We start from the raw sequence: 576,716 nt of genomic DNA, 5'->3' as shown, positions 1-576,716 counted from the left end.
ACCTCAGGAGATCTGCTCACCTCAGCCTCCCGAAGTGCTGGGATTCTAGGTGTGAGCCACCATGCCTGGCCTCCTATTTCTTTTATAGTAATTCATTTCTTTTTAATCAATATTTATTAAGCATGTATTGTGTTCTCCTTATGCTGGGGACACAGTCATGAACAAAAATCTGGCAAATTCATTTTCTGTTTTAAAGTCATTTGCTAACACTTTTCAAAAAATATCTGTGATCACTGTTAAAGTTGTGTGTCTACACTTTGCAGCTTCAGTGAATATTAATAATTATCATTGAACTCTGGGAAAAATGGGTTCCAGTCACAATACTGCTTGATATTAACGGTGTTCCACGGAGCTGCTGATTATGGACATGTACAGTATGTGACAGCTGCACATATAATGGAATCCAAGTTTTATAGAAACAGTCAGCTTGATTCTGTGAACCTGGAATTAGAAGCCAGACTCCAAATGGCAGAAGGGCACAGTCCCACTGGGGTAGGACATGGGGGGAGTGGAGATTTCTTCTGTTGCTCTGACAGTTGTCTTGCTATGCCTTCCAAAGCCAGCAAAGCAAAGAGTGCTGATTCACAGGATTTTCCCTTTAAAAAGTATAAAACAGGCCGGGCGCAGTGGCTCAAGCCTGTAATCCTAGCACTTTGGGAGGCTGAGGCGGGTGGATCACGAGGTCGAGAGATCGAGACCATCCTGGTCAACATGGTGAAACCCCGTCTCCACTAAAAATAAAAAAAATTAGCTGGGCATGGTGGCACGTGCCAGTAATCCCAGCTACTCAGGAGGCTGAGGCAGGAGAATTGCTTGAACCCAGGAGGCGGAGGTTGCGGTGAGCCGAGATCGCGCCATTGCACTCCAGCCTGGGTAACAAGAGCGAAACTCCGTCTCAAAAAAAAAAAAAAAAGTATAAAACAGAAGTTAGAAAGGAAAAAGAATTAGTGGGGCACTCAATCTGTTTTTAATAACTTTATTGCTCTACTGATTATAAAATAATACATATTCTTCATAGAAAATATGAATAATGCAGAAAATTAAGAATATAAATCTCATCTATAATCCTGCCACACAGAGATAACCACTGTAATTATTAAGGTGAACCTCCAGGCAGTCTTTCTTTTAGAGCAGGGGTTTGCAAACTTTTTCTGTATAGGCCCAGATAGTCAATATTTGAGGCTTTGCAGGTCTCCTCTGTCTCTCTCTCACCATTGCAACTCCTCAACTCTGGCATTGCAGAGTGAGGGCAGCCATAAACAACACGTAAATGAATGAATGTGGCTCTGTTCCAATAAAACTGCATTTACAAAAATAGGCAGATGGCCTGATTTGGCCCCGCTTACAGTTTGCTGACCCCTGTTCTAGAACATTCCATTTGGAGAGAGGCAAGCATGAACTTCCAGATTCATATTGCTCCATCCCCTGGTTATTTCCATTGCCATCATCCTAATTGAAGGATCCCGTTAGTGTCCACTCTGTCCATCGGTCAGTAAGTATTTACTGACAGCCAACTAGTTAGGACCCACAGAGTGGTGTATGCTCTGTGTCTGCCCTCCTAGAGTTATAAGCAATAAGCAAATGATGATAAATATGCAAATAGTGACAAGTGTGCATAGGAGAACCCCAGGACGCCCTGGGAGTGTATAATGGGAAAACCTGACCCAATTAGAGGCTCCAGGAAGGCCTCCCTCAGAGGGCCAGTTCAGCTAACATCTGAATGATGAGTAGGGTTTACCAGGGCCACATGGTAAAAGAACATGCCAGGGAGAGGGAAGAGTAAATATATGGGAGAGTCCCAACAGCCCGAGGGGCTGAAGAGAGGCCTTGTGGCCAGAGCCCAGAGACATCAGGTGGGAGGAGCAGGCGGGAGCCAGAACATGCAGGTCTTTTAGACGAGCTAAAGCACTCTGGACTTGATTCTCTGCGCAGTGGGAAGCCATTGAAAAGTCTTAAACAGGGGAGTAACAAAATCAGCATCATTGCACTAGATCCTGAACTCAGGGTCGTCCTCCCCAAGCCACTAGGAAATCCCTGTCTCATTCCTTTCTGTGCATTGCTGCAGAATACTCCTGCATAGCCTCATGTTTCATGGCTCTGCTAAGATACCTTTCATAGCACCCCCATGGATATGAAATCAAGCCCAGATCCTTAGACCTAGCACTTACAGCCACCTCATCTCCTGGCTCTTTCTCACCTTCAAACAAGGTCGTGTGCTATTCTCTACGTGTATTCCCTATTTTTCTCATCATGGAGAAAGCTGTTTTCTCCGTTTAGAATGTTCTCCGTTCAAGCTGTTTTTGCCCCTTAGAATGTACTTCGTTGTCTCGGTCCATCCACTTGGGCTGCTATAACAAAAACAGCATAGATTGGATGGTTTGTGAACAACAGAAATTTCTCATGGTTCTGAAGGCTGGGAAATCCAAGATCAAGGCACTGTCAGGGTTAGTGTCTGGTCAGGGCCCACTTCCCAGCTCACAGATGGCCATCTTTTCACTGTGACTTCACATGGCAGAAGAGGCATGAGAGTTCTCTGGAGCCTCTTTCATAAAGGCACTAATTCCATTCAAGGGGGCTCTATCCTCAGGACCTCATCCCCTCCCAAAGCCCTCACCTCTAAATTGCATCACCTTTGGGATTTGGTTTCAACATATGAATTCTGGAGGGAAATAAACAGTCTATGGCATTACTCTAAATTCCACATCAAATGTAGCCCATAGTGTACCTTGCACATGGTTCAAGTTCAATTACTGTGTGTTAAGTGAACACCTAATTGCAAGAATCAAAGGGTAGATGACCTCTTCTCTGAAGTTCCATAATAGAACACCTTTCCTATTTCCACCGACATCATTGTATGCCTCATATTAGAGTCATTTGTGCATTTATTTTATGTACTTTCCTTAATGGTATAAAAGAAAGGGACCATGTATGAATACAAACAATAACAAGAACTGCCGTTTGAGCCAGATGTGGTGACTCATACCTGTAATCCCAGAACTTTGAGGACCCAAGGTGGGAGAATGACTTGAGCCCAGGAGTTTGAGACCAGCTTGGGCAACATGGCAAAACCCCATCTCTACAAAAAAATTAGCTGGGCATGGCAGTGCACACCTGTAGTCCTAGCTATTCAGGAGGCTGAGGTGGGAGGATCACCTGAGTCTGGGGAGGTCAAGTCTGCAGTGAGCCGATATTGTGCCACTGCACTCCAGCCTTAGCAACAGAGTGAGACCTTGTCTCAAATAAACAAACAAAAAAGTGAATGCTATTTGTTGACAACTTTAATTTATGGCAGCTGTTGTGCTAAGTGATTACATATATTGTCTTATTTAAGGTTTATGACAATGCGGAAGGCTTCTTACTAGTAGTATTACTGTTTTACAGATGAAGATTGAGTTACTTGCTGAAGGTCACAAAGCTAATAAAAGATGATGCTAGGATTTGAGCTCAGGGGTAACTAACTCTAAACCCCGGGTTATTCTCTATGGAAGTCTCCATCATAGCTTATTACTCACAGTAAGCTATGGTTGTTAAACAGAAGAAGAAAAGGACTCAATAGATACACCTACAGGACAATTTTGTCTAAAGCTGGACCTTCTTCACATTTCTTGCCTACCAATTTTCTACTTAACAGGGGTTAATCAATCTCTTTCTTGTGAAAATGGTGACCCACAGAAAAATGATCCGTTAACATTAAGGTTGCAAAATTTAGCAAGTAAAAATACAAGATGCTTGATTAAACTGAATTTCAGGCCAGGCACAGTGGCTCATGCCCGTAATCCCAGCACTTTGGGAGGTCGAGGAGGGCAGATCATTTAAGGTCAGGAGTTCGAGACCAGCCTGGCCAACATGGTGACGCACCGTTTCTACTAAAAATACAAAAATTAGCCCGGCATGGTGGTGCACACCTGTAATTCCAGCTACTCAGGAGGCTGAGGTAGGAAAATTGCTTGAACATGGGAGGCAAAGTTTGCAGTGAGCCAAGATCACGCCACTGCACTCCAGCCGGGGTAGCAGAGTGAGACTCCATCTCAAAAAAAAAAAAAAGAATTTCAGATAAACAATAAACTTTTTATTGTGTCTCCTAAATTTTTTGTTTATCTAAAGTTTACACTTAACTGGCAACTTTAATCAACAATTGAGGAAAAAGTAAAAAGAACGTTATTATGTTTCATAACGCCAGAAAGGAAAAATAAAACTCATTAAGAATTGTTATTTTTTCTAAAATTTTAATTTTTAAAACCTAAAAAGTTTAAAACCTAAACCAATAAGCTCAGACTGCTTTAACAAAATACCAAGACTTGGTGGCTTAAATACCAAAAATGTATTTCTTACAGTTCTGGAGACAGGAAAGTTCGAGAATAAGGTGTCAGCAGATTCAATGTCTGGTGAGGTCTGTTTCCTGGCTTTAGATGGCTGCCTTCTTACTGTGTCCTCACATAACAGAGAGAGAGAGAGCAGTCTAAGAATTTACCTGTACATTATTTATTTTTTAAATTGTATAGAGATGGGTTCTCACTATTTGCCCAGGATGGTCTTAAACTGCTGGGCTCAAACAGTCCTCCTGCCTCAGCCTCCCAAAGTGTTAGGATTACAGGTGTGAGCCGCTGCAGCCAGCCTATCTGTACATTCTTTCAGATTTTTTAAATGTACAGAATCATTATCTAAAAACAATTTTACCAGAATTTAATTTTTCTTTTCTTTTTTCTTTTTCTTTTCTTTTTTTTTTTTTTGGAGACAGAGTCTCTCCTTATCCACCAGGCTGGACTGCAATAGTGTGACCTCAGCTCACTGCAACCTCTACCTTCCAGGCTCAAGTGATTCTCATGCCTCAGCCTCCAAAGTAGCTGGAATTACAGGTGCCACCACCATGCCTGGCTAACCTTTTGAATTTTTTTGTAAAGGTGGAGTTTCATCATTTTGGCCAGGCTGGTCCCGAACACCTGACCTCAGGTGATCTGCCCACCTCGGCCTCCCATAGTGCTGGAATTACAGGCATGAGCCACCATACCCAGCCTAATTTCTTTCTTTATCTATGACTTTTATTTTTTTTTTCTCTCCTTAGTGCACTGGCCAGAACCTCCCCTTCAATGTTGAAGAGAAGTGATGATGGTGGTCACCCTTGTTTCCCTCCTAATTTCAGGGAGGAGGTGCTCTATATTTCTCCATTGAGTATAGTTTTTGCAAGAGGTTATTTATTGATATCCCTTGTATTAATTTCCTAAGGTTGCTATAACAAATTAGCACAACTTGATGGCTTAAAACAATGAAAATCCATTCTCCCACAGTTCTAGAGGCCGGAAGTCTGAAATCAAACTGTTGCTAGTGTTGGTTCCTTAAACTCTGAGGGATGATCTGTTTCCTGTATTTCTTCTCATTTCTGGTGACCATCAGCAATGCTTGGCATTCCTTGGCTGATGGATACGTCACCCCAAACTCGGTCTCCATCTTCACATGGTCTTTACCCTATGTCTCTGTCTGTGTCTTCTCCACTTCATTAGATTTAGGGTACTCCAGTTTAGGGTACAGTCATGCAATGTGTAAGAATCACATCATGGTAAATGGGGAATCCATCCCTGAAGCATTTATTCTTTGCATGACAAACAATCCAATTACACACTTTTAGTTATTTTTAAATGTATGATTAAATTATTATTGACTACAGTCCTCCTGCTGTGCTATCACATACTAAGTCTGATATGGTTTGTTTATGTCCCAACCAAATCTCATCTTGAATTGTAGCTCCATAATTCCTGTGTATCATGGCAGGTAATTGAATCATAGAGGCGGGTTTTCCCATGCTATTCTCAGGATAGTGACTAAGTCTCACAAGATCTGATGGTTTTATAAAGGGCACATGCTCTCTTGCCTGATGCCATGTAAGACCTGACTTTGCTCCTCCTCCTCCTCCTTCTACCATGACTGTGAGGCCTCCCCAGCCATGTGGAACTTTGAGTCAATTAAATCTCTTTCCTTTATAAAGTATGCAGTCTTAGGTATATCTTTATTAGCAGACTAATACAAGGTCTTATTCATTTTTTCTAACCATATGTACTTTTTATACCCATTAATCATCCCCACTACCCCCAACCCCCACTTCCTCACTACTCTTCCCAGCCTCCAGCAAGCATCCTACTCTCTATCTCCATGAGTTCAATTGTTCTGATTTTTAGTTCCCACATGTAAGTGAGAACATACAAAATTTGTCTTTCCGTGCTTGGCTTATTTCACTTAATATAATGACATCAAGTTTCATCCATGTTGCTGCAAATGATAGGATCTCATTCTTTCTCATGGCTGAATAGTACTTCATGGTATGTATATATATATATACCACATTTTCTTGATCCATTCATCTGTTGATAGACACTTAGATTGGTTCCACATCTTGGCTATTGTGAACAGTGCTGCAATGAACACGGGAGTGCAGATAACACTTCAGCATACTAACTTTCTTTCTTTTGGTTATATAACGAGCAGTAGGAATACTGGATCATATGATAGCTCTATTTTTAGGTTTTTGAGGAACCTCTAAACTATTCTCCATAGTTGTTATAATTTACATTTCCACCAACAGTGAACGAGGGCTCCCTTTTCTCCACATCCTGTCAACATTTGTTATTGCCTGCCTTTTGGATAAAAGCCATTTTAACTGGGATGAGATAATACCTCTTTGTAGTTTTTATTTGCATTTCTCTGGTGATCAGTGACATTGTGCACCTTTTCATGTGCTTGTTTGACATTTGTATGTCATCTTTTGAGAGATATCTACTCAAGTCTTTTGCCCATTTTAAAAATTGGATTATTCAAATATTTCCTATAGTATTGTTTGAGCTCCTTATATATTCTGGTTATTAATCCCTTGTCACAGGGTTAAGTTTGCAAATATTTTCTCCCATTCTGGGGGTTGTCGCTTCACTTTGTGGATGGTTTCCTTTGCTGTCTGAAGCTTTTTAACTTGATGTGATCCCATTTGTACATTTTCGCTTTGCTTGTCTGTGCTTGTGGGGTATTACTCAAGAAATTTTTGCCCAGACCAGTGTCCTGGAGCATTTCCCCAATGTTTTCTTGCAGAAGTTTCATAGTTTGAGGTCTTGGATTTCAGTCTTTAATCTACTTTGATTTTTTTTTTTAATATGGCAAGAGACAGGGGTCTAGTTAAAGTCTTCTGCATATGGTTACACAGTTTTCCCAACACCATTTATTGAAGAGGGTATCTTTTCCCCAGTGTATGTTCTTGGCACCTTTGTCAAAAATGAGTTCACTGTAGGTGTGTGGATTTGTTTCTGGGTTCTCTATTTTGCTCCATTGGTCTCTGTGTCTTCTTTTATGGCAGGAGTACGCTGTTTTGGTTACCATACCTATGTACAATTTGAAGTCAGATAATCGGATGCCTCCAGTTTTGTTCTTTTTTGCTCAAGATAGCTTTGGCTCTTCTGGGTTGTTTGTGTTCCCATATATATTTTATGGAAATTTCATGGATAGTTTATATGTGGTTCCATAAAAATTTTATGGATGGTTTTCTCTGTTTCTGTGAAGAATTTCGTTCGTATTTTAACAGAGATTGCATTGAGTCTGTAGAGTGCTTTGGTTTGTATGAACATTTTAACAATATTGATTATTCCAATCAATAACATGAAATATTTTTGTGTGTCTTCTTCAGTGAAATTTTTGTGTCTTTCCTTTTTTTGTGTCCTCTTCAATTTCTTTAATCAGTGTTTTATAGTTACGATTGTAGGAATCTTTTACTTCTTCGGTTAATTCCTAGGTGTTTACTTTTACGTGGGGCTTTTGTAAATGGGATTGCTTTTTAAATTTCTTTTTCAGATTGTTCACTGTTGGTATATAAAAATGCTACTGACTGGCTGGGTGCAGTAGCTCATGCCTGTAATCCCAGACTTTGGAAGGCTGAGGTGGGCAGATCACCTGAGGTTGGGAGTTCAAGACCAGCCTGACAACATGGAGAAACCCTATCTCTACTAAAAATACAAAATTAGCTGAGCATGGTGGCACATACCTATAATCCCAGCTACTTGGGAGGCTGAGGCAGGAGAATCACTTGAATCTGGGAGGCGGAAGTTGTAGTGAGCCGAGATCGCACCATTGCACTCCAGCCTGAACAAAAAGAGCAAAACTCTATCTCAAAAAATAAAATAAAAAAGTGCTACTGATTTCTTTATGTTGATTTTGTATCCTGCAGTTTTACTGAAAGATACTGAAGTTTCTCAGTTTAGTTTACTGAAGTTTTTTGGTGAAAAACACAACATATAATGGAAACACAACATACGCAAACCTATGGGATATGGCAAAAGCGTACTAAGAGGGAAATTTATAGCCATAAATGCCTACATCAAAATAGAAGAAAAACTTAAACAACCTAATGATGCATCTTAAAGAACTAGAAAAGCAGAAGCAAATAAAGTCCAAAAATCATAGAAGAAAAGAAATGATGAAGATCAGAGCAGAAGTAAATGAAATTGAAATGAAGAAAATGATACAAAAGATAAATGAAATTAAAAGTTATGTTTTTCCAAATATGAGATAATATCATCTGCAAACAAGGATAACTTGACTTATTTCTTTCCAGTTTGGATGCCCCTTATTTCTCTATCTTGGCTGATTGCTCGTTAAGATATTTATTATCAGGTTGAATAACAGTGGTGAAAGTGGGCATCTTTGTTGTGTTCCAGATGTTAGAGGAAAGGCTTTCAGTCTTTTCCCATTCTATATTAGACTAGCAGTGAGTCTGTCATAGATGTTTCTTTTTTTTTAATTATGTTGAGTTGTGTTCCTTTTATACTCAGTTTTTTGAGGGTCTTTTTAACCATGAAATGTTATCAAATGCTTTCTCAGCATCAATTGAAATAATCATATGGTTTTTGTCCTTTATTCTGTTAATATGACATATCACATTGATTGATTTGTATTTGAACCATGCTTGTAATACTGGGATAAATCCCAATTGGTCATATATGAATGATCTTTTTAATGTATTGTTGAATTTAGTTTGTTAGTATTTTGTTGAGAATTTTTACATTAATATTCATCAGAGATATTGTCCTGTAGTTTTCTCTCTTTTTTTTTTTTTGAATGTGTGTTTGTCTGGTTTTGGTATAAGGTTAATACTGGCTTATAGAATGAGTTTGGAAGAATTCCCTCCTTCTATATTTTCTTGGAATGGTTTAAATAGGACTGGTATTTTAAAATATTTTGTAGATTTCAGCAGCAAAGCCACTGGGTCCTGGGGTTTTCTTTACTGGGAGACTTTTTATTACAGCTTCTATCTCATTACTTGTTATTGGTCTGTTCCAGTTTTGGATTTTTTTCTCAGTTCAATCTTGGTAGGTTGCATGTATCTAGAACTTTGTCAATTTCTTCCAGATTTTCCAGTTTATCTAATGATTCTTTGAGTTCCTGCAGTATTGATTGTAATGTGTCCATTTTCATCTCTAGTGTTACTTATTTGGGTCTTCTCTCTTTTTTTCCTAGTCTAGCTAAAGATTTGTCAATATTATTTATCTTTTCAAAAACCCAACTTTTTATTTCATTTGTATTTTGTATGATTTTCTTCATTTTGATTTCATTTATTTCTGTTCTGATCTTTATCAATTCTTTTCTTCTACTAATTTTGGGTTTTATTTGCTTCTGCTTTTCCAGTTCTTTAAGATACATCATTAGGTTATTTAAGTTATTCTTCGATTTTGATATAGGCATTTATGGTTATAAATTTCCCTCTTAGTACTGCTTTTGCCATATCCCATAGGTTTGGGTATGTTGTATTTCCATTACTGTTTGGTCAAGACAGTTTTCAGTTTCCTTCTTAATTTCTTCATTGACCCGCTGGTCATTCAGGAATACAGTGTTTAACTTCCATGTGTTTATGTGGTTTACAAAATGCCTCTTGTTATTGATTTCTAGTTTTATTCCATTGTGGTAAGAGAAGATGACTGATATTTCAGATTTTTTAAAATGTTTTAAGATTTTGTTTGTGACATAACATATGATCTATCCCTAAAAATAATCCATGTGCCAAGGAAAAGAATATGTATTTTGTAGCCATTGAATGAAATGTTTTGTAAATATCTATTAGGTCCATTTGTTCTACAATGCAGATTAAGTCCAATGTTTCTTTGTTGATTTTCTGTCTGGAAGATCTGTCTGGAAGTGGGGTGTTAAAGTCTCCAGCTATTATTGTATGGGGGCTTATCTCTCTTTAGCTTTAATAATATTTACATTACGTATCTGGGTGCTCCAGCATTGGGTGCATATATAGTTACAATTGTTATATCCTCTTGCTAAATTGACCCCTTTATTATTACATAATAACTTTGCCTCTTCTTATAGATTTTGTCTTGAGACCTATTTGGTATGATATAAGTATAGTTACTTCTGCTCTTTTTTGGTTTCTATTTGCGTGGAACATCTTTTTCCATCTTTTATTTTCTATATATTTTTATAGGTGAAGTGTGTTTCCTGTAGGCAACAGATCATTGGGTTTTCTTTTTCAATCCATTCAGCCACTCTATGTCTTTTGACTGAAGAGTTTATTCTGTTTATATTCAGTATATCCTTCACATTTGAAAACCAATTAATACAATTCAGCATATCGACAGAATAAAGAAGAAAAATCATATGCAATAGATCACTGGGTCTTGCTTTTTAATTCATATATATCCTTTATATTTGAAGGATATTTTGGCTGGATATACTATTCTAGAGTAAAAGTTTTTCAGCACTTTAAATATGTCATGCCACTCTCTCCTGGCCTGTAAAGTTTCCACTGAAAAGTCTGGTACTAGATGTATTGAAGCTCCATTGTATGTTGTTTCTTTTCTCCTGGTGCTTTTAGGATTCTTTCTTTATCCTTGACCTTGATTATTAAATTTGATTATTAAATGCCTTAAGGTAGTCATCTTTGGGTTAAATCTCGTTGGTGCTCTATAACCTTCTTGTACTTGAATGTTGATATCTTTCTCTAGTTTTGGGAAGTTCTCTGTTATTATCCCTTTGACTTTTTACCATTATCTTTTTCTCTACCTCCTCTTTAAGTCAAATAATCTTTGATTTTATCTTTTGAAGATATTTTCTAGCTCTTGTAGGCATGTGTCATTCTTTTTTATTCTTTTTTGTTTGTTTGTTTCCTCTGACTGTGTATTTTCAAATAGCCTATCTTCAAGCTCACTAATTATTTCTTCTGCTTGATCAGTTCTGCTATTAAGAGACTCATGCATTCTTCATGGTGTCCATTGCATTTTTCAACTCTGGAATTTCTGCTTGGTTTTTTAAAAATTATTTCAATCTCTTTGTTAAATTTATCTGATAGAATTCTGAATTCCTTCTCTGTGTTATCTTAAATTTCTTTGAGTTTCCTCAAAACAGCTATTTTGAATTTTCTGTCTGAAAGGTCACATAGCTCCATTTCTCCAGGATTGGCTCTTGGTGCCGTGTTTAGTTCATTTGGTAAGGTTATGTTTTTCTCAATGGTCTTGATACTTGTGGCTATTCTTCAGTGTTTAGCTTAGGTGTTTTTTGCAGTCTGGGCTTGTTTGTACCCCTCTTTCTTGGGAAGACTTTCCAGGCATTCAAGGGGACTTGGGCCCCAAGTGCAGTAACTCTGTGATTCTTGCTTACTTGTAGAGGTACCACTTTGGTGTTCTTCGATAAGATCAGGAAAAAAATCTCTGGATGACCAGGCAGAGACACTTGTTCTCTTTCCTTACTTTCTCCCACACAAATGGAGTCTCCTTTTCTCTGTGGTGAGCTGCCTGGAGCTGTGGGTGGGATGATGCAAGCCCTCCTATGGCTACCACCAATAGGACTGTGCTACACTAGACTTGAAGCCAGCACAGCCCTGGGTCTTGCCCAAGGCCCACTGTGACCACTACATGGCTATCATCTATGTTCACTCAAGGCCCTAGGGTTCTGCAATCTGCAGGTGGAGAAGCCAGCCAGGTTTGTGTCCTTCCCTTCAGGACAGTGAGATCCACTAGGTCCTAGGCAGGTTTAAAGATGTATGGGAGCAAGGAATTATAGTCAAAAAATATTAAAAATGTACGTGGTATTCTATTCTACTGCAACTAAGCTGGCCCTCACATCACAAGGCAAAGTCCTTCTGACTCTTCCCTCCCCTTTCCACAGGCAGATGGAGCCTCTCCCAGTGGTCACCACCACCATTATCCCACAGGGAGTTCTGCCAGGCAACCACCGATGTTCACTTAAAGCCCAAGGTCTCTGCAGTCAGCTTGTAGTGAATGCTGCCCAGCCTGAGACTCACCTTTTAGGATAGTGGGCTCCCCTCTGGAGCCCAGGGTAGGTCCCGAAGTGCTGTCCAAGAGCCTATACCTGGATTCAGTAACCCCAAGAGCCCACTTGGTGCTCTACCCCACTATGGCCAAGCTGGTTGGTATCTAGGGTGCAAGACAAAGTCCCCTTTACTTTTCCTTCTACTTTTCTCAAGCAGAAGGAGTCTTTCACCATAGCACCACAGCTTATAATGTGCTGCGTCTCACCTAAAGCCAGCACATCTCAGAGCCCAAGGCCCACAGTATACAACCTGGATATTGCTACTGGTTATTCAGGGCTGAAGGGCTCTTTATCACCAGGTAATCCTGCCATTAGTGGGTTCTTCCCTTCAAGGCAGCTGGTTCCCTCTCTCCCAGGGCGTGTCTAGAAATATCATCTGAGGAGCTGGTTTTTCAAAAATATCAACAAAATAGACCACTAGCCAGATTAATAAAAAAGAAAAGAGAGAATAATCAAATAGATGCAATAAAAAATGATAAAGGGGATATCACCACAGATTCCACAGAAATTCAAACCATAATCAGAGATTATTACAAACAACTCTATGCACATAAACTAGTAAACCTGGAAGAAATGGATAAATTCCTGGACACTTGCAGCCTCCCAAGACTAAACCAGGTAGAAGTCAAAACCCTGAATAGACCAATAACAAGGTCTGAAGTTGAGGCAGCAATTAAGAGCCTACCACCCAAAAAAAGCCCAGGTCCAGATGGGTTCACAGCCAAATTCTACCAGACATACAAAGAGGAGCTGGTACCATTCCTTCTGAAACTATTTCAAACAATCAAAAAAGAGGGAATCCTTCCCAAATCATTTTATGAGACCAACATCATTCTGATACCAAACCCCGGCAGAGACTCAGAAAGAAAAGAAAACTTCAGACCAATATCCATGATGAACATAGATGCAAACATCTTCAATAAAATACTGGCAAACTGATTGCAACAGGACATCAAAAAGCTTATCCACCATGGTCAAATAGGATTCATCCCAGGAATGCAAGCCTGGTTCAACATACACAAGTCTGTAAACATAATTCACCACATAAACAAAACCAAAGACAAAAACCACATGATTATCCCAACTGATGCAGAGAAGGCCTTTGACAAAATTCAACAGCCCTTTATGCTAAAAACCCTCAATAAACTAGGTATTGATGGAAAGTATCTCAAAATAATAAAAGCTATTTACGACAAACCAACAGCCAATATCGTACTGAATGGACAAAAACTGGAAGCAATCCCTTTGAAATCTGGCACCAGACAAGGATGCCCTCTCTCATCACTCCTATCCAGTATAGTACTGGAAGTTCTAGCCAGAGCAATCAGGCAAGAAAAAGAAATAAAGGGTATTCAAATAGGAAAGGAGGAAGTCACATTGTCTCTATTTGCAGATGACATGATTGTATACCTAGAAGACCGCATCATCTCAGCCCCAAATCTCCTGAAACTGATAAGCAACTTCAGCAAAGTCTCAGGATACAAAATCAATGTGCAAAAATCACAAGCATTCCTATACACCAATAACAGACTTAAAGAGAGCCAAATCGAGAATGAACTGCCATTCACAATTGCTACAAAGAGAATAAAATACCTAGGAATACAACTAACAAAGAACGTAAAGGACCTCTTCAAGGAGAACTACAAGCCATTGCTCAACGAAATAAGAGAGGATACAAACAGATGGAGAAACATTCCATGTTCATGGTTAGGAAGAATCAATACCGTGAAAATGGCCATACTGCCCAAAGTAATTTACAGATTCAACGCTATCCCCATCAAGCTACCAATGACCTTCTTCACTGAACTGGAAAAAAAGACCTTAAACTTCATATGGAACCAAAAGAGAGCCCACATAGCCAAGTCAATTCTAAGCAAAAAGAACAAAAAGCAGGAGGCATCACACTACCGGACTTCAAACTATACTACAAGGCTACAGTAATCAAAACAGCATGATACTGGTACCAAAACAGAGATAGAGACCAATGGAACGTGACAGAGGCCTCAGAGGCAACACAACACATCTACAACCATCCAATCTTTGACAAACCTGACAAAAATAAGAAATGGGGAAAGAATTCCCTGTTTAATAAACGGTGTTGGGAAAATTGGCTACCCATGTGCAGAAAGCAGAAACTGGACCCCTTCCTGATACCTTACACTAAAAGTAACTCCGGATGGATTACAGACTTAAACATAAGTCCTAACACCATAAAAACCCTAGAAGAAAATCTAGGCAAAACCATTCAGCACACAGGCGTAGGCAAGGACTTCATGACCAAAACACCAAAAGCATTGGCAACAAAAGCCAAAGTAGACAAATGGGACCTAATCAAACTCTACAGCTTCTGCACAGCAAAAGAAACAGTCATTAGAGTGAATTGGCAACCAACAGAATGGGAAAAAATTTTTGCAGTCTACCCATCTGAGAAAGGGCTGATATCCAGAATCTACAAAGAACTAAAACAGATATACAGGAAAAAAACAAAGAAGCCCATTCAAAAGTGGGCAAAGGATATGAACAGACACTTTGCAAAAGAAGACACATATGAGGCCAACAAACATATGAAAAAATGCTCATCATCACTGGTCATTAGAGAAATGCAAATCAAAACCACATTGAGATACCATCTCACACCAGTTAGAACGGTGACCATTAAAAAATCTGGAAACAACAGATGATGGAGAGGATGTGGAGAAATAGGAACACTTTTACAGTGTTGGTGGGAGTGTAAATTAGTGCAACCATTGTGGAAGACAGTGTGGCGATTCCTCAAGGACCTAGAAATAGAAAATCCATTTGACCTGGCAATCCCATTACTGGGTATATATCCAAAGGATTATAAATCGTTCTACTATAAGGACACATGCACACGAATGTTCATTGCAGCACTGTTTACAATAGCAAAGACCTGGAACCAACCCAAAGGCCTATCAATGATAGACTGGACAGGGAAAATGTGGCACGTATACACCATGGAATATTATGCAGCCATCAAAAATGATGAGTTCATGTCAAAACCCTGCAGAGACTCAGCAAGAAAAGAAAACTTCAGGCCAATATCCATGGAACCTGGAAACCATCATTCTCAGCAAACTGACACAAGAACAGAAAATCAAACACCACATGTTCTCACTCGTAGGCAGGTGTTGAACAGTGAGAACACATAGACACAGGGAGATGAGCATCACACACTGGGGTCTGTCAGGGGGAAAATAGGGGAGGGACAGCATGGGGTGGGGAGTTGGGAAGAGAGAGCATGGGGAGAAATGCCAGATATAGATGATGCGGAAGAAGGCAGCAAATCACGCTGCCATGTATGTACCTGTGCAACAAACTTGCGTATTCTTCACATGTACCCCAAAACCTAAAATGCAGTATAAATAAATAAATAAATAAAAATAAAAAAGAAATATCATCTGAGAGTTAAGTCCTGGAAAGGGGGCTTCACAACTCTGTCCACTGTCCTTTTTTTTTTTTTTTTTTTTTTTTTTTTTTTTTTTTTTTAAGATAGAGTCTTGCTCTGACACCCAGACTGAAGTGCAGTGGCATGATCTTGGCTCACTGCAACCTCTGCCTCCCAGGTTCAAGTGATTCTCCTGCTTCAGTTTCCTAAATAGCTAGGACTACACGCATGAGCCACCATACCTGGCTAATTTTTTGTATTTTTAGTAGAGATGGGGTTTCACCATGTCAGCCAGGCTGGTCTCAAACTCCTGAGCTCAAGCGATTAATCCTCCTTGGCCTCCCAAAGGGCTGGGATTACAAGTGTGAGCCACCATGCCCAGCCCCAGTGCCCTATTCTATTGTGACTGAGCAGGTATCCAAGATGCAAGACAAAGTCCTTTTTACTTTGTTCTCCTCCCCTCAAGCAAAAGGAAGGAGTCACTTTCATTGCTGCAAGCTGTGCTGCCTCAGGTTGCAGAAGGGGTGGCATGAGTACTCCTTTAGCCATTCCAGCTGGTTTCTGACTAGGTCACATGGCAGCCTAGTTCACTGGCTCTAACCCCTACCCAGCACTAGAACTCCCCTAGGAACTGCAGTCTTTGTGTCCTAGACTGCCTTTTAAGTTTACCTCAGAGCACATTAGCCCACAATGGTGAGGCTTGCTGAGAAACTCAAGTTCGAACTGCTGGGATGGGCAATTCCACTCTGGCTAGGGCTGGTGTCAATGCTCTGTCCATTGGTAGGTGCTGGCTGAACCTAGCATGGCTTTGCTGTCTGCTGTGACAGGGAAGCATGTAGTTCAACGCCAAGTCTTGTAGTCACTGTGCTGTCCCTCCCCTAAATGCACAGATTTTCTCTCCAAGCCACATGGTTGATGCTAGGGCAAGAGGGAGGGATGGTGTAGATGATTCAAGACTGTTTATTCTACCGTCTTCAGTTCCTCTTTCAGCAATAAAATGCCAAAGTCAGGTACTGTGATTGCTTCCCTGATTTTTGGTTCTTATGATGGTGCCTGTTTGTGTGTAATTAGTTATTAAAATTTGGTGATCCTGCAAGGGGGATGACAGGTGGAGGCTTCTATTCAGCCATCTTGCTCCATCAACTCTTTTTTTCCAAATGCCATCACATTCACAGTTCCAGGGATTATAATTTGGACATACCCCTTTGGGAGTCACAATTCAACCCACTATATTGTCTTTAAGAAAACTGCCTTCCATTCCTGGTTTGTTAAGAGGTTTTAAATAAATAGGAGCCACATCTTATCAAATTTTTAATCTCCATTTATCAGTCATCCATCATATGATTTTTTTCTTCTTTATTCTGTTGATGTGCCGAATTATATTAATTGGTTTTCAAATGTCAAGCCAATATTGCTTTACTAGAATAAGTCCAACTTGGTTGTGGTGTATTATCCTTTCTATGTGGGATTTAATTCTTTATTTTTAAAAAGATTTTTTTGCTTTTATGTTTTTGAGAAAGATTAATCTGTAATATGCCTCTTTTATTCTGCCTTTGTTAGCTTTTGGCATCAGGATTCTGCTGTCTTCATAAAATAAGACATACGTTGGGAAATACTTCCTCTTTTTTCCATTTTTGGGAATATTGTGTAAGACTGATATTATTTTTTCTTAAATGGAAGACTTCACCAGTAGGGCCATCCCCACTAGGATTTCCAGTAGCAGAATCCTAGAGTTTTCTTTGAATGAAAGTCATAAATTCAGTTTCCTTAATAGATATTCAATTTAGATGAAAATTCATTTCTCACAGTTCTGGAAGCTGGGAAGTCCAAGATCAAGGTGTCAATAGGTTGCATATCTGGTGAGGGCTGCTCTCCACTTCCAAGGTAGTGCCTTGTTTCTGCAGCCTCTGGAGGGGAGGAATGCTGTGTTCTAACATGGCTAAAGAGTATAAGAGAAAGAACCACTCTCTCAAGCCCTTTTATAAGGGTCCTAGTTCATCTTGCCTCAGTTTCATAAGTTATGTTCATGTAGAAATTTGCTCATTTTATCTAAATGTTCAAATGTATTGGTATAGAGGTATTGATGACATCCTTGTTTTTACCTTTTTCAAGTCTTAGATCTTTAGCAATCCCTTTTTTTATTCCCAAAATTAGTAGCTTGTGCCTCTTTTTTTCTTTTTCAGTCTTGCTAAGGATTTATTTTATTATCAGTCTTACCAAAGAACCAACTTTTGGCTTTATTGTCTATTTTACATTTTTGTGCTTTATTAATTAATTCATAAATGATCTTTTATTTTCCCTTCTATCTTAGGATTTAATTTGCTCTTTTTTTGGAACTTCTTAAAACAGTTAGTTAGGTTAGCAAATTTTCATCCTTTCTTGGATGAAATTTTTTGCTAAACACATCTTTAACTACATCTCATAAGTTTTGATTTGCAATATTTTTGTTTTGTTTCTATTCTTTTTTTTTTTCCTTTGCTGTGGTCTGAATTTGTCCCCCAAATTTATATGTGGAAATAATCACCAAAGTGATCGCATTAAGAGGTGAGGCCTTAAAGATGCAATTAAATCATGAGGAAAAGTAATAAGGAATTGAATTAGGACCGTTATAAAAGGGCTTGTGGGTTCATTCCCTTCTACTCTTCAGACATGTGAGGACACAGCATCCCTTCCCACCAGAGTCTGCAGCAACAAGGCACTATCTTGGAAGCAGAGGGCAGCCCTCACCAGACATGCAGCCTATTGACACCTTGATCTTGGACTTCCCAGCCTGTGGGAAATGAATTTCTGTTGTTTATAAATAACCCAATCTATGGTATTTTGTTATAGCAGTATGAACAAACTAAGACATCTTCCATTGAGATTCCTTTTTCCTTCCATAATTCTGAAAAATATTTTCTGTACTGGAGGAGAAATTTCTAGGAATGTAGGTAAAATAGGCTTGATCATAAGTTGGTAATTTTTTACACTGTGATAGTGAGAGTATGTAAATCTGGAGTATACTTATTTCATGGCAAAATGCTCTGTTCTTGTTCTCTATTAAAACACGTTTATCGCCCTGTCTTCCTTTCTCCGCCATTGTGGTGTGCGCTTTACTCCATTTCTTGCCATATCTTCTCACAAGACTTTCAGAATTAAGTGATTCCTGGCCAAGAAACAAGAGCAAAAATCATCCTATTCCCCAGTGGATTTGGATGAAAACTGGTAATAAAATCAGGTACAACTCCAAAAGGGAACATTGGAGAAGAATCACACTGGGTCTCTAAGGAATTACACATGAGACAGCACATGTATTTATGCTGTCTGAAGGTCACAGTCATGTTGCCAAATCAAGCTGAAAATGTCACTGCTTTCTGGATAATTTGAACAGAGTTTCCTCTCTGGATCTGTTATGAATGTGTTGGTTGGCTGGGTTCAGTAATAAATATATGAGACCTTTCATTTCAAAAAGAAAAAAAATTTATGTCTAGTGTTCCATTATTGGAACACTAAGCATGTGGAAGTTATTTGCATCCTTCTGCTCAAAGTTATAACCAAAGTCTCAGCAAGGTCTGGTTGCAAAAATTGCAACCTCAGGCATAAGTGAGTTAACTCTTATAAATGAGTTAACTTTGAAAAAAACTTTCAAAGTAAGTTTTTTTTTCTGCTAAGTAGTCTCTTTGAGGATATTATTAGCTGATTAAACTTATTAGCCTGGCTTATAATTTGTTCTCTATGTAAATTTTAGCTTTGAATTTTTCCTGACTAAAAACAATCAGAATAAACATTTTAGTTAAAATGCATCAAACTGCCGGGCGCGGTGGCTCAAGCTTGTAATCCCAGCACTTTGGGAGGCCGAGGCGGGTGGATCACAAGGTCAAGAGATCGAGACCATCCAGGTCAACATGGTAAAACCCCGTCTCTACTAAAAATACAAAAAATTAGCTGGGCATGGTGGCGCGTGCCTGTAATCCCAGCTACTCGGGAGGCTGAGGCAGGAGAATTGCCTGAACCCAGGAGGCGGATGTTGCGGTGAGCCGAGATCGCGCCATTGCACTCCAGCCTGGGTAACAAGAACGAAACTCCGTCTCAAAAAAAAAAAAAAATGCATCAAACTAAAATTAATTTCTTTGACAATACATTTTGTTTAATCTGAGAAAGCTTCACTTAACAAATAGAAAAAGGATTTTTTTTCTCAGAAACAATACAAAGATAGGAAAGATTGTTTTTGTATCTTAAATCATATTTCTGTATACAAGATGACTATTTTTCAAATGCTAAATAAACAGACAAAAGTAATATAGGTAATTTGGACATACTAAATTCAGCATTTAATTTTAGAAAAAGTTTATTGTTACAGAAAGTTTTTGCTTTTAAAAGTTTTTTAAACTTTTGCTTTTTTGGAATAATTTATTAAGTTTGATGCTTAGTGAAATAGTTTTAGTGCTCAAGTTATTGGAGTTAATCTACATAGCATATCAAGGATTGTAGTTAATATAGCACATCAAGACTAGAAGTTCATCAATATAGTATATTAAAGATCTAGGTGCTATAGAAATAAGTATCTTAGTTATTATTTTTCAAAAGTATTTTTATGGAAAATATCAAACATATTAAACAACAGAAATAATAATATAAAATCCTCTCATGTGCATCACTCAGCTTCAACAATTTTTAGCACATGTCCAGTCTTGTTTTATCTCTACTGTCCCACTGTCTGCAATGGATTATTTGGTATCAAATCCCATATACCATGTTATTTCATTAATAAATACTTTTCTATGTAGCTCTAAAATATAAGAACTTATTTTTAAAAGTTAACCAAAATACCATTATCACAGCTAAAAACTTAAGTTTTTAAGATAGTCAAACATCCAGTCAATGTTAAAATGTCCTCACCTTCCCTGTAATGATTTAAATTGAGATTAAAAACTAAGGTGTATATATTGCATTTGGTTGTTGTATCTCTTAAATCACTTTTAGTCTATAAGTTCCCCCATTTCTTCCCATCCCCAGCCATTTTCCTTTCCTTGCCATTTATTTGCAGGAGGAACTGAGCTGTTTGTTCTGTAGCATTTCTCATACTCTAGAATTTGCTGGTTGCATCCTTGTGGTATCACTTAATATGTTCCTGTGTTCCTTCGTATGATGCACTAGGAAATACACAATGCACAATCCCACTTGTGAAGCATGCTTGTCAAAAATTTAAGTCGAATAGGGGCTTCAATAGATTTGATTTAAATCTTTGATAAGAATGCTTCACAAGTGGGATTGTGCATTGTGTATTTCTTATTGCATCATATGAAGAAGAAAAAGTCTGAGATCTACAAGTCTGTAACCTTTAGTCACCGAGGTTCCTGAGAGGCACACCTAATGAAACTCCAGTCTCAGGTTATAAGTCCCATCTTTATGACACTTCCTTTTGAGCTTCTATGAGCTCCTTGGCCACCCCTGATGCATTCTTACATTCGACACCTTCACCTTGGTGTCTGGCTAGAAATATTGCAAAAGACTTACTACAAAGCTAGATAACACTTTTCATTTCCTCTTTTTAGATTATAAAATATTTCAAATATAAAAGAAAGTATAAGAGAGTGATGTCAGCAAAAATGGCAGAGTAGGGAATTCCAAGGGCCCATCCCTCCACAGAAACATCAAATAAACAAGCAAAAACTGTCACAATCAACTTTGTCAGAAGTCTGTAATATAGTCAACAGCATTAGTCCAAAAACCAAGTGAATGTTAAATCAAGAAAAAGATGACTTAAACATGGTAGAATAGCTTTGTGGTGTTTTAACTCAGCTTTGGCCTACTCCTCTCCCTTTCCTAGCATGGTGGCAGTTTTTAGATGCAACCTGTATTCCTGATGCGGATGCCTAGTTCCAGAGGGAGCAGAGCAGACTTAGTTCCTAAGGAATTGTGTTTGGGCATTCCTTGAAGGACTGACACAGGGTGCTTGCTTTGGTTTTAACTAAATTAGAACTCTTTCAGTACAGAAAAGTTGCTAAGCAGAGGGGTTCCTTGAAAACAGTGCTAGGCAAATAAATGAGCTGCTACTGCCTCAGCCAAAAGATTACAACTGGGTCAACCAATAGACATGCCACAACGTGTGAGAAAAAGCCAGGGAGAGAGTTACTTTGGGAAAGAGGAATTTGATAATCTCCTGCATACAACAGAAAATCTAGGAAGTCATGTGCATGCCCAGGGCAGGATGCATACCCTGAAAAGACCCTTAGCTTTCACTTCTGGCTGACTTTCAGGCTCAGTGTGAGCAGGAAGTGAAGGCTAAGGCAGAGCTGTAAATGGCCGGGCTAAGTGTGGAAGGAGTATCCCCAGCACAGAGCGAAACTGCAAAGACCAGTAGACTATTATTTTTTCTTTTGAGAAAATCTTTTTGAAACCACTAGCTGACCAAAAACTAAAGAAACACAGAATTCAGAGACCATCCACAGCAAACAACAACAAACCTCGAGGAAGGTGAAGAATCTTATATCCAGAGTTACCACATTTAAATATACAACATGCCCAGTTTTTAATGAAACAATTATGTGGCATACAAAGATACAAGAAAGTATGGCCCATTTGCATAAAAAAAGCCAAATGAACAGAAACTATACTTGAGGAAGCACAGACATTGTCTTAGTAGGCAAAGCTTTCAATCAACTGCCTTAAATATGCTCAAATAAATAAAGGCAACCATTGACAAGAATTAAACCAGACAAATAATGCCATAAAAAATATCAATAAAGAAATTTAATTATGTAAAGAAAGCAAATAAGAATTCTGAAGCTGAAAAATGTAACTGAAATAAAAATTTTGCTAGAGCTTCAACAGCAGATTCATGGAGGCAAAAGAATCAGTGAACTTGAAGATGAGCCCATTGTATTTATCCAGTTTGAGGAGCAGAAAGAAAAAAAAATGAAGACATGTGAACAGAGTATAAAGAACTGTGGGATAATTTGAGGTACACAATATATGCATCATGAAAGTCCCAGAGAGAGAAAGGGAGGGAAAAAATATTTGAAGAAAGAATCGCCTCGAACTCCCCAAATTTGATTTTAAAAACATGAATCTACACATTAAAGAATCTCAAAGAACTCCACACACATAATCAAATTGTCAAAAGACAAAGATGAAGAAAATCTTGAAAGCAGGAAGAAAAAAAATCTTAGAAAGAAAGAAGAGAGACAGTCCTAGATAAACAAAAGCTGAGGGAGTTTTCTGCTTACAGACTTCTCCTACAAGAAAACCTTAAGAGAGTCCTTCAAACTATAATGAAAGTCATTTCAGTACCTAGACGGTACCTCAAAGCTATATGAAGAAATAAAGAGCAATAATAATAAAAAGAAAGAACAATGGTAAAGAAAACTATATAGGTATTGTATTAGTATATGACTGTATTTTTGGATTCCTATGCTTCATTATTTTTGTTTAAGGGTAGACACATAGACCAACAAAATAGAAAGAAGAGTACAAACCCATACATCTGTGGTCAATTGATTCTTGACTAGGATAACAAGACTACTCAGTAGGAAAAGAATCATCTTTTCTACAAATGGTACTGGGACAACTGGGTATTCACATGCAAATTAATATTAATAAAATTGGATTCTACCTCACACCATAGACAAAAATTACTTAAAATTGATGAGAAATCTCAATGTAAGAGCTAAAACTATAATACTCTTAGAAGAAAACATAGAGGTAAATCTTTACCATCTCAGATTTGTCCATGAATTCTTAGAAATGACACCAAAGCCGATTTCAGCTGGTCCACCCGAGACCCCTTCAGCACCAGCCCTAGTCCCCCATGCGACCCCTTATCCGCTCCAACAAGATGAAAGAAACAATCATGAACCGGGAAAACTTGCCAAACTGCAGGCACAAGTGCGCATTGGTGGGAAAGGAACTGCTCGCAGAAAGAAGGTGGTTCATAGAACAGCCACAGCAGATGATAAAAATCTTCAGTTCTCCTTAAAGAAGTTAGGGGTAAACAGTATCTCTGGTATTGAAGAGGTGAATATGTTTACAAACCAAGGAACAGTGATCCACTTTAACAACCCTAAAGTGCAGGCATCTCTGGCAGCGAACACTTTCACCATTACAGGTCATGCTGAGACAAAGCAGCTGACAGAAATGCTACCCAGCATCCTAAACCAGCTCGGAGCAGACAGTCTGACTAGTTTAAGAGAGCTAAAGCTCTGCCCAGTCTGTGGATGGAAAAGCTCCACTTGCTACTGGAGAGGAGGAGGATGATGACGTTCCAGATCTTGTGGAGAATTTCGATGAGGCTTCCAAGAATGAGGCAAACTGAATTGAGTCAACTTCTGAAGATAAAACTTGAAGAAGTTACTGGGAGCTGCTATTTTCTATTATGACCGCTTTTTAAGAAATGTTTGTTTATGGATCTGATAAAATCTAGATCTCTAATATTTTTAAGCCCAAGCCCCTTGGACACTGCAGCTCTTCTCAGTTTTTTGCTTATACGCAATTCATTCTTTGCAGCTAATTAAGCCAAAGAAGCCTGGGAATCAAGTTTGAAACCAAGGTTAATAAAGTTCTTTGCCTAGGAAAAAAAAAAGAAAAAGAAATGACACCAAAGCCACAAACAACAATTGGACTTCATTAACATTTAAAGTTTCTGTGCTCTAAGGAATACTATCAAGAAAGTAAAAATACAATCCTTAGAATAAGAGAAAGTATTTGTAAATGATATGTCTGATAAGGGTCTAGCATCCATAATATATAAAGAGTTCTCACAACTTAGCATCTAAAAGACAACTCTATTTAAAAATGGGCAAAAGACTTCAATAGACATTTCTCCAAAGAAAATACACAAATTGCCAACAAGCACATGAAAAGATGCTCAACATCATTAGTCATTATGGAAATGCAAATCAAAACCACAATGAGATAACACTTCATGCCCACTGGAATGGCTATTTTTAAAAATGGAAAATAACAAGTATTGGTGAGAATGTGGGGAAATTGGAACCCTTGTACAATGCTGGTGCAAAAGAACAAAAACTAGTGCAGCCCTGTGCAAAATAGTTTGGTAGTTCCTCAAAAAGAGAATTACCATAGGATCTAGCCAGTTCACTCCTAGGTATATGCACGAAAGAATTGAAAACAGATATTCAAAAAATACTTACACACAAATATTCATTGTAATGCTATTTACAGTAGTTGGAAACATTTGGAGGTTCCTCAAAAGCTAAACATAGAATTACAATCTGACTTCTGGTTAGAGGCTTAAAATAATTGAAAACATGAACTCAAACAGAAATGTGTGTGCCATTGTTCACTGCAGCACTATTCACTACAGCCAAAAGATAGAAACAACCCAAGTGTTCATGAGCAGATGAAACAATAAACAAAATGTGGTATCCATACAATGGAATATTATTCAGCCACTAAAACAGTTCTGGTTGTACAACTCTGTGAATGTATTAGAAACATATGTATACCTAAAAACCTTATACTCAGGACCAAAACTGAAGCTCATTCACTAACCCCTGAATGTCCAGTATACAGCTTACTTTGACTATTATCTCCGAGAAAGTGCTAAAGAAAAAAATGGTAGACTTATAGAATGAAGTTCTGGGTAAATTTCTAGCATCAGCCCATTGATCTGGTGTGAGGTTGGGGTCTCCTGGAATAGCTCTGGCTGCTCCTAAAGGGAAGGTTCATGGGCTTTGCTTAAAGCCGTTCTAATTTGCTTTCAAACCTGTTTGATTTCTGCTAGGAAAGCGTTGCAGTTAACAATCCTGACTGTGACATTTATAAGCCTAAATATAGCATTTACTCTGCTGTAGAGATAGGGTGGTAGTGTTGAGACTAGCTCAGGGCAACACTGTGTCATAAGGATGGTGAGGGATTTAATACCCAGAAGGCTGTTCTCTTCTCACCCTCAACTGTTCCTTCCACATTTTAAAGGAACTATTTCCCCCTTTTCTGGTCTTCCCTTCCTTCCATGCCATAGCTTCTCCCCTTGGTACTGTTTCCCATCCAGCAGCTCGAGATCATTCCAATGTATCTGATGAGATCTCAGACTTTCAGAAAAGCGATTCTTAGAATGCCATCTGGCTAACCATTAGATATGTCCAGACAGACACTTTGCGGATTATCTCCAGGAAGGAAGAAAAATCGAAGGGAGTCTCAGAACTATTTATACAATTATCCTGCAGGCTTTGGCCTGGAAAACAAGAAACTAGGACTTTCAGGTTTTTGATTGCGTTTCTTCTTTCCTGTATTTCATAAAGTTTAAATTATAACCATCTGTTTCAGAAGATGTAAAAATCCTGATTCCGTCTTCTTCCACGTTAACAAAATACTAACCCTGTGGGGAACCTTCTAACAATGGAGGCACTCAATGATGGCTATAGTGAAATCACAGGGGAAAAATAAGCACTGAGCTGCAGCTCATTGCCTGCCCTGCCTGCCTCATTTCCTCCTGCACCTCGTGATGAAAGGAGCCTCTCTCTCTAGAAGGCATCTCGTCAGGTGAATGTTTCACTGGGAAGTTGTATTGACACTGACACTGTTTCCTGCTTATTTGATGATGGTGTTGAGGAGGAAGAGGATGGCAATGATGGCAAACCCTCTTTTTCTTCCAGCTCCCATTAGAGATTATTCTTTTGCTCATCTTTAATTCTCAAAATATCCCCAAATCATTCCTGGTGAATTCATAGGCACTTCACACTTGGTGATTAATTTAATTTGCTTGCAGTCTTACAGCCTATAGGACAGCGTGGGTGTGAAAAACTTCACCATCTGCAGTGAGTCGTACCCTATTCCCCACTCCGTCGCTTCTTCCCTCTCAATTCTGTATGTAATCCTCAGTATCTTTCCAATAAGCTGGAGGCAAGACATCACATAAAATTGCCTTTTCGTATGGTCCAGGGAAGCATTGTGCTGTTTTTGGTTAATGTGTTAGACTCCGATCTTCTTCAGTTTATTTTTCTTTTCTTGCCATTAATAAACCTTTATTGAGCACCGACACAGCAACACAGTTGAGCCCCAAACCAGCAACATGATTTTCAAAGGACCGTGCTGGGTACTGGAGAGATGGAAGTAAACAAAACCTGATTTTTATTCCTCCAGCAACCAAAACCCAGAGAACAAATCATGTAAAGAAATATCTACAATACAGTGAAACGGGAGTTCACAAGTGAAGAATGTGGTGGTGTGGAGAGGAATGATTCACAAACTATCACATCTTTATTTTTTTCTTCTCTCATGTATGACTTTCTAGTATTTGATGGTGAATTTCTTCTTCTTTTACTATTTCATATTCCTTTAAAATCTCTGTGTTTTTAAGGTGTGTGTTTCTCATTTTTTATAACACTCTATCTACATTTGGGGTTCTCACAGATAAATATAGCCTTCATTCTGTCGGCTCGATCTGTGTGGGATATAGAAACCAGGTGGAAAGAAGGATTTGCAGTGAGTAGAAACGTAGCATCTTGCTGGTTTAAAAAGCTTTGCAGGTGCCACCAAGTGCTGCAATAAAATATGCAGTTGAGTCACACACCATGGTCGTGGCAGATGTGCTGCAGGCTCTTAGAAGGAAGAGACAACAAAATGAGTCAGAATGAATGAGAAGGAAGCCTCCCCCTCCAGCCAGAAAGAAAGCTGGGAAGGCTAGACACATTTCATTAACACGTCTTTGAAGAGACTAGTGGAGGCACGCTCTGATGTTACTCGATGTTGGCCTCACTGTTAGGCTGGTCTTAACTAGTTTTTAGTGCGAGCCTGTAGTCTCACCTACTAGGATGGCTGAGGTGGGAGGATCCCTTAAGCCCAGGAGTTTGAGGCTGTAGTGAGCCGTGGTGGCACCACTGCCTTCCAGCCTGGATGACAGCAAAACGCTGTCTTAAAAAACAAGAAAAAGATTATTCTGTATCTCATACTTTTCCTCCCAAAGATATTCTTTTGGATGATATTTGTGGTAAGGGAAAATATTTGTGATGATATTTTCGCTTTTTGTCTTTTATAAATTTATTTATTAATTTTACAAATATTCTCTGTTAGAAACAATTTTAGTTGCAAGGGATATAGCAATGTACTAACCAAAATCATGTCATCATGGAACTTACCATCTAGTGAATGAATTGTGACTTATCAAACTACTTTGGTATAAGATTCAAGGGTGTGTCTTTTATTTCTTGATTATGTGTTCTGAAATTCTCTTCTTGAATCTTTAGCAGTAAGCTTGCTGTTAATTAACAAAGATAACATTTTGGCACTATATTAAGTAGACACCAAGGATTTAACCTTTATGCCCAGCTAATTTTTAAATATGTTTTTTGAAATGGAGTCTTGCTTTTTGCTGCCCAGGCTGAAACGCAGTGGCACCATCATGGCACCCGACCTCTTGAGCTCAAGCAATCTTCCTGCTTCAGCTTCCTGAGTGACTGAGACCACAGGCATATAGCACCACACCTGGCTAATTCTTGTATTTTTTGTAGAGACCAGCTCTCACTACGTTGCCCAGGCTGGTCTCCAACTCCTGGCCTCAAGCGATCCTCCCATCTTGGCCTCCCAAAGTACAGAGATTACAGATATCAGCCACCACAACTGCCTATAATTTTCTTTTAAGAAAGAATAAATCTGAAGTCTTAATGGAAAATGAAATTTTTAATTCTCTTTCAAACTACACACAAGGCAAGTGTAACTGTGGCTTGATATTTGATATATAATTTAGGAGGGGTAATGCATTTTATAATGTGATAATTTTTTAAGTTGTTAGAACAGCATCCAAGCTAATATTACACAGCAAGTTGTGGCTGTGAGCCAGGAGGTCCTGGACACAAAGCCATCAGAGCAGAGGGCACTTTGCCTCAGAGCTGCCGAACACAAGGAATGGATAGATGGCAACCACTATACCGCACACATTTATCCACGCATTCAACATCCACGCGTTTACCCATGCACTGAGACGTATTTTGGGCACTGAGGCCATGAAGAGGCAAATGAATTAGTTTGCAGATTCACAAATCTCACAGCTAGGCGAAGAAGCAGTTTGGCGGGTAGATAAATGCCTCAGCTAGAGCTGTAATTAAAAGGTGGACGGAGGGCAAAATCAGCACCACTGAGGGCTGGCTGGCTCTGTCTGAAGAAGGGTGGGATGCAGGTACACCAGTGTTGGAGCTGATCTGCCAGGCAGAGGAGGGGTCATGGTTTTCAACACAACAGGTGCAGAGGCCATCTGACATGGGGCTAGGCATGAGAAAGACTCTATAGTCATTTACCAGAGGTCCCATTAACAAAATAGCACAGTGTGGCTTAAACAGCATGCTTACTTTCTTACAATTCTGGAGGCTGAAAGTCCACGATCATGATGCTGGCAGGGTGGTTTCCCTTGAAGCCTCTCTCCTTGGCTCCCAGCTGGCCTCCCTCTTGCAGCCTCTGCCCGTGGGCCTTCCTCCAGGCACAGGCATCCCTGATGTCTCTCTTTGTGTCCTAATCTCTTTTCCTTCTAAGGACATCAGTCAGATTGGACTCGTGCCTGCCCTAATGGCCTCATTTTCATTTTAATCAACTCTTTAAAGGCCCCACCTCCAACCACAGTCACATTCTGGATATTAATGAAGGCTAGGGCCTCAAGATATAAATTTAGGGGGAACATAATTCAGCCCCTAATAGATTCTAAAGCAGCAATTCTCAAAGTGTGATGCTGTGGATCCCTGGAGATCTCCAAGACCCTTTCAGAGGATCTGCAAAGTGAAGATTATGATCATGAGATGTTACTTGGCTTTTTCATTGTGTTGCCATTTGCACTGATGTTCCCACAGCAATGGAAACATCAACAACTGCAGACGCCTTAGCATGAATGGGACAGTGGTGTCCAATGGTTACCAGTTACCAAAGAATACCAGCAGTGTCCATGGTAGGATCTCGGCTCACTGTACCTCTGCCTCTGGGGTTCAAGCGATTTTCCTGTCTCAGCCTCCCAAGCACCTAGGATTACAGGCATGCGCCACCACAATTTTTGTGTTTTTAGTAGAGACAGGGGTTTGCCATGTTGGTCAGGCTGGTCTTGAACTCCTGACCTTGGGTGATCTGCCCGCCTCGGCCTCCCAAAGTGCTGGGATTACAGAAATGAGCCACTGCACCCGGCCAAGCTATTAATTTTATTAAGTCTTGACCTTTAAGCACAGGTCCTTGAGTTTTCTGTGTGATTAAACAGAAAAAGCACTTCTGCTGAGTATCCAACTACCATGGGTAATGTCAAAGAAAAGCACTTGGAGTTTGACTTGCAAGGTGAACTAACTGCTTTCTATATGGAACACTCTTTTTACTTGAAAGAATGACTGGCAACCAGAGTTATTGAGACTTGGCTGTTTGGTAGACATTTTCTAGAAAATGAGCCAAGTTAAGTTTGTCACTCTAAGGAAAAACTGATAGGATTTGCTTCTTTTAAGATTTTAAGCAAAAATTAGATTTTTGAAAGTCTTGTATCAGGCATCATGACTTTGACAGCTTCTCAATACTTAGATTGTGCAGATGAGATCAGTGGTGATAGGAATGAATGTGGTTTTGACTTTGCATCATAAAATGGGCCAATATTTAAAAGACCATTACAACTCAGTGAACCGGTGTTTTCCAAACAGTCCATGTATGATGTTATAAAATCATGCATGAACATGAATAAAAGATCCTTTCAAATTGCCAAATACACCAATGGATTAATATAACTAATTGGGGAAATTTCACTCATACAGTTTTAGATTCAACATTGCAACTAAACTTAAGAAACTACTACTGTCTGTGTTCGGTGATGTTTCAAAGAATATCCACAACTGTAAGAAAGGCCATGACTGGTCAATATCAACGTTTTATATATTTTTTAAAATAAAAAAGAAAGGTCATGACAATTCTCCTCTCTTTTCCAAGCCCATATCTGTACAAGGTCAGAGGTTTTTTCATCAATTAAATTAAAACCCAGTTACTCAGGAGGCTGAGGTAGGAGAATTGCTTGAACCTGGAAGGTGGAGGCTGCAGTGAGCTGAGATCATGGTAAACGGATGAAGGCAAATATAGTCGGGAATCACACAAGGTGTTGTAGAAGCAGGTAGTGGTGATGTTTGACAGTGTTTTGTATGGTCTATGCCCAGCTTCCTGTTCTTTTGTGTGAAAACTCAAGCACCATTCATACATGCTTCGTATTGATTGGGCACTTACTTGTGGGTATCATTGTGTTTCCGGTGTCCAGAGCAGGGAGTAGGGCACTGCGAACTCAGGGCATATCCCTGTCACCCAAGGGAGGGCATTGGAGACATTTATTAACTGAAGCGAGAGTGCCAGAGACTCAGAGATCCTGGCCCTTCCAGGAACAGCAGAAGAGCCTCTTTCTACATCAGCCCCCATGGACACCTCCATGCAGCACGCCCTGGGGACAGCCCGTTTGTAGGTGCTCACCCACTGGGTGCACACCTGTGCTGTGTCCCCACCGGCACTGCGAGCTCCTTCTTTGGCCAGCCTGCTGCTCTCGGAAGTGATTTCGGTCTCCTCACCTCTGCCCCATTAGGTTATAATGGTTAATAAGCCTAAAAACAAAAATACATTCATTTTAACTGCATTTCCTTCCATTTTTGCCTTTCTCCTTAATTGCAGTCTGTTCTTTCATCTGCAGCAACATCCAAATCACTACAAATGGCCAGGACAGTTACACAGTAGTCCACATTTATCTGTGGTTTCACTTTCTGAGATTGCCGTTATCCCCAGTCAACCGCAATCTGAAAATGCCACATGGAAGATTCCAGAGACAAACACTACATACGTTTTTAATTGTGCACCATTCTGAGTAGCATGATGAAGTCTCATCCTGCTCCATCCCGCCCAGAATGGGAATCGCCCCTGCCAGTGTGTCTGCACTGTCTTCGCTACCTGCCAGTTAGCTGGCTAGTCAAAAACACCCATCTGCTCCTGCCTGGATGTCATGACTGGACACCATCTATATCGTCATGGCTACATGATCCAGGATCACTCAATGCAGGTGATCCTCCCAAAGTGTCATCAGAAGGTCAGCGGTAGCTTAACCCTAGGTCACAATGCCTGTGCCATTCACCTCAATTCATCTCATCACATAGGGATTTTATTATCTCCCATCATTCCAAGAAGGGTGAGGACCATACAGTAAAATACTTAGAGAGAGAAACCACATTCACGTAACCTTTATTACAGAGCATTGTTATAATTGTTCTATTATGCATTATTGTTAATTTCTTATTGCGCCTAATTTATAAAGTAAACTTTTTTTTTTTTTTTCTTGAGAAGGAGTTTCGCTCTTGTTATCCAGGCTGGAGTGCAATGGCACGATCTTGGCTCACCACAACCTCCGCCTCCTGGGTTCAAGCAATTCTCCTGCCTCAGCCTCCTGAGTAGCTGGGATCACAGGCACACGCCACCATGCCCAGCTAATTTTTAGTATTTTTCGTAGAGACGGGGTTTCACCATGTTGACCAGGATGGTCTCGATCTCTTGACCTCGTGATCCACCCGCCTCGGCCTCCCAAAATGCTGGGATTGCAGGCTTGAGCCACCGCGCCCAGCCTAAAGTAAACTTTTATCATAGGTATGTAGGCATAGGAAAAAGCATAATATATATAGGATTTGATATTAGCTATGATTTCAGGCATCCACTGGGGGTCTTGGAACATATTCCCCAAGGATAAGGAGGGACTACTGTATATCAGTAAGATGAAGAATTAAGATAAATACTCAGTGAATTTCAAGGAGAACACATTACGTGTTTATAAAGGTTATTTAGATTTTGTTTTGTTTATATTTATTTGTTTTTGAGCTGGAGTCTCACTGTGTTGTCCAGGCTGGAGTGCAGTGGCGTGAACCCCAGCTCACTGCAGCACCAACCTTCTGGGTCAAGTGATCTTCCTACCTCAGCCCCCACCACATAGTTGGGATCACAGGTGCGTGCCACCATGCCCAGCTAATTTTTGGAGTTGTTGTAGAGATGGGGTCTCACTTTGTTGCCCACACTGGTCTCAAACTCTTGGGCTCAAGTGATCCTCCTGCCTTGGCCTCCCAAATTGCTAGGATGATAGGCATGAGCCACCATGCCCAGCCTGAACCTTCAAAAAATGAAGGTTTTTAAGGAAGGCAGCAGGGTGGCTCTTCTGAATGGTTGGCTTAATTTTGTGTTCACTTAATTTCTCAAAGCTGTTATCTGATTTAGAGATAACAACATACAGGTGATGTTTCAGCAAAAACAAAAACTTTTATTTATAACTAACATTACAAACACAGTATCGTACAATAGTACATAGCTAATAAAAAGGGCACCCTAGAATAACAATAATACTTTTCATGCAAATTGCACTTTTCATTCTCAGGCTGACAGCATGCGCTCCAGATAATTGCTTTGGATTTGCAACTCTTATAAGCATTATTTTTGGACACAAATAAGTCTGGAATGTCAAGAGTTTAGCAGGACTACTGGAGATTAGAAAGGCTGTGTGGTAAAGAAATAGTTTGCATCTATGAAGTGACTCTGCTACCATGCATATGAAGCATATAAAAACCTTGGACTTATTTCCATCTCTTCCTCTGAGTACAAGATTCAGTCGAGATTGTACCCATGGTTTCACGCTTACATACAGTATCTTGGTAAGCACATGGTATCTACCTTTTCATATAAACTGAGGGAAGATGTTTGATCTGAAACTGCATTGTCTGATACAGTAGCCATTATCCCCGTGTGGCTATTCAAGTTTAAATTTATTTTATTATTATTATTTTTTGAGACAGAGTCTCACTCTGTCGCCCAGGCTGGAGTGCAGTGGCACAGTCTTAGCTCATTGCAACCTTTGCCTCCTGGGTTCAAGTAATTCTCCTGCCTCAGCCTTCTGAGTAGCTGGGACTACAGGCACATGCCACCATGCCTGGCTAATTTTTGTAATTTTAGTAGAGATGGGGTTTCACCGTATTGATCAGGCTGGTCTCGAACTCCTGACTTCAGGTGATCTACCCGCCTCAGCCTCCCAAAGTGCTAGAATTACAGACATGTAATTCCGTGCTTGGCCTCAAGTTTAAATTTAAATTAATTAAAATTAAACCAAATGTAGAAATCAGCTCCTCATTCTCACCAGCCACATTTCAAGTGCTCAATAGCCTCACGTGGCTAGCAGCTACCATCCCAGACAGAGCAGATATAGAACATTCCTACTGTTAGAAAAAGTGCTGTTGACCAGTGCTTATCTAGAATACCATGTGGAGTTCTCATGTTAAAACTGTATGGCCATATACACATCATACTTGATTTTTAAAGAATGTTAATGAAAAATTAATTACATGACAAAATGAGTTTTAATTTTGGAATTCTGTTTCCAAACTCATGTTTTTGAAGTAATTAGCATGAACATAGCGAAAGCGTTTATTTGCATAGCAGCTGTCTTCCAAGTTGCTTATTTTACTCAGCCAACATTAATTTATTCATTCAAAAAATATTTATTGGGTGCCTGCTGTGTGCCAACCACTCTTCTGGGATCTAGGACAAAAGAAGCAAAAATCCCTGGCTGTGGAGGGCTCACATTGTATCCAATGGGTGAAAGGCAAATATTTCAGTTTGTAAGGCCGGGGAACAGCATGAAGCTATTCCAGTTCCTAGGTTATTGCTTACTAAGGCGTCATAGAAAGAGGCCAATATTAAGAACATAATTTCTGATTTTAAAAGACATTCTCAGGTCAGGCACAGTGGCTCACACCTGTAATCCCAGCACTTTGAGAGGTCAAGGTGGGTGGATTGTGTAAGACCAGCAGTTCAAGACCAGCCTGGGCAACATAGCAAGATCCCTATCTCTACAAAAAAAAAAAAATAGCTGGCATGGTGGCAGCGGTAGTCCATCTACTCAGAAGGCTGAGGAGGGAGGGTCACTTGTGCCCACGACAGGGCTCAAGGCTGCAGTGAACTAAGAACATGCCACTGAGCTCCAGCCTGGGATTCAGAGTAAGACCCCGTCTCAAAAAATTAAAATAAAAACATCTTTACCAACAGCAAAAAATGTCCTGCAAATAATTTTAAAGCATTGTTTCTGAAAAACCCTATCTGCCTGACAAACTGTGTGAGGCTCTGCGGCACATTTTCCAATGTCACCTTCTTCTTTCGTGGATCATAGCGTCTACAGTTGGAGGTGGCTCTAAACTCTTCTCTTCCAACTTTCCTCCACAACATCCAACCAAGTAACCATCTGGCCCCTGGCTGAACACTTCAGGTGGGAGAAAGCTCACCACTTGAGTGGGGTACATATTCATCAGTCCTAATTTTTGATGATGATGATGATGATGATGATGACATCATGTACTTATAGTTGAAAATTTAGATATCATGGATAAAAATTGAAAAATGTGAAATCAGTTGTATTCCTAACACCCAGAAAAATAACCACCAATAACACAGTAACATTTTTATATATAAGCTTCAAGACTCTCTTGGCTGCCAAAATCAATGGCTCTTCTTTGCAGAGAGGAACAAGGAGCTCATGGTTTGAAGAGTGAAATAATGAATATCTTGCTTTACTTCAGATTTATACAGTTTAATCTTTGGATTGGCATGTCTCTCTCTCTCTCTCTCTCTCTCTCTCTCTCTCTCTCTCTGTGTGTGTGTTTGTGTGTGTGTGTGTGTGTGCGTATGTGTGTAAAATGGAACCATTTATATCCTACTTGTTTCTATTTCCCCACGGAGTACAAATGTATTTTCATTCAAATAAACATAGCTCCAAATCCCCACTTTAGTAAGTGTATGGTGTTCCATTCGATGAACATGTCATGATTTATTTAAGCCCTTATTGTCAAAAGTTTACATTGCTCTAATTGTTACAGTCATAACCAGTGCTGTGTTGACCATTCTTGTACATATATCTTTGTGCAGCTGATCAAACTTCTGTAACCAAAGTTTAGATGTGGAACTCGTGGGTCAAAATTTCTGCACATATTTAAGGTTTTTTTTTGTACATATTGCCAAATGTGTCAATATACTCCATTTTCGATAATGAGGATGCCCCTTTCCCCAAGCCCTCCCTCACCACCACTGTTCTTGGAAGAACTTTATCTTTATCTCATTGGCTCTTAGCTTGCCCCTGGGGAAAGCTTTCAGGTGTTTAAAAAACTGTCATGCCCCTCCAAAGACTCATCCCTTTTTAGATTAACATACCTCCAATATGGATTAATGAATTATTGTCAACTTGGCACCTGGAGGATCAATAGTTCCGTCCTTGGTCTTTTATTGCTCAACATTCTGACAGATGACTTGGAGGAAGCTATAAAAAGCATGCTTGCAAATTCTGCTCAGCATTTATTCAGCACTTACCAGATGTGGGACCATGAGTTGGTTGAAGGACATAAATACAAATGGGCTGTCTGCCCTACCCTCAAGGAGGTCATGGGAAGGTTCAGAGTGAGAAGTGGAGATGGGGCTGAGCATGGACATGATGATTTCCTACACAGCTTATGCAGCAAAGCAAATGATAACATTTGTCTCAGAAACCAGCACCCTGCCAGAGGACAGCAGCCACTCCTAGCCTGTCCCAGGCCTCAGGCACACTGGTCAGGAGATTCGGCTCTGCTTCTGAAGCACCTCTGTGTGCCAGGCCCTGTTCTCCAGTGTAATCCCTTAGAAATGACTCTTCAAATGTTTTGAAAATTAGCCAGTGTTGCCAGGCACAGTGGCTCACGCCTGTAATCCCAGCACTTTGGGAGGCCAATGCAGGCAGATCACATGAGGTCAGGAGTTCCAGACCCGCCTGACCAACATGGAGAAACCCCATCTCTACTAAAAATACAAAATTAGCCAGGTGTGGTGGTTCATGCCTGTAATCCCAGCTATTCAGGAGGCTGAGGCAGGAGAATTGCTTGAACCTGGGAGGTGGAAGTTGTGGAAAGCCTGGGCAAGACGAGCAAAACCGTCTCAAAAAAAAAAAAAGAAAAAAAAAAAAAAAGAAAGAAAGAAAGAAAGAAAGGAAATTAGTTGGTGTGGTGGTGCATACCTCTTGTAGTCCTAGTTACTTGGGAGGTTGAGGCAAGACTGCTTGAGCCTAGGAGGTCAAGTCTGAAGTGAGCCAAGATCACACCACTGTACTCCAGCCTGGGTGACAGAGTAAGACCCCGTCTCAAATAAAAGAAGAAAAAAAGATGTTAAAAGTGTTTGCCCTTTCCCCCAGCACAGCCACCAGCAGAAATGTTTTCAGGACACACAGACACAAGAACCCTCATGTGGCTATGGCAACTCTCTCCTCAGTTGTTTATTTATCTGACAACTTCCCAAGAGAAATTTTGGCTAACTAATATAAAACCAAATACACTTTGAAAAGTTTTAGGGACCAAACACATTAACCTTAGAGAGAGATAAGCTGCTTCAAATCCTTCTGGGAGCAGAGCTAGGCAGCGCCTAAGATGATAATTCCAAAAGTTTTCTGTGAAATATAAATTAGACTGGAATAGAAAAAGAAATGCTCAGAACTTGAAAATATTCAACACTTGGTGATTGATGAGTGATTCCATTACTAATATTAAACATCCAGAAACATCTTCTAAATGGTACCCTAAGACCAGCTCCTGGCATGTCCTATTTCCTCCTGACCCATAACAGCTCAGGTCTTAGATTTGCTTTATCCTCAGAGAACACAGCTGTTGCTCACACCACAACACCCTCATATGTGACAGCATTTGAAACAAGAAAGAGCTTCTCTCCACTGTGGCCTCCTGGTCAGATGTCCTGTACTTTGAACTGTTAAGTATTGGCTGCCAAAATCAATGGCCCCTCTTTGCAGAGAGGGACAAACAGCTCATGGTTTAAAGAGTGAAATAATGAAGGAAATCTTGCTTTATTTCATATTTAATCAGTTTAATCTTTGGATGGGTATCTGACGTTTGTCTGATGTCACAATTGCATGTGGTTAATTGAAGCAGAGCAGTTGATCTTTGCCTCTCATGTATTTCATGAACCATGAACTATAGTTCACTAGAGTTCAGGGACTATATAGAGGGTGGCTCTGCCTTCCTCTGGCTCTCCTTTTCAGAATCCAAGTCTAAAAGGAAGAGAAGCAGTGTTCCTGCCCTCCCCACTCCCCAACTGGATCACCTCCATGCAGGGTTACCAACGTTCTAGGTCTTCAATTCCCAGGTCAACTTCTGTTCACAATCCTGACAAACAGCTACCTGCTGGCCTTCTAGGGACCAGAGGCGCACACACTGGCCCTGCAGCAAGACCCACTCAGGAGTCAGACACAAGGACAAGGCCCTCGCAGGCCCTAGCAGTGTGGTGGAGGCCATTTCAGCAAGACTGTGGACTGAGTGCTTGGAAAAACCCGCTGGCCCGTGGGCTCCTTGTGCTGTGAGGAGGGGCCCGGCTGAGGTGGACCTGGGCAGGCTCTCAAGGAGTACATCAGGCACAGTCACTTTGGGTTTATAGGTCACACTGCACAGCCCTCTGCCCAACACACATACTCTCTCTCTCTGTCTCTCCACCCCCCCCACCCTCTTTCCCCCTTCTTTCCTCCTCTTTATTGAAACTTGCACTTGCAAGAAATAATATAAAACCCAGCCCTGGTGGCTGGAGGGTCTGCACACAAAGACCCCTCCTGGAGTAAGGCAAGGTGGGGGTAGGGGGGCAGGCTGCAGGTGGGGCAGGGAATTCTCAGTTGGAAACTGCTTTCTGTGTCAGGATAAAGTTGTATTTAGCAAGAAAATGCCATTTAATCATTTGTTAGCTTGATGTATAACTTTTAAATATTTAGACAGATGGTATGTGGGTGTCTCTTGGTACTTTTGCCCCACATCCCTGCAAAGGTTAGGGTAAACCTGGGGCTGGCAGTGCTTGTATTCATCAGTGAATTACAGCTAGAGAAAGTCTGAAGTTTCTGGAACTGAACTACAGTAGCCGGTTAGGTCCCTGCAAAGGTGTTAGCAATCCCTTGGAGAGCCTCCTAAGAGTTGGCAACCAAAGAAAGGAGTGTTCCAGGAGCATTGACAATGGTGTGTGGAAGGCTAGGGCTTAGGGAAAGGTTTCTGTGGTAGCACTGAAATGAGGAACTCTTGGGGTTACAACTTGCGGGGGTTTGTTCTGCAGACTTTGACTTAGTGACAGATGAATAAAGCACACTGACACACAGTTATTATTCTTTGCTAGTTTGGCTGAGGGTTTGTGGCTGCTTACAGACTTTTTGGAGACTGCTGTAAAGAGATAGCAGCTGCCGACTTTTTTTTAGCTAGTGAGACTTGCATTTATTAAATAAAGTTTTATTGACAAAGGCTTGAGTTAACATTACTGGAGATTAATTAAAGCACATGTTTTGATGCTTAAAGCAAACACCATTAGAGGGTAATATTTTTTGTTGACTTTTTCTTGAGAGGACCATCTAGCTTAAAGGTTAGTTTTAAGACTATATGAGTAAACAAGTTAGTTAGGTAAACTTTTTTACATACTTTAGCTATTTGTTTTACTTATTGACTAGATGTAAGGGGGATTTGGGCTGCTTTTACCAGAAACTTTTACTGAAAATACGAAAAACCTTTTAGGCCTTCTAAAAGGGTGTGAGACTATATTCTATAACTTTCTCTAATATTTTTCCCTTAATATTTTTGCCACTACTTTCAGTGAATGGGAACTCTTGTTCTTTTAGGATAAATCACCTGTACTCAGTAAACTTATCTATTTATCTGCTCTGGTGTTTTCTTACTTGTTCAGGTTCTTTTGTGATTTCCCTTAGCATCCTAGTAAAATTTCATATGAAAAGCTCCTATATATCTTGGCTGAACTGGGAGGCTGAGGGGAATGTAGGTTTGTGGGCTTGCCACCTGGGGAATCCAGAGCCCAGGACTAAGGACAGAGCCAGCAGAACTATGGCAGGTGGAGCCACAGGGAGATTTTGTAACCTCTGCTACCTAGCCCTTATACAAGGTCAGTGAATGACCCAGCAGCTTCAGGAAGGGAGAAATTCTATATGTCACCACTCTAGTGCCCAGGACATGTATGTGGCAGATGGAGGGCATGTGTTATAATTACCTAAATAATATATGCATATATAAAAATATAATTGTGGATAACTAAGAATTAATTTAAAATATTACATTATTAAACAATTTTATTGAATTTACTTGCACTAAATTTACTCCACGAAAGTTTGGCCACATTGTCTAAAGAGAGAAATTGTTGGCCAGGTGCAGTCAGTGGCTCATGCCTGTAATCCCAGCACTTTGGGAGGCTGAGGTGGGTGGATCACTTGAGCTCAGGAATTTCAGACCAGCCTGGCCAAGATAACGAAACCACTTCTCTACTAAAAATATAAAAATTAGCCAGGCATGGTGGTGCGCACCTGTAATCCCAGCTACTTGGGAAGCTGAGGCAGGAGAATTGCTTGAACCTGGGAGGTGGAGGTTGCAGTGAGCTGAGATCATGCCACTACACTCCAGCCTGGGTGACAGAGTGAGACTCCATCTCAAAAATAAAAAAGCAAATTGTTATATTGCAAAAACTGAAACTAGGGGATGATTTGACATGGCTTCAAGCAAGTATATTCTAATTTCTTCCTGTTTTTAGCATATGGAGCACAATGTTCTGAACTGTTTACAGTGTACTTGATGGATCTGCCCTTCCTCAAGATGCTTAACTTGTATTTGTAGAAGGAGTCATCCACCAAGACAATAAAAAACCATTTCTTCGAGGACAGGTCTGGCAAGTAAAGTTGCATAATCTCTCTCTCTTTATATAATTATTTTGAGTTCTTGAAAAAGTCTGTAGACTATTGTCTTAGTATATATAATATGTTTGCAGTTTTGTGCTGAATGTTAACAGTCCCACTCTTTTATCAAATTTACCAAACCCTATGTATCTGACCTTTGGCCAGGATGTACTGATATGCTACTTACCATGCCTCTGTGCAAGTCAGACTACAGCCCTTCGTGACACATTCCTGTCCATACTTATAAAAAATGATAAGATATATAGATTAATGGAATAGAATCAAGAGCCCAGAAATAAACCCATATGTCTATGGCTAGTTGACAAGGGTGCCAAGACAATAAAATGGGGGAAAATAGTCTCTCAACAAATTATACTGGGTGACTGGATATTCACATGCAAATGAATGAAGGTGGATACCTGTTTTATAGCTTACACAAAAATTAACTCAGAATGGATCAAAGACCAATATTTAGGACAGGCGTCCCCAAACTTTTTACACGGGGGGCCAATTCACTGTCCCTCAGACCGTTGGAGGGCCACCACATACTGTGCTCCTCTCCCTGACCACCAATGAAAGAGGTGCCCCTTCCTGAAGTGCAGCGGGGGCCGGATAAATGGCCTCAGGGGGCCGCATGTGGCCCGTGGGCCGTAGTTTGGGGACGCCTGATTTAGGAGGCAAAACTGCAAAACTCTTAGAAGAAAACATAAGGATAAATCTTCATGACCTTGGATTTGGCAATGAATTATTAGAAATAACACAAAAGTACAAGTGACAAAAGAAAAAAATTAATTGGACTCATAAAAATTTAAAACTCTGTGTATCAAAGGACATTGTCAAGAAAAGATGACCTAATACAATGGAAGAAAATATTTGCAAATGATATATCTGATAAGGAACTTGTAACTAGAAATCACTTTTTTTTTTTTTTTAAAGACAGAGTATTGCTTTGTTGCCCAGGCTGGAGTACAGTGATGTGATCTCAGCTCACTGCAACCTCTGCCTCCTGGGTCAAGCAATTCTCCTGCCTCAGCCTCCTGAGTAGCTGGGATTACAGTTGTGTGCCACCACATCCAGCTAATTTTTACATTTTTAGTAGAGCCAGGGTTTCACCATGTTGGTCAGGCTGGTCTTGAACTTCTGACCTCGTGATCCACCCACCTCAGCCTCCCAAAGTACTGGGATTACAGGTGTGAGCCACTGCACCCAGCCAATTTCATCATGAGGTTTGGAGGGGACAAATATCCAAACTATATCAACTGTGTTAGAGAAGATTCAGCCCATCTGCAGACTAATGTAAATGTTCTTAGGATGGTTTACGGTAGGCTAGGCTAAGCTCTGATGCTCGGTAGGTTAGGTTTGTTAAATGCATTTTCAACTCATCAAAATCTGAAACTTTTTGAGTGCTGACATGATGCCACAAGCGGAAAATTCCACACAAAAGTACTTAGCACAAACTTTGCTTCATGCACAAAACTATTTAAAATATTGTACAAAACTACCTTCAGAGTGAATTTTACATCAATAAAATAGAACAAAATTTTTTTTTTTTGACATGCAGTTTTGCTTTTGTTGCCCAGGCTGGAGTGCAGAGGTGTGATCTCAGCTCACTGTAACCTCTGCCTCCTGGATTCAAGCAGTTCTCCTACCTCAGCGTCCCAAGTAGCTGGGATAACAGGCGCCCGCCACCACACCTGGCTAATTTTTGTATTTTTAGTAGAGACAGGGTTTTCTCCATGTTGGTCAGGCTGGTCTCAAACTCCTGACCTAAGGTGGTCCTCCTGCATTGGCCTCCCAAAATGCTGGGATTACAGGCATGAGCCACCATGCCCAGCCCCTGTCAAATGTTAAAATGACAACAACAGCCAGACCTTGATCCTCTCCCAGGTACCACGCTTGAGCCCAGGACCTCTGTGAAGCTACCTCTGTGGGAATGAACCACAGTCCCCAAAAATACCCAGGTTAGTCCTTCAGGATTAAGTCAGTCCTGAGGGGCCAGGAAGCAATCTATTCCTATTCTACCATTTACTGAGGCTTGGGAAGTGTCACCCATGCCAGGGCAGTTCCTGATCACCCAGTGTCACAACCCCTCCCATCCCCTTTCTCCAGCCCTCTGTTAGCAGGTCTTGGATGTTGTACCCTGCACTGGCCACATAATTTTCAGAGCCTGGATAAAATGAAATTTTAGGGATCTCTGTTAACAAAATTAAGAATTTCAAGATGAGGCCAGGACAGTGGCTCACCTCTGTAATCCCAGCATATTGGGAGGCTGAGGTGGGAAGTTCACTTGAGCTCAGGAGTTCGAGACCAGCCTGGGCAACACAGTGAGACCCTATCTCTACAAAGAAGAGGAAAAACAACTTAGGCAGGTGTGGTGGCGCACACCTGTGGTCCCAGCTGCTAAGGAAACTGAGGTGGGAGGACTGCTTGGGCTCAAGGTGGCAATGAGCTGTTTGCACCATTGTATTCCAGCACGGGCAACAGAGTGAAACCTTGTCTCAAAAAAAAAAAAAATCAAGAAGTATTTGACAAAACATTTAGGGCCCTTCTGAGCACAGGGTCCTGTCTGCATGGGTCCCCTGCCCTGGTGGTGCCCTGTCCCTGTCTCCTGTTCCTGCTCCCTGCCTGCTTTATCACACTAAGGAGTCCCACCTTAAGGATGACAATTGTTTATACCCTGTCTGAGCTGCCTTGGGCACTTAGCTGTCCTCACAGAGCCTCCTTCTGAAGCCAGATCAGCTGAATGTCCTCCCAGCCTGTCTTGTCTCATGGCCTCTCACACATGACCTGGGACTCAGTTTGCCTGCACCCACAGTGGTCTCTGCAGTGCATCTGGCTGCTGCGAGAGCTCACTTACATCAACAAGGTGAGCATGGTAGCCCCAAGGCCCTGGCCCAGTGGAGGATCCAAGATCTGATGACCTCCAAGACCCCCTCAAGCCCTGAAGTTCTATATTTAATCGAGGCTGACATGTACTGTTAAACCTATTTTCACAAATGAGTAAAGTGAGACTCGGAGAATGTCAGTGGCTGCAGCAAGGTCATGCAGCTCACACTGCTGGTTAGGGGTTTCTTTCAAGTGTAAATGTTAACTTAGGAAAATGTATAACATTTATTAGTTTTACTTTTGATAATATTGAGTCATATATAGTTACCTGCTAGGACTGGATGTTAAGATCAGGACTTTTTTTTTTTTAATAGCTTTGCTGGCTAAGTTTCAGTTTCGTTTCATTTTCCTCCTATCACTTAAGTTTCAGTTCTGTTTCTCAGGATATTCTCTTTCCCTTTTTACTAGTATTATCTGATTCTGTTTGTTAGAATTTTTCCTTGGTGCCCTTTAACCTGATTAAAATAAACAGTTATTCTAAGGCAGATATTCCCAGGCAGGAATTTTAAACAGAGATAAAGCTTAGTACCATGCCAGTTTATTCCAGCAGTGAGCAAAATGTATCTGCTTTAGTAGAGCATAAATTTGCTCAATAGCTGCCTCAGTACCTATGTGTTCATGGCTTGATTTACCTTATCTGAAATTCCTGAATGTTAAAAAGACACCAAGAACCTCTGACACCCTGATTAGCCTACCTTGAAGGACCCAAGCCCAGGATTTCTGCCTCTGCCTGGAAAAACGACTGATTCAGAACTTCCTGAGCTAACTAGCATCCTGGCCATAAAGTGGAGGAAAGGAATCTATAATCCCATTTTCTTTTCTTCATTCATAGCTTCTTCGCAGTTCTGCAGAAATCCAAACTGCCCCAGGGCTCATGGGACAACATAAACTAGAACGTGTGTGGGAAAGATTTAAACTAGCCACCACGTGGTTAGATATTCACCAGACCTGGCAGGACTTGGTGGGGTTGGGGAGCAGGAGACGGGGAAGATTCCACTATTTAGACAATCATACATACTTCAGACATGAAATCACTAAAATGTTTAAACTCTAAAAAATGTCTACTTGAAACTTAAATCCTTGATGCCTCCTCCATATTTGAAATTATATTTTTTTGTTCAGAAATTATGCCCAATTTTGATGATTTGGGAAACAGGAAAAAAGTAGAAATAGAAAAAAATCTAAATGGCAATCTAGTCACTAAAAGATAACTCATCTTGGCTGAGTGCGGTGGTTCACGCTTGTAATCCCAGCACTTTGGGAGGCCAAGATGGGGTGGATCATGAGGTCGGGAGTTTGAGACCAGCCTGGCCAATATGGTAAAACCCGTCTCCAGCAAAAACACAAAAATTAACCGGGCACGGTGCCACGCACCTGTAGTCCCAACTACTGGGGTGAGGGGGCTGAGGCAGAAGAATCGCTTGAACCCAGGAGGCGGAGGTTGTAGTGAGCTGTAGTGGGTGACACAGCGAGACTCCGTCTCAAAAAAATAATAAGATAACTCATCTTTGTATTTTGGTATACTCCCTCACACTTCTTTCTACTCATATTTTTGGGTATCATTTTGACTATCCTTTATATACAATTTTATATGCTGATTGTTTCTACTTATCATATTTCCCTGTATTGGATAAAAATTTTACCAACTACATTTTATTATATAATAAAATATATAATATATATTATATAATTATATATATGAATGAAAGAATATTGTGTGTCTAGTAAAAATGTAGTTGGTAAAATTTGTATCAACACAGGGAAATATAAGTGGAAACAATCAGCAAATAAAATTGTGTGTGTGTGTGTGTGTGTATACAGATATGCATGTGTATATATATAAAGTATATTTGCTCATTCACTTTTTTGAGAACAATATTGCTGATGTCGTATTATAAACATGTTTGCACACAAAGCTTTAAAAAAATTTTGTTCTGCTTTAGGATTGTTTCCTTAAGTTAAACTCCCCAAAATAGGTACACTAAAAGGTAAGAAATGTTTTAAGATTCTTGATACATAGTATCAGATTACTTTAGAAAATAGTTGTAACAATTTACTCTCTAAAGAATGTAAACATTCTTTAGAGAATAGGTTTAATGTAAACATTTCTGGTAAAATCACTACTTAAAGTTGTCTGAAGCCAATACTCTGTTAGAAGCAGCCTGTCACACATCTAATTTGTACCCCCAAAAAAGTTCTTTATTTTACCAATGCCTCTGCAAGGTTATTAGCAGTTCACTAACATGACCACATTTGGGCTTTAAAACTAAGCTTTAATCAATAATTTATTTGACATAGAGGCATACAGAGAAGTATATAATGTGGTCCCTATCCCATAGAGTAGACAAGAATTCCACGTGGAAATAGTTGCTGGGGACATCTGGTTGCTGAACTAGGTGCTAAGTGCTACAATAGCTCAGAGGGAGATGGCACCCGAATGGACTGGAATGGTTGGGGAAGACAGGTTATTGTCTTCTGGAAGTGGTGGAACCTGGCAATGAAGAGGGTCACAGAAGAGCTGAGGAGAGCCTTCTAGACCAGGAGAACAGCATTCACAAGGATGTTTATCATAGCATTGGAAAATGAGGAGACTGGGCTGAAATTTCCAAGTATTATAGACTATATTTGTATGCTAAATTCTGACGTGATGAGCATCACTTGAGGCCAGGAGTTGAGACCAGTCTGGGCAACATAGAGAGACCCCCATGTCTAGAAAATAACAATAAAATAAAATAGATAATAAATTCCAATATGACATTTCCTGATTTGCATTCAAATAAATCAGTCCTAGGCTGGGAGCAATGGCTCATGCCTGTAATCCCAGCACTTTGGGAGGCCAAGGTGGCCAGGAGTTTAAGACCAGCCTGGCCAATATGGTGAAATCCTGTATCTACTAAAAATACAAAAATTAGTTGGGCATGGTGGCACATGCCTGTAATTCCAGCTGCTTGGAAGTCTGGGGCAGGAGAATTGCTTGAACCAGTGAGCCAAGTTCACGCCACTGTACTCCAACCTGGGCAAAAGAGTGAGACACTGTCTCAAAAGAAAAAAGAACTATTTGTGTCTTGCATACCTATATTTAAAGAAAATTTACAAATACAATCATCCTATAAATTCAGTTTTTTCTTGAACCCTTACCACTTAGAAGTCACCCTGCTAAATTTTATAAGGAATACAATAAACAATAAGGAGGAGGATGTACCCTCAAGTCAATCACAATTTAACTGAGGAAATATGATACACTTTTGCATCTCTTCACAATGGGAGTATGTTCTAAGAAATGCATCATTACATGACTTCATTGTTGCGCAAACATCATAGAGGATACTTATACAAACCTAGGTAATATAGCCTGTGCAGTAACAAAACATGTTACTGTACTGAACACTGTAGGCTACTGGAACATAATAGTGTTTGTGTATATAAATATATCTAAACAGAGAAAAAGTATTATAATCTTACGGGACCACCATCACGTATGCAGTCATCATTAACCAAAACGCTATTATACAGTGCATGACTGCATAGAAACACATATCTACAAATGCAAAATTATTTGGCACAACTTTTACATAGCTTCTATTACCTAATTAGTGTCTTACAAAGAGTGGGCCCTCCATATATATTTGCTAAATGAATGAAAGAAGGAGGAAAAGACCATTTCCAGGTGAAAGAGCCAGGAGAGAGTCCCTGAACAAATGGTGATTCAAGCAGGGTTCTCAAGCGTGGTTAAGATTTAGAAGAATGGGGCCGGGCATGGTGGTTCATGTCTGTAATCCCAGCACTTTGGGAGGCCAAGGTGGGTGGCTCACCTGAGGTTGGGAGTTCGAGACCAGCCTGACCAACATGGAGAAACCTCATCTTTACTAAAAATATAAAATTAGCCAAGCGTGATGGTGCATGTCTGTAATCCCAGCTACTTGGGAGGCTGAGGCAGGAGAATCACTTGAACCTGGGAGGCAGAGATTGCAGTGAGCTGAGATCATGCCATTGCACTCCAGCCTGGGCAGCAAGAGTGAAACTCCATCTCAAAAATAAATAAATAAATAAATAAATAAATAAACAAACAAACAAATAAATAAATAAAATTTAAAAAGATTTAGAAGAATTGGGAAGAGATGAGAAACACTGCAGATAAGAAATGCAACCAAAACGTAAAGTATCTATTCTTGGCAAGTGAGATAAACATGTTCTCTGATTGCTAAAAATTAACTTTCCAAAATAGATCAATGTGTTATAACCAGGCACATAGCATAAAATAGCATACACATAGCATAACATGATCCTACACACACACATAGCAAAAACTTAACAGTCCCCTCCACCAAGAGATAGTTTTAGGACAAGAGAAAAAATATATTCTAAAAGATAGCATTGAAAAGTAAATCAATTACCTTCCAAAGAAAAAAATAAACAGAAACAATGATCTAAAAAAAATTCCCCAATCTTAATGCTTTAGACTAGAACAGTAAGGGATGGAAAATATACCATATCCTGAAATTTCTAAGACATATTAGTGATTGGGATCAATAGTAGCAAAACATTGGTGATTGCCAATTCTCTCCTATGCAAAAGCTATGTAAGTTCAGTTCTGTGTGATTGCACAAGGGTGAAGGTACTGCAACCATGCACAGATCACTCACTCTGCACATAATACCTTTGCCCCCATATAGCCCTCTGCACCTTTTATACAGTAGAAGAATTACAGCCATTATTTTAGTAACTAGTACCTAAAACATAAAGGCTTTCTTTCCTCTTTCCAGGATTCTAAACCATGAGACATGTACGATACATGTTGAACACATATAAAGAGATGAGAGCACATGTACAGATGCAGAACACATGTAGAGTTTTTATTATAATTTTTTCTCTCTTAAATGCATTTGTATTTTATGAGTGAAAGAGGGCCCAATCATTACTTAATCCAAGTCCTGAAAGCTGTAGGTAGATATACAATAACTAAGGCATAAAGAATAGGGGATCTATTCACTGATTGGGGGCTGAAAAAAAGAAACAGGAGATAGGGAAAGTGTTTACCATGAGTTGTGGAAAATGAATTGATATATTACAAAGTTTCTACATTTTGCATAAAGTGGAAACAACATTAACTAAAGTGACTGTGAAAAGTTAAGAATGTCTATTGCATCCCTATAGAAATCACTTACAAAAAAATACAGGGGAAGGATGGCCAGAATTGCTGAGGAAGAAGTATGGCAGATCCTTTCCCCAAAAAGCAATGATAAAATTGGACAAAATTATCAAAAACAACCATTTCAGCTGGGCATGGGGACTCACACCTGTAATCCCAGCACTTTGGGAGGCAGAGCCAGGCAGATCAACGAGGTCAGGAGTTCAAGGCCAGCCTGGCCAACATAGTGAAACCCCGTTTCTACTAAAAATACAAAAAATTAGCCAGGCATGGTGGTGTTTGCCTATAATCCCAGCTACTCGGAAGGCTGAGGCAGGAGAATCGCTTGAACCTGGAGGCAGAGGCTGCAGTGAGCCGAGACCGCGCCATTGCACTCCAGCCTGAGCAACAGTGTGAGGCTCTGCCTCATAACAGACAACAAAAAAAATTTTTTTTCAGTATACTGTAAATTGACTAAAGTCATACAATTGGAAAGAAAAATTTTTTTTTAATTACTAAACTTTAGGAAGATCAGTGGAAGTCTTGTGGTGTTTTGGCCTGGGGCTGTTCCTATCCACCCTTTTCCCCTGGCTCCATAATGTGGTAATTCTGCCAGGCAGAGCAGATCACGAGAGACGGCTGACAGAAGGGGCTGAGTTCATTTGGACCAGAGCTTGAAAAAAACCTATGCCCAGGAATATTGTCAAAAACAATAGGGATCTCAGTGGTAAACCATCAGGGAAGTCCAGCATTGCAGCTAGCCTGAGGTTGCCACACATTTGGGGTAAATAACACACCAGCAGACCAACTAGAAGCTTAACAGCGTGTTCTGAGATAGCCACAGCAGGCACTGACAAGTTCTCACATATTCCCGGGGGTCTGGAAGACTGCCTGCATATGCATAATTGTGGATTATGGAGAGGCCAGAGCTGGCTTTAGCTAGCCACGTAGCTGACTGAATACGAGGCTTTGTGACACAGATATTAAAATCAGGGTAGACTCGGCCCAGCATGGTGGTTCATGCCTATAATTCCAGCATTTTGGCAGACCAAAGGTGGGAGGATCGTTTGAGGTCAGGAGTTTGAGACCAGCCTGGCCAACATGGTGACACTGCATTTCTATTAAAAATACACACACACAAATAAAAGCCAGGCGTGGTGGTGTGTGCCTGTAATCCTAGCTACTTGGGAGGCTGAGGCAGGAGGATCACTTAAACCCAGGAGGTAAAGGTTGCAGTGAGCCAAGATCACACCATTGGATTTCAGCCTCAGTGACAGACTCAAAAAAATAATAATAAGATAAAAAATAAAAGCAGGGTAGACTTGTAAACTGCCTGTACACCGTATGTGATCTTCACCTAAACACAAATCTGTCAGTTAAAAAGTAGAAGCTTTATTAGATCAAGGTGAATGTTTAAGCACAACTTCTGACCATTCACTGGCTGACCAGTAACCTATGCTGGCCGAGGAGTCACCACTAGGAAATCAAGCTGAAAGAGATAACAATGATAACAACAACAATAATAATAACTGAGCAGAAACATCAGCTCCTGCTTGTTATGAGGGAGCCAGATGCCAGAGAATTAGTTCATGCAAATCACTAAACAAGCAAAACAGCAATAATGACAACCTGCATTTGAGGGGGACCAGAATTCAAAGACGGTAGAATATATTCTCTAAAATGTTCAGTTTTCAATAACAATTATGAAATGTGCAAAGAAAAAGTAAGTATAACTCATACACAGTGGAAGGGGAGGATGGAAGCAGTCAATGGAGATCAGCCCTGACAGGGGCCAGATGTTGGATTTAGTAAACAAAGACTAAATACATTCAAAGAACTAAAGGAAATAATGTCTAAATAATTAAATGAAAGGATGACAGCAATATTTTATCAAATAGAGAATACTGATGAAAAAAGAGAAATTATTAAAAAGAACCAAATGGAAATTCTGAAGTTGAAAAGTGCAATAATTGAAATGAAAAATTTATATTAGAGGGGTTCAATAGGTTTGAGAAAGCAGAAGAAGAATCTATGAACTTGAAAGTAGATTCAATCTGAAGAACAGAAGAAAAAGAATAACAAAAACTGAACAGAACTTCAGACACTTGAAGGACACCAGGTGTATAATGGGAGTACCAGAATGAGAAATAAGAAAAATGCAGAGAAAATACTTGAAACTTCTCAATTTGATAAAAAAAAACAAATATACACATTCAAGCAGCTCAACTAATTTCAAATAGAATAACCACTGACACATCATGGACACATCATAGTCAAATTGTTGAAAGCCAAAGATCAGGACTGCCTTTGCCATCACTATTTTGAAACTCTTACTTTCTGAACAAGGGACCTCACATTTAGTCTTCACTGGGTTCTGCCAAAGACAAAGAGAAAATCATTAAATTATCAAGACAAAAATAACTAATCATATATAAGGGAACCCACAATTATGTCAACAACTGAATTTTCATCAGAGTGAAGGCCAGAAGACAGTGGGATGACATATTGTAAGATGAAAGGAATAAAGAAAAACCTGTCAACCTTGAATTCTATATTCAGCAAAACTCTTCTTTGGAAATAAAGGCCATATAACGATATTCCTAAAAACTAAAAAAAAAAACAAAAAACAACAACAACAAAAAAAACAAAACTGAGATAATGTGTTCCTAGCTGATTTGCCTTACAAGAAATACTAAAGGAATCCTTAAAAATTAAGGAAAATGACAGCAGATGATAACTAAAGTTCACATAAAGAAACAGGGCAGACTCAAAGGTCGTGTATGTAAGTACTAAATATTTGTAACAGTAAAAGACAGTATAAATACCTTTTTTTCTTTTTTAGTTGCAGATCTTATTCTGTCATCCATGCTGCAGGGAAGTGGTATGATCATAGCTCACTGCATCCTCAAACTCCTGGGCTTGAGCCATCCCCCTACTTCAGTCTCCCAAGTAGCATGCACCACCCCACCCAGATAACTTAAAATACTTTTTGTAGAGACAGTGTCTCATCATGTGGCCCAGGATTGTCCCAAATTCCTGGCCTCAAGTGATCCTCCCCCCTTAAGGGTGTGAGTCATTGTGCCCAGACTGGTTTTTTTCTTAATTGAAAATGCAACTATATGAAATAATTATAAAACTATATTGTTGTGCTTATAAAATATAAAGATGTAATATAGATAACTATAATAACACAAAAAAGGAAGGAGAGAATGAAGCTATAGAACAAGGAACTGTTCCAAACAGTAACTCCAATACACAAGAAGAAATGAAGAGCAACAAAAATGGTAAATAGTTACAGATTTCAATATTTCACACTCAATATTTGATTAAAAACAACTAGACAGAAAAACAGCAGGGATACAGAGGACTAGAGCAACACTAGCAACCAACTTGATCTAACTGATATCTATAGAACACTCCACCCAACAACAGTGGAATTCTTTTTAAGCACATATGGAACATTCTACAGGACAGGCCATATGCTAGGTCATAAAGCAAGTCTGAATGAATTTTTAAAAACAAAGGACTGAAATATCACAAAGTTTACTTTTCTGACCACAACAGAATTAAATGAGAAATCACCAACATAAGAAATTTTAGGAAATTTACAAATATTTAGAAATTAAACAGCACAGTTCTAAATAACCCAAGGAAAAAAGCACAAGGAAAACTGGAAAATATATTTTATGGAACAGAGAAAAAAACTATCAAAATATAGGGGATGTAACCAAAACAGGATATATGGGGAAAATTTACACCTTTAATCATGCCTTCAATAGAAAAGAATAATAATCTCAAATCAAAACCTAAACTTCCACCTTAATAAAATAGAAAAAAATAACCATACCTCAAGCAATCAGAAAGAAGGAAATCATAAAGATCTAAGAGGAAATCAATGAAGCAGGCAACAGAAAAGCAATAAGAAAAATCAATTAAATTAAAAGTGGATTCCTTGAAAAGATAAAAATATTGGCAAAACTTTATATAGATTGATGAAGAAAAAATACTAAGACACAAATTACCAAAAATAATGGAAGAGGAGACACCACTATTGACCTTACAGAAACAAAAAGAGTTGTATGAGAATACTATGAAAAACTTTATGCTAACTCATTAGACAACTTAGATGAAATGGACAAATTCCTAGAAAAATAAAAGTTGTCAATATTGATTCAACAAGAAATATAAATTTTGAATAGATCTATATCAAGCAGTTGAATTTGTAATTTTAAGTCTTCCCACATGAAAAGAATCCCAGGTCCAGTTGTTTTTACTGGAAGATTCTATAAATCATTTCAATAATACATAATATCCTTCATAAACTCATAAAACAGAGATGGAAGGAATATTTCCAAACTCATTCTATGAGACCAGTAATAACCTGATACTAAAACCAAAGACATCAAAAGAAATTGCAGACTCGTGGTCCTCATGAGGTTAAATGCAAAAATTCTCAGCAAAATATTAGCAAATTGAACCTAGCAACATGCAAAAAGAATGCTATATTATTACCATGTAGAACTTATCCCAGGTATGCAAGGTTGGTTTAACATCTGAATTATCAGTTAACATAATACATCACATAATAAAGCACATAGCCAGAAAAAGTATCATCTCAACCTCTCAGTGTTGAGACCCAGAAAAAGCACTGCACAAAATCCAATACCCATTCATGATTTAAAAAAAAAACAAACTCTCAGCAAATGAGGATAGTTTGCTGTTTTAAAACAACAAGATGTGGTTAGGCATGGTGGCTCATACCTGTAATCCCAGCACTTTGGGAGGCCAAGGCAGGTGGATCACCTGAGGTTAGGAGTTTGAGACCAGCCTGACCAACATGATGAAACCCCGCCTTTACTTAATACAAAAATTTAGCTGTGTGTGGTGGTGCATGCCTGTAGTCCCAGCTACTTTGGAGGCTGAGGCAGGAGAATTGCTTGAACTTGGGAGGTGGAGGTTGCAGTGAGCCGAGATTGTACCAGTGCACTCCAGCCTGGGTATCAAGAGCTAAAAAAAAAAAAAAAAAAAAAAAAAAAAAAAAAAAAAAAAAAAAAACAACCAGCAGCAAGATGTTTGAGACTTATGATGAAAATTTTAAAAGTTGTAAATGTTGATGGAACATTTGAAATACAAATATTGCATGCAAGAAAAATAAACTTTGACCTGAGGATTAACAGCAAAATTAATATTTGTGAATATTTCAAGAATAGTCAGATTATAAAAATGTTGTTCTGATGTATGGATAAGCTCTGAGAATAATGTAACAATGTAATTTAATTGAATTTGCTTAGATTGTATCCACATAACTCCATTATAACCAGTTGTAAAAAATACAAATATATTTCTGCATTATAAACAAATGGGTTTTTAGTTGAATAGCTTTGAAATGACCTAAAGAAATTCACCATTTATTTGATCATAATTTAAACATCATTTTTATTTTAAAAGTATGTTTTTAAAAAAGCAATCAGCTATTTATGGGATTTAAGTAAGAGTCTTTAATATGCATTTACTTTTTTACATAAGGTTTGTAGCCAGCCCTCTAAGGTTCATAAGTAATATTTAAAATCATAGAGTCTTGCTTTGGCTGGAGTGCAGTGATGTGATACCAGCTCACTGTAACCTCTGCCTCCCTGGGTTAAATCGATTCTCATGCCTTAGCCTCCCAAGTGTCTAGGACTACAGAAATTTGCCATTACACCTGGCTAATTTTTGTATTTTTAATTGAGATGGGTTTTCAATATGTTGGCCAGGCTGATCTCAAACTTCTGGCCTCAGGCGATCCACTTGCCTCGACCTCCCAAACTGCTGGCATTGTAGGTGTGAGTCACTGCACCCGACCTAAAATTTATTTTCTGTAATTCCTCCAAGCCTTTTTTCTTTTTTTAAAAAATAAGGAAGAACAGTATCCTTGAAATGGTATTGTTTGGGATCTAAGTAGTTACTGAAGTTTAAATAATGTACAAATTAAAATGATGTCAAAATACAGGAACAACAGGCTGTTTAAGTCATCATACATAGGCGATCTTACTTGTTTATTCCAAGTTGATAAAATTCGGATGGGAGAGTGACCACTCTGACTAAATTTGCAAGGAACTGATACACAAGAATGTCAGTGGTTTTATTTACCAAGTGGAACATCTTTTTTCCTGCGAGTGGGTTATATATCTCTATTTCCCTAGAGTATCTTGTTTCCCAGCATGAAGACACTGGGAAAGTGAGTTGCTAATCAAAAGGTTATTTGGCTCTGAATCAGGATCGGAGAAATAAAATTTAGTGATCTCAGAGATTTTTCCTGATGATAAGGGAGAAGGCCAAAGAACTAACTCTTCTCCAGGACAGAGAAGGTCTTTCTGATGATGAAAAGCCACGTCCACCAGCTGTAGTAGCTGTTAACACTGAAAGGTACTGCATCAACCTTAACAAATGTGTACACTGTCAATTTCCCCTACTTTAGATTCCAAGCATTTATTAAATAAGAGAATTCACTTATAAGGAACTCCACTATGAGTTCACGTCATTCAGTTCCAGTGTGATTGCTTTGCAGCCTTTTTTAGGAGCATTTCTGTCTGAGGGTGACCTTGCTTGGACTTGGCTGTCTTAGGTTTCCATCAGAACATACTGTCACACTGACTCTTGGAACACTGTCTGACTCTGCAAGCCATTACAAGTTGATTGTAACCAGCTTCACTCTCTAATTTTTTGAAATATCAATACATGAAGGTAATATATTCAGAAAACCAGTTCTCCATTAAGCTTTTAAGTTCCCTTCATAAATATTATTCTATTTTAGACATAATTCTAAAGGGAGTTTGATTAATGTCTTATCCCATTTACAAAAGCAGTTAAACAACTTTAAATGTGTTCAACACTATTCATGTAATTAATACAGTTTTGTTTTTTTATTCATCCTGTGGATGTTTTTGTGATCATTTTTCTACTGTACTTTACTTCTACTTTACCTTTTCTACTTTTATGAAGAAGAAAATCATACCTACAGAAATATAAAATAGTATGATGTTCACACATATAATCTTCACCTAGATTTGCCCATTATTGTTTTACCACATTCACTTTATTTCTCTGTAACAATTTTTTTCTGAGCCATTTGAAAATAAGATATAGATACCATGACATTTCATCCTTCAGTGTTTCAGCATGTATTTATGGGAAACAAAGACATTTTCCTAGATAACCACAAAGTTATTATCTCATTTGAGAAAGTTAACTTTGATACAATAACAGTGTGTAAAGGCCCATATTAAATTTTACTTAATTTACCTAATTATTCCAAAAATGTCTTTAGAGATTCAAAAAAAAAAAAAAATCTGGGACCTAATCACAGATTTTAAGTTGCATTTGGTAGTCACGTCTGAATAATCAGTCTTCTGCTTGAACTTGCTTTCATGACTTTTTTTTTTTTTTTCAAATGAGACAGGGTCTCCCTCAGTTGCTTAGACTACAGTGAAAGTGGCAACACCCCAGCTGACTGCAGTCTTGACCATAAAGGCTCAAGCAATCATCCCGGCTCAGCCTCCTGAGTAGCTGGGACCACATGCGTGGGCCACCCCACCCAGATAATTATTTTATTTTTTGTAAAGATGGGGTCTTCCTATGCTGCTCAGACTGGTCTCAAACTCCTGGGCTCAAGCCATCCTCCGGCCTTGGCCTCCCAAAGTGCTGGGATTACAGGTGTGAGTCATATGCCTGGCCATGACTTTTTTTTTTTTTTTTTTTTTTTTTGAGATAGAGTTTCACTCGTTACCAAGGCTGGAGTGTAATGGCATGATCTCTGCTCACTGTAACTTCTGCCTCTTGGGTTCAAGTGATTCTCCTGCCTCAGCCTCCTGAGTAGCTGGGGTTACAGGTGCCCACCACCATGCCCGGCTTATTTTTTGTATTTTTAGTAGAGATGGGGTTTCACCATGTTGGCCAGGCTAGGCTCAAACTCCTGACTTCGGCTTCCCAAAGTTCTGGGATTACAAGTGTGAGCCACCACACCTGGCCAACATTGATATTTTTAAAGATTCAGACCAGTTGTCTAATAAAATGTTCCACAGTCCAGATTTGTCTTACCTCCCCATGATTAGATTCAGCATAAACGTTTTGGCAAGAATATTACAAGTAGTGTGCACTTCCAGTGGCATCTAGGGCATGGAGAAAAAAATATTAGATTGTTCCATTATTGCTGACAATAATTGTGACCACATGATTGAGGTGGTATTTATCAGATATATCCCTTTAAAAGTACCTCTTCTAGGCTAGGCGCAGTGGCTCACACCTGTAATCCCAGCAGTTTGGGATGCTGATGTAGGTAGATCACAAGGTCAAGAGATCAAGACCATCCTGGCCAACATGGTGAAACCACATCTCTACTAAAAATACAAAAATCAGCTGGGCGTGGTGTTGTGCACCTGTAGTCCAAGCTACTCAGGAGGCTGAGGCAGGAGAGAACTTGGGAGGCAGAGGTTGCAGTCAGCCGAGATCACACCACTGCACACCAGGCTGGTGACAGAGCAAGATTCCATCTCAAACAAAAACAAAAAAACTTATTCTCTTTTTTAACTGAGGTGGTGCTTTGAGAATATGTGTTTCATTTCTCAACAACTTCCCACTCACTGGTGAAAATGCCTTAATCAATTATTACATTTGGTGATTGCAAAATTATATTTTCCTCATTCTCTCCTACATTTTTTTTTTTTTAGCTGGCATTCTTCTATAAATACATTTTGTTTTGTTTGTTTTCTCTCTGCACTCTCCCCACCTCTTTGAGAATCCCTACGGAGTTGGATTCTCTATTTAATGGTACCATTTTATCTTTTTGATACTCAAATGTAGCCAGATTTGGCCAGTGGGAGCCCCCTCCGAACTAGCTCACTAGCTCGTGCGTCCCTTGTCACATGCAAATCATTCTGAACCAACTGCAAAAGTACAGGATTTCCTAATTGTTTTACTGATAAAGATTTATCCTATCCATGGCTCCAGCAAAGGTGTCCTTTAAGCCACACAGGATCTTTGGGAGAAGCTTACATACTTGAATAAAATCGAGCTTCCTTTAGGAAAGCTAAAGGGTAAGAGCCATTGGATTGAGGCTGGGTTGATAATCAACAGCTCAGCAAACTTGATATGATCATGTATTTTAAGAAACATGAATCAGCAAATTCCAATCAAGAGAACACTGATGGAGCACTGGTTATTTTTCTGTTTAGCAAGCCAATCTTCAAAAACTTCCATCTCTCCAAGGGTCTCTGGAAGTCAGTGTTGTTTTCTGAGGGGGACAACCCTCGCCTTTTTGAACAGTTGAGCAGAAGATCTATTTGCATAGGTCCCACAGAGCCCCAGGGGCTTAGTTAAGGTGGTCTGCCCTGGCAAGTACCCAACATCAATCAGCCAGTTCATTTCTTATTATAAGAGATGAGATTTCATTTTGTTGTCCAGACTAAAGTATGGCGGCCCTCCAAAGGTGCACTCATAGAGCACTGCCGCCTTGAACACCCAGGCTCAAGTGATCCTCCTGCTGCAGCCTCCTGAGTAGCTGGGACTACAGGCACACACCACCATGCCCAGCTAGTTCTTTAATTTTTAACACAAGTACCTAACAATTTTCCAAACCAAACCATTTGAGAATCAAGTTGACTTCCGGACGGTCTCCAAAGATTGGTGGGTTTTATGGTTTTTCCAAAAATTTCAAATGTATGAGCATGAGAACATGACAGCTTGGCCAGTCTAAATCCCTAAGAATCTTTCTGACAAATGGAACCACAACTCCAAGGAGACTGTGAATTCAATCCAAGGCTATTCTTCCAGAAAAGATGTCATATACCACGGTATTGGGCATGGATTCCCAGGTGACCAATGGAAATACTTCTCTCAGTGACACCAGTAATTTCTATCTCAACTCTGTCAGGGAATTATTTTTAAGCCTTATAAAAACTTATATTTTTAATTTTAATATGTAATTATTTTTTTCCTTAAGTTGTATATCAGCAAATAACTTACTGGTGTTTTGCACCAAGATCTTTAGATCAGCTTTGAAAATGTAATATTTAAAGACAGTTTAATATCTAACATCTCTTTTAAAATAAATGCTGTATGTGATATAACTAAACAAAAATTTATTTTTGAGGTACCTTAGACCCATGGCAATTAAAATGATCACAACTACAGATTAAAGTAGAATGTTATCAGACATATGTTGGTGCCTCCCTGCATCCATATTTTTCTTCCCCCTTCCAACAGCCCTGGATTTCCTTGGAAGGGACCCATATGGTTCTGAAGAAGTTGACTCACTGCCCTGGGCCCAGAGACTGATCAAGAACAGACATAGAACCTCAGCCAATTCAGCTGGAGTGAATCTCAGGGCTAGTCTGAAAATGCTGAGACATGTTTTCTTTTTCCCTACTAGGTAGGAACAAGGTTTCATGTGACCCAGGAGCTTCTGGCCTTTACTTTTGGTTCTGAGAGCATTGTTCATTCATTTATTCATTCATTCATTCATTCAACAAACTTGGATGAGCATCTACTGTGTGCCAGATGAGAAAACGTAACATTGAATAAAACATAGTCAGTGACTTTAAGATATTTACATTCTAATGGGGGAAACAGACAGGGAGTCGTAATAGGTGAGGGGTCTGATAGGGAACAAATTCTTGATATGAATCAGACTGTTTCAAGATGTCTGAAGTAGAAGTGGATGCATCTGGGCATCCTTTTTACAATTGATATATTTTAGTATATCAGGCTCCCCTGAACCACCCAATTATCTGTGGTTTTGGTGAAATGTCTTGCAGCAACCCAGCTGCAAAAAGGAGGGTTGCAAAGTCTCCTCCGTCACTTGCGCCTTCATCCAAACCTTCACTTGGAATCAGTTTTCTGGTTACATATAAATATTTGGATAATATATTATCCAACTATATTATGGTATGGCATGGTATATTAATAATACCACCTTTCATTATTAAAGAGGGAAATAAAACAATATATTGAATGTGCATTAAACATCAACTAGGTACATCAGTGTAGTGTGGAAAGTTAAAAATATACATATCATCTAGGGACAAGAGACAACAACACTTTGTGTCCTGAGGACTTTTTAAAAATATGGAATGCTTCACGAATTTGCATGTCATCCTTGCACAGGGGCCATGCTAATCTTCTCTGTATCATTCCAATTTGAGTATATGTGCTACCAAGGAGAGTACCCTGAGGATTTTTTTTTTTACAGGATGTATTTCTTTATAAAAGATTTGGATACAACCACAAACTCACCATTATCACAATATGATCTAGCCCATATGATTTGATTACACAGGGAATATACAAAACAGCAGAGAATCTAGAGCAGGTATTCTCAATAGGTAGGCTGGGTAAGAGGAATCCCTTTCTAGAGAGCCTTATTAGAATCATAAGGGTAGGTTTCCCAATGTAACAACTCACATCTTACACTGGGACTCACATCTTACACTGAGACTTCCATCTGGGCCCCTTTCTCAAAAGCACTAGTGCTTTTTCACTCTTACTGAATGTGTTCTCTCACTATGACAGCATGCAAAAAACCACTAAGGCTTCCTAGTAAGTGTCAGTGTGGAGAGAGGGAGATAAACAACAAATTGTCCAGCTGGTGGATAACCAGAATCATTAAGTCATGGTATATGTCACTTATGTGTACGAGCTTTGATCACTATATTGTTTAATATTGGCCAAAGATAGAAACACAAAAGTAATCATTATTGATTACAAATTTTAATTCTGGTGTAAAATAAATGCATCAAGTATTGTGCAGAGTTCATACCAAATGGTTTCTTGTTGCCAAGGAAAATGACCTTTTGACTGAGTCACATATGAAACTCAATTTGCCAGCCTCGACAACATGGTGAGACTTTGTCTCTACAAAAAAAAAAATTCAAAAAATTAGCCAGGTGTGGTGTCGTGTGCCTGTGGTCCCAGCTACTTGGGATGCTGAGGCAGGAGAATCCACTTAAGCCAGGGAGGCAGAGCTTGCAGTGAGCTGAGATGGTGCCACTGTGCTCCAGCCCGTGCGACAGAGCAAGACTATGTCAATCAATAAGTTAAAACGAGCAAGACTGTGTCAATCAATCAATCAATCACATTAAAAATCAACTCGGAGGCAAAGCATTTATTTGGTCACTAAATATCCAGATCTAGACAGATGGCTCACTATGAACCTGTGAATATCTAGCAAGATTAATATTACTAGTTGCCTAAAGTAATCCAACCTTAGCATAAGAAAAGTGGGAACAGGAGCTGAGACAGGAGTAGACCCCAGGGAAGTTGAGGGTGACAGCAAAAAGAGGCAATGACTGTTAATAAATAAAAATCCTCATAATAAAGTTTTTTTGGTTGTAAATTACATCAAAAGACTGCAAATTACAGGAAAGAATGACTTTAATATATTTTGTCAACCTCAAATGTGTTGCAAACAATAATTCTCCCCGTCTCCTTTTAATCCCTGAAACTGATTCAGGCTTAAATTCACCCTTTTACTGAACTGTGAATGAGCCTATGAGGACATAAACTCGTGAGGTGAAGGGAGTTTTCAGCATATGCTCTTCCAACAGATGTCCCAGCACCAAGGCAGCATTACAGTGCGATTCTTATCTTTCTGCATACTCCTACTACATAGCTGTAGTAGGAATTCTAATTTAAATTAGCAGCCTTAAAGATTTTTTTAAACCCACTTTTTAATTAACCCTCAAAAGATCCATCTGAGTTTTAAAAATCTGGACTACGTTGCTTTAAAAAAAAAAAAGCAACAGTGCGAGGTAGTCATCTTGGAAGCCTCAATGTGAAAAACGTAACAAAACTTTTCTTAAAAAATTTAAAGCCTGTCAAGTTGGTAGCTTATTAAATTCCTCCAGTCACATGAAATTTACTGCAACACAAGGATTCAAAATGGGTTAGACACCGAAATGTCATTTAGCAAATCAATAATTCCCGAAAGATACAGGTTTGGGGGCGGGGAAGGGAGAGCGTTTTAGACCAGACGTCCCCAGCAGCGCTCCCCTCCGCCGGGTGACGGTGCGCACCTCCGGGCCGCGGGTCCCCACCTGCGCACGGTGCCTCCAGCCTGGGTGCGCCGCGGCCCGGGATCGCGGCGCCGGGGCCGCACACCAGCGCCGCCACCCGCGTCCGGACCCAGCCCCCCGTGCGCGACACAGCGCAACCCCGAGGCTCCCGGCAAAGTTTCACGAGGTGGGAGACAGCACCCAGCCGGCCTTCCGGAAGTGCACCGGCCGGTGAGGATTCAAACGAGTTCGTCCCGGGGCCGGCGCGCTCACTTCGGAGAAACACCCGCTCCCGGGAAGCGTTCGCTCCGGCCGCGCAGGCAGCCGGGACACCGCTGGCGGAGGTGGGGCGGCAGCTGGCAAAGCAGAGGAGAGTCAGGAGTCCAGAGCCAGGCCAGGGCCCTCGCGAAAGGTGAGAGCAGCCGCGTCCCTCCGCTCACGTGGGCCTAGCACGCTCCTCGCAGCGCCCGGGCCCCCCTCGCGCCGTCCCACGGCCCCAGCCCGCGTCCTCCCCACCCCACCCGGTTAAAATCAGCTTTTAGGACCACGCGGAAGCCGCCGAGAGGGAGGCGGCCGGCCAGCAGTTGGGCGTGGCTTCCCTGCGAAAGGCCGCCCTAGGGGCGGGGGAGAGCGACGTCACCGTCGGCTCGCGGCGCTGATTGGCGGAGGTGCGGTGCGCGGAGCCCGCAAGCTTCTCCGCCCGGCCCGGCCGCTCCACCTCCTCACCCAGCCGCTCCGTCCTCACCGGCTCGCGAGGGAAGCGCTCAGGGACCGCCGCCCCGGCTCAGCGCGGACGACGGAGAGAGGGAGGCGGAAAGAGGACACCCTCGTTCGCTTGCTCCCACCCGCACCCGAGTTCCCAGAGCCGGCGCGGAGCCCAGGAGGAGGAGCCGCCGCGGGCACGCCCCGCCCCCGGCCCGGGAAGACGACGCCAGCGACCCGGTCGGCCGGCCACCGCCCCCCTCGCCGGCCGAGACCCGCCCCCGGCCCCGGCCCCGGCCCTCCCCCGGTGGCATGGAGGGGCCCCGCTCCTGACGGCCGCGCCGCCGCCTCGGCCCGTGCCCCACCTCGCGGCCCCTCCCGCCCGCCCCCGCTCGCATGTCTGCGCCGCCCTAGCCGAGGATGCTGAGGATGAAGCTGCCGCTGAAGCCGACGCAGCCCGCGGAGCCGCCGCCCGAGGCGGAGGAACCCGAGGCGGACGCGCGGCCGGGCGCGAAGGCGCCTCCGCGCCGCCGCCGCGACTGCCGCCCCCCGCCGCCGCCGCCGCCGCCGCCGCCGCCCGCGGGCCCGCCGCGGGGTCCCCTGCCGCCGCCGCCGCCGCCCCGGGGGCTCGGGCCGCCTGTTGCTGGCGGAGCGGCGGCGGGGGCGGGCATGCCGGGCGGCGGCGGGGGGCCCTCAGCGGCGCTGCGGGAGCAGGAGCGGGTGTACGAGTGGTTCGGGCTGGTGCTGGGCTCGGCGCAGCGCCTGGAGTTCATGTGCGGGCTGCTGGACCTGTGCAACCCGTTGGAGCTGCGCTTCCTCGGCTCGTGCCTGGAGGACCTGGCGCGCAAGGACTACCACTACCTGCGCGACTCGGAGGCCAAGGCCAACGGCCTCTCGGACCCGGGGCCGCTGGCCGACTTCCGAGAGCCCGCGGTGCGCTCGCGCCTCATCGTCTACCTGGCGCTGCTGGGCTCGGAGAACCGGGAGGCCGCTGGCCGCCTGCACCGCCTGCTACCCCAGGTGGACTCGGTGCTCAAAAGCCTGCGCGCCGCCCGGGGCGAGGGCTCGCGGGGCGGCGCGGAGGACGAGCGCGGCGAGGACGGCGACGGCGAGCAGGACGCTGAGAAGGACGGCTCGGGCCCGGAAGGCAGCGGCGCGGAGCCCCGGGCCGGCGGCGGGCTCGGCTCCAGGGCGCAGGAGGAACTGCTGTTGCTCTTCACGATGGCTTCGCTGCACCCGGCTTTCTCCTTCCACCAGAGGGTCACCCTGCGGGAACACCTGGAGAGGCTCCGCGCCGCGCTCCGCGGGGACCCCGAGGACGCGGAGGTGGAGGTGGAGCCGTGCAAGTTTGCCAGCCCCAGGGCCCAGGTAAGGCGCGCGGAGCCTCCCGGGACTCGCGGTGAGGTTGCTGCCCCGGCGGCTTCCCCGGCCTCGCTCTCGGACGCCCCTTGCCCGAGCCTCCAGCCCGGCGCAGGTGGCCCGGAATCCCCACTCCGCGGCTCCCTTCGCCGGAGGGCTCGGCTTCGTCTCGCTGGGCCGTTCCGTTCCACTCCCCCACCCCACCCCGCACCCCGGCACACTCAACCACCCGCCATCACAGAATGCTCTAGAAGTCTCTTTCGTGCCACGGAGTTGCCACGGAAGACGTGGAGCTCCCGGCCCGGGGCCCCTCTCGGAGGAAGAGTGTCGGGACGTTTTTGGCTCTGAGCATCTCAGCGCTGGGTGCGGGAGCTGCGGGGCGCTGAAGGAACCTGTGCGAGAGCCGCAGTGAACCCCAGGCTGCGCCGTCCTTCCTCCCCCGCCTGGCCGGCGCTCCGCCTCCCGTCTCGGGGCTCCGCCGGGCCCTCGGCTGGGTGTCCTGAAGGTACGCTCCGGGCGAGCTGCCCTTGTCTCGGGCACAGAGGGACTTTTTTGCCTGGTGTGTGCCTGAGTTAAAAGGCGTCGTTACGGGTCCTTGTGGCTCCTGCTCTGAGGGCTTGTGTTGCCACCAGACATCTGATGTAGACACCTGCGAAGGGACTGAGATGAGTAGTAACGCACGTTGTCCGAGTAGAGAAACCTCTTAGCGCGGCCTGGGATGCTTTTTCCTTCTGGCATACTCGCTTTCTCCCGGGCTTGATTCCTGCCTACAGATTTGGGTTCCGGGATATTTGCTGGGCGTTTACTATAGGCGTTAATGTTGCCCAAGAGTTAAACACCAAAATGTAGCAGATGGGAATCCAGATGAATTACTTGTCGTGAACAGTAAAGACGAATTTTTATATAGCCATGAAGGCAATTTAATGATAATTAGGACCCAGTGAAGTCTTCGAGGAGGACTTTTTCATGAGAAGGGGAGTAGGAGTAGGTTTCAGTAAGAGTGAGCACTGTGGAATGAGATTATTTTAGGGAGGCCACAGACTTTTTGAAAGGTGTTGATTTGGATGCCATGCTTTTCAGCTTAGGTGATCTCTAGGAGACAGTGGAAAAGGGGATTTTTCCTCCTTGCTTGAAAGGTAATTCAGCACATATATCTGCTGTCATTCAGTACCCCAGAACTAACATTGGGCGTGGTATTTCACTAGTGGCCTTGTGGACTCAGTGCCCATGCAATCAAGGAATTTGGGGCTGGAAGGAATTTAGCTTGAACCCCTCTTTTTTATTTAAAACGAGGCTTTTGTGAGGTAACTAACTCATGTTTTGGGACGTGTTTTATCAAACGCAGATGTAACGCTAATGCCCAGCATTATCTCGGTGAGTTTGAAATTTTGTCACCTTCCAGTGCCTGTTTACTAACTTGCAGTGTGTGTGCTAATGGCAAAAGCCCCTTCCACCCTTCAGCATTCTTGTTAATTTCCCAAAAGTCCTGTATGCCGCAGAGCCATTAAATTTAGAAACAAAAACACAGATTCAGGCACAGTGGTTTAAATATTTTAAATGTTAACTGTAATAACACAGTATAGTAAAGATAGCCTTAAATTTCCGGCCTAAAGAAAATGTCCCCTAGTCGAACATCTTACATCATTCCATTCATATTTTTCCAACAGGGGTACCTGATTTCTGATTTTAACTGCTGGAAGTTTTTTTTTCTTTCTTTAAATTTTGCCTTTAATGGCGCGTGTTGGGGGCAAGTAGAGGAAGGGGAGAGATGCGTGCAGACCAGAGTAATGAGATTTTTATCTTGACTGCAGTGCGTGGCTTTTTCTGCAACCAGTGAGTGCTGGGACTGATGGATAAAGTGAGGTTGGGCATCCTGCCATTAATGTCAGCATATCACTGCTTCTCAGACGTGTCCTATGCTGTGGCCATCAGGTGAAGTGGGGGAATAAATCCTAGGGGGCTGCGTACTGCAGGTGACACTGGGCTATTTCTAGGCGCGTGGTGGGGTGAACTTCTCCAGCAGTTGTTTATGGTTACCGTAACACGCCATTCACTTCTCATTAAGTTGTTACGACCCCGCATTTCCTGCTGCTTAGAGTGGCCTCCGAGTCCCTAGCTGTGGCTTGTTCTGGCCTTGAGGACCTTTTATCTGATGTTGTTGCTCCCAGGCTGTCATTCCAGAGGCTGCTGATGCGGGTGGGCTGAGGTAAGCCCTCATTCGCTGCGGTCCAGCCCAGCCGTGCTCGGCCTTCCGCCGCCGCCGTCCGCAGGGAGGAGCCCGGGCTCTCGCGACCTCAGTGTGGAACCACCGCGGTCCACCCGAGGGGCCTGGAGGTCACGCGCTGACCGGGGCCAGCGCACGGCGATCTGGGGCCAGTCTTGCGGGGCTCCTCCCCTCCCCCGCCCCCCTTCCCGCTCCCGCCCTGCAAGATGGCGGCCTCGCGCGCCGCCCACGTGACCTTCGTGCCGGCCCCGCCCCCGGCACCCTCTCGGCCTCTCCCAGCGGAGGCCAGGCCCTTGGCTAGCGCGGGAGACTAGCCCGACTGGAGAACCACGTGGATGCTGCGCTCCGCGGTGCTTGGCCGTGGCGATAACGCCTGGAAAGGGAAATTCGTGTGGCAGCATTTTTTTTCTTTTTGCCCCGGAAGTAACCTTTTAGACACAAGTATGCAACTTTAATCGAGAGTCATTTTCTCTCTGAACTACCGTCTAACTGAAGCTCTTTGGTGAGCCAGATGACCTATTTTCAGCCTTACTAAATGGTTAACATAAAATTAGTATCCTTGTAATTCTCTTTTCTATTAAAGTAAGAGTATACTGGCCAAGAAGAGTATACCTGGCTCTCACAACACATTTGTATCCAGTACCGAGTCAGCTTGTCTTTTGAAACATTTAAAAACTAATGACTTCTACAGATAGAACATGTCTTTAATGCCGGCTTTATGTCACATGCTTTGAAGCTGACCGGGTCCAGCAACTGTAACTGTTAGTATCATGCCGTGGTTATATTGTTAATAGTTGAGGTAACAACAGGTCCACAGGTTGACAGAATATACTTTTTATGTTACATTGGAAATACAGGGAAAACTTAACAAGGATGTTTTTACTTTTAATAGTAACATTTCCAGAGTTTTTCTATGTTATTTGGATGATTTTATAGTAAATATTGTATTGGATTACAACTTAAATGTCAGCATTCTTTTTAGGAGGATTGTACATAAATCTCACTTTCTTCACACAACTGCAGTGGGTTGCCAGTAACTTGTACAAAATTCAACAAATAGGCCAGGGAGTAGTAGTTAAGGCACTGATTAACAGTGTGCTAGGAACGCTGTGATTGATACAGGCCTGTGTGACGAAGTTACTGACTGCTTGTATAGCATACCTGAAAACGCTTGTTTTTTTTTAATGGGTCTCTTCCGATTATTAGGAAGCCAAACTATAGATTCTGTGTTAGCAACAAAAAAATGCGTACGTATTTTAAAAGGTACTAGTTGTGTTGCTGTTATGTTGAAAAGGCAGGAAGCAAGACAAGCAAGCTTCCAGTTTTGGCAGGCTTAAAGACATTCTTTAACTGTTCGGGGGAAATCGGTATTCTAATTTTGGAGGTTTAATCCCCAACTAGCGACACAAAGGTGTAAGAAGCATTAAAACATGTAGACTATCATAGTAATGGTTAGTGATTAATATGGTATGGCGATTCTCTGGAGATTGTGTCATCAGGATCTTCCAAGCTTAGTTACTTGGCAAATAGTACTCGTGTTTGAATGAAAGATAAAAATATAAACTTTTGATACTAAGGCACAAAATCATCCTGTGTCTTCGTGTTATTTGAACTCACAAAACATATTTGACCTCATCATTTGAACTCACAAAAATCAAGTAGCTGTGGGTCCTTCACATACTAAAATTAGTGAATTTAGTTTTTAAAAAAAACTTGCAAAATTGTTGCTTTTTGATAGCATAGTTTAGTTAACTAAATTGTACTTGATAGACTAAGTACTTTGATTAATTTTGCAATACAGGAAACATTGCAAGAAAACTCTTCAATGAGTTTTAACATAAAGGATGTTGCTTCAAGATAACTTGAATGTGGATGTGGCAGCCAGAATCCTGGTGAGAAAGTAATTGACTTAAAATGAGAGGGAAAAGGTTAATTTTCAGAATTTCAGTTATTGTAGGAACTAAAAAGATGCTTTTTTGGCTGGGCGTGGTGGCTTATGCCTGTAATCCAAGCACTTTGGGAGACCGAGGCAGGTGGATCACCTGAGGTCAGGAGTTCAAGGCCAGCTTGACCAAGGTAAAACCCATTCCTACTAAAAATATAAAAATTAGCCGGGTGTGGTGGCAGGCACCTGTAGTCCCAGCTACTCCAGAGGCTGAGACAGGAAAATAACTTGAACCTCGGAGGCAGAGGTTGCCATGAGCCGAGATCACGCCACTACACTCCAGCCTGGGCAGTGGAGCGAGACTGTGCCTCAAAAAAAAAAAAGATGCTTTTTAAAAATGACCAGTTTTAATGCTCTTTTGTAATAATAAATACCTTTTTTTAACTCACTGGCCCCTGCTGCTGGGTTATTTGATATTTTAAAGTGAATAGTGTTGTTGAGGCAGTGGTGCTGCTACCACTCTGGAAGTGTTAGGATTTAGTGAAGCAGTCCTTAACTTGCAGAATAGTGTCTAGTTGATGGTCTTCAATAAATGTTAGCAGTTGCAGTTGAAAGCTCAGCCTTGTGTGGATGGGTGGTAGAGGAGTGGGCACAGCATCTCCCACACTGAGAGTGAGCCAGAAACAGCTGTATCTTTCCTGGGAAATTTTAGGTTGGTTTGGCTAAAGCAAATAATAAAAACAGTTCAGTTATAAAAGCCATTTAGAAGAGGCTTTTTAGAATATATGAGAGTTAAATAGTGAATATTTTAGCAGGAAATAATTATTAAAATCCCGAGTTTCTTCCTCAGTTACATTTTTTTAATGCAATCATTTTCCAGGTAAAGAGAACTCAGAAAAAGTCTCACGTATACCATGGTGGGAGGCAGGAGGGGGTGCTAGATGTGGAGAGGAAGTACGTTCTTTTCCTCAAGTTGACTAAAATATGTCTGTGTGATTATTTATACACACCCATGGTTTCTGCATCCAGGGATTCAACCAACTGTGGATAAAAACTATCGGGGGTGGGGGGTGTTGCACGTGTACTGAACATGTACGGACTTTTTTCTTGTAATCTGAAACAAAAAAGTATAACTACTATTTACATAGCATTTATGTTGTATTAAGTTTAATAAGTAACATGGAGATATTTAGAGTATACAGTAGGATGTACATAGGTTATACATAAATACGAGGCCATTTTATATCTGGACTGGAACACTCTTAGATTTTGGTATTGGGAGGTTCTGGTACCAATCCCTCATGGATACTGGGGGACAATTGTGTATGTATCTGTGTACCATCCGTGTGTGTGTGTGTGTGTGTGTGTGTGTGTATTGCCTTAACAATTTTTTGTGTGTGGAGAGAGGGTCAGGAAGAGTGTTGTAGAGGCTATCAGAAGACCGTGAAGAATGATAGCCATGTTTAGTGGAGCCCTAGGGTGGAGGCTTAGTTTCATCTCTGCCGCTAGTTCTGTGATAGTTGTCAGCCAGGCCGCTTAAATCCCTAAGTCTTACCTGTAAAATGGGGATAATTTACAGTCTTACCTGTAAAATGGGGATAATTTTTGAGGTTGTGGTGATTGTATTAATAAATTAAGATGCAAAATAATTCACATATTGTCTTGAACATGCATTCTTTTTTGAGATTAGTGCTCAGTGCATTTTTATTTTCCACTAACCCACAACTTCCAAAGTGTTTTCAGGAATTTTTTCTTTTTTTTTTTTTTTGGTGACAGGGTCTCACTAAAAATCCTTACAGTGGAGTATTTTGAGTATCATTCTCTGTTACCATCCCTGTGAATAGATTGATGTTCAGGAAGGACGGGCAATTGAAAAGGTGGTATTCAAGACACATTTATTTGGAGCAGTTACTTTATTTTTGTTAGTACTTACTTGTAAAGATCTAGTGTTCTGCAGATAAACCCAAAGGAAGGAATTCCGTGAGTCATAGAACATTAAAATAGATATATTTTCCTTGTGTTGGATTTGGGAATGGGAATGGAGAAAATGCATATTTTAAATTTATATTATTATTAATTCTCATGCAACTGTAATTGACTTAAAACCTTACCCTGTTTTCACATTTAGCTAGAAAAGTATTCTGTAACTTAAAGCTGTTTTGCAGTTTTAAGTCATGATTCTTTGTTAGTTCAGAGCGCAAACTAGAACCCATGGATAATTAAGGACATTTTTATACCTTTTTTATAAAAGCTGTTAAATTGGCTTTTAGCTTATTTAGTATTTTTCTCTTGAGAAGTGTTAAGCTAACTTTTTTTTTTTTTTTTTTTTTTTTTTTTTTAAAGAGGGAAACAAAAAGGCCTGTACTACTCTGAAGGCAGACTGAACTTTAATCTTACTGACTCTGTTTTTCCTTGTGGATGACTGTGTGTAACAGTACTTCTCTTACTTACAAAGATTTCTTTGTCACAAAATCGTCATTCATCCACTGACATTTTGGGGTTCCTATCTCTGTAAACAGTCAATCTAGAAGGGAAGTGCCTAATCGGGTGTTGATGTTACAAGTGTAGCCTGGCTGGCCTGGAGTAGTTGATTTCCTTCTGTTCTTCCTATGCTCTCGGGAACATTTGACCTTTAGTTCCTTTCTAAATGCCTTAGCTCATTAGAAGTGTTTTGTGCTCATTCAAGAAGTCATTTATTTGAGGTCAGATTTATAGTTTGAAAAGATCATTTTGGCAAGTAATTTAGTCTTCCCAGAGTGTCCAGTATAAAGTAGGGATAGAATTCCTATCTGTTTCATGTAATTGTTGTGAGGATGAATGTGTTAATGTATATGAAAATGCTTGGTAAACAAAAGTGAGATATTTGTATTATTCATAGAGTGATTACCACAATTTGATTGCAGTGGATGAATAGATAGACATTAGGTGAGGCATGGTGGCTCATGCCTGTAATCTTAACTCTTTGGGAGACCGAGGCAGAGGGATTGCTTGAGCCCAGGTGTTTGAAACCAACCCCGACAACTTAATAAGACCCCATCTCTATAAAAAGTATGGAAAAATTGCTGGGTGTGGTGGCAAGTACCTGTAGTCCCAACTACTTAGGAGGCTCCAACTACTGAGGAGGCTGAGGTGGGAGGATCACTTGAGCCTGGAAGGTCAAGGCTGCAGTGAGCTGTGGTGGTGCCACTGCATTCCAGCCTGAGCAGCAGAGTGAGACCCTGTCTTGAAAGAAAAAGAAGGAGAGAAGAAAGAGGAAAGACATTTGAAGACATGATAGGGTTGGGTTATAGAGGGCCATGAGGGCTATGTTGAAAGAATAGGGTGTCGGTAGGTTGCAGTGGGAGCCAGTGAAGGGTGTGTGTGTGTGTGCGTGTGTGTGTGTACGCGCGCGTGTGTATGCACGCATGTGCGCATGCACCCTTATGGTGTGTATCTCATTGAGTGTCACTCTAATGTGAATCTGTATAAAAAGTATGTCAACTGTCACTCTAACATGAATCTATAAAAAGACTACATGATTGATTTTTAAAAAATCTTCCAGACTCAGTTCTCTCAATGGTACTATTATGTTTCTAGTCACTCTAGATTGCTTGATGACCTTGATCATCATCTCCCATCACATCCTGAATGCACACTTTCCTCATCCTTGCCTGACACCATTCTCTTTTGGGACTTTATGCCGAGACTTATAGTAGCCTTCTGATTCCCCTGCTTTTAGCCTTCTCACTCAGATCTTTTGGATACTATTGCCAGATACACGTTTCTAAAGCAACATTTGATTTACTACATTTTCTTTTAGTGACTAATGGACCCTGACCTCTGATAGGTCTTTGGACTCGAAAATCCTCCTCCCGCTCTTTCTTCATATATCCTCCCTTTCATTCCAGGCTGGGCTCATGCCATTGTTCCTTGTATGATGTTTTCTGGAATTGTCCCTATGGAAGTCTTAAAAGATAATTTGCTGCCACAGAATTTTAGATGCACATATATCACTGTAATTTTGGTACTCTACTGTGATTCTTTGTCTTTTTAACATTTAAAATTGACCTCTCAGGCCAGGTGCATTGGCTCATACCTGTAATCACAGCACTGTGGGAAGCCAAGGCAGGTGGATTGCCTGAGCTCAGGAGTTCAAGATCAGCCTGGGCAACATGGCAAAACCATTTTTCTACAGAAAAATGCAAAAATTAACCAGGCATGATGGCGCATGCCTGTAGTCCCAGCTACTCAGGAGGCTGAGGCAGGAAGATCAGTTGAGCCCAGAAAGATCGCTTGAGCCAGCCTGGAGGATCATTTGAGCCTTGGAGGCGGAGGCTGCAGTGAGCTGAGATCACACCATTGCATTCCAGCCTGGATAATAGAGCGAGACCCTCTCTTAAAAATAAGTAAATAAATAAAATGAAATTGACCTTTCTCACGAGATTTAAGTTCCCCAAAGGCTCAGGCATTGTGCCTCTTTTTTTTTGGTTAGCATTGCGTATCTCATAATTGCTCTGTCATAATTTCCTGTGTTTGTACTTGGAAAATATATAGTTTGAAAAATACCAGGCTGGGCATGTGGCTTACGCCTATAATCCCAGAATTTTGGGGAGCCAAGATAGGCAGAGCACTTGAGGTCAGGAGTTCCAGACCAACCTGGCCAACATAGTGAAACCCCGTCTCTACTAAAAATATAAAAATTAGCTGGGTGTGGTGGCGGGTACCTATAGTTCGAACTACTTGAGAGACTGAGACAGAATTGCTTGAACCTGGGAGGTGGAGGTTGCAGTAAGCCGAGATTACACCACTGCACTCCAGCCAGAGTGAGAGCGAGACTTATCTCCAAAAAAAAAAAAAAAAGAAAAATTCCAATATGATATACCGTTTTAAGACTTAAGTATATCGAGGCCAGGTGTGGTGGCTCAAGCCTGTAAACCCAGCACTTTGGGAGGCCAAGGTGGGTAGATCACCTGAGATCAGGAGTTCGAGACCAGCCTGACCAACATGGTAAAACCCCGCCTCTGATTAAAAAAAAAAATTAACCAGACATGGTGGCGCATGCCTGTAATCCCAGTTACTCTGGAGGCTGAGGCAGGAGAATCACTTGAATCTGGGAGGCAGAGGTTACAGTGAGCTGAGATGGTGCCATTGCACTCCAGCTTGGGCACCAAGAGCAAAACTCCGTCTCAAAAAAAAAAAGGCTTAAGTACATCAGGCAGTGATTTTGTCTTATTTTGAATTGTACTTACCAGTATGTACTTCATTAAAAATATTTGCAGTTATATAGGATAGGCACAAATTTTGGAAATAAGAGGAATTCCTTGTTTATATGAAAAGCATGGAACAAGTATAGATTTGAATTGAATTTTCAGTGGGTGGAAGCTGACTGGTTGTGCTTATTAAATATGCCTTCCAAATCAGACCATTTGCAGCCTGGGCAACATACCAGGACCCCATCTCTAAAAAGAATTAGTCTGGCATGGTGATTCGTGCCTATAGTCCCAGCTACTTAAGAAACTGAGATGAGAAGATTGCTTGAGCAGAGAGGTCAAGGCTGAAGTGAGCCATGATTGCGCCACTACACAGTTCAGCCTGGGAGACAGAGTGAGATCCTATCTCAAAAAAAAAAAAAAAAAAAAAAAAAAAAAAAAAAAAAATCAGATCATTTCTACTCCTTGTGTTAATTAAGCTTTTGTATGTGGGGTGCATAAATTGGTACAGACCTAACAGTGACATTTTGATAGGATGTTAAAGTCACGTATTAACCTATTTTCTTACTGCTTGGATTGTTGACGGTAGGTAGCCCACAGTGTTTGGGCTCCAGTTTATCATCTCCTTGAGGAGTGGTGTGAGTCAGATGTAGAATTGGGTTAGTGCCTTATTTGTGATTGGAAAGATAAAAACTAAACTTTGGTCACTGAAGTGAACACGCTGTCATATAAATGTTGGGGAATTTTTATGTTTCTTGTTAGAAATGTCTAAATTGGGATAGTTTCCCATAGTACAATTGATTTTTGTCTTGGGTATCAAATGATTGAAATTCACTAGTGGTCCTAGAAGGGAGGCGGCTTGGTCACATGTGAACCAAATGCTGTAATGTTTGGGAGTACTTGCTTGAGAAAGAGGTCATCACTCACGCTAAGAGGTTGTGGCATTGAGTGTTGAGCAGTTTTATTAGTTTGGGGAAATTGCCCATTCTGTAATAACTAGTGGCATGAAACACAAGTCCTAATGCAGTGTTTGGCAGCACTATAGTAAATCACTTACTGCCATAGATCCTTCTTAGGCTCTGTAAGCTCACATTTCTACAGAGTTCCAAGACTGTTTCTGCACTGTGGGTGAAGCGGTAGCTCTGCTGCAGGTGCTAGAAGGCGTGGCAGTTCCTTCCAGCTTTGGAGCCCAGGCTCACATCCTTCCTGAGGACCTCTTGGCCTCCCTCCCTCATCTCTCCTGGGGCGTGGCTGCGACAGCAAAGACAGTGTCAGATGTGGGCTGGAGAGATGTGTGCCTCTCTAGATTCTTGTGCACTCATGCGTGCATTCTTTTTACCACACCCCGAAACACCCTGGTGTGGGGATTTAAAGATTTGGGGCTGCTGGCCCAAGGATGTAGCAATTTCTGGATTGTCTTCCTAGTTCTAGGGTTAAAAGATGTTTTTCTTCTGTGTAATAAGAGCAGGTTGGCAAAAGAAGCTCAAATGCTGGTGCTAAAGGTGGAGACCCCCAGCGTTGGTGTAGGCTAGGAAGCCACTACCCCTACCTCTGTCAGGATTCCATGCCATTATCATTTTGTGATCCAATACAGAACCTGTATTTTTTTGTAAGTCCACTTTATCAACTAACAGATGGCATTATTTAGGTCCAAATAGTAGAACATAAAGAGTTTTACAAGGAAAACATCAAAGCTGGTTCACAAGTAAAAACCGCTACTCTAATTTCTCTTTCAAAGATTCCACTCCTTCCTCCCCAGTAGACTTCCATATCAGCATTCTTTTCCTAGATCTTCCTTAATGCTGCAGGCTACAGGTTTAATGCTCTGAACATGATAACGACATCAAAAATTTTAATTTTTCAATTTGCAGTAAACATGTAGAGTTCCCAGAAAATCTATAGAGTGTGATAGTGATGATTTTCCCTGCCCCAGCTATTTCCATCCATCTAGTTCCCTTTCACTTGCATAACTGTAATTGTGGCCAGGTCGTATCTGGGGACTGTGATGTCAGCGAATACATGGATTCTGTAAATTGTTTGTCCCCTCCTCCATTCAGTTGGTGGAGTGCATTTGCCCAGGCATTGAGATAGCTAGTTGTGCCACGCTCTTGCTGAATTGCCTTATACTGGTATTGCTAGTTAAACTAAACAAAAGGTTGCATAGGGAGTGAGCCCATGTTCATAGCGGAAGTCCATATTGTGCTGTTTCTGGGCCTTGATTCATTGGTTTCCCTGCTCTGACCTGTGTTCCAGCACGGTTTTAATACATTACCAGCCATGTTTCTTCCTCCCAGAGCTCACCTTTTATCAGAGGCCGTAGGGTGATTTAAGGCACTACTTTGGGTTGAGTTATGCTATTTCACTGAGCAGAAATGAGACCAACCTCTGCCTCTTCTACCACATCTTCTTGTTAAAGAGACAGGCAGTAAGTCATTCTTAAATTCTCCCTAGCTTCTTTCCTCTTAGAAAAATGGATAAAATTTAACATCTAGGTAATGTTTCTAATAATGAATCATCTTCTAACATGCAAAGCAAGACTTCTTGTGAATCTTTCTTAAATAATACTGTATGCTTTAGTTGCAACCCTGGCTATTTAAAGAACAGAATTTAAAACATGTAACTCTATAACAAATTACTCCCAAACTTAGTGACTTTAAAAAGTGACCATTTCATTACCATCTCAAAGTTTTGTGGGTGAGGGATTTAGACAGATAACTATAGTGAAGAGTTTGTTCTGCGGTGTCTGGGACACAGCTGGGACCCAGGTGGCATCTCTAGACCCCTCTCCTCTTTCCGTGTGGTCCATCAAGTGCGACTACCAGGAGAAGTGCATGTCTCATGTGGTGACTCAGGACTCCAAGCCCAAGTGTCCAAGAGGCCCAGGCTGAGGCTTCCCAGGACCTAACCTTAGATGAGTACATTCTGAAGCCGGTCTAGGCCCACTGGGTGGGGGACTCATTCCACTTGGCAGTGGGAGGAGTATAAATAATTTTTAGCTATCATTAATCTACCACAGAAGCTTAATAGAATGCTATTATATACTATTGTTAATTTTCTGAGTCTCATTTGACAAGTGAGAAAACTTCAGAAGAAATTAGTGAATTTGGTTTAAAAAGTTAAAAACTCTTACTGCTTTGTTACTATTGGGAATGTCTTGGATTTTTAAATTCATAGTCTACATCGAGGGACTAGAGGAACCATGTCTACGGTTTGAACTTGGCTAACAACAGCAACAACAAAAAAGCAAATATGACCTTTATTCTAATGATTTGTCTTCAGAGAAGAATTTTTTAGGATGTCCAGCTACTTGGCTGTTTCACAAGGCCCCCACATTTAAGAAATCTTAAGTATGTAATTGTAATGGTTCTACATGTCATCTGTGGCAAAACGATCTAGACCACCTGAATCACATGCCATGTAGGTTTGTGCTAACCAGTAGCCTTTGAGGAGCAAGTGATAGGACAGAAGCAGCTCTGCCTCAGGCAAGTTAAGAAAGGAGAATGCGCTTGTACTAAGGTTCTTTGTATGCTTGTGCATATTTTTGCAGGCTTAGAATCTTTAAACTCTGCTTTCTTGATTCAAACGGAGAAAAAGTCTCCAGTTTTCTCTTGGTCCTGACCCTTCCCTCTAACTAGTCTTTGTAAAATGCTGATTCTGGCATTTCATCTGTGCTACATTTTCATGGGAATCTGAACTTAACAGATAAAGTGGGTGCCATCCTCTTTATATAATTCCATTAAAGCAGGAGTTCTCCGATTTTATGATACCCTTCCCCCTAAGGAAAGTAAAGAGGGAGGGCAAGGCAGACAGCATTGCCGAGCTGCCGCCCACCATTGGGGCTGCCGAACGGCCTAATTCTCATCTCCAGCTCATGCAGCGTCACATGGGTAAGTTTAGTAACAGCTTCTAAACTTAGTCTATATGATTTTATAGCATTGATACATGCTGAGACTTGGAGGGGAATAGAAGCATTTAATTAGTAGATATTTCATGGCTTGATGAACTTAGGACTTTGGATAGAAACTCAAACTTCTTTTCTCTCCCTAGGTTATTAAACAGGAGGCTACCTCTTGGTTGTTAAATTGGGTTCATAAAGTTAACTTCACACTTCAAAAATGTGATTTTGATTATGAAGCAAACTACTCTCATACTATTGCTTCAATTTATTGTTTGTGGAAGCAGTGTGATCATTTCCATTTTTCGTTTTTATTGTGACATAAAATATATAGCATTAAATTGTTATTTTATCTCCTTTTGAGTGTACAGTTCAGTAGCAGTAGTACATTCTCATTGTTGTGAGTCTTCACCACTGTCTCTAGACACTATAATCCCAAACTGAAATTCTCTACCCATTAAAAGAAAACACCCTATTCGCCCCAGTCCCTGGTAACTACTATTCTACTTTGTTTTTTTGTTTGTTTTATAGATAGGGTCTTGCCCTGTTGCCCAGGCTGGAGTGCAGTGGTGTGATCATGGCTCACTGTAGCCTCGAACTCCTGGGCCCAAGCAATCCTCCCATCTCAACCTCCCAAGTAACTAGGACTATAGGTGCATACCACTACTTCTGGCTAATTAAAAATATATATATATTTTGTAGAGATAGGATCTTGTTATGTTGTTTAGTATGGTCATGAACTACTGGCCTTATGTGATCCTCCCACCTTGGCCCCCCAAAGTGCTGGGATTACAGGCGTGAGCTACCACACCTAGTGACTATTCTACTTTCTTTATGAACTTGACTACTGTGCGTATCTCACATGACTGGAAGCATGCTGTATTTGTTCTTTTGTGTCTGGCTTATTTAATCTAGCATACTGTCTTCAGGATTCATCTGAATCATATTATGTATCAGAATTGCTTTCCTTTTTAAGGCTGACTCATGTATAATCATATGTGTACACCATAATTTGCTTATCTGTTCATCTATTAATGGATTTTTATTGTTACCACCTTGTGGTTATTATGAATAACTGCTATGAACATTGGTGTACAGATTATGTTTGCATTTCTTCTGCTTTCAGTTCTTCTGGGTATATCTTAGAAGTGGAATTGCTGGGAGAGAGATCCAAGATGGCTGATCACTAGCAGCTCAGGATTGTAGCTCCCAGTGAAAGAAAGCGCAGAGAATGAGAGGACGCCACACTTTCAGATGAATTCTTGTTGCTCACGCACCAGGAGATTCCCAGCGGAGGAACCCCACGGGTCACCAGTGCAACTCTTGTGGCTGGCGAGGCGGTTTTGCCGGTGCCTCGGAGTGGTGCTTCTTGGTGCAGAGTCAGAAAAGCACCATCAATCTTAACACCACTGTTTTAGCCAGTGCAGTGGATTGCTCAGATTCGGTGCTGTGAATCAATAAGTTGGACGTCCACTCAGAAACCCAATTACAAAGACGTTAATTATAAAGACCACAGATGGATAAATCTATAACAAAGGGAAGAAACCAGCCTAAAAAGGCTGAGAATACCCAAAATCAGAACGCCTCTCCCTCTATAGGGGATCACAGTTCCTCATCAGCAACAGAACAAGGCCTGATGGAGAACGAGTGTGTTCTATTAACAGAAGCAGGCTTTAAAAGGTGGATGATAAGAAACTTCTGTGAGTTAAAAGAACTTGTTCTAACCCGATGCAAAGAAACTAAGAACTTTGAAAAAAGATATGACGAAATGTTAACAAGAATACACAATTTAGAGAGGAATATAAGTGAATTGATGGAGCTGAAAAACACAACATGAGAACTTCGCTAAGTATGTACAAGTTTTAAAAGCCAAATTGATCAAGCAGAAGAAAGGATATCAGAGGTTGAAGACCAACTTAATGAAATAAAATGAGAAGATAAGATTAGAGAAAAAAGGATAAAAAGGAATGAGCAAAGTCTCTAAGAAATATGGGACTATGTGAAAAGACCTAATCTACATTTGATAGGTGCACCTGAATGTGATGAAGAGAATGAATCCAAGCTGGAAAATACACTTGAGGATATTATTCAGGAAAATTTTCCCAACCTAGCAAGGCAGGACAATATTCAACTCCAGGCAATACAGAGAACACCACAAAGATATTCCTCAAGAAGACCAACCTCAAGGCACATAATCGTCAGATTCACCAGGGTTGAAGTGAAGGAGAAAATACTAAGGGCAGCCAGAGAGAAAGGTCAGGTTACCCACAAAGAGAAGCCTGTCAGACTCACAGCAGATCTCTCAGTAGAAACCCTACAAGCCAGAAGAGAGTGGGGACCAATATTCAACATCCTTAAAGAAAAGAACTTTCAACCCAGAATTTTACATCCAGCCAAACTAAGCTTCATAAGCGAAGGAAAAATAAAATCTTTTGTGAACAAGCAAGTACTCAGAGATTTCATCACCACCAGGCCTGCTTTACAAGAGCTTCTGAAAGAAGCACTACACATAGAAAGGAACAACCAGTATCAGCCTTTATAAAAATTACAAAAAGTAAAGAGCATCAACATAATGAAGAAGTTACATCAACTAATGGGCAAAACAGCCAGCTAACATTAAATGGCAGTACTAAACTCACATATATTATTATTAATTCTAAATTTAAATTGACTAAATCCCCCAATCCAAAGACACAGACAGGCAAATTGGATAAAAAGCCAAAACCCATCGGTATACTGCATCCAGACCCATCTCACATGTGAGGATACACAAAGACTCAAAACAAAGGGATGGAGAAAGATCTACCAACCAAATGGAGAGCAAAAATAAATAAATAAACAAAAAGCAGGAATTGCAATTTTTGCCTCTGATAAAATAGTCTTTAAAGCAACAAAGATCAAAAGAAGCGAAGAAGGACGTTATGTAATGATAAAAGGATCAATGCAACAAGAAGAGCTAATGATCCTAAATATATACGCACCCAATACACGAATACCCAGATATATAAGACTTATAAAGAGACTTAGACTCCCACACAATAATAGTGGGAGACTTCAACATTAATATTAGACACATCAGTGAGACAGAAAATTAACGATATCCAGGACTTGAACTCAGATCTGGAACAAGTAAACTTAATTAACATTTATAGAACTCTCCACTTTAAATACACAAAATATACTCTTACCAGTAGCACATCATACCTAATGAAATATTGGTTGGCTGCTTGTTTGTTATTTTCTTCCCTCATTTTTTTCATGTCTCCATTATTAAGCACAATTATAGGCATACCCATTTTTAGACTGCATTCTAGGCCGGGCAATAAAGCAACACCCCCATTCTCTCGCCCTCTTCCTCTGTCTTCCTCTTCTTTATTCTTTTTTTTTATTTTATTCTTTTTTTTCCCTTTCTCTCTTTTTTTTTCTAAATAAAGATAAAAATTTTAAAAAAAGAAGTGGAATTGCTGGATCATAAAATAATTCTGTGTTTAATATTTTGAGGAACTGCCTGACTGTCAACAGTAGCTATACCATTTTAGTTTCTACCATCCATGCATAAGGGTTCCGTCTCTCCACATCCTTCCCAACACTTCCTTTTTGTATGATAGTCATCGTAATGGATATAAAGTGGTATCTTGCTGTGCATCTCACTAATGAAAACATTTTTTGCATATTTTGCATTAATCTATATTTGCTATTATTGTTTTAAATTTGTGAGCTACATATGAACAACGTAGAGAAGTATTTCTCTTTAAGAAATGGTTGACTGGCCAGGTACAATGGCTCACACCTGTAACCCCAGTATTTTGGGAGGACAAGTTGAGAGGATCACTTGAGGCTGGCAATTTGAAGCTGCAGTGAGTTATGGTCATGCCAGTGCACTCCAGCCTGGGCAACAGAGAGAGACCCTGTCTCAAAAAAAAAGAAAGAAATGGATAACCTATTCACCCAAGCTGCTTCCAGTTAACCCAACTATTTGAGAGGATTATATAACATTTTATTTTCTTTGTTTTTTGAAGTGTTTACAGCAATGTTAAAATTTTTGAGAAACAGAATCTCGTAGGTAAATGTGTAGTAAAATATTTGGTCTGGGTTAGGATATGCATGGGTTTGTTATTAAAAGAATTGATACCTGCATTTTTAAAAACCAGTAACATTGAAAATTGGTAAAGGCCATCAGTCAGTCTTTAGTGTTACAGAAGTTGGATGTTCACTTAAGAGGTCCTTACTCTCCTCATTAAATGTTTCTAGGTAGACAGTCTTTGTTTCCTTGCATTTCTAAATAAAGGAAGACAGACTAGAAGGCAGAAGTTTAGGTCTCAGAAGTATATAATGTGCCCTATTCTCATAAATAGAGCATTTCATACTTACTGTCAGGTCAGGGTGTGTGATTAGACAGCAGAACAAAATATTTTTAAATTGAGATTTGTGGGGAGCTTAGGGTCTTCTGTTTGCCTTATTTCTTTACAGAAAAAAATACTAACATATATTTATTACAGATTTGTAAAATTGTAATTGATTCTTAAAACCGAGGTGATTTTGATATGAGTAGTGTTTTGAGAGTCTGAACATAAAGGGAGGGTATAAGGTGCATTTTGTATTAAAAAACTATCAGGCTATTTTGTTTTTTTTACTTAATCAATATGATGTTGTAACAGTTTGTACTGTCTACATGACAGTGCTTGATTTCTGGTGAACTGTGTGTAAGTTTGGCATCCCCTGTATTACTCGAAGCAGCAGATCTAGGAGTCAGAGTTACTCCAGTTCGCTAGTGATGAGCTGAGCAACCTCAGTTAGGTTTAGAGTACCCGGTAGCTGTTACATGACTTAACTTTAATGGTAAACTCCCTGCCTATACATATTCTTGTTTAGAAAGCCTTGGCATGTATTGATGATACCTTTCATAAGATTTTTTTCTACAAAGCATCTGTTTAGAATGTTAATAAAACCAAACAATGAATAAAAATTTGTAGTGATTCTTGTAAAAAGTACACATGCCTTGCCTATGGGGTTTAGTGTAAAGGGCACCATTTGTTATGTGTTCCTTTGATTCTGGTTCAGAATTCACATCATTGACAACTCTGAATAGTATTAAGCAATTTTATGCGTCCTAAGAAAGCTAGGACCGTTGATAATTAATAGAAAGCTAGTCTTCTGCTTTTGGTTCTGACACTGTGCCTTTGTGCCCAAAATGTGCAGTCACCTATTGGATCTCAAATTTGCCACTAAAATGGTTGTTAGTTAAATAGGAAGACCTATATCTGGGATTTATTGCTCTTAGACCATGGTGTAAGTTAACATGTCTCTCTCTTTCTCATCTAGAACAACTCAGCTCATGGTGATTACATGCAGAATAACGAGAGCAGTTTAATAGAGCAAGCCCCAATACCTCAGGATGGACTTACCCTGGCACCTCACAGAGCTCAGCGAGAAGGTAGTATGCTGTATTTTTTGTAAGCATCAGAAGATTACAGGGTATTCTGTACACTAATTAACTGTAAACTTTTTACTCTTTTGGAAGTAGAGAGTCCTACTCATCCTAAGCTTCACTCAAGGGCCAGTCCTCCCAATTCTGCCGTCCTCACTCTGGGTGCCTCTGTACCACAGCCCTGCTTTTCCCAGCATGCACCCACTCATTCTGCTCTGTAGTCCATTGTCTTGACTGGATCTTAAACTTGGTTGCATGCTTCTGAAGGCCAGAGAGCCCCCAGATTATTTAGTATAGTGCTTTATTTCTAGAATTGAGCTCAGTGTCTACTGAAAAAGTAACTTTTTATACAAGTTCTGTGTAAGAGTAAGTTAGTTACTTACAAGTCCATTCTTCCTGCAAGAATGCAGTTTTTAAGAGGGCTGGAATGAGAGGATGGAAGGACATTGCTATCTGAAAAGGAATGAATTCAGGTATTCTTTTCTCTTTGTATTTGGGGAGCCATTAACCTGTGTTGGGAGAGAAACTGAAATGGAAAATGTAGACTGCCGTCTGGGCTTTAAAAGAGCCACGGATATATGATAAGCTTCACACTCAGTTATAACAATTTTGAATTTATGTCACTGTGTCTCCTTTTTTTCCAGTAATAATCCTTTTTCGGTAATACGTTTTTCCTCACAAAGGAAAAATAGGTCTGAATGTTTAGTGTCGAACTTAAGTGTTTATATAATGACCACTTCTGTTCAAGACTATCACAGTACTCCTGTCTTTCCAGCTAAACTACTTTAATCATAGACTGCTTCAGCTAAGCTCATTGAACGTACGATTAACCTAAAGTGGAGTTGGTTTTACAATGAAGGTCCCTTTTTTATAATAAAAATATTTTAGAAGAACATAGTATATCCAAGTGCTAACAGTTGGCTGGGTGCGGTGGCTCACGCCTGTAATCCCAGCACTTTGGGAGGCCGAGGTGGGCAGATCATCTGAGGTCAGGATTTCAAGACCAGCTTGGGCAACATGGTGAAACACATCTCTACTAAAAATACAAAAATCAGCTGAGCGTGGTGGTGGGCACCTGTAATCCCAGCTACTTGAGAGGCTGAGATAGGAGAATCGCTTGAACCCTGGAGGCAGAGGTTGCAGTGAGCCGAGATCATGCCACTGTACTGCAGCTGGGGCAACAAAGAACAAAACTCTATCTCAGAAAAAAAATGCTAACAATTAACTGTAAAGGTAGTACTGTAGATGATTTTTCTTATATTCCTACTTCTTTAAAAGTTTGTGTAATACATGCTTTTTAGTTTAAATTTATGAGGGTTGGGGGCACTTTCATTGTGGCCATTCCTCACCACATAACTTTTGTCTTCTCTTACCGTGATTCCCATAGGTAACACCAGACAAAACTTGAAATCGTCGCCGAAGCTGTGTTCTCATACCCTGTAATGTCATAGTGGCTTTTTCTGCTAAGTGAAACTGGACTCTGACCAAACAAAACCCGAGATCCCCTACCCTTGAGCCCAGTGATTTGCAGAACTACAGCTGCTTTATTTCTGAATATAAGATTAGTTCAGAAGATGTTTATTTAAATAATTTAATCTAACAGCTTTTGGAAACGGCTTACCCTCCCACCCCCACTTTGGCTTTCATACTGTTCCACAGTTCTAAGGAGTTACAGGCTCTTGCCTGGCTTTTTGAGATTCTCCTTTGTTTCCATCCTCAACATTTCTGGTCCACAAAGAGGAAATTGGCTCACAAGCAGGGGACCAAACACTATATATTTGGAAAGTTGATTAAAAAAAATACTGGTAATGTCTTATCCCTTGTTTATTATAAATGTCTCTTCCCCTGTGTATTTCTGTATCTTATGTTTCATGCCTTCTCATTGCTCACCTTCTGTGGTCTTTTAACAGTCTTACTCTTTCTCTATGCTTTTGTATATTCCACTTTGTCTATTTTAACTTCTTCCTCTAAAGCAAAATGAATGAATGCCCCTTTTCTCCTCCATCTCCAGCTCTCCTGAATCCAACAGTGCACCCCCCATTCTGTTGAGTTACTTTTCCTAACCTCTTCCCTGCAACCTTTAGCATAGCCATTATCAGCCTTTGATATCACCTCCCTCATGTCCTGAAAGTACAGTTTCTTCTGTTTATACCCTGAGCAGCAGTCTCTTTAAATCCTTATAGCACACTTAGTAGATTGGCTCTTTTGAAATTGATTTATTTCCTAAGGTGGTACTTTTACTAAAGGGGTTGCAAAATGGATAGTTGGGGAATTTAAACATTTGCTTACTTCATGAATAAACTGTTTATCTAGTTCAATTCAGGGTGTTTTAGAGTTTAATATAATTTATGTTTACTATTTTACCTCTGTAATAAATTGTGAAGAAAAATTCACCACAATGAACCTTTATTATAATGTTCAATTTTTATTGACCATTATATGATATTGAGGATTACATTTGAGAAGAGTAATTTTAAAATTCCCAATTAGAAATTTTTATTGGCTTGGTATATTACTTTTGAGTAGTTTTTTTAAAAATTAAATATAAAACTAGATATTTTCTAGTTTATACCTACTATGTATAAATAATTGAATGAGCCATATTTAGTTGGTCTTAAAATGCCATATTTGTGATAATGTGAATAACCATTTGGAAGATTATCATTTGGAAAAATATCTTAATTGCAGGTACCTTTTATTTTTATCCTTAAAATCTTTGGTGTTAGCAGAGTGTTCGAAATTACTTAAACACTCAGCATGTTATATGGGTATAGAAAAAAAATATTTCATGGGCAGGTGGCACAGTGCTATGCTTCTGGTTTTTAATTTTTTTTTATTTTTTCATTTCATGATTTAAGGCCAGTCAAGCTTAATTGTTAAGCACTTGTCAACTTTTAGGGTTACCTTAGGTAACCGACATGTGTCTGTAGTCCTTGTAGTGCAAGTCAGCATGTGTTTTTTTTCTTTCAGCTGTACACATTGAGAAGATAATGTTGAAAGGAGTCCAGAGAAAAAGAGCTGACAAATACTGGGAGTACACTTTCAAAGTAAGCCATTTTCCCCACAAAAGATACCTCACATGCTATGCTCAATGATCTTTGGAAAAACTTGTGGCAGGTTTGCTAATTTAAGGGGAAAGGCATTTATGTTTGTTTTTAATTAAGAGAATATACTTTTTTTTAAATCACATACTACTGCATGGTTTGCCAAGCTTTTTTGAAGTTGCATCACATTAAAATAACCCTGGCTATTATATTAAAAAGAAATAAGAGCCTTAGATTTAGGGCCACAATTAAGATGAAAGAGATACCTTTAAAAAAATGAAAGTAAGCCTTTCGTGCCATTGTTTTTTAAGTCAAGATCACAGGCATTGTCTTTCTGGCATTGTTTTCCTGGCATTTTCGTCCTCCTCTTCATTCTCTGACATTCTTCTTCCCACTTCTTTGCCCTGTCTTCTTACCCGTGATTGCTTTTGTTGCTGTCCTTCCCACAGCTGGGATTAGCTATAGAGCCCAGCTCTGATTCTGTGCTCCCAGACGAAGTATTTCCATGTCTCCTTTTTGCCTGTCAGCTGTAACGGGGACTCCTTGTCCACATCTTCCTTTCTTCTACCTGCTTGGGCTGCAGCTCTTTCTCCTCAGTTTGGATGGTACACACCCTGATGCCAGGTGGAACCACACCACATTTTTGTGCATCCTCACTCCAGTTCCTCTCCAAAGGCGTTGCTTGCCAAATTTTGGCTGTACCTCTCTTAAGGAGTTATTTCTGACCCTCCACCAGAATGTTTTTTCCTTCATCCATGGTATATACCTTTCACACATCTGTCCAGTAGGTATTCTCATGGAGAGCAGCAATCTTCATCCTCAATCCTCAACCATCCCACCATGTCTGACTTGCTCGTTGAATGAATTCAGAACTCCAGCTTTGCTTTGAGGGAGAAAGATCCTCAGTTTGCAGGATTTCAGCCCTTATCTCCTGGTGTCTTATGGTGGCATGCATCTCACTCTTTGCTGTCCATGCTCGGTCAGGTTGGCCCCTTTTGCTATTAGAGCTCACAGCCTGCCTTCCTGGTGGCTTTACTGTCCTCTCACCTGAAATGCCCTTCCCCTAACCCCCTAGACCGAGAACAGCCACTTTGGCTCTAAAGCTCCCTCCTCAGAGATCCTTCTTGACACCCCAGCTCATGTGCATCTCCCCATTCTTGTACCATGCCCTGTGTGTTTTCTTCAAAGCACTGATCACTGATGGAAATTCTTACATATTCTTTTGCTTTGATCTGTCTCCTGCACTAGCCTGTGAACTCAGTCAGCAGAGACTTAACTGTCTTGTCCATTTCTGCATCTCCTGAAAGAAGAGTCAGAACAGTGCCCTATTCAAGTAGCTGCTCAGCAAACATTTGAATACTTAAAAATCACTTAAGAAATGTGCCAGTTAATAAAGATATTAATTTTAAAGTTGCAGATAAAATGTTATATGTATTTTTAAGTATCTGATTATTTATAAGTTGGTAAGGCCTAGATAGTAGCATAGTGCAAATATTTATTTAGCTCAAATAATTCTAGGGTAGAAATTATTAGGGGGCCACAATTGAGTCCACTGGATAAAAAGCATCGAGGAGGTAGCGGGCGGGTAGCACAATGGATGTCAGTTCTGACTCTTGCCCTTACTTAGGATCACACCTCAGTAACCTAACCTGTTTGAACTTAAGTTTCTCCATCTCCAAATGGAAGTAGTCATAGTGTCTTAATAGAATTTTAAAGATTGAGATAAAGATGAAATCTCTTCATAAATCATGAATTCCATAAAAATACGAAATGGTACTACCAAAGAAGGCAGTAAACTCTAGTTATTTCTCTTAAGGGTGTATATTTAATAAGTTTCAGGACATAGAGTTTTTATCTTTTGAATGGCAAAGATCTGTACTGTCAAAGTGTCATTTTAGAGTTCTTTAAGTTCATAGAAAATAACATATATCCCCTTTCTGAAAAATTACTAAACATAGTCACATTTTCAGATAGCTTTTTAAAAGTGCCATTTTGAAAGAATTATTAGAACTTTTTTGAGTAGCATATGTCAATGCGCAGATAATTTTACTAATTTTGAAATTATGACAATGCCAGATTAACTTTATATTTCTAATTGTTAATCTTAGAAAAATTTAAGTAAGGCCCTTTGTTCTTGCACATGGCTTTTTCTAGCCAGTTCCTGCCTAAGGAATAACCATATAACATGTGTGTTTTTTTTAAATCAGGTAAATTGGTCTGATCTTTCAGTCACAACAGTAACAAAAACCCACCAAGAACTACAAGAATTTCTACTGAAGGTAAAAGTATAGATTTTGTTGTTAAAATGATTTTTATATAATATACAGAATTCAGAAACCTCAACATCAAAAAAACACCAGGAAAATTAAAACATAGAGATAAATGTTGGCTCAGAACTCTAAATGAACATTAACTGTGGAAAATGTCATGTTATTGTAAACATGTTTTCTTACCTGACATTCCAACATAAAGAAATGATGAAGGAATTTCTACATTAAAAAAAAAAAAAAATGGACGCCAGGTGTGGTGGCACGCACCTGTGATCCCAGCACTTTGGGAGACTGAGGAGGGAGGATTGTTTAAGGCCAGGAGTTCAAGACCAGCCTGGACAACATTGTGACACCCTATATCTTTTTGAGAAAAAAGAAAGGAACCCGATTCCTAGTTCACTGCAGAGGTGTGCATCATTGGTGGCTGTTTGCAAAGGGACTTCTTGGTAGAGAATGCGTCTGCCTAACCAGATAAGGCTTGCTTCCGCTTGTTGGGAGTTCTCAGACTTCACAACTGTTCAGCTGTACACTTCCCTGAAATATTTCTCCGTTTCTTCCTTCTTTGAGTTCCAGCTCCTCTCCACCTTATCCCCCATATGATAGAATCTGCAAACTACTGGTAATAAGAAGGTAATAGAAATATCTTGTACAGACCTGCCAGAGGTGAAATGTATCTTAGATCATTTGGTTCAAACCATCACCTGTTTCTTTTATATTAATCTGATTTTATTGAGAAGTGTGAATAGGTAGAAATAAGTATCAAAAAGCGAGAATAGGTATAAATTATTGACAAATTATTCTCAATGAGCAAATGTTTTAAAATTTATTGTTAGTAGAGAGATAAAGTGGAAAGTTTAGAAACAACTCAGTTACTAAGTTTTGGGTGTAAGTATAGTTATTAAACATAAGAAATTTTGAGGCTAGTGCTGGGTTTAGGTTGTCTGCTTGTCACTATAAGTATATTCTTTTCAGATCATTCTTAAACCTATGAGAGACTATTTTATTCATTACCTTGTAGAGCTTTGAACACCACACTAGATGCTGGTTCTTTGAGGAAGACTGTCGAAGAGTTAATTCCACTGGATTTCTTGTTAGTCCCTCTGAATGAAGTAGCACCAGGGATAACTTGAATAGTTCCGTTTTCCTGTGGTTTATTATAAAGTGGGCTCTCTCAGTTAAGGGCTGAGGACTCCTCCCACTCATTAGTGACCTGCCTTTGGTAAAGATGGGGGATGAGTTTTACTCATTTCCAGATGTCAGAGACCACTGCCTGCGACATGTCAGCTCTGGACATCTTGGTGAGGGAGATGACATGGGTCTGTGAGCTTCCGTCTGCTGGGCTCAGTCACAGTAACAGTCATGAGGGTGCCAGGGAACAGTGGCTCAGGTCCGGGCAGGCTCCATCTGCCAGGCAGTGCACCCCATTGGAGAAAATGAGTGCCTGGATGGCGTTCTAGGTACAGAGGAGGCTAAGCAGGGCTGCCCTATGCCACCTCCACACACTTTTACAGTCTCTAATAAATTCTAACTTTCAGTAGAATAAGTTATCAAAATTTAGACAGGTGACCACAAACAGGCTTCATTTGGGTTAAGGAGCAGCCTGTTTTCATTTCCCTTCTTTATTCTGCTGTCCTTCCTGCAACAGAATTGTGGAGGAGTTGCAGGAGTACAGAGCTGAAGGCAAAAAGCCTTGAAATGGGGTTTCCAGACTGAATGACTTGGTGCCAGTGTGCATGTGGGGTCCTGCTTCCCTGTCCCTCGTGCTGAGAGAGCACGAAGCTGACCCCCAACTGGGGCGTAGTGTGTGGAGTCTGCCTTTTCTACTGGCTTGCCCTCCAGAATCTTCAACTGTTTGTGCCTTGACAGATTTCATTTCTTCAGTCACCCATTTTTTTCTAAAAGCTTAGGTGCTTTAAAATAAATACAACTCCAAATAAGTAATTCGCTCTTCAGAATCATAGCAATTAATGAATCCCCTGCTTAGCCAGTATTTGAATATAATGTTTTTCTCAAGTCGTATAAATGCCTCTCAATGACATAAAGTAATCTACAATGTTGTGTACTTCTGGAAACCTACTGCATATTGTGTGATACCCTTCCAAGTTTACCATATCCTTTTTTCCTTTTACTTTACTTTTAACATCTACAAAAGTTCAGGAGCAGCCAGGCACAGGGGCTCACGCCTGTAATCCCAGCACTCTGGGAGGCTGAGGCCGGTGGATCACCTGAGGACAAGAGTTCAAGACCAGCCTGACCAACATGGGGAACCCCTGTTTCTACTAAAAATTAGCCGGGTATGGTGGCAAGCGCCTGTGATCCCAGCTACTCAGGAGGCTGAGGCAGGAGAATCACCTGAACTGAGATCGTGCCATTGCACTCCAGCCTGGGTGACAAGAGCAAGACTCAGTCAAAAAAAAAAAGTTCAGGAGCAAAATGTGTCCTTTTGACAATGTGTACATATGAACACCCTTTTCTCTCTGTAGACTCTATTGGCCTGTACTTCTAGCTTGCTGTAGTGTGGAAATGTGAGTTGGAGGTCAGTATTTCAAGTCCTTTTTTCCCATACAAATAGCAGCCTCCGTCCTCTACATTCTGGCCCTCTTTGGCTGTATTTATGGGGTTTGTCTTTTCTTTTGAGACAGAGTCTTTCTCTGTCGCCCAGACTGGAGTGTAGTGACTCGCTGCTTCAAGTTGTTTTCATGTCTTAGCCTCCCAGGTAGCTGGGATTACAGGCATGTACCACCATACCCAGCTAATTTTTGTATTTTTAGTAGAGACAGAGTTTTGCCTAGGCTGGTCTTGAACTCCTGAGCTCAATCAATCCACCCACCTTGGCGCCTCCCAATGTGCTGGGATTGTAGGCATGAGCCATCATGCCTGGCTCCCTGTTTTGTTTTTCTTCTTAGCAATTACAGATGGCATTTCTTATGATCAGAATGTCTGTTCTCTGCTGCCAGGGTTTTTTTCTTCCTTCACTGCAGTATTGAGGGTTCCTGAAACAGTGCCTGGGGCACAGTAGGAAATTAAAAGCTTGCTGAATGAATGAATGAATGAGGTTTGCCACAAACATTATATTCTCAGTTGGTCTCAGCATATTTAGAGAGCAACTTTTGTAATAGCTCGATACAAAAATCTTTCATTCCCCTGAGCTTGTTCTGAAACTGAGCTGGAGCTCTGGAGGTAGGAGGCTGGGAGTGCTAGAACTAGGATTGAAAGGTGAGAAAATTTGAAACATGTGACTAGAATATAAAAGACATGATTTAAAGCTCTGTGTGTGTGTGTGTGTGTGTGTGTGTGTGTGTGTGTGTGTGTATATGATTTTTTTTTTTAGCAAATGAGCCTTTCTTTAGGACTGCAAATAGGCGGCTCTGGAAATTGAAGATAAAAACCACTTGAAAATAAATCAGTTTGCACATACTGATGACTATATACCTGCAGTCTGCCCAGGAACGTGAACAATGTCAGTGAATTGCGAATATTTATATACTGTTGCCTTCTGTATTAAGTAGAACCATCAGGGATTTGGTGGTTGAAATAGAGTTCTTCACTGACACAGGTTTTCTTTGGCTGCGTACAGATATTCAGTATAAATTGTGTTTAAAATGGGTAGTATGATATATGTGTGGTGTTGTAAGTCTATTAAAATGCTAATATCAAAATATAAATATTGAAATGAGTAATTTCTTTGGAAAATAGAGCTGGGTGTAGTGGCTCACGCTTGTAATCCCAGCATTTTGGGAGGCCAAGGCTGGCGGATCACCTGAGGTCAGGAGTTCAAGATCAGCCTAACCAACATGGTGAAACCCTGTTCTCTACTAAAAATACAAAAATATTAGCCAGGCATGGTGGCACGCCCCTCCCAGCTACTCTGGAGGCTGAGGCAGAATCACACGAACCCAGGAGGCAGAGGTTGCATTGAGCTGAGACCACACCACTGCACTCCACCCTGAGTGACAGAGCAAAACTCTTAACTATTCAAAAAAAAGAAAAGGAAAGAAAATGGGTAGATTCAGACCTTGTTTCTCCCATTACTGGTCAGAGGGCATGATTTCCACAGTGAATGTGTAGAATGGTGACAGAGCCTTTCATCTGACCAGAAGGGACTTCATTCTGACAGAGCATCTTGATCCTGCCATCTACTGTAGTGAGGAGTGCTATATGCTGCCTTTGCTAAATTGCTCATTTCTGAATTGACTGAAAAGACTCACTTTTCTTTTTTCTCTCTCTCTTTTTTTTTTTTTTTTTTTTTGTGTGTGTGTGTGTGTGTAGTCTCGCTCTGTCACCAAGGCTGGAGTGCAGTGGCACAATCACAGCTCATTGCAGCCTCTGACTCCCGGGATCAAGCCATTTTTCTGCCTCAGCCTCCTGAGTAGCTAGGATTATAGGTGCACACCACCACACCCGGCTTACTTTTATATTTGTAGTAGAGTCGGGGTTTTGCTGTGTTGGTCAGGCTGGTCTCACACTCCTGACCTCATGATCCACCCGCCTCAGCCTCCCAAAGTGCTGGGATTACAGGTGTGAGCCACCATGCCCACCTTGAAAATACTTACTTTTCAAAAGAAAATTTGCTTTGGTCTTCTCAAAGATTAATATGTAAATCAACCATTTGTATGGATTTTTTATTTCTGTGGCTTCTCAGATACTGTTAATGGTTCTACTCTGAATTTTAGTGAAAGTGCCAGTAACAGCACAGATTAGTTAAAACTGAATTCTTCAAAGACTTGGAAAGTTGGTTTATGAATAATCAGTTTAGGAATTTTTTAAAGTAAACTGGTTAAATTTTGTTTTAAATTTAAAACTTTTCTTGGCCAAGTGTTGGTTTTTGTTTTTGTTTTTTTTTTTTTTTTAATGGTTTCTAGCACATTGCTCTGAGGGCACCTCAATCACTTGAGGCACTTCCAGTATGTGCTTTTTATATAAATGAATAATATTGAGGGTTCTCACCTGTCTCTCGTATTTTGTTCTTTATTTGCTGCCTAGCATTGCTGGTCTGACATTGCCTGAAAGTAAAATGTAAAACAGGCTCAAAAGTGATAAATACAAAGGCAGAGATAACACTCCTTGGAATACTATTCCGGGGTAGAAATAGGACTAGCTATGCAGAACAGCATCTTCAGCTTAACTCAAGAACCTTAGTATGGGCATCATTGTGGCGTGTGGAGCCAGAGTGTGAGGTCCATGCAGGCGTCCTCGTGCTGCGGGAACGTGTTGAATGCTGTGGGTTGCTCTGCACCTTGGGGAGCCCATGATGAGAAGATGGTGCATTTCCTAGTAGGCAAGGTCTGTGCTGCTTCAGTATGGGGTCAGGTGTTGTGAAGATTTGGAAAACTAACTACTTTTGGGAAAATAATAAGCAGGAGGCATTAATCTTCATTTTATGCATCTGACTTGTAACATATTTACCAGTAAGTGAGAAACTTAACATTGGATATTGTGGTTTTTCTTTTCTAGCTTCCAAAGGAACTGTCTTCAGAGACTTTTGACAAGACCATCTTAAGAGCCCTGAATCAGGGTTCCTTGAAAAGGGAAGAACGGCGACATCCTGACCTGGAGCCCATCCTAAGGTAATGATTTACCCGACACCTATCACAGCAGTGTACAGACAGGATAAAGGGCTGCTCCAAATGGGGTCTTCAGGTGGAGGATCATAGAGATTCTTTTCTCTGGCGTACTTTATAAAATGGACATGTTATCCTTGTGCTGTTTTGGTCTAGGCTGATAGTAAAAGATAACGAACTAGTTTCATCATTGTACTCTTCAGTTCTCTGCTATCATAAAATTTAGTTATTGCTGAAATATGCAGACATTGAATAAAGCCTCTTGTATTTTTCATAAAATACTTAATGAAAGAGGCCTGTGTCCAAGAGCTCCACTTTGGAGAGATGTTTTGTTTAAAGTTGTCAAGTGCCTGGGCTGGTGGGTGGAGGAGTGAAGGGCAGCCCTGCTTCCCAGTACCTGCTCTTCACGGCCATTGCTCTCTTGGAGCCATGGTCCTGCCAGAGGCCAAGGTTTTGCCTTCATGAGGTTGATGGGCTGTTGGAAAAGACTGGTGTAGGTGAGATGATCTTAGATTAATTCTTGGAGACTCCCATGTGCTAATAGAGGAAGAAATTGAAGATGCAGGCAAGGCATGTCACTCGTGGCACAAGGGCCCTGTGGAAGCGGGATGGGTGTGGATGTAGGGAAATGTATTTATTTCGTGATGGGAAGTTGAGGCGTCTTTTGCCCAATTAATGGCTTATATTTTCTCTTATAAGGTTTGCTTAAGAATGAGTAGATTAAGGGTGTGAGATCACATGCTTGAGAGTAGAGGGGATGTAAAATGGTTGTGTGGAGATCTGGAGAACAACTTGATGAAGGAAAGTGAGCTGGGCAAGGTGTGGAGTCCATTTGAGATTAAAGATCAATAAATTATTGTGGTATTGGTCTGTCGTGTTGTGTGAATTATTTTTTAACTCTTTCCTGGCAGCTCAGGTCCAAGTGTCAGGAAAGCAAGTGGTTGTGTTTGTCCTGGATGGGGCTTTCTTGGATGTGACAAGAAGACAATGAAACAAGGGAATTTGGGGGAAAATGTTCCGTTTTTAACAAATGATGGACAGTTACTAGATCTAAGCTGGACTAGGAAGTGAAAATAGGTGAGTCTGATAGAGGGGAATGAACTGTGCTTGGAAAACAGGCGCCATGGGAGTAATCGGGTAATTAAGCAGCCAGACTCTCATTGGGATGGGAGCGGAGGCATCTGGGTGAATGGATCTGGAGGTGACAGTGGAGGTCAGCATCTGGTTTTGGCAGTTGTGGCACTCATCTCTCTGAGGGCTTCCCTGTAGAAGGGAGATAAATTCAGGAATAATGGCCAAGGAAATATGCTGTTTTACTGGAAACTTGCAGTTATTAATAAGTACATTATATAAAAGCAGTGCTGGAGCCTATAGTACTTGGGGTCAGGGCTTAAGTAAGACAGCCTGTCATCTGCCTTCTAAACCTGGGGTGGCCCAGTTTGGGAAGCCGATTTCCTGAGGGAGAGCAGAGGTGTGTGTCATTGACTGCTACAGCCCCCATCCTGAGTAGAGAATTGGGACCAGTGAGTATTCTCGGGATGGGCAGGGCTGAAAAGAAGGGGATGAGTGTTTGCTCCCCAGCAGAGACAAGCAGAAATCTGGGAGGGGGAGAGGGGGAGTATTTTCATTGTACGACAAGATCCAGGGTGTGACTGGAAGTAAAATGCAAGACAGGAATTGGAGGAAGTCACTGGGGAAAAGGCAGCCAAAGAGCCTAGTGTCAGTTGGGGCACCCCTGCAGACACCCAGTGGTCATGTGCCAGTTGGGGCACCCCTGCAGACACCCATGTGGCCATGTGTCAGGTGGGGCACCCCTGCAGACACCCGTGTGGCCGTGTAGGCCCCCAGCATGACAGAAGATTTGGAGTGGAAGAGACAGTGAGGCCAGGACCAAAACTGAATTTAAGCATGGAAGAGTGACCTAAGGTTGGTGGGTGACAAAGACCAGGTCCAGTTGACTCAGACCAGATGAGTGGCAGGTTCAAGGGAGTGCAGGTGCATATATGCCAGGAGGCTGAGGGGAGAGGAGCACCTTCCACCTGAGTGGCGGTGAGCACAGCTGGAGCCCAGGGGCTGGCCAGATTGTGTTAGAAATAAGGAGATACAGGCTGCATGCACAGAGTCTGGCATATTTACAGAATCTCAGAAGGAACAGGGGAAAGGTTTAGAGAAAGGGAGAGGGCCGGCCACGGTAGCTCATGCCCATAATCCCAGCACTTTGGGAGACTGAGGCTGGAAGATCATTTGAGGCTAGAAGTTTAGACCAGCCTGGGCATCATAATGAGACTCCGTCTCTACAAAAAAATCTTAAAAATTAGCCAGATGTGTGGCACCTGTAGGTCCAGCTACTCAGGAGGCTGACACCAGAGGATCACTTGAGCCCAGGAGTTTGAGGCTGCAGAGAACTATGATAGTGACACTGCCCTCCATAATGGATGACAGAGCCAGACCCTGTCTTAAAAAAAACCTTGATGCCTGTGTATTCTAGGAGATACACTGAACTATGTGGTTCAAGGCTTAGTAATACCATTGACTGCATTCTTTGTATGACTGTCATGTTTCAAAAGTCATTGCTGGCTCCTGTTTTTTCCCCTGTCCCTTCTGACCAGTTATGTTCTAAAGCCAGTCAGTGAGGCAAAGCAAGGTAGACATCAGCATCAGGATGGGAGGATGTACCCTGATGGACTGGAGAAGGGAACCTGTATGGGGTGAGGAGGCTATTTCCTCTTGGGCGATGGTGGTGGGAGGCCTGGCCCGTGTCACAGAGCTGGAGAAGCCAGATGTGTGGAGTGATGGCCCAACTGGCCATTGAAGCCTAGGTGGGCACCTGTCAAGGGTTTGAAAGGGAGTAGCAGCCACAGAGGGGAGAGCTTGCTACAGGGGATTGGAACAGCTATGTAAATATATTCAGGACAGTGAGAAACAGGTTTCTTTCTTTTGGAAAAGGGCGTTATCCTATGAAAAACAACAAAACCAGATTGAACCCTAATCCTTAGAGTGTCTGATTGGAATTGAAGCCATTGGTGTGAGTTCATGATATCCAGTATATGCAGATATAGAAATGGATATGGGTGCATATGTGTAATACATGTTTCCTAGCTCTGTTCATTGAAAGGGTCTGGAAGTAGCAGGGGCATACCTGTGCCCAGATCCTCACTTCTGTATGTGATTCTCCACTAAAAGGAACTAGAGCTTTTTGAAGTTTTGAAAAGCTGATTTCAGGGCTGGGGCAGGAAAAGTACAAGATGAGCCTGTGTGCCAGAAAACCTGGTGTCCTCAAAGAATGATGCACTTTTGTCAGAAGGACACAGCCAGCTTGACGGGGCTTCAGCGGTCAAATCTGGGGTAAATAAAACATCAGGACAAATAACAGTACATTGCACAAAACAGGAAACTGTCAGTCCATGTTGAAATAAATTAAGTGAATACATTGAATGTTTGAGGAATAGGATATTTACCATTAGCTTCAAAGTCCTTTACCAGAATAATGCTTGTTAATCATAAAAGGAGAAAGTAACTTTAGAGTGGAGAAGCCTTGAGATGCGCCATTGTAATCAGCTGAAGTGAATGTATCTGTGGTGGGCAGTCAGCATCTCCATCTCCTCCAGGAGAGACAGGCTACAGCAGAAGCACACAGCCCCACTCCTTTGTTCTTGCCAGGAATCTAATTGCAGGGAAGCCCCAGACAAACATCTGTGGAAAGCATTCCACAGTATACCTGGCCTGTCCTCTTAGGTGTGACAGCTGAGTGTGGCGCTGGATGCTGAACTGGAGCTTTGATATGAAAAAGACATTTTGGGGTCAATTGGCAAAACTTAGAGGGGATCTGAGGAATAGAAGATAAAAATTGGTTAGTGTTAATCTGATACTGATGGTAGGAGATTGTAGGAAATACTGATACCTTCCCAGGAGTTGGCCATTACCTCAGGTATTTATGTTTTAGGAAAAAATTCTTTGTACTGTATTTATAAGTTTGAGATTTTCAGAAGGAAAAGATTAACTATTTCCGGAAGGAGCCATTTTCAAAAAATAGCTCTCAGCTAAGATCCCAATTAAAAAGTAAGTGGCTGGGCACAGTGGTTCATGCCTGTAGTCACAGCACTTTGGGAAGCCAAGACAGGATTGCTTAAGGCCAGCAGCCTGGGCAATGTGAAACCCCATCTCCACAACAAAAATTTTAAAAATTAGCCAGATGTAGTGGTGTATACCTGTAGGCCCAGCTACTTCAGAGGCTGCAGTGGGAGGATCACTTGAGCCCAGAGTGAGCTGTGATTGCACTACTGAACTCCAGCCTGGGCAACAGAGTATCTCTCTCTAAAAAAAAAAAAAAAAAAAAAAAAAGAGGCCGGTTCAGTGTCTCACACCTGTAATCCCAGCACCTTGTGAGGCCAACAGGGTCGAATCACCTGAGGTCAGGAGTTCAAGACCAGCCTAGCCAACATGGGGAAACCCTGACTCTACTAAAAATGCAAAAATTAGACAGGTGTTGGTGGCAGGCGCCTGTAATCCCAGCTACTTGGGAGGCTAAGGCAGGAGAATCGCTTGAGCCCGGGAGGCGGAGGTGGCAGTGAGCTGAGATCGTGCCATTGCACTCCAGCCTGGGTGACAAGAGCAAGACTTCATCTCAAAAGAAAAAAAAAAGTGTATGGGTGACTGCTTGTTAAGTCTTTTAGGATTCTCTTCAGCAGTGATCATTCTTGGCCTCTTGTGCCTGTCTGTATCTGTGTGATTTCTAAACGTTTTTACTGTAAAGATGTTATTAAAGCCAATTGTGAAGAATGCAGAGGTGTGTACTGTGAAAATTTCCCAATTTCCCATTCTCCAAATTTAGCAGCTAAAGTAGCCTAACTTTCCCAAAATTTTCTGTGCATGTACATGCCCTTAGATTTATATATATATATATATTTCCTTTACTGTCCAAATGGAAGTATTTTATATGTATTAATACTTTCCTGCCACTTACTTCTTTAAATGTATTGGGATGTGATAACACATCTTATATGTAAAAAGATGGCTGCTTTGATTCCTTTTTAGCTGAACCATAATTAAATTAATCAACATGTTTTATGTCCATTTTAGTTGTTTCTAAATATTTTTAAACTACAATGTCCAGGTATATGATTATTTAATTTTTTACTTTTTATTTTTATTAATTTTTTTTTTTTTTTGAGACAGGACCTTGCTCTGTTGTCCAAGCTTATCTCAAACTCCTAGGCTCAAGCAATTGTCTCCAGGAGGTATATATTCTTAACACATATGGGTACATATTTAAATGTAAGATGAATTTATAGAAATATTGTAAGGCCGGGCGCGGTGGCTCAAGCCTGTAATCCCAGCACTTTGGGAGGCCGAGGCGGGTGGATCACAAGGTCGAGAGATTGAGACCAACCTGGTCAACATGGTGAAACCCCGTCTCTACTAAAATATAAAAAATTAGCTGGGCATGGTGGTGCGTGCCTATAATCCCAGCTACTCAGGAGGCTGAGGCAGGAGAATTGCCTGAACCCAGGAGGCGGAGGTTGCGGTGAGCCGAGATCGTGCCATTGCACTCCAGCCTGGGTAACAAGAGCGAAACTCCATCTCAAAAAAAAATATATATATATATATATATATTGTAATTGGGCAAGTTACATGTATTTTTAATATGTAATATTTTAAAATTATTTCTAAAAAGGTGGCAGCACTTTATATCCTCTGATGCCTCGTACTTGTATGTCCCACCTAAGCAGACACAAAACATTAACAATTGCTCTTCTTTGCTTATCTCAGAAAGAAAGACAGTCTGATTTCAGTTTGTGTTTGAGTGACTTTAACTGCCTCCCTGTGAATGGCCTTTTCAGTCCTTTCTACACATTATTGGTGTCACTGGTTAGAAGAGTTAGTTGTTAAATAAAGGAAAGATCCCTGCTTGCGATTACTTCTTGACCATACGGGTGTTTTAAATTTTTATGTAGTCAAATTTATTGATCTTTTTTCTTGTGGTTTCAGGGTTTTGTGTCAGGCCTAGAAAGACCTTTTCAAAGATATGTTTGAAAACATACTTGAAATATGTTTCAAAAAATATTTTTTTAAATATGTTTTCTTCTAATACTTCCATTAAGAAAAAATCTTGGATTCATTTGTAATTGATTTTGATGTAAGGAGTATGGTAGGGATTCGTATCTTTTCCCAAATGGCTAGCCTGTGGCCCCAACACCATGTCAGGACTCTTCCTTCTCAATTTGTGGATTTTAAATTAGTAGGTCATTATTTGTGTCTCAGAAGTGTAGCAGTTTTAAAAGAGGGAAGAAAGGAAACAGAAATAGGAAATAAGTTTATAAGTTATAACAGATTGGTTGGTACAGGACATACTACATTTATTCTCAAATATGCTGTAGGTTAGGAAAATGAAAATATGGCATGAATGGCATTTGTGGTTGGAAGATTTCTATCATGTCAAAATGTATTCTTGTTTTTCTTATTTATCAAGTAGTTTGTGGCCACTTTGAGTTTTTAATGTCGGTATAATTGCCATTTTGTACTTATTCATTAATCAGCCTTGACTTTAGTTTATATACTGATTTAGTTCCCCTGCCTTTATCTTATTTGTGCTTTAAATGTAATACTCATTGTTCCTGTAGTGGATGTCTGTATAGTATTTGGAGTTATATCTGGGCTGTCCATTGGGACTCAGGCCTTGAGTTGAGGGTGTGCCTGTGCTTTTGACCAGTTGGTTTCTAACGTGACTGAGTGTGGGTTCCACCACTGCCTTTGGATTTTAGTGTCAGCGTTATGTAATATGTTCAGACCTGGAAATCCAGATTTGCTTCTGAATTCAGATCTCAGTTCTTTCCACTCTTCATTTCACCCATGTCTTCTTTTGATTGTTTACTTCCACACTGGAATACCACGAAGCAATTTTGCATAATATACAAGGCAACTTTGGCCCATAAGAATCATCTGTTGGTATGTTAATGATTCTACAGTTAATCTGAACGATAGATCAAAAACCTTTGGCGGGAAAATTAAGAATTAAAATTTAAAATGAACATCAAAAGTGTTCAAAATAATTTGTGTGTTGAGGGCCTAAGTAATGGGTAGGGTGACAGTTTATCTGTGTGCACTATTTGACTCTTGTAACCTTGAGAAACTGGAAGGTGAAAGGCTAACTAGCTTGTTTAGGGTGCGTTAGCTTATAAGTGGTTGAACTGATATTCAAATCCAAAGTAAACTTCCTGGTAGATTCTGCTCTAATTGTATGCCCAAGACCCCTTTTACAGGTACCACTGTAAGACAGACCTCCAGCTGGAGTCTTTTAATTACATTAATAAAATATGGGGAAAGCTGGGTTTCAGAGATAACTTGGACTCATGGCATGGTACACATTCAACATGAATCATTAGTCAGCGGTGCCTTAGGTTGTAGTAATACATGTATGATATACGATAACTACATAATTGACTGTTCCATATTTTCCAAGGCTCTTAGCATCCCAGAATTTCCAACCTCCCACTTTGATAGTGTGGAAAGGTCCTTTAATAGTACAGCCGAAGGCTGGGTGGTGTGGCTTTTGCCTGTAATCCCAGCACTTTGGGAGGCCGAGGTGGGCGGCTCACCTGAGGTCAGGAGACACTAGCCTGACCAACATGGTGAAACCCCGCCTCTACTAAAAAATATAAAATTAGCTGGGTGTGGTGGCACATGCCTGTAATCCCAGCTACTCAAGAGGCTGAGACAGGAGAAATCGCTTGAACCCAGGGAGGCGGAGGTTGCAGTGAACTGAGATCGAGCCATAACACTGTAGCCTGGGCAATAGGAGCAAAACTCGTATCTCAAAAAAATAGAAAATAAATTAAAAAAAAAAGTACAGCCAAATAAGGAGAAGAACACCTGTAAAGAAGAGTAAAGAAATTGCAGTTGTTTGTTTTTTTTAACAGAAGGGTGGCTGTTGGACCACTTGGACAGAGGCTGAAATAATACATTTTTGGGACAGAATTGAAACCTTACCATAAGATTATACAAAATTAAAAGTGGATCTATGTAGTTGCTTCTGCCAAATGAGTTTTTTTTTTTTTTTTTTTTTGAGACGGAGTTTCGCCCTTGTTACCCAGGCTGGAGTGCAATGGCACGATCTCGGCTCACCGCAACCTCCGCCTCCTGGGTTCAGGCAATTCTCCTGCCTCAGCCTCCTGAGTAGCTGGGATTACACGCACGTGCCACCATGCCCAGCTAATTTTTTGTATCTTTAGTAGAGACGGGGTTTCACTATGTTGACCAGGATGGTCTCGATCTCTCGACCTTGTGATCCACCCGCCTCGGCCTCCCAAAGTGCTGGGATTACAGGCTTGAGCCACCGCGCCCGGCCTAAGCCAAATGAGTTTTATTAAGTTTTACTGACTTCTTCCTATAGGAAATACGTTAGAAAATAATATTCTTTTCTATAGGAAGAATATTTTCCCGTATCTGAATTAAATTGCCACTTAAGTCTGTCTTGTAATTGAAACTGAGCTTCTTGTGGATTTATATTATCTGAAATTAACAAATCTCTTTTCTTTTTATATACAGGCAGCTATTTTCAAGTTCATCACAAGCTTTTCTACAGAGTCAGAAAGTACACAGCTTCTTTCAGTCCATATCGGCAGACTCCCTACACAGTCTCAGTAAGCATCCTCTGTCCTTCTGCGGAAATATTTTTTCTTTGTTGGATTTTGTTGCTTTACCATGTCATTTTGTGTAGGTTTGTCACTTTAGTTAAGATTAAAGAATAGTGACATACAATTATTTGTCATTTTTAATGAATTTTACATGGCAGTTGTAAACAAAGTCATGTATAAAAGCTAATAGAGCAGACTGATTCCAAGGTAAGGTCTGAGTCTCTCTAGAGTTTGGAGTGTGGCCAGTCCTTCATTTCTTTGGCAGAACTGTTCCCTCACCGGCTGGAGACCTTACAGCACCACACGCTGGGGTATGATCTTGTCTGCCTTCCTCCTCTCACCTGTTCCCAATTGACCTTTCCAGCCAGCTGATCAGGCAGAAAATATTAGCCTTATTCTTCTCACTCTACCTCTCCGTTTTCAGTCACAGAAAGGACAACCCATGCTAGACAAATAATGTCTTCCTTTATGTCCCTTCCTTACCATCCCCTCGTTTACAGTTAGGCCTTTCTTTCTTGCAGGGACTATCAAAGGAAACTCTCACTCTTTTCTCTGATTCTAGTTTCCTACTCTGGATTATCACAAGGATAAGTGTGTTAAATTCCTGCTTGGTCTGAAATTCAGGCCCCACTGTGACCTCCCGGGAGCTTCCTTCTGCTCTCTGTTCTCTGTCTCCCAGCACACCCAGCCGTTGCCTGCCTGGTGTCTTTTCGAGTTTGTACCCTTACTTAAACACCCATCCGTTTGTCATAGCCCATTAAAATCACACCTGTTTTAAGGCCCAGCTGAAACCTCACCTCTTCCATGAAGCTTTGCGAGTTTTTGTTATGTTCTGTATGTTGAATTTTGTCCTTGTGCTTCAGCTTTCACCACTGTCTGTCTTTTAATTTTGTACATATCTCCCTCAGCCTGCCTTTTGCAAATATTTTGTCAGGAACATTGGTGTGTCCTTTAGCAGAATTTGTGCTAAACTCCAGGCATACCTACTATGGCAAGGAACATTTTTCTTCTTTAAAACTGTCCCTCTGCTTTCAGCAGTCATGTTTTCTTGTATTTAAAGGGGAAAGAAAAACACGTATTTTCTCAATTTGAGGTGGGAGAAAGAGGTAAAAGAACAGTATGATTGCCTGTTACACAGGCTAACCTTGAAAGTTTCTCTAATTGTGTTACATGCTAACGTAATTATCAGTCAGAATTAAAAATGTGACTCTTTATGACTAGTTGACCAAGACAAGATGCACAACTTCATGGTTAAATTTATGTCTGAATGGTAGCAAAGAGCATTTATTAAAGAGAATCATGATCATTCTGGAGCTACGTAGATTTAACCATCGGTGATTTTCTCTCTGAGCCAAATGTAGGTGCCTTTTATTGAACATGTATCAGTAGCATCTGTTTCATTTCAAAAAGGCATCAAATTGAAGCACAAAGTTAAACTTTTAGTTTAGATGAACAGGCTGCTCAGGAAAACTCACCCAACTGAGGAGTACATATATAAATAATAAACTCATCTTGAGGGCGTGGCAGCATTTAAATTACACGAGCAGTGCTAAAGAGGTTGGTAGATTTTGTTGTAAAATCTACCAGATTGTAAAATCAAAACACTGAATGAAAGTACAGCACTTGAGATTGTGGGAAATCTCGTCAGCCTAATGTTCATGCATATCTGAGTTGTTTCACCAGTGAATATACTGTTGTAAAGGTTTATTTGCATACACTGTTGGGTTTTGCTTTGTTTTTATTTTATTTTCTGAAAATTTGGTAGCTTTACCTTTGTATTTCCTGGGACAGAGAGCATCACTTCATATCCTGACAACTGGCACTGAAAAAAAGCAATGCTAAAGTCCTGAATGAGTTAAGATGTTGAACTCTGGAGTCCTGGCCTGTATTTTATGGAGAAGTAGTCCAAAATGTGTTGCATGGGCCAGCGCTGGTCCATAAATTGCTTCTTACTGGCCTGTAAAAGGAGAACAGAAATTGAGAGCAGGCACTGAGAGATTAGCAATTTGACATTGCCACAACATTATTTTATTGTGTTTTACAAAAGTAACGATTCACAACAAACTAAAGATTAAAAAAATAAAAAATCTTTACCACACCACAGATGTTTGAGAAGCATCTTTCCACCTTACTTCCTCACTTTGCACAGGAACACACTGAGGCTGACAGATATGAAATGACTTGCCTAGGTCGTTCGCTCTTCAGGGTATAGCTGGCTCCTTGATGAGGTTTCCTACTCACACAGTCCAGTGCTTTGGGCTGTGTCTTTTTGCCTTCTCCTTAGTAGCCATATTTTCTTTACCATTTACCCTCCATTCGTTTTCCTTGGGTTAAAAAAAAACGATAATTATATTTGTTTTCTTTATTTTAGTTTTTCTGAAACATTAATAGTATTGAATACTTCCTGCAGATACCTTACAATCCTCTCTGAAGACTTCTAAGATATTAGAACACTTAAAAGAAGACAGCTCTGAAGCTTCAAGTCAAGAAGAAGGTAAATGTAGACTCACTAGCGTAAATCATTCTGCCTGCTGATAGCTCATGGATAGAACAGATTAAGGAGTGGAGAAACTGACATATAAGAATTGGAATGTGACAGAGGTTGCATTACAAATAAGTGGAGAAAGGATAGACTTTGGTAAATGCTGTTAGGCAATTGACTTTCCATATGAAAAATTACGTAGAATTAGAGTCCTAATTACATCATGCAGAAGACAGTCAAGTGAGTAACAACTTATATGTAAAATGTAAAATTTAAACTTTTAAATGTTAATTTGGGAGGAGAATCCTTTTTTGAACAAAGTAGATCATGACCACAGTAGAGATCTTACTAATCTAAATTAGAGCTTCCATATGACAAAAGGAACCATACACCTGGGAGGTGGTGATTGCAGGATATTTATAGGTAAGACTATCTCCAGACTATGGGAGGATCTTCGTGAAAAGTCAGTGAGACAATCAGCCCAACAGAAATATAGGTGAAAGACATAAATAAGTGATTCTTACATGAGGAAACGTGAACAGATGTTACACAGTGTGCAGCCTCACTGGTAGTCAGGAAAATGCAAATGGAAACAGGTGTCATCTCACGCTCAGCAGATTGACAAAACGTTTTGAAGTCTGACATCAAGGATATGAAGCAGTGGGAACTCTCAGGCACTGCTGATGGGGACATAAATTGACACAACTATTTTGGGCAGAAATTTGACATAGACTATGAAATGAAGTTGGAGATAATTATATGCTGCTGTTTGGCAATTCTGCATCTATGAAAATTGTTACACATGTGCAAAAGAGGACATGGGCACAGATCCTTGAGGCAGCATTGTTTGCAAGGGCAAATACCAGGAAATTGCCTGAACATTTCAAATGTTAGTAAAGTTTAAATAAATTACGTCTTTGTGCTAGGTAGTAACTAAAATAAAGGATATTTATAGTACAGTTGGGTCTCCATCTCTGCATTGTTGGGTTTAACCAACTGTGGGCTGAAAGTATTTGGGGGAAAAATTGCATCTGTACATGTATAGACTGTTTTTCTTGTTGTTTTTCCCTTAAACAATACAGCATAACAACTATTTACATAGCATCTACATTGTATTAGGTATTATTAGTAATATAGAGATGATTTGAAGTATATAGGAGGTGTGTGTGCATAAATTATATGCAAATACTGAAGGACAGTTGTATATTGAAGCCTGTAACACCTATATGTGTTTATTAGCACACGTGTATGGATAGTTAAAGTAAATACTTGTACTAGAATGTTTGAACAAGTAAGGCACTAGTTAGCCTCTGTGGAGGGATGAAGGGGAATGGAATGGAGGTAGACCTTCATTCATACCTGTGTGATATTTTTCCTTAGAGGGAAATGCAGAGAAGTCTAGAAGGTGGTATACATGGGTGTTTGTTATAGTAATAGATACGTGTTTGACTGTTTGAAACTCTTCATTTTTTAATAGTTAAAAAAGAGTTCTATCTGAAATTGGATGTTTTTATTTTGTAGGGACATACTCATATTAGACTTTCCTAGTTTTGAACAAGATTGATTTGCTTTTAGGTGGAAAACACTTGAGAGGATATAAAAGGTAATTCAGAGTATACTGTGTTTTTGAAAAGACTTCAAGATAACTTCTACATTGAGAAATGCTCAGAAGTGCTTCATACAGCTGTCACCAGTGGTTATGATCATGCAAACTTACAGCATCCTTCTGTTGGTTTTTGCTGCAGCATTTTTAAGTTACTTTTTCCTCTCTCCTAGATGTATTGCAGCATGCCATAATCCATAAGAAGCATACTGGGAAAAGTCCCATTGTGAAGTAGGTGTCCTGTTTCAAAAACAAAAAGTGCCTTGGTACATTTTTAAATTGTTGTAACATTTAATTAAACTCCTGATGTATTTGGCTATAAATCTGTCATTTTGCTGTTCATTTCTCTGTTCTATCTGTTTCCTTTTCTCATGTTTTTTGCCTCCTTTTATTCTGTTTTTTTTTGTTTTGTTTTTTCTACTAGCCTTGATAGTTTTACAATGTTTTTAAATTCTTCTAGTGGTTACCCTAGAGAGTATATAATATATCTTTGACTCATTAAAGTTGGATATTAATTTGTGCTTATATTGTTCCCAAACAATTTGAAGACCTTAGATTACTGTAACTTCATTTATTTCCCCCTAACTTGTAAGCCATGGCTGTCATGCATTTTAATTCACTGTTACAGTTTTAAGCCCCATGAAACGTTTTCACAGTGTTGGTGTAGATACTGATTGCTTCCTGTGTCTCTGAGCATCCACCTATGATTATTTTCCTTTCAATTGAAGAACGCTTGCATATTTCCTATACTCAAATCTGCCAGTGATGAATGCCCTTAATTTTTATTTGGAAAAAAATGTTTATTTTGCCTTCATTTTTAAAAGATACTTTTGTCACATGTGGGATTCTAATTGGGCAGTTATTTTCTGTGAGCTTTTTGAAAGTATAGCTTCCCCATCTTCTAGTTTCTCCCTTTATTTCCTTGCATCTTACTCTCTCTGCTCAACTCCAGTTTCTCCTGCAGATGACATAAAATCATCTGTGTGATTTCTGACTCATACTACATTAGTGCTCTGCTCCTCGAGTATGCACTGTGAGACTTTCCACTTCCTGCCTCAGGACCTTTGCTGCATCCACAGGAAGCTGCCTCCATCCTTTGGGTCTGTTGTTCTGGGAGGGCCCAGAGGCTTGGGTCCCCTGTTGCTTCCAGCCTCCACTGTGGCCTCTCCATTGCAGTCCTTTGCCATTTTATTCTCTCCACTCCCTTACTCCTGCTTTCTAGGATCACTTCCTAAATAAACGCTGTTACTCTGGATTCTGCGTTTGAGAGGAACTCACACTTAAGTCATTTGGCATCCAGAGTTTCAGTCAGTCTTACCACTGCTCTTTTGAAGATAACGTGCATTTCTCTCTCGATTGCTTTCAAGGTTTTGTCGTTGTCTGGTTTTCAGTGGTTTTCCTAGCTTCCTTTGCATGAATTCTCCTTGAATCTGTAGCTTGATGTGTTTTGATTTTAGAAAACTCCTAGCTCTTACCTCTTCAACTATTTCTTCTGCGCTTTTCTCTTGCTCCTTCTTCCAAAACTCCAAATCCTTTGTATGTTAGGTTTTTCATCATGTCCCATGTCTTTTAAGCCTTTTTTGTTTTTCGTATTTTTTTCACTGTCAGTGCTTTAATCTGTTTTCTTCTGACCAAATTTCTTCTTCTTTTTCTTCATCTGTTTCCCCTTCACTATTTTTTCCATCTATTTCCCATTTGTTGAGTTTGTAATGTTAGTTTATTTTACAGTTCTTGAATTTAAATTTTTTGTGTTTTCCAAATTTCTCTTCCAAAATCCTTAATCTGTTAAGCACTGTTACCTGAAAGTCTGTGTCCAATAAGTTTAGAATCTGGATTCTGTTTGGGCCTGTTTCTCTTGTCTGTTTCTTTTGGTTTTTGTTCTCATTATCTCTCCCTTCATGTGCCCAGTTACTTAAGTACTCAGGACAGCAGTGCTCTCAAGATGTAGGTTTGTGTAAGCCTCTCTTACCGACTGTCAGCAGTGTATAATGATCACCATCACATAGCATCTAAAAAAGTGTGCAGCTGTTACTATTTTTAGAGACAGGTATTAATGATAAACAGATGTGTAGTGGTTTATTTCTCATAATATACTTGTTTTTTCTTAGACCTATCACTAGGCATTCCATTAAGAAACTAATACGCTGAAGAAAGGCTTACTGTAACTTCTTTATTGACATGAAATAGCAGTTTATTATTGAGGACAGATTTTTCACACTTTCATAACCTTTTCTTTGGCAGCACGATTGGTACGAGTTGTTCTCCTTTGGATGGGCTTACCATGCAATATTCTGAACAGAATGGGATTGTGGATTGGAGGAAGCAAAGCTGTACCGCCATTCAGCACCCAGAGCACTGTGTGACCTCAGCTGACCAGGTGTGTGGGGAGTTTGTTTTGTAGCTATGTAGTTAAAGCATTGCTACTCTATAAGAAAAAAATTAAGTTCTCTGAGCTTTCAGTCAGACGGTATATCTGGTAAGAAGAAATACAGGAATGTTTAAGTATTAGACTTTATATTTAGATATGAGCTAAGCTCTTTTGAGACCTGAAAGTATATTTAGATTACTTTTATTGCTTGTGTAAAATTAGTACACTTTAATATGACACCTCACCAGGCGCCATGGGTCACTTCTAATCCCAGCACTTTAGAAGACCAAGATAGGAGGATTGCTTGAGGCCACACATTTGACCACCATGGGCAACATAGTGAGACCCTGTCTCTCTAAAAAATTTAAGAATTTTTTAGTATGTGGTGGTGCACACCTGTATTCTCAGCTACTTGGGAGGCTGAGGCAGAAGGATCACTTGAGCCCAGGAGTTCAAGGCTACTGTGAGCCATGATTATACCACTTGACTTCTGCCTGCACAACAGAGTGAGACCCTGTTTAAAAAATAAAATAAGGGTCGGGCACAGTGGCTCAAGCCTGTAATCCCAGCACTTCGGGAGGCCGAGGCGGGTGGATCACGAGGTCATGAGATCAAGACCATCCTGGTCAACATGGTGAAACCCTGTCTCTACTAAAAATACAAAAAATTAGCTGGGCATGGTGGTGTGTGCCTGTAATCCCAGCTACTCAGGAGGCTGAGACAGGAGAATTGCCTGAACCCAGGAGGCGGAGGTTGCGGTGAGCCAAGATTGCGCCATTGCACTCCAGCCTGGGTAACAAGAGCGAAACTCCATCTCAAAAAAATAAAAAAATAAAAAATAAAATAAATTTAAAACAATAAAAATTAAAAAAATAATACCTTCACTGTTTATTCTAAGAAGACGTACGTTGGATTGTTACGCCAAAATTTTTTGCTCTTGAAAGAATTGAAAGAAGGATTCACATTTCAGTCACTCTCTTGCTATTTGTGATGTAAATTTTCCAACTGACCTTTCTTCATGAATAGTTGAATCAGTTTACTGACACTTGAGAATGCATTAGGGGATGTTTGCTTTCTTAAGATTTAAGTGTGATCAGAGAGCAGAATGCTCTTAAGTGTATGTTTAGTGTCGTATGGGCTCACAGATACGGGGGGAGGTCCCTATGTATATGTTACAAGTATGGAATGAAACTTCTCTCTAGAAAATAGCTTCGTTAACCCGATGTTGTCTCTGGCCAACACTCAGATCCAAATGTTAACTCTCTGAGAATGTGTTTTTATGCATTAAAGCATATTCTGAGAAACCATAAATAGTTTCAGTAATAATTAATACCCTATTTTCAAAGCCTATCTGAGTTTACTTTCCCTACTTCAGTGCCTGCACCCTCTTTTCTTAGAGTTGACATAATTATGTGCTGACAGTTTTATCAGATTGTGTTTTAAGAGAGTAAACCTACAGTAAGTACCAGTCACTTGATTGTGTTTCATTTTATAGTCAAACAGAATGTACGTTCGTTTTAAAGGAAAAGTAGAAAATAATACTGTATGAATCATGAGGAAAATATGCATGTATTTGTCACAGAATACGTAAATTTTTTTAGTGGTTCAAGTTGGAAACTTCAAAAATAGATTGGAAATCAACACTTGTTAGAATATGCAACTGGGAATATATCATGTTAATGTTTACTGTCAGAGTAAAAACATCAGTATGGTTTAGCTTTTTTCTGATTTGTCTTTTTATTCTTTCTACTAGCATTCTGCTGAAAAACGGGGTTTATCTTCAATAAATAAGAAGAAAGGAAAGCCACAAACAGAAAAGTAGGTTCAATGTAATGTTGCCAGTAGTAGAGATTGGTAGGGAAAGAGAGCACATAGCCTTTGATAATCGGCATGTTTAGTTTATAATAGTATACAGCGTGTTTTTTTAGTTAGTTTTCTTTATATTTTTAATTCTGGGTTTAACTCTTTTGGTTCAAAATACTAATAAATGCAGATGATAAAAATAAAGCTACTGTCAAATACTGCATTCAGTTTGGAGGGGTAAAATTCTTACAGCTTTACACTGAAGGGTGACTCTTAATTGTATTTAGATTATTCCTTAAAAATTTTAAAAAGTTTTGAAGGGAATTTTATCAGTACTGTACTGAATGTGTTTGGTAGATAACCTTATAAAAATGTTGGCAATATGTTCATTTGGTTTAGGGAGAAAATTAAGAAAACTGACAACAGATTGAATAGTAGAATAAATGGTATTAGACTCTCCACTCCTCAGCATGCCCATGGTGGTACTGTGAAAGGTAAGAAAGTTGTTTTTCTTTCAAATACCCCTCACCTAAATATACTCAGCATGATACTTATTGTACTGATAGGTATTGAGCTGTCGTGTCAAATCCTGATACTATAATTGTACCTTGCGTTGATATATATAGCTATTTCCAAATTAAACAGTTCCGAAATCCACAGAGTTAATTTAGGGAAGACGCCCAGCCATGGGGTGGAACATTGCCTTTTCCTCAGTTATTTCACGGCCCCCCCTTCTGGCAGCAGCAGTCCCCCAGGTTGTCCTTCTCCAGCCAGTCTCGACTCAGGAGGCAGGTCCCAAGGCCATTTGGGAGCTCTCCTTTGGCTTTGCCAGCCACTTACGAGAGTGTTTCTGTGTAAAGTCATTTTTTAGAATACTGTTGACTTTATAATTTAATAACCATCCTTTATGAAGTTTTATGAGGCTTTAGGGGAATGTCAGCCCTCAAATTTTTGTTATACTATATTTATATGGCTTACATTTACCCACCATTATTTTAAGGTCCCTTTATTTTTAGGTTCAAGGTTCATTTGGTTTGAGAAATGCCCTTCTGCTGCTTCATTGATTGCTTTTCATATTTTGTTTAACTTTACTATTAATTTTAACTATTAAAAAGGAATAAGGGCACACAGACCTCTAGGAGAACATTTTATCCCTGGATGCCCTGACACATTTATTTGATGATCCCACAAATGTGATATTTTAATTTAAATGTTATTCTAATGTTAGTACATTCTGTTGTGATGTAATATGAATAACCAGAATATATTTCTTAAAAGTTTCAGTATATTTTTAAACTATGTATTTTTATAGAAAGGCTGAAGAGTGATAAAAGAAAAATGGTTACCTTTTGAATCTAAAATCATCTGGGCCAGATGCAGTGGCTCATGTCTGTAATCCCAGCACTTTGGGAGACCAAGGCAGGTGGATCACCTGAGATTGGGAGCTTGAGACTAGCCTGACCAACATGATGAAAATCTCATCTCTACTAAAAATACAAAAATTAGCTAGAAGTGGTGGCAGCCACCTGTAATCCCAGCTACCCGGGAGGCTGAGGTGGGAGAATTGCTTGAAAACCCGGGAGGCGGAGGTTGCAGTGAGACGACATGATGCCATTACACTCCAGCCTGGGAAACGAGAAAAACTCTGTCTCAAATAAATAAAATAAAAACACCTGGCCAACTCATTGAATCATTGGAACTATGGGGGAAATGACATGGATAAAACCCATCTTGTCTATAGAAGGGTCTTGCTACACTTTACTCTCTGAAGTTCCCCCTGATGGTGATGGCAGCTTAACAGAGGAGGAGGAAAAGGCCAAATAAGGAAGGCAGAAGTCTGCAGGTGGACATTTGGAGATTGACTCTGCCAGGCCTCCCTGTCTCTGTTCTTTCTCTTTCTAGTTCATTTTCCATGCTGCTGCCATATTTGTTTCCTAAAGTACCATTTTCAGAATGAAATTCCTGCCCTCCCCAAAATCTCTCTGTCTCTTATCTCACAGGGTTTGGGAACTACTGCTCACTAAAGAAGTTTGCAACTGTTCTTTTCATGTTAGCCTATTTCCAGAGGAGAAGCACATGGACTTTGGTCAGAGACAGCTGTGGGTTTGAGTGTTGTGCTCCACCAGTTTCTTAGGCATGTGACCTCACTGAAGCCTTTGTTTGCTCATTTGTAAAACAGGAGTAATACCTGTCTCAGCAGATTGTAAGAATTACATGTAAAAACATATGAAGAGCATTTTCCTAGTACCAAGTGCCTAGGTGTTCAGTGCAGCAATTTTGTTCCTTTTCCCTGTTCTAATAAATTAGAGGGAAACATACATTGTATAGATTATTAAGAACTTTGTATGCTGGGTGTGGTGGCACCTGCCTGTAGTCCCAGCTACTCAGAAGGCTGAGGTGGGAGGATCGCTTGAGCCCAGGAGTTCTGGGCTGTAGTGCGTTATGCCAATCGGGTGTCCGCACGAAGTTTGGCATCAATACGGTGACCTCCCGGAAGTGGGGGACCACCAGGTTGCTTAAGGAGGAGGGGTGAACCGGCCCAGGTCGGAGATGGAGCAGGTCAAAACTCCTGCGCTGATCAGTAGTGGGATCGCGCCTGTGAGTAGCCACTGCATTCCAGCCTGAGCAACACAGCGAGTCCACGTCTCTTAAAAAAAATAAAAATTAAATTAAAAAAAAACTCCTAACAGCATCACAAACTCATTCATTTTTTTTCCTTAAATTTCAAGTATTATGAAAATAGCAACCTCAACATATTTAAGTTCATCTATTTTCTCCTCTACATATGTCACCAATTTGTAACATTCTTTGTACAGCTTGTCTCATTGATGTCAAATTCACTGCTGTTGTATGTCAGTTCCAAGTTAAAAAAAAAAAAAAAACCCGTCTGTGTGTTAATTTCCCTTTGAAATATTAAGGCACCAAGGAATCATTGCCTTTAAGCATTCAGTAACTCAGTACATGCCTAAGGGTTTTTTGTACGGAGCAACAGCTCATATCATAAATTGGAGACACTGTCTTGAAGTTGAAAATACTGAGTCTTTCTGATTAGCAGTTTGTTTGGATCTTTAAATAATAAGTTTAGCCTAAGATTTGCATTGTTTTACTTTTTAAAAATTTATTATTAAACCTAAATTTTAACTTCTGTTTTGAGTAATAATAGATTTATATAACTCAGGATTTCAAAAGGAAAAGAAATCGCACCCAGCCCTCCGTGCTGGCTCCTGTCAGGAAGTCAGTGCCATCGGTTGTCTTGTGTTCTTGGAGTGTCTTTTCTTTTAAAACCGAAGCTTTCTGTCTCTCTTCTGAAGAGGTGCATATTAGCTCGTAATTAAGAATGCTCACCATGGCCGGGTACAGTGGCTCACGCCTGTAATCCCAGCACTTTGAGAGGTCAGGGCTGGTGGATAACTTGAGGTCAGGAGTTTGAGACCAGCCTGGCACCATGGTGAAACCCTGTCTACTAAAAATAAAAATTAGCTGGGTGTGGTGGCACCCACCTGTAGTCCCAGCTACTGGGAAGACTGAGGCAGGAGAATCACTTGAACCCAGGAGGTGAAGGTTGCAGTGAGCTGAGACTGAGCCACTGCACTCCAGCTGGGGTGACAGACACAGAATGACACTCCATCTCAAAAAAAAAAAAAGAATGTTCATCATTTTAATTTATTGCCCAGTGTTTCTTCCACCCCATTTCTTCTGTTGCCAATTGTGGCACCAGAAAGTTTAGGGGGAAATGATGAGATGGTTGATCTCTCAGCTTCTTGTAAAAGATTTAGAATAATCTAAAGGTCTTCAGTTTCCTTTAATATCCCATGTGAAATACATGGTTCTATCACCTGATTTATCTAAATGGTTCCTAACTCTGTAACAGACTGTAGTTTATAGTTACCAATAACCAGTATTTTTAGTGTTAGAATAGTAGCTTATGTTTTAAATTTTGTTTTTGTCATCTTTGTTATGTGCAAGACCCTTTATCATTTGAGACATGACAAAAAAAAATTTAAGTTTGTGTTTCTTTTTAAAAGGCCTATTTGTGGAGTATCCTTTGGCATACTTGGTTTATCTTCTCTTTCCACACCCCCTGAATCTCTAGAGCAGGCGTCCCCAAACTTTTTACACAGGGGGCCAGTTCACTGTCCCTCAGACTGTTGGAGGGCCGCCACATACTCTCCTCCTCTCACTGACCACCAATGAAAGAGGTGCCCCTTCCTGAAGTGCGGCAGGGGACTGATAAATGGCCTCAGGGGGCCACAGTTTGGGGACGCCTGCTCTAGAGGATCACATAACTTGTGATTATAAACGTTCTTAAGTTACCACACAATTCTGAAGCACCTTCTGAATCATCAAAAGATTATGTTTAGTATAGATTTAGATTTATGTATTCAGTTCTTTGGAGCTGCAGTTTAGTTTATGGCAATTGGCGATTAGACTATTCACCAGCTTTTACAGTGTAAAGAAAATAGTTTTGCAAATTATGCCATTTGGAGAGATAGCTGCTTTTTAAAAAGCATATTCTAAAATTTGCTCTTTGAAGTTTGAAAATGCCTACTATAGTTTCACTGTCTTGAGTTTTGGTAGGCACTGCTGGGGAGGTTCCTTTTCAGTTCATTTCTAGTTTGAGAATATCCTGTTAAATTTTTGATTCTCTTGATTCTTGGATTGTTCATTTTGTTATATGCTGATTGAAATATTTATATGCAAGACTTCCATGCAAGATCTATAGGTTTCATCATTAGTCCAATATAATGACAACTTGTTTGACCACCGTGGCCCATTAGATTGTCTTCAAGCAGCCATTGGTGTTGATTCACATCCCTTTAGTCACCTTATGACTTGTATTCAGGGCCTAGTACTGAGTAAGTATCCTCCAGGTTACTTTTCTGTAAAAATATTACCTGCCCGTGGAACTCCTCTGCCACTTCCCTTGTAGACTCATAAGATGTGCAGTTTTCCCTTGGCAGTTTGACATTTATTACTCGGAATTCAGCAGCATCAACATTCCTAATGACTTTATTTTTCTTCAATATTCATCCAGCCGTTGAGTGGCTGGACTAATCTAGGTCATGGTTAACAGTCTTGACACTGTTGTAAGTTTATCCCAGCCAAAAGCCACAAGTTAGTCACCTGAATTGCTCATTATACAAATTGTGTCTTTTTTCTGACATGTATATTGCCCAGGCAATTAATACCCGTTATCTTTTACTGGTTCTGCCAGTTGCCATAGAAATGATTCACTAATCTGGAGTACTTAAGAACCCTCTGGAATCCCTTATTTGGGGATTTATACACCAAACATATATTGAATGCTTGCTGTAAGGCAGAAGTGTGCTAACTACTGGGTTTACAGAGATAACAGAATATTTTCCTAAGTCAGGGCCACATAGGAAAAAATCCAAAGTTTCTATCTCTTGTCCAATACTAGATATACCTATAGTCCCTCCTTATGTGTTCAAAACAGATACGGCTAGTTGGTCATGGCAGGTCCTGTGCACCACCTCTCACTACCTCAGTATAGGCTTCCTCTTGGGGCAGAACTCATGGGGCTACTCCATGTACTAGATGGGAAGCGTTTTATTCTCTCAAATACTTGAACCAAGTAATTTTAATTGAATAGGCATTTGAGTTCTTTTAAAAAATGAATTTTTCAACAAGCTCTGAGAAGTTAAAATATCTAGATTTAGAAGGTAGCTCAAAGTGATACTATTGGACAGACCTTACAAAGAACCTTAACTCTTTTTTTCTTTGAAGTCGGTAAGATTGACTCACTCTGTCCATTGTTTTAAGAACATATGAAATATTTTCCATTAAAATTGTAATTTAGTAATCATTTTTCATCTAGATCAAGGACAAGATTTTTTACATGGTTGTAGGGAAACAGAAGAAAATTATTTGTAGCTAAAATTAATTTCTAATGGTTCAACTTAAAATTTATTTAAAATGACTTAGCATGATTTTTTAAAATAGTATTTTTATTTTTAGATGTGAATTTGGACATTGGCTCTGGCCATGACACATGTGGAGAAACATCTTCAGAGAGTTACAGTTCTCCATCTAGTCCACGACATGATGGAAGAGAAAGTTTTGAAAGTGAAGAAGAAAAAGACAGAGGTTTGTTCTTTGAAGTGGGGGTATTGTTGGCATGGCAGGGGCAGGGGAGTGGAGGGAAAAGTATGTTGTCTCTTCGTGTCAAAGACAAACAAGGAATTTTATGATCCTATAAATTCCACTAACTGATTTTAAACATAAAGTTGATACAAAGGGTATATGTAAATGATATAAATGATACAGATAATTACCTTAGAAATTCTAGCAGTGTTGATTTGATAAACATATTTCATTGCATTTGAAGTTAAATAGGATGAAGACAGGATCATAATGAAGTAGAGTTAGTGTAGAAAGAAGGAAAATGTGTGTGTTGTTAGATGCATATACATTTATACTCTTTATGTCCTCTTGATTGACCCTTTTATCATTATAAGATACTTTTCCTTGTCTCTAATGACAATTTTTGTCTTAAAGTCTATTTTGTCTGATAGTAATATAGCCAATTCAGCATTCTTGTAGATAACTGCTTGCACAGTACTTTGATTTCTATCCTTTTATTTTAAACCTATTTGTATCTTTAAATATAAGGTTTGTCTCTGGCAGACAACCTGCAGTTAGATTATGGTTTGGTTTGGTTTGGTTTGGTTTGGTTTGGTTTGGTTTGGTTCGGTTTGTGTTGTGTTGTGTTGTGTTTTGTATGGAATCTGGCTCTGTCGCCCAGGCTAGAGTGTGGTGGCACAATCTCGCTGACTGCAACGTCCACCTCCCAGGTTCAAGTGATTCTCCTGCCTCAGCCCTCCAAGTAGCTGGGATTACAAGTGCCTTTCACCACGCCCAGCTAGTTTTTGTATTTTTAGTAGAGACAGGATTTTACTGTGTTGGCCAGGCTGGTCTTGAACTCCTGACCTCATGATCCACCCACCTCGGGCCTCCAAAGTGCTGGGATTATAAGCGTGAGCCACCACGCCTGGCCAGATTATGTTTTTTTATTCATTCTGCTGATCTCTGCTGTTTGTCCATTTAGATTTAATGTAATAAGGCAGGTTTTAGGTCTGCCATTTTGTTGTTTTCTATGTGCATTATGTCTTCAGTTCCTCCTTGCACAGAGGCTTAAAATCAGCCAGCAGTGAGAGCTTAGGGTCTTCTCAGGTCTGCCTTGGAAAGGCATACAGCTATAGGCATGAGCAAAACCTTTTAGGTTCCCAGGAATATATTAAAGCTTTCTAAAGATTCCTGTGGCCATCTCATTCCCCATTTTTTAATTTTAAGTTTTCTGGTCAGCCTCTTGTCAGCCCCAACTAGTAATGCTGCTTCAGGCAGCAACCTTGCTAAACAGTTGCTTCTGACTAATCATGACAAATGTCCTGCGGGTAAGAGGCTATAGCACAGAGTGAGCACTAGCTGCCAGACAGTAAAATGGTGACAGTTTGGTGATGGGGCTTTTGGGGAACTCCAAACCCATACTCCTAATGGCTGCTGGGTTTTATGGCTAGTACTACAAGAGAGAGTTTTTGCACTGATTTTGGAAATTGAGGGACAAGTCATTTACAGAGCTATTTTAGAGCTGGAGAAAGGGGGAGTGGAAGTAGGAAAGGGGAAAACGCCTTGAGGTTTTCTATTCTTACAGATTGAGCTGGGTTTTTTTGAATAAACACTCCTCAGAGTGCTGTAAGCCTTTAGTTAATTACCAGAATTTTGAAAAAGTTGGTTATTTGACAGTTTTTGCTAGGGTTTTCACTGCTTTTATGAAACAGTGGATTGTTAGAGGTCTTACTCCACCATTCTAGTCTGGAGGTGAGATCTCCTTCAAAATGTGTATGTTGAATGAGAATGTTGTTCTTTACACGTGATGATGACATCTGATTGGTGACACCGTGGTTATGAGGCGTACCCATGCTGGTGGGCAGTATCAAGTTACTTCTCGTGGTCCACCTGCAGATCAAGATCCTTAGCACATATTGTTTCAGCCAAGTATGGTTTCTTCCTGGGCAGTCTGCAGCTCTCTGGGACCTTAGCTTTCTGAATTATGGTATCAGGCTATGTCTCAGGGTGCTATGCAATAGTGTTGCTACATCACATGCAGTTAAAGCCAGTGTTTACTTTGCAGTTATTTTGTGGTCATTCCAAATGTAGCATAGTTACTCTAATACCAATTCTTCTAATCTGAGGCAGCACCATACTTCTGATCTGCAGTTTCCTTGTGAAAGAAAAAATGAAAATCTCTCACCATGCTATTATGAAGCTTAAATGAGAGGATTTTTCTTCTTTTTTTTTTTTTTTTTCTTTCCCCAATTTATGAGACAAGGTCTCACTGTGTTACCCAGGCTGGTCTTGAACTCCTGGGTTCAGGTGATCCTCCCGTCTTAGCCTCCCAGTGTTGAGATTACAAGCAGGAGCCTCTGCACCTGCATTAAATGAGAGAATGTTTATTCCTTACCCAGAATAGACAAACTTTCAGTATGTTTCATTTTACGTTTATGCTTGATTCTCTAGGATGTGAAGGTGACTCTGTGGCTCACACTGCAGATGTGGCCTTGTCAGAAGTGTTGGTGTACATCTGTACACTTGGGTAATGACAGCATCCCTCTCCTGCCATCAGACAGCATAAGTTGGTGGCCTGTGTGGAGGAACATGGCTTTTTTCAAATAGGCTGTTATTAAATATGAAAGAATGACTTAGGGCTCTCTTCACCCAAGGAAAATATCCATTATGGTAGAGAGCTTTGATCATTTTTAGAATTCTGAGTGGATGAAAAGGCTGCTTTGAAAAGTGCGTGGGTGGCTTTGCTGTTGCCCTCCTGAGTAGTGATGGTATTCTGTTTGAGGCTTTACACTTACTGAAATCAGTGCACAAAAGGGTGAGACGTGTCTCGACGTGTCTAGAGGAGTCTCATGAGGCTTCAAAAAACCATTTGGGAGCATTAAAAATCATGAAGCCATTTGCTATGACTTAAGATTAAAACACATAGAAATTTAACTGACTTCTTAAAAAATATTTCTGCTTCTTTTAGACTTTACATTCTTAGTTTTAACTCTGCAGTGGTGTGATGATACAGATAAAATGCCTTAAATAAGGTAGGATTTTTGAATAGTTTTTATTTTGTAAAATTTAGCAAGAAATACCCCAGTTATTAATCTATTAGGGGAAGTTTATGCTAAAACCATTTACTCTTTGAATCTCTTCGGATATAAACTAAAATCATTGAATTAGTAATACAGTTGATGTTCTGTGTTAGTAAGTAGTTTTCATGTCATCTTTCTTCAGGAAGACTCTTTGGTTTTGAGGGGGAGTTTCTTTTGACTAATTTGTTTTTAGTTTTCTGTTTCAAAAATTTTTAACATCTTAAGCTGAATATTACCAGTTTGTACCTTAATGAATACAGATATTTTAAGTACCTAGTGCAATTCAGCTTATCCTTATGAGCAGAAAGATTTTTAAATAGGCACTACGTTTAATGGAATGGTCTGTATATACATCAACACAGCATCTGTGTGTATGATGCGTAAACATTGTGAATCAGATTTTATCCTCTCCCATCTATACCAAAAGTCAGGACATCCCCCGAAGGCTAGGTGGACACTATTTCTGTAACAAGTATAAGATAATGCAGGAGTAACAACCGATGCAGTGTTGTTTATATCTGCCGTTTTTCTGTTTTGATTTTGGAGAAATTGCTGTACTCTCCTATTCCTCTGTTTTTTTTTGTTTTATGATTAATAATAGCTTTAAATTTTCGTGTGTGTGTGTGTGTGTTTGTGTGTGTGCGCGCGCGCGCATGCTTAATAATGGAGACAGGAAGAAATGACGGAAGAAAAAAGCAAGCTGCCAACCTTTATTTCATTTAAACCTGTGAAATGCTATGCAATTACTGAGAAATGATTAACTTAGTCACTTTTAGAGTAGGTGTGATGTGGTACTGATAAGAGTGTATATTTCGTGTATTTAAAGTGGAGAGTTCTATAAATGTTTATTAAGTTTATTTGTTCCGGATCTAAGTTCAAGTCCTGGATATCCTTGTTAATTTTCTGTCTCGTTGATCTGTCTAATACTGATGTTAAACTCTCCCACTGTTATTTTGTGGGAGTCTAAGTCTCTTTGTAAGTCTTATGTCTCTGGGTGCTCCTGTATTGGGTTCGTATATATTTAGGATCATTAGCTCTTCTTGTTGCATTGATCCTTTTACCATTATGTAAAATGGTAAAATCCTTCTTCGCCTCTTTTAATCTTTGTTGCTTTAAAGTCCTAATTTTATCAGAGGCGAGAATTGCAACTCCTGCTTTTTATTTATTTATTTCTGCTCTCCATTTGGTTGGTAAATTTTTCTCCATCCCTTTGTTTTGAGTCTGTGTGTATCTTTGCATGTGAAATGAGTCTGGTTGCAGCATACCGATGGGTTTTGGCTGTGTCTTTTGATTGCGAGATTTAGTCGATTTAAATTTAGGATTAATAATAATATATGTGAGTTTATACTGCCATTTGATGCTAGCTGGCTGTTTTGCCCATTAGTTGATGTAAAATTCTTCATTATGTTGATACTCTTTACTTTTTGGTATATTTTTGGAACGACTGATACTGGTTGTTCCTTTCTATGTGTAGTGCTTCTTTCAGAAGCTGTTGTAAAGCAGGCCTGGTGGTGATGAAATCTCTGAGTACTTGCTTGTTCACAAAAGATTTTATTTTTCCTTTGCTTGTGAAGCTTATTTTGGCTGGATATGAAATTCTGGGTTGAAAATTCTTTTCTTTAAGGATGTTGAATATTGGCCCCCAGTCTCTTCTGGCTTGTAGGGTTAGGGTTTCTGCTGAGAGATCTGCTGAGTCTGATAGGCTTCCCTTTGTGGGTAACCTGACCTTTCTCTCTGGCTGCCCTTAGTATTTCTCCTTCATTTCAACCCTGGTGATCTGACGATTATGTGCCTTGGGGTTGGTCTTCTTGAGGAATATCTTTGTGGTGGTCTCTGTATTGCCTGGAATTGAATATTGTCCTGCCTTGGTAGGTTGGGGAAGTTTTCCTGAATAATATCCTGAAGCGTATTTTCCAGCTTGGATTCATTCTCTTCATCACATTCAGGTATACCTAATAAACCAAGTGGATTGCCTGAAGTTTATTAAGGTTAAAAGTGTCTGGTGCTTTTCTCAGTACAACAATGGTGTTACATAAATCTCTGTTTTATACTGTGTTTCATTCAGTCTCCAGCCTTTTATGTTTTGGTTTTTTGTTTATATCCTTGCATTTTAAAAATAAAGCATTAATCTAATGATGGCCCATCAAAAGCCAAAAGTTAAGGGAGTCAGCCTGGACAGTCAGGAAACATCATGGAGGAGGGACACTTTCCAAACTTGAGTTACTTTGAGATATACTTAATGTTTATTTCTAACAAGAAAGATGGGATTTATGCTTGTGCTAATATCTCTTTATATTTGTTTTCTTTAGACACAGACAGCAATTCTGAGGATTCCGGGAATCCATCAACAACTAGGTTTACAGGTTATGGTTCTGTCAACCAGACTGTCACTGTCAAGCCACCTGTTCAAATTGCTTCACTAGGAAATGAGAATGGAAACCTTTTAGAAGATCCCTTAAACTCACCCAAGTATCAGCATATTTCCTTTATGCCAACTTTACACTGTGTCATGCACAATGGTGCCCAGAAGCCTGAAGTCGTCATTCCTGCACCCAAATCCGCTGATGGCAAAACCATAGGGATGCTTGTTCCTACTCCTGTTGCTATTTCTGCAATAAGGGAGTCTGCAAATTCAACCCCCGTTGGAATACTAGGGCCAACAGCTTCCACTGGAGAATCGGAAAAGCACCTTGAGTTACTGGCTTCCCCTTTACCTATTCCATCAACCTTCCTTCCACATAGTAGCACTCCCGCTTTGCATCTAACAGTTCAGAGGCTAAAGTTGCCACCACCACAGGGATCTTCTGAGAGCTGCACAGTTAACATCCCGCAACAACCACCCGGAAGTCTGAGCATCGGATCACCAAACACTGCCTTTATTCCTATCCATAACCCAGGTAGTTTCCCAGGCTCTCCTGTTGCTACCACGGACCCCATCACAAAATCCGCATCCCAAGTGGTAGGACTCAATCAAATGGTGCCTCAAATTGAGGGAAACACAGGGACAGTCCCTCAGCCTACCAATGTGAAGGTAGTTCTTCCAGCACCTGGCCTTTCAGCTGCTCAGCCACCAGCTTCCTACCCCTTACCAGGCTCTCCCCTTGCTGCCGGCGTGTTACCCAGCCAGAACTCCGGTGTACTCAGCACAGCAGCAACTTCTCCCCAGCCAGCGAGCGCAGGCATCAGCCAGGCCCAGGCCACTGTTCCTCCCGCAGTTCCTACCCACACCCCAGGCCCTGCCCCGAGTCCGAGCCCTGCTTTGACACACAGTACCGCGCAGAGTGACAGCACCTCTTACATCAGTGCTGTGGGGAACACGAACGCTAATGGGACAGTAGTGCCACCGCAGCAGATGGGCTCGGGTCCTTGTGGTTCTTGTGGGCGAAGGTGCAGCTGTGGGACCAATGGAAACCTTCAGCTAAATAGTTACTATTATCCTAATCCAATGCCTGGACCAATGTACCGAGTCCCTTCATTCTTTACTCTGCCATCCATTTGCAATGGCAGCTACCTCAACCAAGCACATCAGAGCAATGGAAACCAACTTCCTTTTTTTCTGCCTCAGACTCCGTATGCAAATGGACTGGTACATGACCCAGTCATGGGGAGCCAAGCCAACTATGGCATGCAGCAGATGGCAGGATTTGGGAGATTCTATCCTGTATATCCAGCACCTAATGTAGTTGCCAACACCAGTGGTTCGGGGCCCAAGAAGAATGGGAATGTCTCATGTTACAATTGTGGTGTAAGCGGACACTATGCACAGGACTGTAAGCAGTCGTCCATGGAGGCCAATCAACAAGGTAATCACAATAACTCCCAGAGGACTTGTTTTTGAGTTCACTCATTTCTTCCTTTCCTTACTGATCATGGGATTCTGTCGTAGCAGAAAGATCTGTTTGTGTTTTCGTTTACGGATGTTGTGTTTTCAGTGACAGATCATAAAATGCAACTGGAAAAACCTAGTGTAGACCCAGGTCACACAGCACAAGGAAGTTCAGAGGATTTCAGTTTCCAATTAAGGAGTAACTCTAAAGGCCCTTTTGAAGGAGTGTGATGGGAATTCTGTAATGTTAAATCTCTTGCTTGCAGCAGTTTTTTTTTAAGTCACAATCCTGTCATAGAGTAAGCAAAATTTTTATATATTGAAAACCTAGGAAGTAATTAGTTGTCTGACATTAGGTTCTGAGTAACTATTTAGTATATCTGCATAACCAGCTGGCCTTGTGCCTATTTCCCCATGCTGCCCTTTTCCTTCCCAGCAAATGCTTTAAAAAAAAAAAATTAAAAAAAAAAAACCCCAAGATTCTATTGCATTTTACAGGAACAAAATAGTTCAGCACTGATTTGAGAGTAAAGGAATTTGAACAAAGTTTAATACTACTACCACCAGAAGGAAGAAAATGCTCTTGAATATGTTTGAGTAAGATACCAAATTTTGTCAACTTCAAACTATTGCTTTCACTTGAATTTGGCCGTTGTCATTTTGCCATCTCTTACCCAGAAACAAAAAAGTCTTAAATCGGGAATATATTTCCTTGGCATTCTTAAAGGAAGATCAAGTTTGATAGCCTTTAGATTGAATTCAAAGCACAAACTTTACCTTGCTTTTTTAAGTGAGTGGATTGGCCATTTGGAGTAGCACTAGAGCTGACGAAGGTGCCTTTTGGAGAGCATGCCCGTGTGATAGCTTGTACGTAGTGGTTTGTGATGACATTTCCTTGTAAGCGGTGACTTAGTTCTGTCTTTCCCATTTTAGGCACTTACAGACTGAGATACGCACCTCCCCTCCCCCCTTCTAATGATACGTTGGATTCTGCAGACTGAAACGAGTAAAGCTTGCCTACTTAATACACTCAAGTGTGGGGAGTTCATGGGGTGTGGAGGGGAGGAAAGGAAAGGTATTTTGTTTCTTTGTCTATACATTTCCTAGATTTCTATGCAGTTGGGATTTTTCATTTCTCTTGTACCAATGTCCAAAACAAGAAAGAATGCAATGCTTTTGAGCCTCTGGTCTCCTGGTTCAACAACAGGCTTATATGTATGATACATGTAATTTAAACTTTCAGACAAACTATCAAAAGGAAAATGTTGGTGCGTGCTTTTTTTTTTTTTTTTTTTTTTACACTGAATACTTGCTGTGTGCAATGTTTACTGAATCTTTAAAACTGTGTATTTGACCTTTTTTTACAACACTGGTGACAGTCATATGGTTTTGGAAAAAAAAAAAAAATTTGCTTCTTCTCCAGCTTTTCTCACTTTGACCGTAAACGACACTTTCCTCCCCAGCCAGCCTCACTCTGTCCCCGGCCGGCAGCAGGAGCGGCCAGCAGTGCATTCACCCACTTTCGTAAACTGCTCTGCGTATAAACCAAGGGCAGAATGTTTCACCCTGATCTTGCAGGAGGAATCCAACTCCCGAAATAGTATGTATATATGTAATAAACAGCGTCACGTAAATACATATATGCAGTGCTTGTTGTCCAAATAAAAATGAAAATAAGTGGAAGAGAGAGGAAGAAGTCAAACCATATGAAACTGAAAAAATATGACGTACGAAATGGACAAAAAGCTTTTTCTGAAACCAACTTTTTACTTCCATCATACTTTTTTAGCCTGTTGCTTCAGAGAGACACAAAGTGAACACACTGGTGTGAATGTCGTTCTCCGTGTGCTTGTGTTTGTCATGAAAGTCTCCAGCCAGTGTCACTTGTCCACCACCGTGTTGTGCTCACAGAGACACTACTTAAGATTTCTCCTTTCCCTATACCAACTGTTACAGTGTTACATTGTGTTTGCAATGTGTATGGTTTATTGCAGTCTGAACAGAGCTATGGGTTTCTACCGTAAGTCAGGTTATTTGTTTCCTAACCTGTCTCTCGTAGCAAAGTCACTTTTATAACAGTTTACCACTATGTTTGATTATAATGTGAAAGACTAAATTCTGAGTGTGTTAGATGGTATTAATCATGTCGGTGTCATGTCACTAAGTTTAATGCTGCTGTTTTTAAAAACAAGTTTTTTTAAAAAGCCAATCTATGTACTAAATTGCTTCCAGGTAATTTTTGATTTCCTAAAGTGCACTGAGGTTATCTGGAAGATTGGGTGTATTTTTTAGTGACTGCTGCATTCATCAGCAATGAACAGCTTCCACTGTATAGTGCTAGGGTTAAGGGGTTGGGGGTTTTCATTTTTCCATTCCTCAGCACAGAGCAGAAATGATAGATTTTTGTTGTGTGGAGTAATGTTGGTATGCAGCAGAGGAACGTAAACATTTGGTCTTGTTTCAGAAGCCTAACAGATTGCTAGACAAGAGAAAAAACTTGAAGAAAAAAGAAGCTTAATTTCATGCTTCATAAGTAGCATTTATATTTATAGCACCAATGTACATTTTGAAACTTTCTTTCAGGGGCGGGAGTTACGGGGAAGGGGTGGGTGTGAAGGGGTAGATGAAAGCTTTAATTTAGAAAGAAAGTTCAAGTAAAGGAAATTATTTTGATTAAATATATTTTATTTGATCTGGGTATTTTTGGACCACATTATTAAATTAATTGTTAAGCTGCAGTTGAGTTGTTCAAGTGAGAGTTTTGATAAGCCACGTATGGGCCGCATTGTGAATCACTTGCCAGTTGTACTTTATGGAGCTTATTTTATGATTTAAAATACTGTACTGTACATAGGAGGTATGTTACCTTCTCCTTATTTGTATGTTTACCATATACTTTGATATTTGAAATGTTATGTACTGGAAAGGCCACTTATATTTCTAGAACAGATTGGATTTTATGCAACCTTTTTTCCTTGAATTAACAGCAATAAAAAAAACGAAAAACAGCTTAAGAATTGTGCCTTATTGCAGATTTTGTGAGAGTGGAGCTAGGACATCATACATGGTGATTTTTTTTTTAAGTTTTATTTGTGTATGTAATTATTTTGGGGGGTAAGGATCAACCCATTTCCCTGCAGTGAATCCCAAAGTTATTTACCATCTGGATGTTCCTCAGTTCTTCCCCCAAATAACTTTTTTTTCTTTTGAGACAGGATCTTGCTCTGTTGCCCAGGCTGGAGTGCAATAGCGCAATCTCAACTCACCGCAACCTCTGCCTCTTGGGTTCAGGCGATTGTCCTGCCTCAGCCTCCTGAGTAGCTGGGATTACAGGTGTACACCACTATGCCCAGCTAATTTTTGTATTTTTAGTAGAAACGGGGTTTCCCATGTTGTCCAGGCTGTCTCGAACTCCTGACCTCAAGTGCTCTGTCTGCCTTGGCTTCCCAAAGTGCTGGGGTTACAGGTGTGAGCCACCGTGCCTGGCCTCCCAAATGACTTTATATAGAGGTCTTCTGTGTGACTGCTAGAGAAAGGGGGACTGTGCTCCATGAATGTTGGATGCCCACCATGTACCAAAGGCTGTGGTAGCAACGAGGCAGAGTCCTTGTTAACCTTGAGCTCATGTTTCCAGTTTAGGTCTTTACCCATCAAAAGTGTAAAGGACTCGTTACTTTATCAACTTTGTTAGTGTGATTTTATTAGCCAGGCCCCTCTCTCACTACAATATGTACTATTTTTTATTTCATTGTTTAATCTTGTCTATAATCCAGGCTCAAAGTTTTTAAGTGGTCGGTAATTTCTAAGATGGTTGGGGGCCTGTGTTGTTGCTCCGCACTGCCCTTGCAGGAGTCCTGGTGGCCAGCACCTTCCTGGGCCCGGGCTCTTTGACAGGAGCCTTCTAATGACTGGATCTGGTTGGGTGGGCAGTGAGTTTGAAATTATTATAGATTCCCTGATTGCTTACAGGGCACCAGCTTTCCTTTTCAGCCAACAAATAATGCACCTATAGGTAACATGAGTAAATCATGAACCCAAATTCACATTAACTAACAGTCCCCATATCCTTACCTATCCCTTTTCTCTTTCCCCCACTACACTGAGATAACCACTACTCTAGATGGTATTAGTCTTTTTTTTCTTTTGTTTGAGATGGAGTTTTACTCTTATTGCCCAGGTTGGAGTGCAGTGGTGTGATACTGGCTCACTGCAACCTTCGCCTCCCAGGTTCAAGTGGTTCTCCTGCCTCAGCCTCCCAAGTAGCTGGGATTACAGGCATCCACCACCACGCCTGGCTAATTGTTTTTGTATTTTTAGTAGAGATGGGGTTTCACCATGGTGGCCAGGGTGGTCTCGAACTCCTGACCCTGTCAGGTGATCTGCCCGCCTCGGCCTCCTGAAGTGCTGGGACTACAGTCGTGAGCCACCATGCCCGGCCTTGTGCTAGTCTTTTGCTTTTTTGTTTTCCCACACACTGCTCCTAAATATACAAACTCTTTATGCTTTTTTTTGAGCTTTGTAAAAAGGTATCTTTTTGTGCCTAGCTTTTTGTGACTGGCTCTGTTCATCTGACTTCATGGTTCTTATATTTATGTTCTTATATTTATTCATTTTCACTACCTTCTAATAATCTCATTGGGAAGAATATAGATAATTTCTCCATTCTGTCGATGGACATTGGGTGGTTTTTATTTTTTTTTTTCTGTAACAAACAAGGCTGCTGTCCCCGGTTCATGTGTACACGAGTTCTCTAGGGCGTCAAGCTGGGAGTGCAGGGGCTGGGTTGTAGGACATGCAAGTACTCAGTTTGCCGAGATTTGCCATACTGTTTTCCAAGTGATTTCCACTCGTACCAGCAATGTAGTAGGGACCCCTGAATGGGTATCCTGACCCCCTCTGGAGATGGTGTCGTAGTGCTGTGGAAGGCTAGGTGGGGAATGCATGTGCAGCCTAGGTCTTTGCATCTAAAAAGAGCCCGGGGTGGGGGCGCAGGCTGGCCAGGAACAAAAATGTGACAGCAGTGTGTGGTTGGGGATGGGGTGGGGGGGTGGAGGAGGGGGAGGAGATAGAGCAGTAACAGAGGGAAAATTATGAGAGTTTCAGGCTTTGTGGGTACAGTAGATAAAATGGGATCAGACTGGAGAATTTGGAGTTGATTGAATAAAAAATGGGAAGTTTCCAAGTTTTAAATAGAGAGAAAACACGGTGACAATGGTATTAGAGGAAATCCTCTTCCTCAGGTGGTTAAGGAAAGAGAACCTGGAAGTTGAAAGATGGGTGAGGCATGGCCAGGAGGGCCCAGACTAAGGGGTTGGCCATGGGAAGGCCCGTTTAGAAAGGAAGGGAAGAGATAGGTAGAAGGAATGTTGATGCTCTCAACTTTATCTTCCCTAGATGTAAAATGAGAATGTCTCTTTAAATTATGGTTCAGTGGCTGGGCACAGTGGCTCACTCCTATAATCCCAACAACTTTGGGAGGCCAAGGCAGGTGGATCACTTGAGGTCAGGGGTGCAATACCAGCATGACCAACATGGTGAGACACCCTGTCTCTACTAAAAATACAAAAACTTAGCTGGGTATGGTGGTGCGTGCCTGTAATCGCAGCTACTGAGGAGGCTGAGACGGGAGAATTGCTTGAACCTGGGAGGTGGAGGTTGCAGTGAGTTGAGATCACACCACTGCACTTCAGACTGGGTGACAGCAAGACTTCATCTCAAATAAATAAATCACGGCTCAGAAGTTTAACTGAAATAGTCCATGGGAAAGATCCAACATAATGAAATGGCATTGAGAAGCCACTCAAATTCTAGTTGAAGTCAATTTTGATGAACAGGGAGACTGCAATACTATTTTGAGACAGGGCCAGGTGCAGTGGCTCACACCTATAATCCCAACACTTTGGGAGGCCAAGGCTTTGGGCAAATCGCTTGAGCCCAGGAATTCAAGACCAGCCTGGGCAACATGATGAAACTCCATCTCTACAAAAAGTACAAAAATTATCTGGTCGTGGTGTACGCCTGTAGTCCCAGCTAACTTGGGAAGCTGAGGCAGGAGGATCGTTTGAGCCCAGCAGGCAGAGGTGGCAGTGAGCCAAGATCATGCCACTGTGCTGCAGCCTGGGTGACAGTGAGACCCTGTCTTTAAAAATAAAGGGTGGGGGTGAAGTGTGGATGAGAACATGTTTGGGTGGGAGGGATGGCAGTGGCTGCTCGGGTGGTGAGGAACCTAGCAAACGTAGTGCTTCATCAGACTAATTCTGCCCCAGGCACCGATACAGGACAGAAGAGCGCTTCCTTACCCTCACAGGTGAAACCTAGTTGGGGACCTTGCCAGTTAATGGCTCATAAGGACTGTACAGACATGCCAGGTCGTGCAGTCTTGATTATTTTGTACCAAAGTAAAGTTCATGGCAAATCAACGTTTAATTTTTAATGTAAGCACTAAGAATCAAATTTTTCTGAGAAGCTTTTAAGAGATGATAAAGCACGGTATAAAATACCTTTTCTCTTAACATGTACCTACTGCTTAGCACCATCCATATTAGCTTGGCAGACACCTTTCTCAGTTCTCCATACTGATTACAGAATCGTTCTAAGTAAAGCAGTAAAATGATACGGAGACAAGCTGTGACAATAGTTCCACCCGATGACGCTCCCATAATCTTAATAAAGAAGAAATACTGACCCCTCCACCCCACCCCACCAAGAGGGCTCAGTGATTTTCAGAGCAGTGAGTTTTGTGGTGTGAGAAAAGTGTCGCGACATCTCTACATCTTCCTCTCTTCAGGGGGTGAGACCAGCTGTTATGAGGATGTGGGGGCCCTGGGGTCCCAGGGCCGAGAGGCAGGTGTCAGCTCAGGGTGGAAGGAACGTTTTAACTGGAGTGCCCTCACTTACCATATTGTTAAGGTGACCCTGCGCACAGAGAGGACAGGCCGTGGTGGGCAACCGCGTCTTTCCCTGGATGCTGCATGTTAGCATATTGGCTTGCACAGTTTGGGTTCCTAAAATCAGTCTCACATCATATTTGATGTTACTGCTGCTTACAGATACAGCTGTTGTGCCTGTGCATGCAAAAAGAACTTGGCCGCATGCCAGAGGGAAATTTAGCTAATTCCTAAATGCTGTCCTCTGTTGAAAAATGTAAGCCCCTGGATTGGAACACAGGTACACATCACCTGAGCTGTGTGTGTATGCAAATGTTTATCAATTTTCGAATTTTGGGGGTTTGGGGCTTCCTGTTGTTTGTTCTGGAATGGGGGGGCACATCACACGCGTGGGGACCAGAGACCCTTCACGCAGTCACCTCGTGAATGCAGGCCTTGGTCCCCAGAAGCTCTCGATCCCATGATCCTGTTTGGCTCTTTGAAATTTGGCGGTGGGAGTTGTGGTGAGGTCGGGGGTTGGGTGGTGGTTCATTGTTTTTCTTTTTCCTCTTGCAGTTCCAATTTGAGCTGCTGTGAAAGGAGGCCTCCACCAGCCTCTCACCAGAAGATTGCTCATTGGAACGCAATGCCACCTGGTGGGGAACGAGGACAGTGCGAGCAAGCAGATGTTATTTCCTACTGACCTAATTTAGAGAATATTAAACGTAAGAGAGAAAACATTTGGAGTTGTAAGCCTGTGCCCAAAACCTTAATGAATGCAGGCAGCTGGCCATAAAAGCAACTTGAGCCATCCCCTCATTCAGCCGTTGAAATCTCAGTTTGTCACTTTTCTTCTGCGTTCCTTTGGTCATCACAGCTGGGGAGTGCAGAGGGAATTTTCCCCCTCATTTTATAGGAAAGGAATTTTGCGTTCAGCGAGATGAAGTGCCACAGACAGGCCCGTGAGGAAGCTCTGGCCTCTGCTTGACGTCGGGGCTTATTTCCCGGTGCCACTTCCTGCCCCCACAGGTGCTTCCGGCAGAGCCCAGGGTGGTGGCTTTTTGGAGCTGTGTCTTTATGGAACACTGTGAGGTGATAGGAGCCCACGGGCGGGATGGCCAGGTGGCCTCTGGATTCCTAGGAGGGCTGGACCAGGTCGTGGACACGCCTCACACACAGGCCACGTCCTGTCCCGTAGTGATGCCTCTTCCATGTATCTCTTGAAGGATTTGAAGACGTGGGATGGTGAAAAGTTTCCAGAGAGAAACATTCAGGACTTTGAGAACGAGGCTTTCAGCACGGGCCTATCAGGTACATTCGAGTGGTGTCAGTGCAGATTTTAAATATGTGCGGATAACCCCGCTAGCGCACACAGGTGCCTCCCAAAAGTTGTGTGCATGAATTGACTATTCCATCAGATCCAGTGAAGTAATGGGGCAAGCAGAAAGGACAGGTGACTGCTCACATATTTAAAAGCTCTGACATTCACATCTAGATTGTCCCAAGTACCCCTTCTGCCATTGCCACCCAGACAGTCCACAGGCAAAGATAGATGGTGATAAAGTAACCTTCACACACACACAAGAATGGTCGCCCCCAACAAGCCCTGCTAAAGGCAAAGCACGCCACCAGGCTGCCTGGCAGTTACCGAGTGCTCACTGGTGCCAGCCTATTGGAGTTAGGTCATATTTGTTACCTGGTAACTTAATTGTACCTTCCATGCCTTCACAAAGTCAATTGTACAAGAGATGGCACCCACCACACTCCATGTGACCTTTCTCGGACTGATTTTACAGAGTAGGGATGACGACACGCACTTTGTAGAATAGTTGCACGGATTAAACCTGGCAAACACGTAAAGCACTCAATGTCCGACACACAGTAGGCTTTCAAGAAGTTTGTCATGCAGGTGACACTTGAGTGCCCAGTATGGGCCCGACATCATCATATTTCGGCCTCTACAGCCCTGTGGGGGAGGAACTCTGCCCTGTTTTACGGTTAGGGAAGTTGAGGCACATAGGCTAAGAGTCGGTATCCAAGGGCACAGATGATTGGGTGACGGTGAGCCCAGGCAGGGTGGCTACAAGGGTGCTGCCCCGAGCCACCTCTGACAATTCGCGGGTGTGTCGGTGTGAGGTGCAGAGGGTCCTGCACTGACATCCGGCAGGCAGGACTCCCAGGCAGGCTCTTCTTCGAACATTCGTGGGCCACCAGCCCTTTCTTTCTGGAGCTTTCCTTTTTTATATACCTGAAAGCCACATGGATGGTTGGTAAATTGGTATAAAAATTGAACTAAGTCATCTCAAAAGTTTCCTTTCAGTTCTGAAATTCTGTGAATTAAAGCCTGCTTTTTCACTTTAAATGATTTATCAGGGTTTAAAATTCTTTATCTTTTTGCTTTCTGATTTAACTGATTTGAAGTCCTCATTTCTTGTGTTGGGGAACACACCCCCACGAGTCACAGCGTGGCTATGGGATGGGAGGCTGACGTTAGGCCAGCCAGTCACTAGGGGGCAGCATCGGCCCGGGGCTGGCTGTCCTGGCCTTCAGGAGCGGTTTCTGCCCCTCCTGCTCCGTCAGAAGGTCTCCGACTCCTCTCTACTTGCATAGGTAAAGTTTTCGTTTTCAGAGGCTTTTTAGTCAAAAAATAAATAAATAAATCTGTGTGACTTACTGCCGAAGGATACAAGTTAGGCACAGCTCTTGTGTTGGCTGCATAAACCAAGGGGCACCAACCTACTCCCCCAACCCAAGCTAAGAATGGCTTTTTGCATCTTTAAATGGTTGAAAAAGAAAAAAGAATTTTTAATGACACTTGAAAATTACATGAAATTCAAATTTCAATGTCTACAAATAAAGTGCACTGGCACACAGCCCTCTTGCTTCTCTGCATGTTGTCTGTGGGTACTTTGTCTTACTCCAGCAAAGTGGAATAATGGGGACAGAGACCCTACGGCCCTTGAAGCCTGAAATATTTACTGTCCGTCCCTTACAGGAAAAGCTTGCCATCATCAGCCTTATCTGCAGAAAGATGCACTTGGCTTTATCTTCAGGGTCCTGATGTTCTGGGAGGAGGCGCTTTGCCCTCCTTTGTGGGCTGTTTTCTTAGTGCAGTTAGTAGTGTGTGGTGCTTAAGAAGGCGCAGAGGCTGAGAGTGGGTGTCCAAGGGCCCAGAGCGGCTGACGGTGAAGTGAGCACAGGCCGTGTTCGCCACTGCGTGGTTAAGAAGCTGCAGGTTCTCATGCACAGTCAGGCATTCAGAAAACCGTGCCTGGGAGCTCAGCCTAGCCATGGGCATCCTAGTGCCAAGGATCAGAAAGAGCGGGGGAGGGGAATTCTGCCTTCAGGGAATGGGGGAAGGATTTTCAAAAGGTGCATTTTAGTTGTGCCAAGAAGGAGGAAGTGAGAATTTCCTTAGTGAAGAGGTGAGAGGTGGCAGAGAAGCGGCGTGGCCTGAGGTGTGCTGGGGGAAGAGTGACTCATGGAGGGTGCACTGGGTTAGGGGATGAGGCTTGGGGCAGTGCTGCAGGAGGCGGAGGCAGGCGGGGACTGCAGGACCCCCTTAACCGAGGGAGGGAGCCAGGAGAAGTGGGTCTCTGTGCACAGGCTGCACTTGCGGTGCCTGAGGGCATCTGGAAGACCCGTGGTTCTCCGAGAGTGGTCGCTGAGTCACTTGCAGCAGAGTCACCTAGTGGGCTTCAGTGGAAAGACAGACTCCCTGACTCCCTCTCCCCAAACACGCTCCTACAGAGTGGAGGTTTCCAGTGGAAGCAGAGCCATCAAAGAAGGCTGAGAGTGAGAATTCAGAGACACTGGAGATCAAGAGAATGTGCCTCAAAAACAACAAAAAATAAAAAAGATTTCAAGATTGAAGTGGTTGTGTGGTCACATGCAGTGGAGGGATATTTACTGCAGATATCACATGCAGATAAGGAATGGGTCACTGACAGTAAGAAGACAGGTGCTGGGGGGTGGGGGCAGCGGGGCAGGTGCGGGGAGGGGGGCAGGACTGGAGGAAGATGCCCAGGTGGATGGGAGCTGTGAAGGCAGAGTTGCCCCTTGTACTTGGGGTGGTGGGGGATGGCCTGATGGTGTTCTTTATTCTGGCGACACTGGGGGAGGCAGGCACTGCAGAGAGGGACCGAGGTCTGAGACTGCTGCTTGGATCAGGGAGCCAAGGGGCACTGAGGTTGAAACCATGGATTTGAGGTGTGGTCAGTCACAGCACAGCTTAGGAATCATTCCTTTCTAATAATGTAGGAAGCCAGGGATGGGTTAGGATGATTTGGGATGGAGATGTGCGGAGTCCCTGCGAGACCTTGTGTTGAGTTCTTCACTGCCCTTGCTGGTTCAACTACCCCATCTGGGCTTTCACTTCTCTCCTGTCACTGTCCCCACAGACCCTTTCCTGCCTCTGCTACACGCTGAAAGCCTCTTCAGGGGCGCTGCCTCCAGCTACCAGCGTTGCACTTCCACGCCCTGCGCGCCTGTTCCCTGCAGCCACATTCGGCCCATCCCAAGGATCCCGCTGCCTCCAGGCCTCTTGAGCCTTCACGTTTTCCAGGCTCTTGTTTTGGTCCCAGCTTCTACGTCGCTGTTCCCAGACTAAGTGGGGAAGGGACTTGCCCCAGGAGACCCAAATGTTGCCCACAAGTCACTAATAAGTCTGTGGTCACTCATATCAATCAAACCAGTGACAGAAAAGAGTTCCCTGGGCGGGTCAGGGAAGTTGTTTTCCTACCTGGACTGTGTGTGTGCATCTGGCAGCAAGCTGAAGTTGCACCCCAGCAGCAAAACTTCCAGAAAACTCCATTTGGGCTTAATTTAGTTTGTGCAAATATGAAAAGGTGAGTGGCTGAAATGTGCCTTTAACTAACGGAGGGGTGAGAGGAGGGAGGGCAGTTTGCTAAACGTAGGAACATGATTTCTAGGGAAATGTTTAAACACCCTCATCGCTCCAAAAAAGAAAAAAAAAGAAAAAAGCCAGTTTTGGTGGCATGTGCCTGTGGTCCCACCCATTCAGAAGGCTGAGGCAGGAGGATTGCTTGAGCCCAGGAGTTCGAGGTTCCTGTGAGCTATGATCACACCACTGCTCTCCACAGCCACAGCAAGACCCTGTCTAAAACTGCAAACTGCTGGGAGGAGCAGCTTCCAAGCATCTCACGAGGATCTATTAAATAGCAGATAAGTAATATTACAATTCTACTCTAGTTAACCTCCGTCTAGTTGCTAAATTCCTGAACAGAAGTGTAGAGGTTAACAGCATAGGCTGAGTTTGACTCCTTAAGGCCACCACTCACATCCCGGGGCCACAGAGCAATTTCCTTTCCCTCTGAGCCTCAGCTCCTTACCTGTAAATAAAAACCACAGTAGTGTCCACCCCAAAGGTGTGTGCAAAGTTTAAATCATCTAAACATGGTACCTAGCATACAGGGAGCACTAACACATTCTTCTATTTTCTCTTAAAATGTTTATTCAAAACCTGCCTTTCTATTTTAGGGCTTATCAAAGTGAGAAATGCCTCCCTTCTTGGATTAGACTGTGCCTTGCTCTTTCGTTTGTGTTGGCTTTTTTAATTTTACATATGCATAATCATATATAAGCATTCTGTATCTCATTTTTTATTAATACATGGGATAAGCCAATATTGATACTTTGTTGCTAACTATAGTTACATTAGGGTTTACTCTGTTGTTCAGTTCTGTGGATTTTGACAAATGTGTGATGACATGCATCTGCCGTTACAGGATAGTGGCACTGCCCCTACATCCTCTGCTCCTCCTGTTCATCCTCCCACCCCTCAATCCCTGGCAACAATTTAATTTGTCTCCCTGGTTTTGCCTTTTCCAGAATGTCATGTAATTGGGATTGTGCCGTCTGGAGTCTTTTCAGGTTGGCTGCTTCCACTGGGCAGTATGCATTTCAGGTTCCTCCGTGACTTTTCGGGGCTGGATCAATTGTTTCTGGTCTTGCTGAGTAACAGAATGTTACATGGGTGTCCCACAACTTACCCATTCAGCTACTCAGTAACATCCTGGTTGCTTTGATGTTCCAGCAATAATCAAAGCTAGAATAAACATTCACATGGACATAACTTTTCAGCTCATTTGGGTAAACACCAAGGAATGTGATTGCTGGATCACGTAGTGAGAGTATGTTTCGGTTTTGTTAAGAAGCTACCAAACTCTTCTGAAGTGCCTGTTTTTACATTCCTACAAGCAGTGAATGAGAGTTCCTGTTGTTCCACATCTTCACCAGCATTTGGTGTTGTCAGTATTTTTCATTTTAACTTTTCTGATTGGTGTGTGGTCATATTGTCTGAATTTGTAATTCCCTAATGACCTATGATGATGAACATCGTTTCATCTTTTCATCTGCTTATTTGCCATCTTCTTTGGTGAGCAGTCCAGCTCTTTTGCTGATTTTTTAATTGGGTCATTTTCTTATTGAGTGTTAAGAATTCTTTGTATACTTTGGATACCAGTCCTTTATTAGATATGTGATGTGCTAATATAGTATTTTCTCCCGGTCTGTGGATGGTCTTAATGCTTTGTTCTTTTTATTCCAATAGAACTAAAATTTAAGGACACTAAGGGCCAGAACCGTCGGAGGTTTCTCTGTGTCTTTATTCTTGTTAGATGCACTGCTGAGCGGTCTCAGTGGTGCCTCCTTATACCTTCAGCAATGGGCCGAAGGTGGGAAGAGCTGGCACAGCTCCGTCAGCAGAAGGCGTGGACACTGGGGGCTTCCAAGTGCCTCCCCTATAGGACAACCAGCCAATATCCAGAGGCTGGGTCAGTGCTGACCCTTTATTACCTGCCCTACCCAAAGTACAGAAATTACAACCTAAAGGATGTCCCCTCATCACCTTGCTTGACCTTACTTGGGACACGCAGGATTAAGCTCCTCTCCTGTTTATTTATAGAGATGGGCACACTGGAGAAGCAACTTCCCAGGTTTCTAAACTTCAGGCTTCAAGCAGGGCTTGCAGGTGTTGCCTCCCCTCCCGCTTCTCCCCGTACAGCTGTGCCTCCTTTCTAGAAAGCACACAGACCTTGGTAAGGCCTTGGAGGAACAACAGACAACAGTCTCAATCCTGTCTGCTTCCCACAGGGTGGAAAGTCAAGACATGGCTTTCCATGGCAGTTCAGCCCACGGAGGCCTTTTCCTGTGGGTCTCCAGAATGCAGTGTCCCAGTGCTTCAGAATAGCCGAGTATCTTCTAAGGAGTTCCATGTTAAAATATGCCTGTGTCTGGCTATGGTTGAAAAAACATGGCCAAGGAGGAAGTGACCTGTTTTGGAGTTTCTCTGTCCCCAGTGAAAATAAATCATTGTGCCCAGATGGTTCGCAATCCCGGTTTCCTTTTAAATCAGACTTTCCACCTAATTTAAAGTGGAGGTGTGTTTATTCTGGCAAAGAATGGTAGCACTTCTTGATTGAAAACACTTGGAAAGGCCCTTAAAGTCCAGTGTGAAGTGGTGGAGCACAGCTGTCACTGTTTCTCCCAGTGCAGTCCAGGGACCACCAGGAAGCCTGTGAAGTGCAGCCTGCAGGGCACAGCCTAGCCCCACTGCACAGAATGCCTGCGGTGGGCCATTCAGATGCTCATTACATTCGAAAACCATTAGGTTAAAAGCACAAACTTCGGCTGGGGCTCATGCCTGTAATCTCAGTGCTTTGGGAGGCCAAGGCGGGTGGATCACCTGAGGTCAGGAGTTCAAGACCACCCTGGCCAACATGGTGAGAAACCCGATCTCTACTAAAAATAGAAAAATTAGCTTAGCATGGTGGTGCATGCCTGTAATCCCAGCTACTTGGGAGGCTGAGGCAAGAGAATTGCTTGAACCTGGGAGGTGGAAGTTATAGTGAGCCAAGATTGTGCCACTGCACTCCAGCCTGGGTGATGGAGTGAGGGGTGACAAAGTGAAACTCCATCTCAAAAAAAAAAAAAAAAAAAAAAAAAGGCACAAACTTCAGAGACCTAAAAACCTAGATTTACATCTTGACTCTGCTGATTACATGCCATAATTCTTATTTGCAAAATGGTAATAATAGGGTTGTAGAAAAGCCGAAGATCAATCCATGTCTTGCTGCATATTGAAAACTTAACTCGGCCAAGTGCGATGGCTCATGCCTGTAATCCCAGCACTTTGGGAGGCCAGCGGTGGTGGGGGGAGGGGAGGTGGATCATGAGGTCAGGAGATCTAGACCAGCCTGGCCAATATGGTGAAACCCCTTCTCTACTAAAAGTACAAAAATTAGCTGGGTGTGGTGGTGGGTGCCTGTAGTCCCAGCTACTTGGGAGGCTGAGGCAGGAGAATTGCTTGAACCCAGGAGGCAGAGGTTACAGTGAGCCGAGATCACACCACTGCACTCCAGCCTAGGTGACAGAGCAAGACTCCATCTCAAAAAAACAAAAACAAAAAACTTAAAATGGTTCATCGATCTAAATGTAAAAGCAAAAACTATAAACGTTTAGAAGAAAACATAGGAAAAAACTTTTGTGACCTTGGGTTAGGCAAAGATTTCTGAGGTGGGTCCATTGAAAGCAAAAATCCATGAAAGAACATATTAGTAGATTGGATTTCATCAGACTTAAAACTCTGCTTTTTGAATAACATTCAGAAGATGAAAAGACAAGCCATAGACTGGGAGAAAAAGTTTGCACATCATACATTTGATAAAGGATACGTATCTAGCATATGTGAAGAGCCCTCAAAAGTAGGACTACAGGTGTGTACCACCACACCCAGCTAATTTTTATTTTTGTAACTTTTGTGTAGAGACAGGGATTTGCTCTGTTTCCCAGGCTGATCTTGAACTCCTGGGCTCAAGTAATCCTCCTGCTTTGGCCTCTCAAAGTGCTGGGATTGTAAGTGGAAGGCAGGAGAATCACTTGAACTTGGGAGGCAGAGGTTGCGGTGAGCTGAGATCTTAGCACTGCACTCCAGCTTGGGCGACAGAGGGAGACTCCATCTCAAAAAAAAAAAAAAAAAAAAAAAAAAAAAGTGCAGGACATAAAGTAGCAAAAACCTGAGAGTTCTCATACGTATTGGATTACCTAGGGATGCACTACATTTGAGGAGCAGGACTAGAAAGCAAAATACAAGTGCGAGCCACTGTGGCCAGCCAGAATTTTCACATTTTGAAATAAAATGTAAGATTCAGCTCCTCAGTTGCAATAGCCATATTTTAAGCACTCAGTGGCCCCTTGTGGCTAGTGGCTACTGCATTTGACACCAGAGAGAGAGAACATTTCCCTCATAGCAGAAAGTTCTGTTGAATAGTGCTGGTCCCAACACAGGGCCTCCTGTTTCAGGCTAGCAAGGAAGTCTCATAAAAAGAATTTTCTGGCCGGGCGCGGTGGCTCACGCCTGTAATCCCAGCACTTTGGGAGGCCGAGGCGGGTGGATCACGAGGTCAAGAGATCAAGACCATCCTGGCCAACATGGTGAAACCCTGTTTCAACTAAAAATACAAAAAATTAGCTGGGCATGGTGGCGCGTGCCTGTAATCCCAGCTACTCAGGAGGCTGAGGCAGGAGAATTGCCTGAACCCGGGAGGCGGAGGTTGCGGTGAGCCGAGATCGCGCCATTGCACTCCAGCCTGGGTAACAAGAGCGAAACTCCGTCTCAAAAAAAAAAAAAAAAAGAAATTTCTTCTGGACAAAATGTCCCTGCTTCTTTTCTCTGCAAAGCAAAATGGATGATGAGGAGGGACATGTGACAAGCCACCAGGACAGGCCATTACAAGGGGCAGGTGCACAGCACCCTGCCTGTTTCTTCAGCTGTACCATTGGGAACAATGGTATTTTGCTTTCCAGTCCTGCTCCTCAATTATAGTGCACCCCTAGGTAACCCATGTCATGTGAGAACTCTGAGGTCTTTGCCTACTTTATGTCCTGCACCTTTTTTTTTTTTTTTTTTTTAGACGGAGTCTTGCTCTGTCACCCAGGCTGGAGTGCAGTGGTGTGATCTCAGCTCACTGCAACCTCCGCCTCCCTGGTTCAAGTGATTCTCCTGTCTCAGCCTCCTGAGTAGCTGGGATTACAAGTGCCTGCCAGCATGCCTGGCTAATTTTTATATTTTTAGTAGAGATGGGGTTTCACCATGTTGACCAGGCTGGTCTTGAACTCTGACCTCAGCTGATCCTCCCGCCTTGGTCTTCCAAAGTGCTAGGATTACAGGCGTGATGTCATTGCCGTTTTTGAGACAAGGTCGCACTTTGTTGACCTGGCTGGAGTACAGTGGCATCGTCACTGCCGCTTCTAACTCCTGGGCTCAAGCAATTCTTCCTACAGGCACATGCTACCATGCCTTCTTTTTTTTTTTAAGAGCTGGAGGTATGTATGTATGTATGCATGCATTTATTTATTTAGGAACAAGGTCTCGCTCTGTCACCCAGGCTCTGGAGTACAGTGGCGTGATCACAACTTACTGCAGCATAGACCTCACAGACTCAAACGAATCCTTCCACCTCAGCCTCCCAAGTAGCTGGGGCTACAGGTACACACCACCAAGCCCGGTTAATGTTATTTTATTTTATTTTATGTAGACATGGAGTCTTGCTATGTTGCCCAGGCTGGTCTCTGACTCCTGGGCTTAAGTGATCCTCCCACCTTGGCCTCCCAAAGCTTTGGGATTATAGGCCTCAGCCACTGCCCATGACCCCCACGCCCTTTAGTGGCCAAGGGAAGCTGCAGACCTCCTCCGAAGGGTGATGTGTTTAAGTGCGCCAAGTCACATACACAGAATTACAAAGAAAACCAGTGGCATTCAAATAGCTTCATCCCCAGAACCGGGCTGTACGGAACCACTTAGGTAACTGCAATGATTGGGATGAGGCCACTCCTTGAACCTATTTTGACAATTTGGCAATTTTTAACCTGGATTCCAGAATACAATCGAGCCAGGAGTTTGGCTTCCCTAGAAATCGAGCCAATTTTGGATGAACGAAGGAATTGAAAGGACACCAGGACCACGAAGAAAAGTGCGACCACCGGGCCTTTCCCAATTCTGGCCTCAGACTCAGCCAGCGCTGTGGCCGGTTTCGCCTGCCCGCGCCCTCCGCCCCAAATATATATTTTGATAATTATTTATTCAACAAAAAAATGTGTTGGAGTCGTGCTCTCCGTGCCGCTCTAGGACGAGACCATCACACGGAACCTCCCCGGGCCTGGGCTGTTAGCGCCATGACCGCGGTGGACGGCTGCGCGGCGCGGGCCGGGGCTCTGGTGGAGAGACCGGGGATCCGCGTTCGGATCCTCGAAGGGGCTCCCTCCTGGGCCTCGCTCGCTTTCCTGTCCCCGACCCCTCGGCCGAGTCGTGCGACCGGGCGGAATCCGCTGCCCCGGGACCCCACCCTAACCCCATCCCCGAGGCCGCTGTCACGAGCACCTCCACTCCGCTCCCGCGCCGTTCAGGACTTCGGCGTCCGTCCCAGACCCCTGGGCCATCGAGCTCCCTGGGGAGCCGCAGGGACTGTCGGACTAAGCTGCGCCTTGCAACTGGGATGGAGAGGGGCTGTCCCTGCGCCCCTCCGCTGCATCGGTCCACCGGGCCAGTGCTGAGACTCTTCGCGTCTCCAAATCACTTTCATGAACAAAAGAGGCTCCCAGAGGACATCACCCCGGGCGCACCGCCTTCTAGGGGTGTTTGAAACGTGACCCGTTTTCACGCCCAGGACCAAGGATGCTAAATGTCCAGGAAAATGCGCGCGGCAGCCGGCATCACTCTGAACGACGGTCCCTCCGCGAGAGCCAACAGGGCTGCGGAGAGGAGGATCCAGCCCCGGCGCCCAGCGCGCAGGGAGAGGGATGCCTACGGCGGTGCCTGCCCGGGTGGCCGCCGTCGTCTGTCCGGTCGCGCTGGAGCCGCGCGTCCCCAACGCAGCGCGTGCTCGTCCCACAGGCGCCCGGAAAGGGAGGCGCGGAGGCACCCCCCACCCCACCCCGCAACCTTCAGTGCGTCCACCATACGTGGGTGTGGACAAAGGTGAGAAAGGGTTCATTGAAAGGCTCAAAACAGAGCTTCCAGTACCTTCTAAATCCCCAGAAAGTGGTGATCTAGAGGTTGCTTCTCCGCTACCCCACGCCTCCGGTGGAAGGAGCCAGGAAACCCCTTTCCCTGTGGATAGCATCCTCCTCCTCCCTTTCTGCATGCCCCGGGATCCTAATCCCATTTGTCTCAGGATTGGAGTCTCAGATATTGGTGTCATCCTGAACTGAGAGGGGAGAGATTTGGACCTGGGAATTGCCTGCAAACCAAGCTGGGCCTTGAGTCTAATAAGCACTCAATGAACATCGATGGAATGAATGAGGGAGGGGAACGTCTCCACTCAGGGTTCCCTTTGGTTCCTCTTCTGATCAAGAAACGATGTATCCTCAGGGGACATTGATCAGTGGAAATTATGGAGGCTGCATAGCTCCTGGATCTTTACCCTCTTAAGAAAAGGCCCTTCAAAGCAGGCAACTTCCTTATAAGCCCCTAGGAAGGGCGGGAAGCGCCGTTCTAAAAACGAAAGTAAATGACTTCACTTATTTTTAAAAAGAGTCAGATAGGCCTGGCGCGGTGGCTCAGGCTTGTAATCCCAGCACTTTGGGAGGCCGAGGTGGGCGCATCACTTGAGGTCAGGAGTTCGAGACCAGCCTGCCCAATACGGTGAAACCCCGTCTCTACTAAAAATCCAAAAATAAGCCAGGCATGGTGGGGGGCGCCTGTAATCCCAGGTACTGGGGAGGCTGAGGCAGGAGAATCGCTTGAACCCGGGAGGCGGAGGTTGCAGAGTGGAGATCGGCCGCTGCACTCCAGCCTCGGCAACAAGAGTGAGACTCCGTCTCAATAAAAATGATAAAAAAAAAAATGGGTGTAAAGCATGAGGACATGTTTATCGATGATAGTTTTTAACAGTAAAAAATTAAAATCCTTGGTCCACATCCCGCAGTCTCAGTCTCTCCCCAGCGATCCTCCGTTGGTCTGATGTGCCCCAGCTCATCCCGCCGCCCCTTCCCTGCATTCCACCTGTCTTCCTGCTGCCTCCACCCCTGCAGGCCTTGGTGTGTATTATTTCTTCCATCTGAAATGCTCCCCGCGCTTCCTTTTCCTTTTGAGGAGGGGAGTATTTTATTTGTATTAAGCTATAACATTTATATACTAAAGTGCGCATGCCTGAAGCATGCAACTCAGTGACCTTTCACATAACTTTCGTGTGATTTTTGAGACGGAGTCTTGCTCTGTCTCCCAGGCTGGAGTGCAGCGGTGTGACCTCAGTTCATTGCAACTTCCGCCTCCTGGGTTCAAGGGATTCTCTCACCTCAGCCTCCTGAGTAGCTGGGATTACAGGTGCCTGCCACCATGTTTGGCTAATTTTTGTATTTATAGTGCAGTTTCACCATGTTGGCAGACTGATCTTAAAATCCTTACGTCAAGTGTTCTGCCCACCTTGGCACTGCTGTGATTACAGGCATGAGCCATGCCAGGCCCTAATGTTGGACTTATACAGTCTATTCATTCAGATCAGGCTATTGGACAGGTTCAGCACACCTGATAGCTCCCTCATGCCTCCTGTCAGGGCCTCACCTGGAGATAACCACCCTTCTGACCTCTGTTGCCTACATTCACTTTGTCTGTTCATGTAAACGATCTAATGGTCTTTTGCATCTCCCGTGTTTTTAGTGGGAGTTCATTCCCATCCTCCAGATCTCATCTGGAATGTCGCCTCCTTTCCCATTCCTTTCAATGGCATGGTGCTGTTTCTTTCCTCCAGACCACTTCACAGTTTGCAATTTCTGTGCGTTTACCTGTCTGTGGTTTGCTTTCCAGCTAGAAGGTGAGTGTCCTCTCCCATTCGCTGCTGTCCCCAAGCCCCTAGCACAGCTGGCACAGTGCTGGCACTTGTAGAAATTTGATAAATACCTACTCAATGGATGTGTGTGGGAAGGAAAGGATGAAATACTCCAGGCATGAATTTATACTGTCCTGAATCTAAAACTAATTTACTTGTCCAAACACTGGCCTATGACTGAGGTCTCTGCACTTTTTTGACAAAGACAATATTCACCAAATCCAAATTGGAAGACTTAGAGAAAAACACTGGAGTTATTCCAGTCTGCCTGGAAGCCAAAAGTGGTCTCTTCTCACCTCCTGTGATAGGATTACCCTCTCCACCAAGACTGAATTTTCACTTTAAACTGTTAAGTCAATGTTTTATCAAAGCACTCCCCTTGGGCTACATAAAAAGACTCTCAACAGTGGTGTTCCCTGCCACCCTCTCTTTTTCCAGGCAGAGTCTCCTTCCATCAGTCCATCGCTGAAGTGCAGTGGTGTGATCATCTCCATCGGGATGATGGAGGGTGATTTTCTTACTTCCTTCATACGTTGCCATGTTTTCATATGGACATATTTTACTTCTTTAAATTTTTAAATAATGTTTAATTGTGGCAAAACATAATTTAAAATTTGGCAAATTAACCGTTTTTAACTGTACAATTCAGCAGTGTCAAATACATTCACGTTGTTGTACAACTGGTCACCAGGATGCTTTTCATCCTGCAACTCTGAAACTCTGTACCCACCAAACAACTCCCCATCCTCTGCTCCATTCCCCACGGCCCATGGCAACCACCATTCTGGTTTTGTTCTCTGTAAATTTGACTACTCTAGGTACCTCACATATGTAGAGTTGTACTGTATTTGTCCTTTTGTAACTGGCTTATTTTACTTACTGAACTCAAGATTCATCTATGTGGTAGCATGTGTCAGAATTTCCTTCTCCTTTAAAGATGAATTATATTACATTGTATGAATATCCCACCTTTTGTTTATTGATTCATCTACCCAGAAATGGAATTACTGGGTCATGTAGTAATTCTATTCTTAGTTTTTTGAGGAACTGCTGTACTGTTTTCCATAGCGACTACACCGATCCACATTCCCACCAACAGTCCACAGGGTTCCTGTTTCTTTCTTCTACATCCTCACCAACACTTGTTATTTTCTGATGTTTTGATAATAACCATCCTAATGGGTGTGAAGTGGTATCTCATGTGGGTTTGATTTGCATTTTCCTAGTGACTAGTGATGCTGAGCATTTTTTTCATGTGTTTGTTGGCTGTTCGAATTATCTTTGGAGAAATGTTTGTTCAGGTCCTTTGCCTATTTTTTAATTGGCTTCTTTGTGGGTTTGTTGTTGTTCAGTTCTCAGTAACTCTTGTTTTTAAGAGAAGAATTTTCTTTTATGAAGAAATGGGGGGAGAAAGCACACAGAAAGCCAAGCAAGGGAGGTATGGCGGTTAGCAGCGTGGACTCTGAAATTTGAAGATTGTTACCATAGTTACTGAGCACCTACTGTATAAGCTAGGCTAGGCTGACTACTCTAGCAACCCCAAAAGCTCAGTGACCCAACATGATGGAAGTCTGACCTCTAATTCAAGTCCAGCATGCTCTGAGGTGGAGACAGGGGGAGGGCATGGGTTATGAAGGGACAGTAGGGCTCTGTGTCATTTCTTCAGGGACCTAGGCTGCATCTATTCCGTGACACTGACATCCTCGGCATGTGGCCTTCACAACTCTGAGTGACGTGAGGACACTGGAGGGCTCTGAGCAGGAAAGAGACATCCTCTGACTTAGACTTTTGAAGAGCTCCCCATGGCCACCAAGCTGAGGACAGAGCAGCCCCACAGGGCAGCCTTTGAGAGGTGGCTGCAATGACCCAGGAAAGAAATCGTGATGGCTTCCACCAGGGTGGGGCTTGCAGAGGTGATGAGAAGTCATGAATGTCAGATATAGTTTGAAAGTGAAGCCGCTAGAATTGGCTGATGGGTTGGATGTGGCCTGGGAGAGGAAGGAGAGGCACCAAGGCACACTGGCTGTTGCTTTTGGCTTCAACAGCTGTAAGAATAGAGCCTCTGCTTAAGTTTGCAGGAAACACTCTGGTTGGGAGAGGCATGTTAAGTTTGAGATGCCTGCTAGAAACCCTGGCAGAGACGTAGGCTAGGTCATTGGATATAGGCGTGAGGCTCTTGTCCAGGCGCAGAGGCTTGCACCTGTAATCCCAGCACTTTGGGAGGCCGACGCAGACGGATCACCTGAAGTCAGCAGTTTGAGACCAGCTGGCCAACATGGTGAAACCCCATCTCTACTAAAAATACAAAAATTAGCCAGGCATGGTTGCATGTGTCTGTAATCATACCTACTCAGGAGGCTGAGGCATGAGAATCGCTTGAACCCAGGAAGCAGAGGCTGCAGCGAGCTGAGATTGTGCCATTGCACTCCAACCTGGAAAACAGAGCAAGACTCTGTCTCAAAAAAAAAAAAAAAAAAAAAAAAAAGTGTGTGGTTCTCAAGGGAGTGGCCAAGGCTGGAGAGACGCTCAGAGGATATCAGCATATAGGCAGCGTGCATCGGGAGGCTGGCCCATGCAGACAGAGAGGAGAAGAGGGCCAGAAACAGAGCCCTGGGACGACAATCGGGGGCCAGGGAGACGTGAAGGCACCAGCCAGCAGATGACCAGGAAGGACCTGGGAGGTGGGTGGAAAATCTAGGAGAGCATGGTGTCTGCCAGGCGCAGCGGCTCATGCCTGTAATGCCAGCACTTTGGGAGGCCGAGGCGGGCAGATCGCCTGAGGTCGGGAGTTTGAGACTAGCCTGATCAACAAGGAGAAACCCCATCTCTACTAAAGATACAAAATTAGCTGGGTGTGGTGGTGCATGCCTGTAATCCCAGCTTCTCGAGAGGCTGAGGCAGGAGAATTGGTTGAATCCGGGAGGTGGAGGCTGCGGTGAGCTGAGATCATGCCATTGCACTCCAGCCTGGGCAAGAAGAGTGAAACTCCGTCTTAAAAAAAAAAATTTGCGGTGTCTGGGAAGGTGCATGAAGAAGGCATCTCAAGGAGGAGGTGGGCTCAGCTAATTTAGGTGGTCCAATCGGTCCATGAGAGGAATGATTGACAAGAGTAGCTTGGATTGAGGTGGGTTGTGTCAACAAGGGGGAGAGAAAATCGAATAAATATGAATGTGAACAGAATAGTCTTGCTGTAAAGGGTAGCAGAGAAATAGGCTGGGATCGGGTTCCCAGGGGAGCAGGAACAATTCACTGACTGCATCTTGAGAGAAGACAGGATGACATGGCCATAGATAGATGCTGCAAAGTGAGAGGTGAAATTCACAGAGTAAAATTAAAGCCAGGTCAGCAGCTGAGCGTGGAGATGAAGAGACGCTCCAGGGGTTGGGCTGAGAGGGAAATATGTGTAGGGGCGGCCGAGAGTGGGGACAGACCGGATTGCTGGGCGACGGAAAGGGCCCCTGGATGCTTGTGGTCATCTGCTGTGAGATCACCCCCCGGGCTGTGTGCCTTTCTTCAGCCGAGTGTAGCTATGTGGGTGCAAGGCTGGAGTAGGCAGTGAGCTGGATTTAAACAAACTTGGAGTTCTGCAGGAAGGTACGATGGAGAAAAAGGGTGAGGAATGTGAATGTGTAAGAAAGGAATTCTTGAGGCTGGGAGAGGTGGCTCATGCCTGTCATCCAGCTACTCCTGAGGCCAGAGGATAGCCTGAGGCCAGGAGTTTGAGGCCAGCCCGGGCAACATAGTGAGACTCCCATTTATTTAAAAAAAAAAAAAAAATTGCCAGGTGTGGTGGGGTGTACTTGTTAGTCTAGCAACTTGGGAGGCTGAGGCAGGAGGATGACTTGAGCCCAGGAGTTTGAGGCGGCAGTGAGCCCTGATTGTGCCACTGCACTCCAGCCTGGATCACAGAGCAAGACCCTATCTCTAAAAAAAAAAACCAAGCAACAAAAGCAATTTTCTGTAGTGCTAAACCAGGAAGTTTATTTTAAGCAGATAATTGAGACTTGGAGGGCGTAAAGGATGCTTCTGAGAAGGTGGTCGATCAATGGGCTGAAAAGCCCCCCTGCACTCCAGGATTGCTGAGGACAGAGGGAGTAAGAGGGTGGGCTAGAAAGATAAGAGGTGTCCTCCCACAGCAAGTTTGCAGCTACTGGGGTTCCCCATGAGGAGCTGGGTGTTGGAATCACCAGGGCTAAGGGTAGGAGGTGTGCATGGGGCAGGGGAAAGACGGGCTGAGGGAGAAGGAGGGGAGTCCGGGGAGCAGCAAGAAAGGAGCGTGCTTACTCTGGCAAAGGAGCGAGAGCAGGCATTTGCTTAGAGGGCTCAGGAGCTGCAGTGTGCTCGGGACAAAGCCGGATTTGGGTGAGAGCATTCACACTAGAGGTTTTGAATGTAGGAAATTTCTGGAATTGAGGAGGAGGAGGTAGGAGATGGGGTCACAGTCAGGCCAGGTGCAGTGGCTCACGCCTATAATTCTAGCACTTTGGGAGGCCAAGGCTGGTAGATTGCCTGAGCTTAGGAGCTCGAGACCAGCCTGATTAACTCAGTGAAACCCCGTCTCTACTAAAATACAAAAAATTAGCTGGGTGTGGTGGTGTGTGCTAGTAGTCCCAGCTACTCGGGAGGCTGAGGCAGGAGAATTGCTTGAACCAGGGAGATGGAGGTTGCAGTGAGCCAAGATCGAGCCACTGCACTCCAGCCTGAGCCTGGGCGACCGAGTGAGACTCCATCTCCAAGAAAAAAAGTAGAAGCCGCAAAAGACTTTGTGCTCCCAGGGAAGGAGTTTGGTTTTCAACATCCGATGAACACATTTGTCCTTCCTCAAAGAGGATCAGAAACTCGCTCAGGGTCACAAAACTGCTCAGTGGCAGGGACATGATTCTTTGTTTTAAATCTGCCCTTTAATTTGCAATGAGGTGATTCTGATGGTAACTCCAAGTTGCTAGAACTGCAGCCAGGAAGTGCAGGAGCCGCATGCCTGCCTCCCCCACCCACAGAGCCCTGGGAGCCCCATCAGCTTGCTGTTTCTATCAGGAGGCTTGTATGTCAGTGGTTTTAATCCTTCTGAGGTCACAGATATCTTCAAGATAAATGTGTGTGTACACAAAGTGTTGCCTGGCATTCTAGGGGGTCTCAAACTCTGAGAAACCCATCCAAAGTCCCCCAAGTTAAACCCCCTGCCCGAGGCCCCCTCATCTCACTTGCATCCCCCTTTAGTTTTCTTTTTCTTTTCTTTTCTTTTTTTTTTTTGGAGACAGAGTTTCGCTCTTGTCCCCCAGGCTGGAGTGCAATGGCATGATCTCAGCTCACTGCAAGCTCTGCCTCCCAGGTTCAAGCGAGTTTCCTGCCTCAGCCCCCTGAGTAGCAGGGATTACAGGCATCTGCCACCACACCTGGCTAATTTTTGTATTTTTAGTAGAGATGGGGTTTCACCATGTCGTCCAGGCTGGTCTCGGACTCCTGACCTCAAATGATCTGCCCACCTCGACCTCCCAAAGCGCTGAAACTACAGGCATAAGCCACCGCCCTGGCCGCATCCCCCTTTTCTCCCAGAGCTGAGGAGAGCTGGAAATGGGGGCCTGAGATGGAAGTGGTACAGAGCCCATGATGTGACCTGCACTCACAGTGCCCAGCTGTGAAGAACCAAGTGACCACGCCACCACTGTGGCATCTCACTGCCTGGTCAGCAGCCTCCCTCCGTGGTTGCCTGGACACCAGGACAAAGGAGAACCTATTAGGATTGAAGCGTGTGGGGCCAGACTTGTCAGCAAGGAGCCAGTGGCCTGGCGTTCCTGCGATGCTCAGTCCCTATTTAGGGCTCGTAAAGGTGCACCCCGCTGCCCCACGCAGTGCTAAGTAGGTCACCAGCCTGCCAGCAAGCCCTTTGGAAGTGTGTCATCAATCCGTCTGTTTAGCCCTGTCTAGGAAGCTCCCGGGGGCTCCTCTTTTGTGCTCACCTAACACAACTCTAAAAAGCCAGGCCTGGCCTGTGGTGGAGCTGGAATTTCTAGGCTCCTGCTCTCCAACCCCCACCCCCCCCACCCCCGCCACAACCTCATGGGAAGGTCCTAATCTCCAGATAAACCACCGTTTCCAACTCTAAACGCTGACTTAACCTGTGAACAGAGCATAGGGTGACTTGTCCAATTGGACAGAGTTCTGGGAGTCATTATTGGATCCTCAGAGGTGAGTCACTCCTACAGAGCACCAGGGTTTAGCTGGTGGGGGTGGGGGTAGGGAACAGACAGCATTCTAGGAGGCTCTAGAGGGTTCTGGCAAGGTCTTGCCGCAAATATCCCTGGGGGATTTGGCAGAACCTTGAAATAGCTCGCTGGCCAGAGGCACCCTCCTCTAGGAGTACCTGGCTTTTTCTCTTTTCATTGAATGCTGGGAAGGCTCAGCCATTGTTTCAAGCCCATTCTTTCCCTGAAAAGGAAACCATCCATTTGCCCTCCCCCTTCTCCTCCTTCCCCCTTTTCAACTTAGAAAATATGGAAAGTCTCCAATAGTAGCCGCGACAAAAGAAGCCCTTAATCTTATTCATGATAACAGGAATAAGGAACATCAAAGTGAAGCAGCGAGCGCGCTCATTAGGGTGTTGAAATGTACTCCGCTGCAGATCCTGAGAAAGCTGCTCTCTTTTGTGTTGGAGAACAACACAGAAGGCCCAATTTCTGGACAGTTGCTGTATCACCAGATTCCCATCACCCACAGAATATTAGCATTTTCTGAGCCAGTAGGGCCCATGCTACTTGCTCTAGTTAGGCTCTTTTCATAGCAAGAGGCTTAAGTTACTAAAAAAAAGGAGGAGGAGGAGGAGGAGGAGGAGGAGGAGGAGGAGGAGCTGGTGGCTGCGGCTATGGCCAGGTGCAGTGACATGCACCTATAGTGCCAGCACTTTGGGAGGCCAAGGCAAGAGGATTGCTTGAGATCAGGAGTTTGAGACTAGCCTGGGAAACAGGGAGACTCTGTCTCTACAAAAATTATTTTAAAAAATCAGCTGGGCGTGATGGCACCTGCCTGTAGTCCCAGCTACTCGGAAGGCTAAGGCAGGAGGATCACTTCAGCACAAGAGTTCAAAACTGCACTAAGCTGTGATTGGGCCACTGTACTTAAGTCTGGACGACAGAGTGAGACCCTGCCTCTAAAGGAAAAAAAAAAAAGCTCCAGGAATGATGAGCAGTGGGGGAGCCGTGGGTGTGGGCAGGGCTCTGTGGACAAGCCAGGGTGTTCCTCCAGGAGTCTCTGCTTCACCCCTGGGCATCCTCTCATGAGTGCCCCCTCTCCTCTGGGTACCGACGCGGCCCTTGGTGCTGCCTCCAGACCTCTCCGATTACCCTTCCTGGGAAACTGCCTTGTTCTCGTGGTATTTCTTAGCTCAGCTCCCCAGAGGGAGCCCTGCACTAGCCCTGCCTTCGATCGCTAGGGCTGCTGTAATAAAATCTCACCAACAGGGCAGCTTAACAGCTGCCTAGCAGTTCTGGAGGCCGCAGTGCGAGGTCAAGGCTCCTCCTGAGGGCAGCGCCAGGGCTGCTGGTCCAGCCTCCCCCCAGCTTTTGCTGGCTATCTGTCGCATTCCCCAGCTTGTAATGCAGGCCCCTGATCTCTGGTGTCCTGTTCACACGACATTCTCCCTGTGTCTGTCTCTGCATCCAAATGTTCCTGTTTTAGAAGGACACCCATCATGTTTGATTGGAGCCATCCCACTCCAGTGTAACCTCATCTTTCTTACATATGCAATGACCCTCTTTCCAAATAAGATCAAATTAGAGGTACAGGGGTTTAGAACATATGAGTTTGAAGGACATGATTCAACCCATAACAGATCTCCTTCGCTTTTGGAACTGTGCCACATTGTAGCTGTGTACCTGACTGTATTCATCACCATAAGCGGCTGGCTTAAAACAACACAGATGTGTTGCCTCACAGTTCTGCAGGCTGGAAGTCCAAAATCAGGGTGGCAGCAGGGCCATGCTTCCTCTGAAACCTATAAAGGAATTTTCCCAATGTCCAGATAAGGTCACATTTACAGATTTAGGGAGTCGGGCTTCAACATATTCAACCCATAACAGTGACCATCTTGTGACTGGCTTCTCCTTGGATTGCGTCAGTTCTGTTCTAATCGGCTGGGGGAGGGTGTCTCTTGTGTGATACACACCGCTGAAAGTGGGACAGCTCACTTCACTTAGCAAAGGCAGAGATCTAAGAGGCTCCGTGAACCCACCTTCCAGGATTTGTTTCAAATATGTGCCCACTTAATGCCCTCCAGCTATCAAAACACAAGGCCTGACGGGCTTCCACTTCACCCAAAGCCACATCCAGTTACTGCCTCAGAAACAATAGGGTAGGGCCACTTCAGAAAGCACTTGCTCACCACAGAGTCTCTTTCATAACCAGGGGTGGTTATGCTGAGAGCCTTTCTAGATCGTTCTCTGCATTCTGCAATCCATGTAATAAATGGTTAATGCAACCACCACTGATATAGATTCTATATGACAGCGGAACAAAAATGGAATTTCTGCATGAGCAGAAAGACAGCCACCTCCCCGACTTGAGTCCTGGACCCACACATTTCAGCAGTGGCAGGGGCAGCATTATTCTTGGTAACTTGTCCCCAGTCCTGAGCCCTGCAGACACTCTCCTAGCCTCACAATGTGGAACCATTATTATTACACTGACCACCTCTGGGTAGTGAGAGAATTTGGGGATCTCCGTGTGACCTCACTTCTTTGCACTGAAGTGAGTTCTGTGGTTGCTGAATCTGACTTCCAGAGTTTGTCCTGGGAGGGTTCTGCCACATGTCTGCTGGTGGCCTTGTCACAAATAGAGCCACCTGGTTTTCCAGCTGTGTTATAAGATCTCAGGATTAGGCTGGGAACGGTGATTCACACCTGTAATCTCAGTACGTTGGGAGGCTAAGGCAGGTGGATCACTTGAGGGTCAGGAGTTTGAGACCAGCCTGGCCAACTAAAAGAGGTCTCCTTAGTAGAGACCAGCCTCATCTCTACTAAAAATACAAAAATTAGCTGAGCATGGTGGCACACACCTGTAATCTCAGCTACTTGGGAGGCTGAGGCAGAAAAATAGCTTGAACCTGGGAGGCAGAGGTTGCAGTGAACCGAGATTGTGCCACTGCACTCCAGCCTGGGTAACAAAAGCAAAACTCCATCTCGAGGAAAACAAAACAAAACAAAACAAAACAAAAAAAACCCCTTAGGATTAATGCAGAACCAAAGCTCCCTGCAACCTTAGTTTGAGAGTGACATGTCCCTTTGTATTAGGCTGGGATTTTTATAATGATACACTTCCTGCAGAACCCTTGGGGGCTGCTCATCAATTCCTACTCTGGGGCCTCTTGGCTTAGAGAGCCATGATTTTGCCTCTCTGTGCATCTGGGTCACCACCGCTGTGGAGACGCCAGTTCTTAATAGCTACAGTTGGGCTCCAAAGACCAAAGCTGCAAGGCCTTCATTGCTGGGGGGTAGGGAGGACCTCCCATTAGAGCTGGGCAGCTGAGCACTTTCTCCATCATGATCTGATTTTGACCTTGTTGCATGACTGTGGGCTGGATGGCTTCATGGTAGAAGCTGTGGGTGGGGCAGGCGTGGTGAACACACACTGCAGACTATCATTATGTGATAGGAAATTCAGTGACATTTAAAAATAAACCCAGTCACGTCAGCAAGCTGCCAATGGGTTGGCATTTTCGCACACAGTACCTCTCGCTCCCACGGAGGGCTCCTTGAGGGACACATGCTGTTTCCCAACCATGATGTCTTTTGATCCTCAACACAATCCTGGGGTCTACTTTTAGGATTCTCACCTCATAACTGGGGAAACAGAGACAGAACATTTCAGTTATCTGTTCAGGATTACAAGGCAAGTCTGAGAACCTTCATTCCCTAACTTCCAGTCCTATTCCCAGCCTTTAGTTTGATGTTAACAGCTGTTTGTAATTTTAGCAGGGAGATGTGTACATTCGTGGTTCTCAAGGAAGGGAGGACCATGTTAAGGAATGCAGAAGGTCACCCTACTTATTCCTCCAGTTTCCCTGGGTTGCCCTGTCTTTGCTGCCTCATTTTCTTTGTTAGAAATTCACTTTGCTGTCTTCCACGCTCATTACGCATCGTTATGTTGGGGTGTGTGTGTGCAGAACGAATAATTAACTCCCAGGCTTTGCCTTCTCTTTGTCTCAAACACTTTCCACCCTCCCGTCTCTTCTCCAGAGATCAAACTCTTATCCCTTTTTCTATTTTCCTTTGATGCAGGCTTTATGACTGGGAGGATGTGCTTGTCAGTTTCTATTCTGAGGACTTGGAGGTCATTACAGTCCCTGCTTCTGTTAAAATGATGAATTTGGAGGAGGCCCACCAGCCTCCCCTTCCTCCACCACTTCACTTGTTTATGTGTTTGCATAATCTGTTTTCAGCAGTAATTGTCCTATATAGGAAAATATGAAGCCTTATTTTGACAGCTGGCAGCGTCTTTGATATTGGAAGATGTCATTTGGAGAAGAGGGAACAGCGGCAGATCGCAGGCAGCTGTTCGCCGCCGTGGTAGCCCGTGAGCGCAGCTGTGGGGCGGTGATGGTGGGATTTGGGATTGGGCAGGCTGGTGTTTGTTTCTGTTTTGTGTTTTGTCAAATCCCGGGGGCTGGCTATCATTAGACTACAAGCAGCACATTCGATTTAGTTAGAACCAGGAGCTGACGGCATCAGAGAAGAGGAGGGAGAAAGAGCAAAGGGGCATGGAGCAGAAAAAGAAAGGAGAAGAGCAGGAGAGGACCTCGAAAGGTGGAATAAGGCCATGAATGCGGGGGAGAGAAGTCGCAGGCAGAGAAAGACAGAAAATGAGGAGGTGGAAACAGGCTGTGTGGGGGATGGGCTCATTGCCCAAGTCAGGCTCTGCCCTGGGACCTGGGGATTCTCCAGGCTTTTTCACCGGTCAGTGTCACAGGGACAGCTGCTGCCTTAGTGCAGGGAGCCCAGTCCCTTCCCCGCCGTCCCTGCAGCCTGCACACAGGGCCCACCCGCAGCCGCCTCCCCCGCTCCAGCAGCTGGAAAGGCTCCCATCAGCCGGTGAAGGGGAGCAGGAAAGCCACTGCTTTGAGACTGCTGTCCGTGCACGCACATGCGTGGGAGAAGCGACTTTCTTACTCTTTCTTCAGTTCCAAGGAGCCAATGAGTGGCCTGTGAGGGGCTCAGGTGTTGTTCCCGTCAAGACTCACCGGGCCTGCTGCCAGGGCTCACATTCCTGCCCCGGCTACAGAATCCGGTCAGGCTGTGTCCTGAACCCCACCCCCACCAGTGCCGGCACACACACCCCCTCCACCTCCTCTTCTCGGTATCCTGTCCTGGGCATGCCTGGAGACCACCACCAGAACGTCCAACTCTAAAGCCACAGAGACCCGGGCTTCGTGGCAAAAGCAGACCAGTGCATTCCTGCAGGTGAAGGACTAAGATGGGAACCCCGGAAAGGAGTCTCTCCTCATTGCAAACAGAGATAAGCCTTCGTAGAGAGCCGCACACAGGAACAGGAGTGGCCTCCCCTCCAGGGGCTGTGACAGGGGAATCTGTGGGTCACTGGCATCTCTGCCACCACCAGCCACAGGTCAGCCAGGCCCTCCCTGGGCCCCTGTCCACAGCAGTCGGGGCTGGCCTGTTTATAGCTGGGTTATCACACAAAACCAGGGAAGTCAGGGACCCACCTTGACTGCAGGACAGAAACACGACCCAGGGTGTTGCTGGGGAGGCCCGACCTGGCTCGGATTGGCTGATTTCTCCTTTACAGGCTAAAGATCTGCTGCCCACTGGCTCCTGCAGCCCTCTGTGGAGTGGGGGAGGCCCCCCCTCCATCCTGCGTTACCATCCTAGCTGCCTCTGTTCCTGCAGCTGACTGCAGGGGTGGGAGTTCTGCTAGGAAGGTAAGTGGGTTGTATTTGCATCCATGTCACACACAGCTGACAGAAGCTAGGCGATTCCAGGGAAAATGGCCTCTCTTCCTTCCGCGTGGCCTGGCTGCAGCTTAGGTGTACAGAGGAGTGGCTCCCAGGCCCCCCTCTCAATCCCGTCCTCCTGGTGGGAGGAGGTGGCAGGAGGTGGGAGAGAGTGTGTGGCTGGGTCTAGCTGCTTCTGCAGGCTTCTTGCTGTCAGGTCTCTCTGGTGTCAGAAGTCCCCTGCCCTGGGGCCACCTTATGGAGTCAGGATGCCAGACAGACTAGCAGGGAAGCAGCCCTGTTGTGGAGGGGTGGGGGCGTTGAATCCTGCCTCCCCCTCTCTCTGTTCTCTGCGTGGGATCATGGTGGCCCCGAGGGAGTTCAGAAGTGCCAGCCTTACACGGAAGGGAAGCCCTTATTTGCCTGATCTTCTACACAGGCTTCTCCTATGTGCTAGAGTCGGGCATAATCCCAAGGAAAAATTCAAGAAAACAAGGGGTCCCAGAATGCAAGGCTGCAGAGAGCTCAAGGCAAGCATTTACTGGATGTCCTAACGAGGAGATCCTCGAGACCGGGAAGCTGCAGTGAACACTGGGCACGCTCCTTTGGGGATCTTGGCTGAGAAGCCTTCATGTTGGCAAGGGAGAGTAGGAAGGACCTTCTCTCCTGCCTACACCAGTGGGCAGGCTTTCACATGAGAAGGAAAGAGGAAATGTAATTATTCCTGAGACTAAAGAGATCAGGTGGCATGGTATGAATGATTAGGGAACAAGACTGTCATACACATCATGACAGTTTGTCAGTTCCAACTTCTCTCATGTGAATGACAGCTGACATTTATACTTGCACGACCAGGAGCCAATAATAACTAGAAAGCGGCAAGTGGCTCTGTCCCTTCTGCCTCCACTAAGGAAAGCATCTCAGCTAGGCTCGGGGGCTCACGCTTGTAATCCCAGCACTTTGGGAGGCCAAGTCGGGTGGATCACCTGAGGTCAGGAGTTCAAGACCAGCCTGGCCAACATGGTGAAACCCCGTCTCTACTTAAAAGACAAAAATTAGCCAGGTGTGATGGCAGGCACCTCTAACCTCAGTTACTCAGGAGGCTGAGGCAGGAGAATTGCTTGAACCTGGGAGGTAGAGGTTGCAGTGATCTGAGATCATTCCATTGCACTCCAGGCTGGGCAACACAGCGAGACTCCATCTCAAAAAAAAAAAAAAAAAAAAAAAAAAAAGAAAGAAAAGAAAGCATCTCAAAGTGCAAGTGTATGGTAATGACTTCATTGTAGAAATAACATCAAATCACCTCTAGTTTATTAAATATTATAATAAACCAAAGAATGGCACTTTCACTCTTAGTCACAAATTACTTGTAACATGCCTCTCAATAACATAAACTAACAAAAAATTCAGTGAGATTCAAAACTCACAGTTCAACTAACATCCCTGCGGTACTCACTCTTCCTTCTTAAAAAAATATCAATGCTAGTAACTTAACAGAAAAAACTCATAAACACCAAACAGCGATTCCTTGCCTCAAAAGTCTCTTTGGATATATACTGGCATATCCATCAGCTTACAAAGTTGTAATCAGTGTGTACACATAATTTCATGTTCTTCTTTTCTTCACTAAACATTTCATCTATACATTCTCATTTACTGGTATACTCACAATATCTAGGGGCTAAAAGTATTTTATTAACGAATGTTTTTCCATTGTGGAGTATTGGTTGTTTCCCACTGTTCATTTTACAGTGCTACAATTGACTTTTTTGTAGAAAAAAAAATCAGTGTTTTATGTTTTCATTTTGAGGTACGTTTTCCCAAGTTAAAATATTGAATCAATGGGTCTAAAGGGTTTGATGCCTTCTCACATAGTGCCGGATTCCTTTTCTATAAGAATACACAAGCTGGGCATGGTGATTCATGCCTATAATCCCAGCACTTTGGGAGGCCGAGGTGGGTAGATCACCTGAGATCAGGAGTTCAAGACCATCCTGGCCAACATGGTGAAACCCTGTCTCTACTAAAAATACAAAATTAGCCAGGTGTGGTGATGCGTGCTGTCATCCCAACTACTTAGGAGGCTGAGGCATGAGAATTGCTTGAACCCGATAGTAGGAGGTTGCAGTGAGCAGAGAGTGCACCAGTGCACTCCAGTCTGGGCAACAGAGTGAGACTGTCTCAAAAAATAAAAAGAAAATACAACTATTGTTAGTACCACTAGCAATATACAAATATCCAGGAATATCCAGTCTTCTTCACGCCAAATGGATTTTTTCTTTTCTTTTTCTTTCTTTCTTTCTTTTTTTTTTTTTTAGTTTCATAGATATGCAATATTACTCAAAAGAATTGCTTTGTCTGGTGCTGTGGCTCACGCCTGTAATTCCAACACTTTGGGATGCTGAGGCAGGTGGATCACAGGGTTACATGTTAAAGGTCAGCCTGCCCAACATGGTGAAACCCTGTCTCTACTAAAATACAAAACAATTAGCTGGTTGTGGTGGTGCTCATCTGTAATCCCAGCTACTCAGGAGGCTGAGGCAAGAGAATCCCTTGAACCTGGGAGGCGGAGGTTGCAGTGAGCCGAGATGGTGCCATTGCACTCCAGCCTGGGTAACACAGTGAGACTCCATCTCAAAAAAATAATAATAAATAAATAAATAAAAAGAATTGCTTTAACTCTGCATTTCTGAAGTTGAATTTAGGGGAGAGCCTGTGCCCCCGATGCCACCCTAAAGTGTTGGAGCCTCTTCACCCCGACAGCCTCCTTGCACACACAAGTATGAACCCAAAGAGGGAAGTTTCCTCAAGACCCAAGCCCAGACGGCCGGCTCACACACACATGTGACTGGTTTAAAGGAAAGTGTGTAGCTGGCTGGGAGCATGGCACAGCAACCACTAGTTTAGCACCTGACAAAGGGTAGACCGTCAGAAGTAGGCGCTGAACTAGCTGCATCTCGGGAGTCTGAAGGGGTGTGTAACGCTGTGAGCCCTTCCTCCCTGAGGCTGTATAGCAATTACACATGCCTCCTGAACAGCTTTTCTTACTCTGTCTTCTGTTCTAAGTACAGCAACTCCATGTCCTAAATCTGCTAACATTTCAAACAGGTGGTCCAGTTGTCCCCAGAAAGTGCACCGGTTCTTTTGGGACCGCATATCCCAAATTTGGACTGGGGACATGTGGTCACTACTATTTTGATATGTTGGTCTCCCACACTCCACTAGAACTCAAGCTTATTAAGAGTAAGGACTGTCTTATTCATCATTCCAAACCTGTATCATCCCTTTCTACAACCTACACCATCCTTTAATTATAAAGTTGGTTCGACTTGCTCTCTTGTCACTTAGAGAGTTGCTATTCTTTGAAAATATGGCTCCTAAAATAGCTCCATCTCTTTTCTCTCTTCCAAGCTCCGTATGTGTGTGTGTGTGTGTGTGTGTGTGTGTGTGAAAATGGGTTCCAAAGATATAATTTTCTTTGATGTGTTATATGTAGCAATAGAGAAGCAAAAGGCAGTAATATACCCAGTAAGCACTGCCTATCAAACTAATTCTGAAGACTTTATTGTCCTGCTGACAACTAAAGAATGGTATTTGAAAGTCACAAATTTCACTGCTTTCACGCAGTATGTAAATTGAAGTTCGCATGGCCGATGGAAGATATTAGCCAGAGGTGTCAGTTATATAAAGGGTTTCAGTACAGTGCTATAAATGCATCACTCTCAATAAATATTAAAATGATGAAAATAGGCCCGGCGTGGTGGCTCACAGCTGTAATCCCAGCCCTTTGGAAGGCCAAGGTGGGCAAATCATGAGGTCAGAAGATCAAAACCATCCTGGCTAACATGGCGAAACCCCGTCTCTACTAAAAATACAAAAAAAAAAAAAAAAAAAAAATTAGCCAGGCATGGTGGTGGGGGCCTGTAGTCCCAGCTGCTCAGAAGCCTGAGGCAGGAGAATCGCTTGAACCAGGGAGGTTGCAGTGAGCCAAGATTGTGCCACTGCACTCCAGCCTGGGCAATACAGAGAGACTCTGTCAAAAAAAAAAAGATGAAAATACTAAACACACTTTTGGAAGTGACATACTGGTATAGCATATTCATACAGCAAATTCTCTAGAGTATCAGAATTCTGGCAAATGCTTTGATTCTCAACTCTCCACATTCCACTGACTTTAACAGAGATCCCAGCACCTAACACTGTCTTCTGAATTCCTCCTCCTATGATGACAGGAGCCCGAAAGGCTGAAGGGAGCTTATCTTGTTGACCTGCACAGTCTTCAATACGCAAGGAGACCACAGCATCCTCAACATAAAGCTCAAATCCAAGCTTTTGCGACTGGACCAAAACATCTGGATAGTTACATGAGGGTGAAGGGGATGGCTACTCATTTCTAGAACGATAAGTTTCCCTTGCCAGGAATTGTCTTTCATTATCCAGTAGGGTTTTTAATTCTCCCTCAAAGAATTTAAATGACAAATTCAAGATAAAAGGAAAGTGTCCTTTGGAAAATAAACATCCATCATCAGTCCCATTTGTGGGTTTCCAAGACAGCTGGTGAGAATCTAGGATAATATGAAACCTCTTCTGCATCTCTTGACACATCTGGCCCCAGCCCAGCACCTTCTGATTCTAGAAGACTTTCCATCTTACAGCTTCCCCTGCAGCCCCGCAGGCCTGCCTGGACAGCTGTGGCTTGCCGGCACTGAGGCCGCAAAGCTGCTGATCAACCAGCGAGTATGTGTTCCTTCCTTTTCCCCACTTCCTGCACAACCCGAGCTCCAGATGCGACGCAGAGCAGGGTGGCACAGGCCGGGGTCTTGCAGCGCTCACTCTGAGCGCTGCTCCCAGTGGCCTAAGACCGGCGAGGCAGCAGCACCACCGCCATTGGAGGATGGAGGTGGGGGATGTGGACTGAGATCCAGAGTGGCCCCTGCGAGCTGTCTACATGGCCAAACCCCCCAGCTGGCCATCAGCAGGACCAGGAAAGGGGTAAGGAATGACTATGAAAGGCTGGGCCTTGGACGTCAGCAAGAGCCCCACACGGAGGGAACCTCTGGGGCTGCAGTCAGGGTAAGCAGCAAGAGCTGAGGCAGAGTTTGGTTCTGGAGACGGGTCAAGGTGGGAGAGATGTCCTGGGACCCCCCCAGTCTTCACTGAGGGATCCTGGGCTCCAGTTATGGTTCAGTCATTCCATGTATAGACCAGGCTTTTCTCTTGGCTGGCCTGAGTCCCAGGGACTAGGATCCTGGCACTATATGAGACCGAATGTGCCCCCTCCTGCGGAATATACTTTGAGGAAGGAGTTTTCAGGAGGAAGAGTTTGGGGTGATAGAAAAGCTTACCACTTAACTAGCGCCCAGAACCCACACCTGAACTAGTAATTTAATTAGCATTTTTAAAATGTTCTTTGTTTTTTAGAGACAGGGCCTTGCTCTGTCGCCCAAGCTGGAGTGCTGTGGCACCATCATGGCTCGCTGCAGTCTCAAACTCCTGAGCTCCTGAAGGTCCCCCAGCCTCAGCCTCCTGAGTAGCTAGGATGATAGGCGTGTACTATCCTCTAGTCTCAGCCTCCCCAAGTGCTGGGATTACAGGCGTGGGCCAATGTGCCTAGCAGCGACTTAATTCTAAACTTTGACAGATTATTAATCAATTTCTTATCTTCCCCATATTTGGCTCAGGTAAGAGATGGGGCAGTGTCTAAGGAACCTCAGAGGACTCAGCCAGGAACACTGGGAAGAAGCCTCAGGTATTTGTACATGCATGTTCATAACAGCATTATTCATGGTAGCCAAAAAGTAGAAACAACCCAATGTCATGGATGGATGAATGGATAAAGGAAATGTGAATGGATAAAGATAAAAATGAATGGATAGAGATAAATAAAAGACATACAGTAGAATGTGATTCAGCCTTTAAAAAGAAGGGAATTCTAAAATATATAAATACAATTAAAATGTTTTCAAAGAAAGGATAATCTCCCATTATGCTATAACATACATGAACTTAAAGACATTAAGCTAAGTGAAATAAAAGGACAAATACTACATGATTCCACTTCTATGAGGTATCCAAAGTAGTTAATTTGTAACATATAGAGATAGAAAGCAGAATGGGTGTTGCCTGGGGCTGGGTGGAGAGGGAAAGGGGACTTGTTTACTGGATACAGAGTTGCAGGTTTGCAAGATGATGAGAGTTCTGTCAACGGGTTGCACAACGGTGTGAATAGCTTTAGCATACAGAACTGAATGGGAGTTACTGTTGAACGGATACACAGTTTCAGTTTGGGAAGATGATACACAGTGGGGATAGTTGTAGGAAATGAATGTACTTAGTGCCACATCACTGTATCTTTAACATGGTTAAAACGGTAGCTTTTATGTTACATGTATTTTACCACAGTTAGAAAAAAAAATTTTCTTTTTTAATAATCAGGTAAGTTTCCTTCAAACTCAGGAACCTTTCTGTGGGGAAGCCCTCTTCCCCAACTAACATAGCAACTCCTTAAAGTTTAGGAAATGACAAAGGATAAAATAATATGTTCTCTAGTGAAAAATGCAGAACAACAAAACAAAACTAGGAAGAGGCAGATGCAGGGGAAATAATGAAGGGCTGGCACTTGCTTTTAGCTTTGTCTGTGCCAGTGGTTCCCAAAGTCAGCGTGCCTCAGAAGACTGAGCGGGCTTGTGAAAATGTGGATTACATTTGTTGTTTTCTCTTTTTTTGCATAAAATCTTTCAGAAAAGATGCGCATTTGCATTTCTAACAAGTTCCCAGGTGATGCTGACTTTGTAATTCAGGTCCCACACTTTGAGAACTGCTGGCCTATCCAAATCTCTTTCAAGTATCGACACCACAGTCGTCGTCAAGTTCTCGAATTTTAGTAAGAGGAGTTTCCTGCAATGTTGATTGTAATTCCAGATTCCTAAGCCTATAAAAATATGTCATTTTTAAAGCTTTCCCACCTGATTCTAATACAGTATGTGCTCATTCCATAGGCTAATTAATGCTGCCCTAAGCATGCATGAATTAGCCCAGTGGTTCTCAAAGTGTGGTCTGTGGACCACCAGCCATAGCGTCACCTGGGTACTAATTAGAAAACCATATCCTCAGGCCCCACCCCTGACCTACTGAATCAGATACTCTATGGGTGGAGCCTGTAGATCTGGGTTTCAACAAGCCTTTTGGGTGGTTCTGATTCACACTCAAGTTTGAGAATCATGGAGTTACATCTTTGAAAACTCTTTTCTCATTGATATACTTACTGATGGCAAGCAAGAGTTTTCGGACAATGGATGGGAAGTTTCGCCATGTGCGTGGCCAGGGCTCGCTCTGTGCCCAGGCTGGAGTGCCATGGCACAATCATGGCTCACTGCAGCTTTGATATCCCAGACCCAAGTGATCCTCCCTCCTCAGCCAGTAGCTGGGACGGCAGGCGTGCAGTACCACGCCTGGCTAATTTTTGTATTTTTTGTAGAGATGGGGTTTCATCATGTTGCCCAGTTTGGTCTCCAACTCCTGGGCTCAAGTGATCCTTCCACCTCAGTCTCCTAAGTGCTGGGATTACAGGTGTGAGCCACTGCGCCCAGCTGAAAGGTTAGTTTCTAAGTGTTGAAAAGTGACAAAAGAGTAAAGAATGTTCTTCTGCAGAGGTCTACATTAAAAACTAACACGCATGATGGTGTCTTCAGCTTCACTAATGGTGCCTGTAAGAAATGGATTTAATCTACAGCAGAAGGGATTGCATTAAAGGAAGAAAATGTCTTGGCAATAAGGATGATTAAACAGTGGGATGAGCTAAAATAGTTGATTGCGGAAGATTCTTCTCTGGAGGATTTTTAAAGGATGGCTTCTCATCTGTCTGGAATGATGCTGGGGGGATGTTTTGAATTCCCTTCTAACCATAATTCTGATGTTCACATCTACATAACAGCACATTAAACTAATATGGACTCTGTGTCCCTCAAGCTTATAAAAGAGTGATAAGTGGAAGCTTCCCTCGCTATTAGACTGCTAGTAAAACAGAATTAGCAAGTGGTGAACAGATACAATATTAATACATTCAGAAGACCTTCATTTCAATAGGAGGAAAGCCCAATGTCTCTTTTGCCAGTCCCTTAATCCTCTGTGAATGATTTAAGAGGCATCAGCTGTTTTCCACAGATTCGTCCTACGGGAACCAAGTCTTCAATAAAGAAAAATAAGAAATCAGCTTCTACCTGACCATATCTCTCTGTGGTTCTGATTTTAAGATGCAGTTGGAATTAGACATCAAGGCAAAAGTTGCTGAAAAGGGAAGATCTTAAAGTAAAAAGAGAGGCAGGAAGGAAACCTCTGAACAAACACAGATAGGAATGGCAGCTTGAGAGGGCAGGCCTCCACCCTGGATATAAAGTGGGAGTTGATACCACATCAGGACAGAGGTGTCAGACCCAGCCGTGAACCCAGCTGGGGACTAGGCCAGAAGAGACACAGCCATCACGGGGTTTAACTCTCTTAAGCATTTCTGATCCAGGAAAGATTGTTTTAGCCAGATGCTTGCATTTTTTTCAGTAGGAGCCATAACCAAAACTGATGTAGAGGGTCGGGTGAGGTGCTCACCCAGCACTCTGGGAGGCCGAGGCAGGGGGATTGCTTGAGCCCAGGAGTTCGAGACCAGCCTGGGCAGTGTGTCAAAACCCTATCTCTACAAAAAATACAAAAATTAGTCAGGCGTGGTAGTACACATCTGTAATTCCAGCTACTCAGGAGGCTGAGGCATGAGAATTGCTTGAAATCAGAGGTGGAGGTTGCAGGGAGCCGAGATCTTGCCACTGCACTCCAGCCTGGGTGACAGAGCGAGACTTTGTTTCAAAAAAGGAAAAAATAAAAATAAAAATAAAGTTGGCCCTGAAGTCAAACGACTTGGATTAAAACCTTCTTCTACCACTTGACTATGGACATGATTCTCAACATCTCTGAGCCTCAGTTTCCTTATTTGAAATAGGAGGACTAACTAGAATTGGGTTATTGAGGTGATTTCATGAGATAATGACTGTGCACGGGGCAGGCCATGTGGTCAGTGCTCGACAAATCTTAGCTTTCCAGTATTTTTCCACAGAACTGCACGGCTCAACTCTCAGGTTCACTAAAGCGGTACCTCCCAAATGCTAGGGTAAGAGCTGGCACCAGACTGTAACAAAGTTTTCAGCATTCATTGGCAAAAGGGGAGAAGTGAGGAGAATGGCATGCAGGGTGGCATTCAGTGAGCCACCGCACCCAGCCAAACTCATTCTTTTAATCAGGAATCAACACAGGTGATAACTAACCATTCCCTCAATAACGGCATTAATCCACTCATGAGGGCAGAGCGCTCATGACCTAATCACCTCTCTAAAGACTTCTACCTGGTGGTCCAAGGGCCCTTATATCTCAACATGAGTTTTGGAAGGGGCCTTCAAACCATAGCAGACATAGAGAACAGAGATGGTTCTCTCTGTCTCCACATTCATGACACATCCTTCATTAATTAAAACGTTCCATTTTAGCACTGAAGATCATTTCTCTGGTGGTTGCGTGTTTTTTTTTTTCCGCCAGAGAGAGCCAGCTAGGCCAATGCATCTCAGTTTGCCTGGGACTTTCCCAGTTTTAGCACTAAAAGTCCCACAACCCTGGCAGCTTCTGACAAGCTGGGACAGCTGGTTGCCCTAGAGGTAGTGGTGATGTACCCCTTACTGCACTGTTGGTCAAAGATTAGGCACAGGTAGGTCTAAGTTCAGAGAATGAAACTGATCAAGAGAGATTTCTGGGGTCATTTAACCCAGACAGGGGTTGGGATCATTTAACTCAGAGCAGAGAAAGCTGAGGTGGGGATGGGAAGGGGCTATTTTGGTAACAACCTTCACGTGTGTTTGCTGGGTGTGCTTGAATGTGTGTCCAGCTGCGGTCCATCTCCACCCGAAATCAGAGCCAGAGGAAATGGGTGGGAGTGGAGCCTGAATGTACTCTCGAAGCCGAATTTCCTGACAGTAAGTATTCTTAGACACTAGAATGAGTTTCTAAGACAGATTAGGCATTGTCCTTGGCGGCGTTCAGCACAGTGAATTCCTGAGGGCTTGAAGAGTTTAGGTGTGGCCCGAGAGCTGAGGGGATGGGCAAAACATATTTCCAAGATTCCTTCCAACCCTAGGACTCTGTTTTCATCTACCCACTAATTATGGCTGTAATTATTTTTCTTGTCCTCTTTTGCCCATAAACCTTATGATGAGCAAGAAAAAGTGGTTTGATTATAGTCTCCTTAAGGAACCAGTGAAGCTTCCCCGAAGCGTGATGTAGAGGAAAGGTTAGCATGTTTGTTTGTTTTTCCCTAAGGCATGTTTGCATTTAGAAGAGATTATTTATTGCTTAATTTAATAATAGCAATATTAAAAATTTAAAACAAGGAGAAAAATTCCCTGTAATCCTATTACTCCAACAGACTGGTCCACCCTACTTTTCTTCCCATTAATCATTCTGAGATTTCCAGAGTTGCACGTGGGGTTTTGTTTGTTTGTTTGTTTGTTTTCAGACCGAGTCTTGCTCCGTCACCCAGGCTGGAGTGCGGTGGCACTATCTTGGCTCACTGCAACCTCCACCTCCTGGGTTCAAGCGATTCTGTCTCAGCCTCCCGAGTAGCTGGGATTACAGGTGCCCACTACCCCACTTAGCTAATTTTTTTGTGTTTTCAGTAGAGACGGGCTTCACCATGTTGGCCAGGCTGGTGTCAAACTCCTGACCTCAAATGATCCACCTGCCTTGGCCTCCCAAAGTTCTGGGATTGCAGGCATAAGCCACTGTGCCCGGCTCCTCCCCAGGTCTTCTTAATATTTAATTTGGCCTCCAACTTTACCCATTTAGGATTCTTACATTACAGCAATTGGACCTTATGGAATAATTAAAGTAAAAAGCAAACCAAACCAAACTAAAAGAAAATCCTAGTTAGTTGAGTTGTTTCTAATTTTTAAAATCAGCTTGTTTTCCTTCATGGAATTGTCTTGCATTCTGGGAAATCAAGCTGAGCCATCTGGTGAATGGTTGCGCTTCCAATCGATAGGCTTTGAGGCTGGCGATGGGTCCTTATTGTTTTAGGGATTTCTCTCTTTCATATACACAGTTTCCTTTGTTGGAAATTTAGTCCCTGCTATACCAAACCTGAACATCTCTTTCCATTGTGCTATTCTTTTTTATTTTTATTTTTGAGACACAGTTTCACTCTGTTCCCCAGGCTGGAGCTCAGTGGCCCCATCTCGGTTCACCGCAACCTCCACTTCCCAGGTTCAAGCGATTCTCCTGCTTCAGCCTCCTGAGTAGCTGGGATTACAGGCACCTGCCACCATGCCCAGGTAATTTTTGTATTTTTAGTAGAGACAGGGTTTTGCCATGTTGGCCAGGCTGATCTCAGCCTCCCAAAGAACTGAGATTAGAGGCATGAGCTACCATGCCTGGCCACATGATTCTGTTTCTAAACTTCCTGCTCTGCGTATTATCTTGCCGTATGTGTATGCTTTTTAATGTGGGTTACTGTCAAATAGAGCTAGTGCTTCTTTGCTTTTGTTTCTCAGAATTCCCTTGGCTATTTGTGGACTTTTCTTTATACATTTTAGAATTAATTATTCCAATTTACGCATCATCTTGAGATTCTGGTTAAAATGATATTGACGTAGACATTAATTTAAGGAGCATTAACATCTATTCTGTGCTGTTTGTCCATCCATTAGACATGATATATATCTCTGTTTACTTATTTGTTCTTTTATATCCTTTATTAGAGTTTTTCTCCCACAACCGTGTGTGGTTTTGTTGCTGTCAGGTTAATTTCTAATACCCTCTACTTCTGGAGATTTGACAATATCAAGTAGTGTTGCTCCTTCACCCTTGCGTTTCACCAGACTTCAAATGGTGTAGGTGTGGCCTAATGGAGTTCTTGCAATATTGTAATAAAACTGAATCTGAGTAAAAAGCATGTTATCCAGGGTTTATATTAATATTTGAGATGACATCATTTATCATGCCTTCTAAAATGCACCAAATGATTTGGTTCAAAATGAAATCAGCCTGCTGAAGTATTCACTCAAGAGATTTTAATAGATTTTTCTTCCCCAGTAATGCAGGAGGTCAGCTCTCAGTAAAACACACAAAGGCATAAGGTCATGAGCTATTCTCTCTGAAATCTCCTTCATTTCAACAGCTCCCAAGTGTTAGAGAGAATTAATTGCTCATCTGTAAGAACTGGGACCCAGAGAAGTTTCGAAAACCAGCCAGATGGGAGAGAGTTTTATGACACACATGGACTTACACCCTAGCAACAAAAAAACCAAAGGGGAAAAAAAGCTCACATCTCCGTTGTCAGCACTGTGCCTGTAATTTTCCTTTGTTCTAAGGAATAAAAACTGAGACAGATGAAGGGCTAAACTTAATATACCTGAATTTTCATAATGTTGGGTGCTAGGGGCTGTCATTATTTGCTCAGAAAAAGATAACTGCTTGTCATTTTTGCCTAGAAGAAAGAATAGAATGAACCTTTTGAGAAACACATGTTTCGACAGTTTGAGAATGCTTTGTCTTCTGGACACATCAACATGTTTAGCAGAGTGATTACCCAGTCTAGAAAGCAAACACGAAGTGCATTATTTTGTTGTTGTTGTTGAAGACTTTTTTCCAGTCCTGGCATGGTGGCTCATGCCTGTAATCTCAGCATTTTGAAAAATCTGAGATGGGCAGATTGCTTGAACTCAGGAGTTCAAGACCAGCCTGGGCAACAGGGGATCTCACCATGTTGAAAAAATAAACAATTAGCTGGACATGCTGACGTGAGCCTGAAGTCCCAGCTACTCAGGAAGCTGAGGTCAGACGATCACTGGAGCCCAGGAGGTGAGGCTGCAGTGAGCTGTGATTGTGCCAGTGCACTCCAGCCTGGGTGACAGAGCAAGACCCTGTCTCAAAAAACATAAATAAAAAAAAAAAATCTTTCCTTATTTTTATGTTTTTTGTTTTCATTGCTTTTTTACTGCATTTTTTAATGCCCTCCCCTCCTTTTTTTTGAGATGGAGTCTTGCTCTATTGCCAGGCTGGAGTGCAGTGGCATGATCTCGGCTCACTGCAAACTTTGCTACTGATTCTCCTGCCTCAGCCTCTGGAGCAGCTGGGACTACAGGTGCACGCTACCATGCCTAGCTAATTTTTGCATTTTTAGGAGAGATGGGGTTTCATTATGGTGGCCAGGATGTTCTTGATCTCTTGACCTTATGATCTGCCTGCCTCGGCCTCCCAAAGTGCTAGGATTACAGATGTGTGCCACCCTGCCCGGCCTTACCCCCACTGTTTTTTGCATTGTTTTTTTTTTTTTTTTTTTTTTTTTTTTTTTTGAGACAGAGTTGCTCTCTTGTTGCCCAGGCTGGAGTGCAATGGCATGATCTCGTCTCACCACAACCTCCACCTCCCGGGTTCAAGCGATTCTCCTGCCTCAGCCTCCTGAGTAGCTGGGATTACAGGCATGCACCACCACACCCAGCTAATTCTGTATTGTTAGTAGAGATGGGGTTTTGCCATGTTGGCCAGGCTGGACTCGTACTCCTGATATCAGGTGATCCACCTGCCTCAGCCTCCCAAAGTGCTGGAATTACAGGCATGAGCCACTGCACCTGGCTTGCATTCATTTTAAATATCTCGATCCTGCCAAGTACTTCGTGGATGAGAAGGCTTGACAAAGTAGATTCTCAGTTGCTCAGTTCAAAGCACCAACATGCCACTTAGTCAAAGAATCTTAGGCAAGCCACACTCTGACACAGAAGGTGTTTAGATCAGCAGTCCCCAACCCTTTTGGCACCAGGGACGGGTTTTGTGGAAGACAATTTTTCCTCGGACGTGTTGGTTGGGGGTGATGGTTTCTGGATGAAACTGATCCACCTCAGATCATCAGGTATTAGGTTCTCACAAGGAGCATGTAGCCTAGATCCTTCGAAAGCGCAGTTCACAATAGGGTTTGCACTCCTATGAGAATCTAATGCCACTGCTGATCTGACAGGAGGCGGAGTTCAGGCGGGCATGCTCACTCACCCACCGCTCACCTCCTGTTTGGCCTGTTCCTTACAGGCTGCAGACCAGTACTGGTCCATGGCCTGGGGGTTGGGGCCCCTGGTTTAGGTGAACCCAAATGTCCTCTCAATCACTAAGATTCTCAATGTCTTCTTGAACTCTTGAGCTTTGGAGATCATTCTCGAAGTTTCTATAAATATAAGTGGAAATCAGCCACCTCCTTCAAACCAGTAATCATGTTTCTGTAATCCCCCAGAACCGAATCAGAAACTGCCAGGACACTAGGGCATTTACATGATAGCAAGAAGCCAAGTGCAGGCTTAATGTGTCCTTCCAAAGTCCACATTTCTTCTGCTAGCAATTTCTTAAATTGCCACAGAAATGGAAATGGATAAGAATTTTGGTTTGTCAACAAGATAAAAAGCTCACAGATAAAGTGAGTTATCTGCTTTTTGTTCCGACCAAAAGGTGACTTTACCAGAAAATATGCTGGACATCTAGGGAATTAATCTGGATGAGTGAGCTCAGCCTGACATAAAGGTATTTCAATGCCCTTCTTAGCAATGATGCTGAAATAGCAACAGCCTTAGTTTGCTTAGGCAATAATAGCTGCGGGGGGGGGTGGGGGGGGTGAGAAATGAGAAAATCAAAGCCATTCTGAGGTAGGAGGTAGCAATTAAGAGAATCTCCCTTTGAAGGGCTTACTTAAGTAAGTGATCAATCAGCCAATATCCATTTATTGCCTGCTAATCAAGACATCAGATCCGTATTCTCTGCCTTCCAGTAGCTTATGATTTAGGTAACAGCTATCACCTCTTCTCCAGATAAAGAACCCCAGTGACTGTACCGCTTTCTGACATTGCTCCTCAACCCTTAAAGCCACGTGTCCATGTGTCTTTGCAGTATTTGAGGTTTGGTTTTTCCGTTTTTTTTTATTTTTGAGGCAAGGTCTCACTCTGTCACCCAGGCTCCAGTGCAGTGGTGTAATCATGACTCACAGCAGCCTCAACCTCCCAGGCTTAAGTGATCCTCCCACCTCAGCCTCCCAAGTACACATTAACATGCCTAGATAATTGTTGTATGTTTTATAGAGATGGAGTCTTGCCATGTTGCCCAGGCTGGTCTCGAACTCCTGAGCTCAAGTGATCCACCTGCCTTGGCCTCCCAAAGTATTGGGATTATTAGCATGAGCCACTGTGCCTGGCTACATCTGATTTTTCAATCCACCCCGCTGTTGGCTTTAGCTGCCTGTGTCCTGGTGTATTTCTGGTGAATCATTTTTGTTCTTGGAATCCACTTCAGTGGCTGTTGTGTTTGCCTTTCCAACTTCATCACACATGTAAGCCCCAGTCCTGCGGAATTCTGCAGCCCCAGGCCTCTATGCTGCTGCGGCACCGAGGCTTCCCCGCCGACAGCCTCGAGGTCCCAGCTATTGGTTAGAGCTCCTCTGCAGCCTGTCCTGTCCTGGAACTTAACTCACAAATGTACCTTGACACGAAAAATGTGGTTTTGAGTCCCTTCATCTCACTGTCAGGTCATGCACCACTGGACATGCGCACTGTAGTTTCCAGAAGGTAGCTTGCTATTGTTTGGGCAAGAAGACCAGAGAAAGGGCAGTCCCTCCTTTGTTTTGGAACCTGCTTCCTCAGGGCTGCAGCTCAGGACTCAAGCCGAGGCCCTTCTTGAGTTAAAACTGTAGAGATAATATTATTAGAGATAAAAGCTTCCAGATGAAAGAGACATCAGCTTCCTCCAGAAGTGAAAAGTTTTCTCTGGAAGATGAGGCCATGGTGACAGGATGATACTCATTCTTTGATGCCTAGCCAGCAAGAGGACACAGTTTCCAAAAGTCAACATCTGTGTGGGGGTTGGGTGCACGAAGGGTAGCACTGAGTGATTATCAGGGGAGATGGAGTAGTTGAAATTTAAGTTCATCTTCTTTACCTCATCATCCACTTCCTTCTCAGCCCTGTTAGTGACACCGTCATAAGGCCCGTCGCCAGATTTGGAAAACCTCCCTTCACCCTAATAGAAAACCATTGAGCATATCTGTAAAATGTGACGCCTCGTTATCGCTCACGTAGACCAAGGCAATAGCTCCTTGACCCTGGAATTCCCAAACCCACCCTTGCCTTCCCCTTCTCACCCAAACACAGTGGCTTCCCTTTGCCTTAAGAAAGGAAGTTCACACTTCTTACTACAATAGTCCAACTTCCCCACTAAGTTCATCCCCCTCCTTCATCAGCATGTGCCCTGTGAAATATGGTGAGGAATGGCCAGATGTTATTCTTGATCTGATCTGATGTTGTAACTCTCGTGTTAATTTCTGTGCCTGGCACAGCAAGTGACTCCTTGCTTAAACAGACCCTGTGTTTCTCCCTGTGGCCTGAGCTCATGTTATTCCTGTGCCTAAACAGCCCTCCTGTCACCTCTTCTCTTCTCTCAAGCTGACCGCAAACATTTTTGCCATCCAGCGAGTCAGAACAATTCTCCTCCTTGTGTTACAACAATGGCGTTTAGTATCTTTCGTCTTGGATCTCATAGGGCTTCTTATGTGTCTGTCTTTTCTACTTGCTTACAAGCCTTTTGCATCCAGAGAAATGTAACACTCCTCCTTACGGTTGCCACAGTCATTGGTCAATACAAGTACTCAAGGAATGTTTCTTGGAATGAATCTGCCCAAACATGGAACCGGAAAGCCGGGTTCCAAAGCTTGATATTTACACATACACCTATTATACTATAGGCGCTTCTGAACACATGAGCATCACACATGCACGCCTATACCTGTGCACCTGCACACATTCATGTATACTTGTACTCACAATGCACACACACACGTGCTCCACAGGCAAACCTGTATACACATACACATGCAAACTCTGATACATTTGCACACATATATGTACGTTTGTTCATCTTCACATACATGCACACATATATGCCTGCTCATGCACACACACTTTACCATCTCCATGAAAGATCTCCAAGGATGTTTGGATGTGCAGTGGTGAGGGACTCAAGACCACAGTCCCAAAGGGAGCTAAGGCACCAGGGTAGGTAGGATTTGGAAGTAACTTATTTCCCACATCGGATGGTTCTTTCAGGAGGAAGGGGCTCTGTTTATATAACATCCAGCTCTGTCTCTGCCTCTGCTTGGAGAAGATGGAGTGATTTAGCTGATAGGAAATTTAGAGAGATCAAACCGGTGTGGTTGGCTCAGCCCCCCACTCTGGTTTCCTCCTTGAGAGCTAGCCTGCCATCAGAGGGCAGGAGTCAGGCTGCGCAGGAGCAGGGCAGGTCTAGGGTGGGAGGCTGCCATAGGCCAGGCTGCTGTGAGGGGTTCAGTATTGGGAGGTTTATTTGCTCACAGATACAAGCTACCTCTTCAATGTCAGCATAAGAAAATGGTATTAGAAGGCTGGGCACGGTGGCTCACGCCTGTAATCCAAGCACTTTGGAGGCCAAGGCTGGCGGATCATCTGAGGTTGGAGTTCAAGACCAGCCTGACCAACATGGTGAAACCCCATCTTTAAGGAAAAAAAAAAAAGAAAGTGGTATTATAGCCTCCACTTGTCATCTTTCTCACTTAGTTTCTATCTTTCTTTTCCTTCTTGAGACAGGGTCTTATTCTAGCACCCAAGCTGAATGCAGTGGCATGATCACAGCTCACTGCAGCCTCACCCTCCCAAGCTCAAGCAATCCTCCTCCCATGGCCTCTTGAGTAGCTGGAACTACAGCTGTGAACCACCACACTTGGCTAATTTTTTATTTTTTGTTGAGAAGAGGTCTCGCTATATTACCCAGGCTGGTCTCAAACTCCTTGGCCTCAAGCAGTCCTCTCACCTCAGCCTCCCAAAGTGCTGGGATTCCGGGTATGAGCCCCTGTGCCCAGACCTGCTTTGTTTCTTAATTGGTTCATAAATCGGGCAGTGAAGGGAACGTTGTCTGTTGGAATCCCTCAAAGACCCTAACAGAAGTGGAAAACCAAGGGCGGAACTTGGGTAAACTGCCACATCGCTACTTTGACCAGCAGCTTCAAATTCACATAAGGGAAAGAGGCTAAGGAAACTCCCTCTCTGTGTCAACTGGAAAGTTTACTTACTGCTTGTGATGTGTAAGACAACACTGTAGGTATCTGGTGGCTCCAAAATCATCTACGCTACTTCTTGGTATTCCCAGGACTTGGAATCTCATTGAACCAAAGGCCATATCCATATTGACCTCGTGTGTTGATCACTGGTTGTGCTGGCAAAATTCTTGCTCTGCTGACTTCATCTGCCAAGGGAGCTGGTTTCAAACCCTAGGATATTCCTTTTCCTCCCCTGGGCATGACATCATTATGTTGGTCACACCTCAACAGGCATCTCATTCCAGGAAGAACTGTGTTTTCTTCATTGTAATGAAATACTTATGAAGACGCGGCTACCAGCCCTGTGTTACAGCAGAACGCAGGAAACTAGGGGGAAATGGTTCCTCTCATTGTCTCACTGGTAAACTCCGTGCTGTATTCGGTTTCATTTTTCTTGAGCAGTGATTAGGGGTGAGGCAAACTTAGGGCCCATGAGAAAAGGTTAAAGCTGAGGAGCTTATCGTAGGGAGAAGGCTGAGAAGCAGGTTCACCATCGTGGAATCCAGTACCTTGGTAGTTATCTGACAGTTAGCGACCAGCTAGTGTTCATATCTGTGAAGGAAAGGAGAGAAAGTAGCCTTAGGCTGTGGCCGAGGGGCTCAGTCTTGGAATGGGAGCCATGGGGACTCAGGGGAACTGCCTTTTCTTGAGAGCTTGACAATTAGGGTCGATTTGAGTCTGCCTGGGACAGTTGACATTACTCTTCAAATAAGTCTCAGAAAAAAATAACAAACCCATGACACCAAAAACATTTAACCAAACCTATTCTCAGCAGAAGAGGGTTGTTTGTTTTTTTGTGTTTTTTGCTAATGGAAAATAGGATACTGGTGATCTACAGATTGTGATGATGTCACAGTTAATTAAATTATCACTGGTGGGATTTTATGTTTCTGACAATAGCTGGCAGGTTACTCTGTATCAAAATTGTTTCTGAAACAACTAGAAAGCTGAGACAAATATAAAAACATTTTTTAGGACATTGGAGAGCTACCAAGATACTGAGAATTTGCAATACCAAGATTAGAGCGTTTTCTCCAACTACAGTTAAAACTAAAAATAAATAGCAATAAGTTAAGGAGAAAAATCCCCATATGTTTGGAAGTTAAGCAATATGCTTATTATATCCATAGGTCAAAGCAGAAATCACAAGGAAAATTAGAAAAGATTTTGAATTAAGCCATTATTAAACTTCTACATTTCAAAATTTGTGGGATTTATTTAAAGCCAAGCTTAGAATAAAACTTATAACTTTAAAATTCAGATATTCAAAAAGAAAAAAGCGAAAGCCAGTGATCTAAGAATCTGTTTATAGCACATGCATGTTTATGGCAGCACAATTTGCAATTGCAAAAATGTGAAACCAGCCCAAGTGCCCATCAATCAACGAGTAAAGAAAATGTCATCACAATCAAACCTACCTTATATACACACACACACACATGCACGCACACCATGGAATACTTCTCAGCCATAAAAAGGAACCAAATAATGGCATTCACAGCAACCTGGATGGAATTGGAGACTTGGTTTTTTTTTTTTTTTTTTTTTTTTTTTTTTTTTGAGATGGGGTTTCTCCATGTTGGTCAGGCTGGTCTCAAACTCCTGACCTCAGGTGATTCACCTGCCTCGGCCTCCCAAAGTGCTGGGATTACAGGCGTGAACCACTGCATCCAGCCTGGAGACTATTATTCTAAGTGAAGTAACTCAGGAATGGAAAACCAAACATTGTATGTTCTCACTCATATGTGGGAACTAAGCTATGAGGAGGCAAAGGCATAACAGTAATCCATTGGATCTGGGGACTTGGAGGAAAGGGTCGGGGATGGTGAGGGATAAAAGACTACACCTGGGGTACGGTGTACACTGCTCAAATGATGAGTGCACCACCATGTCAGAAATCACCGCTAAAGAACTTATTTGTGTAACCTAACACCACCTGTTCCACAAAACTTATTGAAATAAAAAATTTTAAAAAGAATTTATCTAAATAATTTAGAAAATAATCAGAAAATTCCATCTAACTCTAAGAAGAAAGAAAAAAACAGCAGAAATTAGTAAAATAGAAAATAAATCTACAATCAATAAACCAACAGTACCAAAAGGTGGCACTTTGAAGATCAATAAAAGACAAGACCAATTAACATAGAGAAGACACGATATAAGAAATCAAAAAGGACATCACAATGAAACCTACATTTAAAAAAAAAAAAAGATATCATAGGAAACTTTATGCCCACAAATTTGAAAATTGTAATGAACAAATTTTTAAAAAAGAAAAATGGAAGCAGAGTTGAGAGAGGAGAAAAAAATGTTGTAGGAAAAACTGGGTCCTTGGCACAGTAGCAGGAAAGATGAGGCTCGCAGACATATAGAAGAGTAAGGAGTTTATTTGGTGAAAGAAAAAAACTCAGCAAAGCAAGAAGGATTCCTGTTAACAGAACCCGTCTCACAGAATGAATCCCAGGTTACCCCACAGGAGCAGAAGAGGCCAGGCTCCTCCCTGCTGCAAATGGTGCAAACTTTGCAATGCTCCACCCCATCCTCCCGGTGCTCAGGCCAGTGGGAGATTCTCTGGGGACCTTCCCGCTTATTTTCTTCCCGGATCTATCAATGTTATGTTATTGGCTTTGAAGATGGAAAAAGGGACCATGAGACAAGGAATATATGTGGCCTCTAGAAGCTTTAAAAGGCAAGAAATTGGATTCCCTTCTAAAGCCTCCAAAAGTAAAATAGTCCCTGCAGACCCCTTTTGGACTTCTGACGTCTAGAACCGTAGGATAACAAACGTGTGTTATTTTAAGCCACTAAATTTATGCTCCTTTTTTACAACAACAGTAGGAAATCAGCAGAAACTCCAAACTGGAAACAGCCCAAACGCCCATGTGAGTAGAAGGAATAAATAAATAGTGGTATATATCTCCATAATGGAAAGCCGTACCCCAATTGAACAACTATAGCTTCATGCAACGACATGATGAATTCTCATAAACATGAGTGTGAGCAAAAAAGCCAGATGTAAAAGAGTACACACCGTTTGATCCATTTATATGAAATGTAAAGGAAGTACTCTGCCCGCCGGGCCTACCTGGGCATCTGGTAGTCAGGAGATGTTCAGTCCTTGAAGTGAATTCAACCCGCTGGAGGCCCCAGTGGTGATGGCTCCTTGTCCTTCAGGAACCTGGCAGTACTGAGCCATCTGAATAAGATGATCTGAACAAGCACTGTTTGGAAATTCTTGTTTATATTAGGTTCTTGGTTTCTTTGGATACATCTATATTCAGAGGCAGTCCTCCATAAAACTCAACGATAGGATAATAGAAGGAAAGGCATTTCCTTTGATTACCTTTCAGAGGTGAATAATGGGCCAGCAAAGCTCACTGTTCAGCTTTCTTTCTAAACTGCCTAGCAGGAAGCAGGCCCAAGGGTGGGGTTAGCACTTCCTTATATAATAGAGGCCCTTTCAAGAAGGAATTTAAGGGAGTTTGGGCTGTTTTACAAGACTTAAGTCCTAAGCACAATTTCATAGAAGGTTGTAACTGATGGCTGTGCAAATGAAAGGTTTTGAAACGGATCCTCCCTCAGGGAAGGCAGGGCCTCTGCTCCTGCCCAGGGACCAGAGCCAAGGGACAGGCGAAACCACTGCCTGCCTGGATGGGTACATTCCACTGAGTGCCCACATCTGAAGGAAACAAGGTGATTAATCTGTGTGTTCAGTCCCAAACTATTTTACAGAAAAGTAAATCTGGGGCTGGCACAGTGCCTCACAACTATAATCCCACCGTTTTGGGAGGCTGAGGCAGGTGAATCTCCTGAGCTTGGGAGTTTGAGACCAGCCTGGGCAACATGGAGAAACCTGTGTGTACCAGAAATACAACAAAGTAGCTGGATGTGGTGGTGCACATCTGTGGTCCCAACTACTCAGGAGGTGAAGGTGGAGGGATTGCCCAGACCTTGGAGGCAAAGGTTGAAGGGAGCTGAGCTTGCACCACAGCACTGCCGCCTGGGTGAAAGAGTGAGCCCCTATCTATCTTAAAAAAAAAGAAAGAAATTGGAGAATTAAAGTCACTGGGCAATGTAGACTTTCTCACAACTTCCACATGTAAGAACTGGCCAAGTCTATAAAATCCATGCTCACCTGATGCAGGGTGTGGGTTCCCACCAATCAGCCTCACCCATTTAACGCAGCTGCTCCCTGACTTAACTATGGGGCTACATCCTGATAAACCCAGCCTTAGTCAAAATACTGTAAGTTGAAAATCCATTTACTGTCATGACAAACCCATTGTAAGGTCAAAAAAATCTTAAATCAAGCCATGGTAATGACAGAGACAGGAGAGAGAAAAATTCTGGGCAGAAAAGGGTGGGGTCCCTGGTGAAAGCCCCACCTTCAAGCCTGGAACTGTGGTCCAAAGTCAGAACTTTACATCCTGTTTTCCTGTTCCAATATTGCCTCTTCCAAATTCACCCCTGGCCCGCCCTGTCCCCCATTCTGTACCCATAAAAACCCCAGGCTCCACTGGCAGAGGGCAGAGAAGGAGAGAAGAGAATCAGCAGCTGAATGTTGAGAGAAGCAGCTTGACTTCAGAGAGATGGCTTGACACTGGGACTTCAGAGAGGAGTCCAGCCACAGAAGGCCAGACGTCGGGGAAGATTACCTTCCCACTCCATCCTCTTTTCAGCTCCCCTTTCCTGCTAAGAACCACTTCCACTGGCAATAAAATCCCCCGCATTTACTATCCTTCAATTCATTTGTGCAACCTGATTTTTCCTGGACACCGGACAGGAGCTTGGGATACAGAAAGCTGTCACACTGACCCTCTCCCCTCGTGAAAAGGCAGAGAGTCCATTGAGCTGTTAAACACTTACGCCATCTCCAGACAGCAAAGCCAAAAGTGCTGCCTGTAATACATGCCCTCTGGGGCTTCAAGGGTCGCGGGTACTATCCCCCACAAGATGCTGCCACACAGCGTGCATGTAGTTTTGCATCTGCCAGCACTCAAAAGCATTCACTCCAGCTCCTGCACCCACTCACCTGTGTGCTCCTCTTCCCACGATGGGTTGACAGCTGTGGGCTGAGTAGGTGAGGTACCCCTGTCATGAGGCCCATGAAAGGGTCAGGGAAAATTTCCATTTTCAGTAAGTTGGGACCATCTGGACTGCTTTTTCACAACCGGGCTGCCAACATCCTCTTCTCAGAGTGCCCTCTCTGCTGCCTTTCTTCTCTCTTTCCCAGGCCTGATTTATTCTGGATGGTTCAAGTTCCACCTGAGTGCAATGTTCTCTAGCGTGGTCTATTGGGAGGTGGAGGCAGGAGGATCTCTTGAGGCCAATAGTTCAAGACCAGCCTGTGCAACAATAGTGAGACTCCTTCTCTACAAGAAATAAAAATAAATTAGCAGGATGTGGTAGTGAGCACCTGCAGTCCCAGCTACTCGAGAGGCTGAAGCAGAAGGATTACTTGAGCCCAGGAGTTCAAGGCTGCAATGAGCTACGATTGCACCACTGCACTCCAACCTGGGTGACAGAGAGACCCTGTCTCTAAAAAAACAAAAACCAAAAAATAAATACATATATAAATACATAAAAACTGGGCCAGGCACAGTGGTGCACGCCTGTAGTCCCAGTGTGCACCACGTGGGAGGCTGAAGTGGAAGGATCATCTGAGGTCAGAAGTTCAAGACCAGCCTAACATGGTGAAAACTGTCTCTACTAAACACAAAAAATTAGCTGGGCTTGGTGGTGCGTGCCTGTAATCCCAGCTACTCAGAAGGCTGAGGCAGGAGAACCACTTGAACCTAGGAGGCGGAGGTTGCAGTGAGCTGAGATCACGCCATTGCACTCTATCCTGGGCAACAAGAGTGAAACTCCATCTCAAAAAATAAAAGTAGAGTGTCTGGATGTTTCTCCTGGAGATTAATTCACTTTCTTCCCTACTTATGCAGTCATCTCATAGAAAGTCATGTTGTTGCAGAAAGACTACAGATTTACCTGCTTTTCAAAATTTGTTGGTGCTGGTTCCAGAGAAAACTCTGGCTACAGAAATATCTGACTACAGATTTATCTGCTTTTCAAGATTCGTTGGTGGGAACTTCAGAGAAAACTCTGGCTCCCATTACGGTCTGGGCTAGAATGATCAACCCAGATCGTAATGGGAGCCAGAGTTTTCTCTGGAATTCTCATTCCCCTCATTATTGGAGTCTCCGTCCCATATTTTGGATCTTAAGCTCTTTCCCAAACAAAATCCTTCTCAAGACAAAATCTGGAACCAACTCATCCCAAGTGTAAGTGACTGTCAACAGCTATCAGCTCAGCTCGTTCCCTCTGCCATTTTGAAAGAGGCAGAGTCTGAAAGCAAAGGCCTCATGCAACAAAATTAGAGAACAGGGATATGATTTGCTTTTAGGGAATAGTAAACAAGAAATAGCGAGAGTTTGTTGCTCAAAGAAGCTTTCCTGGTGCCCCAGAAATCACATAAAATAATCAAATGACAGTGTGTAATGTTCCCTGCATCCCTATTTTAATATCTCAGAATTGGCAAATGGGGATTTAAAACAATAACGACTGTTGATTCATTAGCTGATTCAATTCCAGTTTCCAGATATTATAAGACCTCCCTCAACCTTCAATAAAACAACAAGCTATTTAAATCCCCATGTTACCAAAACATCATATCTTTCCTTATGAGGAAAAAATACACTTACAATGGAAAGGATAGGTTTCTTTTTCTTCTTCAATCCTTTAAAGTGTCTGTCACAGTGAGCTGAACATTATAAGCATTCAATGACTTTACTGGATAAACATCAGAGTTTTACCTAATAATGCATTCCCAGAGATAACTTTGATGTCAGTCTTAACAGTGTAATAATACACTTAACACTGTATTATTTGTTATTTATTTTTGAGATGAAGTTTCACACTGTTTCACAGGCTGGAGTGCAATGGCGCAATCTCAGCTTACTGAAATCTACACCTCCTTGGGTTCATCCAATTCTCCTGCCTCAGCATCCAATGTAGCTGGAGTTACAGGCATGTACCACTGGCCAGCTAAGTTTTATGTTTTTAGTAGAGACGGGGTTTTGCCATGTTGGCCAAGCTGGTCTCAAACTCTTGACCTCAAGTGATCCACCTGCCTTGGCTTCCCAAAGCGCTGGGATTACAGGCATGAGCCACCATGCCCAGCCAACAGTGTATCATTATTATTACTATTATTATTATTTTTGAGACAGAGTCTTGCTTTGTCACCAGGCGCCAGGCTGGAGTACAGTGACGTGATCTCGGCTCACTACAACGTCTGCCTCCCGGGTTCAAGCAATTCTCCTGCTTCAGCCTCCCAAGTACCTGGGACTACAGGCACACACCACCACGCCCAGCTAACATTTGTATTTTTTAGGAGAGATGGTGTTTCACCATGTTGGCCAGGATGGTTTCAATCTCTTGACCTCATGATTCACCCACCTTGACATCCCAAAGTGCTGGGATTACAGGTGTGAGCCACCATGCCTGGCCAACAGTATATTATTAATAACACACATCAGTTGAAATTTCATACAGTCTCATCTATATATTTACCTTAAGTGGGAAAAGAATGTTTTAGAAAGAAAATATTCACCATTTTCAACTAAAATTTTGAATATTTTCTTAGAAAACCAAAAAATGCCTATTTATCTAGACCTAAGATTCAATATATTGGACACCAACATATATATGCATATATATATATATATATGTATTTGTATTTATGACTAGTCTTCCAAAATCATGTTCAACTTTATTCTTAAATTGACTTCTGTCAGCAATGTTTTCCAATTTCTTATTTTTAGCAGTATTATTTCTTTTTCTTGTTTTGAAAATTTTAATGATGATCATACGAATAACTATTTGTACCTGGATCCCCAGTGCTTTCCTTAGCTTTTCAAAGTCTTCACATATAGTGTTATTGATTTCACCCTCACACATATCCATGAAATAGCAAGAGGGAAAAAGAGCTGAATATTTATCAGAAAACAGCAAAGTACACCAGCTGCTCTTCCAAAAGACCTAGTTTGGTGACGAGGGGTGGAAAACAGGGTGAGAAATGTTCTGGTAGGGAGGAGTAATGAGGACGGCCACTAGGTTACTCTTTTCCCTAATGGAGAAAATTTTAAAATTCATATCGTTCTTCAATCAAATACCCATTTGTTTCTTGAGCCAAATGTGATTTTTTTTTTTTTTTTAAAGATGGGGTTTCACCATGATGGCTAGGCTGGTCTTGAACTTCTGACCTCAGGTGATCCACCCGCCTTGGCCTCCCCAAGTGCTAGGATCACAGGTGTGAGCCACCACACCCGGCCAAGCCAAATGTGATTTTAAGCAAAGTACTTAAAAGATGGAACAGGGCCGGGCAGATCCCACCACCTTGGGAGGCTGAGGTGGGCAGATTACTTGAGGCCAGGAGTTTGAGATCAGCCTGGCCAATATGGTGAAAACTCATTTCTACAAAAATTAGCTGGGCATGGTAGTATGCACCTGTGATCCCAGCTACTCGGGAGGCTGAGGCACCAGGAGACTCACTTGAACCTGGAAGAGAGAGGTTGCAGTGAGTCGAGATATTGCCACTACACTCCAGCCTGAGCAACAGAGCAAGATCCTGCCTCCAAAAGAGAGAGAGAGAGAGAGAGAGAGAGAGAGAGAAAGAGATGGAGCAATCACAGCCCAAAGGTGAACATTTTGTCAAATACGGAGCGTCCCTGGTTTCTTGCTAACGCTTGGGAAATCCCCTGGCTTTGCGTTTCTGTGGACTCTCACCATCCATTCTCTCCCTTCCTTCTAATACCTCCCTTTTCAGCATTGTAGAGTTGGGCCAGTTACAATGGAGATTTGTATATATCTCCAGAAAAGTCAATCTGCAAGGAAAAATTCACCATACGGTATTTTGAAAGCTGCGTAGGAGCAGAAAACACATCACCGCAGGCTTGCATAAACTGTGCCTAAATTTTGGCAGATTGTAAGTGAATGTGAATATAACACTCCTGAGTTATATATTGGGTGTGGCCCTCAGAAAATCCCATCAGAGCACACTGGCATTTAATAGACCATTTCCTCTGTGGTTATGGGACATCCTGACAATTTACTGTAGAAATCTACCATGTAAACTGGTAATATCCCTTAGCAGTTTAGCTGTGGTGTCAATAATGATTAAAACGTTTATCCCCTTTCACATAATAATCTCACTCAAGGCGGGCATGGCGGCTCACGCCTGTAATCTCAACACTTTGGGAGGCTGAGGCAGGAGGATTACTTGAGCCTAGGAGTTCAGGACCAGCCTGAGCAACATAACAAGACCTTGTCTCTACAAAAAAAAAAAAAAAAAAAAAAAAATTAGCTAGGCATAGTGACACATGCCTCAGCTCCTCTGGAGGCTGAGGTAGAAGGATTGCTTGAGTCCAAGAGGCTGAGTCTCCATCGAGCTGCGATTGTGCCAATGTGCTCCAACCTGGGAGACAGAGTGAGACCTTGTCTCTAAAATAGTAATAATAATAATAATAATAACAACAACAATAAAATAATAATCTTGCTCAGTCTTGGCAATTGATCCTAATAAATATTTTTTATCAATGTATTTAAAGATGTTTATTGCAGTGGAATCTGTAAGAAGGGATAAGTATGAAAAAGGGATACATAAATTATTCAATATTAGTTGAATAGCTATGTAAATTATAGCATGATATACATCCTGTAGAATGTTATGCTGCAATTGAAAAGTTGCAATTATGTAACAACATAGGAGAATGTCGATAATATAATATTAAGTGGAAACAGCAGAATATAAAATTGTACGTGCCCTCTGATTAAGAAAATGTAAAAAATACCAATGTCTGAAGAGCAGAGCCTGGAAGGGACTGAAGAAAATCAGAACAGATATATTCAAATGCTGCAGTAGAGGTGTGTGGGGGGTTCTTTCAAAAGTTCCTTTTGGTTGAGCTCAGTGGCTCACACCTGTAATTGCAGCACTTCAGGAGGCCAGGGCGGGCGGATCACCTGACATCAGGAGTTCAAGACCAGCCCGGCCAACATGGTGAAACCCCATCTCTACTAAAAATACAAAAATTGGCCAGGCATGGTGGTGCATATCTGGAGTCCCAGCTTTTTGGGAGGCTGAAGCGGAAGAATCGCTTGAACCCAGGAGGCAGAGTTTCCAGTGAGTCAAGATCATGCTACTGCACTCCAGCCTGGGCAACAGACTGAGACTTCATCTCAAAAGAAAAATAAAATAAAATAAAAAGATACTTTTGTGTTATTTTAATAGAGGTTTCATAATGGGTAGAAATAAAAAGTGCAGTAGTGGCATTAATATGAGGAGTGAAAATAAGATGACAGAGTGTCAGTCTCAGAAATTTTTGGTTTGAGTCAATTTTGTGACACAATTAACTATAATGCCATTTAAATGCCATTTATCACAGAGGATTCTCCAAAGCTTTAGAGGTGAAGGACATAGTTTAATTTGTTTGGTTGTGGGCGAGGGTGGGGGGTGTTTGTGTTTTGAGACAGGATCTTGCTCTGTTGCCCAGGCTGGAGTGTAGTAGAGCCACCACCATTCACTGTAGCCTCAGTCTCCTGGGATCAAGCAGTCTGCCTACCTCTGCCTCCTGAAAGGTTGGGACCACAGGCATGTACCACTATACCACAGGCATGTACCACTATACCAGCTAATTTTTTATATTTTATTTTTTTGTAGAGATGAGGTCTCACTATATTACCCAGGCTAAGGACATAGTTAATTATTTAGTGGATATGGATGAGGGGTGAACTTACCAGCATTCATTCAAAAGTGGTTTTTGTTTTTGTTTTTTTTTTTTAAGAGACAGGGTCTCTCTATGTTGCCCAGGCTGAAGTGCAATGGCTCTTCACAGGTGTGCTTCCACTACTGATCAGCATGGGAGTTATGACCTGCTCTGTTTCTGAGCCCTGCTGATTCGCCCTTCTTTAGGCAACCTGGTGGTCCTCCACCCCAATGAGGTCACCATATTGATGCCAAACTTAGTGTGGACACTCAGTTGGTAGAGCACACTATAGCCATAACTCCTAGACTTAAGAGATCCTCCTACCTCAGCCTCCCAAATAGGTGGAACTATAGGCATACCACATCACATCCACTGAAGTGCTTTAATAAACATACGCCATCATATTCTTTTCTCTCAAGACACTATTTATAGTGACCTTTATGCTATGCTGGGGTTCAACACAGTACTACTGTATTTTTTTTTTTTTTTTTTGAGATGGAGTATTGCTCTGTTGCCCAGGCTTGAGTGCAATGGCAGAATCTCAGCTCACTGCAGCCTCCAATTTCCAGGTTCAAGCAATTCTCTTGCCCTCAACCTCCACAGTAGCTGGGACTACAGACACACGGTACCATGCCTGGCTAATTGTTTGTACTTTTAGTAGAGATGGTGTTTTACCATCTTGGCCAGGCTGGTCTCAAACTTCTGACCTCAGATGATCCACCCACCTTGGCCTCCCAAAATGCTGTGATTACAGACACGAGCCACTGTGCCCAGCCTATGGTAGCTTTTAAAATCCTTTCACTACCAGCAAGTTCTAGAAGAAGTAAGTCTGGAGGAACTGGGATATGAAAAATACCATGCTAAGTGCAGAGCTCACAGTTTTGCCAAGAATCAGACCCAATGTGTACCCCAGTAGTGCACAGTATACATTACTATGATGCAATTTACATGAAAGGAACCACCATGCCCAGTGGAGAACAGGGAAAGGCGAGAGTGTGAGTGACGGGATCTAGGGAACTGGAACCTTGTAGCTGGGGCAGGACTTCAAGCAAGATGCAAGGAGTGTCCCAGGAGGAAGAGAAAACACAGGCAAGATCCATGCTCTAGCGGGGAATTCAGGGCACATCCCAACTGTAGATGGTTCACAGGGAAGAGACACTCATATCGCTGCTTTGACATACACAGTGAGTACTCAATAACTGATACCAAGTGAATGAATGCATGAAGAAATGCACTCAGGATGACTTGCAAAGAGAGGAAGCAGAGAACAGCGGGAGGAGTTGCAAGGATCTGAACCAGGGCAGTGGGAGTAGAAATAAAAGAGCAGAAAAGAGGGTCAAAGTGTGCAGCAGGAGAATTGACAGGAGCATGGAGGTGGGAGGATGGTTTTAAGGTTGAAATCCTGAGAAACTGGGAGAATAGAATTGTGGCTAAAATCATCTGAGAAGCAGCCGTTGGTGGTTATTTCATCACTGATGCATAGTTAACCTCTCAGTTCAGTCTCTTAACTCATAAAATAAAGCGAAAAAAGTGTAAACACACAAAAATGTATTACAAGATGCCAGTTTGGCTACATGGGAGCAAGGGAAAATGAGAAGATGGAAAAAAATATCTCTAAGGTAAATGGGTAGGGTTGCTCAGGAACAGGGAGGAGGAATTATAGTCAAAGGAAATAAAAGGGTCCCAGGAGACCTTAAACATTCATCAATTGTACAGAGACACAATCGTCTTGCCACCTGGTAGAGCTGTTTCTTTTTCTTCCCTCTGTCTGTTGTCACGGGCTACCAATCGCGAAGGGAAAACTAGCTCTGAAACAACTGATTAAATAAATTTAATTAACTTGGAAAACATAAAAGCAGCCTCGTAGGACTTCTTTCTGTTTGGGCCAGCTTTTAAGACACTATCGGATGACTCTCAGCTTTCCGCCCTGACTGAGACACTCTGATTGTTACATGAGCTTCCTATAAAGGTGTGTATGTGGTCCTAAAATACACATTGTTGTGTGTCTGGTGACATCTTACTCAGCCAAGGAGGTGTTCTTTTTTTTTTTTTTTTTTGAGATGAAGTCTCGCTCTTGTTGCCCAGGCTGGAGTGCATTGGTACAATCTTGGCTCTCTGCAACCTCCGCCTCCCAGGTTCAGGCGATTCCTGTGCCTCAGCCTCCTGAGTAGCTGGGATTACAGATGCCCGCCACCATGCCTGGCTAATTTTTGTATTTTTTTTTTTCTCGAGGCAGTCTTGCTCTGTCACCCAGGCTGGAGTGCAGTGGTGTGATCTCAGCTCACTATAACCTCTGCCTCCTGGTTTCAAGTGATCCCCCTGCCTTAGCCTCCTGAATAGCTGGCAACACAGGCGTGCACCACCATACCTGGCTCATTTTTGTATTTTTAGTGGAGACAGGGTTTCACCGTATTGGTGAGGCTAGTCTCGAACTCCTGACCTCAAGTTATCCACCCGCCTCGGCCGGTGTGGTGTCAGCTGATCCGTCAAGTGCAGGGTCTGCAAAGTATCTTCAAGCACTGATCTTAGGAGCAATTTAGCGAGGGTCAGAATCTGGTAGCCTCCAGCTGCATGACTCCTAAACCATAGTTTCTAATCTTTCTAATTCCAAAATGCTGGAAATTGCAGGTGTAATCTACCATGCCTGGCCTATTCCTTTACTTTCTTAATAAACTTGCTTTCATTTTACTCTTTGGACTTGCCCTGAATTCTTTCTTGCACAAGCTCCAAGAATCCTCTCCTGGGGTCTGGATCGAGATTTTTTCTGGTAACAAGTGCACCAATTTGTATGATATTCAGTCTAAAAACTAGTTAGTTTTCTAGACTGTAACCAGTGGTTCACAAATATTAGCCTGAATCAGAATCACTTGCTGGCTTATTAATAAACCTGTTCCTGATCACAAGCCGCAGAGATCCTGATTGAATAGGTCTGAGGTGGGGCTTGAGAATTTGGATTTCTCACATTCCATATCAAGCTGACCTGCTGGTCCAGGGTCACAACTTGAGAACCACTGCTCTAGCCCACCTTGAAGGTCTCCCAAATTCACATTTAAAGAGACAGAAAAAATACTAAGTCTTCTAGTCCAGGAAACAATAATTAGGCTGATTGTCAGTAAAACAGAAGCACGTTCTGCCTCATGGCTGGACTTAAACTTTGTTGAGCTGAATCAGTCTTTTAAAAAAGAATGCCTCCCACCCCCGGGCTGGGCATGGTGGCTCATGCCTGTAATCCCAGCACTTTGGGAGGCAGAGGCAGGTGGATCACCTAAGGTCAGGAGTTTGAGACCAGCCTAGCCAACATGGTAAAACCCTGTCTCTACTAAAAATACAAAAATTGGCCAGGTGCAGTGGCTCAGGCCTGTAATACCAGCACTTTGGGAGGCTGAGGCGGGCAGATCATGAGGTCAGGAGTTTGAGACCAGACTGGCCAACATAGTGAAACCCCGTCTCTACTAAAAATACTACTACTACTAATAATAATAATAAATTAGCCAGACACAGTAGCAGGTGCCTGTAATCCCAGCTACTCGGTAGGCTGAGGCTGGCGAATTGCTTGAGTCCCAGGAGGCGGAGGTTGCAGTGAGCCAAGATTGCAACACTGCACTCCAGCCTGGGTGACAGAGCAAGACTCTTGTCTTGAAAAAAAATATTTATATACAAAAATTAGCCAGGTGCGGTGGTGGGCACCTGTAATCCCAGCTCCTCAAATTTCACACAGGGTTCCCAGATAAAATACAGGATGTCCAGGCAGATCTGAATTTCAGATAAGCAACGAAAATAACTTTACTGTAAGTATGTCGCAAATATTGCATGAGATGAGCCATACTGAAAATTATTCTATCTGAATTTCAAATGTAAATGTGTGTTTCGTATTTTTATTTGCTAAATCTGGCAGTCCTCCTTTGGTGGTACTTATAGTCTACTGGGGAAGATAGACAAAAAGCAAGTAAACCAATATAAAGTAGCAATGCTTTACAATGGTGGTATGTGTAATTAAGAAAATAAAATAGGCTGGGTGCAGTGGCTCATGCCTCTAATCCCAACACTTTTGGAGGCTGAGCCAGAAGAGGCAGGGGGCTCACTTGAGGTCAGGAGTTTGCCAGTATGGGTAAACATAGTTAAGAACCTGTCTCTACAAAAAAATTTAAAAAAAAATTATTGGCATGGTGGTTTGTGCCTTTTGTGCCTATAGTCTCAGTTGCATGGGAGGCTGAGGTAGTGTAACGTGCCCAGCGGATCTACCTTGCCTTCTGCATAGACAGAGCCAATTTCTCAAGACAGGGAAACTGCAACAGAGAAAGAGTAATTCACACAGAGCCGCCTGTGTGGGAGACCAGAGTTTTATTATTATTTGAATCAGTCTCCCCAGAGCATTCGGGAAGTAGAGTTTTTTAAGGACAACTTGGTGGGTGGGGGGAAGCCAGCGAGCCAGGAGTGTATCTTGGTCAGGGATGAAATCACAGGAGTCGGAGCTGTCTTGCGCTGAGTCAGTTCCTGGGTGGGGGCCACGTGATCAGCTGAGGCAGTTTATCGATGTGGGTGGTGTCAGCTGATCTGTCAAGTGCAGGGTCTGCAGAGTATCTCAAGCACTGATCTTAGGAGCAATTTTGCGAAGGTCAGAATCTGGTAGCCTCCAGCTGTGTGACTCCTAAACCATAGTTTCTAATCTTGTGGCTAATATTAGTTCTACAAAGGCAGTCTAGTCCCCAGGCAAGAAGGAGGTCTGCTTTGGGAAAGGGCTGTTATCATTTTTGTTTTAAACTATGAACTCAGTTTCTCCCAAATTTAGTTCAGTCTACGCCCAGGAATGAACAAGGACAGCTTGGAGGTTAGAAGCAAGATAGAGTCGGTTAAATGAGATCTCGTTCACTGTCTCAGTCTAATTTTGCAAAGGCAGTTTCAGTAGGAGGATCATTTGAGCCCTGGAGGTTGAGGCTCCAGTGAGCTATGGTTGCACCACTGTAGTCCAGCCTGGGTAACAGAGCAAGACCCTGTGTCTAAAAAAGTAAAATAATGCAGATTAATATGGTAGAGAGTGGTACTGGACAGGGTAGGAAATGCCTCCCTAAGGAACTGAGAGCCAGCCACCTGCAGATCGGAGGAAAGAACATTCCAGATGAAAGGAACACTTAGTCTGGAGTTCCTAAGGTGAGAAAGATCCTACTGTGTTCTAGGAACTGACCAAAAGTCAGCGTGGACAAGCATAGGAAGTTACAGGGCAGAGGCGGAAGACAAGAGCAGAGTGACAAATGGGAGCTCAATCATGGGACCTCAGCAGGCCGTGGTAAGGGTGACGTGTGCTCTCTCCGAGAATGTTAAGCACAGAAGGGCTGCAGGATCAGATTTGTGGTTTTAGGTGACATCATAGCTTCTGTGAGGAGCTTTGGGAAAGGGCTGTTTTAGATGACATCCTAGCTTAGAAAAGGCAAGAGTGGGAAGCAGGGCAGCAAGTTAGGAAGGGCTGTGAGTGAGGTCCTGGTGATAGGGGAGTTAAGAAGGAATTACTTAGGCAGATAGCAAGGGCACATGAGTCTTTGGTAAGGCTTTTCTTTTTAATAAAAAGCAGCCCCAAATCATTTTCTAACAAAGAGCAGCCTGCAAGCTGGGAGCTCGCACAGGTGAATACCGATAGGAACTAAGGACTAGACATTTTAAAAAAGGCAGATCCATCTTCCCTTCTCTACCAGCCATGTATATGGTAAGGAGCAGACAAGATGGTGCCCGATCAACTGGAAAGTCCATTTGCATAAGGGGTTTAGGGTGGAGTGACCAGCCTTCCTCATGCAATATGTAAACATCAAATCTGATGGAACCAATCTGTGAACCCTACGTAAATCAGACACTGCCTCCTCAAACTGGACTACAAAATCCAGCACATCCACAGCCAGTCCTTTCCTTTTGGAGACCCCTTTCTCTGTAGAGGAACCTGTTTTTCTTTCTCTTCTCTTCTACCTATTAAACCTCCACTCCTGAACTCCTTGTATGTGTCCATGTCCTAAATTTTCCTGGCATGGAAAGACAAATCCGGGGTTTATACCCCAGACAACACAGCAGATTCCCAGGTAGGAGATGATAGTGGCTGGGACAGGAGGAGTCAGAGCTTTGGGAAGAAATGGCGAATTTGGACAAGCATTGGAGAGGAGATGACCACCTCCTACAGAGCACGTGAGTGATGGTGCTTTTTACTGAGGTGACAAAAGATTGGGGGCGAAATGGACTCTGGCCAGAGGAAATTGAGTTCTTTTTTGAATGGTTGTATTTACAGTATCTATTACATATTCAAGTTTGGATATCAAATATATGTCTGAATATGCAATCTGGAGTTCAGAGATTTCAGGGCTAGAGATGTAAATTTGAGAACTATCACAAGTTTAAGTACGTGGTATTTGTATGGAACTGATGACTATTACCTAGAAGGGCAGGAGTGCCCCTATTTGATTTTGGTTCACCTTGCATGACTGAAACTCTACACCCGTTGGTAATTGGCTCATAGTTCTACAGGCTGTACAGGAAGCATGATGCTGGCATCTGCTCAGCTTCTGGGGAGGCCTCAGGAAACCTACAATAATGGCAGAAGCTGAAGAAGGAGCAGGCATGTCACATGACCAGAGCAGGAGCAGGAGGGTGGAGGCAGAGAGATGCTGTACACTTTTAAACAACCAGATCTCATGAGAACTCTATCACAAGAACAGCAACAAGAACGGTGCTAAACCGTTCATGAAGGAGCTACCGCCATGATCCAATCACCTCCCACCAGACCCCACCTCCAACACTGGGGGTTACAATTCAATGTGCAATTTGGAGCCGGGCATGGTGGCTCATGCCTGCAATCCCAGCACTTTGGGAGGCTGAGGCAGGCGGATCACTTGAGGTCAGGAGTTCAAGACCAACCCAGGCCAACATGCCAAAACCCCATCTTTATCAAAAACACAAAAATTAGTTGGGTGTGGTGGAGGGTGCCTATAATCCCAGCTACTCAGGAGGCTGAGGCAGGAGGATCACTTGAACCAGAGAGGCAGAGATTGCAGTGAGCTGAAATTGTGCCATTGCCCTCTAGCCTGGGCAATGAGAAAAACTCCATCTCAACAACAACAATAACAACAACAAACAATAACATGAGATTTGGATGGGGATACAGATCCAAACCATGTCGACGCCATCCTAATTGGTGTGAGGTGATGTCTCATGGTTTTGATTCGTGTTTCCCTGATGATGAGTGAAGCTGGGCATCTTTTTCTATACCTGTTGGCTATTTGTCTTCTTTGGTGAAATATCTATTCAAGTCCTTTGTGGGTTTTCGAATTGGGTTATTTAATTTTTTGCTCTTGAGTTGTAGGAGTTCCTTACATGTTTTTGGATATTAAGCCCTATTAAATATAGGGTTTGCAAATCTTTCCTCTCATTCCGTAGGTTGCCTTTTCACTCTGTCAGTGGTTTTCCTCTCTGTGTAGAAGCTTTTTGTCTGATGTAGTCCATGTGTCTATTTTTACTTTTGTTTCCTGTGCTTTTGGTGTCACATCTAAGAAACCATTGCCAAGACCATTTGGTTTCTTAACAGTATTAAGAGTGTTATTTTTCCTGTAGTGTGGTACTCCTCCAAAAATCATATTCCTATTATTGCTGTAAAAAAATTCTTTTAATTTGGAATCAGTTTTTAATTTGAACCGATTTTTTAAAGCTGAGTTTTCAATAGAATTAATGATATCAGACATTTCACCTTTGGCAGAATGAACCTCCATAAATTGATTCCAGGAATTAATTGGATGGAAAAAAAAAGGCCATTCTTGGGCTGATCTGCTTTTCCTTTTGAAACATCTGATGACATTATCAAACTACTGTCATTAACCATTTGCTAAGTTCTGCTGCTGCTGATGGAACCAATACAAACAGCTATCAGGGAGGCACAGTGAGTGGCTCATGCCTGTAATCCCAGCAATTTGTGAGGCCCGGGTGGGAGGAATAGTTGAGACTAGGAATTTGAGGTCAGCCTAGACAACATAGCAAGACACCCTCCCCCATCCCATTCCCTACGAAAATTTTTTAAAAGTTAGCCTGGCATAGTGGCCCATGCCTGTAGTCCCAGCTACTCGGGAGGCTGAAGTGGGAGAATTGCTTGAGTACAGGAGTTCAAAGTTACAATGAGCTATGACGTCACCACTGCACTCCAGCCTGGATAACAGAGTGAGACCCTGTCTCTTAAAATAAAATACAAAACAGCCATTGCTTGACTTTTTGTATCTGCAATAAAACTTGAAATAAAAAAGCAAAATTAGGCGAACAGTTATTTGGTATAAACACAAAGTTGGCTGGACTTGGTGGCTCACACCTATAATCCTAACACTTGGGAGGCTGGGGTGGGAGGATCGCTTGAGTTCAGGAGTTCGAGTCTGCAACGAGCCGTTTTCATGCCCCTGCACTTCAGCCTGGGCAACACAGTGAGATCCTGTCTCCAGAAAAAGTCAAACCTTTGAGAAGTAAATGTGAGCTGCAAAAGTCAAGTTGTTGTCTTTGGGAATAACTGCTTAAAATAACTTCCTAAAATAAGTCCTAACTTCTGAAAAAGATGCTCATGTTTCATCAGCAGGTCTGTCCCTTCGGTATTTTTGTGCAGCTAGTGATAGGATGACAGCTCCCAGGGTGGATGGTAAATGTCAAGAAATATTTTGACCAAGCTATACATCAACAATTTTCATAACGTGTAGGAATTTACTACCTAATGGAGAATTCTAGGATGAAAACTTCCCTCAAGTTCTGAAGGTACAGCAGGTCCTCAAAGAACATGGTTTTATTCAACATCGTCTCATAACATTTATCTATTTATTTACTTTTTTTGAGACTGAGTTTCATTCTGTTGCCCAGGTTGGAGCGCAGTGGCGCAATCTCAGCTTACTGCAACCTCAGCCTCCCGAGCAGCTGGGATTACAAGCACCTGCCACCATGTCCGGCTAATTTTTATATTTTTGGTAGAGACGGGGTTTTACCATGCTGGCCAGGCTAGTCTTGAACCCCTGACCTCAGGTGATCCGCCCACCTCAGCCTCGCAAAGTGCTGGGATTATAGGTATGAGCCACCACACCCGACCACATTATAACATTTATAAGGAAAAAAAAAATAGATTTCTGGCTGGGGCACTATCTGTGTGGAGTTTTACATTCTCCCCATGTCTGTGTGGGTTTTCTCCAGGTATTCCGATTTCCTCCCGCATTGCAAGAATGTGCCCATTAGATTAGTGGTGTGTCTAAATGGCCCCAGGATGAGTGAGTGTGTGTGTGTGCGTGTGTGTGTGTGTCTGCTTGCACACGCACACACACACACACACACACAGGAATGGGATGGCATCTGACCCGCAGCTGGGTCCTGCCTTGTGCCCTTAGCAGCCAGAAGAGGTTCCAGTCACTCTTGATCCTCAACTGGGACCAGTGACTTAGATGATAAATAAATGAATATGTCTTTGTCTACTTCTTCAATACATGTATATATCATATTTATTTCAATGTTTAATATTAGAAGTGTGTGGGGTCTTCATTTAGAAGTCTGGTGATGTTTGGAGGGGCCAGAAATATGCCATAGGAACTTAATTCTTGTTTCTGTCAATTAGCTTCTGGCAAAATTAGCTAGGTTATATGTTGTTCTGCTTAAAGTTGCAGTTTCAGAGAACCTGTTGAGGACATTAAGTGAGTACTTACTACGCTGCTGCATGGCTGATAGTGTCCAGTGTTCCTATTGAGAGGAATGAGTACTGATTCTGGATCCTTGTATGTGACCTGCTTGTTTTCTCTGAAAGTTTTTAGGATTTAACAAAAAACATCTATGTGTGTTTGTTCGTTTTGAGACAGTCATCCAGATTGGAGTGCAGTTGTGTAATCTTGGCTCACTGCAGCTTTGACACAGTGTCACTACGTTGTCCAGGCTGGTCTCTAACTCCTGGGCTCAAGGCATCCTTCTGCCTCGGCCTCCCAAAGTGCTGGTATCACAGAAGTGAGCTACTGCACCTGGCCTGGTGTTCTTAAATTTTATGAGGTTAGGACTTACTGTGAGTCTTTTTTTCATTCTTTGTTCTAGGTGCTCAGTGGGCCCTTTAAATCTGGGGCCATCTAGTTCTTGGGAAACTGTTTATTTCTGCAGCTGAGATCTCTTATTGTCCACTGAATACATCTTTCCTTCTGTCTTACTAACCGCATATCTCTATGCAGGATGGCAATGTGCCTCAGCCATCTTGCTGGAAGATGAAGTCATGTGACACAGTTGTGTCCAATGAAATGTAAGCTGAAGTTACAGTTGACACAAACTTTCCCATCTTTTTCCTGCTTGAAACATACTTGTAATGCCTGAGATGGGAAGAGAATTTTGTGTGAGGATGAGAATAAAACTAATGATATGTAAGCCCCAAGATAGAAATAACCTGGTTCTCTGCTGACAACATAGAGACCCTATGTCTGCTAACCACCCATTATGTGATAAAAATAAAACCAGTCATATATCTAAACCACTATTATTTAGGTTTGGGGTTCCATACAGTCAAACTCAAGTTCTGACTAACAATTTATTTGATAATATTCCCCCTTAATTTTCTTTGTTCTCTTATTCCGGGGCTCCTACTGGTCAGAAGTTAAACCTTCTGAACTGACCCTCTACCTTTCTTTTATCTTTTGTCTTTTTATTCTAATTGTCTCTTTATCTTCTAATCCTCTGTTAAAATTTTTTATTTCTGCTATTCTTTTTAATTTTTTGAATGGCTTTATTGAGATATAATTTACCTACCATACAATTCACCCATTTAAAGCATAAAACTTAGCCAGGCACAGTGGCTTACGCCTGTAATCCCAGCACATTGGGAGGCTGAGGTGGGTGGATCACCTGAGGCCAGGAGTTTGAGACTAGCCTGGCCAACATGGTGAAACCCCATCTCTACTAGATGTACCCCTCAAATATTAGCTGGGCATGTACCTATAATTAGCTGGTGGCATGTACCTATAGTCCCAGCTATTTGGGAGCTGAGGCACAAGAATCGCTTGAACCCAGAGATTGCAATGAGCCGGGATTGTGCCATTGCACTCCAGCATGGGTGACAGCATGAGACATGTCTAAAAAAATTAAAAAGCGCCGGCTGTGGTGGCTCACACCTGTAATCCCAGCACTTTGAAAGGCCAAGGTGGGTGAATCACCTGAGGTCATGAGTTCAAGACCAGCCTGGACAACATGGTAAAACCCTGTCTCTACTAAAAATACAAAATTAGCTGGGTGTGGTGGCACATGCCTATAGTCCTGGCTACTTGGGAGGCTGAGACAGGAGAATCGCTTGAACCCGGAGGCAGAGGCTACAATGAGCCAAGACCGCATCACTGCACTCCAGCCTGGACAAGACAGCAGAACTCCATCTTAAAAGAAAAAAAGCATAAAATTCAATGGTTTGTAGTATATTCACAAAGTTGTGCAACTGTCACCACACTCAGTTTTAGAACATTTTCATCACTCTAAAAAAAAAAAAAAAAAAAGAAAAGCCCATACCTTTTATTTATTGCCCTCCAATCTCCCAAATTCCCCAGCCCAAAACAACACTAACCTTTCCACCTCTGTGGACTCACCTTCTTCTGAACATTTCATGTAACTGGAATGAAGTTAGACAACATGTGTTCCTCTGTGACTGGCTTCTTTAACTGAGCACCATGTTTTCAAGGGCCATTTGTGCGGTAGCACAGATCAGTACCTCATTCTTTTTATACGGAGTAATATTCCATTGTGCGGATAATGCTGCATCCTATTCTTAATTTTTAAGAATTCTTTCCTATGCTCTGAATTGTGTTCCTTTTCATAGAATGCTGTCATTGCGTCATGGATGCATTCTCTTCTCTTTCTGAAGATATTAATCATTGTTTTTCTGAAGTCATCTTCTTCCCGTGCCGTCTGTTTTTTTCTGAGTTCTTTTTCCTCTTTCGGTTTGATCTCTGGCCTCCTTCATTTTAGAGGTTTTCCTTAAATTTCTGGCAATCCTTGACTGTTCACCAACTTTCTAATCAGAAATTCAGTGTATGTGCACGAGGCTTATCAACTGGCAGCCTCAACGTGAGATGACAGGGGAATACTGGCTTTTTCTCTTGAGCTAACCAGTGCCCCCAGGTCCTACAGGGAGCACCCTTGGCCTTGCAGTTTATGGAAGGATGGTTCCCTAGAGTTCTGCAATGCTATCACCCTGCACAGAGAAAGCAGTGGGCTAGTGTGCCATCTCGGGTGTGGGGTGGGGACAATGGCCCGTCACATGTGGCTTCTGAGAGCCATACTCATTCCAGGAAGGCCTTGTTTTCTGTTTTCTTGCTCCCTGCGATGCCTCATGTCTCTTGGATCAGGGCATCTCTGGTTTGCCCTCTTCTGAGAGCAAATCTTCTGTCACCTGCTGGGTGGTAGAGGAGTGACAGCCTCTGGCTGTGTGGAGTGAGGAGGAAGATCTGAGGTCTAGTTCCTTCTTACACAGACACTGAATGAATTCTCTCATTTTCAGCTCCATCCTGATCCTCTGAATTCAGAGATGTCTAGTGCTTCCAGTTTCTGAGACTTTGGGGGATTCATAGTGGATTCAATTCATCTACTATTTATTTTTATTTATTTTGAGATGGAGTCTTGCTCTGTTGCCCAGGCTAGAGTGCTGTGGTGCCATGTCAGTTCACTGCAAACTCCACCTCCTGCCTCAGCCTCCCAAGTAGCTGGTATTACATGTACCCACCGCCACGCCTGGATAATTTTTTTTGTATGTTTAGTAGAGATGGATTTCACCATGTTGGCCAGGCTGGTTTCAAACTCCTGACCTCGAGTGATCTGCCCGCCTCAGCAGGCTAGAATTACAGGCATGAGCCACTATCCTGCCGGCCGGATTCAATTTAGCGTTTCTTGGCTTCTTCAGGTGTAGACACTCAGTAAAATGGAGAAAGCTGACATTACATTTGATGTCTTTTGTCCAAACAACTTATGTCTTCCAAAATATTGTTGACGCCTTTAGCATCTCCTCTGCCATTCGCCTCTTCCTATTTTACTCCTTCATGGCTGAGTGGGTTTGAAGAGGGAGTGGAGCTGACGGCATGTATTCAACCTACAGAATTAACTGCGAGTCGACACTCCCAGGGCTAAGGCAAGCGCAGGTAAGCCCTTGGCAGCGTGTATCCAGAGGATCCTCAGGCTGGAGGCTCAGCGCTGTGAACTTAAAAAAACAGAATAGCAGATTATCAAGAAAACCATTCATCTGCTTCACAGTTGTATCTAGCGATACCTCAGCCAAAATAAACAATTATTTAAAATAATTACCAAGTTTCCTCTTGAGTGGCCAATAAAGCAGCTGCATGTAATTACAGCAGTACAAAACATCCCCTCCACTCAGACCCAGCAGATTCCCAGGCCACCGTCTGTCTGTCAGTCTGTGCTGCTGCTCATTGCCGACGCTTACACAACGCTTCGTATGCCCAAGCACTTTACATATTTTAACACCTTAATCCTCCCAACTGTCGTTTTCTACAGTTACTGTTGTTTTAAGAGGATAATATACTTGGCCCTCTCTGAGGGTTCTGTATCTGTGGACTCAACTGACCTCAGATTGGGAATATTCAGGAAAAAAATCTTCATCTGTACTGTGTGCAGATCTTATTCCTTGTCATTATTCCCTAAACAATAACATGCAGCAACTTTTTACATAGTATTTCTGTTGTTTTAGGTATCATAAGTAATCTAGAGATGATTTAAAGTATAGGAGAAGATGTAAGTTATATGCAAATTTGACACCGTTTTATCGAGGAACTTGAACATCTGTGGATTTTGGTATCTGCAGGGGGTTCTGGAAACAATCCCCCATGGATACTGAGGGACAATGGTTGTATGGCACAAAGCACTTCAGCAACCTGCTCAAGTTCACACAGCTAGAATAGTTCAAGTAGAATGAACGGTTAATAGTGCAAATAGAATAGAATGGTTCAAAGTCAGGGTTTGAACCAAGGAAGACCTTCTCTAGTTTTTGCTCTCATAAATACAGTATAGCACTTTGGGAGATCACCTGTGGTCAGGAGTTTGCGATCGGCCTGGCCACCATGGTGAAATCCTGTCTCTACTAAAAATACACATGTTAGCCGGGCCTGGTGGCATGCACCTGTAATCCCAGCTACTCAGGTGGCTGAGGCAGGAGGACTGCTTAAGCCCAGGAGGCAGAGGTTGCAGTAAGCCAAGATCACGCCACTGCACTCCAGCCTGGGCAAAAGAACCAGACTCCATCTCAAAAAAATAAATAAGTAAAACATAAATGCAATATAGTTAACAATAATTGAATTTATGGATCACCCTACAGTCTCAAGATCATTTTTACTGGATCATTTTCACCGGATCTCACTGGATTTTACAGTTCCATTTTGCAGCTGAGCACACCAAAGCCCATTCGACTTATCGGAGAGCTGCAGTTGACTTTACTGTTTACCTAGCAATAACCCTCATGGCCTTCGTTTTTAAGGTTTACAGCACTTTGCAGCTGTAAGCTCAGCTCTTTCACTGGCTCACTTTGATGATTATGAAAATTCATTTCCATAGAATGCCAAGACGAGGAGGCATTGTAAAGGCAATAGACATATTCAAGTGCAGATTGTGAATTGTCGGTTAAAACTCAGAAGGTATATTCCCATAGAAACAGTGTGAGTCCTGGTCAGTAGGTGTGCAGGCTAACCCACAACTGCTAGGATGTGCCTTACTGTTACCACAGTCACTGCAGCTCTCCAGGGCCCGGGGTGGAGAGGAACTCAGGTATGGAGGGAGGACAGGGTGGTGGTGGCAGCCCCTTCCATTGGAGGGCCAAGGCCTGGAGGTGGAGGGAGCCTGGGAGTGGGTGAGGAAAAGTCAAGAATGAGCTGAGTGTTTGTGAAGTGGGGGTCTGCCTGGCATGGTTTATACATAAGATTCTATACAAACCCGTGCTGCTTCAATACAAGAGAATAACATTTATCTTTTTTTATTTAGTTTTTGTATTTTATTTTGTAGAAGGGGTGTGTCTCACTGTGTTGCCCTAACTTGTCTTACACTCCTGGCCTCAAGTAATTCTCCCTCGTGGGCCTCCCAAAGTTTGGGATTACATTTGCCATTTAATCAAAGTGATTTCCTGGAATAACAGACACTCCACATCTAAGGGATATGGAACCTTAGATTCTGTGCTTAACAAGGTGGAGAGAGTTGAATAGCAGGCCCAAGGCCAGCTGAGAGCCATTTACAGAGAAAATATCATGTCCAAACAAAGCTGCTTTCCCCAAGGAATATGGACCCTTTCCTTCCAGTCTTTCGGTCCCTGGCCTGTTTTGTTTTTGTTTTTGTTTCATTTGTTTGTTTTCTGAGAAGGAGTCTTACTCTGTGGCCCAGGCTGGAATGCAGTGGTGTGATCTCGGTTCACTGCAACCTCCACCTCCCCAGTTCAAGTGATTCTCCCGCCTCAGCCTCCAGAGTAGCTAGGATCACAGGTGTGCACCACCATGGCCAGCTAATTTTTTGTATTTTTAGTGGAGATGGGTTTCATCATGTTGGCCAGGCTGGTCACAAACTCCTGATCTCAAGTGATCCTCCCTCCTCAGCCTCCCAACATCCTGGGATTACAGGTGTGAGCCCCCGTGCCTGGCCCCCTGGCTTTACTCTTAACCTACAGACTTTGTACAGTTATAGGCTTTATCTCAGGGTGATATTAGAATCTCATATTTGGAGTGAATGGAATCAGTCCTTTGTAATGAAGATCTCAGAGTTTTACACCTTTCCAAAATCAGGATTGGCCAGCTCTATCCAGGATGGAAGCTGGGCATGATCATATTTTCATTGATTAATTATAATAATTAAATCCATATTAGTCACTCTTAGTCATTCATCTACTCTACTCATTCTAAAAATTAGGAGGTGACTTAAAGTGTTTTTCTTTGTTGGTTTTTTATTTGAAGTCCAGGATTTTCCTGGGTATTCTACAATTGTAGAAGGGTAAACATTTCCAGGCAGAAAGTTGGTTTTTCTTGTTGCCAGTACTCAGAGTTTGTTTTGTTTTCTGTTGTATTTTTTCCTGAGAGAAAGCAAACAGGTCTTTTTTTTTTTTTTTGAGGCGGAGTTTCGCTCTTGTTACCCAGGCTGGAGTGCAATGGCGCGATCTCGGTTCACCGCAACCTCCGCCTCCTGGGTTCAGGCAATTCTCCTGCCTCAGCCTCCTGAGTAGCTGGGATTACAGGCATGCACCACCATGCCCAGCTATTTTTTTTGTATTTTTAGTAGAGATGGGGTTTCACCATGTTGACCAAGATGGTCTCGAGCTCTTGACCTTGTGATCCACCCACCTCGGCCTCCCAAAGTGCTGGGATTACAGGCTTGAGCCACCGCGCCCGGCCCCACAAACAGGTCTTAAACCCAACCTGTCTTCTGGCCTCAAAGCATCACCCCTGTATATTAGCAGAGAGGATCTGATAAGAGAGCCGCCATCTTAAATTCTAGAAGCTTCTTGATGACTTGACCAGAACCCAAGCCAGGGCTTGTGGTTCAGCACAGCCCTGAAGACTGGAGTACCTTTTAAACTTTTCAAATAAGCAAAACTCACTTGAGAGAGTTTTCTTATTTTGAGCTTAAAATAAACAGAAAAACAGTTGCAATTTGAATCATCTGCGCCTTGCTCAGCAGCAGTTTGACTGAAGGCTCCATGGAGCTATCCCAAGGGCAGAAGCCTCTCCCTCAAGATAAGGCTACTCAGTGATGAGTCACTATGGGGTCCAGGACATTCATCAGTTCTCAAAATGATACCATAAGTAATAGCTGTATGGCTGCCCAAAGTGAGATAACTTCTTGGGACCAGATGCCTTGCTCCAGCGCCTTGCAGGGAGTTGGGGTGGGATGCAGAGTGTTGTTAAGGACAGGGAAGCTTGCTGTCTACTGGCTGGAGAGTGAACTGAACCAGAGTCCTTGGACTCCCAGGAGATCGCCAGCCGCACAGTGCATCAGGCCAAAGACAGGGTCCTTTCTGCAGGGACATTCCCAGGCCTTCTCTCCTGTGTTCATTAGAGCAGATACGAATCGGTATTAGTCCCTATTGATGCTACGACAAATTACCAAGAGTTTCATGGCTTAAAGACACACACATTTATTCTTTTGCATTTCTGGAGTTCACAGGTTGGATCTGAGAGTCATGGGACTAAAATCAAGGTGCTGGCAGGCTGTGCTCCTTCTGGATGTTCTTGGGAGAATTTCTGCCTTGCCTTTTCCAGCCTTTGCAGGCTGCCTGCCTTCACTCGCCTGGCCGAGCTGGCATTCACATCACTCCAGCCTCTGCTTTCTGTCCTCTCTCCTTCTCTGACTCTCCTGCCCCTTTCTTTCTCTGAGAAGGACCCTTCTGATTATGTTCAGAGTAACCCAAGATAATCTTCCCATCTCAAGGTCCTTAACTTCAGCACAATGTGAAGTCCCTTTTGCTATGTAAGGCAACATATTCGCAGGTTACAGGTGTTGGGATGGACCTCTTTGGGAGCCATTATTCTGCCCACCAGATAATTTATTTTTCCCAATACTTCTGTACCTTATTAAGGTTTACCAACATAGTCAACAGTCAGGTGCCACACGATGAGCATACATTCGGAGAAATGTGTTATTAGGTGATTTTGTTGTGTGAACAACACAGTGAGCACTTATGCAAGGCTAGATGGCATAGCCTACTACACACCCAGGCTGGACAGTCTATTGCTCCCATGCAACAAGCTTCTACAGTATGTCACTGAGTACTGTAGGCAACCCTAATGCAATGCTAAGTATTCATGTGTCTGAATACAGAAAAAGTACAGTAAAAATACAGTATTGTAATTTTCTGGAACCACTGTTGTATATTCAGTACACCATTGATTGAAATGTTGTTATGTGGCACATAATGTTTAGATTTCTTTAAACATGTTTTTTTAATTAATTAATTAATTAATTAATTTTCTTGACATGGAGTTTCACTCTGTTGTCCAGGCTGGAGTGCAGTGGCATGATCTTGGCTCACTGCAACCTCCACCTCCCAGGTTCAAGTGATTCTCCTGTCTCAGCCTCCTGAATAGCTGGGATTACAGGTGTGTGCCCCCACGCCTGGCTAATTTTTGTATTTTTGTAGAAATAGGGTTTCACCATGTTGGTCAGGCTGGTCTTGAACTCCTGACCTCAGGTGACCCACCTGCCTCGGCCTCCCAAAGTGCTGGGATTACAGGCATGAGCCAACATACCTGGCCCTAAACACTTATTATACAATAGTATACCCTCCTTTCCAAAAGTTTTTAATCAGGATTTTGAGTCGGAAAATCTTTTTTTTCCTCACTCTCCTAAACCATCACCATTATTTTCCATCAAGATACCTAACACTGATTCAGTGAGGCATCTGCAGCTCAGGAAATTATTGAAAATATAAAAGGATTGTAACACACTTCAGAGTTAACCTGCCCTCAAGAAATTATTCTTAAAATGTGCATAACTTGACAGTCCATACCATACAATAAGTTGAATATGGTATGGAAATACTAAATTATATAGAGTTGGCCAGGCATGGTGGCTCATGCCTGAAATCCCAGCACTTTGGGAGACCAATGTGGGCGGATCACCTGAGCCTCTTTGTTGTTTAAGAGTATGTTGTTGGCCGGGCGCGGTGGCTCAAGCCTGTAATCCCAGCACTTTGGGAGGCCGAGGCGGGTGGATCACAAGGTCGAGAGATCGAGACCATCCTGGTCAACATGGTGAAACCCCGTCTCTACTAAAGGTGCAAAAAATTAGCTGGGCATGGTGATGCGTGCCTGTAATCCCAGCTACTCAGGAGGCTGAGGCAGGAGAATTGCCTGAACCCGGGAGGCGGAGGTAGCGGTGAGCCGAGATCGCGCCATTGCACTCCAGCCTGGGTAACAAGAGCGAAACTCCGTCTCAAAAAAAAAAAAAAAAAAAAAAAAAAAGTGCAAATACAGGAAAAGTAAACAACATACTCTTTTTTTTTTTTTTTTTTTTTTTTTTTTTTTGAGACGGAGTTTCGCTCTTGTTACCCAGGCTGGAGTGCAATGGCGCGATCTCGGCTCACCGCTACCTCCGCCTCCCGGGTTCAGGCAATTCTCCTGCCTCAGCCTCCTGAGTAGCTGGGATTACAGGCACGCATCACCATGCCCAGCTAATTTTTTGCACCTTTAGTAGAGACGGGGTTTCACCATGTTGACCAGGATGGTCTCGATCTCTCGACCTTGTGATCCACCCGCCTCGGCCTCCCAAAGTGCTGGGATTACAGGCTTGAGCCACCGCGCCCAGCCTTGCACATTTTTTTTTTTTCAGTTTTCCTTCTGTAGTTGATTTCTAACAATGTTCTGTTGTGATCTGAGAAGGTACTTTTTATTATTTCAGTCTTTTAAAATTTATTGAGACTATTTTTGTGGTCTGTCCTAGAGAAGAATGTATATTCTGCTGTATTTGGTAGAATGGTCTATATATGTCTGTGGTGCTTAATTGTTTATAGTGTTATGAAAATCCTCTGTTTCCTTATGGATCTTCTGTTTAGATGGTCTATTCATTATTGAAAGTAGGGGCATTGAAGTCTTTTAACTATTATTATAGAACTGCCTATTTCTCCCTTCAATTCTGTCAAGGTTTGTAGTACATATTTTGGAGCTCTGTTATAAGGTGAGTATATGAGTATATATTTTTAGTTGTTATAGCTTCTTGAAGAATTGACCCTTTTATCAATACATAATGACCTTTTTGTGTCTTTTAATCATTTTTGACTTAAAGCCTCTTTGGCTTCATATTAATACAGCTACCCCAGCTCATCTTCAGTTACCATTTGCTTAGAATCTCTTTTTACATCCTTTCATGTTCAACCTTTTAGATCTAAAGTGAGTCACTTGTAAATAGTATATAGTTGAAACATTTTTAAATTAATAGACTTTATTTTCTTAGAGAAATTTTAGGTTTATGGAAAAGTTGAGTGGAAAGTACAGAGAGTTTCCATATACCTACTGTCCCCCCTGCACACCATTTCTCCTTTGCTAATATCTTACATTATTGCAGTACACTAGGCTTCACTCTTTGTGTTGTACATTCTTAGAGTATCAACAATTGTATAATGACATGTATCCACCACTAAAGTATTGCACAGAATAGTTTCACTGGCAATCTGCCAGTCTGTGTATTTTAACTAGTGAGTTTAATCCATTTATATTTAAAGTTATATTTAACATATTTACATCAATATACATAATTATATGTTAAATATATGTTATACATTAAATTACTAAGTCATTATATTCTACCATTTTGCTATTTATTTTCTAAATGTCATATCTTTATTCTTCCTCATTTTCTTCAATACTACCTTCTTCTGTGTTTGATTTTTTTTCTAGTGGACTATTTTTACTTTCTCCATGTTTCCTTTTATGTAATTTTTAAAGTTATTTAAAAATGGTTACCATGGAGATTACATTTAGCATCCTAAATTTATAACACTATTGCTTGTTTGAATTGATCCCAGCTTAGCTTCTATAGCATATAAAATTTCTCCTATACAGCTTTGTACCCATCTTATGTGGTTATTGTTACAAATTACATCCTTATATACTATGTACCTACTGCAGAGATTTATAATTATTGTTTGATGCATTGTATTTTGAATCATAAGAATCAAAAAGAGGAAGTATAAACTAGAAATACAATAACATTGGCTTTTATATTTACCTATGTAGCTATCTTTACCAGAGTTTTTTATTTCTTCAAATGATTTCAACTTCAACTCACTGTCTAGTGCCCTGTCATTGCTGCCCAAAGGACTTACTTTATTTTTATTTATTTATTTATTTATTTTTTTGAGATGGAGTTTCGCTCTTGTTACCCAGGCTGGAGTGCAATGGCGCAATCTTGGCTCACCGCAACTTCCGCCTCCTGGGTTCAGGCAATTCTCCTGCCTCAGCCTCCTGAGTAGCTGGGATTACAGGCACGTGCCACCATGCCCAGCTGATTTTTTGTATTTTTAGTAGAGACGGGGTTTCACCATGTTGACCAGGATGGTCTCGATCTCTTGACCTTGTGATCCACCCACCTCAGCCTCCCAAAGTGCTGGGATTACAGGCATGAGACACCGCGCCTGGCCCCTTTATTTTTTAAAATATATATATATATATATATATATTATTATTATTGTTGTTGTTGTTTTTTGAGACGGAGTTTTGCTCTTGTTACCCAGGCTGGAGTGCAATGGCATGATCTCAGCTCACTGCAACCTCCGCCTCCTGGGTTCAGGCAATTCTCCTGCCTCAGTCTCCTGAGTAGCTGGGATTACAGGCATGCACCACCATGCCCAGCTAATTTTTTGTATTTTTAGTAGAGACGGGGTTTCACCATGTTGACCAGGATGGTCTCGATCTCTCGACCTCGTGATCCACCCGCCTCAGCCTCCCAAAGTGCTGGGATTACAGGCTTGAGCCACCGCACCTGGCCTTATATTATTTTTAAATATATATACATATATATATATATATATATATATATATATATATATATATATAATTTTTTAGAATGAGTCTCACTCTGTTGCCCAGACTGGAGTGCAGTGGCATGATCTCAGCTCACTGCAACCTCCACCTCCTAGATTCAAGCGATCCTCCTGCTTCAGCCTCCCAAGTAGCTGGGATTACAGGCACCCACCACCATGCATGGCTAATTTTTGTATTTTTTAGTAGAGACGGGGTTTCAGCATGTTCATTAGGCTGGTCTCGAACTCCTGACCTCAGGTGATCCACCTGCCTTGGCCTCCCAAAGTGCTGGGATTACAGGTGTGAGCCACCGTGCCTGGCTAGGACTCCCTTTAGCATTTCCTACAGGGTAAATCTAGTGGCAACAAACTCTCTCAGCTTTTGTTTACCTGGGAATGTTTTAATATTTTCCTTGTTTTCCTTGAGACAGAGTTTCACTTGGTTGCCCCCAGGCTGAAATACAGTGGCACAATCTCAGTTCACTGTAACCTCTGTCTTCTGGGTTCAAGCAATTCTCCTGCCTCAGCCTCCTAAGCAGCTGGGACTACAGGCACATGCCACCACACCTGGCTGATTTTTGCATTTTTTAAATAGAGATGGGGTTTCACTATGTTGGCCAGGCTGGTCTCTAATTCTTGACCTCAAGTGATCCACCCACCTAAGCCTCCTAAAGTGCCGAAATCACTTACAGGCATGAGCCACCATGCTCAGCCTATATCTTCCTAATTTTTGAAGAATTATTTTACTTGATATAGAATTCTTGCTAGACAGTTTTTTTTCTTTCAGCACTTGAGTATGTCATTACACTGCTTTCTGGCTGTCATTGTTTCTGATGATAAATTAAGGGTATATATTGAATAACCTATGCATAATGAGTCATTTATCTCTTGCTGTTTTCAAGATTCTTCTTTGTCTTTGGATGTTGACAGTATGATTATAAATGTGATTGATTATCATGGTGTGGATCTCTTTGTGATTATCCTACTTGGAGTTCATTGAAATTCTTGGGTGTGTAGACTTATGTCTTTCATCCAATTGGGACTTTTGGGCCATTCAACTGTCCTTCTACCTCTTTTTCATATGTTTGTATGCTTGATGGTATCCCACAAATTTTTTTTTTTTTTTGAGATGGAGTTTTGCTCTTGTTACCTAGGCTGGAGTGCAATGGCGTGATCTCGGCTCACCACAACCTCCGCCTCCCGGGTTCAGGCAATTCTCCTGCCTCAGCCTCCTGAGTAGCTGGGATTACAGGCACGTGCCACCATGCCCAGCTAATTTTTTTTTGTATTTTTAGTAGAGACGGGGTTTCACCATGTTGACCAGGATGGTCTCGATCTCTTGACCTTGTGATCCACCCGCCTCAGCCTCCCAAAGTGCTGGGATTACAGGCTTGAGCCACCACACCCGACCCACCACAAAACTCTTAAGCACTGTTCATTTTTCATTTTTTTTTTCTTTATGCTCATCAAAGTGGATAACTTCAATTATTTTATCTTCAGGTTCACTGATTCTTTCTTCTGCCTGTTCAAATATACTACTAAACCCCTCTAGTAAATTTTTCTTTCAACTTTTGAACTTGGCTCCAGTTGTTTAAAATTTGGTTTCTTTTACAATCTATATTTCTTTATTGATAACCTTTACTTGTTCATACATTAGTTTCCTTCAGGTCTTTGAGCAAATTTAAGGTGGTTGATATTTAAAGTCATATTACTTAATATGTTATATTTATATATTTAAACTCTTTATCTAGTCATTCCAATGTCTAGCTTCCTCTAGCATGGTTTTTGTCTATTACTTTTTTCTGTGGATGGGCCATACTTTCCTGTTTCTTTGTATGCCTGTATTTTTTGTTGTTTAAAACTGGATGTTTTGAATACTATACTGTGGTAACTCCAGATAGCATACTTTCTGCTCTCCCCAGGGTTTGCTGTTGTTGATTGTTAAGGACTGCAGTAGTCTCTCTGTTTAGTGACTTTTCCAAACTATTTTTGTAAAGACCATGTTCTTTGTTATGTGTAGTCACTGAAGTCTCTGTTCTATTATTTCACTGGTCAGCCAGTGACCTGACAGAGGTTTCCTTAAATGCCCAGAGCCAAAAAGAAAAATCAAAGCAACTCCATTGGTCCTTGCATATTCGCTGGGGTACTCCTTTAACTGTGCCTTAGCCTTTACCTCCTGCTTGTGTGGAGCCCAAAGACCAGCCAGATGTGCAAGTATGATTCATTCTGAGCCTATATCTGGCTTTGAGCCTGTGTGTTGCACTCTAGATTCCCTGGCATATGAGACAGCCCTGCACAGCATTTATTCCTCCTCCCCGCTCCTCCCCCAAGACTCTTCCTCCTCAGCTTTCTCCTATTAAGGCTTTCGAGTCTGTCTTCTGCTTGCCTGCTCCTTCATGTTCCTTCATCCTTTGCTCCAGGCAGCTATGGGTATTGCATGTCTTTACTTGCTTTCACCATTTCTGTGGCACCACTCCTTGTCCTGCCAGATTTTGCTCTGGCCCTTTATTTCTCTGATTTTCTTCATCATTTTTCTCTCCTGTCTTGCCTTAGATGACAAATGATTCTAGTCTAACTCATCTAAAAAGAAGATAATCTCTGTCCAATTTTTGTCTTCTCCAAAGAGTTGTCTACATTCTCTCTCTTGCCTTCAACTTTTTTTTTTGCCTCACAAACCCCTGCATTCTTGTTTTTATTAAAATTATGCTCCTTAAAGACAACCTATGATTCCCTAATTGCTCTGTGAAAGTTGAGTGTTTTTCAGTCAACTTCTCATATCTTTTGGAGGCATTGTTTATTGCTGACCTATCCATCCTTCCTGAAACATTTGTTCCTTTTGACTTCTGTGACATTTACTGGTTTATGTTTCCTGACATTTGTGATTCTTTTGATTCTTTCTGACATTTATTATTCTCTCTTTTATGGGCTTATCTCCTTCCACTCACTCCTTAACTACTTAAACTCCAAGGCCCCCCTAGGCTTAATCTCCCACCCACAGTCTTTGTTACACTCTCTCTGGGGGATCTTGACCACATTCATTCATTGTTTTGACATTATCTATACACCGATAACTCCCAAATCTGTGTCTCTAAAACTTTTATGTTCCTCCTTAAGAAGAGAACTCATATATCCTATTTCCTACTAGATGATAGATAAACACCTCACATGTACCAAAACAGAGCCTACCCTAACCTCTTCCTCCAGTATTCTCAATCACCAGTGGAAACACCAGCTGTCACTAGGTTAGAAATTGGGTTTCAATTTAAACTCCCTGTTCTTTGTTATCAACATGCAAGGAATCAGTGAGTTTTGTCTGTTTAGCCTCTTGGGTATTTCTCTCAAGTTAGCCTAGTTTTCTCTATCCTCATAACCAATGTCCAAGTCTGTGTCCTTCTCTCTTGGACCACGGCGTCAGTATCCTCAGTAGTCTCTCTCTCAGTGCTATCATCCGGTAATTTCTTTCTTTTCTTTTCTTCTTCTTCCTTTTTTTTTTTTTTTTTTTTTTTTTTTTGAGACAGAGTCTCACTCTGTCACCTAGGCTAGAGTACAGTGGCGCAATCTCGGCTCACTGCAACCTCCGCCTCCTGGGTTCAAGCAATTCTCATGCCTCAGCCTCCCAAGTAGCTGAGATTACAGGCACACACCACCATGCCCAGCTAATTTTTTTTGTATATATATATATTTTTGCAGAGACAGGGTTTTGCCATGTTGCCCAGGCTGGTCTCGAACTCCTGAGCTCAGACAATCCACCTACCTCGGCCTCCCAAAGTGCTAGGATTACAGGAATGAGCCACCAGGCCCGGCCCCGTAATTTCTTTCTCATCTGCAGAAGAGGAAATTCTTCAATGCAAATATAATCCTATCCTTCTTGCTTTTAGTTCTTTAGTGGCTGCCCATCTTCCTCAGCTCCTTCATCAATCAGGCCCCCACACATCTCGCTATTGACACTTCCTGCTTCTGACTATGTTACAGCGCCTTTGGACTGCAGCCATTCATCTGCATTTGCCACGCCTTTTCTCACCTCTTTGTCTTCCCTCCCTCTCCCACTCCACGACACCTACTCACATCATTCCTGAAGGCGTTCCTGGCTCCATCCTCAAGGTCACTGCTCTGAGCTCTGGGGACACATTGGGCCTATTCTAGTGGCTGCATTTGTACACTGTTCTGCAGCGATCTGTCTCCATGCCTTTCCCTTGTACTTCAAGTTGCTTGTATACTCATCACCTTTTGCACTCCTGCCACATTGTTAATCCTCAGCCAAGGTTAACAGAACGAATCCATGAATAAATGAACAAATGACATACAGATTTTTTTTCCCTTCCTGTGGGAAAGAGTTGGCAAAAGAGAAATTAGAAGCAGTAACTGGAAACAATCATGAGAAATCTTTCAAATAGAAAACAATACACTCCTGGTTTATCTGGTTTTTTAAAAGTAATTGTATTTAAAGCAATATTTAGAGTAGCGTTTGAACTTTATGGAGTTCTAAATTGGAAGAGATTATAAAAGGTCATCCGTCTCAACCTCTAGTTTCTGAAGTACAATAATTAAAAAGAAAAAAAATGCTCATTTCAAAAGATGCCCTTTAAAAGAGTTTCATGTGTCTTGAACCATCCCTGGACAGTGAACTTTACAATGTTTGGACCTGCTGAGCTAAAACTGTTCAACCAAATACTAAAATAAGCTCCAGGGAAAGGAGTGGGGAGGTTTGCTGTGGAGAAGAGCTGGTGTTGCCTAGTAACCTACAGGCAACCCTACCATAGGCTTGCTCTTGCCTGACCTCCCAGATAGCCAGGAGCAAGGAAACTTACTTATCAACGTACTGATACCTCCTTCTCTTCTGTCTCTTTAAAGAGCACCATCTCAGTTCACTGCAACCTCTGCCTCCCAGGTTCAAGCAATTCTCATGCCTCAGCCTCCCCAGTAGCTGAGATTACAGGCACGCACCACCACGCCCAGCTAATTTTTTGTATTTTTTTTTTTCAGTAGAGACTGGTGAAAGTCATTAAGTCCTAATCTTTGTTTCTAGCTAGTGGTTCTCAATGTATAACGTATGTAAGAATTAACTGGAGGCTTTTTAAACCATAGATTACTGGCTCCACCCCCAGAGTTTCTGATTCAGATGTCTGGGTTGGGGTCTAAGAATTTGCATTGCTCATAAGTGCTTCCCAGGTGATGTTGGTGATGCTGGTCTAGGGACCACATTTTGAGAACCACTGTTCCATGCTGTCTCTGAGAATGGCCACGATGACTCACATGACGATCTTCAGGATGCAATTAAATGGGATTTAAGGTTATGCTTTTATGCCTCTCAAATATTCAAATAAATGTCCTATTGGAAGATGTAAACCAGTACCTTGTCTGGGCTGCCTTCTAAAATATTTTGCTTTTAGGTTAGTAGTTTTGTTTCTCTGGCCTTCTTGGATCCTTCGAAGATAGGTCACTGGGTTATTGTGCATTATGGTTAGTGAAATAATCACTAATGTGGAATACTAAGTAATAGGGCAAGTTTTTAAGAGCTTCAGACAGGGTCTCTGCATGCATTGTGACCAGTTGTCTAGGAACTTTTGTACTTTTTAACAAGCACATTTTTAAAAAACACATGAAAGTGAATGTTCTAAAGTGATACAATTTTTTTTTTTTTTTTTTTTTTTGAGGTGGAGTCTCTGACGCCCAGGCTTGGAATGTAACGATCTCCGCTCACTGCAACCTCTGTCTCCTGGGTCCAAGCGATTCTCCTGTCTCAGCCTCCTGAGTAGCTGGGATTACAGGCATGGATCACCATGCCCAGCTAATTTTTGTATTTTTAGTAGCGATGGGGTTTTGCCATGTTGGCCAGGCTGGTCCCAAACTGCTGATCTCAGGTGATCTGCCACCTTGACCTCCCAAAAGTGCTGGGATTACAGGTGTGAGCCACTGAGCCTGGCCTAAAGTGATATAATTTTTAAATAAGTCTGTGTCTATGTTTTTGGATTTTTTGATTTGTTGAATCTTTTGTTTTGTTTTGTTTTTGCTGATTTGTTTGTTTGTTTTTTTGAGACAGAGTCTGTCTCTGCAGTCAGTCACCAGGCTGGAGTGCAGTGATTCAGTCTTGGCTCACTGCAACCTCCACCTCCTGGGTTCAAGCAACTCTCCTACCTCAGACTCCTGAGTAGCTGGGACTACAGGCTCGCATCACCACGCCCAGCTAATTTTTGTATTTTTGTTTGTTTGTTTGTTTTTTGAGATGGAGTTTCGCTCTTGTTACCCAGGCTGGAGTGCAATGGCGCGATCTCGGCTCACCACAACCTCCACCTCCTAGGTTCAGGCAATTCTCCTGCCTCAGCCTCCTGAGTAGCTGGGATTACAGGCACACGCCACCATGCCCAGCTAATTTTTTTGGATTTTTTTAGTAGAAACGGGGTTTCACCATGTTCATCAGGATGGTCTCGATCTCTTGACCTTGTGATCCACCCACCTCGGCCTCCCAAAGTGCTGGGATTACAGGCTTGAGCCACTGTGCCCGGCCAATTTTTGTATTTTTTTTAGTAGAGACAGGGTTTCACTATGTTGGCCAAGATGGTTTCGATCTCTTGACCTTGTAATCCACCCGCCTTAGCCTCCCAAAGTTCGGGATTACAGGCGTGAGCCACTGAGCCCAGCCTGTTTTTACTGTTTTTAAAGGAAAAAGAAGACAATAAAAAGATGAGTGTTCAGAGTGCTGATAGAGAGCAGGGTGACTCCCAAGTGTCACAGGGGCTCAGATGTCACATAGACCCCAGGTATGGCTGTGTACAGGCACCCTTTGCTCATATGCTTCACACCAGCTTCAAAGCAGAACCAACCGAGGCAGGAGTGAGCAATGTGAAATTTACAGACTGAGAGGATTTCATTGCTACCACTCAGCATTTCACCCCCGGAATCCCCATTAGTTATTTGTTACAAGTTTCTCTGCTGCAGAGCCCTGCTCGCTCTTCATTCACTCTCCCTGGCTGCAACCAAGTGGAAGCCATTGCCACCTTTTCCTTTGCAATACTAAGCAGTTTAGCTCCGTCCCAGCTCTCTCAAGTCCGGCCACCAGCTGGCCCAGGCTCAAAAAAGACTCAGGAGAGCACATTATCAAAGCAGGTTGCCTGCAGAGGGATTTTATCAGTAAGGGTCCTGGCAGGAACAGATGGAGCACTCCAATGGGTAATTTGAGGAGAATTTAATTGAGGAGCCATTTAAAGGCATAGGCCAGGTTTAGGGAAAACAATTAGGGCTGGGAACAGTGGACTGACTTACCCCTCTCTATTAGACAGAATTCTAAGAAGACTTCCAATGTGTCACACCCTCGTATAATCTGCCCTTAAATATGGGTAGAACTTGGCAGGGTGCAGTAGCTCACACCTGTAATCCCAACACTTTGGGAGGCCAAGATAGCCGGATTACCTGGGGTCAGGGGTTTGAGATCAGGCTGGCCAACATGGCAAAACCACGTCTCTACTAAAAATACAAAAATTAGCCAGGAATGGTGGCAGGTGCAATTCCAGCTACTCAGGAGCCTGAGGCAGGAAACTCACTTGAACCCGGGAGGTGGAGGTTGCAGTGATCTGAGATCATGCCACTGCATTGCAGCCTGGGCAACAGAACGAGACTACATCTATCTATATATATACATATGAGTGAAAATTGTGATTTGTGTCTATCCAATAAAATATGACAGAGGTGATGGGCTATCACTCCCATGATTAAGTTCCATTGTGGAGGACTGTGTCTTAGCTGACTAGTGAGAGAGTCTCCTGCCGGCCTTGGAGAAGTGAGCTGTGAGACAGTCATCTAGTAGGGAGCCATGGGTAACTTCTAAGACCTGGAGTGGTCCTTGGTTGAAAGCCAGCAAGCAAGAAAGCAGGGTTCTCAGTACCATGACAATGAGAAGTCGAATTCTGCCAATTACGATGTGAGTTTAGAAGAGAACTCAAGCTCCAGAAAGAAATGCAGTGTGGTCAACACCCGAGTGGTAGCCTTGCAAGAGCTGAGCAGAGGACCCAGCTAAGCCAGACCCAGACTCCTGATCCACAGAGACTGTGAGATAATGCATGTGTGCTGTTTTAAGCCACTGAGTTTGTGGTGATTTGTTATGCAGCAATAGATGGCTATGACATACCCCTAAGACCCCAAGTCTGATGAGGCAATGGGAGACAGCAGTTACCAGAATCCAAAGGATGGGCAGTCTGGCCAGAGCTGTGCCCTTTGGGAGGCACAGCCAACCTGTGGCAGCCTGAGCGGGAGGGAGCTAGGGAAGGAGGACTCTAACCTCCCCCTCCCCCTGTTCTCTGGCCCTTGTCAGTGCTCCCGCTAGAAAACCCAGACAGAGGAAGCAGAGAAGCAACTGGCTTCTAGAGTCCCACATGGCAGCATCTCAGGGCAGAGTACAGGGTGCAGAGGGGTGCACAGCAGATTTGGAGTGGCAAATGATACATACATCTAGTGCCTGTGTATTCTCAGACCAGACACAAGAAAAATAAGCTTTGTTTCAAATACATTCAATGTTTGACAGTAGAGTAGAAAGACTATACTTAATAAAAATGTATTGTACTTGGATGATGGACAGCATGAATACTCTGACTTGATCAGTATGCATTACATACGTGCAACAAAATTTCACATGTATCCATAAGTTGGTACAATTATTTATTTATTTTTATATATTTATTTATTTATTGACTCAGAGTCTTGCTCTGTTGCCAAGGCCCAGGCTAGAATGCAGTGGTGAGATCTCGGCTCTCTGCAACCTCCGCCTCCCAGGTTCGAGTGATTCTTGTGCCTCAGCCTCCAGAGTAGATGGGACTACAGGCTCACATCACAACGCCCGGCTAATTTTTGTATTTTTAGTAGAGACTAGGTTTCACCATGTTGGCCAGGCTGGTCTTGAACTCCTGATCTCAAGTGATCCCCACGCCTAGGCCTCCCAGAGTGCTGAGATTACAGGTGTGAGCCACCATGCCTGGCCCATAAGTTTGTGCAAATTTAAAAAGAAAAAGTGAAAAAGAGTTTTCTTTCATCTTTTTATCTATATAAATGGACATCAAAAAGGAAAAGAAATTGTAATTGAGGTTTGAGTTTCCACAGTGGAACTAAATAAAAGTATACTATAAACTAAAATGACTTAAATCTTGACTTTTTCCCTTGATAAGCAGGCTAATCAAAGCATATCTGGACATAAATTGCTTTACTCCAGAGGCCCCTGTACTATAATTACACTTTAGGTCCCGGCATTTTTCAAGGTCTAGAGAGAGACAATTTATATACTAAGGCTGGCCATATAAGAATTAGAAGAGATGACCGGGTGCGGTGGCTCAAGCCTGTAATCCCAGCACTTTGGGAGGCCGAGGCGGGTGGATCGCAAGGTCAAGAGATCGAGACCATCCTGGTCAACATGGTGAAACCCCATCTCTACTAAAAATACAAAAAATTAGCTGGGCATGGTGGCGCATACCTGTAATCCTAGCTACTCAGGAGGCTGAGGCAGGAGAATTGCCTGAACCCAGGGGGCGGAGGTTGCGGTGAGCCGAGATCGCGCCATTGCACTCCAGCCTGGGTAACAAGAGCGAAACTCCATCTCACCAAAAAAAAAAAAAAAAAAAAAAAAAAAATTAGATGAGATATGCACATTAAAGAAAAAAAAAAAAGGTTGGCCATAAATCAGATAGCGTTGTAGTTACTGGGCAGATGAATGGTCTCTAGAGAACAGTTTTGCTGTTAGTTTTTCCTAGTCATTCCTTAAAAGATATAATTTGTTCTCTGCTATGATAAGAAATGGATTAGTTCAAATATCTGTGTCTGCTTTTATAGCTGTACAGTTAAGGATCTGCATTCATTTGCCCTGGCTGCTTTAACATGGTACCACCAACTGGGTGGCTTACACAAATGAAATTTATTGTCTCACAGTTTTGGGGGCTGGAAGTCCAAGATCAAGATGCCAGCATGGCTGAGGTTGGTTGGTTGTTTTTGAGACAGGATCTTGCTCTGTTGACCAGGCTGGAGTTCAGTGACATAGTCACAGCTCACTGCAACCCTGACTTCCTGGGCTCAAGCAATCCTCTCAGACTCATAAGTAGCTGAGACCAGGGACCATAGGCATGTATCACATCACCAAGCAAAATTTTTATTTTTTTACTCATTTTTCAATATTTTGTAGAAACAGAGTCTTGATTTATTGCCCAGGCTGGTCTCAAACTCCCAGGCTCAAGCAGTCTTCCTGCCTTGGCCTTCCAACGTGCTGTTACAGGTATGAGCCACCACACTGACCAGGGTTTGTTTTGTTTTCCTGGTTGGTTGGTTCTGTTGGTTTTGAGATAGGGTCTTACTCTGTTGCTCAGGCGGGAGTGCAGTGACACAGTCATAGCTCACTGCGGCCTTGACCTCTCAGGCTTAAGCAATCCTCCTACCTCAGCCTCCTGAGTAGCTGGGACCACAGGTGAGCACCCCCCATGCCTGGCTAATTTTTTAAAATTTTTGTAGCAGGCCGGGCACGGTGGCTCAAGCCTGTAATCCCAGCACTTTGGGGGACCAAGGTAGGTGGATCACAAGGTCAAGAGATCAAGACCATCCTGGTCAACATGATGAAACCCCGTCTCTACTAAAAATACAAAACGATAGCTGGGCATGGTGGCGCGTGACTGTAATCCCAGCTACTCAGGAGGCTGAGGCAGGAGAATTGCCTGAACCCTGGAGGCAGAGGTTGTGGTGAGCCGAGATCGCGCCATTGCACTCCAACCTGGGTAACAAGAGCGAAACTCCGTCTCAAAGAAAAAAAAAAAGTTTTTGTAGCAACAGCCTCCCTTTGTTGCCCAGGCTAATTTTGAATTCCTGGGTTCAAGCAATCTTCCCCCTTCAGCATCCCAAAGTACTGGGATTACAGGTGTGAGCCACCATGCCCAGATCCATTTTACATTTATAGGATGTAAAATGTATCTTCAACCCACATTAAATAAACTGAAGTTCATGTTTATGTACAGATATGGAGCCATAGCCAAGATAAGGAGGTAAGTGAAAAGAAAATAAGGATTGGGACAGTAGTATTTGCTGGTATGTGCATAGAAATATTTCTGGAAGGTAACACAAAAGCTCGATAATAGTGGGTTTCCCTGGAGAGTGGAAATAGGATGGGGACATTCCCTGCAAATTCGTTTGTATCTTTTGAATTTGGTTCCATGTGTATGTACTACATCTTTGAAAACATGGGTGATTAAACAGTTTTAAAGGTATCCGTATTCTACAAACCAAAATATACACCCAACATTGGAGATGACCTTCCGGAAAATAAAAATAATAAATTTTCCCCCGATAGACAAGATTGTCAATAAGCAGTCCTTCCATATCTGATATTTATCCTCATGTGCTAAGAATTATTTATTCACCTCCACCACCAATGAACTAATTTCCATGAGGGGTACAGAGTTTTTAATTACTATGTGGCCATGTACAAAATCAGAAATTTTCTGTCTTTCTGATTTGCCTACCTGCTTTACACAGGAAAATTGGGGAACATTCTTCCATGCAAACTATTGCAAGGAAAAGGACCAAATAAACATTAAACCATTGAAACAATAACTGTGATGGGGAGGTGAGTGGGGAGGCCATATTCATATGTGTGTACTATTTTTGAAGCACTTCCTGGGCCATAATTAAAGGGGAAACTATCTTACACTATTTGCTTTTCTGTTTAACAGTATAGGTGGTTGTATAGGATATTTCTGTTACTTTTTTCCTTTTTTGAGAAAGAAAAAAAAAAAAAGGCTGTTACCCAGGCTGGAGTACAGTGGCACAATCTTGGCTCACTGCAACCTCCACCTCCTGGGCTCAAGCCATCCTCCCACCTCATACTCCCAAGTAGCACACACCACCATACCCGGCTAATTTTTTGTATTTTTAGTAGAGATGGGGTTTTGCCATGTTGCCCAGGCTGGTCTCGAACTTCTGAGCTCAAGCAACCCTCCTACTTTGGCATCCCAGAGTGCTGGGATTGCAGGCGTGAGCCACCACACCCAGCCTGTTACTATTTATTGATCTCTCTGTTCCCTTTGGCGTTGTTCTAGTGGTGTCGTGCAAATTGAGAATAAGGTAATTTTTTTTCTAACTCAATAAAATGGCATCATAGAAGGGATTCCTATAATCAAGCAGTTGTTTTCTTTAGAAACTTAATAGTTCTTTTTTAGAATACTTTAGAGACCCAAAATATATCAGTTATTAATTCTTTCCTCTTCTTTCTATCAGGCTGTGTGACCCTGGTTACTGTAGGCTTTTATGAAAAATGAGCTCTTTGCAGGTAAACACCTCTGTTCAAATTACATTCTGTAATTGCTCAGACCTCACAGACAGAAAATTCACAATGATCACATTTAGGAAACTGTCATGCCTGGTCCGGATCCTCATCACATCCAGTCACTCAGGCAAGCAGACAGTCCCAAGGCTTTCAAGACTTTGCACGAAGCTGCTGTATGTATGAATGGAGATTTTTGGTTGGCTTGGGAGTTGGGTAGGGGAAGGTGGTTATTATTTCCTTTAAAAATATGTCTTCAAATTAGTGATTTCAAAATGACATTGTTATTCAAATCAATTGTAGCCAAAGGAAAGGAAGTAAAGAAAAGCATTAATTAATGATAAGGTTTCCTGCTGTTCTCAAGCAAGGCTCTCTCCAAAGCAGGCTGCATAAAAATTGATCCAGCCTCACTGTGCCCCAGTGCATTTACTAGGGCATTATTAATTTGCTAAACGATGAGCTGTCACACAATTCTTATACGCAGCCCCCTAAAAGCAAAGATGCTATAACTTCCAGTTCTAACTATGCTTTTGACTTCCTATCAGGGAACATGGGAAAAATTCGAGCTAGTTGATAAGGACATCTAATTAAGGGATGTCCCCAAAACTCCTTTTTAAGCAGCTTTCAACCTCTTTGAATTCATGCTAAAATTAAATGTTCCTCTGAATAAATGGATGTATCTGAATACATAAATGTGCATGTGTGTGAACTGAATCTTCTACTTTTCCATAAAATAAAACATATGGGCAGCTCACGTTACCTGCTGAAATAACCTGGCAAAGTTGTTTTAAAGCAAATTATTCCCCCGGCTTTTTATCTAATATTTTCTGCTCTGATTATATTTGATTACTAGTTTCTAACCTTTATCTCAACAACGTAGAATTAGCAGCATCCAACATAGAGAAATGGGAGTCAGAAGGGAGACAGTTTCGTCAAAGGAAATATTAGATGCACATCTATGCTTTCCTTGTTCTCTGACTCCCAATCTTTCTTTTTTTTTTTCCTTTAAGATGGAGTCTCACTCTGTCACCCAGGCTGGAGTGCAGTGGTACGATCTTGGCTCATGCAACCTCCACTTCCCAGATTCAAGCATTTCTCTGGCTGCAGCCTCTCAAGTAGCTGGGATTACAGGTGCCTGCCACCATACCTGGCTAATTTTTTGTATTTAGTAGAGATGAAGTTTCACCATGTTGGCCAGGCTGGTCTCAAACTCCTGACCTCAAGTGATCTGCCTGCCCTGGCCTCCCAAAGTGCTGGGATTACATGTGTGAGCCACAGTGTCCAGTCCATTTTTTACTCTGATATAACTTTTTATTCAGCTGAGTTCAGAGTAATACCATCAAGGAAGAAAATGAGAGTTCAATCCGATTCGTATTTATAACAAAAAATTATAATGTTTAATATAATAAGGTACAATAATAAATTATAAATGGTTTTAGATAATAATAGTGAATAATTTACTGCTTGGAATACATCAGTATATCAGTTGAGAAAAATTCTTCTAAGGCCCAAAGTAATATTATTCAAAGCTGCCACAGCTCTAATAAACCAAAAATAAAATTCTAAGTCCCCAGCTGGCTGAACAAACTCCATTTCATGGAATCTGCCAAAGGGATTCCAAGAAACCTGAACAACCTAGTTAAGGCCATGATGGAAAGGGGGGGCTCCGGCATGCCTCATTTCACCCTCTCCCTTCTGGAGTTTAGACACAACTGGCCAACATTAACATCAGCGTACAGATCCCAGACTGACAGAAGAGACTCTTCATAGCAGTAAGATACCAGTAACATCACATGACAGATAACAGGCCATAAAGGGAATCAAAGTATTTTACCCCAACATATATTTATTTCCAAAGCCATTTCTTGTGGGGAAAATTTACATTATGTAGTGAGCCTCCTTCCTTTTCCAGATCTTTTCCTGATCCACAAGAGATTTCACTAACAGCCTGATGGCTTTTAGCTTTTTTTTTTGAGACGGAGTTTCACTCTTGTCGCCCAGGTTGGAGTACAGTGGAGTGATCTCGGCTCACTGCAACCTCTGCCTCCTGGGTTCAAGCAATTCTCCTACCTCAGCCTCCTGAGTAGCTGGAATTATAGGTGCCTGCCAGCAGGCCCAGCTAATTTTTGTATTTTTAGTAGCGATGGTTTCACCATGTTGGCCAGGCTGGTCTTGAACTCCTGACCTAAGGTGATCCACCCACCTCGGCCTCCCAAAGTGCTGGGATAACAAGCATGAGCCACTGCCCTGGGGGCTCCTGATAGCTTTTTTTTTTAAATTGCATTTTAGGTTTTGGGGTACATGTGAAGAACATGCAAGATTGTTGCATAGGTATACACATGGCAGTGTGATTTGCTGCCTTCCTCCCCATCACCTATATCTGGCATTTATCCCCATGCTCTCTCTCCCCAACTCCCCACCCCCCACTGTCCCTCCCTTATTTCCCCCCTACAGACCCCAGTGTGTGATGCTCCCCTCCCTGGGTCCATGTGTCCTCATTGTTCAACACTCGCCTATGAGTGAGAACATGTGGTGTTTGATTTTCTGTTCTTGTGTCAGTTTGCTGAGAATGATGATTTCCAGGTTCATCCACGTCCCTACAAAGGACACAGACTCATCGCTTTTTATGGCTGCATAGTATTCCATGGTGTATATGTGCCACATTTTCCCTGTCCAGTCTGTCATCGATGGGCATTTGGGTTGGTTCCAAGTCTTTGCTATTATAAACAGTGCCACAATGAACATTCATGTGCATGTGTCCTTATAATAGAACGATTTATAATCCTTTGGATATATAGCCAGTAATGGGATTGCTCAGTCACTGATAGCTTTTAAGCTTTTAAGAGACATTGACCACCTACTTTCTCTGAAGCCTCCTTAATAGATCCTGGGCTTCCACAATCCCCCTTATCTTAGCCCCAAGAATTTCTTTTTGCTGACTTTAACTCCTTAGGCAAAGCTTAACCCTTTCAACCGATTGTCAATCAGGAAATCTTTGAATCAAACCATAAACTGGAAGCCACCCCCTCTCACCCTTCAACATGTCCCCTCTTTCCAGGCCAAATCGATGTATACTTACACGTACAGATTTATGTCTCTGCCTGTAACTTCTTTTTTTTATTTTTGTTTTTTTAAAATTTTTATATTTTTAATAAAGACAGGGTTTCACCATGTTGGTCAGGCTGTTCTTGAACTCCTGACCTCAGGTGATCCGCCTGCCTTGGCCTCCAAAGTGCTTGGATTACAGGCATAAGCCACCACGCCTGGCCGCCTGCAACTTCTGTTTCCTCAAAAAGTATAAAATCAAGCAATGTAACCCAACCACCCTGGGCACATGTCCTTAGGACCTCCTGATGCTGTAGCGCAAGTCATGGTCTTCACATTTGCTCAGAATACACCTCTCCAAATCTATACTCTTTACAGTTTACGAAGCATGTTCACATGTTCACTCATTTGATTCACTCAATAACCATTTAAATAACAGCATTCCCATTTCACAGTTGAGGAAAATATGGCTCAGGAAGCTCCCATAAATTGCTGAGATTTACCCAGCTAGTAATTGGCAAGGTCATGCCTGAATGCACTTCTGAAGCAAAACACGTTTTAGCTCTTTACCCCACTTTCTTCTCCCTCTATCTGAAAAAGGCATTCACATGCAGTTCCTGATCATGACATAGGGTACAATCCCTGCCAGGGAATTCTGGTTTTAAAAGAAGATTAAGTCAATAACCTAAATGAATTCTCTCATAAACAGTGGACTTTGAGGCACTAGATTAAATAATGATGGAAAAATAATGATAGTAATAGTTACTATTTTTTGAGTATTTGCCCATAGGCGAAGTGTTGGTCACTGAGTCCTTGCAGTTTCTCCAGGGTAGTAGGGGTTATAATGACCACTTTCCCAATGCGGGAGCTGAGGGGCTTAGAGGAGGTAAGTCCCTTTCTCAGGGTCCCACTCCTGGTGCAGGGGAAAGAGAGAGAACTCCCCCAGCTGTGTCTGATTCTAAAGCTTTGGCTCTTTCAACTGAATTAGCCAGCTCCAAGGCTGCCTCCCCAGTTTTGGGGCGATGTGCTTGTTGGTTTATTTTTCCTTTGTAATTAGAAGATCATTAGACTTGGAATCAGGGGACTTGGATAAGAATCCCAGACTCCTGCTCATTCAGTTTTCCTGCAGAAGGTGGAGTTGCTCTTCCTTTATCCAAGTTCCCAACTTCTTCAATAAACAAGAACTCCTCTCGTCACCCCTCTATAACTGGGTGAGAAGTTGGGGGGACTCACTTAAAAATATTTTCAAAAATGTTCTAGCAAACCACCCTACCATTATTTAATATTTTATATTTCTTTTGGCAAGCATGCTGAATTTTTCTCTTTGGTATCCCTCTCCTTCTTCTTTTAGGAGATACCCATGTAAGGATGTTATTAAGGAGTTTCTATGTCAGGAAGGAAGAAAATGTTCCATCCCATGATCTTTATTCATGGCTTTACGTTACTTTTGCAAAGTTATTTTATTTTTCAAGAGTTTCAGAGAACACTGAATTCTATTATTGGAAATTTGTTGGCACTCAGCTCTTAAATTGATACAGAGGCATTAGCATTTATAATCTTTTCCTCTGCTGCTAATAACTAACATCCTATTTGCAGCTTTAGGTCTCCAGGTCAGATATATCAGTGGGCACATAACCCTTCACTTGGCCCTCGGTGATGGGAGTGCTCAACCAGAGGACAGAAAGAGAGCAAAAAACACATTGTAGGTGACCATGCGTATTGGTTTTCTATTTTTGTGACAATAAATTACCACTAATTTCCTGGCTTTAATACAAAGCTCTTATCCTATGTTGGGAGGTCAGAAGTCCCAATGTGAAGATGTGGGCAGGGCTGCATTCATTTCTGGAGGCTCTAGGGGAGAATCCCTTTCCTTCCCTTTCTCAGCTTCTAGAAGACTGCCTGAATGCCTGTTCCCTTCCGTCTCCAAAGCCAGCAACAGCTTAATGATCTAGGCACTAGAGACACTGCCATGAACAAGAACAGGAAAGTCCTATCCTAAAGACTGTATGTCTGGCCAAGTGTGGTGGTTCATGCCTGTAATCCCAGCATTTTGGGAGGCCAAGACAAGTGGATCATTTGAAGTCGAGGGTTCAAGACCAGCCAGCCAACATGGTGAAAATACTAAAAATAAAATAATAAAAACACTAAAATACAAAATACCAAATAAAATAAAATATTAAAAATACAAACATTAGCCGGGCGTGGTGGCATGTGCCTGTAATCTCAGCTACTCAGGAGGCAGAGGCAGGAGACTTGCTTAAGGTTGTACAGTGCCAAGATTGCACTGCATTTCAGCCTGGCTGACAAAGCAAGACTCTGTCTCAAAAAGAAAAAGAAAAAAAAAAATGACTGTATGTCCCTGTGGGGAAAGAGAGAGATGAACTAATTGATAAAAAATATATACAGGGCTGGGCGCAGTGGCTTATGTCTGTAATTCCCACACTTTGAGAGGCCAAGGTGGGTGCATTACCTGAGATCAGGAGTTCAAGGCCAGCTTGACTAACATGGTGAAATCCTGTCTCTAGTAAATACAAAAAAATTAGCTGGGTATAGTGGCGCGTGCCTGTAATCCTTGCTACTTGGGAGGCTGAAGCAAGAGAATCACTTGAACCCAGGAGGCAGAGGTTGCAGTGAGCTGAGATTGCACCATTGCACTCCAGCCTGGGCAACAAAACTAAAAACTCCGTCTCAAAAAAAAAAAAAAAAAAAAAGTACACACACAGACACACACACCACGTGGTAACAAATGCTGTATTAGTTTCTTGGGGTTGCTATAACAAAGTACCACAAACTTGGGTGGCTTAAAACAACAGAAATTTATTCCCTCCCAGTTCTGGAGGCCAGCAGTCTGAGATGAATATGTCAGCAGGGCCATATGTCCTTGAAGGCTCCCTAGAAGAATCTTTTCTTGCCTCTCCTGGCTTTTGAGGGCTGCCTGCAGCCTTTGGCATTCCCTGGCTTGCAAATGCATCGCTCCAGTTTCTGCATCCTGGTCACATGGCCGTCTTCCTGTGTGTGTCCCTGTGTGTCCTCTCTTCTTGTAAAGACGGCAGTCCTATTGAATTCAGGGCCCACCCTCATCCAATATAACCTCATCTTAACAAATAACATCTCTGAAGGCCCTGTTTCCAAACAAGGCCACATTCTGGGGTTCTGGGTGGACATGAATTCTGGGGGGATACTATTCAACCCATATGCTGTGCAGAAAAAGAAAGCAGTGTGGGGGAAAGAGCACAGGGTGGTGCCATTTAAATAAGGAGGTGTCATTTGCAAGGAGGCCTAAATGAAGGCAGAGAGGGACCCAGGAGGTGCCCAGAAGAAGGGTCCCTGTTGCCTTGTAAACCGAGGTGGGGATTTTTAGAGTTAGCCACCTTCCAGGAAATGTGTGAGGGTGAATTGAGTTAAGCACTTCAGAATATCCAGCTTAAACTAGCCACATGGGAAGTATGAGTTCTCTTCCTCCTTGCTCATTATCCCAGCTCTGAAACTGCACATTAAAGCATTTTTCTCTGTTTGGTTTGTCTAACTTCAAATGAGAATTTCTTTTCTTGTTAACTGGTCACCCCATACAGGATCCGACACTTCCCATTCTTCAGGGACTGCATTTCAAGACTTGTAGGAGGAGATCAACTCCATCAAGGGACCTTCACTAAGAACACCTGCTCAACCACCTGCAGTGCAAGTGCGGTCAGAGACAAATCCCTTTTCCTGCACCCCGCCCTCACCCTTGCTCATCACTGAGACGCTCAGCGGGCACTGGAGAGGAACACGACTACATTCTAGAAGAGTGTCTCCTGTCTTCTATTTCCAGAGTGGCCCTACTGTGGAACTAAGCCAATGGACTTCAAAGGTTCGTGTATCATTTACAACGAATCTTACTGTACTTTTTGTTAGAAAAGTATTTGAATGAATGACAGAAGTGTAAGATGGTGGATGAATACATTCCCACAGATGAAAGCTCATTCTACCCCTGGGACTGTTTATCAAGCGTTACGAATCTTTGCAAAGTTCTAATTAATCTGTGTAAATCTCATCAACCCTCATTGTCTTTAAAATATGCATTTTGGAATGACATTTCAGCGATTCACTGCTTTATAGAAGTTTCTATAACTTGTTTTGGAAAATAGGCATATAGCATGCTATTGTGGGAACAGGTGTGTAGCATGGTGTCATGGGAACAGGCATGTAGCATGGTGTTGTGGGAACAGGTGTGTAGCATGGCATGGGAACAGGCGTGTAGCATGGTGTTTTGGGAACAGGCATGTAGCAGTGGTGTTGTGGGAACAGGCGTGTAGCATGGTGTTGTGGGAACAGGTGTGTAGTAGCGGTGCTGTGGGAACAGGCGTGTAGCAGTGGTGTTGTGGGAACAGGCGTGTAGCAGTGGTGTTGTTGGAACAGGCGTGTAGCATGGTGTGGGGACAGGCATGTAGCATGGTGTTGTGGGAACAGGCATGTAGCATGGCGTGGGAACAGGCGAGTAGCATGGTGTTGTGGGAACAGACGAGTAGCATGGTGTTGTGGGAACAGGCGTGTAGCAGTGGTGTGGGAACAGGCATGTAGCATGGTGTGGGGACAGGTGTGTAGCATGGTGTGGGAACAGGTGAGTAGCATGGTGTTGTGGGAACAGGTGTGTAGCAGTGATGTGGGAACAGGCATGTAGCATGGTGTGGGGACAGGCGTGTAGCATGGTGTTGTGGGAACAAGTGTGTAGCATGGTGTGGGAACAGGTGAGTAGCATGGTGTTGTGGGAACAGGTGAGTAGCATGGTGTTGTGGGAACAGGCGTGTAGCATGGTATTGTGGGAACAGGTGTGTAGCAGTGGTATGTGGGAAGAGGCATGTAGCATGGTTTTGTGGGAACAGGTATGTAGCATGGTGTGGGAACAGGTGTGTAGCACTTCGTTGCAGGAACAGGCATGTAGCATAGTGTCATGGGAGCAGGTGTGTAGCAGTGGTATGTGGGAACAGGCGTGTAGCATGGTTTTGTGGGAACAGGCGTGTAGAAGTGGGGTCATGGGGACGGGCGTGTAGCAGTGGTGTCGTGGGAACAGGTGTGTAGCAGTGGTCTTGTGGGAACACACATGTAGCATGGTTTTGTGGGAACAGGCGCGTAGCAGTGGTCTTGTGGTAACAGGCGTGTAGAAGTGGTGTCGTGGGGATGGGTGTGTAGCAGTGGTGTTGTGGGGACGGGCGTGTAGCAGTGGTGTTGTGGGGTGCTCATGTGCTGTGCTCCTGCAACTCTGGCCAGGGGGGACTCAGGAAATCCTAAGACTATCCATTTGGTTAACATTTTAGGAAAAAACTGATTACTATACTGGCACTAAAAATGTTTGCCACCCAGGCTCTTTGGGGCGTTACCTATGGACTTGTGTAAACGTTTTGAATTCCTAATAAATACAATTATTCTATTTGTGCCTCTGGTGTGTCTGAGATGGAAATGTCCGGATGGCAGCGGAAACTTACAGAGGCAAATGGGAAAATTCAGTCTTAAAGTGTTGTGGTGGCCTTTTAAAAAATACAAAACTAGGCTTTTCTGTTCATCCTACATCTGCTTGAAGAGTGTGGAAGTGTGGAGTGCCATCTATGCTAGAAAGAGAAAATGAGAAAATAGCTTGTGGAAAGATTAGGGAACATTTGCTACCAATTATGGCTTTCAGTCCTGAAGCCAAGTCTTGAATTCGACTCAGCAAAATGAAATAATGAATCTTTCACTGAGTGTGCTTTCATCTTCGGCTGAGATTTAATATAACATTTGGTATTTTGAATGTAGCTTTTGACGCTCCAGGAAGGGAAAGCAGCTCCGAGTTGTTTGTTTTCCCTGAGCTTCCGTCTTGTTTGGGGTGTCAGTAACACCAGAGCCTATGACAGGCAGCTGATCGCTGGGGAAGTACAGCCAAAAGGAAGATCCCAGCCAAGCCATGAACTTTAGTTCAAACGCTCATCTCTGGCAGACAATGCCATCCCTTGTGTGGACGAAAAACAGGGACAGAGCTTTGTATGGGAATGGTAATGACAATATGCCCTAAGATTCATTTTCTTATTAATGCAGGGTTTGTGCTACTGCACCATGAAAGACAACTGTTTATTTACTGAAAACAGGGTCATATTCATTGTGTGGTGTCCTGGAAAAATACGAGATCTTTCCAAAACTCAAAATCTCCTCTAAAATTTAATGCCCATTAAAGGGTGTGAGCTTAATCCTCAGATTAGAAGACCCTGTTTAGAAAGTTTTTAGAAATTTTTCATTGTTCATTCTAATGATCTGGGCCTTTTTGACCCCCTGAGCCCTTGACCTTGATCATCACTCCCTACCCCCTTTATGAAATGCCCATTTTCCTTGGGTTTCTTGGCTGTTCTCTCAATAGAATTTCCTTCTCTCTTGACACTGAAAATGGCACTTACAAATGTTTGCCTTCAAGGCCTCTTCTCTTGATTCTCAACACCATTTTTCTTATAGAGTGAATTATCTTCCATTTTAAATAATTACAAAATCTCTATTCCAAAGCTTGTCTTGCCTCCTGAGCTCTGCTTTCCTATTTCCCTATTTCTTTTTGATTGTTTGTTTGAAACAGGGTCTCACTCTGTCGCCCAGGCTAGGGTGTAGTGGTGCAATCTCAGCTCACTGCAACCTCCGCCTCCCAGGTTCAAGGATTCTCCTGTCTCAGCCTCTTGAGTAGCTAGGACTACAGGCACACACTACCATACCTGGCTAATTTTTGTATTTTCAGTAGAGACAGGGTTTCGCCATTTTGACTAGGCTGTTTGTTCTCTAATTCCTGACCTCAAGTGATCCACCCGCCTTGGCCTCCCAGTGTGCTGCGATTACAGGTGTGAGTCACCTCACCCAGTCTAATTTTATTTTCTTTCTTTCTTTCTTTCTTTCTTTTTTTTTTTTGAGACAGAGTCTTGCTTTGTCTCCCAGGCTGGAGTGCAGTGGCATGATCTCAGCTCACTGCAACCTTCATCTCCCAGGTTCAAGAGATTCTCCCACCTCAGCCTCCCGAGTAGCTGGGATTACAGGCACCTGCCATCATACCCGGCTAACTTTTTATATTTTTATTTTTTATTTTTATTTTTAAATTTTTATTTATTTATTTATTTTTGAGACAGAGTTTTGCTCTTGTTACCCAGGCTGGACTGCAATGGTGCAATCTCGGCTCATCACAACCTCCGCCTCCTGGGTTCAAGCAATTCTCCTGCCTCAGCCTCCTGAGTAGCTGGGATTACAGGCACGCACCACCATGCCCAGCTAATTTTTGTATTTTTAGTAAAGACGGGGTTTCACCTTGTTGACCAGGATGGTCTCGGTCTCTTGACTTCGTGATCCACCCGCCTCGGCCTCCCAAAGTGCTGGGATTACAGGCGTGAGCCACCGCACCCGGCCCTGTGTTTCTTTTTTATATCTTCTTGTTGTTGTTTCATGCAGGTGATATTTCTGATTTCTGAAGACGAGGATGAGTCATCTTTAAAAGTCCACTTCCTTCCAATTGCCTTTTTCAGCTCATTTCTGTTTTCTTGATGAAGGTTTTCCTCAGATGGATTCTCAGCTGCCTGCTGGTGGTAGGGGGTAAAGCTGGGTCTGTGCAGCTTTTCAACTGTGGGCTTTGCTGTAGAGTTACCCGGCTGGGCTGTTGTGGGTGTTTTGGGGGAAGGCTTATTGGATGTCCCTGAAAAGTACAGTTTGCTGCCAGAGTCTCAGGGTGGGCCACTGCAAGTCCATGCCAGGTCTTTGTGAAAATTAGGAAGAGGCACCTTCTCTCCAGGAGGCAGCCCTGCAGGAGCAGTGTCGGTGATCAGAAGGCACCTTCTGGACAATGAGGGAAAGGGGCACCTTCCTTCGTCACACCCTGTACCAGGGCACATGGCCGGAGAGAAAAGCTGAATCTCAGCGCCACCCAGCCCTTCAGCCAGGTACCCTGCGCAGGACGGAGCTGTTCAACTGCACATGGTGGCTTTGGGGCTGGGGGCTGAGTGAAGAAGAGGGAGGAGTATGGAAAATATTACTTTAATCTCCCTGTTTCCAGCACTGCAGCACCAACTTAAATTGTTTAGTGCCCTCCCATCCCAGAACTCTCAATTTTATCTACTTTTTCAAGAGAGTAAGCGCTGAAAGGAGATTGGTTTCCCAGAAGGTGTAAGGTGTCTGATGTCTAGTGATACAAATGCTTCCCAAGTGCATTTACAGCCTCCTCTTTTTACATCCCACTTCACTTACACTTCCCGAAGGGCCCGGTGTCACCAGTTCCCACATCTTCAGGAGGTTCTGCATTGCAAAGAGCTGCTTTTTAGCTCTCCCTGCTGCTGGCTTAGAATTCAGGGGGCTCAGGCTGGGCGAGGTGGCTCACACCTGTAATCCCAGCACTGGGAGAGCCCAAGGTGGACCTGAGGATCGCCAAGGGTGAGTGGATTATCTGACGCCAGGAGTTCGAGACCACCCTGGCCAAAATGGCGAAACCCCAGCTCTACTAAAAATATAGAAATTAGCCAGGCATGGTGGTGGGTGCCTGTAATGCCAACTACTCAGGAGGCTGAGGCAGCAGAACGGCATGCACCCAAGAGGCAGAGGTTGCAGTGAGCCAAGATCACACCACTGCATTCCAGCCTGGGTGACAGAGCGAGACTCCATCTCAAAAAAAAGAAAAGAAAAGAAAAGAAAAGACTGAATAACATTGCACTATGAGTGTATGTTCATTTTCTTTATCCATTCATCCACTGATGAACATTTAGGCTGTTTCCATATCTTTGCAATTTTTCTATATTTTTAGAACATCCACTGTCATTTTAGTAGGATTTCTTGAGAGATCAGAGTTAAATAAGTATTTTTCAGTCAGTTTTCTTTAACCAAAAGTTGGTGTTACTTTTTTTTTTTTTTTTTTGAGACGGAGTTTCGCTCTTGTTACCCAGGCTGGAGTGCAATGGCGCGATCTCGGCTCACTGCAACCTCCGCCTCCTGGGCTCAGGCAATTCTCCTGCCTCAGCCTCCTGAGTAGCTGGGATTACAGGCACGTGCCACCATGCCCAGCTAATTTTTTATATCTTTAGTAGAGACGGGGTTTCACCATGTTGACCAGGATGGTCTCGATCTCTCAACCTCGTGATCCACCCGCCTCAGCCTCCCAAAGTGCTGGGATTACAGGCTTGAGCCACCGCGCCCGGCGGTGTTACTTTTTAAAAGGCTCTTCATTTTAGCAGCTTTTAATAAAAGTTGTATGTATATAAGATGCCTTTATGACTCTTCTTCTCAATAGTTTCTTCTTCGTATTTGCCCTTTTTCATTTCTCCTCGGTCTTTTTATAGCCTTTGTCCAGGTTTAGCTGATGAGAACCACTTTCTGAGTGAATATACATACATGGACTATTGTACTGTTAGACACTGTTCTGTGAAATCAGACTGAACATGTTAAGTCATGCATTCAGTGCAGATGACATATTTTTTTCCTGCAAATCTGAACTACCTGGCCAATTTGCCTGCTTTTGCACTGACCTTGAATGACTTGGACTTTTGAATTTGCAAACTGGAAAGAGAAGACATAATATTCCTGCTGATAGATGAAAGTGCTTGGAAATGTCTTTTATGGCTTTTTGCTAGGTGAGAAGATACAAAGGGATTGAACTTTATTCTGTCCTTAAGCAGGAAGAATTCTGATTTTTTATTGGTGCACAGGATTACCCTCATGAATAATGCTGGAGTTAAAGGATTTATTTTTTTTTTTGAGACAGTCTCACTCTCGCCCAGGCTGGAGTATAATGGCATGATCTTGGCTCAGTATAACCTCTGCCTTCCAGGTTCAAGTGATTCTCTGGCCTCAGCCTCCCAAGTAGCTGGGATTGCAGGTTGTGCCACTATGCCTAGCTAATTTTTGTATTTTTAGTAGAGACAGGCTTTTGCCATGCACGTTGGCCAGGCTGGTCTCGAACTCTTGACCTTGAGTGATCTGCTCACCTCAGACCCCCAAAGTGCTGGGATTACAAGTGTGAGCCACCATGCCCAGCTGGGATTCTTGACTTTTATAGATGAAAGAGTGAAATCCAGAGAGGTCAACATCACAGAGCGTCAGCCCCAAGTTCTGCTGCAACCTCTTCTCCTTGACATGACCAACGTCCTCTCGTCTTCCAGAACGCAGCTCAGGTGCCATATATTTTAGGAAGCCTTCCTTTACCACCAGCCTGCTCCCTTCTATGTTGACTTGGAGTTAATTACCAGATGCTCCCCAAACAGGGTGTATTTACCTCTATCATTGATGAAAGCCATTTTTTTCCTTTTCCTTTCCTTTTTTTTTTTTTTTGAGATAGGGTCTCTCTCTGTCACCTAGGCTGGAGTGCAATGGTGCTATCTTGGCTCACTGCAACCTTCGCTTCCTGGGCTCAAACCATCCTCCCACCTCAGCTTCCCAAGTAGCTGAAAGTACAGGCGTGAACCATCACACCCAGCTAATTTTTGTATTTTTTGTAGAAATGGGATTTTGCCATGTTGCCCAGGTTGGTCTCAAACTGACGAGCTCAAGGGATCTACCCTCCTTGGCCTCCCAAAGTGCTGGGATTACAAGCATGAGCCACTGTACCTGGCCCATCTCTTTTCCTAAACAATGTGGAAAAAGTCTTATTCTTTGGCTCCCTTCAAATTTAACAGTCCTTCCACGAAAACATCCTTCTTTCAGACAGTTATATTACTCCATAATTGGCAAAGTTGCAGCTTTCCTCGGGTACATTCTAGTCCTGAGGATACACTGTAATCACTTTGATTGATCTTGGGTAGTTTTCAGGTACCCATGGCAATATATTTACATTTTAGTTGGGTTATTTCTGTAAATGTCTACTTTTAACCATTCTTTATTTTCAGAGGCCTTGTCCTCAAATTCTGTGAGTGGGAGCCCCTAATCGTAACTGCCTGGATCTCGATTATGTGTGTCATTCATCCACTTCCCAGAGCTGTCAGGAGGATCAGGTAAGAGGATGCACATGGCAACATTCTGTCAGCAGGAAGGCTGACACATTAAGGCATCTTTTTTCTAAAACATCCAATTCTTTGTTTAGAGTCCAGCTTGAAAAAAACATTTGATGGATTAGGAAATGACCATTAATCTGGAAAAATTTTTCACAATTTAATTGTGGTGGTGGTGTACACGTTTGGTCCCAGCTACTCAGAAGGCTGAGGTGGGAGGATTGCTTGACTCTGGAAGATTGAAGGTGCAGTGAGCCGTGATTGTGCCACTGCATTCCAGCCTGGGCAAAGAGTAAGATCCTGTCTGAAAAAAAGAAAAAAGATTTTTCATTTGGAACGGCCTGTTTATCCCCTGCGAATATTAATAAATAATTCATTCATTTGTGCTCAGTCTTATATAGAAATTCTATTCATTTGCAACTATAGTTAATTTAAAATAGAACTGAAGTAGGCTGCAGATACCATATTAATTGTTATTTATTCCGAAAATTCTATGTGGTTCTCTCTCCCTGAGTCTTTTAATCTTGGATTATGGGTCTCCAATTTTTTCCCTCTTTTTTTAAAATACATGAACTAAAACCTGTTTTTTATTTTATTATTTATTTATTTTTAAGACAAGGGTTTCACCACGTTGGTCAGGCTGGTCTTGAACTCCCGACCTCAGGTGATCCGCCCACCTTTGCCTCCAAAGTGCTTGGATTACAGGCGTGAGCCACCACACCTGGCCTAAAACTTGTTTTTTCTCCCTGTGTTTTGGGATCACTACTAATTGTAAATATTATCAATCTGCTGGGTGCAATGGTTCATGTCTGTCATCCTAGCACTTTGGGAGGCTGAGGTGGGCAGATTGCTTGAGCTCAGGAATTTGAGACCAGCCTGGCCAAGGTGGTGAGACCCTGCCTCTACACAAAATACAAACATTAGCTGGGTGTGGTGATGTGCACCTGTAGTTCCAGCTACTCGGGAGGCTGAAGTGGGAGGATCACTTGAGCCCAGGAGGTCAAGACTGCAGTGAGCCATGATCGTGCCACTGTCCTCTAGCATGGATGACAGAGCAAGGTCCTGTCTCAAAAAAAATTAGAATAAATAAATATTATCAATCCACATTGACTAATAGTATTTAGTACTTACGTTTAAGTAGGAAAAATAAAAATATGAGCTTTCTCACACTATTATTGTCCATGCTCTTTGCCTGATTTAAGTCTAATGTGCATTGGTTTCACAGTTAAGTCTATTCTTTCAAGCACCAGAGGCAGAGTAGGTCATAATTTTAGAAAATTGATGTTAATATTAAAGCGTCAACCTTCAGAATACAGAAAAGATATAATTAGAAAATCATCATTCATTCTTTGTAACATTCTGGGGTCAAGAAACCTCATTCTATTTTCTATCATCTATTGTCTACAGGTTTAAGGTTTTTCTGTCTTTCAATTATAAAAGCTGCACATATCCTGTTCCAACCCAGTGGAGCAATCAGTCCCTTCCTCCCTGCCACCCTCTTCCCCGGTCCTGCCTTGCTGCCTCCAGAACTGAATTCTCCCTTTCCAGAACTAAATTCCAGCTTGAGAAGCTGATTCTTATTGGAGACTTAACACACATCTATTTTTATAGGGCCAGAGAAGCAATACCGAATTAACAAGTGAACATTTCTCCTTCCAAGGCTCTGAGATCCAAGAGGGGCCGGTCTGTGGAGGATGTGGTCATTGCTATAATTCTCATACTTAGCAAATTCCCTGGTACAAAGTAGTTGCTCAGTAAAACTTTCTTGATTGAGTTCATCCGCATAAATGGCCCACCACAGTTTGGATCATGGCAGTGCATTACTGAAGACAATAAATCCAACTCATTTGAAGTCCAGGTCCGTAGGTTCACATGGAGCTCAAACAGAGAAGACAGCTCCTGGTTCCCATGCCTTTGGTCAGAACATTGATCTTACAGAAAATATGTAGGAATTAAGATCCCTAGATGAAATTGCAAGGTGATTGCCATTTTATTTCTTCTTCCAGATTTTGCCTGTTTCGGCATGTCTCCATAGATTCACTATGGCTTCCTCCTTCCCTGAGCCTGCCTACTCTACTCAACATTCCATCTCTTCCTATGTCACATGTAAGAGCTCAGAATTTTATGCAATAAGTGTGTTAAACAAATCCAATATTCTTGTGTCTTAAACAAAAAGGCAAAACCTTTTACTAAGGCACAAAGAAAAGTACTCATATGACACAGATCTTTGAACTTTCACAGCTCAGTCGCACAAGCCATATAAATAGAATATTTGCCAGCAGGCCAGAAGTCCCCTCCAGCCACTGCCCTCTGTCAAAGGTTGCTTCTTTTCTGACTTCCATCAGATTAGTTTTTCCTGTTCTTTTAAAAAATTGTGTTACTATATATGGAACATAAAAATTACCATCTTGACAATGTTATTTATTTGTTTGTTTGTTTGTTTGTTTTTAATTTTTGAGACAGGATGTCACCCTGTCTCCCATTCTGGAGTCCAGTGGCGTGATCTCAGCTCACTGCAGGCTCAACCTCCCTAGCTCAAGCTATCCTTCCACCTTAGCCTTCTGAGTAGCTGAGACTACAGGTGCATGCTACTACACCTGGCTAATTTTCTTTCTTTCTTTTCTTTTTTTTTTTTTTTTTTGTAGAGATGGGGTTTTGCCACGTTGCCCAAACTGGTCTTGAACAGCTGGACTCAAATGATTCAGCAGCCTCGGCCTCCCAGAGTCCTTGAATTACAGGCATGAGCCACTGCACCTGGCCTTAACCATTTTAAAGTGTACAGTTTAGCAAAATGTAAGTACGTTCACAATGTTATCAACCAATTACCAGAGCTTATCTTGAAAAACTCAACCCTAATATCCATCCAGCTACCCATTTCACCCAACTCCTAGGCCCTGACAAACACCACTCTATTTTTGTCTATAAATCTGACTACTCTTAGGTACCATGTACAAGTGAAATCATATGGTATTTACCTCTTTGTGACTGTCTTATTTCACAGTTTTGCCTATTCTTAACTTTGATTCACATACACAGAATCATATAATATGGGCTCTTATATGTCTTTTTCTGCTCCACATACTAGCACTAAGATCCGTCCATGTTGCTGGATGTTTCATTAATTTGTTCTTTATTAGGTTGTAGTATTCTATTGTGTGATTAAGTATACACTATAATTTATCTTTCCTTTCCCCTGTTCATGGGCATTTGAGTTGTTTTCTATTTTGGTCTATTTGTGAATGAAGCTGCTGTGCGTCTTCATCTATTTGTTTGTTTGTGGCCATATTTAGTCATTTCTCTTGGGTATCATACCTGGGAGTGGAATTTCTGGGTCATCAAGCAGGCAGATGTTTACCTGTAGTAAACATTGTCAAACAGGGTTCTGCCTGTCCCACAACTTTGGGAGGCTGAGGTAAGAGGATCACTTGATCACGTGTCAAACAGTTTTCCAGAGCGGAATGCATGAGAATTCTAGATGCTCTAAAATCTTACCATCATTTGGGATTGTCATTCTATTAATTTTAGTCTTTTAAAGATGTGTAAGGTTATCTTAGGATGTTTTAATCTGTACTTTCCTCGTAAGTAATGATGATGAGCACCGTTTCACATACTGGTTGGCTTTCGGATATCTTCTTTTGTGAAGTGTATGTTTCAGTGTTTGTTTTACCTGTTAATTGAAGGGATTGCTTTTTTCTTACTGGGATTACAGGCACATGCTACCACACCTGGCTAATTTTTGTATTTTTAGTAGAGATGAGATTTCACCATTTTGGCCAGGCTGGTCTCAAACTCCTGACCTCAGGTGATCCACCCATGTCAGCCTCCCAAAGGCCGATTTGTAGGAGTTCTTTATATATCCTGAATAGAAAGTGTTGTCTCCCAGTGGTCTGTGCCTTGCATTTTCACTCTCTTGGTGATGTCTTTTGATGAAAAGATGTTCTTAACGGAAAAAAAAAAAAGTCTAATTTACCTTTTTTTTGTTAAGAGCTTTCTTGTGTCTTAAGACCTTTGCCTACCCCAAGATCACTTTCAGAAGTTTTGTTATTTTATCTTTCACACTTACATCTAAGATCCATCTCAAATTAAGTTTTTGATATGGTGTCCCATGACATTTCAACTGTCACCTAAGAGTGATGAGTTCTCTCTCTCTCTCTCACCCTTGAAGATCTTGGCCCTTCCATCTCTTTATCAAAATGTGGCCATTTTAAGTCAAGCTAGGCTAGCGGAGAAGCTGTGGAGATGTTTTACGGGAATGAAAGCCTTCTTATCAATTCACATTTCTTAAATGTCTGCTTTTGCAGCTTTGACTCTATCCCCAATTATTTTCTAGGGTAATTCTAATTTACAAGCATGTTGCTAATGTGCAAATATTATCATTTGTTTAAAAGTTGGGCAAAAGGCTGGGTGCAGTGGTTCACACCTAGTCTGGGCGTGGTGGCTCATGCCTGTAATCCTAGCACTTTGGGATGCTGACGTGGGTGGATCACTTGAGATCAGGTGTTTGAGACCAGCCTGGCCAAAATGGTGAAATCTTATCTCTACTAAAAATACAAAAATTAGCCAGGTGTGGTAGCACGTGCCTGTAATCCCAGCAATTTGGGAGGCTGAGACAGGATAATTGCTTGAACCTGGGAGGCTGAGGTTGAAATGAGCCAAGATTGTGCCATTGCCCTCCAGCGTGGGCAGCAGAGCAAGAGTCTGTCTCAAAAAAAAAAAAAAAAAAAAAAATTGGGCAAAAATCAGAAACTAGATGTTTCCTAGCAAAGCAAAAATTGCAGTAGACAAAGTTAAATGGGAAGGAAGGCTTTTTGAAGGTTATTGAAATAGAGGAGAGAGACCAGAGCTAAGTCTAAACTCAACTCCACCAAAGCTGGGGGCAGTAGGGTTTTTAAGAATTGGGGTGAGCAAGTGGAGGAGTACTGGGCTGACTGCAGGAATCCCAGAATTTGGGGAGGCTGAGGCAAGAAGGTCACTTGAGCTCAGGAGGTTGAGACCAGCCTGGGCAACATGGAGAGATCCTATCTCTACATACACAAACAATTTTTTTAAAACATTAAAACTTGGCCGGATGCAGTGACTTATGCCTATAATCCCAGCCCTTTGGAGGCCAAGGTGGGCAGATCATCTGAGGTCGGGAGATCGAGACCAGGCTGACCAACATGGAGAAACCCCATCTCTACTAAAAATACAAAATTAGCTGGACAAGATGGTGCATACCTGCAATTCTCGCTACTCAGGAGGCTGAAGCAGGAGAATTGCTTGAACCCAGGAGGCAGAGGTTGCTGTGAGCCAAGACTGCACCACTGCATTCCAGCATGGGCAACAAGAGTAAGACTTTAGTTCAAACAACAACAACAACAACAACAACAATTAAAACTTTACCCAGACATGGTGGTGCATACCTGTAGTCCCAGTTACTCAGGAGGCTGAAGTGCGAGGATCGTTTGAGCCTGAGATACTGAGGCTGCAGTGAGCTATAATGGCACCACTGTTCTCCAGCCTGTCCACTGAGTGAGGCCTTTCTCAAAAAAAATATAAAGAAAAGAATTGGAATGTAAACTCCTCATAGCTTCGTGATAGGAGGTAGTTTTGCAAGTAGGAAAACAACACCCACTGACGTAGGCTCCCAGCCTTCCACACAAAGCTGTCTGCTTTGATGATTACTTTTTAAAGCAGTGGCTTCTGGGTCCTGAGAAAGACATTCCTGGGTGGTAGAGCTGGCAAGAGTCTTTAAAATATATATAAAGCCGGCCGGGCACGGTGGCTCAAGCCTGTAATCCCAGCAGTTTGGGAGGTCGAGGCGGGTGGATCACGAGGTCAAGAGATCGAGACCATCCTGGTCAACATGGTGAAACTCCGTCTCTACTAAAAATACAAAAAATTAGCTGGGCATGGTGGCGCGTGCCTGTAATCCCAGCTACTCAGGAGGCTGAGGCAGGAGAATTGCCTGAACCCAGGAGGCAGAGGTTGCGGTGAGCCAAGATCACACCATTGCACTCCAGCCTGGGTAACAAAAGTGAAACTCCGTCTCAAAAAATAAAATAAAATAAAATAAAATAAAAAAATATATATACACATACATATATATATACATATACATACATATATATATATATATATATATATATATATATATATAAAGCCGGGTGTGGTGGCTCATGCCTGTAATCACAGCATTTTGGGAGGCCAAGGTGGGTGGATCATGAGGTGGTCAGGAGTTTGAGACCAGCCTGGCCAACATGGTGAAACCCCATCTTTACTAAAAAAATACAAAACTTAACTGGGCATGGTGGTGGGTGCCTATAATCCCAGCTACTTGGGAGGCAGAGGCAGGAGAATCATTTGAACCCAGAGGCAGAGGTTGCAGTGAGCCAAGGTCACGCTATTGCACTCCAGCCTGGATAACGACAGGGTGAGGCTCCATCTCAAAAACAAATATTTATATATGTTTACATACATCTCAAAGAGGTAGAGAAAGACCAATGCAGCTGAGAAAGAAATGCCACCTCTCAAAGGAGATGATGACATACTCTGCACGAAAGAAGACTAAGCTCTGGCTGAGGAATGACTTATATACATGTTCAATACTCTACAATTCCTCTGATAGTATATTTTCAAGGATTTTTAAATTTTTGTTAACACCTAAAAAAGTCTGTATGGCGGCTGGCCATGGTGGCCCACACCTGAAATCCCATGACTTTGGGAGGCCGAGACGGGTGGATCACCTGAGGTAAGACTAGCCTGGCCAACATGGTGAAACCCCATCTCTACTAAAAATACAAAATTAGTCAGGTGTGGTAGTGCATACCTGTAATCCCACCTACTTGGGAGGCTGAGGCAGTTGAATTGCTTGAACCTGGGAGGCAGAGCCGAGATTGCACCACTGCACTCCAGCCTGGGCAACAAGAGCAAAACTCTGTCTCAAAAACAAAACAAAAGAAAAAGGCTGTATGGCATGACAGTAACTACTTTAAGGGGAAGATAAGATTTCTTTCTATTTCTAAATGATACTGTGATACCTTAGGCACTAAGGCAGAGCTAGTCACGCTCTTTCAGTTGCACATTGGCTTATTTTAACAGAACAAGGTAATGTGTGCTGTAAGATGTATGTAGCCTGATGTTAACTTTGTGGTCTAAAGTGTTGAGCTATCAAGCCAGATTCATTATTAGACCAAATCTTATTATCGAAGTGTTCTGAGCTGTACCTTGATGTTTAGGAGAAACGTATTTGTTACATCTTCTAGGATCTACTTTTCATCCTCTGTAATTGCCAATTCTGCATGTACTAGTCCTCCAGAAACAGGTTAAACTAAAGCAACTTGATGGAAGGGACTCTCCACGGGGCTTGTTTTCCAAAGAAAAGTATTGTTTGGAGGAGCAAAATTATAAGCCTATCTAAGGATACCATAAAGCTGTTCAAAAACTTGGCCAGGTACGGTAGCTCACAACTATAATCCCATCACTCTGGGAGTCCAAAGTGGGTGGATCACTTGAGGTCAGGAGTTCGAGACTAGCCTGGCCAACACGGTGAAACCCTGTTTCCACTAAAAATATAAAAATTAGCGGGGCATGATAGCGCATACCTGTAGTCCTAGCTACCCAGGAGGCTGAGGCAGGAGAATCACTTGAACTCGGTAGGCAGAGGTTGTAGTGAGCCAGATTGTGCCACTATATACTCCAGCCTGGGAGACAGAGCAAGACTCTGTTTCAAAAAAATAAAACAAAATAAAAACAAAAACTCCGAGCCAGGCTTGTGGATGGAAATGTAGTGCCCAAGTCACATGCTGCTTAAAGTTGAAATGAATATAGATGAATTAAAAGAAAAAAAAAGGTAGAGAAAGAATTTGAAATTCCAAGTTTTCTAAAGTGAATGCTCTGCGGGCCTCAGTTACTCAGGATGTTCAGGCAGAAGGACCCCTTGAGCCCAGAAGTTCAAGACCAGCTTGAGCAGCATAGTAAGATCTCATCTCAATTTAAAATAAAATAAAAAGTTTTTAAAATTAAGTAAATGCTCTACAAAAAGGAAACCCAAGGGGCTAGAGGCAGTAAGAACCAGTTTTCAGCAGCAAAGCTGAGGTGCACGTGAGGTCCATCTTGGCTTCCCCTGAGACATGGTGAAGATGGAACCCGTACACGCACACTGACGTTGCTCCCTGGGCCTGCTGCGTGACTGCCTGCAGGTTGGTTGAGCTTTAAGCCATGCTGGCAAGTGTGCCAGGACCCTGAGCTGCTTTGGGGACTGACAGGATGCAAGTCTGAGGCTCTAGAGTCTTAGGGAGGGAAAGTGTAGCTGCTGTTTGCTGCCAGATGCTGGGGGTGAGTTCGACACTTGCTTCCTCTTGGTGCAGAGAGACTCAGGCCCTCTTTGGTTCAGAGCTAGATGCCATTGTGCAGATATGTTTGCCTGGAGTGAGTCTAGGGGCCTTAGTGCATGGCATCGTGGGGCTCTGGGTGCTTCTTCCAAGTCCTACCAAAGACTGTTCCTAGGATTGCCACAAGAGCCACATCCAGGGGAATCTCAAGGGCCCAGCTGAGGCTGGGGACTCTGTCACTTTTCCTGACACAGTTCCATTCTGTCTCCTGCATCCACGCCCCTCAGACACTAGCACTTCTGTCACCTCCTCTGCCTGGGATCTAGGGAAGTTTCACCTCCTAACCAGGAGAGGTAGTACTCTGAGGGGTTTGCCAAATGGCTCGTTTAGAATCTGCTTGTATGGGGGAGGAAAGCAGCAAGGTGCAAAGGAATGAATGAGAAGACATAAGAGAGGGGAGGGGAGCTTGGCTTGTGCCATGGGGCTGGGGTCCTGCCTGGACAGGATGGGATGAGGATAATGCACACAGCTTGGATCATGTTTCCTCCCACATACCAGTGGAACCACTTCTGGAAGTTTCACCCTTTTTTTGGGGGGACGGAGTTTCGCTCTTGTTACCCAGGCTGGAGTGCAATGGCACGATCTCGGCTCACTGCAACCTCTGCCTCCTGGGTTCAAGCAATTCTCCTGCCTCAGCCTCCCGAGTAGCTGGGACTACAGGCGTGCGCCACCATGCCCAGCTAACTTTTGTATTTTTAGTAGAGACGGGGTTTCACCATGTTGACCAGGATGGTCTCGATCTCTTGACCTCGTGATTCATCCGTCTCGGCCTCCCAAAGTGCTGGGATTATAGGTGTGAGCCACTGCGCCCAGCCAGTTTCACCCTTTTTACTATTTATTTTAAACCTAAATAAGTAAATAAGTGGTCTGGGTGCGATGGCTCATGCCTGTAATCCCAGCACTTTGGGAGAGCAAGGAGGGGGATCACGAGGTCAGGAGATCGAGACCATCCTGGCTAACACGGTGAAGCCCCGTCCCTACTAAAAATACGAAAAATTAGTCAGGCGTGGGGGCAGGCGCCTGTAGTCCCAGATACTCAGGAGGCTGAAGCAGGAGAATCACCTGAACCCAGGAGGCAGAGGTTGTGGTGAGCCCAGATGGTACCATTGCACTCCAGCCTGGGAAAGAGGAGTGAAACTCTCTCTCTCAAAAATAAATAAATAAATAAAAATAAGTAAATAACTAAATAAACCCCCTGCCCCCCACCTCAAATAGAAACCCAAATCCTTTCTTGGGGTTTCCAGGAGCATATGAAATTAAAATGTCTCATCTGATGGTCATCAGGAAGACTGCTGGTGGGTGAGTCTTCTGGCTTCCAAAGAGTGGGGCTGGGGTTGTGTTGGGGTTTTGTCTTTGCTGCTCTGTGTTAGGTTAAAGGCCCTTTTTTCTGGATCTGGTTGTTTGAGTCAGGCCAATGGCTTAGCCCTGCTGCCTGGGTCCAGAATTCTTCCCCTACCTCATACTCATTTTCTAACTTGTTTATTATTTTTTTAGACATAGAGTCTCGCTGTGTCACCCAGGCTGGAGTATAGTGGCACAACCATAGCTCACTGTAGCCTTGAACTCCTGGGCTCAAATGATCCTCCTTCCTTAGCTTCCCAAGTATCTGAGACCGCAGGCATGTATCACCATGCCTAACTAATTTCTGTTTATTTTATTTATTTATTTATTTATTTATTTGAGACGGAGTTTCGCTCTTGTTACCCAGGCTGGAGTGCAATGGCGCGATCTCGGCTCACCACAACCTCCGCCTCCTGGGTTCAGGCAATTCTCCTTCCTCAGCCTCCTGAGTAGCTGAGATTACAGGCATGCGCCACCATGCCCAGCTAATTTTTTTTTTTTTTTGTATTTTTAGTAGAGACAGGGTTTCACCATGTTGACCAGGATGGTCTCGATCTCTTGACCTCGTGATCCACCCACCTCGGCCTCCCAAAGTGCTGGGATTACAGGCTTGAGCCACTGCGCCCGGCCTAATTTCTGTTTATTTTATAAAAATGTTTTGTAGAGACGGGGTCTTGCTATTTTACCTGGGCTGGTCTTGAACTTCTGGTCCTCAGAGAGCCTCTGCCTCAGCTTCCTGAGTAGCTAGGACTACAGGTGTGCACCACTGTTCCAGGCTAATTTCTGAAATTTTTTTTGTAGAGAAGGGGGTCACACTATGTTGTCCAGGCTGCTCATGAACTCCTGGCCTCAAGCTGTCCTTCCACCTCTGCCTCCAAAGTGTTGGATTACGGACATGAGCCATCACACCCGGCCACTCATTTTTCACATAAAAGTACAAAAGGGTTGATGAACTGTTTTGTAGAAAGAAACAACAATAACAAATGAAAACCAAAAATACCCTGTCTCACCGAGGGAGAGTTGGGTCCATTTTGCCGAAGCACTAGGCGCCCCCAGTTTGGAGCCGTATTCTTGGTGTCTGAAAGCTTAGGTTCTATCCTTGGTTTACTCCTTTCTAGTTGTGTGAGCTTAGAGAAGTTACTGGGCCTTACTGAGCTCTTCATTTTTGTTTTTTGAAATGTAGTCTCACTTCGTCTCCCAGGCTGGAGTGCAACGGTGTGGTCTCAGCTCACTGCAACTTCTGCCTTCCACATTCACGCAATTATCCTGCCTCAGCCTCCCAAGTAGTTGGGACTACAGGTGCATGCCACCACACCTGGCTAATTTTTTGTATTATTAGTAGAGACCGGGTTTCACTATGATGGCCAGGCTGGTCTCGAACTCCTGACCTCATGATCTGCCTGCCTTGGCCTCCCAAAGTGCTGGGATTACAGGTGTGAGCCACCATGCTTGGTCTAAGCTCTTCTTTCAAATGGGAATCATACATAATTCTCAAAGGGGTCAAAGAAATTAAATTAGAATATACTCCTGACAGCCCTGGTAGTGCCCTGGCATTGGGTTGCCAGACGAAATACAGGAAACTTAAGTAAGTTCAAATTTCAAATAAATGTCAAGCAAAAGATATTGCTTGATAATATCTTTTGCTTGACATTTATTTGAAATAGTATCAAGAATTAATATTTTAAAAATTCTTTTATATATCCAATTATTGCAAAAACTATGTCCTATAGTTTTATTTGCTAAATCTGGCTACTCTCCTCTGGCATACTACAGGACTTGGTAAATGTTTCCATGTTTTGACTTCCTCATAAGCCCATCTACAAAGGGCTTCAGACATTGCCTGATTTCAGTGTTGCTACGTTGTGGTTTGAAGGATGGGGAGATATGGAAGGTGAAGGTATCAAACATGGCTAAGATCTCATCCTTATTTCCACAAGTAGAAGAGCATAAAAATAGTATAAAAATACTGAAGGCCAGTACAGTGTCCTGCATGATCATGAATTCACCCTTTATGGTGTGTATACATAAATTACAGTTCTCCCAATAATTCACTGTTATCTAGAAATTTAAAATTATGTTTATGGGGATTTTTACATTATATGGAAAAGTGCTCATGGCATCCCTTTAAGCAAGAAAAGCAGGGGGAAAATGTAGTTACATTATGATCTCTACCACATAAAAATGCATAGAAGGAAAAAAATCTTGGAGGAAATAGGCGAAAAAGCTGTGGCATTGGGACTTTTGTCCATCCCTGCATCTTTACACCTGGCAATACTGTCCAAAGTTTCTATAATGAACTTCCTACTCTTACAATTAATCTAAAAGTTCTCTCTGAAGTTATGTTAAATTATAATTTATCACCGTTTTAAATTATGAATACAATTCTAAATGAATTAGATAACTTGTGGAAAATATAGCTTCAAACTCTTAAGAATGGATAGAACATAGAAATTCAGGGTATAACAAAGTATATGATCTTTAAAAATACCTTTGTTATGAAATATAACACAAACAGGAAAGTGGATGAAAGAAGCATGTACAGCCGAACACGTTTTCATCAAGCAGAGACCCAGGTAACCAGCAAGGTCAAGAACAAGAACACTGGCGGCCCCCCAGACGCCCAGCATTCTCTTGCCCAGTCACAATCCTCTCGGTCCCCCTAGTCAGTTTGTGTTATTTACTTCCTTCTCCTTTCATTCCAGCGTTACCACCTAAATTGCATTTCTAGAAAACATACATTAGTTTGGCCTGTTCTTGAACTTGATATAAATGGAATCATCTGGAAAGTATTCTGTTGTGTCTGGCTTCTTTCATCCAACATGCTTTTAAGATTCACTCATACTGCTTAGCACTTTAATTTAAACTTCTTCATTTTTGTTGTCATATCGTATTTCAAGGTAGAACTATGCTCCCTCCTCTTTTTTTTTTTTTTTTTTCTGAGCCAGAGTTATGCTCTTATGGCCAGGCTGGAGTGAAGGAGTTGAGTGGAGCGATCTCAGCTCACTGCAACCTCCATCCCCTGGGGTTCAAGCAATTCTCCTGCCTCAGCCTCCCGAGCAGCTGAGATTACAGGCCCCTGCCACCCTGCCCGGCTAATTTTTGTATTTTTACTGGAGACGGGGTTTCGCTATGTTAGCCAGGCTGGTCTCAAACTGCTGACCTCAGGTGATCCGCCTGCCTCAGCCTCTCAAAGTGCTAGGATTACAGGCATGAGCCACTGTGCCCGGCCTATGCTTCTGTTTCTTGATCCACCCTGCTGTTGATGAGTATTTGGGTGACTCCCAAGTTTTAGCATGGCAAACTACTGCTGCTATCAACATCCTCGTCTGTGCCTCCTGGGCCCATATACTCTTGGGAGCTGATGTTTTAGCTTATCAGCTAACCTAACTTTGTGCTAATGAGATTTATATCTATACACATCCATGACCAGAAATAAGAAAACTGATAAAGACCCTGAAGTTTGGGGATCTGAAGTTGTGGATCTTGTTGTCATAAATTAGTTCCTATTCGTGACAAATTCATATTTCAGAGGACCAAAAACCCAGTCGTTTATATACACATCAGAATAAACCTGCTGTTATTCTTAATGCTTTAAAAATTATTTTAAACAGCAAGAAACAGTCTTAAAAGTCTTTTTATTTTTAAAAAAAGCATGTTGGGCAGATGGATCACTTGAGGTTAGGAGTTCAAGACCAACCTGACCAACGTGGAGAAACCCCATCTCTACTAAAAATACAAAAAATTAGCTGGTGTGGCGATAGGTGCCTGTAATACCAGCTACTTATAAGGCTGAGGCAGGAGAATTGCTTGAACCCAGGAGGTAGAGGTTGCAGTTAGCCGAGATTGCACTACTGCACCCCAGCCTGGGAGACAGAGCGAGACTGTCTCAAAAAAAGAAAAAAAAAAAGTCTTTTTATGTCAAAATGATAGCATCTGAATGTAAAGATCTGTACTTTGTGACTAATAAAAACATTTGTCAATATTCCAAATTAGATAGTTTTGCTTTGAATCAGAATGAGAAATTTCTTTGCACCAGAAGAGATTTTAGAGACAATGTGTAGTTCAATCCTTTACTACATAAATCATTAAGAAAAAGCTCTTTAAGGTCAAATGTCTTCCCCAGGTCATACTTAGCTAGGGAGTTCAGAGCCAGGACATCTGACTTCTAACCTTGAACATTATGACACTTCCTAAAAATGTTACATGGCACCACCTTTCAACCTACGGCATGTGTAGGAGACTAAGAATGCTATCGTGCCATCGCCACTGTCACTCTATCTGATTTATTAATTAATGCACCCACCTGGGCATGAGCCCTGCTGCTTGATTTTTCTGGCATCTCAATTTTACAACAGAAACATGGGTAAGATCACAAGTATTATGAGGTGAGGAGACAGTGGCCATATTTTGTAACATTTTGATACATATGGCAACAGATGGTTGTAAATTGCTAAATTCTTGAAAGTCACAGCTCTGTATTTACCGTGACCCTCTAGTGCTGACTGTGGAATAATAGCAGGGTGCTGGAGACATTGACTCTGTGAAGCTCTGGTTCTGATTCCCAAATGCCAGTTTGAGATCTGATACTGACCTGAGATGGCATTTTTCTTGATCTGTGGTAATAGGAGAGGGAAAAAAGGATATATTAAGAAGTTTTCATAAAGTTAACTTTGTTCAACTTGAAAGACCACCTTTTATGCTAAGATCTGTTTTTCCTACTTTTTGTGCATATTAAAATGTCCTTTTAAAAATAGTTTTTTTTTTTTTTTTTTTTTTTTTTTTTTGAGATGGAGTCTCACTCTGCTGCCCAGGCTGGAGTGCAGTGACGCAATCTTGGCTCACTGCAACCTCCGCCTCCTGGGTTCAAGTGATTCTCCTGTCTCAGCCTCCCAGGTAGCTGGGATAACAGGTGCCCACCACCATGCTGCCTACTTTTTATAATTTTTAGTAGAGATGGGGTTTCACTATGTTGGTCAGGCTAGTCTTGAACTCCTGATCTCAGGTGATCCGCCTCCCACCCGAGATCAGGAGCTCAGGTGACCTCGGCCTTATAATGTGCTGGGATTATAGGCATGAGTCACTGCACTCAGCCACAGCAGTATTATTTTGAGACAGAGTCTTGCTCTTTAGCCCAGGCTGGAGTGCAGTGGCGTGATCTCAGCTCACTGCAACCTTCGCCTCCCAAATTCAAGTGATTCTCCTGCCTCGACCCACCAAGTAGCTGGGATTACAGACATGTACCACCATGCTTAGCTGATTTTTGTATTTTTAGTAGAGATGGGGTTTCACCAGGTCAGCCAGGCTGGTCTCCTGGCCTCAAGTGATCTGCCTGCCTTGACCTCCCAAAGTGCGGGAAAACAGATGTGAGCCACTGCGCCTGGCCCCTCCCCTTGCATTTGATGTCCAACTCCTTCATTAGGGAAACTTTACATTTTAGTCCCCTCACCCCGCACTAGTTGATAAGGTGATATTCGAGCCACGCTCCCACTTCTTCATTCTCTGGCCGCAGGATAAACCTTGCTCTGCTCGATGCTGACTTTCAGTTTTGTATTGGCTCTGCAGCAATGAAGGAGGAAAGATCCCATCTTTTGGGACCCTCAAGTTTATCAGTAACAAAAGAATATGTTTTTGTTGTTTTGAGCCACCCATTTCATGGCGGGTTTTTATAGCAGCCCCAGGAAACTAAGATACTCAGGAGTCCAGACCCACTAGATGTGGCAGGCAGTAGAGGGGAAAAGGGCAAGACTTCTGGGGACTGATGGAGTCTCCTGTAACCTCTCACAATGAGACAAAAAGAGAATATCCATGCTGCTTCTTCCTGGTATAATTAATGAATATAAGTATTCAGGAATAATTATCTGGAGAACTTTTCTCATTTAAGCTATGGAAGAAGAAGAAGAAATGCTTTGGGATGACGTAGGATAGATTTTTGTTAGATTGGAATCTTTAAAATTTTTTTTATTATTCTTTTTGAAATGGAGTCTCGCTCAGTCACCCAGGCTGGAGCGCAATGGCACAATCTCAGCTTACTGCAACCTCTACCTCCCAGGTTCAAGCGATTCTCCCGCCTCAGCCTCTAGAATAGCTGGAATTACAGGTGAGTGTCGTCATGCATGGCTAATTTTTGTATTTTTGTAGAGACGGGGTTTCACCATATTGGCCAGGCTGGTCTCAAAGTCCTGACCTTAGGTGATCCACATGCCTTGGCCTCCCAAAGTGCTGGGATTATAGGCATGAGCCACTGTGCCAGGCTTAAGTAGGAATCTTGATGCAAACAGGTATTAGCTACTTGTATGAGGTTAGAATCCAAAAATGTTTCTAAAAAGCTAGGAATAAATTAATTTTTAAAATTCATATGCTTTAAATATATTAATATTATAGGAGTACTTAACTGCATGACAAATTCATTCATAAGGGAAAGAATAAATAAAACTTTGAGAAGAAATATTTATACCCTAATATGTAATTTGTATATCTAGATTCTCATATATCCCACTTAATCAAAACAAGAATTATCTGTATAGTGGAAGAGAATAGGTTGATTTTAACTGAATATTTTTTTTTAAAAAAAGATTTTTTTAAAAAAACAGGCTTCATTAGATCAGGTATTTTTGTCTATACTATTTACTTAGGATGAATGATACCTAAACTTAAAAGTTCAATAAGTAAGTGGGTGCGGTGGCTCACACCTGTAATCCCAACACTTTGGGAGGCCAAGACGAGTGGATCACCTAGGTCAGGGTTCGAGACCAGCCTGGCCTACATGGTGAAACCCTGTCTCCACTAAAAAAAAAAAAAAAATAGAAAAATTAGCCAGGCATGGTGGCGGGCACCTATAATAAACTATTCAGGAGGCTGAGGCAGGAGAATCGCTTGAACATGGGAGGTGGAGGTTGCAGTGAGCCGAGATGGTACCACTGCACTCCAGCCTCAAAAAAAAAAAGTGAGACTCTGTCTCAAAAAAAAAAAAAAAAAAAAAAAAAAAATTCAATAAGTACTTGCTGAATGAATGTCCCAGGTAATTTACATTGTTAGAGTATCAGGGTGGGTTTATGTGGCCTGTATTTCTGGTCCCAACTTCATTGTTGCCATGTACGGAACATCTGTTTATTTTGGTGAGGCGGGATGTGAGAAATAAGAACAAGACAAAGAATTATGGGATTAAAAAGAGTGCACTAAAATCTGAAAAGCTATCAAGCCATATTATAAAACAGACTACCTAAAATGATAGTAGCAATCCAAGCTTTTGATAGAATTCAAATTGTAAATTTCATGAGGGAAGAGTAAGACGTTAGAGAAACCATAAGGTCTCATCCTGCCAGTGAACAGGGAACATATTAATTCAGTTTGGCCACCTGGGGCCCATTTAGAGCACTAGAGCAGTAATTTGCTAAATGGGTCCCTCATAGTAAAAAAGAATGAGTAAACAGTGAACAATTTAGGCATGGTAAACCACTAGTAGCTCAAGGGATATAAAAATGTGAAACTATAATTAGATCCCTTGTTCATAATGTAGGAACTAAATGTATTACATTGTATATTGCATCTTTCTGAGTTTATTTCTGGACACAGCTGAGCCCTTAACAACTCAGACTGAAATCATCCCAGCTATCAATTTATGCCTCCATTAAAATTCCAACGGCTTATATTAGAAAAGAAACGTCCAAAGATGACTTCTTTTATCTTGGATCTAAGGATGCAAACAGAATTAACCTAGATGCAGAACACAGCAAGTCAGTTATAAATTACACAGCATAAAGTAAACTGTGGCAATAAATTGAAAATTACGTTCTCCTTTTCTAGACTTAGCTGTGAAAATATAACAAGTCGGCATCAGGATTTACAACTTTTGCATCTGATGTTTCTTTTCAGGGTTATCTTTTAGCATTTTAAAATGGGATTCTTTGAAAAGTGTGGTTAGTCAGAAATGTGGTATTAGAACATACATTTGGAACACTTTAAAGGAGGGGTATTCATGACATATGTGGTTTTAGGATGCTGGTGTATTCCCCACTCCACTTTTAAGTAGGATAAGCTGCTATTTCATGGGTGTCTGGAACACATTTGTCTTTTACTGAAATCTTTTTCTTATTTGGAGACATTTTATAGTGTGCATTGGCACAGATGGTTTGGGTGATGTTTCACGATACTAGCAAGCTCTAAGTAGAAGTTTCATTGCCCTTTATCAATTTGTTCTTTCCACTACCAGGCTCCAGTTGATCTGGTGGTAAGGGATTGTTTATTCTTCAAGAGCTCTCATTTTCTGTCTCTTCTCTTACCCCAAGCTTAGTAACATCATTAGAGGCTTGGGGTAGAACAAGGGAAGGATTACACTGTGGACCCTGGCCCATTTGCTCTTCTCTTAGCTCTGCTTTTTATTATTCTGCATACAATGGAATATGTCATCTTTCAGATTATGGACTCTATGCATGAAATGCAGGAAAACCTTATTTTAGATCCCCACCCCTGCAAACACTGCTTTTATGAGGTAGGAATGTATTTCCTTCTTCTTTACGCTGAGGTACTGTAACAGTATTCATCCTGTTCATTGCCTGCCTCCTCCCACCACCACTTAGTATTAGGTATCCCTGGTACCAAGTCCCTATCTGCCAGGAGTGTGTGATGGCTCTCCAGTACCCCTTTCCCCAATATTTGGATACTAAATTCTTTGAGCAATGTCTTTTTTTTTTTTTTTTTCAGACAAGAGTTTTGCTCTTGTTGCCCACTCTGCAGGAGTGTAGTGGCACAATCTTGGCTCACTGAAGCCTCTGGCAACTGGGTTCAAGCGATTCTCCTGTCCTAGCCTCTTGAGTAGCTGGGATTACAGGTGCCTGCCACCATGCCCGGCTAATTTTTTGTATTTTCAGTAGGGACGGGGTTTCACCACGTTGGCCAGGCTGGTCTCAAACTCCTGGCCTCAGGTGATCCACCTGCCTTGGCCTCCCAAAGTGTGGGATTACAGGCATGAGCCACTGTGCCCTGTCTGAACAATGTTTTTTGTACAATTTTTTTGCCCTCGAAGGAGGTGTTTTAGTTATAAATACCTTCAAAGAGTACACAAAATTTCTAGAGAATAAAAAGGCAGAGCCGTGGTGATTGTGTAATGTTACCTGATAGGAACCATAGGTAGATTAAATTCTGTATTGTAATTTCTTGGAGAAAGGGCAATGGTGAGGAATTTACGATGAGAAGAAACATTCTGGGTTGGGTGTGGTGGCTCGTGTGTGTAATCCTAGCCCATTGGAAGGCTGAGGCAGGCAGATCACTTGAGGTCAAGAGTTTCAGACCAGCCTGGGCAATATGGTGAAACCCAGTATCTACAAAAAAAATTAAAAAGTAGCTGGGCATGGTGGTATGCCAGTAGTCCCAGCTACTCAGGAGGCTGAGGCAGGAAAATTCCTTGCACCCTGGAGGCAGAAGTTGCAGCGAGCTGAGATCATGTCATTGCACTCCAGACTGGACAACAAGAGCGAAACTCTGTCTCAAAACAAACAAACAAACAAACAGGCTGGGCATGGTGGTTCCCATCTGTAATCCCAGCACTTTGGGAGGCAGAGGCAGGTGGATTACCTGAGGTCAGGAGTTTGAGACTAGCCTGATCAACATGGTGAAACCCTGTCTCTACTAAAAATACAAAAATTAGCCAGGTGTGCTGGTAGGTGCCTGTAATCCCAGCTACTCAGGAGGCTGAGGCAGGAGAATTGCTTGAACCCGGGAGTTAGAGGTTGCAGTGAGCCGAGATGGCCCCACTGCACTCCAGCCTGGTGACAGAGTGAGACTCCACCTCAAATAAATAAATAAGTAAATAAAATAGATAAATAAATAAATATAAAGGGGTTTGTAGGAAATCAGCTAAGGAATATAAACAGGTATACAAACTCCATGTTTTAGTACTGAAACCTAACATGGGCTTTGTTCTTTTAATCTTATTAACGGATGCCTAAATTAAAAGACCATTCTTTGAATTTCTAGAACAAATAGTTTGTGTTGGGGCTACTGAAGGCACAATATAGATCAGTGTAATTGAAATATATCTTCAATATATTTGCTTCCTTTCTTTCAGAGACTGATCTGAAAGAAATTCAGATTTCAAATGCACATTTTCATTGACTCCAAAAAATTTCAAAGTTGGGTCTCTATTGCCTGACTTCCTAGAGTAGATTAGTTTCCTTGTTTTATGTCTGTTTCCAATGCTATTTCCTCCTTCTCTACTTGTATTTCCCCCTTCTCTACTTCCATCTCACTTTTTGAATGTTGTTCTTTCTAAACTATAAACTCTATGAAGGCAGGGACAGTGTGTGATTTGTTCAGCTGTTGTAACACAGTGACTGGTACATAATACCTGTTTGTAATTATTTGTTAAATTAATTGATTTGAATATGTTACCACTCTTGGGAGAACTTTCAATCTCCCTAATTTTTAATGTTGTTGATTGAATTTAAATAAAATACATAGTATTAATAGCTTCATGAGGTCAAAAGGTAAAAACTTAAATGAAAATATAGAAAATCATCAGGAATGTAAAAAATAATTGAGAAATACTGATTTTTATCTTTATGGCTTCTTCTATTCTTGTTTAATGAAACTGTGATAACCCAAGCGTGCCTTTCCTTGCTGTAAGCTCCAGTTGGTCTCTCTCCAACCCCCTTAACTCTTCATCTCCAAGTTTAGTAACTTAATTGATGTTAAAGCAGTTCCTGGATAGGACGTAGTTTAAAATTGTTTAAAATTTTCTTATGTGAAAATCCAGATTTAGGGCCTGGCCTGGCGCGGTGGCTCATGCCTGTAATCTCAGCACTTTGGGAGGCTGAGGTGGGCGGAGCGCTTGCAACCAGCCGTAGCAGCATGAAGGGACTCTCCATCTCCCACTACAAAACAATACAAAAAATGAGCTGGGCGTGGCGGCGGCACATCCTGTAGTCCCAGCTACTCCGAGAATAAGGTGGGAAAATCACCTGGGCTCCAGAGGCGGAGGTTGCAGTGAGCTCAGACCACGCTACTGTACTCCAGCCTGGGCAACAGACCGACTCTGTGGCAAAAAAACAAAACAAGACCAAACAAAACCCGAATTATAAAGCAATTGCGGAGGATGGCAATTCAATTAAAAAGGTTTATTAAATTTTTTTAAATAGTAAACTGCCCTAGTCCAGCCTACACCATTGATTCAACTGACCAAAAATACAACTTTTCAGACCACGGCTAAACATTGTAGCGATAGAAAATATTCTTTTCCTAAATGATGACAGAAAAAAACCAGAGAAGACGTTAAGAGAGAACCCATGGAAAAAGCCCATCTCATACCCCACCATGTCTCCATTCTAATGTTTCTTCTACTTTTCAGTGCTTTCCGTATCATTAAACTAATTCAGAGTTCAAGATCAATGAGATCTCAGTCCTTTGCCATTTTCATTTTCAGATACAGGATAGGGAGAGGACAGGCTTAGGGTTGTGCCTTCCACCAAGCACATTCAACGACAGCCTCACTTAGAATTCCCAGACACCGCCTGTCTTCCTGGGTCTTGAAAAAGTGGGAAAAAAGTGAGGTTGGCCCACTCGCTGCCAGTGATCCTGTGGTGTGGCGGGTGTGTATCTCTATCTCATACGGCGGGCAGAGGTGAGGACCAGGACCCGGGTCTTTTGTACTGTTTAGAGTCTCTGAAAGCCCTCATCTTTAATTAGCAGAGAAAAGAAAAGTCATCTGACGAGCTCGAGTGCGGGTAAAGTACAAGTTAATGAGCAAGTGCTTTCGTGTTCATTAAGAACTCTGGCAGAGTTCAACGGCAGAGGGCACAATACTCACTGGCCACGGCTAGCTGCTGGCGGCCAGGAGGGGCAGAGGCTAAGGATCCCTGGGACTTGTAGTCCGTCACGTTTTCCTCGGGATTGCCGGTCCCCGGACAAGAACCACAACCCCCAAGGTGCACCGCGCGCCTGTCTTCACCGCCCTCTCCGAGGCCGGCTCAGTAACCTCCCGGGAAACTGCTCCCCTGCCCCGCCCTCGTACGCACGCGTCACGTTTGTTTACCCTGAAGCTCCGCCTCCGGCCATCCCCCGGCTCTCCCCACTCCTCCCTGGAATGCCGTCATGCGGCGATGAATATTCATTAGGCACACGCGGCCCTCCCGCCCTGCCGGCCTCCCGCCTTCCCGCTTGCCGGCGCGTGATTAATATTCAATGAGCCCAGCTCCGCGGCTGGTTCGCTGGGGTGAGGCCGGGGGAGCGGGCGGGGCCGGCGCTGGGGAGCCCGCGACCGGGGCGGGGAGGGCGTGTGTTGGGGGGGCGGTGGCGGCGAGGCGGGCGCGCGGGATGGAACACGGAGACACCGACGGAATGCTCCGAATCGCCACATAATCCCCTGGAACGGCCGAGCCGAACGCCATTGGCTTCCTCCTCCTCCGCGCGCCGCCGCTGTCTCCCACCTCCGCCTCATCGCCTCCCTCTCCGCCCGCTGCCTCCGGAGCTGGGGGGGAAACGCGAAGCCCCACTGCAATGGAGCCCGCCGCCGCGGCCACGGCGCAGCGACTCCCCGAGTCCGGCAGGGAGGACCGAGCTTCGGCTCCGGCGGCCGCCGCTGCAGCGGCGGCGGCGGCGGCGGCGGCGGCGGCGGCAGCAGCAGCAGCGGCCGCGGCGGCTTTGGCGGCGGCGGCCGGGGGCGGCCGGAGTCCGGAGCCCGCGCTGACCCCGGGAACCCCGAGCGGCGGGAACGGCGGCGGCGGGGCGCGGGAAGAGGCCCCGGGCGAGGCGCCGCTGGGGCCGCTGCCGGGCAGAGCAGGGGGCACTGGGCGCAGAAGGCGGCGCGGGGCGCCCCTGCCCAACGCCGGCGGAGCTGCCCCCGTGCCCGGGGCCGGCGGCGGCGCCAACTCCCTCCTGCTGAGGAGAGGGCGGCTGAAGAGGAATCTGTCGGCTGCCGCTGCGGCCGCCTCGTCGTCGTCGTCGTCGTCGTCCTTGGCCGCTGCTGCCTCGCACTCCCCCAGCGCCGCCGGCCTCCCCGCCTCCTGCTCGGCCTCGGCGTCGCTGTGCACCCGGAGCCTGGACAGGAAGACGCTGCTCCTGAAGCACCGGCAGACGCCGCAGCTGCAGCCGTCGGACCGGGACTGGGTGAGGCACCAGCTCCAGCGCGGCTGCGTGCACGTCTTCGACCGCCACATGGCCTCGACCTACCTGCGCCCGGTGCTCTGCACGCTGGACACCACGGCCGGCGAGGTGGCCGCCCGCCTGCTGCAGCTGGGCCACAAAGGCGGCGGCGTCGTGAAGGTGCTGGGCCAGGGGCCCGGAGCCGCCGCCGCCCGGGAGGCCGCCGAGCCGCCCCTGGAGGCCGGCCCCCGACTCGCGCCCCCGGAGCCGCGGGACTCCGAGGCGTCGCCCGCGAGGAGCGCGCCGGGTGCCGTCGGAGGTTCTCCGTGCGCGCCCCCCGCCGACCTGCCCCTACTCGCCGGCGGCCCGGGCAGGTGGACGCGCCGCGCCAGTCCCGCGCCCTCGGACTTCAGCCCGGGCGAGCCATTCGCGGAGGGCCCGGCCTCTCCGCCCCACGCGCCGCTACCTGTGGCCTCCGACCCCGAGAGCTTCAGCCTGAGTCCCAGCGCCGAGAGCGTGTCCGACCGGCTGGACCCCTACAGCAGCGGCGGCGGCTCCTCGTCGTCGGAAGAGCTAGAGGCCGACCCGGCCTCGGCCCCGACGGGGGTCCCGGGCCCTCCCCGCCGTCCCGGCCGCCCCGCGCCGCCCCAGCCGCCTTCCCAGACGGCCTCCTCGCCTCGGCTGCAGCAGAAAGCCCCGAGGGCCGTCGACAGCCCGGGCGGGGCCGCCCGCGAGGGGCCGTGCAGGGAGAAGACGGCGACAGTCGCGGCCCCGGGAGGCCCCCAGTCGACCCCCAGGAAGAGCGGGGCGACCGCGGAGAAAGCGCCCCCGCCGCCCCCGCCGCCCACCCTGTACGTGCAGCTCCACGGAGAGACCACCCGGCGCCTGGAGGCGGAGGAGAAGCCATTGCAGATCCAAAATGACTACCTCTTCCAGCTGGGATTTGGGGAGCTGTGGAGGGTGCAGGAGGAAGGCATGGACTCGGAGATTGGCTGCCTCATTCGCTTCTATGCAGGTAAGGATGGCACCTACTTTGACGGGTGGGTGCAAACGCTGCCGAGGACCGAGGAGGGATTCAAATTGCTTGTCAGTTTGCCCAACCCAGGAGTCAGTGCGGGTCCTGGTGAGTCTTTGTCTTAAACTTTACAGCTTTTTCATACAGTCTGTGTAGTACTAAACCGAGCAGTCTGTAAATCTGCGCGTTTTGTCAATCTTGAGACCCCAGAGGTTGGAAAGCAATGTGGAGGAGGTGGCTGAATCACCAGGAAGTACAGGAAGCAGATCCCTCTGAAAGCGGCAAGAGCACGTTTAACCTTAAAGGTGCTTCCTCAGGGACTTTGGGATTTCAGGTAAACGGTCACGTGAGCAAGCATAAGACGGACAGAAGAAATGACAGCAGAAATGCTCTCGAACACTCTTGCCTGCATTTCACTGACCAGTTGAGTGTTGTAGCTGTGTGTGCCACCGGGAGCTCCTGACTTGTCAACTGGTGCCTTTGTTTATTCAGCTCTGCCACACACATAAATTACCCATGGAGTCCTCATTAGAAATCTGACAAAAGGGTCCTTTTTTTCACTGATACTGTTCCCCAGCGCTTTTTTGCTCGATTTCTGTTTTGACTGCAAGTTTGTCTTGCATAAAAAAATGATTTTTCCTGTTTCTTCTCGCATTTCTTCCAGGCTTTATGGTCAGAACTGACCACTGATGTAGGACTTGCAGGAGGGTTCACAAGAAGGATTTAGGTGGTTACTATTTCTTCAGATGTGATCTAAAATCTTCCCCATCTTTTTCAGTACATTATCAAATTCTTGACTAGGGGTGACCCACGTCATGTTTCTCTTTTGGCTAAAGACTTGGCTAGTACTAAATTCAGGAGCTACATGGGTCCTGGATATTGTACATGAGTTTGATAAGTAGTTTGCATCCTTTTCTTCCTCTGGTGTGAATAATATGTTCTCAGGGATAAGGAATTTTATTTTAAATAAAGTTAGCATAGCAAAATTAAATCAGGAGTGTTAAATCTTCGTCAACTTTAGGTTTTTAGGTTGTAGGTGATGCTGGAAGAATAATCATACTTGTAATTCCATTAATTTGTAGTCATTCTTCACAATGTAATGTCTTTCGGTCCAGCTTGTGTCCCAGTGGCAGTTTTATTAGTTTGCGAGAAGAAATCTTTACATCTCTACTCCCACATTGAAATATTGAAGACTGATAGCATTTCTAGTGAGATGCCCTTTTAAATTCTTTGGAAGTTTTTCTGAAATTCTTAAGTGAATTTCTGATGAATCTTTTCCTTGTAAAGAAAACCAAATAATAATACAGTAGCGTTTGTAGTATCTGAAGATAGTTTGTCAACTGGATGGCATGCCTTTTAAAGTTTATGGCCCAGGAAATAGATGATTTTTTTATGTAAGATCAACAGCTGTATCTTTTTCTCCTGTAATTCATGTAATTTGTAAAATACTACTATTTTACAAAAGCATTAAAAATAGGCATCCTTATACCTACATGGAAGGAAATGTATATAAAACAAGGGATGTATTAAATAGAGTTTGAACACATTTTACATGGAAGGAGTGTGTTATCCCCTTGTTTTGCTCATGATCGATATGTCCATTGTGATAAATGTCCATGGAAAGGTTTTGGGTGTCATAGTTATGAAATTTAAATCTTTGTTTCCCGTCGATTCTCTTCAAGAGTGTCCCAAGTATTCTAGTGGGTAATAAGCACTTGTTTTTTCCTCAAAACTCATCTTAATACTAAAATCACAAGTCTTTCCCAGTTAAATGTTTGGCATGATCTTTTAATCTTGTTTTGTTCTCTGTGAAAAGCAGTAATTGTTAACCTCATTCCGCACTTACTGCCTTGTTTCTATATGCACAACCATAAATGCATTTATGCCACTGAGTATATGCTTACAACTAATAAAGTGGGGATGCCACACACAGTGTCCACTCTATTCTTGAATTTAAAGCAGTGTACAGGTGTCCTAGAAGAAAGATGCTTGATTGTTACAAAGTTATCTAACTGCTTGTTTTTTAAGCAAAGTTGAGATTATTTTATGCCTAGGTTAATATGCCACACATCTTTGCTCTTATTCTTTTGCCATAGAACAAAATTTAGTATGGTGAATCTACTTGAATTTGTGCTAAGAAGTTCAGTTATTGATGAACGAAGTGTAATCACTTATGGAAGCATTGTCAGGACTTCACATATAGTGAAGGTTTGCACCAGGCTGGAAGTGATTCTTAGAAATTCTGTGTTCCGACAGAATATAGGACACCTCAACAGGAGAGAGTACATTTTGGTAGAAGTTTTTTTTTTTTTTTTTTTCCTGTAGGAAGAGGATAATTAATGTTTGTTTTAAATAACACCTTTTACAGGGTTTTTTGAAAATTCTGTACCCCATTGGTAATTTTATATATGACTTATTTTTACATTTATTGCTGCATGTTGTTTGTTTATCTATAGTTGGGGTTCAGGATAGCTAGGAAGTTGCTTTCAAATTCTTTTGAATATTTTTCTTTATTTAAATTGAGCTTACCTATTGTCTTGAGGGTCTACTCTCTTGAAAATTACCTTTCTATTAAATTTAAATGTTTGTAAGCTGACTAGGGTTGTTCTTTAGAGTCTTTGAAACCCATTTGTGGTTGCTTTGAATATTTAAATATTTATTTGGGTAAAGTAAAATGAAAGTCTTTAATGAACAAAAAGGCCTTGGGTAAAGGTACTATCTAATTACAGAGTTGTTAATGAAAACTTGGTTTGAAAATTGTTATAGCATCTATACCAGGCCACCATTCTCTTAGCTGACTTAAGATATGAGAAAATTTAATTAGCTTTATCTGAAGTTACTTAAGTATTTAACATCCTTTTAAAATCAGACATCTTAAATTTTGCCTGAAAGAGAGTAATTGTAGGTTAAAAAAATTCAAGAACTTAGGTTGCCTGACATAAGTTGTGGACTCCTAAAGGTGAATGAGCTTTTGTTTTCGACTTTCTGGGGAGCCTTTGTCATTGATGTAGGGCAGCATAAAACTGTATCTTTTTTTTTTTTTTTGAGACGGAGTTTCGCTCTTGTTACCCAGGCTGGAGTGCAATGGCGCGATCCCGGCTCACCGCAACCTCCGCCTCCTGGGTTCAGGCAATTCTCCTGCCTCAGCCTCCTGAGTAGCTGGGATTACAGGCACGTGCCACCATGCCCAGCTAATTTTTTGTATTTTTAGTAGAGACGGGGTTTCACCATGTTGACCACGTTGGTCTCGATCTCCTGACCTCGTGATCCACCCGCCTCGGCCTCCCAAAGTGCTGGGATTACAGGCTTGAGCCACCGCGCCCGGCCTAAAACTGTATCTTTTTATATTTTTTTGACTCTTTTCTCCCACCACTTAGATCTGAGTAGTGTAGCAATTTCAGTTCGAATTTTAGTAATGACAGAGGGTGTTGACAGAATAAAGTGCACACTCACTGTACCTGGTGAATCTTGGACAAGGTGTTTTTATGTGTGACTCCTTGGGCTTTCTCTGGAACAATCTCTTTATCCCTCTCATATTCCCTTCCTTTTCTCTTCTGGGAATGATCAAACCTTATGTGATTTCCTACATGCAAACCAAAAGGGGTAGTTCAGCATTAAGCTATAATATTGACGAGTAGTTCTTACTACTATAATTACAGCAGCATTGAGTAACATGGTTTGAACATGTGACATCAGTGCGTGCTTGAACAGTCCCTTTAATTTTCAGTACAGAGGGTTTATATTTTTTAAAATATTTTAATTTTAATGTTTCTATTTATTTGTTTTTGCTGTAAATTACATGCCATCCTTCCCAACTGTGATTTGACAACATCTGTAATACACTGGATTTTATTATCTTCAAACATCTTGAAGGGTTTCCACATAAATTATTTCATTTGCCCTTTCAAAAACAGTGTTAAGGAGGAGTCAGTGACAATCTTCTTTTCAGATTGAGAAATTGATGCACAGAGAGATCTGACCCTTGCCCGTGGTTTTTCCATCCTCGGCAGGATGGAGAATAGAGAGCTTGGGTATTCTGTTTTGCAATTCATATCACTTTCCATGAATCGATGCTAAAATAAATTTACACTTGAATTTTTCACTTGGTTAAAAGCATTCCGAAAATATGCTGTTTTTGTTGGTTATGAGGTGATATATTCTAGTTCAAAGTGGTATTTCTTGTGAAATGTGGATGGTTCTGTTTTTCATGCTGCCTTTAAAAATATAGAGAACCAAGATGAGAAATAAGTAGTATGGAAAGAGAAGTAAAGTGTTCTAAATATTCTGGTTGCAAATAGTCATGCTTGCATTTAAGTTGATATGAATGAAAGTTTACCTAATAGTTCTTTATTCTCTTATTCAGGTATACCTATTTGTTAAACTGTAAATCTTCATTGGGAAGTGGAGAGTTAACACTTTGCCTGAAAAGTGGATGACTTTTGAGGGGGGTGTGTGTATTGTGTGTGTGTGCATGACAGTTCAGTTTCTTTAAAATATAGCTTTTAAAGTAACTGAAAATATCTGTCATTAAATATCTTATTTACCTAAACCTATTATTAAAAAATGGAATTGCCTGTCTTTTAATGATGCTTTCTTGGTGTTACTATGCTCTTGTGTAATTTTTATAATTCATATGTTATAATAGTGCTGGAGAGAAAGTTCTTCTCCCTGAGTTTCAGTTATTTCTAAATAACAAAAATTTTATATGCAATGAAGTAATTTAGGGGCAGGAGATGAGTATAAATGAGTTTGTGTAAAGTTTTAGGTTGAAAGTTTTATCTTTTGGTTGCTACAAGATTGCCCGATCACCCACCTTAAATGATATACACAAAGACGGTTATTTTTTTAAGTGTGAAATGTTTTTCTTGTTTCTCGTTCTTTTCTTAGAATCCTGAATTTAGCTTTTCATTGACAGGTAACACAACGTTCACTGACATGTATATGATCGAAGCTTAGTGTAATACTTGACGTTTTAGTTTAACATTTGTTGAATTTAATTTTTGGAATTTTCTTAAGCAGCTGATGGTGTGTGCCCTGATTCTTCAGCTTCCATCCTGTTTGAGTCCCCAGGGATGTGTTAAACACACATACACACAGCAGCATTTCTCCCATGGCAAGAGATTTTAGATGTGCCACATACTATTAATATCTTCTATTTCATGTGAGTGAACTCTGGATTTTGAGAGAATAGCTCTCTCTCAAAGTTTTCTTTAACTTTGTTAACAGGTTTTCCCCCCACTTTTCAAAGGCATCTCGTACCTTAATTTTGTAGTGAATTTAATGAGACATCTGTCAAATGAGGCATCTTAGATTTAATGATTTTGTTATGTGCCAGGGTTTAACATGGTTCAGTCTATCTGGCCTGGAGAAGGGTTTGATTGTACTGTGAAAGTCAAGAGATCCTGAAGACACTCAATAGAAAAAAACGATTCCTTAATTTTGAAAAAGAGAAAGAGATGTTATCAGAATGTCTAAAACAGCCTTTTTTCTTTAACGTTCCACCTTCTAAACTGATTCCCTTTAATCATAGGCATCTGGTAGAACACTAGTAATGAGGGGTTTTGAATCTGGTCTGATGTCACTGTGATTGCAGGGCAAACCATTTTTTATAGTTAACTTTGGTTTTCTAAAGATAATATAATTAAACAAAATCGACCTTGTGGATTCATTGGATATTTTAGATATTTGTAACCTAAGGTTGTATGACTGACTGACTGGATTTGTATGAAACTTCAACTCCAGAAAATTTTGATAAATTGAAACTCAAAGACCTGGAAAGAATAGACTTTAATGATACTTCGATTAAAAGACATTAGTATATTAGGTAACTGTGAAATAACAACTCTTTGAAGTTCTGTAATATTATATTTTTTATCGAGCATAATAATGGTTACTACATTAATGAAGTGTTATTCTTTGATTTTAGAATTGGAATGGTTTCGTTGTGTTACCATGACTTGGCCTCATATGCTTTTTGGCATGTTAAATGAAACAAGCAAGGCATAACCATTCTGTAATGCCACATCCATACTGAAGTAATCCTCCCATCCCCCCTTGTATTTGTTACATTTGAGATTTTTATACATTTTAAAATGTCTTTAACAATAAGTATAATCCTAGTGGCCTCTTTGAGTTTGTGACCTAGAAGTTATAATGGAAACTCCATAAAGTATTTGTAGGTTGCATATATTGTATGGTTTTGCAGATATCAACACTTTAGCAAAACATAAGCAAAAAATACCCAGCATTTTTGGCATATGCTTTTCTAACTGGAGCTTGGCTAAAAGTAAATTAGCATCGCTTCTCGTTTGTGAAAGCATGCAGTTGAAGATTGAATGAAATTTGAAATATTTGGTTTTGGACCATTTCAATAATGAGTGAAAAATCTGATTAGAAGGTGAAATTTGAGAGAATTCGAATTGGTTGTAATTTTTTAAGTTTTTTTTTCCTCACATTCTGTTTGAGGAAGAGATTTGTATTTCTTGTTCTCTCTTTCTTCTGATTTGGACATCTGAGGAAGAGCAGGTGGAGAATGAATCTTTTCATATACCTGCCTCAGTTAATAATGTGTTAGAGCGTTTGGACTTTCTTTTCAAATACCAGGCATGTTTTTAAAATAACAGCAAGAGTTTGGCTGGTGTGGTGGGGGTGGGGCCAAAGTAACTCTTCTTTTCAAAAACAGAACTTTGGGAAAGAATTTTTTCCTTTTATCTCACACTGTGAGAGAAAATATACTGCTTTTTAGAGAAACTAGTCTGAGAGTTGGGAAACTTGGCATGACTTGGGCATTCATTTTAACCTACCCTGGGCTTTGATTTCCTCATCTGTAAAACGACGGGGTTGGATAGAGCAAGTCCAAGATCTCTTCCAACTCGTAACATTCTGAGGCTTTATTAGAGAGCGTGTTTTTTTTTTGAAGGCCCTTAAAGATGGTAGTTGTTTTAAGTTCTTCAAGACATGGCTATGGGCTTAAAACTGTCAAATCCCCTGCCTTTTCTTATGGGCTTGGACCTAATGTATACAAGTCAGCTGGAGGTTGCCAACCAACCAAAGCAGACCTCCTCTTTGGTGTTGATTAGGACAAGAATCGATGTTTGATGACCTGTTCCCTGCTATTCCTGCTCCCAAAGTAGAATTCAGCATGCCAGAGATGAATTTAAAGAACTACATCCTCTTTTAAGTTAAAGTGAAATTCTTAAATTGACTTAGAAAGTAAGATACCTTCATAGTCTAGTTCATCAAGTTTAATAACTATTGGAGGGATACAAACGTGGAAAATTTACTGGCTACTTGGCTTTATTCATGGTGAGCTATGTGTTTGCATACCAGTATCTAGAGTCAGTAGAAGAAAACACATTTTAAGAAAATGGAATTTTTGCAGTTACTTTGGTTAGGTAGTAGAATTTCGGATCTCGTAGAGATAATTCAGTCCAACATCTGTATTTTTATAGATGAGAAAAGTAAGCCTGTGAGGTAAAGTATCTGGTCTAGAATCATTGGTCAAGTCCATTTCGGAGTTAGGAACACAGCTTAGGATTTTGATGATCTCTGTCCAGTGTTCTTTTTTTCCCCGCACTGTGAATCTGTATGCTTAACTGTCTTTGGTGGTTCTTTATATTAATGCTATTAAAAGTGAAAGTTAAAGAAATCATGTGCTTTACACAGTTGGTGGTTTCTCTATTCAAGGTTTTTTTCTAATTCTTTTCATTCTAATCAGTGCTTTTGAGGGGTTGTATATCACTTTGACAGATTGTAAGAAAGGAACTTCTGATGAACAGGTGGGTATTTTAATTGCACAGAGGGAAATTAGATTTCATCAGTGATGTTACCTTTGTGGGATGCATGATAGAACTATTGACAGTTGGCAGAGAAGAGGTACAGTGTTAGAAAATCAGTGTTCTTAATTCATTCAGTATTTTGAAGTTGAAATTGTTAAAATAATAAAAATGTTGGAAAAAAATCATTGAATTAAAAAATAATTTAGGAGAAAAAGTTAAGCATGAATTTTGAAAAAAGATTTCTCTTTAAATATGTATGTATTAAAAAGATTCAGCATTATATTTGAATTATTTTTAAAAAGCTGTTATGTCAAAATTAATTTCAACTTAGCTTATTTTTTAGGTACGTGTACACAGTTCTACCTTTCTGTGACATAAAAGGAAACAATTTGTTCAGTAATCTTTGGGCTTTTGTTGTATGCTGATTTGGAAGTCTTTATCATAAAATATGCCATTGCTTTGAATACTTTCTCTTTCTCAGAGAAAGAAATATCCTGCTCTCATAGCAAAAAGATAGTTTGTGAACTGTGGAAACAAATATTTCCAGCTAATTTAGGGGATGACAGATTTCCTTTTATTCTGTTTCATTTTAATTTAATTATTTACCTTAAGCTAAAGTTTTAGCTTCCCTTCTATGAGAGTTAACCTAGTAAGTCAATTAATTCCTCAAAGATTACTGTTCATTTTTAAATGAGTAAAGAAACTTTTAAAAGTACGTAAGTACACAAGGGTAAAAATATATTACATCTGTCATATTGAGTATTTGCTCCAGATGCTGAAGCAGAGGAGAAATTCCTCTTGATGGTCTCTTAGAGAGGTGGTATGGCTGGCGTGCAGCTGACATTCAGTTTTAAGTAACAAGGAACTCGCCCGTATAAACACTGCTATAATTGACAGACTTATTCTTCCTTACGCGCGTGCACACATGCTATATATATAGATACACGTATATATGTATATATACATTATATTTATGTATACATAGATTGAGATTCTGTCTCAAAAAAAAATTAAAGCAGTGACATAAAGCATTGATTTCTGTTTTCTGAATTGGAGCTCTGACTAATTTATTTTGCATTAGGCAGCAGTCTTAACTGCTTATTTATACTGAACGGACTCACTGAACTTTTTTCACCTTCTGGAGAAATTCTGGGGCTATCTAGAATTGCCTGCTCTATGTATCTATGATATCTATAGATATCTATGGTATCTGTAGATAAATAGAGCAGGCAAGGGATATGAACAAGTCACAATGAGTTACCAGTTAAAGTTCAACAAAATTAAACTGCAGATTTTTTTTAAATTGAGACTCCCCCCCGCCCCAGGATTAGTTATCCTACTCAACCCCTCCCATCCATAAATACAACTACTACCTCTCATCATATCCTACTTCAACACTCAATGGAGAACGTAGGCACGCGTGTGTGTGTGTCTCAGCACTCAATGGAGAATGTCTGTCTGTGTGTGTGTGTGTGTGTGTGTGTGTGTATATATACACTCACCCTGCCAGTATTTTATAGTTTTCTATGTGTAAAAATTTAATCCACTGTTTAAGATAGGAAGGAGAGACCAGGCTCAGTGACTCACACCTGTAAACCCAGAACTTTGGGAGGCCGAGGTGGGTGGATCACCTTAGGTCAGGATTTTGATACCAACTTGACCAACATGGTTAAACCCCATCTCTTACTAAAAATACAGATATTAGCTGGGCATGGTGATGGGTGGCTGTATTCCTGGTGACTTGGAAGGCTGAGGCAGGAGAATCGCTTGAACCTGGGAGGCAGAAGTTGCAGTGAGCTGAGATCAAGCCATTTTACTCCAGCCTGGGTGACAGAGTAAGACTCTGTCTTAAAAAAAAAAAAAAAAAAAAAAAAAGGAAAAACAACAAATTGTTTCTGTTTCCACATTTTTAATTGAATAAGTGTATTCTTTCTTTGATTTAAAATGCCCCTTTTGGCGGGTATGTGGCACATACCTGTAATTCCCACAGTTTGGGAGGCCAAGGCACTAGGATCATTTGTGCCCAGGAGTTCAAGACCAGCCTGGGCAACATAGTGAGACCCAGTCTATTTAAAAAAGAAATTAGCTAGGCATAGTAGCATGCTTGTAGTCCTAGCTACTTGGGAAGCTGAGGTGGGAAGATTTCTTGAGTTCAGGAGTTCAAGGCTGCAGTGAGGCATGATCATGCTACTTCACTCCAGCCTTGGTAACAGAGTGAGACCCTGTCTCGAAAAAAAAAAAAGTCACTTTTCCCGGAGTTTATTCCTTTTTGCTTGTTTGTTTTAACTGGCGGGCCAGGGATTAAAACTACAATATGGAGTAATGTAGGTTTAAGGTAGGTATTAGGATTTGTCGGGGGACAATAGGGAGAAAGGAAAGGCTCTTTAGCCTTACCACTGCATTTCTTTTTGATGTTCCACTTTCCCATGCCATTGTCACTTTTAGGATGGCAGCTTATATGCTCTGGATATGGACTTACCAGGATACTCCTTTCCTGTGGATTTGTGATCATCTCTAAGTGGCTTGGATGGGAAGGGGAGAGGGGGCTGGAATATAAAATACTGCCCGTTTGTGTTTTTTTCACCCTTTACATCATTAGAGATAATTTTAGGCTGGGCAAGGTAGTTCACGCCTGTAATCCTAGCATTTTGGGAGGCCGAGGCTGGCAGATCACCTGAGGTCAGGAGTCCAAGACCAGCCTGGCCAACATGATGAAACCTTGTCTATACTAAAAATACAAAAATTAGCTGGGTGTGGTTGTGCATGCCTGTAATCCCAGCTGCTCGGGAGGCTGAGGCAGGAGAATCACTTGAACTCAGGAGGCAGAGATTGCAGTGAGCCGAGATGGTGCTACTGCACTCCAGTCTGGCTGACAGAGTGAGATGCTGTCTAAAAAAAAAAAAAAATTTTAAAGCAGTGACATAAAGCATTCATTTCTGTTTTCTGAATTTGAACTCTTTTTTTTTTTTTTTTTTTTTTTTTTTTTAAGAGATGGGGTTTCACCATCCTGGCCAGGCTGGTCTTGTGATCCACCCATCTCGGCCTCCCAAAGTGCTGGGATTACAGGTGTGAGCCTCTGTGCTCGGCCGAATTTGAACTCTTTGACCAATTTATTTTACATTAGGCAGCAGTCTCAGCTGCCTATTTATACTGAACAGACTCACTGAATTTTTTTACCTTCTGGAGAAATTCTGGTGCTACCCCTTGAAGGTCATTGTGAAGCACCTATGGTTTATCTTTTTAATTTTAAAAAAGGAAGGTTGACTTGCCTGTTGAAATTAGTAGACTCTGCCAGTGGTGCCTGGAGGTTCATTTTGGCTAACCTGAGAAGGGGTTTCCATGCGATGTCTTGAACTGATCACAGTTCTTGATTACAGGAATATAATCTGAAATAGCTCTGACTTGAGAGAGCAGAACTTTGTGATCCTGTGACCAGTGTTCTAATTGTACTCATGGTGCGTTAGTGCTGTTCAGTAAGTTAATTCCTAGAAAAAGTGAAGTGTTTTTTTTTTTTTTTTTAAATTGGGAATGGGGGAGGGAAACGGAACACATGTCAAATACAGAAAAGTCAAATTAGAACATCTACAGTCTTTGGCAAACAGGCTTTCATGTTCTATTGACCAATTCTTATTTATTATGTAAATGACTACAAGACACATATATTACTGCTGGTAGGTTTTGTGGCTTTATAAGATTGTTTGTTGGACAACTAGGTTTCTCTTCTATAGACTTTTAGTTGTGTTGCAGAAGTTCCAAATCACCTTTGCTGGAGTTGGCTATAGGCTTTAATACATGAACACTTAAGGAGAAAATCTCTGGACCCATTGCTATGAAATACTAAATGAAGCCGGGCATGGTGGCTCAGGCTTGCAATCCCAGCACTTTGAGAGGCTGAAGTGGGCAGATCACTTGAGGTCAGAAGTTCGAGACCAGCCTGGACAACACGGTGAAACCTTGTCTCTACTGAAAACACAAAAAATTAGCTGGGCATGGTGGTGTGTGGCTGCTTGGGAGGCTGAGGCAGGAGAATTGCTTAAACCAGGGGGGTGGAGGTTGCAGTGAGCCAAGATCACGCCACTGAACTCCAGCCTGGATGACAGAGCGAGACTCTGTCAAACAAAAAACACCTAAGTGAAATGAAACTGCGGTCAACGAATTTATTTAGGTGTTTGTAAGTAACAGTGCTTTCTTCCACAATGACAAACAAGGTGTTATTTTTAAAAAATTTGAATAAGCAAGTGTAAAAGAATTGAACTGCTTCAGCATAATTGTATCCTGCTGCTTAATGTTCAAGAAATTGTATAGTTTTTTGGTATTTAGCAAACATTTCTATCATCCTATATACTAATTACTGTTTAGTGCTTTATAAATATTAAGTGCTTTATAATATTAATTTAACCTGCATAACAACCCTGTGAGGTAGGCTATGTTATCACCCCAGCATTACAGATAGAGAAACGGAGTTACAGAGAAGTCTGGTAACTTGTCTAGATTTGTACACCGAGCAACAGAGAGGCAGAATTCAAGTTCAGGCATCAGATGTCAGAGTTAACTGGTAAGTGTCCCCTTTGAGTTGCTGAATATGGAAAACTTATCCCTAATGAGCTTCTGTGGCCAGTTTGGGCACACCAGCATTTGTGAAGACTTTAAACTAGTTACGACCTGGACTTGAAGTCTGGCTGTGCCACTGACACAGAGCTTTTCTGCATTCTTTCTTATCTGCTGTGCAAGGTTGTTGAAGTAAGATAATGAATGAAAGTGCCTGAGACAATAGTACTAGTTGTTACAAACCATCACTCCTCATTTTGGGATACGTGTTGCCGCTTTTTCTTAGGGTGGAAAGAGCACTGGATCCCTTCGCTGATCTGTGGGGCTTCTCTTCTTTACATGATGTGAGACCTACAGTAAACTGCTTAATCTCCTTTAGCCTCATTTGTTAGAGAGAGAGAGAGAGAGAGAGAGAGAGAGAGAGAGAAAGATTTTTAAAAAATCTGTTTTTGGCCCACTGCGATGACTCATGCCATAATCCCAGCAGTTTGGGAGGCTGAGGCAGGTGGATCACCTGAGGTCAGAAGTTTGAAACCAGCCTGGCCAACATGGTGAAACCCTGTCACTACTAGAAATACAAAAAACTAACCCGGTCTCGTAGTGGGGGCCTGTAATCCCAGCTACTTGGGAGGCTGAGGCAAGAGAATCCCTTGAATCTGGGAGGCAGAGGTTGCAGTGACCTGAGATCACAGCACTGTACTACAGCCTGGGCAACGTGTAAAACTTCATCTTAAAAAAAAAAAAAAAAAAAAAAGTCTGTTTTGAAGAACTTTGTGAGTTGAAGAACTTTGTGAGATTCAGATTTGATGATATGTGTGGAAGTGCCTTGTAAACTGTGAGATGTTATACAAATGTAATGTGGTTTTATTATTTTTAGCAGTGGTAAGTTGCCACAAATGTTAATTAGAGTTAATTAGGGCTCATTAAGGAAGATGGGATCTACTGGTTTTGGGCACTGATGCTGTTACATGGAAGACTGTACAGGCATACCTTGTTTTACTCTGCTTCCTTTTGTTGTGCTTTGCAGATACTGCATTTCTTACAAATAGAAGGTTTGTGGCAATCCTGTGTTGAGCAAGTCTGTTGGCAACATTTTTTTCCAACAGCATATGCTCACTTTGTGTCTCTATGTCTCATTTTGGTTAGGCTTGCAATATTTCAAACCTTTTTATTGTTTATAATTTTTAAAATATGTGGAATGTTTCATGAATTTGCATATCATCCTTGTGCAGGGGCCATGCTGTTTTTCTCTGTATCATTCCGCTGTTAGAATGTATGCTGCCGAAGTGAGCACCCTTTTCATTGTTATATCTGTTACAGTTATCTGTGATCAATGATCTTTGATGTTACTATTGTAATTGTTTTGGGGCACCACAAACTATGCCCATGTAAGATGGCAAGCTTGATAACGTTGTGTGTGTTTTGACTGCTTGACCTGCTGGCTATTCCCCCATCTCTTTCCCTCTCCTGGGGCCTCCCTGTTCTCTGAGACACAGCAGTATTAAAATTGGGCCAGTTGGTAATCCTATAAAGGCCTAAGTGTTCAAGTGAAAGGAAGAGTTCCAAGTCTCTCACATTATATCAAAAGCTGAATATGATTAAGCTTTGTAAGGAAGGCATGTCAAAATCTCAGAAAGGCCAAAAGCTAGTCCTCCTGTGCCAGTTAACCAAGTTGCAAATGCAAATCATGCTTAAGAAGGCAGAACAGCCTTATTGCTGATATGGAGAATGTTTTAGTGGTCTACATAGAAGATCAAACCAGGTACAACATTCACTTAATTCAAAGCCTAATCCAGAGCTAGGTCCTAACTCTATTTAATTTTATGAAGGGTGAGAAAGGTGAGCAAGTTGCAAAAGAGAAGTTTGAAGCTAGCAGACGTTAGTTCATGAGATTGAAGGAAACAAGCTGTGTCCATAATATAAAGGTGCAAGATGAAGCTGCACAAGTTATGATGCAGAACCTGATGTAGAATCTGCAGCAAGTTATCTGGCAGATCTAGCTAAGATAATTGATGAAGGTGGCTACACTAAGTGACAGATTTTCAGTGTAGATGAAGCAACCTTCTAATGGCAGAAGATGCCATCTAGGAGTTTAATAGGTAGAGAGGACAAGTCAGTACCTGGCTTTATTCGAAGGATAGGCTGACTCTCTTGTTAGGAATAAATGCAGCTAGTGACTTTTAAGTTGAAGTGGCTGCTTATTGTATCATTTTGAAAATCCTAGGTTCCTTGAGAATTATGCAAAATCTACTCTGCCTGTGCTCTGTAAGTGGAACAACAAAGCCTGGATTACAGCACACCTGTTTATAGCACGATTTACTTAGTATTTTAAGCCCACTGTTGAGACCTACTGCGCAGAAGAAGAAAAGATTCCTTTGAAAATATTACTGCCTACTGAGAATGTACCTGATTATCCAAGAGTTATGATGGAGATGTACATAGAGATTAATGTTGTTTTCATGCCTGGTAATACAACATCCATTCTCTATTCCATGGATCAAGGAGTAATTTTGACTTCCTCGTCTTATTATTTAAGAAATACATTTTGTAAGGCTGTAGCTGTCATAGATGGTAATTCCCTTGATAGATCTAGACGAAATAAATTGAAAACCTTTTAGAAAGGATTCACCATTCTGGTTACCATTAAGCACATTGATGATTTATGGGAGGAGGACCTCCATTAACATGGGTTTAGAAGAAGTTGATTCATAGATTATTTTGAGGTGTTCAAGACTTCTATGGAGGAAGTAACTGCAGATGTGTTGGAAATAGCAAAAGAACTACAATTAGAAGTAGAGCCTGAAGATGAGACTGAATTTCTGCAGTCTCATGATGAAACTTGAATGGATGAGGAGTTTTCTCTTATGGGGGAGCAAAGAAAGTGGTTTCTTTTTTTTTTTTTTTTTTTTTTTTTTAAAGAGACTGGGTTTCACCATGTTGACCACGCCGGTCTTGAACTCCTGAACTCAGTGATCCACCTGCCTTGGCCTCCCAAAGTGCTGGGATTATAGACGTGAGCCGTTGCGCTTGGCCCAGAAAGTGGTTTCTTGAGAAGGAATCTACTCCTGGTGAAGATGCTGTGAACGTCGTTGAAATGACAACAAAGGATTTAGAATATTACATAAATTTAGTTAGTTGATAAAGCAGCAGCAGGGTTTGAGAGAATTGACTCCAATTTTGAAAAACATTCTACCATAGGTAAAGTGCTATCAAACAAAGAGAACTCTTTTGTGAAAGGAATAGATAATTGAGTGGCAAACTTTATTGTCTTATTTTAAGAAATTGCCACAGCCACCCCAATCTGCAGCAGCAACCACTTGGATCAGTTGGCAGCCGTCAACATTGAGGCTAGACCCTCGACCAGCAAAAAGATTATGACTTGCCAAAGGTTCAGATCATTGTTAGTACTTTTTTAGCAGTAAAGTATTTTAAAATTAAGGTATGTACATTGTGTTTTTAGACATAATGCTCTAACAAACTTAATAATTGAGTATACAGTGTAAACACAACTTTTTATATGCACTAGGAAACCAAAAAATTCATGTGACTTTATTGTGATATTTGCTCTGTATAAGTGGTTTGGAACTGAGCCTGCAGTATCTCTGAGGTATGTTTGTACACATTCATTCATTTATTCAGTAATTACTGTGATTTAACAATTTTTTTACTGTGATTAATTACTATGTCAGGGGTGCTTTTGAGTTAAAAGATGACTAATGTGAATTGTCTAGGATCTTTGAATTATTTACCAATTTGAGGGCATGTTTGTGGAAACGAGCCAACATTAACAATAAAAAGGTGAAAAGTGTTCTAATGGAGATGTAGCATTTGCAGGTTACTATAATAGAAGGAGAGGGGAGAGAGGGGCTCCAAACTTCACTGTGTGCTTCCCTGGAAGGACCAGGAGTAGACTGTTGCTTCATTTCTGGGGTCCTGAATTGTTTTAGGAGCAACTATAAATTACTGGTTCAACGTATAGTCTGGCTGAGTTTAGGATTAATGGTTAACACCTGGGCTTTTTTATCATTTGAATCGTTTTGTGTTCTATTTGGTGTTACAGTTTGTGAGGACCTAAGTTCTGGGTTAATAAAATATTTGTTTTGATTTTTTGAAACAAAAAATGCAAATGTGCATGTGCTGGAGGTTGCGCTACAGCCTGACAGTAGCCTAGAGTACACTGAGAGACATTCTCTTATTCCTTTTATTTTTAAGGCCTCTGAGGTTTAATTTTTCTATGGATTTATGAGGTTGATGGGAAGTGCTGTTTATCTTCTGAAGAGAGGTACTTTTTTTTTTTTTTTTTAGTTTAATGTCATATGTACACCACATTAATGTAAATACTGGAAGATGATGAATTGGTCATGACCTGGGGGCATTTTTTAAAACCTCTGTTTCTCCTCTCTGGATCTTCATGGAATTTTTTTAAAAAAGCTTCTCGTGTATACTAGGAAGAAACAATATCTTTCAGTGTTCATATAATCATAAAACAACTTACTAGCTCTTTTATCCGTGGCTGTAAAACCTGTACTACACACATGGCACGTTAAGTCTTTACTAACGACCTATTATAAATTATTTTCATCTTGAGTAGATGGCAGTGGCTCTGTGAAATATTGTCTTGTAGGAATGTGGATGACAATATTGAAAAATGAACTGCTTTTTGCTTTTTATTTTTTAGAATTACGAGAAACACCATGGTAACAAAAAAGAGTTATTTCAGCCTGTCTGACTAAAAGAAGTCATGCTTCTAATTCAAATAAAATACTTCTAATTCAAACCAATCAACATTCAGGTTAATTACCTGCCAGTGGGTATTTTCCATCGTCTATTATTAAATAACACCAATTTGCCCTCTATGAAAATTTTTACAGAGACTTCAGTTAACTCATTAGTGCAGTATCAACACTTGACAAGCTGATTTTTATAGGGGATAGTAACAGAAATGTTAGCAGCAATGCATTCAGAAGGAGAATAGTTATTGGCCCTTGTGATTATAAAGCAAAAGCTCAATGATCCCTTGCTTTGTAACCAAGTCATATGAGGGGCATGGTGTTTTAACCAAAATGAATATGCACTGAGAAAAAGTTCTATAAACATATTTTGGAACTGTTTAAGAGAATGTCATTCTTTTTTTTTTGAGGCAGGGTCTGGCACTGTTGGTTAGGCGGGAGTGCAGTGGTGCAATTTTCATTCACTGCAGACTCCGCCTCCTAGACTCAAGCTATCCTCCCACCTCAGCCTCCCTGGGACTACAGGTGCATGCCACCACATCCGGCTAGTTTTAATTTTTGTATTTATTTGTAGAGACAAGGTTTTGCCATGTTGCCCAGGCTGGTCTCAAACTCCTTAGTTCAAGTGATCCATCTATCTTGGCCTCCCAAAGTGCTGGGATTATAGGCACGAGCTACCCTGCCTAGCCAAGGATGTCACTCTGAAGATACCACACAAAATTTCATTTGTAAGAGTAGCGATTATCTTGTTAGTGTAGTTGAAATGCTTATTTTATATCCTGAATTGGCTTTTAGTCACTATAATTGGAAGCTGTCATTGCTTCCTACTTTTATAGATACGCATACTTTCCCTCCCCAGTCCCCCATCAAAACAACAACAACAACAATAACAACAACAACAAACACCCTCTTGGTTTTAAAAAACTGACAGATTAACCCAGGTGCCATCGACCTCTAGATAATCCTAATGGGTAAAAGAAAGTAGTAGAGTTCATTTACCTTTAGGGTACTATCAGAGGCACAATTATTACCCCATACACAGTATCTTCTTTGTCTTTTATCTTATCCCTTTTATCTTTATCTTACCTCATACACAGTATCTTCTTTATCTTTTAGAAACATGTACTATTGGAATAGAACAAACCAGGGTTGTCTGTAGACAGTTACTCAGAACCTGACAAATGCCGTAATTGAAGTAATACCTGTTAGAGTATTGCTTTGCCAGGCTTCACTGGTATAAAATGCGTGACAACCTCATGGGTAGCCCAGAGATGGCCTGGAATCTTTGCACCAGAAGGGACCAGAGGGCGTCTAGTACATCTTCTTTTCTAGCATAGAAACCTCCATTTGTCCATTCCTGATTGATGGTTAGTTGGCCTCTGCTTGTTGACTGCTTTGTGTTGAACCTTGGCTCCTTGAAATATGATCTGTGCACCATCACCATCAGCTTCTCTTGGGAGCCTGTTAGAAATGCAGAATCTCATGCCCCACCTCAGACTTACTGCACAATTGGCATTTTAACAAGATCCCCAGGAGTTTCATCTGCACAGTGGGAATGGGAGAGAGTAGAAGTTAAAGGAGGGAAACCACCATGTGGTTCAGGTGAGCCACTGAGGGCCTGAGATAGGGCAGTAGGAGGGAGTAATGGAGGTTGATATGGACATTATCCTGGTGCTCAGTAGCTAATTGGCTCTTTTGTCAACAGAAGCTCCAAGATGACAAATTTATAGTTGGGTGATGGAAGAATTGTGGATCAGTTCATAAAAGTAGGAAGCAACAGATTGTGCAGGGGATATCACTGATTAATTCAATGATCCTTGAGGACCAGGCACTACTTAGGAGTTGGCAACATAATGAATGAAAGTGTGTCTTCTGCTCTTAGTATTTACAATTTAACATTGAAGGACTGGTTTTGCTGAGGCATGAGTTTGAAATGGTAATACATGTTAAGCTGACTGCAACCATCTGTTTAGCTGGTAAATGGACCTGGCTCACCACCCAGCTTGCAGATCTCAGTAGAGGTTTGTCACTGGTTACCATATGTGTGGTAAGTCTCAGGAAGTGATATAGACATTATTGACATTATTTATTTACTTGGTTTTCTTCTAAGAGCCATTTAGTTTTCCCGTATACAAAATAAATGCTAGTAATAGCTATGGCTGTCAAACAGAAGTCAGGAGGTCTAAAAAGAGTATGTGTATTACATTTATGAAGTTCTTAGGATGTATGTCTTTTGACTGTTGAGTTTTTCCCAATGGGAGGTGGCATTTACGTAAATAATAATAAAACTTGAAATGTCTTAATGGAGGCATTTACACAGTGCCAGGGGAATCCAGCAAGGCTGACAAACCAGCTCTCCCTGGAAGAAGAATCTTGGGAAGGATTCTCCATGAAAATGAGAGACTAACGTTGCATGAAAAGGGTATGCCAGGTACTAAAGCATGAAAGACAGGGCTCGATGTAGGTGGGGAACGGTGAGTAGCTAGGAGTGGTGAAATTTTAGGCCATGAGATGAAAAGTGATAGGAAATGAGACTAAAAGGGAGGTTGAGGCCCCGTAATGAAAGGCCTCACATGCTAAGGACTTGTTAAGTCGAGTGGAGAATGACATGATTAGATTTGTAGTCTTTGGCATTAACTGGACAGCCAACTGGAAGACAGATTGGCAAGGGAGTGACTGGAGACTCGGAGACTGCCCTAGTAGGGCCTTTGATAAACATTTTTTGACTTTGTGTGTTAAAACACTCTTTTAGGGGCTGATGAAGGAATGATATGCTGCCTTTGCCTCAAGGAGTTCAGCCTAGTGCCAGGGAAGGAAAGCCTGCAGTGCTGCTTGGAATGTGCTGCTTGTAAGGTTTACAATGTGTTTGTTATACTAGATAGAGAGGTAATCACCTCTGCTGCAGTTGTGATAGGGCAGATGGGAGATGCTTTTGAGGATTAGGAAGAGTAGACCAGGAGCTGGAGTGGATGGGATAGGACATTTTTGGCAGGGAACCTAGGAGCTAGATGACGGTCTACACCGGGCAGTGCAAACGAAGAACTGTGAATATACAATAATTGTGTGGAATGTAAACTTGTTGGGTCTTAATGAATGATTATATGTGGAGGGAGGAAGAGCAGTTCAGGATTTTTTTATTTATTCCTGAACTAATTTGAGTACAGCACTTCCCACTTATTTGAGATGTTCCAAGACATCTAGTGGATGCCTGAAACTGGGGATAGTACTTATCCCTATAGGTAGAACATTAGATATACAGTTGGCCCTCTGTGTCCATGGGTTCTGCATTCATGGATTTAACTATAGACTGAAAATATTCAGGAAAAAAATAAAACAATAAAAAATAATAGCCTGAGTAACATAGTGAGACCCTGTCTCTACCATTTTTTTTTTTTTTTAAATTAGCCAGATGGGGTGGCACATGCCTGTAGTCCCAGCTGCTCGAGGCTGAAGTGGGAGGATGGCTTGAGCCTGGGAGGCCGAGCCTGCAGTGAGCTGTGATGGCACCACTGCACTGCAGCCTGGGTGACAAAGTGAGACCCTGTCTCAAAAATAACAAAAGAAACCTAAAATGCCCGGTGTGGTGGCTCACGCCTGTAAGCCCAGCACTTTGGGAGGTTGAGGCGGGTGGTCACCTGAGGCCAGGGGTTTGAGACCAGCCTGACCAATATGGTGAAACCTTGTCTTAAAAAAAAAAAAAACCCTAAAACAATACAACAATAAAAAAGAATATAAAAAAACCCCACAATGCATTATAACAACTATTAAATATTTATATAGTGTTTACATTGTGTTAGGCATTATAAGTAATCTAGAGATAATTTAAAGTATGTGGGAGGATATGTGTAAGTTATCTACAAATATTTATATAAGGAACTTGAGCATCCCTTGATTTTGGTATCTTCTGGGATGGGTGGTGGTCCTGGAACCAGTACGACATGTATATCAAGGGGTGACTCTACTCTGTTTCTTCCTATACATACATTTCCTGTGATAAAGTTTAATTTATAAATTAGGCACAGTAAGGGATTAATAACAGTAAATACTACAACAGTGGAACAGTTGCAACAGTATAATAAAAGTTAGGTGAATATGGTCTCCCCAAATCTTACTCTATTGTACGCATCTATGTTTGGACTGTGGTTGGCTGTGGGTAACTGAAACTGCAGAAAGTGAAATTGCAGATAAGTGCAGACTGCTGTATGTCCTCCATGTTGGTAGCTAGGGATGTGGTGTGAACTAGACCAACAAAGTTTTTTATGTCTGGATGACTTGGAGGTTTCTGGTTTAGGGTTTACTGTAATCCCGTTAACCAACAGGCAGAATATGGGAGCAGGAATTGGCTTTAGGGTAAGGAGAGAGGTGATGAGTTAGAATTTGGATGTGTTAAGTTTGAGGTTTCTGAAGAACATCCGAGTATGTCTGAAGAGCTCCAGGATTACCTGTATTTAGGTAGTACTTTTGAAGCCTTTGGATTGAATGAAGTTGCTAGATAGAGTGAAGAAAGGCCTTAGGAAGCAATTCTGAGGAATGTCTGTGTTTAAAAAGTAGTAGTGAGTTATATTCAGTGAATGAATTCAGACATGAAAGAGATGAACCTCTATGATTATGTTTATATGAAGGTCAGTTAACTGGCAAAGCTAGTTTTTGCTGATGTAGTGGTTACCTTTCAGCGGAATATGGATGGGAAGGGACATGAGGAGCCATCTGGTCTTGATACTGTTTTTTGTATTGATCTGGGTTTTAGTTTCCTGGGTGGATACATATACAAGTTTATTGATTGGTACCCTTATGGTTTGTGTGCTTTATTTGATGTACATTATATCTCAGTGGAAGAAGAGAAGTGGTCCTGGAGGCAGAAATTGGAACAGTGTTTCTTTCCTGAAGGGAGAGAGGCTAGGGATGATAGATGAACAGAGGGGAAAAATTTAAACAAAGGAAAGTCTTGGAAAAAATAAGCAGGCATGGAGCACCCATGAAGGAGTTAACCCTAGGTGGGAAGACAATCATCTCTTTCCATAAGGCTTTTAGGAAGGATGGATAGAGAGATTCTTGTAAGAGTTCTGAAAGTCTTGGGTCTCAGTTGGCCTCAGTTTTCTTAGTGAATTAGAAGGTAAGGAAAAGCTGAGTCTCAATATTTATTGTAATATGCTTTTTCTTGAGCTCATCAACCAACTAATCATAGTGTATACCATCTATTGGGAATTCATGACTGATTTCAACTACTGCTGAATTTTTGGAAGACTGATCTTTCTTGGGCCATCCTGAAGCAAGCACCTTACTGCACTGAAGGAGAGGTGGAGGAACTGATTGCCAGAGTTGGCTTTACAGATTTGCCAGTGCTTGCATTGGGTAGGTTTGTTTTGCTAGCACAGCTTGTAGTTCCCTGCTCCTAATCTCTAAGGGTGTGTGTGTGGGTGTGTGTGTGTGTGTGTGTGTTTGTGGGTGTGTGTGTGTGTTTAGACAGGGTAGGTGGGGAGGCAGGAAGACAGGTTGCTCAGAAGCCTTTAGGAAAGCCACAGGTAGTAAATAAGCTGGGATTGTGCCTTCCATTATATACTGTTTCCTTTCTGTTTATAAACTCATTTGTGGATATCTTCTGAGATAGATTTGATTTTTTTTCTTAAGACTTCTTTTTTCTTATGACTCATTGATAAGAGCTGGTTCTGAAGAATGTATTTTCCATTCATAGATTATCAAAATGACTTATGGATTAAATCTGTTTATAAAGTGAACATAAAGACGTGGTAAATTTTAAATTCAGATAGGTATAAATGAGATGGTATGACAGAAAATTATTTTAAATAAGAAACACTGTTAAGAAACCATGCTAAACCTATCATGGGAATCCTGTTAACTGTAGTAAGCATTGAATTTTCATTCTGTGCTCAGTACCTGGCTGGATGTTGAGATTTTAAATTGTGGTTATTGAAACAAAAACTAGCATGTTGTTCTTAAGAATATAATCGTGGCTGGGCATGGTGGCTCATGCCTGTAATCCCGGCACTTTTGGGAGGCTGAGGCAGGTGGATCACCTGAGGTCAGGAGTTTGAAATCAGATTGGCCAACATGGTGAGAATACTAAAAATACAAAAATTAGGCGGGCCTGGTGGTGCATGCCTGTAATCTCAGCTACTCTGGAGGTCGAGGCAGGAGAATCACTTGAACCTGGGAGATGGAGGTTGCAGTGAGCCGAGATCTTGCCACTGCACTCCAGCCTGGGCAACAGAGCCAGACTGTGTCTCAAAAAAAAAAAAAAAAAAAGAATGTAATTGCTTAAATATTTAAATATTTACTGATGTCCTTGGATCATCTAGCTCTTTTATATTCCCCTAGCAAAATTGTTTTTGTAGATTTTTAGTAAAGATGGTTTGAGAACTAGGATAGAAACTCTTGAGAAAGAACCATAAATGCTTACTCTTCATATCAAACATGATGAATTACCAAACTGCAGTAAGAGTGGAAAAAAATAATAGACCATTCTTGATTTTATAGGACTTGGTGGAATGGCTGTAGAGTTCGGTTGTTTTTTACTTGCTCAGGAACTTTGTGTTTATTGGGTGAGCAGTTGTTGGCACAAAGGTTTGTTTGTGTTCAAAAGTCACTGATTAGTGGTAAGAGAAACTATTTTTTCATATGGGATATTGCCTTTTTTTCCGAGTCTACTTAGTCAATCCAAATGTGGAGTGCTTGCTTCCCAAGGTATAAGGTGCTTTGAAGGTTGGAGGAAAAAATGAGTCACCAAATCCTCTGCCTTTTCAGAAGTTTTAGCCAATTGCACAGGGACACAGATACATAAAACAGAGCGGAGTAAGACAGTACCATGGGATTCTTCCTCTTTAGTTTCTTTCAAATGCTTCTTGAACTTTGTGCCTTTTATGTGCCAGTCTTTAACAAGATATATGTGACTTGGTCCTTGCCCTTGTGACTTCAGAGTAGGGAGTAAACTTACCAAATACTTTTATAAATAATGGCTTAATTGTAATTGTGCTGCATGCAACAAGGAAGAAATCTAGTATGCAGTGAATTCTTGTTTAAGCTGAGACCAGCAAGTTTAAGGACTTAGAGGAAAGACCAGTGTGAATACAGTATAGTGATTGAGAGTATTAGGAAATTTTACTGGGCCATATCATAGGTTTGTGGTCTGGGGCTAACTTCTGCCTGATGAATGCTTTGGTCATCATAGTTTTTTCCTCTTAAATTCACTGGAAAATAGGTAGTTGTGAATTCTCTGTTAAGTCTAGCTACAAGGGCCCTTGAGGTCACAATAAGTGTTTTGGAATTGTTTTTAACATAATGGGAAACCATTCCATTGAGTTATCAAATGTTCTTTAGATTTGTCTTTTTCAGGGACAGGTGCCATGACTATCATTTTCTAACTTTTTATCTTATCAATAGGAGGGAGAAAGGGAAGATAAAAGTCTTCTCTGTATTTGTATATCTGTCTGTTCTATATTTGCTAAGCCCAATATTCTGAACACGAAAGAACAATCACTTTTTCTGTCCTTCCTATGTACATGCTTTGTTCATCTTTTAGCCACCTACACAGCTGTGTGGTTCGTTACACAGCTACATCGATTGACTGTATGTTCTCTGAGGTCTCAAGATGCTCCCACAATGCAAGAGGCCATGATCTGGAAATAAAGGCTTAGTCTTTTTACTGGCTTCCTGTTAATTTTTATCGGAAGCTCTATTTTGCTCTGTCTCTGTCCTACCCTAGCACACTTATTTTCCTTTTCTTAGAAAAAAAAAATTAGTACCTCTCATTGAATGGGTTTATAAAATTCCCTGCTGTATATTCCAACTTCCCCTAATTCACCTCCAACAATAATAAGCTGTGCTGAACATCAAGCGTGTTTGATTGAAGACATTAAAAAACACCAATTCAGTTTGTTCTCTTGGTACTTGAACAACCAACTTCCATTTTAAGGGAGCTGGAATACAGCATTCTAATTTTATGTCCTGTTACGGAGACATTAAATGAGATTATACTTGCTTAGGATTTTTTTTTTTTTTTGACACTTTTTATTCATAAATAAGAGGGGTCCTAGGGTTACTTAGAAAGTTAGTTGTTTTTAACTTAAGGGGCAGGTTAATTAGTTTTTTTTTATAGTTATTGAAGTATTAATAATACTTCTGTTCCTTTTCCCTCTCTTGGTTGTCTTAATCCTTTGAATCATTTCCCTATTTTTGAGTACATTAAGTGATAGTGAACAGGAAAAACTTTAAAATAGCTTTTTAAGGATTTTTTTAATTATAAAAAATTGAAAAACAATTACAAAAGTAGGCAAAATAATGTAATAAACTCTCATGTAATCATTACCCAGCGTCAGCAGTTGCCAACTTGTGTCCAGTCTTACTTTATCTGGAATCACCTTCTTCTGCTTAGGTTATTTTGAACAAATCCTTGATTTCATATCATTTCATTCATAAATACCTCTCAAGTATCTTCAAAAAAAGATTACACTGTTATTTTCTTAAAAATTAACACGAATTCCTGTTTTTCAATAAATACCTAGTCAGTATTCAGATTTCCATTATCTTACATTTTTGGTTTGAATTATGATCCAAATACGATACAAACCTAGCAATTGGATTTTTTAATGTCTTTTAAATTTCTTTTAATTTTAGGTTTCTCTCCTCTCCAGCTCTTCTTCCCTCTCCTCTTCCACCCTCCCCCTTTCACTCTCTTCCCTTGCAATTTACTAGTTGAATAAACCAGATTTTTTGGCCTGTAGAGTTTCTCACAGGGTGAGTTTTTGTGACTGCATCTCTATGGTGGTTACATTGAAATTTTGGATATAGACGTTGATAGACTTTTTTATTTTTTTTGAGTTTTGCTTATCGTTCACTACCTTGATGTAGAGAGGTAAGTTGGATCTTCTTTTGTAGGATTTAGACCAGAGGTCCCAAACTGGTGCCTGTGGGACACATGGGGCTCACAGGTGTGTTTTGTTTGGTAGGCACAGTTGGAAATACTTTAAAATTAATCGCTGTCACTTAAACATTGTAAAGTTTCCCGTAAGTATTAAGATTGCTTGCTTTCTTTTTTGTTTCTTAATTTCTGTTTTAAAATACAAAAGGATCTGGGCATCCCGGCTTTCTTTCGTGACAATGCCTGTGGTGAGTGGTGAGGCTCCTTGAGAAGGGCACATGCCTGCACCTGGTGCAGAGCACAGTCCTCATGCAGGCTTCCTGCCTGGTCCCAGGGGCCTTACAGTTTTGTGAACCCTGAGTTGGAGCAACGGAAATTACCTTTATTTGTGTGATGTCTCTTAAATTCGGTGTATTTTTTTGCTGCGTGTTTTCTCCAAATTGGTGTTTGGGCTCTTTCACAGTCTAAGAATTGATGTTTATTCAGAGAGTGGTCAGAGTGCCAGCTGAAGTTCCTGCTCTGCTTCGTGCCTCACATAAGCCTGAGTCCATGCATTCCATGAATTTATTCTCGTGTGCCTTTCCCTTGGACTGTGGCTATTGGTATTTATATTTTTAGTGGCTAACAGAAGTCTTGGCATGTAGTAGGTGCTCAATTCTTATTGAATGAGTAGAGGAGGAAAGGAACCAGTATATAAACTACCAGATAAGGAAGACATAGGAAGAGAAACAGATCATGTCATGCACATCCATGTTTGAAACTTCAGTGATGTTAGCACCTCTATTTCTTCCACTGGCGTGTGTTATTGAAAGTGATTGTAATCATGGTTATGTTACTGGTATAACACTGTACGATATTATAACTTTGTATAGATATGCAAATATTTAGCTCAGACATTAGTCACATGTAAATCAGGGATAGGCTTCTTAATAACAGATTTTTGGACATTAGCTAGCCTTTTCTTTCTTGCCTAAGAATTTGGAGTTTGAATTCCTCCATTTGGTTTATGTCCAAAGAAAGGAAGAACAACATGAATGGAGCCCACAAACCTGAAGATAGGAAATATAGCTGATGTAATTTGGTCATCTTTTAAAACCTGGCATTTAGATATCATTAAAAACAATAACAATTTTAATACCATTGCATTTTAGTGTTTGGTTATTTGTGTTATACTAATGCATACTTTAAAATTAGAATTGAGGTTTAAATTTTTTTTGTAGATGTTAGGCCTGCCTGAACCTTTCCTTGCTGCTGACAACCTTTGATAGAAAGTGTGGGTGGGGTCAGGTTCTGTACCCCTTGACTCCAGGAGAATATTTAATTTATCGTGATTAAGAGAACAAGAAAAGTAAACAGATGTTACCGGTTGCATGTTCTAGCACAGGATAAATTCTTTTTTTTTTTTTTTTTTAATTATATTTTAAGTTCTGGGGTTCAAGTGGCAGATCGTACAGGTTTGTTACATAGGTATACATGTGTCATAGTGGTGGACATTTGCTGCATCTATCACCCCATCATCTGCATTAGGTATTTATCCTAAGCCTATCCCTCCCCAATCCCTCCACCCCCTGCTATTCCTCCCCTAGCCCCCCACCCACCAGGCCCCAGTGTGTGATGTTTCCCTTCCTGTGTCTGTGCGTTCCCATTGTTCAATACCCACTTATGACTGAGAACATACAGTGTTTGGTTTTCTGTTCCTGTGTCAGTGTGCTGAGAATGATAGTTTCCAGTTTCATTCACGTCCCTGCAAAGCACATGAACTCATCCTTTTTTATGGCTGCATAGTATTTCATGGTATATATGTGCCACATTTTCTTTATCCAGTGTATCATTGATGGGCATTTGGGCTGGTTCCAAGTCTTTGCTATTGTGAAAAGTGCCGCAATTAACATGCGTGTAGCACAGGTTAAATTCTCCCCCCCCAGCCCACCCCTACCCCCTTCCGGTCAGGCTTATCTCAAACATCTCAATCAAGAGATTTCGACCAGCCTGGCTGCACAGGGTAAATTCTTATTCCCTAGTGGTTATTACTTGAAATTGTAGTTTGAATGACCCCAAACAGTCAATAAACTAACATTGCATTAAGAAATCTAGCTCAGGCCAGGCGAGGTGGCTCAAGCCTGTAATCCCAGCACTTTGGGAGGCCGAGGCGGGTGGATCATGAGGTCAAGAGATCGAGACCATCCTGGTCAACATGGTGAAACCCCGTCTCTACTAAAAATACAAAAAATTAGCTGGGCATGGTGATGCGTGCCTGTAATCCCAGCTACTCAGTAGGCTGAGGCAGGAGAATTGCCTGAACCCAAGAGGCGGAGGTTGCGGTGAGCCGAGATCGCGCCATTTCACTCCAGCCTGGGCAACAAGAGCGAAACTCCGTCGCAAAAAAAAAAAAAAGAAATCTAGCTCATTTCATACTTTTAAAAACTGTCAACAACTGGTACTATTAAAAGTGAGGTGTTTCAGGCAAGGACTTCATGACCAAAACGCCAAAAGCAATGGCAACAAAAACCAAAATAGACAAATGGGACCTAATCAGACTCCACAGCTCTGCACGGCAAAAGAAACAGTCAGTAGAGTGAATTGGCAACCAATAGAATGGGAAAAAATTTTTGCAGTCTACCCATCTGACAAGGGGCTGAAATCCACAATCTACAAAGAACTAAAACAGATCTACAAGAAAAAAACAAACCCATTCAAAAATGGGCAAAGGATATGAACGGATACTTTACAAAAGAGGACATACAGGAGGCCAACAAACATATGAAAAAATGCTCATCATCATTGGTCATCAGAGAAATGCAAATCAAAACCACATTGAGATACCATCTCACACCAGTTAGAATGGCGATCATTAAAAAATCGGGAAACAACAGATGATGGAGAGGATGTGGAGAAATAGGAACACTTTTACACTGTTGGTGGGAATGTAAATTAGTTCAACCATTGTGGAAGACAGTGTGGCGATTCCTCAAGGACCTAAAAATAGAAATCCCATTTGACCCAGCAATCCCATTACTGGGTATATATCCAAAGGATTATAAATCATTCTACTACAAGGACACGTGCACACGAATGTTCGTTGCAGCACTGTTTACAATAGCAAAGACCTGGAACCAACCCAAATGCCCAACAATGATAGACTGGATAGGGAAAATGTGGCACATATACACCATGGAATATTATGCAGCCATCAAAAACGATGAGTTTACGTCCTTTGTAGGGACGTGGATGAACCTGGAAACCATCATTCTCAGCAAACTGACACAAGAGCAAAAAATCAAACACCGCATCTTCTCACTCATAGGCGGGTGTTGAACAATGAGAACACATGGACTCAGGGAGGGGAGCACTACACACTGGAGTCCATTGGGGGGAAATGGGGAGGGACGTGGGTGGGGAGGTGGGAAGAGAGAGCATGGGGAGAAATGACAGATACAGGTGAGGGGACAGAAGGGAGAAAACCACACTGCCATGTGTGTACCTATGCAACAATTCTTGCATGTTCTTCACATGTACCCCAAAACCTAAAATGCAATAAAAAAAAGTGAGGTGTTTCAATTTTAAGGAGTCCTTCAGTGGCATTTGTGGGTGGTAAGAAATTGTAAACTCTCATTGAGAGCATGTGGTGTCTTCACATAGTGCAATGGTGAGTTATGGGGATGTGCTGTAGTGTTGCAAGAAATTAGAGGATTTTTTTTAAAGTAATTTTAATAGTACCCTCATTCTGCATTTACCAAATACTTTACATTTTTAAAACTATTTCCGTATTGAAGTGATAATCACTGAACCAAAGCTATGAGAAATTCCTGATTAAAATAAAAATTCTTAATGTTCCTGTTGCCTCTTTTGTGACTGTATTGCAAAAAAAAGGTACTGCTAGTAAATGTTAGTCGATGTTACTTTTCTGCATTTGAATCTATGATAAGAATCTTTATAAATTGGAGGATAACTGTAATTTAAAGATTTGAAATCAAAATACTGTAATAGTTTAAAATCAACTGTGTCAAGAGATTGGGTCGGAGGTGTTAGATCTAGATTGCTGACCACGGGATTTCTTTCTGGGGTCCCAAGGGGAATGCTGAAATGCATGCCTAATATATGTAATATAAATGGAGGAAGGTAATTGGAAGACAAACTAGTTTTTTATAGTGTGTTTTCCTTAAATGTGAGCCCTTTGCTGTGTTCCTGCTGCTGTTTAGTCAGGGCTTACTTAGGCAATTTGCTTTTCTTCTTCCTTTTCTGCATGTTGCCTTTGAAAATTGTAAGATGAACACTATTTGAATGATGTGCTTACAATAGTAGTTAATTTAGTTTGTTTTGCCCAAATGATTTTAGCTTTGCAGTATTTTTTCTTTTTAAAAAAATGTATTGTAGGCCATTTCAAGGCTGAAGACAAGAATCGTGTATAGAACACCTGTATAACTATCCACCAGCTTTGTTGAATCTAACATTTTGCTATATTTGCTTCAAATGTGATTTTTCTTTTTTCTTTTCTTTTTTTTTTTTTACCGTTATAAACCTGTGTACACCTTTCGGTCCCAACAGCCTGGCACATGTGTTGTGAGATTTATTCCTATATATTGTATGTAGGTTTTTTTTTCTATTATAAAGGGTGTATTAAAATTTAAAAAAATTGTTTGCTGGTGCTTAGCAATGTGATTTATTTTTCGATTGGTAAAACTTGCTTAAACCTTTTGGACCTGATAGTCTTTAAACTGTGAATTCAGTTTATCTAACGGTTATAGCTATATTCGGTTTTTAAATTCTTCTAGACTCAGTTTTGGGAAGAGACATTTTTCTAGAAGATAGTTCATGTCTGTTTTCCAACATTATTTAAGTCTACTACATTTCAGATGTCTCCCTTTTATGTTTCTTCTTTTATTGTTGGTCTAACCATGGATTTGTAACTTTTATTCGTGCTTTGAAAGAATCAGCATTAGGTTTTTTTGAAATTTCTATTCCTCTACCCCATACTTAATTTATACTCTTATAATTCCATCAGTTAGGTTTGTTAAGAGTTCTCTTTCATTTTCTTTCTATGGTGAAGTGCTTAGTTTACTGAGTTTTAGGCTTTTTTCTTTTCTAAGACCATAAATAATAGCTCTTTAAAACCACTAAGTGGTGTCTCACAAGTTTGAATGAGGGGCTTTAATTTTCATTTGATATACATTTCATTCTAAATACTTTGTGATTTTTGTCTTTCTTTTCCTCCCCTCCCCTTCCTTCCCCTCTGTTTCCCTCCCCTACATTCCCCTCCCCTCCTCTCCCCTTCCTTTCTTTCCTTTCCTTTCCCCTCCCCTCCCCTCCTTCCTTCTTCAACAGGGTCTCCTTGTGTCATTGAGGCTGGTGTGCACAAGCATGGGTCACTGCAGCCTTGAACTCCTGGGCTCAAGTGATTCTCTCACCTCAGCCTCCTTAGTAGGTGGACTGACAGGTGTTTGCCATTACACCTGGCTAATTTTATTTTTTTTAATTAATTAATTTATTTTTTGAGACGGAGTTTCGCTCTTGTTACCCAGGCTGGAGTGCAATGACGCGATCTCGGCTCACCGCAACCTCCGCCTCCTGGGTTCAGGCAGTTCTCCTGCCTCAGCCTCCCGAGTAGCTGGGATTACAGGCATGCGCCACCATGTCCAGCTAATTTTTTGTATTTTTAGTAGAGACGGGGTTTCACCATGTTGACCAGGATGGTCTAGATCTCTTGACCTCGTGATCCACCCGCCTCAGCCTCTCAAAGTGCTGGGATTACAGGCTTGAGCCACCACGCCCGGCCCTGGCTAATTTTTAAAAAATGTTTTGTGGAGATGGAATCTCACTGTATTGCCCAAGCTGGTCTTGAATTCCTGGGCTCAAGTGATCTTCTTGCTTTGGCTTTCCAGAGTGCTGGGATTACAGGTATGAGCTACTGTGCCTGGCTGATTTTTTTTTCTTTTATTTCATGAATTGTTTTAAAGGTCATTTTAATGTTTTCAAATATGTCAGAATTTGTAAATTCAGATTTTATAATTTCAGATTTTATCATATAATTGTTAGAGTGCCTGGATGATATTGATTCTTTGGTATTGGTTGAAGTTAACTTTGTGACCTGGTATAACTGTTCTGTGTCTGCTTGAAAAGAAGATACATTCTAATTGTTGGGTGTTGGTTAGGTTTAATGTGTTCCTTAGATCATGCTTGTTGATTATTTCATTCATCTTCTATAGTTTTACTAATTTTTTTACTACTCAACCTTTGAGGGTAGTATATCAAGCCCTCCCTCCATAATTGTGAATTCATGAAATTACCTCTTAAATCAGTGTATTTTGAGGCTATGTTGATAAATAACAGGCAAATTGAGGATTTTTTTTTTTTTTTTTTTTGAGATGAGGATATAGCTCTGTCATCCAGGCTGGAGTGCAGTGGCATGGTCACTGCTCACTGCAGCCTCAGCCTCCTGGACTCAAGCAGTCCTGCCACCTCAGCCTCAAGAGTAGCTGGGACTACAGGTGTACACCACCACACTTGGCTAATTATTTTTATTTTTTCTGTAGAGATGGAGTTTTGCTATGTTGCCCAGACTGGTCTCGAACTCCTGGGCTCAAGCAATCTGCCCGCCTTGGCTACCAAAGTGCTGGGATCATAGGCAAGAACCACTACATCCTGCCCAAACTCAGAATAGTTGTATTCTTGTTGGTGGAATCTTTTTCTCATTATATAGTGACTTTTTATTTCTAATAGTGACTTCTGCTTTAGTAGCTATTTTGTTTGATATTAATATGATTATAGCTTTTTTTTTTAGTTACTGTTAACATGGTATGCATTTTTCCTTTATGGTCTCACTATATTGCTATAGTTGCCCTTCTTCTAAACAACATATAGAAGGTTTAAAATGTAATCTGAGCCGGACGCGGTGGCTCAAGCCTGTAATCCCAGCACTTTGGGAGGCCGAGGCGGGTGGATCACGAGGTCAAGAGATCGAGACCATCCTGGTCAACATGGTGAAACCCCGTCTCTACTAGAAATACAAAAAATTAGCTGGGCATGGTGGCGTGTGCCTGTAATCCCAGCTACTCAGGAGGCTGAGGCAGGAGAATTGCCTGAACCCAGGAGGCGGAGGTTGCGGTGAGCCGAGATCGCGCCATTGCACTCCAGCCTGGGTAACGAGAGTGAAACTCCGCCTCAAAAAAAAAAAAAAAATGTAATCTGAGAATCTGTGGATTCATTTGTATTCGTTTGCTTTGGACTTTGTGACTTCCCCCTCAACACACATACCTTTTAAGGTTTTAATTTTCTCTTTTCTTGGTAGCGTGTTCTTTAGTTCTCATTTTACTGTCCATTCTTTTGGAAGTTTTATAATATATTATTTTAGTGGTTACCTTTAAATATTTAATTTGAACATGTCACCTAAAAAGCCTGTAATCACCATTTCTTCAACATTCTTTCTTTAAAACAAAACCCCGAAAACAAAGACCTTAGAATACTTCAACTCTGATAACTTGTCTTCATTTGTAGGTGGTATACTTTTCTCTGGTGTTTTTGCTTTCTTTTTACACCTGAAATTTTACATAATTGTTATTTGGTCAGCACACGTTCAGGTTTACCCAAAGGCTTACTACCTTCTATATGTATATATATGTATGTATATGGGGAATTTTTTTTTTTTTTGATTCAAATCTTGAAGCCTCATATGACCAAACTCCAAACTTCCTGGGAGTGAGGAAGAAAAGACTCTTAAAAGATACATACTTACAAAAAGAATTTGCTATAATATGGAAAAGTATATAGGAGAAAGTCTATATTTCTAGAGACTTTGAGATAGCATTTAACATTTTGGCTGTTTAACTCCTTCCTCTTCTTCCTTTCGGTTTCTCTCCTTCCAGTTTCTGCCTTTCCTCTTGTATTATTCTGCTCTGGTTTTGATAACAAAATACCACAGACTGGTGGCTTAGACAACAGAAATTCATTTTCTCCACGGTTCTGGAGGCTGAAAGGCCAGGATGAAGGCGTTGGCAGGGTTGGATTCTCCTTAGGCTTCTCGACATGCAGATGGACACCTTTGGCCTTTGTCTTCACTTGGTCTTTCCATCTGTGCCTGAACGTCCCTGGTATCTCTTGTGTGTCCAGATTTCTTCTTCTTATAAGATAACCAGTCAGGGTTGGGTGTGGTGGCTCACGCCTGTAATCCAACTTTAGGAAGCTGAGACAGGTGGGTCACTTGAGGTCAGGAGTTTGAGACCCTCCTGGCCAACACGGTGAAACCTCGTCTCTACTAAAAATACAAAAATTAGCCAGGTGTAGTGGTGCATGCCTGTAGTCCCAGCTACTTAGGAGGCCGAGGCAGGAGAATCACTTGAACCCTGGAGGCGGAGGTTGCAGCGAGGTGAGATCACACCACTGTACTTCATCCTGGGTGACAGAGCAAGACTCCATCTCAAAAAAAGCAAAAACAAAAAACAAAACAAAAAAGAATACCAGTCAGATTGGGTTAGGGCCCATCCTAACAGCTTCATTTTAACTTAATCACCCTTCTAAAGACTCTATTTCCAAATGTAGTTACATTTTGAGGTACTGAGGGTTAGGGCTTTAGCATATAAATTCTAGGGGAGGGAGACAGAAATCAGTTTAAAACACTCATTTTTCATGTTTACTTTGGCAAAGGGTATTGTCATTATGTGCTGTTATGTGTTCATTGGGGGTACAGTAGTGAGTGGACAGAAGTAGGTCATGTCCTCATGAGGCTTTCGTCTAGATGAGTCTAGTGATAATCTCTGATTCATTCTGTCTGTCTTCCTCCTGCTTTCCCTCTCTCTCCATCCCTCTGTACACACACAGTAGGGCACCTTTAGACTTCTTTCAGACTTGTTGCTCTATGATCACTAAGATAGCCACTCTGTTTTACATAGGAGAAAAAGGAAAAGTTTTTACAGTCTTCAAAAGCCTGCACTTAATATTTTTATAGTTTTTTTCAAAAGCTCTGCTCAGATTCAGCTTGTCTCAGATTGGACTGTCGACTTTTTGTCTTTTGCATTTATTGCCCTTCTTTTCTTTTTCCTGTATTTCCAGCTACTTGTGAGACTTGTTGTGTAAAGACTATATTCTATAGTTTAACATAGGGAGGGTGAATTTCCTAGTTTTTTTTTTTTTTTTTTACAAGCTACTGGGTTCTCTACTTTCTTCTGTGATTCATTAATATATTTTTTCATGTTGAATTTCAAAAAAACTCCCTGCTTTATTAGGCTTTAGGTGACAGATCACCCATTTTGGGTGAAAGTCCTGGACAGAACAATTAAAGAGAAAACAAAAGATTCAAGTACAATAGAAAATGGGAAAAAAGAGAGAAACTTGTGCAGTTCATTTGTCTACCTGTCTGTTCACTTTAAATACTGTTTCTCAGGTGTCCCTGATTCCTCAGGTGCCCAAAGCCCCAAAGTGAGAGATGCGTTTTAAAAAACCAACACCAACAAAAAAACAGTGTTGTTAGCCACATTTGATTTTTTGAGTACTGCAGCGGGGATGTCAATGATCCATAGTACATGTTGAACTAATTCTTAGAACTGCACATTCGAGATGTGTGAGAGGTTTCCCCCACTACTTATTCATAAGCCTAGTTGGTAGAATTGATCTGGAAACATTTTCTATTATAATTATTATTTTAAAAAGCAAGTGTGAAACATATAGAATGTGGGAGGAAGGAGGTAGTCTTTCCCTGTTTGAACTATCTCTAAAACAAGTGATTATATGGAAATGTATAAAGGAGTAAAACTTGAAGGTGGCTTGGAATTTGACCTCTAGGTAGGAGAGAATTTGTACTTGAACTTCCTTCTGAAATGTTTTTCTAAGAGAACAACATCGTCTCAAGGGGGAAACAGCAAGCATGCAGGGGAGAGTCATTTGGACCTGTTAGTCCAGTCCAGCTCCTTGGAAAAGGCTTTCATTTGTATGCTGCCTAATTATACTGTAAAAGAAAAGACTGAATCCATTAACTAGCCAGGCCCTTTGTGTCGCTCCTGAATCCCTTTAATTTCGTGGCTGCATAGAAGCTTTATTCAGGGCATTCCTAGGCCTGCGCTATCTTTCCTGTCTGGATGCCAGGCCCTATTCATGGTGTTCTCACTGCAGGAAGTTCTCACAGTCATTTGGGGTGGATGGAGGGGGAAGGGAAAGATGAGGGAAGGCAAAGGCCTATGTGGGTCTCCGCCCCCCCTTCATTTCCTGCTCTGCTCCTTAAAAAACAAAACAAAACACCAAACAAAAAGCACACTCAGGAACATAGCTATAAAGGAGGGTCTTAAGTGACTCAGTGGGTTGATAACTCCTGTTAAATAACAGAAAATGTGTCTTCTTCTGACGTCTGTTTACAAGTAGTACTAAAACACTCATAGAAAGCTTTTCGGGTCAGATGAGGGCAGGAGGCATTGGAATGGTAATGTGCTCCAAAGGAATTTATACCCTCCAGTGAATGTATTTTAAAATACTTTAAAATTTTTTTAACTTTGTATTTTTGTTTTGTTTTGTTTTGTTTTTAGAGAGAGGGTCTTCCTCTGTTGCCCAGGCTGGAGTACAGTGGTGTAAACATCCCTTCCTGTAGCCTTACACACTTGGGCTCAGGCAGTCTTCCCTCTTCGGCCTACTGAGTAACTGGGACGACAGGCATGAGCACTGTGCCTGGCTAGGACTTTTTCTCCCTCAGTAAAGAATAGCTCTTAAGGTTGTGTTAGCAGTAAGTTGGGAGTTGATACAGAGAAGGTGGGGTTTCAAGCAAACATCTAAATGTTTTAAAATCTAAATGGGAAGATAAAGAGGCCAAGAAGTGCTTTTCTCCTTACTTCTGCGTGGTCTTTAAAAATAAGTATTATTTAGGTTTGGTTTAGAATATGTGACTTTTTGCCAACAGATGCTGAATTGTTGCTTATATTTCCAGTCTTTTCAAATAGATACTCCTATAAAGAGGGAAACTAGAAAGATTTTGTTTTGTTTTGTTTTGAGAGGTGATGTGGTGGAAAATAGATAAAGGAAAGATGAGTGTAGATGGATTCTTGAGAGTAGCGGGGCGCCAGTTTTGAATTGCAGCATGTTCTCTTGGTTAAGAGCAGTTCTGTAACCAAAGGAAGGTTTGATCTTGTTGCGTTTTGTTTGCTTTGAATGAATAAATTATCAGGGAGTGGTCAAGGTTAGATTCCACTCTTGTTACATGTTTATTCTATTTTTCAAAACTTTCGGGATCATTTCAAGTGTCTGTTCTCTTACTGTCTCAGTAGATGCTTATTGAAGCTGACCATGCAGTTAAAAACAACAACAAAAAATCAAACAGTCAAATCTCTGAAATATCTTCAGTAGACAATAAGTGTGAATACTTGGATGAAAACTAAGTAAAAGTAGAGAGTGTAGTTGTGTGTTGTGCCATACTTTCTACTGTGACATAAATTTAAACATCATAAACAAAGAAAAATAGGTATTTAAGGGTTATAACAAGAAGAATTCTGACATGTGGAGCCCTTGACTAGATAGATGCATAAGAAACCAGGTAATAGAACAGAATAAGGGTGAAGAACTGAATATCAGTAGTTTGCATTGAGAGAAACAGTGCAGAGTATTTTCTGTTTTGTTTTTTAGTGAGACAGGAATGAGGACATGCTGCACATTTTATTATGTTTAAGGATGTTTCCTTAGGTAAAGTTTCCTAATATGGGAAGCTGATAACAAAAAATGTTTTTAATTTACAGTATTCTATATGATTTACCACTTTAATGTGCCCTTTTCTGATTTAATCAACTGAATTTATGTAAATCACTTAAGACTTCTACAATATGGTTTATATAGAGAGTTTGATTAGAGGAAGATAACTGGAGGCTTGTTTTTAGAATACTAATGTAATAACTATCATTTGTTGAACACAGCAATGTTCCATAAGTTACACAGGCATTTCACATGTGTTATGCCAGTTATACTGGCATTTACTCCTGTTCCCTAGCAGACGTCTCTGTTCACTGCCTTCCTGAAAATTTGATCAGGTCACTGTCAGATTGTGTAGTTGCATTCAGGTGCTCTGCTAAGTAGTGGGACTTTAGAAATTCATTAGTTACTGCTCTAATCATAAACATTGAGACAGGAGCATGCCCTATCCATGCTGCCTACTCTAGGATGGGCTTCACCCTTCCTTCTCAGGATATGACACCGTGTCACTGTTGCTGATGTACCTGCCAACAAATTAGACTAATAAAAGTATATTTTCCCTAAGATTATGACTTTTTTTTTTGAGGTGAAGTCTTGCTCTGTTGCCACGCTGGAGTGCAGTGGTGCAATGTTGGCTCACTGCAACCTCCGCCTCCTGGGTTTGAGCAATTCTCCTGCCTCAGCCTCCCGAGTAGCTGGGACTACAGGCACACCACACCACAGCTGGCTAATTTTTGTATTTTTAGTAGAGATGGGGTTTTACCATATTGGCCAGGCTGGTCTCAAACTCCTGACCTCAATTCGCCTGCCTCAGCCTCCCAAAGTGCTGAGATTACAGGCGTGAGCCACCACACCTGGCTAAGATTATGACTTCTTAAAGTTTGCAATTTTTTTTCTTCTGCAAGTTCGATTAATTAAATTGACTGTTTTGTAAGATTTCTTATTACGGGCCAAAGAGAGAAACCATAGTAATTTTTGATCTTGTGGGATTGAGACTATTGCTTTTCTTTGAAATCAGCCCTTTCGGAGATGGGTTGATTATTTTCTTGAGCTGTCACCTATTCCTGATTCTCAATAAGGGCTGTGTGGTAAAAGCATTTTTTGATACTCATGTAACTTTTAGCTTGTAGTTCCCACCCTGCTTGTCTTAAACACTTCAGCTGTTGTTCTGAACTGCTTTACCATCTTTCCTTCTCCAGAGTGAGAAGCCATTGTACTTTGTCTTAGATTCTAGCCTCCCAGTTGTGCCTGAATTCTTGCTCAGCTGTGCTGTTCTGCTGTGGAATTCCTTTCATCTTTGTGCAACAGGCATTCCCTGTCACCTGTCTTGTCACTCTGGCACTCTGTGCTTGGAGACAAGACTAGGCAGTTGTTGTTGGGTATGAATGTTGGGGTGGCAGTAGGGCATGTCTGTGTGTGCACAGGAATCTGCGCAGGGGGCCTGTCTGCAAGTTTGGCCACTCTTTTAGAGGTGTAGAGGCTGCAGCCTTCATATTTTTTTCTCCTCTTGAGCTGTTTCTCTGCCAGTTTCAATGCAATAAAAATGTGTTTGGCTGTCAGACGCTTTCCAGTAAGAGAAACAAGAAGATTGCATTTTGCAGTTATGCTGAGAGAGCAAGGTGTGGTGCTTTGGTGAGTCTAATGGAAAGGACTAAAAGGTATTTGAGAAAGCTTAGTCTACTTTGGATCCACAGTATCAAAAGTAGGCCTCCCCAGACCCCTGACGGAAATATCAGAAGGGAGGGCTGCTTAGCTATTGTATCAAAGGGTAATGGAAGTCATTCCCCCTGTAATTTGCTGTAAGTGTAACAATGACATATATAATGTCCCGGATTCCACATATGAATGAAGAGAGAAAAGATAGGATTAAGGTTGTAATGTTCACAGCATTACATTTCTATAATTTTTTTTTTTTTTTTGAGACAGTGTTTTGTTCTTGTTTCCCAGGCTGTAGTTCAGTGGTGTGATCTCGGCTTACTGCAACTTTTGTCTCCCAGGTTCAGGCATTCTTCTGCCTCAGCCTCCCGAGTCGCTGGGATTAAAGGTGTGCGCCACCATGCCTGATTAATTTTGTATTTTTAGTAGAGACGGGGTTTCTCCATGTTGGTCAGGCTGGACTCTTAACTCCCAGCTTCAGGTGATCTGCCTACCTCGGCCTCTCGAAGTGCTGGGATTACAGGCGTGAGCCACTGTACCTGGCCTACATTTCTATAATGTTTAATAGAAAGTATCAGTTGCTACACCTGTTGGTACATAACCTGTAGTCCCAGCTACTTGGAAGGATGAGTTGGGAAGATTGCTTGAGCCCAGGAGTTCATGGCCTGGGCAGCATAGCAATACCCCGTCTCTTAAAAAAAAATGACTATAGTCTTTCTAGGATTCCTAATATGTGTCTCCAGGGCCACTGTAGGCTTCTTGAAATTAACAATTGACAGATTTTTGTCTTTGGGTTAGCCAGCTAGACAACAGCATTTTGAAATAACTGACATAGTGAAATTAGCTGTTGATTTTTGTAGGATGTAGAAGTTTAGGCATGTTACGTTTCTTTCTTTGTTGTATCCTGGATTGTTGTCCTCTGGATAGATGATTATTGTAATCCTTTAATTCTTTGTAGTTATGTGAAAGTTGAAAAGCACTTCTGTAACTAGCCAGAACATCCAAAACCTTATCCTGTCATACTCTGTCAGCCATTTGCTCATTTTCCTCCTTTAGGTTCTTACTAATACCAGTTTTCTCCATAAATAACTCCTTCCCATCTAATGATTCCTATGGAAAAAGAGGGCAAAGTTTAGATAGTGCTATAGTGTGAGTGTGTGTGTCCCTGTGCAAATTTATATGTTGAAGTCCTAAACCCCAAGGCGATAGTTTTAGGAGGTGGGGGCCTTTTGGGGGATGATTAGGTTATGAGGGCAAAGCCTTCATGAATAGGATTAGTGCCCTTATAAAATAGGCCTGAGAGAGACTATTTTCCTTCCACCCTGTGAGGATGCAGTAAGAAGATGCCAGCTAGAGCTAGGATTCTGACCCTCACCAGACACCAGATCTGCTGGTGCCTTGATCTTGGACTTCCCAGCCTCTAGAACTGCAAGAAATACATTTCTGTTGTTTCTAAACTGCTCAGTTTATGGTATTTTGTTATAGCAGCCCAAACAGACTAAGACAGAAAATTGCTTTATTTTGTGCTGCTAAGATAGTTAGTAACTATTTTTTTTTTTTTGAACTGGGCAGTTTTTGTTGGGGGTTTCTTAGAAAGTATTATTCCCTCTTCAGGGGGCAATTCTCTTTTCTTACTTTCCTTTAGCAAACTTTTTTTTTTTCCATTTATTTAGGTGTGGATAAGGCAAAAAGAAATAATGATTCTTGAATATTTTGTTTTTTTCTCCCCTTCAGTTTATGCCAACTAAGAACACAGATTAATGCTTTTTTTTTTTGTTTTTATTTTATTTTTTAAAATAAAATGTAGTAGAATGTGCTACACTAGCTCAGGATTCCCACATAACTTTAGTGTCTTGAAATAATAAAGCTTTATTTTTCTGCTCATGTTGTATTAATCATCATGGAGAGAGAGGGAAGCTTTGTATACATCTTTATAACTCATGGAGCCAGGCTGATGGAGTAAACGCTGTCTGGACTGTTGCTTTGGTTGGATATGGTTACCAAAGGGAAAAGAAAGTTCTAGAGGGCTTCAGCTCATTTGGCAGAAGGAGCATGGCCCACCCAGCCACCAGGGAGCTAGGAAGGATAATCCTGCCACGTGCCCAGAAGGAGAGGAGACGCGCATATTTAGCATGCCATCATCTGCAAGTGATGGACAGCCTGAATCAAACAAGCTTAAATAATCTGGGGATTATTATTTCACAACATCAAGAGTCCAGAAGTGACTGGGATTTAGACCATATGTGGTATGCTGGGGAACTCAGTGATGTCCTTAATGACTTGAGTATTTCTCTCTCTGGGCTCTGCTGTCCTTGGCTTGGAGCTTTGCTCTCAGGCTGGCTTCCCTCTTGCCCATATGCTGCTGTAGTGGTTCTAGATAGCACTTTTGGAAATGATAGTCTAGAGAAAAGGAGCATAGGAAAAAACGGATACTTTTTCTTAAGAAAATTTCCCCGAAGTCTCCAGTTAGATTTCTCACATATCAGTGGGAGGAATTGTAATATGGATCAGTTACCATGATTGGTTTACAAAGGAGCTAGGGGTGGGATTGACTTTGTCCTGAAGCGTGTGGCTATTTGCAGGACAGGTGGATACTTCAACACAAGTGGGGTTTGATCAAGAAGTGCAGAATGAGCCACCAGCAATGCCTGCTGTACTCACTGAGGTACATGTGCACATGATTGAGACTTTTGTCTCTAGAGGTGATGATGCTAATTTTTGATGAGTATAATATGGTACATAATTGAGTGGACAAGGGGTATCTTTGACTTTAAAACTTCTTTTTCAAGCAGAATATGATCCTTTGTAGACAGGTCAACATTATGTGCAAAACACTGTAGTAGTTGCCAGGTTATACTTTACAGGAAAGACAAGGCCTCAATACATAATCTCTTATTTGTTTATGGAAAGACTACTGAAACAAACAGAAACGTACATGAAGAAAACCAGTAATGGACCGATGTATTTAGTACCTCTGAAACAGTTCTTGTTTGAGCAAGATAAAACTCAAGTGTGAATTTAATTAGTTTTTATTTTATTTCTTGCTGTTAGAGATGTATTTGTAATGTAGTACTGATGTCCTCTGTGTTTCAAATAAGGCTTGGTGGTTTTTTTTTTTTTTTTTTTGAGGTTTTGAAAAAGGTGTGTTCTAATTTTTCTCTTTCTAGTGCAGGCCAAACTGGGATACTTCTACCCATTTGTATGGGGTGTCCCCACTTTAACTTCTGAAATGTTTGCTGCTTTTCTATTGTCTCAGGTCTAACCTTCACTCCTTTTCTGACGTCTGAGGTGCCCAGAAAGGGTGCTGACCTCTGAAACTGTCAGTGTGCTGGTAGAGGCAGACTCTCTGTCTACCATAGCTTAAATATAAAGCTGGAAACACATATTGTTTTACCTCTCAAAATTCTTTAGCAGGACCCCTGTGGTCCTCAGCTGGCACAGGACACTTGGTTGCCTTGGTAGTTGCTTACCTTGTGCCGCCCCTGTGCTGTTTTCCAGTTTTTCAGCTCTCCTTGCAGCTTGCTCTTTCACCTGCTTACAGACCTGTGTGAACAGCTCATCTTGTGAGTATTTCCTGCAAAAACCTTTTCATCTTGCCCATTTGGCTCTGGGCCTTTAAGGTATCTGTTTTCATGAGCAAGGTCGTTTTCATTGGTGTGTTGGGGTTTGAAAGAAATCTGTTCAAAAGAAATGTGTTCAATTAGTTTTCAGCTGTGGAAAGTTCTAGATTAGGAACACTTTTAAATATAACCTCGTAGGTTATAGTGTGGTGGAAGACAGCATGCATTTCGACCCCATGAGCGAAGTTTCTGCAAATGTAAAATGTCTTTTTCTCTAAGTGCTTTAAAAAATATACATGTAAAATTCATTATTAGCAGAAAGTAGAAATCTTTTTCCCTATTCTAAGAAAAGTTGTTGCATTTTGGATGGCAGAATTGTAACTCTTTTTTTTTTTTTTTTTTTAAAAACCCTTTAGGGCGTGTTTACCAAAGTAAATCATGCCCTTGGCTTCCAGTAATTAATAACATAGCTTTTAAAAAGACAAAATGAAATACCTCATTCAGGGCCAGTCAACTGACGTTTCCAAAATAAGGAAAAAGCACTAAGTAACTTGGTGAAGATTTGTCATCTAGTAAATGGGCATTCTTTTGTACTTAACCTCTCTCCTTACTCTATTTCTTTAGATAAAAGCAAAACCTTTATTTCTTTGTGCATCTTTGAGTAGTTACAGAAACTCCTAATTAGCAAGCAAATAAAAAATTCAGCTTCTTGTTGCTAAGGTAAAGAGCCTCTGACACCTTAACTAGGTACTATTGAGTGAATTGGTGTGAGGCAGAGATGAGACATCTTGTTGTTAGGTTTATAACTTTCCCCGGTAAATCCATCTCAGAAAAAAATTTCAGTTAATTACCACACTTAAATTTTGCATGTGGAAAACCCATGCCACCAGAGTGAATGATTTCCGTAGGAGTTAAAAAACACACACAAAAACTTTCCACCTCTTTGAAAATTTTTTCCTTTTAAGGACAATGAACTACATGCAAATTAACTTCTTTTCACATGGTGATTTCAGTAAGAGGAGAATGGAGGCTCTTGTTGAATCTAAGTCTTTCTAAACCAAGGAACAAGTAAAATGTTGTGTCTAATTCCTATGTAATGTTTATAGAGCTGACTATGATGTTCTTGAATTAAAAACAAGATTTTTTATGAAAATGTTGATTGGTTGAATTTTTGAGTCTACTTTGTGGGATGTACAGAGGATGGAGAGAGCAGTCCTTAAGATAACTTACAGCTACTTTAAAAAAATTACATAAACATGACAGAGGGTGATTTAGTACTACGTGGTGGGATCCAAATCAAGGGTTTGCGTGTCTGTAATGGTATGGAGTATATCAGATGGTCCTGTCATTTAGTGAGAAGATTGCTGCAGAAAAAACACAGGTAAAAATAATTGTCTTGTGGCCTCAAAAAGTTTGGAAAAATGTTAAAAAAAGTTTAAACAAATTCAAACAAAATGGCCACTCACTTGTAAACTGAAAAGTTTTCAGCTGTAGATCAGTGTGTACTTTTGGAGATTCTGTTGTGTTTGCAGCTAAAATGCTTTTGAATTTATTTGCAAATATATTTCTTTGGATATGCAACAGATAGAGATAGAGGAGGCATGAAGAGATGGGAAGAGTTAGCTGTATTGAGTATGTTCTCATTTGTGTGTTTGGCTTAAGTAATACTTGTCAGAATCTCTTGAACAGACGAAATATTTGTCTCAATTTCAATATCTTGCTTGAAATGTAACCACACTGATACACTTACTTTCCCTTGGCTATGCTTTGATGGCTAAAATTAAGGACTAACAAAGAAATTACTAATTTTCTCCACCCAAATTAATCGTCCAGAATTAGTGATACCGTCAAGTTTCTGTAACTGGTGGTTGACTGACTCAGTTAAGAGCAGGTTTTGGCCTGGTGCAGTGGGTGGCTCACACCTGTGATCTCAGCACTTCGGGAGGCTGAGGTGGATGGATCACTTGAGGTTGGGAGTTTGAGACCAGCCTGACCAACATGGAGAAACCCCGTCTCTACTAAGAATACAAAATTAGCCAGGCGTGGTAATCCCAACTACTCAGGAGGCTGAGGCAGGAGAATCACTTGAAACTGGGAGGCGTAGATTGTGGTAAGTCGAGATCGTACTCTTGCACTCCAGGCTGGGCAACAAGAGCGAAACTCCATCTCAGGAAAAAAAAAAAAAAAAAAGAATGAGCAGGTTTTGCCTCAGCATTGCATTAAGATAATCTTACCATTTACGTATCATTTCATCATTTTCTATATTGTTCCTCCCCTCCCTCCACCTAATCTTCTCTTTTGCAGCCTTGCTCTTTCTTTGGGAAATTGAAAACTAAAACCCTTGATAGAGTTAGTGACTAATTTCATCATATCTGGATTAAACAGATATGATTCATCTAGTTTTATAATCTTCTGGCTCTTCTCAGACCAGTGTCTCTTTGTCCCTTGGGTCCCACACTTGTTTTTCTATTTCTGTTTCTATTCAAAATGATAGTAGTGCCCCCAGAATACTGGAGATGGAAAACTGGCAGCTCTAAGCGCTGGATACTAGTGGTCTACCAATTTATATTATTTGATCATTTTAAAAATTAGTTGTATCAAATAATGAGGTTATTTCCAGTGTCTCGTGAATAGAAGCACAAAATCTGGCAATACCAGGCCCGCATTCCTGCATGAAGCGAAGCAGCAGCTGCCTCTGTAGATGATACACATGGTCTCCTGGTTTCCAGTCTTACTGAATTCCCTTCATTTTATATTACTTGCATGGGCCCTGCAGGCATTTTCAGTTTGCAGTCTGAGATCCTAAGTATTCTCATTGCAGGTGCGTTGCTATTTTTCTGGTATTAGATTTTCTACCTTGATTGCCGCTGATGCTGTGCTTACCATAGCTTATGAACATGGGAAAGCAATGTGTGGTTTTGGCAGCCAGGTAGCTGGTTTTGAATCATAGTTTCACAGTTTACCAGTTTTTCCATCAGCTTCCTGAAGCTTCCGATTCCTCCTGTGTGGAATGAGTGTAATCCCACCCCCTGGAGTGGTTGTGGCCTCAGTGCAAGGCTCTCTCTGTTGCCCTTCTGTATTTTTTTTCCTCCACATCCACATTGTAAACTAGAGAACATAATTTAATTTTGTAGGAATTCAGAATTTGAGGAAAGGGAGGATGAATATAAAACAGGTTTAAACAAGGTAGGTTTTTTGTGTATTATTAGTTGCCTGCTTAGCAAAACTTGATGAAATTTACAGTGATACTCTTGGAATGAGTGTCTCCCTGGCATTTGTATTACTTTACTTTATTTTTTATTTTATTTTGTGAGACAGGAATGCCTAGGCGGGTGTGCAGGGGCACAGTCATGACTCACTGCAGCCTCAACCTCTTCAAGATCAAGCGATTCTCCTGCCTCAGCCTCCTGAGTAGCTGGGACTATAGGCACCTGCCACCACACCACTGAGCTAGTTTTTTTGTATTTTATTTTTTACTTTTTTTTTTTTTAGAGACGGGGTTTCACCATGTTGGCCAGGCTGTTGGTGAACTCCTGACCTCTGATAATCCGTCTGCCTCGGCTTCCCAGAGTGCTGGGATTACAGGTGTGAGCCACCGTGCCTGGCGTTTTTTTTTTTTTTTTTTTTTTTTTTTTTTTTTTTTTTTGTATCTTTTGTAGCAATTGCGTTTTCCCATGTTGCCCAGACTGGTCTTGAACTCCTGAGCTCAAATGATCTGATCCTGGCCTCCCAAAGTGCTGGGATTACAGATATGGGCCATTGCGCCTGGACTTCCCTGGCATTTTTAATAACAGTGCTGCATATATGTGCAGACTCTCTGGAGATGGAGAAATCTTGTTAAAACTTAAAAGCAATGCAGCGTATTTCAATAATCTGGAAAGAATGATGATAATTAAATAGTACAGTTTTCTAAGCAAGGTGTTAAAAGAATATGGTTTACTAAGAAATGATGTTATTAGCAATGTAAAGAAAACACACAGGCCTACAGATTTGAAGTAGAGGTACTGAATTTGATATATTTCTGTAAGTATTTTTCTTTCTTTCTTTTCTTTTTTTTGATAGTGATAGGGTCTCACTATGCTGGCCAGGTTGGTCTTGAATTTTTGTCCCTCAAGCAGTCCTGCTGTCTCAGCCTTTTGAAGTGCTGGGATTATAGGCATGAGCTGCTGCACTGGTCCTCTGCAAGCATTTTTAAAAACAGATTTAGAAAGTAATAAGAAAAATTTCCTATACTGTATCCTCATTCTTATCAGATGATCTTAAACCTAATAAAGATTGAATAGCTTTTACTTAGTATGTAAAACCTAAGTAATAACATTTTTTTATTCTTAATAGCACTTAATGTGGATTTTCAAATTAATAAATTTTAAGTGCAATGAGTATTCCTCCTACTCAGCTAAATAGAATCCTGCTTTTGTTCTAGAAAATTGACTGTCTGCATTTGTAAAGCTGTGGTTTTGATGTACTTTGTATCTAGTTCAAGTCACTCATCTATATGAACAGACTGAGTCCTAAAGAGGGAATTGTTTAGGATCCTGTAAATAATTATCCCTGACACTGAACCCAAGTCTTTTCCATTCAGTTTATAATATTTCTGTAATTATTAGAAAAAACCTTTTAAAAAAAGTCCAGTGTTTTTCTAGAAATTATTTCTATTTTCTTGATTTTTATTTTATTTTATTTTTTTCTGAGAAAGTCTTGCAGTTTCATCCAGGCTGGAGTGCAGTGGTACGTTCTGGGCTTGCTGCAGCCTCCGCCTCCTGAGTAGCTGGGACTACAGTTTTTAAGACGAGTCTTGCTCTGTCGCCAGGCTGGAGCACAGTGGCGCAGTCTTGGCTCACTGCAACCTCCACCTCCCGGGTTCAAGCGATTCTTCTGCCTCAGCCTCCCAAGTAGCTGGGATGATAGGCGCGTGCCAAACGCCTGGCTAATTTTCGTAATTTTAGTAAAGACTGGTTTTCACCATGTTGGTCTGGATGGTCTTGATCTCTTGACCTTATGATCTCCCCGCCTCGGCCTCCCAAAGTGCTAGGATTACAGGCGTGAGCCACCCGCCCGGCCAGTTTTTGCATTTTTAGTAGAAACAAGGTTTTATCATGTTGACCATGCTGGTCTCAAGCCCCTGACCTCAAATGATCCATCTGCCTTGGCCTCCCAGAGTGCTGGGATTACAGGTATGAGCCACTGTGCCCCCGACCTGTTCTCTCTATTTTGCATAATTTTCGTGTAGGTTTATGCTTTGAATTTAAATTTTAAAAATGAGGACAATTCTTTTTTTTTTTTTTTTTGAGACGGAGTTTCGCTCTTATTACCCAAGCTGGAGTGCAATGGCACGATCTCGGCTCACCGCAACCCCCTCCTCCTGGGTTCAGGCAATTCTCCTGCCTCAGCCTCCTGAGTAGCTGGGATTACAGGCACGCGCCACCATGCCCAGCTAATTTTTTGTATTTTTAGTAGAGACGGGGTTTCACCATGTTGACCAGGATGGTCTCGATCTCTTGACCTCGTGATCCACCCGCCTTGGCCTCCCCAAGTGCTGGGATTACAGGCTTGAGCCACCGTGCCCAGCTGAGGACAATTCTTTAATTTTGCGACCTTGGTTTTTATGATTAATCTAAGTAGGATATAAATTGCTCAAAGGAAATGTCTATGTTGCATGTATCAAATTCATTTTAAAATATTGATTATTCTAATTTTACTATCATGGTTGTGATAGAGGTGTTTATGGAAAAGAGTTCTTAGTATTTTTACCCTAGAAATGTATATTGTAAAATAAGGTATCTAAAACACAGTTGTTACTTTTTAACATTCCTTCAAATACACTTTGCAGCTAAATCCACAAAGTGTACCAGCCTAAGCATCAACCTAGCTAATTAAAATTTTTATCCAGAAGTTTTCCCTGTGTGACTCAGTTGCTAATTTTTTTATTCTCTAGCAATCACTTCTCCCTTCGGGCTATGCATGAGCTCCCAAGCGGTGTAGAGAAGTAGCCAACCTGTGCAGCTAAAGCGGTTGCAGTAACTTGTCTCTTCGCTGCTCTCCAAGTCTTATTTTTTTCTCCATAACTCTGCATGCTTCTGAAATACATATAGTGTGATATCTGAAACAGTCCTCTCTGACCTCCGGTGGAACTCAGAAGGAAGCAGGGTGCTACCAAAAAGACGGGGAAGATCACCCAGTGCTTTTCCTATAGGTTCTATGAATGGGGCCCTGGACAGCTGCTGTCTTCAGCCCTGGATTTCACCTTTTGTCAGGTTTTCAAGTCTCCCGTGCAGCAAGTCATGCAAACACCTCATTCAGTCTTTTGCAGCCTGTACGGAACAACTGCCACTCATCGCACCCCTGTGTTGGAGTGGAAGGAAGCCTGAGACTGCTACACAGCCGCCATTTCTGTCGATTCCTCTCAGATCTTACTCTTTCTCAGTCCCTTGTTTTTAGTTTTCTCACTGTCAGAGTGCGGCGACACTGTTGTTTGGTAGCACTATGCTATTCTGTACTGTGTCTTTCCCTGTCTACTTTCTGGACTCTTTGACATCATATCTCTGTCTTTGTGACTTTTCCCAGTGGCACCAGAGATACTTTTTGTATGGGGCAGACCTCAATTTTGTCCCTTCAGTTGTTGATAAACACTTCAATGCTCAAATAGTCTCCATCTTAAAAATAAAAAACAAACCAAAAACATTTTTACTTGCAGCTGCTGTTCTGTTTTCTTATCCCTCTGTTCATTTATTGGCAGATTATTCTTTCTCACCTTCGTTTGTCCTCAGCCCCATCCACTTTGGGTTCTACCTCTTCCTTACTATGGATTTAATTTTCTTGATGATCGCCAAAATGGGGATGCTAGTCACACTTACGTCCTAGGGTTCTTGGGGATGAAATGTGTTCTTACTTGTAGAAGGGAGGCCAAGGTGGGTGGATCGCCTGAATTTAGGAGTTCGAGACCAGCCTGACCAACATGGTGAAGCCCCGTCTCGACTAAAAATTAGCTGGGCCTGGTGGCACATGCCAGGAATCTCAGCTACTGGGGAGGCTAATCACCAAAATGGGGATGCTAGTCACACTTACTTCCAAGGGTTCTTGGGGATGAAATGGGTTCTTACTTGTACAACTCTTGAAGTAGTGTGCCTGGCACGTGGCAAGCGTGCAGCAGACACAATGCTAGCTTTCGTTCTTACTGCTTATTTGCCACATCCATGGATGTCTTCTTGTCCTTTGTCTCCTTTCATTATTAACAGAAGCTGACACAGTGATCATCTTGTCCTTTAAAAAATGCTTTCTCTCTTCCCTTGGCTGCTGTGACACTTTACTGTCCTTGTTCTTTTCCAGTGTCATTGACCATTTTCAGCACCTTCATTAGTTTCTCTCCCACGTGTCCTTTAAATGCACATACTTCTCAAGGATCTCTCCATCTAAATGTCCTTCCCTCAAATTGCTGTCTTGTGTACTTTCCTTTTTAGTTAATGCTATTATATCCTCTAAGTCACTCAGGATTGTTACCGTGAAATCATCCAGAATTCTGTCTCCTCCTTTGCCTCCCTTTTCAGACCACCCCAAAGCTGAACTTTTTCCAAATTTTGTTGATTGGACCTGCACCACTGTATGCATGGCCTTCTCGTGTTAGATGCTACAGTCCCATTTTGGATATCTGGTCATTCACTTTTGCTCTCTTCTCATTGCTGTCAGAGCTCTCTTTCTGAAAGTTCAGCCTTAATGTCACTCCTCATTGCATGAAGTGGTGGTCTCCAAGGAGGGGTGCTGGCATAATAGGAAGTACGCAAATAAGTACATTTGGATCTGAGAAGAAAATATTAAAGCTGTATTTATGCTTAAATTAAGCTTTACTAATATTTGGTGCATGCTTTGGTACCTTTATTGGATCCATAAGCGATTTGCTCCTATATCTTGAAGTACCCAAGGGAAGAGTGCAAGATGAATTGATGGCCCTCCTCTTGTTTGTTGCTTCTCAGCATATTGCAGTCTATTAAAGCTTACATGTAGCTGCTTCAGTACATTTACAGGGTGTAGCATGTAGTTTTTAAGATGCAAGCATTCTCAAAAAGGATAAATGACTTTTTTTTGGTACAGAAATATTTGTACGGAGACTTATGGTCCTCAAATTTTGAAAAGAAACTGGACCTGTCTAGTTTAGCTCATCCTTTCCTACATATTTTGTGTTCTGCCATGCTTGTTTATGCTGTGAGTTTTATAGGGCCAGGCCTCCTCAGGAAGGCCTCTGCCTGTTGAGCTGCACCTGTGACTAGGCAGAGAAATTGGTCTAATTCTGGGGTAAAATATTAGCCAAGACCACTTGATGAATAGACCTAAGCCACCTTTTCCAACCTAAGCTTTATTAGTAGTAAAGTTATGTGCGTGTGTGTGCGTGTGTGTGTGTATCTATATCATATATCAGCTGTGTATTATATATCAGGTAAATATATATTTATCTTTCTGGCTTTCCTATCACTGGTTTTGAACTTGGTAAAATAAGTGTGTTAAATATTGAATCTCTTTTACTTCAACACCAAAAGTGTTTGGTGTTGATGTCTATCTCTAAAATCGAGTTACCGATCACTAACAAGTCTTAAGAGTTATGTGAGGGTAACAAACTTAAAATGAGAAGTTTTTGAAAGATAAACTGTCTACAGATGTATAGATTTATAAATGTTCTTGGGGGTGGAAAGTACAAACAAGCTGGGACCTGTTGTTTTATAATTAACTGCCATCCACAGATTAAATTCTAGCTCCTGCCAGCCACTTTCCTGCCATATCCTTGGATTACAAGAAATGGTGGGAGGGGGGTGGCAGCAAGTGGATATAGCAAATGAAAAATATCTCACTTTTAACATTTAACTCAGTATCAGACCCTAAATCACAGTATTATGATATCTCAGTATATGGAAAGGAGGCAATATCAGATCAGGAAAATTAATTTTCCAACAGGAATGGGGAAGGTTAAAATAAATAATTTCGAAGGAGACAACTAAAACAGATTTCTTCAGCTTTTCAAAAGTATTGCAGTGTTATTTGGTCTTCTCCCAGTTAATGAATGGTGGGAAATATGCTTACATTGGCTTAAGAGAGCCAAAACCACAATTCCTACTACCACTTGAGAAAGTCCTAGAATTTGGGAAAATAAACCCATTACTGTATAAAACTAGAGAGAAAATCATTTGCAGTTTTCTGTTGGATTTTATCCATTCTTCCATACATGAAAAGATACAGCCCATATATGGCAAAACCCAATTCAGTTTTTGAGCCCTTTAAATGAAATGATTGAACAGTTTGAAGCATGACTCGCCTGTGACATAGGTATGAAATCTTGAGTAATGACTCGTGAGAATTACTGTTGCCACAGAATTTTAGAATGCAAGGATTGCTCTATCTCTGAAAATATTTATATTTGATTGCATTTCTAAATAGGTAAGTGGGTAACAGCTGTTTGAATCTGGTGGCATGTGTGTTTGGAAGTATGGGGGAGAATATAGACTGTACTGCTATCATGTTAAAGAAATTGTGCTCTTTTATTTTTTCCTATCTGGTTTAATAGAGTACAACAGCAGAAAACTAATTAGTTCAGGGAGAGGCCCATTTCAGTGTGGCCTTTTTCATCCACAAAGTGGTTCAGAATGAAAAATGCTAGGGTGCAGTGTTTGGCTGGCACTTAGATAACTAAGAAAAGAGAATTGACTAACTATAGCGAAGAGAGTTGATGTGAGGCTCAAGTCATCTTAGGGCTCTGAGGAGAGGATGAGAATCCATTAGCGCCTCTATATCTGGGGAGAGGGGTGTTGCCAAGAAGGCCTGTTTTGTAAGTTTGTTTTCATTGACACTGAATTTAATTTATATCTTAGAAACTATCCAGAAAAGTCTAAAGTTAAGTTTGAGAACTGCAGTGTAGTAGTCGAAGAAGCCACAGCTTGGATGAAAAATTTCAGCTGCTGTGATTAAAGAAAAACAAAAACAAATTACAAACCAACATTGTCTCCCTTTTTTCAAGCCCCTGATCAGTAAGTAGGCACCTTGAGAACCAAAGGGATTGAATACAATGGAGAGGATCCAAAAACGGAATTAGACATGACCTGTGAGGCAGGAAGTACAACTTGAACTTTTATTGAAAACAGCTTAACAATGATATCATTGGCTGACGATGGAGGAGGCTATTTTATAACTCTCTGGAATATGAGTTTAAAAATTACATTACTCTAAACAAGAGAAACAGTACAACAAAAGACTCTTAACAACTATACCAATCTGTAATTGTAGACAAAAATGAGAAAATAAGTTGGAAAATTCTCTGCCTGTCTCCCAAATTGAAGTCGCTGAACCTTATCCAGATCAGATTTTATTATCTTTAAATATAATTCTGTTGAGCTTAGTTATGTGGTTATATTAGAAATATGCAAGTGGAAAAGAGCCTGCCATAGGCATTCTCAGTGACAGTAATCAAACCATTATGTAGGTGGGGAGGAGAAATTCTGCGATTACCTAACAGTGAGAAAGGAGGTGGGCAAATACCAGGATTTAAAATCTCAGAAACTGGGTTCTACTAGGACAAAAGCAAACAATTTATGCCTTAGTAAGGTTTTAGCTATCAGAATTATAATTCTGTTTTATAGATACCAAAAAAATGATTCATATGCTGTATTCTCTGGGGTGGTGGAGGGGATGACAGTGTTAGTGATGACTGCTATCCTCACTGATCATCAAGGTTGAATTAGAAATAAACTATTGAAAGTTTACTATATCATCTATAAAATTACTGCTAATAATAAAGATAGACAAAGTCCTTAAAAGAATAATGTCTAGAAACTATTAAACACTTAGCATTCTATATCAGACTTTCAGAGGTTATTTAATTGAAAGAAACAGAAAGTCAAGTGTGAATAGAAATTGTAGCTCAGAAATATATTTGAATTTTAGTGGAACATTGGATGTAAATCTTGACGAAACCTTTTAGTATTGCGGAATCAGAAGTCTAGATGTAGGAATATTCTTAAAGAGGATTTTATGTAACCCCTGGTTTCTGCCAGTCTGTTTTGAAGCTTTTTATTTTAGAAATAAAAATTGACCGAGTGAAAAAAAAATGATTTCTGATTTTTGAAATGAGTAGAATAACTAGATGTGATTGCTGTGGAGAGGGAGGATAAACAGTTTTAAACAAACTCTTGTGTAATCATGATAGGATTCAAAGGATGTATACTTTGTTTCTAAAATGCATATTTTAAACATTCACAAAAACCTCACCAAGATGCTCTGTCTTTTATATACCAGGAAAAGCAGGCAATTAGCATTTGCTGTCTGGGTCCAGTTTGTGGGTCCTTTGTAATGTTTCTGCATTTTTCACTTTACAAATAATGTACAGAACAATAAAGGGATAGGGAGAACAACTTTATTAGAATACTTTATTAAAAATTCAAGCATAATATATCCAAATTCTTTTTTATTTTATTTTATTTTTTAAAAACGGGGTTTCACCATGTTGGTCAGGCTGGTCTTGAGCTCCCAACCTCAGGTGATCCGCCTGCCTTGACCTCCAAAGTGCTCGGATTGCAGGCGTGAACCACCACGCCCGGCCTAATATACTATCCAAATTCTTATTCCATGATGTATAAATGAGTAACATGCTAAAATGCAGCTGTTTATCATCTGTTACACGTGACTCTAGAACATTTCCATCTTGTTAATACTGATTTCATATTTCAAATACATCTCTAGTAAGTTCTATCTTATCATTACTTTTTGGTCTTCGAATATTTATGTCATCAAATGCCATGCTTGAAGAACTTTTTAAAATCTTGGACAACTCATAGTTCTGTTGAAGGAGGACAGCATCTTTCCTTCATGTTTACAACATGTTTTTCTTCCTAGTTTTGTAAAAAGTCAATTAGCATTATCAATCTAATGAATATTTTTTATTTTCAAATCATGTATTTTCTATTCGTCTTGTTTTTACATGTATTCATTTATTTTTGAGATGGAGTTTTGCTCTTGTCACCCAGGCTGGAGTACAATGGTGTGATCTGGGCTCACTGCAACCTCTGCCCCCCAGTTTCAAGCAATTCTCCTGCCTCAGCCTCCTGAGTAGCTGGGATTACAGGCATGCACCACGATGCCTGGCCAATTTTCTATTTTTAGTAGAGATGGGGTTTCACCATGCTGTCCAGGCTGGTCTCAAACTCCTGACCTCAGGTGATCCACCTGCCTCAACCTCTTGAAGTGCTGGGATTACAGGCATGAGTCGCTGCGATCAGCTTACTCTTGTTTTAGCATGTGTCAGCTTGCAATAGATGAAGTTTTGTTACGGGCCGCTTTTGCACCATAAAGTCCTTTCTGTTGAATAACATTTTGAATAAGAACACCATACATTCCTTTTTGCATTTAGAAATATATTGGTGCTGTATCAGTTCTTGAATTCGAGAAAATCCATGTAGGATTTTCTTCATTTAAAGATTCTTGAATTCCAGAAAGTCCATGTAGGATGTCTTCATTTAAGGATTTGTAGTTTGGATTTTGCTCACACAGATTGAATATTCCATTTCTAAAATGTTTAGAACTGGAAGTGTTTTGGATTTTGGAGGTTTTTTTTTTTTAAATAGTTGTGTATACATAATGAGATATCTTGGTTATAGGACCCAAGTCTGAACACAAAATTCATTTATGTTTCATATACACCTTATACACGTAGTCTGAAGGTAATTTTATAGAATATTTTAAAATAATTTTGTTGGCTGGGTGCGGTGGCTCACGCCTGTAATCCCAGCACTTTGGGAGGCCGAGGCGGGTGGATCACGAGGTCAAGAGATCGAGACCATCCTGGTCAACATGGTGAAACCCCGTCTCTACTAAAAATACAAAAAATTAGCTGGGCATGGTGGCGCATGCCTGTAATCCCAGCTACTCAGGAGGCTGAGGCAGAAGAATTACCTGAACCCAGGAGATGGAGGTTGTGGTGAGCCGAGATCGTGCCATTGCACTCCAGCCTGGGTAACAAGAGCGAAACTTGTCTCAAAAAAAAATAATAATAATAATTTTGTGCATGACACAAAGATAGTATACATTGAACCTTTAGAAAACAAAGATGGGGCAGGATGCAGTGGCTCATGCCTGTAATCCCAACACTTTGGGAGGCCAGCGCAGGTGGATCACCCGAGGTCAGGAGTTGGAGACAGCTTGGCCAGCGTGGTGAAACCTTGTCTCTACTAAAAATATAAAAAATAGCTGGGCATGGTGGCACATGCCTGTAATCCCAGCTATTCGGAAGGCTGAAGCAGGAAAATTGCTTGAATCTGGGAGGGGTCGGTTGCAGTGAGCCTAGATTGTGCCATTGTACTCCAGCCTGAGTGACAGAGTAAGACTCTGTCTCAAAAAAAGAAAAGAAAAGAAAAATAGAAGGCAAAGATGTCACTGTCTTGGCCATCCATGTGGATCATCTGAGATGGTTTGGCATCACCATTTTTCCTGACTTTGAATTTATATGCTACCATTAAGCAATCATTTTCTTACAATTATTCACACATAAATTCTTAACTGAAAAATATGACATCCCATTAATACTGTGAAAAAGTAATGTGTTCACGGTAACTAAGCCTGTAAGCAGAAAAGCATCAACAGAATGACCTGTATCATCTGTTAGATAACAGCCCCAATGAACAATGGCAGGCTTTTAGTCTCTGCCTATAACACTGTGTTTTTGTTTAAAAATTCACCCATCTGTACACTGCTGATGATGTGTTTTGATGAACAGGTTACTACTGTACACTGTACTTTTTTAGGAGAGAAGAAATGTGAGAACCAGGAAGTGAGTCCTCTAGTTATGAGGAGGCATTCTGCTGGATGGCTTCTAAAAATGTTTTTTCTAGAGTCATCTGCATCGTTTACAATGGTTTTGGTCTTAGATGTCTCTCTTTGATTTTATATACTGATATGATTGATAACTTCTTCTGTTAAGAATGCACGCTGCTCTAGGCTTTCAGTAAGCCCATCAGACATTTTTATCCTGTCATCAGTAAGCACTTTTTCTCTAGTGTTAACAATGTCCATTGCCTGCTTCTGGCATCTTACTGGCACTCAAAAAGTTTCAGATTTTGGAGCATTTCAGATTTCTGTATTAGGGACATTCAGCGTGTATGATCAGTTTCGTATCATCATCATCATCATCATCATCATCATCATCATCATCATCATCAGAATCATCAGAATCTAGAGTGCTGTCATGTGTCTCTTTGCATTCATCTTTTGATTTAACTGTGCCATGTCTTCATTTGTCACTTCTCTTTGCCATTGTTGACACAAAATGAAAAATTCTTAATTCTCAACTATGTTCAGTGAAAGGTAAAAGCAGACTATAAAGTTAGTATGTTTAGTCTAAAAGTTTTCTGGAAGATTATGTAATGTTTTAGGTAATGCAATAAGAAAACTAAAGGACGATAATATAAAAGTAATAATTTATTTCATCATTATATCATCCTTCTCTAGATGATTCCATTTTTCTACTTTCTTTTTCTTTTTTTTTTTTTTTTTGAGACAGAGTTTCGCTCTTGTTACCCAGGCTGGAGTGCAATGGCGCGATCTCGGCTCACTGCAACCTCCATCTCCTGGGTTCAAGCAATTCTCTTGCCTCAGCCTCCTGAGTAGCTGGGATTACAGGCACGCGCCACCATGCCCAGCTAATTTTTTGTATTTTTAGTAGAGACGGGGTTTCACCATGTTGACCAGGATGGTCTCGATCTCTTGACCTCGTGATCCACCCGCCTCGGCCTCCCAAAGTGCTGGGATTACAGGCTTGAGCCACCGCGCCCGGCCCTCATTTTTCTACTTTCTTTAGTCTTTTTTTTTTTTAAGCGTAATTGGGAATAATTGTTGTGTAATAATGAAATAATTCTTAGAGTGATGAAATAACAGTGTTTTAAGACACAGGAAAAGTGGGCCGGGTGCGGTGGCTCAAGCCTGTAATCCCAGCACTTTGGGAGGCCGAGGCGGGTGGATCACAAGGTCAAGAGATCAAGACCATCCTGGTCAACATGGTGAAACCCCGTCTCTACTAAAAATACAAAAAATTACCTGGGCATGGTGGTGTGTGCCTGTAATCCCAGCTACTCAGGAGGCTGAGTCAGGAGAATTGCCTGAACCCAGGAGGCGGAGGTTGCGGTGAGCGGAGATCGCGCCATTGCACTCCAGCCTGGGTAACAAGAGCGAAACTCCTGTCTCAAAAAAAAAAAAAAAAAAAAAAGATACAGGAAAAGTGAGATAACTAGGATCTCATTACATATCTTAGATTGATGAAATGCTTCAGTAGACCCATCTTGCTTGAAAGATAGTGAATTTTATTGTTTTTAAAAAATAATTAAATTTAGGTCGGGCATGATGGCTCATTCCTGTAATCCTAGCACCTTGGGAGGGTAATGTGGATGGGTCGAATGAGGCCAGGAGTTCCACACCAACCTGGCCAACATGGCGAGACCCCATCTCTATTAAAACCACAAAAATTAGCTGAACGTAGTGGCACGTGCCTGTAATCCTAGCTAGTTGGCAGGGCTGAATTTGCTTGAACCTGGCAGGTGGAGGTTGCAGTGAGTTGATATCATGCCACTGCACTCCAGCCTGGGCTACTGAGCAAGATTCTTTCCTTAAAAAAAAAAATAAAAAATTTTCTCTTTCTTTCTGTTCTTTGGAAGATGTCTAAGAAAAAATAGAAGTCATGAAATACAATCCTTATTTATAGTTAGAACTGCTCAAAAAAGAAACAAACAAAAAAACCCCACCACCCTAAAATTGAGTACAATGGACCTTGATGGTATGCTGAGAGCCAATCAAGATTATAAGTAGTATGTGATGTTCTTGGAAGCAAAAGGGAAGGGATGAATATGGGAAGCAGTAGAAGTAAGAAAGGCTTGGATTTTGTCATGCTTGGAACCCTAGGCTGCTGGAGTTTTGAGAGTCTCCTTATTTAAACTTAGTTTCTGTGGTATTGCTGAATTGGATCTACTCTAAGTTCCCTACCTCACTCATTTTTTTTTTTTTTAACATGTTAGGTTTTAGATGCTGGAAAATGTCAAGCAATGTAATGGGGACATTTGTGTTAGCTAGTTCAAGTCTCCATAGGTAGAAGGTGGAACATTGTCAAAGCCCTTCAAAACCTGTAATGTCGTTTGAACTTTGTACATCATTATTTTTTTTTTTTTGGAGCTTCTCTACAGCCTTTATATAGTTTGCTTTGTCTCCCTGAGATAAAGTAGTATATTTCAGAGATGGCTATTATGAGAACTTTAGCTACAAGGAAAGTTTCCTTGTTGTTAGTTTATTTAGGTCTTGTCTTTTCTTTCTTTCTTTTTTTTTTTTATGGAGTTTTGCTGTTTGTTCCCCAGGCTGGAGTGCAGTCGTGCAGTTGCGGCTCACTGCAACCTCCACCTCCTAGGTTCAGGTGATTCTCCTGTCTCAGCCTCCCAAGTAGCTGAATTATAGGCGCCCACCACCAAGCCTGGCTAATTTTCATATTTTTAGTAGAGACTAGGTTTTACCAAGTTGGCTGGGCTGGTCTCGAACTCCTGACCTCAAGTGATCTGCCCACCTTGGCCTCCCAAAGTGCTGGAATTATAGGCGTGTGCCACCACGCCCCAGCCTGTGTGTTTTCTTTGTTCATACTTCTTTGCCTCCACAACATGCCAGATTTTTAGGAAGGATAACTTCCTAAATAAAAATATTTCTGAGGTGAGGGGGATGGGTTCTATTTGTTTTTGGCCAACCAAAATTTAGCATATTTCTACCCTAAATGTTGAGGAAGCTCTGAAATTTGAAAAGCCATTGCTGATGTTGCTGTGAATTTGGCATAAAATGACACAGCCCTTGTCTTAGTTCGTTTAGCCTGCCATTATAAAATACCATGGAATGGGTGGTTTTATAAACAACATAATTGATTTCTCACAATCCTGGAGGCTGGGAAGTCCAAGATCAAGTTGCCGGCAGATTCCATGTTGATGGAGGCCTGTTTCCTGGCTCATAGATGGTCGGTTGTCTTCTCACTATGTACTCACCTGGCAGGAAAAGCAAGGCAGCTCTCTGGGGCTGCTTTTATGAGATCATTCACCCATTCATGAGTGCTTTGCTCTCACGACATAATCACCTCCCAAAGACCTCACTTCCTAATACCATTACATTAGGGGTTAGTATTTTAACATATGATTTTTCTTAGGGTGGGGCACAAACATTCAGTCTGTAGCAGCCTTCTTGTGATATATGTACTGATTCATTGGCTCATTCTGCCTATGGTCCAAAATCTGATTAGCTTGGATAGATTTAAGGCCATGTATAATTCACGGTCTTAAGCAGTATTTTCTTTTCTGATACTGTTCACTGCAGCTGAATTCAACTATTTTTGCTCCTCTGTGATACTTCCAGATTGTTAGGCAGGTAGGCGTGGGGAAGTGCAAGGAGATTGAAGTCAGATGAGCTTCATTTTAGCCTTAGTCGGCTGCCAATTGGGCTTTTGAACTTGGGAAGGTCACTTGACCTCTCTGAGCCTCTCGTTTTTCATCTACAAATGGATTTCCAAGTTGTGATGGCTAACTGTGATGATAACTGTGAAAGGTTTTGAAATAGAGGTCGTTTAGTAAGTCTTCTCTTCCTTTACCCTTGACTGAGCTAATATCATAATGATTCTCACCCCTTCTTTTAAAAGAGGCATTATATATACACTTAAAATTGCAGTAAATATGAAAGCTATCTTAATAATTTGTAGAACCCATTGAAATGATTTATTTTTATTTTTATTTTTAATTTTTTGAGGCAGAGTTTAGCTCTTGTTGCCTAGACTAGAGCACAATGGTGCGATCTCGACTCACCACAACTTCCACTTCCTGGGTTCAAGCAATTCTCCTGCCTCAGCCTCCTGAGTGGCTGGGATTACAGGCATGTGCCACCATGCCCAGCTAATTTTTTGTAGTTTTAGTAGAGACGGGGTTTCTCTATTTTGGTCAGGCTGGTCTCGAACTCCCAACCTCAAATGGTCAGCCTGTCTTGGCCTCCCAAAGTGCTGAGATTACAGGCTTGAGCCACTATGCCCAGCGGAGATGATTATTTAAGGTAATAATTTCCTCTTGTGGTGTCAACCTACTGACATTGAGGGCTCATTCTCTCTGGCTATAAAAGTGTTCAAATGTGTTCTGTCTACAAACAAAACTAATATTTCAAATCAAATGAATAGCACACAAAATGTGAACAAACAAAAATACCTCTCAAACTAAAAGGCAAACAATAAAACCCTTCTTAGTTCTCGTTCCTATTTATCAGCCTTCTTTTCTCTTGCTTTTATAGCTAGTGTCTTAAAAAAAATCAAAAACCATAATCACTATAAAAACTGATTTTAGTCCAACTTTCAGACCTATTACTCTATTGAATCTACATTTCTCAGATCACAAAAGACCCAGTAGCAGAATCTGTGGGTCACTAATAAGGCATTCTTTTTTTTTTTTTTGAGACAGAGTCTCATTTTGTCACCCAGGCTGGAGTACAGTGGTGCTGTCTCGGCTCACTGCAACCTCTGCTTCCCAGGTTCAAGCAATTCTACTGTCTCAGCCTCCTGAGTGGCTGGAATTACAGGCACCTGCCACCATGCCTGGCTAAGTTTTTGGTATTTTTAGTAGAGATGGGGTTTCACCATGTTGACCAGGCTGGGCTTGAACTCCTGAACTCAGATGATCCGCTCACCTGGGCCTCCCGAAGTGCTGGGATTCAGGCATGAGCCACCACACCCAGCCCACTAATAAGTCATTCCTTTTCTTCACTTGGCTATCTTGCTCTCATGAAATCTATCCCTAATCATTCTTACTACTTTTGTGCAGACAACTCCCAAAGCTACATTTAGCTCATGTTTATCTTTTGAGGTCTAAACTCATATATTCTTTGTCTTTCTTGGCATTACCACAGGATGTCCCAGTAGAACCACAATTTAGTGTGATTAAAGCTAAATCCATTTCAGCGGTATTCTTCTTGTATTTTTGATCTTGACTAATGATACTAGCATTCACCTAGTTGTCCACTTTTAGGTATAATTTATTGAGGTATAATTTAGATATAGTAAACTGTCATTTAAATTATATAATTAGATCAGTTTTGACCTATATCCCCCTGTGATACCACCACCACAGTCAAGATATAAAAGATTTCCATCATCACCAGAAGTTTTCTCATGCCACTTTGCAGTGTTTATCCTCTGTCTACCCTTGGCCCAGGGAACCAAGTTCATTATCTACCTTTAGTCACTAGAGATTAGTTTGCATTTCTATGATTTTATAAAATTGCATAATTTATATAAATTTTATATAAATATAAAATGATGCATTAGAGAAAGAGAACCAATAAGATATCCTATCTATGTCTATACATAGGCAAAGATATGTATCTATAAAGAGATTTTTAAAATATATGTATAAAGAAGTTTATTTTAAGGTATTGGCTTGCTTATGAGAACTGGCAAGCCCAGCATTTTTAGGGCAAGCTGACAGGCTGGAAACACATGTAAGATTCTGTGCTGCAGCCTTGAGTTTGAAGTTTATAGGGCTGGCCAGCAAGCTGGAAACTCAAGATAGGAATTGATGTTGTAATTTTGAGTCCAAAATCTGTAGGGCAGGCTGGAAATGCAGACAGGATTTCTGTGTTAAGAGTCTTGAGGCAGAATTCCTCATCTTCTGAGAAATCTCAGTTTTCGGTCTTACTGCCATCAACTGATTAGACAAGGCCCACTCACATTATGGAGGGAAGTCTACTTAAAGTCAACTGAGTATAGTTAATCACATTTATAAAATATTTTCACAGCAACACCTAGTCTAGTTTGGCTGAGCTGTGGTGACCAAACAGTTGGGCTTAGCTAAGTTGACATACAAAATTGATCCATCCCTTACTCTTTTTGCATCTGCTCACTTTTACTCAGTAGAATGATTTTGAGATTCACCTATGTTGTATTCAATAGTTCATTCCTTTTTATTGCTGACTGAAGTTCTTTTTTTTTTTTTTTTTTTTTTTTTTTTTTTTTGAGATGGAGTCTTGCTCTGTTGCCCAGGCTTGAGTGCAATGGTGTGATCTCAGCTCACTGCAACCTCCGCCTCCTGGGTTCAAGTGATTCTTCTGCCTTAGCCTCCTGTGTAGCTGGTACTACAGGCACATGCCTGGCTAATTTTTGTATTTTTAGTAGAGATGGGTTTTCACCACGTTGGCTAGGGTGGTCTTGATCTCCTGACTTCATGATCCACCCACCTCAGACTCCCAAATTGCTGGGATTATAGCTGTGAGCCACCGTGCCTAGCCTGCTGACTGGTATTCTATTGTATTGTATACATGACAGTTTGTTTGGTCATTCTCCTATTGATGGACGGACATTTGGGCTATTTCCAGTTTTTGTCTAATATGAATAATGTGTTATGAACATTGGTGTACAAGACTTTCTGTGAACATATATTTTTATTTCTCTTTGGTAAATATTTAGCAAATGGTAGATGTTTGTTTAATTTTAAAGGAAACTGCCAAACCATTTTCCAAAGTGTTTATACCATTTTGCATTTTCACTAGCAGTGTTTGAAAGTTCCAAATGCTCTACATTCTCTGCAGTATTCAGTGTTAATCTTTTAAATTTGAGCCATTCTAATGAGTGTGTAGTGGTATTTTATTGTGGTTTAAATTTGCATTTCTTTGATGATGAATGATTTTGACCATTTTTCCATTTGCCATTCAGGTATCTTCGTTTATGAGATATGAGTTTAGATCTTTTGCCCATTTTTCTTACTGGGTTGTTGTTGAGTTGCAAAAGTTCTTTTTATATGCTGGATATTAGTCCTTGTTATGTATATATATGTATTGAAAAATATTCTATTCTGTAGTTTCTTTTATATTATCTAAATGGTGTATTTTGAAGAGCAAAAGTTAAAATTTTTATCAAGTCTTATTTGGGAGTTTTTTTTTGGCTACTGTAAAGTCACAAAGATTTTTCCTGAGTTTTCTTTTAGAAAGTCTGTTATATTTAAATCTGTAATCTATTTTTGACTTTACCTTTTCCCTCACTCTCTATATTTGGATATCACCTGTCATAGATTTCTGTTTTAGAAAGGACTCACCCTCTTACTCCAACCAGTAAGGATTCTCTCTCTCTCTCTCTTTTTTTTTTAAATTATCTTTCTCTGCTAAGAGATACCATTGGAAGGATTTTCTTTCAGACTATTTTTGTCCAAGCCCTTGTTGTTTTTGTCCCTCATATTAAAATACCCTTCTCATTGGTGTCCTGCATATCATGTCTGTCTTTTCCAATCTGTTTCCATAATGCCATAATGCCATAAGTTGTTATTCTAAAATGACTCCAGTCATTCGTGTTACTTATTGCCCTGCTGAAAAATTCTCAGTACCTGTCAATTTCCCAAGAGTTGCCTAAATCTAGATGATGTTACTTGGTGGAATCTCCATGTTATAGCATATGACAAGGAGAGAGTGAATCTGCCAGTTTTCTACGTAAAAATTAATCAATCCCAAACTTGGAGGACTAAACCATAACTTCTGTTATTATATTTACCACATTCCATTGTATTATTTTATTAGATTGAACTATTTTTAATGTATTGCCTTTGATATTCTTCCCAGTACCTACCAGACCATTGTGATACAGGAGACTGTTTTTTTTTGAGGGAATAGTTGAGGAACTTTGGCAATTAAAAAGCCAGTGTTGGAAATAATTGACTTGAAGGGTAGACTGGGAAGCCAATAAGTTTTGGATGCTTTGTTGTTTTTAAAAATCATTTCATACTTAGAGGGGCTAATTTGAAAAGAATAATCTGGAAGACTAAATGTAGCCTTTAGTTTAATTAGAAAGTAGCTTTTTTGAACCGGCAGTGGAAGACATGAGGAGGAGAATGGTAAGAGTAAATTTATTATTTATTCTTTTGGTAAGAATAAATTTATTATTCTGAACTCCCTCTGACTTATCGTATCCCTCTGCTTATTCCATCAGGGCCTTGCTGTTGTTTTGCTCTGAGACATAGGTATTTAAGCGTAAGATTACATATTTTCAGAAATAATAGAAGCATGTGTTCAAATTACGTTTGTTCTTTGGAGGGTTTTTGGTTTTTTTTTTTTAATGAAAGTAGAGCTCTGAAAGACATCTTATAAAAAACTTTTATTGCTGCTATTGTAAGGTAGTATACAGGCTAAGTAAGTATCCGGGAGGTAGAATAATTTAGCCGGTGAGTAACTGTTAGTGTATTGATTAATGTTTATAGCTTGATGATGTGGTGTAGATTTTGAGTCATTCTTTAGCATGTTTGCTCATGTCATGCTTTGTAAGTATTTTAAACTAAACCTTATGACTTCTGTGGTCCCAGGAGGTTAGCTGTAAGCTTGTACAGCGTTAATTCAGGGAATGATAGTGACTGGAGTAATAAACTCAGAGGCCATTGAGAATTCCTAACGATTTTGTTGTATTTGTATGTAATTAGATCTTGTTGTGCTCCTATTTAAAACCTTCCCGTGGTTTCCCATTGCGCTTAGAATGAAATCCCAGTGCCCTCCTAGGCCTGACTGCTTTTGCTGGCCCTCAGCCTTATCTCCTACCCCTCCTCCCCTTGGTAGCCTTGCTTCTGCTACTCTGCCTGAGCATGAAAGTGCACGTTCTCCTTAGGCCTTTGTATTTGTGGTCCCCTCTGTTAATGATTCTCTTCTTCAGACCTTCAGATGCTTTTTTTTCAGGTTTCATATCAAATGTCACCTCCTCAGTGCAGTCTTCAGCAGTCTCTCTTTCTCTCTAGTCACCTATTCCATTATGCTATTTTAACCGTCTCCATGGTACTCTCACCCTGCCTCTTGTTGGTCAGTAATCCTCGGGACAGTGGTTGCCTTGCTGTGTGGTTAACTCACTGCAGTATCCCTGTGCATGGAGACACACAGTGGGTGCTCAGTAAGTGTGCAGAGGGATGAATGTCGTCTTTATCATCCTCTCTGAAGTAAGTGACGAATCAAAAACAACTTGTGGCTAAACAGGTACTAATTGATACGATTGTCTGTTTAAATTACTCGATAATTGATTCATCTTTTCATTACCCGTACGGAATTCAATTACGGTAGAAACAGACACTGTCTTTTGTGGCTGGAGCTGGTATGCACATTATAAGGTTCTGTCTTGTATTGAATTTGTCAGGTCATGATTTCTCTTCCTTTCATTTCTTTAATGTAGCTGAATAATAGTCTTTTTTTTTTGTTTGTTTTAAATTTCTGTTATTTACAGAGGTGTTTTGGGAATTGCTGAAGTATCATTAGGCCATGTGTTCTGTTTTTTTGAGTTAAAGCATGGCTGAGTCAGGCTGATAGATTGAGAGCTCTTTGGGCTGGAGGTCAGGAAGCCCCGCCTCTGGTTTTAGTTCTGCCAGTAGCCAGCTCTCCACATGAATATTTTGGCCTTCAGTTCCTTAATTTATGAAATAATAGAGTTGAGTGAAATGGTCTCAAATGTTAGTCTTCTTTTAACAGTGTATAATTATGTAATTCTGGGCAAAAACCAGTTATTTTGCACTTGTGGGAATTTTTATAGGTTGTATGGGTATGGGGTGTATATGATAGTCATCCAGTTATCATTAAGCTTTTCAAGAATGGTCAAATTTGTTTTACCTAACTGAACATTAAAACATCTGAAGGATTCTAGTTTATTTCACTTTTTGTTTTTATTTTTGGCAGTGGCTGCAGTAAGAAATACTACATGTGATTTATTGGGCATATTGACTTAAAAATTGACAGTATTATTTAAGTGGATAGTAAAGCTTTGTCTTCAGGATACTTATTTGGCCTTTGCACAGTTATAAGGATCCCAACCTTTTTCTTCTTTGACAATTTTATAATTGACTTGGCCTCATGTGTGCTACTTGCACATCAGTTTTACTTGAATTTCATATCATTCTTCATTGATACTAGATATGTATCACTTTTAAGAAACCTTGTATGCTGCATGCTCCATTCAGTATTCTGTAGTTCAGTGCTCATCAGAATTACCTTAGGATTTGTTGAAACATGGATTGCTGGTCTCCACCCTGAGTTTCTGATTCAGTAAGTCTGGAGTGGGGCCTGAGAACATGCATTTGTAAGAAGTCCCTTGGTTATATCACTGCTGATCCAAGGGCCATGCTTGGAGAACCTCTGCTGTAGTTCTTCAAGTCCTTGATTTGCGTGTGCTGGCAGCATTTTAGAAGCCTTCCTTACTGTATACTGATGCATCTCAACAATACATACACCTTGTGGTTCTTGGATTCCCTCACATGATACTTCATATTCTCTCCAGGTTCCTGGTTAGTATGATACATAACACAATTTCAAATACTCGTGGAACTCAGCAACAGGATGCTGCCAGTAACTTTTTTTTTTTTTTGAGATGGAGTCTTGCTCTTGTTGCCCAGGCTGGAGTGCAATGTTGTGATCTCAGCTCACTACGACTTCTGTCTCTTGGGTTCAGGTGATTCTCCTGCCTTGGCCTCCTGAGTAGCTGGTATTACAGGCGCCCACCACCATGCCTGGCTAATTTTTTTTGTATTTTTAGTAGAGACGGGGTTTCATTATGTTGGCCAGGCTGGTCGTGAACTCCTGACCTCAGGTGATCCACCCACCTCGGCCTCCCAAAGTACTGAGAGTACAGGCATGAGCCACCGTACCCGGCTGCTGCCAGTAACTTTAACCTTTCAGTTTGTGTGTTTAAGTGGAAAAAGCATGCATGTAGACATTTCGGTTTATTCTTGAGAACACTGGCTTTCAAATCCAAAAGCTCTTGGCTCAAAGGTTAGCTCTGCCACTTATTTGACTATTCGAGTTTGGGAAAACTGTATAACTCTTCTAAATCTTAGTTTTCTTAATTGTTAAAATTTTATATTTGCCTCATAAGATTTTTCGGAGCACTTAAGTAAATTAAATAAGGTATATAAAGTGCTTCATACTTAATAATTGGTGGTTTTAGAAAAGTTTGTATGTCATTCTAAATGGTTATAACTTTGATGTGGTTTTGGACAACGTTTCTCTCCACTTCATGTCTTGCCTTAATGTGGGTTGCTCACCTAACCTGCTTACCAGCGCCTCGCCATGGACAGTAGACAGGTGTCTACTTCGCCTTACGTGTTTGGGAATGCCGTGTCTTGTTCCTGTCTAACTTGGCTCTATATCATGGGGCTCTTAGTTTTGGCTCCTGGCCCCACATCAGGCCCTTCCTGCCCTGGTGAGCTGTTGCAGCCTGTTTCTCTCTCACCTTCACTGGTGAGAGTCACTGGGTTCTGGAGTGGTTTTGTATTCCTCTTTCTGGCTCCACATGAAAACCAGTGTGGTTACAGGTATATCTCTACCCTCCCACCTGGGATAGGAGGATTTTTTTTTCCACCAAATTAATTATTTTAATCTTTAAATTCTTTTCGAATGTGTGTCATTTGAATTTATAGTCAAACTTGCTTTTCTTCTGCATTTTAAGCTCCAGTTTTAATGCTGTGTGTTTATTAGAAACATAGCCTTATGAAGAGAACTTTGATTTATTGTATTTTCTTAAAAAGGGTCTATATTCACCAGATTTTCATTAGCTTAGAATACATATGAGAAATTTTTAGCTGTGAGTCTTGTTGATTGTGATGAAGATTTCCTTAAACTGTTTTAGTGACTAGTAAAGTCTTGTGAGAAAGTGCTTGTTGCTTCCATCACAGATTACACTTAGTGGCAGTGTTGGAGGTTCAGTGACTTGTCATTGTTTTGCATTCTTTTTTTGGTTATGGTCATGAATTCTCTATTTTCCTAAGGCCTATTGTAATGATATGTTTTCAGCCATACTTATGATTTCATGTTTTTCAGATGCCAAAAGGGTTTGTTACATGTTTACACAAACACTTTGCTTCCTATTTCCTCTTCACTTTATTGATGCTCCTCTTGCCCAACTGGAGGGTGTCAGCGGAGCGACGTGAGTCTGCCTGAGCAGGTGTCTCCTAATCCTGAGTTTTGCTTGTATTGGTGAACATGTGGCAAGCCTCTTCTGCTGGACCAAGTGAGAGTCCTGGAGAGAGAACAGAGGCACCAGGTATAGACTAAGGTGTAAGGAGCAAGATGTAATTGTTTAACTCGACTGGATTTTTTAATTGGGTGGAATGATTCAGGGTTGGCACACAATATTATCACCTAAAAAGATGTGACTTACTGTGAAGGATTCAATAATAAATACTTGGGCTCTCCCTGCCATATATATATTTTTGCCTAAGAGTATCTTTGTATGGCACAGTGATATATATAAATTGAATTTACATGAATTCAGCTGTACTCCATCTTTTATAACTGTAATTGTTATATATGTGACAATTCACAAATGAAGGAATTTACAGTAATAATTTCAATAATATCTGATTTTATACTATTCTTCACTGACGTTAATATCTATCCCTAAGTAAGATAGGGATATATATCCTATAAATTCTTACCTATAAATTCTTTGAGGGTAGGAGAAGTAATGAGGAATAATGACTTTTGATGCCCATAGCAAAGGGCAATGCAGTGGTAATTTTTGACAGATTAAGATCAGATGTTTTCGAGGCAAAGAGCTATTTGTTTTTTGACTTCCTGTGGTCTGTTTTTTGACATCTGTTTGTGCTGGAGTAAAATTAATTTATTTACTTTTATAATGTTTTTAACAGTTAGCCATAGTTTGGGTTGGTTCCAGCTCTCATAATTAAGTCACTTTGATGAGAATTTATGAGAGTCTTTACATAGTTAGGGACCAATAAAATACTATTCTTGCTAGAAGATAGAAATGATACCCAACAATAGTACTCATGTTAAAACTTAGTTAAGAGTATTTGTTTTCAGAATTTAAAAAAAGAAAAAAAGGTGAGTCACCTATAGTTACAGATCTTGATTCTGCTCCCCACAAGCCTTTCGATAAATGCTATATTATAATGGTTATTGCAACAAGAAGCTATTGTGTGGCACTCATGAAATGAGTATCTTTTCTGATCCATGAATAGTGCTATTATCAAGGGGACACTTGAAGCCTGGAAGAAAAGCTTTTCTTTTGTCCTTTCTTCTTGATGCATTTTTTTTTTTCTCTTAGAATAGCCACCAGTTTATATTTGGAATATAGCCTAATAACTTGTGCCCTAGCCTCATTAAATCATGTTTCTTATGGGGTGAAATGATTGACTTGTGGGTACAACAGTCCAGTATGGAAGTAAAAAAGCAATACTGAATTTATAGTTGACTTTTAGGAAACATAATTCTCACAATTTTGGTCTGGTCTCATTCAAGGAAGGGCCTGAGAGTGAGGAGAAAGATGGCGACAGTGAAGAAGGCCTTTCCTCTGCCAGCTGGCTAGGCAGAGCCAAAGCTGCTGGGCTACAGCTGGGAGCACTTGTAACTCTAGAGCCAGGCTCATGACCTCCAAGGTGGTGCATCTTTAAGATTCAAAATGATGGGGAGAATTTTGAAGTTATTTTTATTCTCTGATTGTACTTTCCTCATCCTAGACCTCACATGGGCAGACCGTGGGATACGTTTAAAGCAGTGGTTCTTGTAAGCATTTGGCAACATCTGGAGACTTTAGTTGTCACAGGTAGAGGGATTACTCTGGCATTTGTCACTGGACAGTGAAACATCCTGCAATACACAGCATAGCCTTTCAGGAAAGAATTATCTGGCCCCACATGTCAATAGTGAGAGTCACAGAGGAATGTAAAGTTTCTACTATAATAGTCTCATCCTGAAGGCTAGTAGAAAGAAAGCAGGGACAGAATTCTTACTTTAGGCCTGAAAAGGAGAGTAATAGAAATTTGTCTACTATGATAACTCACGACAGGTTTTGTAGCCATACGCATAAGCTGTCATCTTCAGAAGGAAGAGAAGTTTAAGGGCTAAGTTAGTTCCAGGGAAGGCCAACTTGCATTTAAGTGAGTGGTACAAAATCAGAAACTGCTAAAGCCACACATTTGTCTGTGTGTTGAAGAAATGGGAGAATTATCACTAATAAAATCACATTTTTATTTGTAAATATATAGCTTGCTTCAGTATGTGTGACGTTATTGGATTATACTTTTTGGTTGTTTCATTTAGTCCTAACTGAACTTTTTGAGAGTGAATTGGAACAGAGCACAAGTCTAGTTTCACTAACACTTAAATCAGGAGAAGATTATAGGGATCTTTTTTTGAATTTAGTAATTGTGGTTTCTTTTTTGACGTAGTTGCCATAATTGAGAAACTGAAACGTGGTCTGTTCAGGGCAAAATGAGTCATGAAATCAGAAAATATATAGATATTTGTGGAGAAAAAGATTAATATAGCATAAATGCTAGAGGAGGGAAGAATGATTTGAAAAACTCCTTTTTTACAACGAAGGCAATTAAATCATAGCTCCAAAATTAGGTTGTTATAAAACATAGAAAACCAGATAATTGGTATGTTTTTCTGTTTGACTCTCGGTTTTAAAGGACTGTAATTGATGTATTGTTTATACTGTTCACTAAATACAGTGTTTGGCTGATAGGGAGGGAATAGAGAATGCATGTGATTGCTCAGAGATATGTAGTGCTTCTCTCCCAAAACAATTACAGTGCTGCGGCTGCCAATGGTGATGTCACAGTCAGTAGATAAAGAGCCATTTAAGACTGTTTGTATCATCCTCAGAGGGACAGGGCGAATTTATGTAATATCTGAAGCAGTGTTAAGATTCCTGCTGTGATCATCATTCAGGAAAGGAGAGAGTACTGTGTATAGAGGGAGAAGCAGTTGCTCCATTTGTTAGAGCAAAAACAGAAATTCCAAGCAGTACCTTGAGACTAAAATAGAGAAAATAAGGCTGGTTTCTCTACCTTTGTACTGTGGTTATTAGAGATGGTGTTGGGCAAGACTGATCTACCTAGATTGTAAATTTTAGTGCCATTTATACGTTAGTAACATCCTTCTGGGGCGAGGAAAATGGCTTTAATATAGACTTACATTGTGTGTGAAAAAAAGTTTCCTTACAGGCAAGAAAAACGTTAACATAAAAGTAATTTTCTGAATACCAAAGGCCTTCTCCATCCACTGCCCTCTCTGCTATTTTGCTCAAATTTGGGCATTGTTTTTTTGTTGGGCCATTACCCTTCATGCTGGATTTGGGGCCTAAGTAAGAAAGGAATATGCTATCAGTTAAATTTTGGAGGTGAGGAAACCATGCCATGGTTTGGTACGGCAGGAGTGGGCCAGGCAGAGGGAAGAGTGGTAAGCTGAACTGAATTGTATTTCAGTATTTTCAGTGCATAGCCAAGTGCCTGACCTGTAACAAGTGCTATCAATAACTGTAATAATTTATAGGTAATGATAATGGGTAAATACTCATAAGGAGATGACTGCTTCCTAAATCTATCTCTTACCACCCTCTTTGACTTTCTGTCCCTGCCTTAACTCAGACCGTCATTCATTTCTTATAGTCAGTTCAACCAGACTATAAGAAATAAGTGATTTCCTCCAGCATGGTCCTCCAGTTTCTAGTCCCTTCTGCACACTGATGCTAGAGCATCTTCCTGTAAGAGAGACATTACATTTCCTACTATAGGCATCTGTGGCTAATGCTCACAGGTAAAAGTGAGTTTTTAAAGTGTTCCTTGCAGTCTAAGGAGTAATAGGTATTTTTAAAGATAAACATTTTTATTCTATGTCTACAAGCCCTCTCTAGTAGACTGATGAGTCTGATGCTTCCCATATCTTGAACTTTATGAATTGAACCACCGAGTTTGTTATTTATTGTTATCACCGTCTCCGTGTTGTTTTGTTTTGTGATCCTTACTATTACTATTACTTTTAGTTGAGAGTTAAGTCCATGGAATCAGCCTGTCTTGGCTATTTTATTTCCTAGCTCTGTGACCTTAGGTAAGTTACTAATCTCACTGCCTTATTTTCAAAGTAGTTGTTTCCATGAGGTTTACTGTTGTCTTTTCTTTTTGCAACAAACTTTTTATTTAAACGTCTGATTTTCTTGATCAATATTAAGGAGAAAAAGCCATCTGTAATTTAAGAATGCTGTTTTCAAAGCAAATGAATGAAAAGTCATTGACAGTTTCTTTATCTACATTTAAAGGCTGTCCTAAGCTCTTGCTCTTAATAGTAGCTACACTTAGTAGAGTGATTTTTGGTAAAAGGTTCACGGTCTACTCCATGAACTGCCTTTCCTAAAAGCTGCCCATTGTGCCAAAGAAATAATGACATTTGTCTTCGTTTCTTGCAATGGTTTGTGCTGTTTATTTAGTATAACACTTCTTCTCTAACATGATTAGAACTAGTATTTGGGCAGTTAATTGAAAAAGCTGACTAAAGAAGAATGTAAAATCTTTAAGGTAATTTGTAAATACTTTCCTCATTCTAGACATTATCTAGAGGTAGGGAGGTACAGAATACTTCTAAAGCATTTATGTATGTATGTATGTATGTATGTATGTTTCTATGTTTTGAGATGGAGTCTCATTTTGTCGCCTAGGCTGGAGTGCAGAGAAAAAAAAATTAATTTTCTCAAGAATTTTTGATTCCAGAGAAAAGATGGTTTGTTCAGGATGTTCTTCCCCCCTCTTTTTTTTTCTTTTTAGCTCTCAATTTTTGAAATATAGCTAACCCCAATTATCTGTATATGGTATACTTGGCTCACTGCAACCTCTACCTCCTGGGTTCAAGCGATTCTCCTGCCTCAGCCTCCTAAGTAGCTGGGACTACAGGCATGTGTCACTACAGCCTGGCTAATTTTTGTATTTTTAATAGAGACAGAACTTGCCATGTTAGCCAGGCTGGTCTTGAACTTCTGACCTCAGATGATCCACGCACCTCAGCCTCCCAAAATTCTGAGATTATAGGCGTGAGCCACTGTGCCCGGCATAAAGCATCATTTTGAAGGCAGGAACTGAGGGGAGCAAAGAACAATTCCTAGTTCAATATTCTGAGGCTGACGGAATCAGGAATGGAATTTGAATTTTAGTTCTTGCCTCAGAACCAGGGCATAGATTTTTATCAGCCTTTTCTCATTTACAGTTTCTTTCTGAACCTATTTTGGTATTTTTATTAATTGATTCACTTGATTGATTTTCTCCAAAGCGTTCAGTTTAATTTTCACAGAAATTACTTTGCCTTCATATTTCACTGGTCTCTGTCAATGTTATTAATAATATAATTACAAGTACAATTAGCATTTACCATGCAGGAGGGGTGCGGGATAGGAATATGCTGTGCATACTAGTGGGAGATCCCACGATGTTATGGATTTCACTGGTGTATTTTACTGAAGGAATGGAGATGTGTGGTTAATCCAGTGGGTTGGTTAAGTGGAACTTGGTTAAGACTACAATTGCTCTGTTCAGAGTCTTTATCAAGTCTGCTGCCTTTGGGAGAACATTGCTGGTTTTATCAGACCTCAGTGGCACAGTATTCATTCAGTATCCTGTCATAAACATTTCATGTCTGTTATTTGATTTTTTCAATAATATATCAATGAGGATGTTATACCAATAGTATTTTCTATCTGTTTGAAGCTGTGGTCTCCTGAGGCTCAGCAGCAGAGAGGCCCTTTTAATTCTGTTTTCCTTAAATTCTTTCCTTTGAATTGGTTGTTAACAGAGAACCCCTAGGCTTTATCTCCGGGAGGCGGATCAGCTTTCACTGCCCAGGTGTCGGTAGTTTGGCACAGTTGGATTTTGTGAATGAGCTGGATACTGTGGGAGTTCAGGAAGTCACGATGGTAAAGCAGGGACTCGAATGGTGGGAATAGAGAAGGATGGCTGTTGTCAGGGACAGTAGGGACTAAGCAGGACTTGCAGCGCATGTGTAATTCCACTGTAATTACCAGGGACAAGTTAGAAATCAGTCCCTCCCCTTCTCAATTTATATTGAAATTGTGTCTTCTGGCAAAAGGTGAAATCTTTTTCCTTTTGTATGCTGTTTATAACAGAGCACCGTTTTATGTAATTAAAGTGCCTTCAAAAAAGGGTAGTAAGAAGGTGTGTGTATGTGTGTGTGTGTGTGTGTGTGTGTGTGAAGTCAAGGGGCCGTTCTGCAGTCTACCAAGGTATGTCACCATAAATTGTAATTAAAACTTGTATATCTTATGTTTTTCAAAACATCAGTCTTCTGTTGTAAAATTACCATACCAAACCTTTGATACTGCACAACTTCTCTTTTTGGTACTGGATAGATAAACCAAGAACAGAGTATTTTGGATTCCAGAGAAAGGATGGTTTACTCAGGTTGCCTTTTTTTTCTTTTTCTTTTTTCCTTTTAGCTTAACAGATTGCTCTTACTTTTTGAAAGACAGCTAACCCCAGTTGTCTCTCTGTGGAACATAGGCAAGAAGAAACTTCCAGAATATCTTGGCCACTGCCACCCACTTTTTCCTCTGTGGTCTTTTTAGCCTAAGCTTCAGAGAAATCACAATGCATTAAATGATTTATTTTGGAGTATCTGAAATTTTATGTAATATTCTTTTCTCCTCTTAGCATGTTTGTTTACATAAATTTCTCATATATATCTTATATTCTTTCATCTCTTTGTATTCTTAAATCTGTTTTTCTGTTGTGCAAAGGGAACCAGTTCTACCAGGCCCTTCTGTCTTGGTGTTAGCAAATAGGGGCGTGTTTAAAACAAAACAAAACAAAACAAAAAAACCCAGCTTTAACCTGCAATGGAAGTGGTTTGCCTCCTTTCCCATCACTGAGATGTTAATGTTGTGGCAGGGAAGCCTATAAAGCTAAATTAAACAAAGCCACATCAAGGCTTTGTGTCAAGGCAATAAACCAGACAGGGAGAACCTCACTGATGTTGGATGAATATGTAGGGGGTGGGGGAGCAAAATGAGCTGAAAATGTTTCTCAACTGTGCTGGGTAATTTCTTTCCTTAAGCATTAGTGAATATATGTAAGATTTTGTTGTTTTTCCATAGATACAAACAATGGCAGAGAGCATTTTCATGTTAAGTAGGTGGCATCTTTGTCGTGAAAGAATCCTTGCTTGAAAAAAAAAACAAAACTCAGGTGGCTGTGTGTGTGTGTGTGTGTGTGTGTGTGTGTGTGTGTGGTGTAGCTATATAAATGACAGACTTAGTTGTTAAAAACAATGCCTTTGTTTTTGAAGAGTCGAACAGACAAATACATCTCAGAATTTGTAAAACATCTCATTTTCCCCCCAGAATTTTCTGGGGTGTTTTTAATAAGATTGTTTGCAGAGGTGAAATACTGATCTTGTTCTCTGCTATGATGGCGTAGGTGCAGTAGGGAAGCCCAGCGTAGGGGGTAGAGGGGTAGGGCGATGGGTTGGGAGTGGGGACTGACTCCCTCAATTCTTCATCAGTGTCTTCTCACACAGCATAAACCTTCTGCACCTCTGATGCCTAGACTCTAGGTACCATACTTTTAATATCCAAGTTCCTGCTCTGTCTGGCTTTTGTTTCTTTATGTTGCAAATCCCTGATGCTGTTTGGAATGCACCTTTTTGTTCTATGGCTGGGAAGTTCTGAGTGATGAAGTAGTTCAAGGCTGTACCTGAGACCAATTTAATATATACATATATATGCATATTCATTGACATGAGTATAAGGAAAGTAAACATATAAAACTTTGATGCTTTTCATAGTAACAAATTTTCTTTGGCTTTTTTCTTTAATGAATTTGATAGGTCATTTATTACAGTTGAAGTCCTGTGTGTGTAAGTATACTTATTTTCCAGCTAATTTTTAAAGATAAATTATGTGTGAGGCTAGTGATTGAATGGGCTATTGTGATGATGGAACAGCAGCTAGGAATAGCAGGAAATACAGACTGCATAAAAGAGAGTCCGTGCCTTCCATGAATTTTTTAAACATTTGGAAAGGTAAGATAGAAGGTTAAATATAGGTACACCTCACCTATTTAGTGTTTGGTTGTTAGCATTATTAGGTGCAAGCACAATCTTAGGCCAGGAGATTAGCAAAAAAGACCTGTAAGCAGCCCAAGCTGACACTACAGAATTTCGGTATAGACACATGGGAGGAGGCGTCAAACGTACCATTCATGAAGTGGGAACCGGCAGCCTGGGACTTCAGTAGTGTCCCTGGATGTTTTATGAATATCATTTATTATACTCCAATAGAACCCTATAATGATGACCTAAGGCCATCAAGAAAAGATACTATTTATTTGATTTTTGACAAGGCAGGACAAGTTATGACATAGTCAAAAATGTTGAAGTAAAACTTATTGCCAAAAGAATACATTCTTGGGCATCTATAATGCTCAGTAATCTAGAATACAACATGACTCCCAAGTTTAGGAAAGCCAGTATGTTAATATTATTGTTAGCGGCCATAAGGATTTAAAATGTTGTATAAAAAGTCACAGCCTTTAAGTGGAACATCAGAGGTACCCACCATGACTCCTGGTGGTAGCATGCATGCTGGTAGTGGTATGTGATAGGAAGAAACTGTGGACAGAAAGAGTAGTTATGTGGCTGTTGCCATTAGTTGAGTGGGAGTTAAGGTCAAGAATCTGAGTCTGGGAACATAGAGAAAGCGATGGATACCAGAGATGCTATGATGATTCTGCAGGATGAAGCGGTTAACATGGCAAAGAGGGAGGGAGTATTTAAAAGTGACCCCAGATTTTGCAGCTCATGAGTCTGGGAGAATGTTGTTTACTACTGCAGAAATGGGACAGGCAGCTGATTTTGCAGGAAGGAAGACTGGCTTTGCTTTCAGTGTGCTGCATTGAGGAGCTGGCTAGAGACCTGGCAGGAGCTTGCACTTAAAGGCCTGGAGCACTAAGAGGTTCTTTCTGACAGTTCCTAAGACAAGCACAGACAGGCATGCTTTCATTACTGCCCTAGTAAGCACTTAAAAATTAGTGATTTGTAGTTGTTTTAAAAAAATTTGTGAGATGATTGGATTTACTTGAAAACAAACTGTTCAGATACATAGTTTTTACTTACAAGCAAAAAGTCAGTAATGAGACTTGCTCATCTGCTTGGAGGGTGGGAGCAGGAGCAGAGGCAGGCATGCTAGCCTGAGAGCACTATGTAGCCATGTTTCCTCCTGAAATGTTATGTAAAATTTCCATTTTACTCCATAATGCTTATTTGAATATAATTTTAAAAATGTAAAAGTATTAAGAATTGCCGTCAACCTCAAATGAGAGTTTCTTACTGTGTTTTCCTTGTGGTTTTGCTTGGCTTTTCTTGCTTCTCCATAGGGATGCTTTGCTTTGCCTCTGACTTTCTTCAAGCTACAAAGGGAGATGCAATTTCCTGCCAGTAATACGACAGCTCTTTTGCTGCATCATTGAATGTTCTTGCTGTTTTTTTATGATCTTTAGACAAATATTCTGAATTTATTAGCTGAGCATTATGAAATGCTGTTAGGGAAGCAAGATAGTACAGCTTGATGTCACTGACATTTTTTTGAGGCTGGAGTTACAGCACTAAGGAACTTCTGATGTGACTTTAGTCTTCATAGGAAATAGTGTTCTTTATTAAAATGGCTAATTAGTAATTGCACATACTGACTCATTGAAAGGTTAAGAGTCTACACAGTTAACAGACTTGGAGGAAAGCAACCTTAGGTAAATTGGATTAATACCCATTTTTCTCTTTTATAACTATAATTATTACCCTGCTAATTAATGATTACACTTTTTTCCCCTGGAGACATTTTCTCTTTCTGAAAAAAGGAATAATGAAAACAACTATTTTTCTACATTTTAGATTCCTATAACCAAGCAGATTTTGTTATTATAAATGTAAGCACATGTTTTTCTAATCAGAGTGACTAAATCAAACTCTTCATTTCATGCTGCAAACTATCATTTCCAGTGAATGCTATGGAAATAGGAAAGTCAAGTCCGGGGAGTATATGTTACTGACTGAGCTTTAGTTATGGACTTGGAGAGTTTCCCATCTTTCAAACAGCTGGAACTTAAAGGCAGCTTAGAAAAGAAATATTTTCTCAGGCATGACCTATTGAATTGTCTGGTAGTGCCAGAGTAAAACTGTAATTTGCTATCTCTTTTGTGTTCTGTGGATACTGTTGTGAAACAGTAGATTTTATTGCTGATATCCTTTTAGTATGAATGATTTTTTTATAATTTTTTGATGGCTTCACTTTCTTCTGGTGGGAAAAACTCTGATTATGTTATTCTTTTCTAAGTTCCACTTTTACTCTCTTCTTACTTCTACTCCTTGCCTTCTAATCAGTATATTCTGATGACTTCAGTTGTTTCTCTAAATGATACAAAGGAGCACCCACTGATAAGCTTTAAAAAGTTTTATAAACCAGGTGTGGTGGCTCATGCCTGTAATCCCAGCATTTTGGGAGACTGAGGTATAAGGATTGCTTGAGCCCAGGAGTTTGAGACCAGTCTGGGCAACATAGGGAAACCCTGTCTCTACAAAAAATTTAAAAATTAGCCAGGTGTGCTGGTGTGCATCTGTGGTCACAGCTACTTGGAAGGCTAAGGTGGGAGGGTTGCTTGAGTACAGGAGGTCGAGGCTGCGGTGAACCGCACTGCACTCCAGCCTACTTGAGAGAGTAAGACCCTGCCTCAAAAAAAAAAAAAATAATTCAGGCATGGTGGCTTACATCTGTAATCCCAGCACTTTGGGAGGCTGAGGTAGGAGGATCACCTGAGGTTGAGAGTTCAAGACCAGCCTGGCAAACATAGTAAAACCCCATCTCTATTAAAAATACAAAAATTAGCTGGGCATGATGGTACACGTCTGTAATCCCAGGGGCTTGGGAGGCTGAGGTGGGAGAATTGCTTGAACCAGGAGGCGGAGGTTGCAGTGAGCCAAGATTGTACCACTGTACTCCAGCCTGGGCAACAGAGTGAGACTCTGTCTCGGAAAACAAAACAAAACAAAAACCTGTATAAAGCATATTAAGTGAATGTAGATTGCACGAGGATGCTTATCATGACCTATAAGTTACCTAGATATTTGCACAGAAAATCAGTTCTGAAAAATTTAATAATGGTTCTGGTTCTTTCCAAGTCTAATGAATAAATCTTCAAAGCTAGGTTTTACCACCTGCTGCTGTTTCACCTTCATGTCAGCTTGCCTGTTTGAACCATCTCATTCTAACTGCTGGATTCGCCTGTTGACAGAACTTGATCTAGTGATAGTGTAGTGTGGGCTATTCCTGACACTGTTCTTTGTCCAGTCAGCCAGCCCCTTCCTCAGCTCTTCCATAACAAACATAACCTGTATTTATTGAACGTAGAACTTAATATATATTATAATATTAGTTAACATTAGTTTAGTTAACAGTTTCTGAGTGCTTGCTATGTATCTGGCACTATGCCAAATACTACACACAAATGATTTAGGTAGTAGTTTTGTCTGGTTTTACAGAGGAATACACTGAGGATTGATTTGGTAACTTGCCCAAATTCACATTAGGGAGAAGTGGAGCCAGGACGCAAACACAGATCTGTCTGACTCCAGAGTCTATTCTTTTAACACCTGTACCATGATGGCAATTCCCTGCTTTACCTGCTGTGGTTTGGACTAGTTGAAATGTTTCTCAAACTGGGGTCCATCAGCCTGCGACTGGGTCTTAATTTCCTTAATGTTCAATCCTATATGAAACCTAAGTTAAACAAGTTTGTTTTCCCGATATTGATGCGTCTCCTTTGTTGTTGCTATCCACATGTATAGTGACTTTGCCATAACTAACTTGCTTTCCTGAAAGACAGGTTTTGTTAAAGAAATTAAACTAGCATTTTTTAATGTTGGGGAGTATATGGCTCTCTGCAAGATTGTGATAAGCCTTCTTTTAAAACTTAAGGTGAAATGTCTTATGTATTTATATATATATATATGCATATACGTATACCTACACACTTATATGTCTATTCCACCCTCCCAAAAAAAGTGACATATTTGAGGTGCTTGTTTTTTTTTTTTTTTTTTTTTTTTTTTTTTTTTTGAGGCCGCTTCTCACTGTCACCTAGGCTGAGTGCAGTGGCACAATCACAGCTCACTGCAACTTTGAATTCCCTGGCTCTAGTGATCCTCTTACCTCAGCCTCCTGAGTCGATGAGACTACAGCGGCACATCATGCCCAGCTAAGTTGATTTTTTTTTTTTTTGCAGAGATAGGATTTTGCTGTGTTGTCAAGGTCAGTGTTGAACTCCTGGACTCAAGTGATCCTCCCACCTTGGCCTCCCAAAGTGTTGAGATTACAGGCATGCGCTACAGGGCCTGGCTTAATTATTACCATTTTAATCTACAATTAACAATTTAAAGAATTGAATTTTTTTTTTTTTTTTTTTTTTTTTTACCCAAATGACTCATCCTATATTTGTAGATTTATCATTGACCAGAAAAAGTTGAAGGACTCACAGGAACCGGCCCTTGTTATTTAAATGCTCCAAGTGGATTCGGTAGGTGTGGTGTTTGCAGTGCTGGGGAGGGTCTCTTTCTAATGAGCATCTATACTTTACTAACGTAACCACATTAAGGATTAAGTAGATGGGAGTAGGGAACAAACTTTTAGGGCAACAGAGTTAAGTAATAAAGTGGGCTCTACACTGTACAGCCCCCCAGACTCTTTATTATCCATCAGTTTCAGCTTCTTTTGAAACCTGCCTTGATACTGCTTGAAAACAAGGGTTGGCAAACATTTTCTGTAAAGGGCTAGGTAGTAAATAAATATTTTAGGCTGTGTAGTTCTCCTAGGTCTCTGTTCCATATTCTTGTTTGTATGTGTGTGTTTTTTAAATAGCAAAACAATGATCAGGACCATATTCTTGTTTTTTTACAACCCTCTAAATTTTTTACTTTAAAAATATAAAAACCATTCTTAACTCACTAGTCATTCAAAAAACAAACCATGGGCTAGACTTGGTCCCTGGGTGGTGGTTGGCCTCTGTTCTACAGTAATCTTTTCAGTTGAGCCCATGAACACCTGAATTAGAAATGAAGGCATATCTTCTATCCCATCTTGCAGAAAGCATAGACGTCCCTTACCACTTCCAGTATCCTGTTGCCCCTCACCACTCTCAGACTTTTACTATGACCCCTGCCCCTTCCCATTCAATTTCATCTTCTAATTTAAACTCTTACTGATCAATTGCCTGGATTATTGCACAGTTACCTGCTGTGCAAGTTTCTTGGTAGTTTACTGCCTCTAGGCTCTTATCTAAACTGTCCTGTACACAGCTATCAAAGTAATGTTCTGGAGATACAGTTTTACTATGTCATCCTACTCAGGGTATGTTAGTGGCTTACTAATTTCTTGCCATGTGACATTGACACTTGTCATTCTTTAAAAGTTTATGGAGCTTCCCATATACTGACCACTGTCCATGTTAGTTTCCTGTGTGAGTCCACAGTTTACAAAGCAGGTATAGCTTGTGATTAATTCCTTGGCAAATCTGAAATTTATAAGTGATAATGGATTTTGTTGAAGTACATTGTTAAAAGTAAATTCGAAGTTTGTAAAACTTAAAATTTTCAGAACTGTAATAATAATAGTAAATATGAAGTATCATTGTGCTTTACAGGTATATTGGCCTATTTAATCCTCACAACAGGAGGTATTATTGTTTTTACCATTTTACAGGGAGGAAACTAAGACAGAGAGGTCAGTAGAGAGAGTAAGAGGCAGAGGTCAAACCTAAGCTGTCTGGCTTCAGAATCCATGTTTTGAAACTACTGTGCTGTATTGCTTCCGTGATGAATTAGTAGTTAAAAGAAAGACTTTGAACCTAGTAGAGGAGAGGAAGGAATTGTTCAAACATAACTTTAACCTTCATCCCTTTCCCTGCCAAGGTCCCAGGTCTTTTTGTATTTTGTTATTTTGCCAGACAGTTTGTGAACTTGGCTGAACTTTATAGATTGAAGTATTTGAGTGTTTGAAATAGGGAAGAGTTGAAGGTTATCAGAACAGAAAAAGTTCAGCTCTTTACTTGGTGCACAGTCAGGTAGGTGCCTTTAGATAGAATGTGCCAGGGACCCTGTTCATAAGCAAAGACAAGAGAAAGCATTTGAGCATGATTATTCTTACTCTTTCTGGAAAATTTATTAAAAACATGAACAAATTACTGTTTTGGCCAGCCATCTGCTATAAGAGAGAATAAACTTGTTATGAATTTGTTGTTTCAGAAAACTCTTGATTAGTGTTTTATTTATAGATTGTATAATGTCATCTGGATTGCTAATTTCTTGGTAAAGAGAAATTCTATTTTCTATTTCTTTTGCCATTTCTCAGAATTCTGGAGCTAGGCAGAGGATATATGAATATTGCCCAAGTGAAATATAGATATCTGATTTTACTGAACAGTAATCAACATTGATCTTGACTCTCATCCTCAGATATTTAAAGATAAAGCCAATATATCAAGTACATACCTTCTAACCTGTTTGGGTAGGAATAGATTATTATTTTGTAACCAAAACATTTATTTTTTTAAATTTCTTTTCCCAAACATATTCACATCCTAAACATTTTTTGTTTGTTTGTTTGTTTGTTTTTTCCTTTTTGTGGAGAACAGGGTCTTGCTATATTGCCCAGGCAGGTCTCGAACTCCTGGGCTCAGGCTGTCCTCCTGCCTCTGCTTCCCTAAGAGCTGGGATTATAGGCATGAGCCACAGAGCCCGGCCATCCTAAGCATTTTTTACCATAATGAAACATATCTTAAATATTACCTAGCTATTCGTTCCACAACTTTTTTTTGAGGCCACTGTGTGTCAGGTATTGAATGACTTCTCTGCCCTAGGCAGTGCTGTAGGTGCCCAAGATATATCCATGAATAAAACAGTGCTCTGTGTCCTCAAAAAGCTTATGGGGCAGTAGAGATAACAAATAAGCATGACACATAAGTAAGTTTTATAACATACTGTGTGGTAGGTGCTGTGGATAAAAGAGAAGTAGGGCAGGGTAGAGGTGCTAGGGAATGGGGGTTGCACTATTACAGATGGACGGTCAGGGCAGGCCTTGCTTTGACTTGAGCAGAGAATTGAAGGAAATGAGGAAATAAGCCAAGTGGCTAATTAACCGTAAAGCTTGTCATCTCCTCTTATTTTCTTACCATTCTTTACCTTGATTAATTTGAGTCCCTAATTATAAGACATTGATATACCTGTAAGTATCTCAGCCTTCCCTACATTAAATGATACAATTTTTAGTCTCTTGATGGAGTGGAATGGGGAGGAATCTCAAGGTAAGCATTACTGGGGAGAGAGCTTGATTATGGCTCAGTGGAATGCAATTCCTAAAACCTGAGATCACTACTAAACTGGTCATGATTTAATGTTCTGTTGTATCCTGACTAATGGAGGCATATAGGGCTATGCATGTTTTAACGTCTCCTGTTACATGGTAACTCTCAGTACATATCTTGGAAAGGAAAGAAATAAAATCTTAAATAAAATAGCTGATTTCTTTTTCTAACCTGGAGACTTTGCAAATTTGACTTCATTTCCTCCTTACAGTAGTGCTTCTCAAACTGGAGCATGCATCAGGATCACCTGAAAGGCTTATAAAAGCCCAGGTGGCTGGACCCCCAACCCCAGAGTTTTTTACTGAATAGTTCAGAGTAAGGCCTACAAATGTGCTTTTCTAACAAGTTCTCAGATGCTGCTGGGCTCAGGACTACCACCTCACCACATGCCTCAGAAAGTGGTATTATATTTTACCAATTATTCAGAAAGAAGTTAAATTGCTTTGCATGGGACTCAGGTATGCATGAATCCATGGATCCTTTTTGTCTTGTCTTGCATCTTTCTTAAATTTTTCCTTGAAAATGACCAAAATACATAATCCTTTACTTCTTGGTATTCCTTAGGCTACACTGATATATGTTCTGAAGGAAAATTTAAGCTCTGAGATAGTTTTGTAGGAGTTGACTCACAGAAGCGCCCTACTTTTGTTAAAGTAGAACATACTAAATCACTAACAAAAGAAAGACCCTTTTAAAAGTCTTCAGAAACAATTCTGTTGTTAAAGTATTTGCATTATGAGCATTTATAGGCTTGCTTTGACAACTCTAGCAAAAATCGTATGCATAAATGAATCTTTCCCTCTTGTTTTTATTGCTTATTTGTTTCCTGGAGTTTGCCTCACCTTCTCTTCTTTGAACTCTGTGGCTGAGCTGTCTGGGTGGTCACTGTGTCTGATTGATTTACAGATCAAGGCAGCTCCTATAAGAGCCATAAATGTCCCCAGTGAAATCCAGTGATAATAAAACAGATGTTCCTGGATCTTCTTGTGTGTTCACTAGATACCTGTTAAAGGCATGGGCATGTTTAAAAACAAACAAAAAATAAAACAGAACTTAGAAAATTGTCAAATCTTAGTTAAGCAATTAGACTTAAACTCCCTTCCAAAGCCCCAATGTTTTAGTACAATTATTAAGTAGCAAAATTGACTTACTTGAATTTCCCATCCTTCCTCTGGCCTTGAAATATTCACTACTGAATGGAGTTCACAGACAATGAGTGAGGTTTTAAGGAAAGACAGGGAAGCCTCAGTGATTTTGGATAATCACTTATAAAGAGGAAGAAAAGAACCAGAGGAGTGGTAAATAGGCTATTGTATAAAATGGGCAGTGAAAGGATACTAAAAATAACATTTTGTTTCATATACTTTATGTCATTTGATTTATGTCAGTGAGTTTTCATTTACTAACAAGGAGCTACTATTGGTAGCGAGACTTTGAGGACTGACGGTGTGTTGGCTGGAAAACCACTTGAGGCGGTTACAATGGCCACTGAGATGCTGTGGTATTCCCTGTTCAGAAACTTTATCCATTCTCTTTAACCTGTCATCACAAGACAGACATACCTATTTAAAAGATTTTGAAGCTAGAAAGGGCCTCAGAGTTCATCTCATAAATCTGTGCCTTACATTAAGAAACTGAGCTCAAAAAATGTGTTTAAGGTGCACAGCTAATGAATGACAGAGTCTGGAATAGACAGAATGATAGTTGCACAGTCTGCAGGTCCCCAGATCTTCCTGCTCTATTTCCCCCCTTTCAGGCATCTCTTTCCATTCATCTGTCATAAACCATTTATTTTATGATACCCTTGTAGAATAAAGTGTGTGCTTTACAGCAGAACTGCAATTATTTGACCTTACCTCACCTGTATTTGTATTGAAAATATAGCTGAGGGTTTTTGTTCATTTGTTTGTGCCTTACTGCTTATAAACAGATCTTATCTCTTAAATGTTTATTAAAACATTTCTTCTCTTTCTGACAAGTATAATAGTCAAGGTCTCAACAGGAAATAGCACACGTAAATCAGGAGAATTTTAGAAGGATGTGAACAGAGTATTGGGGAACTGCAAGGCGTAGTATAAAAAATGCCTGAAATTACCAACTGAGGTGGAGCTGTTACTAACCTACACCCCGAATGGGTGAGTGGAAGAAGAGATTTATAGAACCTGGCAGGAGATACTAGACCGTTTATCTAGAGCTGATTGCACCTCGAGAGAACTTCAGACCAGGGCACAGCCAGCTGGAGGCCACCACATGGGGAGGGTGTCCAAAGAATAGATATCCTTGACCCTACTCTCTTCCCTCCCTACGCACCAGTGGCTGAATCCAGTGGCCCTTTACACACTTGTCACTTCTGGCAGCAGAGAACAGGGTGGAGAAGGTTTCCAACAACAGGGATATCTGAATGTTCTTGGTTTGCCTTATAAATTAAGGCTTTAGAGTTTGTGTTGCATAAAATTAATTTATTTGGGTCAACTGTATAGTTTCCGTGGTTTGATTGTTTTTAGTAAGTTCAGTCTTCAGTTATGTTTTAAAACTGGCTCTGTAGTTAATATGAGGTGTATATTAGTGATCTCAACTTTTTTTTTGCCTCTGGATTAGTCATGTGTAACACATACAGACTCACCTATAACATCCTTCATTATATGCAGTTTAAATTCTCAAAGGGAAGGTAAATGAGGGTGGCTGAAGAATGGGCCATTTCTCTCAGGGGAGCATATGAAAAGAAGGGTCTCTGTTGTAAAAACCTTCTCACTTTGATATTTACCTTGGTTCCTGTTACTTGTTTTGTTGTTTAGCAAGTTTCTGCCTATGATCCTATTACTAACTTATTAGGGTAGGGCTTTATATTCTAGAATGCCTTGAAGGTATTGGATGCTGAGCCGGCTTCTCTGGCTACCTACATTCTTTGCATGACTTAATAGTGAGTTTTTGTAAACATGAACTCAATCTTTAGTGGTAAGAATCTCTTGTCACTGTTGGTGGAGGAGACAGAGAGAGAAATTCAGCTGAAATCTACTTGTATTACTTAACCAGAAATTCCCTTTGTTGGTATTTGTACAAATTGAGAGTTGAGTTACAGATAATTTCTTTCTTTCTTTCGTTCTTTCTTTCTTTCTTTCTTTCTTTCTTTTTTTTTTTTTTTTTTTGGAGACAGAGTCTTGCTCCGTTGCTCAGCTGGAGTGCTGTGGCATGATCTTGGCTCACTGTAACCTCCTTCTCCTGGGCCTAAGTGATTCTCCTGCCTCGGTTTTCTGAGTAGCTGGGATTACAGGCGCCCATGGCCTGCTCATTTTTGTATTTTTGGTAGAGATGGGGTTTCACTTGGTTGGCCAGCTTGGGTCTTGAGCTCTTGGCCTCATGTGATCCGCTTGTCTCAGCCTCCCAAAGGGCTGAGATAACAAGCCCGAGCCACCATTCCCGGCCACTAATTTCTAATTGGTTGTTCTGAGTAATTAATTTTTAATTGTGAATTTGCTGAAGTGACATGTTTTACCTGGTAGGTCTGATGCTGAAGAGTTGTGTCAAGCAGAAATTGTTAGTAATAGATGGAGTCTAATCTGTCCCTCTGTTGCCCAGGCTGGAGTGCAATGGCATGATCTCGGCTAACTGCAACCTCTGCCTCCTGGATTCAAGCGATTCTCCTGCCTCAGCCTCCTGAGTAGCTAGGGTTACAGGCGTGTGCCACCATGCCCTACTAATTTTTGTATTTTTAGTAGAGACAGGGTTTCCCCATGTTGACCAGGCTGGTCCTTAACTTCTGACCTCAAGTAATCTGCCCGTTTCAGCTTCCCAAAGTGCTAAGATTACAGGTGTGAGCCACTGTGCCCAGCTTCTCTTTGTTTTTATGTCCATGATTCCTCATCTTTCTTACCAAGTTATAGGTGTTTGCCTTCTGTCTCTTCAGCATTTTAACACATTTTCTCACCTGTATCTTGTTTTCCTCATATTTCATATTTAACTTTTATGTCATTCACATTTGCATATACAGAGCATCACCACCAGTCTCTAAGGAACACATTGGCTTTGTGTTGTTTTGACTTATGTCTAGTGCCATTAATATTTTTACTTTTTTTTTTTTTTAAACCTTTTTTTCCTTGTCGCCTGTCTTTTCCCTTACTACTTTGTTGGCCAGAATGTGTGCATGTGAGCACCCAGAGGCAAAGAAGGGCTAGAAAAATGAGCAGAGGGGGTTATGAGCTCCCCCTTCTTCCACTTGTTGATGGAAGAGAGGACCAGAGAAAAGAAGAAAGATTGGCTCATCAGCCGATAAGGGCAAGGACAGAGTGTGCCCAGAGAAAGGGAGGAGCATGGAGTGTGCAGGAACTGCAGAGCTGAGCCTGAACAGCAGTAGGACAGTGGAGCAATCCAGGAAGGAGGGGATAAGATTCCCAAGACTCCTTGGAGGGGTACATTTGGAGAAGAGGGAAGATTCAATTCCATGGAAGGGAAAGAGCAAAGTGGAGCCTGAGCTTGTGGGGATTAAGTGTGCCCCCTCGCCCCAGGCAGAATAATTTTGATGATTGAAACTTCCTAAGCATCACAGTTACAGTATTTATGGCTCCAGAACATCATAGTGCTAACCAAAGTAGGATAGAGAGATAGCAGGTCATGGACTTCCAAATGCAGCTGGATCAAAGTAACTTTATTTCTGATCTCCTAATTTGGGCTAAGTATCATAGGTAAAACAAGCACTTAATAAATATTGGTTGAACTGAAAATAATTTAGTCTCTTCTGTAACTGTTTTAAAATGCATATGTATATGTTTTCATTCATTTTTCTACTGTGTAAAAACACCGAGAATGTATAAATGGATTAGTTAGTGTCCTCTGTTGAAGCGTGGAACTTACTTGGGCAAATGACAACTTGTAAAGTTGTCTTAAGGAATATCAACAAGGTAGAAACATACTAATTATGCCTTTTGTAGGGAAGAAGTCCAGTCCTGTAGACTCCAAATAAAAAATTCGATTGGAATTCAGAAACGTTGTTTCAGGCAGGGGAGTAGCAGGAATGAAGGCAGGGCCAGCTGGTAAGGAGCAGTATGTCGGGACCGGGGAGAAGCTCAGTGAGGGCTGAATAAAGGTGAGTGGTAGAAGATAAACTTGGAGAGTAGGGTAGAGAATGGAGAATGCATACTGCCTAATGCTTTAATCATTTTATGTTTTTATTTATTTTATGCCTTAAAAGTCTCTCTTAAATATACAGTCAGATTTAGAAATAATCTCAAATATTTTGTTCTGGAAGACTATGCTCTCTGAATATATTAAGGGTTCATATTGGTGTTAACACTCTGTATGATAGAAATTTTAATTTAAACATTTGTCTTTTTATAATTAGTTTTCTAAATCACATAGCTTTTAAAGAAAAATAGAGTCTTTTATTAGAATATAACATACGTTCAGAAAGGCATACAGGTCCTCATCACCAAGTGGCTACTACTGAACTCAAAATAGAATATTGTCAGCATTCCAGGTCTCCCTTTCACCCGCTCCTAGTTACTACTCACCCCCTCCAAAATAACCGCTGTCCTAACTTCTCATACTCTAGCTTAGTTCTGCCCATTTTGAGCTTTATATAAATAGAAGCTTATCATATGTACTCTTTTGTGTTTAACTTGCTTAAGATTGTTTGTGAGATTCAGCCATAGTTTTGCATGTACAAGGTCATTGCTGTATAGTTTTACATTGTATAATTATACTACAGTTAATACTACTGCTGTTTATGGACAATTGTGGTGTTTCCAGGTTTTCTTTTTCCTACCTAATTACAAATAATGCCACCATGAACATTCCTGTGCATCTTTAGTGCAGTTTACATGTATTTTTTTGGTTCGGTAAATCTCTAGGAATGGAATGGATAAGTTCTAGGGTATTTATGTTTTAACTTTAGTAGATTCTGCAAACAATTCTAAAGAGATTGTACCAGTTTATATTTCCACAGCAATATATATGCGAGTTCTTATTGCTTCACATTTTTGTCAATGCTTGCTATTGTTGGTCTTAAGCTCAACCATTGTGGTTGGTGTATAGTTTGAGCACATTGTGATTTTAATTTGCATTTCCCTGAAACTAAGATTTTATTGGTTCTGTAGATATGGGAGGTGGGGTGTGTATTAATCCATTTTCACATAGCTGTAAAGAACTGCCCGAGACTGGGAAATATATAAAGGAAAGACGTATAATTGACTCACAGTTCTGAATGGCTGGGAAGACCTCAGGAAACTTACAATTATGGTGGCAGGTGAAGGAAGGCAAGTGCCTTCTTCACTAGGAGGCAGGAAAGAGAGAGAAGTGAAAGGGGAAGAGCCCCTTATAAAACCATCAGATCTCATGAGAACTCATTCACTGTCAGGAGAAAAGCTTGGGGGCATGGTCCATTCACTTCCCATCAAGCCCCTCCCATGACACATAAAGATTATTCATTATGAGATTTGGGTGGGGAAACAGAGTCAAATGGTATTGGGGGTATGTGTAGGGAGAAGGTGTCTATTTTGTTTCTTTTTTTATTGGGTTGACCTTTTTAAAAAAGTAATTTGGGCCTGGTGCTGGGCTGGGAGGCTGAGACGGAAGGATCACTTGAACCTAGGAGTTAAAGGTTTCAGTGAGCCATGGTCATGCTGCTGCACTTCAGTCTAGGCAACACAGTAAGACCCCATCTCAAGAAAAGAAAAGAAAAGAAAGAGTAATTGGTAGAGGCTCTTTTTATGAATTCTGGATATGAACTTTTTGCTAGTTATACATGTTATGGATATATTTTTTTCTATTCTCTGGCTTGCCTCCCCCCAACCCCCATCCCTCTCTTTTTTTAAGAACAGGGTCTCACTCTGTGGCCCAGGCTCGAGTACAGTGGTGTGATCATAGACGTCACTGTAACCCTCAACTCCTGGGCTCAAGAGATCCTCCTACCCCAGCCTCCTGATTAACTAGGACTACAAGCATGCGCCACCACACCTGGCTAAATTTTTAATTTTTTTTGTAGAGACCAAGGGTCTCGTTATGTTGTTCAGGCTGATCCCACACTCCTGGGCATAAGTGATCCTCCTCCCTCAGACTCCCAAAGTGTTGGGATTATAGGTATGAGCCACCATGCTTGACCTTCTTCCACTCTCTTAGTAGTACCTTTTGATGGCAGAGATTTTTAGTTTTAGTGTATTCTGTCTCTGTCTTTTAAAAACGATTTTTTTGTGTGTGTGTCCTACTTAAGAAATCCTGCCTGTGTTAAGGTCATGAAGATAATCTCCTATGTTAATGCCTAGGCATGGTGTGTGGCAGAGGTCAAGATTCTTTTTTACCCCTGTGCATATGGATTGCCACTGTTGCTTTTTTTTTTTGAGACGGAGTTTTGCTCTTGTTACCCAGGCTGGAGTGCAATGGCACGATCTTGGCTCACCGCAACCTTCGTCTTCTGGGTTCAAGCAATTCTCTTGCCTCAGCCTCCCGAGTAGCAGGGACTACAGGCGTGTGCCACCATGCCCAGCTAATTTTTGTATTTTTAGTAGAGATGGGGTTTCACCATGTTGATCAGGATGGTCTCGATCTCCTGACTTTGTGATCCACCCGTCTCGGCCTCCCAAAGTGCTGGGATTATAGGCGTGAGCCGCCGTGCCCAGCCATTGCTTTTTTTTTTAATGTTTGAAATCATAGACTGTAAAATAGTTCAAAATATTTTTATCTAATTCATTCTCTTCTGCATATAATTTTAATGACTTAAAAAGCTCTCCTTTAATAGTAATGGTTGTTCTCTTTCTTTTGTTGTATTCTAAATTGCAAACAAAATACGCTCCTGGACTTCTATTCATCTATTTGCAGGGAAAGTGAAACAAAACAAAAACTTGAACTCAGGAATTTTATGTCATATCCTTACTCTGAGAAGTGATGTCTTTATTTGGAACACAAGAAAATCCTCTACCTGTGATGTATGTGTAAACATACAGAAGAAGGGAGAATTGGTAATAAGATTTAAGTAAGTCTGTCAGAAAAACCAGTAATTTCTATTACTTGACTCCTTTCTGCCATTTTCTTCTTGATTTATTTCTTATGGTTATTTCAAAAAGGATTTATTGGTACAGTTAGAAGGAAAGGAAACATTCTCTGTTATTTCTTTTTAGTATTATTTATGCTTGTTCTTTTCTCCTGCTTTCCTGATTTTTCTTCAAAGCCATAAGGCATAAAAACGGTTATAGCAGTGGAACTGATGAACAAGTATACTTTCAGAATGGCTTATTTGGTTAGTTGATTCTTTTTTGCTGTTCTTTGTGGTCCTAAGATTTTTGAGAAAGCTAATTTCTTTTGAGATAGATAAAACTGTACTTCCAAGGCAAACCATTTATAGGAAAATAAAAAAAGACAATAAGAATTTTGTGGTATATTGTATGTACACTACTTTCTGTAGTTGGGCTATCTAAATGTTGTTTGCAGTATTGAAATTAGATCTTCAAGGATTAGCTTGACATCTATTTTGAAAGAGAGACTTTTCTGTTTATCTGCGTGGAACTTTGTCTCCAACAGTATGAGATTATATTCTTCAACTCTAAAGCTCTTAAATACAGTTTTGTTTTCCCTTTAAATTTGTTTGGGATAAGATGAGCTTAGGATTGTCTATAGGAAGTAAGATAAAGAGAGTCAGAACTATTTAAGGAAATTCCAAGAAATAAGGACTTTGAGGTGAATGCTTAATTCATCAGGACTTAGTTTAAACCAGTATGTTATTTATTCTGACGTTTTCAGCTTTTAGTTTAAAATTTTTTTATGAATAAAGTTTCCCTTATTGTCTTTCATAGTGAAATCTGGTTTAGTGTAAGATGAAAATATTAATTGGGTGTTTTTTCAAGTTAATAATCTTTAGGGATTATTGCAATTCGTGACCAGAAGGTAATTTTCTTCTTTGTTCTACAAAAAAGAAACTCTCACGTCTTCTTTATTACATAGTTATTGGCAAAATATTAGAGAGAGTGATGGTAAAGGCAGAGTTCTCAATAATAATCAGTCTTAGTTTGCCCAGCAAGTCACATTTTCTATTAATTGTAATTACTGTAAAATTCAAGGACATAAAATTAAGGGACTACTCTAAAATTTTAAGTAAATTTTGATTAAGTAAAATTCAGTCGTATGTATTGAGTGCTTGCTCTAAGGCTTATGATTTCTGGGGGAGAAGCATAAAGAAGAAGATATAATTCTTGTATTCACATAGCTTATAACCTGAAATAGGACTAAGACATTTGTACATTCATGTGTTGTTTAACAACAGGGACACGTTCTGAGAAATGTGCCATTAGGCAGTTTTGTTATTGTGTGAGCGCCATGGAGTGTATTACACAAGCCTATATGATATAGCTTACTCCACACCTATCTAGGCTATATGGTGTACCTTTTGCTCTTAGGCTATAAATCTGTGCAGCATGTGACTGGTTTGAATATAGTAGGCAGTTGTAATACAATGGGAAGTATATGTATATCTAAACTTCTAAACATAGAAAAAATTAGAGTAAAAATACAGTGTGAAAGATAAAAAATGGTACACCTTTCTAGGGTGCTTACTGTGAATGGAGCTTGCAGGCCTGGGAATTGCTTTGGGTGGGTAATGAGTGAGTGATGAGAGAATATGAAGGCCTAGGATGTTACTGTACCGTATTGTAGACTTTATAAACACTGGACACTTAGGCTACACTAAATTTATTTAAAAAATAATTGCATTAGGCAATAGAAGTTTTTCACCTCCATTATAATCTTACTGTACCATCAGCCTATGTGTGTGTGGTCTGTCTTGACCAAAAAGTTGTTATGCAGTACATGACTGTGTTTTAAAGACGGGGCAGAAGTAGAGCTTGGATTGGGTCTGGGGTGTGTGAGAGAGAGAGGAGTTGGGGAAGAGGCCTTGGGTTTTGATCCAAGATACTCAGTGAATGGAATTGCCTTTTCCAAAGATAAGTTAATCTTAGAAAAATAGGAGGAGCCATTAAAGTAGAGCTATAGAGTAATAGACAGTTGACCACAGGAAATTGGATTCAAGTGAAGAATACTGGGCTGGAGATAGAAATTTGGGAAGTTGACAGTATGATGTAATTAATCTGTACTTTACTTAATTACATATAGTGATAAATTTATTATACAATATGAAAATGGATACTTTTAAATAGTTCTCTTATGCTAAGTACTTGTCTAAAATAATCACTTTTGTTTGGAATCCTTATCTCATGTGATTCCCTAGTACACTGTATCATTGTAAAGTTTCTATAAAATTATATTGCAATTGCTTGGTTATTATTTTACTAGACCTTAAGTGTTTTGAGGGCTGGAAACTGTCTTGTTGCCTGCCTACTGCCAGGTATGAAATGCTCATGTAGATCATATAAAACTTATTTTAATATGAGTTGAAATCGAAATTTAATAATGAGTGCCAGAATATTAAATGTTTCTAAATGTGAACTTTTAAAAATATATATTCATTTGAAGGTTAGAAACCACTGTCGTTTCATTTTTAAACAGAACTGTTGCTTCAAACAAAAAAATAACTGAATGTTCTATTCTTTCCACTCTGCTTTTCCCTGAGGAGATTACCTCTGGGGAAGACAAGGCCTCAGTGATATCACAATGGAAATTAATTCAGAACCTTGCAATTATTATTTTAGGGCTCTAAATCATTAATTTGAAAAAAACCTCAAAAATAATTCTGCTGTGAATATCTCATCCTATCCGAAGTAGAGTATTTCTGCAGATATACGCAATGTAAATATCTAAAAGGTAACAGAGGCCAGGCGGCACAGTGGCTCATGCCTGTAATCCCAGCACTTTGGGAGGCTGAGGTAGGCGGGTCACCTGAGGTCAGGAGTTTGAGACCAGCCTGGCCAACATGCTGAAACCCCATCTCTACTAAAAATATAAAAATTAGTGTGGCGTGCTGACATGTGCCTGTGTTCCAGCTACTAGGGAAGGTAAGGCAGAAGAATCACTTGAATCTGGGAGGCTGAGGCTGCATTGAGCCAAGATTGTACCACTGCACTCCAGCCTGGATGACAGAGCAAGACTCTGTCTCAAAAAAAAAAAAAAAAAAAAAAAAAAAGGAAAGATAACAAAATTTCACATTTCTGCTGCCCTTTTTTTGTTTTGTGACAGGGTCTTACTCTGTCACCCAGGTTGGAGTGCAGTGGCGGGATCTCGGCTCACTGCAACCTCTGCTTCCTGGGTTCAAGTGATTTTCCAGCTTCAGCCCCCGACGTAGCTGGGGCTAAAGGCACATGCCACCAATGCCTGGCAAATTTTTGTGTTTTTTTGTAGAGACAGGGTTTCACCGTGCTGCCCAGGCTGGTCTCGAACTTGAGCTCCAAGCCATCTGCCTGCTTCAGCCAAAGTGCTGGGATTACAGGAGTGAGCTGCCATGCCTGGCCATATTTTCCCTCTTTTCATTAACTTTGACTCCTCACTATTTATCTTTAATTATAATGCCATAGTTGGGTTTGTAGGAAGAAACATTCCTCAGACCTTTAAAAATATACTTGATTTTAGCAGATTCCATAGAGCAATGATTAATACTTTAAAAAGACACAGCTGGTGCATCCCTCTGACTTACAAAGAAAATAGCACCAGGAGAAGATGTAGTAACACTAAAGAAACTATCACCGTTATTTACAAAAGTAAGAAACACTAAGGAGCCATGCTAAATATAGATGGGGAATTTAAAAATTCTGAGGAATGTGTAATATGTAAATCATAGAAAATTAGAATTTTATATCAAGAAGGACCCTTAATCAGGTAATCATCACCCCACCCATTCCTCCCTGAAAGCCCTTTCTTCAAAGAATATTATGCAGATGGTTTCTGTTTAATAGATAAAACTGAATTGCTTTATTAGGAGTTGGGTTGGGGGAAAAGGAGACTTAAAATAATGAGAATTTGAAAACCAGTGATCTAATCTTATTTTCCTGTTTTTAATTTTCATTTCAGAGAATAGAAATCTAAAGAAGTACAGAGACCTATCTAAAGTCGTAGAGGTAGTTGGTGGCAAAGCCAGGTCTAGAATTCAGGTTTCCTGACTCTTCTAATCCAATCATGCCTAAGCTTAAATGTTAGTATTTAGAACAATTGTGAATTCATTTTTAATTAGCTTTTATTTCAAACGATGGGAAATCTGTTCTACATATTATGTTTAAGACTTTTCTTCCTTCCCAAATCGATGGGAGAAACTAAAAATTAATACTTGAGGCATGAACAAAAATCATGCAATTTTAGTTTTGGTTGAATTTTCCTTGTATGCTTGACTATGGACTCAGAAGTTGTGTGCTGTTTTATAGGTGAAAGACTGGACAGAACCAGCACAAATATGGTGGTAGTCATTCATTCAAGGAGCACTAAACCCTAGGGCGTGCTTATATGGATAGTGTGTTTGGTTTACAGAGGCTGTTCTCAGGTCATTGGGCCAGGCCCTGGTGAAAGCATGACCTTGGTCTCTCTCTATCTTAGAAAAGAGAGCTAATGTGCTGACTTTATAGATTTATCTTGTGAAGGTGTGTGATATTGATGGGAACTCAAAGAACCCACACAATTTAAGAAAACCAATTAGAGTTTTTAAACTGTAATGAAGAGATTGGCAGAAATCTCCAACACTTCACTGGCAGTTTTTGATAAATTTATTTCTCTAAGTAAATAGGATAATTTATATGAAACAATCACTAAATAAATACTAACTTTTTTTCCACTTTCCATTCCTTGTCCGATATTGTGCTAAATACTGAAGCTTAAAAGATGGGTAAGATGACATGGCTTGGTGCCCTCAGGGATTTCATAGTCATCAGAAATGGGTCAGAGAAGGGGAAAGGGTAGAAGATCAGGATAACATATGAGTATAGTGGCATGGGACAAGGGAATGCTCCTGCCTTTGGGAAGAGGGGATTGGAAGGACTTTTGTGAAAGAGTCATCATTTGAATTACTCCTTGAAGGATCTCCTCTGGTAGAGGTGATTGTGCACCTGGAGAAATAGTTCACAACATAAGAGTTCCTTCCTCTCCCACCTTTTTCAATCCTCTTTCCTTTTTTCTACATCCCTTCTTTATAAAGGTATATTTACTTGCTGGACACATTCATGAGTTTTCTGGGACTGTGCCCAGTATGGTAAGCTGATGTTGGCTTCCAAAGATATATCTGTGTCCTAATCCCCAGAACCTGTGAATATTACCTTATTTGGAAAAAGCCTCTTTGCTGATATGATTAAACCAAGGATCTTTAGATGGGGAGGTTATCCTGGATTATCCAGGTGGGCCCTAAGTCCAGTCCCAAGTATTCTTGGAGAGCAGAGGAGATTTGAGACACACTCAGAGGAGGAGTTAGAGAGAGAGAGACAGAGATTGGAATAATGTGGCTGCAAGTCAAATGCCAACAGCCCCAGAACTTCTAGAAGGAGTGCAGCCTTGCTGACACCTGTTTTCTAGGGCTGCATAACAAATTACCACAGACTGAGTGACTTCAAACAACAGAAAATTTATTACACCTCCAGAGGCTAGAAATGCTCTCTCTGAAGGCTTTAGGGAAGGGTCCTTTCTTGTCCTTTCTCGCTTCTGGCTGTTCCTGACAGTTCCTGGTGTTCTTGGTTTGTAACTGCATCACTGTAATCTCTTCCTCTATCATCACATGGCCTTTTTCCCTCTGTGTGTTTGTGTTTGAATTTCCTTTCTAAGGACCCACCCTAATCCAATATGCCCACATCTTTATTTGATTGTATCTGCAAAGACCCTATTTCCATATAAAGTCACATTCACAGGTGTCAGGGGTTAGGGCTTGAACATACCTTTTTGGGAGACACAATTCAGTTCACAACAGGGGATGTGGGTGGCTTACAGAGTGGCTGAGAGAGTGGAGACAAGGGAACGAATTGGGAGGTGGTTTTTCTGTAGGTAGGGGATGATGCTGTTGGATTCAGGATATATTTGGGGGATGGAGCTGAGAAAATTTGCTGATGAGTATGAGGAGAGGGGGAGATTGCCAATGACTTTTCTACTTATATGTATAAAGAGTTGCTAATCCAACGGAGTGAAATGATAGATTTATAGTGATGACCTTGGATACATTTAAGTGATTAAAATTTCATTAGCAGGCCAGGCCGGGTGGCCACCTGTATTCCCAGCACTATGGGAGGCTGAGGTGGGAGGTTCACAGGTCAGGAGATACTGAGACCATCATGGCCAACATAGTGGAACCCGGTCTCTACTAAAAATAACAAAAATAGCCGGGCGTGTTGGTGGGCACCTGTAGTCCTAGCTACTTGGGAGGCTGAGGCAGGAGAATCGCTTGAACCCAGGAGGTGAAGGTTGCAGTGAGCTGAGATCACAACACTGCTGGTGACAGAGCAAGACTCTGTCTCAAAAAAAAAAAAGTCATTGGTGTTTCTCAGTATGTCTTACAACTCACTGAATGCTGGGGCACTATCTGTTTTAGTATTCTTTACCCTAGATGCTGGTTAAATGAATGTTTACTGAATATTTGTGTTCCATTCGGTGTTTTACAGCAAATATGCAGATCTTTTGTATATGTGTTAAGATTTTAGTTCACTTTCTAGTTGGTTTAATTCGTGGATACTAGCTCTATTTGGTGTTGTGAATAGGTAGCAAAAGTTTATAAAATTGTTGAATATGTAAGATTGTGATAGTTTGCAGGGTCAGTCTTGGTGGTTTTTAAGTCTTTTCCAAGTGCTAAGAGAGCTTCTCTTGAAAATAGTTAAATAAACAGCAAGACTTGTTTAACTTAGACTTGAAGTGGTAATGCTGGCACAATCAACTCATACACTGATGATTGGACTTTAGCCAAGAAATTGCCTTACTAAGACAAAAACACTGTGTGCTTTGTGTGTCTGTAGTAGTTTGAGTTTCTAGATACCGTGCTCAGAGGTGTGATACTTTGGTTTTCTGGGGCATTTGCCTTTAATATTTAAAAGTCAAAATGCCATATTTGCCTAGCAATCTATTTGGAGCTTTGCTGGTAAGAATTGCTTGATTGCAGGTAAGACTTAGTGATTAAGTAAGTTTTTTTTATGGTAACCTTAATATAATGTTTCTCTTTTACCTTGGGAGAATTTGTTCCAAGACTCCCAGTGGATGCCTGAAACTGGGGATAGTACTGAACCTTGTATATATGACATACAGGGTTTTTTTTTTCTATGCATACATACCTGTGATAAAGTTTAATTTATAAATTAGGCACAGTAAGACATTAACAACAATAAGAATAAAATAGAATAATTTATAAAAGTTATATGAATGTGATTTCTTTCTCTCTCAAAATATCTTACTGTACCATACTCACATGTATTCTGACTGAGGTTGACTGTGGGTAACTGAAATCACAGAAAGCGAAACCATGGATAAGGGGGACTGCTGTACTGTCATTGTGTTGTATTGAAAATATGTGAAAGCGATGCTGAACAAAGGTAGTACTGTAAATAATTAATGAATTAGAAATAAAAGTGTTGTAAACCCAAAGAAAATTAGAGTTATTTTGATCTGAGGTCATCAGTAGTGTAGGCGATTATTGTCTCCAATTTCTGTCCAGCTGAAACCTCAGAATGTGACCTTAGGGTCTTTACAGACATAATTAGTTAAGATGAGATCATACTGGGTTATAATGGACCCTAAATCTAATAACTGTTTCTTAGGAGAAATGAAGAGGACACATAGAGATACAGAGAAAAAGGTGATGTGAAGACAGAGACAAGGATTGGAAAAACCTATTGGTGTTTTGCTGGGTTTGAGGATGTCCAGAAAAGTTGCTCATTCCTGTTGGGAAAAATAATTCAGTAGTGGAAACATGCTTATATTTGCTCATTTTGATTTGTAGCTGGCTTAGTGCTGCTGGCTAGAAAGAACTGGTAACATTAAAGAGGGATCTGGAGTCAGAAAGAAAATTCATGTTATTTGACCTAGCAGTTTATAGAATGAATCTTTAACAATAAGAAACTGGTAAGCAAATGATAACTTATAGAGTATTTTGCAGTCCTTTAAGATATAAAATGACTGACAACTTGGAAAGGTGTATATGATACAAAGGTGTGTATGAAGGGGTTAAAATAGGATGTAAAGTTGTATGTATGTTATTATTGCAACTATGTAAAAAGGTATGCAAATTTTTTAAGTGAGTGAAAAGAAACCAAACTGTTTATAGTACTATGATCATAGTAGGATTATGGTTATGTTGTTGATGGGTCTTTTTTTTTTTTAACTACCTTTTCTTTTAAACTTTTGATAATGGGGCTGTATTTATAATAACTGGAAAACATTTAAGTGAGAACTCTATGGATTTTGCGTGTGGTTCTGAGAAGTTTGAAAATAAAGCTTCTAAAATTGCCAAAAGGTAAATCTTAGTAATGGGCTAATTATAGGAGGTTTTACAGTTTTTTTTTTTTTTTTTTTTAGAGATTCCTAATGAGTTGAGAATAGCCATCTTTTTGGAGTGGGTTCAAGGTCTTTTTTTGATGTCATGTCTGTGTAAAATAGCTTCTTAGGGTCATTTTTCAAACTTTTGAATCTAGACTCAACATATTTAATGTGATCAGTTTTGTAGGGAAAAGAATAGTGAGTTGATTATCATCCAGTGCAGTAGAGAGGAGTAGAACGTAAAGTTTTTAGGAAATTGTTTTGCTCTTGGAATTTTTATTTATAAAAGACTAATTTAAACAATAGCTGTGTGTATTACACAGGAGGAAGTAAACTCTATAACCCAACCTCCTAGCAAGAACCACTGGAAAGGAATTTTTTTTTTTTTTTTTTTTTGAGACGGAGTTTCACTCTTGTTGCCCAGGCTGGAGTGCAATGGTGCGATCTCGGCTCACCGCAACCTCCGCCTCCTGGGTTCAGGCAATTCTCCTGCCTCAGCCTCCTGAGTAGCTGGGATTACAGGCACGTGCCACCATGCCCAGCTAATTTTTTGTATTTTTAGTAGAGACGGGGTTTCACCATGTTGACCAGGATGGTCTCGATCTCTCTGTAATCTCTTCCTCTGTGATCCACCCGCCTCGGCCTCCCAAAGTGCTGGGATTACAGGCTTGAGCCACCGCGCCCGGCCTGGAAAGGAATTTTGAATCATACTGGGACTTACGTGATTGTAGGGACTTGGATCTTAACCATCTTCTGAAGTCATCTTGTTTGAAGTCTGTTTGCAGCAAAGAAAATTAAAATGTAGTCCATTTTTTCACTGTTTTAAGAGAGGGGAGCAGTGGTATAGATTATCCCAAAATCATTCATGCTTGGCTTTAGAATTTTTATTTTAGTATTTACTTAGGTGTATGTGCTCAGAAGAAACACCACAGCACTCCTAATAAAAGATGTCACTGTGAAAACTTGACTCCCTGGAGCTGTGGAGCTGTCTAGTTTCATCATCCTGATTTCCACACCCACAGCAGTGTGCATCACCTCTGACACAGTCATGGTTCTTATCCAAAGGAGGTAGCTAGATATGATTGTTCCTTTAGAGCAGTTAAAAGTAAATAGGGGTATACTAGATCATAGACATTCCCAGATTTAAGACTGAGTTGTTCCCAAAGCCTTTGAATCCTTATGACAGAGAGTAATTGGTAATTTTTCTGAGGCCAAAATTTGAGTTAAGCCTACCCTGAGTGAGTCTTGCTGCCCAGCTTTATTGTTCCAGCAAAATTCAGTTGTGTCTCCTCACTGATGACATTGCACACTTTAACTTTTGTGCTTGTCATTTTTTATTTTTTTTTTTGTGGAAGAGTACCCCAAAAATAAATTCAGCTGGGAAGGCAGGTGATGAAACTCCTGAAATCTAAAAAAGTGATAGTTTCTAGGTTGAATATAGAAGTTGTAGGTAACTTCAGAATATTGAATGTAGTGGAAGCTAAACCTATGGAACTGAACAGATCTACCATCTCTTATAGTGGAAATGACAGCAACAAGAAGTTAGTGAAAGTGTTTCAGTGATTATTCCAACCAATGAAAATACTGCTTATCAAATAAGAAAGAAAACTTGAGAATGCTGAAAGGACTCTTAAGGTATTGTGTGCGGTTATGCACAAGAAATGTGAGAAGTAACAGATGGTGAAGACATTGAACTGACAAGTGAAGGTTGATCTGGAAAATTTCAAATATGTTTTGCCAGATATGAAGTTACTAGTGGGAGGCTGTCCCAACTCACCATATATTGCTCCTGGAACTGAGCTGAAGAAGCTCATAGAAGGGAGGAAGGGGTATGGCCTGTATGAGCTCAAAATTGTAATGAAACCCACGTTTGAAGACGACACCTTCTCACACATCCCAAAAACACACATCCCAAGAAGAGATGTGACCATCAGGCTTTCAGGACTACTGAAGAGTAATTGTGATCTGTCCAGGGAATCATGTAATGGAGGGAACTTTAAAGATGACTGAGAACTAGTTCCTTTTGAGGAAGAGAGAGCGGGGAAGGAAGAAGAGAGGGGAGTGGAAAGGAAGGAGAAAAGAGGGGAGTGGAAAGGGGGGAGGAAGGAGAAAAGAGGGGAGTGGAAAGGGGGAAAGTGAGGCCCAGAGTTTGCCTCACTCATCTCTCTGACCTGATTTGCTTAATTCCTTGGTCTAGGTTTTGATTAACCAAATCCTGATGATCCACAGGTCAAGTTGGTTAGTTATGTTAGTAACCTAATACTGTCACTTGGTGGGACTAAAGTTGTGGTTCCCCAGACCTGAAACATCTGCAGAATCTCAGGCCCCTACCTAGAACTATCGAATGAGAAACTCTGAGTGGCAGAGCCGTGCAATCTCTGTTTTAGCAAGACTGCTAGGTGGTTTTGGCACATGGTCAGGTTTGAAGCCTTTTGTTCTGACTTGTCTGCATTCAGCCTTTCCCTTTAAGCATTTTCATTTATTATTTCCTGCTGCCTGTCACACAAATATACAATCAGTGGTCATCTTTGTAATTTTGATTTTGTATTATTTTAAAAGCTTATGGCTAATTTTAATATAGTTTATGTGAGAATTTTCTTCTGTGGATTTTTTTTCCTTTTTAGTTACTTTAGCCTGGTGTTTACAGAATCTTTAGAGATAAAAAGGGGTACTATTTTTCAGGTACTAGTTAACATTATAAAGAAAATTATAAGCTATAGGCATGTTTAAGAATTTAGAGAGTAGCAAAAGCTTCAGGGCATGACATTTGTCCAGGATAAGGGTCTAAGGTAATTTGGGAGATACAAATAAACCTAATCAAATTGAATAGCTGTTAGTAAGAAGCAAGATTTACTGGGCAGTTGACTTTATATATTTTGATCTGATGCATAAATTAACCCTCCCAAATCTATTTAGCAGCTGGTTGTCATTTCCATTAGCTAGAAAGCAGCTAGTCTTAAATCTGTTTCAAAGCTCCTGCCAGGACTCCTCAGTGAGCTGCTGCTTTTAGCCTCTGAGCTCTGAGACAGAATCCCAGATGCAGTTTAGTGCTCCCCTAGACCTCTTATGGAGTCGTTTCAGTCCTTCTGCTCACTCTTGAAATGACCCTAGGCGAGTAATTTCATTCATTCTTTCAGTCACGGGTGATAGTGAAGAAGAATTTAAAGTAAGAAACAAGCTTTAGAGTTTTATCAGTCTGAGCTCTAAAGGTAAAGAGGGTGAGGTGAGAGTTGAGTGTTTTCACTCATTCCTGACCATTTTCAGCTCCAGGGACGTGGCAAATTCTTCTAGTAGCTTTATATAGTGATCATACTTTTCCTAGATTTTAGTGCAGTATTTATCATGAATACTTTCACTCTCTTACATTTTGGAAATTCCTGTGATTACTTAATGTATTGTCATTATTCTTGTTTTTGACCATTTCTAACTATAGTAGATTCTTACTAATTTATACAAAGTCCTATAAATAATTTTGTAGGTTCTTTTAGGAAAGTATAGGTTATTAACGTTTTACTATGTTCAGTAAATAGAATTATGTAAAATCAACATGGTAAAGTTGTGTGAGTTTTTGCCCCAAAACTTAGTAGTTTAAAACACCAAACATTTATCTCTGAGTTAGGAATTCAGGAATGGCATAGCTTAGTGATTTAAAACACCAGACATTCATCTCTGAGTCAGGAATTCAGGAGTGGCTTAGCTGTGTTGTTCTGGATCAGGGTCTGTCTTGAAGTTTGCAGTCTGGCCCCAGTGGCTGGAGTTCTCTGGACTTGACTGGCTGGAGGATGTTTCTAATATGTCCTGCTCACATGGCTGTTGTTAAGAGGCTTTAGTTCCTTGTTGGCTGTTGGCAGGAAGTTTCAGTTCCTCACCTCGGTGGCCTTTTCAAAGGGTTGTATGAGTATCCTCACTACAGGGCAGCTGGCTTCCCCAGAGGGAGTGATCCTAGAGAGAGAGAGGAAGGAGGAAGCTATATGCTTTTATGACCTAGTTTTAGAATTCACAAGCTGCTGCTGTCACTTCTACTACATTTTGTTTGTTAGAAGCCAGTCACTAAGTTCAGTACATACACAAAGCAAGTGGAATTAGGTTCTCTCTTTTGAAGGAAAGAATTTAAAATAATTTGTGGTTATATTTTTAAACTTGTTCTCTATCTTAAACTTTAAATTTGTGAAACACTTTCCTTGATACATGAATGAATACATACATGTAAATTATATTTATTTACAGTGTCAGAATTATGCCATACCTGTAGTCTAAAGCAGACATTTTTCTTTATTACTCTGTTATAACCGTCTTTTCAAGTCAGCAGTTACATATCCATAGTATCGTTTTAAGTGATTCCTTATAATTCCATTATAGATGCATTCTACTTTAATCAGTTCTCTTTTGTTGAATGTTGAGGAGGGTTTTTAATGTTCCTTCACTATAAAATTACATTGGGTATTCTTTACATACGTCTTTGTGAATTTAAGTTTTTTTCTTAGATTAAATGTCTGGAAGTTGGAAAGATACAAAAATTAAGGCTTTTGATACCTATTTTCAAATTGCCCCTCAGAAAAGTTGTATTGATGTACACTCATATCAGCAATGAGAAGTTTGGTTTTTTTTCCCTAAAACTTTATGCAGTGATGTGTATTACTAGTCTTTTAAAATCTTTGCCAATTAGAGAAGTGGTAAATGGTAGTACTTTAGTTATTACAATTATCAGTGGCAATTTGGGGGATATGTTTTTTGTCTACTTAGACTTATATGAACTTGCCTATTTATATATTTTCATTTTTTCCACTAGGGTACTGTTTTGTAAAATTATTATATTAAATAAGATATAATTTCTGCCATATTTTGCAAAAGCATTTTCCAGTGCTCTTTGAAAATTTTATCATTTTTATTTAGTCAAATCTGTGAGGTTGTGGTGGGTACTGTTAACTATTTAAGTGTTTTAATTGGTAGAGACAGGGTCTTGCTCTGTTGTCCAGGCTAGAGTGCAGTGGTGTGACTCTGGCTCACTTCAGCCTCAACTTCCTGGGCTCAAGTGATCCTGCCACCTGAGCCTCCAAAGTAGCTGGGACTACAGGTGCAGGCCTCCACAGCAAGCTAATTTTTGTATTTTTTTGGTAGAGATGGATGTCTCTTTATGTTGCCCAGACTGATCTGAAATTCTTGGATGCAAGCACTCCTCCTGCCTTGGCCTCCCAAAGTTATGGGATTGTAGGTGTGAGCCACCATGTGAAACTAAACTGACACAAATGATACAAATGATAGACTTAGTTGATAAGGACATTTAAGCGGGTATTTTAGTTATGTTCCATATATTCATGAAAATAAAGCATTTGCATATTAAGGAGAGACATGGAAGATACATACATACATATGTGAATGCATATGTATATATGTAGGTAAATACACACACATGCATACACAAATTTAATTTATAGAGATGAAAAATACGCTGGATGGGATTAATAATAGATCAAACACTGAAGGAAAGATTAGTGAACTTGAAGATTTAGTAATTGATTACCAATGATGAAACATACAGAATTAAAAATCCATAATGAACTGTGGGATAACTTAAAGTGTGTATAATTTGAGTCCCTGGAGAGGCCTTGTCAGTCAGAAAAAATATTTAAAGTAATGACTGAAAAAATGTCAAATCTGACCATAAATCTAAGAAGTTCCACAAACCTTCAGAACTTGAAACATGAATTATGCTAAGAAGCATAATTAAATTGCTTAAAACCAATTATAAAAAGAAAAATCTTTTAAAAGGACTGAGAGAATACAGAACATGCTAGGATTTAAGAATGGCAACAGACTTCTTTTTTTATTTTTGAGACAGTGTCTTGCTGTGTCGCCAGGCGCCAGGCTGGAGTGCAGTGGCGCAGTCTCAGCTCACTGCAGTCTCTGCCTCCTGGGTTCAAGCAGTTCTCCTGTCTCAGCCTCTCAAGTAGCTGGGACTACAGGCACGTGCCACCACTCCCAGCTAATTTTTGTATTTTTTTTAGTAGAGACGGGGTTTCACCATGTTGGTCTGGATGGTCTCTTTCTCTTGACCGTGTGATCTGCCTGCCTCAGCCTCCCAAAGTGCTGGATTACAGGCTTGAGCCACTGTGCCTGGTGGCTACAGACTTCTTAGCAGAAATAGTGAACACTAAGAAGTCAGTGGAAGAGATCATTCTGAAAGAAAAAAGCTTTTGACCTAGAATTCTGTACACAATGGAAATATTTTTGGGCTGGGCATGGTGGCTCATGCCTGTAATTCCAGCACTTTGGGAAGCTAAAGTGGGCGGATCACTTGAGGTCAGGAGTTCAAGACCAGCCTGGTCAACATGGCAAAACCCTGTCTCTACTAAAAAATATAAAAATTAGCAGGGCATGGTGGTGGGAGCCTGTAGTCCCAGCTACTCGGGAGACTGAGGCAGGGAGAATTGCTTGGGAGGCAGAAGTTGCAGTGAGCTGAGATTGTACCACTGTACTCCATCCTGGGCAACAGAGCGAGACTCCTTCTTAAAAAGATAGTATTTAAAAAAAAAAAAAAAAAAAAAAAAAGGAAGACTTCCCCAGATTTACAAAGCTGGAAGACTATCAACAGCAGACTTGTGCCACAGGAAGAGTCAAGCCCTTGAGGTCAAAGGAAAAAGATACCAGGTGGAAATCTGGATCTACATAGTGAAGAATATTGGAAATAATAAATATAAGACTTATTTTTAAAATTATCTTTCAAGGCTATATGTTATATTAGTAGAGGTAACAATAGTATATTGTGGTTGGACAAGTGGGAGGTTATAACCGCTGGAGTGTCAGGAAATGGTTAACAACCTTGCCATGATGGTACCATTTGCCAATTTCCATGCTGTAAATACAGCCACAGTGGTGGTTTTCAGGCTACCAACATTATGTCACTAAATGCGGAACTGGGAAGAGATACATAGTAATATACCATTACATAGTATTATATGTGTTAGACAATAGTAAAATGTAAAATAATTAGGATGAGATGAATTTTGAGTATTTACTACTAAAAATTCAACAGCCAACTTGGGAACCAGTATATAAACCACTCATGCATACCACTGTCAGTAACATGTAAGGAAAAAAATGAATGGCAGCAATAGCACAAAGACTGGGAGAAGGGAAATGGCAGTATATTCTAAGGTTCTTATATTGTACATGAAGAGATACAATACTATATTGGTAATGAAAATGGAAGTATAGTGTTGTACTTACGGTGTTCATGAAGTGGTATAATATTACTTGAAGGTAGACTGTGAGTTCAAAATGTATATAATAAACCCTAAATCAACCAGTAATAAAGCAGGGGGGACTGTATTGCTAATATGCCAACCAAGGGGATAAAATGGAATCAGTTAATACAAAACAAGGTATAAAATGAGAAAAATCAAAGAAAAGATGTGATAAGTAGAAAACAAAAAATAATATGGTAGATTTCAATTCAGACACATCTAAATTTATATTATATGCAGTCACATTAATGTAAAAGGATCAAATATTTCAGTTAAAAGACAGATTATCAGATTTATAAAAAAAAAAAAAAGAGGTAATTGCTACCTACAAGAAACCAATTTCATTTTATTATTTTATTTATTTATTTAGAGACGGAGTTTTGCTCTTGTTGCCCAGGCTGGAGCACAATGCACTTAGCTCACTGCAGCCTCCGCCTCCCAGGTTTAAGCAGTTCTTCTGCCTCAGCCACCAGAGAAGCTGGGATTACAGGTGCCCCCATGCCCAGCTAATTTTAGTGTTTTTAGTAGAGATGAGGTTTCACCAGGTTGGCCAGGCTGGTTTTGAACTCCTGATCTCAGGCGATCCACCCACCTCAGCCTCCCATAGTGCTGGGATTACAGGTGTGAGCCACTGTGCCTGGCCAAGAAACCCATTTTAAATATAAAGACCATATAGGTTCAAAGTAAAAAGATGAAAAAATATAAATGTTGTTAACACTGATTATAAGAAAAATAGAGTGGCTATATTTGTATTGACAAAGTAGATTTTAGAGCAAACAATATAATCAGTGATAAGGTCATTTCATAATCATAAAGCGATCCATATATCAAAAAGATAAAACAATCCTAAATGTTTATGCACCTAAATAGAACTTCAGTATACATGAGTCAAAAGCTGATAGAACTGCAAGCAGAAATAGATTCACAGTTATAGGAAAACATTTTAATGCCTTTCTCTCAATCTTTGATAAAATGAGTAGATAAAATTATTAAAAATATGGAAGACTTCACTAGCACTCTTAATGAACTGGACCTCAGTTTATAAGAATAATGCACTCTGCAATAGCAAAATACACATTCAAGTACATATGGAACATTAATATGGTTAGGCTTTGTGTCCCCACCCAAATTTCATCTTGAATTGTAATCCTTATAATCCCCATGTGTCAAAGGAGAGACCAGATGGAGGTAATTAAATCATGGAGGCAATTTCCCCCATGTTGTTCTCATGATGGTGAGTGACTTCTCATGAGACCTGATGGTTTTAAAAGGGGCTCATCCCTCCTTCCCTTAACACTTCTCCTTTCCACCATAATTGTGAGTTTCCTGAGGCCTCTCCTGCCATGCTGAACTGTTAGTCAGTTAAACCCCTTTCTTTATTAAATTACCCAGTCTCAGGCAGTTTTTTATACCAGTATGAAAACTGACTAACACATTTACCAAGAGAGACCATGTTCTATACTATAAAACAAGTATAATTTTATTTTGTTTTAAATTCAGCACAGTAAGACAAGGTGAGAACAAAATATTTTAAAAATTAATTCCTACAAAGAACATTTTCTGACCATAATGGGATTAAACAAGAGACCAAGGAAAGAAAGATAGCTGGAAATAATCCCCAAATACATGTAAATTAAACTACATACTTCCAAAATAGCTATGTGTGAAAGAAGAAATAAAAAGGAGACTAGAAAGTATTATGAATTGATGGAAGGTTAAAGCACAGTATACCAGAATTTGTGGGATGCAGTCAAGCCATGTTTAGAATGAAGAGAATCTCAAAATTAGTAAAAGATGGACCCAATGCATTGGCTCATGCCTGTAATCCCAACACTTTGGGAGTCTGAGGTGGGCAGATCACTTGAGTGCAGAAGTTTGAGACCAGCCTGGGCAACATGGCAAAACTCTTGTCTTTAAAAAAGAAAAAATACAGATTAGTAAAAGAAACGATAACCAATAACAATGAAAAAAAATGGAACCCCCATAAGACACAAAAAGCAATAGAAAATCAGTGAACCTGGGGAACATGGCAAAAACCTGTCTCTACAGAAAGTACAAAAGTCAGCTGGGCATGATGGCATGTATTCCCAGCTGCTTGGAAGGCTAGTCTGGGAGGCAGAGTTGCAATGAGTCAAGATCGTGCCACTATGCTCCAGCCTGAGTGATAGAGTAAGACTCAGTATCAAAAATATATATATATTACATATAATAAATATAACTATATATAACTTAGTTAATATATAAATAATATACAATATAAATGTATGTATAATTATGTAAATATATATTACATATATAATATAAATTATATATTAAATACAATTACTATATTATATACAGTACTGCAGTAGGCACCTATAGTCCCAGTGAATCAGGAAGTTGAGGTGGGAGGACTGACCTGCTTGAGCCCAGGATGTCAAGGCTCCAGTGCCGTATGATCATGCCATCGCACTCCAGAACCTGGGAGAATGGAGCGGGACCTTGTCTTTCAAAAAAAAGTATAAAAATACATAATATAAATATATATTGTATATGAATATATGTATATGTATAATTAATATGAATATATTACGTATGTATATTATATATAAAAATTTATATATTTAAATATATGATGTACAAATATATGTATAACTATATATTTATATAATATATACTTATGTATATATGTATATTTGTGTATATATTTATATAATATACACAATCATACACAAATTTATATAAGGTATTAATCTATATATTCAACATATTAATAAATTTATATTATAGAAATTTAATATGTAAATTATATCAAATAAATTATAAATATAAAATATATTTATAAAATATACATTTATAAATGTATTTATATAATATATATAAATAAATTTTAAAATTTATTTGTTATGTAAAATATAAAAAACATTTATTTTTATGTATTACATATTTATATATATTTTTGTTTTTGAAAGACAAGATCTTGCTCCATCTCCCAGGCTCTGGAGTGCGATGGCATGATCATACCGCACTGGAGCCTTGACCTCCTGGGCTCAAGCAGTCCTCCCACCTCAACTTCCTGATTAGCTGGGACTACAGGTGCCTGCCACCACTCCCAGCTCCTTTTTTAAAATGGAGACAGGGTTTCACTATGTTGCTCAGGCTGGTCTTGAACTCCTGGGCTCAGTTTTCCCACCTTGGCCTACCAAAGTGCTGGAATTACAGGCATAAGCCACTGCACCCAGCCCAGATATGTTTTAAATTATAGTGATTGTAGTAGACCTATCACTCTAACACAGTATGAGCTTTTTTTTTAATTGGAAAAAAATACCTATCAAGATAAATATTATCTGTCTAAATAGTTTGCTAGGTAGGTTAGGCCTCTTGAGATAGGCAGACTATGTGAAGGAAGAGATAAGAAAGATAAAAAATACAGTAATCCAATTAAAGTTGAAATAATTTTGTAAGACTAAATTCGGCTATAGGAGAAATTAAATTTAAACCATCACTTCCTCACATTTGGAATGTGATTTAAGGAAATGGGAATAGGCTCTTGTTACTGAATGATTTCACTGTCCTTTATTCTCGTGGGTATGGTCAAATGATTCTGCTACAGTTACTGCCAAATATGATGTCTATGCATATTTATGGTTTTTGTTGTTGTTTTTTAATCTGGAGGTCCATTGCTTTCATTATATTTTTAAGGTAGCTTTATGTGATATGAAAAGATTGAACTAGCAGTCAGAACTAGCAGTCAGGTAGGACAGAATTAAAACCCTGAATTCATGAATGTGAGGAAAATATTTGTTAGAAAATAAGCTGGCTTTGGGGAATGACTTATTATTTTAGATTTATAGCTACAAAATTTACATATCTATTTGTGGTTGCTGAAATGCAGGTCCCAGGCCTTGGCTACCAGTATTTAAAATCTAGGGCTGTGGCAATAGACAGAAATCTATGTAATACTGATACATATCGTTCTTGTACTATATTTTTAGAGATTCTGCTTTAAGCAATTTGATGCAGAGAACATTTTCTTTATACCTCCAGCATCTAGCATAGTGGCTTATAATGGACATTTCATGTACCTTTTTGCACCCTCTTTTAAAAAACAATTTTACTATGTGAAAAAAGAACTGTCATTTTTATTTTGGAGAGGATCCTTGAGTATGTAATCAAAATCCAGAGGCCCTAGTTTGATTCTTTAGCATTGTGCTGTAATTTTCTACAAGTGGGCCCAACTAGTGGGCCCATGTCTGGTTTATAAATAGATAGTATAGATCACCTTACCTACTATGTGCCAAGTGAATGAATAAAAGAGAAAGTATATGAATATGTTTTCAAATCACTCTCTGTTGTCATGTTTCTGTGTCAGCTTGAAATGTTTGCTTTTGCTGTCTGTTTTTCCTCCTGGATCATGTAAAAATGCCTTAAGCCTGTAGGGAATTAGAGTAACATTTCTAAAGTAAAGCTAAACAACTGACCCAGCTTTAAACTGGCACACATGAGTTACTTTGGTATTGTCAGTGTTTATTAGAGCATAGGGTAACTGGAATTCCTCTGTGTTGAGAATTTTGAAAAATTTTCAGGGAGAGCAAAAATAATTCCTTATGTCACAGAACAAGGAAGTCTGATAAAAAGGAGGGTGCACCTGGGTGATTGTCTAGGTATATACTATCTCATTCATCTCCGTATTCTCCAGGGCTCACTTAGTGCACAGCCACATCCTAAGGATGTTTCTGATCTGGGACACCCAGGGAGAGGACAGACAATAGGGATATTGAAATTCATTCAGAGTAAGACTGGAGAAATTTGATTCAGACTGGGATGTTTAGGGTTTTCCAAGGACAGGCTGATCTGACTGTTGGGCTCCAGGACTATTCAGAACTTTTGGGAGTTTTTCTGACTAGAGAATAAAGAGCCAGTATCTATTGATGTATCCGTACTCTAAGATCCCTTCTGACCTTTGTCCAGTCTATCTGGTGATTTGCTCTGGGGCTTTCTGTAGGATGTATATGGAGTTGGAGAATTGAAGGGCCAGCCCTTATGTACCCCTATTCTCTTTTTCTTTAGTCTGATTCTTCACAGGACTGCATAAATGTGACAGGTTAACAAGTATTGTTGAAGCCACTCTCTCATGGACTGAATAAAATGCCTGCTTCTGTGTGTGTGTGTGTGTGTGTGTGTGTGTGTGTGTGTACATCAGCTCAAATCTTTTAATAGCATTAGTTTATTATGTCAAGGAAATTGGATTTTGGAAACCAAGTTGCCTATTGTCCGTTATTTTTAGTCCTTTCCTCGCTTTTCATTTTTATTACTCTTGGTCTTTTCCTCTCTCTTACTACTTCTCTGTAGGAAGAGTCTGTCATCTAGAAAGGAGTTCTTAGACTGGAATCCCAGGGATCTTCCTCTCTGGGTATAAATGAACTTGTGCACAATGGGACATGTGAATGACTGTGTCTGATCCATCATTTGCAGCCCTTGGCCTGTCACATCTCACATCTGTTTTGAATCTTTGTCTGGGCTCCCTACTCATTTGTGGGAAAACTAACATGTGGTAGACAAACAACACAGTACCTTTCCAGTGAGAGCTTTAACGGTATAGTTGTTTGCTGGGCACCTGGTTCAAGTAGCTGAATCACTGTTATACTTCATCCTGGCCCAGCCTCAGAAAAATTGAGTAGTGTGAAGTATTTATTTTATAAAACATTTTGATCTATTGGGAGAAAGAAGAAGTGAAATTCAAACCTGTGGCTTATTTCCTAACATCTCTGCCCAAAGTATGTATTGGGAAGGTTCAGATACTGTTTGGAGCTTCTTGTTATGTATTTTTAGAGCTGTTGCTCTTCCTGTTCCCTAATAAGTATTAGACATGTGTCAAAACCACTTGGTATTTATGTTGATCTTTAATATGAATAAGAATATAACTTCTGTTGAACCTATTTCTTTTGCCAGCCCTTGGCAACTAGTCCAACTTCTAAATAAATACATTATTTCTGACTGGGATCCTACTACAGTACATATATTCTTTATTAACTTATCTCTGGGCAGGGGCTTTGGTACTTTTTGATATTATATATTCAGTGTCTAGAACTGGGGAAATACTTTTCTAGTTGCTTTTGTCAGTGTGTTCTTGTCAGTCACAATATTTCTCCCGTTAAGTTGATAGGACTTGCCTGACTAATTCTGCCAAATTCATTTCCATTTGAAAAGTAAAAACTCTTCAGACCTTTCTCAGGTCTATTTCTGTCTTTTAGCCTCATTGCTTATTTCTCCGTCTCTGTGATCCTTTCCATAAGTCATAAGCATTGTAGCACCCATTCTTCATGGATTACTGAGAATCATTTCTAATAGGAAATAATAGTAATTTTAAGAAAAATATTTTCTTTCACAGTAAATATACATTGAATATCTGTATGAGGAAAAATATCAGTAGTTAATTTCATTAAACTGATTAATTTTATTAAATGTAAGATATTAGATATTATTTTTCTATCTCAGGCTGTAATGTTTTCTTCTTAGTGTATTTAAATAACTGTAACCATTCATAAACATCTTGAAATCTTTTCCAGTGTAAAATTTAATTGTGAAAGATACATAAGAAAATAAAACCAGTTAAAACAGAGAGTTAAAATTGTGTTTTCCTAGGGTTTTGTGGCAAATGCTCTTCACTTGATATTAAGTATACATGTGGAGATATAGTTCTTACCATAATTCCATTACCACAGTTGTCATTTCTCTCAATTATAAATTAGGTTCTTTCCCTTGAATTATTCCCTTGTTATCCAGTTTGTATATCTGGTATGCAGATGAGTAGGAAGAGGGTCCATTTTTAAGTAATAATACGTTTGCTTGTGTTTATTTCAGGAAAACCTCACAGCACAGGTAGCTCTGAACGGATTCAGCTCTCAGGAATGTATAATGTCCGTAAAGGCAAAATGCAGTTGCCGGTGAACCGATGGACAAGACGCCAAGTTATCCTATGTGGGACCTGCCTGATAGTATCATCTGTGAAAGACAGCTTGACTGGAAAGATGCATGTTCTGCCCCTAATTGGTGGAAAAGTAAGTTTGTTTGTTTGTTTTGAGATGGAATCTCGCTCTGTCACCCAGGCTGGAGTGTAGTGCATGATCTCAGCTCACTGCAACCTCTGCCTCCTAAGTTCAAGCGATTCTCTTGCCTCAGCTGGGATTACAGGCATGCACCACCATACCTGGCTAATTTTTTGTATTTTTAGTAGAGAAAGGGTTTCACCATGTTAGCTAGGCTGATCTCGAACTCCTGATCTCAAGTAATCTGCCTGCCTTGGCCTCCCAAAGTGCTGGGATTACAGGTGTGAGCCTCCACACCAGGCCCAAAAGTAAGTTTAAAACAAGCAAAATACTAACAAGGTTTTCAGCATCAGTAAGGAACTTACTTTCAGCCATTTCTGTGATATGGGGTAGATGATTTTTGACTCATCTGAGGTCTTACTTGGTTCCCATAGTGCTCCCCCAGTGGATATTGTTAGTTGGTGGACCTGTGGGGGAAGAACAGTGCCATTGGCTCATGAGAGGCCTTGATGATCATTGCTTCATTAGTTACATGCATTTTACCTACTGGACAGGAAATAGATCAGATAGAATTTCACTGTCATATTTCAGAGTTTAGATGATAAATTCATTACTTAAGAGTTGATATCTTAAGCATACATTTTCTAGTAGAGTATACTGATCCTTAAATTAATGGATTTAGAAATATTGACACATGCTGAGGGTTTGAGTTTACAGTGCTTAAGACTTTGATCACGTTTTCCCCTGTGTTTAGTGACCAGTGGGCTTAGCATTTTTACTTTAAGTGCTTAGTTATAAATTTTGAATCCTAAATGTTTCTCATTTCAGAGAAAATATAATGCGATTGATATATTTTTGACATTACTGGTTTATTTTCTTTGGGTATGTTAACTATTTTAGTGCTATTATTTATAAAATAGAACCAGATTGCTTGGTTCCTTCTTTTCTTTGTCAAAGTTAGTTATAAAGTCCCAAGCGTTGGTAAGGGTAGCATCACCATAGTAATTTCTCGATTTTTAAGTGATATAGTATGTTAATAAATGGAAATTAAGATTTGGATGAGAAAATGGGTCATTGGACATTGGGGGCACATTAAACAAATGTTTTCTTTTTGTTGTTATTGTTGTTGTTTTTGAGACGGAGTCTTGCTTGTTTCTCAGGCTGGAGTGTAGTGGTATGATCCTGGCACACTGCAACTTCCGCCTCCTGGGTTCAAGTGATTCTTCTGCCTCAGCCTCTCGACTAGCTGGGACTACAGGCGCATGCCACTGAGCCTAGCTAATTTTTTGTATTTTTAGTAGAGACAGAGTTTCACCGTGTTAGCCAGGATGGTCTTGATCTTTTGACTTCCTAACCTCGTGATCTGCCTGCCTTGGCCTCCCAGAGTGCTGGGATTACAGGCGTGAGCCACTGCGCCTGGCCTAAGTAAACCGTTTTTTAATTGGTACATGTCTAAATGTCTGATCTGTTTTAAGGGTTATAAGTGAAGGAAGTGAGACCAGATGTGTATAGTAATAAATGGTTTTGTTGTTCACCTGCTGTGTAGCAAGCACATTCTTCGTAGTCTTTCCTTATGAATAAATAGCCTATGTCAGTTTTTTCCTCTGTATTAATTCTGGTTTTAAGAAGGCTAACACTTGATCATTTTCAAAAATAGGTTTTGGTCAGGCTGCGCACAGTGCGTTGAGATTGATTTTAATTGTTCATTTTGAAACCATTGCTGCTTAACTTTTGTTGGAGCATTGAAGAGTTAGTGACTGATACTAAGGATGGATAGAAGGATAATTGAAAAAATAATTATTTGTATTACCACCATAGGTTATCAATAAAAATGTATATTTAATGTTTGATGCTTTGTTAGGTCTACAGTCTCTCTCTTCTCTATGATGCTGGGTGTTTGCATAGGCAAATCTAATATAACTATTCAATATCCTCTGTGGGGAAGGCACTGTGCTCGGCACCCCAGAAAAACCAACATAGCTAAGTAACCCTCCCTATCGTTGAATAGTTTATAATTTTGCATCAGAAGATGAAGCAAGCACAATGATGTCTTAAGAGAGGTGCAGAAAAGTACTATGAGAGATCAATGGAAGGAGAGACTACATTTTGTCGGGTAAGAGGGAATTTTGTAATGAAAGAGGTAGCAATTATGATGGAATTTGAGGGATGCAAAGTCTTTTGACATGTGAAGGAGATGGTCAGAAAGATTATTATGCTCATAGAGGCAGAGGCAGGAAAGCACGTGGAATGTTCAGATAAGGTCAGCAGATCCGGTTATAATTAGCATTTTCATTCAGTACTAGAGATTTGTCCTGTTTCCCAGGCCTATTACTGGATGGACTTCTACCATTGAGTGAATTGAAAGTTAATAGCTTCCTCTTTTCACAAGCAAACCTTGTAAAGCCCGTTTTACACTGTGCCTTTAAAAAATAATTGAGTACATTGAAAAACTGATTCTTTAAAATCTGTTGACTGAGTTAGGGGAAAATAATTGATTTCTTGCAATTTGAGCTTTCATTAATTTTTGTCCTATTTTTTTTTCCATCCTGTTCTATTGCTAAAGAAAAAACAGAATATAAATGAAAGGAGGTTTTTTTTTGTTTGTTTTTTGTTTTTTAAATTTAGATACAGAAGAGCTATAGATTTAGAAACAAGGTGTGAAGTAGATTGGTCATAACCTAGTTATGATTGCTGTAGCATCAAATTGATATATCACTTGAGGCATGGGCATTACTTGTATGGTTTTGTTGTTAACTCTCAAAATTTAATTATTGGAAGAATACTTAATAGATACATTTATATTATGTAGTTTTAATGTTATATTTAACTTGTCCTAGAGAGTTTAACATAGATTTTTAAATAATTTCTTTTTAAGACAGTCTTGCTTTGTCACCCAGGCTGGAGTACAGTGGTACAATCTCAGCTCATTGCAACTTCAGGCTGGAGTACAGTGGTACAATCTCAGCTCATGGTAACTTCTGCCTCCTGGGTTCAAGTGATTCTCCTGCCTCAGCCTCCTCAGTAGCTGGGACTACAGGTGCATACCACCATGCCCACCTAATTTTTGTATTTTTAGTAGAGACAGGGTTTCACTGTGTTGGCCAGGCTGGTCTCAAACTCCTGACCTCAAGTGATCTGCCCAACTCGGCCTCCCGAAGTGCTGGGATTACAGGTGTGAGCCACCATGCCTGGCCAGATAATATTGTATTTTAATTAATATTTGTTAAATTATGAAGCATAATAAATTGAAGAATTGTTAACCTACTACTGAATTCAGAAACTGTAGCAATATCAATACCAGTGTTTCTTCTACCTGTGTTCTTTTTACATGTCTCATTGCCTCCCAAGCCCTAGAAGGATTCACTGTCCTAGAATTTGTATTCATCATTTTTTCCTTTTTTGAAATAAGTTTTACCATGTATCTATATTTTGCTTATTTTTGATGTGTATAAAAGTAATAAATTGCTGTGGTCTTCTGTAATTGAATTTATTTACCTAATACAATATTTCCTAATACAATATGTACCTAATATGTATGTAAATATGTACCTAATACAATATTTACCTAATATAATATAATATAATATAATATTTCATAACATGTTACTTATGTGGTTTTCATTTCTCCGTAATATCTGCTCTGCACATTCCACAATTTCATAATTTCTTCAGTAATTTTCCTACTGATGGACATTTGGGTTGCTGTCAGTTTGTTGTTATGAACAGTGCTGCTACTGTAGTCTTATAGCATGTTGGTATAGGCATATCGGTATGCCTTCTGGTATGCAAGTACTTTTTCTAGGACGGTAGTTTGCAAGTGGAGTTACTTTGCTGGAGGGACATTTGGTTATATGTAGGAATGTTTTGATGGTTAAATGATTGAACAGTCAACATATCAGTTAATATAAGCTTAAGTTATGCCATGGTAACACCCCCCTTTCCCCCAACCTCAGTGACTTATCGTAACAGTAATTTCTCACATTGTATGTCTATTGTGGATCAGTGGGGTTAGGGGGTGGGAATTTCTTTCTTCACACAGTTGTTCGGGGACCTAGCCTGATGAAGGCTTGGCGCTCTCATACTTCCCTTTGTTGCTTTAGCAAGGGAAGAGGTGACTTGGAGCATCATTCATGGGCCTTGTATATTTGGATGCAGAAGTGACATGTGCCACTTCTCTCCATGGCTCATTGGCCAGAACTAGTCATATCACTCTACCTTAATTGCAAGGGGTCTGAGAAATGTGAAGAAGTAGAATGATTGGTGAATAACATTATCATTGCTGCAGCGGACACTCTTGGCATTTAAAGGCAGGGGCAGAGAGATTAAACTATAATGCAAAGTATTAGAGAGTTCTGCATAGGGCACAGTGAAAAACTATTCAATCCACAATTCCTATAATGACTTTCCTGAGAAATACTACTGTTGGGTATACACCTTGGAATGCAGTTCCTGGGCTCTGGGATATATACACATTTACTTTTTACAAAATGGTACCAAGTTGTTTTTCAAGGTCAATGTGTCATTTTGCATTCACATCAATGTACACGTGTTGTTTTCTCCACATCTTCACCAACACTTTACTGATGTACAGTTGGCAACAATAAACTGCACATTTTTATAACAGTTTGGTAACTGTACACTCCAGTGAGTACAATTTGATAGCTGTGTAACCCCATTGAACCATCACCGCAACCAAGATAGTAACCATGTTCATCATTCCCAGAAGCTTCCTCGTGCCCCTTTGTTTTCCTTTCTTCCCACTCTGTTATTCTCCTTTCCTCCCACCCTTTCCCCGCTCACTCCTCTTCATCTCCAAGAAACCTTCTGCTTGATATCTGTCCATTTCAATTTGTTTACATGGCATTTTTAAAAAATTGCATTTTCTGTTTGGTTTATAGAAACAGTTGGTTTTTGAATATTTATCTTGAGTATTTATCACCTAGATAAATTTTCTGGTTTATTCTAATATCCTATAGGTTTGTTGTTTACTATATAGCTAATCATATAAAATTCAAATAATGACAAGTTGTTTTCTTTGTCTTACTGTTGTTATGGGCAGGTTATAGTTAACACTCTATACAGTGTTAACTAGAAACAGTAGACAGTTACTTATCAGTGATCTTTTTATTTTTTTATTTTGAGACTGAGCCTCTCTCTCTCTTTCACTCATTCTCGGCTCAACTGCAATCTCCACCTCCCAGGTTCAAGCAATTCTCTTGCCTCAACCTCCCGAGAAGCTGGGACTACAGATGCATGCCATCATGCCCTGCTAACTTTTGTATTTTTAGTAGAGACAGGGTTTCACCATGTTGGCTAGGCTGGTCTCCAACTCCTGGCCTCAAATGATTCACCCACCTTGGCCTCCCAAAGTATTGGGATTACAGGGGTGAGCCACTACGCTGGTTTTGTTCTTGATATAAATATATGTATTTAAATTAGTGGATTTTGGTGCAACATTTTGTTTAAGATAAACCTTTATGAATGTGATTACCTGTAAATTTCCTTTCTGTTACTGATCTCATGTGGTAGTTGGTTATACTATCCTCATAGAAAAGGTTGGGGTATTTTCCTTCATATTTTGTTTGCTGGATGAGTTTGCACAAGTTTGGATTTATCTGTGTTTTGAAACCTTAGTAAAACTCACCTGTAAAGCCATATGGGCCTGATATTTTTTTGAGGCATCAAAATAAAAAACTTTCTATATATTAGTTGGTTATAGGAGCCGGGCAGGCTCATGCCTGTATTCCCAGCTCTTTGGGAGGCCAAGGCTGTAATCACAGCTACTCAGGAGGCTGAGGTAGGACAATCTCTTGAACCCGGAAGGCAGAGGTTGCGGTGAACCAAGACTGTGCCACTGCACTCCAGTCTGAGTGACCAGTGAGACTCCATCTCATACACACAAAAAAGGTTGTAGGACTATTCAATTTTTGTTGTTGTTGTGAAGACTGAGTTTTACTCCATCGTCCAGGCTGGAGTGCAGTGGTGTAGTTACTCCTCACTATAGCCTCGACCTCCCTAGGCTCAGGTGATTTTCCCACTTCAGCCTTTTCAGTAGCTATAGGACTACAAAATGTGCACTGCCACACCCAGCTAATTTTTGTTTTTCTGTTTTTTGTTTTTTGTGTAGAGATTAAGTTTTGCCACGTTACCCAGGCTGCTCTCCAACTCCTGGTCTCAATTGATCTGCTTGTCTCAGTCTCCCAAAGTGCTGGGATCACAAGCGTGAGCCACTGCACCTGGCTGATAGGACTGTTCAGGCTTTCGTTTTTTTTTTTTTTTTCTTCATTTAGTACTGTTGGTAAAACACATTTTTTCTAGTAAGTTTTCACAAAATTGTTTATAATCTCTTTTTAATCTTTGGCAAATCTGAATCTGTAGCTGTGTCTCCTTTTTCATTGTTAATACTATTTATAAGTGTCTGTTCTTTTTGTTGCCAGAAGATTTATCGATTTTTCTTGCCATAGGAATTATCAATTTTAGTAGTTTTCTCGAAGAATCAGTATTTTGCTTTGTTAATGTTTTCTCTTCCATGTTTGGTTTTCATTTCACCAATTGCTACTTTTTATCATAGCCTTCATTCTACTTTGGATTAATTAAGTTTTGGGTTTGATTTATTCCCCCCCCCACAAGTTCTCTTTTTTTTTTTTTTTGAGACAGAGTCTTGCTCTGTCACCCAGGCTGTATCTTAGGTCACTGCAACCTCTGACTCCTGAGTTCAAGCCATCCTCCTGCCTCAGCCTCCTGAGTAGTCAGGACTACCACCATGCTTGGCTGTAAGTCCTTTTTTGGATTTTAGAAGAGATGGGGTTTCACCATGTTGGCCAGGCAGGTATTGAAATCCTGACCTCAGGTGATCCACCCACCTCGGGCTCCCAAAGTGCTGGGATTATAGGCGTGAGCCCCTGTGCCTGGGCTTCCTTCCAAGTTCTAAAGGTGTATGCTGATCAAATTAGTGTTCTGCCTTCTTTGTGAGTATCAAAAGATACATGACTTCAATTGAAAAAAAATACATATATATATATATATATTTCCCTTTACTGTGTCCTTTTATTGTAATATATAGATTTTGATACATAGTATTTCTTTCTTTTTTTTTTTTTTTTTTTTTTTTTTAGAGATAAGAAGAGAGAATGGGGAGGAAAGGTGGGGCAGAAGGAAAGGAGATTAGATTTTTTTTTTTTTTATAATGAGAAAAAGAATAAAGAAGAGGAAGAAAGAGAAAGAGGAAGAGGGAGAGAGGATGGGGGTATTGCTTTATTGCCTGGGCTAGAGTGCAGTCTAAATATGGGTATTCCTATAATTGTCCTTAATAATGGAGACATAAAAGAAAATGAGGGAACAGAAAAACAAGGAGCCAACCAACATTTCGTTTAAACTTCTAAGTTGACATGATGTGGTACTGATAAGAGTGTATATTTTGTGTATTTAAAGTGGAGAGTTCTATAAATGTTAATTACATTTACTTGTTCCAGATCTGAGTTCAAGTCCTGGATATCGTTGTTAATTTTCTGTCTCATTAATCTCTCTAATATTAATGTTGAAGTCTCCCACTATTATTGTATGGGAGTCTAAGTCTCTTTATTAGTCTTGTATGTCTGGGTATTCCTTTATTGGGTGCGTATATATTTAGGATCTTTAGCTCTTCTTGTTGTTGCATTGATCCTTTTATCATTATATAGTGACCTTCTTTGCTTCTTTTGATCTTTGTTGCTTTAATGACTATTTTATCAGAGGCAAAAATTGTAACTTCTGCTTTTTATTTATATATTTTAGCTCTCTGTTTGGTTGGTAAATCTTTCTCTATCCCTTGGTTTGAGTCTTTGTGTATCCTTGAATATGAGATGGGTCTGGATGCAGCATACTGATGGGTTTTAGTTTTTTATTCAAATTGCCGTCTGTCTTTGGATTGGGGGATTTAGTCAATTTAAATTTAGAATTAATAATGATATATGTGAGTTTAATACTGCCATTTAATATTAGCTGGCTATTTTGCCCATTAGTTGATGTAAATTCTTCATTATATTGATGCTCTTTTTGGTATTTTTTAGAAAGGCTGATACTGTTTGTTCCTTTCTATGTGTAGTGGTTCTTTTAGAAGCTCTTGTAAAGCAGGCCTGGTGGTGATGAAATCTCTGAGTGCTTGCTTGTTCACAAAAAACTTTATTTTTCCTTCACTTATGAAGCTTAGTTTGGCTGGATGTGAAATTCTTGGTTGAAAATTCTTTTCTTTAAGGATGTTGAATATTGGTCCCCACTCTCTTCTGGCTTGTAGGGTTTCTGCTGAGAGATCTGCTGTGAGTCTGATAGGCTTCCCTTTGTGGGTAACCTGACCTTTCTCTCTGGCTGCCCTTAGTATTTTCTCCCTCATTTCAACCCTGGTGAATCTGACGATTATGTGCCTTGGAGTTGCTCTTCTTGAGGAATATCTTTGTGGTGTTCTCTGTAATATACAACCTGGAGTTGTATATTATCCTGCCTTACTAGGTTGGGAAATTTTTCCTGAATAATATCCTGAAGCATATTTTCCAGCTTGGATTCATTCTCTTCGTCACATTCAGGTACACCTATCAAGCGTAGATTAGGTCTTTTCACATAGTCCCATATTTCTTGGAGACTTTGCTCGTTCCTTTTTATCCTTTTTTCTCTAATCTTGTCTTCTTGTTTTATTTCATTGAGTTGGTCTTCGACCTTTGATATCCTTTCTTCTGCTTGATCAATTCGGCTGTTAAAACTCGTGCATACTTCACGAAGTTCTCGTATTGTGTTTTTCAGCTCCATCAATTCACTTACATTCTTCTCTAAATTGTGTATTCTTGTTAACATTTCGTCAAACCTTTTTTCAAAGTGCTTAGTTTCTTTAGATTGGGTTAGAACAAGTTCTTTTAATTCACAGAAGCTTCTCATTATCCACATTTTGAAGCCTGCTTCTGTAATTGAAACACACTCGTTCTCCATCAGGCCTTGTTCCGTTGCTGATGAGGAACTGTGATCCCCCGCTGAGGGAGCGGCTTTCTGATCTTGGGTATTCTCACCTTTTTTTTGGCTGTTTTCTTCCCTTCGTTGTAGATTTATCCATCTGCGGTCTTTATAATTACCGTCTTTGTAATTGGGTTTCCGAGTGGACGTCCAACTTATTGATTCTCAGCGCCTAAATCTGAGCAACCCACTGCGCCGACTAAATCAGCGGCGTTAAGATCGATGGTGCTTTTCTGACTCTGCACCAAGAACCGACGCTCCGAGGCGCCGGCAAAACCGCCTTGCCGGTCACAAGAGTCGCGCTGGCGACCCGTGGGGCTCCTCCGCTGGGAATCTCCTGGTGCGTGAGCAACAAGAATTCATGTGAAGGTGTGGCGTCCTCTCCTTCTTTGTGCTTTCGCTGGGAGCTACAATCCCGAGCTGCTAGTGATCAGCCATCTTGGATCTCTTCTCGATACATAGTATTTCTATAACTGTTCTAAGAGTATTAAAATTTTGGTTGTAATTTCTCCTTTCATCTGTGAGTTGTTTAGAAGTTTGTTATTAAGTTTCTAAACATAAGAGTTTGTATAATGCTACTGTACTTTGTGTGAATTTTTGCCCTTGTGAAGAGGCAAAATAAAAAAAATTACAAGGAGTGGAAATTTGATTTGTTTGTATTTCACGGCATCATTAGGACTTGAAAGTTTTCATGGTGCGATTTTATTTCAGGTTAATTTCAGTTTCACATTAATGTTTTAAATACTTATTTAAAACATGCTTGAAGACTTAAGTAAAAGTTCCTATGTAAAAATTCTAAGAGGAAGTAAGAACCTGAGCACCCTATTGTGAGGTTAGAAGAATAAGAAAGTCTAGACTAATTTTAAACAGGAAGAGGAGAATTTCACTGTGTCGGGGAAATACAGTAAAGATAAAACTACCCTTTTTTTTTGGTTTCCTTGTAATTCATACTGAGTGATCATATATATGCAGGAACTTAGTTCTCAGTTATGAGCAACATATATAGGGAAAGATGCAAATCCATGCAGACTTCTTGCCAGAGGCATAGTTAGTGAAATACATCAGTGGTTCTGCTGTCTGACTTGTTTCTGCTTCTGCTTGTTTTTATAGGTAGAAGAAGTGAAAAAGCACCAGCACTGTTTAGCATTTAGCTCCTCTGGACCCCAAAGCCAGACTTACTACATTTGCTTTGATACTTTCACAGAGTACTTAAGGTGGCTGCGACAAGTCTCCAAGGTAAGAAGCAAGCACTTAACCCAGGAATCGGCTCAGCTTCCAGATGGCTGCAAAGTTCCTTTCTGCTTTAGCCAGGTCTAAAATATAGGTAGTTACACACACTTTTTTTTTTTCCCCAGATACTGCCAGTGATTAGCAATTTTTACATTTTTAAAAACTAATTTTGCCTGAAAAGTAGCTTTTTTAAAATTTGTGTTTTACTTGCTTAGTTTTGTTTACACTTAAAAATAATTTGGTCTGTAGACTGGCATTATTATCTAATGTTGTTAGATAAAAAACATGAGACTGAGAATATGTGAGGGACTGGCCCAGTCTGCAATAACTATAAAACCACAAAATACCCAGAGAACTGTTACAAATTTCCCTTCTTTCTCTGTTTTTTCATGCAAATAGTCTAATATTATACCATCTCCCTTTCACCTTTATTCACCTTTTCAGTGGTTTAATTTTTTTAATCTTATTTTGGCCATTTTATATTCCTCTGATTTAATAAGATCACCGTGTCCCATGAAATAATATATAGTACTCTTGGCCAGGCACTGTGGCTCACTCCGGTAACCCCAGCACTTTGGGAGATCAAGGCAGGCAGATCACTTGAGTTCAGGCATTTGAGACCAGCCCAGCCAAGATGGTGAAACCTCATCTCTACTAAAAATACAAAAAAACTAGCCGGGCATGGTGGCATGTGCCTGTAGACCCAGATAATTTGGGCGGCTGAGGCACGAGAATCACTTGAACCGAGAAGGTGGAGGTTGCAGTGAGCTGAGACCGCACCACTGCACTCCAGCCTGGGCATCAGGGAGAGACTCGGATTCGGGAAAAATGTATATATGTAAAATTAAACATATATAAATTAAATATATGTATCTATATAGTACTTTTGTGTTTAGTGGAAACCAGAATAACATTATAAATAAGACAAATAAATGCTGCTATTTCAGGTACCCTGTGTAAGAAGAATGTTTTTATATCTCATTTAGATAATTATGTATAAAATGATAGGGTGGATTGCAGTCCTTAGTGCCTTGGTTTGGGTGTTGTTTTTGAAATGATGAAACCTCTCTAGGGTGCCAGCAGCATTACAACGGAATGTGCTTTTATATTTTTGAATTTGTAATTTAACTTGTTATCCAAGTTCATTGTGATTCAGTCTGCTGTGTGATATAATTGTTTGTCAAGTGAATGAGTAAGGGAGTGACTTTGGAAAACAGTTAAGAGAAAATTAGAGAACAGTATCTAGAACATCATTTTGAAATACTGGCCACATTTGAATTACCAGGTAAAAACCATTCCCTGATGATGAGATACCACTTAGGAAAATTGGTTTCTTTTCCTTTTAGAGAAGAAGCAACCGACAGAGAGTTTTGGTTGATAAGGCTTAGAAAATTCTCTCAACCTAATAGACAAATGGAGGTTCTAAATGTGTAGGGCAGCACTCCTGCAGCAAAAAGTTGGGAAGAGGACCATCGTCTTTCAGACTCACATGTAGAATTAATGTGATATTAGAAGCATACCTGTCTGGTTTTAAAATTATTCATGTGGTTACAAATGTGAGGAGATAAGGAGGAGATATTAAATAATATTGGGCTTTTATATTTATAATCTATCATATTTATTGTGCTTTGGTATGTATTTATATTGAAGTGGTTTTATGGGTTGAAAGCAGTGAGTCACTTGCCTACACTCTGCTTTATTCAGAATAAAATGCCAAAGTAGGATCAAAGTGTAGCACATTTCTTTCTATATAGAGATGTTGATTTTTTAAATAAACTTTTTAATTATTAACTTTTTCTTTACTTTGGAATACTTTTATAATTACAGAAAAGTTGCGAAGGTAGTACAGAGAGTTCCCAAACATAGTTTCCCAAACCCCTCACTCAGTTTACCAGACGTATTACCACAATATATCTCTCAAGTATAAGAAACCAACATGAGTACATAACTCTGACCTATCTATGGAGTTTACTTGGATTTTTGTTTGTTTGTTTTGAGACAGAGCTCTGTTGCTCATGCTGGAGTTCAGTGGCACAATCTCAGCTCACTGCAACTTCTGCCTCCCGGGTTCAAGCAGTTTTCCTGCCTCAGCCTCCTGACTAGCTGGGATTACAGACATGTGCCACCATGCCTGGCAAATGTTTGTATTTTCGGTAGAGGTGGGATTTCTACATGTTGGCCAGGCTGGTCTTGAACTGCTGACCTCAAGTGATCTGCCCACTTCGACCTTTCAAAGTGCTTGGGACTATAGTCATGTGTTACCGTGCCTGGCATTTATTTGGATTTCACTAGTTAGTTTTTGTATTGCCTTTTTCTGTTTCAAGATCGAATTCAAGGTACCACATTGCATTTAATTGTCATGCCTTTTTTGTCTCCTCTTGTGTGATGGTTTTTCACTTTTCTGTGTGTGGGGTCTTTGTTTTGTTTTGTTTGAGATGAAGTCTCATTCTGTCATCCAGGCTGAAGTGTAATGGCATGGTCTCAGCTCACTGCAACCTCCCTTCCCATGTTCAAGTGATTCTCCTGTCTCAGCCTCCTGAGTAGCTGGAACTATAGGTGCATGCCACCACACCCAGCTAATTTTTTGTATTTTTAGTAGAGACGGGGTTTCACTATGTTGACCATGCTGGTCTCAAACTCCTGACCTCGTGATCTGTCCGCCTCAGCCTCCCAAAGTGTTGGGATTACAGGCATGAGCCACCATGCCTGGCCTATTTTTCTGTGTTTTTCATGGCCTTGATAGTTTTGAGGAATATTGGTACGGTATTCCTCAAAAGTGCTGAAATGACCTGCAGTTATATGTAGACAAGAATTCCCATACATATACACACACAGCATACATTTTATACTTACAGTAAGTGGGCCTGAGTATTTCCAAGAGGATAGAGTGACTCTGATTTGATTACCTTAGATTACTGTTGTGGACTACAATTAATTAGAATAAGAACTTTTACCTTCTTTCCTTTTAGAAGGAAAAATGGTTTTGATTGGAGAAGCTGTGTAGTGTTGGGGTCAAGAGTTTGAGTTTCAAAGTAAGGCAGGCATGGATTCCACCATTTCCTGGCCATGTTGCTATGTCTAAGTTCCAAATTTTAAACTTTTTCATCTGATAAGGGGAATAATAATAGTATATACCTTTTAGGGCTTATATGAGATATGCATATGATAGATTTATACTGGCACATAGTAAGTGAGTAGAACTAACTAGATAATTTTATGACTGCCATCCCTGATTGGTCAGATAATATTTTAAAGTATTACCTATTTGTGTGTGTATTTTCAGCAGATAAAGACTCAGGTCTTAGTTTGTCTTACCTTTTGCTTCTCTTAACAACCATGGCAGCCTTTTGGGGAAAGGATGGCAGACGTTGGGGAAAAGATTTCCTTCTGAAAAGTTGGGGTGGGGAACAGAGGGCGACACATTTTAGTAAATGCAGATTTTCAATACAGTACTTTTCTCTTCTCCAGTTTTAAAATATGTTTCAAAAATGTTTAGCAGTTATGGTTAGTGAATTAAGGGGCAAATGAATTGTAAAGGACTGATTAAAAGAGATTAGATGTTAGAGAAGAAATGGATGAAGGAACTCCCTAACTGAGTTTGAGTCCTGTATAAAATATGGCCACACCCTTCTTTTTAGCTTCATGTGTTGAGGATAATCTTGTGATAATGTCTTTTCCTTTTTAACCCAGCATCTAAGAAGAGTAGGCTAGAACCTAATATGTGCTTACAGGGAATTTGACATGGGTAAGGCTGATTGTTATAAGCTCCTTCAGCTTCTGCTTTCAGCTGTCATCTGCTCTTCCTCCTATGTAGGTATTAGGAAATTATATCATTTAGTTACACTCACTGTAACTGTGGAAACATTTAGTTTCGTTTCTTCATATTGAGAAACAAAACATTCTCAGAATGGATAATCTTTACATCTTGATGTTTAGATAAGGATTCATTTTGATAAGGACCTGAAAGAAAAACAAACCAACAGAAACAAAGAGTTTCTGATTGTTAATAACTGTCCCCAATCCAGGGTAGGAGGGCAAAAAAGAAAGAAATTTCAATTATTTTTAAATTAAAATGAATTAAGGAAGTATTTTGAAAGGAAAGTTCTTTATTTTCAGTTTTTTTTTTTTTTTAAATTTTCAGCTACAAGAGAACTTTTTGTTCTAATTTGTTTGATTTGGGGAAAATTTGTTAATGTTTGTTAATCAGATGTGTTCTACCAAGATAGGCTCTTATATACTCATTGCTCTTTGAACTTAGCACTTATTATTGCTTGCCAAAATAATACCCAAGGCAGTCTCTTTAGAGTTATTATTTTGGGCGTGTATTAGTGGTAGACACTGTGGAAGAGCTCCTTTGGGAAGATTACAATATTGGTAGTGAATTCGTTGCTAAAATATTAATGCACAGAATGCTGTAAAAATTCAGTGAATCTCCTATTCTATACAATGTAAAAAATGGCTCTGTTTGTTCAACATAGGTGCATGTATCCAGTATGTTTTCAAAGTGGTTGGAAGGGCAGTGATGTGAAAAGGCTAAGCTGAGGGAAGAATAGGAATGTGCAGAAGATCTCCTATCAGGTATATGAGTAACTTGACAGAAATGCTGACCTGAGTGTCCATCTTGGTGGCATACTTTTAAGAGTGTGTTCATTGTGGTTATGTTGATTGATCTTGGTAATTCTTTTCAAAGTTAGGCTTTCATGTGAATCTTTAGCATGTCTTAGTTTTAATTTAAAAGTTTAGTAACTTCTGTAACAGCATATTATTCTACTTTAAAGTCTGTTTCTTGACTGGGCACAGTGGCTCACACCTGTAATCCCAGCATTTTGGGAGGCCAAGGCAGGCGGATCACCGGAGGTCAGGAGTTCAAGACCAGCCTGGCCAACATGGTGAAACCCTGTCTCTGGTAAAAATACAAAAATTAGCCAGGCATGATGGTGGGTGCCTGTAATCCCAGCTACTTGGGAGGCTGAGGCAGGAGAATTGCTTGAACCCGGGAGGCAGAGGTTGCGATGAGCTGAGATTGCACTACTACATTCCAGCCTGGACGGCGACAGAGTAAGACTCCATCTCAAAATAAATAAATAAAATAAAAATAAAGTCTGTTTCTTTATTTCATGGAAGATTAAAAGTGTTTTCAGGTCAGTGACTTAGTGTTGTATGCCTGTGTGCTTTAGCTCTTTGTTATGGAAAATGTCAAATATTCTAAAGTAGTGATAGTCGTGTAGTAACACCCATATGCTTGTGACCTGCCTTCCACAGTTATCTCCTGACCAGTGGGGCTGTTATCAGCGTGCTCCCTTTCTCTCTGGATTATTGCAAAGCAAATCCCAGACATTATTTGACTCACAACTGTTTTCATGTGTGTGTGTATAACTCTAGAGGATGAGGACTCTTCCTACAGTTATATCCACAACACCATTATTGGGGGGTGTGTGTGTGTGTGTGTGTGTGTGTGTGTGTGTTTTAAAGAATGGACAATTCAGGTAATTATGACTACTTTTACAAATTTTCTCCTCAGATTACAAAGATTAGAGGGTTGATTCAGGTGTCTCATTCCTGAACTAGTGATGTAGCATGCGGTACCCAAGAAAATATACAACACTTGTGGAGAAGAGCATATTGTGAGCTATGCTTTTAACTTTTTATTAAACAGATGGAATGCTCTCATATTGATTAGCTAGATGAAAATTAGAACAGTTTACTACATGGCATATTTCTAAGTTCAGTATTTTGAATCTGAATAGTAACATGACTGACTGAATTGAAAGGGATGGAGCCCTGCAGTTAGGAACATGATATCTAATAACAGACATTTTATCTTAAAAATTGTCCCAGTTCCCTTGTTTAGAGAAAAGGAAAAGGCACACCATGACCTCTTTTAAGGACCTCAAACCTGGCCAGTTTAGTTGGTTACAACATGCTGACCATGAGACCAGTATTGTAAATTCAGGCCTCCTGGAGGGCCATTAACCTGTCTGCGTGTCTCTCTCTGTGTGCTGGTCAGTGGCTGACAGTTGTAGGTGACTGTGACTGTCACAGTCATTGTCTCTCCTGCTGTGTAGCTCAGTATTAACCATAGTATTTAATTCTAGGCCATTGACTTGGGGAAAAAAGTCACTGCAGTGAACTTCTGGTTGTCGTGATTTGAGTGTACCCTAAACATGCACAGTGTAGGCAAATCAGAGCCACATTTCAAGCTGAAAGATCACATGAAATGATGAGCAAACATCACTCTTTTAAGAGTAAGACACATGGTGAATTACAATTGAACTTTTGGATTCATTTGCTTAAAAAACAGTGTTTTACTGTCTAGATTTTACTCAAAGAATACTTAACTAATCAGTTGAATCACACCATTCTAGTATAGCAAGATTGAGATTTCCAACATATCAAATTGTCTTCTTAGATGTAATTACAAGGAATCCTTCAATATGACTTAGACATGTTTTGCCCATATTTTGCCTTTTAACTTGAAGTGTAGTTCAGGAAGTCCACTGCCTTCTGTTAGCATGATCTGCCACTTGTCCTTTAGGGATTGTGCAGTAGTTTGTAACTTTGGGGTTATAATGACAAGAAGCTTTGCTATGAATACTGTACTACTGAGAAGTCAAGGGCTTTTCTGGAAACCCTCACTTTACATTTTATACCCTTTTTTTTTTTTTTTTTTTTTTTTTTTAGGGGATAAAAAATCAAGGACCCTTTGATGTTACAAGCCTACCATAGGAATCTAGAACAAAGGGGCCGGGCATGGTGGCTAACTCCTGTAATCCCAGCACTTTGAGAGGTTGAGGTAGTTGGATCACCTGAGGTCAGGAGTTTAAGACCAGCCTGGCCAACATGATGAAACCCTGTCTCCACTAAAAATACAAAAAAATTTAGCTAGACATGGTGGCAGGTGCCTATAATTCCAGCTACTCAGGAGGCTGAAGCAGGAGAATTGCTTGACTCCAGGAGGCGGAGGTTACAGTGAGCCGAGACCATGCCGCAGTACTCCAGCCTGGGCAAGGAGAGCAAAATTCTGTCTCAAAAATAAATAAAATAATAATAATAGTAAATGAACTATAGGTCTGCATGACATGAATCCGGAGAAGATTGCTCTTGTACCAGTTCTGTAGTGACAAGAAAAGTTCTTGAGAAAAGTTTGGAAATGTAATATGTGAGTTTAGTATATTGGATATTTGGGTATAGGAAGACTTCAAGGAGGCAGTGGACAAGTCTTTTAAGGATAAATAGGCATTCACCTTGAAGACAGGAAAAACAAATTCATTTAAAGAAGGATAGGTCAAGTATCTGCAGAGGCAATTTGCAAAGATATCCTTTAAAGATCATATCACACATGTCTGAGCGGTGTTTAAAAAAAAAAAAAGCTAAAGTAAATGAGTGCTAGCTAGTAAATTTCCTATTAGTTCTATTTCATTTTTTTGTAGAAATTTGACTGTAAGTTACCCAGTATTATAATTAACTTTTAAATATAGTAATGGATTTGTTATATACAAAATGATATTATGGAATCTTTATTACAGTTAGAAAGCAGCAGAATATGAAGTTAGAGAACTTAGAAATTGGCTTTGAATTTAAGGTGAAGACAAAATATTTTGGATTATATTATTTGTTACACATAAAATTAAGAGGGTAAAAAATAATAGAATGATCTCTACAGATATAATTATGCTTCATATATACCTCTCTTATTTCCACACTGCGAATCCCGTCTGTTCTTTTTTTCCCCCTGTAGCAGCTCTTGTTTCTGAAATCCTAGTTAATATATTCCTGAAGAAGAGGTTTTCACTTAAATTCTAAAGTTATTTCAGTTTAGAACTGTTTAATTTTATTTTCTCCAAAGTTTTAGAATCCAATTTTAAACAAATGGCAAAGATACCCAGTTTGCCTCCCATGTCATAAAAAAAGAAGCATGTTTTTGTGAAGCTGTGCTCATTTGTATAATTATTACCATTCTAAATGCATTCTATGTACTTCCATCTTCCTTCCTCCTGTCTTCTCATCCCGTCCCCCGTTTCTTTCTCCAGCTGTGTTGGAATTAGCGGTTGTTGTTCTCACTGTCCAGCAAGGAGTGATGGGGAGAGGGAGGGAGGAAAGAGAGGATTCCTCTGTCCTTTCTTTGTGCCAGACACTAGGCTCCGTGTGGATTGCCAGGACCTCAGCAAATGGAAATGTGTTCCTCATATGCTCTTGATAGAACTCTAGAAACATTCTCCCAGGAAGCCTTAAAGAAGTCTGATTGGAGTCTGTACTACTGCTATTAGTACTTTAAAATACTTACGGGTTTGATCTGTATAATGTTATCTTTAATAAAATAACTTACAGGGTTCAAGGGAGGAACTTACAACTACATTTTGAACTTGTAAAATGTTGTTTTAATATTGGTAAGGGCCCTCATAAGGTAGTTGACAAGAAGGGAATATTAATATTAACTGCAGTTTTCTAAAATAATTGTGCTAACTGTTATTTGACATTGTCTTTGATAGCATTCTTTAGTTTAACCTTAAATTCTAGTCTTCAACAACAAATGACTCTTAGTTCAGAGACTAGTTTAAGATTTGGAAAAGACCAGACTCTCCCACCATCCCACCCTTGTCTGTAGGCATTTCTAACACCTGTAGTGTCTGATAGGACAGTTCTTCCTTATAAGTGAGCTGAAGTCTTTATTCCTACAGCTTTGACTTGTTGACCCAAGTTTTGCTGTCTGGTACAATGCAAGACAATTAGATTCCCTTTACTATTTGATAACCTCTGAATATTGTTGAGTTAACAGCCTCTGTGCCCTTGCACTGCACTGTCTGCTCCTTAGCAGTCTATTTTCAGCAGAAGCATCTCTGGCAATTCCAACAATTCCTTCTGTCGCTTGGTTCTCAGATACTTTATCTCTTAGCTTTTTTTTCTGGGTGCTCTCTGATTTGTTGACATCCTTGTGAATCTCACTGATCAGCACAGAGGATGTGACCATTATTTTCTTTGCTTTAGACATTATGTCCAAAGTGAGTTAGTTACCTATTTGTGAGATCAACCCTAAAAGAAAATATTTTTGCTTTTTTCCTCCCTCAACTTGTTGATATATTTTCTTAACAATATAATTACCACACCAAATTGATGCTATAGTGACAATAATGCACATAGTGATAACTAACATTTTGGTAACTTTTACTGTTTGGCAAACACGGTTCTAGATACTTTGTGGTAGCCCTGTGAAGTAGGTGCTCATAACAACTCTATGAGGTTGGCTTTTAGTTGGTTTTTGTTTTGTTTTGTTTTGTTGTTTTTCTTTTGAGACAGGGTCTCACTCTGTCACTCAGGCTGGTGTGCAGTGGCATGATTACAGCCCACTGCAGCCTTGACCGTCTAGGCTCAAGTGATCCTCCACCTCAGCCTCCTGAGTAGCTGGGACCACAGGCATGCGCCACCACTCCCTGCTAATCTTGTATTTTTTGTAGAGATGGGGACTTGCCATGTTGCCCAGGCTGGTCTTGAGCTCCTGGGCTAAAGCAGTCTTCCCACCTAGGCCTCCCAAAGTGCTGGGATGAAAGGCACAAGCCGCCATGCCCAGCCTGTGGTTGGTTTTTATACCAAAAGTTAATATCTCTTAGATACCATTATCCCCATTTTGCAGATGAGGGAACTAATATACAAAGTATTCAATTACTGCTTTATGCATTAGGTTCTACTACCTTACTCCTTTTACTTAACTGTACTTCCAGTGTTTTACAGTGGTTGGAAGGGACTACGAACAAAGATTCAAATAATAACTAAGATTTACTGAAAACATCTCAATAAAGTACTTCATGTGGGGTTGGCAGCAGAATTCAGGCAGCCCAGTGGTATGACAAAAAGTAGTTTCTCAGGCAGTCTCTTGACTGCAGTGTACTGGTAAGACATTTGAGCATAATCACTCTATGTTAATCACTGATCTTCTTCAGTGATGACCAGGAGTTATTTAAGAAATCTGAGATGCTTTCTGAGTCATTCAAAGCAGACTGAATTGTTTTCAGTGGTGAGAGAACTACTGTTGTCTGATTTTTTGCAAACTGGTCAAATATTGATTTATCAGGAACGTAGTGTATTTAATTAACCAGATAACTGTATCTGGTGATGTTATAGTTTGAAGTTAAAATATTTTAATCTGAGGGTTTAGAACAGTTTAAATATGTATCTACCTGGTAGCCAGGCACAGTGGCTCACACCTGTAATCGCAGCACATTGTGAGACCGAGGCCGGTGGATCACCTGAGGCTAAGAGTTTGAGACCAGCCTGACCAATTTGGCAAAACCTCATCTCCACTAAAAATAGAAAAATTAGCCAGGCGTCAAGGCAAATGCCTATAATCCCAGCTACTTGGGATGCTGAGGCAGGAGAATCGCTTGAACCTGGGAGGCAGAGGTTGCAGTGAGCCAAAATCACACCGTTGTACTCCCAGCTACTCTAGAGGCTGAGGCAGGAGAATCGCTTGAACCTGGGAGGTGGAGTTTGCAGTGAGTTGGGATCGCACCATTGCATTCCACCCTGGGTGATAATAGATTGAGACTCCATATCAAAAAAAAAAAAAATCTACCATGCCTGGTGGTTCATGCCTGTAATCCCAACACTTTAGAAGGCTGAGTGAGGAAGATCATTTGAGGCCAGGAGTTCAGGGCAAACCTGGGCAACATAGCAAGGCCCTGTCTCTACAGTTTTATATATATATAAATATATATATATAAATATATATATATATAGTTTTATATATATATATATAAATAAATATATATATATATAGTTTTATATATATATATATATATAAAACTGTAGAGACAGGGCCTTGCTATGTTGTCCAGGTTTTATATATATATATATATATATATATATATATATATATATATATATATAAAAAATAAAATAATATATATATGTATGTTATGCGTGTGTGTGTGTATGATAATATATATGTATGTTATATGTGTGTGTGTGTGTGTGTGTGTGTGTGTGTATATGACTTGGTGCTTGAACAGTGATATATATATATATCCTTTATATATATAACAGTTATATATATATATACATATACACACACACACACATATATGTGTATCCATCCTTTAATGTTTAGTTCCCCATACTTCGGATTTGGGAGTCCCCAGTATTTTTAACCCAGAGTATTAAATTTTCTACAGCTACTCTGAAGGGTTAAATTTTTCTGCCCACTGGTCTAATTATTTTATTTTATTTATTTATTTTTCTGAGACAGAGTCTTGCTCTGTCACCCAGGGTAGAGTGCAGTGGCACGATCTCAGCTCACTGCAACTTCCACCTCTCGGGTTCAAGCAATTCTCCTGCCTCAGCCTCCTGAGTAGTTGGGATTACAGGCATCCGCTACCATGCCCGGCTAATTTTTGTATTTTTAGTAGAGATGGGGTTTTACCATGTTGGCCAGGCTGGTCTTGAACTCCTTACCTCAGGTGTTCCACCTGCTTTGGCCTCCCAAAAAGCTGGAATTATAGGTGTGAGCCATCGCGGTTGGCCTAATTTGTTATTTCATAAAGCAGGAAATAGTGGAATAATTGGAGAAACAATCCATAAACTCTGTATTAAACATACTGAACCTTGTATGTCAGACTTGGAACTTAAATATCGATCTTTTTTTTTTTTTGTATTTTAAAAACAAAACAAGTAGTTCATTTCTAGTAGTAGAACCACTTGAATATGGATTTGTATTAGGTATTTTAATAGAAAGCTAGAATATAAGTTTTTTTCATGATTCGTTTCTCCTTTGTCAAGGCGATGTCACCTTTGAGGGAATGCTGCCATGACATTCAGAAATGTTCTCAGGTAGTAACATTTTAAAGACAGTGTTGATACATATTTTGCCAATAAGGAAATGAGGAAGGAACTCTTGAGTTCAGATTTGATCTCCACCCAAGCTGAACTCTATTTTTTTGTTGTTACTGAGAAACAATGGGGTTTGTGCGTGTGAAGGGGGGCTAACTGGTACAGTGACACTGATGGCTCATGATTTTGGAAGGCTGTTGGTGACATCTCCTCTGACCCTATACATTTGCTTCTGACTCCTAAAGAGTGAGGTGCCAGGTCTGCATTTTCACTTTTGGCTGCGTGGTTAGCTCACTGGACAAATGCAGCAGAAGTGTCTGTGAATACGTGGCTCATTTTGTCAAGGGAGGGGACTGTGTCAGCACTGGTGCTGTCGATATAGAGCTCTGAGGATTGTGTTGGCCATGGGTGTGCTCTCATGGCACCCTTGCATGTACTTTAGTGAATTATAGTTATTTAGATGTGTGTGTCCTCAAGAGGCTCAGCTTTTGAAGACAAAGACTGCATCTCTCCAGTGCCTAGTACAGTTCCTGATTCATAAAAGGAAAATAACAAATGTATATTGAATGATTGACTCAGGTTAGTGTGATAGACCTGCACATGCTGCCTCCTCATCCCCATCCCCTCACCTCTGCTGGCAAAGAGAGCTGGGGATGCCTCAGAGGATCTCTTGGTCTGGAGTTCTCTGTATTGGTTTTTAAAATACTGTTATGGCTTGGTGCTTGAACAGTGAGCCAGGGATTTTCTTTTTTCCTTCCCCAGCCTACAGTTCTTTATACTTATTTTGGGGTCTTTTAACTATATTTTAACAGGCATTTAATAGCTGATCATTTATTATAGATCCTACCCTCCACAAATGCTTTTGTCATCATAGAATGCCGTCTCTCATTTTTAACCTGTTAATGATAGCCCATCTGGATTTTCCAGTTGTCTTCACTGATTTGCTATTTTATTACCTCTCATAATTTTAAATGGTGTGTAATTCGATAACCTTTTTTTCTTTTCTTTTCTTTTTTTTGAGACAACATCTCTCTCTGTCACTCAGGCTAAAGCACAGTGGCATAATAATAGTTCACTGCAGCCTCTAACTTCTGAGCGCAAGGATTCCTCCCACCTCAGCTTCCCTTGTAGCAGAGACTATAGACACGTGGCACCATACCTAGTCAATTTTTAAATTTTTTAGAGGTGGGATCTCACTATGTTGTTCAGGCTGGTCTTGACCTCCTGGCCTCAAGTGGTTCTCCCACCTTAGCCTCCGTAAGTGTTGAGATTAGAGGCATAAACCACTGTGCCTGGTTCATATTTTATTTCTTATATATATATATTTCCATCTCATTTAACCTTTTAAGAAAAATAAATGGGGAGATTCTGAAATTCCAGGTAGAATTTCATAAGTAAAAAACCGGTAGCTTTGGTATGCTTCTATTAGAACATTATTAAGGTATGTGATATAATTAATGTTACAGGAATGTTTTCTGCATCTGGTTGTTAAACAGGTTAGTTAGATGAGATGTCGTCATGAAAAGCTCTGGGGTTGAGCTAAGGCATTTCTATGGTTTTTGTTTGTTTGTTTGAGACAGAGTCTTACTCTGTTGCCCAGGCTGGAGTACAGTGGCACAATCTCTGCTCACAACCTCTGTCTCCCATGTTCAAGCTATTCTTCTGCTTCAGCCTCCCAAGTAGCTGGGATTATAGGCACATGCCACCATGCCAGCTAATTTTGTTATTTGTCATATTGGCCAGGCTGGTCTCGAACCTCAGGTTATCTGCCTGCATCAACCTCCCAAAGTGCTGGGATTACAGCCATGAGCCACTGCACCCGACTGTTTTGTTTTGTTATGTTTGAGACAGAATTTTGCTCTGGCACCCAGGCTGGAGTGCAGTGGCACAATCTTGGCTCACTGCAAGCTTGACCTTCTAGGCTCAAGCAATCCTCCCACCTCAGCCTCCTAAGTACCTGGGACTACAGACATGCACCACCACATGGTGTGGTGGTGTATTTTTGTATTTTTTTGTGCAGATGGTGTGTCCCCATTCTGCCCAGGTTGTTTTCAAACTTCTCAAATTACGTGATCTGCACACCTTGGCCTCCTAAAGTGCTGGGATTACAGGCGTGAGCCACCACACCCATCCTTTTATAGAATTTCTTTTTTAAAATTTTTATTTATTTATTTATTTTTAGTAGAGACCAGGTTTTACCATGTTGGTCAGGCTGGTCTCGACCCCCTGACCTCAGGTGATCCACCCATCTCAGCCTCCCAAAGTGCTAGGATTACAGGCGTGAGCCATCATGCCCAGCCCTAGAATTTCTTTAAAAAAATGATTGCATGTTGTGGAACAGTGAGAATTAAAATGTTTATTAAAATTCACAGTTTTTGTTTTAATATAAAATAGTATAAAATTGTATTGATATAGGTAAGATTGAAACAAGTAGAGTTGTTAGAATGCTTAAGTGATAAATATTAATAAACTTTATTCTAAATTTATATATTCTCCTACCTCATGCCTTCCCAAAGCATTCTTTGGGAGATGAGAATTAAAAGTAGGTCAATTGAGGTTAAGAATTGTTTACAGTTCTTACTCCCCAGAGACTATTCCTGTAGCCAGAAACATAATTTCCCAAGCCACTGAAAGGTGTACACTAGAGCAATTAATGACCCATAATGCTGCTTGACAGCAGTGTTTTACTTTAAACAAGCAGAATTACTTGTGCTATTTCAGCTGCTTTGACTGGGCGTTTTAGAGTCATTCTGCTTAATTTTGAGCATGTTATGCACATAATAAGGATAAATACAACTTTACTAAAGTATAGAGGGGACAAAAAACATCACTTGAATATTACTGTGAACTTTCCCTTGCCTATGAAAGATGATTGTCCACTAAGTGAATCATAAAGAGTAATGGGAATGATGCAGAAGTCCTCCTGCAAGTGAAGATGAGAATTTTGAAAACATGACAGGGATAGGGTAAGGATAGGAGAGATAGATTGGTTTACAAATGCAACCCAGCCACACTCAGAGGAGGGACATTTTTTGTCATATGGGTCCTAAGAATAGGCAAAGAAATGATTTAGGATAGTGTCAAGCTGAGTAATATGTTAGAAATGTGTGGCCACCCATTAAGTCATCTGAAAATTTTGTGGTTAATATTAGCATTTTCTTTTTTTTTTTTTTTTTTTTTTTTTGAGATAGAGTTTCTCTCTTTTTACCCAGGCTGGAGTGCAATGGCACGATCTTGGCTCACCGCAACCTCCGCCTCCTGGGTTCAGGCAATTCTCCTGCCTCAGCCTCCTGAGTAGCTGGGATTACAGGCACGTGCCACCATGCCCAGCTAATTTTTTGTATAGAGACGGGGTTTCACCATGTTGACCAGGATGGTCTCGATCTCTTGACCTTGTGATCCACCCACCTCAGCCTCCCAAAGTGCTGGGGTTGCAGGCTTGAGCCACCACACCCGGCCAATATTAGCATTTTCTAATGGTTCAGTGTTCTTTAGAGAAAATACTTTGAGAACCAAATGAATCTCCCTTCTCCCATGTTCGTTTACAAGTCCTTTGGAAAAAAGAGAGACAGTCTGAGCAGGTAGTTGGAAATTTTGACATATCTCTCAGACTATGTCCATCGTGGTACAAAGGTCCCATTTAATATTACTAACTCTCTAAATTATTAGTCTTAAATTATTTATTTATTTATTTTTAGTAGAGATAGAGTTTCACCATGTTGGCCAGGCTGGTCTTGAACTTCTGACCTCAAGTTATCAGCCCCTCTCGGCCTGACAAGGTGCTGGGATTACTGGTGTGAGCCACTGTGCCCAGCTAGCCTTAAATTTTTTTCTGTTTGTTGTTTGTTTGTTTTGTTTTGTTTTTGAGATGGAGTCTTGTTCTGTCAACTAGGCTGGAGTGCAGTGGTACGATCTCGGCTCACTGCAACCTCTGCCTCCCGGGTTCAAGCGATTCTCCTGCCTCAGGCTCCCGAATAGCTGGGATTACAGGTGCCCACCACCACACCCAGCTAATTTTTGTATTTTCAGTAGAGTCAGGGCTTCCCCATGTTGGCCAGGCCGGTTTTGAACTCCTAACCTCTGGTGATCCACCCTCCTCGGCCTCACAAAGTGCTGGGATTACTGACGTCAGCCACTGTCCCCAGACTCATAGTGTTAATACAGACTAAAACTGACTTCCTAAGGCACAGTTACCTTCAGCTGATCACAACTTGAATCTGTTCATTTGTAATTCATTGATGGTTTGGCTATTGCACTTTAACTGCTCAAGGCATGAGAGCATTGGCCTATACTGTAGTCTTTTTTGTTTTATAGACTTGTATTGTTTGTGGTGGTAGATGTTGTGGGGATACTTGGTCTACAGAGCCTCTCCTGAGTTTTAAAAATGAATAAAATTGTGTTATTGCAGCAACTTGTTAAGGTGATCAGGGGAGGTGTTACTTAGTCCACTTTAGAGATAAGGACACTGAAGGACAGATAAGTGAAGTGACCTATTCAAAGCCTCGAGGCTAGTAAGTAGAACTGTTCCTGTGTAACCCATATACTGTTAAGCTGGAGCCCTTTTTTCTGTATGTCAAGTTGCTTGGACCTCACCCTTGTGCTTTCAGCTGTCTTCTTTGTAGTTATAAGTACAGTAGCTTGCCAAAAGGAGTTAATATTTTAATCATGAGATCCTTTAGAAGCTTTCTGTAATGGAGATATGTGGCACCTTCTATATGTGCCTGTTTCACTTCCCAAATTTCTGTAACATCTTATACTTTTCCTGTAACCTTTAAAATTTTGGTTAAGTACTCACTGGATGGCATCACCATTGCCCAGCTGGACAAGTTGTATGAGACTGGAGTGGGCAGAGCCCATGATGTCAAGGAATGATATCCCATAGGGCTTCACCCCAAAATCTGTATTTGGTCAGCAGATAGTCTCTACTGCTTCTCCCAAGGAGGACTCACTGTCTCTTACCACCTTGTCTTCATTTCTAAGGCTTAAACATACCCTGAGAAGTACATCTAATTTTCTTTGCTCTAGCTATGTTATTTTGTGATGGTGGTTAGAGGAGCCTCCCTTCTGATAAGATCTGAACTTTATTTCAGACCTTGACCTGATGGCATAGAGTTAATGGTACAGTCTCCTGTTCAAACTCTGATCCTGCTGCCTTTTTTGGTTTTTTTGAGACCCAGTTTCGCTCTTATCACCCAGGCTGGAGTGTGATAGCAAGCAATCTCGGCTCACTGCAGCCTCTGCCTGCTGGGTTCAAGTGATTCTCCTGCCTCAGCCTCCTGAGTAGCTGGGATTCCAGGTGCCTATCACCATGCCTGGTTAATTTTTGTATTTTTAGTAGAGACAGGTGTTTCGCCAGGTTGGCCAGGCTGCTCTCGAACTCCTGACCTCAAGTGATCCACCCACCTCAGCCTCCCAAAATGTTGGGATTACTGCCATGAGCCACCATGGCTAGCCTGATCTGCTGCATTTTAAACGAAGATTAAGCTGAATATTGTATCTTAAGCTCTTGGAAGAGTGCCTGTCACAATGAAAGCACTACTTAAATGTTAACTATTATTATTATTATTGTTACTTGGAAAAGGAAAATGCTAGAATAATAAAGGCAACTTGCTCTGAGGTGTGTACAGTGACTTTCTGATTAATATTTATTATGTATGTAGGTCTTTCTTATTTGAGGCAGGATCTCAGATTTAATAGCTACTGTGTAGGTGGGTCACAGTTTATTTGGATACCCCAGCTGGTGGTTTTCTCATTTGGGAATCAAGTCATACCTTCTAAGTAGAGTGTTTCTTCTCTTTGTGTTAGAGCCCTGATGTGCCCAGGTTGCTCTGGGTGGAAGTATTTATGTCTCCCATTCTGTTGCCAGCTCATGGGACTGGGCAGTGGTGCAGCTAGTGGTAGCTTTTGTGGTCACCTTTGCAGCTCACAGCCTTGTGGCCGTGTTGACAAAGGTTGAGTTTATGTTCTCACAAGAGACTGTCCTAGTTTTGCGTGGCTCACAGAGGACTGCCCTTGCTTGCTGTATCCTCGTTGATGTGGTTTCTTCCTCCTTGTTTCCAGCACAAACAGCTTATGGTCCAGAATGAGGAAAGGAAGACAATACAACTTGATGTTAAATCATTTCTCTTAGTTGCCCAAAGGGAATATTTAGTGGGATGCTTCATTTAAAATGGAATTTGTCTTCTTCAAAGTAGTCACCACATGAAAGGATGCACCAGATGTAGAGGCCAACTGGTGAGAAAGGAGGAGGTATAAGGTCGTGCTCTGTCCATTCTTCCGGCAAGATGTTTTGAGGGTCCTCCCAAGTACTCAGTGTGGGGTTATATCACTGAACAAAATAGAAAAGTCCTTTTCTTTATGGAGATTACAGTCTAGAGACAGAGACAGAGAAAAAATAAGAAAATTCCTTAGTACAATAGGCCCTCCTTACCTGCGAGTTTCCCATTTTCATATTCAGCCAACCATGAATCAAAATTTGCAGATACAGAGGGCTGAGTGTACCGTGGCATTTTGTCTGGAACTTGAGCATCCATGGATTTTGGTAACTGCTGGGTTCCAGAAACTAATCCTCAGTGGATACGGAGCGTCAACCATACGTTGAAGATCACCTCACACTTCTCAGAACCTTTCCACACGTTCTATTTTACCCACATTAAAAGCCAGAGACTTTATAAGGTCTGAAGGCCCCACAGGGTCTGCTGTCTAACCGCTGTCCCCTGCCCCTTTACCTTCTGACCTCGTGGCCAGTCACCCTTATTGTCAGGTGTTCTCAGGTCCCTCAGACATGCCAAGTATGCTCCTTTTAAAAATGTTTTCGTGTCCAAGTGTGCTGGCTCAGGCCTGTAATCCTAGCACTGTGAAAGGCTGAGGCAGGTGGATCACTTGAGGTCAGAAGTTCAAGACCAGCCTAGCCAACGTGGTGAAACCCTGTCTCTACTAAAAATACAAAAATTAGCTGCCTGTAATCTCAGCTACACAGGAGGCCGAGGCAGGAGAATTGCTCGAGCCAATGGGGTGGAGGTTGCAGTGAGCTGAGATCACGCCAGTGCACTCCAGCCTGGGCGACAGAGCAAGACTCTGTCCCAAACAAACAAACAAAAAACCTCTGAATTGGCCAGACATGGTTGCTCACGCCTATAATCCCACCAGTTTGGGAGGCTGAGGTGGGTGGATCACAAGGTCAGAAATTTAAGACAAGCCTGGCCAAAATAATGAAACCCATCTGTACTAAAAATAAAAAAAGTTAGCCAGACGTGGCAGCAGGCACTTGTAATCCCAGCTACTTGGGAGGCTGAGGCAAAGAATTACTTGAATCCAGGAGGCAGAGATTGCAGTAAGCCAAGATTGCACCACTGTACTCCAGCCTGGGCGACAGAGCAAGACTCAAGCAAGATTCCGTCGTAAATAAGTAAATAAATAAATAAGTTGTCGTGTTTTTTTTTTTTTTTGACACGAGATCTGGTTTTACTGCTCCCAAGTAGCTGGGACTATAGGCATGTACCACCACACCCAGCTAATTAAAAAAAATTTTTTTTAGTAGAGATGGGGGTCTTACTATGTTGCCCAGGCTGGTCTCAAACTTTTGGACTCAAGCAATCCTCCCACCCAGCCTCCCAAAGTGCTGGGATTACAGGCTTGCTTCTTTCTAAGGGCTGTAACTCTGGGTACTTCCTCTGCCTGGCAGCATCTTCTCTCTCAGATAAATCCTGTCAGCCAACTTACCCTGTTTTTCCTGTCTAAATGTCATCTTTTCAGGGTGGTTGGTGGGAACTACCCTGACTAACCTATTTAAATTAGAATCCACCACCTTCCCAGCAATCCTGACCCCCTTTCTCATGTTTTGTGTGTGTGTTTTTTTCCCCGTAGTACCTACCAGTTTTTTTTTTAAATATAATTATTTATTTATTTGTGAAGAAAGCTTAATAGGGGTAGGGATCTTCATTTTGTTTCCTGAAGTATATTAAGTGCTTACCTAGAACAGTAATTGGCACTTCTAGTAGATATTCAGTAAACATGTTGAATGAATGAAAATAAAAAATACAGTGGAAAAAATGAAGGGTTGCATTAGTTTCCTGTGGCTGCTGTAACATTAACAAAACCTTGGTGGCTTAATAGAAATTTATTTTCTCACGGTATATATTGCACATATGACTATTCATCCATATAATATATGGAGCTGTGTGTTGCATTAAAAATTGTTTTCATAAATAGAATGTGGCATGCTGCAATTTGCATTTGTATCAAGTCAGGTCGATAAATATGGATCTAGTTCCTTCATTTTATCTGCAGCTCTAAGCAGCTGGTTCTCTCTCCTGGTTTCAGAATGTATAAATCCCAGAGAAGTCATCTGATTAACCCATGCTGGCACCTGTTGGATCAGTCTGTTGGATTCAGTCTGTATTGATTAGACCTGGAGTGCATGCCTACCCCCGAATCCAGAGCATCTGGGTACTTAGTTTGCAGTTCGCAGTTCTCTTTAGGATCACGAGTTTGAAGGTGAAAGGATTTGGGGAAGACAAAAAACAGATTTCTACTGAAGCTTCAAGTTTGAGCTTGGACTTTACATCCTCTGGGAATCCTTTTCTGACTGGGATCCTGGGATCCTGTTCTGTGCCCTTGCATTTCCTATTCTTGTAACAGTTATCATGTAGTATCTTAATTACCCTCTTCTCTTGATGTGTTCTCATTCAGGGCAGAGACTGTGTCTGTCTTGTTTTCCTGTTGTATCTCAGGAAATACAAGGTCTGCCACACACCATTAAGTAGATGCTCAACACATATTTTTGAATGAATGATTCCACTGACTAGCAGAACTTTCAACCTCACTTTCTTTTTTTTTTTTTTGAGACGGAGTTTCGCTCTTGTTACCCAGGCTGGAGTGCAATGGCGCGATCTCGGCTCACCGCAACCTCTGTCTCCTGGGTTCAGGCAATTCTCCTGCCTCAGCCTCCTGAGTAGATGGGATTATAGGCACGCACCACCGTGCCCAGCTAATTTTTTGTATTTTTAGTAGAGACAGGGTTTCACCATGTTGACCAGGTTGGTCTCGATCTCTCGACCTTGTGATCCACCCGCCTCGGCCTCCCAAAGTGCTGGGATTACAGGCTTGAGCCACCGCACCCGGCCCAACCTCACTTTCTATAAACAGGTTCCCATCCACTAAGAACACCATAGGAATCCTGTGTGGTGTGGTGCTTCTGGACCTGATTTCAGGCCCATTAACATTCTATCTCTTTTTACATCTTTCTTTATATGGGTGGTTTGGCCCTGTTGGAATTTTCTTTTTCCTATTTAATGCTGAAAATTCACAGAAAGATAAAACTGGTAAAATGCAAACTCAGACTTCCTCAGTAAAGTCTTTAGAGATAAGCCCTGCCCAGCCTTTCTCACCCCAGTATACCTTTAGCTTTAATGTGTGCACAGTAATTTCTCCTAACCTCAAATACGCCATCAGCAGAACTTTTTTTTTTAAGACAGAGTTTTTTTTTTTTTTTCCTGTTTTTGTTTTTGTTTTTTTTGAGACAGAGTCTTGCTCCGTTGCCAGGCTGGAGTGCAGTGGCGCAATTTCGGCTCACTGCAATCTCCGCCTCCTGGGTTCAAGCAATTCTCCTGCTTCAGCCTACCAAATAGCTGGGATTATAGGCGCCTGCCACCATGCCCAGCTAAGTTTTGTATTTTTAGTAGAGACGAGGTTTCACCATGTTGGCCAATCTGGTCTCAAACTTCTGACCTCAAATAATCCACCCGGCTCAGCCTCACAAAGTGCTGGGATTACAGACATGAGCCACTGTGCCCGTTGAGCAGAACATATCGTATGCACATTTACTTCTGGATACTTTTAACATCAGGAGAATGTGGATTTTAGTGGATATAAAATGTGAATCAAGCTGGGTGTGGTGGCTGGCTCATGCCTGTAATTCCAGCACTTTGAGAGGATTACCTGAGGCAACGTGGCAAGACCCTGCCTCTACTTTAATATTTAAAAAAAAAAAAAAAATTTTTTTAATAAAAAATGTGAATGATTTGATTTGGAAATGCTAGTGTTAGTAGTAATACTAGTTAGTAATAGTAATAGCAATTAACATTTATTGAGTGCTTCTTGTGTGCCAGGCATATAGAAGTATTCCATCTTTAGGCCTGTTATGCAGATGAGAAAACTGGATCTTAGATCAGCGATCTGTTCAAGTTATCTCAGACCCTATGTGGTGGTGCTGGGCTGTGAATCTGGACACTGAGCTCAGAACCACACCTCTAAGGACTACATTCTATTGCCTTGTATAATTAGGAGTGGAAACCTGGGGTTTGGTAAAAGAAAAAGACATCAGATTGATCACAGATAAACAGTGAAGTTTCTGCCCTAAAGCTTTGGTAAAGATAAATAGGGAGAATTAACCAAAGTCTTAGGACTATTCCCTTGGCCTCTGTGAGGAGATAACAGGATGTGTGGAGGTGGGGCAGAAGCCACTAGCTTTGGCGTACATTGGTACTGTGTTACCTACAGTACTGGGAAGAACATTTGAGAAATACAGAGTGCTCAGTGTATTTTCTGTTTCCCGCATAAAAGTTGGTCTTTGTTTAGCCCTGAGATCCTGATTGTGGGAGGAGTCATTTAACCAGGAAGGCATTGAACATCTGGATAAATATTTAGACAGAAAATAAGTTTTACAAAATACTTACATCAAGCAAAGTGCAATGAATTTATAAGCATTTCACTGAAACTTTGTGGGAGAGACAGCCTGAAAAGTTTATAGCAGATGGGTAATGGAGTCTGATTATGCTTTACCATTAATTGAAGACGTGTACAAGGTCAGTGATACTCTTTTTCTTTATTTGTTCTATTTTAAATCAGTATATACAGTGGCTTTCGTATGTTCAGTTTAGATCGTAGTATCTGTCTCTTGACCCTGTATTTACTTCATAGATCTAAATTCTGTTACCATGGGAGATAATTATTCCTTATGTTTTCAGGAATAAAACTCCTACATTGGAGGAGATTACTGATATCACTAAATCCGATAGGGTAATCTGTGTTCTTTCCAGCCTGTCTCCTATGCTAGGTTACTGAAGTTACCCTCCAGGCAGGGACACTTTCCTGCTTGTATAAAGTACTTGGGTCAAATACCAAGTACAGACATGTGTCACTTAATGCCAGGGATGCATCCTGGAAATGTGTCGTTAGGCAGTTTTTTCATGGTGCAGACATCAAGAGTGTATTCACACAAACCTAGATGGTGTAGCCTACCACACACTTAGGCTGTATGATACAGCCTGTTGCTCCTAGGTTATAAACCTGTGTAGCATGCTACTGTCCCAAATACTGTGGGCAGTTTTAACAAAATGGTAAGTATGTGTGTATTTAAACATAGAAAAGGCAGTATGTTGTACTATGACACTGTCATGGCTGCCACATCACTAGGTGTTAGGAATTTTTCAGCTCCTGTATAATCTTATGGGACTGCCATGTGTGGTATGTTACTGACTGAAAGGTCAGTATGTGGCACATGATTGAATACTCTGTTGGTTTATACGTGGACTAATAGTGCTACTTGAACAGAATATCTGTTCCAAACTGGGATTATCTTATTTCATAGAAAGTAGTTACAGGATAAGTAGATGGTATTAAAATTAAGTTTTATCCCTCTCTAGGTTGCATCCCAGCGCATTAGCTCGGTGGACCTATCGTGTTGCAGCCTGGAGCATCTGCCTGCCAACCTCTTCTACAGCCAAGACCTCACTCATCTCAATTTAAAACAAAACTTCCTAAGGCAAAACCCTAGCCTCCCAGCTGCCAGGGGGCTTAATGAACTGCAAAGGTGAGCCTGCAGAAATGGGTGGATCTTTAGGAAGGGGTAGGGGCAGAATGAATGGGGGCAGACTGAACTTCTGCTTGTTATCTCTTGAACGTTCTCATTAAAAGAGCTAGTGTGTAAACTGTCTCTTTCAGAGAGCAGGGTGATAGGACTTTGCTTATTGATGAAGGCATTACCAATTCTCATTGTGAATTTTTTTTTCAAGGTTCCTGCGTTTGAAACTAATGATTTATGGTATTTATTAACTGGAGAGAGTTGTATAAGAACAAGTCTCCTTAAACAAACTTTTATTCCTATCTAAAAATCCATCTGCAAAAAATTAATAACATTTGGTGTGTTACTTCTGAACTTCAGGAGTTTAGATTAAATTATTTCTTTTGAAATTTATGAAAGGTCGGTTTTTCCCATAAAAAGAGATTTCCTTAAAAATTTAAGAACCAGGGTTTAAATCCATTTACATCATGTCATCTGGGTGAGTAGTGTGTGTGTTTCAAGAGTCACATGTTAAATAAATAGAATCTGCTTCTTTATTTTTTTTTTACTGTTTTGAGATGAGTCTCGCCCCCTGTATCCCAGGCTGGAGTGCAGTGGTATGATCTTGGCTCACTGCAATCTCTTTCTCCTGGGCTGAAGTGATTCTCCTGCCTCAGCCTCCTGAGTAGCTGTGATTACAGGTGCCCATGCCCTACTAATTTTTGTACTTTTAGTAGAGACAGGGTTTTACCATGTTGGCTGGGCTTGTCTCAAACTCCTGACCTAAAGTGATCTGCCCACCTTGGCCTCCCAAGGTGCTGTGATTACAGGCATGAACCAAGCCTAGAATCTGCTCCTTGATATCTAGAAAACAGGGACTCGGCTTGAATATCTCTAAAACAGATTTAAGAATTTAACACATTCATTTCCCGTCCTCTTTGGAACGGTGATCAGTCTTCATTTTGTGGTAAATTAATTTGATACCTATCTATATATTTGTTGCAAATATATAAGACTATGTAACTGCGAAGAATGTAACTTTTAAATAGTTCATTTGCTTTTACATGACTGATATGATCAAGGAATTAAAACATGAAAATCAACCATTGTGATTCTGTTTATGGTTTTTAACATCCGGAAAAAAATAATCCAATACTTGCTTACAAAGTTCGTGGATTTAATTAGAAAATGGAAGAGTATTTTAATTGTTTTTTCAGGTAATTGTGAATATCCTCCCTTGATAGTCTACCAAAACTTGACAAGTGGTCATTTCTTAAATGTTAGTTCTAATGTGGAATCTAAAACCCTATTTGTGAGCTTTTTGAATTCTTTAACTATAAGATCCATTGATCTGACTTGCAGTTTGATTTGACTCTTTACCCATGCATCACTTTATTGCATTAAGTGTTGGTCATTTAAGTACTGCTTCGTTGTGTAACACAGATATTCCAAATGTTAATGTACTTTATTATGCAGTTTTAAGAATTCACATTAGTTAATAGCACCACTAATTTGATCAGTAAAGTGTTTAAGTATAGGGATGTTGTTAAGCTTACTGTGGAAACGAGTTTTCCAAAATTTTTATTTTTAATTAAAGTTGAAGGCTATCATTGGCAGCACATGCCAGCAGTTGTTTTCCTGTAAGCAGCTTTCTCATCTCATTTTTGAGAAAATGCCTGCCAAATACCCAAGTATGAATAGTAATAGTTTGTCAGTTGTTCTTTCAAGTAAACATGGGGTTCTCTGTAAGTAGTGACTGGTTTGGCCTACAACTCACATCATCAGATAAGTGTTTTCCTTGAGATAACTATCATACTTTAGTGTGCGCCAGAAGTGTTTTTTGTGTACTTCCTATTTTATCATCCAGACAGTAAGAATGACATGTACTCAAGGGTTGAGATGTAATAAAAATAACTTTCCTGTGTCATCAAAGACATTCTTAAGTAACACTGGCATTAAAATTTTTTAAAAGAATATTTTTATTGTGATTGCCTGGAAGAAAAGAATAGAGAAGAATATAATGACAATTGGGACAGTTTGGTGCTGCAGTGAATTAATTACATAGGCAGTTGAGACTCTGATAAGGATATTGTGCCCCAGCAATTCCTTATTGTCCCGTGTAGCTGACGGGTACTATGAACGTTACCACCATGGAATTCTTTTGGTGGTGGTGTTGTTGTTTTTAGTGAAAGCAAGTTTGTTACGAAAGTAAAGGAACAGAGAATGGCTTACCCCATAGGTAGAGCAGCCCTGAGGGCTGCTGGTTGGCCACTTTTATGGTTCGTTCTTTTCGTTTTTGAGATACTGTTTTGCTGTCACACAGGCTGGAGTGCAGTGGTGGCTCACTGCAACCTCTGACTCTGGGTCTCAAGTGATCCTCCTGCCTCAGCCTCCCAAACAGCTGGCATTACAGGCGTGCACCACCACCATGCCCAGCTAGTTTTTATATTTTTAGTAAAGCTGGTTTTTCGCCATGTTGCCACCCTTGTCTTGAACTTTTGGACTTAAGTGATCCGCCCACCTTTGCCTCCCAAAGTGCTAGGATTATGGATGTGAGCTACCTTGCCTAGCATATGGTTATTTTTTTATTATATGCTAAACCAAGGGGTGGATTATTCATGAGTTTTTCTGGGAAAGTGGTAGGCAATTCCCAGAACTCAGGGTCCCTCCCCTTTTAGGACCATATAGGGTAACTTTCTCACATTGCCATTGGATTTGTAAACTGTCATGGTAATGTGGGCGTGTCTCTTAGCATGCTAATGCATTATAACCAGCACATAATGAGCAGTGAGGACAGCCAGGGGTCACTTTCATCACCATTTTGGTTTTAGTGGATTTTGGCTGGCTTCTTTACCACATCCTGTTTTATCAGCAAGATCTGTGTGACCTGTATCTTGTGCTGACCTCATCCTGTACGAATGCCTAATCTCCTGGGAATGCAGACCAGTAGGGGTCAGCCTATTTTACCCAGTCCATATTCAAGATGGAGTCAGTCAGGTTCTAATGCCTCTGACATATTTCCGCTCCCCCTTTTATTTTTTTATTTTATGTATGTATGTATGTAAGTATGTACGTATGTATGTATGTATGTATTTTTCAGAAGGAGTCTCGCTCTTCTCAGGCTGGAGTGCAGTGGCATGATCTCAGCTCGTGAACCTCTACTAGGCATAGTACCTGGGTGATGAAATATATGTACAACATACCGTCATGACACATGTTTACCTGTGTAACAAACCTGCTCATGTACCCGTGAACTTAAAAGTTTAAAAAAATTCATCTACCCTAATGCTCTCTTTTAGAGATTGGGTCTGTGGGATGTTTACCTTTTGTGGTTACCTTTTAGGAGACGGGGAATGGGATTCGTGAATGGTTTGAACAAGGTTTCAACTATATCTGTAATGTTTATTATTTTATTTTATTTTATTTTAAAGATGGGGTTTCACCATGATGGCCAGGCTGGTCTTGAACTCCTGACCTCAGGTGATCCTCCCCCCTCGGCCTCCCAAAGTGCTAGGATTACAGGTGTGAGCCACCGCACCTGGCCTGTAATGTTTATTTTTTAAGAAAGAAAAAGATATGAGAGGCCACAAGGTTAATTTTTTTTTTTTTAGGTGGAGTATCGCACTGTTGCCCAGGCTGGAGTGCAATGATGCAATCTTGGTTCACTGCAACCTCCGCCTCCCAGGTTTAAGCGATTCTGTTGCCTTAGCTTCCTTAGTGGCTGGGATTACCAGTGCCCCCAACTACGCCCAGCTAATTTTTGTATTTTTTAGTAGAGATGGTGTTTCGTCATGTTGGGCAGGCTGGTCTCGAACTCCTGACCTCAGGCAACCCACCTGTCTCAGCCTCCCAAAGTGGTGGGATTATAGGCATGAGCCACCACTGTGTCTGGCCCAAAAGGTTAATATTTGAAAAAGCTGTGTAGTGAATACCTGAATGAATGTTACAGTTTTCTGTATTCTTCTGTTTGAGTGTTTCATAAAAATTCAAACATTTTAAACCTAAACAAAAAGAAAATTAAAATGCTTCTTTATACATAGAAGAATAACATGCTCCCAAAGAGCCAGTATTTGTGGAATAAATATCCAGGTGGAGGGATATTTCTGGCATGACCCAATTCAGGAGAATTCAGGTTCTGTCTTGCCGTTCAGTTCTTACAGAGTCACCTACTCGATTCCCCATGTCTGTTGATTCTGTGTGGTATCTTTTGAGCTCATCCTCTTTTCTCCTCTGCTCCAGTCGCTCTGCTGCCCGCGCCCTTTCTCTCAGCTGTTACAGTAAAAGCAGTTCTCAACCCTCACCTTGTCTGTGGCGCCATCTTTGAGAGTTGATTGTCTTACTGTCATTTCTCTCTGCTGGTTAGCCCTATTTTTTATTGCCCGCTGTTTTTTACATTTCGTGGTTTTATTTTGTATTTTTGAAAAATTTAAGCCTTTTTCCTTCATCAAAATAATATATAGATTTTTAAAAAAATCTTAATAAGCAGTAAGGTTTGCAATAAGAAGTAGGTACCTGAAGCTTTAGTACATCCCTACATCCAAGTCCTGTTCCCTAGACAACGCTTTTGAATCTTTTGGATCTTTCCGCTGTTTTCTTCCTTCTTTTTAAATATTATGCTTATACTGCTATGTTTTGGATTTTTTTCATTATTGGACATTATATGTTGACCCATTACTATGGAAGATAAGGATTTCATCTATTTACATTGTCTCATCCCGCCACACACAGCATACCACATATACTTCTGTTTTCGCCATCCTCTCAATATATAGGTATTAATTTTTGGTTGAGTCAGTACTCACTGTTTACATTATTATGAGCCTGTAACTTACTCACAGCTAAGGGATTTCATTGCAGTGATTATATTTCCTTTCTTGTGCTGGCTTGATAGCAGCCTCACTTTATCACTTGTATACTTTTTCCCTACTATTTGTAAGCTTTCTTACAGAATTCTTACATTCTTCTCAGCAGCGTTTTCTTGGAGACTTTTTTCTTCCTGGAGCCAGGGTAGGTGCTTATTCTTCTGGCCTGTTACACAGCAAAGACAGTATGTGGACCTTTTCCCCAGGGGGTGTCAGTTTACTAGAGAAACCCTTTGGTATTCTGCCAGGGCGATTCAGGGTACTGAGTGGAAAAGAGAGGAGGAATCTGGAGGTTTAGTATGTGGACTTTTATTTAACTTCCCTGTTTTCAGAACAGTATTTTCTGTTATCCTTGATTATCTTTTTTTTTTTTTTTTCAATTTCTGAGAAATATTTCCATACTTAAGTAATTAATTACAAAGAATTAAACAGTACTACAGATTATACTGTCATCCTTTGACAATCATGTGTTATTCATTTTAACTTCCATAAGCCAGTTTCTATAGCACTGCATGTGTACCAAATGAACAAAGGATAAGTTTAGACCATTTTAGATAGAAGTTGTATCTTGCTTGTAATCCTAGCAGTTTGGGAGGCTGAGAGGTGGGTCATTTGAGGTCATGTTGGCCAGCCTGGCCAACATGGTACAATCCATCTTTATTAAAAATACAAAAAAATATTCAGGTGTTGTGGTGCACGCCTATAATCCCAGCTCCTTGAGAGGCTAAGGCAGAACAATCACTTGAACCTGGGAGGCAAAGGTTGCAGTGAGCCGAGATGGCACCACTGGGCTCCAACCTGGGTGACAGAGAGAGACTCTGTCTCAAAAAAAAAGTTGTATCTTAAAATTGTATAAGTAAACATTAGCATTAAATGTACAAATATAGTTAATATTTTGTTGTCAATGACATTAATTTTCTCTAATTTCCCAAACCTGTCATTGATAAGACAGTATTACCGAGCCATGTGGTATGAAAGGAGATAAAGGAGTCTTTAATATTACCCAGATGGACTTCTGGAATTATCTTTTTAAAGACCATATGTTCAATAATCAGCATCTCAAAAAATGAGTATATTACACTTAAGACTGAAATATTTTGAATATAAAAGTAAACCAAGTCACTGGACATAAGCCATCTATCAGCTGTTATTTAAAATCTCAAGATGGATCATTGAGAATACTCAAGCTGTATGTATAACCAATAAGAAATTAACTTGGCCGGGCGCGGTGGCTCAAGCCTGTAATCCCAGCACTTTGGGAGGCCGAGGCGAGTGGATCACGAGGTCGAGAGATCGAGACCATCCCGGTCAACATGGTGAAACCCCGTCTCTACTAAAAATACAAAAAATTAGCTGGGCATGGTGGTGCGTGCCTGTAATCCCAGCTACTCAGGAGGCTGAGGCAGGAGAATTGCCTGAACCCAGGAGGCGGAGGTTGCGGTGAGCCGAGATCGCGCCATTGCACTCCAGCCTGGGCAACAAGAGCGAAACTCCGTCTCAAAAAAAAAAAAAAAAAAAAAAAAAGAAATTAACTCAGTGGTTTTCATTCTCTTATTGCTCTATACTTTGACAAACTATTCTTTCTCTTCCAAATTACCTCCCTGGGTCAAATGAAGGGCCCAAAAAAAGCAGTTTACCTGCTGTGATGTAGTGTGCCTGATGTCTTTGAATCAGGGACTCTGGTTCATTTTATTCCAGGGAATAAACTGTCTTCTGCTGGAATTAGGGAGAGGATCTGGAGTCCTAGTCCTCCTTCTGTAACCTTTTGATAATCTTTTCGTAGAAGTTTAACAAAAACATAGAAAACACACAAATAGGAGTGTATAACTTGATGGATTTCTACAAAGTGAACACATCCATGTAACTAGTATCCATACTGAGATACAGAATATTACCAGCACTCCAAAGCCGTCCTTATACTCCTCCTCTTATTACCCTAAACGTCATCACTATCCTGACTTGGAACATCATGAAGCAGTTTCACTGTCTTTTTACTTGATCTAAATGGAACATACAATGTGTCTTTGAGTCCAGCTTCTTTTGTTGTCTTTTCTTTTAAAAAAGCAAAACAAAGCATACCAAGTGATGTATTATAAGCTTGTACTTTGTAGTGTGTAATATAAGGCAGTGGTTTTGATTTGTTTAAGGTAGAGATTTTAAAAATTTACATTGCAATAAAAGATTTCTGTTTTGTTCTTTCTGCTGCTTTAAGCACTGGGAAGGTGGGCCTATGGAACCTGGTGAGTGGCATCTGAGTAACTGGTGAAGCTGCTGTGGTGTTGCTCTTTGGAAAAAACTAGGCTTTAAACCAGTATCCATCCCTCCCTCCTCCGCTTTTCTTTCTTTTCTTTCCTCTCTCTCTCTTCCTTCTTTCTTTCTTTCCTTTCTTTCTTTTCTTTTTTTCTTTCTGACAGGCTCTCCCTCTGTCACCCAGGCTGGGATTATAGGTGTGTACCACCACGCCCCACTAATTTTTGTATTTTTAGTAGACACAGGCTTTCATCGTATTGGCAGGGCTGGTTGCAAACTCCTGACCGTGTGATCCGCCTGCCTTGGCCTCCCAAAGTGCTGGGAGTACAGGCATGAGCCCCTGTGCCCGGTCACCGGTTTCTCTTTCATTACACACTGCTGTGAGGTGTTTGTCTCCCACTTCCATTGTCCAAGAAAGATGTTATTATGAAGATTCCAAAGTAATAAGTTGATAAATGTACACATGCATATATACTCCCCTCATACATACATATGTTTAATACCAGGAGTTAAACGTATAATACGTATTTAAGAAAGTCATGTTTGTACTGCAGAAAGCATTAATGTGGTTTTTAAATGTCCAGTCAGTCAGTTTGATGGCTTCAAAATATGCCTTATATTTAATTGTTTATTTTTATTAGTGTTTTTAGGAATTTGCAGTAATAAATCTCTAATGTGTGTTTCACAGGGAACATTTTAGATGCCAAAGGGTAATTTATTTTTATGTTTTTACCTAAGTTTCAAGAAATTAAGTTTTAGGTTGCAGTGTTAGGGCAGATATTCAGGGAGAAACTTAAAGTACAATTTAATTTTAACAGGTAGGAGTTCTGAGACATTTTATCTTAAGCATATATCCCCTTAAGTTCTCTTTTTACTACAAATTTTCACCTTTAACAAATGAGCTATTTCCACAGAACATTTAAATTGGTTTTTGCACCAATATTCTAAATCTGGAAAGATGGCATGCTGATGTACACAAACAGGTCAGCAGTTTCAGAGGGAAAACATTGTTCTTGGAACTACTACTGTTTGTTTTTCCTTTATTGGCATTGGAACTCTTCAAGTTAGTTTTCAAAATACAGAGGAGAGGTAAACATCAGGATAATTTTTTGGTGGTTTTGATGGTTTCTTTCCTGATTATATGTGTCACTAATAACTATAATACATTGTTTATCTCTTTTATTAATAGAGTATTTTATTTGTGTTAATTTTATCTCTAGATAACTCAGATAATCTTAATACTAAGATTATTGTTATATGCAATGGAGAATGATTTTTCATAAAAAGCAGTAAGTTTCTTTGTAGACTCAGTGAAGAAGACAACTTTTGGCTGATTTAAATTCAAGGAATATAATTTTTATTCCCATGTCTTCATTTTATGTTTTTAATAGGATAGCAAAGCTGTATGAACTTAATTGCACTAAATTATAATGGTATTTGAACACTTCACTGACCTGATAAATTTAGCTCTTATAATTTTTATTTATTTATTTTTTTGGACAGTCTGGCTGTGTCCTCCAGGCTGGAGTACAGTGGGGTGATCTCGGCTCACTGCAGCCTCCGCTTCCCAGATCCAGGCGATTCTCCTGCCTCAGCCTCCTGAGTAGCTAATTGCAGGCATGTGCCACCATACCCAGCTAATTTTTATACATATATATATTTTTTTTTTAATTTTTTTTTGGGGTGAGACGGAGTTTCGCTCTTGTTACCCAGACTGGAGTGCAATGGCGCGATCTCGGCTCACTGCAACCTCCGCCCCCTGGGTTCAGGCAATTCTCCTGCCTCAGCCTCCTGAGTAGCTGGGATTACAGGCATGCGCCACCATGCCCAGCTAATTTTTTGTAGAGACGGGGTTTCACCATGTTGACCAGGATGGTCTCGATCTCTTGACCTTGTGATCCGCCCACCTCGGCCTCCCAAAGTACTGGGATTACAGGCTTGAGCCACCGCGCCCGGCAATTTTTGTATTTTTAGTAGAGACAGGGTTTCCCCATGTTGGCCAGGCTGGTCTTGAACTCCTCACTTCAGGTGATCTGCCCACTTTGGCCTCCCAAAGTGCTGGGATTATAGGCGTGAGCCCCTGCACCTGGCTTAGCTCTTATAAATGTATCATTTATTTATCATTTATTAAAGATTTATAGGGAGGATTATTGAAAGACCTAGAGTTTGTAAATATAGCGGAGGCAAAACTTTACCTGTACCCTCTGAAAACCTTCATCTGGGTCTGAGAATTAAATGGAAATAAGACAACAGTGGGAGAGAAGTATACAGAGTTTTACAAATATATAGGAACCCCCGTAGGAAAAGGAAGACCTAAAGAAGTGGCAAAATCTAAGTGCTTATATACTAGGTTGAACACAGAGGAAATTGTGGAAAAGTAAATAAAACATATTGGGAGACCAAAGGAAGATGAGTTATTTTAACAAGGTTGTTTGTACAGAATTATCTTAGCTTCAATTCCCTGTCTCTTGTGGTCAGAATGTTGCTTTCTTCCTGCTATATAGAGGGCATCTTTTACAAGGGAGTTTTGTTTCTTGATTTCAAGAAGAAAGGGGAGGTCAGAGGCCAGGTGTGGTGGCTCACGCCTGTTATCTCAGCCCTTTGGGAGGCCGAGGTAGGCACATCACTTGAGGTCAGGAGTTCAAGACCAGCCTGGCCAACATGGTGAAACCTTGTCTCTACTAAAAATATAAAAATCAGCCAGTGTAGGGGCACATGCCTGTAATCCGAGGTAACCCAGAGGCTGAGGCAGGAGAATTGTTTGAACCCAGGAGATGGGAGGTTGCAGTGAGCTGAGATTGCACCACTGCACTCCAGCCTAGGCGACAGAGTGTGACTCAGCATCAAAAAAAAAAAAAAGAGGAGGCCAGACATGGTGACTCATGCCTGTAATCCCAGCACTTTGGGAGGCTGAGGTAGGTGGATCATTGGGATCAGGAGTTTGAGACCAGCCTAGCCAACGTGGTGAAACCTGCCTTCACTAAAAGTACAAAAGTTAGCTGGGCATGTTGATACACACCTGCAGTCCCAGCTACTTTGGTGGCTGAGGCAAGAGAATTGCTTGAACCCGGGAGGTAGAGGTTGTAGTGAGCCGAGATTAAGCCACTGCATTCCAGCCTGGGTGACATAGCAAGATTCTGCCAAAAAAAAAAAAATTAAAAATAAATAAATAAAGGGGGAGGTCACAGCACTCCTTTTATATCTGCTGTTTTTCAGGTGTCTTTGGCTCAGTATACTCCTTATCCCAAAGTGGTATATTTTGGGATAGCATATTTGAGGTCCTTCATAAGGGGTGATAGATCAGAGAGTTCTTTTATGGTGATATCCTGCCATGTTTAGAAAACAGAATTAGAGAATAAAGTCAGAAGCAAAGTTTGATAGTAATTTGTTTGTGCTTGTATGTTTCCCGTAACTTTGTCCATGGAACTTGGAAAGCTTGTCCCATAAGTTCAACTAAAATGTCTTTATCTTAGATTATTTTATTTACTAATTACTTCTACCAACCAGTTTAAGAAAGAAGAAGCCTGTCTTGGCTGGCACAGTGGCTCACACCTATAATCCTAGCACTTTGGGAGGCCGAGGCAGGAGGATCACGAGGTCAGGAGTTCGAGACCAGCCTGACCAATATGGTGAAACCCTGTCTCTACTGAAAATACAAAAAATATCCAGGTGTGGTGGAGTGTGCCTGTACTCTTAGCTACTCAGGAGGCTAAGGCAGGAGAATGACTTGAACCCAGGAGGTGGAGGTTGCAGTGAGCCTCATGCCACTACACTCTAGCCTGGGTGACCGAGCGAGACTCCATCTCAAAAAATAAAAATAAGGAAAGAAAGAAAAAAGCCTCTGTTTTAGTAAGTACTTGACAAATTGGTAATTAAAATTGATAATTAAAATTGAAAATTAAAATACACTTAAATTGTTTAATTTTATATGTGGAAATTAGACAAATGATAAAATAACTGCTTCATAAATAGAAATGTATTATGATTCAATTGTTTTTTATGGTTGACAGTTATCGCTTCCATTAATAAGAGAAGTGGGTCTGCGTGGATCTGCTTTCTGGCTCTTGCTGTTTGTAAATAAATTGGTATAGAAGAACAAAACTAGCACAGCTAGAAGATCCTAGCTGGTTCTAGAAATGAATTACTTTTATAGTGAGAACATGAAAGTTTAAGTAGAAGTTGGTATTTTATATGACTTGATAAGTCACGTGCAGTAATTCTTTTAATTTCATTGAAAGGTGCTTGGAAACTGTACTTTTAAGCAAAATTTTTTTAGTGAAACCAGTTTTACCTTAGGTTAATTGAGATAAATAAAAGTGAAGTTCTTAGGGCATTTTTCTGGTCACAGCACGAAACGACTAAATAAAGATCAAAACACTTTTAGTATTAAACATTGAAATAAATATGAGCAATCCATACACTTAAGAAAGATTAATGAAAACAAGTAGGAGGCCAGGTATGGTGGCTGACACCTGTAATCCCAGCACTTTGGGAGGCCCAGGTGGGCAGGCAGATCACCTGAGGTTAGGAGTTCGAGACCAGCCTGGCCAACATGGTAAAACCCCACCTCTACTAAAAATACAAAAATTAGCTGGGCATGATGGTGCATACCTGTAGTCCCAGCTACTCAGGAGAGTGAGGCAGGAGAATTGCTTGAAATGGGGAGGTGGAGGTTTTAGTGAGCGGAGATCCACCAATGTACTTCAGCTTGGACACAGAGCTTTACTCCACCTCCAAAAAAAAAAGAAGAAAAGCCAGGTGCAGTGGCTCATGCCTGTAATCCCAGCACTTTGGGAGGCTGAGGTGGGTGGATCACTTGAGGTTAGGAGTTCGAGACTAGGCTGGCTGACATGTAAACCCCGTCTCTACTAAAAATACAAAAAATTAGCTGGGAATGGTGGCATGCGCTTGTGATCCTAGCTACTCAGGAGGCTGAGGCAGGAGAATCACTTGAACCTAAGAGGTGGAGGTTTCAGTGAGCCGAGATCGTGCCACTACACTCCAGCCTGGGTGACAGTGAGATTCCATCTCAGAAACAAAAACAAAAACAAAAACAAAAAAAAGGATAATTGTTTACCCAGTTTTTCGAGTTCGGGATTGCTGGAGTTTATCCCATCAGCTAAGAGTGCCAGACAGGAACCAGCCCTGGGTAGGACACCATCCCATCATAGGGGACACACAAACACACACACACACACACACACACATACACACACACACTCTTTCTCTCTCTCTCTCTCTCTTGCCGTGTGTGCACACTGATGAACCTAATGGGCACAGTTTTGGGATGTGGGAGGAAGTGAGTCCCTGAGAAAACCCACACAGATTGGGGAGAGTGGGCAAACTTCACACAGACAGTGGTCCTCACCAGGAATTGAGTTTTTTCCTCATTCATATTATAACTAAATGACATTGAATGAAGTGACATTGTTTGAGAACCTGCTATATACCTGTAGAATTCTTAATATGATTTTTATCATATGTGATAGAGAAGTAGGCAAAAAAAGTACCACCAGCTTTTTTTTTAACAGTCTCCTTTGAATATTGAATTTTGCCATTGTTACTATCGACCCCTGACAGTTTTATAAAATTCTTTGTAATAGTTAAGCCTGTTTTATAAAGATACTGTGATACATGGGAATAGCAGTATAGCCTTAACTTTTATGACCTTTGTTTTCTGTATTTATTTTGTGTGCTCTGCTTGGCTTTGCATTCTGAGAGAGCAGGAATCAAGTCCCCCTCAGAGGTCATGCTAGGTGGATATTAAATAGATACTCCATGAATGAATGTACACTTGAGTGAATGGTGGTGGGAATTGTCTTTATTCATTCAATTATATGTAAGTATACCTCACTTCTTTGCAAAAGGTATTTGTAACAACTTTTCTTTTTTTAATTTTGTTTTTTGAGATGTAGTCTCACTCTGTCCCCCCGGTTGGAGTGCAGTGGCATGATCTCAGCTCACTGCAACTTCTGCCTCCCGAGTAGCTGGGATTACAGGTGCCCACCACCACACCTGGCTAATTTTTGTATTTTTAATGAAGATAGGGTTTCACCATGTTGGGCAGGTTGGTCTCGAACTCCTGACCTTAGGTGATCTGTCTGCCTCAGCCTCCCAAAGTGCTGGGATTGCAGGCATGAGCCACCAAGCTTAGTGTAGCAACTTTAGAAGGAAGTGAGACTGGTAATTTATCGTTATATTTCTCTTTTGTTTAAAGTATGAGAAGACAGTGTGCACAGTGAGATGATTCAGAAAATGTTACATAGAGAAATGTTTGTAAGAAAGGATTTGATGTTGGAAAAGGAGATAATAGTTTAAAATGGGCTTTATAAAATTGGACTTTTAAAAAGAAAATCTATGGGTGTATTTCACCATTCTCTAAACTCACCTCACAATCTCTTGTCACTCACCTTGCAAGAATGTGCCCCAACTTTTACATTTGACCACCTTCCAAACCCAGGTTCAACCTAGTGACTCCTGCCCCACCCTTCAAAGTGTATTTGTAATGGCTTTTCTTCTTTAAGCTTTTAGTTAGTTCTCAATTTTATGTGACCTTTTCCTCTTCTTAATTGTTCAGTTTCTTTATGCTTTTTGTACTTATTAATCCTTTTACAATAAACATCTTAAAAATTCCTAAAATCACCATCTACTTACAAAGTCCTTAGTAAATATATATGGAACTGAATTGTTGGTTTTCCCACCACCAAGGACAATCAAAACAATGTGATCAGGAAACTTTAGAAAGAGAACATTTAGAAACGTTTTGAGCAATGGAACCATTTCTTGCATTTATTTAGTATTCAAGGTGACTTTTTAAGGGGACATCAGTTACTTAGAATAATTGTTGGTCATCCACATTGGATTATATGGCACCTGCACATCAATTTCAAGGAACTTAAGAATGTGTGATTGTGTCTTAGAGGCTATGGTATAAATTGAATATGTTGTCACCTGAAATTAGTATAGATTACTTGGCCCAAGAGGGGAGTGAATTCAAGACTTAGAGGAAGGATATGATTTGAGCTTTGATTGGATGTGAAATTTGGTTTAGCTGAAAAAAAGACGGCGGGTCAGGTCCTGTCATGAGAGAATGGGGAAAGAGTGAATGAAGTTGGTCGTGCAAGATGTGGTGGGCATGACAGAATGAAAGTACGAAGAAATGAGCAGTGAGAAACTCCTAACTATACGTGACATTTATCAAGTACCTTTCTTCTTAGAAAGCTCAAATTTTTACATTTTTAGTCCCCTTGGAGTAGAAAGCAAATTACTTTATTTCCTCTTCTGCTCTTCTGCTCTTTTGGGGATGTTGGCATTCCAGATGTAAAGTTCTTAATGTTAATTGCTTACTACCAAAAGCCCACATTTCCAGGTTTTTATTGAAAGATTTTAGTTTTTGTTTTTATCCGTAATTTGTGAAAACATCTTTTAATGGAAATAGTGATAATTCATTAGCATAGCGAAATAAAGAGTGACATGCTAAAACATTTTTGCAGTTCATTTGCTCAATTTAAACAGCAACACTTAGAACAATTTCAGCTTTTTTGAAGATACCCTGCTATATAAAAAATGTTAGAGGCAAACCAGCTGCAGACCGCTGAATAAAGAGTAAAGCCTATGTAAAAGAAAAACAGCACAAATGCTGCTCAGGGTTAGAGAGAACCTTGGGAAGGAATTCCCACTACCAGGGTTCCATGAGGCTTAACAAATGTTTAAGGAATTTCATGGAATGTATGGAATGTCTTTTTGTCAGTTAACTGTTCCCAGAACTGGAAGTTCCTTTCTTACACAGCTTTGCTTTTCAGATGGAATTGCGATCCTCTTGGGAAGCTTTCCATTTCACAAGATTCCCATTTTCCTTCCCGGAGAATTTGATCACAGCAAAGCCATCAGGTGGTGCCTGGGGCTCCATGATTGTATATAGCGTTTGGTCCTCTTCTTGCCTAATGCTGCCAACCTAATTTATGGCAGTAATGGCCCATTCATTTTCTTATTCCCTCATATAGCACATTTTGAAGAGGGAGCTCAGAAACAAAAGATATCAGCCAGGCTATATTAAATTACAGTTTACCCTATTGACTTTTTGGAGTAGTTTAAGATGTTCTTTAATATTTATTCCCACTTAAATAAAAGGGGGAGAGGCTGGTATCTTCCAAAGCCTTGGCTTGATTCCGATTCAGTTATTGTATTCTGTTCACTTCCATTCTTTGAGCTCTATTGAGCTCTTTGCTGTATTCTCTGAGCTTTAACTGAACTGCCAGAGTTTTAATGCCAAACACCGTATTTGTAATATTTGCTATTCTGAGTGCTAATCCACTTTTACTTTGCACAGCTCCTAGTGGATGGTAATAAGTATAAAGAGGGCCAAAGTTATGCTTATTTTGTTGATGGTGAAGTGTCATTGTAACTTGAGGCTTGGGAATATGATTAACATCTTTTCTGATGACTGCTGAAATAATTCTTTGGTTGCCAGTATGAGAATGCTGATGGAGACCAATAGTGCACCTCTCCTCCCTCTCTTCTCTACTTCATGTCAAATAAATACATCTAACTCTGGAGCTCATTCGGACAACACACACATGTCAGTTTTGAAAACTAAGGACCCATGAGAATTTCTGTTTTTCTTTAATGGCTGTAATTTTGATGTCATTCACCATGCTCTAAACTAATGAAGCTTTGAATGGGAGAAGTCACATTCCTCTTGTCATTTTTCTGGGGTGGTGAGGATGTTGTCATCAGAGCTGGCAGGATATTTGACCCGACCTCTGTAAAAGCAGGGCACACCCATTCCTCCCTGGTGATGTCTTTTGGACTTAAAATTAACAAGAAAACCTTGGGGAAAGGTTGACTTTCTAAATAGTTGTTTTTTTCTCCCCTAATTTTAAACTTTGTCAGAATGTGTATTTACACTCCACACATTGTGTGTGTTTGTGTATGTAGAAGTGCAACAAGGTGAACATGTTATCTAATACATATGATAAATCTGTGCATGTTCAGATGTATTGTTTCATTTAGTGCAAAGTTTTTCATAGACAAATACCAGTGTCTTCTGACATGCTCTGTCATTAGACTTTAAGCATTCTTTATACCCACAGGGCTTCTTTCTCCTTAATGATTTGGTCTACTTAATGTTTCCCAATTACATTGTAGTTTTTCTTTCCAAATCACTGTTTCTCAAAATGATTCGTGAAATGCCTACATCAGAATCACCTGTAATGTTTATTGGTGCTATGGTTTGAATGTGTCTTCCAAAGATAATGTGTTGGAAACTTAATCCCCCATGCAACAATATTAAGAGGTGGGACTTTTATTTTATTTATTTTTTTTTTGAGACGGAGTTTCGCTCTTGTTGCCCAGGCTGGAGTGCAATGGTGCGATCTCGGCTCACCGCAACCTCCGCCTCCCGGGTTCAGGCAATTCTCCTGCCTCAGCCTCCTGAGTAGCTGGGATTACAGGCACGCACCACCATGCCCAGCTAATTTTTTGTATTTTTAGTCGAGATGGGGTTTCACCATGTTGACCAGGATGGTCTCGATCTCTCGACCTCGTGATCCACCGGCCTCGGCCTCCCAAAGTGCTGGGATTACAGGCTTGAGCCACCGTGCCCGGCCTGAGGTGGGACTTTTAAGAGGTGATTAGGCCATCAGGGTGCTACCCTCATGAATGGATTAATGCCCATTATCAAAGGGCCTGAGGCCATGAGTTGCTCTCTTGCTGCTCTTCTGCCATGGCATGACACAGCAAGAAGGCCCTCTCCAGATGCCAGCGTCTTGAAATTGGACTTTCCAGCCTCTGGAACTGTGAGAAATCAATTTTTTCTTCATAAATTACGCAGTCAGTGATATTCTGTTAGAGCAACACAAAATAGGCTAAGATAACTAGAAGCACAGATGCCTGTTTTTCATACTAGATCCCAGGAATCTGCATTATAATAGTGCATGCTAAAGTTAAGAAATAGTCATATTATATAATTCTTTTTCAGTGGTCTGTCTTGTGGTCCCCATCTGTCTATTAACTTTTGCTTATGTCCCTTAGGTAAAAGTTTTCTTTTTTGTGTTTTTTGTTTTGTTTTGTTTTGTTTATAAGACGGGGTTTCACCATGTTGGTCAGGCTGGGCTTGAACTCCCAACCTCAGGTGATCCGCCGGCCTTGGCCTCCAAAGTGTTTGGATTACAGGCATGAGCCACCATGCCCGGCCAAGTTTTCTTTTTTGTAAACACTCATGGTACTTCCTCCTGCCCCCTGCCCCCCACCAGCACCCCCCTGCCCACCCCAAGTAAGTTTTCATCCTCGACTGAATTTTAGAACAGCTTTGTTCTCAAATTGTTTCAAGTTCCTGGAGGGTAAAAACCATGTCTAATTCACATTTGTATACTTCCATCACCTTTGTGAATAGCAAGAACTCAAGAAATGTTTAGTGAATAATGGTCCAACCCTAGCGTCAGACTTTTATCATACCTAGGAAACTTTTGGGTGTTAGGGTTTTTTGTTTTGTTTTGTTTTGTTTTGTTTTCCTTTTTTGTATTTAGCTATCAGATTTGCTTAGTCTATTTGTTATATGGTGTTTAGGCTACTCCGATCTAAGCACATTTTCATGACTTAATTATTCTCACTGAGTTTTGCTTATGCTAACTTTCTCATTTCTTTGGTAATACAGTATCCTTGATATAGATGCAATTTGGTTTTCCTTTTTATATATCTTTGTGTGACTTGAATGGGATTTTATCCAAGTATACTTGTGAATCTTCTCTTTTTTGGTTTGAGAAGAGGAGCAGAAATAGTGATCCATTTTCTGCCTTTTAAGGAAATGGTTTTTTTTTTTGTTTTGTTTTGTTCTTTTAATATTTTTATTTGTCCTTCTAGTGTGGTGGTTAATATTAAACACCTCTTGAATATCATTGGCAATTAATTGGCTAATTCTGGGCAGATATGTTGGTGAGAAAATGAAAAAAAATGTAGTCATGGATAAATTGAGTAAAGAAACCGTTTCAAAAGAAAGGTGTTTAAGTGTAACATGATAACATATTTCTTGGTTTTTTTATTCTTGCATTGCTAATTTATAAAAGAATCAAAATGACAAATTTATGCAGCTTATGACTCATTGTTTTCCTGAATTTAGTTAGTGCAGGCTTACTACAGATCCAGTGGCTGCTGTTTTCATTATTACCATCTTACGATCTAGAGTGGATCTCTATGTAATTGACTAACTGGACTCATGGAGCCTGCCACTGCACACCTCCCTCTCCACCACAGGCAGGAACTGTGCCTTGTTTGCTATTGTATCCATAGGATGAACCCAGCGTAAGGTCTGGCACATAGTAACCACTAAGTGCCTCTTGTTTGAATTACTTTAATTTTTATTTTTGCTTTGTTGTTTGTTTGAATTATTTTAAAAGAGGGATTAAGATAGGAAGTTTTCTCTTTAGGGCTGGGAGTAGTAGTCCCACGTATGTGGATGCCGATGTGGGGAATTGCTTGAGCCAAGAAGTTCAAGGCTGCAGTGAGCTGCAATCACACCACTGCACTCTAACCTGGGTTAAAGTGATACCTCATCACTTTAAAATAAATAATAAAGGTTTTTTAAATTAAATAAATTTTCTCTTTAGGGAATGCTTTAATTTGCCTTTACAGCAAAATGTCCGTGGCAATTATTGTCAACATTGAGAATTCTCTATTTCTTTGATTATTACTTTTGAAAAATCATGTCTATTTTTTTTTTTTTTTTTTTTTTTTTTTTTCTTGAGATGGAGTTTCACCATGTTGGCCAGGCTGGTCTCGAATTCCTGACCTCAGGTGATCCGCCCACCTTGGCCTCCCAGAGTGCTGGGATTACAGGCATGAGCCACTGCACCGAGCCCTTTTTTTTTTTTTTTGAAACAGTTTCGTTTTTGTTGCCCAAGCTGGAGTGCAATGGCGCGGTGTCAGCTCACCACAACCTCCCCTTCCTGGGTTCAAGCAATTCTCCTGTCTCGGCCTCCTGAGTTATCTGGGATTACAGGCATGTGCCATCATTCTGGCTAATTTTTTGTGTTTTAGTAGAAACAAGGTTTCTCTATATTGGTCGGGCTGGTTTCCAACTGCCAACCTCAGGTGATTTGCCCACCTTGGCCTTCCAAAGGGCTGGGATTACAGGTGTGAACCACTGCGCCTGGCCAAAACATCATGTCTATGAGTTTTAGCTTTGGTATACTCATTCTGATTTTCACCATCTGTAGCAATTCTTAAGAAAATTATAAAATTCTTTTGTGACTAAATTTTAATTTTTACCTAAGTAAAATGTGCATGTGATTATTATGTGGAGTCATTTATGGTGACCAGGATTCAGATAGGATGATTTATTTTGGCTCAAGTGTTGACAAACTAGTTGCATGACACATTAGCATTCATGCACTGTTAAGCCTCCCAGATGATGGAAGGTACTCGCTGGGAACAAGGCTGTTGGATTGCTCGGCCCTTGGAATAGAAGGGCATGTAGGGACGTCATATGACATTAGAAGTCATATAGGGACGATAGGGAAAGCACTGCACCAAGAAACTGAGTTCAGTTGCAGGCCAGTGGAGTTTGAGGGTGTGGACAACAGCTTGAAAGCCAAAAGGAGTTGAGTCACACCTTCCAAAGGGTGGGTGTTCCCAGCAGTTCTGAAGCAGGCACAGTGAGTCAAATGTTTTCTCATGCCAGCACCACCACAGATGGGTCCAAGAGGAACATGGGGCACAAGGTATTCCTTCCATTCTCATCCAGGAGAGACAGCCTCTCTCATGTTTTTTAGATACTATTTGGCTTCCTTATGTAACTATTATGGCACATGCAGGTTGTCCTGTATCATACCTGGATGGGGGCTAGAATATTAGAACATGACTGTAGGACAAACTTATCAAGACAAAGAAGCACCACACTACAAAAAATCAGAATTTGAGGAGTTAGTGGAAAAGGAAGTTGCTTACTGGGGATCTCTCTCTCTCATTCATTCATTTAACTATTGTTTCTAAAGAGCAAGTATATTCAATACGCATTTTAAAAAGTACTTTGACACACTTCCCAAGATTATTTCTTCTAAAGATTAAAAAAAGGTACTCTGTCAAACTTTTAATGGTCTCAGAATCACAAGGTGTGCTCTTAAGAACAACAGCATGTGCTTTGTTTTATAAATTCTTTTGGAAAAAAGTAAAGAGAAACATAAAGTAAGTGTAACATATTTTTACCCAAGCTTTTCTATTTTATTGGAAAAGCATTAAGCTTTCACTTTTTGTTCTCCCTTCCCCTAGTATATGAAATTTATTTAAATTGAATGGTTAAGGTTGATTTTATCTATTTATGTATTTATTTTTGAGAGAGCGAGACCACATCTCAAAAAGAAAAGAAAAAAAGACAGGATGACTTATTTAATATATGTTGTTAGTTAGCTACCAGAAAGAAATAGTTGGTCCTCTACCTAACGTTTCTTGTAAAAATAAATGTCAGGTAGAATTAAAATTCAAATATAAAAAATAAAATATGTATATATGTTAGAAGGAAATATAAGAGAACATTTGTACCACTTTGGGTGGAGTGAGAGGACCTTCTCAATCAAAATTAAAAACAGAGATCCCATAAAGGAAAAGATTTCCAAATTTGAACAGATAAAAATTAAAAATTAGTGTTTGGCAAAAAGTCACCAAGAACAGAGGAGGAAACAGCAGGCAGCAGGCTGGGAGGGCGTGTTTGTAGCATATGACGGTACATGGCAGTGGTATTCAGGGATTGCCTGCAAACTAAGTGGTAGGTGAACCGTCCAATAGAAAAGTGGGCATACCACCAATGATAGACTGGGTAAAGAAAATATGGTACATATACACCACCTGGAATACTATGCAGCTGTAAAAAGGATGAGTTCATGTCCTTTGCAGGGACATGGATGAAGTGGGAAACCATCATTCTCAGCAAACTAACACAGGAACAGAAAATACTCTTATGTTCTCACTCATAAGTGGGAGTAGAACAATGAGAATGCATGGACACAGGGAGGGAAACATTACACACCCAGGTCTGTTGGGAGTGGGGGGAGGAGTTAGAGGAGAAATACCTAATGTAGGTGATGGGTTAATGGGGTACAGCAAACCATTATAGCACATGTATACGTGTGTAACAAACCTGCACATTCTGCACATGTATCCCAGAAGTTAAAGTATAATAAAGGAAAAAAAAGTAGGCAAAGGATATGAATTTGTATCTCAAAGAAGATTTGCAAATACGATTTTCTTCTTTGTGAAAAAGCAGCTCAACTTTACTGAAAAATAAAAATTGAAATGACCTATGTAATTTTTGCCCATTAGATGAGCAACAGTTGAAAAGATGCTAACATTAAATGCTAGCATGGGGAAAAGGACCCTTTCTCACATGGCTGATTGGGAGTCTGCATTTCCGTAACTTTTTTGTCATTTTCTAGTACGTATTTAAATTGTACATACTCTGGGGCCTGTCAGTTATACTTCTAGAAGTATAGGTTCATAGTCCCTTATCCAGAACTCTTGAGGACGATTGTGTTTTCAGATTTCAGAGATTTTCAGATTAAATGAAGATAACATGGTGCATATACTGTACATTATGTAACATCTCCAGTGGAGTTTGAGAGAGCACCCCATAAGTAGACACATTCATATTTCTAGAGAGATCAAATGAATATTCATATTAGTTCAGATCAGCTTTTGCCATCGTGAATCAATTAAAAATCTTTGAATTTTCAGAGTCTCTTGGATTTCAGAATTAAGGATAAGGCATTAGGCACCAATAAGTACTGTAAAATAAAATCATTGATGCACATCCAGATACACGACTGGATGGAACAGGAGAAAAACTGGGAGTCCTCTTAATGTCAGTCAGTGGAGGAATGGAATAAATTATGGAACACTTGCACTCTGTGTATTATGCCGCTGTCAAAAAGATTGAGTTAGGATTTTATGTACTGACTCAGAAAGACAATTTGTTTGTATTGGGTGAGTAAACACATTGTAGAAAAAATATATGTTGTATAATCTTATTTAAAAAAAAATGTGGAGGGGGCTATATCCTATTTATGCAGCTGTAAGAAGAAAAGCTTTGGAAGGATATAGACCAGACTATTGACACTGCTTATCTCATGAGGGTGGGATTTGAAATGAAGTAGGAGAGACTGTTAACTTTTTCTTTTTATGCTTCTATAGTTTAACTCACCTTGTTAAAATGAGCATTATTGTTTAGTTTATCAAATAAAATATTTCTTTTAAAAGAAAATACAGTGAGTCTTACAGAGCACTGACAGCCTGGCAACTCCCCACTAAGCCAGAGCCACTCAAAGCCGTAAGGGATTTGCTTTTCATAATTGATGCAAAGTAGGGGACTAGGCTCAGAGCGAGGCTTACAAGTCCAGGCTTTGAGCAGCTCCTTCATTACTTAATACTAAAGCCTAGTAATTTCCAAAGTGGGCTAGCATGTCCCCCACAGAGGAAAAATCAAGTTAAACACAGGCTGTTACTGTGAAACAGAAATTTATTTACGTAGGGAGTCTTTTTAATTGAATAATTTAAATGTGGTGAATAATTTAAGGAAGTAATATTGATTTCTCTCTATTAGACTCATTGACTAAAACAAGTGTAGTTTTCTCTTCCTGGGTGTTGTCACACCCATTTTGAGCACATTTGGAATAGGTTTAAAAGTAGAACACTGCCATCATACTGTTATTTTAGTCAAGTTTTCAAGTGTGTCGTATATATCCCTGGTTCCTGGAAGGAAAATTACTCAAGACTTAGATATGTCTAAAGCTAATTAATATTCTGTCTCCAAATAGTTATCATGCTGTTTTTTCGTTTTATTTCCTAAATATGTACAAGGATATATAACCATTCCCTGTAACTCACATGAAAAAATAGCTTTGCATATACAATTTTGAGTGTAGACTGAATAAATGTTAAGAAAACAAAAAAGATTAAGCCTGTCTTATGACATAGCAAGCCCAGAAGGAGGAAGTATGTGAGGATTGGTAGCATTTGTGTATATTTGTTTATTTCTTTCAACTTTGATACTGTAAAACATTGGCTTTTTTTTCTTTCCCACCCTTGGATTAAAAATGGCTCTACTTCATTTTCTAAGGAGCCTTGACTCCCAAGTAGTTTTTTAGAGGCCAGAATCAAATAAGCTTGATGAACTGTGGTTTACTTGTTTTAAAAACCTTTATATTTACCTTAAAAAAGGTAAGAAAGTTGGATGCATGAATTTGGTGCATTTAAACTTTTCTCATTAAGAAACTAAATACTCGGCCGGGCGCGGTGGCTCAAGCCTGTAATCCCAGCACTTTGGGAGGCCGAGGCGGGTGGATCACGAGGTCAAGAGATCGAGACCATCCCAGTCAACATGGTGAAACCCCGTCTCTACTAAAAATACAAAAAATTAGCTGGGCATGGTGGTGCGTGCCTGTAATCCCAGCTACTCAGGAGGCTGAGACAGGAGAATTGTCTGAACCCAGGAGGCGGAGGTTGCGGTGAGCCGAGATCGCGCCATTGCACTCCAGCCTGGGTAACAAGAGCGAAACTCCGTCTCAAAAAAAAAAAAAAAAAAAAAAGAAAAAAGAAACTAAATACTCTTCCCATTTATAGAGTTAAATAATTTGCTTAAGAGGGTAGCTTGGAAGATTACACCTCAAAATTTAGTAACTGGGAGAAAATTCCATTTAAAGCCAAGTGTAGGCAGTGATGCATTTTCATGGTATACTGTTGTCTAGATTAAAAGGGAAACTAGGAAAATACAGGGACAAAATGGATTGCTGTATTCCCTTAATAGCAAATTTAAGGTGTGTGCTATTCTGGCTCTGACATTGATTAGCTGTGGCTGGGAAGTTGGAGAAAGGAGGGAAAAGGTAGGAACACTAGTAGATCACATCCCCTAGATAGTTTAGCACATGTTGTGTCTAAAGGTACATATCATTGTTACTATACTTTGATTTTATAATGTGAATATAGTAGGAGGTGCCAATTAAAGCAGTGTTAGTAATTTAATAGTGATAGTATCAGCTTCATTCTGCCATCTCTTTCCTGTCCCCACTTCTGACCTGTCACTTGAGGGCCCCACCCTTGGCAAACAGTCATGCACATCGTTTGTTTGTTTAATTAAGTTATTTTAGAGACAGGGTCTTGCTCTGTGGCCCAGACTGGAGCACAGTGGTACGTTCGCAGCTCACTACTGCCTCAAACTCCTGGGCTCAAGTAATTCAACACAGTAGCTAGGACTACAGGCTCCTGTCACCACATCCAACTAATTAAAAAATTTCTTGCTATGTTGCGGACTCTGGTCTTGAGCTCCTTACCTCAGGTGGTCCTCCTGCTTCAGCTTCCCACAGTGCTGGAGTTACAGATGTGAGTCATGGCACCTGGCCTTTGGACTTTGTTATAGGGCACTTAGGATACCTAGTTTGAAAGAGACTACAGGTTTGTTTGTAAACATACTGCAATTACAGTTTTCTGTCTCTGTAGATTATCAAGTGTATTTACTTGACTGTGGTTTTCTGTGACACTCGATATCAACAACTAAAAGTATGCCTTTGGAGTAAGTCAGACCTGAATGATGCTCACTGCTGTGTGCTAAATAGAATACTGTGACTGAAATAACTTCATTTTAATAATTAAGATTACTATTGAGTATGTGCTGCATAAATGTTATCTTCTTTTCTGTAGTGTGAACTCTGTATTGTAGAACAAGTGGATATGAGTTATATTTCTTCCTTTAAAGCATACTTGTCCTGAAGCAAAGTCAGTCTTTTCAGGTTGTTGAGTAGTTTGGGAGCATTAAGATATGCTTGAATTGGTTTGAATGTAAATAGAGTGTTCAGAATATTCGCTGTCCTCCATTACTGATAATGCTACTCTTGATAGGGGAAAATGAGAATGAAAAGATAGTGCTTTCCTGAGGTCATTCTTTGACCTGTGGTTTAGAATTATGAGTGATACCATATTTATCTGTCAGCTTTTTGTTTTGAATAAACTTTAACTATTTCAAATACAGCTTAACATTTTCTATTATAGAATTTGACAAGTAGTTCAAATGATAATTTCTTTAAAATACTGATTGGGTTGAATTGGGTTTATTTTTAGAATGTGTGTGTCTCTTATAGGAAGAGTGCATACTGTCTAGCATTAGACGTGGGCAGTTTTTAAAGGAATTAGCATAATGCAGTCACTGATCTGTTCTTATCTCATTTAGAGCGGGTGTAGAGGTCATTGATAGGCCAAATATAAGAGTGTACAGAGAAGTAAAATTAAAGATAGCTTCTTTAATTGCTTTAGTTGCTTGGGCAACTGTGAAAAGGAAAGGACCATTAACAAAAATAGAGCAGGAAGAAGTGCCAGTTTGGAATAAAGATGGCAAGTTCAATTTTGGGCTGGAAATGTGGGGTAGCGCAGGAGAGGAGCCAGCATGTGTTAGGATTGAGAGAATTGTTCACATAGGAGTAAAAACATTTCTAAGGAAGACAGTGTACAGAGAGTATGAAACTGATAACATATTTGTGAAGATTACTTCAATTTGGGGTGGGGAAGAAAAGAAAGGTAATACAGAAGAGGGCTTCAAGAGCTAAGAAGAGGAAGGGTGGTGGTCACCAGTATCTATCAAGTACTGTATTGAGATCAATGAAAGATAATTGGTTCTTTTTTGAAAAAGAGTCTCACTCTGTTGCCCAGGCTGCATTGCAGGGGCACAATCTCAGCTCATTGCAACCTCTACCTCACGGATTCAAGTGATTCTTGTGCCTCACCCTCCCGAATAGCTGGGATTACAGGCATGCACCGCCATGCCCAGCTAATTTTTTGTGTTTTTGGTAGAGATGAGGGTTCACACCATGTTGGCCAGGCAGGTTCCGAACTCCTGGCCTCAAGTGATCCACCCACCTCCACCTCCCAAAATGCTGGGATTACAAGCCTGAGCCACCATGACCAGCTGAGAATTGGTTCTTAAATTTGGATCTGCGAAGTCCCAGTTACCATTGAGAGAGTATTGCTTTGATAAGTTTTTATTATTTCAGTTTTGGGTGTGAGAAACATGAAACAGAAGTTTTTGACTCCAGAGGGCTAGCTCCAGCTCTGCCTGGTCCCTTTCCTCCCTCACTGAGGCCATTTACACTGTGTTAATTAGGCTAATTGAGATACTGCTAAAAAAAACTTACTCCAGCAGAATTCACTTCCTTAAGTATTCAACCTGATTTTAGAGGGAAAAGTTTGTTTTAAGATAGAATGTTTACATTTTTGGTAAAACACTGGCCTTAGAGTCAGCAGATGTGCATTCCAACGCTGCTGTTCCCTTAACCTCTCTGGGGGCCCCATTTCCTCTTCAGTTGAATTTGGGAGTTGGGCTAGATTATCTCTTAGGCTATGGCACAACTATGATGTTAATGACATTTGTCTCTTTTTCCCCTTTTGTTTTGTTTTATTGTAATAGGTTCACCAAGTTGAAGAGTCTTAACCTTTCCAATAATCATTTAGGGGACTTCCCACTAGCAGTCTGCAATATTCCAACCCTGGCAGAGCTGAACGTGTCCTGCAATGCCCTGCGATCAGTCCCAGCAGACGTTGGAGTGATGCACAAGTGAGAACTTTAAACCCCACTGGTGGCTATATCTGAAACCCCAGGGAAGCTACATTGGGGGTGTACCACAAGATTAGCTAACTTGTTATGTTGATCATCTAAGTCTTGGCCCCAAATCAAGAGATCAGGCATTCTATTGTCTGTGTGGAGTTCATTTGTTAGATTTATACTCTTTACGGTCTTTTAAAAAAACTAAATATTCTTGTTCAGAACTGAAGATCCCTACAGATGAATATGTCTAAACATGGGGTGTGGGTTATGTTCTCATTTTTCTGAGTTATATTGAATTCTGGGACTTAGAGATTAATTTTAAGAAATAACAAGGAAAGCCCAAAGGATATCTGAATCGATTCATATCACATTTAGCTCACATTGGTCTTACTTATGTCTATTCAAATTGGGAAAACTAGTCATAATTTTCATTTTCAATAAAAGATTAAGATACTTATCTCTGATTATTTCTCTTTAACCCATTACTGCCTTAGGCCCTGTCCTTAGGCATTTTGCAAAGAGTAATACATTTTCTGGTAATGTGATCTACACTTAATGGAACTTGTATGTTGATGATAAAGATGTAAAATGTATACATTCTCTTTGTAATTCTTATGTTTTCTCTAATAGCTTACAGACATTTTTGTTGGATGGAAACTTTCTACAATCCCTTCCTGCTGAGTTGGAGAACATGAAGCAGCTTAGTTATCTGGGTCTTTCTTTCAATGAGTTTACTGACATTCCAGAAGTGTTGGAGAAACTGACTGCTATGGATAAACTTTGTATGTCCGGAAACTGTATGGAGACCCTTAGGCTACAGGCCTTAAGAAAAATGCCTCACATTAAACATGTGGATCTAAGGTAACAATTTTTGAGAGAGAGATCTCATTTGAGTGGTTGGCTTATATTGCAGGCATAGGGAGAAGGTTATCTAGCCTTCTTTAGTGGAATTAACCAAGGCAAACAGGCTGGGTAGTTGAATGCAGGCCTGTTTTTCTATTTCTGCCTAGAAGGAAGAATTAGGATTAATTGTAGGGTTTGCTGTCACTAGAAACTTGTTAAAAATTTCTCATTGATACATGTCTTGAAGGTCTTTGCTTTGCAAATTGGAACCCAGTTGAGTGAGAGAGCTGTGTCTTGTTTTTGTTTGTTTTATTTTTCGATGTTGCTTTTAAAGAGATAGGGCCTTGCTCTCTTGCCTGGCCTGGAGTGCAGTGGTACGCACGTAGCTCACTGGAGCCTCAAACTCCTGGGCTCAGACGGTTTTCCTGCCTCAGCCTCCCCAGTACTCAGGCATGTGCAGTTTTATCATCTTTTCTTCCCCTTTCTTCTTCATTCATATGGTCAATCTAGGAAACCCATACATTCCTGTCCCATAAAGAATTGCTTGGCTTCACCTTTCCTCAGAATAAAGGAATCAGACCTGTCCTTCCTAGGGAAGTATTAGCAATTTGCAGATCTAGAATTCTTAATTTGGAGGTAAACATGGTTATATAATTTGTTTGATTTTTGTGAACTTCTTGGAATGTGACAAGATAAGGAACTCTAAACACTTCATTAACTTGCTTTCCAAATTGTTAACATTATTTGCCTCTGATTTCCTTATATTCCAGAATTTAAGCCCCATTTTATTCATCCACCAGTGGTATAACTTCATTAGAGCCAAGGGCAATGGCTTGCATTGACCTCAGGTGACAAGAATGAGATGATTTCTGATTTACCTGGTACATGTAGGAAGACATCATTTTTCTGGATCTGAATTAGTTTGTACATAAGATCAACCTAAAATGTCTAGAAGGAATAAATCTTAGTAAGAGCTTTATAAATTCTTCAGATTCATACTTCTAACTTGAGCCTTTTTAGATGACATCACCTACAGGATATTTAAATACCAGAATAGACATTAGACACTCTGTAAATGTTGCGTGACCATGAGTAACTGCTTCCTTCCTGAGCTGAGGAGGGGAAAATCAGATTAGATTTGTTCTAATTCTGCCTTAATACTTTAGTGTTGTTTTTTGTTTTTGTTTTCATTTCTGTTTTTATTTTTGTTTTTTTGAGACAGTGTCTCTCTCTGTCGCCCAGGCTGGAGTGTAGTGGCATGATCTGTGTAGTGGCATGATCTCAGCTCACTGCAACCTCCACCTCCTGGGTTCATGAGATTCTCCTGCCTCAACCTCCCAAATAGCTGGGATTACAGGTGCCCGCCACCACGCCTGGCTAATTTTTGTATTTTTAATAGAAACAGAGTTTCAATGTGTTGGCCAGGCTGGTCTTGAACTCCTGACCTGAAGTGCCTAGGCCTCTCAAAGTACTGGGATTACAGATGTGAGCCACCATGCTCAGCCTAATTCTGCCTTAATACTTAAAATCAAAGCTAGTGGAGTAATTTTAAGGAGAGTCTCGCTTAGTTTCTCTAAGTAAAGAGCTAATTTTACTGAGTTTTTTTTCCCCTTTAAATGGAAATGTTACATCAGATTAAGTGATTATTTTTTTCTTTATATTGATGTTCTTTGATGCCATTTCTTCGGTGGTGTCATTAATAATTTCTCCTCCTGTCGTCTTCTCCTCCTCCTCCTTCCTTCTTCCTCCTTCCTTTTTCCTTCCTCCTTGCTCCTTCCTCTTTCTTCTTTTCTCCTTCCTTCTTCCTCCTTCCTCCTTTCTCCTTTTTCCTTCCTCCTTCCTCCTTACTCCTTCTTCTTTTCTCCTTCCTCCTTCCTCCTTCCTCCTTTTTCCTTCCTCCTTCCTCCTTCCTCTTTTCTCCTTCCTCCTTCCTTCTTTCTCCTTCCTTCTTCCTCCTTCCTCCTTTCTCCTTTCTCCTTCCTCCTTCCTCCTTCCTCCTTTCTCCTTCCTCCTTCCTCCTTCCTCCTTTTTCCTTCCTTCTTCCTCCTTCCTCTTTTCTCCTTCCTCCTTCCTCCTTTCTCCTTCCTCCTTCCTTCTTCCCCCTCTTTCTTCCTCCTGTCTGTGCAAAGCGTGGCTGTTTCTCATTGGTCACTTCTCCTTCGATCCATTTTTTCTGCATTGGTGGTTGCGTATACTCTCAGGCTTCATTTTCACCTTTCATCTTGATGTTAATCATTCCCCAGTCTTTCCCTAACCCTTCTTTGACTTCTTGAGACCAGTTCCACTTAAGCTGCCAGCTAAATAACTTCTTCTCCTTGGTTTTCCCTATTGACACATTTGACCAAATACATGTGAAACAGAGTTCAGTGTCTTTCTTATTTAACCAGTTCTTTCTCATGGATTTGCTTTTGCTGATCGCAGTACAACCTCATTGGTTTTCCAGACACACAACTCTTGGCTGATTCTGTCAGCTTTTCTTTTACATGAGTTTCTCTCTTTCATCACTTCCTTTTTCTTCTCACTGTGACTGTTGTCTTCTATCTGAGCCATTTGCTTCCATTGTGCAGCCTCCCAAACAGGCACAATTTTGCTCAGAGCCTGCCATTCTCTAGCTCAAAGTATTCAAGCCCTTATATTTGGTTTCAGTCCACAGGTATGTGAGTCCCTTGAGGATGAGGCTGTATTTCAGAGCCGCTCATGTGTGGGCCTCCAACCTGTGATGGCAAGTGAACTATTTGCTACTTTTCCTCAGTGAGATGTGTACGGAAGTTGAGACTAATATTTTAGTAATATATAAGGATTTGACATTCCACAGTATCTTAAGTGCATTGAGTTGATTCTTGTTGTACAGGCTATCAACTAGTTTATTTTATTTTATTTTATTTTATTTTATTTATTATTGTTACTATTATTTTGAGACAACAGTTTCACTCTTGTTGCCAGGCTGGAGTGCAGTGGTGCAATCTCAGCTCAATGGATCCTCTGCCTCCCAGGTTCAGCCAGTTCTCCCACCTCAGCCTCTCACGTAGCTGGGATTGCAGGTGCCCATCACTATGCCTGGCTAATTTTTTGTATTTTTAGTAGAGACAGGGTTTCACCATATTGTCCAGGCTGGTCTCGAACTCCTGACCTCAAGTGATCCACCTACCTTGGCCTCTCAAAGTGTTGGGATTACAGGCGTGAGCCACTGTGCTGGCCTCAGCTAATTTAGATGTTGTCAGACTGGCACAGTGGGTTGTGTATGGGTTGTGTATTATACATCAGTCTGTCACCAATTACAACTTCAGAAAATAGGTCTCCTTCCCCTTGATAATTTAAGCACTGTTGTTATTTATCCTTCAGCCCAGTGTTAGTCCTTAGTAGGTCTAGTCCTTGGTAAAGAATTAATTGCCTGAACTAACTTTGCAGCCCAGACACTTTCATTCCCTTTACTCCTGCAGAAGCTATGCAGGCAGGCATGAAACTTGCCCTGTGCTCTTCTCTTGGCTGCAGAGGCTGTTCCTCTGCTTTTCTTCTCCCAGGTACACCTGTTCAATTCTGCCTACTCTTGGGATTCAGATGACTTGCTTCCTTTTCCATAGCCTCTTTTTTTTTGGGGGGGGGGCACCATTCTCAGCGTTTTATACATCATTCATGGCACTTATCACATACTTGTAATTCCTGTATTTTATAAAACATATCTGACTCTCCTTACTAAATTGTGAAATCTGTTGATAAACACCTTTATCATCATTGTCGTCAACATTGCCATAGCCCTTCACAGGCTGGAGTGCTGTGGCACAAACACAGCTTCCTAGAGCCTCGATCCCCTGGACTCAAGTGATCTTCCTGTCTCAGCCTCCCATGCAGCTGGGATCACAGGCACACACTACCACACTTGGCCAATTGTTAAATTTTTTGGAGAGACGGGGTCTCCTTTGTTGCCTATCTTGGCTCAGACTCCTGGACTCAAGCTGTTCTCTTGCCTCAGCCTCCCCAAGTGCTGGGAGATACAGATGTGAGAGTCACCATGTCTGGCCAGGAAGGAATTTTAATCATATTTTGCCTCTTAAAAAGTTTGTCTGAGCCGGGTGTGGTGGCTCAAGCCTGTAATCCCAGCACTTTGGGAGGCTGAGGTGGGTGGATCACGAGGTCAAGAGATCAAGACCATCCTGGTCAACATGATGAAACCCCGTCTCTACTAAAAATACAAAACATTAGCTGGGCATGGTGGCGCGTGCCTGTAGTCCCAGCTACTCAGGAGGCTGAGTCAGGAGAATTGCCTGAACCCAGGAGGCGGAGGTTGCGGTGAGCCGAGATCGCACCATTGCACTCCAGCCTGGGTAACGAGAGTGAAACTCCGTCTCAAAAAAAAAAAAAGTTTGTCTGGACTGGGTGCAGTGGCTTACGCCTGTAATCCTAGCACTTTGGGAGGCCAAGGAGGGTGGATCACCTGAGGTCAGGAGTTCAAGAATAGCCTGGCCAACATGGTGAAACCCTATCTCTACTAAAAATACAAAAACTAGCCAGGCATGGTGGCACGCACCTGTAGTCCCAGCTACTCAGGAGGCTGAGACAAGAGAATCACTTGAACCCAGGAGGTGGAGGTTGCAGTGAGCTGAGATCACACCCACTGCCTTGTAGCCTGGGTGATAGAGTGAGACTCTGTCTCAAAAAAATAAATAAATAAATAAAAATTTTAAAAGTTTGTCTTAGTACATCATGGTGATGATGTACTAGAATGTGTACCTAGAATAAAAAAGAAAAAACACATCTCATCTTGGGTACAACAGGCTGCAGGAATGGAACAAATGTCCCATTTTATTCCCACTCTATACTTCCAACTACCTTCATAATGGCTTTATCATCTTCAGTTGAAAGAGCCGTACACAATTTCATTCAATTAATACAATGTAATTAATTTCATTGTATTAAAATAATCATTGATTTATTGAGGAGACAAAATACAACTAAAGCAAAATTAATGCATCAAAATACAAAATACATACAAATATAATGAAATAAATACAAATATATTTATTTGTTTTCTCCTGGTTTCTTTTTTTGTGTGTGTGAGACAGGGTCTCACTTTGTCGTCCAAGCTGGAATGCAGTGGTGCAATCACGATTCACTGCAGCCTCAAACTCCTGGGTTAAAGGGATTCTCCTGCCCCAGCCTCTAAAATAGCTGGGAGTATAACACAGCTGGCTGATTTTTTATTTATTATAGAGACAGGGTATTGCTCTGTTGCGCAGTCTGGTCTCAAATGATCCTCCTGCTTCAGCCTTTCAAAGTATTAGGATTACAGAGTTTGAGCTACCACACCCAGCCATAATATATTGTATTCTTGAACAATGCTAAGAGAGTGGATGTAAAGTGTTGTCACCACAAAAGTAATAACTGTGTGAGTTAGTGCACGTGAACTAGCTAGATTTATTTCACAGTGTACATATATTTCAAAACGTCGTACTACACACAATAAATACATACAATTTAATCTGTCAGTTAAACACATAATGAAGCAGTTCATCCTAAGTAACTGTAATACTGTGTGAGCCTGAAAACTTGGTATTTCAGTCATGGTGAGAGTTAGCAACTTAAGCCAAATGTTAACTTTCCTTTTCGTTACATGAACTTTGCTTTTGTTATAGATTTTTTTTGTCTCTTCATTAAATTAATGCTTATTATTTTAGTATTAATAGAATGAAATCGTATGTGGCTCTTTCAAGTGAGGATGATAAGGCCATTATGAAGGTTGTTTGAAGTGTAGATTGGGAAGAAGATGGGACATTTGTTCCATTCCTGCCGTCTGTTGTACCCAAGATGAGATGTGTTTTTTCTTTTTTATTCTGTGTACACATTCTAGTAATCTAGTGAGCATTTGGAAATAGGCAGATTGCTGGGTCAAGGCCAGTTTTTAAATCTTACTACCTGGAATTAACAAAAGAGAAGGAGCCAAAAAAACATCCTCTTAGGGACATTGGAAGAGGCCATATGCTGTGCTTGCATGTTGACGAATCCCAGCTCTTTGCTGGAACTCATCCTTGTGTTTCGGTGGCTTTAGGATATAAGTCTTAATTCATTTTCCATAGCTTTGTTTTATTTTTTAAAGGACAGAAATTCACTACAGAGAATCTTTGGCTTTTTCCTATATTCCAGACTTATATTAATACTCGTTTTTTTTTGTTGTTTTTTTTTTTTAGACAGAGTCTCACTCTGTCGTGCTGGCTAGAGTGCAGTGGCATAATCTTGGCTCACTGCAACCTCTGCCTCCTGGGTTCAAACAGTTCTTCTGCCTCAGCCTCCCGAGTAGCTAGGATTGCAGGTGTGTGCCACCATGCCCAGCTAATTTTTTGTATTTTTTTTTTTTTAGTAAAGACGGGGTTTCACCATGCTAGTCAGGCTGGTCTTGAACTCCTGACCTTGTGATCCTCTCTCCTCGGCCTTCCAAAGTGCTGGGATTACAGGTGTGAGCCACCGCACCCTTTCTGTATTAATGCTTTTCTAATCAAGTGCATCATCTCAGCACTTTGCTGGCTTTGTAATGGAAAATAGATGGTTTTTGTTGTTTGTTTTTAAAAAGGAGTTAGACATAGCCTAACAAACCGGAAATTGACATTTCCATGTATTTTTCTCCCCTTTGAAGCTAAATATATCTCTTTTATTTTGGTTTCTGGTCCGCATTACTACTTTATTTTCTGGTAGCGCATCCACAGCAACTTCAGTCACTTAGCTCACTAGTTCTCATGGCTAGAGATTCTGCCAGTTTTCCCCTGCACCTTGCCTCATCACACAGGTGTTGATTTCCATTTTTGTCCATTATTCTATGATTTCTCAGTGGATCCTAGATGCCGGATTTCAGTATTTTCTGCACTTCACTGTATCAAGCAGTATTCTATAGATGGAGATAGTTTTGGTGGTTCATCCTGGTCCTGAGCAGTTGGGAGTCATGTGCTTGCATTCCCGTTTCTGGTGCTCCCATTCAGTGTGCAACTCCCATTCATTATGTGACTGCCGTGCATTATTGTTTTCCCATCTCGACCTTTAATTCCATCCTACTCATCTGCCTGTTCACCCATCCTTTCTCCTTCATTAAATATTCATTGTAGTTGTAATGTACCTAACAGTCTGAATTTTGTTTCTTATGTTATATTCGGTATGGTATACGTAGTTTCACCGTTCTTTGGATGTTAATTCCTAGTTCTTTGGAAGTTAATGCTTAAGTAGATTTTTTTTTTCCCTCTTGAAGTGAATTAAGGTAAAGTTAGTATGCTTATTCCTCTCACAGCTGTAGTGGTGTCACTTATGTTTCAGAATATATTGTGAAGGTTAAAACCTTCTGGAATTGCAGCTAAAAATAGATACTCTGGCTAGTTAAGCAAGGCTGGATTCTGAGATTCCAAAAAGCATGGAGAGCAATAATACAGAGAGAATTGAGTTCTTTCTTGCTGTCTCTCGTATTAGGGTGTGCCTGTTTCTTTGTAGCCTTGCAATTCACTATAGTCTCTATTTGTGTCTTTTCCCCTCAAGGTTGAATGTAATTAGGAAGCTGATAGCAGATGAAGTGGACTTTCTACAGCATGTCACTCAGCTTGACCTACGAGACAATAAACTTGGGGATCTAGATGCTATGATTTTCAACAACATCGAAGTTTTACACTGTGAAAGGAATCAACTGGTCACCTTAGACATCTGTGGCTATTTCCTAAAAGCCCTCTATGCCTCTTCTAATGGTGCGTATCTTAGGCCACATCAGAGTTTCTCTTTTGGTTCCAAAAATTTACCAGCATCATTATTTCTGCCTCTCTTATTTTTCTTTGCTCAAGTAGTTAGTAAAATAACTCAAATTTTGCTAAGATAAAGTCACAAAAGAAAAATCCTGACTCAAAAGGAAGATTTTATTGTCTGTAATTTTTTCCTTGTATTGTGATTTGAATAAATTACTCCCACTTTTGATTTGGTTTTTCTGCGTAAAGGGAGAGAGAAAAGTAAACTATTTCTTGGATTACCTTACCAAGGTCTAGAGATCTTTACTGTCTTATTACTAAGTCTGGAACTTTTATTTAATACTGGAGAGTGAAAGGAAGTTTTATCTTTATTCCATTCAGTATCTCCAGTTTCATGTCTGACTAACAAAGAACTCACTTTGAGATAAACCAGAATTAGCTGGGCATGGTGGCTCATGCCTGTAGTCCCAGCTACTTGGAAGGCTGAGGCAGGAGGCTTGCTGGAGTCCAGGAAGTAGAGGTTGCCGTGGTCTGAGATCACACTACTGCCCTCCAGCCTGGGTGATAGAGCAAGAACTTGTCTCAAAAAAAAAAAGGTAATGATAAACCAGAGTGATACACTCACAAGGACACTATAAAGCAAGAGTCTTAATCATCTAATAATATTTCTTTCTGAGAATCTGAAAATCAGGGCAGTTCTAAAAAGGAGAAGGTAATATGGGCATATGTTTGCTGAGATGAAGGTTTCAATTCCCTACACTCAGTAAACTGAATGAAAACAAGTGTTCACTACTGCAAGTTGAACATATGTTCATCACATACTTGTTTTATGCATAGTGCAGCTCATGAGTTCTGAAAGATGAAGGATTTTTAAAATGTGCTTACTGTTATCTTGGAAAAACAAGCCATACCTCAAATAGGTATATATTCTAGTGTAATCAGTTTGGCTGAGCACTAAAGGGTTATAGAATTTGGGTATATGTAGGAATGAAGTAGGAATGAAGGGAATGAAGTAGGAAGAAGGAATCTGAATGTGGCTTGTTCAGGAGTTGGGAGAAGATAGGGAATTCTGAACCCATAAAAATAATTATGGGATGAGTTCTTATAGTCAGATCGTGAAGCATTGGCCTTAGTATAGTAAGCAGTAGAGAACCAGTAGAGAGTCTTAAGTGGGGGAGACATGATGGAAGGGATGCTTCAAGGCTGTTAATTTGAAAATAGTATGTAGAGTGCATTTATAGGAGAAGATTGAGGTAATCCACTACTCCACTAATCCAGGTTATTGTGATGGGCTTCATAGGAGCTAATGGGAACTCCCAGTCAGGATTACAGATGTTGATTTGAGACTTATCTGCTCAGAGGTGAAACCTAAAACCAGAGAGGTAAGGTAACTGGAAGAGAAGAGAGTGCTAGTACCAAAAGTCAACTTACAAGCCCCCCAACACTTAGCTGGAGCCAGACTGGACAACCAGACAGGACCTGCACCTGTGAATTACTTGTTAATTGTTTAGAGAAGCAGAAGGACATTTACAAATTATTCTGTCCAAAAAACAAAGTTCCAAGGAACAGTGGTGTCATATTTCATAAAGTTTTGAAGAAGAGTTTGAGATTTAAGTAAAAGAAGTCATTTATGACTCACTGGAGTACTGTTTCAGTAGAGTGATGAGGGCAAAAGACAAGAAACATCATTTGATTTTATGGAAGGACCCTTGGATTTAAAAAAGATGGTACTCATGTGGTTAATCCTTAAGATACAATACAGTACAGCCTGGGTAACAATAGGAGCGCAACAGTGAATGGATAAAAAGAGGTAGGAAATTAGAACTCGTGATTCATTTCAATCTCTGAATAAGATCTTGTGATTAAATTAGAAGTTCTTTTTTACTTTCCTGTAGTTTCAAAGTTGAACAAATAGTGTATTGTACTTCCTAAACTAAACAAACAATAGAGAATAAAGCATAGTAATGATGCTCCACATACAAAAAGAGTCTCTCTGTCATTTGGATAGTAATGTCTTTGTGGATTTTTTTTTTTTTCCCCTCCTAGAACTTGTTCAAGTTGATGTTTACCCAGTTCCAAATTATCTGTCCTACATGGATGTTTCAAGGTAAGAAGTCAAGTCTAAGAGCCCTCTAGAGTCTACTGGAAAGTTATTTAGTAATTCCGTCTGAGCTTATGCACAAGTACTTTTTTGTATTTTGAAGGTAAATGATAAAAAATTCATGATTTTTACTTTATTCTCTAAAATTATATATGTTTGTTGATTAAAATACATCTGTAGTTCAAACCAGAGCATTAAAGTGTCAGTGTGCACACCAATTTGAACACCAAGTTTGGACTTGAAAGATTAGTAGTTGAGTGTCATATGGCTTAAAGATCTAATAACTCTTTTAATTATATGAATCATGTTTTTGTGTCTTTCCCTGAAGCAATGCTAATTTTATTTTTTATTTTAAAAAAGACTAACAATGAAAAAAGAAAAATGAGCATGTCAGTGTCTAGGGCCTCAAATCCAGAACTGTGTATGCCTATACAGACACTAAGCAGAAAATAATTCCTTTCATTTCTGTATTTTAATTGAGAAGTTGATATAATTACAAAATTAAAGAATATGAATAATGCATAATTCCACCAGCCTAACATCACAATTATTTTTCCTTTTGCTCTAAAATCTTACAATTCTTACCCTGATGGTTTTGTTTTCACAGAATTATTTATCTGTGTATAAAGAATTATAGTCGTAATGTACATACTATTTGAAATTCTTTGTGCCTGGTCACTTTACATATTTTAAAAAGAAAAAGGCTAACCAGTGTGACTAGGGACACACTCAAATAGAGTAGTTTGTCTGAGTAATGATCAATTCATTTAATAAAGACACCATTAGTTTAGCGCTCTCTCTGTCTCTCTCTCTCTCTCTCTCGCTCTCTCTCCCTCTGTCTCTCTCTCTCTCTGTCTGTCTCTCTCTCTCTCTCTCTCTCTCTCTCTCTCTCTCTCTCTGTGTGTGTGTGTGTGTGTGTGTGTGTGTGTGCGTGTATTTAAGACGGTGTTTCACTCTTTGTTTCCCGGGCTGGACTGCAGTGGCACGATCTTGGCTCACTACAACTTCCAGCTCCCAGGTTCAAGCAATTCTCCTGCCTCAGCCTCCCAAGTAGCTAGGATTACAGGCATGCACCACCATGCCCAGCTAATTTTTGTATTTTTTAGTAGAGATAGGGTTTCACCATGTTGGTCAGGCTGGTCCTGACCTCTGGTGATCTGCTGGCCTCGGCCTCCCAAAGTACTGGGATTACAGATGTGAGCCACCGCGCCTGGCCTAGTTCTCTTTTTTATAGTAACTGTAATTGCCATCTAGTGCCCAAGTAAATGTTTTTATATAATTAATTCTGACTCTTAACTGTCAGTGAACTTTTCACTGCCACCATTTTAAAACTGTTTCTCTCCCCCAGCCATTTATCTATGACTGTGTTTTCATGACAGCTGGAGTTGGAAAATATTTGAATATTAAGGGTAAAAATATAAATTTGAAAATAAAACTGTGCTATGCCATTTGACTTAGTTTGTGTGTTTTTATTTCCAGTAAAACACATATTCTCCCTAAACTTGCGTAGGTCTGTAGACCCTTCAGTAAATTTATAGCTAGATTTTTTTTTTTAGACTTCAGAAATGATACGGATGATATAATTATGTCCGTCCTTCCTTTTTAAAAAATTTAATTTAACTTTTTTTAGAGATAGGGTCTCGCTCTCTCCCCCAGGTTGGAGTGCACTGATGAGACCATAGCTCACTATAAACCTCTAACTCCTCTACTCCAGCAGTCCTCCCACTATAGCATTTTGAGTGGCTAGGTCTATAGGTGCATGCCACCATGAGTGGCGAATTTTTTGTTTTTATTTTTTGTAGAAATGGGGTCTTGCTATGTTGCCTAGGCTGACCTCAAACTCTTAGGCACAAGCGATCCTCCCATAGGCGTGAGCCACTGTGCTCTGCCTCTTCTTTCCGTTTTCTTTATTTCTTCTCTCTGTCACAATTCATCTTGCTTCTGGAGAAAAGCAAATAAACGCACATATCCTTTTGATTTATGCCCACTGTACTTTGGTGTTTCATTTAAGGTTTTATTTATTCTTTGTAATTAATTTGAGTTTAGAATGACATTTGAGGCCAAAATCAACCAAACAATTAATTTTATGTTCTTGCACTTAGGAACCGCTTAGAAAATGTGCCTGAGTGGGTATGTGAAAGCCGAAAGCTAGAAGTTTTGGATATTGGCCATAATCAAATATGTGAACTTCCTGCCCGGTGAGTATTACAGATCAAGTGAGAGGATCTCACAATAGATGAGCAGTTTTGAAAATTGCTGATTCAGTGTTTCACTTGGTATCATAAGCCGAAAAAAGTTTGCTTTAAAAACTAATATGGTGTCTTTCACCCTGTGTGGTGTCTTCAGTTTCAGAGTTTCTTCATGCAGTGCAGTGAGGAGTAGAGTGAGGCTTTTGACTCTCAGCCAGACTTCTCAAAACCATGCAGGCAGTGGTGCTTGGTGGAAAATTTAAAAAAAGCCAAAAACAATCTTTGAACCAAGCAATATGATTGGTTCACTTCTGGGATCATTAGTCTTTCAGAATCTTCCATCTCTGTTCATTGACTTAATATGTGTACTTTAACCATAAATACCTTTTGTTCTCCCTAGACTTTAACTTTGAGGGGGAAAAAAGATGGTTAGATCATGAAACCTAGAAAGAGCAAACTAGATTCTCTTTTTCTTGTGAAATTTGTGAGTAAAAGGTTCAAGAACTTCTCTTTCCTTCGCTCTCTCAAATATGTTCTTATTTTTAATTTCATAATTTTCACTTTAATGGCAAGATTTGCAAAACAGCCATGTGATGACTTTTATTGTCTGTAAATATAGACAAATATTTTCAAGTTATTTATTCATCGTCTAAAATATTAATGGATTTTAATGACTAGCCATGCAGTTAGTAACCAAAAGAGTCTATCCAGTGCTGTCCTGTAGAACTTTCTGTGATAATTGAAGTGCTCTGTATCTGTGTTACTGGCCACGTGTAGCTATTGAGCACTTGAAATGTAGCTAATGATATGACTGAGGAACTGAATTTTGTGTATTCATTAATTCATGTAGTTACTTGAGGTGGGTGGCTGCTTCATCTCAGATCTTGTTATTTCCACCATTCTCAGCCAATCACTCAACAGAGGAAGTCAGTTATTTTTAGCTATGTATAGTCAAAAATATCAGTGAAAATATTGTAGAAGTATGTCACCATTTTGGAGTAAACTTCTACTTTAGATATGCAATCTTTAAACATATGTGATCGGCATTCCTGTTTTCTTACCAAGAAGGTACACTTGCTTGGTAAGCATAGTAAACATGTTAAGTGTTAAGCTGTCCAGCGTGGTAGCTCCTAGCCAGTCATTTAGCCAAGTGACTGTTGAGTGCCTGAAATATAACTAGTCCTAACTGAGACATGCTATAAGTGTAAAATATACACTGAATGTAAAATATTAATAATACTGTACATTAATTACATATTAAATTAATACTTGGGGTATATTTTGGGTTAAATGAAATAATACTCTAAGAATTCATTTACCTGTTCCTTTTTACTTACTTTTAATGTGGCTACTAGATAATTTAAATTTACATGTGGCTTATATTTGATAACACTGTTAGAATGTAGCTCTTATTAAAGAAACCAGAGTTACATTTCCATCCCTTAAAAGCTCTGTTAATTTCATTGTTTTCCTCAGCAATACATTATACCTTTCCATATGATCCATTGAAAGTGTGCTCTGCCTTAGAATATCATGTTGATTGAGCATTTAGGTGACCCATTGCAGCCATCACCATTAACAAGAGGGTGTGTGTGTGTGTGTGTGTGTGTGTGTGTGTGTCCATGCATGAAAACAGTAGGGAATAAATAATTCGTAAAAAAAAAAATTTTTTTTCTCAGATGGAATTTCGCTCTGTCGCCCAGGCAGCAGTGCAATGGTGTGATCTTGGCTCACTGCAACCTCTGCCCCCCAGGTTCAAGCAATTCTCATGTCTCAGCTTTCCAAGTAGCTGGGACCACAGGCACATGCCACCATGCATGACCAATGTTTGTGTTTTTAGTAGAGATGGGGTTTCACTGTGTTGGCCAGGCTGTTCTTGAACTGCTGACCTCAGGTGATCTGCCTGCCTCCCAAAGTGCTGGGATTATGGGCGTGAGCCACCGCACCTGGCCTTTTCTTCTATTTTCTCTGTTCTCTTTCCCCTTCTACCCCTCAATCCCACATATAGCACATTAGCATCCAAGGCCTCTTCTGCTGAAGGCTACAAAAATATATTTTATATATATTTTATATACTATATATATTTATATATTATATGTATTTATATGTTTTATACATTATATATTTATTTTTTACATATGTGTAAACAAACAAATGTAAGATAACTGACATTTTATCCAGTTTCCCCCCCAAATTCATTGACCTTTAATTTGTTCTGTGTCAGAACAGGCTTTTTGAGAATCTAAACACATGCTTATTCAATGCAAATCCCAAATGTTCTATTGTTAAAGAATTTAAACAGTATTCTTGTGTGTGTGTGTTTTTAAAACACGGGACAAAAAGAGTATGCATTGTTTTTCTGTTTATAGTGTTGTTCAGTTGCAAACTCTGTATGAGCCCTATTGATGTAATAGGCAAAGCTGGCCACCATAGCTCTTGCTGGTAGTCTCAGCACACTGGGAGGCCAAGGCAGGAAGATCATTTGAGCCCAGGAGTTGAAGACCAGCCTGGGCAACATTGTAAGACCCTCTCTCTACAAAAAATAAAATTAGTCAGACATGGTGGTATGTGTCTGTAGTCCTAGCTACTCAGGAGGCTGACGGAATAATTTGGAATAGATGGGAAGAATAAGTTCAAGAGACCTATTGCGTAGCATTGTAATAGTTACAACAATGTCTTGTATTCTTGAAAATAGCTAAGGGAGTAGATTTAAATGTTCTCACCACAAAAAAATGATAAATATGTTAATTAGCTTGATTGCATATGTTAATTAGCTTGATTTAGCCATCCCACAGTGTATCCCAGATATATATATATATGTATTTTTTTTTTTGAGATGAAGTCCTGCTGTGTTGCCCAGGCTGGAGTGCGATGGCACCGTCTTGGCTCACTGCAACCTCCGCCTCCCATGTTCAAGCAATTCTCCTGTCTCAGCCTCCCGAGTAGCTGTGATTACAAGCATGCCCCTGATTTTTTTTTATGTTTTTAGTATAGACAGAGTTTCACCATATTGTCCAGGCTGGTCTCGAACTCCTGACCTTGTGATCCGCCCACCTCGGCCTCCCAAAGTGATTTTCTTTTTGCAAGATTTTTTTTTTTTTTTCTCTTTGAGACGGAGTTTTCGCTCTTGTTACCCAGGCTGGAGTGCAGTGGCATGATCTCGGCTCACCGCAACCTCCGCCTCCTGGGTTCAGGCAATTCTCCTGCCTCAGCCTCCTGAGTAGCTGGGATTACAGGCACATGCCACCATGCCCAGCTAATTTTTTGTATTTTTAGTAGAGACGGGGTTTCACCATGTTGACCAGGCTGGTCTCGATCTCTCGACCTCGTGATCCACCCGCCTCAGCCTCCCAAAGTGCTGGGATTACAGGCTTGAGCCACCGCGCCCAGCCTCCAAAGTGATTTTTGTTAATTAAAAATTAATTTTAAAATATCGTGGGCATTTGAGAGTGAGATCAGAATGGTGGAAAACAGGAGATGGAGGAGGAAACCTCATTCTTTGACAGCAAATTGATAAATTAGTTCTTAATCTAAAGTGATCAGGATGCAAATTGTAACCTTACTTTTCCCCAACCCCCAGATGTCTGTTTAAACCCAGGGCCTGTTTTACTCTCTGTAACTGTTAGAGAACCTGAAGTGGTCGTAATGTAGATTTACATTAGAGTAACAAGTATTCATCATTTCTGACAGTTCTGATGACCTTTACAAGAAACACAGCCAAGCTTCCAAATGGCTCTTTAAGTCTCTCAAGAAAATAGTGGATTAAGTACATGCTGCTCTCTTTGGGAGGGAGTCTCTGCCTCGGTCTAAGATTAAGCTAGAAAAAAACAGAGACATACAGCCAGGGAAGTGAGGCAAGGAAGAAACAATGAGGATTGTGAAATGCAACTGAGGAAAAACATAACATTTTCTCAGTTAACATGTGTAACAGTTTGATTGAATAACCCTCCTACTCTTACTCATTTTTCGGTCTTTTGTCCCTTTTTGTACAGCTTATTTTGTAATAGCAGTCTCCGGAAACTACTGGCAGGACACAATCAGTTGGCAAGGCTGCCCGAAAGGCTAGAAAGAACCTCGGTGGAGGTCTTGGATGTGCAACACAACCAGCTCCAGGAGCTCCCGCCTAACCTTCTGATGAAGGCTGACAGGTAAAGCCATTTGTCTTGTTTATTCATCTGAGCCTGTAAATACTCCCTCGTTTACATCTTGGTCCTCTGTGATCTGAGACTGTATAAACTTTCTGATTATGTGTCTGTCCCAGATTTATGAAGGAAATAGTTTTGCCGGCCACTTTACTGACCATTTTGTAGGTGATGGAGTCAGGAGCATCCTGTAGATTCTTTATTAACTTTGCTGCTCTCTGGAGTAAACTAGATTACATTATCCATACACACGTGTCATGGGGATGTAGGTGTCAAACAAGGATGAGAAATGTACTCCTGTGTTACTACCTGGTCACATCTCGTGCCAGGCTTAGCTTCATTGTCTAATGATTCTCTCCTCCTGCTTTCACATGTTTGCGACTTTGGGTGATAGGGATGTATTGTCCTAGAGTTAGCTTAGTTGTTGTCACTGGTTTTTGTTGTTGTTTGTTTTTGGTTTTTTGAGGCAGAGTCTCACTCTGTCACCCAGGCTGGAGTGCATTGGTACAATCTTGGCTCACTGCAATGTCTGCTTCCCAGGTTCTAGCAATTCTCCTGCCTCAGCCTCCCAAGTAGCTGGGACTATAGACAGGTGTCACCACGCCCAGCTAATGTTTTGTATTTTTAGTAGAGATGGGGTTTTGCCATGTTGGCCAGGCTGGTTTTGAACTCCTAGCCTCAAGTGATCCACTCGCCTCAGCCTCCCAAAATGCTGGGATTACAGGTGTGAACCACCACGCCCAGCAGTTGTTACTGTTTTTTAATCCATCCTTCTTATCTTTGCTATAATTTCCTCCATTTTCAATTAAGTTATTTTGTTTTGAACAAACAGAATTTTTCTAAATTACTTGTATACATACACTAAGCATTTGAAGAAGTTGTTTTGAATGAGAGGAAGAGGTTAATTCAACATTAAGTGAAGCTCTGTTACTTTGTTGTGATGAGCTGCCATATTCAGAATTTTCTTTCAAGAAAGCTTTAAGTAACACTGGCTGTTAACTTACTTTGGAGCATCTTGTTTGCTTCAAAGCCCATGTACATCATTCTAAAATGTTTTTTTTTTTTTCTTTTTTCTTTTTTTTTTTTTTTGAGACGGAGTTTCACTCTTGTTACCCAGGCTGGAGTGCAGTGGTGCAATCTCGGCTCACCGTAACCTCCGCCTCCTGGGTTCAGTCAATTCTCCTGCCTCAGCCTCCTGAGTAGCTGGGATTACAGGCACACACTACCATGCCCAGCTAACGTTTTTGTATTTTTAGTAGAGACGAGGTTTCACCTTGTTGACCAGGATGGTCTCGATCTCTTGACCTTGTGATCCACCCGCCTCGGCCTCCCAAAGTGCTGGGATTACAGGCCTAAGCCACTGCTCCCGGCCCTCTAAAATGTTTTATAGGCTGATAGCCTGAATTATTTCGACTTCTGCTCCCATGTTTATTTTTAGTGAGTGATCATTACTTTACAGACAATACGAAGGATCTAACTTTTAGTGTATCTCATGATGAAGACAAAAAAGTTAAATTTAATTTTGCTTCTAGAAGTGCAGAGAAGAGAAGGAAATGATGATGGATCTTTTTACCTTACAAAACAAACGTTAGCTATGTTTGAGCATGTGTGATATTATGTGGGTGAAATGGTTGTCTGTGATCTCTGGCTCTCCTGAGCCAAATTAGATTTCCCACTGCGTGTTCCTAAATCCCTGTGCTTACTCCTATCATAATACCCATCACAGGCTGTATTGTAATTTCTTGTTCACTTGTCTCTCTGCATTATTAGATTACTAACTCCATGCAGCCAATGACTCTTTCTTAATTGTAGTTTTATAATCAACATCTTACACTGTGTCTGGAATAAAGGAAAGTGCTCAAAAAATAGTTGTGTAATAAATGATAGAGAATTTAAGGAATTTCAAATACTGCCTTTATTCCTGGCTTTCTAATTTTTTCTTCCTCATCTTTTCCATAAATCTTTAATAAGATTTTTTAAAGTCTTACTATGAAAATATGATTTACGTTCAGTAAAGTGTCCAACTTTTAAGCATACTGCTCAATGAATTTTTACATATTTGTAGAAACGGTTGCAGGAAACACTTTACCTAGAACGAGATATAGAACATTTCTAACACTCTTTTCCTTTTGTTCTGTTTTCCTCACTTAAAAAGAAAATTATCTTCAGTGTACTCATGTAAGTTACGACGAATTCCAACTGGAATAATTATAAAGAAATAATAGAACTGTGAGAAAACGGGATTGTCATATTGTAATTGACCAGTACTGTGTCATCCTCCTGGTAAAAAGTAAACTGTTTCAAGATCATTGAAATAATTTTTGTTTTTTGGTTTTTGGGTATTTTGGTTTCTTTGAGACGGAGTTTAGGTCTGTGGCCCAAGCTGGAGTGCAGTGGCATGATCTCAGCTCATTGCAACCTCCGCCTCCTGGGTTCAAGTGATTCTCTTCCCTCAGCCTCCCAAATAGCTGGGATTACAGGTGCGTGCCACCACACATGGCTAATTTTTGTAATTTTAATAGAGATGGGGTTTCCCCATGTTGGCCAGGCTGGTCTTGAATTCCTGACTTCAAATGATCCACCTGTCTTGGCCTCCCAAAGTGCTGGGGTTACAGGCATGAGCCACCACACCAGGCCAGAATTCTTGTTTTTACATTAATATCAAAGCACAGTATGCGGCAGACAGATCACTTTAGACAGATGCTTTTTTGTTGTGAATACTATAAAATTTAATTTCTTCTATGGAAAATTATGAATTATGTCATAAGGAGAATCCACTTGTTCCCTTAGAGTTCTACACTGAATCTGTAGAACCAAATAAATGGATGGATTTAGCTTTTAGGAGTCTTTGAGTGAAATAAAAACCCTTTCTGAATCTGGCCAATTTTGGTAGGATCACAACTATTAAAGGTGAACAGTGCCAGAATTTCCAATAGATAATAATCGTTCTTCATTCATTTCTGAGAATTTGGTTTTACAAAGACATTTCTGTGTTTCATTTTCTGGAGACTGTATTTTCATGTTTAGATATTTTTGGACAAGGATTTAAGTAAGAACAGTGATAATTTTAGGGGATTCTGATGACTCCCAGGATTGAGAACCACTGCCTGCCTTGTTGACGTTGTAGTTCTGTGCAGGTCACTGTAAACCTCGGTTTTCTCATTTTGCTTTTTGTGCAGTTCCCAAGTGGAACCTGTATGTTGGAAAAGGAAGGATTATGTGAAATAGAACGTGAATGTGAACTGGACAAAGATGTGAAGTGAGCCACTGGAAGGACAGTGCTGTCATAAGCTAGGCCAGCAGTGTTAGCTAAAGGCGTTTAGCCAGAAATTCCCACTGAAATAGACTGACCTGTCTTCAGCCAGCTGTGTTTTTGAAAGCCGGGGCTGTTGGGGAGAATTCGCCAGCCTTTTCAGGCTGTGAGGGGAGGACAGGGCAGGATAAATGGATTTCTGGCACAGAAGAGTCCTGGAGTAAAAGGTTGGGTGAATGAGAAGGAGCAAATATCTGGGTTTATTTTATGAGAGTAAAACAAATGACCAAAAAATGGCAGAAATAAGAAACTTTTTCAAGAAGGCATATACCCACACCTTTGATTTTATTGTATAATTGCTACACCTCCAACATAGGATCGCAAGTGATTTAATAGAATAAGAAGGAAAAGTTAAGATTGTTGATTATCTAGGGCAGATAGGATTATATGAAGTGGGTGGGATAAATTTGATTTGCTGTTTTTTCAAACCATATTTTTGTATTATTTCACTTTTTAGAAGATAAGAAAAATAACATGGAGATTTTTACCTACCTATTTTTAAAAATTTTATTACATTTTGAGACATAATTTAAGCTCAGGAAAATTTACAAATGTTTTGTATTTGGTTTGATGAGTTTGAGGGGGAGTGAATAAACTAGTACTGACAGTTGTTGAAGTAGGCCAACCCAGAAAACATGAGGTTTAAAATATTAAAGACAGTTTTTAGGAAAGGTTCTTTGTTGTTGATGTAGGCCAACCCAGAAAACATGAGATTTAAAATAATAAAGACAGTTTTTAGGAAAGATTCTTGTGGGTGGTTTCAGTTGCGATTTGCTTTTGTTCACACGGTTCAGTGTAGCAAACATCTCACTGAGTTTAAATCACTGTACTGGATGCTGTAGGACATTGAAAAATGACTAAACATAGGAATTATCCTCAAGAAGCTTACAGTCTAATGAGTTTAAAGTAACTGCACAATCAACCACAGTGAAAGGTAGGTTTAAGAAGGTAGAATAAATGGAAAATGATAAGGTTGATCTAGTATAAGTTAGGCTCATGGTATGAAGAACAACACTTTGTTTTTGTTATGATATGAAGGTGTGTGTTTGGCAGATAGCTACAGGCTTTGGTGAAAGTTGGCTTCAGTTGTCCTTCCATTCAGTATGCTGTGTAATACAAATCTTAAAAATATGTAAATTCCTTCTTTATATTTGTGTGATAATAAATTATGGTTACAGTTCTGTGTTTCATTATATAACTGAGAAAAAACAAGTCAGGTGTGGTGGTGCTCACGTCTGGTCCCAGCTACTTGGAAGGCTGAGGTGGGAGGATCTGTGATCATGCCACTGCATTCTAGTCTGGGTTACAGAGTATGACCCTGTCTCAAAAAATAAAAAAAGAAGATATTACAGCTTTAGAATAGTACATATTAATCTGCTATACCTGGTAGCAGGAAGCTATTTGGTAACCAAATAAGAAACAGGGAAGTCTACGTTGAATTAGACAACTTTTAGTCATCTTCATCTTCCTCTGAATACTTGAGGAAGGTATTCTAATCTGGAACAAGGGCCTAGATTTCTCATTTTACCTGTCTTTTTAATTACAGTTGAGAATTTTCCTCATGGATACTCCAGAAGAGTTTCAGATAATTAGTTGTCATCAACAGATGGGTATGGGAAGGGTAGACATTCTCCATGGGTCACTGGCGTGGATAAGACATTGCCAGAGGGACTGCCATCCTTCTGTTTCTTCCTGAAATCTTGGCAATGGCTGACTCCCTGTCCACCTAGCATCTGCACGCACATTGGATGGCCAGACACCTTCTCCTGATAAATTCAGCCTAATTAACAAAGCCCAAATGAACCCTTTAAAGGAGAGTTATTGGTTCCTGTTGTGGGAGAGCAGCTGGGTCTGTTTTTATTCCTGGTTGGACTAGTACAAGGTATTTTCAGGGGAAGAAATTGGGGAAGTGTATGTTCAAATGAGCTTCATGGTATTGCTCGTGTGTTTATTAAATATTCCCAGAGTATTAGTCACATTACAGACCGTAAGTTTTAGTGACTCAGACAGAATATGTCTAAATATCAAAGGGACTAAAAGAGAACAGATGATTTAGAGTGTGATCGATTGACCATGACAACTGGTGCGTTTTGGCAAAGACAGATATTTCTGGCATTTTAAAAAGCTGAGTTGCCCACACTGTGGTTTTCAGTGACAAGGGCTATCTTTCAACTTTCTACTGTATTGTAAAGTTCTGATGTTTTGAGAGTTACGGTGGACCAAGATAGTGTTTCTCAAAGTGTCTTCAGAATTTACTAGAGTACTTATCAAACATACAGATTCCTGGCTCTTATCTCAGGTCTTCTAACTTCGATATTAGAGGGATAGCCTGGGAACCATGTGTTTAACAAGGCTCTACCAATGACTCCAGTGCAGAGGGGTCTCCTGAACACACTGAAAGCTTAAGATGACCCAGGTAGGGCTGGGCGCGGTGGCTCAAGCCTGTAATCCCAGCACTTTGGGAGGCCGAGGCAGGTGGATCACGAGGTCAAGAGATCGAGACCATCCTGGTCAACAAGGTGAAACCCCGTCTCTACTAAAAATACTAAAAATTAGTTGGGCATGGTGGCGCGTGCCTGTAATCCCAGCTACTCAGGAGGCTGAGGCAGGAGAATTGCCTGAACCCAGGAGGCGGAGGTTGCGGTGAGCCGAGATCGCGCCACTGCACTCCAGCCTGGGTAACAAGAGCGAAACTCCGTCTCAAAAAAAAAAAAAAAAAAAAAAAAAAAAGATGACCCAGGTACCACTGCTGAAACAAATAGATTTTTATAAAAGAAGAATTTTAATAGAAGAACTGAATGCGTCTAGTGATATTTCTGGATAGCATATACATTCCTTCTCTGCTTTTTTATGTTTTGTTTTTTTTTTTTTTTCCTTTTCCTTTTCTGCTTTTTAAAGGGTCATGTTTCTCAAATATTTTAAGGTATAGTTTTTAACCAGGGTTATTAGATCAAAATCAACTGACAAGTTTTTTAAAACTAAAGAATGAGTCAATGAGGTTTAGAATACTATGAAGGGGAGGAGAATTTTCATTCTTTTCTCTCCCCTCTTTCCCCTAAAAAGATCTACCTCAGTCCTAGAGAAGGGAGTGGGGCTGGGGCATTGGAAAGTGGCCAATTATGTGATCTTAGCAGGGTTGGAGTTCTGGTGGCAAACTCCATTTGTTGTTAACCAGAACAAACCAGAAAAGGTTAGCCAGAAGCTTCCAGGCATTCCTGTCTTCAGCTGTGAACATTGCTCTGAGATTGAAAAGAGGCCATTCATGGATTATCAGAAGAGTTCTGCCTGTACTCTGAGAAGCTGCTTTGGTAATCTTTGCCCCTGTTTCTCTGATGCTCCCAAGATGGATGAGATGGACAAGTCCGCCTTGCCAGTGAGGGGTGTGCATATCCCCAGAAACCCTGAAAATGCATTGGGAAAGGGGTTTTTGTACCACGATGATTCTCAACTCTGCCAACCATCAGAATTCTGCTATATAGATTTTGAGGCCCCACCCTGGCCTACTTAACAAGAATATCTTCAAGTTGAAGTTGAGAATTCTGCACTAAGGAAAGCTCCCTAGAGAATTAGGAAGTGCAGCCAGATTGCACCCTACTGGGCTAGAGCATCTTCTGTGAGAAATAGTGTTCCTTTAGTAGCTCCAAAGTGTGATAGGCCCCATCTTAATTCAGTGAGAGGGTAAATTATAAATAAAAAGAGAAATAAGCACCAATTTCCAGCAACCAGTCTCTTACACTTTCACTTTATCCCTGCCACACCCTGAGGCTTGGTATCAAGCAATGGCAGAATGAGGGAAAACTGTGGGAAGAGAGAAAAGGGGAGCTGGTAGTGTGGGTTTAGGTGGGTCTACCACTGCCACCTAAGCTTAAGTAAAAGTACATGCAACTTGAAGGGGTAGCAAGAAATATAGTTACTGAAGGAAAATTGGCAATTGGATTGGTAAAGAGGAAATGAAGCAAATTGGGAAAACTGAAGGTTCTACAAGACAGATGAACCAGAACATCAAAGGACACACAGCCCTTCCCTCCTCAGTCCAAACAGAGATCTCATAATGTATCTTGACTTTGCTATGCTGATAGAAGATAATAGCACCAATCTAAGAAACTTGTAAGCAATGTGATACCATAAAAATGATTTGGAAAAAGATGAACAGATCAATATTGGATTATTGGCCCCCAAAATGAGAAAACAAAAAATAACATATGTCCACTGTCAAACAGTTCTCCCCCAAAAATATCTGTTACGAAGCCTAAGGAAACTATAAGATGATGTTCCTAAGCAGAATTAAATATAGTCAAGTGAGCATTTTATGATATAAAAAAGCAAAAATTAAGGAACTAAAAACAAAATGGAGAAACAGGAAGGAATGGAAAGAATTGATTGAAATCAGAAAATGGAGGAAAATGACTATTGTTTCAGAAATGAGGAGTAATTATACAGTGCCTAAGGGAGAATACACTCAAAAAATTAATAAGAAACATTAAAGAAACAGGAAAATGAAAACAATTGAAAATAAGATAAAGAATATTTTAAAAGGTTAGAGATAAAGTAGAGGAAATGGAAGACAGATCCAAAAGGAATAACATTCGTATATGTGTCCTTTTAGAACAAAGACATAAAAAAAGTGACAACTATTATTTAAAACTATATCCAAGGAGTTTTTTCAGCAGCAAACAAAAGATCTTAAAGTACATTTGAAAAAGAGTATTGGTTGAGTACCTGGAATAAACCCAGAATGTTCAATTTTAGAACTTATTGTACTAAAACTCTTAAGATTTTGAAGATACAAATAATTATGACTGGCTGGGCGTGGTGGCTCAAGCCTGTAATCCCAGCACTTTGGGAGGCTGAGGTGGGTGGATCATAAGGTCAAGAGATAGAGACCATCCTGGTCAACATGGTGAAACCCCGTCTCTACTAAAAATACAAAAATTAGCTGGGCATGGTGGCATACGCCTGTAGTCCCAGCTACTCGGGAGGCTGAGGCAGGAGAATTGCTTGAACCCAGGAGGCGGAGGTTGTGGTGAGCCGATATGGCGTCATTGCACTCCAGCCTGGGTAACAAGAGCGAAACTCCATCTCAAAAATAATAATATTATTATTATTATTATGACTACCAGTAAAAAGATCAAATAAGTTTAAAAGGCAAATCTTTAGACTGTTATTAGACCTCTCAAAAACATTATACAATGCAAGGTAATAATGGAGCAATGTTTTAATTAAAAAACTTGATGAAAGATTGAGTCAAGATTTTTATATCAAGTCAAGTATCCTTCAAGATCTAAGTTACAGAAAGCTGTTAAGAAGATCCAGGGGATGTGGGAAAGGGAGAAATGATGAGTGACTACAAATGGGTATAGAGTTTCTTTTTGGAATCATGAAACTGTTGTGGAATTTTATGGTGGTGATGGTTATACAAGTTTGTGAAAAAACTAAAAATCACTAAGTCACACAAGTTTTAAAGGGTGTTTTTTTATATTATATGAATTATGTCTCTATAAAGCTGTTTTTTAAAGAATTCAAGGACTTATACTGTAATCTGGATTGGGCCTCTGCACTCTTGCCTGAGTGAGAGAAAGAGAGACCCTGTCTCTAAAAACATGATCCCTTCTCCAGGAATCTACTAAAGCTGTAAGTCTTATTTGAATCCTGTAGTCACGTGTAGCTTTTTAGATAAACACACACCATAAAATTCATCCTGTTAAAAAAGTGTGCGATCCAGTGGGTTTTAATAGTAATTTTAATGAGTTATAATTTATAAATGTTTAAGACTTAGTTATTTCATTGTATTAGTCATATTTTAGGTGCTCAGTAGCCACATGTAACTAGTGGGTTCCATGCTAGAAGTGAAGATATATAGAATTTTGTCCACACAGAAAGCTGTATGGACAGTGATGTACCAGAGGATAAACTTTATCCAACCAAGAAATAACTAGTATATTTTAGCAAAGGGAATGATAGTGAGCATTTTGGTATATATATAAATGTAGATTTGAGACTGAAAGGTGGGAAAGAGGGGAAGATTAATATACAAAAACTGTAAGTGGTGACAAACTCTTGGTAATGCAGCTTGCCTGGGAGTGGTGGCTCATGCCTGTAGTCCCAGAACTTTGGAGGCCAAAGCAAGAGGAAGTTTTGAGACAGGCCTGGGTAATAAGTAAGACCCTGTCTCTACAAAGAATTTTTAATATTAGCCAGGCATGGTAGCATACACTTAAAGTTTCAGCTTCTTGAGAGGCTGAGGCAGGAGCCTCTCAGGAATTCTTGAGCCCAGGAACTTGAGGGTGCAGTGAGCTCTAACTGGAGTACTGCACTCTAGCCTGGGTGACAGAGAGAGACCCTGTCTCTAAAAGCAAAACAAAAATAAAAAATAATGCAGCTTAGAAATGGGAAGAGAGAAAAAGGAAAAAGAGTAAAGTAGAAGGAGCTTACTGATTGCCATCTAGTTAATAGGTGTAACTTATAGAATACTGACAAAAACTGGTAAGCCAGATAAGAAATGAATACTCCAAGGGGTTAAGGTCATTTAATAAGACACAAGTACAAAGATAACCATAATAACAATAATACAAACTTCCTTAAATACCGGAAAAAAATAATGTATTAAAGAAAAAATAATATATATCCCATAGAGAGGGAAACGTGGCAAATATAAATATGAAATAATTATGACAGAGTTGAGAGTCACATACATCAGTACATGTGCTTAAACCCAACCTATTGCCTTCAAGAGACGCATCTCACATATATGACATCTATAAGCTCAAAGTAAAGGGAAGGAGAAAGATACATCATGCAAATAGAAAACAAAAAAGAGTAGGAGTTGCTATTCTATCAGATAAAACAGACTTTAGACCAACAACAGTTAAAAAAAAAGGGGGGGGGGGCAGGGCATTATATAATAAAGGGTTCAGTTTAACCAGAAGATTTAAATGCCCTGTGTATGTATGTGTATATATATATATATATATATATATATATATATATATATATACTCATCCAACATTAGAGCATTCAGATTTATAAAATGAATACCAGACCTAAGAAAAGAGATAGTGATACAATAATAATAGTTGATTTCAGTACCTCACTAAACAGATTATTAAGGCAGAACATGAACTCTGGGCTTAAATTTGACATTTGACCAAACAGACCTATTAGCTGTCTACAGAATACTTCACCCAACAACCACAAAATATACATTCTTCTCATCTGTGCACAAAACATTCTCAAAGATTGACTACATGCTCAGTGATAAAGCAAGTCTCAACAAATTGAAAAAATTGAAATCCTACAAGGGTCTTCTCAGACCACAGTGGAATAAAACTAGAAGTCAATACCAACAGAAACTCTCAAAACCACACAAATATATGGAAACTAAACAACTTGATCCTCTTACTGACTCTGGGATAAACATGAAATGGAGGCAGAAATAAAAAAATTCTTTAAAGCAAATCAAAATAGCAACACAGTATGCCCTTACCTCTGGGATACAGCAAAGGGAATGTTTATAGCACTAAGTGCATGCATCAAAAAAACAGAAAACCCTCAAATTAACAACTGATTGTTAAACCTAAAATAACTAGAAAAAAACAACACACTAAACCCAGAGCTAGCAGAAGAAAAGAAATAACTTAAGATCAGAGGAGAACTAAATTAAATTTAGACCCAAAAAAAGCGTCAATGAAACAAAAAGTTGGTTCTTTGAAAGGATCAACAAAATTGATAGACTACTAGCTAGATTAACCAAGAAAAAAAGGAGAACATCCAAATGAGCAAAATTAAAAATGACAGAGATGACATTAGAGCTGATAGCACAGAAATACAAAAGATCCTCAGAGAGACTACTACAAATATCTCTATACACACAAACTAGAAAATCTGGAGGAAATGGATAAATTCTATTCCATTCCAGGAAGAAATCGAAATCCTGAACAGACCAATAATGAATGAGTTACAAAATTGAGTCACTAATAAAAGTCTACCAACAAATAAAAAGCCCAGGAGCAGATGAATTCACATCTGAATTCTACCAGACATAACAGAGAAGAGCTGGTACCAATCTTTCTTAACTTATCCAAAAATTGAGGAGGCAGGATTCCTCCCTAACTCATTCTTTGAAACCAGTGTCATCCTGATACCAAACTCTAGCAAGGACACAACAAAAAAGGAAAATAACAGGCCAATATCTCTGATGAACGTAGGCACAAAAATCCTCATTAAATAGCAAACTGAATTCAGCAGCATATCAAAAAGATAATTCATCATGCTCAAGAGAGCTTTATTCCTGGGATGCAAGGATGATTCATTATACACAAATCAATATATGTGATTCACCACATAAACAGAATTAAAAACAAAAACTGTATCGTCTCAATAGATGAGAAAAAAGTCTTTGATTAAAATAAATTATCCCATTATAATAATAAGTCTCAACAAACTAGGCATCAACGGGATATACCTCAAACTAATAAGAGCCATCTACGACAAACCGACAGCCATCATCATACTGAATGGGCAAAAGTGTTCCCCTTAACACTGGAACAAGATTCCTTGACTACTCTGACCATTCCTATTCATCATAGTACTAAAAGTCCTAGCCAGAGCAGTCAGGCAAGAGAAAGAATAAAAGCCATCCAAAAAGATGGAAATCAAATTATCTGTTTGTTGACTCTGTGATTCTATACCTAGAAAACCCTAAAAATTCCTCCAAAAGACTCTTAGACTTGATAAACAACTTTAGTAAAATTTCAGGATTCAGAATCAGCTCAGAAATCAGTAGCATTTCTATACACCAATAACATTCAAGCTGAGCAACAAACCAAGAATACAATCCCATTTACAATAGCACACACAAAAAATACCTAGGATTACATTTATTTGAGGAGGTGAAAGATCTCTAGAAGGAGAACTATAAGACACTAATGAAAGAAATCAGAGATGACACAACAAGTGGAAAAACATCCCATGCTCATGGATTGGAAGAGTCAGTATCATTTAAATGGCTATACTGCCCAAACAATATACAGATTCAATGTAATTCCTATCAGATTACCAATTTCATTTTTCATGAAATTAGAAAAAAAATTATAAAATTTATATGGAAACACAAAAGAGCCAAATAGCCAAAACAATCCTAAGCAAAAAGAACAAAGTCTTAGGCATCACATTACCTGACCTCAAGGTAATTTACTGCAAATGCTGTAGTAATGAAAACAGCAAAAAACCAGTACAAAAACAGACAAATAGATCAAAGGAACAAAATAGAGAACCTGGGAATAAAGCCATACACCTACAACCAACTGATCTTTCGACAAAGTCAACAAAAATAAACAATGAGGAAAGGACACTCTATTCAATAAATAGTCTGGGAAAACCAGTTAGCCATATGCAGAAGAATGAAACTGGACCCCTGCCTTTCACTATATACAAAAATTAACTCAAGGTGGATTAAAAACTTAAATATTAATACCTCAAAGTATAAAAATCATAGAAGAAAACCCAGAAAAACTCTTCTGGACATTGGCCTAGGCAGAGAATTTATGACTTAGCCCTTGAAGGCAAATGTAACAAAAACAAATATTGACAAATGGGCCTTAATTAAAGAATTTCTACACAGCAAAGAAACAACAGAGTGAACACACAATCTACAGAATGGGAGAAAATATTTGCAAACTATGTGACTGACAAAGGACTGATATCCAGAACCTATAAGGAACTCAAATAAGAAAGAAACAACTCCATTAAAAAGTGAGCAAAGGACATAAACAGACACTTCTCCAAAGAAAAAATTCAGGCTGTCAGCAAACATGAAAAAATGCTCAACATCACTAATCATCAGAGAAATGCCAATTACAACCACAATGAGATACCATCTCACGCCAGTCAAAATGACTATTGAGTAAAAAAAAAAAAAAAAAAAAACAAAAAAAAAAAAAAAAACACGTATCAGCAAAGATATGGAGAAAAGAGAACACTTAAACATTGTTGGTAGGAATGTAAATTAGTTCAACCTCTGTGGAAAACAGTATGAAGATTTCTCAAAGAACTAAAAATAGAGATACCATTCCACCCAGCAATCCCACTACTGAATATCTACCCAAAGTAAAAGAAATTGTTTATCAAAAAGACACCCTCCCTGCACTCATATGTTTATTGCAACACTAGTCACAATAGCAGAGTCGTCGAATCAACCTATATACCCATCGGTGGTGAATTGGATAAATAAAATATGGTATATATACACCATGGAATACTACACAGCCACAAAAAAGAACAAAAATTACCTCCTTTGCAACAACATGGATGCAGCTGGAGACTTATCCTCAGTGAATTAATACAGAAACAAAAACAAATACCACACCTTCTTTCTTAATACATGGGAGCTAAACAGTGTGTACACATGGACATAAAGCTGGAAACGAGACACTGAGGGCTCTGAAAGGGTTAAAGGATATAAGATTTGAGAAACTACTTATTGGGTACTATTTGGTGGTACCTAAATATTTGGATGATGCCTAAATGCCAGCATTACACAATTTACTCATGTAACAGACCTGCACATGTACCTTGTGAGTCTAAAATAAAATATATATGTACCTGAACTTAACTCATACCCAAAATGGAAACAACCTAAATGTTCCTCAGCTGATGTATTGACAAACAACGTGTAGCCATATGTGAATTATGAATTATATCTCAGTAAAGCTGTTAATAAAAAAATAAGGAAAATAGTACCTCAGGTGTTGAGGGATATACTTCCTTAACATTGTATATACACACACTTAGTCCTAAAGCCAGTTTCTTAGTGGGGAAACCCCAGTGTTGTTTCTACTAAGATCAGTAACCGGAAAGGAATGCCCATTATTTTAACTCTTACTCAATGTTATGCTAGATATATTACCCAGGAAATTAGACAAGAAAAGATCAGTTAGAGACATGAGAGTTGATAAAGAGATAAATTAGCTCTATTGCAATTAACATGATAGTATACTTGGAAAATCCTAGACAGTCACTGATAAGTGAATTCAAACAATAAAACATTTCAGTAAAGTAGCAGAATATAAAATCAATATGCGGAAAGCAAAAGCTTTTGTATACATAAGCATAGCCGTTGGAAGACATGTTGGTTGTGAAAATCCCATTTAAAATAGCAGAGAAGATTAAATACTTAGGAATAAACTTAAGAAATGCGTAAAAACTATATGAATAAAACATTAAAACACTTCTGAAATTTGCAAATTTAAACAAATTGAACAATATTCCTTGTTCTTGGATAGGATAACTTAATATTGTTAAGATATCAGTTTTTTTGTACATTACTTTGCAAATTTAATGCAATCATCATGTAAATACCAAAACACTTTTATAATGAAATTGGACAAATTGATGCTACCGTTCATATGGTTAAAAGATTCAAATAAGAAAAGCCAGGAAAACACTGAAAAAGTAAGACTATTAATACAATGGAGAGACAAACTTTACCAGACAGCTAAACATGTATGTTTTAGTTCTTTCTGCTGAAAAGAAGGCCTAGAAGTAGTGACACCCCAGTACCAGGAAGTATCTCTAAGATCAAGACCTTGGTTTTTGGCTGGTCGCAGTGGCTCATGCCTGTAATCCCATATCTTTGGGAGGCTGAGGAAGGCAGATCACTTGAGGTCAGGAGTTCAAGACCATCCCGGTCAACATGGTGAAACCCCGTCTGAACTAAAAATAACAAAAATTAGCTGGGCCTGTTGGGACTTGCTTATAATCCCAGCTACTTGGGAGGCTGAGACAGGAGAATCACTTGAACCCAGGAGGCAGAGGTTGTAGGGAGCCTAGATTGGGCCATTACACTCTGACCTGGGCAACAGAGCAAGACTGTCTCACAAAAAACAAAACAAACAAAAAGAAAAGACCTTGGTTTTTAAGTACCATTCTTCAGAAAAGATATCAGGTGTCCTTGGAAACAGAATTGATTGTAGGGCTAGAGCAGGCTGAACACAAGATGAGCCCAAAAGTAAGCAAATGCTCTGGCTGGGCATGGTGGCTCATGCCTGTAATCCCAGCACTTTGGGAGGCTTAGGCAGGCAGATCACCTGAGGTCGGGAGTTCGAGACCAACCTGACCAACATGGAGAAACCTTGTCTCTACTAAAAATACAAACAGTAGCTGGGCGTGGTGGCACATGCCTGTAATCCCAGCCACTCAGGAAGCTGAGGCAGGAGAATCACTTGAACCTGTAAGGTGGGGTTGTGGTCAGCCAAGAGCTCCATTGCACTCAGGCCTGGTCCACAAGAGGGAAACTGTCTCGAAAAAAAAAAAAAAAAAAAAAAAAAAAAAGCTCACAAAATGATGGGATCATGTCAAAGGATGCATGAGTCAACTTGTAGAAGCTCCCAGTGGCCACATTTGGGACAATGTGAGCAAAAAGTACACAATGATAGTAATGAATTCTATCCAGCAGTATAAAACAAATATCTATATGACCATACTGAAGTAAAACAGGTAATTGGGTAAATAAATAGGGACGGCTTTTGTAAGATAATTCCATTTAACAAACTTTAAGTAGAGGGAACCTTGAAAATAGAAAAATCATCTGGCAAACAACACAGGTGATTGTTACAAAGCACAAATGCTAAATTATTGGGCAAAAGTATGAGAAACAGAAGTTTCGTAGTCTCAAATGATCTCTCCACACGTTTGCGAAATTACAAAAGAAAAAAATTATAACTTTGCAGTGGAGATACTGCGCAGACACCACCTTAACCAAGTAAGCAAAGTTAATATCTGCAATAACACATTGGCATCACATACCTCCTGATGTGATGCCCTGAGAAGGGTACAACCGCAGTGGTATTTTTGCCAAAACTTCATGACCTTATTCTAATGATGATGAAACATGAAACCTAGATTGAGAGACACTTTACAAAATATTTGTCTAGTACACTTCAAAAACATCAAGGTCATTTAAGATAATGAGACTGATTGGAGAAGACTGAGGAGGCCTGATAATGAAATACACCGGGAAGTATCAGCCTTGTGAAGATAGATGAAACTGTCAAAAGGGCTTTGTTGTAAAAGCAAGCAATAATAAGAAACTTAAAATGTTTTGACACTTCTGGAATGCTTTGGAGACAAAAATCAGAGGGTTGCCTAAAAGTAAGTTTTGCTGGGATTAGACAGTTGTGACTATATGGATTTTCTTTTTTTTTTTTTTTTCTTTTTTTTTTATTGCATTTTAGGTTTTGGGGTACATGTGATGAACATGCAAGATTGTTGCATAGGTACACACATGGCAGTGTGCTTTGCTGCCTTCCGTCCCCTCACCTGTATCTGTCATTTCTCCCCATGCTATCTCTTCCCACCTCCCCACCCCCCGCCCCTCCCCCATTTCCCCCCAACAGACCCCAGTGTGTAGTGCTCCCCTCCCTGTGTCCATGTGTTCTCATTGTTCAACACCCGCCTATGAGCGAGAATAGGATTTTCAATGGTATAAGTCTCAGTACAGATTTCCAGAAAAATTATTTAAAGAATGCCTGGTATGCCTACAAATAGGTAAATCTGTTATGGTACCAAATCCTGTGCCCTGCTTCAAGGACAGAATTTGGCTGTTAAATTTAAGGATGTGCTGGAAATTACTAAAAAGCAAACAAACAAAACAAAAAATATGTATAGATGAGTCAAATGGGCAGAATGTGCCAAGGAGAACAGAGCAATTGCTCAAGAAACAGGAAATGGATTTGTCTCACTGCTGTTGCAGGTGACTTTCTAGACACTGTAGGGGAGGAGCCATGTCTGTGTATCTTTTCTCTGCGACTTTTGAACTTTATGCTGAGAAAAGTTCTTGAGTACTATTTACTACCTTGTTTTAAGAATTGAATTTGAAATGCTGTGCACACATGGTCTTCACATTACAGGCAGGTGCCCTACTTGATCCTCCAGCTCCTTTAGAGAAAAAGGACCTATGAAAATGTCCCCACAAAAATGTTTTTATAAATATTTTTCAACATTTGAATTTTGGAGACACATGATAGAAAACTGTGGACTTGAGATTGATGAAATCCACGTTTTATTTCCGTCTCTACCACTAGTTACTATTGAACCATTGCCAAATAATTTTGATTTTCGCAGCTTTGATTTCTGTCTTTTGTGAAATATGGTAGGGTATACTTCTGGGATGATGGAAAAATCAAATGAGATAGAAAATAATGGCTGGGTGCAGCGGCTCACACCTGTAATCCCAGCACTTTGGGAGGCCAAGGAAGGTGGATCACTTGAGGTCAGGAGTTAAAGACCAGCCTGGCCAACATGGTAAAACCCTTCCCTACTAAAAATACAAAAATTAGCTGGGCATGGTGGTGTATGCCTGTAATCTCAGCCACTAGGGATGCTGAGGTGGGAGAATTACTTGAACCCGGGAGGCGGAGGTTGCAGTGAGTCAGGATCATGCCGCTGCACTCCAGCCTGGGTGACAGAGTGAGACTCTGTCTCAAAAAAAGAAAAAAAAAAAAAAATCTGTGGTATCTACAAAGTACCTTACAAAAGAAAACAGTGATATGTTACTGCTCTTTCTCTAATTAGAAGAGGATTGTGTAGTGAAAAAGGTTATATGGATGAAGCATGAAACATCTCTTGGTGCATTAAACCATCTTTTTATAGTATAATTATTACATAATTCTGTAAGGAAGAAGCTTGAGGATAGTTATCACATCATAGTGAGTTGAGACCTGACTCAGCGCTTTAAGAATTTAGCTTTTTTGCAAGGTTGAAAGCGGAAAGTGGGGTTTGGGAGCCTATTTATTTACTAACGTTGCTATCCATCGTGTAGAAATTTTGCAAAACTAAAGTATTCGTTCATTCCAGTGGAAGGAAGACATGTAGACCGTTAAACCAATTTAAGTTGTCTTCTGCTGAAACATTATGTGTTGTAGGAAGAATGGCTTAAGTGAATAGATATGGAATTTAATTTTCCTGAGATTATGACAATGAAAAACATTTTTAGTTTAAGTGTTTGCTTTTTGACCATTAACCAACAAAGTGATTAAGTCAGACTCTATGCAGTTCGGATGATGTCCTTTGGAACCACCTCATATGGTTTCAACTAACTACTTTCATTTCCTGAAGGGGGATGATGCTGGTATTTTTCCTCCTTAATTTTGTATAAAAGGTATATAGTTCCTTAATTACATGCAAATTTCAAAAAGATGAAAGGATAAATGTGTGTGGAAATCACTTTCTTCCCTTTATTCAGATGATATGAGAGGTTTTTAAAGTCGCTTGGCAGCTTTCTAGATGAGCATTCACTTGTCTGTTTTTAAAACATTCCCTCTTTTCTGGCCTAAAAAATATGCAAACATTGATGAATTCACTCTCTTTTATCTCGTGTGTGTGTGTGTGTGTGTGTGTGTGTGTGTGTGTGTGTATCTCTACATATATCCTAGAGAATTCTATTTTTTTTTTTTTTTTTTTTTGAGGTGGAGTTTTGCTCTTATCATCCAGGGTTGAGTGCAATGGCACAATCTTGGCTCACTGCAACCTCTGCCTCCTGGGTTTAAGCAATTCTCCTGCCTCACCCTCCCGAGTAGCTGGGATTATAGGCACCCGCCTCCATGCCCAGCTAATATCTGTATTTTTAGTAGAGAGGGGTTTGACCATGTTGGCCAGGCTGGTCTGGAACTCCTGACCTCAGGTGATTCACCTGCCTTGGCCTCCCAAAATCCTGCTTGGCCAAGAATTCTATTTTAACGAAATTATTTTATATGGTGTTCCAACCAACACTAGTCCATGATATCTTAGGGCATGTATTTCTTATATTTTAACTTATTCTAATGCTACACTGAAGAAGTTCTTAACAAGAAATTAGGTGGTCTAAATGGGACCCAAAGAAAGACTCATAAAATTACTCTAAACAGTTATGGTAAACAACTGTGGAGCTGAAACTGGTGTCCTTCCTAGTTCAAAACCGTTTCAGAAACTGCAGCAGTGACCTTTATTTTCTTCTCTGTAGCACACATGACTGTAATTTCCCATGACTATTTATGGTCTGGACAGCCCTTCTCTAACTTCCTTTTTTTTTTTTTTTTAAATGTCAACGGAATACGTGTTTCTTTAATGGAAAATGTTCTATTTTGGGGAAGCTGCTTTTCCTCAGATAAGTAATGGAGTTGGTGTTTGTGTGTTGAAGGGGTTGTACAAGATTGAAGAATTTTATATCAGTGGATTGAGGGCTTGGAGTGACAGTCCTGGTGAGGACTCCTGATAGACTTTTTCTTTTTTCCTATCCAAAATTAAAAATAACTGTACCTGGTATTCTGTATTCTTTTTAAGGATGATTTTCTTCTTCTTTTTTTTTTTTTTTTTAAACACATAGCAGAATAGTCCTGAATTAAATGATGAAAGTTTCAAACCAAAGTGATTGAAGTGAAGGAATAGTGTGGTTCATCAACAGGGTTGATCTGGGGGTTGGGGGAGGCATGGAAGATTTGACCCTTCTAATTCTTGTAGGTGAGCCCTGTGTACTCAGCACTCTTTCTTTCTCACCTGCAGCTGCAGCTGCAGGTGGACATTTGTTATGAATCAGGAGGGTCATCTCTGACTCCTGAGTGTGACGCAGTCTGTCTCTTTGGAGTGAGTTGGAACCTGATCACAGCAAGGCGTTCCTCAGCTTTGCATTGTGCATTTATCTGCATTTCACAGTCCCTGTGGAGGATTTATTGTTTTTGACAGTTTCAGTTATCTTAGGTATAAAACCATTCTTCATATGTTATCCACTTTTCATTCTAGCATCTGGAAACTGTGGCAGCATATATATTGTTTGTTTTCATGTGAAATTTATTCAAGTACAATATAAATACAAAAAAGTGGCCAAATCATAAGTGCACTTGATGCATTGTCTCAAAGTGAACACACTTGTGTAAGCAGCACCCAGCCTAAGAAACAAAACATTACCATATTGGAAACATTACACACCGTCTCCTGGATACTGCCTCCCTTTCCTCCCCACCTAACAGTTACTGCTGTCCTAACTTCTGTTACCACAGGGTAATTTTGCCTGACTCTGAACTCTGGGTAGTTATGGGATCATGCAGTGGGTCTGCTCTTGTATCTGGCTTCTTTAGGTCACTATGTGTTTGTGAGATTTATCCTGTGGACATATGTTGTAGTTCTTTATTCTAATTGCTACATCATATTCTGTTGTTTTAATGCAGAACAAATTATCTCCTGCACTTATGAAAGTCAGTAATATGTGGTTTGGACATTATACTGAAAAGGACTTAGTGACTATGTGATTTAGTTGTATTGTGATCTAATACCTGTTTTATTACTATAAAAACCATTTATTTATTGTTTATTTATTCACCTAATTTTTATAGAGCCAGGGTTTTGCATTGTTGCCAGGCTGGTCACAAACCTCTGGCTTCAACCGTCTTCCTGCCTCAGCAAGAACCTTTGATTACAAAATAGGAAATTGTTTTTCTCTTCCTTAAGTCAGAATGTTAACTTTACCATATCACTTTCTCTTCCACTCCCTGCCAACTATAAAATTGATTGACTGGGTGCGATGGCTCACACCTGTAATCCCAGCACTTTAGGAAGCCGAGGCAGATGGAACACTTGAGGTCAAGAGTTCAAGACCAGCCTGGCCAACATGGTGAAACCCCATCTCAACTAACAGTACAAAAATTAGCCAGGCATGATAGTGAACGCCTGTAATCCCAGCTTCTTGGGAGGCTGAGGCAAGAGAATTGCTTGAACATAGCAGGTGGAGGTTGCAGTGAGCCGAGATGGCACCATTGCACTCCAGCCTGGGCAACAAAAGTGAAACTCCAACTCAAAAATAAAATAAATAATTGCTTCCTCTTACCTTTGTGCATCCACAAAAATTGATTGTATCTCTATTTAATACATACAGATAGCTATTGTGTTCATCGTAGTTAGTGGATCACAGATACAAATACTTGCTTCTCTTTTCAATTCCTGTTTTTAGTCCCAGCTTCTGATGTGCCTGGTATGAAAGCTTTGAGGTTTATTGAGGGTTTCTATGGCTTCTCAATGGTGTTTTGTTGGATTTTGTCATTGTAGCCTAAGATTCCTGAACGCATCTGCAAACAAACTGGAAAGCCTTCCTCCAGCCACACTTTCTGAAGAGACAAACAGTATCTTACAAGAGTTGTATTTGACAAATAACAGCCTCACAGACAAATGTGTGCCCTTGTTAACTGGACACCCCCATTTGAAGATTCTTCACATGGCCTACAACCGACTTCAGAGTTTTCCAGCAAGGTAAAGGAGAGTCGTAAAGCTGTGTTGTGAACTGTGTTTCTCAAAATGTATTCACAGAAAGGGGAAAGCTGAAGTATTTATTTCCCAGGTGATGTCAGATTTATTTGCTTGTTCCTCCTCCATTCACAGTTTCCTTTATATAAGCCGTGATGGTATTTCCCTAAAGAGAAGTAGATTGGTTTCCTCGTGTGTGTCCAAAGACCTAATCACAAGAATGTTCTTTTTTTTTTTTTGAGACGGAGTTTCACTCTTGTTACCCAGGCTGGAGCGCAATGGCGCAATCTCGGCTCACCGCAACCTCTGCCTCCTGGGTTCAGGCAATTCTCCTGCCTCAGCCTCCCGAGTAGCTGGGATTACAGGCACGCGCCACCATGCCCAGCTAATTTTTTTGTATTTTTGTAGAGACAGGGTTTCACCATGTTGACCAGGATGGTCTTGATCTCTTGACCCCATGATCCACCCGCCTCGGCCTCCCAAAGTGCTGGGATTACAGGCTTGAGCCACCGCACCCGGCAAAGAATGTTCTTACGATTTTGAAATAAGATGTGTTGTTTACCAGGTATGTTTTTTCTTTTGCTTCTTTCAACCAGTCAGATTAATTTTTTGAAAAGCTGTTATCCTAGAACCTGATGTGGTAGTGTGTGCCTATAGTCCCAGCTACTCAGGAGGCTAAGGTAGGAGGGTCACTTGAGCTCAAGAATTCAAGACCAGCCTGGGCAACGTCTTATTATATGTTATGTCTTTTAATATTAGACCCTAATATTAAAAGATAAAATAAATAATAAAGTTTCTAAAAACATCAGCCTAATCGGGTATGTGGGAATTGGAATGTAAACCAGGAACCTGAAAATCCTTCATTATCTACCAACTTTTATGTTTATACTCATGATGTACAAAGCAGTGGTAGACTCCACTACCATAGAAACTGTAACATTGTAAATGGTGGCTCTCAGAAGAGTCCATTTTTAATTTGGTTTTACTTTAATTTCTAATTTTCAGGGAGCAGTGACATTATAGCTAACTTTGAGTGAATCTATACACTGAGCCTGCTGTGAGGATTTACTCTGTTTCCACTTCACTGGCATTTATCCATCTAACAAGTTAGGACTTGGAACACACACTCATGCATCAAAGAAGCAAACACTAACCCCTCTGGTATTGTGCTTGGTAACTGCAACTCAGCATTGGGGCCAAATCAAAATCCTCTCACAGCCTCCCTCTGCTGCCTTCATGGCTACCAGTCTGTTCAAGCCCTTGCGGAAGGAGGAAGGCTCATGTATGTGTTGACTTAGTATTGCTCTGTTTGTGGCTTAATGTTTACTTTCTTCCTCATTTGAGACTAATGATTAAACTATTTTATACTTACTTCCGTGTACTTTTACTTTACTGTGGAATGGGGAAATGATATTTTTGGGAAAAAACCGTGAGAATCACATTAACAGTAACCTGTCTGAAAGGGTTCATTGTCGTCTTTCAGATGGTGAATGTCTAAACCCTGCAGAGGAAAGGATCATCAGCTCTGATTCTGAGGATATACCCCCAGTGACCCATGCCAAGTGTAATCACCCACCCTAAGTGCAAAGAAGCTTTTAATACACCTTGTAAAAATCCATCTAGTAATGAATTCTGTCTCCCTGTGGATTGTGATGTGGCTCAGTAGCTCCCCTACAAACCAGAGCACCTTCAGATCTGGGTTTGTGACCTAGCTGTCTCCCTCAGCCTTATATCTCACACAAGGTCATGGCTGCTGAATTAAAGAATGTGACCACTATCTAGTCATTTTGTCTTCACATCTTTTGCCACCTTCCTTTTATGTTGAGAGTTGGAAATTTCTTTAGCTTTTTCTTTTGAGTGCCTGCTTTCTGTACTTTTTAATCATCTTTCATGTGCCATTATCCATTAGTTTTAAGGCATAGTGCTGGCATCTGCTCTTGTGAGTCTTCAGGAAGCTTACAATCATGGTAGAAGGTGAAGAGGAGCTGTTGTGTCACATGGTGAGAAAGGGGGCAAAAGAGATGCCAGGCTCTTGCATGAATGCACAGTGTGTGAATTCACATATTATCATGGGAAGAGCATCAAGCTATTCATGAGGTATCTGCCCCCATGGCTCAAACACCTCCCACTGGGCCCTACCTCTAACATTTGGAATCACATTTCAACATGAGATTTGGAGGGGACAAATAATCCAAACCATGTCACCATATTTTTTTCAAATTATGATGACAACATATTTAAATAATATTCTTAGAAATTCAGGCTATCACAGATGGATTACTTTATAGTCTGCGTACATATTGTTTGTAGTATATTCTGATACACTAGATGTTTATGGTATTAAAAGGTCTGGCTTCATAAAATAAAAACTTAGTTCTTATTGTATCTTAGGCATATATTTATTTTCAAGATAAGTAAGATAACCTTTATATTTGAAAGCTGACAGAAAAATAATAGTGTTTTTTGTTAAATTGTTTAAAGGTGTATTGTGACAAATGAAACTATAATAGGTAGAAGTGATACCAATAACTGTAAACTAAATTATTCAGTTTACGAGTCTGAGTCACACTAATGGGGAATTCTGTGCGTCTTGGAGTCTAGCATCAGCAGGAATGGAAAGAGGGTCACAAGAGTGGCAGATACTAGTACAGTGATTGCAGAGGTAGAGGCGTTTTTTCTTTCAAATTTATAAAGAATGCAAGAAACCTTGATTGTGGAATTTTTCTTTAGTTGGTTATTGTAATTATTGATGAAGATTATAAATTAGGATTGAAAAATAAAAGACATTCTTAAATGGAAATATTAAATTAATTGCATTAGAACATATTATTAAGGTAAGGTTGGAGAGATTCCTTCTTTGTAGATGTTTAGTAAGAATTGACAGAAATGTCTTTTGTCCCTGGTGTGAATTTGGGCTCTGCCAGAGCTGCAAGAGGTGATCCAAATGGGCTTTTAACACACCCCTTGCTCCTTACCACTACTTTGTATTCATCAGTGATGTCAGAGGAATTGGGGGAGTGGGGTTTGGGGAAAAAGCTTATTTTAATATGAACTATAGACTCGTTCTCTACCTCCTGTTTGAGTTTTCAGTGCCACTACAAAGAAATTATACTCTGTAAGCCCTTTTAAGGCAGTTATATTGCTGGCTTTTGACTCATTTAAATAATGTTTTCATTAGCATTCAGACCAAGCTCTACAGTGACATGATTATTGCCACGGTAACTTAATTGCCACACAGACTTTAAGGAAGAAAAGGTGATCCATTTTCCTTCTTGTTGACAATTTGAAGAATTGAAGTTAATAGTTTTTGTTCTGTAATGGGAAAGGAGGTGTTAAAATATTTCAGTACTCCAAAATGATGGTAGTGAAAAAATGGTCTTGTTTGTAAAAATTACTGTTACAGGCCGGGCGCGGTGGCTCAAGCCTGTAATCCCAGCACTTTGGGAGGCCGAGGTGGGTGGATCACGAGGTCGACAGATCGAGACCATCCTGGTCAACATGGTGAAACCCCGTCTCTACTAAAAATACAAAAAAAAAAAAAAATTGGCTGGGCATGGTGGCAAGTGCCTGTAACCCCAGCTACTCAGGAGGCTGAGGCAGGAGGATTGCTTGAACCCAGGAGGTGGAGGTTGCGGTGAGCCGAGATGGTGCCATTGCACTCCAGCCTGGGTAACAAGAGTGAACCTCCATCTCAAAAAAAAAAAAAAAAAAAAAAAATTACTGTTACAAATGAAACCTTAAAGTCATAGCAATTTAATTCATTCTTTGATTCTCATCATAGATTATTTTCTTTTTACATGGATTTATAATTATTTTATAACTCCCTCCTTGATGGATTTTTCTTTTTCTTTTCTTAGTAAAATGGCAAAACTGGAGGAACTGGAAGAAATCGATCTCAGCGGGAATAAGCTAAAAGCCATCCCAACAACGATCATGAATTGCAGGCGCATGCACACTGTGATTGCTCACTCCAACTGCATCGAGGTCTTTCCCGAAGTTATGCAGCTCCCAGAGATCAAGGTATGTGGTTTCATTTCATAAATCTAAGCTTCAGGTCGGCAAGAAGAGTTGACTTCCTAATTCATCAACTCAGGACATTTGTACCTTTGTTGGATTTATTCAGAATGAAGGCCCCCAGTAGCCCTTACTTCCTCCTTCCTAACCAATGGGCTACGCCGTTGAGTTAGCAGAGTTAAAAAACAAAGCGGATTTTGGGAAAAATGGATTTCTAGGCTCAGTCCTTAACTTACTGTATGACATGAGGCTACCCACATAACCACCCTGTACTTCTTTATCTGTTAATAGTTGTCCCACTTATTTCCAAGGTGGTTATGAGGCTCATAGGATGAGGTTGATATAATCGCAGTTTGAAAAAGTTAACAGTATCCACTACACATCCCTCACCCCCAACTCACCTAATTAAATAGCACACCCCACCACAGTAGCTGATTAATGGTAATTCCCTATATAGACAAAGCATCATTCTTGTCACCAAACATTGATTTCAACTGAATGAAATTGGCAGAGCAGATATTATTTGACAGGTGAGGACACTGAGGTGCTGAAAAGTGAAGAGATTTGCATACATTAAGACAGCACATTGGTGGCAGAGGTAGTGTGTGAGTCCTGACTCCTGACTCGAGGTAGACTCATGGGATGAAACCAGTTCACTAGAGTGAGAGCCATCCAACAACCGTGTGTTCCTGTTTCGAGTCTTTTTTTTGGCAGGGAAATGGTACAGAAGCAAAAAGTTCTTTATATACAGTGTAGTTTTTCATTTGTATCTTAGCATTCCTAATTATCAATTTTATGGTTAATGAAAAATAATTCGGTGGTTTTAGATTTGGAACATATTCTAATCTCCTTTAGGGGACAAGAGTAGTCCTACTTAGCTATTCTTCACTTGCCAGACACTTTAAACCTTGTGTTTAAGATTAAGAAAGAAAATAGACATTTGAAGACATTTTAAGTGGCTTACATAACTTTTTTTTTTTGAGACAGAGTGTTACTCTTGTTGCCCATGCTGGAGTGCAGTGGCGCCATTTCAGCTCACTGCAATCTCTGCCTCCTGGGTTCAAGCAGTTCTCTTGCCTCAGCCTCCCAAGTAGCTGGGATTACAGGCACCAGCCACCACACCCTTTGTGGAGACAGGGTTTCATCATGTCAGCCAGGCTGGTCTTGAACTCCTGACCTCAGGTGATCCACCCACCTTGGCATCCCAGAGTGCTGGGATTACAGGCGTGAGCCACCATGCCCAGCTGGCTTGCATAACTTTTTATCACAATGGTTTTTATACATTTACGTGGTTAAGGTGTGTACAAGCCATTGTCTGTGTGTGTGCTCATATGCATGTGTATGTGTGCTTTAAGCCACGAAATGTTTTACTTAGGGCTTTAAGAACACTGTCATCTCCTACATCATAGCGGGCTTTTAAGATGTTTGTTTACATTTCCAGAATTTTTACTTTCTGTATAGTAACTTTCACAATGAGGAAGAGCAGCATTCTGAAGGGAGACAGACCTCCAGTTGGATCCCAGCTGAAAATTCACTGCTCTGTTTCCTCGTATGTGAAATAAAGAAAAGAGTTGGTACTACTTTACAGTATTGTTGTGAAGATGAAATGAAATAATACATGTAAAGCATTTGAAATAGGAGTGTCACATAGGAAGAACTCCCTAAATTTTAGCCATTATTGATCAACACATGCCCTCAGTGTGGTTCATCTGTGATGTTGATTATATGGAGCAACTATTTTGGCTGAAGCTCAACAAAATCCAAGAAATCTATTACTTAAGCAAATGTTGATTTGCCTTCAGCATAGGAAAGATGTTGTCAACCAGACCTTCCAGGAGTTCCTCAGCTGCCCGTTACTTGACACAGTGGCTATGCTGTGGCATCTTTTACGGGTTTTTTTTGTTGTTGTTTTTGAGACAGAGTTTCACTCTTGTTACCCAGGCTGGAGTGCAAAGGCACGATCGGCTCACCACAGCCTCCGCCTCCTAGGTTCAAACGATTCTCCTGCCTCAGCCTCCTGAGTAGCTGAGATTATAGGCATGCACCATCACACCTGGCTGATTTTGTATGTTTTTTAGTAGAGACAGGGTTTTTTCATGTTGATCAGGCTAGTCTTGAACTCCTGACCTCAGATGATCTGCCCGCCTCGGTCTCCAAAGTGCTGGGACTACAGGCATGAGCCACCACACTCGGCCTACTAGGGGTTGCTAAACTGGTCTCTAAGTGTTGTGCAGGTGAAATTCCAGCACAAGGGAAAGTAAGAGTCTCAGGATTCACTTCCTATTTGCTAGTCTTTGTGTCTGTACCTGTCTTTTAATGTTATAAACTCTTAAATGTAGATTAGATTCTTGTTTTGAGGGTTTGTTTGTTTGTTTGTTTGTTTTTAAGTATCTGGTTTAAAATACAAATAGAAATTTATGACGGGCATGGTGGCTCATGCCAGTAATCCCAGCACTTTGGGAGGCTGAGGCAGGTGGATCACCTGAGGTCAGGTATTTGATACCAGTCTGTCCAACATGGTGAAACCCCGTCTCTACTAACATTACAGAAATTAGCTGGGTTTGGTGGCACACACCTGTAGTCCCAGCTACTCAGAAGGCTGATGCGGGAGAATGGCTTGAACCCAGGAGGCAGAGGCTGCAGTGAGCTGAGATCACACCACTGCACTCCAGCCTGGGTGACAGAGCGAGACCCCGTCTAAAAAAAAAAAAAGGAAATTTAAATGTTTTTAGATTTTAACTTAATTTTGCAAATTACAAATTTTGCTGTGTGAAAACTAATCCTCTCCTAGATTCTTGTTTGGATTCCTGGATTACAGAATCAGTACCTTTGTTGCTGTTGAATTCCTTCCCCTGTTGTCTTCTCTCTGTACCCTGCTTTGCAACTCCTTTTCAATTTTACTTCCCTTATTTTTCAGTGGTTTCCATTTTTTTGCTCTTTGATTGATTTTTCCCCCAGCTGTTACACCTTAGCATTTTTCTTATGTTAACAATATCCAGTCTTTCAGATTCAGCTGTTCCGTTCCCAGTAGAAGTTAGTTTTTTTGGGGGGTGGGGGCTGAACAGTATCAAGTATCCTTTATGTACAAACATATAAATGTTTCAGCCTTGGACAGATAGTGTTCTTGAAAAAGGTAATAGTTATATTGTTTCAGAACTCTGATTTGATATTTTAGTGCTTATATAAGAATATTTTAAGTTGCAATGTAAGTGTTTGTATACACAAAAGAAAATTTCTTATAAAAATCGTACTGTATTGAGCTGGGCACGGTGACTCAAGTCTGTAATCCCAGCACTTTGGGAGGCCGAGGCGGATGTATCACAAGGTTGAGAGATTGAGACCATCCTGGCCAACATGGTGAAACCCGTCTCTACTAAAAATATAAAAAAAATTAGCTGCGCATGGTGGCTTGCGCCTGTAGTCCCAGCTACCAGGGAGGCTGAGGTAGGAGAATTGCTTGAACCCGGGAGGCGGAGGTTGCAGGGAGCCGAGATCGTGCCACTGCACTCCAGCCTGGTGCCTGGCAACAGAGCAAGACTCTGTCTCAAAAAAAAAAAAAAAAAAAAAAATCGTGCTGTATCTTAAATGATAATTATACCTATGAAAGTCTTCATTGCAAACTGTGCCTTAAAGCATATTTTTAATGTAAAAGAAGTAATTTAATTTTTATGATGAGATATTCCAACCTGTATTGTAATTGTATTATTGAGCTAATAACCCTAGATCACAGTCACACTGTTTCTTGAAAATAAAGTACAATAGGTGTTGCTTGTAAAGTATCTCATAAAGGTGTTAAGATAATTGCAGTTACAAAAACTTAGCAGATAACATTTTAGAAGAGGTAAGATCATGGTCTGTTTAACTAGCTAGTTTCACCAAGCGGGGTTATCTTTTCAGACATTAAAGTGCTTATTAATAGCTTTGTTACCAAAGTTTTAAGAACAATTATTGTTTAAACGAGCAAACAAATCTCTGTACTGAGGTGTATGCTAAAATGTGTTTTTAAAACACCTGAATAATTAGGCCCTTTTCATGTACAACTAAAACAGAGACTGTGTGCACCATCTAATCTTGGATAAAATTGAGCTCTGGCAGTTTTTTCATTTTGATATGTCTAATGAGATCTGTAAAGTGATCATCAGGTGTTAATTTCCGTATTTGAACAGGGAGGTTATGTAAGTTATTAGCAGGGGAAAAAAATGTGTTTTTCAGAATTTTCTGGTGAGTCCGAGTGGATCCTTAGTGTTACTGTCCTCACCTTTGTTTAGCCCTTTTGCATTGATCTTCCAAATCCCTACCACCAGTCCACTATTGCTTAGAGCAGGTTGTGCTCTCTTCTGGTTCTAAAATAGACAGACCTCCCTCTGGATACAGATTAGCTCTTGATCATCTAGTAAGGAAAATACGATCTGAGTCACACAGAAGCCATACTTGGTTTGGCTAGACATAAGTCCATGCTGAGGTTACTCATGACTGAAGAACCTCAGAAGCAGAGGCGACCATGGCTATGGCACGCGTTTCTCCTTCCACTGAACTGCATAGCAGTCATATTAGTAATATAGTATTTTGCAACAAAAACCAAGCTATTAGTTGAATGATTTCTAATTAGTGACCTATTCTAAACCGTTCCTCTCTTTTTTTTTTGAGATAGGATCTTTGTCACCTAGGCTGGAGCCAGGTGTTCTAACCATTTTTTGAAGTGTATTTTAAGCAGGTGAAATAAGTGTTAATATGCAGTGAATGAAATTTGTAATTTGGGATTTAAACATCGTATCAGCAACGTCTTTGTCAAATTTCCATGTTCCTGTGGCTTATTGTTTCTAAGAACCACGTCTTTCTAGATGTTTTAATTATCTTTAGAAAATTATTTTCATGTTTGTGCCATCTAGTCATAAACTACTTGGCTAAGTTGAGTAAACTCATGTCTAGAATCTGTGTTACTGTAACTGGGAAATGGACTATGAAGTAGTTTTAATATGCTATACTCTTGAGGACAATGGCTATGGGAAGTTTAAAAAACAGACTGGATATATATCAGCTCTCAGTCAGCTGGAGGGAAAACCATGATCCTATAGTCACCATGTAGCCACACTTGGCTTGGCTGGATTCCAGCAAGCCCTGTTTGTTGTTGTTGTTCTTGTCTCTAAAGTCAAATGAAGAAGAGAATATCAATCAGCTCAGTCACAAAGACACAAAGAACATTGGGAAATGGCTGGGTCAGACTGGATGAGAGAAAGTGGATTGGTTCTTGGGGAAGTAGGAAATGGTTATGAAGACAGATCAGGAACCAAGTTTAGGTGTCAGTTTTGGGTGGCGTAGTTGACCTAATAGACATAAAAACGTCAGCTTGGCATAATGCACATCCAAAAACCTAAAACTAGGACCAGTCATTATTATGGTGCTGGAATCAGGTTAAGTAACAGTTATTTAGGAAAAAAGTTTTCCAACCATTGCGGAATTTAATGTCAATTCCCATTTGGGACAAGGCTCAATACTAGGGCTAAGGAAAAAGTAAGCAAGCAGTGTCTACTGGAAAGTGGCCATTGAAGCCACCCTGCACCCAGCCTCACCAGGAACAGACTAGCAGGAAGTTAAGACTGCGTATTCTCTCTGTCTTTCAAAATTGGTGTAATGAGTTAACTCAGCCTAGTTTTTGTGTGTGTGTGTTTTTAACTCTGGTTTCAACAGATCTTTCTAAATTCAAAGTGTACATAACAAAATATTACATGCATTTTATGGAGTAGGTTATGTATGTATGTAGATGAACAATAAGTCCTTCATGAGCCCATGCATTTTAGAAGGCATCTCTTTAGAGAGGCTCCTGGAGAAAGGAGCACCGTGACTCAAGAGTCCTCAGAGGAAGTGGTCTGTGAGGTGGTCATTGTAGTGCTATTCAGGTCCCTGAGGGCAAAGGGAAGTGCACTCACACACCTGGAAATCTGGGAGACAGCCTGGAATCACTTGTAAATTTCTTTTCAAGTCTCTTGTTCAGTCTAAAAATTTATGTTCATTTTATATTCTACTTTTTATCATTTCTCTTTGTTTCAATGTAAAGATAATGGCTCTTTCCCTCCACAATCTGAGTAAAACTGAAGCCCCCCAGATGCATGTGCCAGGTATCCTGTAACTTTGTAATAAACCCTTGAGTACCCCCAAGGGCACACATAATCAATTTTAAGAAGTGATGATGGGCCAGGTGCAGTGGCTCATGCCTGTAATCCCAGTACTTTGGGTGGTTGAGTTTGGAGGATTTCTTGAGGCCAGAAGTTCAAGACCAGCCTGCGTAACACAGCAAGACCTTGTCTCTTTGGGTGATAAAAAGAAGTGATAATTTAAAGAAATTGCTCAGTTTATACAGGATACGTTTTCTTAAAGTCAAAATTTGCAAATAGTTTTAGTGTTTGAAAAAATTCTGTATTTGAACAAACAGAATATTTGGATTGTTACCCTGCTTGTCATTTTTAGCAGCTCTAATTCCTGCCAATTTGAAGGTTTCCCAAGGTTTCTTTAAGGTTTCCCAAATCTAAAAGGCAGTTGAGAAAAATCATAGAGACACTGTATGTAAATTTTAAAAGAATGCATCATACGAAATTAAAGGTCTTTCTTGCAACTACCTATAAAGTGAGGAAGATTAAACATTAATGCACATTTCTCAGTGCATTAGTATATATTTATATATAAATATGATTTTTTTTTTTAAAAAAAGACAGGGTCATGCTCTGTTGCTCAGGCTGGAGTGCAGTGGTGCAATCATAACTCACTGCAGCCTCAACTTCCTGGTCTCACAGGAAGCTCCCATCTCAACTTCCTGAGTAGCTGAGATTCCAGGTACACAGGAGCCTGGCTAATGTTTTAAATTTATGTAGAGACAGGGTCTCGCTTTGTTATCAAGGTGGATCTCGAACTCCTGGCCTAAAGCAATTCTTCCGTGATGGTCTCCCAAAGTGCTGGGATTACAGGTGTGAGCACTGCTCACAGCCATAAATATGATTTTATGTAGAAAAATAGTACTATACTTTGGCTGTCAGGTCTGTGTTTGAGGTAAAAGGTGGGTTCAGACCAACTCATTCAGTTAGTAAGTTTACTTGTATGAACATCCCATGTTAGTGATAACTTAGCCTTCTGTACACCAGGAATATATAGTAATTTAAGAGAATTTTACTAAAAGTTATATATTGAGAAATATTACCTATATCTGTATATTTTACTATTAAGCTAAAATGTTCTAGTTCCTATAACATCCTAAGAAAGGGAGATGGTGTAGACTGCTTCTGTATGAGACATGATCTATAGGATCCAAATTCATCATTCCATCCCTCTGCCTGTCCAGCCTTGTCTCCTGCTCTGGAGCCCAACAGTCTCCAGCCTCAGCAGCTACTCATAGGGAGTTTCCTGATATGCCACACATACGTTATTTTTGTCTCCTTCCTGCTGTACCTGCTGTTAGCTCTCCCTAGATGTCCGCCTGTTCTCATATGCCTGATTAACTTTGATTCTGCACAAAAATCTTCTCTGGAAAGGCCTCTCTGGGGTCTTGGTATCTGTCACTGCGCTGCTGTGACCTGTGTATACTTCTGCCATATCGTTGATCATAGCAGCTAAAGGTTGTGTTATTTCCCCCGCTATGCTGGGAGTTCCCCAAGGGCAGGGACTGTGTCTGCCATCTCCATATGTCCCTGATGTTGGCTTCTTGCCTGCCTGTTTTGTAGGTATTTAATACGTGTTCTTTTGAATGAATACTTGGTTTTATTTCCTTTTATGAAGTTGGTGGGGAAATATGTTATGCACCAGCAGCTTTTACTTTGCAAGGGCAAGGAAATGCAGACTGTGATTGGGAGCCTCATTTTTGGAACTGACTGTGCTATTGGGGAGCACAGTGGAGGTGGTAGACCAGGGATAGTCTGCACGAAGGAAGGAAGCAAGGTGCTACAGAATCCAGCAGCCGGTAGGTTAAGCTGCCATTTCAGGACAGCACAGGTGGCTGTTTGGCAGATGATATGTAATACATTGCTATGAACATTGATATGCCTGTTTCTTTGGTAATGTTCTGAGGAAAACATAATAAAGATAGGCTCCATGCAGCTTTTGTGGCAGTTACACTTAAACTGTGTATTAAATTGAATTTCTTTTTAAGATATAATGACTTTTTTATGCTCTTATCTAAATGTATTTATAATGATTTTCCTCTAAGTCAAGAGTTCCTTCTCAGCTATGAGTTATCTCACTTTTTCTGAGGTTTGCATAATTGTTTTGGGCATTTTAACCAGAATTTTTATTATAACAAGTAATTTTTGTTAGCTATGTTCTAGAGTGGGCCTGAAAGAAGGAAAGATAATTTTCTTTTAGTCATGTTTTGGCCATATTTAACATTCTATTTAACAATATATTTTTAAGAAAGTTGTAGTACGCTAACCATAGAGGTACATATGGTAACAATATAAAATGTCATTTTTTTCTCCACGTTCGCTCAAATGTTTCCTGTTTGCTTAGTGGTAACCATTATAATGATTCAGCCAACAAGTGTTTGTGACACAGCTCAGCAGTCAGCCTATGTTGAGGACTATTGAAAGAACATGAACTAGTGCTTCTAAGTGTGTCACTGTGTGAACACCAGGAGGGCAGCCCCAGATAGCAACATCCTGTAATTTTTTTCTTTTTTTTGAGACGGAGTTTCGCTCTTGTTACCCAGGCTGGAGTGCAATGGCACGATCTCGGCTCACCACAACCTCCGCCTCCTGGGTTCAGGCAATTCTCCTGGCTCAGCCTCCTGAGTAGCTGGGATTACAGGCACCCGCCACCATGCCCAGCTAATTTTTTGTATTTTTAGTAGAGACGGGGTTTCACCATGTTGACCAGGATGGTCTCGATCTCTTGACCTCATGATCCACCCGCCTCAGCCTCCCAAAGTGCTGGGATTACAGGCTTGAGCCACCACGCCCGGCCACATCCTGTATTTTTTTTTTTTTCGGTTTTCTATAATTTCTGTGAACAAACCTCCGTTCCTATATGCAGAAGTTTAAAAAGGTGTTTCTGCTTATCTGCCATTAAAGAAAATGGTTGCATTCTTATGTAGAAGTAAACAGTGATACTTAAAATGTATTAAAATTTCATTACAATGCTATTTATTCTATGCTGAACTTAACCTAAGCACTGGTATCTCAGTTCCCATCCTAGCAGATTAAATTACAGAAGCACCTTACAAGAGTCCTTCACAAACTTATTCAAAAAGTAATTGTCACATGCCAGGCAATCATTTGTTCATTTGTTCATTTGTTCATCCTTTTCATGAAGCCATTAGTTGAGCATCTACACTTCCCAGTGCACTGTGCTTAGGATATCAGGGGAGAAACAGCAGCAATCCTTGCTCTCTAGGAGTCCATAGTCTCATGGAAGAAATAAATGAGCAGATAATTATAACAAGGGACACCTAATTAAAACAGGTTGTAGTAGAGTTGGCATTGAGTTGAGTCTTAAAAGGAATCAGGCATATTGCACCAGATAAAAAGCAAGAAAAGCACGAAGAAAAGGGTTGCAGGCACAGAGAGCAACATGCGTAAAGGCACAGACAAATGAAAGCATGTCACATGTATGAGCTGCAGGCACTCTGACATGGATAGAACATGGAGTGTGAGGAAGCCAATGTGCAGAGTTGGGGGGGCCTTGTTGGACATTCTGAGGAATTTGGTGTCAGGTTGAAGGACACCTGGGAGCAGGCTGACAGACTGAAGCTGGAGTGTGAGCGGATGGTGTAAACCACACTGAGAAACCATCCTGACAGCATTTGAGGAGTATATCGAGGGAAGCAAGACCAAAAGCAAAGTACTGGTGGAGCCAGAGCCCTCCGCGGGAAATGGGATGCAGGTCAGTGCAGGCTAGGGGAGCTCGATGGAAGGGAACTGGCTGCAGTGAATCAGACTCTGTCACAGGAGCCTTGGGGAACAAACGGGCCTGGGCAGAGGGGAGGCACAGGAGCATCATCTCTAAGAAGGTCTATGTTACAGGCTCCAGCATTATCTTCATAAGTAATTAGTTTTACCCTACTGAACTCATTTCATGATTTGATAATTTAGAGAGTGAGCTATTTTATATCTGTAGAACAAGTTTTTACCAATTTCATAAAATTCAGTATTGCTGCAGAATGCCTTTAATCCTTGACCAAAGGCATTTTCTGACCCCTGAATTTGTTTCTTTCAACTACTCGCATCCTATATTACTCACACTTATTAGCCCTTTATTTCACGTCTCATCAGTGTTCAGTAGGTAGTATATATCCTCATTTGTTGTCCTGCTATGCTGATGTATACTGACTGTGCTGGTAGCATGTCCCGTTATTACCAGTATTATCAATTTATCATTAAACTCTGGTTGACTGTTGATGTAACCATTTTTTATAATTGAAAAAAAAAAGCAAAAAAGAGATGACCATTTTCTCTAATATTAATGTTTAGGTTAAGTAAGTTAATGTACATTCACCAGAAGTAGTATGGGGTTATTTAAGGTGGCAGTGTATTAGGGCATTCAGGCTGCTATAACAACATACCTTAGACTGGATAATTTATTAACAAGAGAAATGTCCTGCTCACAGTTCTAGAGGCTGGGAAGTCCAAGATGAAGGTGCCAGGAGATTTAGTCTGATGAGGCCCCATTTCTCATAGATAGTGCCTTCCATATCTCCTTGTCTAGTGGAAGAGTGAACAAGCTTACTGGGCCTGCTTTAGAAGGCCACTAATCCCATTCATGAGGACAAAGCCCTTATGACCTAATCTTCTCCCAAAGGCCCCCCCCCCTTTTTTTTTTTGAGATGAGGTTTCACTCTGTCACCAGGCTGGAGTGCAGTGGCACGATCTCGGCTCACTGCAGCCTCCACCTCCCAGGTTCAAGTGATTCTCCTGCCTCAGCCTCCTGACTAGCTGAGACTATAGGTGTACACCACCATGCCCAGCTGATTTTTGTATTTTTAGTAGAGACGGGGTTTCACCATGTTGGCCAGGACGATTTTGATCTCTTGACCTCGTGATCTGCCCACCAGCCCCACTTCTTAATACTATCATATTGGGGATTAAGTTTCAGCATATGATGAAAATTTGTTGTGGGACAAACATTCAGACCATAGCAGATGGGACTGAAGATGGGGAAAATGGTTGTAGTAGAGTGACAGAAGAGTAAATGAAATGTAATGAAATTGCACCTGCATCTGAGATTTTTAAGACTTTTTAAAACAAATATAAATAAGGCTATATGGGGGGAAAAAAACCAGAATGCTAACCTGGTTGTGTTAGGGTGGTAGATTTAAGGGTATATTTTCTGAGCTTTTCTTTTTGCTCAGATCTTTGTGGATAATGTGGTTATGATGCTCTCAAATTAAATTATGATTATTTAGAATGACACTGTATTTTTTTTCATTGCTACTATTTGGAAGCAACAGTATGAAACACTTTGTATGAAAGCATTGTGTTTGAAGTCTGCTGAAAATATATTTTGCCAAAAATACGGGTTTTTGTTTTACCCAATCTCTACACTTCCACAATCCATACTAGATTTAAATTCTTTGAGACTTTTTCCAAATAAAAGGAAGATTTTGTTTACCTTTTTTTTGTTGTTGTTTTTTGAGATGGAATCTCACTTTGTCACCCAGGCTGGAGTGCAGTGTCGTGATTTCAGCTCACTGCAAACTCCACCCCCCAGGTTCAAGCCATTCTCCTGCCTCAGCCTCCTGAGTAGCTGGCATTATAGGCATGAGCTACCATGCCCAGCTAATTTTGTATTTTTAGTAGAGACAGGGTTTCACCATGTTGGTCAGGCTGGTCTGGAACTCCTGATTTTGTGATCCTCCCACTTCGGACTCCCAAAGTGCTGGGATTACAGGCATGAGCCACTGCCCCCGACCAGATCATGAAGCTCTTGTGTGTAAACTCCCCCTCGCCTTTTTTTAAAAAAGGGCCAAAGAGAGAACAAAGTAATTCCCCTTTTGATTATTTCTGTAAGCACTTTTGAAACTTATAATAATGTACTAATTCAGCCAAATAATTGAATGCTCTCCACTCCATGCTGTTGAACTATGGGGTCTATATTTTCTTATCTAGAGTGCTGACCACGCCTTTTCTCTTGTGTATGGTGAGCCTTCTCCACCTAGGTTCCCTGTTCCCTGACCACAAGGGCAGGCCCTCTTTTACAGTGCACCTTATTTTTTTTTTTTTTTTTTTAATTTTTATTTTTTTTTTAATTTTTTATTTTTATTTTTATTTTTTTTTTTATTTATTTATTTTTTTTATTTTTTTTTTAATATTTTTTTTTTTTGAGACGGAGTTTCGCTCTTGTTACCCAGGCTGGAGTGCAATGGCGTGATCTCGGCTCACCGCAACCTCCGCCTCCTGGGTTCAGGCAATTCTCCTGCCTCAGCCTCCTGAGCAGCTGGGATTACAGGCACACGCCACCATGCCCAGCTGATTTTTTGTATTTTTAGTAGAGACGGGGTTTCACCATGTCGACCAGGATGGTCTCGAACTCTCGACCTCGTGATCCACCCGCCTCGGCCTCCCAAAGTGCTGGGATTACAGGCTTGAGCCACCGTGCCCGGCCGGGTACAGTGCACCTTATTTAAGCTCTATATCAGTATTGTGAGAAAGGAGGCATCATTTCTACTTACGGGTAAAATGTGATTTTTTTGTTTTTTAAATCAACATGACCCTTTTGTGATTGTTCTTTCAAGTTAAATCAGGCAGGACCTGTTGGAGAGTGCAGATGTTGATGCCTTGACAGTAGCTTCCATACTTGACTCAACCTCTTTTTTTGACATAGAATAGGCGGGCTTATCTGTTTGTCTAGTTTTTGCTAATTTCTTATTCAGCTTTTGAAATATCTTCTCATTACCTGCCTTTTCCTCATTTGCATGTTCTTGTCTTTGTGGTGTTTTGTTTGTTTTTTTGTTTGTTTGGTTGGTTTTTTTGAGAGAGGGTCTTGCTCTTTTTCCCAGGCTGTAGTACAGTGGTGTGGTCTCTGCTCACTGCAGCCTGCGCCTCTCGGATTCAAGTGATTCTCATGCCTTAGCCACCTGAGTAGCTGGGATTACAGGCGTGTGCAATGACACCTGGCTGATTTTTGTGTTTTTAGGAGAGATGGGGTTTCACCGTGTTGGCTAGGCTGTTCTCAAACTCCTGACCTCAAGTGATCCACCCGCCTCAGCTTCCCAAAGTGCTGGGATTACAAATGTGAGCCACTGTATCCAGCCTTCTTTGTTTTTCATTTTGTTTTAAGAAGTTCCTTTAAACTTCATTTTAATGCTTGAGTTATAGTTCTCATGGCACAGAGGCTTTGTGAGCAGTAAGAAAACCTCCTATTAGAATTTTTTAGTTAATGCTTAATTTTATTTATTTATTTTTGTTTTGTTTTGTTTTGTTTTTTTGGTTTTGTTTTTGTTTTTGTTTTTGTTTTTTGTTTTTTGTTTTGTTTTTTTTTTGAGACGGAGTTTCGCTCTCGTTACCCAGGCTGGAGTGCAATGGCGCGATCTCGGCTCACCGCAACCTCCGTCTCCTGGGTTCAGGCAATTCTCCTGCCTCAGCCTCCTGAGTAGCTGGGATTACAGGCACGTGCCACCATGCCCAGCTAATGTTTTGTATTTTTAGTAGAGACAGGGTTTCACCATGTTGACCAGGATGGTCTCGATCTCTCAACCTCGTGATCCACCCGCCTCGGCCTCCCAAAGTGCTGGCATTACAGGCTTGAGCCACCGCGCCCGGCCCTAATGCTTAATTTTAAATGTAGAGATAACAAGTGGAAAATATAGGAAGAATAAAGAACATGGATTTTCTGTGTTATTCAAAGAAAGTAAGAAAATTGTATTTTATTTAGCAAAATCTGTTTTAAATGTGTATGGCAAAGTAACAGACAAGCCCCCTTTTCTGCATTTGTCTAGTATATTATAATCAATGGTCAGACCGATATGTATGCAAAGGTAGGAGTGTAGAACTCCCTGAAGAACTTCTCTAGACCATCTCTTTCTTGTTTGCACGTGTTCCTTTTTCAGTGTGTGGACCTGAGCTGTAATGAGCTAAGTGAAGTCACATTACCAGAAAACCTGCCTCCCAAACTACAGGAGCTAGACCTGACTGGAAACCCTCGCCTTGTCCTTGATCACAAAACCCTGGAACTACTGAAGTAAGTATTCTGTAAAGCACTGTACCCCCACTATTTTCCACTGGCAATGGGATTCATGTCTTAGTGAAAACAGAAACAAAATACGAAGTATCATTGACTTGTTATCTGTGTAACAGGATATGAAAGATGTGGGGAAGCACTGAACAACCAAGATGTAACTTACATCTCAGTAGTCACTGATAACATGGTTATGACACTTAATGCAAATGTGAAGAAAGGATTTTAAAAGAGATGGATGATGTAGGAAAAATCATCAGTGTGGCGCTAAAATCCAGGTTATTTAAATAAAACTGGGAATGTGGAGTAGTTAGATCCTACCAGTAGGTAGACCTTCACAGTTTGGGAGAGAGTTTAATGATGCTGTTTCAGTCCCGATATTGATAATTAGTGGTTGGAGTTTGCTGTGTAAAACCTTAAAGGTTACTGCAGTAGTAAAGATGTTTTAATGATAGTGTTCATCATAGAACTCTAAATGTCTATTAAGAAGAATTAAATAAATTATCCCCCACAATTGAATATTATAGAGCCATTTAAAAGTATTATTTAGAGCTATATTGCTAACTCAGAAGATCTTTACAGTATATTAAGTGAAAATATTAATAACATTACAAAGAAGTTTTATAGTATAATTCAATTTTTGCAATATAAATGTGTGTGCATTGAGTATATGTGCATGTGTATGCATACATATACCTAGAAAATGCCTGAAAGAATGTAAAACAGAAGTTAAAATGGTGTTATTCTCTGGATAACAGTATTATGGGTAGTGTTTATTTTCTTCTTTAAACTTTTCTGAATTTCCATAATTTTTTTTGCGATATATCAGTAGTAGTTTTAATCATTAGCATACATTAGTCATTATGCATGCCATATGTGTTTATACAAAGTGTTGGATTATTTCTTACTGAAAGTCATCTTCCATTATCTTAGGAAAATCAGAAAAGAACAGTAGAATTTTGGTGAATGGTACATTATTACTATCTTAGGCTATAGTGCAAGCCAAAGTTTGAAAAGCACTTAAAGTGATTGCTGGATAGAATTGGCCTAATTACTGCCTAATTTGTTAGCGTTTTAAGTACTTGATGAGAAAATTAATTTTGATACATAGTTGAAAAATGCTGCCTAAGTGCCCTGAGGAAGGAATAGAGACCTAGGCTCTCTCCATTGTTGATCAAGTCTCTCCATCTGTCTGGACCTATAAGATGAGAACAAAATGGCCTACATGATCTTTAAGGTACTTTTTAAGATCAAGAAAACATCAGTTATCAAAATAGATCATCTTTAAACAGATAGCTTTTGAGCATTTTGCACAAGTAGGATGCAAAGTTTTTGAGCATTTTTTACAAATAAAATTTCAAAATAATTGAACCAAGATTTGTTAATAAATGGAAGTAGCCACTTAGAGAAAAATTGAAGTTGCATTCTTATCTCACATCAAAATAAATTCCAGCTGAAATAGTTGAATCTGTAAAACTAAATTATTTTTAAAAGTAATAAGAAATCATATGAATATCTTCACAAGTTAGAAAAGGACTTTTTAGGCCAAGAAATGAAGAGAATCAGTCACAAGAAAAGAAATTAGTACATTTAGATTGGTTTTGATATTTATGCTGTGTAGGTTTATATGTATAATTTTTATACATAAAAGTGTTAAATGTCTTTCAAAAATTCTCAAGAGTAAATATAAATGGCAAATGACAAACTAGGAAGAAAAATAAAAGCATTAATATTCTTACTAGAAAGTGTTCTTGGTTTTTTGTTTTTTGGTTTTTTTTTTTTTGAGACAGTTTTGTTCTTGTAGTGCAGTGGCGCGATCTCAGCTTACTGCAACGTCCACCTCCCATGTTAAAGCAATTCTCCTGCCCCAGCCTCCAGAGTAGGTGGGATTACAGGCAGCTGCCACCACACCCAGCCAAGTTTTGTACTTTTAGTAGAAACGGGGTTTCACCCTGTTGGCCAGGCTGGTTTCGAACTCCTGACCTCAGGTGATCTGCCTACCTTGGCCTTCCATAGTGCTGGGATTACAGGCGTGAGTACCGTGCCTGGCTAGAAAGTGTTCTTATAAGACAGTAAGAAAAGTACTCAAACAAAATAAACCAAGGACATTAACATTTAACAAAAGCAGTACAAATAGTTACATGAAAAGATGTTCAAACTTACTAGTGTATCAAACAAATACAGAATAAAATGTTTGAATAATATTTTCCCCCTCAGAATGGTGCTGCTGAAAAAGTGTAATTTGGTATTACACTCTTGTTAAAAGCAGTTGGCCTACTGTTATCAAGCTTTTAAAAATATTCATGTACTCAGCCCAAAGTTTCCTATAGCAAAAAAATAATTCTCTTAAAATGTTACCTTCTGTTTAACATCTGGAAGGTTGTGGATTCTTAATTACTTGGAAGATTTTCCATATATTATTTGCACTTTTAGAGGGGTTGGCTTATTTGTTCTTTGTGAGCCAGGGAAGTGCATATGAGGACCCTTCTGTGGGATTGAGCTCTGGTTCACAGAACTCTCTCCGACTCATTTAAAGATATACAAGATGGCTGGGCACAGTGGCTCATGCCTGTAATCCCAGCACTTTGGGAGGCCAACGTGGGTGGATCACCTGAGGTCAGGAGTTTGAGACCAGCCTGACCAACATGGTGAAACCCTGTCTCTACTAAATACAAAAAAATGAGCTGGGCGAGGTGGTACCTGCCTGTTATCCAAGCTACTTGGGAGGCTGAGGCAGGAGAATTACTTAAGCCTAAGAGGAGGAGGTTGCAGTGAGCCAAGATTGTACCATTGCACTCCATAAAGCCTGGGCAACAAGAGTGAAACTCCATCTCAAAAAATTAAAAATAAAAATACACAAGAGTCAGCATTCAGATCACTGCAGATAGCTGCTGAGCCGCACTATGTTCAGCCAGGCAGAGAAGAGAAATTGCTGCTTCACTAGAAAGAATTATTTGTGTGTTGGAGAGAGGGGGTGGTTAAGAGTTATTTTTTTCCTTTAATAATCAGACTAGGAAATGGAATTATTTCTCTGAAGACTTTGTGTTCTATAAAACTTGTAAATGTCTTTAGAAATGAGCCTTTACTTTTCCCTGGACTTCAGGATGTATCGAAGAGCCTTAGGGCATGTCTTTAAAAACCTATTATATTGCTTACTGTTTCAGATGGATAAAATTGAGTACCAGGTCATATGAAGAGCAAATGGAGGACTGTCTTTTTTCGTTGTTGTTAATGCCTCTTGTATTGATAGAATTGAAAACTTAGAAAAAAAGATTTAGCTCTAGTCTTATTGATAAGTTAATACAAGGAATTAACTTGATTGGGGGATTTTCTATTGACACTGTTTTTCAGGTTAAGAGGAAAAGTAAATGTTTGCTAGTAATTGAGAGTAGAAACTTTTCTTTAACCATATATTTTAAATTTCAGAAAAATTGCCACCAGTTATTTCTGAGTCAAAGGAATACTAGTTAGATATTGATTTACTTCTTAAAGTTTTCACTTGTTCTTAGGAAGGATATACAGTATTTGTTAGATTTGGGAGTAATCGGTACCAACAGATAATTTTAATTCTTGGGGTAAAGATAGAAGTATTTAGGTGTTGCTTAAGTTGTCAAGAGCTAATACATATACTTTTTGTTTAAATAATAATGAGGGGGAAACTTAGTGGCAATTTACAAGTAAGAGGATTTACTTCAGACTACTTCACATCTATTAATTACTTCCCGTTTGGGGGCACAGATGCTTTCTAGAAGCTGATTTTTAAGAAACCCTATTTGAGAATTTATTCCTTTAGTATTTCTGTTTTGGGTCCTGTTGGATCAGTTATGGCATGTGAGGGCTAAGGTGAAGTAAGAAGTCTCCCAGTTTAAATACATACAGTTAACTTGTAATTTATTAAATACCCCCATTTACTTTGTAATTTTACATACATGTTTTATTTTATGATATTAGCATACTTGGCTTATACCTGTGAGGAAAGAATTGGAAGCTCCAGGGAACATCAAGTCCGTGATAATATTTGTCAAATATTTGGAGGGTTTAATGGACAGAAATTGGATTTGGAGATGAATATTGCAGAATTATCTGCATCATCTAAACACAGTATAATTGTGGCTTAGGTTTTTTGTTTTTGTTCTTTTCAAGTCTGAGTATTCATTGTGTAAGAATACACCCATCTTAATACTTAAGTTTTGTTTTTTCATGCCAAGGCTGAGAACCTTGTCATTCCCAGGAGGGAGCAGTCATCTAATGTGGACCCTGTGAAAGTCTCTAATAGCTGCTTTATGATGCTCATTAAAACTAATTTTCATGCTCTGTATATATGTACCTTGGTTTTCATTACAATGAGGAGCTGGTTCTTATTGCTGATAAATATTTCAGACACATTAAACAGTACGAAATGGTAAGTATAGAGTGCTTAACAAGTGTATTTTTTATTTCTCAGATAAAGGTAGCAATTTGCACACTTTTGGTTTTAATGATTCCTGTTCCCTCCCTGTTTTTCTTGTTAGTAATATCCGCTGTTTCAAGATTGATCAGCCTTCTACAGGAGACGCTTCTGGAGCCCCAGCTGTATGGAGTCATGGTTACACTGAAGCTTCAGGGGTAAAAAACAAGTAAGTTGGATGAAACTTTGGAAGAACTGCCTTCTGCCAGCCTCACTCCTTTAGTCGGGTAGAAAGAAACTCAGTGCTATAGTACACACTTTTCTCATGTAAAATTTATTGGAGTATTCCAAGTTTCCCCAGAGCGAGGTCCCCTCATGACTTATGTTTGAACATTAAGTAAAGGCCTTGCTTGGCATCACATACTCTCCCTTATTAGGAGACGTTGCTAGGATACAAGGTAACTGACACATTACATTTGTGTAAGACTCCAGTGTTTGCAAAAGGCCTAAGTATTGAAATGCATCCCTGCTCCTTTGAAAAGCCCTTTTATCTTTAAAGCTCTGAGGTTTATCAAGCAAAACAGAGACAGCATTAGAGGAGAAGTAGCTTAATTGTGCATATTCAAGTTCACTCCTGTTATTGACCATGGACCTATTTTTACAATCTAAATTAGCTTGGCAGGAGGAGTTTGATGTCCATTGCCTGTAATGTCATCTGCTTGCCTTGCCACCAGGACTTGACCATCTAAGTATCTTTTTCTTCTCCATTTTCCCCAACCTTCCCTCTCTTAGATACAGATGTTGATTTTTCCTGAAAAACGTAAGCAGGCTTTTCAGGTTTGCTTGTATTGTGTGAAGAGGTGCTAATAATTAGTACCTAGACAGGTAAAGAAGCCTATAAATTAGAATGGTCGTAATTGAATTAGCTGAAGTACAAGAACACAAAATTATTGCTAGTAAGGGAAGAACAGAAAGTGGAGGTAGATCTAATAATAGCTAACATTAGTATTCAACCCTGGGCACACATTAGAATCAGTCAGGTAAGGAAATTTTTTTTTAAGTCTCCCAAACTAGACTCATTAAATCAGAATGTTTTAAAATCTCCCCTAGGTGATTCTAATGTGTGTCTAAGCTTGAGAACCACCGACTGTCTAAATACTCTTTATGGAAAATAAAAGGTTTGGAATTATTGCTGCCATTCTAACTGCTTTTTCTTGGGACAGAAAACAGCATCAACTCAAGTTCTAGATCTGATGCGTTGACCTTTTCCCCTTTCCCCTTTCCCTAAGGTGTCATTTGGTCTTGTGCTCTATAGAAAAGAGTTAACAACTCTGTTCTATTTGCTCAGAAAAGGCAGAATAACCAGAGGAGGTGTGCCTCAGTTCGCCCGGGCTCTAGCTACTGCCAGATTTCCATGTACTTTGCACAATAGGTCATTGTGTTGGGGCAGAGGAGAATTCATATATTTTTTAGAGCACTCAAAGCTTCCTTCTGTAGATTGTTACTTTTTAGATCAAAGGATCTCTTATGTCTTGCTTACAAACACCAGTATATGGTACTGCTAGTTCCTGAACACTAATGTGAAATCTTAGTTTTTAAATATCACTGTATATTAACATGTATTATCTACTCACGTATTAATAGAGCAAGTAACCAATTAGATCTGAGTAGGCTTTTTGGCATTACTCCTCCTTCCACAGTTGTGTCACAGAGGTACAGAAAAGTGCACTGCAACCCTTTGATTTGTTCTAAAGTGAACACACCTTCAGACCACCACCTGCATCCAGAAATAGAAAATGAACAATCAGAGTCACCGAAAGAGAGAAATGAATAAATATAAGAAATAGAAATGGACAGCATCACAGTAGTCCCAGACTACCCTTGGCCCTCACTCTCTATTTCCCTTGCTTTATTTAACCTTTTGGTTTTGCCAGTATAAGTTTCTGGAGAGATTTTTGTTTGTTTTCTGGTGTTTTTTATTGTTTTGTTTTTACTTTGTGTGCGTTGTTGATAGTCATTTAAACAAGGAGTTTGCTGTTTGCCACCTTGAAAGAAGGGGAAAACTGGTTGTCTTGTCTCCAGATCTCAATAGACATCTATTCGCTTCTCTCCCCCCCCTCCTTTTCCCTGGGGTACAGTATTCTCTTCCTGTCAGGTCATTTCTGATCCTTTGGGGAAACCCAAGAGGGAGCTACAGTTGGATAATTAACCTTTTTTTTTTTTTTTTTTTTTTTGCAATGGAGTTTCACTCTTGTCGCCCAGGCTAGAGTGCAACGGCGCAGTCTCATCACTGCAACTTCCACCTCCTGGTTCAATCGGTTCTCCTGCCTCAGCCTCCCAAGTAGCTGGGACTACAGGCACCCACCACCATGCCCAGCTAATTTTTGTATTTTTAGTAGAGACAAGGTTTCAGCATGTTGGCCAGGCCAGTCTTGAACTCCTGACCTCAGGGGATTCACCTTCCTTGGCCTCCTGAAGTGCTGGGATTACAGACATGAGCCACTAGCCTCTTCTTTAGATTAAAAACCGAACAGGAAACTTAGCCAAAAAAGAAAGGCTAATAATAGATCACCACTCTACTTAAAAAATAATAATAAAGTTACTGTACTTTTGTTTTCTCTTTCATACTACGTTATCCCAACTATCAAGGGGAGTTTACAGAAGGAAGACAGAATAAAATGACTTTAAAATGTAACTTTGACACTAATTGCCATATAGTTTGGATAACTTGTTTTTCTTAATAGAGACAAGAATTGCAAAGTATTGAGATGGGAGCCAGACTGCCTGGCTTTGAACCTGAGCTCTGTACTCTTTGCTGTGTGACCATGGTCAGTTTCTCGGTCTCTGTTTAGCTAAAATAAGAAATAAGCAAAAACTACCTATCTTCATGGAGTTGTTATAGGATCACGTGAGTTAACATATATGACATACTTAGAACAGTGTATGTCATATAATAAACCCTGTTTAAGTATTAACTACTAATATTATTAATGATAAGTCATTACTATCATTATTTATCCCTGAACTCCTCAAGGGCAAAGATTTTATTTTTAATTTTATATCTCTGGTATGTAGCCCTGATACATAGCAAGGGCTTAATAATGTTTTTTTAATTAATTTATATATGTAAGAAGGTATAATGTGTATTCAGTAAAATTCACCCTTTTTAATATACAGTTCTGCAAGTTTTGGTAAAAGAATATCATCATCTGTAACCACCACAAGTTATAGAGCAGTTCCATCACCTAACAGAGTTCACTCATGCCCCATTTTGGTCATTTCTTCTTCCCAACTCCTGTCCTTGGCAACTGCTGATCTGTTTTTTATCTCATTAATTTTGCCTTTTCCAGAATGTCATGTAAGTGGAATTATATAGTATATGGCCTTCTCAGTCTGACTTCTTTCCCATCGTGTAATGCCTTTGAGATTCATTTGTACTATTGCGTGTGTCAGTAGTTTGTTTCGTTTCATTCCTTTTTATTGCATGGTTTGTTTTTGTTTTACTCATTCACTATTTGAAGGATGTTTTTATATTGTCCCAAGTTTTTAGCAGTTGTGAATAAAAATGGTACAGGTTGCAAACAGTTACATGGAGGTTTTTGTATGAGTGCATGTTTTCATTTCACTTGGATAAATGCTTAGGGACAGGATTGCTGGGTCATACGGTAAGTGTATATTTACTTCTGTAAGAAATTGCCAAACTGTTTGCAAAGTGCCTGTATCATTTTGCATTCCCAACAGCAACCTCTAAGAGTTTCAGCTGCTACACATCCTTACCAGCAGGTGTTGTCCGGTTGTTATTGTTTTGGCTATTCTAATAATATTATCTCATTTTTTGGCTATTCTAATAATATTCTCATTTCCCTAGGCTTTCCATGTGTTTATTTATCGTCCATATACCTTCTTTGGTGAGACCTTGTTCATTCACAATCAGATGTGATATATTAGCTCTAGGTATTTTTGTAGACACTGTTTATCAAGTTAATTCTCTTCTATACCTAGTTTGCTAAGATTTTATAATAAAATCTTAGTTTTTGTAATAAACAGATAACACATTTTGTCATAGGCTTTTTCTTCATCAATTTAGATGATTTTTTTTCTTCAGTCCGTTGATGTGCTTAATTACATTGATTCATTTTTAAAAGTTAAATACACTTTGCTTTCTAAGTATAAATTCACTTGGTCATGATGTATTATCTTTTTTTGCATGCTGCTGGACTAGGGTTCCTGTTAATTTGTTGTGGATGTCTATATTGCATATTAGATATTAGTCTGTAGTCGTTTTCTCGTGATGTCTTTGTCTGCATTTAGTATCAGGGTAATGCTGGCCTCATAGAATGAGTTGAAAGTGTTTCCTCTTCTTGAGTTTTCTGCAGGAGTTTGTATAGAATTGGTAATATAGCCTTCTTAAATATTTAAAAGAATTCACCAGTGAAGCCATCTGGGCCTGGATTTTTTTTTTTAAACCTACAATGTCTTTAAATAGGATTATCTCTTTCTCCTTGAACAAACTTCGGTAATTTGTATCTTTCATGGAATTTGTCCACTTTATCTAGTTTTCAAATGTATTGGTATAAACCTGTTCATAATATTCCATTATTATGCTTTTTTTTTTGAAATGGAGTCTCACTTTGTCACCCAGGCTGGAGTGCAATGACACAATCTCGGCTCACTGCAGCCTCTCCCTTACGGGTTCACATGATTCTCCTGCCATAGCCTCCTGAGTAGTTTGGACTGCAGGCATGTGCCACTATGCCCACCTAATTTTTTGTATTTTTAGTAGAGATGGAGTTTCACCATGTTGGCCAAGCTGGTCTCAATCTCCTGACCTCAAATAGTCCACCTACCTCAGCCTCCTAAAGTGCTGGGGTTACAGGTGTGAGCCACCATGCTCGGCCCGTTATTATGCTTTTAAAATCTGTAGAGATGTTCCTCCCCTCTCTCATTTCTAATATTGGTAATTTGTGCCTTTTCTTTTTTCCTGATCAGTTTGATTTGGTTTGTCTATTGATATTCTCAAAGAACTAGATTTTGGTTTTATAGATTTTTCTCTATAATTTTTCTGATTCACATTTCTTTTTATTTATTTATTGAGGCAGACTCTGTCACCCAGGCTGAAGTGCAGTGCTGTGATCTCAGCTCCTTGGAATCTCCACCTCCTGGGTTCAAGTGATTCTCCCACCTCAGCCTCCCAAGTAGCTCAGATTGCAGGTGCCCGCCACCACTCCTGGCTCATTTTTTTGTGTTTTTTAGTTGAGATGGAGTTTCACCATGTTTGGCCGGGATTGTCTCAAACTCCTGACCTCGTGATCCACCCACCTCAGCCTCCCAAAGTGTTGGGATTACAGGCGTGAGCCACCATGTCCAGGGCCCTGTTTTATATTTCTTATGTTTTAATTGTTATTTTGTTTTATGGTTATTTATTTATTTATTTATTTTTGGAGACAGGGTCTTGCTCTGTTTCCCAGGCAGGGCTGCAGTGGCTCACTGTAGCCTCAAACTCCTGGGCACAAGAGATCCTCCCACCTTAGGCTCCAAGGTAGCTGAGACTACAGGTGCGCATCACCACCAATACCTTTTTTCTTTTCTTTTTTTTTTTTTTGAAATGGAGTCTCTCTCTTTCGTCCAGGCTGGAGTGCAGTGGAACAATCTTGGCCCGCTCCCGGGTTCAAGCAGTTCTGCCTCAGCCTCCTCAGTAGCTGGGACTAACAGGCACATGCCACCATGCCCAGCTAATTTTTCTATTTATATTAGAGACGGGGTTTCGTCATATTGGTCAGGCAGATCTTGAACTCCTGACCTCATGATCAGCCCACCTCAGCCTCCCAAAGTGCTGAGATTACAGGTGTGAGCCACCACGCCCACCTAATTTTTAAAAATTTTTTGTAGAAATGAAGTCTTGCTCTGATGCCCAGGCTGATGGTCGTGAACTCCTGGCCTCAAGTGATCCTCCTGCCTTGGCCTCCCAAAGCACTGAGATTACAGGTGTGAGCCATCACACTCAACTGCTTTTCTTATTTTTATGATTCCCTTTCTTCTTGCTTTGGGTTTGTTGTATACTTTTTTCTAGTTTCTTTAAATGGAAGCTTAGATCGTTTATTTGAGACCCCTAATTCTGTAATATAAGCATTTTGAGTTGTAACTTTCTTTCTAAGCAGTTGCACTAATACAGTTGGAGAACATGTTTTATATGACTTGAATCCTTTAAACTTATTTAGACTGGTTTTTGGTCCAGAATCTCACCTATCTTGGTAAAAATTCTGTATGCATTTAAAAAAATTGCTGTTGGGTATGGTGCCAGTTAGCTGAAGGTGGCTGATATTGTTCTCAAGCCTTGCATATTCCTACTGATTTTCTGTCTACTTATTCTGTTGATGATCGAGAGATTATGAATATGGAGTTCTGTTTCTCCTTGTAGTTCAGTTTTTCCTTCATGCATCTTGAAGCTCTGTTAAGTATGTAAGCATTTAGAATGATGTAGCCTCTTGATGAACTAACCCATTTATGATTGACTCCTATTCCTGTGATATTCCTGTTCTGAAATGTATTTTGTTATTAACAGCCATTTCAGCTTTCTTTTGATGTTAGCATGATACACCTTTTAAAAAAGCCTTAGCCTTTTAACCTGTTTGTCTCATATTTAAAATGGGTTTCTTATAGGCAGCATATAATTAGGTCTTTTTTTCTTTATTATTTCTGTAATATTCCTGTTCTAAAATATGCTTTGTCTAATATTAAATGTAGCCATTTCAGCTTTTGATTAATGTTAGCATGGTATACCTTTTAAAAAATCATTTTACTTTTAAACTATTTGCCTCATATTTAAAAATGGGTTTCTTATAGGCAGCATATAATTAGGTCTTTTTTTCTTTATTCTTTATTTCTGTAATATTCCTGTTCTAAAATATGCTTTGTCTAATATTAATGTAGCCATTTCAGCTTTTGATTAATGTTAGCATGGTATACCTTTAAAAAAATCATTTTACTTTTTAACTATTTGCCTCATATTTAAAAATGGATTTCTTATAGGCAGCATATAATTAGGTCTTTTTTATAATTTGGTCTGAATTTTTTGTCTTTTGGGTACTGTTAAGGCCTTTAATGAAATTATTGATATGGTTAGATTAAAACCTTCTGTCTTTTCTATTTGTGTCATCTGTTCGTTATTTTCTTCTTTTTTCTTCATTCTTTTGGATTGTTAGCATTTGATTTTATTCTATCATGCGTCTCTGTGTATATACATGTGGTTCGTTTAGAGTTTATAGTATGATCTTTACCTTATTACCATTTACCTTCAAGTAATAATAATATCACTTATAAGAACCTTGCAAATACATACTTCTCCTTCTCCTGTCCTGGTCTTTATGCTATTGTTGTCATATGTTCTGCATCTGTCTGTGTTACAATCTCCAAATACATTACTGTTACTTTTACTTTAGTTCTTTTTTTTTTTTTTGAGAGTCTTACTCTGTCACTCAGGCTGAAGTCAGTGTTGCAATCTCAGCTCACTCCACCCTCCACCTCCCGGGTAGCTGGGACTGCAGGTGCACGCCACCATGCTTGGCTCGTTTTTTGTATTTTTAATAGAGATGGGGTTTCACCGTCTTAGCCAGGACGGTTCTGATCTCCTGACCTCATGATCCGCCCGCCTCAGGCTCCCAAAATGCTGGGATTACAGGCATGAGCCACTATGCCTAGCCTACTTTAGTTATTTTCTAAAGCAATGTTTCTCAACTTCTATACCAATGACATTTTGAGCCAGGTAACTCTGTTGTTGCCGCCCAATAATTATTAGAATATTATTGAATATTCTATTGAGAATCCCTGTTCTAAGATGATTTTTAAAATAAGAAAATGAGGCTAGGCGTGGTGGCTCATGCGTGTAATCCCAGCACTTTGGGAGGCTGAGGCAGGCGGATCACTCGAGATCAGGAGTATGAGACCAACCTGTCCCACATGGTGAAACCCTGTCTGCTAACAATACAAAAGTTAGTTGGGCATGATGGCAGGTCCCTGTAATCCCACCTACTCGGGAGGCGGAGGTTGCAGTGAGCCGAGATCATACCACTGCCCTCCAGCCTGGGTGACAGAGTGAGACTCCGCCTCAAAAAAAAAGAAAGGAAATGTTTCTATTGACTCACCTGGCTGTCGTTGTCATTGTGCATCATCTTTTGTACGGGTCCAGATTTCCATTTGGTAACCTTTTCTTGTGCCTCAGGGATTTCCTTTTCCATTTCTGTAGTGTCAGCCTGCTAGTGGTAAATGTTTTTTTTTTTTTTGTGCACCTGGAAATGTCTTCATTTCCCTCTAACATTTCCGAGCCGTTTGTACTGACTTAGAAGTCTAGGTGGTTTTCTGGTTGTTTTCCACTGGTACCTTCAAAATGTTGCTCCACTGTCTCCTACAAGGTTTTCAGGGAGAAGCCTGCTATTGGGCATGTCCTGGCTCCCCAACTCTACCTCCTGCCTTTGTTCCTGGTTTCTAGCAATTTGATTATGATGTGTCTACGTTTTTTTGCATGTTTCTCTTGCTTACAGTTTGGTGAGCTTCTTGTATCTGTAGTTTTATAATTTTCTTCCTGTTTGAAATGTTTTCAGCCATCAGTTCTTATAAAATGTTTTCTGTCTCTCCTCTTTTGAAGACTCCAATTCCCTGTAGTTTGTTATTTGTTAGGCTGTTTAAAGTTATCCCACCGCTCACCAGTGTTCTAACCTTTTTTTTTTTTTTTTCTTTTTTCCCAGTTTTTTTTTGTTTGTTTCATTTGGGGCAGTTTCTGGGACATAGTTTCTTGGAAATAGTTTTATTCTTTTGAGCTTGGAGTGGAGAAAGTCTCCAAACTTCCCACTGTTGCCAGGAACCATTGTCCTCCTCCAATGCACTGACTGGGGACTCTGGCCACCTTGTCCTCCTTCCCCACAGCTCCATCTCCTCAATGCACAGAGACCACAGCCTCCATTTGGGTCTTCCTCCCTGGCCTGCAGCCTGGATGCTTCCCCAGGAGGAAACTGGGCAGGCAGCAGGCTCTCTCCAGATCACTGAACTGTGCTCCTGTCGTCTAGTTGGGTTTTGTTTTCCTGCCTTTTAAAAAAGTCATTTGAAAGCAGGGCATAGGTGGCCCACACCTGTAATTCCAGCACTTTGGGAGGCCTAGGCTGGCAGATGGCTTAAGCTCAGGATTTCAAGACCAGCCTGGCCAATATGGTGAAATTTCTTCTCTACTAAAAATACAAAAATCAGCTGGGCATGGTGGCCTACTTCTGTGGTCCTAGCTACTCAGGAGGCTCAAGTGGGAGAATCGCTTGAGCCCTAGAAGTGGAGACTGCAGTGAGCCGAGATCACACCACTGCACTCCAGCCTGGGCGGCAGAGGGAGACCCTGTCTCAAAAAAAATAGAAATAAGAATTTTTTTGATGAAAGTCATTTGAGGCTTTTTCTATATTTTTACATGCTTTTCATACAGGTTTTGTGCATTTTCCCTAGTGTTTTAGTTTTCTAATTTGGTTGGATGTGGAGATTCTAGTAACTGCTTATTGAATGAATCTGTAGACATGGATTCATAATCTTATTTCCCATGCCTCTTCTTCCCCTTCTGTCATTGCTATTTAAAAATAAACTCATCAGAAGAGAAGCTTGTAGGAAGGCATGTGTGAAACATAATGTGTGCTCATCCTTCTCCGCTAATCAAAATCGGCTGATAGGAATTAGCTGGAGTCAGTTTACCTGTTGTTAATCTGTCTGGAGTCATGAAGAAAGTGACAGAACTGATTTAGGGAAACCTTAAAATAAATAAGCATTGTCCTGGGCCTGGAGCAGGAAGATGAGTGGACTCAGCACACATGCGTGGTTGCCTTGCAGGTTGTGTGTCGCAGCCCTGTCAGTGAATAACTTCTGTGACAACCGCGAAGCCCTGTATGGTGTGTTTGATGGAGACCGGAACGTCGAGGTGCCCTACCTTCTCCAGTGCACCATGAGTGACATTTTGGCTGAAGAGCTGCAAAAAACAAAAAATGAAGAAGAATACATGGTCAATACATTCATTGTCATGCAAAGGTAAAAAGAGTTCCTGCTTACCTGCTGTGTGTTTTCTTGCTCTTTAAGTATTTATCTTCTGTTTAGAAAAGCAGGTGCGCAATGATCTCCAAGCCTTGTTTTTTGACTATGAGTACCAAGATGCATTCAGGCAAGTTTGGTGTTGCCCAGGCGTTAGGAATGGTGCTCCGGCTTGAGACACACTGTTGTTCAGACAATGACAGGGAGTGAGTTTCTCTGAGAACTGGACCTCACTGGCCTGTACTGATTGCAGATTCTCATCAGATTGTTTGCAATACCATTTCTCCTCCCAAATCATGTGAGCTCTAGAGGCTTTTTAGACTTTCTGGTGTGGGGACCTCTCTTTGAAATGGACCATTTCCATCCTAGTTTATTGGCCCTTATGAAGTATTATCACTGGTTTGAGATAGTGCAAACTTTTATGAAATCAAGATTGTCAGATTTTAGGCCAGGAGTTAAATCATTCTTTGTATGTTGTTTTCCCCTTTATTAAACGTTCAAGACAGTGTTACCGGCAGAATCCTAGGCCATAGCCTGGAGTTTCCACCAGCAGCAGAGCTTTAGGTTGCTGTAGAAATTGTGGAATATTGTTTGTAACTCTCAGAGGAACGAGGGTTCCCTCATTCAAATAATTGTTCATTCTTATCACCTTCATGGCTTTCTAGGTGATAATGGAATTGCCTTTCTATAAATAGCGTACTGCAGACTTGCTAGTGTGGGACCCAGGACTGATGAGTGTACTGGTACCTGAGGTCGTGAGAGCAGCCGTGGTTTTTGGTCCTTCTCTGCTTTCTCTCCCGTGACATTCTGTCAGAGCGAGTAGCTTTGTTGGAGGGGTAGAAGTGTCTGCCGCGGAGTAGTCAGAGCAGCCTTGATAGTTAAACCTGCGTCACGCGTGGTTCCTCTCAGAGAGCTTGGGGGAGGCAGGCCTGGGGTGGTTCTTGCTGCCACGCTTGTCCCTGTCTTTTAGAGTCTCAGTGAGCATGTACAATTAGCAATTGAACAATAAAAGCTAATATCTAGCAAGCCCTTGATATGTATCAATCATTGTTCTAAGTACCTTAAGTATCATAAATTGTTACTAGTTAGCCAGGTAAAGTTACTGCAAGCGAGGTGCAGAGAGCTGAAACACAGTGCCTAAGGGATAGTAGGTAGAGCAGCCAGGACCTGACCTCGGGTAGTAAGACTCCAGAGGATGTTCTGACTAGCAGGCACACCACTTTCCTGTTTTCACTACTCTGTTATCCTCGAAAAACAGCACGCATGTATCACATACATGCACACACATACACATTTGCACACACACCACAGCACAAACACATTTCTCTGCAGCCTCCAAGAGGCCTGCTTTTTATAGACTATCAAGCACTGGATAAGAATTAAAAACCAAGAACCCCAATCTCAGATAACTTGCTATACGTTTTACGAACCACTGTGCCTATGAAAGGGAGAAATGAGAGCCTCCTTGGAAGGGCCGAGAGGCACGTATCTGGAAGCTGGAGTTTAGTATCCTAAACTGTGGGTCCTTCTCCAGGGTCTTTTTTATGTCTCTTATTTTGCCTGTCTGTTAAGAGGTTATGGGATGTGTGATGAGCTTTTGGTCCTTAGGGGAACTGGTCTTTGTGCAGGATCTCCTAATGCATGCAGGTAGGCAGCCGTGGTTTCCACTGCTCCTCTTGCCGCTTGCTTACCTTAGACACATGATAGAAGAGATGGTACCTGAGGGTCTGCCCTTGTAAAACGGGGGAGGATGTTTCTTAACGTCCTTGTTCCTGTACCATCCAGGAACAGCAGGGGCCTGGGCCGTGTTACCACTTGTGGGGCTTGCTGTAGGAGTTCTTGAGGTCGTGGGAGCAATCATAGTCTTTTATCCCTCTCCGCTGTTTTTCTCCCTTGATAATCTGCCAGAAGAAGTAGCTTCGTGAAAGTGGTTTTTGATTTTTAATTTTCAGAATCTGCAGGTGCATTCTGTATTTGGAAAGTCTGTGGATTGTCATGATTAAAAGGATAAATCAGAAGCACTTGATGTTTGATCACTAGAATGTCCTTTCTATGAATTTTCTAGAATAGATGGTCTTGGTCCTGCCTTATAGGGCAGGACCATGAACACTCCAGTACTTAAAGGCTCCTACCAGCAAACATCCATATAAAAGGGAGAGAGGGTTGTCAAGTTTTTCTGAAGTGTCTGTCAGTGGGTACAGGATGTCTATACCTGCTCTTATGTACATGGTTTTTTCAGTGTTCCTCTCCTGGGCACAGAGGGAATTTAGAGAAGCAGATGGAGAAATAAGTCATTTTCCTGCTGTCTTTGGAGTGCGCTGATCGGGCAGTGTGGTTGATGAGGGTAGCATGCTGTACACAGCAGCCCAGGGGCTCCTGCCTTCCAGAGCAGCACCTGTGGCTTTTACTGGTACAGCGACACCATCTCCCAGTTGTGAGGGTCTGTGTGTGGATGTGTGTGATGTCAGATTCAGGGGCTCTTTTCCTCAGAGAGGCTAAGCAGTGTGTGCTTTGACGAAGGAGGCGGAGTGGAATCCCCAGCTGTCTCCTTCCTGGCCCTGTCCAGTGGTGCAGTCTTCCTGTGGAATTGGCAGAACTGGCACCCGTGGGCTGTGGTTGTCACCCCCTCTCTTCTGATTCCAGGAAACTTGGAACTGCTGGGCAGAAGCTTGGCGGTGCTGCTGTCCTTTGTCATATCAAACATGACCCTGTGGACCCAGGAGGATCCTTCACCTTGATCTCTGCTAATGTGGGCAAGTGCCAAACAGTTCTCTGTCGGAATGGAAAGCCACTGCCTCTGTCCAGATCTTACGTCATGAGCTGTGAAGAAGAGCTAAAGAGGATTAAACAGCACAAGGCCATTATCACTGAGGTGAGGAGGGAGGGCTTTTCCCCAGAATGGTGGAGAGGAGAGGAGACCAGGTCATAGCAGAAACTAGCTAAGGAGCATTTGCCTTCAAAGAACATTTTTGAAGTAGATTCGACATTAGAATTCCAAATCCATAGTATCACAAAGCGAATTGCTTACGTTACGACATCTGGTTCTCAGTTGCCTCCCTGGGTCAGGCACTGTGCCTCACGGGCACGACCCCGTTCCATCCGTGCAGCCACTCTGCAAAGGGCTGCTTCAGTGGTTGAGGGCTGTACCCGACCTCACACTGCTCGTTTTCATATCGTAGCTCTGCACTTGCAGGCTATGACCTTTAAACCTCTCTAAGCCTCATATATCTATCCTATCTGACAAGGCTGCTATGACTTGTAAACTGTGAATGTCTATGTAACTACAGTGAGCAGTTCTCAGCTGGGGCAGAGAGTGCGCTTGGCATGCTGCGGATGGAGGCCACTGAGCACCTGTGGCTAAACACCCGCAGGGCAGTCCCCACAGCGGATGGGGGGATGTGTGTTTGGAGGGCGTGTCTCAGGTAGAGAGGTAAAACGCAATACAAAACAAAACCTCACTGTGAAGTGTTAAGCAATGCAGACAAAAGCGAGGAACAGGAGAGGCGCAGAAAACAAGAGAAGTCTGACGTGCAAACTGTGATTCATTTAGGTCACAGAAATCATTTTCCTTAACTGTGTTTGGCATAATGTTAATGTGAAGTTTAATTCAGTGCATCGTTTTCTGCTCCCTAACACTGTCTGCCGTCCGTGTTAATCCTTTCTGCTCCAAGAATAGAACAGATTCACACACACTCATTTGCACAGAATCCGATGTATAGCTTGAGTCTGTTTCTTTCTTACGGCCCTCATCAGAGCCTGTGTGGAATCAGTCTTTTTTCTCTACTGGACCATAAACTTTCACCAGAGTCAAACTGTACATGATTCTATGGGTTTTATCAACAATGTAAGACTGGAAAGTTCTTGAAGGTGTATCTGTAGGTCACTGCTGTCTGCCCACATCATTTTCTTCAGGCACAGGGCAAATGACCGACACTTTGATGAATTAGGAAATGCAGCAGCACTCCTGGATCTCATGTTGGAAGCTTCACTGTCATGAGTCACAAAACTATTGGTTTTGATGGAGAGAAATCTAAAGGCTTGGGCAGGATGGCAAGAACAATTTCTGCGAAATTCCGTGCTTTGGGGACAGATTATGTCAGTAGAATCAAGGCAGTTTAAAGTTGTCTCAAAGCTCATACTACTAATTTTACAAATGGGAATGCTTACCTACTTAAAAGTGTGGGGTGGCGAAGTTGTGTGAGGAGCTGGGAAAGGCATCCTTCTGGACAAGCAAACACCTTGCCAAATCCCAAATAAAGGAAGGTGGTAGGGCTGGAAAGGAAGTGGATGTTCTCTGGAAGAAACACTTGGTCATCCCAGACAGGGATTTGTCATAATGGAGCCTTTCCTGGAAAGAGGTGTTAAAACTAGGCCATATAGAGGTATGTCATGGACCTGAGAATCTCAAAACTTGAAGAATAATCAGCGGGTACACATGGGAAAGGGAGGGAGGAAAAGAAGGAAGGAGAAAGAAGGAAGGAAGGAAAGGGAGGGAAGGAAGGAACCAGGTCTGGCGCTTTGGTAACTGATTTCATAGCATGCACCCAGCTAAACTAAAGCTAGTAGACCCTGCCTTCTCCATGGACCATCAGGAAATCAAGTTCAAGGAAGTTGTAAGAACTGGCATGTCCTTTAGCATCTGTTCTCCTGACGTGAGCATTCTTACCCACCTAGTCACACCAAGGCTGTCTCCACCCCTTAAGTACTTTCAAGTCCCCTCTGGACCTTCAGATGCTACTGCCACTTGTGATCATGGAGAGCAATGGAGATTTGGGGGCACTGTCTGGATGTATGCCAGCCTCGTGAGTCTTTGCTCAGGACTGGCTTCTATTAGAAAGGCTCTTCCTATCTCAGAGTCCTGTGGGCTTACAGGAGGAGCTAGCCAGCCATGCTTGCTGTAGAGAAACAGTGGGGCTTGTGGACCTAGTGCCAACAGGGTTCCAGGAACACATAACCGAAATCTTTTCCTTTTGTCCCTACTGCCTCTTACCTGCCTAGGCCTACTACCTGGGGTTTCTGATGACAGGTGCACATTAACTACTCACTTTCCTCCGTAGGCCACACAGCACTTCTCTGTGGTCTGACAGTCGGGGACCTGCAGGGAACCTGCACAGTTGCTGCAGGTGCTCCGTATTAACTGTCTGCAAACCCTTGTTCTTCCAGGATGGCAAGGTGAACGGAGTGACCGAGTCCACGCGCATCCTGGGCTACACCTTCCTCCACCCCAGCGTGGTGCCTCGCCCCCACGTGCAGTCGGTGCTCCTGACCCCCCAGGATGAGTTCTTCATCCTAGGCAGTAAAGGGTTGTGGGACAGCTTGTCTGTCGAGGAGGCCGTGGAGGCCGTGCGCAACGTGCCCGACGCCCTGGCCGCTGCCAAGAAGCTGTGCACGCTGGCCCAGAGCTACGGCTGCCACGACAGCATCAGCGCTGTGGTGGTGCAGCTCAGCGTCACCGAGGACAGCTTCTGCTGCTGCGAGCTCAGCGCCGGTGGGGCCGTGCCACCGCCCAGCCCCGGCATCTTCCCTTCCTCGGTGAACATGGTGATCAAGGATCGGCCCTCAGATGGGCTGGGTGTGCCGTCCTCCAGCAGCGGCATGGCTTCTGAGATCAGTAGTGAGCTCTCCACTTCCGAGATGAGCAGCGAGGTGGGGTCCACGGCCTCCGACGAGCCCCCGCCTGGAGCCCTGAGCGAGAACAGCCCCGCCTACCCCAGTGAGCAGCGCTGCATGCTCCACCCCGTCTGTCTGTCCAACTCCTTCCAGCGCCAGCTGTCCAGCGCCACGTTCTCTAGCGCCTTCTCTGACAACGGCCTTGACAGTGACGATGAGGAGCCCATCGAGGGCGTCTTCACCAACGGCAGCCGGGTGGAAGTAGAGGTGGACATTCACTGCAGCCGGGCCAAGGAGAAGGAGAAGCAGCACCTGCTTCAGGTGCCGGCTGAAGCCAGCGACGAGGGCATCGTCATCAGCGCCAACGAGGATGAGCCGGGTCTGCCCAGGAAGGCAGACTTCTCTGCTGTTGGGACCATCGGGCGCCGGAGGGCCAATGGCTCTGTTGCACCCCAGGAAAGGAGCCACAATGTGATAGAGGTGGCTGCAGACGCCCCTCTTCGAAAGCCTGGAGGCTATTTTGCTGCCCCGGCTCAGCCGGACCCCGATGATCAGTTTATCATACCCCCAGAGCTGGAAGAGGAGGTCAAAGAAATCATGAAGCATCACCAGGAACAGCAGCAGCAGCCGCCGCCGCCGCCACCGCCGCTCCAGCCACAGCTGCCGCGGCACTACCAGCTAGACCAGCTGCCAGACTATTACGACACGCCACTATGACCCAGCCGAGCTATTTAACAAATAAACTAACCACAAAAGACGAGTTTCGAGAGTCTCCCAGGCTCACATTAAACCAGGGGTTTTACTCCACGCCCTTCCCCCAGACACCGTTCCCAACCTGTCATTGCAGCTCATCTGTAGGTTCTCTTTCTTTGGGTTATTTTTTTTTAAATAATCACCACTTCTAGTGATGCTTTACCAATACGATTTACATTTGTTAACTTCTCCTAACATATCAGATATGTAAAGACAAAGAACAAAAGGTTTAATATATTACAGAGAAACAGTTAATGATAATGTAATATTTTTTAAAATGGCTTTTTGTTTTGTTTGGAAGGCAGGACAGGCTGCCATTGCTAAATGATTTAATAATATTGTAATTCTGTATTTCTTTGGGGGGGAAAGGCTTTTTTTTTTTTTGTCTTGAAAATAATAGACATTTGTAGAATATGGAGACTAACTCCTAGGAGTTGCTTTACTCTGTCAGGTGACTTAAGTCACTGGGATTCACTAATTTTCTCTGAGAGAACAGCTGATTGAGAATTTCTATTGTAAATAGCTCAGTGTTGTATAGTGAGGCTTACAATGTTTTGTAGTCTTGGCGTAAGGACACAGCCCAAGTAACTGATGTTTCCTCTCCCCTACCCCACTGCGGGAGCCTGCCTGCCTCACAACTCACCCTCACTTCACTGAATGAGGAGGCCGAGCAGCTGCAGCGTTTCTGTCCAGGGGAAGTGGATCTTAGGCCACTGGACAAGAACCTGCACCCAAGGGCCCTGAACCCATTTTCCTCCCTGCCCCAGCCTCTCCACTTTGACACTTTTTAACTGTGTTCCTTACTGCTGCCACAATCAGCATGGCTGTATAGTGCTCCGTTAGGCCATTTACATACCAGAGTTATACTCAAGCAGAATGCACAAATGGACATGTCATAATTTTTGTTATAATAAATATGAGATTTACAATTATTGGACCTGTCTGCTTTTGTCTCAGTAGCCAGATGTGTTTATTAAGTCAGTCTCCATAGAGACTGTCAGAAATTGCCAATGACAACTATATTGCAAGTTGTCACAGGGTATTATAAAAAGTTTTCAATTAACGATAATCATGCCTCGGATAAACCTCGTTGACTACAATACTGCTACTGCACAAAGCTAGCCAGATGTGTCTTGAAGACAGTCACACCAGCTTGGGTTTGAAAAGGAGGGATGGAATATTGGGGATATATTTTTTTTTAAGAGAAAAACATCCAGTAAGTTAACCTACATTGAAAGAAATATGAAATTAACTGAATAGCAAGCAATATAATTAGCTGATCTTACAGGTTTTTCTTTTCTTTTCTTTTTGTAAATGGAGTCTCGCTCTGTCTCTTACCACACTCCAACCACAGAGGCCCAGGCTGGAGTGTGGTGTGATCTCTGCCCACTGCAACCTCCTTCTCCCGGGTTCAAGTGATTCTCCTGCCTCAGCCTCCTGAATAGCTGGGATTACAGGTACCCGACACCAGCTAATTTTTGTATTTTTAGTAAAGACAGGATTTCATCATGCAGGTCAGGCTGGTCTCATACTCCTAACCTCAAGTGATCTGCCCACCTTGGCCTCCCAAAATGTGGGGATTACAGGCGTGAGCCACCATGCCAGGTCTGTTCTTAACAGCTTTTCTATTTCTTATTAGGGTAAGATGTTTGAGTAAGAAGCTCGGGTACTTACTAGGGAAGATGTGAGAAGGGGAGTAGACAGGTTGCATAGATAGAGGAGATCTCTGGACAACTTCACCCACAAAGCCAAGTTTGTTTTCAGTTTTCCCGGAGGCCTGTAGCTCACATAAGCAGGTTTACCTGCTTGAACAGGGTCAATCGAGCTGTCGGCTTCCCCCCCAGCACTAGCAGGAATCGTGTAGGTGCAGCAGTGTTTTCCCAGCTGCTTCTCAACTGCATTTGCAGACTGTTGACCTCTGCCCTCGCCTCGCCCCCACCCCACGCTTTTGGTCCGTGTGTGGAAGATACTCTTGCTCTTCGTCTCACATGAACCACCTTCCTATGTAATCTGGCTTCCTTCTTCAGGTCCACCCTTGGGTGGGACCTGGCTAGTTCAGTGACAGGACACTTCGTATTTCTTAACCAGTAGGCAGTGGTGGGCTCTGCGTCCCCTTTAGGAGGCTGCTGGGTGGGCTTTACTTTCTTTAGGCCATACTTTGTTTCCACGTCATGCTGTTAGCACACAGTGCTCTTTGGAAACCACTAAGGCCATGGAAGAGAACTGCCTCATCTCAGCCCCGTCAGGAACCGAGGGACCAAGGGGGCTGACTCCCCAGTACAGGCAGAGCGCCCTGCCTGAGGCTGGAAGCTAAATCGCCTTGGGACCCCTGCCCCATTCCACTTGCCAGCCCCTTGCTTTCTCCCTCAGGCTGCCCCACTGGTTTGAAGCAGATGTGAACAACTCCAAGCTTTCACACCAAAACCTCTTAGTTCCTGCGGGTCTGGGCTGGGTCTCTGACTTCCTCAGTTCAGGGTTCACTTGTCCCTGTGGGTGGAGCGGACCCAAGCCATGTGTGTGGATCGCTTCCACTGCAGCTCACTTCTAGAGTGGTCAGAACAAGCTGAGCATGGTCCACAGAGGCAGCAATCACTTCCAGATTCTAAAATCGGCCCACAGCAACTCTGTGCTGGGGCAGTCACTGAGACCCACAAGCTCTGACGCAGGGACACCTCATTTCCTAACTTTAGTGTCTGATGCGGGAGAAAGGGGTTCAAGACTTGGAATTGCCTTTTTCCTGAGTCCTCCAGTTCAGCTGTGCTTGCTGCTGGGTTTGTTTCTCTCGGTCCCATTGTGCAACTTACATGTAAGGTACCTTGGAGACACAGAGTGAGACTTGCCTTCGGAGGCTTGGGGTAAGTAGGGCATTTAGATGAAAAGGTAAATCAGTCACACACATGTTGAGTGAGCAAAGTGGCACACTCACTGATAGGTCTCCATGCTCTTGCCGCCTCCGTTATTTCTGAGGAGTTTCTCTGCATTTCTGTTTATCAAGATAGCGTCTAATAGCATATGTAGAGCTGCTTATGCAACTGAAAGTGCTTTCCGAGTGTCCAAGTGCTTAATATTTGAGGACCTCTGAAGCCACAGTGTCTGCAGGATAAGTATTAGGGAGAAGGGCATCCCTGCCCACTCTCTTCTCTGCTTCCTGCTGGGAATTCCAAATAATGGGAAAGGGGTTTGCGGGGAGAGAGAGGAAGAAACTAAAGCAGAAGCAGAGAGCTCTGGTGAGCCTTGCCAGAAGAGCCCTGGATTGAGGACCCTAGAAACTGGTGTTGAATGTACTGCATGCCATCTGTCCTGTACTGCCCTCAAGCTTCCTGCCCTTCGCTCCCACTCCCAAATACTAGCTTTGATGAGAGGTAGCAGGGCTAATCTCTGGGGCCCAGAAACCCTACCGGCCTGCCTTGGTTTCTCTTGATTGCTTTTGTCACAGCACCACCTGCTGGTAAGCTTAGACTTCGGGTAGAAATGGGCTTCACTCTATCCTTCACTTTCCCAGAAGAAACAAAGTTTAAGTTTCTTATCACTGTATTTTCCTAAACACATGATAGCAACCTCCTACACCACTGTCAAGTACAGCAGAGAAGCTGTTTCTGCTTTGTAAGGCAATAGAAGTGATGACAGCTGGTTCCTGTGATGAGCCTGATTTCCATGGGAAATTGACATGCAGAAATATTAAGATGTATAACCAGAATAATATAGTTTTGCTGGGAGAGAAGTCTGTTTTCAACGTCCATCCAATTCCCAATTCCCCATTCTCCATGGTTAAAAAAAGCGAAACACAAAGCATCGGTTAACATGTTTTGGACCTTATAGGATAGCACCTGGGAGTCCTCTCCCCAGGGAGAGAAGAATAATTCCATTTGATCATCTGAACACTCATCAAAGGATATTTTGAATTAATGCCTGACATGTTACCAGAAGATAGAATTTCAGGTCAGGTGCAGTGGCTCATGCCTGTAATCCCAGCACTTTGGGAGGCCAAGGTGAGTGGATCACCTGAGGTCAATAGTTCAAGACCAGCCTGGCCAACACACCAAAACCCCGTCTCTACTAAAAATACAAAAATTAGCCAGGTGTGGTGGTGCACACCTGTAATCCCAGCAACTCAGGAGGCTGAGGCAGGAGAATTGCTTGAACCTAGGAGGGAGAGATTACAGTGAGTCGAGATCACACTGCTGTACTCCAGCTTAGGCAACAGAGAGACGCTCTGTCTCAAAAAAAAAAAAAAAAAAAAAAAATTCTGTAAAGTGAGGGTTTCTGGTATCTGCCTTACCTACCTCTCAAGCAATCAAATCAGGTTATGTATTTGAAGTAATTTAAGTACTAAAGCCTTACTTAACTGTAGCTGTTGTCATTGTTACAAATGAAGAACTCGGGGGTCTGAAAGAAAATAATAGGGAATGCAGCAAAAGCACCTTTTTAAGCTGGGAACGGTACTGTGGGCCTGGAGTTAGTCCCAGCTACTCGGGAGGCTGAGGCCGGAGGATCACCTGAGCCCACGAGTTCAAGGCCAACCTGGGCAACATAGCAAGACCCCCTGTCTCTAAAAAAAAAAAAAGAAAAAGAAAAAAGTACCTTTTTAAAACTGGGAAACTCTTAGTCACTTATGAAAATTGTCATAGAAGGAGAAGCACTGGTGCTGACAGAGACAATGGGCGTCTTTCATTTGTTGCCATTTCATTTTCCTTTCAATGAACCCCCCTAACTCATGCTGTGCAAATTAGTCTATGGAAATACTTATTTCACTCTTGTCATTTGTCTGTCATGAACTGATTCGTATCGCTATGTATTTGAAAGACAGCTCTACAGTGAGTTTTCTTTTTCCTAAACATTACCTCTCTCACCACCAAAATTACAGCAAAGTTCAGACTTAGTATGGCAAATCTATTGCCCTGTTCACTAGGCGGATGCAGGAATTACATCCAGCAGACAAAGCTTTGAGCTGGTGAAGTTATGCTCCACCGCTCACACCCACCTCCTTCACTGTGTCTACTCATTCAGCATGTTTAGGAACCGCCAGTCACAAGCTGGCTACCTGGCATGGCTCTGCCTCACCAGCACGGGGCCTTGAGAAAATGGCTCAGTGTGGAGGTGGCTGTGCTGACCTCATGAGGGTGAGAGCCAGCGTGAGGATGGCCTGCAGGCCCACACGAATGGCAGAAGCCAGTGTGGCGGCCCTACATATTGTCCTCTTCCTTCTGGAAGACTCAGGCTGAACACTGCCCTGTGGGTCCCTGGGGCAGATGGGTCCCTGAGGCTGCCGTCCCTTTTCCGGGGTGTGTGGTAGAAAGCCGGAGGCTCTGCCGTCCCAGCCCTGACATGAGCACCCACAAACAAGCATGGCATTTCTCCAGCTTCAGTCCATTTAGTCCCTTCGTTTTATGCCAAATCGGAAACACAGTGTTCTCTCCTGTTCAGAGGGGAACAACAGAACACTTGGAGAACTTTCTTCCGTCTGCTCATGACTAGAATTGGCTCTCACTGTCATTCCTCCTTCTTCTAAGGACAAGGAAGGAAAACTGCCTGCAGTGAAATCACAAGTACTTCCTAGTCGTTAGGTTTTGTAGGTCTTATCCTGGTAAGCCAGCACGTTCCCTTAATTACCAATCTTACCTACCGAGAGGAAGTCAAAATGGCAACAAAGACGATTTTCCCACATGCTACCCCTCCAGATGTTCACTTTTCTTGAGCTCACAAGTTGCTTGCTTTTCTGAGTCTTTAAGAATACTCTTCCACAATTAACATTTGAAGGTTCTTAAACTAGTTTTCACATAATTGAAATTGCCCTGTAAGCCAGGAATAAATCAAGCACACAAAATAAATGTCTTTGATTTGCCTTATGATCTATAATACTGTTTAAAGACTACTCAAATACGCCTCCTCCTAGAACATTTCAGGTGGTTAAAAATAGCTTATTTAAATGCATGTCATATCCCTGCACACCCCACAGACAACAAGCCACACTTCTTCCTCAGGAAGAGCAATATGCTGAAACCATCATCTCCGATAAGTTAAGTCCATTAAGAATTTTTCCTAAAACCTTCCTCAGGCATGTGTGACAATGTCACCTGTGTGTCGTTTGCATATAAGGACGTAGTTTTGTGAGTCCTCCAGTTTTCAAATTTAAATTCTGTTGTACTCCTTGGATTATGGTGTTGGGTGTGTATTCTGTCACTATTCCTGGCACATTGCCTAAGGGACGATGGGGCGTGTGGGGAGAAGGACAGTGGATGGACATGGCCGGGAACAGCAGTTTGACCAGAGAGGGATGTTTCCTTTCTATTCTGTTCTAGTCTCAGCATCACAGAGCAGACGCCATCTCAAGAACTGACCTTGGACCCACTTATAGGCAGAACACACACTGTGTCATTCTGCTGAGTTAGTGTTTTTTCCTGCTGGAGCTTCAAAGATAGAGGCTTGTTGGTGCCCCTTTCTAACCTGGTGAGCACCTCCATGAATAAGTGGAGCACTCACTCTGAGTAGAGTACAGTGGGAGAGGCTCCCAGAGATGGATAATAAAACCATATTTTAAAAGATGACAGTGTAGCCAGGTCCAGTAGCTCACACCTATACTCCCAGCACTTAGGGAGGCTGAGGCGGGCAGATCACAAGGTCAAGAGATCGAGACCATCCTGGCCAACATGTGAAACCCCGTCTCTACTAAAAATATAAAAATTAGGAACAACATAGAACATAGAAAAAATATTAGGAAGAACCTAGAAAGCCTAGACACAGGCTTACACACAGGCCGTCTGATGATGGTAGCAACAATGCAGTAGAATCGGGAAAACCTGGTCATTTAAATAAATGATGTTGGATCAACTGGTTAATCTTATGCAGACAAAATATGCCTTAACACCTAATGCACACCACACACAGAAATAAATTCTGTGTAGCAGATCTAAATGTAAAAGATTAAATACTAAGTCATCTAAAAGAAAACATAGGGCAGTAGCTCAAAAGCACTAACCTTAAGGAAGTAGACTGGTGAACTAGACTTAATCGAAATTAAAAGCTTTTGTTCATCAGAAGATCACATTAAGGTGAAAAGGCAAACTTCAGAGTGAGAGAAGACATGTGATACACACACTCAGTGATGTATAAAGTGCCCTGCAAATCAATAAGAAAAAGACAACTCTCAAGAGATCGAGACCATCCTGACCAATGTGATGAAACCTCATCTCTACTAAAAATACAAAAATTAGCTGGGTTTGGTGGTGTGTGCCTGTAATCCCAGCTACTTGGGAGGCTGAGGCAGGAGAATTGCTTGAGCCCTGGGAGGCGGAGGTTGCAGTGAGCTGAGATCACACCACTGCACTCCAGCCTGGGTGACAGAGCGAGACTCCATCTCAAAAAAAAAAAAAAAAAAAAAAGACAACTCAACAGAAAAATGGTCGAAGGGCTTGAACAGGGACTGCACATAATGATATACCCCAATGACCAATAAACACGTCAAAAGATGATCCACATCAACATTAAACCACAAAAAGATGTGGCAACAAAACAACACACAATACCACAGGTTGATGAGATTTTGGAACAGCTAAAACTCTAACGTGCTATTGAGAGCATAAATTGGTACAGATAGTTCAGAAAAGTGTTTATCTATGTCTCCCATAGCTGAGAATTCGCATACCTTATGGCCCAGAAATTCCACTCCTGGGTCTCATTCCAACAGAAATTCAGTACGAATGGGAATAGCAATGGTATTCATAAGAACCCCACAGCAGAAATTACCCAAATGTCCATTAATGGTAGACTGAATAGGTGGCTGTATATCCACAGAAGGAAATACTGTACAGCAGTGAAAAACACAAATCATTGTGACACATTGCATATGGGTGGATCTCACAAAGAATGCTAAAAATAAGAAAGGCAAATAAAAGAATACGATCCCATTTATATAGTCCAAAACAGCCAAGAGTAGCCTGTAGTGTTGGCAATGAGGAGGACAGGGGTCCCTTGTAGGGTGGTGACTAGAGGAGACATGAAGGAGGCCTCTGGAGAGATAGGAACCTTCTCCACCAGGGTGCGGGCTACACAAGTGTGTGAACTTCACTCTTACTGGCAAACAAATAATTCGTGCACCGTTCTTTATGTGTGTTAATTTTCAATAAAAAGTTTACTTTTAAAAGGTATATATTCTATATAATTCAACCCAAAGACCACGTTTTACTTGATGGAGAAACACTATATGTCTCTTCACTAATAATAGAAGAAAGACAAGGTTGCCCATATGTCCATATTCAACACTGAACTGGAGATATCCACCGATAAACCAAACAAGAGAAAGCAATTAGAGGAATAATAACTGGAAATTGAAAGATAAAAGTATCTCTGTTTGCTGATGACATGACTATGTATCTGGGAAACAAAAAATTGTGGGGAAACTACTACAAACAATAAAGGAATTCATTAAAAATAACAGAAATGGCTGGGTGCGGTGGCTCACACCTGCAATGCCAGCACTTTGGAGGCCAAGGCAGGTGGATCATGAGGTTAAGAGATCGAGACCATCCTGGCCAACATGGTAAAACCCCGTCTCTATTAAAAATACAAAAATTAGCTGGACATGGTGGTGTGTGCCTGCAGTCCTAGCTACTCAGGGACAGAGTGAGACTCCATCTCAAAAATAAATAACTGCATAAATAACAGAAACTTAGCATCCAGAAAACAATCGCTTTTATGTATTTAAACAATGATCGATTAGGAGACACAACAGATTTATAACATCAAAAATATTTTAAATAACATAGCTAGACATAAACATAACATGAAATATGTAAAACCTACATGACAAAATTATACTGCTGAAGACACAAAAGTAGATTTGATGAAAAGACACGTATTTTTTTGAATAGACAGACTTGCTATCTTAAAAATGTTGACTTTTCCTAATTCATATATAAAATCATTGTGGTATTGGGATTTGTTTTTTTCCTGGAGCTAGCCAAGTTAATTATAAAGATCATGTGGAAGAAATATCAAGCAAGAATACCTAGGAAACCCCTGTGGAAAAAAAGAGGAATATGTGTTGGAAGGGGGAGGTTACTAGATACTAAAACATAATGTAAAACCCTTATAATCAGAATAAGGTTGTATTGGTATATAAATAGGCCAATGAAATAGAATCAAAAATCTAGAAATAGACCAAATATACAAGGAAATATACCACTGTGAAGGTAATGTCTCAAATCAATAAAAAGAAAAAGCGATTTTTAAATAATGCTGTTTAAACAATTGAATAAGTATGGGAAAAGATACAATTGAATCCACTTATCACACTGTACAACAGGATAAATAGCAGAGTCAGCCATACAAATCCCAGAGGAAAACATGGCTAAATTACTGTATTACCAGGAAGCAGCAACATGACTCAAAATCCAGAATTAGTGAAAGAAAGATATTTATAAACTTAACTATATTAAAAAAATTTTGCATGGCAAAAAATAACATAAGCATGGAGATTAACAGAATAATAAAATAACATAAACAACTTTATGTCCCAAATTTGATAGCTTGGATGAAATAGACCAATTCCTTAAAAGATACAATCTGCCAAAACTCATACAAAGAGAAACAAATGATCTGAATAGGCCTATATCTATTAGAGAAACTGAATAATAATTAAAGATGTTCAAAAACAAAAAGCACTAAGCCCAGATGGATTTGCTGGTGAATTCTACCAACATTTAAGAAAGAAATTACACCAATTCCTTGCAATCTTTTCCAGAAAATAGGAGCAGAGGGAATACCTCCTAACTCATTCTGAGGCCAGCATTACCAACATGTAATAGCCAGACAAATATTACAAGAAAACTACAGACCAATGTTTCTCATGAATGTAGACACAAAAATTCTCAGCAAAATATTCACAAATCAAATCCAACATTGCGTAAAAAGAATTATGCACTACAACTAAGTGGGCTTTATTCTAGGTGTGCAAAGGTAGTTCAACATTTGAAAACTCAATATATCATATCAACAACCTAAAAAAGAAAATCATAATCACATCAATAGATACAGAAAAGCCATTCGACAAATCCAACATCCATTCATGATAAAAACTCACAGAGCCGGGCGCGGTGGCTCAAGCCTGTAATCCCAGCACTTTGGGAGGCTGAGGCGTGTGGATCACGAGGTCGAGAGATCAAGACCATCCTGGTCAACATGGTGAAACCCCATCTCTACTAAAAATACAAAAAACTAGCTGGGCGTGGTGGCGCGTGCCTGTAATCCCAGCTACTTAGGAGGCTGAGGCAGGAGAATTGCCTGAACCCAGGAGGCAGAGGTTACGGTGAGCCGAGATCGCACCATTGCACTCCAGCCTGGGTAACAAGAGCGAAACTCCATCTCAAAAAAAAAAAAAAAAAAAAAAAAAAAAAAAAAAAAAAAAAAAAAAAAAAAACCTCACAGGAAACTAGAAATAGAGGAGAACTCCTTCCATTTGATAAAGACAAAAACCTGCAGTTAAAATCATACTTGATGAGAAACTAGAAGGTCTCCCACTAAGAACAGCAACAAGGCAAGGATGTGTGCTTTCCCTACCTCCAGCCAATATCATACTGGAAGTCCTAGCTAATGCAATAAGACAAGAAAAGGATATAAAAGATATGCAGATTGTAAAAGAGGAAATAAAACTGTCTTTGCTTGAAGATGACATGTTCATCTATGTAGAAAATCCCAAAGAACAATAAAACTCCAGGAACTAATAAGGGATTACAGCAAGTTTTCAGGATACAAGGTTAGTATACAAAAGTCTATTGCTCTACTATATATCAGCAATTAATAATTGAAACCTGAAATTAAAAACACAACACCAAAGACTCCCTTCTTGCTGTGCAGGGCATCTCTGAAAAAAAGCAGCAGCCTGTCAGGGACTTAAAATTAAAGCCCCCACTTTCCTGGGACAAAGCATCTGGGAAAAAGGGCAGTTGTGGGTTCCACTTCAGCAGACTTAAACATCTCTGCCCAGCAGCTCTGAAGGGAGCAACAGATCTCCCAGCACAGTACTTGAGCTCTGATTAAGGACAGACTGCCTGCTCAAGTAGCTCCCTGACCCCCATTTATCCTAAGAGACACCTCACACGCTGGCTGACATCTGGCAGGTGCGCTTCTGTGATGAAGCTACCAGAGGAAGGAACAGGCAGCAGCAATCTTTGCTGTTCTGCAGTCCCCACGAGTGATTTCCAAGTAAGCAGGGTCTGGAGTGGACCTCCAGCCAACTTGCAGCAGAGGGACCTGATTACTAGAAGGAAGACTAAAAAAACAAATCAATAAATCCTGGAGCTGGTTTTCTGAAAAGATCAACAAAATAGATAGACTGCTAGCCAGACTAATAAAAAAGAAAAGAGAGAAGAATCGAATAGATGTAATAAAAAATGAGAAAGATGATATCATCACCAATTCCATAGGAATACAAACTACCATCAGAGATTACTACAAACATCTCTATGCAAATAAACCAGTAAATCTAAAAGAAATGGATATATTCCTGGACACTTACACCCTTCCAAGACTAAACCAGGAAGAAGTCAAATCACTGAATAGACCAATAACAAGATCTGAAGTTGAGGCAGCAATTAATAGCCTATCGACCAAAAAAAAGTTCAGGACCACATGGGTTCACAGCCAAATTCTACCACACTTACAAAGAGGAGCTGGTACCATTCCTTCTGAAACTATTCCAAACAACACAAAAAGAGGGAATCCTCCCTAACTAGTTTTATGAGATCAACATCATCCTGATACCAAAACCTAGCAGAGACACAACTAAAAAGGCAATTTTAGGCCAATATCCCTGATGAATATTGATGCAAATATCCTCAATAAAATACTGGCAAACTGAATCCAACAGCACATCAGAAAGCTTATCCATCACGATCAAGTCAGCTTCATCCCCAGGATGCAAGACTGGTTTAACATACGCAAATCTATAGATGTAATCCATCACACAAACAGAACCAAAGATAAAAACCACATGATTATCTCAATAAATGTAGAGAAGGCCTTCAACAAAATTCAATAGCCCTTTACACTAAAACCTCTCAATAAACTAGGTATTGATGGAATGTATCTCAAAATAATAAGAGCTATTTATACCAAACCCACAGTCAATATCATACTGAATGGCCAAAACCTAGAAGCATTCTGTTTGAGAACTGGCACAAGACAAGGATTCCCTCTCTCATTTTTCCTATGCAACATAGCACTGGATGTTCTGGCCAGGGCAATGAAGCAAGAAAAAAAAAATAAAGTGTATTCAATTAGGAAAAGAGAAAGTGAAATTGTCTCTATTTACAGACAACATGATTGTACATTTAGAAGACCCCATCGTCTCAGCCCAAAATCTCCTTAAGCTAAAAAGCAACTTAAGTAAAGTCTCAGGATACAAAATCAATGTGCAAAAATCACAAGCATTCCTATACACCAATAACAAACAGAGAGTCAAACCATGAGTGAACTCCCATTCACAATCGCTACAAAAAGAATAAAATACCTAGGAATACAACTGACACAGGATGTGAAGGAACTCTTCAAGGAGAACTACAAACCACCGCTCAAAGAAATAAAAGAGGACACAAGCAGATGGAAAAACATTCCATGCTCATGGTTAGGAAGAATCAATATTGTGAAAATGGCCATACTGCCCAAAGTAATTTACAGATTCAACACTTCCTCCATCAAGCTACCATTGGCTTTCTTCACAGAATTGGGGAAAAAATTAAAAACAAAAACAAAAACAAAAAAAACACCTTAAACTTCATATGGAACCAAAAGAGAACCTGCATAGCCAAGACAATCCTAAGCAAAATAAATAAATAAATAAATAAATAAATAAATAAATAAATACAAAGCTGGAGGCATCACACTACCTGACTTCAAACTATACTACAAGGATACAGTAATCAAAACAGCATGATACCTGTAATAAAACAGAGATATAGACCAATGGCACAGAACGGAAGCCTCAGAAGTAATGCCACACATCTACAACCATCTGATCTTTGACAAATCTGACAAAAACAAGCAATGGGGAAAGGATTCCCTATTTAATAAATGGTGTTGGGAAAACTGGCCAGCCATAGGCAGAAACTGAAACTGTATCCCTTCCTTACACCTTATGCAAAAATTAACTCCAGATGGATTAAAGATTTAAACTTAAGACCAAATACCATAAAAACTCTAGAAGAAAGCCTAGGCAATACCATTCAGGACATAGGCATGGGCAAGGACTTCAGGACTAAAACACCAAAATTAATGGCAACAAAAGAAACAATAGAGAAATGGGATCTAAGTAAACCCCAGAGCTTCTGCACAGCCAAAGAAACAGTCATTAGAGTGAACCAGCAACCAACAGAAAAGGAAAATATTTTTGCAATCTACCCATCTGACAAAGGGCTAATATCCAGAATCTACAAAGAACTAACACAGATTTACAAGAAAAAAACAACTCTATCAAAAAGCAGGTAAAGGATATGAACAGACACTTTTCAAAAGAAGACACTTATGCAGCCAACAAACATATGAAAAAAAGCTCATCACTGGTCATTAGAGACATGCAAATCAAAACCACATTGAGATACCATCTTATGCCAGTTAGCATGGCAATCCTTAAAAAATCAGAAGACAACAGATGCTGGAGAGAATGTGGAGAAATAGGAACACTGTTACACTGTTATTGGGAGCGTAAATGAATTCAACTATTATGGAAGACAGTGTGGCAATTCCTCAAGGATCTAGAAATAGAAATACCATTTGACCCAGCAATCCCATTGCTGGGTATATACCCAAAGGACTATAAATCCTTCTTTTATAAAGACACATGCACACGAATGTTTATTGCTGCACTGTTTACAATAGCAAAGACTTGAAACCAACCCAAATGCCCATCAGTGATAGACTGGATAAAGAAAATGTTGGACATATACACCACGGAATACTATGCAGCCATAAAAAAGGAGGAGTTCATGTCCTTTGCAGGGACATGGATAAAGCTAGAAAGCATAATTCTCAGCAAACTTACGTAAGAACAGAAAACCAAACACCGCATATTCTTGCTCATAACTGGATGTTGAACAATGAGAACGCATGGACACAGGGAAGGGAACATCACACACCAAAGCCTGTCGGGGTACTGGGGGGCTAAGGGAGGGATAGCATTAGGAGAAATACCGAATGTAGATAATGGGGGGATGGGTGCAGCAAACCACCATGGCATGTGTATATCTGTGTAACAACCCTGCACATTCTGCACATGAACTCCCGAACTTAAAGTATAATAAAAGGTAAAGTAAAAGAAAAGGGTCATTTGCATTCTTTTTTGGTGAATTATCTGTTGTGTCTTTTATCAGCTTTTTCATTCAAGGTATTGGTTCTTCAATCTTCTGGCTCTTTATACATTCAGGAAATTATAGTTTTTTGTCTGTAAAAAAAATGACAAATATGTTTCCAGTCTTTTGACTTCACTGTGTGAATTGAGAGGATACATGTGTAGGTTTGTCACACGGGCATACTGTGTGACGCAGAGGTTTCAGGTATGAATGATCCTGTCACCCAGGTCGTGAGCATAGTACCCAATAGGTCGTTTTTGCAACCCTTCCCCCCAGTGGTCGTCAGTGTTTACGGTTTCCCACTTGGTCCACATGTTCTCTTTGTAACCTATAAATCACACTTTTTCTTAATCAATACTTTGTTGACATTCTACAAAAATAATCTATTAATCAAAAAGAAAAACACAGCAAAGTCAAAAGACTGAAAAAATATTTGCAATTTTTATTACAAACAAAAGACTAATTTCCTGCATGTATAAAGAGCCAGAAGATTGAAAAACCAACAACGTGAATGAAAAAACTGATAAAAGACACAGCAGACAATTCGCCAAAGAAGAATGCAAATGACCCTTGAAGGTATGAAAAAATATGAAACTCCATTCATAAGAGAAATGCAAATTAAAGCGATACTGAGGTGGCACTTCCTATCTAACAGACTGACAAATATTCGTAACCATGATAAGCTTTCTGTGATGAGGGTGGAGGGAACCTTCATATTTTGCTGTTAAGAATGCAACACAGCCTTTATGAAAGAGAACTGGGTGGTATCTACAAAATTTGCAAATGCATTTACTCTTCAACTCAGTGTATTCACTTCTAGAAATTCATCCTAACGAAACAATGGTAAGGGGGGAAAAAAAAAAAGCAAAATGGCCAGGTTCGGTGATTCATACTTGTAATCCAGCACTTTGGGAGGCTGAGGTGGAAGGATTGCCTGAGCTCAGGAGTTCGAGACCACTCTGGCCAACATGGTGACACCATCTCTACTAAAAATACAAAATTAGCCAGGCGTGGTGGTGGGTGCCTATAGTCCCAGCTACTTGGGAGGCTGAGGCAGAAGAATCGCTTGAACCCAGGAGGCAGAGGTGGCAGTGAGCTGAGATTACACCATTCCACTTCAGCATGGGCTACAGAGTGAGACTGTCTCAAAAAAAAAAAAAAAAAAAAAAAGATGTTTGTGCAAGGCATTGTGCATAATATGTGATAGTAAAACATTTGAAACAACCCAAATGCCTATCAACAAACAGAATAGAACTGGGTGTATAAACTCCATAAAATACTGTAGATGCCTCTGTAAAAACTAAACAGAAGATCCCTAAATACTGACATGGGGGGACGTCTGGACTGTATTGTTAGGTGGGGGCCGGGTGTTGGCTGAAACAAGGTGCAGAGCAGTTTTCATGGTGCCATATACTAACTACTGGGCTTATCTTTTCAGAAAGAAATAGTGGTGGATAAAGAAAACCGGTTGGGTGCAGCGGCTCATGCCTATAAGCCCAGCACTTTAGGAGGCTGAGCTGGGAGGATTGCTTGAGCCCAGGAGTTCAAGACCAGCCTGGGCAACATACTGAGACCCTCATCTCTACAAAAATTTAAAAATTAGCTGGGTGTGGTGGCACATACCTGTCATCCCAGCAACTCAGGAGGCTGAGGTGGGAGGTTCCCTTGAGCCCAGGAGCTCCAGGCTGCAGTGAGCCATGATTATGCCACCTCATGCCAACCTAGGCAACAGGGGGAGACGCTGCCTCAAAAAAAAAAAAAGAAAGAAAGAAAGAAAGAAAGAAAGAAAACAAAACAAAACAAAAAAAGAATTAAAGAAAGCTAATCAAATTGGTTAGCAAAAACAGAAGCTAGACCTCTTGAGATTACCTTCTTAGAGGTTTAACTTTGGGCCAGGTAAATGTTTACATAACGAAAGAAATTATTAACAAGCATCCCTTTTTCCAGGTTCCAGGTCAGTCTTCACAAGGCTGCAAGAAACATCTGACACATGTGTCTTTCCATGCTGGGGCTTTCATTTCTACAGAATGGAACCCCAAGACAGAAACTGTTGAAGAAATCATGCATGTTTTCAATTACGGAAATTGTCAAGCAGGCAGAAATTGAAGGATATGTATAATGAACCTAATGTATATGAACCAGCTAGCAGAATCTCACAGAGAAAGAATGACTTTGGTGGCGTTTAGAGGCAGTATTTTGACTGTACATACTTGGCAGAATATGTTCTCAGGACAAGAACAGTAAAATAATTTAAAACTGGCTGCAGGAGCTGAAACTTAAAAGGGCTCCCGCTGATGTGAGCTGGAACAATTTGAGTATATAAAAACATAATGAATAAAATGTATTGAAACATAAAATATGAAAAATCCATGAATCTACAATTACACTAAAAAATTGTCAGTCACCGTTGGAGAACACGAGGGCATCAGTTCATCGTTCTGAAAATTGATAAAGAAAAAGAAGCCAACATTTATTCTGACTTTCCTGAACACATCCTATTTCAGAACAACCAAATAGTTCGTAAGACAAAGTTTGCTTTTGTCTAAGAATTCCAGCTACTCATTTCAGAAGGAATGATAACGCTAGAAAATCACCATTTTGTAACATCTCTCTGAATAGTGGACTTAGGATGCATTATGAGCGGTGGCTGCCAGCACTCGGTGAAAGGTTGATAGGAATTTTATCTTGGACTGATCAGACTGACATACTCTGAAGCTACTGACCATTGTTCAGGATATCCCAGATATGGATGTGCTAATTACCTATCTATATGAACGTATAGGCCATGGGAATATGTGACTCTTGGAAAGTGTAGATAACGACACTAGGTTAATGCAGGTCACCGGGAGTGGGGAGTTTGGATGGTTCCGTCCCGTCTGTGTAAGACTACATATGTTTACGTGTACTGGGAGACAGGCAAGAAAGGAGGGTCACCGAAGCTCTTAGGGAGGTTTTTTTTTGAGATGGAGTTTCACTCTTGTTGCCCAGGCTTGACCTCCGCCTCCTGGGTTCAAGAGATTCTCCTGCCTCAGCCTTCCGAGTAGCTGGGATTACAAGCATGTGCCACCACACCTGGCTCATTTTGTATTTTTAGTAGAAATGGGGTTTCTCCATTTTAGTCAAGTTGGTCTCGACCTCCGGACCTCAGATGATCCACCCACCTCGGCCTCCCAAAGTGCTGGGTTTACAGACGTGAGCCACCATGCCTGGCCCTTAGGGAGGTTTTTGCTCAAATAGTTCCGCCCCTCAGAAGCCTCTCCTTCCATGCTCTCCAGCATAGAGCGCATGCCCCTTGGCCGTGCTGAATAATGAGGTGGTCTTACTGTGAAAGGACAGGACACCAATACACAGGAGGGCTTGGTTCTGTATGTGTGTGCAGGATTCTGCTACACAGCCTGGTCCACTGGGACCCGGCACCATGCATAGTCCCTGCAGGGAGGGCAATCCCAGCGAGACCCACTGCAGAGGAAGCCAGGCAGGAAAATGGGACGGAATGCCCGCTGTGTCAGTCCAGCCCAGGTCAACCACAGACACCTCTTCAGGGTCTACCGGAAACTGTCCATGATATAAACTTGCATTCTTATCGTACTTGCCGTTAGCTGTTGAGGCACCAAAAGTCTCTCATTTTAAGGAGGGCTAGAGATGAGAAGCTTCGGGCATCCCATCATGCAGAGATGGTACAAGGTTCAGATCTACTAACTGTTGTCTTCAGAACTTAATGATTGAAAGTTATGATGATGAATGAATGATTTAAAGGTGAGATGATAAATAGGTAAGAGCTTCATAAACTGCAGGGCACACTACGAACACTGGCACCTCTATTATAAAATGCCTTTAACTTTTAACTTGATGAAAGGGATTAGTGTGATTAAGAACCTGGTGCTTTCCTAACATGTCAACCTCTAAACTCAAAACGCTGTCATTTTAGATCGTTCTGCTCTGAAACTGGATTGAAATGAATAGGAAATCACGTCTGAAGGGGAAGAGTACGAGGGAGAGAAGACCACACCACGGGACCTCCGTGCCTCTCCGAGACACTGAAATGGGAAGTGATTAACCTTTGGATAGTCTGCGGGGTGATGTGGTATTTGGCCACGCTGCTGAGGCTGAAAGGTTAATGAATTTGCCGCCTGTGGAAGAGCCAGGTCGGCGAGGGAGACGCTGTCTGCTGAGGGATTGGGAAGGCGGGGGGTGGGGGGTGTGCTTGGCAGTGGGGGGCACCTGGAGCCCCCCCCAGCCTCATCCCCTAAGTCACCCACCGGGTCCCCCAAGGCCCCCACTGGGTGTCCTGCCAGAGGAGCCTGCTGTGCCTGGCCCTGGCCTCCTCCCCTCTGCCGGCGGCCGCTGGGTGCCTCAGGGCCGCTGCCCTGCCCTGTTGCTGCCTTTGTGCACAGATGCAGAAACTCTGAGAGGAAGCAGCTCCTGTGCTGGGAACGAGGCGTACGCTCAGGCCAGCACCTCGGTGACACTGTGACACGGAGCTGCGCAGGGCCCAGACTGTGGAGATGGCATTGGTCAGAGTCTGCTCTTCTGGGAATCGCCAGTGCCTTGGTTTTCAGCTTTCTGTTAAACAGCGTCCTTGGGTCTTTTTCTCAGCAAGCGCTGGAAAAATGGACACTCCGTTTCTCCTCTGGTCCTTCAGCCACTGTGATCTTCCACCCTGGTGGGACAACAGACTCACCAGGGGCTTAAAAAAATACTAACGGCAGCACTACCCCATGCCAGTGGAAACCAGGGCCTTCGGTAAGGCCCTGCCATCAGCGTTCTTCAGAATTCCCAGCAGATTCTCAGGTGCAGCTGGGGAAGGCCGGCGGCCCTCACCATGCTCAGCCCCTTAGTGCCCGGGGACTCAGGTGCAGCCTGCAGGTCCCAGAGGGCCCACTCCAGCCACGGTCACTTCCTCATGCTGCCTTATCAGCCCTGATCAGTCCCTCCCAGCCCGTGATCCGGCCTCCTCTCCACTGGGGAAAGCTCCCACCCGGCTCCAGACCTGGTGCCACTCCAGCCCCACCTGCCGTCCCTCCTGTGCTGCGGCCCTGGGGCCTCAGCAGACACCACCCAGGGTCCAGACACAGCTGAGCTCTGCTCCTCTCCTTAGCTCTTCCCTGGGCCTCGCCCTCCTGACCCTGGGCCTCCACCTTAACTTGTTCGTACCTTTCCCTCACTCAGTAATGTGGACTGCCCGGCTCCCACGTGTCCTCAGCAGCGCTGGCTGGAGAAACACAAAGACTGTCAAGGGTGGACCCTGCCTTGCTTCCTCTGGCCCGTTCCTTCACATCTCACTGTCCACATGTGCTTCCCCAGGACACCCGACTTTCCATATAGCTCTGTTCTTCCTAAAATCCCAGAAGCCTCCTCCACTGTCTTCCTTCCAAATCTCCCGAGTGTCTGGGGGCTGGGCCGTGCTGGGGGCTGCTGGGGGCTGCACAAGCCCTGGCCACGCTGGCCCTCTCCAGGGAAAGGTTGTGGTGTTGAGGAGTTTCATGCCAGGCCCTAGCATCTCCCTGGGGATCAGAGTGACATTTGCAGCAAGCTCTAGCCGCGCAGCACTCCCAGGCTCTCCTTTTTGGTCACCATCTTCCCTGCAAAGACTTTGTAACTGTCCAAGAGGATTAGAGCTGTTGTTGGGACACTTCATGTCTGGCTTCCTTGCTGTCCCAGAGTTGTCTACAGGTCCGCTTCTTCCCCGGGCTCCACGGCTCTGGTGTGTCACTGCCGTTGACACTCATGAATCAGCCCAAGTCCCAGGACCAAGTCAGTTTGTGATGTGGACTAATCCCAGGCGAGTCCCTAACATGTAACTGATCAACTTGGGAATCACCGATCCAAGCGTACCCACATCGGCTGGGCCCCTGAGGACCCACAGAGCTCCCTGTAGTTATTTCTGAGAACACTCCGCACATTGTCCCAGGAGCTCCTTGGACAGGCCCTGTTATGGGTTGAATCGTGTCTTCCACCAATCCTTATGTTGAAGTCCTAACCTCCAGGACCTCGGAATGTGATTTTATTTGAAAATAGTTGCTGCAGATGTAATTAGTTAAGACGAGGTCACACTGAGGCAGGGGGTGCCCCTCGTCCAATACAACTGCTTTCCTTACTAAAAGGTGTATTAGCGGGTTCTCCAGAGGGACAGAAATAACAGGATAGATGTACGTATGAAAGGGAATTTATTAAGGAGAGCTGACTCACACAGTCACAAGGTAAAGTCTCACAACAGGCCGCCTGCAGGTTGAGAAGCAAGGAAGCCAGTGGTGGGTCAGTCTGAGTCCCAGAATCTCCAAAGTAGGGAAGCCAACAGCGCAGCCTTCAGTCTGTGGCTGAAGGCCTGAGAGCTCCTGGCAAACCACTGCTTAAGTCCAAGAGCCCAAAAGCTGAAGAATGTGGAGTCTGATGTTCAAGGGCAGGAAGCATCCAGCACGGGGGAAAGAAGGCTCAGCAGGCCTGCTCTTCCGTCTCTCCTGTCTGCTTTCCTGTAGCTGTGCTGGCAGCTGATTAGCTGGTGCCCACCCAGACTGAGGCTGGGTCTGCCTCTCCCAGTCCACCGACTCAATGGTAATCTCCTTTGGCAACACCCTCACAGACACACCCAGGAACAATTCTTTGCATCGTTCCAACCAATCAAGTTGATATTCAATATTAACCATCACCAAAGGGGAAACTGGGGCAGAGACAGGCACATGGGGGAATGCCACTTGAAGATGAAGGCAGAGGTCAGGATGATGCTTCTACAAGGCACCGGATACCAGCGATGGCCAGCAACCCTCAGGCTGGGGGAGAACGTGGAACAGCTGCCTTTTTGAAGCGTCAGAAGGTGCAAACCCTGCGGACACCTTGCTCTCGGACTTCTAGCTCCAGAACCATGTGAACATCCATTCCTGTGGTTTGAGCCCTCTCTGAGTCCGTTCTCACACTGCTATAAAGAACTACCTGAGACAGGGTAATTTACAATGCAAAGAGGTTGAAGTGGCTCACAGTTCCACATGCTGTACAGGAAGCATGGCAGGGAGGCCTCAGGAAGCTTTTAATCACGGCGGAAGGGGAAGGGGAAGCAGGCATGTCTCATGTGGCCAGAGCCAGGGGAAGAGAGTGAAGCGGAAGGTGCCACACGCTTCCTTTCAACAGCCGGATCTCGTGAGAACTCACTCACTATCACAAGAACAGCGACAAGCGGGGAACCACCCCCATGATCCAACCACCTCCCGCCAGCCCCTCCTCCAATGCTGGGGATTACAGTTCCACGTGGGATTTGGGCGGGCACACAGATCCAAACCACAGGGAGCCCTCACTCTGTGGTTCTGTTAGGGCAGCCTGAACGGAGCAACGCTGGCCCCATGCTGCTCCCTTCCAGCCTCTGCCCAGCCACCCCCTCCACTCCTCCTGCCACACAGTTCTCAGGAGTCCCTTGTTCACCTGGGCACTGGGCTACCCTTTGCCCCCGATCCTGAGTGAACAGGCCTCTAACTCCCGCCACGTGGAGACTGAGCTTGACCTAACAAGACTTGATTGGAGCTGCAGGGGCGTGTCAGGAGGGAAGCCTGACCCAGACAGCCACTCCCCACACAAATGCTCCTCTCACAGCCGAAGACACCTCCTCCTGGGTGCCCCTGCCCTCCCCGTGTGGCAGGGACTGCCCCTCCCATGCTGAATGTCCACACTCTACAATCCAGCCCAAGCCCAGGAGGCATGAAGAGGACAGGGTTTCCCACCGCCTTTCTCAGGCCTCCTGATCTGCTTTCTCCCACGCAGACCTGGCTCTCTTCAGAAGGCTGGCTGCTCTTCCCCGTGAGCGCCAGGGAACTCACGTCTGACACAATACTCCAACTTCATCCTCTCCTGGAGTCTCAACCACTGTGGGTGAACGACACGAGGGAGGGCACTGCCAGCTTCCACCAGTTTGAAAGGATGCACTGGGTTCAGCGGTGTCCCCAAAAAGTTCATGTCAAGGCCCAGTGTGGAGGCTCACATCTGTAATCCCAGCACTTTGGGAGTCCGAGGCAGGTGGATCACCTGAGCTCAGGAGTTCAAGACCAGCCTGGCCAACACAACAAAACCCCATCTCTACTAAAAACACAAAACTTAGCCAGGCGTGGTGGTGGGTGACAGTAATCCCAGCTACTCGGGAAGCTGGGGCAGGAGAGTCACTTGAACCCAGGAGGCAGACCTTGCAGTGAGCCGAGATGGTGCCACAGCACTACAGCCTGGGCAACAGAGCAAGACTCCTTCAAAAAAACAAAAAGTTCACATCTACCTAGGTCCCATGAATGTGGCCTTATTGAGGAACAGGGATTTTGCAGATGTCATCAAGGTAAGATGAGGTCAAACTCATGCATTCATGGTTAGAGTAGGCCCAAAATCCAATGTGACTGGTGTCCTCGTAAGAAGAGGACCCTTTGGACACAGAGACCCAAACACATGGGAAGGCCATGTGACAACAAGGACAGGGATGGCATCTGCAAGCCAAGAAACACCAAGGACTGCCAGAGCCACTGGCAAGTCCAGGAAGGGTCTCCTCCCGCCTTCAGAGGGAGTACAGCCTGCTGACTCCTGGAGCTGATTCCAGACTCCAGCACTGAGAGACAATGAATCGACGTTGCTCTAAGTCTGACCTGCGGGGCGTTGCTAGGGACGCTCTGGGGAAACTCAGGCATGAGTCAGTAAGCCCGGGGCTGGCCCTTTCGCGGTTTCCTCCCAAGTGAGTTTCTGTGGGTTAGGATGCTTTCATACGCATGCAACCAAGCCAAGTGGCTTTGGCAACAAAGGATCTATGCTACACCTCGAATTGCTTGATGAAAATACGTATGTGTGCAGGTAACAACGACGTTGTACACGAGCATGTGGAAGTGTGGAGGCCCAGGCAGTGCGGCAGCACATGTCAGATGTCAGCGGTGCCTACCTGCATGGGGGAGGGGGAGCTTTAGAGAACCAGACAGAAGACTGCCTTTCAGCCTAAACATGTGCATTCAGCTCACTTCATGGCTTTCCTGGAACAAAACGGCTCTTCACATTTGGGAATTGGAAGTAGATTTTGTGCTGGTGTCAGCCCCAGAGAGGACATACATAAACGTTTCGCCTCCTTTTTGAGACAAAGAGCCTCCCATGGATCCAGTATATTCTACCAAGATTTCAAAACTCCTTTTTTTTTTTTTTTTTTTTTTTTTTTTTTTCCAGATCGAGTCTGGCTGTGTCACCCAGGCTGCAGTGCAATGGCATGAACTCAGTTCACTGCAACCTCCAGCTCCCGGATTGAAGCAGTGCTCCTGCCTCAGCCTCCCAAGTAGCTAAGATTACAGGCATGCACCACTATGCCCAGCTAATTTTTGTAGTTTTAGTAGCGTTGGGGTTTCCCCATGTTGGCCAGGCTGCTCTCAAACTCCTGGCCTCAAATAATCCACCTTCCTCAACCTCCCAAAGTGCTGGGATTGCAGGCATGAGCCACCATGCCCAGCCAAGATTTCAAAACTCTTAGAACTGAGTTTCAGCCAGGGCCCCTAGCATATATATGTGTGTGACCATTTAAAAAGTCTTGGTAGGCCAGGTGTGGTGGCTCACCCCTATAATCCCAGCACTTTGGGAGGCTGAGGCGGGTGGCTCACAGGTTAGGCATTCAAGACCAGCCTGGCCAACATAGCAAAACCCCGTCTCTACTAAAAATACAAAAATTAGCCAGGTGTGATAGTGCATGCCTCTAATTTTAGCTACTCGGATGGCTGAGGCAGAGAATTGCTTGAACTCGGGAGGCGGAGGTTGCAGTGAGCTGAGATTGCACTATTGCACTCCAGCCTGGGTGACAGAGCCAGATCCATCTAAAAAAAAAATTTTGGTAAAATAATCTGCAATCATGCCTTCAAACCATCATTCTCCAGTTCCTTTTAAATCTATTTCTTCATCGTTGTCACTAAGACGCGTCTGTCCAGGTGCAGAAGCAGCTGGAGTGAGAGCACCTCCCCTCAGGAGCACACCGCAGAACCTTACACATGACAAATTTCAGGAGTCAGATGTCAGCAGTGCTTACCTGGTGGCTCAAAGACACCAGATATCCCAGGCTGGGCACACACTCGAACATTGCTGCAGTGAGAACCACAGTCTCTTGGCTGAATTTCCTCCTTCTGGGGGACAAACGCCATAGAGTCCTGGATGCCCAAGGGCAACGGGCGTGTGCTATATGCTAATTGATACACACATTTGCAACCTGTGAGCATGCTGTTTGGAGCAGCTGCATGTCTACAGGAAATAATACAGTGATTCGTTTTTAGATTGCAAGCTTCAGTATCTGACATAAATTCTATCAATACGCCTTTGCCACTCAGCTCTGCCCCTAATATTTAACCACCATCTATTGTAGTTGCAACAAACTCAATTAATTGAGATGGAAAAATCAGATGTAAAAACAAAAGTGGAAAAACATGTCCTTTGTGGTTAATGTAATCTTGCAATTGATTTTTTTTTCTTTTAAGGAAGTCTGCCAAGAGCAGAGGAGACAATTAGGAGAAAAAGTGATTCACCGGATCCACAGCTTCAGAGGTCAGAAGGAGGAGACAGAGCTGGCCTTGGTATTTGGCAGAGAGGAGAGCCAAGAGGTTGGGCCTGCAGCCACACAGAAAGCATCACATGAGACCTGGGGAGGGAGGAGGCAGAGAGCACGGGGCAGTCAGGAGGATGGGCTGGGTGCCATGCTGCGCAGGAGTGAGGGGGGAGGGAGGGAGGCCCCGGCCTCCTCACCTAGGCCCCCAGCATGGCACCTTCCTGTTCCTGGAGTAGCTTCCTGGACCAGACACAACACTCAGTACCCCCTTTTAGTCAACAGCCTCTCCAACACCAGGCTATCCTCAGCCTGCTGCACTTCCACTCGGGCTGTCCCAGAAGTGACCCCTCTATTAGAGCCAAGAAGGCCATGTGGCACCTCTGGGTAAGATCTGTGGGGTTGCTCACCTGGGACCCCTGGCACTTAGCTCATCAGAGGATGACAGCTGATCCTAAAAGGCGCTAACAAAACCAAATTCAAAACAAGCCCCCTACTCCTGCACATTTCTCAGGTCGTCACATCCCGGAATGATCCCAAGCACCCACACGCCACCATGCCCCAACCTTTTAAGAACCTCAGTCAAGGAGAAATACATAAGTGTTGTCTCCATTCATAGCTGTTGCCTCTCACCCACCCGATATACACCTGGCACTGCTGGTCATATTAGAGACACTTTAGACACACAAGTTTCTACTCTCATGAAGCCTCCAATCTAATGGGGAGATTATGAGCAGGCAGATAAATGAGATCATTTCAGATATGAAGGACAGGAAGAAATTAAAATGCAGTAATGTGGTGTGGGGTGACTTGGAAGGGGGCACCTTCCAAGTCAGGGTGGTCAGAGATGACCCTTCTGTTGCCTTGTGGGGAGGCACCATCTGAGCTGAGGTCAGAAGAGAGAAGGAGCTGACACAAGACTCCTGGAGGAAGCACAGAAGACCCATAAAGAGCGACCACAGTGGGTCTAAATGGAGAACTGCTGCCAGGCTGGCTCCACAGGAAGGAAGCCAGTGTGACTAGACCAGTGACTGTAACTGGGGGTGATTTTGCCTCCTAGGGGATATCTGGCAATGTCAGGAGACACTGTTGCCGTCATCAGTGTGGGACGATGCTAGTGGCAGCTAGTGGGTAGTGGCTAGAGATGGCACTAACTGCCCTCTAATGCCCGGGAGAGCACCCAACCAAAAATGATCTGGACTGAAATGTGCTTGGTGCTGAGGCTGAGAATTCTGGGGGCAGAGAGAGGAATGAGGGCAAGAGAGCAGAAGCCCATGGCTGGGAAGTGGACAGGGCACTAGGACCACAGAGGCCCTGAGGGCTTCTACTCTAAAATGACAGAGGCCACTGGAGACTTCCCCTTGGGAGTCTGGCATGATCTGCATTAAAAATGATGGTTCTAAGGCCAGGCACGGCGGCTCACTCCTGTAATCCCAGCACCGTGAGAGGCCGAGGCAGGTGGATCACCTGAGGTGGGAAGTTTGAGACCAGCCTGACAAACATGGAGAAACCCCGTCTCTACTAAAAATACAAAATTAGCTGGGCATGATGGCGCATGCTTGTGATCTCAGGTATGCAGGAGGCTGAGGAAGTAGAATCGCTTGAACCCAGGAGGCGGAGGTTGCAGTGAGCCAAGATTGCACCATTGCACTCCAGCCTGGGTTACAAGAGCAAAACTCTGTCTCAAAAAAAAAAAAAAAAAAAAAAAAAAAAGGGGGGGACTTCTGCCAAGATGGCCAACAGCTCCGGTCCACAGTTCCCAGCGAGAGTGAGCCAGAAGGTGAGCGATCAACCGAGGTATAATGTTCATGCCACTGGGACTGGTTAGACAGTCGGTGTGGCCCAAGGAGGGTAAACAAGCAGGGTGGAGCACTGCCTCACCTGGGAAGTGCAAGGGGTCACAGAACTCCCTCTCATAGCCAAGGGAAGCCATTAGGGACTTTTCCTGACACTCAGGCACTCTGATTCAGATACCGTGATTTTCACAACCTGCAGACCAGAAGATTCCCTCCAGTCCCTACAACACCAGCACCCAGGGTTTCCAGCACAAAACTGGGCGGCCGTTTTAGCTGCAGCAGTGTATTTTTGTTGTTGTTTTCTCATACCCAGTGGCACTGGAATGCCAATGAGACAGAACCACTCATTCCCCTGAAGAAAAAAGTGGGCTGAAGCCACGGAGCCAAGCTATCTGGCTTGGTGGGTCTCACCCCCACAAAGACCAGCCAGTTAAGATTCCACTGGCTTGAAATTCTTGCAGCCAGCACAGCAGTCTGAGCTTGACCTGGGATGTTCTAGCTTGGTAGTGGGAGGGGTTTCCACTATTACAGAGGCTCGACTAGGTGGTTTTAACCTTGTCTGTGTAAATAAAGTCACTGGGAAATTTACACAGCAACTGAGTGGAGCCCACGGCAGCTCAGCAAGGCCTCTGCAGGCAGACTGTGACTAGACTCCCTTCTTGCTGGGCACAGCATCTCTGAAAAAAGGCAGCAGTCCATCAGGGACTTATAAATAAAGCCCCCACCTTCCTGGGACAGAGCACCTGGGAAAAGGGGCAGTTGTGGGTTCTGCTTAAGCAGAGTTAAACATCTCTGCCTGGCAGCTCTGAGGCGAGCAACAGATCTCCCAGCACAGCTCCTGAACTCTGATAAGGGACAAACTGCCTCCTCAAGTGGCTCCCTGACTCCCCCGTGTATCCTGACTGGGAGGCACCTCACAGAAGAGCACTGGCTGACATCCGGTGGGTACCCTTCTGGGAGAAAGCTACCAGAAGAAGGAACAGGCAGCAATCTTTGCTGTTCTGTAGCCCCTGTGGGTGATTCCCAGACAAGCAGGGTCTGGAGTGGACCTCCAGCAAACTCTAGCAGACCTGCAGCAGAAGGGTCTGTTAGAAGGAAAAGTTAAAAAAAAAAAAAAAAAAAAAAAAAAAAAAAAAAAAAACCACACACACACACACAGAAATGGCTTCAACAGCAACAGAAAGGATGTCCACTCAGAGACACCATCCAAAAGTTACCAACGTCAAAGATCAAAGGTAGATAAATCCACAAAGACGGGAAGAAACCAGTGCATGAAGGCTGAGATCACCCAAAACCAGAACTCCTTTTCTCCTCCAAGGGATCACAACTCCTCACCAGCAAAGGAACAAAACTGGATGGAGAATCAGTTTGACAAATTCATAGAGGCAGGCTTCAGAAGCTGGGTAATAACAAACTTCTCTGAGCTAAAGGAGCATGTTCTAACCCAATGCAAGAAAACTAAGAACCTTGAAAAAAGGTTAGACAACATGTTAACTAGAATAACCAGCATAGAGAAGAACATAAACGACTTGATGGGGCTGAAAAACGCAGCATGAGAACTTTCTGAAACATATATGTTTCAATAACCAAGTTGATCAAGTGGAAGAAAGGATACCAGAGACTGAAGATCAACTCAATGAAATAAAGTGAAATGGCAAGATTAGAGAAAAAAAGAGTGAAAAGAAATGAACAAAGCCTCTAAGAAACATGGGACTATGTGAAAAGATGAAATCTATGTTTGATCAGTGTATCTGAATGTGATGGGAAGGATGAAACCAAGTTGAAAAACACTATTCAGGATATTATCCAGGAGAACTTCCCCAACCTAGCAAGGCAAGCCAACAACCCAATTCAGGAAATACAGAGAACACTACAAAGATATTCTTCAAGAAGAGCAACCCCAAGGCACATAATCATCAGATTCACCAGGGTTGAAATGAAGAAAAAAAGGCTAAGGGCAGCCAGAGAGAAAGATGGGGTTACCCACAAAGGGAAAACCATCAGACTCACAGTGGATCTCTCAGCAGAAACCCTACAAGCCAGAAGAGAGTGGGGGCCAATATTCAACATCCTTAAAGAAAAGAATTTTCAACTCAGAATTTCATATCCAGCCAAACTAAGCTTCATAAGCAAAGGAGAAATAAAATCCTTTAAGGACAAGCAACTGCTGAGAGATTTTATCACCACTAGGCTGCCCTACAAGAGCTCCTGAAGGAAGCACTAAACATGGAAAGGAACACCAGTTCCAGCCACTGCAAAAACATACCAAATTGTAAAGACCATTGACACTATGAAGAAACTGCATCTGGACAAAACAACCAGTTAGCATCAAAATGGCAGGATCGAATTCACATATAACAATATTAACCTTAATTATAAGTGGGCTAAATGCCCCAATCAAAAGACACAGACTGGCACATTGGATAAAGAGTCAAGACCCATCCATGTGCTGTGTTCAGGAGACTCATCTCACATGTGAAGACACACATAGGCTCAAAATAAAGGGATGGAGTAAGATTTACCAAGCAAATGGGGAGGGAGAGAGAGAGAGGGAGGGAGGGAGGGGGAGGGAGAGAGAGAGAGAGAGAGAGAGAGAGAGAGAGAGAGAGAGAAAGAGAAAGCAGGGGTTGCAATCTTAGTCTCTGATAAAACAGACTTTAAACCAACAAACATCAAAAGAGACAAGTACATTACATAATGGTAAAGGGATCAATGCAACAACAAGAGCTAACTATCCTAAATATATAGGCACCCAATACAGGAGCACCCAGATACATGAAGCAAGTTGTTAATGACCTACAAAGAGACGTAGACATCCCCACAATAATATGGGAGACTTTAACACCCCACTGTCAATATTAGATAGATCAATGAGACAGAAAACTAACAAGGATAATTAGGACTTGAACTCAGACCTGGACCAAACAGACCTAAAGCCATCTGCAGAACTCTCCACCCAAATCCATATACTTTCTTCTTGGCACCACATTGCACTTACTCTAAAACTGACCACATAATTGGAATTAAGTCACTCCTCAGCAAATGCAAAAGAATGGAAATCATAACAGTCTCTCAGACCACAGTGCAATCAAATTAGAACTCAGGATTAAGAAACTCACTCAAACCCACACAACTACATGGAAGCTGAACAGTCTGCTCCTGAATGACTACTGGGTAAATAATGAAATGAAGGAAGAAATAAAGGTGTTCTTTGAAACATCAGTTGAAAATTCAATGAGAATGAAGACCCAATGTGCCAGAATCTCTGGGACACATTTAGAGCAGTGTCTAGAGGGAAATTTATAGAACTAAATGCTCACATGAGAAATGAGGAAAGATCTAAAATCGACACCATAACATCACAATTAAAATAACTAGAGGAGCAGGATCAAACAAAGTCAAAAGCTAGCAGAAGACAAGCAATAACTAAGATCAGAACAGAACTGAAGGAGACAGACACACACACACATACACACATACACACACAAACACAACACTTCAAAAAATCAATAAATTCAGGAGCTGGTTTTTTGAAAGGAGCAAAATAGATACATTATTAGCCAGACTAATAATAAAGAAGAGAGAGAAGAATTGAATAGATGCAATAAAAAATGACAAAGGGGATATCACCACCAATTCCATAGTATACAAACCATCATCAGAGATTACTACAAACATATCTATGCAAATAAACCAGTAAATCTAGACGAAATGGATAAATTCCTGGACACTTACGCCCTCCCAAGACTAAACCAGGAAGAAGTTGAATCCCCGAATAGACCAATAACAAGGTCTGAAATTGAGGCAGCTATTAATAGCCTACCAACCAAAGAAATCCAGGACCAGACAGATTCACACCCAAATTCTACCAGAGGTACAAAGAGAAGCTGGTACCATTCCTTCTGAAACTATTCTAAACAATACAGAAAGAGGGAATTCTCCTTAACTCATTTTATAATATCAACATCATCCTGATACCAAAACCTGGCAGAGACACAACTAAAAAAGAAAATCTCAGGCCAATATCTATGATGAACATTGATGCAAAAATCCTAATAAGATACTGCCAAACTAAATCCAACAGCACATCAGGAAGCTTATCCATCATGATCAAGTCAGCTTTATCCTTGGGATGCAAGACTGATTCAACATATGCAAATCTGTAAATGTAATCCATCACATAAACAAAACCATAGATAAAACCACATGATTATCTCAATAGATGCAGAGAAGGCCTTTGACAAAATTCAGTAGCCCTTTATGCTAAAAACTCTCAATAAACTAGGTATTGATGGAACATGTCTCAAAATAGTAGAAGCTATTTATGACAAACCCACAGCCAATATCAAACTGAACGGCCAAAAACTGGAAGCATTCCCTTTGAAAACTGGCACAAGATAAGGATGCCCTCTCTCATCACTCCATTCAACACAGTATTGGAAGTTCTGGCCAGGGCAATCAGGCAAGAAAAAGAAATAAATGGTATTCAGTTAGGAAAAGAGGAAATCAAATTGTCTCTATTTGCAGATGACGTGATTGTACATTTAGAAGACCCCATTGTCTCAGCCCAGAATCTCCTTAAGCTAATAAGCAACTTCAGCGAAGTCTCAGGATATAAAATCAATGTGCAAAAATCACAAGCATTCCTGTACACCAATAACAGACAAACACAGAGCCAAATCATGAGTGAACTCCCATTCACAACCGCTACAAAGAAAATACAATTCCTAGGAATACCTAAGTATTTTATTCTCTTGTAGCAGTTGTGAAGGGTGTGAAGGAACTCTTCAAGGAAAACTACAAACCACTGCACAAGGAAATACAAGAGGATACAAACAGATGGAAAAACATTCCATGCTTGTGGTTAGGAAGAATCAATAACATGAAAATGGTCATATTGCCCAATGTAATTTATAGATTCAATGCTATCCCCACCAAGCTACCATTGACTTTCTTCACAGAATTGGAAAAAACCACCTTAAACTTCATCTGGAACCAAAAAAAAAGCCCACATAGCCAAGACAATCCTAAGCAAAAAAAAAAAAAAAAAAAAAAAGCTGAAGGCATCATGTTAACCGACTTTTAATTATACTACAAGTCTACTGTAATCAAAACAGCGTGGTACTTGTAATAAAACAGAGATATAGACCAATGGAACAGAACAGAGGTCTCAAGTAATGTAACACATTTACAACTATCTGATCTTTGACAAATCTGACAAAAGCAAGCAATGGGGAAAAGATTCCTTATTTAGTAAATGGTGTTGGGAAAACTGGCTAGTCACAGGCAGAAAGCTGAAACTGGATCCCTTCCTTACACCTTACGCAAAAATTAACTCAGATGGGTTAAAGATTTAAACATAAGACTGAACACCATAAAAACCCTAGAAGAAAACCTAGGCATACCATTCAGGACACAGGCACAAGCAAGGACTTCATGACTGAAACACCAAAAGCAATGGCAACAAAAGCCAAAATAGACAAATGGGATCTAAGTAAATTTAAGAGCTTCTGCACAGCCAAAGAAACTACCATTAGAGTGAACCAGCAACCAACAGAATGGGAAAAAATTTTTTGCAATCTACCCATGTGACAAAGGGCTAATATACAGAATCTACAAAGAACTTAAATTTACAAGAAAAAACAACCCCATCAAAAAGTGGGCAAAGGTTATGAACATACACTTCTCAAAAGAAGACATTTATGCAGCCAACAAACATGAAAAAAGCTCATCATCACTGGTCATTAGAGAAATGCAAATCAAAACCACATTGAGATACCATCTTACACCAGTTAGAATGGCGATCATTAAAAATTCAGGAGACAACAGATGCTGGAGAGAATGTGGAGAAATAGGAACAATTTTACACTGTTGGTGGGAGTGTAAACTAGTTCAACCATTGTGGAAGACAGTGTGGTGATTCCTCAAGGATCTAGAACTAGAAATATCATTTGACCCAGCAATTCTATTACTGGGTACATACCCAAAGGATTATAAATAATTCTATTAAAAGACATATGCACATGTATGTTTATTGTGGCACTTTACAATAGCAAAGACTTGGAACCAACCCAAATGCCCATCAATGATAGACTGGATAAAGAAAATGTGGCACATATGCACCATGGAATACTATGCAGCCATAAAAAAGGATGGGTTCATGTCCTTTGCAGGAACATGATGAAGCTGGAAACCATCATTCTCAGCAAACTGATGCAAGAACGGAAAACCAAACACTGCATGTTCTCACTCATAAGTGGGTGTTGAACAATGAGAACACATGGACACAGGGAGGGAGTCATCAGACACCAGGGCCTCTTGGGGGGTGGGGGGGGGTTGGGAGGGATAACCTTAGGAGAAATACTTATTGTAGATGATGGGGGGATGGATGCAGCAAACCACCATGACATGTGTATACCGATGTAACAACCCTGGACGTTCTGCACATGTACCCCAGGACTTAAAGTATAATTTAAAAAATGATGGCTCTGGTGGGAAATAGATTGCTGTGGGCACATAATGGACCCTCCTACAGAGCTACAAATGAGAGATGCTTATGGGAGCAGTGAGACAGACAGAAGTGGATGGCTGGGATATGTCTTTAAAAAATCAAACAGAGGCTGGGCCCAGTGGCTCACGCTTGTAATCCCAGCACTTTGGGAGGCCAAGGCAGGTGGATCATGAGGTCAGGAGTTTGAGATCAGCCTGGCCAACAAGGTGAAACCCTGTCATTACTAAAAATACAAAAATTAGATAGGTGTTGTAGCAGGTGCCAGTAACCCCAGCTACTCGGGAGACTGAGGCAGGAGAATTGCTTGAACCTGGGAGTGGAGTTTGCAGTGAGCGGAGACAATGCCACTGCACTCCAGCCTGGGGGACAGAGCAAGACTCTGTTTTGAGAGGGGGAAAAAAAAAAAAGAAACAGACTTGTCAATGAATTGGCTATGCAGAGTGGGGAGAGAAAAAGGAACTGAGATGATCCCTGAGGTTTGGGGTAGAACAAATGAGTGGATAATGATGACACTTTTGTGATGAAAAAGACTACGAGGAAAATCGTTTGGAGTAGAAAACTGGAAGTTCTGTTTTGAATGGGATGAGTTTGTGATGCCTATTACATATTCACAGGCAGAAAGACAGTAGACTCTGGGCTAGCAGCAGACAGATGGTATTTAAAGTACATAAGAGACACTGAAATCCACCAACAGTGTACCAGTTTATGCCAGACTACTTAAACAATACTAAATTCAACATCAAAGAAAAATAGAGGAAGATATGTTCCTCTTACTATTTGCCTAGAAAATGTTCCTTAAGATCTTTTAAGATAATTCTTTTAAGGAGGCAGTACAATTCTCACACGTGATCTAGGAAGATATCAGAAAACGCAGAATCATCCAGCAGAAACCATTAGGAATCAGGGCTGAGAACTTGAACTTCTTGCTGGCATCCATACTTCGCGTGCCTGAAACACCTGCTCCCTGTCATGGGGGCGTTACCCCACTTCTCCATGGGCCACTTCCAAACATCCTCTAGGAACCACCAGAGGACATGCCCCTCTGTGAAACCATCTCTGTTCCTGAGCTGGGTGACTGCTCTCTTTTCCGTGCATGTGAGACACATGGAAATTAAGCCCTTCCACAGGCCAGGCCTGCGCTAGTGACATCATGTACACAGTCTCACTGAATGGATGACTGTGTACTGTGAATCCCAGTGTACAGATAAAGTCACCAAAGCCCTGGCAGGTAACATTGCCAAGATCGCTGACTCGGGGCTGCTACTTACAAAAGGACCGAAACGTACTGCATAACCCAGAAACAACAGAAGTTTCTTGCTCACCGTACTGCAGGCTGGACGTCAGTAGATTCGGTGTCTGATGAGGTCTCACTTTCTGGTTCACAGATGGCACCTTCCCTTTGTCCTCGAACACTGGAAGAGGCAAGGCAGTTTCCTTGGGCCTATTTTATAAGGGCACTAATCCCATTCATAGTGGCAGATCCCTCATGACCTAATCACCTCCCAAAGGTCCCACCTCCAAAAACCATTACATTGATGATTAGGTTTTGACCTACGAATTTTACGGGGGGGATACAAAGATTCAGACCACAGCAGTCACCTTGTAATGAGGGCAGCTCCAGGATTTGAACTCAGAGCTGTCTGCTCCAGAACCCTACCCCTGTTATTTATTTTTTTAATGACTTTTATTCCAATAGACTGTGAAATGCTTGAGCAACAAAGTATGCCAAGTTGAGTTCAAGAAGACCAACATCCTAAGTTTGTAAAGTGCCACCTATTTGAAACTCATCTTAACGTTTTAAATCTTACCATGAGCTTGTGGCTACTAGATTTAAGAGTACATAAGCCAGGTTATTGAAACCTGCTATCCACCACCAGCCACTAAAGGAGCATTTGCAAAGGGTAAGAATAAAATCTTGATTTGCCTTCTCAAAGCTGAGCTGTTTAACCTTTTAAAAATCAGTCTAATGCTACATCAGAATTTTCTTTGTTCAACTTCCTTTTTCTTCCAAAAGAAAAAAAAAATTCTGTATTACATTTCTCTCTGTGGCAGGCGCTTTGACCTCAGTACTCTCCTCCACTCTGCCCCCACTGCCCTGGGGCCACCCATCCTTCACCAGTGTTATTGGGACTGCATCCACCCTCATCTGAAATCAAGCTACTTCTACCTGTGCTGCAGAGAGGAACAGCCTCAGCTCTCCACCTCTTGCTCCAATTGTTCATAACCTTTAATCAAGATAATAGTAAAGGGGGCTGAGCACGATGGCTCACACCTGTAATCCCAGCACTTTGGGAGGCCAAGGGGTGGGGGGGCAGATCACTTGAGGTCAGGAGTTCAAGACCAGCCTGGCCAACATGGCAAACCCCTGTCTCTACTAAAAATACAAATGTTAGCTGGGTGTGGTGGTGCACACCTGTAATCCCATCTACTCAGGAGACTGAGGCATGAGAATCACTTGAACCCCAGGGACAGAGGTTGCAGTGAGCTGAGATTGTGCCACTGCACGCTAGCCTGGGTAAAAGAGTGAGAGTCTTTCAAAAAAAAAAAAAAAAAGATAATAGCAAAGATGTTTGTGAGTCCATTCTGACGCTACTGTGAAGAAATACCCTAGCCTGGGCAATTTACAAACAAAACAGATTTAACTCACTCACAATTCCACAGGGCTGGAGAAGCCACAAGAAACTTACAATCACGGCAGAAGACACGGCTTCCCAGGGCAGCAAGAGAGAGAATGAGCATCAGCAGGGGAACTGGCAGATCCTTATAAAACCATCAGATCTCACGAGAACTCCCAATCACGAGAACAGCATAGGGGAAACGGCCTCCATGATTCAATTACCTCCACCTGGTCCCTCCCTTAACACGGGATTATGAGGATCGGGTGGGGACACAGGTGAACCATATCAATGTTCAACGAAGTGTTATTTACAATAGCAAAAAGCTGAAAACCATATGAATGGCCAGCGTTATTAATATGCTTGAACACGCAGTAATTCTGTTAGGTGAATTCTGAAATTTTTAAGAAAAAGGGAAGATGTACAACAAAATTAAAGGATATAATGTACAGCATAATCACAAATATTTTTAAATGGTGCTTAGCAAAAAAAAAAAAAAAAACTGGTCAAAAATGCAACAACAGTAATAGGTTTATCTCTAGACTGTGAGGTCAGGAGCCAGCTTTTTTCTTCCTAATGTTCCTATCTTTCCCAGCTTTTCTATGTGCAATATTTATAGCCAGGAAAAAGCATTATTGGTTATGTTTTGAAATATGTCCATAGCTTCTGGGGCAAAGAAGGCTTTGTTCCATTTCCAGCACCTGTGTAAAGATGGTAGTCATTTCTGGTGCTAAACAAAAGGGTGCCAATGAAAAAGAATGGGATCACGTTGTTCGCAAAGCTGGTGTATTCTTTCATACACACAATTATTCTGGAAGCTTATGATCTGCCAGGCACAGTGGGAGCCCCTGATATAAAAATGTTAGTAAGCAAGGTCATTCTCCCAGATTTTTTTTTTTTTCTTTCTGAGACAGAGTATGGAACTGTCGCTTGAGCTGGAGTACAGTGGAGTGATCTCGGCTCACAACCTCGGCCTCCCGGGTTCAAGCAATTCTCCTGCCTCAGCCTCTTGAGTAGCTGGGATTACAGGCGCCTGCCACCACACCCAGCTAATTTTTTGTATTTTTAGTAGAGACAGGGTTTCACCATGTTAGTCAGGCTGGTCTTGAACGCCTGACCTCAGGTGATCCACCCGCCTCCCAAAGCGTTGGAATTACAAGCATAAGCCACCTTGACTGGCCAACCCCCAAGAATCTTACAAGATAAGAGGTGGCCACTTAAAATCTTGGAACAACAACAACAAAAAGTTTAATAAGGGTGGTCCAAAATCCTTAAAGAAGATGAATACTTTCCTTTCATTACCATTAAAAAAAATACTTTCCAGGGATTTAAACAAACAATCTTGACCAAATGTAAAAGAGTGATAACCTAAGTGGGGTCCCAAATAGTTTTCCAAAACCTGTTCACTATCTTCTGGAGGGCTGGCTGTAATCCCCCACATCCACTTCAAGCCCGCTCCACAGGAAGGGAGTGGAGGACAGTGCAACCTCCCAAATTTGGTCTGTGCTCAAGCCTTACCTCTGGGACACATTTCCTCCTTCTATCAAAAGGCAGCTCCCCACCCATAAATTGCTCAGTGTTTGACAGATCTTGCCTTCCGCAGTAATGAACTGGAGACCTCTCCAAGCGGTGCTCTGTAATCTGCGTTGTGACATCTTGGATCCTCCCCGACATACGGACCAATCCCCTCCCACCTGCTCTCCTAGGAAGTCTTCTTTTCCCTGGACTTCACTGGGACACAGAGGCCACAATTCCATCACTAGCAAAAGATCTAGATGCACACACACACACACACACATACACACACACACCACTAAAGCCCTCTTTCTTTTCCTTTTTAAGCTAAATTTTGCCAAGTCACATCCATTTAGAATGAAAAGGTCCCAAACTACCCAAAGTACTGGCTTCCTCAGCACTGAAGCGCACAGTTCCATGCAGCGGAAGGCTGCTCTCCTTTCCCTAAACTCAAGCTCCGGAGGATCAACCTATGGATGCCCATCCCTGGGGCAGTGCCCTGGGAGACAGTGCTGTCTTGGAATATGAATAATAGGGCTGGACACGACTCCAAGTCCCTGCATCCAAAGCTTCCTTTCACAAACAAACGCGCATGAGTCCAAGGGGGCTGTCCAAATTCCCACTGTTGGGGTCACAGTGATAAAGGCTGTCTCCTTTGACCAAACTTGAGTCAGGCTGCTGAGTTCTCTTTCCGACAAACCCCTGACCTTGGCCCATTTAGTCCAGTTTTAGCAAAAATGCAGGCAGGCAGGTTTAGCAGCAAATGCTTCACCCTTGTTTTGACCAATCCTGATGTTTGATCGAATTCTTCCTCCCCACCCATAGGCCAGATGCACCTAACAGCAATAACTCAAGCACACCCTGAGAATGGCTCTATGGTCTTAGAGGAATGTATGTTCAGAATTCTGAGCTAAGGAGTCCAGGAGTGGCCACCTGGAGATTCACTCATCTCTGAAGAACATCCAAACTCCTGGCGCCATCCCTTAGAATGGCAGGTGGTACAGGGGATTCAGGCCCTTTGTTTTTGGTTAAATGACGGTTCCTAGGTGGAGGTTGCCAGGTAGAGGTTGCTAAGTGAAAATGCCATGTAACCTACATGCATCTTACACATGAGAGTCATCTTCCTGTCCAGCTGGGGTCTCTCAGATGGCCCTGTATGTGAGCCGGCAATAAACCCTATGTCTCCTTAGCTGGCTCCTCAGCCTCTAGGACATGGCGCCATCCCTACTGGAGTTAACAGGGGTTCTGCACAACAACCTCCTTTTTTTTTTTTTTTTTTTTTTTTTTTTTTTTTTTTTTTTTTTTACTTTGGGAGGACTTGCACTGTAGCCCAGGGTGGAGCGTAGTGGCGTGATCACGGCTCACTGCAGCCTCGACCTCCTGGGCTCAAGTACCATGCCCATCTTTTTTTTGTGGGGGGGGGGGGTAGAGACGGGGTCTCAGTGTTTTGGTCAGGCTGGTCTCAAACATCTGGCCTCAAGTGATCCTCCTGCCTCAGCCTCCCAAAGTACTGGGGTTATAGGCGTGAGCCACTGTGCCAGCCCAGTCCTGACATCTCATCATCTGGCCTGTCTTCAGCAAGAATCCTGTCGGGTCGGCCAGAATCCCCTGCACCCCTGATGTCTCCTCTTAATTTTCCACCTGCCGACCTCCCACCCAGCTCCTGGGCTAGAAATCCCCATTTCTTCTTGTATTCAGAGCATCGTGTTGGCTAACGTCCCCTGGCCTTGGCCTCCATGTGACACATTCTTCCCCTGCATCACTGAGCTCCAGCCACGCCACCTCCTTCCCCGGGGGCCCTGAGCAGTCCCAACTTGCAGCCGGGAGGACCTCCCTGCATGGCCCCTGACCGCCCCACCTGGGGAGGATGCACTGCGCACGCGCGGCCCCCCCACCTCCGGAGCCGGGGCTCTCAGCCGCCCCTGCAGGGGGCGCTCTCTGGCTGTGGGGGCAAGTATGGCGGAAGCACCCCACTTACTGGGGACACAGGGAGCAGGCTTCATGGCCAGCCTTAAGACACACACGCAGCCTTTTCACCCTCTTCTACTTCTTTCTGCTCTGTTCTGCTCTTGGTCCGGAGCTGGGGTGAGGAGAGAGGAGCGCTCTTTTTGCCCATTCCCCCGGAGCACCCCGGCCCCTGCTCCCGCTCCTTACTGCAGTTTCCTCTGCTTGAAATTCCTTCCCTTCCTCCAGACCCTAATCTGACTTCTTTTCAGCCAGGTCTCAGGTCAGATATCACTCTCGATCACACACCCTTCTTCTGTTTCCTTCACATCTTTTTCTGCAATCTGACATACAATCGTGTTAATTTTTAAAAGTGTATCCATCTGCAGCGGGAGGCGCTGCCTGAGGCGGAGGCCTTCTCTGACCTCCTTCCACTAACCTCAGGGGCTGGAGTGGTGTCTGCATAGAGGAGGTGCTCAGTGGATCAGTTCTCAGTGCTGAAAGTAGTGAACAGCCAAAATAAACACCCCACCCTTACCCATCTCCCCAGGAGAGACATTAGAGGGCTCCTGCAGGCTCAAAAGAAAAGGTGGATAGAGACTAACAGTAGGGACGGACCCCAGGGAAGCCAGGCCGCCCCTCCAGGCACAGACTCTCCTGTGGGCATGCCTTACTGGGGCACGAGGGGCTGTCAGCGATCTGGTGCCATGCTCTTCATTCAGGGTGGACCGGCAGCCCAGGAGCACCGGCCATCTGAGGACAGCCCCCTGGGCAGGACAGGGACCAAAACAAACAGAAACAGAGAATTCAAGGAGCAAAACCAAAACCAGCTATTCCAGTTACTATCCGCATGCAGGAAAAGACACAAGACAGAGTGCTAGGAAAAAGGAAGATTCAGAGAATTATAAAAAGCACTTGGAAATTAAAATGTGATAGAAGAGATGTTTTAAAAGGTTTGGAAGATAAAGTAAGGTTATCTCTCAGAAAGACAAAAGGGACATAAAGATAAGAAAACTTGAGGATTATCCATCATAGTCCAATGTGAACCATAAACATCTTGATAGGACAGGGTTGAACATTTTTTTTTTTTTTCTGTAAATGGCCAGATAGTAAATATTTTAGACGCGGCGTGCCTTTCAGACTCTGTCCCAGCTACTCAATTCTGCCACCATAACGCAAAAGCAGCTGTAGAGAATATGTAAAGAATAAAGTTTTGTTGGAACACAACACATAGTTGTGCAGATAAAGTTTTACTGGAACACAATCATTCTATCCGTCTCAGACTCAACAGCGGAAGCAGGAAGCAACGCTGTGACATTTTTGAAGGAAAAGAGTTCCAGCCAGAATTCTATGCTCAGCCACACATCCGTCAAGTGTTGTGGGAAAACAAAGATATCTTCAGACAGGTAGGGACTCGTGAAATTGACTTCCTATGCATATTTTCTAAGGAAGTTACCGGAGATTGTTTCCCGGTAAAATAAAGGGGTACATCAAGAAAGTAGAAAATACAAATGCTGGGTGTTTGAAAACAGGAGGGACCAGTGCAAGGGCGCCCGATCCTGAAGGGCTGGGGGGCCCCAGAGTCCTTCCCTTCACCTCCCCTTCACATTAGGGGCGTGCCCTGGGCTTCTGGGTCACTCCCACGGCTGCAGCCAGACCCATCCTCCTTCTGGACGCCCCCACTCCCCTTGGGCACCACAAACCCAGGGGCGCAGAGCCCCTCTCCTCCAGCAAGGCTGCTGGTGGAAAGCGGTGCCCCCACCACCCGCCAACCGACAGGAATCATCCCCACCTCCCCAAGTCCTGTCAACTCTGCTTGCCAAACACCCCCATTCTCCTGCCTCACCCTCCCAAAGTGCTGGGATTACAGGCATGAGCCACCGCGCCCAGCCCTGCACACATATTTTCTAGAAAAAGCACACAAGACTTATTTCATGTTAAGCATGGGGAACTTTTAGGTTGTGCAATTTGAAGAAAGTCTCTTTCACAAGCAATAATACAAACAGCAAGAATAGAAGTAAAGAAGAAAATTCTCTGAGAAGAAACGATGCGAAGGTTCTTACAGTTTGTCATGAAGCCACTAGGGGGCAGGGGAAGACAGCTATTTGGAGCCACTGAAACCCATAGCAAATCCCCTTTTTTCCCCACCAAAAAAAAAAAAAAAAAAAAAGCTTGAGTTAAAAAGTATAGCCCAAACTAAAAATGGCTTTACCATTATCAAAAATTTCTAGTTTTGTGAGGTAGCTTTTATTTTGTCTTTAGAGTGCTGGGCATCAAATGCAACTCTAGCGTTAACTTGAAATTCAGACTGGGCATGATGGCTCACTTTGGGAGGCTTTGGTGGGCAGATCACTTGAGGTCAGGAGTTCAAGACCAGCCTGGCCTACATGGTGAAACCCCATCTCTACTAAAAATGCAAAAAATAGCCGTGCATGGTGGTATAATCCCAGCTACCTGGGAGGCTGAGGCACAAGAATAGCCTGAACCCAGGAGGAGGAGATTGCAATGAACTGAGATCGCACCACTGCACTTCAGCCCGAGGATCCATCTCAAAAAAAAAAAAAAAAAAAAAAAAGAAAAGAAAAGAAAAGAAAAGAAAAGAAAAGAAAAAAGAAATTCAAAGGGTCAGACAGAATTCAGTTAAAATTACTATTTAGCATGGTGCTTCCTGCTTGACCACAGGAATATACAAATACATATATATTTTGGTCACTCTCCTCAAAGAGCATTCAGTCAAGTTTGAAAAGAGAGGAACAGACAGTGTATGTTTAAAATGGACACAGCTGCTTTCTTGGTCACTGTCATTTGATTTTGAAAGATCCTAAGCCCAAGGTATGCCCAAGGGAATCAGCCTCAGGTGCAGCCTTGTTCTGGTCTTAGAAAAGTTTGAAATGGTTGCTACATGACGAATCTTTTCTACTGGAATTATTTCCAGCTCACAAAGCACAAAGGTAGACAATGTTATAGTGTATCAGCTGCCAGGTGCAGTGGAGAAGTACAGTCAGTTACCTCTGTTGGTCCTTCACAGCTTGTGAGAGCTTTTTAGTTAATTATCTTAGGCAAGGAATTAAGCATTCAATGTAGCCCTCCTATGAGTTGAATTATAGCACCTTTTGACCCTGAAAGTCTATGCTATCCCAACAATCTTATGAGATAAGGATGAAAAATAACATCCTGTTCAAAGAAGCCGAGGCTCTGAGGGCTGTTCATTCATGCAACAAATTTTTATGAGCCCTGTGATAGACCTGAAGAATATTAAGGAGCCCTCAGAATTGAAAAAAGGAACACATAAGCTTCAGAACAGACTGTAATGTGAGGTGCCATGGAGATGTGTGCAAGGTGCCATGCAAGCAGTGAGAAAAGCTTCCAGGACTCAGCTGATGGAAAGTGACCAGAGGCAGCACAGAGGTGGTGACTCTTTAGTTGCCTTGACTATCCCCAAGGCACCTGGCAACAGCAAAACTGAAACCGCCATGAAGGGGCACATCTATGATCGAAGCTGCACAGGATTCCCACAGAAGACAAAACAGAATAAAACAAGACCATCTCTGAAAGAGAATTTCACAATAAAAAAATTATGAAACACTAAAGGGTACATTCCATCATGAGTGAAAGTAAGCATTCATCCCAAACATGGTAGCTTTCAGATAATAAAATGCTCAATTTAAAGAGTATAATATAATATATTTAAAATAAAAACCATAGAAGAGAAGCTAACTAAAGAGGACAACTATTACCAGATGGATTTGAAGAAAAACAAAATAGAACCTCTAGAAATGAAAAATAGGACTGTTTAAACTGAACACTCAGTGGATGAGGTTAAGCAGCTGCATAGACACAGCTAAAGAAAGAGTCTGCAAATTGGAAGATGGGGCCAAGGGAATACAGGGAATATTAAGAGAAGCTTAAGAGACATGGGGATAGAATAACATGAGCTATTATATCCCTAATATGAATTTTAAGATAGAATATAAAAATAAGAGAATGGCAATCCTCAAAGAGACAATGGCTGAGATTTTTAAAAGAATTAATAGGAGACATGATTCCTTAGTTTCAAGCAGCAAGGAGCCCTGAAACAAAAATAAAGGCCCAGCTAGACACATGAAAATAAAACTGTAGAACACCAGAGAGGGAAAAAGGGGGTTAAATGTATCTGAATTAAGAAATGAGAGAGAGAGAGAGAGAGAGAGAGAGAGAGAGAGAGAGCGCTTATCTACAAAAGAATGATATTGCTAGATTAACAACAGCTTCCTCAGTATCCACAAGAGAAGTCAAAAGGCAAGGCACAAGCTGACAGAAAATAACTACCAGTGTAGATTTCAAAACCTACTTAAACTATTTTTTCAAGTTTGAGGACAAAATACAGTCCATCCTCAGTATTTGCACATTCCACATCCATAGATTCAATCAACCATAGGTTGAAAATGTTAAGAAAAAAAAAAAGACCTAATGATACAACAGAAAAAAATAATACGGATTAAAAACAATACATATAACAGCTGTTTACATAGCATTTATATTGCATTAGGTATTATAAGTAATGAAAAGATGATTTAAAATATACAGGAGGATATGCAAATACAATGCAGTTTTATATAATGGATTTTAACATCTGCAGATTTTGGTATCTTCAGGGAGTTTTGGAACCAATCCCCCTGCAGATACCAAGGGAGAACTGTAAAGAAATCGCTCTCTCTTGTTTTTTGTTTTTTGTTTTTGTTTTTGACAGAGCTTCACTCTGTTGCCCAGGCTGGTACAATCTTGGCTCACTGCAGCCCCTACCACCCAGGTTCAAGTGATTCTCCCGCCTCAGCCTTCTGAGTAGCTGGGATTACAGTCACATGCCACTATGCTCAGCTAATTTTTGTATTTTTAGTAGAGATGGGGTTTCACCATGTTGGTCAGACTGGTCTTGAACTCCTGAACTCAGGTAATCTGCCTGCTTCGGCTTCCCAAAATGCTGGGATTACAGATGTGAGCCACTGCACTTGGCCAGTAAATACATCGTTAATCAAATAAAAATTTAGAATTTACTCCTAGCAGACCCTCCCAGAAAGAAACTCTAAGAAAATGTACTTGGGAGAACAAAAATAAGTTGAATATAAAAGGAATGAATAGAATTCAGGAAGGCTTCTGTTTTCCCAGTCATTTTTCTCCCTCCACCTCCTATCTCACAGTTAAAAGGGACTGGTGAGGAGAATATACACCAGATGGAGATGGCAGAAGAACACAATGGGTCCTTCTGTTGTCCAACTGTCTGACACTCCCCTGATCTTTGTCTATAGTACCCATTGTGTTCTGAACACCTTTGGCTGGGGTCCACCTCAGCCCACCCTCCCAGGGCTGAAGCTGTGCATGGCGTCCACAAGTTCCCTAAACTGCATTGGAGGAACTCCAAACTCTGTAGACTGCTCAGGCTCTAGAGATGGCTATAAGTTCTGATTTTGCAAGGGAATCTCCCAGATGTCTTTTACTATCTCCCCAACAACATCCCATTGACAGAGGATGCTTGACCGTGGGGTTCCCTTTGAGTCAGACCCTAAGACAAAATTTCCAGATCAAGTAGTTTATTTGAAAGATAATACCCTAGGAGATGCTGGCAGGGGAGTAGGGAGTGAGACAGGAAGGGAGGGTAGCTAGTAAAGCCTGTGTTATCCATTCAGCTACCACTATGGGTAACTGAAGCTTAATTCCACTTGGGAAACTCTGGAAGCCAATGTAGAACACACACATTGGAGTTTCTACCTGAGGAGCAAGGGAGCTGGGGTATGTATACACCAGCTCCTGTCAATCATTGCTTGGAGGCTGTTCCCAGGGCCATCAACTCCCTGGCACTTCAGGCAGCAACACAGGTAGGAGAGGGGGAGCCCTGGGGCAAGAGAAAGTGCTCAGGTCGTGAAATGAGTGCTGGCAGCTAGCGTGGGAGCCTGTAGGTGCTGAAGAAGAAGGATAAGGGGAGGTGTTTGGGCTCTCTGGAAGCATCTACCATACCCCCTTAATTCAATACCTTTTGGGCAAATGCACTTTTTTACAGGTGAAGAGAAAAAGATGCCAATAAACTCAGGGCAATAATTGGTTGTCTTCCTCATAGATAATAGCTACTTTAGAACTTTCTGTTGCTTACTGGCTTTTTCCAAATGAACCCTAGTCCCCAGTTCCCAGGTCTCTAGCAAACATTGGGAGAAGGTGCAGGCAGCCTGGAGCTTTTCACAGTCACTAAAGTAACAGAATCTAAAAACACCCAAGTGTGTGATTTGGCTCTTGGCTTTGCTAATGGCCTAGCAGGCAGTCCAGCAGGTGGACGTGTGCTCTGAAAACCACACAGGTGCAGCTGGCCCTGAAAACAGCAGGTGATGAATTCCAAAGGAGCAGGAAATCCAGGGTACCTCAACTTATCACTGACTTAAAATACAAAAATGAGGACACACATTTATAATACTGATTTTTGCCCAGACTTGAGTACTATAAAAAGAACTGGAGAGAAATAGAATTAGAAACATACCTTTTGGCACTCCTAAAATAAATTGGAATAAAAAGCTTTGGGGAGTGACAGAAAGAGAACACTGGGGCAGATGGCATTGTACTCTGTAATTTAGCCTTGGCCATAACCACAGTTGGGGTGACCTGTCCTAGCTCATAGAATAACTTTAAGGACGCTGTTCTTTCCCGTCTTTTGTTCATTTCTATGGCCTACAATTTTATTTTAAATGTGTGGTATTTTATAAAGTCTGTAATAGCTTGGACATTCATTATTCAAAAGGAGGGTTGAGTTAGTTACCTCACCTGTAAAATGAAGATGCTAACCCCTTGCACCTCGTTTCACCTTCTTGCTCAAGAGGCAGGATCTCAGTTGAGAGCTGTGCATGTCTTGGCAGCTGTTAATGAAACTATCTAAAAAAATTTCATGAAATTTCCCATCCTTCCTAGGAAAGAAGATAAGTATATCGTCAATGCGTCTATCCCTAAACCGAGACAAGCCACATTACTTGATGAGAGTCTTGTTACACTTCAATATCAATTTTTCAGCTTTCCATCATCCATTTCACCCATCAATCTATTCTTTCATCCACCTACTCTTTATTCCATCATATGCAGCCAGCCAGTCAACCAACAACCCAACCTTCCTTCCATTTACCCATCCAAGCAACCCAAGCATTCTCCTGTCTTCTTTCTCTCTGTCCTTCACCTTCCCTTCTTTCTTTTCTCTCTTCCTCCCTTCTTTTCCGCTCTTTTTCATTAAGGCATCATAACCATCCCATTCCGTATCCAAAAATCTAGGATATGTTTTTCTCCTGTTTACTTAAATGGAAATAATTTTCTCTAGAAATATTTGCGAATCTTCTCACATTTTGTAGTAAGCACATTTGTGGGGAAAGTGAAAAGTGAGTTCTTGAAATCTGTACTGCAATTCCCGATTCAAGCTATTCTTCTGCCTCAGCCTCCTGAGTAACTGGGATTACAGGCATGTGCCAGCATGTCCAACTAATTTTTGTATTTTTAGTAGAGACAGGGTTTTACCATGTTGGCCAAGACGGTCTCGATCTCCTGACTTCATGATCCACCCACCTTGGCCTCCCAAAGTGCTATGATTATAGACATGAACCACCACGCTTGGCCTCCTTCGGTGGATTTTAAAAAATCACCCAATTTTAGGCCAGGCGCCTATTTACCTTTCTGAGGAACTGCCAAACTTCTTATATTGTTAAACAGGATATTTATTTTTCTTCACTCAGGATCCTGGGCACACATTAGCTTCCTCATTATTTCTCTGGGCCTGTGAGCAGGATTTTGCCAGCCCTTTCTCCTGGGTCTGTGGCCTTTCCAGGGTCTAGTTCAATGGAGGGGCTCAGCAATCCATCCCATCTCACACAAACCCAAAGCCACACCCCATGAAGAAGAGGACGTGTGGCATTTGCTCACGGATTTGTCTTCTCCTTATCCTGACTTTGCAACTGTCTTTGACCCAGCAGCCCGCCTCTTCCTTCTAGACTCACTTTTCACTTTTGTTTCCTTCATCGTTTGTCCCTCTCTAACAATATAAGTTCTGTGAAGATGAGAACATTTTCTCTCCTGTTTTCTATTACAGCCTCCAAGCACAAAATGGTACCTGGCACACAGTAGGTGCTCAGAAATATTTGGTGAATAAGGGAAAGAGCTAAATCCTTTTTATACATTGTTTCATTTAATCCTTATAGCAACTCTATGAAGGGAGAATTATTTTTATTTTATACTCAACAACAGGACCAGAGAGTTTAAGTAACTTCCCCAAGGTAACATAGCTAGTGAAATTCCTATACTATGTGTTATCCAAACTATAATAGAACAAGCCTGCACTGGCTTCCCTGAAGAAAGCTGTTATTCCTCCAACTGCCCACTGGCTGTTCTGGAAAACCCCAGGAATGCTGCCCCTGAGATGGGTGGGCTCCTCCCTGTGTCCTGGGTCTGCACTTGAAGGTTCCCATCCTGTCCCAAAGCTGTCCTCCTCTGTCCCCAGAGGAAGGGACCTGGTTCTCCTTTGACTACTCCATCCTCAGCAAGGACCCTCTCCTTTTAAATATTTTTTTTGAGATGGAGTCTCACTCTGTCACCCAGGCTGTAGTGCAGTGGCACAATCTCGGCTCACTGCAACCTCTGCCTCCAAGGTTCAAGTGATTCTCCAGCCTCAGCTTCTCAAGTAGCTGGGACTACAGGCACCCACCACCATGCCCAGCTAAATTTTGTATTTTTAGTAGAGATGGAGTTTCACCATGTTGGCCAGGCTAGTCTCGATCTCCTGATCTCAGGTGATCCACCCGCCTTGGCCTCCCAAAGTGCTGGGATTATAGGCATGAGCCACCGCATCTGGCCAAGGACCCTCTCCTTAGTGTCCCACAGCAACATAGAGGCCATGCAGGGACATTTAATAAAACTTTACCCATAGTTTGAGGATAACGAAAGCACAAAACAGAAAACAAATAACAAGCATCCTTGGGCTCAGATCCATCCCAGGGCTCCTCATTTGGCCACCCTGGACTCCCAACCAGCCTGGCCCTCAGTGCCCTTACAAGCCAAATAGTTCACCTTCCTCCCCAGCGCATCCCAAGCAGCTGCCTCACGTTAGTCTGCTCAGGCTGTCATAACAGACTGGCAGCTTCAACAACGGAAATGTATTTCGTGGAGGCTGGTTCTGGAGGCTGGATGTCTGAGGACAAGGTGTTGGCAGGGATGGGTTCTTCTGAGGCCCCTCTCCTCTGCTCGTAGACGCTGCCTTCTGTCTGTGTCTTCCCATGGTCGCCTCTCTGTGTATCTGTGTCCTATCTCATCGGCTTATAAAGACACAGTCACATTAAATTAGGGCCCACCTTGACAACCTCATTTCAACTTCATTGACTCTAAAATCTCCACCTCCAAATGCAGTTACATAGTGGGGTATTGCCAGCTAGAACTTCAATATAGGAATGGGGGTGGGGGACAAGTCAGCCCATAGTGACTCAGCAGAGAAGTGCGTTTCCCCTTTCCCCGGAGTGTAGAGGACTCTGCCCCCCCATCACAGCAATCTTGCTGCCGTCTTCCAAAGATGACTGCCATGCCTCTATTCATTTCTCCTTATCCAGTGGGGAACATTCTCGAGTCACATGGTTGCTGTCTGTGTGAAACAATGGGTGTCTGGTGGATGGTGACCCCTTAAAAAGGCCCACCCAACTGTAAAGTGGCGAAGTTCTGTATTTCGAGAATATTTCCAGAGAATATCAATTAGGAGATGATGTGGAAAGCGGGGAAGGGTGGAGAGATGGGTTGCTGAAAACAGCAGCTCAACCTCAGTCCGGAATTCTGCTTATCCTAGAGGCTAAGCCTCGAATTTCAACCCTGTGGGTGAAGCTGTTGCCCATCCTGTGCGATAGACTACCTTGCCTCATGGGTATCAATCCAGGACCATAAAGCACAGCTTTCTTTCTCTCCTGGAGCCATAAACTGAGGTCTGTTCTGCACTCGTCTGAGTGCCAGGTCTTGGCAGCCTTCTCTAGACCTTGGGGCTCTTTGAGTACTTACAGTCTTTGTTCAAATAAGCAGTCTCCTGATGGCTGGCCCAGATGTGGAGCCCACATCTGGAAGCCATCCCTCGTCTTGGCCCAGGCATTCAGGCTTAGGCAATGTGTGTTTCAGGTACAACCACACCCTGCTTGTTGGTCCAAACGTAAGGGCCTGTGCAGGGCAGAGGTCTTGGAGGCTGGCAGCTGGCTTGGAGACCATGTGTTAGGTTAAATCCTAACGGGTAGTCATTTGGAAATACACAGGGACCCCCTGCCAATGGCATCACATTGTATTCCTGTCCTACCATCCTTCCCTGTTTTGTCTTGGCGAGGCTCAGAGTGCCAGGCCTACCTCAAGCACCCAGCATGTGACTTCCCTTATCTCTCTGCGGCTTGCTGGTGGCCCATCGCGGCTTGGCCTCTGGGTGGGGAGTGGTTATCTGAACCTCAGACTGGGTTTTACAGTTGGGCATTTGTAGCTGAGATGTACGGTGCAGGCATGAGGGAGGAATATCTCCATGTCACAAAGTGCCGAGTTTATGGGGGGCTTCTACACTTAAGGAAAACTGTGCTACAAAGCCCCACATGCAGCACTGCCTACTTCAGACCCACAGCACCTCTCCAAGAAAGGAAACACCCTGTCCACCATCCCCAAGAAGACCAAGGACCAAGAGGGGTTTATGTGCAGGAAGGAGGGAGCATTGCTGGGAGTTCCTCTGAGTAAATGCTTGTTTTGGGAACTTGTGTCAACCAGTTAGCCCCTATTGACAGATTTCGAGTATGACAGGTTCAGGGAGCCAGGATCCTCACTGATCCTGTCTGGCCTGACCTACGATAGATTTTGTTTTCCCTTGAATCAACTTAAAAATTTCTCAAGTAGAGGCCTGAACGGTGGCTCATGCCTGTAATCCCAACGCTTTGGGAGGCCAAGGCGGGTGGATCATGAGGTCAAGAGATCAAGACCATCCTGGCCAATATGGTGAAACCCCATTTCTACTAAAAATACAAAAATTAGCCAGGTGCAGTGGCACACACCTGTAGTCCTGGCTACTTGGAGGCTGAGGCAGGAAAATCGCTTGAACCTGGGAAGCAGAGGTTGCAGTGAGCCAAGATCGCAACACTGCACTCCAATCTGGCGACAGAGTGAAACTCCATCTCAAAAAAATAAAAAAATTTAAAAAATAAAATAAATTTCTCAAGTAGAAAAATATAAAAATACAGATAAAGGGAAAAATAGCATTCCTCAAATCTCTGCATGGTAGATGGCCACTGTTCACTTCGGCTTATCCACTGCTGCAATGGACCAAGCGTTTATGCTCCCCCCAGATCCATGCGGTGACATCCTAACCCCCTAGATGATGGTATTGGGAGGTGTGGTCTTTGGGAGGTGATCAGGAAATGAGGTAGAACCTGCACAATTGTCATGTATCCCTTATGAAAGAGACCCCAGAGAGCCGCCTTGGCCCTTCACCACCTGAGACATGGTGAGAAGAGCTGTCTGTGAACCAGGAAAAGGGCCCTCACCAGACACCAAACCTGCTGACACCTTGATCTGGGACTTCTCAACTTCTCAAACGATGAGAAATAAATTTCTGTGGTCTTTAAGTCACCTAGTATATGACATTCTCTTGTAGTAGCCAGACTGGACTAAGACAATTGCCAACCTTTCTCTTGTATGTATGAATAAACACTTTTCAAAATAATGACTGGGAATTATATATTATTTCCTAACCTGCTTTTTACTTCATTGATGGTAATAATTTTCCTTTCTTTCTTTCTTTTTTTTTTAATTTTTGAGAAATTGTCTAGCTCTGTCACCCAGGCTGGAGTTCAGTGACCTTGGCTCACTGCAACCACCACCTCCAGGGTTCAAGTGATTCTCCTGCCTCAGCCTCCCGAGTAGCTGAGATTACAGGCATCCACCACCACATCTGGCCTATTTTTGTATTTTTAGTAGAGATTGGGCTTCACTATGTTGGCCAGGCTGCTCTTAAAGTCCTGACCTCGGGTGACCCACCTTCCTTGGCTTCCCAAAGTGCTGGGATTGCAGGTGCGAGTCACCGCACCCATCCACGATTGTAATTTTCCATGTGAAAAGTGTACAACTACTTCAGTGGTCTTATCAGGAGCGCTACTGCCTCTTATTGGGGGATTGAAAATCTGTGAAGACAATTTTAGTTTTCATAATGAGGGGTAGGAGTTGGGGGTGTTGTGATGTGCAAATGACACATCAGAAGGCAAGGGAGAGGAGAGTTAGAGTCCTCCAAAGCTCAAGTCCAGCCCCAGTTTTGAACATCCTAATGGACACTGATACAGGTAAAAAAAAATATTTATAATGATTTGAACCCCAAACCTAACTTCATTTTGCATATAAGTACAGAGCTTTTTGGTGTGGTTTTAGTATACACTGAATTTTCCAACAATGCAACTAATAGTGTGTTTAGACCTTTTACTGTGAAATGTTGACACAGCCACCTGGAGAATCTCATCAGCAAAGGCAATGCCAATGACAGCAGCTGAATCAACATCACACCACCTGTATGTAACTGTGTGGTGGTCGCTGTGTCTGTGATGACTGTACATACAGGCGAGCATACTTATTTAGCCACTTCCAAACATCATATAAAGAAAGTATCTACATTTAGTGGAACATTGTCTTATTCCTCCTACTCAATCTCAACTTACTTAAAAGTAGATTCAAGCATCTGACTTCTTCATTATATCTTCAAATGTAGTTGTCCCTAAAAATTGCAAATTGACAGTGATCTCTTGGCTCTGTACACTTCTTCTAACCTCTGCCTTCTGCCTTTGGGGCTGGAAACCTCCAAGTTCCAGCTTCTAGATTCTCTCCATCTTGCTCCACTTCAGGGTCTGCCAGTGGGAGACACTGGCTTCTGGTTCCTCCTGGATCTTATGGTATGAAGGATGGCAGCCACAGCCTGGCTACCAGAGACTCTGAGCAACACATTTCTGTTCTTGTTTCTCCTGCTCTTGGGGGGAGTCATTCCCTATGGTTACTAATCCTGGAAAATCCTACTTTCATCTATTTGCTCTTCCAGTCTTTCCAAAACCTTTGTAAGCAATTCTCCATATTCACTCTCCTCTGAAATACCTAGAGTAGTTGTTTTTGTGATTGATACATATGGATAAAAAATGCCTAGGTTTTATTCTGAATTGTTTATATTATAGTCAGACCATTATATACATTCTTTAAAAACATTATGCACCTGAGTAAATATATTATCTGTGAATTTAATTTCAGGGTAACAAAAGAGTTGTATTACATAATATTTATTACTATAAAAAAGGGGTGTTGAGCCTGACAGAGTTGAAAACCGCTCATCTATGTCAACCTTTTTAGTGACTGCCTTTATCTTCTTCCACCTTCCCCTGCTGCTTGACGTTCAGGTTACTGCTCATATGTCACCCCACCCCCATTTATACTGTACTAGTTACTTGCTGTCTGCCCTCCTCCACCAAAAGATAAGCTGTATGAGGGCAGACATTTGATCTGTTGCATTCACCGCTAGACTACCAGTATCTGAATATGTCAACTACTCAATAGATACCAAGTCAGTACTTGCACACATTCATTACTCAATAACGTTTTTTTTTTGAAATGGAGTTTCACTCTTTTTGCCCAGGCTGGGCAAAATGTCATTCCCTCATTTATACCGTATTAGTTACTTTGTTGTCTGTTTTCCTCCAAGAAAAGATAAGCTATATGAGGGCTTACAAAGGTGGCTTTGGGTTTCTGGTTGATGGAGTTGGTTCAGTATATTCACCCATGCTTGGGTAGGGCCAATCTAAGAGTGCCCATACCCACATCCCACTCAATCTCTGACCAATAAGCAATTTCACTATAGTCCTGAAACTTCATCCCAGTCTTATCAGTGCTGTTCCAAGTGCTAAAAATCTATCTTCTCTACTTAACTGGCTTTGCAGTTCCAAGATTATATTAATATAAGTATAGAAATGGTGAAGGAAAACAAACCTGTGGCATTAATTATTCTGCATTAAGTTTATTAATGAGTTTTATAATCAGGATAATTTATATAATAAATAAGGGAAAGAAACAATACACATTTGAAACTGATATATCAATTTTGAGATTTCAATTTGAAATATGTCATTGGTATTAGACCTGCAATTTTAATTTGTAAAGTGTAAGAAAATTTGATTAAATTTTAGAACAGTATTTGAATGTTTAAGAAAAACCAACCTGATAGATGTAGTATGTGTGCCTGTAATCCCATCTACTCAGGAGGCTGAGGCAGGAGGATCACTTGAGCCCAGGAGTTTGAGGCCAGCCTGAGAAACATAGCAAGACCCTGTCTATAGAAAATATTTTAAAAAAGAAAAAGAAATAAAAACTGGCTTACTATGTTTATAACTTTGATTTTAAGAGTTTAAGAGTTTAGAAGATTTTGTTTTGTAAATCTGTCCAGTCAGACATTAAAAATGTTTAAAAGAACGTAATTATGTTTGTAAGTTGTATTTAATGGTTTCGAAGACTTTAACTATTAAACTTAAGTTAATTTAAGACCAATAAAAGAACAAGTGAATATCATATTTTTTATTTTTGGACAAAAATTACTAGATTTTTAAGTAGGATACAATTTGTAAATTAAACATGAGTGTAACAATATTTACATTGAAAATCTTACCATTTTCATAAATTGGTTATTAATTTTTAGCCCTTAATTATAACAAATGGGCCTGTTTACAAACTCTTTGCAATATAAAAATAATTCAGAACATACTCCCCTCCCCAATGAACATTAGAATTTTTTGTTTAATTTTCTGTCTCCCCAGTTTGTCTCTAAATTCTTTAATTTTCCTAGCATAACCAATTATCTTACTGTCAAACATATTTTTAAGTTCTTTGTGTAATTGATCCTCTCCATTAATACAAATAATGCAATGTTTACCACTGATATGGTTTGGCTGTGTCCCCACCCAAATCTCATCTTGAATTGTAGTTCCTATAATCCCCACATGTCATAGAAAGTACCCAGTGGGAGAAAATTGCATCATGGGGCAGTTTCCTTCATGCTGTTCTTGTGGTAGTGAGTTCTCATGAGATCTAATGGTTTTATAAGAGGCTTTTTCCCCTTTACTTGGCACTTCTCCTTCCTGCTCCTCTATGAAGAAGGACACGTTTGTTTTCCTTCCACCATGATTGTAAGTTTCCTGCAGCCTTCCCAGCCCTGCAGAACCATGAGTCAATTACCTTTATCAATTACCCAGTCTCAGGCAGTTCTTTATAACATGTGAAAATGGACTAATACATCTACTTACTGTACCATTGATCTTCTGTGATCCTGAATTAACAATAAAATTGCCCTAAGCCTGCAACAATAAGATGCATATAGGCCATCTTCACAGCTTCCCTTAAATTCTGTTTTCCTTCAAGAGTACCTGGTAACTTCTTCTAGCATATGGCAGTCAGATATACAATGACTGTCCTGACTAAAACAACTACAATGATTTTTTAAAAATTTTAAACCAAATTTAATAAATGATTACAAGTGAGGAATACACCAAGTCTAAAAGTAAGATAAAAGCAAGACCCCTGGGAAGTTAACAAGCTCCAAAACTAGTTTTCCTCTAAGGGTTTCCACCAGTTCTTGAGATTTCACTTTGCAAGTGTATTGGGTTTAGGAGGTTGGAGACAAAGCCCAGATTTTGCCCAGGAGGGGATATAATAGGAGACCCCCATATATAGCTGGAACTTGTACTACATATGAATGAGACATAAACCCTATGGCACAGAAATTCATAGCAAAGTTTTGCTTTTCACAGCCTCCTTGCTGACAGGTGGAGAAGGAAAAAAATATATCCCTTGAGAATTTATAACCATATGCCAGCCCTCATGCAAGATTTTATCTTAACTAACCATTAGTGTGATCTGGAAAACATCAAGGAGATTTTAAATTAAAATCATTTTTTTGTAGCATCTCCAGATGATTCATAGAAATAAGGCCAAGCATGGTGGCTCACACCTGTAATCCCAACACTTTGTGACGCCGAGGCAGGTGAATCACAAGGTTAGGGATTTGAGACCAGCCTGACCAATATGGTGAAACTCTGTCTCTACTAAAAATACAAAAATTAGCTGGACGTGGTGATGCACACCTGTAACCCCAGCTACTCAGGAGGCTGAGGCAGGAGAATTGCTTGAACTCAGGAAGTGAAGGTTGCAGTGAGCCAAGATCATGCCACTGCACTCCAACCTGGGCAACAGAGCAAGACTCCACCAAAAAAAAAAAAAAAAAAAAAAAAAAAAAAAAAAGAAAGAAAGAAAGAAAGAAAGAAAGAAAGAAGCAACCTTTCTGGAAAAAACATAATTAACTCAGTTCTGCAAAAATTCCCTCAGGTAAAACTGCAAATAATATAAGCAGCTTAAAAAATTATGAAATTCATGAGGAATCAGGATACTATGAATGAGAAGAGGCAGAAACAACAGATAGTAGAAATAGATCTTTGAAAGTTCACATACTTATTTTCAGATAAAGAATACACATTATCTATATCTAATATATTTTTTAAATTAAAGATTTATAATCCAATGTAGATTTCAGGAAAAATAATTAAATAGCAGCTTGGAAATTTAAACAGGAACATGCAGATTTTAAAATAAATCAAATCTAGTGAAACTTCAATAAATGGAAATTATAGCAAATACATATACATATTTTTTTCTGTCTTCCTTTTCCTTCTTCCTTTCTTGCTAAAATACAGCAAATATATATATATATATGTATATATATATAAAAATATGTGTGTGTATATATATATATACACACACACACAATATATATATACATATATATATACATATACATATATATGTATAGATACACATATATATACATATATATATATATATATATATATATATATATACACACACACACACACACACACACATTCTTTTTTTGAGACTAAGTCTCACTCTATCACCCAAGCTGGAGTCCAGTGGCATGATCTCGACTCACTGCAACCTCCACCTCCCAGGTTCAAGCGATTCTCCAGCCTCCTGAGTAGCTGGGATTACAGGCGCCTGCCACCATGCCTGGCTACTTTTTGTATTTTTAATAGAGATGGGGTTTTGCCATGTTGCCTAGGCTTGCCTTGAACTCCTGACCTCAAGTGATCTGCCTGCCTTGGACTCCTAAAGTGCTGGGATTACAGGCATGAGCCACTGTGCTTGGCTGCAATTATATTTTTTAAAAAAGATAATTAAAGTAACTAATTAGGTACAGCTAACATGGGTATTTGTTAACTAGAAGATGGATGTGAAACAATTTAGAATACAGTCTAGTGGAATAAACATCAATGGATGAATGGATAAAGAAAATGTGGTGGCTGGGCAGGGTGGCTCAGACCTGTAATTCCAGCACTTTGGGAGACCAAGGCGGGTGGATCACCTGAGTGAGGTCAGGAGTTCAAGACCAGCCTGGTCAACATGGTGAAATCTCGTTAGCAAGGCATGGTGGTACATGCCTGTAATCTCAGCTACTCAGGAGGCTGAGGCAGGAGAATCACTTGAACCCAGGAGGCAGAGGTTGCAGTGAGCTGAGATTGCGCCATTGCACTCCAGCCTGGGCAACAAGAGTGAAACTCCATCTCAAAAATAAAAAATAAAAAAAAAGAGAAAGAAAATGTGATATTAACATAAATACACAATAAAAATTTTACTATTTGGTCATAAAACAAGAATGAAATCCTATCATTTGCAGCAACATGGATGGAACTGGGTAAAGTCAGCTAGGCATAGAAAGACAAATATTGCATATTTTCACTCATGTGGGAACCAAAAACGTTGATCTCGTAGAGGTAGAGAGCAGAATGATAGTTATGAAAGGCTGGGAAGGATGTATATGGAGGAGGAAGGAGGGAGAAAGAGAGGCTGGTAAATGGGTTCAAATACACAGTTAGATAGAAGGAATAAGTTCTAATGTTTGGTAAGATAGTGAGGTGACTATAGTTCACAGTCATGTATTATGTATTTCAAAATAGCTAGAAGAGAGAACTTAAAACTGTTCCCATCATGTAGAAATGACAAATACTCGAGATGACGAATACTTTAAATACCCTGACTTGATAATCACACATTCTATGCATGTAACAAAATATCATTTTTACTCCATAAATATGTACAAATATGTATCAGTTTAATTTTTAAATATTTTTATTTTTACTTTTATCTTATGCTTTTGAGACAGTCTTGCTCTGTTGCCCAGGCTGGAATGCAGTGGTGCCGTCTTGGCTTACTGCAATCTCCACCTCTTGGGTTCAAACAATTCTCCTGCCTCAGCCTCCTGAGTAGCTGGGACTACAGGCACACGCCATCATGCCCAGCTAATTTTTGTATTTTTAGTAGTGACAAGGTTTCACTACGTTGGCCAGGCTGGTATTGAACTCCTGACCTCAAGTGATCCACCTGCCTTGGCTTTTCAAAGTGTTGGGATTACAAGTTTGAGCCACTATGCCCAGCTTAATTTTTTTTTTTAAAACTCAGGCAACATATAGAAGATTGAATATATATTCTCTTCATAGTAATAATATGCTGTAAATACATAACAGAACTATAACTAGAAAAATCCCAAATGTTGGAAAATTAAGCAACATGTTTCTATAACTTGTGGTTTAATGAAGACATTACAAATGAAATAATAAAAAATGATATAGAAAATATAAAGCAAAGGTTAAGAAAGAGGGTGCACAACATGAGAATGTTTAATTTGTGTCTAATTAGAATCCTTAAGTAGAAAATAAGAAGAAAGAATACGTAGCATTCAAAAAATAATTGCTGAAAATTTCCCAGAATTTTTTGAAATATACAAATCCTAGATCCATCATACTAGAGTTAAAGAGCAGCAAAACAGTAACCTCATGCCAATAACAAAAGAAAGATGACCCACAGCAAAGTGATCATTAGACTTACTACTGATTTCTTAGTCACAATAACAGAAGCCAGAAGACAACAGAATAAATTTAGTCAAAATGTGAAAGAATTAAAATACCTTATAAGAAGGAGACCAAAATAAAGAAATTTTAACACAAATAGAAACATAAATACTTTATCATGAAACAACAACAAATCTCTGATTAAAGGAAATTTTAAAGGATTTATTCCAAGCCAAAGGAAAGTGACTTCACATGATTAATAATACCTAATTTGTAAGGAAAGGTTAGAGTGAAATAATGGGGAAGAATGAAACGTAAGTGGGGAGGAGCTTGACTGTAGTTAAAGGTTTCTAAAGTCCTCAACAGGAGCATAAAGTTACTAGTTAACTTTAAATTTTGTTGGCATGCTTCTTAGTACTAGAGTAACCGCTAAAAAAAGACATATTGCCTCATAATTTCTGAATAAGTGGAGGTGGGCAGAACGAAATAACAAAAAGGAAAAAAAAATTTTAAAGAAGGACAATTTTGCTTGAGTGCACCAAATGAGAATTTGTCAGATGCAGCTAACGTGATACTTAGAGAACAATTTATAGTCCAAGATGTTTATATTAGGAAAGAAGAAAATAGTAGAAAGTACAAAATAGTGAAACGAATAGAAAGTATATAGTGATATGTGGATAAAAATCCAGTAATCACTATAAATGTAAAAGGAATAAACTTTCTGGTAAAAAGGCAAAAATTGTCTGGGTGGATTTTTTAAGTCCAGGTGGATGCTGTTTAAGAGACATACATCTTAAGCATGAGAGTACAGGAAGATTAAAAGTCAAGAATGAAAAAAAAATCATATGCAAAGGAAATGCTCACCAAAAGAGAAATTAAGTAGTGATATTAATATTAACATAAGAGCAAGTAAATGTTAAGGCAAAAAGCATTACTAGCACTAAAGGTCATGACACAATGAATGATAAAAGTCCAATTTTCCAGAAATAAATACAGTTCTCAATTTGAATGGAACTAAAAGCAGACTCTCAAACACACATAAATCAAAAATTGACAGCTCTACAAAAGAAGCTACCAAATTCACCACCTCTATGGGAAACCTTAACATACAAATTTTGATAAATATTCCATAGACTATACTCTTTAATCACAATTCAATTAAATTAGAAATAAAAAAGATAATTTAAAAACCTTGTACATTTAGAAACTTACATAAAACGCTTTAAATCTGTTAACATATTAAAAAGAAAATTGCGATGGAAATGAGAAAATATTGGCGCTAAACTGTAACTGAAAGTTATGCATCAATATTTGTCAGGTGCAGCTAACATGATACTTGGAGAACAATTTTTAGTCCTAAATGTTTATATTAGGAAAGAAGAAAATATAACCTGTAATAAACCTAAGAGGCAACTGAAGAAGTACCCTCCCCCCCCCAAAATAGCAGAAAAGCCTAAAAAAGGGAAGAAATATGCTAAAGGTAAAAGTAGACGTTAATGAAATAGGAAGTATATATTAGTGAGGTTCAACAAAGCCAAAAGTCATTTTCTGGGGGACAAAACACCAAAATAAACATCTAGCAATATTAAGAAAATAAAAACACAAATCAACACTAATAGGAATTTCAATGAGGATGATAACCACAGATGCCATAGAGGTTGAACAGATAGAGGAAATTACAGAGCAACAGTAACCTGTTACGTTGTCAGTGACCTTGAGTAAGTCTATTTTCTCCTTATTAAATGTTTGAATTAGCTCTGATCTCAAATGTCTCTGAAAGCAGTGTTTTCCACACTTCAGTGGGGATTTTATTAAAATGCAGATTCTGACTCAGTAAGTCTGGAGTGGGACCTGAGAATCTGCAGTTCTAACAAGGGCCACCCCCGTCCCTGTGATGTAGATACTACTGGTCCATATTTGAGTAGCAAGGCCTTCAGGCGCCATCATCCTTCGCCTCAGTATCACTGTCTTTTTAGACAGGTTCCACTCTGTATCTTGTGTTGCCTTTTTGCAACATTCGCTCCCAAGTTCCCAAATTCCTTCCCATGCCACCCAGATCTAGTGAAGCTAAGATTCATCAGAGAATAAAACCTTAAATGACCTTTAAGAAGCAGAGCAAAAAATAATACAAAACAAGCCCAGCACCCTCTAATTTTACTACAAGCTGTAACTAAAAGGATATTATTCCTAAAAAAGAACAGCTACAATGAAGGCCCCTTCTTTCTTTCGTTTTGCTCTGTTCTGTTTAGATGAGCTGATTTACTCTACATTATGGAAAATGGGTGAATAGAAAACTGTCCTATAGACACAATATGTGACAATACTTGACTCACAATGATGGACATTACATAATGCATTCGTTGACAATAAACACTGTGATAACTTTCTCTTCTTAACTATGTAAGTGGAATTTCTATTTGTCTGCATGCAGTGTTTCTGAGGCTTGTCTTAATTATCCCAACATCATTAGCAGTTGAATAAAAAGTCAGTTTGATGAGTAGTGTGGGAGAAAAAGTCTCTGAATAAAGCCTTCTAAAGCATGAACTTTAACTTTAGACTCCCTTTGTGTAAGTGAAGGAGAAATTGATTAAGTCATTTTGCTTGAGTGCACAAAAATGAGAATTTTCTCTTGCTCACAATTCCTAACAGTAATAAGGGTTGTCATCTTCAATATTTAAGCTCAAGGCTAGAGGGGGAAAGGCATTTATGCATATATATGTACAGTCTGGCAAATATTAGCCATCTGTCCCCACATACCTGGAACTGAGCAGAAAAATGAAATAGGTTGCTCTGGCTATCCCAGAAAATGGGTAAGGAGAATTTTTAAATAAAACCTGACATAGTCACTGGCATGGCAGTCACCTGGGTGTCTCTTTTCTTATTATTGCTGCTGGTGTGGTTCGCCACGTCCCACTCCAGCCCGGGCTGGGGGTGAATAAGCGAGAGGTCAGGACTGTCATTGGAATATTAAAGGCAAGAGTCCTGTGGAAATACCCAGTTATTCCTGCCATCTTCAGATGGGTTCTAATTGTCTGTGCCTCAACATGAAATTCAACCCAAAATCAAGCAAGCCATTGACCAAGTCCAAAGCGCCAGTCTTTTTTCTGATTCCAATGCTCCAGTGCACGCACCATGAATCCGATGCACGGTGAAACCTGAGTGGGAGGCCAGGGGCTGGGACCACGGAGCACTCAGCTATTGAGAACACAGCCTTCTGGTACTGTCCTTTTTGGTCATGGAATCCCAGCAGAGGCACAGTGATGAAGGGCTGGATAACATCTATCTCACCCATAATATCTATCTCCCAGGGTAGGTGGGAAACCACCACCAACACAGAGAAATAGACAAATTATTTCTTCGACCTGTATTTTTAAAAACGTAGCACCTCTCTATAAGCTTTTCTAAGGAAATCAAATCTCACATTGAATATCGGGGACTTTTTCGATATCTGGTTAAGAAACGGTCATGAGAACACATTCCCTCATAAGACTCTCCAGCTCTCTGTGAACTAGGATGGCTCCCACCCTTTCACAGGTGAGCCCTGAGATCGAGGCAGGTTCAGTAACAGAGCTGAGGCCCCAGGGTTTGGGTCGGCCTCTTCATTCAAACCCAGGTCTCTCAAACTCCACAGCTCCACGCTGCTGCGCAACACAGCCACTCAGAGATGGCTCTGCTCTTACAAAAGCCAGGTGTGTCAGAGGACAAGTGCAAAAATTGTACTTTCAACAAATTGCTCTACTCAGTCACACCTAGGGAGTAAACCTGTTCTTCCCCGGAGATGTGGATTTTGAGTGTGAAACAACCTAATCTCTGAAAGCTGTTGGACATAATCATCTGTGACTCTTTCCAGGGTTCATGAGAGGATGGAAGCTGTCTGTCCTGCTCACAGCTACATCCTGTGGCCAGAGCAATTTCTAACACTTAGCTTGTGCTCAACAATTATCTGTGACTGACGGCTTAAGAGCTATCTGTTCAAATAATTCATTAATTGTTGGATGAGTAAATGAGAGTTCAGGAAAGGACGAGACAGTATGAGGTCATCCCAGGAGTCTGGATTATGATGTGAACCTTGTTCTTGGAAGGTCCATTCTGGGACAGATGGGATACCCTCATGTAGAGGGTAGGCCTAGGGGTACGAGATTGTTCTCTAGTGCATTCAGTTAGAAAACAACATTAGGAATGTAAATGTGAAAGCCAATTGTTCAGTATTTTTACCTTTTTTTTTTTTTTTTTTTTTTTTTTTTGATGGAGTTTCACTCTGCCACCCAGGCTCATTGGGGTGGGGTGATCTCGGCTCATTGCAACTGCCATCTACCAGGTTCAAGTGATTCTCCTGCCTCAGCCTCCCAAGTAGCTGGGACTACGGGCATGCACCCTCACACCAGGCTAATTTTTGTATTTTTAGCAGAGACAGGATTTCACTATGTTGTCCAGGCTGGCCTCAAACTCCTGACCTCAAGTTATCCATCTGCCTTGGCCTCCCAAAGTGCTGGGATTATAGGCATGAGCCACTGTGCCCAGCCTATTTTTACCCCTTTTGAGAAGCGTTCCCTGAATAACCATGCACCAAATTGATCTGTCCCTCTTTCTCAGCCTATTGATTCACAAAACATTTCTTGAGCATTTTAGAGACCAGGCACTGTGGTTACAGAAAGGAATTAAAACCTCTGGACTCAGAGTGCCTCATGGTAAGCAGATGAGGAAACTGGGTAATATGATAGATTTCTGCTCGGGGTGGTAGAGGAGTGCCCGTGAAACCTCCTCCTTCTAATGCCAACGTATATATTTAATGTATTTCTACATGGAAATGATAGAGTATGTATTTGAAGGATTACAATATATAGTCACTAACTTAGCTTCCTGGGGTTGTCAGGACAAGAGACCACGAATAGGGCAGCTTAAACAATACAAATGCATTGTCTCACAGTTCTCAAGGCTGGAAATCCAAGATCAAGGCGTCGGTAGGGTTGCTTCCTTCTGGGGCCTGTGAGGAAGGCCTGTTCTGAGCTCCGCCACCCCACGTCTGGTGGTTGGCTGGAATCTCTGGCACTTCTTAGCTTGTGGATGCGGACTTCAGTGTGCCCTGTGTCTCCTCAAATTGTCTCTGGGCATCTCTGTGTCCATAGTTCCCTTTTGGCAGGGATACTAGTCAAATCCTAAGGTCCACACCCATGACCTCGTCACCCCACTGACCTTATTTTAACTTGATTACCTCTATAAAGATTCACTTTCCAAATAGGTCACCTTCTGAGGTACTGGGAGTTAGGACTTCAACACAGCATTTTAGGGGACATTCAACATATCAATTGAACCCATAACAGTCACAGTAAAAAAAAAAAAAGATGAAACAAAACCTAGATGTAAATCTCTGTGGAGCAGGAGTGGAGACCCCTGTGGTGAGCAGCCTAGAAGCCAGCAGTGGTGTGAGAAGCCAATCCTATGGAGGAAGGCAGCCAGACCGCTTCCTTGGACAGTGAGAGTCAATGCCAAGTGCCCTGCCTGCTGGAAACCCCAGCTTCTGAGCATTCCCTGCCTGTGAACAGAGCTGGAAAAGTTCCCCTCCCTTACTGCAAGGTTGCAATAAGAAACAAGCTGCTTGCTGGGGTGGAAGGAGGCTCTAGACATGATCATGTGTCTGCGGAGCCCGCATGGCCCCAGAGAAGACTGCGCTGAGCTTTGTGGGCCTGAATCCCAGGTCTGACCTATGCTCCTAGGAGGCTGCATGGGAGCACTCAGAAATTTCCAGATAAGGAAGGGTAAATGGAGAGGGCAAGGAAAGGCCCATACAAGCAGAGTGTACAAACAAAACTTACCATACAGGTGGGAAAACCCAACAGCAGAACAAAAGAAAAAAACCAACAAAGCCAATAGCTGGAAAAAATCGTGCCTCCCAAAATAGAAACCAGAGAGCAACCAGGAAGTGACTTTCCCAAAGAGAAAGGAGGAGATGTCATTCATAAGTAAGAACAGGTGTTTGCATCAGCAAATCACAAGCAAAGATGTTATGTGAAAGGTATATGCATCACCTCTCCCTGCTGACATTTCTGGTAAAATAATAATAAGGAAGTAAAAAGGAATAAATCCCTAAGGACAACGAATATAAAAGAAGATATCAGTAGAAAAGCGAGTTCAATAAAATTTTCCAGGACTGAAATTAGATGGGCAGTTGCCATTGACCTAGCGCAACAGAGAAAGACACACCCCAAAGTGCGCGTAGAGAACAGTATCTGTAGGAAAAAGGTCCTGGCAGAGCAGGCAGACGGCAGAGCTGACAGTGTTCAAAACAAAGTCAGTCACAGATAGTCATAGAATATGATTTAATTTAAAATAGTGATCCATCATAACAGATAATAGATGCCATGTGCAATGGCTAGATCAAGAACTTTAGCCATCTAAGCATATTATGTAGTGCTGTGCAGGTAATTTCCAGAGCTGCAGCTGAAAGGGTTCAAAGAGGTTGCCTCGAGGTATGAGGACTGGAGTGTGGGAAGGGCGCAAGGAGGGGGAAAGAATCACTGTGATTTATTTCCAGCCTTTGGGCACTGTTTGATTTTTTTTTTTAACTCTTATGCATGTATGACTTTGATAAAAAAAATTTCAAACTAAAGGAAAACAACCCCAATGTGGTACATGCTACAGAAACGGGAGTGGAAAGAGAGATGTTCTGAGTCCTGTGTGGTGAACTGGAGAGAAACCTTTCTAGAAGAGGGTTGCTCACAATTGTGTGACCCATACTTCAACCCACTCGGGGTTTCATTCATTCCTTCATCCTTCTACCATGTCCCAGACATGGTAAGTGCACTATATCAGTGCATAAAGAGACCTGGATAGTATATCCGTTTCCCCCGCTGCTGGGAACAACTTCTGCTTATGTGTCCTCTTACCCACATAGCACTTTGAATGATGCTATACTGACATAGCCAGGAAATACTGATGAAATCAGTCAATGAATGAATGAATGAATGAATGATACAACTTGTAGAATCCATGTGAACAGGCAAGTAGCCCTGAGGATAAAGATAATTTTCTGGATTCGAAGTATAAGAAATTTCTCCTCTAATCAAATGACGATAAATTTAGGAAAAATTTAGAAATCCAATATCCCAGGCAAAAAGATCCTGGATCTCTTCTTAGCTCAGGAACTATATAGTTTTGGTTGTCATTTTATTTGTCAATATGGCAAAAGTCTCACCTATAATGGGACTAATGATAACATCTCATAGCATTGTTATAGGGATCAGTTGAGACGGTGCTTTGTAAACTATAGAGCTCTATAAACATCTTCATTGCTTTAGCCTTGAGATTTTAAGTAGATTTTGCCTATGTCTTTTAGAATAATGGGAGCTTAGAAACATGGCACTTATGGAGTCCATCTTCTCATTTGGTAGAAGAGGAGACTGAGGACCAGAGAGGGACAGTGGGTTACCTAAGGTCACACAGCCAGGCTGCAGCAGTATTGAGCCTGAGATCCACACTACTGAGTTTAGCGTACCTTCCTGCAAGACAGCCCAAGCCAGTTTGTCTGCTTTGGGGTCAGAGATTTCAAATCAGAATTTTTTGTAAGGTCTATAATTTGAAAGTGAAATTGTGTAACTTAAAAGTGAGAAAAGAACTAGTCAAGTATGAAGGAATTCAAGGTTTTGCATATCCGAAAGTCCTAAGACTCAAATGAGCAAATTATAGCAAGTTAGCTCCTGAGTCCAACAGAGCCTTCTGTCTTATTTCCAGTGAAGTGTTGATCCCTTCTTTCTTGAGTGCGGAGCAGACACCAACAACGGGACTGCTGTATGAATAAAATGCAGTGCAGTAAACTGCTGCTCTGGTTTCAGGAAACTGCATAGAGGTGTGTGTGACCGGGGAAGAAATTAAGTTCTAGAAAATAAATCACATCTAATAAAGCCTTTGGGAATCTCATTTGAGAAACTTCATTTCCAAAGTCATATGTGAATTTATAAATTTTAGGAGGCAATGACAGAAAAACAGTTAAAATGTATTGAGTTCTCCTGTGATACTGGGCACCGTGATTAAAAACCTCATCAGCATCAGTCCTCCTAGTCATTTCAACAACCATTTTTAAAATCAGAAAACTAAGGCTCAGAAATGTTAAGTGGCCTTCCCAAGTCAGAGAACAAGTTAGTTGCAAGAGTGAGACTTAAACCAAGGTAATGTAGTTCTAAAGCCTGTGTGTTGAGTTATCAGACTATCTGGCACAGAGGAAAACTTGTTGCTGACTTAGTGACATGACTTAGAACTTGGTAATGTCTCTGGAAGCAAGCCGAGAGTGTCAGGATGTTACAGCCTCAAAATATACTAAGTGCTAAAAAATTAGAGGGAAGACATGACTTTATTTTTAAAAGTGTTGGTTATATTTAGCCTCTCAGTTGGGATTAGATGGCATCGTATGTTTTTAAGAGAAAAGCTTCTGCAGACAAGGAAAATATGTATTACTCAAAACCCTGGTGTAAGGTTGGAGAAAGGCTGAGGAGTCAATGGTGAGAACACCTTTCTCGATGGCAGGCATGGACAGCACAGGGAATTATGAACACCACACCCAGTGATTTAGGTTCTCACCAGGGCTTAGCAGTAGTGGCCCTAGTCCCCAATGGCTCCCTTCAAATATGCTCCACTGAGACACACAATGAAAGAGCATTTGCCAAACCACAGAGCTTTTGAGATGAGTCTACCAGAGCCTTACCCAGCCCTGGCCTCTGTAATATATGTTGTATGATTTATGAGTTATAATTTTATATATTACATAATACATGTATTATTTGTAACTCATGTATATAGTATAAATTTTTACTTCACTATATATAACTTTAAATATATCTAAATATACTTAATATACTATGTATATTATATATTATAACATATATTATATAAAATATATGTTACAATATAATATATATAAAATATATGTTAAATATATAATATATAATATAACATATATGTTATATAAATGATACATTATATATGAAATATATGTTATAATAGTATATGTAATATATGTTATAATATATATTTCATATTATATGAAATATATGTTATATAATATATTATATATGAAATATAATATTATATGTAAATACATAGGAGGAGCTTAAAATTATACATAATATAATATAACCCAGGTAAACTGTTTTTGGGATATTTAGAAACAAAGTCAATCAACAGAGGCCCATTCTGGGTGACTTAATAACTTGGATCTTCTATTCAAATCACTTTAACAGCCTGTAATCCCAGCTCTTTGGGATGCCAAGGTGGGTGGATCACCTGAGGTCAGGAGTTCAAGACCAGCCTGGCCAACATGATAAAACCCCATCTCTACTGAAAATACAAAAATCAACCAAGCATGGTGGCAGGTGCCTGTAATCCCAGCTACTTGGGATGCTGAGGCAGGAGAATTGCTTGAACCCAGAAGATGGAGGCTGCAGTGAGCTGAGATCGGACCATTGCCCTCCAGCCTGGTCAACAAGAGCGAGACTCCAATGCAAAACAAACAAAAATACCACTTTAACAAACAAACTACAAAGTACTTATCTCAAGTGCCAGGCACTCTGCCAGGCACAATGCGAAATTCAGAGATGCTTTGCCTCTCAGCTGCTTAGAGTGGATTAGACAGAAAATTCCATTTCATGACCTCTCTTTCCTCCATGTCTACTCAGACCTGTCTAAGCTGGTAAGCGCTGCATCCATTCAGGTTGCGGGTAATAGCTGAGATTGCAGTGTGTGTCTCACACTGGCATCTAGAGGACTCCAAGGGTCTGAGGATGTGATAGGGGGCCACAAGTCTGTACGATATGCTTTTTGATGCTAATTTTTAAAGATCTTAATAGAAGGGAATTCAGCATGATTTGATGACGACTCTAAAACAAAATCC

The 576,716-nt window shown here is 41.2% G+C and overlaps 2 protein-coding genes, 1 long non-coding RNA gene, 3 other non-coding genes and 1 pseudogene across 12 annotated transcripts; 4 read left to right on the top strand and 3 right to left on the bottom strand.

Moving 5' to 3' along the window:
* The first annotated feature begins 23,522 nt into the window (after positions 1–23,522).
* On the top strand, positions 23,523–24,061 carry LOC101040651 (transcription factor BTF3 pseudogene; annotated as a pseudogene).
* A 35,426-nt stretch (positions 24,062–59,487) lies between these two features.
* LOC120361789 (U6 spliceosomal RNA) lies at positions 59,488–59,594 on the bottom strand. The gene has a single exon (XR_005577904.1). It is a non-coding gene; the product is annotated as a U6 spliceosomal RNA (small nuclear RNA).
* Positions 59,595–62,518: 2,924 nt separating this feature from the next.
* ZCCHC2 (zinc finger CCHC-type containing 2) lies at positions 62,519–131,023 on the top strand. Of its 3 annotated transcripts, XR_012513075.1 has the most exons (16): positions 62,526–63,488; positions 81,995–82,106; positions 85,071–85,147; positions 87,352–87,423; positions 92,869–92,981; positions 101,520–101,614; positions 104,019–104,102; positions 105,867–105,924; positions 107,935–108,070; positions 109,815–109,879; positions 110,264–110,358; positions 115,844–115,972; positions 121,341–122,834; positions 123,791–123,932; positions 130,300–130,448; positions 130,950–131,023. XR_012513075.1 is itself a non-coding variant. In XM_010336746.3 (14 exons), the coding sequence occupies exons 1-14, from the start codon at positions 62,541–62,543 to the stop codon at positions 123,856–123,858; spliced, it is 3,546 nt and encodes a 1,181-aa protein (XP_010335048.2). In that variant the 5' UTR covers positions 62,519–62,540; the 3' UTR covers positions 123,859–127,866. The 3 variants fall into 3 exon arrangements, 2 of the variants coding, with proteins under 2 accessions (XP_010335048.2, XP_010335049.3); XM_010336746.3 differs by lacking the exons at positions 130,300–130,448; positions 130,950–131,023 and having other exon boundaries at positions 62,519–63,488; positions 123,791–127,866; XM_010336747.3 differs by lacking the exons at positions 87,352–87,423; positions 130,300–130,448; positions 130,950–131,023 and having other exon boundaries at positions 123,791–123,993.
* A 19,391-nt stretch (positions 131,024–150,414) lies between these two features.
* On the top strand, positions 150,415–244,856 carry LOC104651077 (uncharacterized). 5 transcript variants are annotated; one of them, XR_012513071.1, is made up of 6 exons: positions 150,415–166,862; positions 218,174–218,225; positions 224,837–225,114; positions 232,103–232,207; positions 234,850–234,997; positions 244,433–244,856. It is a non-coding gene; the product is annotated as an uncharacterized LOC104651077 (long non-coding RNA). The 5 variants fall into 5 exon arrangements; XR_012513074.1 differs by lacking the exon at positions 244,433–244,856 and having other exon boundaries at positions 150,415–160,494; positions 161,184–166,862; positions 234,850–236,943; XR_012513073.1 differs by lacking the exon at positions 244,433–244,856 and having other exon boundaries at positions 150,415–161,251; positions 166,745–166,862; positions 234,850–236,943.
* A 9,407-nt stretch (positions 244,857–254,263) lies between these two features.
* On the top strand, positions 254,264–509,603 carry PHLPP1 (PH domain and leucine rich repeat protein phosphatase 1). Its single transcript, XM_010336870.3, has 17 exons — positions 254,264–256,006; positions 370,471–370,667; positions 380,742–380,867; positions 404,327–404,493; positions 431,011–431,157; positions 431,779–432,009; positions 439,501–439,703; positions 441,744–441,804; positions 443,901–443,996; positions 447,980–448,135; positions 469,512–469,712; positions 473,564–473,726; positions 487,744–487,874; positions 492,383–492,487; positions 502,114–502,308; positions 504,952–505,180; positions 507,472–509,603. The coding sequence occupies exons 1-17, from the start codon at positions 254,407–254,409 to the stop codon at positions 508,633–508,635; spliced, it is 5,172 nt and encodes a 1,723-aa protein (XP_010335172.3). The 5' UTR covers positions 254,264–254,406; the 3' UTR covers positions 508,636–509,603.
* On the bottom strand, positions 269,520–269,626 carry LOC120361695 (U6 spliceosomal RNA). Its single transcript, XR_005577835.1, has one exon. It is a non-coding gene; the product is annotated as a U6 spliceosomal RNA (small nuclear RNA).
* Positions 509,604–509,653: 50 nt separating the features above from the next.
* LOC120361776 (U4 spliceosomal RNA) lies at positions 509,654–509,791 on the bottom strand. The gene has a single exon (XR_005577893.1). It is a non-coding gene; the product is annotated as a U4 spliceosomal RNA (small nuclear RNA).
* Between the last annotated feature and the right edge of the window lie 66,925 nt (positions 509,792–576,716).

This window comes from Saimiri boliviensis, chromosome 13, assembly GCF_048565385.1.
Source record: "Saimiri boliviensis isolate mSaiBol1 chromosome 13, mSaiBol1.pri, whole genome shotgun sequence".
NCBI lineage: Eukaryota > Metazoa > Chordata > Mammalia > Primates > Cebidae > Saimiri > Saimiri boliviensis.
Note: the sequence above shows the minus strand (reverse complement) of the source record. Positions and strands in the feature narration are given on the sequence as shown.

Bases quoted from the DNA above. Each gene is read 5' to 3' on its own strand.
- ZCCHC2 (XM_010336746.3), top strand. From the start codon at position 62,541: ATGCTGAGGATGAAGCTGCCGCTGAAGCCGACGCAGCCCGCGGAGCCG. The intron at 85,148-87,351 runs GTAAGCCATTTT...TTTTTAAATCAG, and splicing joins ACTGGGAGTACACTTTCAAA to GTAAATTGGTCTGATCTTTC. The intron at 104,103-105,866 runs GTAAATGTAGAC...CCTCTCTCCTAG, and splicing joins AGCTTCAAGTCAAGAAGAAG to ATGTATTGCAGCATGCCATA.
- PHLPP1 (XM_010336870.3), top strand. From the start codon at position 254,407: ATGGAGCCCGCCGCCGCGGCCACGGCGCAGCGACTCCCCGAGTCCGGC. The intron at 256,007-370,470 runs GTAAGGATGGCA...TGTTTATTTCAG, and splicing joins CCTCATTCGCTTCTATGCAG to GAAAACCTCACAGCACAGGT. The intron at 487,875-492,382 runs GTAAGTATTCTG...TTTTCTTGTTAG, and splicing joins AAAACCCTGGAACTACTGAA to TAATATCCGCTGTTTCAAGA.